The sequence below is a fragment of the Tamandua tetradactyla genome, chromosome 2 (assembly GCF_023851605.1).
Source record: "Tamandua tetradactyla isolate mTamTet1 chromosome 2, mTamTet1.pri, whole genome shotgun sequence".
Taxonomy (NCBI): Eukaryota; Metazoa; Chordata; class Mammalia; order Pilosa; family Myrmecophagidae; genus Tamandua; species Tamandua tetradactyla.
This window is the reverse complement of record NC_135328.1, coordinates 168,417,717-168,965,977: the sequence shown is the minus strand read 5'-3', so window position 1 is coordinate 168,965,977 and position 548,261 is coordinate 168,417,717. Positions and strand designations below refer to the sequence as shown.

Sequence of the window (548,261 nt, the reverse complement as noted above, 5' to 3'; positions counted from 1 at the left end):
ATCTCTTAGTTTTCAGATTTCCGCAAATTTGGTGTTATCATTCTATTATCCTGCTTTCCAGGAAGAGGAAACTGAAGCTCATAGGTTAAGTAATTGTCCAAGGAAATGGTGGAGGTGGAATTCCATTCAGGCTTTTATGATATTAAAGCCCATGATTTTTCCATTATACTTCACAGCAACAAAGCTTAAAAATTGTTACAAGGCTCTTAAAGAAATATGACTCTGACCTGAAGACATCTTGACCATGGTTTTCAAATTTAATTTCAGAAGGTTGATTGCCTTCATCTTCACATGGTCTATATCTGCCCTACCCTTCTTCCCTCTTGAGGGTTAGATAAATTGTTTTCATTTTTATGTCCATATACCTTCCCTCAAAAAGTTCAGTGCTGGGCTCATGGATGCTCAATATTTCTTCAGCACTTCTTTCATTTAGCCTTATCATACAATTGTTTGTATTAGACTAACCTACTAGAATGGAACTTCTTGAGGGCAGGGACTGGGTCCCATTCATTTACTGTTAAATCATGATAATAGTCCCTAGCTTGCACTTAATCAACAGGTATTTATTGATTACTTTTATTTGCTAGGCACTGTAGTGATGAGTGCCAGTGACATAATAGTAAAAGCAAATCGTCAAGGCTGCTGCTCTCAAGAAGCTCTTTGTCTAGTAGAGTGTACTGGCAATTAGTGTTTATGTGCAGGGATAAAAATTCACAGAGAAGAAGCACCCAAGCCAGCAGGATGAGTGTAAGACATGTAAGTAAAGGTTTTCTAGAGGAAGTGACATCTATGTGAGACCTGAACGGTTAATAGCAGTTAATAGAAGGAGGTAGGGTAGACAACAAAGAATGAACAAAAGTACATTTCTAGGACTGAAATGATTTCAGTATGTAATGGTCAAAGGAAAGGTGTTATAAGAGAGGAATATGATAATTCAAGCTAGAGAGTTACTAGGAACTGAATCATGAAGGAATGCTATACCGGTTTGAATCTGTGGTGTATCTCAGAAAAGCCATGTCCTTTAATCCTCATTCAATATTGCTGGGTGGAGGCTTTTTGATTATCCATGGAGATGTGACCCGCCCAATTGTGGGTGGTAACTTTTGAATGTGTCTCCACCCATTCAAGGTGGGGTTGCTTACTGGAGCCCTTTAAGAGGGAACTATTTTGGAAAAGGCTTTAGAGCCCATGCAGCCCAAGACCTCTGGAGATGAAGGTCCCCTGGGGAGCTTCATGAAACAAGAAGCCTGGAGAGAAAGCTAGCAGATGTCACCATGTTCACCATGTACCTCTCCAGTTAAGGAGAAACCCTGAACGTCATCGGCCTTCTTGATTTAAGGTGTCTTGCCTTAGATGCCTTAGATTGGACATTTTCATAGCCTTGCCTTAATTTGGACATTTTCATGGCCTTAGAACATATAAACTTGCAACTCATTAAATTTTCCCTTTTTGAAAGCCATTCCGTTTCTGGTATATCACATTCCAGCAGCTTGCAAACTTGAACAACAACCTAAAGCCATCCTACAAAGTTTGGATTTCATTCTGAGGACAATGGGGAGCCACAGAAGTATTTTAAACTGTGGAGGAAGGTAACCGGATTTGTGTTTTAGGTAGATCACTCACTGCAAGTGTAGATAAAGAATTGGAGGGGATGAGTCTGGTAACAGAGACATCAATTAGAAGCATGTGCTAAATCCTCAGGAAATGTGTATCCAATTGAAATGGAAAACCCAAGAATAGGCAACTGTTTGATTAAGTGTATAGGAGATTGGGAGAGGAGAGGTAAAGAAACAGGTTGCCACAATTTTCCACTCGCTAAATAAATGCAATCCTGTCTCTAATTTCAGGAAGAAACTTCCCTCTGCAGCTACAATTAATTTTTTCCAGGTAGCTATTTCATGAATTTTTTCCCAGAAATATATATTGACCACTCTCTATAAATTAGGCCTTCTTTTAGGCCTGGGGAAATAGCAAAACAAAGTCCTTGATCTCATAGAGCTTACATTTTTTTTCTAGTTGGAGATGGCAGATAATAATCATGCATAAAATCAGTATACAGCATGACAAATAACGATAAGCACCAAAATAAATAGAGTAAGTAGGACAAGTGTGGGGAGGAAGTAGTGATGGTGTTGAGGGCTGCTATTTGTTTTGGTGTGCTAAAGTTGCCAGAATGCAATACACCCAGAAATGAAACAGCTTTTTAAAAGGGAATTTATTAAGTTGCAAGTTTACAGTCCTAAGGCTATAAAAATGTCCAAACTAAGGCATCCAGGGAAAGATACCTTGGCTTAAAAAAGGCCAGAGGTGGATAGGGTTCAAATAGACTCAAGAGGCTACTCTGTAGGTTGCTGTTACACAAGCTTCAGTTAGACATTGTTACCTATCATGACCTGCCAAACCACAACCAGGACCATTTCAGCCAATCCTAAAGAATACCTAGGGCAGGCAGGCCACGGTGGCTCACCAGGCAGGAACGCTTGCCTGCGATGCCAGAGGACCCAGGTTCGATTCCTGGTGCCTGCCCATGTTAAAAAAAAAAAAAAAAAGAATACCTAGGGCAATATATAAGATTCCACAAGGGTTCCATGCACTAGAGTAACTTTCCAGAAATCTACAACCTTCAGAAGGGTCCCTGGACTAGATAAGTCCTGAAACCTAGAGGGCCCAGCTCTCCAGAACATCAGATAGTTCCATCTCCCAAATTAGTGACCAAACCTTTCAACATGGAAAAGTTATAATGGCCATGGCCCACACAACCCGAAAGAGAGTGATGGAAAGACCAAAGGTGATGCTGGAGTTATATAGAGAAGATAGGATTTAACAAATGAATATGATTGCTGAATCTTAAATTGATATCTCTTTTAGTTTCCAGTATCTTAGAGCAGCTAAAAGCAAAAACCTGAAATTGTGTTCTACGTGTCAATCTCTGAAATATGTTCTACAACTAATTGTGGTGCAGTGCTTTGAAATGTTGCTTTTTTGTATATATTTGTTATTTTTCACAAAAAAAGTCAATTGTGATGACAAAAAAATATTTAAGCCTTCTAGCCACCTATATTCTGGAGCAGCCAGAAGGGAAAATCTGAGAGGATCTTATGGTAGCGCATGACGAACTCCGGGATCTGTCCTGTAACTACTTGTTGAAGAGTGCTTTGAAAACTATTGCTTTTTCCCTTCTATGCTTTGTATACATGTTATACTATACAGTAAAAAAGTTAAAAATTAAAAAAAAGGCCAGAGAGTCTTGAACACCTCTGTCAACTGGGGAGGCACATGGCTTGCATTTGCTGGGATCTTGGCTTTCCCCAGGGGAGATTTCTTTCTTCATCTCCAAACGTTTCAGTCTCATGTTGGCTCTGAAGCTTTTTCTAAAATGGTTCCCTCTTAAAGGACTCTAGTAAGTGATCTACCTGAAATGGGTAGAGATATGTCTCCATGGAAACCACCCAATCGGAAGGTCCCACTCACAATTGGGTAGATCACATATCCATGGAAACAGCTCAATCAAAAAGATCCCACCAAGAAATATTGAATCAGGATTAAAGAACATGGCTTTTCTGGGGTACACAACAGTTTCAAACTGGCACAGTATTGAATATGCCATAGTCAGGAAGTCCTTACTGATAAAGCAAATTTGAGCAGATACCTGAAGGAAGTGCAAGAGCCAGCCATGAGGGTAGCTGATAAAACAGCAAAGAGTCCAACTATGCTGGAATGGAAAGAGCAAAGGGGAGACTAGCAGAAGACAAGTTAAGAGAATTAGGCAGTGGGGAGAGCCCATTATATAGGGTCTTGTAGTGTACCATCCTTAAGACTTTGGCTTTTATTCTCTATGAGATAGGAAGTTATTGGAGGGTTTTGAGCAGAGGAGTGAAATAATTGTTTAAAATAATCACGCTAGTTGTCATGTTGAGAATAGGGCAGAAGCTGGGAAACCAGATAGCAAAACATTAAAATTCAAGGGGGAAATGATGGGGGCTTGGACCAGAGTAGCAGTGATGGATGAGGTAAGACATAGACATTCCCTGGATATATTTTGAAGAATGAGCCAACAGATTTTCTAACAGGTAGGAAGTGGGATATAACAATAAAAGAGGAGTTGTGCCAGTTTGACACTATTATGTACCCCAAAAAAGGTATGTCTGTTAATCCTCATTCATTATTGCTGGGTGGAATCTTTTTTATTGTTTCCATGGATATATGACACATTCAATTGTGGATGATAACTTTTGATTAGTTTCTGCAGAGATGCGTCTCCACCATTCAAGGTGGGGTTGCTTACTGGAGGGAACCATTTTGGAAAAAGCTTGAGAGCCACCAGAACCAATAGGGTCCATGCAGCCAGAGACCTTTGGAGATGAAGAAGGAAAACACTCCTGGGGGAGCTTCATGAAAGAAGAAGCTGGGAGAGAGAGCTAGCAGATACCATGTTGTGTCCTCCCAGCTGCGAGAGAAACCCTGAACTTCATCGGCCTTTCTTGGGTGAAAGTAACCTCTTGTTGGTGCCTTAATTTGGACATTTTCATGGACTTAGAATTGTAAACTTGCAACTTAATAAATTCCTCTTTTAAAAATCCATTTTGTTTCTGGTATATTGCATTCCAGCAGCTTTCAAACTAGAATAGGAGTCAAGAATGATTCCAAGGTTTTCAGCTTGAGCGACTGAGAGGAAAGAGTCCATATACTGAGATGGAGAAGACTGCAGGAGGAGCAGGTTTCTGGGAGGATATCAGGGCCTTACTTTTGGATACATTGAAGCTTTTTATATCACAGGTGGAGATATTGAATGGGCAATTGTATATATGTGTCTGAAGCTCAAAGCAAGGTCTAAGCTAGAGATATAAAATAGGGAGACATCAGCATTTTGTTTATTTTAAATTATGAAACTGGATAAAATCACCAAATAAGAGAGAATGGGTAGGGCAGAACCATCATCTTGCAGTAATTCGCCAGAATGACAATAACAAAGGGAAAGGGGAGAGGCACCTCTATATGTTTTCTAGGCCTTTCAGAAAACATGGAGTTGTTCCTCTGGCCACATACATGTGAATCGACAAGAAAGGTGATATTGTAGACATCTGGGGAGTAGGTATTGTTCAAAAAGGAATGCCCCACAAATGTTACCATGGCAGAACTGGAAGGGTCTATAATATTCCCAACATGCTGTTGGTATTGTTGTAAACAAACAAGTGAAGGGCAAGATTCTTGCCAAGAGAATTAATATGCATACTGAGCACATCAAGCACTCTAAGAGCCAAGATAGCTTCCTGAAGCATGTAAAGGAAAATGATCAGGAAAAAAAAAAGGAAGCCAAAGAGAAAGGTTTCTGGGTTCAACTGAAGTGCCAGACTGTTCCACCCAGAGCACACTTTGTGGGAACCAATGGAAAGGAGACTCAGCTTCTGGAGCCTATTCCCTATGAATTCATGGCACAAGAGGTGTAAAAAATTAAATACTTATGGATTGTTTGAAAAAAAATAGAGCGCAGGTAGGGAAGGGATACAAGGACTGAGTCCTGGAGTGTATGAAGATTTAGAAATCAGTGTGGTGAGGAATCAGATGATGAGAAGGAGCAGTCAGTAGAGGTTGGAGAAGAGAATGAGAAAGAAGGAGGAAGGAGTGTAGAAGAGGAGGACATGTGTCCTGGAAATGAAGTTAAGAAAGTATTTTAAGGAAGAGGAAATTATCAATGGGATCCAATGATTCTAAACAGTCAAATAAGGTGAAGAATGAGAAGTGACCATTGAATTTAGCAACTTGGAGGTTGACAAGAGTGGTTTGGTGAAGCAGCAGTGCTGAAAGACAAAATGGAGAATTAGAGACAGCAAAAGTACAGATTCCTCTTTGGAGAAGTTTTGCAGTAAAGGTGAGAAGAGACACAGGAGCAATACCCAAAGAGAAAAATGACAAAAGAAGTATTTTTTTTTTAACTGTGGGAGAAGTATTAGTGTATTTATATGCTGATGGAAATGATCCAATAAAGAGGTGGGAATTGATAATGCAGGAAAGAGAAGGAATATGCTAATGTCTTTGAGTAAGCAAGAGGGTATGAGATCTAGTGCATAAATCAAGGGGTTGGCCTTAGATAAGAATATAAATATGAGGCAGTACAGAACAGGAAGAAAGGGAAGAGAAAAAAAACAACCACCAAGATGTGAAGGAGCCCTTGAGCAAGGACAGTTAATCAAAGTCAGGAGGGCCCCTGTTCTGGACAGACAGCCTGTGTGGGGCTACCCGCTTATGAGAAACACCTGGTGGCAGCCAAGCCACCTGGAGCCAAAGGACCACCACCTGAGTGAGTCATCTAGGTAGAAGGGAGGAACCAAACCCACCCACCCAAATGCACTTTCTACAACCAGGCAACACCCTGAGAGAAGGGAGGGAAAGAGGCCTACCTCCACTTGAACTTGCCTAATTTTATGGAAGTTGACAGTAAAACCAAAACCATCTTCCCTATCCCTCTCCTTTGTAAGCTTAGAAACATTCTAGTGTCCCATCAATTTCTCATAGTCCCTGAATGCCCCACCCTCTTCTAGGAAAGGATCTTCTTCACTCCTTGGAGGCCACTTTTAGACTAATAAACCTGGCCAGTGTTTATCCCCTTGTCTGCCCAGAGACCCCTACAAGGTCAAGATCTCTCAGCATCCCAAAGAAAATCTTTGAGCAAATAAAACCCTCTGCGCAGGATGAAGGCATCTAGGCCTAGCCCGAGAGTAACCCCTGACAGCATGCAAGTTTTCAGTCCTAAATCTTAAAAGACACATTCTTTCACCCTAATTCTCAATATCTATTTGTTTTCAAATGGAAGAAACTTAAAAATTCATGCCCTGCTCACTTAAACAGTGCTGCCCCAAGAGTTTAGAAATAATCCCCATATCTTTAAAAATGCCTTAGCAGCAAAACTTACTAACCTCTAACTGCCTCAGAGAACAGTCTTGCAAGGTGTTAACTTTGTGAACTTACATATTTCTAATATGAAAGTAAATTGTGTTTATTATAATCATTACTGACTACAAGCCCTAAACGGATATAGGAAATTACAGAAGGTTTAAGAGAGTGAATTTTGTAGTCAGTTACACTAATAACAAGCTCTGGGGGAATGTAGACAGCTCTTAAAAAAGAAAGTTTTTGTCACTACTAACTAAAAGAAGTTGTAAAAAATTTATAAAAGTAGGGGGTGCAAGGGGAGTTCATTGGTAGAATTCTTGCCTGCCATGTGCAAGACTGGTTCGATTCACAGTCCATGCATTCGTCCCCTACTCCTACCCCTACCCCATCCCTGAACACACACAAAAAATTCAACAAATGGTGCTGAAATAATGGGATACTCATATGGAAGAAGAATGAAATGTGACCCCTACCACACAGTTATACAAAGAAAAAATGTATAAAAGTAAATTCTATCATATGCAAAGCTAACCAAAATTTACTAAGCTTATTTATAATATTTTTTAAAAGTTTGTATAAAATGTGTATACCTACAAAAATGGAATTTAGTTTTCTATTTTTTCTTTTTTTAATTAAAAAAATTAGCAACAAACAAAAATATTAACATATCATTCCATTCTACATATATAATAAGTAATTCTTAATATCATCACATGTTGCATATCCATCATTTCTTAGAACATTCGCATCGATTTAGAAAAAGAAATAAAAAGACAACAGAAAAAGAAGTAAAATGATAATAGAAAAAAAAAGATTATATATACCATACCCCTTACCCCTCGCTTTCATTTATCACTAGCATTACTAAATTTATTTTAACATTTGTTCCCCCTATTATTTATTTTTACTCCATATGTTCTACTCATTCTGTTGATATGGTAGCTAAAAGGAGCATCAGACACAAGGTTCTCACCTTCACAGAGTCTCATTGTGAAAGCTATATCATTGTTCAATCATCATCAAGAAACATGGCTACTGGAACACAGTAGTTTTCTACTTTTAATGAAAGGTTATATTTATAAAAAGTTTTTCTTAACCATCTAAGTACTCTGCCCCCCAAAATAAAAAATATATATCATATTAAAATAATATCCTTGTTAATGTTTTTGTTCACCTTATCAATTTTTATTTCAAAAGACAAGTTTTCTCACTCTTAAAGGAAAACTGATACAGAGGAGTTGTTCTCTCATCTAGTAAAAGTAAAATGACAGTAATTAAAATACATTTTCCATCCTATTAACTAAATCTTCATAGGTAAAATTCTATTCATTTATTTCCCATGGTAAAGGTAAAATCAGAGGCTTATCAGACAGAATATAGGGGACCTAGAGATACACAGAAGCTTGAGATGGGTGAACAGTTTACTAATGAGGTTGAACTTAATTGTAGAGGAATAGATAGAAGTGAAGGCAATTCACTAGAGGACTATAAGTAACATTACCATATTGAAGGTGAACATGATTGAAAAAGGTTGTATAGAGCCAATTAACACTACAAATATAAATAAGTTCTTGCATGAACTACTGCAAAGGAATGAATCTTGTACAAAGAGTGTATAATTTCAGGGTATAGGAGGAAAACATTATTGCATGCTATGGGCTATGCTTAACAAGAAAACATCAACAGTACCGCAGCAATACCAGGGTACATAATGAAGGGAGGGACGAGAGTTACGGGGAGGTTTGGATTTTCTATTTGGTGAGGGTGTGGTTTTTGGTTATATTTCTCTCGGGAACAGTGAAATTATCTAAAATTGAGAGTGTTGATGGACTGTTGACTTTGGACATTATATATGAGGCCCAGTAGATGGAGGTGGCTGAAAGATGCACTGAGAAGCAGATTGGCAAATGATGGCGAAAACACATGATCCAACATGGTGCTGCTATAAAAAGGATCAAAATTGTGAGACAAGCAATGATGGGAATGAACATGGGGGACATTTGATGAGGCAAAATGAGCCAGAAACAAAAGAGCAAATATTGTATGAGCCCATTTAGAAAATACTTATAAGAAAACTGGGGTCTAGATTATAAGCTTTTATAGCAGTCACATTTCGTCCGGAGAGATAGTTGTTATTTCTGGATTTTCAGGGGCTGTTTTATATTCGTATAACGTGGTATTTAGAGATAAGAATGAAGCCGATCAGGTCAAGATTAAGGTAATTCAGAATACAGGGGAAAGGAAGACATTGCCTGTATTTTAGAACTTCACCTACTTTTGAGACCAAAGGAAGAGAGTTTTATTATATTCAGAACCTAAATTTTCTGTAGCATTTAATCAACTCAACCCATTTGAATAGAACATTTAAACAATCCAAAAACAGGGAGTCCAGAATAAGGATGAGAGCCTTTAATCCTGTATAGCTAGCTTAATGTAATGCTTGGACACGTTCTAGAGCATATTAAGCATATAATCAAAAAAGTATTGGCAAAGCCCCTTGAGGTATCGGAGAAAAATTATGAAACTATTAAACCTTATCACTGGGGAAACTCCGGATACTGTATCAAACATTAGGACACCCAAGTCAATAATAGGCCAAGCCCTTGATGCTGAAGCTTACTCTTGTGACGTTTATGTATATAGCAGAGAATCTCAGCCTACCTATAGGTATGCCTAACAGTCACCTCCGGAAGACCTGTTTTGTTGCTCAGATGTGGCCTCTTTCTCTCTAATCCCAATTCTGCCAGTGAAATCATTGCTTTCTCCGGAAGACCTGTTTTGTTGCTCAGATGTGGCCTCTTTCTCTCTAATCCCAATTCTGCCAGTGAAATCATTGCTTTCCCCCTTACATGGGACACAACATCCAGGGATGACACATGACATGACACAAGGGATAAGCCTCCCTGTGTGTGTTTAGATTGTTTAAATGTTCTACTCAGATGGGTTGAGTTAGAGTGTGTGCTACAGAAAATTTAGGTTCTGGACATAATAAAACTTTCTTCCTTTGGTCTCAAGAGTAGGTGAAGTTCTAAAATACAGGCAATGTCTTCCTTAAAAACATTTCCCTGGTGGCATGGAAGATGACCTCCAGGGACGAGCCTGGCCCTGGCACCATGGGATCAACAATGCCATCCTGACAAAAAGGGGAAAAAGAAGTGTATCAAATAAGGTTATCAGTGGCTGAGAGCTTTCAAATAGAGTGGAGAGGCTACTCTGGAGGTCACTCTTACACATGCTTCACTTAGACATTGCTACCTATCATAACTTGTCAACCCCCAACCAAAACCATTTCTACTAATCCTAAAGAATACCTAGGGCATAATATAAGATTCTACAAAGGTTTCATGCACTAGGATAACTTTCCAAAACCTACAACCTCCAGATGGGTCCCTGAACCAGGTAAGTCCTGAAATGCAGAGGGGCCAGCCTTTCCAGAACATCAATAGTTCCATCCCCCATCCCATATTATTAACAGCCCCTTCCAACATGAAAAAGTTAGAATGGACAGAGTCCAAATAGCACTGAAGAGTGGGAGAAAGAGCAAAAGTGATGGTGGACTTATACAGAGAAGGTAGGGTTTAACAAATGAATATGAGTGTTGAATCATTATTACTGACCTTAAAGCAGCTAGAAACAAAAACCTGAAGGTGTGGAATTGTAACCTATACCAAACTCTGAAATCTGTTCTACAATTAATTGTTGTGATGTACTTTGAATTTTTTTGCTTTTATGTTCATAGTAATAGGAGACAAGGCAGGAAGTGTGTGGGAAGGGAAGGGGGGGAAGATGTGATGGTGGAAGCTTGGGATGTTGTATTTTTATTGTGTTGCTCCATGAAAGAGGAAGCTGAAAGTGTGTTTGGAGGTGGAGATGTCGGAAGTATGACGATTAAATAAAAGAATGAATATAAAAGGAAAGCATTTTGCAAAGTTATTTGTACTTGAAAAATAATTTTAGCAATTGAATCTACTTATGAAGTACTTGATAAACGCCAAGCATTGTGATCAATTGTTTACATACATTATCTTGTTAAATTCTTACATTAACCCATCGAGTTAAGGCATTCCTACCACATTTTTTTTTCCTACCACATTTTACTAATAAAAAAATTGAAGGTCAGGTAAAGTAAGAATCTTGCCAAAGGTCTACAGGTTATCAGAAGGCTGAGCTGGAATTTCAATCCAGGATTCGAATTCACAACTACCTTTTTTTCAAGACATTTTCTCTTACATTCGCTAAAATGTACAAATTTACGCCTCCTCTCAGGGTTTCTTTCTTGGAGAAGGCTGGGGCTTTTGGGTACTTTTTCAGTCACAAGAAATCTTGACTTTTTTTTTTTTTAATTTTCTAGATCTTTTTGCCTACTTAATAAGGGTGGAACTGGAAGATATTCGATTCATCGAATGTCTCTAGGAGTAAAAACTGTGAGGACTTGAGAGAGATTTTGAGGAGGATTACAATATATATTCTATTCCTCCAACTCCAGCGTAGAGACGGTCGGCGGGAACGCTTCTGCGGGACAACAGGAGTGTGGCATCAGTTCCTGAGGTGTGGGTTTGGGGAAGGTTGGTCTCAGTGGGTTGAATAGGAGTTGGGCGAGTGGTCACGCAGGCGGATGGTTGGTCACAGCGACGTCGAAGCGGCTGAGGGAAAACGAATTGGGGTCCTGAGGCGGGTGGGGCTATGGGTCGACCTCGCTGGGTGGCGAGCGGCCGTCCCCGGGGGCGGGGTCTGCGGCGGCCCGACCTCCTGGGTCCGGGCTAGGCTGCGCTGGGCGCGTGCGCGTCGCCACGCCGGGCGTTTCAAAAGCTTTGCCGGCCCGACCGCCAGTGGGACTCCCCTCAGCACCGCGCCGCCCGGTTCCTCCTCTCGCGGGATCCGGGTCCCCGCTCGACGCCAGCTCTCTCTCGACGCCCTGCCGGCGGCGTTCGCAATGGTTCATTTCTTGCACCCAGGCCTCTCGCCCCGGACCCTCGTCCCCCCCGACGCTCAGAAGGATGCCCTGGGGTGCTGCGTGGTGCAGGTGAGCCCCGGGACCCGGACGCGAACTTCAGCGGGGCGCCCCGGCCCTGGCAAGAGCAACGGCCCGTCGGGGACTCCTGTGGGCTTTGTTGGTTAGTTTGGAGAGGCAGAGCCCCTTCCGGGCCCCGTCGCCGCCGGGGACCAGGCACTGGAGGGGAGTTTTCTGTCCCGGGCGTCCCAGCCCCTAGGCCTGGCGGACTGACCGTGAGCAGCTGAGGCGGCGGCGCGGCGGGGTCCCGGGCCCACCCCGGCGTGACCTTGGGCGAGCCCCGCTTCAGGTCTGAGAAGTTGAACCGCACGTGGCGAAAGCAGGATCTATTTGCAGGGTAGTGTAGGCTTAGAAATAAACTCTATGTACGGCACCAGGCCTGGCCGCAGGGTAGTGTAGGCTTAGAAATAAACTCTATGTACGGCACCAGGCCTGGCCCATAGCAAACTGCAGCGTTATCATCATTATGAACCCAAATGCCCCAAACCTTGACCGTTTCCCTAGGTGTGTGGTGGGTTTGGTGTGGAGGCCTTGGGCCAGGGACATTGCAGGAAGCCTGTCTTGAGCCCGGCCTGAAGAGCCCCGAAAACTGACTGAGATTCTTAATGTTCCACTCCCGGAACCTCTTCCCGAATGCGTACAGAGTTAAGCTCTGAGCAAAATGCAAACAAAATGAATGTGTGTTTAGCTCCTACTGTGTGTTAAATATCGCCTTTCTAAAGCAATCCTGTAATTCTTTCGGTTTTCCCTAGGCATTGGTAGACTTCATTTAACTGACATGGTGAAGTTGAGACCCTTGAAGTTAGTTGACTTACTCATGAACTTGAATGCAGATGTTCTGCTGTTAGATTCCACATTTTACTAAGCCCCAAGGGGCACCCTCTGAGAGCTCAAAAACTAGTGGTAAACCAAAATTTGTACAGAGGGAAGAAGGTACTCTGATTAAAGTTGCATCCTACTTCTTGTGGGAATGCCCTGCAAACATAACCCTTTGGACTCCCTTTTTTTTCCAGATTAAAAAAAATTATTAGAGAAACTTTGGGTTTACAGAAAAATCATGCATAAAATGCAGGATTCCCATAAACCGCCCTACTAGTAATTCCTTGCATTGGTGTGGTACATTTCTTACAATTGATGAAAGCACATTTTTAAGTTGTAGTACTAACTATAGCCCATGGTTTAATTAGGGTTCACTGTGTTGGGCAGTTCCATGGATTTTTTTTTTTTTTTTGGTAGTAACATTTAAGTAACCTAAAATTTTCCCAAATTCAAATATATAATTCAGTGCTGCTAATTATGTTCACAATATTGTACTACCACCACCATCATCTCTTACCAAAACGTTCATCCTAGCAAAAGAAACTGTACATTTTAAGCCTTACCTCCCTTTTCCCTACTCCCTCCCCTTCACCAGTATCCTATATTCTAGTTTCTGCCCCTAAGAGTGTGCTTTTCTAATGATTTCAAATCACTGAGATCATACATATTTGTCCTTTTATGTCTGGCTTATTTCCCTCAGAATAATGTCCTCAAGATTCATCTGTCTTACACCTATCAAAACTTCATTACTTTTTCTGGCTGAAAAATATGCCATTGTGTATATATACCACATTTTGTCTTACTGTTCATTGGTCATGGAACACTTGGGTTGCTTCCATTGTTTGAGAAGTATGATCTTCCGTGTGCTCTTATCTGTTTGAGTCACAGCCTTCAACTCCTTTGGGTACATACCCAGAAGTGCGAATGCCAGATCATTTTGTATTTCTATACTTAACTTTCTGAGGAACTGCCAAACTGTCTTCATCAGAAGCTGCACGATTTTACATTCCCACCAGCAATGAATAAGTATTCCTAATTCCTGGACTTTTCTTTGTTGGGAGGTTTTTTGGTTTGTTAGTTTTTGAGAAATATCCACACACATACAGTCCAACCATATTATACGATCAGTGGTTCACAATCTCATCACATAGTTGTGTGTTCTTCACCATGATCATTTTTAGAACGTCTGCATCACTCCAGAAAAAGAAAAAAGAACTCATACATCCCATACTCCTTACACCCTTCTCATTGACCCACAGTATTTCAGTCTACATTGGGAGGATTTTGATTAGTGATTCAATCTCTTTGCTAGTTGTTGCTTTGTTGAAATCTGTTTCTTCTTGAGTCGGTGTAGGTATTTCGTGTATTTTTAGGAATTTGTCCATTTCATTCAGGTGAGCTTATTTATTGGGGTACAGTTAGTTGTTCATAAGGACCCTTATGGTCCTTTTTTTATATGTTTGGGGTTGGTATTAATGTCCCCCTTTTTATTTCTGATTTTAGTCATTTGTGTTCTCTCTTTTACCTTTGTTACTATTGCTAAAGATTTGTCAATTATATTAATCTTTTCAGAGAACCAAGTTTTGATTTTGTTGATTCTCTCTACGTTTCTTTATTCTCTATTTCATTTATCTCTGCTCTAATCTTTATTTCCTTCCTTCTCACCTTGGATTTAGTTTGTTCTGCTTTGCCTGGATCCTCTAGTTTTGAGGTTAGGTCTCTGGTTTGAGATCTTTCTTCTTTTTTTAATGTAAGCATTTAGAGCTAGAAATTTCCCTCTCAGCCTTGCCTTTTCTACATCCCATAAATTTTGGTATGTTATATTTTCATTTTCATTTGCCTCAAGATATTTCCTCATTTCTCTTGTGATTTCTTCATTTACTCATTGGTTGTTTAAGAGTACATTGTTCAATTTCAACATTTGTGAATCTTCATTTCTCCCTCTGTTATTGATTTCCAGCTTCATTTCATTGTGGTCAGAAAAGATGAATTGTATGATTTCAATATTTTTTAACTTATTGTGTCCTAGGATATGATCTATCCTGGAGAATGATCCATGGGCACTGGAAAAGAATGTATATTCTGTTGTTGGGTGAAGTATTCTGTATATGTCTGTTAGGTCTAGTGGTTTAGATAATTGTTTAGGTCTTGTTTTTCCTTATTGATCTGCTGTCTAGATGTTCTGTCCATAATTGAAAATGGTGTATTAAAGTCTCCTATGAATATAGAACCATCAGTTTCTCCTGTCAGTATTTGCTTCACATATTTGGGCTTCTGCTGTTAGATGCATATATATTTATAACTGTTAACATATTGTTGAATTGACCCCCTTATGGTAATATAATGACTATCTTTGTTTCTTGCAACTTTTTGGGGGGGTCTGTTTTGTTATTTATTTATTTTTATTTTGGTGTTTTAAATTTATTTTTACAATTTTTGTTCTCTTAACTGTTTTTGACTTAAACTCTATTTTATCTGATATTAGCTCTCTTTTGGTACTACTTGCATGGTATATTTTTTTCCATCCTTTCACTTTCAACCTACTTATGTCTTTTTCATGTGTGTCTCTTGTAAACAGCATATAGTCTGATCATGCTTTTTTTTATTCATTCTGCCTTTTGACTGGAGTGTTTAATCTATTTGCATTTAAAGTAACTACTGATAATGTAGGACTTCCTTCCACCACTATGATGTTATTATTATTATTTTTTTTTAACATTTTTTCCCCCCTTTTTTTTTTGGCATGGGCAAGCACTGGGAATTGAACCCGGGTCTCTGGCATGGCAGGTGAGAATTCTGCCACTGCGCCACCGTTGCACTGCCCTTTAACATGCTTTGTTTTTTGGCATGGGCAGGCACTGGAAATTGAACCCAGATTTCCAGCATGGCAGGTGAGAACTCTGCCACTGCACCACCATTGCCTGCCCTTTTAATGTTTTTTAATTGTGAAATATAACGTATACAAAACAGTGATAAATTTCCAAGTACATTTTAACAAGTAGCTATAGAACAGATTTTAAATTTTGATATGGGTTACAGTTCCATGATTTTTCGGTTTTTCTTCTAGTTGCTCCAAGACACTGAAGACTGACAGAAATAGCAATATAATGGTTCAGCAGTCATACTCATTTGTTAAGTCCTACCTTCTCTGTTATACTCCTCCTTCTCTTTAACATATATATACGCATAAAAGCAATAAATTTCAAAGTACATCACAACAATTAGTTGTAGAACAGATTTCAGAGTTCAGTTCCACACTTTTAGGTTTTTGTTTCTAGCTGCTGTAAGGTACTGGAGGCTAAAAGAAATAATCAGTATAATGATTCAACAGTCATACTCATTTGTTAAACCCTACCTTCTCTGTATAACTCCACCATCATCTTTGATCTTTTTCCTACTCTTTAGTGCTATTTGATCTCTGTCCATTCTAACTTTTTCATGTTGGAAAGGGCTACTAATATGGGATAGGGGGATGGAACTAGTTGATGGTCTGGAAAGGCTGGCCCCTCTGCATTTCAGGAGTTATCTGGTTCAGGGACCCATCTGGAGGTTGTAGGTTTTAGAAAGTTACTCTAGTGCATGGAACCTTTGTAGAATCTTATATAATGCCCTAGATATTTGTTCTAGTTTGCTAGCTGCTGGAATATGATATACCAGAGACAGAAGGGCTTTTAAAAGGGAAAATTTATTAAGTTGCAAGTTTACAATTCTAAGACTGTGAAAATGTCCAAATTAAAGCAAGTCTATAAAAACGTCCGAATTAAGGCACCAGCAAGAGGTTTTCTTCACTCAAGAAAGGCCAATGAAGTTCAGGATTTCTCTTTCAACTGGAAGGTCACATGGTGAACATGGCAATGTCTGCTAGCTTTCTTTCCAGGCTTTGTGTTTCATAAAGCTCCCCCAGGGCGTATTCCTTCTTCATCTCCAAAGGTCTTTGGTTGCATGGGCTCTATGGCTCAAGGATTGTTCATCTCGTGGCTCTGGTCGTCATTCTCACTGTCTCTCCAAAATGCTTCCTCTTTTAAAGGATTCCAGTAAACTAATGATGACCCACCTGAAATGGGTAGAGTCACATCTCTGTCTAATCAAGTTATACCCACAACTGGGTATGTCACATCTCTGTGGAGATAACCTCATCTAAAGATTCCAACTTACATTATTGAATAGGAATTAAAGAAATGCTTGCCCTTGTAAGATGGGATCAGGATTAAACATGGTTTTTCTAGAGTACATAAATCCTTTCAGACCAGTACAATATTCTTTAGTATTGGCAAGAATGGTTTTGTTTGGGGTTTGGCAAGTTATGATAGGTAGCAATGTCTAACTAAAGCATGTGTAAAAGTGACCTCCAGTGTAGCCTCTTGACTCTATTTGAACTCCCTGTTTGAAGGCTACTGATACCTTATTTGTTACACTTCTTTTCCCCTTTTTTGTCATGATGGCATTGTTGATCCTGCAGTGCCAGAGCCAGGCTCATCCCTGGGATTTTCCTCCCATGCCGCCAGTGAGACTTTCATCCCTGGATGTTGTGTCCTACATTGTGGAGATGGCATGGTTTCACTTGCAGTGTTGGGCTTAGAGAGAAAGAGGCCACATCTGAGCAACAAAAGAGGTCCTCTGGAGGTGACTTTTAGTCATACCTATAGTAGGCTGAGCTTCTATGCTACATGCATAAGCTTCACAAGAGCAAGCTTCAAGATCAAGGGCTTGATGTTCTAGGTTGCTAGCTGCTGGAATATACCAGTATATATTCTGCAGTATACCAGAAACGGAATGGCTTTAAAAAGGGGAATTTAATAAGTTGCTAGTTTACAGTTCTAAGGCTGAGAAAATGTCCCAATTAAACAAGTCCATAGAAATGTTCAATCAAAGGCATCCAGGGAAAGATACCTTGGTTCAAGAAGGCCAGTGAAGTTTAGGGTTTCTCTCTCAAGTGAAAGGGCACATGGCGAACACAGTCAGGGTTTCTCTCTCATCTGAAGGAGCACATGGCAAACATGACGTCATCTGCTAGCTTCCTCTCCTGGCTTCCTGTTTCATGAAGCTCCCCGGGAGGTGGTTTCCTTCTTCTTCTCCAAAAGGTCACTGGTTGGTGGATTCTGCTTCTCGTGGCTATATTGTTCTGCTCTGCTCTCTCTGAATCTCTCACTTTCTCTAAAATGTTTCCTCTTTTATAGGATTCCAGTAAACTAATCAAGACCCACCTAATGGGTGGAGACACACCTCCACTTAATCCAGTTTAACAACCACTCTTAACGAAATCACATCTCTAGGGAGATGATCTAATTACAGTTTCAAACATACAATACTGAATAGGGATTAGAAGAAACGACTGCCTTTACAAAATGGGATTAGGATTAAAACATGGCTTTTCTAGGGTACATATATCCCTTCAAACTGGCACACTTGGCCTATCAATTTGGGTATCCCTAATGTTTGGCACAGATCTGGGGTTTCCTTGGTGATAAAGTTTAGTATTTCCATAATTTTTCTCCCATACCTCAAGGGACTTTGCCAATACTTTTTGGTTACCTACTTAGTATACTCTGAGATGTATCCAGGCATTACATTAAGCTATACAGATTAAAGGCTCTCGTTCTTATTCTGGGCTCCCTGTGTTTGGATTGTTTAAATGATATATCCAGATGGGTTGAGTTAGATTAAGTGCTACAGAAAATTTAGGTTCTGGACAACAAAACTTTCTTGTTTTGGTCTCAAAGAATAGATGAAGTTCTAAAATGCAGGCAGTGTCTTCCTTACCTCTGTTATTCTGAATTACCTTAATCCTGACCTGATCGGCTTCATTCTTATGTCTAAATACCAAGTTATACAAATATAAAAAGGACCCTCAAAATCCAAAAATAATAATTATCACTCCAGAGTAAATGTGATTGCTATAAGAGCTTATAATCTAGGCCCCAGTTTTCGTGTAAGTGTTTTCTAAATAATATCAGACAATATTTGCTTTTTTGTTTCTGACTTATTTTACCTCACCAAATGTCCCACATGTTCATTCAAATCATTGCTTGTCTCATAACTTCGCTCCTATTTGTAGCAGCACCATGTTCGATTATATGTTTACACTGTCATTCACCAGTCTAGTTCTCAATCAGTGCCTTTTTCAGTCACCTCCATCTTCTAGGCTTCGTGTATAATGTCCAAAGTCCATCAACACTTTAAATTTTATAGAGCTTCATTGTTCCCAAAAGAAGGATAGACAATAAACACACCCTCGCTAAATAGAAAACCCAAACGTCCCCCTAACTCTGGTCACTCTCCCCATTAGTACCCCTGGTATTCCTGTGATGCTATTGACATTTTCCTGTTAAACATAGCCCATGGCATGCAATAACAGTTTCCCCCTATACCCTGAACTTACACACTTTTTGTAAGAGTCATCTCTTTTCATGCAAAAGCTTATTTATATTTGTAGTGTTGATTGATGGAACACGTGAGTCTATACAATCCCTTTCAATCATGTTTACCTTCAATATGGTAACATAACTTATAGACCACAGGTGAACTGCCTTCACTTCTGTCTATTCACTTTCAATTAAGTTCAACCTCGTTAGCAAACCATTCACCCATCTCAAGCTTCTGTGTATCTCTAGGTCCCCTATATTCAATATTATAAGCCTCTGATTTTCCTTTACAATAGCCATAAAATGAGAATCATATAGTAGCTCTCTATTTGTTTCTGGCTTATTTCACTCAGCATTATGTCCTCAAAGCTCATCCATCTTGTCATGTGGTTCAGGACGTTATTTTGTCTTATTGCTGTATAATATTCCATTGTATGTATATACCACATTTTGTTAATTCATTCATCTGTTGATGGGCCCTTGGATTGTTTCCATTTATACAACTGAGTATTTCCAGGTCATAAGACATCTCGTTATTTAGTTTTCTGAGGAACCGTCAAACTGTCTTCCATAGCTGCTGTACCATTATACATTCCCACCAGCAGTGCGTAAGTGTCTCAATTTGTCTACATCCTCTCCAACATTTGTAGTTTCCTGTTTGTTTAATAGCAGCCATTCTTATAGGTGTGAGATGGTATCTCATTGTGGGATTGATCTGCATTTCCCTTATAGCTAATGAGAATGAGCGTCTCTTCATGTGCTTTTTATCCATCTGTATTTGCTCTTCAGAAAAATGTCTATTCATACCTTTAGCCCATTTTATAACTGAGTTGCTTGTTCTTTTGTTGTTGAGTTGTATGATTTCTTTATGTATGCAGGATATCAAACCTTTATCTGATGCGTGATTTCCAAATATGTTCTCCGATTGAATGAATTGTCTGCCTTTTCACCTTTTTTACAAAAGGTCTTTTGATGTGCAGAAGCATTTGATTTTGAGGAGTTCCCATTTAATTATTTTTTCTTTTGCTCCTTGTGCTTTGGGTGTAAAGTTTAGGAAGCAACCGCCTACATTTTTTTCTAGGTTTGAAGATGTTTCCCTACATTTTCTTCTAGGAGCTTTATGGTACTGCTTCTTACGTTTAGGTGTTTGATCCAATTTGAGTTAATTTTTGTATAGAGGGTAAGGTAAGGGTCCTCTCTCATTCTTCTGGCTGTTGATATCCAGTTCTTCCATGCCCATTTATTCAGAGGACTATTTTGTCCCAGTTCAGTGGACTTGGAGGCCTTGTTGATGATCAGTTGACCATAGATTTGGTGGTCTATTTCTCTGCTCTTGATTTGATTTCATTTGTCAATACCATGCTGTTTTGACCACTGTGACTTTATAATAAGTTTTAAAATCAGGGTGTTAATCCTCCCACTTCATTTTTCTTTTTTTTTAAATTGCTTTTAGCTATTTGGTGTCTCTTACCCTTCCACATGAATTGGTAAATAGCTTTTCCAAGTTTTCAAAGTGGGTTCTTCGAATTTTTTTTTGTTTGTTTTCATGGGCAGGCACTGGAAATCAAACCTGGATCTCTAGCATGGCAGGCGAGAACTCTACTTGTTGAGCTACTGTGACCTGCCCTTTTTTTTTTTTTTAAGCTCCACGGGAAATTTTATTTTATTTATTTGGTTTTTTTTTACATGGGCAGGCATCAGGAATTGAACCTGGGTCTCCGGCATGGTAGATGAGAGCTTTGCTTGTTGAGACCCTGTGGTGATTGTTGGAATTTTGAGTGGTATGCGTTGAATCTATAGATCAATTTGTGTAGAACTGACATCTTAACTACATTTAGTCTTCTCTCTATGAGCATGGGATGTCTTTCCATCTATTTAGATCTTCTTTGATTTCTTTTAATAATGTTATGTAGTCTCTATGTACAAGCCCTTTATATCCCTAGTTAAGTTCATTCATAGATACTTGATTCTTTAATTGCTATTTTGAATGGATTTTTTTTTCCTTGATTGACTCCTTGGTTAATTAGGTTAGGTCATTTCTTGTGTTACTGTGCTGTTTTGATTTTGTAAATCCTCTTTGTTTTTGCCCCTTAATTTTTCCGTTAATGCCTACTTTCATATTTATTGGATTTTTTGTGGTATACCATATTGTGTCCCTTCTCATTTGTATCTGGATATATTTTTCATACATTTTCCTTGTGGTGACTATGGGGTATAATTGTTTTGATACCAATTTAACTTTAATAGCATACACACATAGTGTGTCTAAACCCATCTGCTCCCCTTTTTTTGTACTTGTTACTCATTATATATTTGTACATTGTATCTTGTTCTAGTTTGCTAGCTGCCAGAATGCAACACACCAGAGAGGGTTGGCTTTTAATAAAAGGGGATTTATTTCATTAGTTCTTCGGAGGAAAGGCAGCTAACTATCAACTGAGGTTCTTTCTTACATGGGAAGGCACGGGGTGATCTCTATTGGCCTTCTCTCCAGGCCTCTGGGTTCCAACTTTCCCCAGGGCAATTTCTTTCTGCATCTTCAAAGACCTGAGCTGAGTTGTGAGTGCTGAGATGAGGTATGCTGAGCTGCTTGGGCTGTGGTATGCTGAGCTCTCTTCTTTAAGCACCTGCCAATTAAATCAAACATCATTCATTGCAGCAGCATGCCTCCTAGCCAACTGCAGATGTAATCAACAACAGATAAGGTTCACATGCCATTGGCTCACGTCCACAGCAATAGAAGTAGGCACCTTCACCTAGCCAAGTTGACACCTGAATCTAACTACCACATATGTCCATCCAAAACCATAGATTTATCATTACTTTTTTTAATGAACTTACATTTTAGCACCAGTGGGAATTAAGAAATGAAATTACATACTAATAAAATTTAATACAGTAGTACTGACATAATTACCCCAAAGGTTTACCTTTACCATGGGTTTTTATGCAAGTTTAAACCTCTTTCTAGTTTCCTTTCATTTCAGTCTAAATAACTCCCTTTAGCATTGTTTATATAGTGGTATAGGGGTGATGTACTCCCTTAGCCTTTGTTTATTTGAGAATGTCTTAGTCTCTGCCTCATTTTTGAAAGAGGGTCTTGCCGGATCTAAAATTCTTGGCTAGTACTGTTTTTCTTCAACACTTTAAATTTTTCAGCCCATTGCCCTCTTCCCTTTATAGTTTCTGATAAGAAATTGGCGCTCAGTATTTTTGGGATTACCTTGTATATAACATGTTGCTTTTCTCCTGCAGCTTTCAGAATCTTTTTTATAATATCATCACATGCTTGTGTATTCATAACCATGATCATTTTTAGAGCATTTGTATCACTCCAGAAAAAGAAATAAAAAGAAAAAACTCATACATCCCATACCCCTTATCCCTCCCTCTCATTGACTACTTGTATTTCAATCTACCCAATTTATTTTACCCCTTATCCATTTTTTATCAATATTTACTTACTTATCTGTCCATACTCTGGTAAAAGGAGCATCAGACAGGTTTTCACAATCACACAGTCACATTGTAAAACAATTCATGTTTAAAACTGTCAGTAAACTAAGAATAAAAACTTTCAAGGACCTCTATCAAAAAATCTACAAGTAATATCATACTGTGTAAAAGATGTATACCAAGGCAAAGGTGGTCACCCTGCCTCTGAAATTGTGCAGGAGGTCCTAGAAAATGTAATTTTAAAAAAGGAAATGGAAAATTTAGATGGGAAAGGAAGAAGTAAAATTGTCTGTTTGTAAATGACATAACTGCAAAAAATCTTTAGAAATTTACAAAACTACGAGTGATGTTAGAAAGCTTGCAGGATCAAGAGTTAAAAAATCACTTCTATATATAGCAACTATATATAGTTTATAAAATTTAAAAATGTTATTTGCAGTGTTATAAAAAATAGGGCTATTATGGTGGTGAAGGCGTGGCTATTTACTTAGGTTGGTATGCTGGTTTGAAAGGATTTATGTACCCTAGAAAAGCCATGCTTTAATCCTAATCCAATTTTAGGGGAGCAGTGCTTCTTTTAATCCCTAAGACTGCACTGTAGGTTGGAGACATGATTAAATTATCTCACAGAGATGTGATTTGTCCAGTTGTGGGTATTAACATTAGATTAGAGGGAGATGTGACTCCACACATTGCAGGCAGGTCTTGATTACTGAAATCCTTTAAAAGAGAAAACATTTTAGATAAAGCTTCAGAATGACAAGAATGATGAGAGAGCTATAGGAGAGCACAAGATCCAAAGAATGATGAGAGAGCTATAGGAGAGCACAAGATCCACAGGAGACGAGAGAGCTCATGCAACCAGAGACCTTTCAAGATGAAGAAAAGGGGAACTTCATGAAACAGGAGACCTGAAGAGAGAGGTAGCAGATGCTGTCATGTTTGCTATGTGTCTTTCCACTTGAGAGAAAATCCTGAACTTTATCGGCCTTTCTTGAGTGAAGTTAACCTCTTGTTGGTGCCTTAATTTAGATATTTTTTATAGACTTGTATGTCCCTAGAACTGTAGACTTAGAATTATAATAAAAGCTCCCTTTTAAAAACTTCTGTTTCTAGTATATCACATTCCAGCTGCTGGCAAACTAGAACGGTTGAATTGTATGATGTGTGAATAAAACTCTTTAAAATGAACAGAGAGAAACAAGTGCTAGAGAAAATGTGGAGAAAGAGATGTATCTATTCTTTGTTGGAAGGAAAGCTGAGGAGTGCAGTTCTTCTGGAGGGCAGTGTGGTGGTTCCACAGGAGGCTAAGGGTGGGGTTGCCATATGATCCTGCGACCCCATTGCTAGGTATATAACTGGAGGAACTGGGCATGGGGAGACAAATGGGCATTTGCACACTGGTGTTTATGACAGCAGGGTTCACAATTCACAATGGATGGAGGTGCCCTAAGGGTACAATGACAGAAATGTAAGGAGGAACTGTGATGTATATGTATGAAGCACTACTGAGCAGCTGCAAGAAAGAATGAAGTTGTGAGGCATACAACTAGGTGAATGAACCTTAAGGACTGTGTGTTGAATGAAATGTCAGAAACAAAAAGACAAATATTATCATGCCTCACTCATATGGACTAACTATAACATACAAACTCAGAATTGAAGTCGAGAACATGAGTTATCACGTTGGGCCCTATTGTAAAGGTTCCTAGATTATTAACTCTTATAGCAGTCACATATATTCAGGAGTTGTAACTTATTTCTAAATTCTGAGGTACTAAGCTATTTGTGTATAACCTGGTGGTTTCCTGAAACTTTGGGTATTTATGTGGCACCTGAGACTCAGAGTTGGAGCTCTAAAGCTGTGAGAGTTGGCATTGCTCCATACAGCAACTGTTTAAAAAGTTGAAAAAGTAGTCAGACTTCAACTAGAGATATGAATGAAGCTGATCTGGAAAGGACTAAGGTAAATCAGAATAGTGGGTAAAGGATGATTCGGTCCATATTTTAAAACTTCAACTTCTGTGTGAGACCAAAGGGAGAGATGTTTATTTGGTGCCAAGTTTATATTTTGGTTAGCACATTATCTAATTTAACTTGTATGGTCAGTTTATTTCAACACCAAATTACATGGGATCTTGAATAGGGCATGAGGTTTTGGTGGTTTGTCAGGTTAGTTTGATGCCCCAGTATACTCCAGAGTAATTTGGGCAGAAATAAAAAAATGTTTGTAAGGTCCTCTTGGGGAACTGGGAAGAAAGGAGGAAATATTCTACATTCTCATCTGAGGAAGTCCTGATATTCTCGCAAGCAGTGGGGACAACCAACAGGCTGAACCCTCGATCTTGGGCTTGACACTATGAAGCTTGCTCCTGCAAAGAAGAATCTGCACCTACTTATAATTATGCTGGGTGTCACCCTCCAAGAACGTTGCTCCGATGTGGCCTCTCTCTCAATGCCAACTCAGTGGATGAAGTCACTGCCCTCACCCCTCCGCAGGACATGACTCCCAGGAATGTAAATCATTCTGGCAACATGGGACACTCCTCCTGGTATAAACTGGGGCCAGGCATCCTGGGATTGAGAAAGCCTTCTTGACCACAAGGGGGACAGAAATGAGACCAAATAAAGTTTCAGTGGCTGAGAGATTTCAGAGAGAGTCAAGAGGTTATCCTGGAGGTTATTCTTAAACATTATGTAAATATCCCTTTTTAGTTTATGGTATATTGGAGTGACTGTCGAGCTGTGTTTCAGCAGCCTTGATTCTTTTTTTTTATTATTAATTTTTAAATTAGAAAAAAATTACAAGAAAGAAACACATTCTTAACATATGATCAGTCTGTTCTACATAATCAGTAATTCTCAATATTATCACATAGTTGCAGATTCATCATCATGATCATTTCTTAGAACATTTGCATCAATTCAGAAAAAGAAATAAAAAGACAACAGAAAAATAAAACGAAAACAGAAAAAAAAATTATACATGCCATATCCCTTACCCCTCCCTTTCATTGATCACTAGCATTTCATACTAAATTTATTTTAACATTTGTTCCCCCTATTATTTATTTTTATTCCATATGTTCTACTTGTCTGTTGACAAGGTAGATAAAAGGAGCATCAGACACAAGTGTTTCACATTCACACAGTCAAATTTTGAAAGCTATATCATTATATAATCATCATCAAGAAACATGTCTACTGGAACACAGCTCTACATTTTCACGCCATTCCCTCCAACCTCTCCCTTACATCTTGAATAACAAGGTAATATCTACTTAATGCGTAAGAGTAACCTCCAGGATAACCTTTTGACTCTGGAGTCTCTCAACCATTGACACTTTGTCTCATTTCCCTCTTCCCCCTTTTGATTGGGAAGGTTTTCTCAATCCCTCAATGCTGGGTCTCAGCTCAATGTAGAGTTTTTCTCAGTCCCTTGATGCTGAGTCTCAGCTCATTCTAGGATTTCTGTCCCATTTTGCCAGGAAGGTCCACACCCCTGGGAGTCATGACCCATGTAGACAGGGGGAGGGTGATGAGTTTGCTTGTTGTGTTGGCTGGAGAGAGAGGCCACATCTGAGCAACAAAAGAGGTTCTCTTGCGGGTAACTCTTAGGCCTAATTTTAAATAGGCTTGACCTAGCCTTTGTGGGGTTAAGTTTCATATGAACAAACCCCAAGACTGGGGGCTCAGCCTATAGCTATGGTTGTCCACACTACTTGTGAGAATATCAAGAATTCAATTTGGGGAGGTTGAATTTTCCCCTGTTCTCACCATTCCCTGAAGGGGACTTTGCAAATACTTTTCCACTCACTAATCAGATCACTCTGGTATTCATTGGGGCATCACTCTGGACAAACCAACAAAATCTTATGTCCTACATAAGTACAAGGTTCCATGTACTTATGTGGTTCAACTAAATATCTACATAAGTTATATTAGGAGATGCACTAGTCAAAATATGAATTTTGTACCAAATAATTTTTTGCTTTAGTCTCATACATAAGTTGAACTTTAAAAATATTAATTACCATCTGTTTTCAGCACCCTGCAGTAATGACATTCCTTTGTTCTTCCTCATGCAAACACATCTTGAAAATATGTACATTTAGTCACTATCATTATACACTCTAGTCATTCCTAGATTATGCCATCTCAATCTTTATTGTCTTTCTTTGTGATTTCATTTATGCCCCCAGCCTTCCTCCCTCTATCATTCTCACATTCAACTTCATTCAGTGTTTTAACATAATTGTATTACAGTTAGGTGTATTGTGCTGTCCATTTCTGAGTTTTTATATTCAGTCCTGTTACGCAATCTGTATCCCTTCAGCTCCAATTACCCAATATCTTACCCTATTTCTATCTCCTGATGGTCTCTGTTACCAACAGAATATTCCAAGTTTATTCACTAATGTCAGTTCATACCAGTGAGACCATACAGTATTCTTTTGTTTTTGTCTAATCTCACTCAGCATAATGTCCTTAAGGTCCATCCATGTTGTTACAAACTTCATAATGTTATTCTGTCTTGCAGCAGCATAATATTTCATTGTATGTATATGCCACAGTTTGTTTAGCCACCCGTCTGTTGATGGACATTTTGGCTGTTTTCATCTCTTGGTAATTGTAAATAATGCTGCTATAAACATTGGTGTGCTAATGTCCGTTTGTGTCCTTGCCCTCACTCATATCCTTTGAGTAAAGACAGCATATAGATGGGTCCTGTTTTTTTTTGTTTTTTTTTTACATAACAGGAATTTATTGGCTCAATGTCTTAGTTTTCCAGCTGCTAAAACAAATGCTACACGATAGATTGGTTTAAACAATCAGAATGTATAGGTTCTTGGTTTTGAGGCTAAGAGAAGTTCAAAATCGAGGCATCAGAAAGGCAGTGCTTTCTCTCCAAAGACATTCTGGGGCTGCCAGCAATCCTTGGTCCTTAGCTTTTCGTCAGAGGGCAATGCACGTGGCAGCGTTTTCTCCTTTCTCTTCTGGGTTCTGTTGACTTCTAGCTTCTGGCTACTGCCTGGAGCTTCTCCTAATGTGCCCAATCTCCTTTGCTTCCAAGGACTTCAGCCATGTTGGATTAAGGCCCACCGGGCACATCTTACTTAATAACATTTTCAAAGGTCCTGTTTACAAATGGTTCACACTCACAGGGCCAGGGGTTGGGACCTGAGCATGCCTTTTGTGGGGGACATGATTCAATCCCCAGCACACATGGTTTTGGAGATGAGAAATCCCAAACCGAGGTCCCCACAGGCTGTGCTTTCTCCCAGAGTCTGCATCATTCTGGGGGTGACTTTCTGGTCCTCTTTGGGGTTCCTCAGCTTACACCTCTGCCTCCATCACATGGTCATGTGTCTCATTGTCTGACTTCTTCTGGTTTCTGACTTTTACTTCCTTGTTCAATTTCCTTTACTTATAAGGGCTTCAGCTGTACTGAACTAAGGTGAGCCCTAATTTAGTGTGGCCTCACCTTAACCAGTACTATCATTGATAAAGGAAAGGCCTCTTTACAGATGGGTCCACACTGGCAGGACTGGGGGTTAAGACTTGAACACGTCTTAGGGTGGGGGGTGGGGTGTAATTCAATCCCCAACACCACCCAGACTCTCTCCTGACCATCAGGCCCAGGCTGGAGCCACCAATCCCTGAGAGCCTATGCCAAACCAGGGCCATTCCAGGGCTCAGCTCGGCTTCTGGAAGCAGGAGAGAAATCGGGCAACTCTACCGATCAGTGGCTGAACCTGGATCCTGGCCGGAGGGAGGGCAGCCCAGAGGCGAGGCTGCAGGGGCCTGGCACCCCGGGTCAGGTCTAGGCCACCCCTGTGCTGGTCCCTTGCGCCCAGGGGGAGGGCCGAGTGGCAGCCTGCTGCGGGCCTGCCTAGGAAACCCGTCAGCCTGGCTTCCCCAGCAGATGTCAGTCTAATAGCATTTACACACTGCTTCCCCTCCCAGTTGATCATGAGCTCCCTGAAGAAACTTGATTCATAGTTGAGTTCCTTACCTTCCCATTCTATATTTGTATCTCTCCTCCTCCATAGCAAGAATCCTGATTCCCCACAGCATCAATATTTTCAATCATTTGCTCTATCCTTGGATTCTGTAGGCAGGCTCTCTGCTTCTTTCCCTTTGTTAGAAAATATCACAGCTTCCATGTCTCCATTTCCCATTAGGAGGTCGAAGTGAGCCATGGGTGTGTGCTTGTGCACAACGATTGCCGTTGCAGGTTTAATATTCAGAATCTGTGATGAACTCTGCTACTGTGGTCTTGAGTTCAGCTAACTAGAAAGCAGGTATCATTTCTTCAACATTTGTCACCTTCAATCAGAGGCACTTCGTTCAAGAAGGCCGACGACGTTCAGTGTTTCTCTCTCAGCTGGAATGGCACATGGCAAACACGGCATTTGCTGGCTTTCTTGTGGCTCTACCAAAAGGGGAGGGGTCCTGTTTTTTAATCCATTCTGCAAGTCTATGTCTTTTGATTGGGGAGTTTAATCCATTAACATTTAGTGATATTACTGCACGGGTAGTACTTTCTTCTACCATACTGCCTTTTTGATTTTCTATGTCATATCTACTTTTCCTTCTTTTTACCTTTACTCATAGTCTTCCTTTCTACACTCTTCTCCACTCCTCATCTGTCTTTTCATATCTGTCTCTAGTGCTCCCTTTAGTATTTATTGCAGAGCTGGTCTCTTGGTCACAAATTCTCTCAGTGATTTTGTGTCTGAGAATGTTTTAATTTCTCCCTCATTTTTGAAGGACAAGTTTGCTGGATATAGAATTCTTGGTTGGCAGTTTTTCTCTTTTAGTAATTTAAATATATCATCCCACTGTCTTCTCGCCTCTATGGTTTCTGTTGAGAAATCTACACATAGTCTTATTGGGCTTCCCTTGTATGTGATGGATTGCTTTTCTCATGCTGCTTTCGAGATTCCCTCTTTTTCTTTGACCTCTGATATTCTGGTTGGTAAGTGTCTTGGAGTATGTCTATTTGGATCTGTTCTCTTTGGGGTACACTGTACTTTTTGGATCTGTAATTTTAAGTCTTTCATAAGAGTTGGGAAATTTTCAGTGATAATTTCCTCCATTAGTTTTTCTCCTCCTTTTCCCTTCTCTTTTCCTTCTGGAACATCTACAACATGTATATTCGTGCGCTTCATATTGTCATTCAATTCCCTGAGTCCCTGCTCATATTTTTCCATTTTTTTCTCTATATTTCCTTTTTCTTATCGGATTTCAGATGTTTCGTCCTCCAGTTCACTAATCCTGTGTTCTGCCTCTCAAAATCTATCATTGTAGGTTTCCATTGTTTTTTCATTTCTTCTACTATGCTTTTCATTCCCATAAGTTCTGTGATTTGTTTTTTCAGACTTTTGATTTCTTCTTTTTTTCATTCCTTGCCTTCTTTATATCCTCCCTCAATTCATTGATTTGGTTTTTGATGAGGTTTTCCATGTCTGTTCATATATTCTGAATTAAATGTTTCAGCTCCTGTATCTCATTTGAATTGTTGGTTTGTTCCTTTGACTGGGCCATAGCTTCCATTTTCCTAGTGTGAGTTGTTATTTTTTGCTGGCATCTAGGCATTTAATTACCTTAATTAGTTTATTCTGGAGACTGCTTTCACTTCTTTTACCTAGGGTTTTCTTGCTGCATGGATTTGTTGTCTATCTGTTCTTTGACGTTCAGTTCAGCTTTTTCTGGACCTCTAACTTAGGTTTTGTTTAAAGGAGGAGAAATTTTCAGTTCTTGTTTCTTGCCCTGCTTGTATGGTGCCTTTTCCCCCCACCCCTAGGAGGGTCTGCTTAGGTATTATAGACCCCAACCGGATTTTCCCAGACCAAACTGACCTCCTATCAGGAGGAAAGAGTCACCTGTGTCAGTTTTCCCTGAGGGTGAGACCCAGCAGGTTGAAAGACTTTCCTGTGAAGTCTCTGGGCTCTGTTTTTCTTATCCTGCCCAATATGTGGCGCTTGTCTGACTACAGGTCCCACCCGCATAAGATGATGCAGTACCTTTAACTTTGGCAGACTCTCCCTGCATTGGGCATGGTGGAGACAGAGGAGAGGTTGTAGGCTTGTTTTAATGGCTTCAAATTACCAAGCCCTGGTGTCTGAATTCCTTGAGGGATGGATTCCACCTGAGCTGGGCCTCACCCCTCCCCTAGGGAAGGCACAGGCTCCAGGCAAGCCCTCAAACAAGCTTGTTTCTGCCCATGCCTGGGATAGTTGCAGCCTGAGAAGTCCTGCTGCTGAATCCAAAGGCAGTCAAGCCTTTGTAGAAACACAGCCACAAAAACTTCTGTTTCTTTTTTTTTTTTCTTTTTCCGTCAGCCCTGCCCCCTTGGTGCTGTGGTAAAAATGAGCGACCTTCGCTTTGACCAGGTTCACCTGAGCTGGGGGCCTATTTTTAGTAGTCAGAATTTGTTAATTAATGCCACAATTGGTGCTTGGTTGGGCTCAGCCCCTGCTGCTGGTAAAGTCTCTTTCCTTTCCCCTCTGGAAAGCAGCCTGTGGGGGAGAGGCGCAGGCTGCCACGGCTTGGGGAACTCCCAGTTCTGGGGGGACTCACAGCTGGTCCAGCTGGTCCAGACTGGGTTACGCTGTGACCTGTTACTGACGTGGCCCCAGAAAGTGTTCTGTACTGTTTCTGGTTATTTAGTAGTTGTTCTGGAGGACGAACTAAATCGCACACATTGCTAAGCCACCATCTTGGAATCTGACTCCAGGGCATAGACTCTTAATGAGAAGAAATCTTTGGCCTTCGGAGATGCTAAGCCAAAACCCAGAGTTTTATCTCAGAGAAGTTAAGTGAGGACTTAGAGAGGAAGCCTCTGGAATCAAAAGCTGGAAGCAATGGAACTGGGAACAAGGACCAGGAGACACTAGTCATATGCCTTCCCATGTGACAGACACCGGCCTTTCTTCAGAGTATTTTTCTGTGGATGCCTGCATATGGACATTTTTAAGGTCTTAGGTTTGTACACTTGTAATTTAACAAATCCCTTGATAAAGGCTCATCCATTTCTGGTATATTGCCTTTTGACAGCATTACCAAACTGAAGTAGGGTGAGTCACAGCTCAGTTGAAATAACCTAAACCAAAATGTCCCACCTACCAGATGTCTGTACCCACAGGAATGGATTGAAAGAACATGGTCTTTTCTGCAGTATATAACAGCTTCAATCCACCAGACACTTTCTCATATGAATGGTATAGTTTGCACCTTGTTCCTTTTTTTTTTTTTTGCTTGGGCAGTGGGCAGGCACTGGAAATTGAACTTGGGTCTCTGACCTGGCAGGTGAAAACTCCGCCTGCTGAGCTAATGTGGCCCACCCACCTTGTTCCTTTTTTAAAAAATATTTTTTACATTGTGGTTATACACATGCACACACTTGAAATGTGCCATTTTAAACATTTTTAATTGTACAATTCAGTGACACGGATTACGTTTAGAATGTTGTGCTACCATCACCATCATACATTACCAAAATTTTTTCATCACCCAAAATGGAATCAGTACCTATCAAACAATGACTCGTTATCTCCCTCGCCCAGTCCCTGGTAACCTCTCATCTATTTTTTGTCTTTATGAATTTGCCTCTTCTAGAAACCTCATATAAGTGAAATCATACTATTTGCTTTTTTCCTCTTATTTCACTTGTTTTTTTATAGTTCCTCCATACTGTAGCATGTATCAGTTAATTCCTTTTTATGGCTGAGTAATATTCCATTGTATGTATATGCCACATTTTGTTTATCCATTCATCTGTTGATGTACACCTGAGTATTTCCACTTTTTTGCTATTGTGCATATGAATATTGGTGTATAAATATCTGTTCAAGTCTTTGTTTTCATTTCTTTGAGAAATAGAATTCCTAGGAATAGAATTGTTGGGTCATATGGTAATTCTGTGTTTCAACTTTTTGAGGAATAGCCAAATTGTTTTGCCCAGCTGCACCAGTTTTACATTCCTGTCAGCAATGTATAAGGGTTACAGTTTCTCTTCATCCTTGCAAATACTTATTATTTTAAATTTTTAAAATAATAGCCATTCTAGTGGATATGAATAGATATCTAATTGTGGTTTTGATTTTGGTTTGGTTTACTAAAGCTGACAAAAGGCAATATACTAGATATGGTCTGGATTTTAATATTGGGAATTTATTGATTACAAATTTGCAGTTATAAGGCCATGCATGAAAGTGTGTCAGTAAAGACATACTGTGGATGCCTAAGTTTGGACATCTTGGTTGAAATAACCTGAACCAAAAGGTCCCACCTACCAGACGTCTGCACCCACAGGAATGGATTAAAAAAACATGGCCTTTTCTGGAATATATAACAGCGTCAAACTACACAGATTTTCATTTCCCTGATAACTAATGATGTTGAGCATCTTGTTATGTGTTTGTTTGGTCATTTTTATATCTTGTTTGAAAAATATCTGTTCAAGTCCTTTGCCAATTTTAAAATTGGGTTGTTTGTCTTTTTGTTGTTGAATTGTAGGAGTTATTTATATATTCTGGGTATTAAATCCTTACAGATATTTGATTCTCCAAGACTGCCCTTAGGTTCAGTGATTTGTTGGAAGGACTCATAGAACTCTCTGAAAGCTGTTATATACTCAGTTCTGGTTTATTACCTAAGGAGAAGGATATAGCTTAAAATAAGCAATGGAAAAAGGCACATAGGGCAGAATCAAGGAGAGACCTGAAGTACCAGTTATTCTTTTCCAGTGGAGTCTGCAAACAATGCTGATTTCTCCCAGCAGCATTGCATAACAACACCCATGAAGTATTATGAACCAGGGCAGGTCATCCAATTCTTGGTGTCCAGGTTTTTATTGGGGGTTGGATATATAGGTATGGATGACTACTATTCTTAGCAGAGTTCAAGCTGATACCTGTGGGCCTAAGGCTTCTACCATAAGTCATGTAGTTAGCAGAGACTATCTGGCATGCTCCAAGGCCTCCAGATAAACAGAAACCCTTTTCAGGGAAGACATTCTAAGATCTTAGAGGGTATCTCTCAGCAGGTAGGCAGGGTGCATACCCTTCCTTATGATATGCAGGATCTTAGCCAACCCAGCCTTATTGAGTTTAATCCTTTCCTACACCGTAAGGAAGTAATTTATACATTGGACCATGGAATTTAATGAATTGAAAGAAGTGTGGGGAGTGATCAATGAATGGTTGCAGTGATGGTATTTGAGTCAGGTTGGAGTGTTTCTTGCTGGTGTGGTATCCTTTCTGATGATGTCAAGGTCCAGAATGTGAATTTGGGGATCTAGGTTAGAGGTGACTACAGATGGGGAAGGAAATTTGAGTGTTTGGGTGATTCATATGCAGTTGAAATCTCTAAGAAAGACTATTTGGCTCATCACTCTTTGTGCTGTTCTAGTTTGCTAGCTGTGGAATGTGATATACCAGAAATGTAACGACTTTAAAAAGGAAGAATTCATTAAATTGTAAGTTTACAGCTCTAAGGCCGTGAAATGGTCCAAATTAAGGCAACAAAAAGAGGTTTCCTTCACTCCAGAAAGGCTGATAAAGTTCAGGGTTTCTCTCAACTGGAAAGGCACATGGTGAACATAGCAACATCTGCTAGCTGTCTCTCCCAGGCTTCTTGTTTCATGATGCTGTCCTGGGGTCAGTTTCCTTCTTCATCTCCAAAGGTCCCTGGCTGCATGGTCTCTCGGCCTTGTGGCTCTAAAAGGGACTCTCTCCCAAAATATTTACTCTTTTAAAGGATTCCTGTCAAGCCCACCTGGAATGGGTGGAGTCACAACTCCATGGAAGCCATCTAATCAAGTTACCACCCACAATTGGATGGGCCACATCTCCATGGGAACAATCAAAAAGCTCCCAGCCAGCATTATTGAATGAGGATTAAAGGACATGTCTTTTCTGAGGTCCAGCACAGGTTCAAACTGGTACAAGTACCATGCTCCTTAATTATTTGTTGAATGAATAATGCCTGTATATCATAATAGAGAAAGAGCCCATGGGCCTTTATAGTCCCATTTCCCTATCAGGCCCAGTTCCAGCCCAGCACAGCCCAGAGACCAAAGAACACACTAAGCAGAGAGTTAGACATGGGTTTTATTTGGGATTTACTAGCAGGAAATGGCTCTTTCCCTACAGCAACCAGTCAGGAAAGGAAATCAGTGATCCACACACACACAAAAAAAGACAAAACAAGAGGAATGTCTTATATAGCAGAGCCTGGTGAGAGTTGGTTACAAAGGACTCTCAGCTGAGTCTGTTGAAAGTTGTTTACCGATGGTGATTGGGCCAATGAGTTCAATGACTGTGTTTTGGTCAGTGGGCCGCCACATGCTCAAGGCTCCACCCTGTTCCTAAAACAGGGGATTTCCAACCCTTGGACTGCCGTAGACCATCCCACACAGCAGTTTACATTGACCATAGGCCAGGCATTGTATCTATATTCCACAGCAACAGTAAAAGAGATAGCAGAACAGTAGTTCTTCACACACACAGATAACTTCACAAAGTGATGCCCGCATAAATCATTTCAATGACAGTTGAATTCTCCCAGGCCAGCAGGGTAGTCCAGTTCACAGGGGGTCACAGTCCAAGGCAGGCTGTTTGCACCTGATGATGGCATTTCGGTGCATGCTTAACATTGGGATTTATTATGCACACAGGTTAATGTAGAAATGTATTGCAGAAAATATTTGCTATGATGCTAAGGAGGAACAAAATACAAGCTAAATTTTCATTAGTAGACAGAAGTATTCTTGTAGAAGGGGTATTATGAGGGGGTTCAAATACCATATTTTTTCTCCCTGAATTGACAGGGAGCATTCTGGGGTTATATTCATTGTTATCCTAGGCAAAATAAGTATCCACAGAGTAATACATGCTGTGCCTTGATGTATGGAGGTGACCCGGGCTGGTAACATAAATAACATACAGATTATAAGAAACAGGAAAACTCTCCAGTGTTACTTCTGAAGACAAGTCAACTTTCAATGCAGATAATTTCTAGAACATGTGCCTGGCCTCCTTTGCTTACCATTTGTGACACATGTCCATTAAAACATTTTCGTTGATCTACGTTCTTAATGTTACAGTCCGTCTGAACTGCAATTACAACAGTTTATGCCTCATCTTCACTGTAAAAGAATGACTATGTTGCTTCAATATGATCCCAACACAGTGAAGGAGTTCTTATCAATAGACATTGGTATATCTAACAAAAATACTGTTGCTATCTACTTTTAGATTTGTCCTTAAAAAACATAGGTCCCACTAAGCCATAAACATTTTTGTTCAATTTATTTTCCCTCTAAAACTCTCATTTGCTAGACAATTCTTTGTTTTTTACACACTTGGATCAGCTTAAAAGAAAAACATAGATACTAACAAATTGAATTCTTTAGAGGAACCATAAGAACAAAGTGATGTATTCTAGAGCAATAGTTTTTTGTTTATATTCTCTAGATAGCAAGACAGTACTGGTACACAGTAAACAGGTTTATAATGTAATGAATAAATTGTTTCTACCTAATGCCATTGCTATCATTTGGACTAATAAGGGGTATTTTAAAACAAATTTATAGTAAACATTGGCATTCCTTCATCAGAAACATACTGGGTCTAAATATAAGGACCCTGTCCAACATTTTGTATTTCTTAATCCCTATTTGTACCAATAAGCTTGAGTTTTCAGGAGTGAAAGGCCAATAAACTCTTCTAGGATAAACTGTTTTAAATGACCCATTTAGGAGTAATGTAGTCAAATTAATGCAATAACTATAAGTCTACCTGCACCTTCTTTACCTTCTTAGTAAAATTGAGAAAATAATTTTTGCCCTTGTCTATAAAAAATATTATTTTCCCATATGCTACCTAGTGGGTGACAGGGACAAGACAAGTCTGTTGTGTGTGTTTTTAGAAAATGATAATATATGTGGACAGAAAGAACCACATCTGAGCATTCCCCTTTCTTTTTCCAACTCTTCATTAACTATGAATTTTCCTTCATGATTGATTTAACTTTTCACCATAGTAAGTGTTATAACAACCGTATGTTCTCCGTGGAAGTGTTTTTCATTAAGAATTTTCTAAAAAAAAAAAAAAAAAAAAAGCCTGAAAGCTACTAAGTATTCTCAGCAGTTGTGACATTCTGCCCAGTCTATCACAGAAATGTCAAAAGTCACATTTTACACACAGTTAAGAAAACAAAACCACAAGTCAGCAATTTTCAGCAAAGCAAGAAATCAATCTTATTCTATTTTGTTTTCAGGACTTAATAAAATCCCCAGGATTTCACCTTTGGATGGGCTGAATGATTAACTGAACTAAAGTTAATACATGAAAATTATCAACATTGCAGTTTAAAAGTTAACATTGCTCAGTTTTTCACCCAGACTATGTTAGTACAACTTTTGGGTAACCCTAATTCCCATACTCTTTTTATTCCCAACCAGACAGTTGGATTGGCCAGGACCATGGCCAAGTTGACCTTATTTTCCCCAGTTTTTAGTGCTTATTGCACAGGAAAATGCAAGTTATTTTCATTACCTTGTTGTAGTTGTATCTTTGTGGTCCCTTGTATTCACAGGGCTTCCATAAGTCCAGCAGTTACTAATTTAATGGGAGTGGGAGCAGCTGCTTTAGGCTGCGAACTGAGGCTGGTGAGGCTCGGATACAACTGGCATGCCTATCTGTATCTGTCTTGGTCAAGAAGCGTCTCCAATGCTCAGCACAAAACGTAGTCTATTTTACTTACAGTATTCTCTCTGCAGGACCGGCATTGCCTCTGTGACTGTGCAACAGTGAGGACCCTGCTGAGTTTTAAAATGTGTAAGAAAACGTCAGGCAACAGGGATAGACCAAACCTTTCCGCATTTAGAATCAGTTTGTGGAATTCAGGTTTGGGTTGTTTAGTTCCAGATGGTCTCCTATTGCCAGGTTGTTCTAGTTTGCTAGCTTCAGGATTGCAGTATACCAGAAATGAAATGGCTTTTTAAAAGGGGAATTTAATAAGTTGCTAGTTTACAGTTCTAAGGCCAATTAAAGAAAGTCTATAGAAACTTCCAATCTAAGGCATCCAGGGAAAGAAACCTTGGTTCATGAAGGCCAATGATGTTCAGGGTTTCTCCTAGCTGGAAGGGCACATGGTGAAGTCTGCTAGCTTTCTCTTCTGATTTCTTGTTTCATGAAGCTACCCTAGGAGCATTTTCCTTCTTCATCTCCAAAAGTCACTGACTCATGGACTCTCTGCTTAGTGGTTCTGCAGTGTTCTGCTGTGGCTTTCTTATTGTTCTCAAAGGGCATTCTCTCCAAAAAATATCTCCTCTTTTATAGGATCCCAGTTAAAATAATCAAGACTCATGTAGAATGGATGGAGACATGTCTCCATCTAATCAAGTTTAATGCCCACAAGTGATTGAGTCACATCTCCATAGAGATAACCTAATCAAGTTTCCAACCTATAGTGCTTACTTACTAGGAATTAGAAGAAAGCATTGCTCCCACAAGATTGATTAGGATTAAAATATGGCTTTTCTAGGGTACATAAATCCTTTCAAACCAGCACACAGGTGTTTCCTGGCAGTAGTGGGTAGCCCCAGGCAGATTGTCTGTCCAGTAGTCGGTACAAATAGTTAATGCATGTCCTGGTTCATGAACAGTGACCATCCATACAGCCTTTAATTCAGCCCATTGGCTGTTTTGCATAGCTTCAGTTTTCTACCATATAGTGTTTGTACTAGGTTGCATGGTTACTGATTCCACATAGAAACTGGCCCTAAGATAATGTGCATCTTTGTGCTTAAAGGACTGTTGTTGAAAATATTGTACTATAGTGGATAAGCATACCATTTCATTAATGTGCTTAATTGTGCACTGCTAGAGTGAGGCTTAGTGGCAGTGTTCTGTATTCACCTCTGTATGGGGTTGGCTGTTTTTAAATACACAGGGCATTTCTGAGTTAGTCCTTTAACTTGCAGTAAGGTATTACAGGTAGCACATAGTTGTTTTTCTAAGGAACTGTACCACAGTTTAGATCCTTTCTAGAGCTAAGACCAAAAGCCGGTGGAAATCTTTTTTGCCTCAAGCCCCACCCAAAGCCAATACGGTTTTGGCCACATCTAATTCACAAGGCATAACTGGATCTCCCCTTTCACCCCGTAAAGCCTGAGTCAGTATGATAGCCCATCTGTTTTTTTCAAAAGTAGCCTGCTGGGAGGTATCCCATTCCTAATCAAAACATACACAGGTTTTAACATTTGGGCTAAGTGAGGAAGGACAGGTTTTCGATACTGCAACAATCCCAGAATTTGACAGGGCAGCCAAAGCATTGAAATTTATCCTGATCAGTTGTCTATCCTAGACTCCCAAGCCTGAGGCAATGAGCCTGAGGCTTCTTTTATTTCTGAAAAAAAGTGACTGTGCTGGTTTGAAAGGATGTATGTCCACCAGAAAAGCCATGTTTTAATCTAAATCCCATTTCATAAAGGCAGAATAATCCCTATTCAATACTGTATGTTTGAAACTGTAATCAGATCATCTCCCTGGAGATGTGATTAAATCAAGGTTGGTTGTTAAGCTGGATTAGGTGGCGACATGTCTCCACCCATTTGGGTGGGTCTTGATAATTTTCTGGAGTCCTATAAAAGAGGAAACATTTTGGAGAAAGGCGATTCAGAGAGAGTAGAGAATGCTGCAGCACCACGAAACAGAGAGTCCACGAGCCAGTGACTTTTGGAGATGAAGAAGGAAAACACCTCCCAGGGAGCTTCATGAAACCAAAAGCCAGGAGAGAAAGCTAGCAGATTCTGCCATGTTCACCTTGTGCCCTTCATGCTGAGAAAGAAGCCCTGACTGTGTTCGCCATGTGCCTTCTCACTTGAGAGAGAAACCCTGAACTTCATCGGCCTTCTTGAACCAAGATATCTTTCCCTGGATGCCTTAGATTGGACATTTTTATAGACTTGCTTTAACTGGGACATTTTCTTGGCCTTAGAACTGTAAACTAGCAACTTATTACATTCTCCTTTTAAAAAGCCATTCCGTTTCTAGTATATTGCATTCTGGCAGCTAGCAAACTAGAACAGTGACTAACCTGACAATATAATGAGTTACACTTTTCCACTTAGCCAAATCTATGGCTGTGGCAAAGATGTGGCAGATGATGGGGCCATGTAAATAGCCTCCTGGGAGCACAATGAAAATCGTTTGTTCTTCTTCCCAGTTGAAGGTGAAAACAGGTTGACTGGCCCTATTTAAGGGAATGTGAAATAATTGTGTGTTAATTCCTTGTAGTAAAGAGGTAACCTTTCGAATTGCTGCATATAAAGGTGGCATCACTGCACTGTTTGCCTCCCAAACTGCTTTTTTTTTTTTTTTACCCTTTTTTCATCAGATAAATAATCTACAGGCTCCCAAGCCTTTGGGCCCCAATCAGGGTAAGTCAGGATGCGCCTCACTGACACCTTGGGCAGTTCACACCCTCTTACTCTAACATACCAGCATGCCAGTATTTCCAAAGTCTTGTCTACACAGCATAGCCTCCTATCCAATGGATCCCTCAAACCTGTGAGTTTCTGTGTCTTTCTGAGTCTGCTTTAGGTGGTAATACTGCTCACAATGGCCAACCAACTGCAGAGCGGTCAAGCAAGTGGGCGACCCTTTCCCATGTCAAGGAAGCAGATCATCCCAGGATTACCCCTGCATAGTCTCCTTTCCCAATACTCATGCCATCTACAGTCGCTGGCTCTTTGGTCTCCTGGCTGGTTTGCCAAATATTACAGCACAGCCCAAAGACCAAAGAACACCCCAAGCAGAGTTAGACATGATTTTAGTTGGGACTTACTAATAGAAGATGGCTCTTTCCTAATAGTGGCCAGTTGTGAAATGGAAATCAGTGATCCACAAAACACAAGAGGAAAGGAGAGCCTCACAAGAGTTGGTTACAAAGAAGTCTCAGCTGAGTCTCATGAGAGTTGATTACCTACAATGATGAGGCTCAATGACCTTCCCTGTCTTTTCTTGTCATGTGGGCTGCTATATGCTCAAGGCTCCACCTGTTTTCCTAAGAGAAGGGGTTCTGACCCCTGGGCTGCCACAGGCCCTTGCTCTTCTACAGCACCCTGGCTGTATCACCATTTTAAGTTGTGCACACTTTTGAGGGTAGCAATAAGCCTTCTTACTCTCTGGCACATAATAATTACTGAATAAATATTCGCTGAATGAATGGCCATGTGATCTCTGCTTGAAAAGTCTCACATGTTGTGTTGTAACTTTCAGTTTTCTTGACCATATTCCCCACTAGACTGTCACCACCAAAGGGACTAGAATTTGATCGTAGTCATTCCTGTACTTTCAGTGGCTGGGATGAAACAGGCAATAAGTGAAGGATTGAGGAAACTTAATTTTTTCTTCAAAATTATCTTTTTATTAAAAGATAAAGTCTCTCATTCATTTAACAAATGGAAAACTTAATTTTGTTCAGTGAAAGATAAGATCTCCCATTCAGTTAGCAGATGAAATTAAGGTGGTTTCATTACATATAAATAATTTTTAGAGTCAGGAGCATGTATCTGCAGTTACCCTCTTCAAGTAGTTCAGTGCATGACTTGACTAGTCTTATGTTATAAGGATGTATGCAGGTGTATTCTAACAAAATTTGTTTGGGGTTTGTTTGCTAGGAGGAGGCATCTCCTTACTCTTTGGTCAACATCTGCCTGAATGTCCTGATTGCTAATTTGGAGAAATTGTGTTCTGAAAGACCTGATGGAACATTGTGCCTTCCAGAGCATTGGAGTTTCCCTCAGGAAGTAGCTGACCGATTTCTTGGGATGATGACATGGCAAGGTAAATTTTTAGTTTCCTGGCTGCTAAAACAAATGCCATATAATGGATTAGCTTAACAAGAAGAACTTAACTTCTTAAGTTCTTAATGTTTTTGTTTGTTAATTTTTTTAATTAATAAAAAAAGTTTAAAAAAAAAAAAAAAGAAGAACTTAACTTGCTCATGTTTCAGAGGCTGGAGGGCTTGCCTCCCCCTGGGGTCGATATGTTCTGGTTTCCTGGCAGTCTTCAGTGTTCCTTGGTTTTTCCATTACATGGTAATGCACCTGGCGATGTCTTCTTTCTCTTCTGGGTTCCGATGGTATCCAGCTTTTAGCTGCTTCCCATGGCTATTTTTGTAGACTCCTCACCCATTCTTTTTATTGTAGTAATGAGTTAAAAATTTTTTTCTTTACCTCCATCATAGTGTGGTTTGCAGTGGGAACAGAGGTAAAGGCATATGTTTAATTTACCATGTTTTAGTTTTTTTAATGAAAAAGTTTTTGTGGTAACAATTTTATTGAGATATAATTCACGTACCATATATTTCACCCATTTAAAGTCTATAATTCCTTCTTGATCCTGTGCCTAGTTCTATATCTTATAAGTTCTCTAATCCTTTTTGTCATTTATTCTAAGTAGGATATACCTGTACTCTTTAATGCAATTTTATTGAGATATATTCACATAATATATAATCATCCAGTATATGCAGTCAGCTCACAGTATCATCATATAGTAGTGTGAATTCGTAATCACAATTGATTTTTGAACATTTTCATTACTCCATAAACAATAAAAATAAGAGTAAAATTAAAAGTATAAAGGAACACTCCAAACACCCCACACCCCATCCCTATTATTTATTTTCTGTCTTTACTTTTTACTCATCTTTCCATACACTGGATAAAGGGAGTGTCAATTATAAGGTTTTCATAATCACATGGTCACACCATGAAAGCTATATAGTTATGCCATCATCTTCAGTAATTAAGGCTACTGTATTATAGTTTGATGGTTTCAGGTATTTCCTTCTAGCTATTTCTAATACACTAAACACTTAAAAGGGATATCTTGTATAATACATAAGAATACCCTCAAGAATGACCTCTTAACTCTATTTGAAATCTCTCAGCCACTGAAACTTTATTTTGTTTCATTTCTCTCCCCCTTTTGGTCAAGAAGTTTTTCTCAATCCCACATTGCCAGGTCCCAGGTAACCCCTGGGAGTCATGTCCCAAGTTGCCAGGAAGATTTACATCCATGGGAGTCATGTCCCATATAATGGGGAAAGCAGTGAGTTTACTTACAGAGTTGGCTTAGAGAGAGAAGCCACATCTGAGCAACAAGGAGGTTCTCTGGGAGTGATGCTTAGGCATCATTATAAGTAGGTTTAGCTTCTCGTTTGCAGTAAAAAGTTTTCATAAGGGTAAGCCCCAAGATCGAGGTTTGGCCTATTAAATTGGTAGTTCCCAGTCCTTGTGAGAATATAAAAAATTCCCCAGGTAGGAAAGTTTAACATTTCCATATTTTCCCCCATTCTCACTAGGGGACTTTGCCAATACTTTTTTACTTTTAGAGTTTTTTAAAACTGTTTGAATTGGGATCCAGATGAGATCTATATATTGTGATTGGTTGAAAGTTTTCTTAAGACTCCTTATATCTTTAGAGTTTTCCTCTATCACTTATTACTTTGCAATATATGTGTTATATATATATATTTATGTATATCTATATGTGTTTTATATATACGTATTAAAGAAACTATGGTGGTTTATTCTGTAGATTTTCCCATATTCTGAATTTTGCCAATTGCTTGACTGTGTATGATTTTGACCTGTTCTTCTATTTCCTGTATTTCTTGTAAACTAAAAGTTAGAGATAGAGGCTAGATCAGATTCAGATTCAGTTTTTTATTTTTTTGTGGTGCCTTGTAGTTTTTTCAGGAGGTTTTAAAATCTAGTTTTGTTGTAGTTTGATGGCCATAGGTAATTGCTTAGATTCATTCAATTATTAGTAGTTCCTGCAGGTTAGATTTTTAGTACCTATTTATTGACCTTCCTGTCTTAGATTACTTGTATTTTTTTGTACCTTTGGTTACTCTTCCACAGACTCCTTTATATGCTTTTATCTATACTTTAGGTGTATTATGTTCTATAAGGTTCCATCTCGGGTCCCTTTGTTAGTTTCCTAGGGTTGCTGTGACAAATGACTACAAGCTTGGTGGCTTAAAACAACAGTAATACATTCTATCACAGTTCTGGAGGCCAGAAGTCCAAAATCAAGGTGTCAGCAAGTTGGTTCCTTCTGAAGGCTGTGAGGGAGTATCTATTCCATGCCTCTCTTTTAGCTTCTAGTGGCTGCAGGCAATCCTTGGCATTCCTTTGCTTGACTGTCACTCCAATCACTGCCCCCATCTTCACATTCCTTTTCATATGTTTGTGTCTCTTGCCTCCTCTTCTGTTTCTTATCAGAACATGTATCATTGGATTTAGATCCCACTCTAAATCCAGAATTATCTCTTCTCGAGTTCTTTAATGTAATTACATCTACCTTATTTTGAAATAAATACCTTATTTCCAAAAATAAGTTCACAGTCACAGCTTCTGGGTGGACATATTGTCTGGTGACCACCGTTCAACCCACTTTAATACCCTTCTAATTTTGCACATTGTTCTAGTTTGCTAGCTGCCAGAATGCAATATACTAGAAATGGAATGGCTTTTAAAAAGGGAAATTTAGTTTACAGTTCTAAGGCCGAGTAAATGTCCCAATTAAAACAAGTCTATAAAAATGTCCAATCAAAGGCATCCAGGGAAAGACACCTTAGTTCAAGAAGGCCGATGAAGTTCAGGTTTCCTCTCTCAAGTGAGAAGGCACATGGCAAACAAAGTCACAGTTTCTCTCTTGGCTGGAAGGGCACGTGGCAAGCCAGGCGTCATCTGCTAGCCTTCTCTCCTGGCTTCCTGTTTCATGAAACTCCCTGGGAGGCATTTTTCTTCTTCATGTCCAAAGGGCACTGGCTTGTGGGGTCTCTGCTTCTCGTGGCTATGTCGTTCTTCTCTGTTCTCCCTGAATCTCTCTCATTCTCCAAAATGTTTCCTCTTTTATAGGATTCCAGTAAACTAATCAAGGCCCACCCAAATGGGTGGAGACGCATCTCCCCTAATCCAGTTTAACAACCAGTATTGATTGGGTTACATCTCCAGGGAGATGATCTAATTACATACAGTATTGAATAGGGATTATTCTGGGATTTTGATTAAAGCATGGCTTTTCTAAGGTATATACATCCTTTCAAACCAGCACACACACCCAGTGGGTGACTTAATCTATTTTTTGCTTTAACTACCACTTCTGCTCTGATTCCCTAAAGTTAGAACTAAGATCTTTATCCTAAACTCCAGACCATGTGTTCAAAGGTTTCCTGGATGTCCTATACTCTTGTTTGGGCTACTCAGACATCATATTTTTCTGGCTTTCTTCTTACCTCACTGCTTATCATTCTCCTTATCCAGCTGCTCCTGAGGATTGTACAGATTAGAGGGGAAGAACTACGTGGGTTTGTGCAACTAGTTTGTCTCTTAGGTATATTTTCTTCGGCCAGTTACTTAGGTTCTCTGTGCCTCACCTCATCTGTAAAGTGAGACTAATAATAATACCTACCTGATTAGTTTTTAAGGATTAAGAGTTAATGTACTAAATTGTTTAGAACATTCAGCACATATTATTTGTTATCATAGCTATGACTCCTCTTCCTACTAGGTGACCTTACATGTTGATGCTCTTGATACTTGATTCTGGCTTTTTCTTTCCCTCACTATATTCCCATGTCATCTCTTCCCATGGTTTTTTTTTGGGGGGGGGGTGGTAATAGATTTATTCATAACCTTGATTGTGGAGATGGTTTCCCACATGATACATATGTCAAAACTTGTCAAATTATGCACTTTAAATATGTGCACTTTATATCATGCCAATTATACTCCAAAAGATTGTAAAAAAAATTTTTCTAATCTCACAAAGAAAAATCTAAGCTCACATGGCTTTACTAATAAATTCTTTTAAACACTTAAGAAAGAAATAATATCAATTTTACATAAACTCTTTCAACCAAAAAGGAAACACTTTCTAACTCTTTTCATGAAGCCCAGTTTACCCTGATACTAAAACCAAACAAAAGCATTATAAAGAAAGAAAATTTCTATTGTGAACATAGATCCAAAAGTTCTGGACAGAATATTAGCAAATGAAACCCAGCAATATATAAATGGAGTATAAAATTGGTTCAATAGGTATATTAGTTAGGGTTCTCTAGAGAAACAGAATCAACAGGGAACACTTGCAAATATAAAATTTATGAAAGTGTCTCACGTGACCATAGGAACGCAGAGTCCAAAATCCACAGGACATGCTGCGAAGCTGATGACTCCGATGGATGGCCTGGATGAACTCCACAGGAGAGGCTCACCAGCCAAAGCAGGAATGGGACCTGTCTTCTCTGAGTCCTCCTTAAAAGGCTTCCCATGATTGCATTTAGCATCACTAATTGCAGAAGACACTCCCCTTTGGCTGATTGTAAATGGAATCAGCTGTGGATGTAGCTGATGTGATCATGGCCTAATCCTCTGAAATGTCCTCATTGCAACAGACAGGCCAGCACTTGCCCAATCAGATGAACAGGTACCACAACTTGGCCAAGTTGACACCTGTCCCTAACCATGACAGTTCACCCCTTGTCAACTTGGTGATATATATATATCACCTTAGACCATACTTAATTTCCAAATGAAAATAAATAAGCACACATTTTTTCTTTTACCTGACAGTACTCAACTGTCCTGCATATAACTGGAAACACATTAAATCTCTCCAGAATAGGGTGCAAATCCTTGGGCAACATTCATTCTTAAACTTGATATCTTACAACTTAAATAGTATAACATGAACAAAACAGCATTACAGTCCTTGTTTCTGTAACTGATCACGTGGTCGAAGTTCATATTTATCACTACCTTCTTCCACTACCCATTCCATGTTCCTTTTCCCCTCAGCAAGCACTTCAGCTGGCCGTGGTTCTTTCCCTGGTGGGGTGACCCAAACCTTCATTCCTGAAGTTTCAGAGCCATTAGTAGTCCTGCCTGGATTGTGTTGTTGCAGTTTTCCATTGATTTTAATCACAGGGCATGGTGGTACTAATAGACGCCCCAGGGGATCTCCTATATTCCAAGAAAACTCTTCTTTACCTCCATTATGTAGTTGCAGTCCTACTTCCTTCTGATAGTCAGGGTCAATTACCCCAGACAATAATGTAATCCCCTTCTTGATGCGTTGATCCAGAGGCATAAGTAGCCCAAAGTGACCAGGTGGCAATCTTAACTTCCAGTTCAGTGGTATCACTGTTGTTTCTCCTGGAGGAAGCACACCCCGTTTTGGAACCAAAACCTGTAGACCAGCAGAACTCAGGGTAGCAGGGACAGGAAGCAAAAATTTTCCTAGTGGATCACTAGGAGTAATAGTGAGTGGCACCACACCCATTTCCACCCCTTGGTTCTTGGACCCATGGATCCTGGCTATGGGAGAAACAGCACCATACAGTGGACGCTGATTCAGAGCATACACAGCTTCCTGGAGAACATTACCCCAGCCTTTCAAGTTTTTGCCACGTAGTTGGCACCGTAATTGAGTTTTCAAAAGGCCATTCCACCGTTCTATCAATCCAGCTGCTTCTGGATGATGGGGAACATGGTAAGACCAGAGAATTCCATGAGCATGTGCCCATTCCCGCACTTCATTTGCTGTGAAGTGTGTTCCTTGATCCGAAGCAATGCTATGTGGAATACCATGATGATGGATAAGGCATTCTGTAAGCCCACGGATAGTAGTTTTGGCAGAAGCATTGCATGCAGGGAAAGCAAACCCATATCCAGAGTATGTGTCTATTCCAGTTAGAACAAATCGCTGTCCCTTCCATGAAGGGAGTGGTCCAATGTAATCAACCTGCCACCATGTAGCTGGCTGGTCACCTCAGGGAATGGTGCCATATCGGGGGCTGAGTGTGGGTCTCTGCTGCTGGCAGATTGGGCACTCAGCAGTGGCTATAGCCAGGTCAGCCTTGGTGAGTGGAAGTCCATGTTGCTGAGCCCATGCATAACCTCCATCCCTACCACCATGACCACTTTGTTCATGAGCCCATTGGGCAATAACAGGAGTTGCTGGGGAAAGAGGCTGACTGGTATCCATAGAACAGGTCATCTTATCCAGTTGATTATTAAAATCTTCCTCTGCTGAAGTCACCCTCTGATGTGCATTCACATGGGACACAAATATCTTCATGTTTTTAGCCCACTCAGAAAGGTCTATCCACATACTTCTTCCCCAGACCTCTTTGTCACCAATTTTCCAATTATGGTCTTTCCAAGTCCCTGACCATCCAGCCAAACCATTAGCAACAGCCCATGAGTCAGTATACAAACGCACCTCTGGCCAGTTTTCCTTCCAAGCAAAGTGAACAACCAGGTGCACTGCTCGAAGTTCTGCCCACTGGGAGGATTTCCCCTCACCACTGTCCTTCAAGGACACCCCAGAAAGGGGTTGTAATGCTGCAGCTGTCCACTTTCGGGTGGTACCTGCATATTGTGTTGAACCATCTGTAAACCAGGCCCAAGTTTTCTCTTCCTCAGTCAATTCACTGTAAGGAACTCCCCAAGAGGCCATAGCTCTGGTCTGGGAAAGAGAAGGTAATGTGGCAGCAGGAGTGGAAACCATGGGCATTTGTGCCACTTCTTCATGTAACTTACTTGTGCCTTCAGGACCTGCTCTGGCTCTATCTCGTATATACCATTTCCACTTTACAATAGAGTGCTGCTGTGCACGCCCAACTTTATGGCTTGGTGGGTCAGACAACACCCAACTCATGATAGGCAACTCAGGTCTCATGGTAACTTGGTGGCCCATGGTTAAGCGTTCAGTCTCTACTAAGGCCCAGTAGCAGGCCAAAAGCTGTTTCTCAGAAGGAGAGTAGTTATCCGCAGCAGATGGTAAGGCTTTGCTCCAAAATCCTAAGGGTCTGTGTTGTGATTCTCCTATAGGGGCCTGCCAAAGGCTCCAGACAGCATCTCTATTTGCCACTGACACGTTCAGCACCATTGGATCTGCTGGATCATACGGCCCAAGTGGCAGAGCAGCTTGCACAGCAGCCTGGACCTGTCGCAGAGCCTCCTCTTGTTCAGGTCCCCACTCAAAATTAGCAGCTTTTCTGGTCACTCGATAAATGGGCCGGAGTAGCACACCCAAATGAGGAATATGTTGTCGCCAAAATCCAAAAAGACCAACTAGGCATTGTGCCTCTTTTTTGGTTGTGGGAGGGGCCAGATGCAGCAATTTATCCTTCACCTTAGAAGGGATATCTCGACATGCCCCACACCACTGGACACCTAGAAATTTTACTGAGGTGGAAGTCCCCTGTATTTTTGTTGGATTTATCTCCCATCCTCTGACACGCAAATGCCTTACCAGTAAATCTAGATTAGTTGCTACTTCTTGCTCACTAGGTCCAATCAACATGATATCATCAATATAATGGACCAGTGTGATGTCTTGTGGGAGGGAGAAACGATCAAGGTCTCTGAGAACAAGATTATGACATAGGGCTGGAGAGTTGATATACCCCTGAGGTAGGACAGTGAAAGTATATTGCTGGCCTTGCCAGCTGAAAGCAAACTGTTTCTGGTGGTCCTTACTAATAGCTATTGAGAAAAAAGCATTTGCCAGATCAATAGCTGCATACCAGGTACCAGGGGATGTACTGATTTGCTCAAGCAATGATACTACATCTGGAACAGCAGCTGCAATTGGAGTTACCACCTGGTTGAGTTTACGATAATCCACTGTCATTCTCCAAGACCCATCTGTTTTCTGCACAGGCCAAATAGGAGAGTTGAATGGAGATGTGGTGGGAATCACCACCCCTGCATCTTTCAAGTCCTTAGGAGTGGCAGTAATCTCTGCAATCCCTCCAGGAATACGGTATTGCTTCTGATTCACTATTTTGCTTGGTAGGGGCAGTTCTAGTGGCTTCCACTTGGCCTTTCCCACCATAAACTGCACGAGTTAGAGAACCAACGTGGGGATTCTGCCAGTTGCTCAGTATGTCTATGCCAATTATACATTCCGGAACTGGGAAATAACTACAGGATGGGTCCGGGGGCCCACTGGACCCACTGTGAGACGGACCTGAGCTAAAACTCCATTGATCACCTGGCCTCCATAAGCCCCCACTCTGACTGGTGGTCGAGAGTGACGTTTTGGGTCCACTGGAATTAATGTCACTTCTGAACCAGTGTCTAATAATCCCCGAAATATCTGATCATTTCCTTTTCCCCAATGCACAGTTACCCTGGTAAAAGGCTCTCGGTCTCCTTGGGGAAGACTTAGAGGAAGGTTAACAGTATAAATTTGTGGCAGTGTAACAGGTTTCTCCCCCTTAGGGACCTGGCCTCCCCTTCATTCAAGGGGCTCAGGGTCTGTAAACTGTTTCAAGTCTGGAAATTGATTAAGGGGCCTTGTAATTCAGGTTAGACTTCTGTTCCCCTGACCTAGAACTCTTTTGTTTATACAGCTCCAACAAGAATCTAGTAGACTGCCCTTCTATTGTATTTCTAGGCACCCCATGATTTACTAGCCAATGCCACAAATCTCTGCGTGTCATATAATTTTGATGCCTCCTTTGAGTTTATTGTCTATTATAATAGCCGCTTCTACCCTGTCTTTGGTGATTAAGTGCTGCCACCTGGCTTCTGCCAACTCGGGATCCTGTCATCCCCATTGTGTTTAAGGATTCCAGCTCAGTGACAGCAGTTCCTACAGTAATATCTGACCTACAGAGAAGTGCAACCACAGAGCTCTTGAGGGATGATGGTGCTAGTCTCACAAACTTATTTCTCACTGTTCTGGTAAAAGTGCATCCTCTGAACATTCCTGGGGTGTAAGAGCAGGCTTTGCATGATAAATCCACTCTAACATCCCAATCTCTCTAAGCCTCTGGATCCCCTCATCTACATTATACCAGGGCAGTTCTGGCATTTCAACCTCAGGTAATGTTGGCCACCTTTTGATCCATGTTTCAACCAACCACCCAAACAAGCTGTTAACACCTTTTCTAACGCTCGAGCTATAACATTGAATGCAGAATCTCGGCTTAGTAGGCCCATATCAATAAATTCAGCCTGATCTAGCCTTGTATTCCTCCCACCATTATCCCACACTCTTAAAATCCATTGCCACACATGTTCCCCTGATTTCTGTCTATATAAATTGGAAAACTCACACAGTTCTTTTGGAGTATAATGTACCTCCTCATGTGTGATACTTTGTACCTCACCTTTAGGGGCCTGTTGGGACTTTAGTCTAGTTATAGGTCTAGAAGAAATGAGGGGTGGTGGGGGTGGGTCATGAAAAGAATTAGAAATATCTTCCAAGCCATTTGCTTCAGGGCTTTCATTTGCAGTTTCATCTGGTGAAACAGGATTAATAACTCTAGGGCTAATCCCTTCAGGAGGAGGTTGGGTGGCCAATTCCTCAAGGCAGGCTGGAGGTGGGGTGGCTATGTCCTCAGGGCAGACTATTACAGGGTTATCTAAAGAAGGCTCAGCATGGTCTAGGGTTTCAACCTCACCCCCAACATCATTATCAATCCGTATGTCACCATCCCATTTTTCAGGGTCCCACTCCTTTCCAATCAATGCCCTCACTTTAACGGCAGACACCATGCAAGACTGAGATTTCAGTTTACGTTGTAAAGTTGCTACTCTAAGAATAAGATTCTGAGTCTGATTTTCAGAGATCTCAAGTCTACGGCTACAGGAAATAAGATTTTCCTTCAGGATACTCATAGAAACGTCTACATCTTTCAGACGGCACTTAAGCTTCTCGTTTGAAGGCTTAAGCCCATCCCTTTCACCCTTTAATGTAGACAGTGTATCTGACAACAACCAACCAACATCTCTATAACTCTTATTTCTACAAAACTCTGTAAAGGTGTCAAAAACATTATCCCCCAGAGTCTGGCTTCGTACAAGTGAAGTTAGGAGAATCGAATGATGATATTTTGACTATCTTCTTTGCTAAATCACTCCATGGATTGGGAGTGTCATTCTGATTATGGGAATCAGAGTTCTTAGTGTCTCTCAGTCCAGTCAGAGTAGAAAACCATTCATAAAAACCCATTTTTAAGATTCTATTTCTTAAGAACCACTCCTGGTACCAAGATGTATTAGTTAGGGTTCTCTAGAGAAACAGAATCAGGGAACACTTGCAAATATAAAATTTATAAAAGTGTCTCACGTGACCGCAGAAACACAGAGTCCAAAATCCACAGGGCAGGCTGCAAAGCCGATGACTCAGATGGATGGCCTGGATGAACTCCACAGGAGAGGCTCACCAGTCAAAGCAGGAATGGAACCTGTCTCCTCTGAGTCCTCCTTAAAAGGCTTCCCATGATTGCATTTAGCATCACTAATTGCAGAAGACACTCCCCTTTGGCTGATTACAAATGGAATCAGCTGTGGATGTAGCTGATGTGATCATGACCTAATCCTATGAAATGTCCTCATTGCAACAGACAGGCCAGCACTTGCCCAATCAGATGAACAGGTACCACAACTTGGCCAAGTTGACACCTGTCCCTAACCATAATAGGGCAGTGTGACAGTGGATCAGTGGCAGAATTCTCACCTGCCATGTGGAAGACCTGGATTTGATTCCCAGTGCCTGCCAGTGCAAAAAAAAAATGGGTTTAATGTTAAAAATAAATTTATTTCACCATATTAACAAAATAAAGGATATTTTGATATCCTTTATTGAAGAAATTCAACACCTGTTTAGAATAAAAGTTCTCTACAACTAGGAAATTTCCTTTATCTGATAGTCTAATTTGTATCAGATATCTCCTCTGCGTCTAATCGAATAATTAAATGGTGTGTCTCCTTGTATACTGTTAGAACACCAAAGAATTTTTTCTAGTTGCAAAATATCCTTGTATTCCTAGGATAAATTCAAATGATTATAATATATTATCATTTTTGGTTTCCTAATCAAATCAAATCAGAAAGCAAATCCTCTCAAACCTTAACCAGATATGGCCACTCCTCTCTGTCACTCTTTAAAGGCTTCTCATTGTACTTAGGATAGAATGCAAACTATTTACCATGCTTATAAAATCTGACTACTGCCTGTCTCCAGCGTGTTAGATCCTCGTGTTCTCTTTACCCACTCTGCTTCAGCCACAGTGGTTTTTCTCATTTCACAGAAAATACCAAGCCATTTCCCACATCAGGACTTTGCTTTTCCCTGTATCTGGAATGACAGCTCCTTTGGCCTTTCATATCATTTAGGTCTTAGCTTACAAGTCACTATCTCAAGCCCCATAGAGAGCAGATGATTTTTCTCTTGATCTTTTTCACTACCCCTGTGTTATGTTTTTGTTTGTTTTCATTAGAGCACTTATCACATTTTTAATTTTAGTATTATTCTGCTTGTTCCATATCTCTGTTCTTACTCTAGGATGTGAGCAAGCTTCATAATGGCAGGAACCACATCTATCTTGTTTCTATCTTGTTTTACCATTCTTAGTATCTAGTGTGGTGCTTTGAACATAGTGGGAACTTGATGTTTGTTGAATAAATGTGTGAATGAACTTATTGAGTCTTTCCCCAAAGCCTGAAGTATAGGAGCTCTCTTACTTTGTATCTGTCGCAGTCTACCAGTGCTGCTATAACAAAGTACCACCGATTATTTGGCTTAAACAATGGGAATATTTATTGTCTCACAATTTTGGAGGCTGGAAGTTCAACATAAGGGAATGGCAGGATCATGCTTTCTCCAAAGTATAGTGTTCTGGCAGTAGTTTGCTGGCAATCCATAACTCAATTTTTGCTTTGGTTGCATGGCTGACATTCTCTCCCTGTCTGTCTCCTACTGACTGTCCAAATTTCTTCTCCTTTATCATGTTAGATTAAGGCCTACCCTGATTCGGTTTGACTCACCTTAACATCTTCAAAGATCCTTTTTACAGTTAGGATCACATCAACAGGAATCAGGATTAGGACTTGGATGTGTCTTTATTGACATGACTCATTCCATAACAGCATAGCCCAATTTAAACTAAGAACCTGGGAATCAGCTTAGATACCTTTGTACTCACACTTTTCCCTTCAATCCATTCAGCCACCATGTTCTGTCAGCGGTAAACTTTCATCTCTTATCATTAATAATAAATAATCTCTAGCCCCTTAGCTACCTCCCATCAAACCCTATCCTAGTATCTTTACAGTGTCACCCGAATTGGCCTTTCTAAAAATATAATTATGACCATTCATTTTCTACTTAAAAATCTTGACTTGTTCCTCATTATCCAAAGGTTAAATGTCTGTTTCCTACCTTTGTGTATAGGTCCCATATCTGCCTTTTACCCTCCTCTCCACTCTCATTTCCAGCTGTGCTTCCCCTATACACTATGTTCCAATAGTGCTGATCTACTTACAGTCATTCTGAATAATTTGTTTTATACCTTTATGCCTTTGACTTGTTCTTTTACCCTTTACCTTCTTCCTCGCAAACTGATGTTCAGTCTTTAAAACCCTCCCCAAGTTTAATCATTTTTATTTGTACTAATTCAGTACCTGGTACATGCATGTAACACACTATTGTAGTTTTTTTTTTTAACTTGGCTTTGTCTTCCTAGATTGAATTCCTTGTGTCCAGCACTTAACATAGGATTTTATATATAGATAGGTCTTTCCTAAATGAAGTTTAGTGCAGCTGTCTCATTTTACAGATGAAGAAAGTGGGGCTCAGAGATGTTAAATGATTTGTCCAAAACCATCCACTAATTTGATTAAAAGTAATCCTTAGTTAATAATATTATTTGCATACTATAAATTACATATCTCCCTATCTTATTTTGTTATTTCTTTCTGTGAACAAGGTTATCGTGAATAAAGTTATGGGCTCTGTAGTCAGTTAGTCAGTTGATTCCTAATTCTGTCACTTAGGTTAATTTTGGGCAAGTTATTTAACCTCTTTAAGCTTCAGGTCCCTCAGCTACATAATAAGAATAATAGCAGTCAGTACCTTTGAGGATTATTGTGAAGACTAAATGAGACAATCTGAGTAAAGCATTTAGAACAATGCCTGGTAAAGTGTAAGCAGTGAATATAGTCATTATTGGTGTCTGCCCTAGTTCACTAGTGACCTTGCACCCGGGAAAGTCATGAGATCTAGTTGTCATACAAGCTAATTCTGGTTTTCTTATAGGCAAGCTGACTGATAGAACAGCAAGCATTTTCCGAGGCAACCAAATGAAACTGAAGCTGGTCAATATCCAAAAAACTAAAATCTCTACAGCTACATTCATAAAAGCCTTCTGCCATCACAAGCTCATCGAACTGGATGCTACTGCAGTGCACACTGACCTCCCAATTTCAGACATCATAAATGGACTCTGCAGCAATAGCTGGATCCAGCAAAACCTTCAGTGTCTCCTATTGGATTCAGCAAACATCCCCCAAGATTCAAGAAAACTGTTCTTTGATCAACTCATTGGTCTTCGTATTTTAAGTGTTTTTAATGTTTGTTTTCATACTGAAGACCTGGCTAATGTTTCTCAGTTACCAAGACTGGAAAGCTTGGATATCTCCAGTACTCTGGTCACTAACATCTCTCCACTCCTAGCTTGTAAGGATCGACTCAAATCTCTCACAATGCACTATCTGAAATGCCTGACCATGACCAAACCACAGATTATCACAGTCTTTAGAGAACTTAAATATCTGCTCCACCTTGACATTTCTGATCACAGGCAACTCAAATCAGACCTAGCTTTTTATTTGCTACAGCAGAAGGATATCCTGCCTAATATTGTGTCACTGGATATTTCTGGGGGCAGTTGCATCACTGATGAAGCTGTAGAACTGTTTATACGGCAGCGGCCTGCGATGCAATTTGTAGGGCTACTGGCTACGGATGCTGGCAATTCTGACTTCTTAACTACAAAGCAAGGCTTGCGGGTTTGTTCTTATCTGAAATAAGTTTTGTTTCATTTGTTCAGAATATTATTAAGCTCTATCTGTGCACCAAAATCTGTACTAGGTATTAGATTTAGAAAGATAAGAAATCTTTAAGGAGCTAAACAGTCAGTTATGGTGCGCCTGTAGGCTGTTGGTCATGGAAATATAATTTTAAACAAGATACAATCCCTGTCTCCATGTTTTCTAATCTAGCTTGATAATAAGTATAGCTATTTATACATTAATTCATAGTGCCATATATCGTACTATGCACATTATGTTTTCTCCTTTAATTCTCCCACTTTGCAGATGAGAAAATAGAAGCTCAGGAGGTTAAGGAACTAGTAAGTAACCTTCAATAATGGACTATGGGTAGAGCTGGAATTTATACCCTAGTCTTTGTGACTCTTAAAATGCATGCTTTTTAGCTCTATTGAATTAATTGAAATTGATAAGGTAGGTGATCAACATGGCTAACCCCATTTTTTGGCCAGGGTATGACAGAAAGCAATTTTTGAAAAGAACCTTAAGAAAAAAGTTTGAGCCTTCCTGGGATAAGTTTATAGCTTCTCAAGGTATTACTTTTGAAAGTAACATATATGTAAATATATGTAGGCTGCCTTTTCAGTTTTTTGAAAACAAAGTCCTTTGAAGCACAGAAGTATTCAGGATATATTTTTTTAAATGGTGGTTCTTTACTTCTATCTGTACATTGGAATTACTTTGGAAATTTTGAAATAGACTAATACCTGAGACCCAACCCTAGATATTCTGATTTAATTGGTCTGAGACTTAGCCTGGGCATCTGGATTTTTAAAGCTCCTAGGTAATTCTAATATGCAGCCACTGTTTTAAAACCATTGTTGTAAAAAACCCCCTTCTTTATAATTACACCTTATGTAATTCTCCCTAGGGTGAGAGACTAAAGTGATTTGTAAAGTTATGTTCACATTTTATTATTTTGATTTAAAAATTGCTATTTTTTAAGTCCTTTTAATATTCTGGAATCTGTAATGAAGGTAGAAGCCATCAGTTACATCTTTAAGGTTGAAATATAAACATAGTCTGAGCTTGAGATTTAATACCTATGGTATTTAATGTCACAGAGATCAAAAGACCACAGTGATCAAAAACGATTTTAGCATCAACTCTTAGCATATACAGTAATATGGGACCAGTACTAGATTAACCTACTGGAAGATGATTAAGCATGTAGTTAGTATACTCTCAAACCAGGGACACCAAAAGAAAATGGGACGCATTGTTTCAGTAAACTTATCTGATGTATATGTAAGTTTATTTCACTTTAAAAATTTAAAATTATGGATTATATACAATGTTGGATATTATGGAGATAGATAGGGGAACCCACAGTCTTCCAGGAACGAAGACCCTCAAAAGAATTTAAACCAGCCTTCTGGATAAATTTAAAAGGTGTGTCTTAGAAGACCTTTGTGTAGCATAAGTTTATCTATCTTTCAAGTCAATTGCAAAAGTATTTTTGTCATTTGGGTTGACCAAAAAGTTTACTGTACTAAAATGGATACAATTTTAAGGTTAGTGAAAACCTTGAAACACAACAAATGGATGTTACTTCTTTCACCGCAAATTAAATGGGCAGCGTGGACTTAACTCCTTTAAAATGGGGTAAGAGATTTAGGGCATTATGAGGAATAGAAACTATGCAAAAGAGTCCTTTATGAGGAATCTTTTGTACTGGTATCTATGAGAAGTTAAGAAGAGGGTGATATAGTAGCTATCCCCTCTTCAGCTTGGTCTTGCTGTGCCTCATCCTTTGTTTTTCTTTCGAATGTAACCTGGATGATCCCCCAATTTTTTTAAACTTCTAGCATATAGCCATTGATAATGATAATTGATAATCTCATAACTGAGATTTTATTGGTTGTTTTGAAGGTCAACACTAATTATGAACAATTAGTACACAATTCTTAGTGTATATACTGAAAATCTAAAAAGCCATACAGTTGTAATTCTTTTATAACGTTATTCCAATGATGTTCCAGCTAAAAATTTGTGGGCAAATTTTCCTTAAGAGAATATTGAGTACCAATATCTTCAAATGTTGATAAGCTGTTACATCTTAACTACCACTAATTCACAATTTAATATCATGCACATTACATTTTCACATATCCAGTCTTTCACAGCATATAGCAGAGTTACTAGGAAAACTGGACAGCCGTGACCAAGGATGTACAAAGTGCACACAGTCCTGAGAGGGAGAGCCAAGGTCAGGGAGTGTGTGTGTGTGTGCGTGCTTAAAAGTTTTAGTGTGCATTTCCCTTATAATGAGGGATGTTGAACATTTTTTCATGTGCCTTTTTAGCCATTTGTATATCCTCTGGAAAAATTCTATTCATGCCCTTTGCCCATTGGACTGTTTGTCTTTTTTTGTTGTTGTACAATCTCTTTATATATCCTGAATATTAAACCCTTATCAGAGATGTGGTTTCCAAATATTTTCTTCCACTGAGTAGGCTGCCTTTTCAGTTTTTTTAAAACAAAGTCCTTTGAAGCACAGACGTATTCAGTTTTGAGATGGTTCCATTTATCTGTTTTTTCTTCTGTGGCGTGTACTTTGGATGTAAAGTCTAAGAAACCACCTCTTACCACAATATGCTTGAATGTGCTTCCCCTACATTTTCTATGAGTTTTATGGTTCTGGCTTTTGTGTTTAGGTCTTTGATGCATTTTGATAAGATGTGAGATAGGGGTCCTCTTTCATTCTTTTGGTTGTGAATATCCAGTTTTCCTGGCACCTCAGAGACTGCTCTGTCCCTGCTTTGTCAAATATCAGTTGACCATAGATGTACGGGTCTATTTCTGAACTCTTGTTTGATTCCATTGGTCAATATATCTATCTTTATGCCAATACCCTACAACTTTTATCACTGTAGCTTTGTAATATGCTTAAGTATGTGAGAGTTCTCCTACTTTATTTTTTTTTTCAAGATGTTTTGGCTATTTGGGGGTCCCTTATCCTTCCAAATAAATTTGGTAATTGGCTTTTCCAATTCTGCAGAGTAGGCTGTTGGAATTGTGATTGGGATTGCATTGAATCTGTAAATCAATTTGGGTAGAATTGACATATTAGCGATATTTAGTCTTCCAGTCCATGAGCATGGAATGTCTTCCACCTATTTAGGTCTTCTTTGATTTCTTTTAGCAGTGCTTTGTAGTTTTCTGAATACAGTTCCTTTACATCCTTCATTAAGTTTATCCCTAGGTACTTGATTCTTTTAGTTGCCATTGTGAGTGGAATTTTTTTCTTGATTACCTTCTCAGTTAGCTCATTCCTGGTGTATAGAAACACTATTGATTTTTGTATGTTAATCTTTTATCCTAACATTTTGCTGAACTCATTTATTTGGTCTAGTAGCTTTGTTTTAGAATTCTCAGAACATACTAGGTATAGGATCATATCGTATGCAAATAGTGAAAGTTTTACTTCTTTCTTTCTGATTTGGATGCCTTTTGTTTCTTTTCCTTGCCCAATTGCTCTAGCTAGAACTTCAGTACAGTGTTGAATATTAGTGGTGACGGTGGCCATCCTTCTCTTGTTCAGGATCTTAGAGGGGAAGCTTTCAGTCTTTCATCATTGAGTACGATGTTAGTTGTGGGTTTTTTTTATATATGCCCTTTATCACGTGGAGGATGTTTCCTTTGATTCCTACCTTTCAATCTGTTTTTTTTTTAATTAATTTCTCAACTTTTTAAAAAATACCAAAACAAATGCAAACATTCTTAACTTTTGATCATTCCATTCTGCATATATAATCAGTAATTCACAATATCATTACAGGTTGCATATTAATCATCATGATCATTTCTTGGAACATTTTTCAGTGTGTTTTAATCAAGAAAGGATGTCAGATTTTGTCAAATGCTTTTTTTGTGTCAATTGAAATGATCATGTGGTTGTTCCTCAATTTGTTATTGTGTTGTATTACATTGATTGATTTTCTTGTGTTGAACCACCTTGCATACCTGGGATAAAACCTTTTGATCATGGTGGATAATTATTTTAACGTGCCATTAGATTTGATCTGCAAGTATTTTGCTGAGGATTTTTGCATCCATGTTCATTAGAGAGATGGGTATGCCATTTTCCTGTCTGTTAATATCTTTAGTCTGGTTTGGTAATGGGGTGGTGTTGGCTTCATAGAATGAGTTAATGTTCCTCCTTGTTCTAGTTTGCTAGCTGCCAGAAAGTGATATATCAGAAACGTAATGACTTTTAAAAGGGGTAATTTTTTTTTTAATTTTTAAATTTTCTTTTTTTAAATACCAAAAAACCCCAAACGCTAACATTCCTATTTTGATCATTCTGTTCTACATATATAATCAGTAATTCACAATTATCATCACATAGTTGCGTATTCATCATCATGATCATTCTTGAAACATTTGCATCTATTCAGAAAAAGAAATATAATGAAAACAGAAAAAAAATTTATATATACCATATCCCTTACCCCTCCCTTTCATTGATCATAGCATTTCAAACTAAATTTATTTTAACGTTTGTTCCCCCTATTATTTATTTTTATTCCATGTGTTCTACTTGTATGTTGACAAGGTAGACAAAAGGAGCATCAGACACAAGGTTTTCACAATCACACAGTCACATTGTGAAAGCTATATCATTATACAGTCATCTTCAAGAAACATGGCTACTGGAACACAGCTCTACATTTTCAGACCGTTCCCTCCAGCCTCTCCATTACATCTTGATTAACAAGGTGATATCTACTTAATGCGTAAGAGTAACCTCCAGAATAACCTCTCAACTCTGTTTGGAATCTCTCAGCCATTGACACTTTGTCTCATTTCACTCTTCCCCTTTTTGGTCAAGAAGGTTTTCTCAATTCGTTGATGCTGAGTCTCAGCTCATTCTAGGATTTCTGTCCCACGTTGCCAGGAAGGTCCACACCCCTGGGAGTCATGTCCCACGTAGTCAAGGGGAGGGTGGTGAGTTTGCTTGTTGTGTTGGCTGGAGAGAGGCCACATCTGAGCAACAGAAGAGGTTCTCTTGGAGGTGACTGTTAGGCCTAATTTTAAGTAGACTTGACCTATCCCCTGTGGGGTTAAGTTTCATATGAACAAACCCCAAGACTGGGGGCTCAGCCTTTAGCTTTGGTTGTCCACAGTGCTTGTGAGAATATCAAGAATTCAACTTGGGGAAGTTGAATTTCTCCCTGTTCTCACCATTCCCCAAAGGGAACTTTGCAAATACTTTTTTATCCACTGTTCAAATCACTCTGGGATTTATCGGGGCATCACTCTGGACAAACCAACAAAATCTCATGTCTTACTCAAGGTTCCATGTACTTATTATGGTGTTCAATTAAGCTATCTACATAAGTTATATTTGGAAATGCACTAGTCAAAATATAAATTTTGTACCAAATAAACATTTTTTGCTTTAGTCTCACAAAAAAGGTGAAATATTAAAATATTAATTACCATCTATTTTCAGCACCCTGCAGTAATGACATTCCTTTGTTCTTCTTCATGCAAAAACATTTTAAAAATTTATACATTTAGTCACTATCATTATACACTCTAGGCATTCCTAGATTATACCATCTCAATCTTTATCATCTATCTTTCTTTATGATTTCATTTATGCCCCCAGCCCTCCTCCCTCTATCATTCTCACATTCAGCTTCATTCAGTAGTTGCAAGTTTACAGTTCTAAGACTGTGCAAGTCTATAAAGATGTCCAAATTAAGGCACCAACAAGAGGTTACCTTCATTCAAGAAAGGCCAATGAAGTTCAAGGTTTCTCTCTCAACTGGAAAGGCACATGGCAAACATGGCAACGTCTGCTGGCTTTCTCTCCAGGCTTCTTGTTTCATGAAGCTCCCCCAGATGCATTTTCCTTCTGCATCTCCAAAAGTCTCTGGCTGTGTGGGCTCCCTTGGTTCTCATGGCTCTCTCCTCTCGAGTTTTTTTTCCAAAAATGTCTCCTCTTTTAAAGGATTCTAATAAAGTAATCAAGACCCACATGGAATGGGTGGAGTCATATCTCCCTGTAATCAAAGGTTAATACCCACAATTGGGTGTGTCACATCTCCGTGGAGATAATGTAATTTAATCAAGTTTCCGCAAGATAGATGGGGATTAGAGCATGTCTTTTCTAGGGTACATAATCTTTTCAAACCACCACACTCCTCTTCAGTTTTCTGGGAGAGTTTGAGGTGGATTGGTATTAATTCTTTGAATTATTGGTGGGGTTTTCCTGTGAAGCCATCTGGTCCTGGATTTTCTTTATTGGAAAGTTTTTGATAACTATTTCAGTCTCTTTGATTGGTTTTTTGAGATCTTCTGTTTTTTTTTTTTTCCTGAGGTCAGTGTGTATTGTTCATCTCTTTTTAGAAAATTGTCCATTTCTATTCTAGTCTGCTAGCTGCCAGAATGAAATATACCAGAAATGGAATGGCTTTTAAAAGGGAGAATTTAGTGAGTTGCAAGTTTACAGATCTAAGGCCGAGAAAATGTCCCAATTAAAGCAAGTCTATAGAAATGTCCAATCAAAGGCACCCAGGAAAAGATTCCTTGGTTCAAGAAGGCCAATGAAGTTCAGGGTCTCTCTCTCAAGTGAGACAGCATGTGGCAAACACAGTCAGGGCTTCTCTCTTGGCTGGAAGGGCACATGGCGAATATGGTGTCATCTGCTAGCTTTGTCTCCTGGCTTCCTGTTTCATAAAGCTCCCCGGGAGGTGTTTTCCTTCTTCATCTCCAAAGGTCGCTGGCTGGTGGGCTCTCTGCTTCGTGGTGCTGCAGCATTCTCTGCTCTCTCTGAATCTCTCTGAATTTCTCGTTCTCCAAAATGTTTCCTCTTTTATAGGACTTCAGAAACTAATCAAGACCCACTCAAATGAGTGGAGACATGTCATCCCCTAATCCAGTTTAACAACCATTCTTAACTAAATCACATCAACCAGGGAGATGATCTCATTACAGTTTTTAAATATACAGTATTGAAATAGGGATTATTCTACCTTTAAGAAATGAGATTTATATTAAAACATGGCTTTTCTTAGGGGTCATACTTCCTTTCAAACCAGCACAATTTCATCTTAAGTTGTCTAGCTTGTTGGTATACAGTTGCTCCCAGTATCCTCTTATGATCTTTTTTATTTCTGTGGGGTCAGTAGTATTGCCACCCCTCTCATTTCTGATTCCATTTATTTGCATCTTCTCTCTTTTTTTTCCTTTGTCAGTCTAACTAAAGACTTGTCAATTTTGTTGGTCTTCTCAGAGAACGAAGTTTTGGTTTTATTGATTCTCTGTATTTTTTATTGTTGTTTTTGCTGTTCTCAATTTCATGTATTTTTGCCCTAATCTTTTTTTCTGCTTGCTTTGGGATTAGTTTGCTGTTCTTTTTCTAGTTCCTCTAGGCATGTAGTTAGGTCTTTGATTTTAGCTTTTTCTTCCTTTTTTTTTTTTTTTTTTTTAAGACAGAGAGAAGGAAGGAAGGATAGAAGGAAGGAAGGAAGGAAGAAAGGGAAACATCTTTTAAACATTTTCTTGTTTTATTGTATTCTGTTTCTCCGTTTTTGTTACATGGGCTGGGGCCGGGAATCGAACCGAGGTCCTCCGGCATAGCAGGCAAGCACTTTGCCCGCTGAGCCACCGCGGCCCGCCCTTTTTCTTCCTTTTTAATGTAGGCATTTTTGGGCTATAAATTTCCTTCTCAACATTGTCTTTGCTGCATCCCTTAAGTGTTTCTTAACACTTTTTCATTGTAAAATATAGCATATATGTTTATATACAAAGCAAAGAAAGGAAAAAAGCAATAATTTTCAAAGCACATTTAGAGAAGTAGTTATAGAACAGATCCCAGAGTTTGCCATGGGCTACTATTCAACCATCTCGGGTTTTTCCTTTTAGCTGCTCCAAAACACTGGAGGCTAGATGGAATATTAATATAGTGATTCACTAGTTATACTTGTCTGTTAAATCCTATTCTCTCTGTTATACCTCCTCCTTCTCCCTGATCCCTCTCCCAATTCATAGGAATCTCTGGGCATGCGCATTCTGACTTCTTCATGTTAAGAAGGGGTGCAGATTCTAAAGAATAGGGGGATGTAATTAATTGATAATCTTGGAGAAGCTGATCCTTCTAGATTCCAGGATTTATCTGACCTTCTGGGAATTAAAGGTCCCAGGAAAGCAAATTTTACTTAGTGCATGAAATCTTTAGATAGAGTCACAGTTTGAGTCCTAGGTGTTCTGAAGAGTCAACAGTAATGATGCTGGTTGGGGTTTAGCAAACCATGGCATCAGCACTATCTAATTGAAGTTTGCATAAGAGTTGCCTCCAGAATAGCCTCTCGACTTCACCTAATGTCTCTTAGCCACCAATGCCACACCTTATTTGGCATCTTTTAACGTGTCTTTTCCTTCCCTTAGTCTGGAAGGTGTTGTCAATCCCGTGGTATGAGGACAAGATTCATCCCTTAGTGCATCCTGAGTTTTGATATGTTGTGCTCTTGTTTTCTTTTGTCTCAAGATATTTCTGATTTCTCTTGCAATTTCTTCTTTGACCCACTGATTAAGAGTGTTTTGTTTAACCTCTATACGTTTTCCATTCCTCCACCTGTTGTTGACTTATAACTTTATTCCATTCCAACCAGGGAAAGTCCTTTGTACAATTTTTTTATTATTAATTAAAAAAAATTAACTAACATAACATTTAGAAATCATTCCATTCTACATATATAATCAGTAATTCTTAATATCATCACATAGATGTATGATCATCATTTCTTAGTACATTTGCATCAGTTTAGAAAAAGAAATAGCAAGACAACAGAAAAAGAAATAAAATGATAATAGAGAGAAAAAATAAAAATAAAAAATAAAAAAATTAAATAAAAAATTTATAAAAAAAACTATAGCTCAGATGCAGCTTCATTGTTTTAACATAATTACATTACAATTAGGTAGTATTGTGCTGTTCATTTTTGAGTTTTTGTATCCAGTCCTGTTGCACAGTCTGTATCACTTCAGCTCCAATTACCCATTATCTTACCCTGTTTCTAACTCCTGATGGTCTCTGTTACCAATGACATATTCCAAGTTTATTCTCGAATGTTGGTTCACATCAGTGGGACCATACAGTATTTGTCCTTTAGTTTTTGGCTAGTCTCACTCAGCATGATGTTCTCTAGGTCCATCCATGTTATTACATGTTTCATAAGTTTATTCTGTCTTAAAGCTGCATAATATTCCATCGTATGTATATACCACAGTTTGTTTAGCCACTTGTCTATTGATGTACGTTTTGGCTGTTTCCATCTCTTTGCGATTGTAAATAATGCTGCTATAAACATTGGTGTGCAAATGTCCGTTTGTGTCTTTGCCCTTAAGTCCTTTGAATAGATACCTAGCAATGGTATTGCTGGGTCGTATGGCAATTCTATATTCAGCTTTTTGAGGAACCGCCAAACTGTCTTCCACAGTGGTTGCACCATTTGACAATCCCACCAACAGTGGATAAGTGTGCCTCTTTCTCCGCATCCTCTCCAGCACTTGTCATTTTCCGTTTTGTTGATAATGGCCATTCTGGTGGGTGTGAGATGATATCTCATTGTGGTTTTGATTTGCATTTCTCTAATGGCCAGGGACATTGAGCATCTCTTCATGTGCCTTTTGGCCATTTGTATTTCCTCTTCTGATAGGTGTCTGTTCAAGTCTTTTTTCCCATTTTGTAATTGGGTTGGCTGTCTTTTTGTTGTTGAGTTGAACAATCTCTTTATAAATTCTGGATACTAGACCTTTATCTGATATGTCGTTTCCAAATATTGTCTCCCATTGTGTAGGCTGTCTTTCTACTTTCTTGATGAAGTTCTTTGATGCACAAAAGTGTTTAATTTTGAGGAGCTCCCCTTTATTTATTTATTTCTTCAGTGCTCTTGCTTTAGGTTTAAGGTCCATAAAACCGCCTCCAGTTGTAAGATCCATAAGATATCTCCCAACATTTTCCTCTAACTGTTTTATGGTCTTAGACCTAATGTTTAGATCTTTGATCCATTTTGAGTTAACTTTTGTATAGGGTGTGAGAGATGGGTCTTCTTTCATTCTTTTGCATATGGATATCCAGTTCTCTAGGCACCATTTATTGAAGAGACTGCTCTGTCCCAGGTGAGTTGGCTTGGCTGCCTTATCAAAGATCAAATGTCCATAGATGAGAGGGTCTATATCTGAGCACTCTTCGATTCCATTGGTCGATATATCTATCTTTATGCCAATACCATGCTGTTTTGACCACTGTGGCTTCATAATATGCCTTAAAGTCAGGCAGCGCGAGACCTCCAGCTTCGTTTTTTTTCCTCAAGATGTTTTTAGCAATTCGGGGCACCCTGCCCTTCCAGATAAATTTGCTTATTGGTTTTTCTATTTCTGAAAAATAAGTTGTTGGGATTTTGATTGGTATTGGTTGAATCTGTAAGTCAATTTAGGTAGAATTGACATCTTAACTATATTTAGTCTTCCAATCCATGAACACGGTATGCCCTTCCATCTATTTAGGTCTTCTGTGATTTCTTTTAACACTTTTTTGTAGTTTTCTTTGTATAGGTCTTTTCTTTCTTTAATTAAATTTATTCCTAAGTATTTTATTCTTTTAGTTGCAATTGTAAATGGTATTCGTTTCTTGATTTCCCCCTCAGCTTGTTCATTGCTAGTGTATAGAAATGCTACAGATTTTTGAATGTTGATCTTGTAACCTGCTACTTTGCTGTATTCATTTATTAGCTCTAGTAGTTTTGTTGTGGATTTTTCCGGGTTTTCGACGTATAGTATCATATCATCTGCAAACAGTGATAGTTTTACTTCTTCCTTTCCAATTTTGATGCCTTGTATTTCCTTTTCTTGTCTTATTGCTCTGGCTAGAACCTCCAACATGATATTGAATAATAGTGGTGATAGTGGACATCCTTGTCTTGTTCCTGATATTAGGGGGAAAGTTTTCAATTTTTCCCCATTGAGGATGATATTAGCTGTGGGTTTTTCATATATTCCCTTTATCATTTTAAGGAAGTTCCCTTGTATTCCTATCCTTTGAAGTGTTTTCAACAGGAAAGGATGTTGAATCTTGTCGAATGCCTTCTCTGCATCAATTGAGATGATCATGTGATTTTTCTGCTTTGATTTGTTGATATGGTGTATTACATTAATTGATTTTCTTATGTTGAACCATCCTTGCATACCTGGGATGAATCCTACTTGGTCATGATGTATAATTCTTTAATGTGTTGCTGGATTTGATTTGCTAGAATTTTGTTGAGGATTTTTGCATCTATATTCATTAGAGAGATTGGTCTGTAGTTTTCTTTTTTTTTAATATCTTTGCCTGATTTTGGTATGAGGGTGATGTTGGCTTCATAGAATGAATTAGGTAGCTTTCCCTCCACTTCAATTTTTTTGAAGAGTTTCAGCAGAATTGGTACTAATTCTTTCTGGAATGTTTGGTAGAATTCACATGTGAAGCCGTCTGGTCCTGGACTTTTCTTTTTGGGAAGCTTTTGAATGACTGATTCAATTTCTTTATTTGTGATTGGTTTGTTGAGGTCATCTATTTCTTCTTGAGTCAAAGTTGGTTGTTCATGCCTTTCTAGGAAGTTGTCCATTTCATCTACCTTGTTGTATTTATTAGCGTAAAGTTGTTCATAGTATCCTGTTATTACCTCCTTTATTTCTGTGAGGTCAGTGGTTATCTCCTCTTCCATTTCTGATCTTATTTATTTGCGTCCTCTCTCTTCTTCTTTTCGTCACTCTTGCTAAGGGCCCATCAATCTTGTTGATTTTCTCATAGAACCAACTTCTGGTCTTATTGATTTTCTCTATTGTTTTCATGTTCTCAATTTCATTTATTTCTGCTCTAATCTTTGTTATTTCTTTCCGTTTGCTTGCTTTGGGGTTAGTTTGCTGTTCTTTCTCCAGTTCTTCCAAGTGGACAGTTAATTCCCGGATTTTTGCCCTTTCTTCTTTTTTGCTATAGGCATTTAGGGCAATAAATTTCCCTCTTAGCACTGCCTTTGCTGCATCCCATAGGTTTTGATATGTTGTGTTTTCATTTTTATTCGCCTCGAGATATTTACTAATTTCTCTTGTAATTTCTTCCTTGACCCACTGGTTGTTTAAGAGTGTGTTGTTGAACCTCCACGTATTTGTGAATTTTCTGGTACTTTGTCTATTATTGATTTCCAACTTCATTCCTTTATGATCCGAGAAAGTGTTGTGTATGATTTCAGTCTTTTTAAATTTGTTGAGACTTGCTTTGTGATCCAGCATATGGTCTATCTTTGAGAATGATCCATGAGCACTTGAGAAAAAGGTGTATCCTGCTGTTGTGGGGTGTAATGTCCTATAAATGTCTGTTAAGTCTAGCTCATTTATTGTAATATTCAAATTCTCTGTTTCTTAATGATCCTCTGTCTAGATGTTCTGTCCATTGATGAGAGTGGAGAATTGACGTCTCCAACTATTATGGTAGATGTGTATATTTCCCTTTTCAGTGATTGCAGTGTATTCCTCATGTATTTTGGGGCATTCTGATTCGGTGCGTAAATATTTATGATTGTTATGTCTTCTTGTTGAATTGTTCCCTTTATTAGTAGATAGTATCCTTCTTTGTCTCTTTTAACTGTTTTACATTTGAAGTCTAATTATGGATATAAGTATAGCTACTCCTGCTCTTTTCTGGTTGTTATTTGCATGAAATATCTTTTCCCAACCTTTCACTTTCAACCTATGTTTATCTTTGGGTCTAAGATGTGTTTCCTGTAGACAGCATATAGAAGGATCCTGTTTTTAAATCCATTCTGCCAATCTATGTGTTTTGATTGGGGAATTCAATCCATTAACATTTAGTGTTATTACTGTTTGGGTAATACTTTCCTCTTTTTGCCTTTTGTATTATATATGTCATCTGATTTTCCTTCTTTCTACACTCTTCTCCATACCTCTCTCTTCTGTCTTTTCGTATCTGACTCTAGTGCTCCCTTTAGTATTTCTTGCAGAGCTGGTCTCTTGGTCACAAGTTCTCTCAGTGACTTTTTGTCTATAAATGTTTTAATTTCTCCCTCGTTTTTGAAGGACAATTTTGCTGGATATAGAGGTCTTGGTTGGCAGTTTTTCTCTTTTAGTAATTTAAATATATCATCCCACTGTCTTCTTGCTTCCATGGTTTCTGCTGAGAAATCTACACATAGTCTTATTGGGTTTCCCTTGTATGTGATGGATTGTTTTTCTCTTGCTGTTTTCAAGATCCTCTCTTTCTCTTTGACCTCTGACATTCTAACTAGTAATGTCTTGGAGAACACTTATTTGGATCTGTTCTCTTTGGGGTGCACTGCACTTCTTGAATCTGTAATTTTAGGTCTTTCATTAGAGTTGGGAAATTTTCAGTGATAATTTCTTCCATTATTTTTTCTCCTCCTTTTGCCTTCTCTTCTCCTTCTGGGACACCCACAACACATATATTTGTGCGCTTTGTATTATCATTCAATTCCGTAAGCCCCTGCTCAAATCTTTCCATTCTTTTCCCTATAGTATCTGTTTCTTTTTGGATTTCAGATGTTCCATCCTCCAGTTCACTAATTCTAACTTCTGTCTCTTGAAATCTACCATTGTAGGTTTCCATTGTTTTTTTCATCTCTTCTACTGTATCTTTCATTCCCATAAGTTCCGTGATTTGTTTTTTCAGACTTTCCATTTCTTCTTTTTGTTTATCCCTTGCCTTCTTCATGTCCTCCCTCAATTTATTGATTTGGTTTTTGAAGAGGTTTTCCATTTCTGTTCATATATTCAGAATTAGTTGACTCAGATCCTGTATCTCATTTGAGCTATTGGTTTGTTCCTTTGACTGGGCCATATCTTCAATTTTCCTGGTGTGATTTGTTATTTTTTGCTGGTGTCTGGGCATTTAATCAGATTTCCCTGAGTGTGGGACCCAGCTGGTTGAAAGACTTTCCTGTGAAGTCTCTGGGCTCTGTTTTTCTTTTCCTGCCCAGTTGTTGTGCTTGCCTGTCTGCGGGTCCCACCAGCAAAAGATGTTGTGGCTCCTTTAACTTTGGAAGACTCTCACTGCTGGGTGTGTGGTGGAGACAGAGGAAAGGTTGTAGGCTGGTTTTAATGGCTTCAAATTGTGAAGTCCTGGGATCTGAATTCCTTGAGAGAGGTATTCCACCTGAGTTGTGTTTCACCCCTCCCGTGGGGAAGGTTCAGGTGGTAGAGAGCCCTGAAATTAGCCTGTTTCTGCGTTCGGGGCAGTTGTAACCTGTGTAATCCCAGCACTGAGCCCAGAGGCAACCAATCCTCCATAGAAACAGCCGCAGAAGGCTCTGTTTTGCCCCCTTACCTCTTTTTCAGTTAGCCCAATAGGCGATTTCCGCCTTGATCATTTTCGCCTGAGCTGAGGGCCTATTTTTAATAGTCAGAAGTTGTTCATTAATGCCACTATTGGTGTTAGGTTGGACTCAGTCTCTACTACTGTTGGAGACTCTTTCCTTTCCCTCCGGGAAGTCGCCTGTGGGGGAGGGGCGCCAGCCGCCACGGCTTTGGGAACCGCTGATCCGAGGCTCCCAGCCGGCCCGGGAAGCCACGTGTGTGGGAGCGGCGCCAGTCGCCGGCCGCCGCGGCTTGGGGAACTCGCCTCTCCATGTCTCTCAGCCGGACTGGGAAGAAGGGGGGGGGCGCCGGCCGCCAGCCGCCGCGACCCGGGAAAGCACGCGCCGCTCAGGGACCTCACTGCAGCAGAGTCTCGCAGCCGGTTCAGCCAGTCCGGACTGGGGTACACTGTGTTTGGTTTCTGTCGTGGCTCCGGGAGCTGTTCTGTACTGTTTCTAGTTATTTAGTAGTTGTTCTGGAGGAGGAACTAAGACGCACGCACCTTACTAAGCCGCCATCTTCTCTGGAAGTTTAGCCCCTTTGTATAATTTTGATCTTTTTAAACTTAAAACCTGTTTTGTGACCCAATATATGGTTTATTCTGGAGAATAATCGATGAGCAGTTGTGAAGAATGTATATCCTGTTGTCCTGAAGTACAGTTTTGTATATGTTTGTTAGGTCTAGTTCATTTATCATATTCTTCGAGTTCTCTGTTTCCTTGTTGATCCTCTGTCTAGATATTTTATCTGTGGATGTGAGTGGTGTATTGAAGTCTCCAGCTATTGTTGTAGATAACATCTATTCCTCCCTTCAGTTTTTCTAGTGATTGCTTTCTGCATTTTGGGACACATTGATTAGGACATTTATTATTATTATTTTTTTTTCATGGGCTGGCACCAGGAATCTCTGGCATGGGTCTCTGGCATGGCAGGTGAGAACTCTGCCGCTGCACCACCATTGCCTGCCCAAGACTGCTGATATTTTAATTGAGCTTGCTTTGAATATGTAGATCATGATCCATGAATCCAGTATATCTTTTCATCTATTTAGGTCTTTAATTTCTTTCAGCAGTGTTTTACAGTTTTTAGTGTACTAAAATTTGTACATATTTTGTCAGATCTGTAAGTATTTTGTGTTTTCAATGCTATTTTAGATGGAATAGCCTTTTAAATTACAGTTTCTAGTATATAGTGTGTTGCTAGTATATAGCAGTTGATTTTTGTATATTGACCTTCTAACCTGTGACTTTTCTAAACTTAATTCTAGTAGCTTTTGTAGATTCTTTGTGATTTCTTCATAGTCAGTCATGGTGTCTCTGAATAAATATGTGCCAGGTCTCCGGCCTGGCAGGTGAGAATTTTGCCACTGAGCCACCATCGCACTGCCCTGTGCAAAAGTTTTATATTTATGTAGACAAACTTGGAAATCTTTTGCATCTGGATTTCAAATTATAGTTAGAAAACATCCCTCTAGAGGAACTCATCTAGCTACTTTTAGTATTCCTATAGTTAATTTTTTACTAGATATTTGGTCCATTTGGAATTTATTCTTGTATATAATGTAAGGAATGGATATATGATTTTGCCATTTTTCAAAATGTTAGCCAGATTTCCAACATCATTTATTAAATTCCATCCTTGCTCTAGTGATTTGAGATACCATCATGATATGGCAGATCTCTGGATATAATTAGGTCTATTTTTGGACATTGTATACTATACTATTGATCTTCTATTCGTGTACCGGCTCTGTAATATTAATTATATTGTGTATTAATGACTATAGATATTATAATCAGATATATTAACCATAGGTTAATTGAAGAGTATATGTGTTTATTATATAAACTTTGCATTCATATTTGATATGGCTGGTGGCAACTCATAGTCCTTTTTCATGTTTTTTTCCTGCTGTGCTTTCTTGTTTATTCCTCTAGATGAACTTTAATATCTGTTTTCAGTTTGTCTTGCTTCAGAATAAACCTTTTTATTATGATTGGATTAAATCTATGAATTAATGAGAAAAGACATCTTGATGACATCCATTTATGTGCTTATTTGTGATCTGTATACCTTCTTTGGTGAAGGATCTATTCAAATCTTTGGTCTTTTTTTTCTGATATAGATTGTAAATACTTTCTATCAATTTATTGTTTTTTCTTTCTTTACATCAGGCTTGTTGAACAAGGAATGTCTTTCATTTTGTTCCAATCCATTTTATTTTGTGTTTTAAGAATGTGTAATAGTTGTTCTCATATAGGTTGAAACATTTAAGTTTATTCCTCAGTATGTTAGTTACCCTTTTTGTTGTAAATAGAGTTTTCTCTTTCATAAGCTTTCAAACTAATTATTCTTTGTGATTATAAAGGTTCCTCGGTTTTCATATTTTTGTATCCTGCTTTCTTGATAAATTAATTTTTGCTTGAATTAATTTTATCATTGATTCTCTAGTTTTCTGAGTGTTCTGCCATATCATTTATAAACAGGTAATTTCATTTCTTTTCCAAATCTTATATCTCTAATTGTTTTCTCTTGACTAATTGCTTGTCCAGTAGTGTTAAATTTAGTGGAGTTAGTGGACATTCTGGCCTTTTGATTATCTGTTAAACATAACCCAAAGCTTAATGTCTTAAAGCAACAATCATTTTATTATTTCTTATGATTCTGTAGATGGTCTTGGGCTCACTTGGGTAGTTCTTTTGCAAGTCTTTCATGGTTGCAATTAGATGGCAGCTGAGGCTGGAAATTCCAAGAAGGTTCCTTTGTTCATTTTTCTGGCTCCTCAGTGTTTCTCTGTATGGCTTCTTGGCCCATGATCTTTTTATGGGTCGTCTCTCTAGCAGGATAAAGCTACACTTCTTGCATGGTGACTCAGGGGTCTAAGAGACAGAGGGTGGAGCTGCCAATCTTTTTGAGGATGTACCAGAATATCAATTCCACTGCCTTTCATTAGTCAAAGCTAGCCACAAGTCCAGCCCATATTAAGAGGCTTTACCTTTTGATGTGAGAAGTGGCTTGTATTTACTAGGAAGGGAGGAATTTTATTTTTTTTACCACATTGGGAAACTAACGACCATAGTGTAAATGCATTTAAGTTGTTTCCCCATTAAATGCTGGCTTTAAGATTAAGGTATGTATGTATTTTCATGTTAAAGAATGCTCCATCTATTTTGGCTTGCTAAAGCTTCTAAAATGCAATATACCAGAAATGGGTTGGCTTTTAACAATGGGGATTTGTTAAGTTACGAGTTACAATTCTAAGACCATGGAAATGTCCAAATTAAGGCATCAACAAGAAGAGAACCTTCACTAAAATAAGGCTAATGGCGTTTGGGGTTCCTCTATCACATGTACATGGTGATGTCTTCTGATCCTTCTCTCCAAAGTATCTCTGTGCTTCTGTGGGTCCTTGCTTCTTTTTCCTGGGTCATTTCTATCTAAGCTTTCACTGTCACTCTTGCTCTCTCTCTCTCTCTCTCCCACCCCACACCACTGCCTGTCTGAGCTCCCTTAAAGGACTCCAGTAAAGGATTAAGACCCACCTTGAATTGGGAGTCACAGCTCCATGGAAACATCTAATCAAAAGGTACTACCCACAAGAGGTCTGTCCCCAGAAGAATAGATTAAAAGAACATTGTCTTTTCTGGGATACATAACAGATTCAAACTAGCATACCATCCATTTTTATTTTCTCAAGAGTTTTTAGTAGAAATAGCAGTTGATATTTGTCAAAGGACTTTTCAGTATCTATGAAAAAATTTAGGCTTTCTTTTTCTAATGGGGTCAATTTCAGTAAACTTTATTTTCCTTAAAATTATTCCATTTTGTCTAGGTTTTAATATTTCCTCGTCATTTTTAATTTTTCTGTCTGCACTTCTCCCTCTTTCCTGATTAGATAGTTGTTTGTCTCATTTCCCCCAAAGAACCAGGATTTTGATTTATTTTGTCTATTTTTTAAATCACTAAATTCAGTGATTTAAAAATCTCAAGACTAAACAAGACTAAATTTTTTGTCTTGTTTCCTTGTGTTTTTCTTTTAATTTACTTTATTGTTGTTTTTCTACTTTTTTATTAAGTTTAAAGTTCTTTTATTTTTGTTGATATGGAATCCTAAAGCTAAAAGTTTTTCTCTGATCATTATTTCAAATATCTGCAATAGATTAGATTCTGACATATTTTCATTATAATTACAGAAATTTGGTAATTTCTGTTTTTATCTCCCTTTTCACTTGAGTTGTTTAATAGAGGATTTCTGAATATCTAAGTGGCCTTTTTATGTTTTGGTTTTGTTAAAATTTTCTAATTTATTGCATTGTGACTCGATTTCTTTGTGCCCTATGTTCCCTCATGTTTTCTTTGTGCTGTAATATAGCATCAGTTTTGTGAATGTTTCATGTATGCTTGAGTAGAAGATACATTTTGTATTATTGAATTGTAGTGTTTAATATATATAAAATCTTACTATTTTTATTATTTTGTTTAGATCTCTTATGTCTTTTTATTGTCCACTTTACCTATCTTATACTGAGAAAGGTGTGTTGAAGTCTCCCATTCTTCTAGCAGCTCCTATAGTTTTTGCTTTATTTAGGTGATTGATATTATTTGTGCATAGATATTCACAATTATCATATCTATATTTTGAGTATATTTTGAATTTTATCATTAGCATTACAAATCATGTAGAATTGAACTGTACTTTATAAGCCAATGCAAAAATCTTTTTATTTTAATAAATAGATGAGTTAAACTCATTTGTATTTATTGATATCACTGATAGGGCTTCTACTCTGTCATTTTATGTTGTAATTACTGTGTATTTTACATTATGTTTATAGTATTTTTCCTCTCTTACTTGGCATGTCTGCTTTACTATATATATGTATAAAATGCTTTTTGAAAATTTCCTTTGGTGTTTAAAAGGTTAGTAATCTAGTGGTTATTTTTGTATTTATCCATTTTATAATGCCTTTAATCCCCTTTCATAGTACCTTTTACTATCAGGTCTGTCATTTAAATAAATAATGTTTGATTCCCTCTATTGTCTATGCAGCAGTCAGTGAACTTATTCCTCATTCCTCTTATTCTCTCTCTATTCTTGTTTTCTGAGTGAGAGCATGTAACTTTTGAATTCTGTTTTTACATCCCTTGTTTTAGTCTTAGATTTACAGTTAAATACATTAAATACTCACCATCTGTCCTTTGATAAGGTTTCTGTGATCATCTCTTGATTGTATGAAGCTTATCCTCTAGTTGATTTTTCATTGTCAGCGTTCCTTAAGTTTTTATCCTTCAAACTGTTTTTTATAGTCTTGATATTTGAAGGATAATTTTGATGTTGGGAAATTCCTTTGTTCACCCTCCTTAAGTTTCTTGAAAATGACTCTTCAATCTTGCCTTGCTTTTTATGTAACTTTGGAGAAGTCTGATGCCAATTTAATTCTCTTGCTCATGTAATTTATTTGATCATTTTATTTGGAGGCTCTGAAAATTTTTATCTTCAGTTTTAAATTCTAATGGTTTTACTTGATGTGCCTTAGAGTTAATCTGGGTTAGTTTTCCCAGAACCTGGCTAGTCTTTTCAGTGTACAGATTCAGGTCTCCTTTTATTCACCCTCTGCACTTCCAACTCCAGCTTAATCCTATCTTTTTCTTAGGCATCTTGCAACTTACTTTTTATATTTGTTATGATTTTGTCCTTTCCCCCCCCCTGAGCTTAATACCCTTATTCATTTCATAAACTCTTTTTAGTGTTCAGAGTGTTTTTTCATATCCCAAAATGTTTACTGAGAATATTAATTCGGTTTGGAGTCTTAGGTTACAATCTTTTCCTAATTTGTTTTTGTTTTGGGGGAAGAATTGTCTTCAGAATATAGATTTGCATTTTCTAATTTCTTATAGTAGCTCTGTATAGAATTGATTTGAATTTTTTACATTTCTTGCCATTTAAGTGACAGGTTTCCTAGTTCAATCACCCTCTGTCAGTTTACTGAAGTAGGTTTCTTTAATGGATGATGTATTGATTATGGTGGGTAAGAGAAGGGATTGGCATGATTTGTTTCTGAGTTTGCAGAATCCTTAATTCCTTCTGTTCCTTCATTGCCGTGTTCCTTCATTCCCCTTTTCTGTTTATCTGATTGTTTCCTAGAAACAGTGCTTCTTTGAGTCTGTCACTTCTGGTTCCACTCATTTCAAGCACCCTATGGCCAGTGTTGATAATGACCAAGCTTAGTGTGCTTAATACTTTGACACAATGTTTAACTTCCTCTTTCTGGGGATGGTTTTGTCTATGCTTTCTTTTTTTCAGAGATTTTATAAGTTTCTCTTAGACTTTCTGTAGTTCTCTGGAAATTTAAGTTTTATTTCTCCATATAAAAGTAATTTGAAGGCGATGGCATTAATTCTCCCAGGAAAAATGATAAAAACGGAGTTGTTTTAGTTTTATTTACATTCCTTGTTGATTTTATGGTTTTAGGAGAGAATATGGGGTGGTGGGTAGGGAGGAGAGGGAGATTCCAAGCCAGGATGTTGCCATGATCCTCCAGACCCAAAGTACCTATAGATTTTTAAAAATGTTATTACAACTTCAGTGGTAAAAAGGAAGAATTCAGAGAGATCATTCATCTTAAAGAATACTTTTTTAAAAATAAAAGTCATTTTTCATTCCAATTATTTTATATTACTTTTTTCCTGTCTTCTCTTATTGTTTAATTTCTCTTATATGAGTACTAATGCATAAACATTAAATGCATTCATAATTATTGATTGTTATGCATGTTATTACAAATGTATGTTATTACTCATTTTTAATTGAGGTCTGAACTGTAATCTAGTTGTAGGGAGATGGTATTTGATTCTGGCTATACCACATAACTTAATTGCTTTAGTTAAATTAAGCAACTCATTTCACCTCTCTGGACCCATCTGTAAAAGTGAATTTGGTAAGAGCATTTACCTATTAGAATTATGATAGAATGTGAGCAATATGTAAAGCACCCGGACCATTTAAATGAGCATATATTATTATTATCATTTCAAACACCTGAGGCCCAACAAATCCAATGCTGGGAGACAAAACATGAAATCTATCAGTAATGTCTTTGTTTTTCAGGTTGCTGGAGGTGCCAATATGAGTCAGATTTCAGAAGCACTGAGCCGATACAGGGATAGGTCATGTTTTATGAAAGATGCCCTCTACAGGCTCTTCACAGAAACATTTTCCGTGCAAACAACCATGCCTGCTATTCTTAAGGTAACTGCACTGCAGAAAGGCAGTTTTATTACTTCTTACTTGTTTCAGTTAAAAATTGATGACCAAAGACATTGAATACCATGATTTATATGCAGTATTTTGTAGTGAGATCGTGTCCTTATGGAGAAAGGAAAACAGTGTTGGAACTAACTGCCAAATTGTTTTCCTCAAATTGAGTATCTGAATCTATATGGAATCACTTTGAATCATCAGGTTTTTAGAACTTGTTCTGGGGAAGAGGATAATAGGACTGTTACTTTTTTTTTTTGGTGGTCTGCAAGGGTCTAAAATAGGACTTATTAATCTGTTAGCATGAATTCACTTTGCCCTACCAAAAGTTGTTTCTGATTTACTCATTTGATTCCTCTTATAAAAATAGGGTCTGTGTTTCTGAAAAACAACAACATTGTTCTCAAAAAGAGCAGAAAAAAACTAAACAAAAACATTTAAATTTACCATTTAAAGTATTTTGTAAATAAAGTTACCATTGATATAGCTGAACTTTGGGTGGGTTCAGGGAATGAAGAGTTTATTTTAAATGTAACTAAGTATTAAATGGTTTGAGAAAGAAAACTGCAATTATTTAAAATTAAATGAAACATCAACAATAAAGAGTCTTAAGTAAGTTATCTTGTCTTTATGATATGTCATTCTTTGCAGTTCCTTAAAAAAAAAAGGACTATTGCTACATCATGGGAGCATTTATTCACAGTTTCAAAGTAATATCATATATTCGATTCCCAGAGCCTGCCCATGCCAAAAAAGAAAAGAAAAGTAATATCATATAAAGAAAAAACTCTGGACCTCTGTTTCCCATATGTCATGAGAGATTGAATTTAATTACCCCTATGATAGAGGAAATGAATCTCAGAGTCCCTGAATGCTTACGCAGATAGAGTCTAAGGTTTATGATCATGTTAGTACAATGCCCTCATTTACATTTGTGTTTTAGGTATTCTACTGTCTGGCTTCAAATTATATTTCTAATGTTATGCTTTCCCACTTTTTAAATGCTTGCTCTTTTGTAGATACAGTCATCCCATCCCTTGGTCCACTCTTGTATTTTTCCATATCATACTCTCCTTTCCTAGAATCCCCTCTCCACTCTACCTGTATCTCCATAAAGGATACTTTTATTCAGATCCTATCTGAGATCCTACCTGAATGTGCTCTCTTAATTGTCAGAAATGATTGTCAGAAATGATTGCTCCCTCCATGACTACTGTTCTAGTTTGTTGGTTGCCAGAGTACAATATACCAGAAATGGAATGTATTTTTAAAAAGAGGAATTTAATAAGTTGGTAATTTACAGTTCTAAAGCCATGGAAAAGTCCAAATTAAAGTAAGTCTATAAAAATGCCCAAATTAAGGCACAAACAAGAGGTTACCTTCACTCAAGAAAGGTTGATGAAGTTCAGGATTTCTTTCTCAACTGAAAAGTCACATGGGGAAAATGGCGACATCTGCTAGCTTTCTCTCCAGGCTTCTTCTTTCATGATGCTCTCCTGGGAGCATTTTCCTCCTTCATCTCCAAAGCTCTCTGGCTGGTAGACTCCATGGTTCTCTGGCTGTTTCTCTCATGACTCTCTCATTGTTCAGAAGCTTTCTCCAGAATGCTTCCTCTTTTAAAGGATTCCAGTAAAGTACTCAAGACCTACTTGGAATGGGTGGAGCCACTTCTCCATCTAATCCAATTAATACCCACAATTGGGTGTGTCACATCTCCATGGAGATAACCTAATCAAGTTTCCAGCCTGCATTATTGAATAGGGATTAAGAGAAACGGTTGCTCCCACAAGATTGATTAGGATTAAAACATAGCTTTTCTAAGATACATAAATCCTTTCAAACCAGCACAACTAACTTAAGCAGCACTCTGTTTAAACCTCTTTTATGGGTGCTTTTTTCAGTTTCACATTTTGACAGCCCTCACAGTGAGACTTGTTTACATGCTTTATTTCTCTCAAAGCTTTTATGCTAAATTACAGGATATAACTTTGTGATTGTGTCATGTTCGTGTCATTTGCAGTGGTTTGCATGGAGTGAGACTCAGTAAATGATTATGAAATTAAATTTACAAATGAGGAAATGGAGGTCCAAAGAAAGGGAAATTATTTCTCCCAGAGTCACATGGCTGATTAATGACTGTATTTGAATTAGAAGGTATTGCTTTAATAACTTGATGTCCTAAAGAGTAAATGCTGAGGATTGGAAAAATCTGTTACTGTACCAATGAGCAAATATTTCTGCTAGCCAACTCAAAATCAAGACTATGAAGTATGTTAATGTCATTTGCTACTAAAAACAAGTTTATCTTCAGCTTGTGGCTGTAGGAATGAGGAATCATCCATTGGATTTACCAGTGCAGTTCACAGCCAGTGCCTGCGCTCTCAACTTAACACACCAGGGCCTGGCCAGGGGGTTACCTGTTCGTCTATTATCAGAAGTCATCTGTTTACTTTTCAAGGCCCTGAAAAATTTCCCCCATTACTTGCAGGTAATTTGAATTGAATACTTGACTGTATTTTCTACTTCAGGATAAATATATGAAAACTGTATGTTACTTAGTTCTTGTTTTTCACCCTACCTGAGAGGGAGAATATATAAGGAGTCCATGTTTGTTACAGAGAAAAATAGGAATGATGGATAAGCAATCAGATGAAAATTTGAAAAATCAGCCAGCAACACCTACTATTAGTACTTTGGCATATGCTTATAAGTCTAAAGCCCCTTTTCATGTATGTATAGTTTTTTAGGTTTGATTTAAAGTCTATACTGCTTTATATTTGTCTTTTCATTTGTAGGTTGCCTATTCATCTTATCTTACATTTTTTTTCTATTAAGGCATTTTTGTCCTTCTTATTTTTCTAATATTTTATATATTTATAATATTAACACTTTGTTTCACACAGAATAGAGAGTCCAGAAGTAGACTCACACATGTCAGTTGATAATCAACAAAGATACCAAAGTAATTCAGTGGGAGAAGAATAGTCTTTTCAGTGCTGGAACAATTAAATATCCATATGGAGAAAAGTGATCCTTGAACTTTACCTCACAACATACACAAAAATTAAGTTGAGTTGGATCATACATGTAGATGTAAAAGTTAAAACCATAAAAGTTCTAGAAGAAAACATAGGAGAAAATATCTGCGACCTCAAGGTAATCAAAGATTTCTTAGATTAGATATAAAAAGCATCCTTCATAAAAGAAAATAAATACGTAAGTTAGAATTTACCAAAATTAAAATCCTCTGCTAAAAAAATTTGTTTCCTCATTCTGTTCTTTGTCTATAAAGTCACAGATAATCTTTGCCTCCTGTTCTTATTTGTACTAGTGCAGATCAGAGGTTTCTATGCCTTTATCATTTAAATGCCAAATCTAAGTTTTGAAAAAACTCATTTGATGAGTTGTATTTTATCAAATAAAATTTTATTTTTGTTTTGATAAATTAAAAAATATATAAATGTAAAGAATAAGCTGTCCATAGACTGGGGGAAATGTTTGTTTATATTTACATATATATGTAAAAAAATACATGTCACAAAAGACTTTTTTCCAGAATATATAAAGAATTCTTAACTCAATCATAAAAGACAAACATCAATTTTAAAAAAGGCAAAAGGTTTGAACGTTTACTGACAAGTGTTCCAGTGACCAATGAGCGCATAAAAAGATGTTCAAAAAAAAAAGGTGCTCAATATCTTTAGTCATCAGAAAAATGCAAATTAAAACCACAATCACATACCCTCTACATTGGCTAAAATTAAAAGATTGACAATACCAAGTGTTAGGAAGGGTGTGCTACAACTGGAATTCTCATATATTGCTGGTGGGAATGTAAAATTGTACAACCACTAGTTTTAGCAGTTTTATATGTTCTTAAAAAGGTAGGCCTACACCTCCCATTCTACTCCTTGGTATTTACCAACAAGAAACAAAAGCATATATTTACATACAGTATATGAAGACTTAGACATGAATGTCATAATACCCTTATTCATAGTCACCAAAACCTGGAAACAGCACAAGGTCCAGCAGCAGATGAATAGATAAACAAAATTGTCATATATTTATATAAGGAAATATGCTGTTTGGCAATATAAAGGAATGAAGTGCTCATACTTGCAAAACAACATGAATGAACTTCAGAAACGTGTTGAGCAAAATAAGCCAGACACGGAGGAGCAGCTACTACATGATTCCATTTATATGAAATGTTAGAAGGAGATTGGGGTTTGTAAGGTTGGTATTGATTGGAAGGAGACACAATGGAATTGTTTAGGGTGATGGGAATTATTTATATCCCATGGTAGTGGTTATGCAGGCTTGTCAAGTCTAACTGAAATCTGTACTAAAAATGAAAGTTGATTTTTTTAATCACAATAAAGAAAATGGTCTTTTTCATTTATAAAAATCTGTATTTTCACCTTCTCTTGAAAAATTAGAAATTCTGCTTAACTCAGTCTTCATTCCTGTGCAATAGTTATGAGTTGGAGCTGAGTAGCAACTGCCCCATAAAAGAGCATCAACTCTTCACTTTGCCACATTCCTTACCACTGTCCTGTTGCTTCACACCCAGCCCTCTTTACTTACTTACTCTCTGGTTCTTATTGGCATTTCAAGTTTGTGGTCCCTGTCTCTTATGCTCTTTCCATTTCTGTCATACTGACCTATTCCTGACCTTTCAAAGAGATGTTTTATTTTTCTATTCCTATACCTTTCTTCAGATTTGTTGTCCAGGAGGATTTCCTTCAGATTTGTTGTCCAGATTTGTTGTCCTTTTTCTTTCCTTTCTGTAAAAACCCAGTTCAACCCCTACTGATTGTATTGATAGTAAGCTGAAGCTCTGTCACAGAGTTATATATGATATCTGGCAAGGACATTTGTCATCTAGTAAGTAGCCAGGCTTCAGGTAGTTGATCTGGACTGGTATGCTGCTCTCCACATGGATCCTTCCAGGGTTCAGAGGGAAGAGACCTTTCTTTGCCATAAAAGGAAGGATTGTCTTTAGGCCAAGGTGAATTTCACAGTTTGTAAGTAAGATTAAATGAAGAATTTAAAAAGAGACAGACATACAATGAAGTCTCAATAAAGAATGAAATATACAAATAATCAAAATTGTTTTTCTTTATTTCCTGAAAGTTACAGAAGAATTGTCTTCTCTCCTTAACAAACTCAAGAATTCTTGTAGATGTTCCATTTGACAGGCAAGTATAAAATTTAGTCATCTGATTATGGTGTTGACCATTTTTACTCTGCATTGTTGGCTTTTGGTTATTAGCAAGGGCCTGTTTGAGGTTGGAATAGGGTGTTTGAGCAGACCACAGAGAGGTGATTGGAAATACACTAATTCCAAAAGTTGTCTACTGAAGTATTTCAGTACAGGGCAGTGTGTAAGAACATGGGCTCTGGAGTCAGACATATTTGAATTTAAGTTCCAGTTCTTTTATTATGTATGAGCATAAGTTTTCTCATTTGTAAAACTGATTTTTGTGAGGATTAAAAACGATAATGTTTATAAAATATCACAGTTCCTAGATTAAGAAGTACAAACCATTTTCTTCTTTTTATTAATAACTTTTAAAAATTACCATCATCATAATCAGCATCTGGACAGCCCATGAGGATTCCTCTTGCAGCCTTTCTAAAAATCTCCCAGATTCATGAATTTTAAAACATTTGTAAAAGTTGCTACAAATACAAATAGAAAAATTAGAGTGTAACATAAACAAAGCCTATTTGACTTGTGGGAGTGAGATTGAAGGCTAAGTTACTCTGGCTCAAAAATTTATTTGCTGCAGCATTTTAACACTGTCTGCAATGCGCATTACATAACCACCTCTTGGGAAACTTTTTATTTTCAGATCCATCATAGTAGAAACCAAAAGCTCAAAAATAAGTCTTATTTTGACCTTCCCCTGTACATTTTACTTATGCTTTTATTTGTATACTTCTGTTCCCCTCCTAATGTCTTTCTTGTCAAATACTCTTGGTTTTCATAGCTGAGGTTTTAGAAATCCCAGGACTTTATGATACAGGATTTGGGAGGAAAGCTAAATGATTTCATCTCTACTCACATATAGTTTCACAAACTATGGAATTTTGAGAAAAATAAGTACTGCTTTTCAGGTTTGATGCTGCTAAGTTTGTTATGAGATGGCTCTGTAAACATGAAAACTCCAAGATGCAAACAATGGCAGTGAGCATCACCTCTATTCTAGCCCTGCAGGTATGTGATTTCTAAGGCAAGAGTTCTCTCTCCCAAGTCTTGATGGCGCTCCATTATATCATATTTGACTTTCTGTTTGCTTATAGCTCTCTCCTGAACAAACTGCACAACTTAAGGAAGAGGTCTTCATGGCAATTAAGGTAGGTTGATTGTCACTTTTATAAGTTTTTTTTAAAAAATCAGAGTAATTAGTGAAGAAAATAAAATAATTCTAAACAACCATAATGAAAAATCTCTAAGATGTAGTTTCCAGAGGAAACTACTGTCTACTCTTATGGCTATTTCTCCTGGTATTTACCTCTACATTTCTAAGTAAAATGCTTATACTATGATTTATGGATTTGTCCATTTCAGATGTTACCAGTTGACTTATATCATGGTAAATAAGAACTTAACCCTCCTACATGTCTACAAATTGCTTCCTTCCCCCCAATCCCCAAATTACCTCCTTCCTCCAACCCCAGTGAGTTTATCACAATTTTTAATAAATCACCAGTGTTTGCATTATTATCATATGCTAACTAATGTTGCTCAGCAAAAAATGTACAACATTGTTTTATTTTGTACTTCTCTTATTTTGAGATGAGGTTTGAGCCTTTTTCTTTGTTGGCAGTCATTTGTATTTCTTGTGAACTGTCTATTTATGACCTTTATGTGTTTTTCTTTTGAATTTTTTTTTTCCTAATGTGTAGGATTCTTTACATATTAAGGAAATGGCCTTTGACTATGATGTATGTGTTTTTCCCCTTGTTTGCTGACTGCCTGTTTTTGCTTTATGGCATGTTTTGCCATACGTCTTACTATTTTTTACATGGCTGAATTTATCATTCTTTTTATTTATACCTCTGGGTTTGATGGCATACTTTGAAAATATTTCTGCACTCTGTGGAGCATTTTTTAAATACCCCCCTTTTTTAAAATTTATTTTATTTTATTTTTTTAAATACCAAAAAAACACAAATGCAAAAATTCCTATTTTGATCATTCTGTTCTATATATATAAACAGTAATTCACAATATCATCACATAGTTGCATATTTGTCATCGTAATCATTTCTTGGAACATTTGCATCTATTCAGAAAAAGAAATAAAACAAAAACAGAAAAAAAAAATTATACAGACCGTACCCTTTACCCCGCCCTTTCATTAATCACTAGCATTTCAAACTAAATTGATTTTAACATTTGTTCCCCCATTATTTATTTTTATTCCATATGTTCTACTCGTCTGTTGACGAGATAGATAAAAGGAGCATCAGACACAAGGTTTTCACAATCACACAGTCACATTCTGAAAGCTATATCATTATTCAAATCATCAAGAAACATGGCTACTGGAACACAGCTCTACATTTTCAGACCGTTCCCTCCAGCCTCTCCATTACATCTTGAATAACAAGGTGATATCCACTTAATGCATAAGAATAACCTCCAGGATAACCTCTCGACTCTGTTTGGAATCTCTCAGCCATTGACACTTTGTCCCATTTCACTCTTCCCCCTTTTGGCTGAGAAGGTTTTCTCAATCCCTTGATGCTGAGTCTCAGTTCATTCTAGGATTTCTGTCCCACATTGCCAGGAAGGTCCACACCCCTGAGAGTCATGTCCCATGTAGAAGGGGAGGGTGGTGAGTGTGCTTGTTGTGTTGGCTGGAGAGAGAGGCCACATCTGAGCAACAGAAGAGGTTCTCTTGGGGGTGACTCTTAGGCCTAATTTTAAATAGGCTTGACCTAGCCTTTGTGGGGTTAAGTTTCATATGAACAAACCCCAAGACTGGGGGCTCAGCCTATAGCTTTGGTTGTCCACAGTGCTTGTGAGAATATCAAGAATTCAACTTGGGGAAGTTGAATTTCTCCCTGTTCTTACCATTCCCTGAAGGGGACTTTGTAAGTACTTTTCCACTCACTGATCAAATCACTCTGGGATTCATTGGGGAAATGCCTCCTGTTTTTAAACTAGTATATCTGTGCTTTCTTTTCTTTCTGGTATGTAAGATGATCTGTTTGGATTTTTTCAAGATTTAAATATCTATATTAATTTTTTTCCTGATATCTGCCAGATTGCCTTTCTACCCTTTGCTGAATTGTTTATCTTTCTTAATAAGATCACCTTTATCATACACTAAATTCCCCTATGTTTACATTTATTTCTGAACTCTGTTATGTTCCATTAATTTGTCTATTTACATGCTGTTACCATAGTTCTTATTTACTAGCTTTATACATGCTTTAATATTTAAGATCTCTCCTTGGGTTTGTTTGGGTTATCCCTGTCCATTTGTTTTCTTCTGTGTGAACACCAGAATTGGCTTGTCTCTTTTTTTTAAAATCCTATTCTAGTTTGCTAGCTGCCAGAATGCAATATACCAGAAATGGAAAGGCTTTTAAAAGGGGGAATTTAATAAGTTGCTAGTTTACAGGTTCTAAGGCTGAGAAAATGTCCCAGTTAAAAGAAGTCTAAAGAAATGTCCAGTCAAAGGCATCCAGAGAAATATACCTTGGTTCAAGAAGGCCGATGAAGTTCAGGATTTCTCTCTCAAGTGAGAAGTCACATGGTGAACATAGTCAGGGCTTCTCTCTTAGCTGGAAGAACACATGGTGAACATGACGTCATCTGCTAGCTTTCTCTCCTGGCTTTCTGTTTCTTGAAGCTCCCTGGAAGGCGTTTTCCTTCTTCATCTCCAAAGGTTGCTGGCTGATAGACTCTGCTTTGTGGTGCTGCAGCATTATCTGCTCTCTCCAAATCTCTCTTTTTCCAAAATGTTTACTCTCTTATAGGATTCCAGTAAACTAATCAAGACCCACCTGAATGGGTGGAGACATGCCTCCACCTAATCCAGTTTAACAACTACTCTTGATTAAATCACATCTCCGGGGTGTGTGTGATCTAATTACAGTTTCAAACCTGCAGTACTGAATAGGGATTAGAAGAAATGGCTGCCTTTACAAAATAGGATTAGGACTAAAACATGGCTTATATATATATATCCTTTCAAACCAACACACCTATTTTCTCAGGGATTGTGTTAAATTTATATATTGAGTTAAAAAGATTTGGAATCACTATGATATTGAATCTTCTTATCTGAGAGTGAATTATTCCATTTATTCTGGTCTTTATTCCATTTTTTCCATGCCCATACCCCTCAGTCCCCACAGAAGTGTTTGAAAGATTTCTTCATATTGGACTTGTATTGTTCGTATTTTTATTTCAGAGCATTTAACTTTTATATTGTTTTAGTAAATGGAATTTTGTGAGTATTTTATGTCCAGCCAGTGGGTCTGGGAGATAAAACTCAAGTGATTTTTAGACATGTTAATTTCTGAGATGCTTGAGATGTCAAGTAGGCAGTGGGATCTATGGGACATAACTCAGAGGAGTGGTCAGATTTGAGAAGTAATTTGAATTATCAGTTCCGATATTGGATGAGATCACCTGGAAAGAGTATGGAGTATAAATAGAGAAAGACAAAGGACTGAAATTTTAGAAGGAGTATACACAGGTATACATCATCACTGTCCACTACCCAAATCGCCTATTAGGTAAAAACACCCCATTCTCCCACCCCCATCCCTGGTGACCTCTAGTTTACTTTCTACCTATTTGAATTTGCTTATTCTAGATACTTCACATCAATGGCATCATAAAATATTTGTCATTTTCTGTTTAGGTTATGTGAAAATGGTTGGTGGAATAGTAGGAGGAACCAGAAAAGGGGATTGAGAAGGAACATCCAAAATAAGTTACGAAGAAAACCAGGAGAAAGTGATATCACAGAATCCAAGAGAAATATTTCAAGAAGATACTGTCTGTCTTGTCACATGCTACAGAGTGATTGATCATTTTAGATGAAAATAAAGAGTTGGCCATTGAATTTGGCAAATAGAATGCTTATGTTATTCTAGTGGAGTGGTAGCACAAATGATTGGCATAGGATGATGAGTAAATGGGAAGTGATAAAATGCAGACAACTTTTTGATATGTTTTGTTGAGAAGCAAAGCAAATAAATAAGGGTGGCATGTGGTGTCCAAAAGGGTTTTGTTTGTTTTAAGATGAATGTATTTTATGGCCATGAGAATGATTCTGAAGAGAGGGGGAAATTGATGGCATAGGCAAAACAAGGAAATAATTTTAGTGCTATATCTTTGTATGTGTGTGCAGGGATTGAATCTAAAGCAGAAAAGGTTGGCTTTAGATTGGAGCAAGAGAGAAGAAAAAGTTGATTGGTTCATGTTCAAGTAGGTTGATAGACTTAGGAAGAGAAAGTATAGTTTTCAATGAAAATGAAGTGAGAAGATGGTGTTGGAGGAGAGAAGTATGACATTGTAATCTAGGGAATAAATTCGTTGAGAAATTTAGTGGGATTGGCAAGCACAGTTGCATGCCCAATTGAGATTTATAGACAGATAATGAAAGTGAGACCAGTCAAGCACAATCTCTTTCAACGTTCGGATAGTTCTGGAAATGAAAATAGTAGACTGACAGTTGAGTTTCATTAACTAAGGTAGATGTTTTACCAAGATAATATAATAGAGGGATTTTGAAGTTGCTGGGAATAGTAACAGGCATAGATATAGAAAGCAAGACAGTTAACCGAGGTCTGAAAGCAACATAGAGGAAGGAATAGCAGATAAGGTACCTCTTAGAAAAACAGTTTTAGGTATTGATGCCAAGAGCTGAAGCTTTAAATTAAGGCAGACCAGGCTTAGCCACTTACTAGCCATATGACTTTGGCTCATTTATTTATCTCCTCTGTGTCTCAGATTCTTCATCTGAAAAATGGAGACAGTAGTAGTACCTCACAATTAATTTGAGCATCATTAAGATAGTGTATATAAGCATCTAGCCATGGGCCTGGCCATAGTCGTTGCTTTCTGGGCCAGCCTTGCTTTCTCTGCTCCTTCTTCCTTGCTTTCATTTACCCTATCAGCTGCCCAGGGCTATACAGGTCAGTGCCTCCAACACTGTCTGCCACTCAGCTGCCACTTGTTCCCACTTGTCTCTCCACTTGACTTTCACTGCTTTATTTTTTACTTTTTTCTTTTTAAATATCTCTACTTTGTAATGTACATAACACAGAATTTCCCATTTTAGCCATTTTCCTCACATGGACAGGCACTGGGAATTGAACCTGGGTCTCCGGCATGGCAGGAGAGAACTCTGCCACTGAGCCACCATTGCCTGCCCTAGCCATTTTTAAATGTACACCTTGGTGGAATTACGTTCGCAATATCATGGTACCATCATCACTGTCCATTACCAAAATCACCTATTAAGTAAAAACACCCCATTCTCCTACCCCCATCCTTGGTAACCTCTAGTTTACTTTCTACCTCTTTGAGTTTGCTTATTCTAGATATTTCACATCAGTAGAATTATAAAATATTTGTCATTTTCTGTCTAGCTTAATTTACTTAGTATAATGTTTTCAAGGTTCCTCAGTAAAGTTTGTAGCATGTATCAGAACTTCATTCTTTTTTATGGCTGAAACATCTTTCATTGTATATGTGTACAGTTTGTCTGTCCATTTATGATAGACACTTGGGTTGTTCCTGTTCTTTGGCTATTGTTAATAATGCTCTTATGAACATTGGTGTACAAATATCTCCCAGTCCCTGCTTTTAGCTTTTTGGGGAATATGCTTGGGAGTGAAATTGTTGGGGCATATGGTAATTCTATACTTTTTGAGGAGCCACCAAACTTTTCCATAGAGGCTGACCAATTTACAGTCTTACCAACAATGTACAAGGATTTCAATTTCTATGCAACCTTCCCAACCCTGGTATTTTCCACTTTTAAAGTAATGGACATTCTAATGAGTAGTTGGCTTATTTAAGCCCCCTACTGATTGTGTAAATATTACCCTTCTTTCACTATTTTTATTTTTGTGGTTAATTAACTTTATTAATATATTCTTTTCTGATTGGGTAAATTATTTGAAGTGATTTTATTCCTCCTGTAAACAGACTTGTTCTTATTTGTTTAGTACTGTCATTGGGTTTATATTTCATTAGCTGGTTAAGTGAAAATGGTTGTATTTTTCCTCTTACATGACAGGTTAATATGTCTGAAAGAAAGTAAAGCATAGATATTAGCTAATCTTGTAAACAGAAGTATTCTGGTCTAAAATGGGACATTGGAGTCCATGTTAAAGTGAACCCCAGTGGTTTCCTCAAGCTTTTAGGTTATGTAGTTATAATACTGGCATTGTGCTCCAGCCACGACCTACCTGCTCAGTTGCCTACAATAGCAAACTTTTCTTGCCTCAGAATTTTACAGATCCTCTTTCTTCTGCCTGATATGATCATCTAAGCTAAGCCAATATGCCCATTTCCCTGCCTGACTGGCTTGGCCTCTTTTTCTTCTGGTCTCAGTTTACATATTACCTTTATGTGAAGACTTCCCTCTCCCACCTCTTCTAAAATAAATTCTTTGGCTTTTAGATACTACCTTTAGAGGACTTAAGAAAACTTACAACTCTTCCATTTAGTTGAGAAAAACAAATTTAAAAAAAAATCTGTCTCTCCTACCTGATTAAATGCCTGACTTATTGAAGATATTAACTACACATTCCAGATAAATGAATAATGGAATTTGCTGCTGTGTACTTTATTATGAGCTTTATTACCAAGCACCGAGAATTGAATTGAGTACTCATGAAACTTTATTTTTTTCATTTAATTCTCTTAAAAACCCTAGGAGGTAGGTGTAACTCATTTTGCAGAGAGAAAATAGGTCACATAGCTATTAAGTTGTGGAAATTGGATTTAGAATCCAGGTTTGATTCTAAAGCTCTTCTTAACTCTTCCTTTTCATAGATTGGAATTGAGTCAGTTATCAGGACATGTAACCCACTGTCTCTTTGGTTTTTAGGAACTTCTAGCAATAGTAAAACAAAAGACTACTGAGACTTTAGATGATGTCACCCTCTTGTTTACTCTGAAAGCACTTTGGAATCTTACAGATGAGTCTCCAGCTGCCTGTAAGCATTTTATTGAAAACCAGGGACTGGCAATCTTCATTCGAGTCTTGGAGGTAGGAAGGCAAGATTGAGATTATATGTAAGGTTCATTTCTTCATAATAACATATCTAAGCTGTGCATTGTTTTCTTTTGGCAGACTTTTTCCGAGTCAGCAATACAAAGCAAAGTGCTTGGCCTTTTGGTAAGGTGAATTGTTTTTAATTAATTCCACTTACATTAAAAAAAAGAAGAAAACTAATACATATATAGTACCTATTATATGCTAGGAACTGTTGAAAACAATTTCTATGTATTAACTCATTTAATCTTAACATCATCTTTATAAAGTAAAGACCATTGTGTATTAGTTTATTTATTGCTGCAAACAAACTAAAGCTTAGTGGCTTAAAGCAATAGCCATTCCAGTTACTATTAATTCTGTGGGTCAGTAGTTTGGGCTGAGTTCAGCTCTGCAGTTCCTCTGCTAGTCTTACTTGGGTTTCCACATATAGCTGTAGTCATCTTATACCTTCACTGGGGCTAGGTGGTCTAAGATGCTTTGACTCTCTGATATCTTGGAATTGGTACTGGCTGTTGGCTGGACCTTGTGTATCCAGTAGGCTAGATTGAGCTTCTTAACATGGTGGTCTCAAGTATGTCTTAAACCTCTGTTACATGACATATAATAATGTCCCGTTGAACATATTTGGGACACAATAATGTCCCAGAGTGAAGTACCTGAAAATGTTGAGCTGTGTTCCAGTAGCCTTGATTCTTGAAAGCAATTGTATAATGATACAGCTTTTACAATGTGACTGTGTGATTGTGACCTTGTGTCTGATGCTTCTTTTATCCAGGGTATGGACAGATGAGTTTAAAAAAAAAAAAAAGGATAAAAAATAAATAAATAATAGGGGGGTAGGATAAAGGCAAAAAATGGGTCAATTGAAATACTAGTGGTCAATGAGAGGGAAGGGTAAGGGGCATGGATGTATGAGTGTTTTCTTTTTTCTTTTTTCTGGAGTGATGCAAATGTTCTAAAAATGATCATGGTGATGAATACACGACCATGTGATGATATTGTGAGCCATTGATTATACACTTTGTATGAGCTGTATATATGTGAAGATTCTCAATAAAAATGTAAAAAAAAATAAATAATAATGACCCAAGGCAAGTTACATGGTTAAGCGAGGATTAAAGAAGGTGGAGAACTAAACTATACCCCTTGATGAGAAGAGCAACAAAGTCTTATTGCTAAGGAGTCTACACTCGGGAATAGGAGAAATTATGGCATATTTTTTCCTCTGTCATGCATTGTAATTATAGAATATGAGTCACAGAAGTATCACTTACTCTAAGTCATCAGGGAAGTAAGAGGCAGAATCCAAGTTCAAATCAAGGTAGTCTGGCTCCAAAATTTATGATACTAACTGCTTTACTCTGTTTTTCTTCATCTAACCATCAATTCTTGAGAAATTTCTTTGTTTAGACTTCTATACTGCCTCACAATCAGGATATTCCTTTATTGAGAAGTTTCTTTGCTTCCCAAAGATAAAGAAGTAGAGGTATATTGTGCACTTGCCATTTGCTATGCAAGACACAGAGGCATGAGCCATAATCACGTTATAGGAGCTTATAACTTTGGGGAGATGGTATTAGACATGTACAAATTGCTTTTTAAGATTGACTGTGATAAGTCATAGAGAAGTGGGACAAAGTCCATTGAAGACTTTGATACTAAATGATCATGAACTCCTCGAAAATAAGAACTATGTCTTATTTTCTTTGTATTCTTAGCACATATCCTCATTAAAATGCTAAGGGTCTGTGTACTAGCTGATAATGGATCTTCTGCTTTTTACATTTTTGAGAGAATCTCAGAATGCTGAGGGTTTATGAGGTTTTCCCTTTTCATTCAGTCTACCTGGACCTCTTTCTGAATGAAGAATATCCACATTTTCCTGTATTTTCCATCTCTCCAAAATTTTGTTCCATAAACTCTTTTTTTTAAAATAGTTTTGTTGAGATACACTCACACACCATACAGACCATCTGAAGTATATAATCACTGGCTCATAGTATAATCACGTAGTTGTGCATACATCCCCATGATCAATTTTGGAGCATTTTTATTACTCCAGAAAGGAAATAAAAATAAAACCCAAATTACTCCTATACCCCTTTCCCCCCACCACCACCACCCATTGACCAATAGTATTGGTGGGGTACATATGTTAACTGTTAATGAAAGAATATTAAAATGTTACTGTTAACCATGATCCATAGTTTGCAATAGCTAATTTTCCCCCATGTATCCATCTATTATTTTTTTAACATTTGTTCCCCCGATTATTTATTTATAACAATCCATATGTTTTACTCATCTGTCCATACCATAGATAAAAGGGGCATCAGACACAAGGTTTTCACAATCACACAGACACATTGCGAAAGCTGTATCATTATACAATCATCTTCAAGAAACATGGCTACTGGAACACAGCTCTACAGTTTCAGGCACTTCCCTCTAGCCTCTCTAATACACCTTAGACAAAAAGGAAATATCTATATAATGCGTAAGGATAACCTCCAGGATGACCTCTTGACTGTGTGAAATCTCTCAGCCACTGACATTTTATCTTGTCTCATTTCTCTTTTCCCCCTTTTGGTCGAGAAGTTTTTATCTATCCCTTGATGCTGAGTCCCAGCTCATTCTAGGATTTCTATCCCACATTGCCAGGGAGTCATGTCCCACATAGAGATGGGAAGGGCTGTGAGTTTGCTTGCTTTGTTGGCTGAGAGAGATAGGCCACATCTGAGCAACAAAAGAGGTTCTCTGGGGGTGACTCTTAAGCCTAATTTTAAGTAGGCTTATCCTATCCTTTGTGGGGATAAGTTTCATATGAACAGACCCCAAGATTGAGGGCTCGGCCTGTTGATTTGGTTGTCCCCATTGCTTGTGAGAATATCAGGAATTCTCCAAATGGGGAAGTTGAATTTTCCCCTTTCTCACCATTCCCCCAAGGGGACTTCATAAATACTTCTTTATTCACTGTTCAAATCACTCTGGGATTTATCAGGGCATCACACAAATTGTTCCATAAACTCTTGAAAAAGAAGTAGCTAATATAAAAGTGATCTCTGGGCGGGCCGCGGTGGCTCAGCGGGCAAAGTGCTTGCCTGCTATGCCGGAGGACCTCGGTTCGATTCCCGGCCCCAGCCCATGTAACAAAAACAAAGAAACAAAATACAATAAAACAAGAGAGATGTTTCCCTTTCTTCCTTCCTTCCTTCCTTCTATCCTTCCTTCCTTCTCTCTGTCTTTCCTTTAAAAAAAAAAAAAAAAAAAAAAAAAAGTGATCTCTGCTGAGCTTATAAGAGAAACCTTGGGACTTAACTGAGGTGTCTTTCTCAGTTATGCTATGCTGCCATTTTGTTTCTCTATTTGGGGCAACTGTCATCAGAGATAATGATGACATCATGATATAGATTAGGTGTCTAGCTGATCTTGGGGAAAAATGGGAGAGAAGTCTCAAAACAGTACACATTCAGCTTCTTTCTTTAATACTCTGTGCCCTTTTCTAGACACTAGTCTCTAGGCTATACTTTCTTAAAAGTGTTTTCAGAAGGAGCACTGGTTTTGCACTGGACAGATATGGTATTAAGTTTTAAATCTAACTCTAGTGCTTTGTTCTAGTGCTACACCTTTGTTTTTTCTTTTGTGTGGCAGAAAGACCCTGAAGTGTTTCCCAATGACTCCAGCCTCCCTTTGATTGTGGGCAGGATCTGTGATTTGTTTCTAATCAGTAGACTGGCAAAGGTGATGGGATGCCATTCTTGTGATTACATTGAATCTGTCTTAGTAGCAGATGTGCTAGAAAGGCTCATCCTGCCTGGATTTGAAGAAGTAGTTGCTACTGAAATGTTTGGAGAAGCCCATATGACAAGGAACTCCAGGCAGCTTAAAGGAGGTGAGGGTGGCCTCCAGCAAGAAACAGAAACCTTCAGTCCTTAAGCCACAAGGAAATGAATTCTGCCAACAGTTTGAGTGAGCTTGAAAGCAGATTCTTCTCCAGTTAAGCTTACTGAGAATGTAGCCCAGCCAACACTTTGCAGCCTTATGAGACCTCAGAGTAAGCCAGCCTGAGGACCTAGCTAAGTCATTCCTGTACTCTGACCTACAGAAACTGTGAGAAAATAAATGCCTCTGAGTTTGTGCTAATTTGTTATGCAGCATAGAAAACTAATACAATCTGTAGAAGAGAGAAAATACGACCTGCTTTTCATTGTTGTTCAAACTTCAAGATAATGTAACATATGGTAGGCCCCAGTAATGTTAAATATTTGAGTCAGGCCAGGATTTGTGTTGGTAGCTCTACCAGTTATTAGCAGTGCGAACCTGGCATATTAGTCTTTCTGAGTGTCAGGTTTCTTTGTAGAATTATTTTAAGATCAAATGAGATAAAGTATGTATAAAAAATCATTTTTATCTGTCATCAGATAAAATCCCCACCAAAGGGTGGGATTGTGGGTACTAAGCTAAGCTGAGAGGAAGGAGGATGGGAGTCAGTGTTTTGAATGTATCTGAACTTGAGCAGTAGGAAAGGGAGAAGATCCAGTCCTCATTCTCTCCTTTCCTGTCTGTAATATTCTGTACTCCATTTGATCTATAGAACAACATAGCTGAAATCAAAGAGTTATCTTTCAAGCTAGTGACTGAAGACATGGTGAAACACATCGGCAGTTTGCTTCATAGCAAAGAAATGGAAGTCAGCTATTTTGCCGCAGGCATCATAGCCCATCTGACATGTGACAAACAGTCCTGGCTATCCTGTGACCTTCAGAGGAATGTTCTTCTTCAGGATCTGGTACAGGAAGCATCCCTTTCTACAAAATCCAGAGCAATCTTTTCTTGCAGGCAATTTATTTTCCAGATATTAAGAATTTTAGTAATGTAGAAAATCAGAAAAATACAGAGAAAAATAAAGAAAAAAATTTGTCACCCATAGTCCTACTACCCAAAGCTAATCTCTATTAATATTTTGTTGCATTTCCTTCTGATCTCTTTCTTTTTCTAAATGTTACATATGCAAAGAGTTCTGTATGCCTTATTCCCAAAACCCTTTCCCATTTTCAACCCTTTCAAGCTATTTCTTTTATTACCTCTAAATAATATATTACCATGCTAACTTCTTGACCTTGCAGTTTTTAAGCATTATCTATCAATTCAGTTTTCTACTTGAGAAATGAAGATTCTTTTTTTCACTTTTTCTATGTACATCCTTCCCTATTTTCCAGCTGTAAATCTCCTTTTGATACATTTAAACATACCCTGCCCATTTCAGCTTTTTACAGACTTTTGCCCCAGAGCCTTCTTTCTTCAGTCTGGTTGTTTTGTGTATCTGCTCTACTGCTGCCATCCTAGGATATTCCTTTACTGTTATTCTGGAGGATTTCCTTTACTTCTCTCTTATATTGGGTTCCTTATTTCTTGGATTGCATGCCTTCCTGTTTTTTGGTTTAGTCTCTCATTTTGTTGGAGCCCTCCTCTAGTAGCTTCCTAAGAAGAGACACATGAAAGAGACTTGTTTCTTACTTAGGACCTTACTTATTTAAAAAGGCCTTTATTTTTACCCTCATATTTAATTGATTAAAAGGCTGAGTATAAAATTTGGGATTTGAAATATTTTTAAGTCATTTTTTTGGAGCATGGTCGTGGTGGTGGTGGTCGTGGTGGTCATAGTGGTTGTGGTGGTCGTGGTGGTGGTGGTGGTGGTGGTCGTGGTGGTCGTGGTGGTCATAGTGGTTGTGGTGGTCGTGGTGGTCGTGGTGGTCATAGTGGTTGTGGTGGTGGTGGTGGTGGTCGTGGTCGTGGTGGTCGTGGTGGTCATAGTGGTTGTGGTGGTCGTGGTGGTCGTGGTTGTGGTGGTCATAGTGGTTGTGGTGGTCGTGGTGGTGGTGGTGGTGGTCGTCGTGGTGGTGGTGGTCGTAGTGGTTGTGGTGGTCGTGGTGGTCGTGGTGGTGGTGGTCCTGGTGGTCATAGTGGTTGTGGTGGTCGTGGTGGTCGTGGTCGTCATGGTGGTCATGGTGGTGGTGGTCGTGGTGGTCATAGTGGTTGTGGTGGTCGTGGTGGTCATAGTGGTTGTGGTGGTTGTGGTGGTGGTGGTGGCCGTCGTGGTCGTGGTGGTGGTGGTCGTAGTGGTCGTGGTGGTGGTGGTCGTGGTGGTCGTGGTGGTGGTGGTCGTGGTCGTGGTGGTCGTGGTAGTCATAGTAGTTGTGGTGGTCGTGGTGGTGGTGGTGGTCGTGGTGGTCGTGGTGGTGGTGGTCATAGTGGTTGTGGTGGTCGTGGTGGTCGTGGTGGTGGTGGTCCTGGTGGTCGTGGTGGTCATAGTGGTTGTGGTGGTGGTGGTCGTGGTGGTGGTGGTCGTGGTGGTCGTAGTGGTCGTGGTGGTCGTGGTCGTGGTGGTCGTGGTGGTCGTGGTGGTCGTGGTGGTGGTAGACCTGGGAATCAAACCTGGGTCTCCTGCATAAAAGGCAAGCATTCTACCAGTGAACCACCCGTGCACCCCTGTGCTTTTTTCTTTAGAAAATTTACGATCTCTGTCTTCATTGTTCAGAAATTATAGTGGTTTGTTTTGATGTGGGTTTATTTTCATCTCTCATGTTGGATAGTTAGTCCTGTGTAAGATCATTCCTTCAGTTTTGGGAATTTCTTTTATTTTTTTTCCCTCTTCATTTTTTTTTTCCTGTTCAACTTCCAACCTCTTCTATTTGAATATTGCAATTCTGCTATTAAGTAAGTAATTTCCAAGAACTTCTTTTTTGTTCTCTCTATGCTTCTTTTAATGTAACAGCCTATTCTTGTTTCATGGTTGCGATTATGTTTTCTCTCATTTCTTGAAGGATATTCATGATAATCTTGATTAAAAACAATTTTTTTTTACGTTTTCCTCTCCCAAGGTCTCTGTTTCCATCAATTTGCATTTCTTCCTGTTTGTTTTAGTTTTGTTCCTTTATTTTAGAGATTTTCTTTAAGTACATTGTGATCCTTAGCTGTCCATTCATATCTAAGAGTGGAGCTATTTGGAAGCTGTATGCAGATGGGTAGAAGTTGTCTACAGTGAGCTTCAGTATAGAGTTATCTGGATTTGGGCTCCCTCAGTGTCATTGCTTTTAGATCTTTTGTACTGAACTGTTTGGAATTTAACCTGGATAAAAAAAATCTGTCCTCCTGAATGAAAACTATAAGCTTGGCTGTCAACAGTTTGAAAGCCCATTAGGGGAAGAAGGCTAAAGTTAGGGGTGTCTCAGCATTAAGTATTTAGATTTTCACTTAATTCCCCTGTTTTTATTTTGTTGCTACCACTCTCAACCATGAACAGCATACCTCAGTTTCAGAAATTCTTGTGAGAGGTGGGGGAGGAGATATGGGAATTTGTTTTGTAAACATACTTTCAAAAATCTTCCTATTTGCAACTCCACCCTTAATCTCATTTTCAGAATTACTGGGGAAACCATAAATCTTTTGGGGTTCTGTTCCAATTGGGTTGTTTTTTGACAACCCCCGGAGCTAAATCTGCTAAATCAGTTACCATTTCTCCATCTGCTTTGTTCTTTGTGTGTTTGCCTTTTCTTTAAACCATGTTTACCATCTATTAATGGGGTTTGAGGAAGGAGTAGAGGTAAATGCATACTCAGCCTGCCTTCTTTAAATAGAAGCCCCTTTTTCTGTTGTATTTTTTTCCACGTGGGTTTATTTATATACTACACATATAATGGTTACCTAATTGATATTTTGGCAAGTCAATGCACCTTAATTCGTTTAATCATTCCTCCTCTATTTTGAAATTTTGTCTTGTTTTAAATGTATGTGATTATAAATGACATGAAATAGCTTATGACCTTTTAAGACTAGTGGAATATAATACTGGGATCATGGTTTCTCTTTTTTTGTATAGCATGCAACTATCCAGAATTGGCAAAGTTCAAGTTGTAAGATGACAGCATTGGTGACCTACAGGTAATGTCATGTTGATGTTATCCTCTTCTTAAAGCTTGTCCTTTGTCTACTCAATATGTAAAGTGATGCACTGATAAGGCATTAGAGTCAAACAGTCTTATAGCCAATCCTATTTCTCTGTGATATGGGGAAAATCACTTTTAGGAAATCCTTGAGACTAAGTTTTCCTCATCTGTAAAATGAGGCTGACTATGTGCAGTATTGGAGATGAAATATGAGATATTGAATGTATAGAGTGTCTCATACAGAATGTAGTTTATTAAATGTTAGTTTCTGTTGTATGCTCAATAATACACTTGTCTCAGTGAATAATTGACCTTGGGGGGAAGATGTTGAAAACTATTTTTATACCCCCTGAATATTAGCCTAAGTTCTGAATGAACATCTTTATACTTTCTAGATCTTTCAAGGCATTTTTTCCACTTCTTGGCAACTATTGTCAGCCAGAGGTTCAGCTGTGGGCACTGTGGGCCATGTATCATGTCTGCAGTAAAAACCGTATGTATTCGCTGTATACTCCAAATGTAATAGTTTTCCAGCTATTTCTCAGTATAACGATTAAGCCTGACAATAGAGTCATGTGGCTTTAAATTCAAGAAGGAATTCTTAGAAATTGTTTACCTATGTATTTTTAATTTCATTCTTTTTTAAAAAGGAAACTGCTAAAAATTTTTTAATAGTTTTAAAAATGCTACAAAATTCGTGATTTATTTGGGGTTGGATATCAAGCAATATAGGAAGTGGAAGTTTGCTCCCATTCCTATTCCCCATAGGTAATCACTGTTAATAATTTGATGATTGCTCTTCCAGATGCTTTTCTGTATACATATTATATATTTTAGAGAGTATAAATATAAAAATGATTTTAAACAAAGTGTGCTTGTTCTGTATCTGCTATTCCACACTTACTCTTCTTACTCAAAAAACTTATCATGAACATTCTTCCTATGTTAATATATAAAGATCTGCTTCTTTGTAATGAGTCTAGGAAGCTGGGGTGCCAGGAATAAGGGGTAGCTTCACAGTCAGGTAAAGTGTTTGTCCATGTTTTGAGAATTTTTTTGGTTTATATCTTTTGCCTCAGAATTCTATAAAAAATTTTCACTTTTATTATATATAAAAGAGAACATGCTATGATTTTATACTAGAGAAACTGTTTTAATTTGCTTATGCTGCCAGAATGCAGTATATACCAGAAATGGGTTGGCTTTTACAAAGGGGTTTATTAAATTACAAGTTCATAGTTCTGAGGCCATAAAATATCCAACTAAGGCATCCAGAGAAAGATATCTAGACTCAAGAAAGGCCAATCTGGGAAGGTACGTGGCTGGTGTCTGCTGGCCCTTTGGCTTCTTGTTTCAAACAGCTTCCCTGGGGGCATTTTCTTTCTGTATCTCCAGATGTCTCTGTCTGTGTCAGCTCTGGAGCTTTTTCCAAAATGGTTGCCTCTTAAAGGATCTAGTAAATGACCCACCTTGAATGAGTGGAGACATATCTCCATGGAAGCCGTCCAATCAAAAGGCCCTACCCACAAGTGAGTGGGTCACATCTCCATGGAAACAATAAAAAAGATCCCACCCAACAATATTGAATCAGAATTAAAGAACATGGCTATTCTGGGGTACACAACAGTTTCAAACCAGCACAGAACCCAAGAAAGGACTTTTATTTTTTATAAATTAAGTTTTTAAATGAATTTCTTTAAAATATAACAAACATAAACATTATTAACATATGATCATTCCATTCTACATGTACAATCAGTAATTCACAACATCACCACACAGTTGTGCACCTATCACCATAATCACTTCTCAGAACATCCGCATCAATTCAGAAAAAGAAATAAAAAGACAACAGAAAAAAATTCATACATGCCATACCCCCCACCCCCGACCACCAAGCGCCTCAGTCCACTAAATCCACTTCAACCATTGTTCCCCCCATTAACCATTCCGATTCCGTATGTTTTACTCATTTGTTGATAAGGTAGATGGGAGCATCAGACACAAGGTTTTCACAATCACACAGTCAAACTGTGAAAGCTATATCATTATACAATCATCTTCAAGAGACATGGCTACGGGAACACAGCTCCACATTTTCAGGTAGTTCCCGCCAGCCTCTCCACTACATCTTGACTAATAAGGTGATATCTATTTAATGTGTAAGAATAACCTCCAGGACAACTCCTCGACTCTGTTTGGAATCTCTTAGCCATTGGCACTTTATTTTGTCTCATTTCACTCCTCCTTTTCATCGAGAAGGTTCTCTCAATCCCCCGATGCTGAGTCCCAGCTCGCTCCAGGACCTCTGTCCCTTGCTGCCAGGAAGGGCCACACCCCCGGGAGTCATGTCCCATGTAGACAGGGGGAGGGTGGTGAGTTCACTTGTGCTGGCCAGAGAGAGAGGCCACATCCGAGCAACAAAAGAGGCTCTCCTGGGGGTGACTCTTAGGCCTAATTTTAAGTAGGCTTGACTTATCCTTTGCGGGGTTAAGTTTCATATGAGCAAACCCAAAGATTGGGGGCCCAGCCTATTGCTTTGGTTGTCCCCACTGCTTGTGAGAATATCAAGAATTCTCCACTTGGGAAACTTGAATTTCCTCCCTTTCTCACCATTCCCTGAAGGGGACTTTGCAAATACTTTTTTATTCACTGTTCACATCCTTCTGGGATTTATCAAGGCATCACTCTGGACAAACGTACAAAATCTCATGCCCTATTCAAGTTTCCATGTACTTATGATGTTCACTTAAGCTGTGCACATAAGTTATATTAGGAAATGCTCTAGTCAAAATACGAATTTTCTACCAAAGAAACATTTTTTCCTTTAGTCTCACACGTGAGTTTGTTTTAAAATATTAATTACCATCACCCTGCATTATTAACATTCCTTTGTTCTTCCTTATGCAAAACATTTTTACATTTGCACAATTAGTCACTATCATTATACACTCTCAGCATTCCTAGATTATACCATCTCAGTCTTTATGGTCTATCTTTCCTTCTGATTTCATTTGTGTCCCCAGGCCTCCTCCCTCTATCATTCTCACATTCAACTTCATTCAGTGTTCTAACATTATAGTTTTACAGTTAGGTAGTATTGTGCTATCCATTTCTGAATTTTTACAATCAGTCCCATTGCACAATCTGTATCCTTTCAGCTCCAATTACCTAATATTTACCCTATCTATGTCCTGATGACCTCTCTTCTTAACTGAAATTCTCCAAGTTCATTCATTAATGTTAGTTCATATCAGTGAGGCCATACAGTATTTGTCCTTTTATTTCTGGTTAATCTCACTCAGCATAATGTCCTTAAGGTCCATCATGTTGTTACATACTTCATAACTTTATTCTGTCTTACAGCTGCATAATATTCCATCGTATGTATATACCACAGTTTGTTTAGCCACTCCTCTGTTGATGGACATTTTGGCTGTTTCCATTTCTTGGCAATTGTAAGTAGTGCCATAAGCTTTGGTGTGCAAATGTCCATTTGTGTCTTTGCCCTCATGTCCTCTGAGAAGATACCTAGCAATGGTATTTTCAGGTCATATGGCAATTCTATACTTAGCTTCCTGAGGAACTGCCAAACTGCCTTCCATAGCGTTTGTACTATTTGACATTCCCACCAACAGTGGATAAGTGTGCCTCTTTCTCCACATCCTCTCCAGCACTTGTCGTTTTCTGTTTTATTGATAATGGCTGTATTAGTTAGTGTTCTCTAGAGAAACAGAATCAACAGTAAACACTTGCAAATATAAAATTTATAAAAGTGTCTCACATAATCATGGGAATGCAGAGTCCAAAATCCGCAGGGCAGGCTGTGAAGCTGACAATTCTGATGGAGGGTCTGGACAAACTCCACAGAAGAGGCTTACCAGCCAAAGCAGGAAGAGAATCTGTCTCTTCTGAATCCTCTTTAAAAGGTTTCCAGTGATTAGATTAAGCATCACTCATGGCAGAAGACATGCCCCTTGGCTGATTACAAATGGAATGAGCTGTGGATGCAGCTGACAAGATCATGATTTAATTCTATGAAATGTCCTCATTGCAACAGACAGGCCAGCATTTGCCCAATCAGACAAACAGGTACCACCACTTGGCCAAGTTGACACCTGAACCTGACCATGACAATGGCCATTCTGGTGGGTTTGAAATGATATCTCATTGTGGTTTTGATTTTTATTTCCCTAATAGCCAGGAAAGTTAAGCATCTTTTCATATGCCTTTTTGCCATTTGTATTTCCTCTTCTGAGAAGCGTCTGTTCAAGTCTTCTGCCCATTTTGTAATTGGGTTGTCTGTCTTTTTGTTGTTGAGTTGAACAATCTCTTTATATATACTGGATACTAGAACTTTATCTGATATATCGTTTCCAAATATTGTATCCCATTGTGTAGGCTTTCGTTTTACTTTCTTGACAAACTCTTTGATGCACCAAAGTGTTTAAATTTGAGTTCCCATTTATTTCTTTCTTCAATGCTCATACTTTGGGTATAAGGTCTAGGAAGCCACCTCCTACTATAAGATTTATATGATATTTCCCTACATTTTCTTCTAAGAGTTTTATGGTCTTAGCTCTAATGTTTAGGTCTTTGATCCATTTTGAGTTAATTTTAGTATAGGCTGTGAGATATGGATCCTCTTTCATTCTTTTGCATGTGCATATCCTGTTCTCTAGGCACCATTTATTGAAGAGACTGTTCTGTGCCAGGTGAGTTGACCTGACTGCCTTATCAAAGATCAGTGAGATGCTCTCTATCTGAACACTGTATTCGATTCCATTGGTAATATATCTATCTTTATGCAGTACTATGCTTTTTTGACCACTGTAGCTTCATAATACACCTTATAAAGTCAGTTAGCGTGAGACCTCCGACTTCAGGGCACTGTACCCTTCCAGATAAATTTGGTTATTGGTTTTTCTATTTCTGAAAATTAAGTTTTTGGGACTTTAATTGGTATTGCATTGAATCTCTAAATCAATTTAGGTAGAACTGACATCATAAATATATTTAGTCTTCCAATCTATGAACATGGTATGCCCTTCCATTTGTTTAGGTTTTCTGTGATTAAACTATTTCTTATAGTTTTCTCTGTATAGGTATTTTGTCTCTTTAGTTAAATTTATTCCTAAATATTTTATTCTTTTGTTTGTAATTGTAAATGGATTTTTTTCTTGATTTCCCCCTCAGATTGCTTATTACTAGTGTATAGAAACACTGCAGATATTTGAGTGTTGATCCTGTAACCTGCTGCTTTGCTGTACTCATTTATTAGCTCTAGTAGTTTTGCTGTGGCTTTTTGGGGGTTTTCGACATATAGTATCATATCATCTGCACACAGTGAGAGTTTTACTTCTTCCTTCCCAATTTTGATGCCTTGTATTTCTTTTTCTTGTCTAATTGCTCTGGCTAGACCATCCAACACAATATTGAATAGCAATGGTGATAGTGGATATCCTTGTCTTGTTCCTGATCTTAGGGGGAAAGTTTTCAGTTTTTCCCCATTGAGGATCATGTTAGTTGTGGGTTTTTCATATATTCCCTTTATTGTGTTGAGGAAGTTCCTTCTGTTCCTATCCTTTGAAGTGTTTTCAACAGGAAAGGATGTTGAATTTTGTCAAATGCCTTTTCTGCATCAATCGAAATGAACATGTCATTTTTTGCTTTGATTTGTTGATATGCTGTATTACAGTATTTGATTTTCTTGTGCTGGTTTACATACATGAAAGGATGTATGATCCCTAGAAAAGCCTATTTTAATCTAAATCCCATTTCATAAGGGCAGAATAATCCCTATTCAATACTGTATGTTTGAAAGCTGTAATTAGATCATCTTCCTAGAGATGTCTTCCAATCAAAAGTGGTTGTTAAACTGGATTAGGGGAGATGTGTCTCAACCCATTTGGGTGAATCTTGAGAAGTTTCTGGAGTCCTATATAAGAGGAAACATTTTGGAGAATGAAAGAGATTCAGAGAGAGCAGAGCAGAATAACAACCATGAGAAGCAGAGTCCACCAGACAGCGACCTTTGGAGATGAAGAAGGAAAACACCTCCTGGTGGTGCTTCATGAAACAGGAAGCCAGGAGAAGAAGCTAGCAGATGACACCATGTTTGCCAGGTGCCCTTCCAGAAGAGAGAGGAACTCTGACTGTTTGCCATGTGCCTTCTCACTTGAGAGAGAAACCCTGAACTTCATTGGCCTTCTTGAACCAAGGTATCTTTCCCTGGATGCCTTTGATTGGACATATCTATAGACTTGTTTTAATTGGGACATTTTCGCGGCCTTAGAACTGTAAATCAGAAACTTATTAAATTCCCCTTTTTAAAAGCCATTCTGTTTCTGGTATATTACATTCTGGCAGCTAGCAAACTAGAACACTTATGTTGAACCATCCTTCAATACCTGGGATGAATCCTACTTGGTCATGGTGTATAATTCTTTTAATATGATGCTGGATTCAATTTGCAAGAATTTTGTTGACGATTTTTACATCTGTATTCATAAGAAAGATTGGTCTGTAGTTTTCTTTTTTTTTTTGTAATATCTGTGTTTGGCTTTAGTATGAGGGTGATGTTGGCTTCATAGAATTAGTCAGGTAGCTTTCCCTCCTCTTCAATTTTTTGAAGAGTTCGAGGAGGATCAGTACTAATTCTTTCTGGAATGTTTGGTAGAATTCACATGTGAAGCCATCTGGTCCTGGACTTTTCTTTTTGGGGAGCCTCTTAATGATTGATTCATTTTCTTTACTTGTGATTGGTTTGTTGAGGCCGTCTTTCTCCTCGAGTCAATGTTGGTTGTTCTTGCCTTTCTAGGAAGTTGTCCATTTCATCTACATTGTCGAGTTTATTAGCATAAAGTTCGTCATAGTATCCTGTCATTACTTCCTTGATTTCTGTGGGGTCAATGGTTATGTCTCCTCTTTCATTTCTGCTTTTATTTGCATCCTCTCTCTTCTTCTTTTTGTCAACCTTGCTAAGGGTCCATCAGTCTTATTGACTTTCTCTTAGAACGAACTTCTGGTTTTGTCAATTTTCTTGATTGTCTGCATGTTCTCAATTTCATTTGTTTCTGCTCTTATCTTCATTATTTCTTTCCTTTTGCTTGCTTTGGGGTTAGTTTGCTGTTCTTTCTCTAGTTCTTCCAAGTAGAGAGTTAATTCTTTGATTTTTGCTCTTTCTTCTTTTCTGATATAGACATTTAGGGCAATAAATTTCCCTCTTAGTACTGCCTTTGCTGCCTCCCATAAATTTTGATATGTCGTGTTTTCATTTGCCTTGAGATATTTACTGATTTATCTTGTAATTTCTTCCTTGACCCACTGGTTGTTTAAGAGTGTCTTGTTGAGTCTCCATGTATTTGTGAATTTCCTGACGCTCTGTTATTGGTTTCCACCTTCATTCCTTTGTGATCTAAGAGACTTGCTTTGTGACCCAGCATGTGGTCTATCCTTGAGAATGATCCATGAGCACTTGAGAAAAAGGTGTATCCCACTGTCATGGGGTGTGATGTTCTTATAAACATGTCTGTTAAGTCTAGCTCATTTATTGTATTGTTCAAATTCTCTTTCTTTATTGATCCTCTGTCTAGATGTTCTGTCCATTTATGGTAGTGGGGAATCGACGTCTCCAACTATCATGGTAGATGTGTCTATTTCTCTTTTCAGTGTTTTTAGTGTTTGCCACATATATTTTGGAGCATTCTGGCTTGGTGCATAAATATTTATGATTATGTTTTCTTGTTGAATTGTTCCTTTTATTAATACATAGTGTCCTCCTTTGTTTCTTTTAATTTTTTTACATTTGAAGTCTAATTTGTTGGATATTAGCATAGCTACTCCTGCTCTTTTCTGATTGTTATTTGCATGAATATCTTTTCCCAACCTTTCATTTTCAACTTATGTTTATCCTTGGGTCTAAGATGTGTTACCCAAAGACAGCATATAGATGGATCCTGTTTTTTAATCCATTCTGCCAGTCTTTGTCTTTTGATTGGGGAGTTTAACCATTACTATTTAGTGTTATTACTGTATGGGCAGTACCTTCTTCTACCATTTTGCCTTTTGGATTTTATATGTCATATCTAATTTTCCTTCTTTTTTCCTTTACTGATAGTCTTCATTTCTACACCCTTTTCCACACCTCTCTCTCTTGTCTTTTCATATCTATCTCTAGTGCTCCCTTTAGTATTTCTTGCAGAGCTGATCTCTTAGTCACAAATTCTCTCAGTGATATTTTGTCTGAAAATGTTTTAATTTCTCCCTCATTTTTTTAGTCTTTTTTAAAATGCCAAAAACAACAAACATTCCTATTTTGATCATTCCATTCTATGTATATAATCAGTAATTCACAATATCATCACATAGTTGCATATTCATCATCATGATCATTTCTGTAGGAGCCAAGGGTTAATAGAAAACCTGCGGAATTTATTGGGAGTGACTGGCTTCAGAGTGGCCTTGGCAGTAAACTGCGGAAACTGTTATCTGTTTACTTGGAGGACAATCTGAGAGGGACAGAATGTTTGTTTTTTCCTTAAGCCCCAAGGTCTTTTTAGCTATCTCTTGTATGTAACAAGTAATATACTGAAAAGCAGGCTTGGTCAGCAGAAGAGCTGTGAGAAAGGATATAAAATAAAGCAGCTGAAGCTCTTCGGGGCTGCAGTCATCTAGTCTGTCTTCTGTGTGTCTGTGTGACTCATTCCGCAGGAAGTGTCTGCATCTGTGTGTATTCATTTCGCAGGGTTGCTGAAAGATTGCAACAATTTCTTGGAACATTCACATCTATTCAGAAGAAGAAATAAAACGAAAACAGAAAAAAAAAATTTATACGTACCATTCCCCCTAACTCTTCCCTTTCATTGATAAGTAGCATTTCATACTAAATTTAACATTTGTTCCCCTATTACTTATTTTTATTCCATATGTTCTACTTGTCTGTTGACAAGGTAGATAAAAGGAGCATCAAACACAAGGTTTTCAGTCACACAGTCACATTGTGAAAGCTATATCATTATACAATCATCTTCAAGAAACATGGCTACTGGAACACGGCTCCACATTTTCAGGCAGTTCCCTCCAGCCTCTCCATTACATCTTGAATAACAAGGTGATATCTACTCAATGCGTAAGAATAACCTCCAGGATAACCTCTTGACTCTGTTTGGAATCTCTCAGCCATTGACACTTTGTCTCATTTCACTCTTCCCCCTTTTGGTCGAGAAGGTTTTCTCAATCCCTTGATGCTGAGTCTCAGCTCATTCTATGGATTTTCTCAGTCCCTTAATGCTGAGTCTCAGTTCATTCTAGGATTTCTGTCCCACGTTCCCATGATGGTCCGCACCCCTGAGAGTCTTGTCCCACGTAGACAGGGGAAGGGTGGTGAGTTTGCTTGTTGTGTTGGCTGGAGAGAGAGGCCACATCTGAGCAACAAGAGGTTTTCTTGGGGATGACTGTTAGGCCTAATTTTAAGTAGGCTAGACTTATCCTTTGTGTCTCCCTCATTTTTGAGGGACAGTTTTGCTGGATATAGAATTCTTGGTTGGCAGTTTTTCTCTTTTAGTAATTTAAATATATCATCCCACTGTCTTCTCGTCTCTGTGGTTTCTGCTGAGAAATCTACGCATAGTCTTATTGGGCTTCCCCTGTATGTGATGGATTGCTATTCTCTTGCTGCTTTCACTATTCTCTTTTTCTCTTTAAGTTTCTTGGAGTACATCTATTTGGATCTATTCTCTTTGGGGTACACTGCACTTCTTGGATCTGTAATTTTAAGTCTTTCATAAGAGTTGGGAAAATTTCAGTGATAAATTCCTCCATTAGTTTTTCTCCTCCTTTTCCCTTCTCTTCTCCTTCTGGGACACCCACAACACATATATTTGTGTGTTTCATGTTGTCATTCAATTCCCTGAGTCCCTGTTCATATTTTTCTATTCTTTTCCCTATATTTTCATTTGCTTGTCAGATTTCAGATATCCCGTCCTCTAGTTCACAAATCCTATCTTCTACCTCTTGAAATCTGACATTGTAGGTTTCCGTTGTTTTTTTCATCTCTTCTACTGTGCCTTTCATTCCCATAAGTTCTGTGATTTGTTTTTTCAGACTTTTGATTTCTTCTTTTTGTTCATTTCTTGCCTTCTTTATAGCCTCCCTTAATTCACTGATTTGGTTTTTGATGACTTTGTCCATGTCTATTCAAACATTCTGAATTAATTGTTTCAACTTCTGTATCTCATTTAATTGTTGGTTTGTTCCTTTTACTGGGCCATATCTTCAGTTTTCCTAGTATGAGTCATTATTTTTTGCTGGCATCTAGGCATTTAATTACCTTAATTAGTTTATTCTGGAGATTTTTTTCACTTTTTTTACCTTGGATTTTCTTGCTGGATGATATTGTTGTCTGTCTGTTCTTTGACATTCCGTTTGGTTTATTCTGGACCTCTAACTTAGGTTTTGTTTAACAGATCAGAATTTTTAAGCTTTTGTTTTCTTGTTTCTTGCCCTGCCTGTATAGTGCCTTTTTTCCCCCCTTAGGAGTGTCTACTTAGGTATTATAGACCCCAGTCAGGTTTTCCCAACGAAACTGGCCTCCTGTCAGGAGGAAAGAGTCAGCTTCGTCCATTTCCCTGAGGGTGAGACCCAGCAGATTGAAAGGCTTCCCTGTGAGGCCTCTGGGCTCTCCATTTTTCCTATCCTGCCAAGTATGTGGAGCTTGTCTGCCTGCGGTTCCCACCAGGATAAGGTGATGTGGTAGCTTTAACTTCAGCAGACTCTCCCTGCTGGGGGCGTGGTGGAGACAGAGTACAGGTTGTAGCCTGAAATTAATTGCTTCACTTTTCCAGGCCCTGGGGTCTGAACTCCTTGAGGAAGGGATTCTACCTTAGCTGAGCCCTACCCCTCTCTTGGGGAAGGGATAGGCTCTAGACAAACAGTCAAACAAGCTTAATTCTGCCTATGCCTGGGGCAGTTGGAGCCCAAGAAACCTTGCAGCTGTATCCAAAGAGCAGTCAAGCCATAGAAAGACAGTCACGAAAACAAGAGAAAAATCCTTTTCAGAGCAGGACCTCCAAACCTCAGGTTTACCAATCAGGAGCTGAAGTTGGCATGTTGCTCTCTGTATCTCCAGGTCCTATGTGCCCCCTCCTTTCCTTCAGGGCCCAGACCTTTTCAAATCCAAAAAACCCTCTGTTTTTATTTTGTTTTCATTTTCCGTCAGCTCTGACCCCTCTGCGCTGGGACAAAAACCAGCTACCTACGCTTTTACTCAAAGTTCAGCTGAGCTGGGGGCATATTTTCTGTTATCAGAATTTGTTAATTAATTCCACAATTGGAGTTTGGTAGTGCTCAGACCCTGCTGCTGTAAAGTCCCTTTCCTTTCCCCTCTGGGAAGCAGCCTACAGGAAGGGGCGTCGACCGCCACGACTCTGGGAACTCATGGTTCTGGCTGGACCCACAGCCGGTGCAGCTGATCCAGATTGGTGTACGCTGTGTGTCCGGTCACTCACGTGGCCCCAGCAGTTGTTCTTTACTGTTTCTGGCTATTTATTAGCTGCTCTGGAGGATGAACTAAATATTACCCTTACCTCACTAAGCCGACATCTTGGCCCCCTTCCTGCTACACTGATTTCTTGTGTTGATCTACCCTTGCTTTCCTGATGTAATGCCTAGTTGGTTATGTTGTATAATTCTTTTAATATGTTGTTGGATTCAGGTTGCTAGTATTTTGTTGAGAATTTTCGCATCCTTATTCATTAGGGATATTGATCTGTAGTTTTCTTTTCTTGTAGCTTTATCCAGTTTTTGGTATTAGAGTGATATTAGCTTCATAAAATGTGTCAGGTAGTGTTCCTTTTTCATCATTTTTTGGGAAGAGTTTGAACAGAATTGGTGTTAGTTTTCTTTTAGCAAAAAGAAAATCTTTATTGATAACATCAACCTTCGCTCTAGCCAAACCCCAATAGGACAACCACTTCTCTCCAATCCCATGACAGCAATATCCAGTGGACAGTTGAATCTCCACCCCAACCTGGGAGCAACAAAGTGGTGCAAGTCTGCCCATCAATTCCCCTTCTTAGGGTCAGTGACTCCTCTATTCCCATCTACTGGTGAGGAGGCAATATGAGTTGACACATCTCACAGGGATGATGTCAGCAGGGTAGTAGAGGTCTGAATTTCCACCCAACCAGTGCCCACGCCTTCACTGCAGTAATGAAGCAGAATCTTTTTAGAATGTTTGATAAAATTCCCCTGTGAAGTCGTCTAGCCCTGGGCTTTGCTTTTTGGGAAGACTTTTGATATCTGATTCACTCTTTTTACTTATGATTGGTTTGTTGAGATCTTCTATTTCTTCTTGAGTCAGTGTAGGAATTTGTTTATGTGTTCCTAGGAATTTGTCCATTGTATCGAGGTTGTCTAGTTTGTTGATGTATAGTTGTTCATAGTATCCTCTTATGATTTTTTTATTTCTTCAGGGTCCATGGTAACAATCATCTCTCATTTTTTTTTTGTTTATTTGTGTTTCTCTGTTTTTTTTCTTTGTCAGCCCTGACAGGGGTCCATTGATTTTATCAAGGAACCAACTTTTGGTTTTATTGATTTTTCTCTCTGTTTTTTTTTTTTTTTTTTTGTTCTCCAATGCATTTATTTTGCTTTTAATCTTTATTTTTCTTCTATTTGCTTTGGAATTAGTTTGCTATTCTTTCTCTGGTTCCTCCAGGTGAGCAGTTAAGTTCTCGATTTTTGTTTGTTTTTTTGTATCTTTTTTTAATGCTGCATTCTGTAAGTTCTGATATGTTGTGTTCTTATTTTCATTTATCTCCAGATATTTACTGATTTCTCTTGCAATTTCTTCCTTGATCCACTGATTGTTTAAGAATGTGCTATTTAATCTTCATATATTTATGAATATTCTGGTTGTTTGGTGGTTATTGATTTCCAGCTTCATTCTGTTGTGGTCCCAGAAGGTGCTTTGAATAGTTTCAGTTTTTTAAATTTATTAAGAGTATTTTGTACTTCAACATATGATCTATCCTGGAGAATATTCCATGAACAATAAATAATGTATATTCTGGTGTTTGGTGTGTATGTCTATTAGGTCCAATTCATTTATCTCATTATTTAGGTTCTCTTTTTCCTTATTGGTCGTATGTTTGGTTGTTCTATCAATAAAGGAGAATTGTGTATTGACATCTCCCACTATTCTTGAAACATCTGTTGCTGCCTTCAGTTTTACTAGTGTTTGCCTCATGTACTTTAGAGCTTCTTGATTGGGAGCATAAACATTTATGATTGTTATTTCTTCTTGGTGAATTGTGCCTTTTATTAATATGTAGTGTCCTTCCTTGTTCTTTTATGACATCTTTACATTTAATGTCTATTTTGTCTCATATTAGTATAGCTATTCCTGTTTTCTTTCTTAGAGCTTGCATGGAACATCTTTTTCCATTCTTTCACTTTCAGTCTATTTTTATCCTTGGGTCTAAGATGAGTCTCTATTAAGCAGTATATAGATGACTCATTTTTAAATCAGTTCTACCACTCTGTCTTTTAATTGGTGAATTTAGTCTGTTAACATTCAAAATTATTACTGTGAAAGCAATCCTTGAATCTACTATCTTATTCTCTGGTTTTCATTTGTCAGTTCTATATATTCTTTTCCTGCTCTCTCTCTCTTTCTTCTATAAGTTACCCTTACTGATATTCTTCTTCACATTTTTATGCCCTCTTCCAGACCTCCCTTTCCTGATTTTTCTTTCAACTGACAAGACATCCTTTAGTATTTCTTGTAGGGCAGTTCACTTGTTAACAACTTCTCTCAGCATTTGTTTTTCTGTGAAATTTTTAATCTCACCCTCACTTTTGAAGGATAACTTTGCTGGATAAAGAATTCTTGACTGGAAGTCTTTCTCCTTCAGAATTCTAAATACATCATACCACTGCCTTTTTATCTCCATGGTGCCTGTTGAGAGTAGTCTGAACTTAGTCTATGTGGCTTCCCTTGTATGTGGTGAATTGCTTTCCTCTTACTGCTTTCAGAACTTTCTGCTTCTCTTTAACACTTGATGGACTGATTAGTGTGTGTCTTGAAGTGGGTTCTATTTTAATTTATTCTATTTGGAGTTTGTTGGTCTTCTCTGATTTGCATATTTATGTTTTTTATAAGGGTTGACATTATTTCCCCCATTATCTCCTCAACTAATCTTCCTAGCTCTTTACTCTCCACCTTTTGGGACACCAATGATTCTTATATGTGTGCATTTTACATTTCCCTAGATCCAATTTCAATTTTTCCATCTTTTTTGACATTTGTTCTTTTGTGCATTCAAATTCAGTGGTCCTGTCCTCTAGATTGCTTATTCTTTCCTCTGCCTCTTTAAATTTGCGATTCTGTGTCTCTAGTATATTTTTAATTTGGTCTTACAATATCTTTTGTCTCTGAGAATCTCTAATTTTCTATTCTTTCACATTCTTCTTTATGCTCTTCTAGTGTCTTCTTGATATCCTTTATGTCATTAGCCAACTCACTGAATTTATGTAGGAGATCTGTATGAACATCTTTGATTAGTTGTTCCGAATTCTGTGTCTCCTCCAGTATTTTAATTTGGTCATTTAACTGGGTCATATATGCTTGCATCTTCCTGTGGTTTCTGATTTTTCTGTTGGGTTTGAGGCATCTGATTATCTTGATAAGGTTATTTTGAAAGTTGATTTTCTTCACTTGTCTAAGGTTTTGTATTTCCTTGAGTTTGCATTGAAGGTCTCCTTTTGCTCTTGGTTTGTTATTAATTCCCTGCCAAACCAAAGCCCAATCTCATGCACAAGATGCAAGTTCACTTTAGCTACCTGTCGAAAGCTAGACAGATAGGCAGTTTGCCAGACTGCACTTTCCACGTCTTCTCAGGAGATGGCGCTCTTCCCCTCAGACCCACCTCTTGCCACCTGCAGCAGCAGGCTTAGTAGGATGGAGACTTGGTGTAATTCCAGTCAAGGTCAGGGGGCTGAGTGGTGGGTATTGTGCACACTGGCAGAAAATCCGCTTGTGGGCCCACTGGGTCTAGTGGGCTTCTGCTTGGGATGACCTTTGGCTATGGGACTAAGTATTTCAACTGCCTTTGCTCTCAGCCATCTTGGGAAAGCCTAATGGTGCAGTGCTTCCCAGCTCGGCTTGCTTTCTTGGCTGTGCCTGTGCATGCCTGAGGGTTCTGGACCTCCATGGGAAAGGGAAGTGGTAGCAGGACCCAACAAGTTTCTTTGACGGCCAGTTTTCTGACTGGCTCCACTCTGCATGTCCTGCTCCTCCCAAAAGGAGGGCTCCCCAGTCTGCAAAAAAAGCAGCTGCCCACAGTGGCCTGTTTTAGGGGTCAGGGGCAGGCACTGGGCACTGGCTAGAAAGTCTCTGTGTGCACCAAACCAAGTCTGCTTGCTTCCAGGTTCCCTATGGAAACTCCCAGTAGCAGAGCTGAGAGGAAAAATCTCCATAGCTAGCTGCAGTAGCTGGCCCTGCTCTTTCCTGCATGCCGCCACTTGTCCCAGGTGGACTCATGACTGAGTACACTCATCCCATTCTCTCTGTCCCAATTTCTCTGCGTTTTCATCCAGGACCTCCCTGTATAGTGTAAAAGGCCATCTCTGTTCACTCCATCCTGGAACTGTTGTCCTGGTTGTTTTTCTGTTACTACTCTAGTTGTTCCATGGCATAGGGATGAACTCAGCCTATCCTATTCTGCCATCTGCTGGGAAATTCTACCATCTTCCCGGACCCTTCACATCTTTTAACCTTTTCTTTAAAAAATACTTTCCAATCTCTCTAATGAATATAAATGCAAATATCCTCAACAAAATTCTTGCAAATCAAATCCAGCAGCACATTAAAAGAATTATACATCATAACCAAGTGCGATTTATTACAGGTATGCAAGGATGGTTCAACATAAGGAAATCAATTAATATAATACACTGTATCAACAAATCAAACCAGAAAAACCACATGATCATCTTGATTGATGCAGAAAAGGCATTTGACACAATTCAACATCCTTTCTTGATGAAAACACTTCAAAGGATAGGAATAGAAGGGAACTTCCTTAACATGATAAAGAAAATATAAGAAAAACTCACAGCTAACATCATCCTCAATGGGAAAGACTGAAAGCTTTCCCCCTAAGTTCAAGAACAAGACAAAGGTATCCACTGTCACCACTGTTATTCAGCATAGTGTTGGAAGTTGTAGCCAGAGCAATTAGACAAGAAAAATAGATACAGAGCATCAGAATTGGAAAGGAAGAAGTAAAACTCTCACTGTTTGCAGATGATATGGTACTATATGCCCCAAACTGAAAAATCCACAGCAAAGCTTCTAGATCTGATAAATGAGTACAGCAAAGTGGCAGGTTACAAGATCAACACTCAAAAAATAGTGTTTCTATACACTAGTAATGAGCAATCTGAAGGGGAAATCAAGAAAAAAATACATTTATAATTGCAACCAAAATAATAAAATATTTAGGAATAAATTTAAGGACACAAAAGACCTATATAAAGAAAACTACAAGAAATTGCTAAAAATATCAGATAAGACCTAAATAAAATGGAAGGACATACTGTGTTCATGGATTGGAAGACTAAACATAGTTAAGATGTCAGTTCTACCTAAATTGATTTATGGATTAATGCAATACCAATTAAAATCCCCAAAACTGACTTTGCAGAAATAGAAAAACCAATAACCAAATTTATCTGGAAGGGCAGGGTACCCTGAATAGCTAAAATTATCTTGAGAAAGAAAAACGAAGTTGGAGGTTTCACACTACCTGACTTTAAGGGGTATTGCGAAGCTTCGGTGGTCAAAAAACAGCATGGTACTGGCATACAGATCGATATACTGACCAAAGGAATCAAATAGAGTGTTCAGATATAGACCCTCTCATCTATGGACAATTGATCTTTGATAATGCAGTCAACCCAACTCACCTGGGACAGAACAGTCTCTTCAATAAATGGTGCTTGGAGAACTGGATATCCGTATGCAACAGAACGAAAGAGGATCCATATCTCACACCCTGTACAAAAAATTAACTCAAAATGGATCAAAGACCTAAATATTAGAGCTAAGGCTATAAAACTATTAGAAGAAAATGTAGGGAAATGTCTTATAAAACTTGTAATAGGAGGCGGTTTCCTAGATCTTAACAACCAAAGCACAAGCATTGAAGAAAGAAATAGATAAATGGGAACTCCTCAAAACTAAATACTTTTGTTCATCAAAGAACTTTGTCAAGAAAGTAAAAAGAAATGGGTGGAGACATCTCCATGGAAACCACCTAATCAGCAGGTCCCAAACACAATTGGGTGAGTCACATCTCCATGGAAACAACTTAATCAAAAAGATCCCACCAAACCAAATTGACCAGGATTAAAGAACATGGCTTTTCAGGGGTACATAGCAGTTGCAAACTGGTACAAATGCCATTTGATTAGCTTTCAAAACTGAACATTCTCAAAATATCAAGTAAAAAGTTATTACAAGTATCAACTTTGCTATAGTAATGGCCCATGCTACTGAATATTTTCAAACTTTGGATTTCAGGAAAATATAAACATACAAATGTTTTTACAATTAATATATGAAAATCTTAACCACCAAAAATACATATCTTGTTTAGCTTATCCATAAGTATATTAAATAAAATATAATTATAAAACCAAAAAAAAAAAAAACAAAAAACAAAGTAAAAAGACAGCCTACACAATGGGAGACAATATTTGGAAATGACCTATCAGATAAGGGTCTAGTATCTAGAGTATATAAAGAGATTGTTCAACTCAACAACAAAAAGACAGACAACCCAATTACAAAATGGGCAAAAGACATGAGCAGACTCTTCTCAGAAAAGAAAGTACAAATGGCCAAAAGGCACATGAAAAGATGCTCAACTTCCCTGGCTATTAGGGAAATGCAAATCAAAACCACAATGAGATATCATCTCATACTCACTAGAATGGCCATTATCAATAAAACAGAAAACCTCAAGTGCTGGAGAGGATGTGGAGAAAGAGGCACGCTTACCCACTATTGGTGGGAATGTAAAATGGTACAACTGCTGTGGAAGGCTGTTTGGTGGTTCCTCAGGAAGCTAAGTATAGAATTGCCATATGATCCAGCACTACCATTGCTAGGTATTATTCAGAGGACATGAAGACAAGGACACAAATGAACATTTGCACACCAGTGTTTATAGCAGCCTGATTTACAATTGCCAAGAGATGGAAACAGCCCAAAAGACATGAACATATGAGTAGCTAAACAAGCTACTTATAAATATACAATGGAATATTATGCAGCTGTGAGACATAATAAAGTCAAGAAGCATGTAACAATGTGGATGACCTTGAGGACATTATGCTGAGTGGAATTAGCCAGAAACAATAGGACAAATAGTGTATGGTCTCACTGATATGAACTAACATTAATGAGTGAACTTGGAGAATTTATTCCTACACATTATATAGATATCCCCTTTTTAGTTTATGGTATATTAGAGTGGCTAGAGGGAAATACCTGAAACAGTAGAGCTGTGTTCCAGTAGCCACTGGATGATTTTATAATGATATAGTTTTCTCCATGGGACTGAGTGATTGTAAAACCATGTATCTGATGCTCCTATACCGTATGTATGGACAGATGAGTAAAAAATATGCATAAAAATAATAGGGGAAAAAAATAGATTGCACCCTATCTCCATTCACTGAGTTTCCAACTTAAGGAATTCAGCATCATTCTCACCAGAATTTCCAGCCTCTAGCCTGTGCTAAGAATTTGGACTTACTAGCCCCCACAATCATGTAAACCAGTTCCTTATAACAAATCTCTTGATAAATACATACATACATACATATATATATATACTTTTTTTAAAAAAAGGAAACGTTATGAAGAAAAAGACGGGAACTTCAGAGTCAACAGAGAGAGCCGACAGGAACGTCAGAGCAGAGCTGACACAGATGCCGACACCTAAACAGAGACATAGATGTCTGGAGATGCTTGGAGCTCAGCAGACATTATTAGCATGAGATGTTAGGCAAGCCAGAACCTATAGAGAGACAAGGGAAGCCAAGAGATAAAGGCCAGCCCCAGAGAAGTAAAGTGAAGGACCCCCATAGGAACAGAGACTGAAAGCTATGGAATATAGGAGCAAGGGACCAGTGGTTGTCATCCACATGACTACCCAGCTGACAGAGGTGTTCTTGATCCATCAGCTGTTTGTGAATTAAGGTATCTTTTCCTGGATGCCTTGGTTTGGACATTTTTATATGTTTAGAACTGTAAATTTGTAACTTATTATGTTTTCCTTTCTAAAAGAAAAAAGAAAAAAAAGTTTTCATGTCATTGTTTCTTTGTGCTACAGTCTCAAAATTGCCCCAGAGTCTTAGATGTATTTCTAGGTTTATTTCCCTTTTTGTTGGTGGTGTTTTTGGCATTGGCAGGCTCCAGAAATTGAACCTGGGTCTCTGGCATTATTTTCCCTGATCTGCTCTTGAACTGATTGAGTCTTTAAGTGACACTTTTTTTTCCGATATTTTTGTTAAGAAATCTTTACACACATACAGTCCATCCATGGTATACAATCAGTTGCTCACAGTATTATCACATACTTGTGTATTCATCTCGTGATCATTTTTAGAATATTTGCATCATTCCAGAAAAAGAAATTAAAAGAAAAAACTCATAGATTTCGTATGCCTTACCCCTCCCTCTCACTGACCACCAGTATTTCAGCCTACCAATTTCCTACCCATTGTCCTCCCCGTATGTATTTTTTATCCTTATTTTTAACTCATCTGTCCATACCTTAGATAAAAGGAGCATCAGACAGAAGGTTTTCTCAATCACATGGTCACACTATAAAAGCTATGTAGTTACACAGTTGTACAATTGTGATCAAGAATCGTATATAGTTACACAGTTGTATGATTCAAGAATCAAGGCTACTGCAACACAGTTCAACAGTTTCTGGTACTTCCCTCTAGCCATTCCAATACACCCTAAACTAAAAAGGGATATCTGTATAATGCAGAAGGATAACCTCCAGGATAACCTCTTGACTCTGTTTGAAAAATCTCAGCCACTGAAGCTTTATTTTGTCTCATTTCTCTCTTCCCACTTTTGATCAAGGCTTTCTCAATTCCATGATGCCGGGTCCTAGCTTATCCCGGAAATCCTGTCCAATGTTGCCAGGGAGATTTACAGTCCTCAGAGTAGTGTTCCTTGTAGGGGGAAGGCAAACTCACCTACTGAGTTGGCTTGGAGAGAGAGGCCTCAGTGACACATTTTTAAATGTATAGACTTTTTATTTGCTTCTTTTTTCAAATATCCTTGTTCTTTATTCTTTAATAGTAACTATTTTATGGTCTTTTTCTGTCCTAATGTGTGTTTTGGGAGGGGCGCTATCTTTGTATGTGTTTATTTTTGTTTATGTTGGATTTTCATGTGTTTTGTAATCTTTTTATTGTGAGCTTACCTTTAGCAGGGCTTGTTTTTTTTCTGGGTTGGTCCTTTTTTAAATTGGGTTTGGACATATCTCTTCAGCAGTTTTGTATTTGCTTCAGTGAAGTACTCAAGAGATTCCCTTGGGCTTAATACTTAATACTTTTCAGCTCAAGTGGTCTCAAAACATTCAGATAGTATAAATTCAAATCCTACACCTATTTGGGCCTGTGGTTATGAATTGTTGGGAAAGACTTCTCCCTTACTCCAGTGTGCACATCCAAAGCCTAGGCCAAGACAATAGCTGCTTCCTTGTCTCATCCCCTCTCCACTTAGCACTTTGTGGAGTCTAGCTTTATGTGCTAATCTTGATTCTAGCTTCTGAGTTAGAATCTAAACTCCTGATTACTTGAGACCATCCCTTTCTTCTCCAGGCAGCTGAGTTTTTATGCTTTTTGTTTCTGGCTCCTGGAAAAGTCTTTTACTTTGTAAACTCACCTGTGCATTTAACAAAATTTAAATTATAGTTAATTCAGCATCTGGTATTTTCAGTTAATTTGTTTGAACATATTGCCTGAACTTGAAATATATATATTTTTCAATTTAAAGCACACATCCTTTCAGTTAAGATTAAAGATATTTGAAGATATTTGACTGGAAGTAAATAGTCTAAAATGATCATCTGTTATCTCAATATACAAGCCAAGCATTATTTAAGTTTTGATGTATTTCTTTAGAATCGGCTCATTTTATTTGCTAATTTTTGTAGGGTCAAAAATTATACTCTTTCTTCAGAAAGGTGAATGTAGCGATTGGGGAATATTTAAAATACAAGTTGTCCTGAAGTTTCCTTGCTTGATATTCTTTCAGCCAGCAAATACTGCAAAATGTTAGTTGAAGAAGGAGGATTGCAGCTTCTATGTGACATCCAAAAGCATAATGGGGCAAACCCCCAAGCACAGCAGATTGCAGCCTCCATTTTAGATGATTTCAGGATGCATTTCATGAATTATCAGAGACCTCCTTCATGTCAAATGCCCTTTCTGATGTAAGGGACCTCAGAGCTGCTCTCTGTTCCTCAACTTCAGACTTCTGCTCTGTCAGCAATTGAACATTGAAACCAGTTGTCATCAGTGTTTGTGAGTTGGCTGTCTCATTGGTGTTTCATTGTTGATTTTCTGTGTTACAGAAAGTTTGCATTTATATAATAAAGTCATAAACCCAAATCAAGTTGGAATCATTCTGGGAACACCCCTCTAGCAGCAATTTTGCAAAAGCAAACTTTGATCTCTGTGGGAAGACATATGAGCTTGCATCAGAAACAGCTGTGCCATTTCCTATTCTCTGTCTAGCCCTGGCTGATTTCTTGAGTGGTTGTTTGTACAAGGCCAGCTGGATTTGTCAAGGAATCATAACCTGTTTTTCTAATAATGAAAGGGAAGACCTAGAGGGAGACCTTGGTTTTTATGTTAAATTTCATGTTTGTAGGAATATCCTGAATTGTCATTCCCAAATGTGTGAAGCTACTGGAAAAGAAGTATATGAAAAGAGCTCTGGGCAGTAGACACTTATAAATATGTTGTTTGGAAAATGAAACTTCTGTTGAAGAAGGAAGAAAAGAACAAAATATTTTTTTGCAGATACAGAGTACTTTCTATCTAAGGGATGAAAGTAAGAGAAATATATTTTTTGCAGTTTTTGGGCAATTTACTTTTGACATTTTTCCTCCACCTTTACAGATTTGACTGAGTGAATAAGGCATTTTGTGTAAGTGGTCGTGCTGATGGGGGTGGATAGGTTTAAGGCTGAGAATAGAGTATTTTTAAAAAGATTATATAGGGATTATAAATCTCAATCCCTCAAAATCTGATTTGAGCTGGGAATGTGACCAAAACTGGGAGAAAGATGAGGGGCCAGTCTTTGACAACGATTTTAAGGGGGTGCTCTTATTTAGCAAGGAAATGAGATAAGTATGGGCTTTTCTGAGACTCATCCTCAAACACAATATAAACCGTCAGAAGTTTTGTGTGTTTGTGTCCTCTGCAAAGCTCTGTGGAATAAAACATGTACTCCTTCCTTATTTTATTATCAGCAGCTAATGAGACACATTTTGTCCTTTGTGTGTTTCAGTCAGGTGTTTCAAAGAACAAATGTAAAGTCCTATTTGATTAATAGCATATTTTGGGACTAAGTTTTTGCATTTTTAGCTTGACTTGATCCAGACTCTTAACTAAACATTTAACTTCTTTTGTAATCAAATGAGAAGAAATTTATTCTAACTTATTTTAAACCATATTCCAAACTGTTACTCACCAATGTCCCATTGGTTAAGTGGAGTTTGTAACCTACCTTGTTCCATGGTCTTTAAGCTGCACTGTATTTTCTACCACTCTCCTGCATGATTCCAAAAAAGAGGGAGTCTTGGTTTCCTGACCTGGATTCTAGTATCTTGGAACATTGACTGGATACTGCGTTTTGTTTATGTGAGGATGTGTTGTGGCAACTATTGCCTATAGAGACCTAATTCTATGCCAGGCATTCCTTCTACTCTTGTCTCATTCTCAACAATCCTGCTTAGGTAGTTTTATTTTCCCCATTTAGTGATAAAATTGAAGTTCAGTAAGTTTTAAGTTGCTTTCCTGAGTAGTTTAGCAGGTGAGGTCTGTGCTGATTCTGAAACCTGCACTATTCTATGTTACTCTCCTTTTCAGAATATAAGCACAAACTTAGGGCACATTTGTATTTAGCAGCAAATCGACAGTTTCCGTGCCCATAGTTTAGTAACTCTAGGCCATGCCTGGGCAATAGCTGGGTGTTCAGGTAGGCCTAGGCAGTAAAGCCTTTTAGACTCAGGAAGCTCAGCCAGAGCTCAGGTCTAGGAAGAGAATGACCACGAGGTTACAACTTAAGATGTAGCCTGCTCCTTCACTGCCTTAGTACAAGAGGAGTATTGAGACTAGTATATGTGCATATCATTCACCTTTTATTTTCTAAGTATGTCTTAGTATGTCTTGCTCACCTTTGCTGATCAGTCTTTCCTCTTCATATTAATCTTTCATATTCTTTGCTTCAAACACCAATTCATCCTTCAGGCTTTGAGCCAATGTTATCTGCCCACTTAACCAACTCCCCCCTCTCTCCAGAGTTAACTGCTCCCTTTTCAGTGCTCTTGAATGCTATTTAATTAACCATCAAAGAGTTGTCTGCCACTCTGTAGTTTACAAGACATTCACAACAATGATTTCATTTGGTCCTTTCAAGAATACTGTAAGGTAACAATAATAACTCATGTTTACTGAATGTTAGCTAGTATTGTTTGTTGCTTTTTAATCCTTAGAACAACGTTCTTTTTTAGATGAGGAGAAGCTGAGCACAGAGAGGTTAAATAGTTTGTCTAGGGTCTCATAGTGAGGAACTGGCAGAGAGCTTGGATCTGAACTAAAGCAGTGTGATTCCTGACCCATGCTCAACCAATACTAGGATTTATTTATCTCCATTGAACAGAGGAAGAAACTTGGGGTTTCATCCAGTCTCTTGCCATCTCCAGTGAGCCCCTGATTACTTAAATACAGAGATCAGGGCACTGGAGCCCACTGTACTAAGGCTTAAGGGATCTGTTTTTTGTAGTTTATCATTTCAAGTAGATGCAGACAGGTAATGCCCCAGAGCAAGCCTGACTCAAACTGTTATCTAGCCAAGATGAGAAATTATAAAAGTAGCACAGTAGGTGGCATGGACAGCATTTTTTAGTGCCAGACACCATCCCAAACATTTTATGTCCATCAATCCTTGTTAGGAAATAGAAGCCAGGAGAAGTTGGAGGCAGACCTGCTGAAACATTTCCTTCTGGATCCTGCCCCTTAAGGTACACATTTCCCATGTTTAAGGTTAAATAGGGGTCACTCGCCAACAAATTTGGGGGATCGCTTCTCCCTGAAGGCTGCCATGCCCTCCAGCCGATCCTGGGTTGGGATGTTCTGCAACAACATACAGAATATTAGTTTGGAGAAACAAGGCCAGAAGCCAAAAAGTATTTACTCAAGCTTGCCCAGCTCGTGACAGAGCCAAGGTTCAAATATTCGCATTGTTTCTGGACTCTAGTCTCAGGTCATACAAAGGCATACTACCTTGCCCCCCAGGGAAAGCAGATTCTCTATCATCACTGCTCCATTGCCATTAGTCAGTTTGCATACTGGTTGTTGCCTCTGGAGAGCTCACTACCTTCTGCAGCAATCTGATCAGTAGATTGCTGATCAGAGGCTTCTCAGTAAAGAAGAAAGACTAGGTTTTGCATTAGGAAATCTGGGGTATGAATCCTTGTGTATTGCTGGTTTATACTCCTACAAATTCCAGGACCCTCTGCTTAGGAGAGTATTTTGTTTGTTATAAACAAAAGTTGGTATCTTTGTTTTATCGAGAGGTTTACAGCCCCATCAGCAAAACACACACAGCCTGCAAGCCTTGACATCCCAACTCGAGCGTAAAATCTACAGCAGCTACTGATTCAGAGGCAAGCTGTTTTTCCTTTGTCAAGTACCGCTTGATACCCAGACAATCACAAGAGAATGATTCTCTAGGTATCAAGAAGAGCAGGATGCAAACAGTTCCAAAGAGGAACTCTTGGTACCGCCCAGGTTAATTGTAAGGATGGAAGTGGCATAGAATCAGACCCTTTTGGTTGAGAGAAACCTTCTAAATTGGTTGCCTACTGCACAATGGTCTGGCCTCTGCTAACATATGTGCATGGACTGGCAGCAGCCACATACCTGGGCATAGCACATTCCTTCAATGGCCATCCCTGATGCAATGTCAACCTGTTGAAAAGAAGTGGCATCTGAATCAGCTTGGCCTTGTCCACCTCTATCCCCCCTGGGTGCCATCCCAGCCCTACTGTCTACACCATTTTCTGCTGTTTCATAGATTCCTTCAGCATAGAATTATTGAGGCTTACTGTACACCAGTCTATATGAACTGAGCTCTTTATTCAACTAAAGAGCTCCTTACCTGAAGAGAGAACCCATTCATAACAAGCCCTGTTCTAAGAGAAGTACTCTGTATGTGCAGGTGCTTGTGTAAACACCTTTACTTTTCTGCAAGGATTATATCTCTATTATATATCTGAGAAGTCTGAGGCACAGAAAGGTAGGTAAGTAGTTGAAGAAGGTTGAATTTAGACAGTCCAGTGCCACAGCCTATGTCACTAACCTCCATGTATATTGTCTCATTTACCTCTCACTCTCATTCTATTGAGCTGCTTATTTGTATACTTCTGTGCTTTTGCTCATACTGTTCCTTCTTTCTGTAATTTTCATCCTGTTTCAAGGCCCACCTCCAGAAAACATTCTGTAACTCAGTACTGCCCAATACTGTAGCCACTAGTAACTGTGGCTACTGAATATTTGAAATGTGGCTAGTGCAAAGGAGGAACTGAATTTTTTATTTTATGTGCTTTAAATTTAAATTTAATAGCCACATGTGGCTACCATATGGACAATGCAGCTCTAATCTCTCCAGGGAGTCTACCCAAGCACATGGTACCATTAACCTTTTGTTACTGATATGTGTCCATATCTGCCTCCTTCCCTGCCATGTTTAGACTCATCTGTGTTCCCGATTCAGCTCAGGTCTAGATTCAGTATATGATGAATGAATTGTTAAGTAAGTGGATGTTTAGGAATGGATTGACTGCATCAAAGGCTACTCTGAGCCCTTCTGTGAGGTCACATTACTGACCACCAGCAGAACTCTAAAACATGAACTGGGAGCCACAAACACCTGAGTTCTTATTATTTATTTGCTCTGTGGTCTTGGGCAATTCATTTACCCTTTCTGAACCTTAATTTCTTCCTCTTTCCAAGTGAGAAATGAGGTTAAAATGTAATCAGGAATAGGGTGCACGGGAGTTCAGTGGTTAGAATGCCCGCCTTTCATGTGGGAGACCCAAGTTTGATTCCTGGACCATGCACCAAAAAAGAAAAGTAATCAGGAATATCATCTGGTCAAACTTTTTTTGTAGTTGGGTAAACTGAAACAGAGAAGAATGTCAGCCTCAAAGTCTCTTAGATGAGTTCAGTTTCTGCTCCTGCAACTGAATTTTTCCCAGCTGTGCTGTCATTCTGTGTGTTGCACAACAGCCACCTGACTGACCTTGATGGACCCAAGTCCTGACCCAGAACCCTCTCACCTCCATTCCTCGGTCAATGGCTAATTTGCCCAACCGCACAGCGATGGGGGCCTAGGGAAAAGAAAAGCTCAGTTGAGGGTGAAGAGTCTTAGGCAGGGAGGCAGTGGTTTTGGTCTAGTCTGGCTACTGATGTGTTGTTTCATTAGTGTTAGTCCATGCTACCTCTTAGTTGAGGTTTCCTTTTTGTAACAAAGGAAGTCAGATTCTGATCTCCATCCTCCCAATCCAGACCATCTGGCATTCTTGTCATTCGGTACATCCCTCCAATGTATACAGCATACTATTTATAAAGTCCTTTCCCACCCAGAGACTTATCTAACAGTACCATCCATCCTTCTAGGCTGGTGCCATCATTACTTACCCATTTTCCAGATGTGAAACTGAGGCTCAGGGAGGTGAAGCAGTTAGTTATATTCATTTAATAAGTCAATGGTGAAGCCTGGATTTGGTAAGTTTGACCCCCAGGTACTTTTCCCACCTTTGACAGCTTCCTCCACTTCCTTTCAAGACTCAACCCTTGTTTCAGTAAGTGTTAAGCTACTATTGCAAGTAGGTTTCACCCCAGCAGAATAAAAAAAAAGTCAAGGTTAGGAACTTGGTCTTTGGAGTCTGACAGCTTAGGTTGATACCCCAGGGGAGAAGTTGGATACAGCCACTGGGACACAGCATCAAAATGGCCATTTTAAAATGTTAAATCACTGGTCTTTGCTTGCAGGCAACCTGCAACATTTGCAGCTGAATGAGCTGAAATGGAAAAATCCTGAAAAGACATTAGGTGAAAAAAGCAAGGTGGTACATATTAGTGTATATATTATGATTCTATTTGTATAAAATGTGTTGGTATATGCATACCTTTTTTTTTTTCTAGAATGATATATAAAAAGCAATAGTGGTTTGTTATCTCTGGGGATAAGGATTAGGGGAAATGGAGACCTTCACTTTGTGCTTTATATTCTTCCATATTGTTTGAGTTCTTTGCTGTGCATATTTTAATTTTATAGTTTTTAAATGCTTTTAAAACATTTGTTAGAACTGGATTAGCCTTTAAAGATGTATTTATTATCCTCTACCCCATCATTAAATGGAGTTTAGTGTTATTTACATATGTGAGTGTGTGTGGGTGTGTATTTGTATTCTTATATAGTGAAAATTTCTGTAACAGTATGCAGACCTTCAACAGTGGTTATTTTGGGGGGGGAAAGGATTGGGGGATCTGGGGTTGTTAAGAGTGCTATCCTGGTTTGCTATGACCAAGGAAGGTTATCAGGACATGAGCGTTTCAGTTTTAAAACTGGTACAGTTCTGGGCAAAAGGTACTTCTTACTCATCTGTCCTATTGGTTGCTTGCCATGAATATGTATTGTTATTATTTGGGCAACTGCTTAAAAAAAAGCAAGTTATTTTTCACCAAAAAAATGTTTAAAACAATATGTATATAAACATGTATGTATTTGTTTGAGTGTGTGGATATATACACATGTTAAGAGGAATGTTAGAAATGTAATTGATAATTTCATGTGTTACTTGGAACTGATAACAGTGGGTGACATGCTGAAGGGGACAATCAAGAATGTTGAGATGTAGATCTTCCATATATTGACCATCCTTTCTGAGCTGGGTGAGCTCTAGAACTATTTTATGCCCTAGTATGCATGGTTTGTCCACTAGAGGGTGACCATCTACCACAACATCCCTTATGCAACCCAACCAGGAATCCTCTCATCCTGAAAGAGCAGGAAATTGAAGTTTTGTTTTTTCAGGTTCCATCAGAAAATCCCAGCTGTGAAATTAGTGATTAAAGTACTAGTATTTGGTATGCAGGTGTTTTGTATTGAAATCTACTTTTAATTATTGAATTGTATTATATTGGAATAATAGTATTATTTTACGATATTTGAAAATCTGAAATCTGAATCATCTTGAGATCAACCTCAAAGATTCAGTTACTCAGTTTATGCAAAAAGACAAATCCTGCACAGTCTACAAGTCTAGCTAGATAGGTCCACCTGTGGAAGCTGTAATCAATAACTACCTTGAGTCATGCCAAGTTCAATATTAATTCAGAGACTTTCTGAACAATTGTAATAGAAACCTGAAAATATTAAAATTTTTTTAATGTACCCATTGTGTCTTTTATTTAAAGCTTTTTTTATTAATTAAAAAAAATTAACTAACACAACATTTAGAAATCATTCCATTCTACATATGCAATCAGTAATTCTTAATATCATCACATAAATGTATGATCATCATTTCTTAGTACATTTGCATCGATTTAGAAAAAGAAATAGCAAGACAACAGAAAAAAATAAAATGATAATATAGAGAAAAAAATAAAAATAAAAAATGCAAAAAATATATATAAAAAAAAAATTGCCCCAGGTAATGGTATTAGACTCTTGCATTTCTCTATGATGAAACCAAAAAAAGAAGAGAAGACAAAACAAATGGTTCCTTTTAAACAAAACTATCAATTTTAAAAAGTTGTAGTTTCTGTCTCCCTAATTAAAAATATCAAAAGGAGTGCGATTATTTAAATTTGAAGGAGACAAAGGGGAAATTGCTGCTGCTACTGCTTTTTTTTTAAACAAATAAAATATTTTCTTATTTTCAAGAGTGATTCAAATATCTTTATTAATATTAGGATGATAATGTATGGTTAGCATTTTTGTAGGTTTATATTTTAACTTTGTTTTGTAACATCTTTGCACATTTTGTATTTGAAATGCATTAAATATTTCAGTTTTAAAAATGTGTACATTTTTGTACTCTAAATACCAGTTTTGATACTGTATTCTGTATTATGCAAAATAAATGTCAAAATATAGACATTTTTTCTGGTAAAAGAATTACTTTGACCTTCATGAACATATCTTTTAACTTTTCTGGGTCTGTATCCTCACAAATAGAATGGAGATAATCAACTCAACTGGATTCTTCTAATAATTGAGACACTGTTTAAAGTACCTAGCATAGTGCCTGACGGATGGGAGGTATTCAGTATGGACTATGTCAATATTTATTATAGCTAGTCAAACCTTGCTCCAATTCAGCTGCTTTCATAAATTTAAGGAAATGTGGGACAACCTTTCTCCCCTGACCAGCAGAGCTTCTCAGCCTTGAAAGCCTTGGACCTACAGCTGGTAGCATTGTCCCTGGGCAGGCCCTACACTCACTCCCTGGTGAATGTTTCTAATCCTTTTGGAGGATTACACTTAGGAGCTATGTGAGGATTTTTAAAGATGAATTAGTGAGTCTTAAAACATGTCCTGCATGATACATTTCCGGACTTTCTGTACTATACAGCATAGTAGGAAGGACAAGCTGGTAGTTCTGCATCTACTTTAGAGTCCTGCTTTTTCAGTCTTTGGGACACTTTAAGGAGGTACTAGGGTAGTCACTAGCCATGTGTGGCTACTGAGGTCTTGAAATGTGGCTAGCACAACTGAATGAATACAGAACCTCCAAAGAGGGTTAATTTTATGTCTTTGGTGAATGAATCTTCTTCAAACATACAGAGCCTTTCCAGGTCTCCCCTGGGCTTCCTTGCTTATGCTCCTCCATTGCACAGGCCCTTCCTCCTGTGCCAGGCTGCCGCCATACCTGTGGCAGGATCTCCTGGGCCAGTGTTCGTGCCCGGTGGTAAGCTGCATTGCCCTCCTTATTCTGGTCCACGGTGTGGTTCACTAGCCCAATTGCTAGAGCCTCTGTCCCACTCAGTCGGCGGCCTGTGAAGATGAGCTCCTTTGCCAGGGCCACCCCTAGGCAGCGGGGCAGCCTCTGAGTCCCTCCTGCCAGGATGGGGAGATGAGAGTGAGGAATCAGCATAGAGAGTGGGGTCCCAGAGAAGGTCCCTAATATAGCCTAGAAGTCAACAAAGACCTCTCGGGATTAGATTTTGAGTTAGATGGCAAGATGGGGCCCAGCGAGAACACAAGGCAAAAGAGAAAAGGAGGAAATACCCTGGATAAGTGGAATTGGCAGGTAGAGGAGAAAAGGGTGTAGGTGTGGGTGAGGTTACCTGCCCCTGGGAGGAGTCCTCGGGTGGTCTCAATTAGCCCCATCACCGCCGAAGAAGCTGCTTAAACAGAATACAGTGAAGCCCCTGCTCTATCTCCCAGGGCCAAGGGAGAGGAGACTCCTATCTTTGGTCTCCATCAGCCCCTTCAGCAACCTGATTCACAAGCTCCTCATGGTTGGACTACAGCCAGACCTCTCCACATTGCTTGGAACTTTGGGATGAGTGTTAGCCTGGGAGTCGGAAGCCCCAGGCTCTCATTCCCCCCTCCCCAGCTAATAGAGGTATGTGTCAGTAGGCAACCTTTTTGAGTCTCAGAGGTGGAAAGAAGAGAATTGTCTCCCATTTGCCTGCTTCATATGACTGCTAAGGATCAAATGAGGCAGTAATGTTTGGAAGAAGGAAGGAGTTCTGCTCTGAAAAGTACCTGATAACCACTTGTGGCTTAATGTCATCCTCCTTAACTCTGGCCCGGCCTAGAGAGTGAATATCTCATGTTCCCACCTCAGTTATTCCTTCATTCCAGCTTTTCATTGTAGCCTGAAATTTTCCTGGCTTTATCCAGGCCACATTCTCCTGAGTTCTACTGCCGCTGAGAGGCCCACCTTTGACGGTCCCACCCCACAGGCTTCTCTTATCTTCTCAGTTCCCTCAGCACTCACAATCCAAATATGCAATGTGGACAGAAGGAAACGGCTATTACTGCTGCTTATGAGGAGTTTGACATTTACTATCTCTTGTACTCATCACTGAAACCCTTCCTTGAAACATGGGCAGGTGAGAAGAAGAGTTAGGGCTGTGACCTGACCTGGTATTTTGGGGCCAGACCATGTGGTCATGTCAATTCCTTCTCTTTGACATGTAGTTGGTAGATAGAACCCACCTTTTTGCCTGGTGTTACACATTTTTAGAGATCCTTCTTGGGGTGGCAGGAAAAAGTTGAAGGGAGAAGAGAGTAAGGGTAAGCCTTAGCACCAAGTCATTTCCATTTAAGAAGTGATCAGTTATCCTTTTCTTGCCCTCTCTTCACTCTTCAAACAAAGGCCAATTGCTCTGCAAACCTTAGCTGGTACCAGTGAACTGGAAGGCAATGTTCCTGCCCAGGCAGATTTGTGATAAGCTGGTCCAGGTCATACCGCCTACATGGTTCACCTTTGTTCAATACCTGATAAATAAGGTTGGCCTTGGACCTATCTGGCAGGTTGAATGATTTATCTTTGTCCCCATTAGCCTTATTCCCTATGCTCTTTTTGCCTTCTCATAGGCAATTGCTCTGAGGTTGCCAGAAATGTTCCTGAGATGAGGAAAGCTGGTTCTAAGAAGTGACTAGTACTACAGCAGTTGGTGGCCTGTCTAAAAGGGAAACCAGCTTGTGCCTGAGCTCCCTCTTGTTTCCTATCCTGCCTCTAGTTTTGCTCTTAGTTGGAAGGCTAAGAGCACTAGTTGACTTTGCAGAACCCCAAGACTTACTCTGTTTCACTCACTCTTTCCTTCCCTCCCCAGCCCACCCCACTGTACATCACCCACTGCACTGTACCTGCCACTCGGAGGTCACAGGCCAGGGCAAGCTCCAGGCCCCCACCCAAGGCAAACCCATCCACAGCTGCAATGGTGGGTGCAGGGAAGTCTGCTATAGAAATGAAGAAGTACTCAGATGGAGAAGGGCGAGTTAGTTGGGACACAGGGCCTCTTGGGTCCCAGGTTTGGGGAGCCTCACCTAGTACCTCAGCTAGGTTATCTTAGGAGTCGTTTTTTCCCATCAGGGAAAGTGGTGGGATCAGCTGGCTATTGGGGGTGGGCTGGAATGACCTCCCTGGAACTGTGTTTCTGCTGTCTCCCTCCTGTATGCCAGGCCCTGTGCTGGGTGTTGGGAACACCAAACTGAATCAGACATGGCCTCTGCTCCCACAGAACTCAGACGTGTAAACAAGAAATGACAATCAAAGGTGATCAGTGCTCTGATAAGAGGAAGCTTGGTCAGGGAAGGCTTCCTGGAGGAGGTGGCACTGGAGACCTTGAAGGATGAGTAAAAGTTTAGGTGGCCAAAAAGGGGTGTTCCAGGCAAAGGAAATATTTTTTCAATGCCTGAAAGAGTGCTAGGTGTACCTTGATTCCTCTGGAATGGCAGGGCTTGAGGCCTTATGGCAGTGGGTCAGACCAAGCAGGGAATAAAGGCTAACACACCCTCTCTGGGAGAAATGCCCTCTGAATCCTCTTGTCATCCATTTCCTTGCAGAATTCCTTGGTGTTTAGGAGAGTCATGTCTCCCCACAGAGCTCACAAAAGAAACCATCCTTTCTTTAGAGTAGAGGGTGAGGTGTGGGATGGGACTGGGATCAGCAGAATCTCCTGAACACCCTCTTCCACCCCACCTCAGACCCTTACCAATCTCGTTCATCAGGCCTTGGAGCCGCTGGACAAACACACCCACCTCAGCCTCACTCATCTGCTCCCGCTCCTTCAAGTCTGCACCTGCAGATAGCAAGCGGTCAGTGACAATCCTTGGAAAATGACCAATTACAGAATCCCAGGCTACAAAACAGACTTGAAGAGGAGCAGTTAGAATGAAGGAAAAGCATCAGGAAAGTAGGGTCAAAGAAGCCAGCAGAAAAAGGGGAGTAAGTGGGATCTGAGGAGGCCGAGAAGCCAAGCAAGATGAGAACTGAGAAATGAACACAGACTATAGTATCATAGAAGTCAAAGAACTTGGGAGGGGTCATCAAATGCCAGGTGGCAGGGGCCTGTGGTGAGCATGAGGGTGAACATGATATTCTCAAGTTCTAGACTGTGGGAGGTCAGAGCTGGGAGAGTCTTTGGAAGTCTTTCATTAGTTCCAACCTCTGAAGCCCAGAGAAGGGCAGGGACTAGCCTTCCAGAGTAAGTCAGGAGCAGACCCAAGCCTTCTGCTGACCCTCTCTTCTATGAGCTTGGCTGAGATAGTGAGGAGTTGGGAAATAAAGGACATGAAGTGGCTTTGATGGAGAAGAATCAGGAGCAGATCCCAAGCTGGGCAACCTGATCCTGGCAACTCAGACCTAATGGCCTAAGCCACAGTCCCTTGTAAGCCTCTCAGGATTGCTCCTCCCACCCCCACAGCCTCTTCCCATTTTCCTAGAGACCCTTGTTGTCCTCTCCCCAACCATCTGCCTAGGAGTTCTCAATTTAGCTTAACTTTCACTGACTTGTTTCTTGCTGTGTGCCTGGAGTGGGATATTTCAACCTGTGAAATAGAAGTTCATAGTGCCTCACTAAATTGGATGAGGTAGGTACACAGGGAATGAGACCCTGTGGGTGGCCAAAGAAGCACAGAGTCCTATCTTGGCACTGACCTTGTGACTGTCTTTGGTCTCAACTTCTTCAGTGTTGAATGAAGGGTCAGAACAGAGCATAGTATATTGGAAAGAACAAGGATTTGGGGGGCCAGACGGGTCAAGTTCAAATTCTGTTCTACCTCTTTCTAGCTGTGTGGTCCTAAGCAAGGAATTTTATTTCCCTTTGTCTTTTATTTCACATCTGTAAAATGGGAATAATGAGTCCTATGCTGGAGCTGTCCTAAGGCCTCCTCCAACCCCTGCAGGAACGTGAGAGACCTGTAGAACCCTAGGATGAGGGCAGGGGTGGGAACCCACCTGCACAGAACACGCCCTTCACTCCACTTCTGAAGAGCAGGACACGCACCTGCCGGTCCTCCCTCAGCTGGGCCAGAGCTTCCAAGAGCTGCAGGGGAGACCCCATCAGATACCTCCCAGCCTGCCCCAGCCCACCCTTGCCACCTTCTCTTACCTCACCAACCAAAATGTTCCCCAGGGCATTGCGGGCACGTGGTCTGTTCATCAGAATCTCAGTGATTGCTGCGGGGGAGAAGGCAGCCTTGGGTAAGCCAACTGGCCCTGCTCACTCCTGGGCAGGAGCTGTGGCAAGAGGCCTGGGTTCTGGGCAGCCTCTGCCCTTGACAAACAATATGACTTGGGGCATGTTACATCCTTAGTTTTCCTAACTGTAAAATGGAGAGAATACCCTTGCTCTTTCTGCCTTGCAGAGGAAGTACAAAGGCTTGCCAAACTTGGAGCAAAGAGGGAAAAGGAACAAGAATGTCTGAGAGGTCCCTGCCTGTGTCTGCCATTGTTTCACGTGTGCACACACAAGCACACCTTCTTCAATTACAGAGCTCCCTCCATCATAGTTTTCTTGTCACATTCAAACCCATTCTTTTTTTCTCTAGAGTTTAATGAGTTATTATAAGGCAAATGCCCTTGTAACCACAACCTACCATGGAAAACCCTCTTCACTAAAAAAAAACCTCTTCCCCCCAAAAGTAAACCACTCTTCTAACTTTTATAGGAATCACTTCTATGTATTTCTTTATAATTTTATCACCCAGTTATGCATCCCGACACACCGCCATTTAGACTTGCTAATTTTTAACAACTCAATGTGTCTCTTAGAACCAGCTAACATCCTCAGGTTCTCCCTCTACCTCTGTCTTTCCCATAACATCTATCTTTTGAAAAACTTGGGACATTAGACTTGTAGGGTTTCCAGAAGTCTGGATTTTGCTGATTGTATATTCATGGGGTAGGTTGGCCTGCCCCCTGTCATAGGGAATTGGCAATTGAATCCAGAGGATTGATCAGAGAGGAATATTCTATTCCTGTTGATAAGAGAATAACCATTGCCCAATTTGTGTGACATTTGTCATGGGAACAGCTAAGTTTTAGGAAACAGTTTTTGTATCCATTTTTTCACTTTCTGACCTTCCATTCACTTAAACCTTCTCCAATCTAGTATCCACCCCCAGTTCCCACTGAAGTGACCAGTGGTAACGACATCACTAACCAAGGGACATGTTTTCATCCTCTCAACCTTTCAGCAGCAAAAGGCCCCGCTGACCTCATTTGTGCTCCCTCTTGAACATTCTCAGCCTTCTATCTCTTAGGTGGCTCCTTTTTGGGTTTCTCTCCTACTTAATTACAAAATGTTATGTGCTAGCCTCTGTACTAGATACTGTGATTCCAGAGACCAGGGTGTCATGGTCAGGCTCATGTGTCAACTTGGCCAAGTGGTTATACCTGTTTATCTGGTTGGGCAAGTGCTGGCCTGTCTGCTGCAATGAGGACATTTCATGGAATTAAATCATGATCACATAGGCTGCATCCATAGCTGATTCCATTTGTAATCAGCCAAGGGGAGTGTCTTCTGCAATGAGTGATGCTTAATCTAATCACTGGAAACCTTTTAAGGAAGATTCTGAAGAGACAGGCTCTCTTCCTGCTTCGGCTGATGAGCCTCTCCTATGGAGTTCGTCCAGACCCTCCATTGGAATCGTCAGCTTCACAGCCTGCCCTACAGATTTTGGACTCTACATTCCCATGGTTACATGAGATACTTTTATATATTTTATATTTATGAATATTTCCTGTTGACTCTGTTTCTCCAGAGAACACTAACTGATACTCAGGGCAAACCCAGCCCCTGTACTCATGGAACCTAGTCTGGTAGAGCACAGACATTAAAAAGATAATTGCTGGACTTCCGGAGAAGATGGCGGCTTAGTAAGACGCGCGGGTCTTAGTTCCTCCTCCAGAAAAGCAACTAAAGAAACAGAAACAATACAAAACAGCTCCCGGAGTCACGACAGAGACCAAAAAAGACAGCGTACCCCATTCTGGAACGGCTGAACGGGTAGGGAGAATCCACTGCTGTGAGATACCCGAGGGGTGCACGTTTTCCCGGCTGGGGTGGCTGGCGTCTGGGGTCCCCTCCACGCACGTGGCTCCCCGGTCTGACTGGGAACATTGGATAGCGGGGCCCTCCCGTCACGCTTGGCGTCTCGGGCCAGCTGGGCAATTTGGACCGGCACTCCCCCAAGCCACGGCCAGCGACCCCCGCCTCCACGCGCGGTTTCCCGGGCCGACTGCCCTGCAGATAAACGACCGCCACGAGCGCCACCTACTGGGCAGGAAAAGAAAAACAGAGCCCAGAGATTCCACAGAAAAACTTTTCAACCAGCTGGGTCCCACACCCAGGGAGATCTGATCAAATGCCCAGACACCAGCAGAAAATAATGGATGACGCTCGGAAAATTGAAGATATGGCCCAGTCAAAGGAACAAACCAATAGTTCAAATGAGATACAGGAGCTGAGACAACTAATGCTGAATATACGAACAGAAATGGAAAAACTCTTCAAAAACCAAATCAATAAATTGAGGGAGGACATGAAGAAGATATGGGCTGAACAAAAAGAAGAAATAGAAAATCTGAAAAAACAAATCACAGAACTTGTGGGAGTGAAGGACAAAGAAGAAAAAATGGAAAAAACAGTGGATACCTACAATGGTAGATCTAAAGAGACAGAAGCTACAATTAGTGAACTGGAGGATGGAACAACTGAATTCCAAAAAGAAACAGAAACTATAGGGAAAAGAATGGAAAAACTTGAGCAGGGAATCAGGGAACTGAATGACAATATGAAGCGCACAAATATACGTGTTGTGGGTGTCCCAGAAGGAGAAGAGAAGGGAAAAGGAGGAGAAAAACTAATGGAAGAAATTATCACTGAAAATTTCCCAACTCTTATGAAAGACCTAAATATACAGATCCAAGAAGTGCAGCGCACCCCAAAGAGAATAGACCCAAATAGGCGTTCTCCAAGACATTTACTAGTTAGAATGTCAGAGGTCAAAGAGAAAGAGAGGATCTTGAAAGCAGCAAGAGAAAAACAATCTGTCACATACAAGGGAAACCCAATAAGACTATGTGTAGATTTCTCAGCAGAAACCATGGAAGCTAGAAGACAGTGGGATGATATATTTAAATCACTAAAAGAGAAAAACTGCCAACCAAGACTCCTATATCCAGCAAAATTGTCCTTCAAAAATGAAGGAGAAATTAAAACATTTATAGACAAAAAGTCACTGAGAGAATTTGTGACCAAGAGACCAGCTCTGCAAGAAATACTAAAGGGAGCACTAGAGTCAGATACGAAAAGACAGAAGAGAGAGGTATGGAGTAAAGTGTAGAAAGAAGGAAAATCAGATATGATATATATAATACAAAAGCCAAAATGGTAGAGGAAAATATTATCCAAACAGTAATAACACTAAAAGTTAATGGACTGAATTTCCCAATCAAAAGACATAGAATGGCAGAATGGATTCAGCTTTAAGACAAGATAAACTTATGAACCATGTAATAACATGGATGGACCTAGAGAATATTATGCTGAGTGAATCCAGCCAAAAACTAAAGGACAAATACTGTATGGTCCCACTGATGTGAACGGACATTCGAGAATAAACTTGAAATATGTCATTGGTAACAGAGTTCAGCAGGAGTTAGAAACAGGGTAAGACAATGGGTAATTGAAGCTGAAGGGATACAGACTGTGCAACAGGACTAGATACAAAAACTCAAAAATGGACAGCACAATAATACCTAATTGTAAAGTAATCATGTTAAAACACTGAATGAAGCTGCATCTGAGCTATAGGTTTTTGTTTTGTTTTGTTTTGTTTTGATTTTACTATTATTACTTTTATTTTTTTCTCTATATTAACATTCTATATCTTTTTCGGTTATGTTGCTAGTTCTTCTAAACCAATGCAAATGTACTAAGAAATGATGATCATGCATCTATGTGATGATGTTAAGAATTAATGATTGCATGTGTAGAATGGTATGATCTCTAAATGTTGGGTTAATTTCTTTTTTTCCGTTAATTAAAAAAAAAAAAAAAGAGAAGGGATAATTGGAGATGAAGGGATACAGACTGTACAACGGGACTGGATATAAAAACTCAGAAATGGACAGCACAATACTACCCAATTGTAATGCAATTATATTAAAACACTGAATGAAGCTGCATGTGAGGTATAGGTTTTTTGTTTTTGTTTTTTTTTCTTTCTATTATTGTTTTAATTCTTATTCTGTTGTCTTTTTATTTCTTTTTCTAAATTGATGCAAATGTACTAAGAAATGATGAATATGCAACTATGTGATGTTATTAAGAATTACTGATTGTACATGTAGATTGGAATGATTTCTAATTGTTTTGTTAATTCTTTTTTTAATTAATAAAAAAAAAAAGATAATTGCTGTCTGTGATGAGAACATGGAGAAAAAGGACAAGGCGTTAAGGGGAGATTTTTAAAAATTTATTTATTAATTTAAAAAATTTGACAAACAAAACATAAACATAGATAATCAGTAATTCACAATATCATCACTTAATTGCATATTCATCATTTCTTAGAACATTCGCATCCATTCAGAGAAAGAAATAAAACGAAAACAGAAAAAAAAAAGATTATGCCTACTATACCCCTTACCCCTTGCTTTCACTGATCACTAACATTTCAAACTAAATTTATTTTTACATTTGTTCCCCCTATTATTTACTTTTATTCCATATGTTCTACTCGTTTGTTGACAAGGTAGATAAAAGGAGCATCAGACACAAGGTTTTCACAATCACACAGTCATATTGTGAAAGCTATATCATTATTCAATCATCCTCAAGAAACATGGCTACTGGAACACAGTTCCCTCCAGCCTCTCCATTACATCTTGAATAACAAGGTGATATCTACTCAATGCGTAAGAATAACCTCCAGGATAATCTCTCGACTCTCTTTGGAATCTCTCAGCCATTGACACTTTGTCTCATTTCACTCTTCCCCCTTTTGGTCGAGAAGGTTTTCTCAATCCCTTGATGCTGAATTTCAGCTCATTCTAGGGTTTTTCTCAATCCCTTGATGCTGAGGTTAAGGGGAGATTTAATGGGAATCCTAGAGTGGAAGGTCAGTGGCGACTTCCTAAAGGAAGAAGTGATCTTTAAGCTGAGAGCTGAGGGATAAGTAGGAGTTGGCAAAAGACTGGGGGGAGAGGAGGGTGGACTGGGAGGTGGTGGAGGGTGGTTAGGGAGAGAAACCCATTTAGGCAGAGGGAGCAGCACAGATGAGAGCCCTGAGGTATGGAAGAGCAGGGTGGCTTCCAGAACTGGAGATGTTCAGAGTGAAGAGGAGAGTGGCAGGAGGCAAGGCAGTTGAGTCAGGAGGGCTTGTGCTTGCTGATCTGCCCCTTCCCCTTGGAGAACTCTTCCATGCCCACTTGCCTTATGTACACTCCTGTATCCAGCCGATCCAGGACTCTCTCTGAGTTCCAGGTCTGAATACCTGCTGCCTTCTTGATAATTTTACTGGCCTGTCCAAAACTGAACAAACTTTCTTCTACAAATAAGCTCCTATTCGAGGCTTCCTTAGGTAAGCAAATGACCTCACTCTAAAGACCTGACAGTCAATTGTGTTACCTCCCTCCCTCACCCCACCACAAATTTATTCAGTCCCCAAGCTCTGCAAATTCAACCTCTTTAATAGATCTTGGACCTTTTGGCTTACATCATTCCTCACAGCCGCTACCCTGGTAGAGGCTTCTGCCTCTTTCGTTGGATCACCCAAGTGACCTTTGAGGTGGTTTGAAGCTGTATATACCCCAGAAAAACAGGGGTTTAGTTGTAATCCATTCCTGTGGGTATAACCCATTGTAAAAAGGACCTTTTGATGAGGTAACTTCAGTTAAGGTGAGGAATCAGGATGGATCTTAATCCTACTCCTGGAGTCCTTTATAAGTAGAATGAAATTCTCACAGACAAAAAGCCGAAGGGAACAGCCAGAATCTGAACATCAATGGAACCGGGAAAAAAAAGGGAGAGACCAGGAGATAACCACCATGTGCCTTGCCACATGACACACAAAGGACCAAGGATTGCCAGCAGCCAGCCCCAGAACGCTAGTCTTCAGGGAGAAAGCATTGCCTTTATGATTACTTGATTTGGGCTTTCTCTTCACCTCAAAACTGTGAGCAAATAAATTCCCATGGTTTAAGCAAATACATTGCATGATATTTGCTTGAGCAGCCAAGGAAACTAAAACCCTCTTGCCCTCAGGCTTTCTCTCCTTATCTCCACCTCAGTGGGGTCAGGGTCATCTTTCTAACCTAAATCAGACCATGGTCCTCCCTTTCCTTTTCCTTGGGATAAAGTCCAGTTCATTTATACAGCTCACAAGGCGTCCCACAGTCCTGATTTTGCACCCCACTCTGGTCTTAACTCTCTCCCCACTTCTGGACCTGGTGTGGGGAAGAAAGACAGGTTCTGGGCAGTTTTATCCCCTCAGAGGGGATGGACTAGAGGAGTGTTTCCTAACCCTTTGGCCTTCAAAGGTCACTTATTATATTCTCCCAGGCCCCTAGCTTTGTATATAGAACAAGTAGTTTGTAGCCAGCAGTCTCAGTGTGGGTTGATCGGAGACACAAAAAAGGGCCAAGAAAAGCTCAGGGCTCTCTAGGGATGGTTTCTGACCGGAGTTACAGAACTGTGATTCAGGGCAGAGAACCATGACATTCAAGCAGGGTAGGCTTCCTTTGGCTTCCCAGAAATCTGCAAAGAACTCTTATTGCTGAGCAAATCTGGAGGCCCCTTGAGGAGCTTAGATATCCCCAAGGTCCCTTCCAGCTCTGGAGTTCTAGATAAGTAAATGCTACAACTTCCGGGATAGGGAACTGAGATGTATACTGAGAAAACAGATTAAAGGGTTAACAGATCTGAGTCACACAAATTAACAAATGGTATAGGTCCAAGGTCCTAGGTCCATCCTAGAGTGGCCCCTGTGTTCACACCCTAAATAATCCCCTTCCCTAGAGGGTGGGCAGGACCTCTGAATTGCTTCTAGCCAATAGAATATGGTAGAGGTGATGAGATGTCACTTCTGAAATTACGTTATGTTAACAGGCAAAAGTGATGGAATGTCACTTCATGATTAGGTTACTATACATACAAGGCTCCATCTTGTTAGCATGCCCTAGAGAGACACTCTCCATTGCTGGCTTTGAAGAAGTATATTTCCATGCTGTAAGAGGGATTAGAGAGAGGGCCATGTAACGAGGAACTGCAGGTGGCCTCTCGAAGCTGAAAGTAGCCTTCTGGCCAACAGTGGCAAGAAAATGGGGATGACCTCAGTCCTACAACCACAAGAAAATGAATTCTGCCAATACTTGAGAGCTTGGAAGCAGATTTTTCCCCAGTTAAACCTCTAATGAGACCACAGTCCCACCTAACACCTGTATTGCAGGCTGATAAGACCTGAAGAAGAGAATCCAGCTAAACTGTGTCCAGATTTTTGACCTACAGAAACTGTGAGATAATAAACATGTGTTGTTTTAAGAAAAAAAATTTGTGGTAATTTGCTATATGGCAATAGAAAAAAATCAGGATGTCTTGGGATGACAGAAACATTCCTCTCTCTCTTTTTTGGGGGGTGGTGGTGCATGGTCCAGGAATCAAACCCAGGTCTCCCACACAGAAGGTGGGTACTCTAACCACTGAACTACCCGTGCACCCTTCCTCTCTCTTTTTTGCTTTCCTGTTCTGTCTTTCCTTTCTTTCTGCCTGTTTCTTATCTTTCTTCCCCTCCATCTTTATCTAACCCTACTAGATCTGAAAATCCTGGCTCAAGCCACAGCTCAGTCACATGCCAGCTCCGTGGTCTTGGGCAATTCACTTTACCCTATGGCCTTCAATATTCTGATCTGTAAAAATAATAAAAGGGTTGTTGTGAAGATAGAAAGAGATAATGTATATAAGTGCTTAGCTTGTTTGTGGGTGTGGTGAGCAGGATAAAATGCCCAGGTTGTAGGAAAAGTCTAAGGTATGCACTTGAGTCTGAGGTATGAACTCCATGCAAGGGGCCTGAGGAGCCAGGCAAGGTGTCTTTAGCTCTCATTCGTTCATCTGACAACATTCAGTTTGCAATATATGTGCTAGGCACTGGAGAAATAGAGAGGACTCATAGATCTGGAATGCACCTTCCCTACTCTTACCAAATCCACCATGCTGCTAACCAGTTATTTCTTGAGCAGTTGACCCAGAGTCATTTCTTTCTGGATGGCCTGAATACCAGGCTATGGGCTATAGGCTATGGGCTATACAGTAACTGCTGGAAGGAAGTGTCACGATTAACTTGTTTAACAACCCTGTACAATACAGATAGAGAAACTGAGGTCCGGAAAAAAAGAGACTTTGCCCTAGGTAACAACTAGCAACCGTCACTCCCAAAGAGTTAACAACTTTTGAGGGAGACAAGTTCAGAGATTTTGAAAGTAAAGGGACAAAAGAAGGAGAAGGTCCAGAAGGGCAGAAAGGAAGGGAAAGGACCCAAGTTCAGGGACAGCAGGAACAAACAAGAGGTGGGATGGCTTAAAATGAGCCCATGAGTAGAGAAGATAAGATAGAAAGGTCAGATTGTGGTGAACTTTGAATGTTCAACTAGGGAATCAGAGTAGAGCAATGAATGACAAGGAATAAAGCAGCTAAAGAACAGTGAAGAGTGGTTAAGTAGCCAATCCTGTTTTCTAGGATACCAGGTAAAATGTGACAATGCTCCTGTGCCATCAGCCCAAGTGAAAGGCAGAACCTGTGGCTGCTAACATGAACATCAAGTGATCCTGTGTCATTTTCTGCTGAGGTTCTCCTGTATGTTTGTCTTTCTTATGCCTTCTCCACTGCTTCACTTTGGTTACCTTCTCTCCTCTCACTTTCTGTCTCCTCCTATGTGACAAGGGCAGAGGCATAATCTGCTGATCTTTGTCATTTCTGGATAAAACTGTCGCTGCTATTTACAAATGAGTCCAAAGGTCTGACTCATGGTAATTTTGTATTTACCAATATAAAAGTTTGTGTTTTCAAGTCCCTTGATTATAGGAAGGGGCATATTTACCTAGTGATCGAGAACATAGGCCTTGAAATCAGATCTGGTTCAAGTGCTGGTTCTGTCCATTATTAACTGTGGGGCTTTGGACAAATTGCTTAAACTTTCTTTGCCTCAGTTTCCTAATCTGTCAAGTGGGGAGGATAATCATAACCTGTTGCCACTTTGGCAGTGAAGAAAGCAGGAGAGTATGGGGTATTCTCTAATGCCCAGCAATCCTGAATAGCCAGAGAAATTCTCACCAGCTGGTGTAGTGGGATGTGGGCAGTCACTAGGTGTTCACCAACGATGGTAGAAGCACACTAAGGAATAGTATGCAGCCACAGGCAGCAGTGAACTAGAAAGCAGCACTTCAAAATACAGTGTTAACAGGAGGCTAATATAGAGCTGCCATATGATTAGGCAATTCCATTACTGGGAATATACTCAAAAGAACTGAAATCAGGGACTCGAATAGACATTTGCACAGTGATGTGTATGGTGACATTATTCATGATAGCCAATGGATGCAGGTGGCCAAAGGGTACATCAACTGAGAGGCAGAAGGGCAAACTATGGTTTATAAATATGGTGGGATATTGTGTGGTTACGGAAAGGAACAAAATCATGAGGTATGCAATGAGGTGAATGAACCGTGAGGACATAATGTTGAGCAAAATAAGCCAAAAACAAAAAGACAAATATTATATGTTCTCCTTTAGAAAATATGTATAAGAAAATTGGGGGCTAGATTGTAAGCTCTTACAGCAGTCACATTTATTCCTGAGCTTTAAGTGTTATTTCTAAATTCTGAGATGCTGTGCTGTATGTGTCTAACCTGGTATTTTCCTGGAACTTCTCCTGTGACACCTTAGACTCAGAATTGGAGTTCTGTAGCTCTGAAAGTCAGCATTCCTACACAAAGCAACTGTTGAAGAAGCCGTAAAAGAGATCAGCCTTCAAATAGAGATAAAGAATGAAGCCAGTCTGGTTTGGACTCAGGTAAATCAGAATACAGGGTAAAGGATGATACTGTCTGCATTTTAGAACTTCACCTACTGTATGAGACCAACAGAAGAGAGATTTATTTGGTCCAAAACTTAAATTTTTGTAGCACACAATGTAACTTAATCTGTCTGGCTAGTTCAGTTAAAAACCTAAACACATGAAGCCTGGTGTTGAGAACAAGGTCTTGCAATTCTGTATGGTTTAATACCCAGATACATTTCAGAGTATATTAGGCATATAATTTAAAAATATTGGCAAAGACCCTTGAGGGACTGGAGAAAAAATATGGAACTATTAAACTTTCCCACCTGGGAAATTCCTGATACTCTCTCAAACATTAGGAACTCCCAAGTTAATAGGCCAAGCCCTTGATCTTGAGGCTTGCTCTTATGAAGTTTATTTCTGTAACGGAGAAGCTAAGCCTATATGTAATAATGCCTAAGAGTTACTTGCAGAGAACCTCTTTTATTGCTCAGATGTGGCCTCTCTCTAAGCCCAACTCTGCAAGTAAAATCATCACCCTCCCCGCTAAGTAGGACCTGACATCCAGATGTGAGTCTCCCTGGCAACAGAGGATATGACTCCCAGGGATGAGCCTAGCCCTTGCACCACGGGATCAACAATGCCTTCCTGACCAAAACTGCAAAAAGAAATGTAACAAAATAAGGTATCAGTGGCTGAGAGATTTCAGATAGAGTGGAGAGGCCATTCTGGAGATTACTCTTATGCAAGCTTCAACTAGATATTGCTAATTGCCATGGTATGCCAAGCCCCAACCAACAGCATTCCTGTAAACCCTAAATACCCAGGGCTCTGAGATTCTATAACCGTTTCACTCACTAAGTTTATTTTTCAAAAACCTATAACCTCCAGATAGTTCCTAGGCCAGATAAGCCCTGAAACTGAGGCACCAGCCTCTGCAAGAACATCAACTGATTGCACCCCCCCTATCGCATAATGGTGACACCCTTGTCAACAAGAAGTTAGGATGGCCATAGCCCAATTATCCCTAAGAGTGGGAGAAGGACCAAAGGAGAAGTGTATTAGAAAAGATAGGATTTAACAAATGAGTATGACTACAATCATTATATTGATATTTCTTTTTAGTCTCCAGTGCACTAGAGCACCTAGAAGGAAACACCTGAAATTGTGGGCCTGTGACCCATACAGTACTTTGAAATCTGTTCTATAACTACTTGTTAAAATGTACTTTGAAGTGGATCGCTTTTTTGTATATATAGTTCACAGTAAAAAAGCTTTTAAAAATGTAGTGTTAAGCACACGCACACACAGAGGAAGAAAAACAATGCCATTTGTATCCATTAAAACACAAACATCAAATGCATGGAAGAGGGGATAGGATTGAGCGGAAAACAAAGATGAGAGTAAGACTTTGACAACTGCGCGGTGGATTGAGGAGAATGATCAACGATACCGAATGCAGCTGAAGTCCAAAATCAACACAGCGCGCCACTATGACAAAAGTTCACCAACTCTGAGACACCCCTTCTCTCTCCCTTCCCTCCTTCCCCTCCTCCCCCTCCTCCCTTCACCCCGCCCCCTCTCTCGCCACCCGGATTGGCTCGGCTGTCTTGGCCCCCGGGAACTTTGCCTTGACCTTGGGCAGCGGAGGGGGTTATAGTCATCGCCGGGAAATGAAATGTTAGCTCCTTTCCTGGGGACGCTAGTTCCCGGTCTTTTCCCTGCGCGGCTCATCTTCCCTTCCTTACAACCCGAAAATCCCAAGTGGGGGGGTTAGAGGATATCGGTATTAACGGACAGTCCCACCCCAACTAGGGTCGAGGCGGCTAGTAAGGGAGTCACCCACCTCCTGGGGCCGTGTGGTGAGCCTAGAGACTTGGGATCGAATCCTCAATCGCACACACAGACCCGCCTTCCCGCTACTGCCCTCGTTTTTCCCGCGTGGAGTGGGCGCGCTGGTCGTCGCTCCGGCCCTCACAGTTCCGGGGTCCGGCTGTCCTTAAGCCTCGGATCCTAGCCTGGCTTGGTCCCAGCCTCCCCCCAGGCGCGCCCGGAACAGTGCATTTACCTTGGTCTGGGCCCTCCAGGGCGCGCACTTGGATCTCTAGTCCTCCTGCCGCCCGGTCGGAGGTGTAGCTGCGGGCCAGGAGGCCCTTGCAGAGATGTTGGGGGCGCAGGGCGCGGGGCAAGGCGTATAGCATCTGGTCGCAGGCCGGGAAGGCGCCCCTCGGCCCCTCCACTACCTCCTCTCGGGCTGAAAAGTCGCAGCTCCCGCGGACCTGGCCTTCGCAAACTGCTCCACCTATGGGCCGAGGCCGACGCTTCTGTCTGTGCCTCTTGCAGCCCGTGAAACGGGGGGGAAAGCTCACTTCCACGTGTGATTTGGGGCAAGGCTATCCACCTCTCCAGAGGTCAGTTACTTAATCTATAAAACTGAAATAATAAAAGTGGCTACTTCCTGGTGGTGCTGTGAGTTTTACATGAGGTGTGTGAACCTCGCCTAAACATACATTAGGTGCTCAATGAATGTCATTTCATTTTTTAAAAAGGTCATTTCATTACTTCGTTCTGGGGTCGTCTTCATTCACTGACTTCACTGTCTCATTTCTCATTTGAGCCTCAACTGGCTGCAATTTAATGCTCAATAACAGGCTTTCAAAAATATTTATGAAAGTGAAGCGTTCCCTTCTGCCCCACCCCATTCTCCACTCTGATCATGCAGGCCACTCTCTCTCCTCTTTGGTCTTCTAAGCAGACTAGGTAGAAGGGATTCTCCTATTTTCTCTTTCCCCCTCATATTGGGACTTGCTTTCTTCCTGGACAGGAAGGGATTGGTTTGGTGCTGCCTTACTCTGCTCCTACTGACTTAGAACATCTGGTTGCTGCTTGGGAGCTCAAGAAAAGGAGTGAAGGGAATGGGCTAAAAAAACAAAATACAAAACAGAAGTGGGGTGGGGAAGGCAAATTTCCTTCTTTTAAAAAGGAAAATAAGAAACTCCAAGGATTTTGCAAGTGATGACAACGTATCAACTGCACTGAGTCCCTTAGTGTAGCAGCAGTGAGGAAAAATGAAATTACTTTCCTTTTCACACAGACCGACCTGACTGGTGTGTGATGTTGCACTTAGCAGCCATGTGGTGGGCATGCCTGACTATTCTCAGGTTCATTTTAGTTTTTCCCTAGATGTCCCTGGACCCCCACAGCTGTGTACTTGTTTGCATTTGTTTCCCTTTGAGACTTGTGCTTGTGTCCTGCTTTGAGCCGTGCCTTGTCCAGTCCATTCCGAAGTCACCCCAGTAGCTGTAATGTACAGTTCCTTCTGAAGCAAACAAGGGCGGCAGTACAATTCTGTATTTTATAAAGAAAGCAGTGACTTCCTTAAAAAACAACAAGCCAGGAACGTGTCTGTGAGCGGGCGTTCCTGCGTCACCGGGAGGAGGTCTGTCTCTTTCCATTTGTGGCCGTAGATGAATGAAACAACTATTCCTAAGCATTCCATAATGGCGCCACCATATGACCCAATAGTGTGCAAAAGAAAGGAGAACTGGTTCTATGCGTAAACCCTGTCAAAACCGGTACTGTGGTTAAGACAGCTGATAAATCACTAGTTGGAAAAACAGGACCTACTGACTACGCAGGAATGAAGCGGGTGCTTTCTTATTTTCGGTTTTTCTCTGGACCCTTGCCATTTCTTTGTCTCCCTGGGCTATAAAGCCAAAGCCCCCTTTTCTCACTTCTAACTGGTCTTGGAAAAACGTCCTCCAGTTTCTTACATGTGCACCTGTAATAAAACTCACCTTCTCACCAAAAAAACAAAAACAACAACAACAAAACCAACCACAAGAAACTGCCTTTGCAGAGGTCAGCAGTGATGTTGTTTAGTATGATCAGGGTAGGTCAATAAATGATCAGTGAACACTTTCTCTCCCTTCTAACCATAACCGCCCCCCACCCCCACCCCTGCCACCACACACACTTGTTGAAAATGGGGTCCTGGCCTCCAAACGCCTCTGGACTATTAGGTTAGCTAGAAATAAATTTCTCTCTTTTTAAAGTCACCGGTGTTTAGGACTCTCTTTGTTGCAATAAATTGACAAAGCTCCTCTTGTAGAAATAGCATCATGGTTGTTTTGAGGCCAGGGGGAAACAGTTTAGGAGATTTTAAATTTCATTATAGCTTGCTTAAGTGAAAGACACAACCAGCACATGGGGATTGGAACCAAAATGCCAAGGACCAGGGCTGCTCTGTCTCTCTGGAGGAGACCGATCTGTCTCTTAGCTGTTCCTTTGGAGAAATGTCCATATGTCCTTAACCTGTTCCAGCCATGCTCAATTCTATATGACTTTATTTCAAACCCTCATCATCATCAAATGACTTCAGTCTGGCTCCCAAATCCGTATTCCAGGATTTGCTTCTAACCTTGTGTTACTTAGAAGCAGTCATGTACCCAAGAAAAGACCATGTCCTTTTAATCCATTCCTGTGGGTTAATACAAAAGACCTATTCGGTTATTTCAGTTGCGATATGACCCACCCCATTCAAGGTGGGTCTTAATCCCTTTACTGAAGTGCTTCATAGGAGTATAAGGGACCCACTAAAAGGCCCAGAGAACTCAGAGAAGCCCAAGAGAAGTAAAGGGCACACCGAGAGAAGCTAAGTAAGGAGGTCACTGAAGCCAGAAGCTGAAAACAATGAAACCTGGGAGAGAAGGACCAGCAGATGCCAGCCATGTGCCTTCCCATGGGACAGTTAATAAATCCCCAATGTAAAAGTCAAACCATTTTTGTAATGTTGCATTCTAGCAGCTTTAGCAGACCGAAACAGTCCTGGAGATGCTTCCCAATGTTTTCTTCTAGGATTTTGATAGTTCTGGCTCTTATATGTATGCCTTTGATGCATTTTGAGTTTATTTTTGAATATGGTATGAGTAGGGGTCCTTTTTTGGGGGGTTGTGCATGGTCTGGGAATCAAACCTGGGTCTTCCGCATGGAAGGTGAGCATTCTACCACTGAATTCCTTTTTTCAACAAATAGAATTCCAGTTTTCCCAGCAACATTTGTTGAAGAGACTGTTCTTTTCTAATTGAGTGGTCTTTACCCCCTTGTCAAAAATTAGGTGGCCATAAGTGTGAGAGTTGATTTCTGAGCTCTCAATTCTATTCCATTAATCTAGATGTCTGTCCTTGAGCCAGTATCATGATGTTTTGATTGCTGTGGCTTTGTAATAAGTTGTAAGATAGGGAAGTGTGACTCTTCCAATTTCATTCCTTTTTCATAATGGCTTTAGCTAATTGGGGCCACATAACCTTCTGTGATGGTTAGGTTCTGATGTCAACTTGGCCAAAGTGATTATGCCCAGTCATCTGGTCAAGCAAGCAGTGCCCTGACCGTTGCTGCAAGGATATTTCATGGGTGTTTGATGAACCAGAAGGCTGGTTATTAAATCATCAGTGAGCTGATTGCATCTGTGACTGTTTACATCTACAATAAACTAAGGCATGCCCCCCATAATGAGGTAATCTAATAAGTTGAAGGTTTTGAAGGAAGAAGAGTCACTCTTTCACTGCTTCTTCAGCCAGTGAGACTCTCCTGTGCAGTTCGTTCAGACCCTTCATCAGAGCAGCCAGCTTCACAGCCTACCCCAGGATTTTGTACTCTTCCATTCCTGTGGTTGCTTGAGATACCTTTATAAAGCTCATATTTACAGGTGTCTCCATTTGGTTCTGTTCTCTAGAGAACACTGACTAACACTGCTTGGTACCAGGAGTGGTTCTGAGAAACAGAATCTTAAAAATGTTTTTTTACAATTGTTTTTCTACTCTAACTAGACTCATAAACACTAATGCCTCTGTTTCCATATTTAAGATGGCACTGACAGTCCATGGGGTGAGTTGGCAAAAGAGATACTCAAAATATCACCATTAGATTCTGCTTACTATATGCTTATACGAGGCGAGGCTCTGGGTGAGCATGTTTTTGACACCTTTATGGAGTTTTGTGGAATTAAGAGGTATAATGATGTTGGCTGGTTGTTGTTAAATATACTGGATACAGTGATGAGGGAAAGCAATGAGCTCAAGGCTTCAACTTTGCACCTTAAGTGCCATATGAATGATGTAAAAGTTTCCATGTGTGCCATGAAAGAAAATCTTATTTCCTATGGTAGCATACTTGAGAGCTCTGAAAACTAGATACAGAGCCTCACTGGTGCGAGTAGCAGGTTTATAACATAAACTAAAATCTCAAACTGCAAGGTGTCTGCTGTTACAATAAGGGCTTTAATTGGAAAAGAATGGGATTGGTGATATATGGTTTGATAATGATGGCAGTTGGGAGAAGGGATTCCTGGAATCTGCTGAAGCTTTGCTGGATAGACCTGCTGTAATAGACTGCCATGAGGAAAGAGCTTCATGAACTCCAGCCTACCATGAGGAAACAGCTTCCCAGCCTCCAGTCTGCCAAGTGGGTTTGCCATTCAACCTCCATCTAATGAGAGTAAACTTTTTACCTACTCACCCTGTAACCACCTCCTCTGAGGAAACAGCCTTCATTCCTATCTGGAGCAACTAATCCTGTTTCATCAGATGAAACTGCAAGACAATGCCCTGAGATAATTGGCTTGAAAGACACTTATATTTCTTTTCATGACACACCCCCACCACCCTGCTTTTCTCAAGACCTTTAACTAAAGTCCCAACAGGCCCTGAAAGGTGAGGTAAAAAGTGTGACCCGTGAGGAGATACACTATACTCCAAAAGAACTGCATGAGTTTTCCAATCTATATAGACAGAAATCATGGGAGTATGTAGGGGAATGAATATTAAGCATGCGAGATAATGGTGGAAGGAATATAAAGTTGGGTCAAGCTGAATTTATGGATATGGGCCCCCTATGCAGAGATTCTGCATTCAGTGTTATAGCTCAAGGGGATAGAAAGGGCATTGACAGTTTGTTTGGATGTTTAGCTGAAATATGGATCAAAAGGTGGCAGACATTACCTGAGGTCGAAATGCCAGAACTGCCCTGGCAGTGCAGGTTGTTCATTTTGCTTGGAAGGAGAACTGGCCAGAGGTGCATTTGTATACCCGCTCATGGGTTTTTTTTAATGGTTTGGCTGGATGGTCAGGGACTTGGAAGGAGCATGATTGGAAAACTGGTGACAAAGAGGTCTGGAGAAGAGGTATGTGGATAGACCTTTCTGAGTGGGCAAAAAACATGAATATATTTGTGTCCCATGTGAATGCTCACTAGAGGGTGACTTCAGCAGACGAAGGTTTTAATATTCAAGTGGATAAGATGACCTGTTCTGTGGATACAAGTAATCCTCTTTCCTCAGCTACTCATACCATTGCCCAGTGGGCTCATGAACGAAGTGGTCATGGTGGTAAGGATGCAGGTTACACATGGACTCAGCAACATGGACTTCCACTCACCAAGGCTGGTCTGGCTATGGCCGCTGCTGAGTGCCCAATCTGCCAGCAGTAGAGACCCATATTCAGTCCCTGATATGGCACCATTCCCTGAGGTGATTAGTCTGCTAACTCATGGCATGTTGATTACGTTGGACCACTTCCATCGTGGAGGGACAGCGATTTGTTCCAACTGGAATAGACACGTACTGTGGACATGGGTTTGCCTTCTCTGCATGCGATGCTTCCACAAAAACTACCATCCATGGGCTTATAGAATGCCTTATCCACTGTCAAGGTATTCCACACAGCACTGCTTCTGATCAAGGAACCTACTTCACAGCAAATGAAGTGCAGGAATGAGTACATGCCCATGGAATTCTCTAGACCATGTTCCCCGTCATCCAGAGGCAGCTGGGTTGATAGAATGGTGGAATGGCCTTTTGAAGACCCAATTACAGTGCCAACTAGGTGTCAATACCTTGCAGGGTATTTACCAGCAGTAGGGGCTGCGCGCAACCAAACTCCAATTGTGGAATTAATTAACAAATTCTGATTACTAAAAACAGGCACCCAGCTCAGCTGACCCTCGAGTAAAAGCAGAGGTTGTCAGTTTTTGCCCTGGTGCAGAGGGGGCACAGCTGACAGAAAAAGAAAAAAACAAAACAAAAACAGATTTTTTTTTTTAATTTGAAAAGGTCTGGGCCCTGAAGGAAAGGAGGAGGCACATAGAACCTGAAGATACACAGAACAAACTTAAGCTTAAGTTGTACCAACTTAAACTTAAGCTTAAGTACCAACTTAAGCTTTTGTTTGGCAAACCCGAGGAATAGGGGTCCTGCTCTGAAAAGGATTTTTCTCTTTCGTTTTGGTAGCTGTGTTTGTACAGCTTAACTGCTCTTTGGATACAGCTGCAAGGCTTCTCAGGCTCAACTGCCCCAGGCATAGGCAGAATTAAACTTTTGTTTGACTGTTTGTCTGGAGCCTGTGCCTTCCCCAGGAGAAAGGTGGGGCCCAGCTCAGGTGGAATCCCTCTCTCAAGGAGTTCAGACCCCAGTGTCTGGAAAAGTGAAGAGATTAAAACCAGAGTACAACATCTCCTCTGTCTCCACCATACCCTCAGCAGGGAGAGTCTGCTGAAGTTAAAGGTGCTGCATCACCTTATGCTGGTGGGCCCCACAGGCAGATGAGCACCACATACTGGGCAGGATAGGAAAAACGGAGAGCCCAGAGGCTTCATAAGAAAGCCTTTCAATCTGCTGGGTCTCACCCTCAGGGAAAACTGACGCAGGAGAACCAGGGGAGCGGCTGGTGGGAGGAGGATGGCGGTAGAGGACATAGTCCAGTGGGCACGGCGCTGATGCCCACGCCGCGCTCCCCACCACCTCGCCGCGCCCTTCACCGCCTCCCGGGGCGCGCAGCGGCTGGGAAGGGCAGGCGGAGGTCCCGAGGCCACACGCACAGAGCCACCCGCAGGGCTTGGGCGGGGAGCGGGGGCCAGGGCCCCCCTCCCCAGCTCCTTCCTCTCCCACCGGGAGCCAGCGTAGGCCTCCACGGGTGGGAGAGGGGAGAGGGGAGCGGGCCACCATGGAAGACAAGGCTTTCACCAAGGAGCTGGACCAGTGGGTGGAGCAGCTGAACGAATGTAAACAGCTTCAGGAGAACCAAGTGCGGACCCTGTGCGAAAAGGCTAAGGAAGTTTTAACAAAAGAATCAAATGTGCAAGGGGTTCGTTGTCCTGTTACCGTCTGTGGAGATGTTCATGGTCAATTTCATGATCTTATGGAACTCTTTAGAATTGGTGGGAAATCACCAGATACAAATTATCTATTCATGGGTGACTGTGTTGACAGAGGTTATTATTCTGTGGAGACTGTGACTCTTCTTGTGGCATTAAAGGTGCATTATCCAGAATTCATTACAATATTGAGAGGAAACCATGAAAGGCGACAAATTACCCAAGTATATGGCTTTTATGATGAATGTCTACGAAAGTATGGAAATGCCGATGTTTGGAAATATTTCACAGATCTATTTGATTATCTTCCGCTTACAGCTTTAGAAGATGGACAGATATTCTGCCTCCATGGTGGCCTCTCTCTGTCCATAGATACACTGGATCATATAAGAGCCCTGGATCGTTTACAAGAAGTTCCACATGAGGGCCCAATGTGTGATTTGTTGTGGTCAGACCCAGATGATCGTGGTGGGTGGGGTATTTCTCCACGTGGTGCTGGCTACACTTTTTTTTTTATTAATTAAAAAAAAAATTAACACAACATTTAGAAATCATTCCATTCTACATATGCAATCAGTAATTCTTAATATCATCACATAGATGTATGATCATCATTTCTTAGTACATCTGCATCGATTTAGGAAAAGAACTAGCAAAACAACAGAAAAAGATACAGAATGATAATATAGAGAAAAAAATAAAAATAAAAATAATAATAATAAATAAAAAAATAAAAAACAAAAAACAAAAACAAACAAACAAAACTATAGCTCAGATGCAGCTTCATTCAGTGTTTTAACATAATTACATTACAATTAGGTAGTATTATGCTGTCCATTTTTGAGTTTTTGTATCTAGTCCTGTTGCACAGTCTGTATCCCTTCAGCTCCAATTACCCATTATCTTACTCTGTTTCTAAGTCCTGTTGGTCTCTGTTACCAATGACATATTCCAAGTTTATTCTCAAATGTCGGTTCACATCAGTGGGACCGTACAGTATTTGTCCTTTAGTTTTTGGCTAGACTCACTCAGCATAATGTTCTCTAGGTCCATCCATGTTATTACATGCTTCATAAGTTTATTCTGTCTTAAAGCTGCATAATATTCCATCGTATGTATATACCACAGTTTGTTTAACCACTCATCTGTTGATGGACATTTTGGCTGTTTCCATCTCTTTGCAATTGTAAATAACGCTGCTATAAACATTGGTGTGCAAATGTCCGTTTGTGTCTTTGCCCTTAAGTCCTTTGAGTAGATACCTAGCAATGGTATTGCTGGGTCGTATGGCAATTCTATATTCAGCTTTTTGAGGAACAGCCAAACTGCCTTCCACAGTGGTTGCACCATTTGACAATCCCACCAACAGTGGATAAGTGTGCCTCTTTCTCCGCATCCTCTCCAGCACTTGTCATTTTCTGTTTTGTTGATAATGGCCATTCTGGTGGGTGTGAGATGATATCTCATTGTGGTTTTGATTGGCATTTCTCTAATGGCCAGGGACATTGAGCATCTCTTCATGTGCCTTTTGGCCATTTGTATTTCTTCTTCTGAGAAGTGTCTGTTCAACCCATTTTGTAATTGGGTTGGCTGTCTTTTTGTTGTTGAGTTGAACAATCTCTTTATAAATTCTGGATACTAGACCTTTATCTGATATGTCGTTTCCAAATATTGTCTCCCATTATGTAGGCTGTCTTTCTACATTCTTTTTTTTTTTTTTAATTTTTTTATTAATCAAAAAAAAGAAAAGAAATTAACACAACATTTAGAAATCATTCCATTCTACGAATGCACTCAGTAATTCTTAGTATCATCACATAGATGTATGATCATCATTTCTTAGACATTTGCATCGATTTAGGAAAAGAACTAGCAAAACAGCAGGAAAAAATATAGAATGTTAATATAGAGAAGAGAATTAAAATAATAATACTAATAATATATATATATATAAAAAGGAAAAAGAAAAAAAACAAAAACAAAAGATACAAACACACAAACAAACAAACAAAAAACCATATTTCAGGTGCAGCTTCATTCAGTGTTCCAACATAGTTACATTACACTTAGGTATTATTGTGCTGTCCATTTTTGAGTTTTTGTATCTAGTCCTGTTGCACAGTCTGTATCCCTTCAGCTCCAATTACCCATTATCTTACCCTGTTTCTAACTCCTGCTGGTCTCTGTTACCAATGATATATTCCAAGCTGATTCTCAAATATGGGTTCACATCAGTGGGACCTTACAGTATTTGTCCTTCAGTTTTGGGCTAGACTCACTCAGCATAATGTTCTCTAGGTCCATCCATGTTATTACATGCTTCATAAGTTTAGTCTGTCTTAAAGCTGCATAATATTCCATCGTAGGTATATGCCACAGTTTGTTTAGCCACTCGTCTGTTGATGAACATTTTGGCTGTTTCCATCTCTTTGCAATTGTAGATAATGCTGCTATAAACACTGGTGTGCAAATGTCCGTCTGTGTCTTTGCCCTTAAGTCCCTTGAGTAGATACCTAGCAGTGGTATTGCTGGGTCGTAATCCATTCTGCCATTCTATGTCTTTTGATTGGGAAATTCAGTCCATTAACTTTTAGTATTATTACTGTTTGGATAATATTTTCCTCTACCATTTTGGCTTTTGTATTATATATATCATATCTGATTTTCCTTCTTTCTACACTTTACTCCATACCTCTCTCTTCTGTCTTTTCGTATCTGACTCTAATGCTCCCTTTAGTATTTCTTGCAGAGTTGGTCTCTTGGTCACAAATTCTCTCAGTGACTTTTTGTCTATAAATGTTTTAATTTCTCCTTCATTTTTGAAGGACAATTTTGCTGGATATAGGAGTCTTGGTTGGCAGTTTTTCTCTTTTAGTAATTTAAATATATCATCCCACTGTCTTCTAGCTTCCATGGTTTCTGCTGAGAAATCTACACATAGTCTTATTGGGTTTCCCTTGTATGTGATGGATTGTTTTTCTCTCGCTGCTTTCAAGATCCTCTCTTTCTCTTTGACCTCTGACATTCTAACTAGTAAGTGTCTTGGAGAACGCCTTTTTGGGTCTGTTCTCTTTGGGGTGTGCTGCACTTCTTGGATCTGCAAATTTAGGTCTTTCATAAGAGTTGGGAAATTTTCAGTGATAATTTCTTCCATTAGTTTTTCTCCTCCTTTTCCCTTCTCTTCTCCTTCTGGGACACCCACAACACGTATATTTGTGCGCTTCATATTGTCATTCAGTTCCCTGATCCCCTGCTCAAGTTTTTCCATTCTTTTCCCTATAGTTTCTGTTTCTTTTTGGAATTCAGATGTTCCATCCTCCAGTTCACTAATTGTAGCTTCTGTCTCTTTAGATCTACCATTGTAGGTATCCATTGTTTTTTCCATTTTTTCTTCTTTGTCTTTCACTCCCATACGTTCTGTGATTTGTTTTTTCAGATTTTCTATTTCTTCTTTTTGTTCAGCCCATGTCTTCTTCATGTCCTCCCTCAATTTATTGATTTGGTTTTTGAAGAATTTTTCCATTTCTGTTCGTATATTCAGAATTAGTTGTCTCAGCTCCTGTATCTCATTTGAACTATTGGTTTGTTCCTTTGACTGGGCCATATCTTCAATTTTCCGAGCGTCATCCATTATTTTCTGCTGGTGTCTGGGCATTTGATCAGATTTCCCTGGGTGTGGGACCCAGCAGCTTGAAAGGTTTTTCTGTGAAATCTCTGGGCTCTGTTTTTCTTTTCCTGCCCAGTAGGTGGAGCTCGTGGTGCTCGTCTGTCTGCACGGCAGTCGGCCTGGGAAACCGCGCGTGGAGGGCGGGGGGTGTCGCCGGCCGCCCTGGCTTGGGGGAGTGCCGGTCCTAATTGCCCAGCTGGCCCGAAACACCAAGCGTGACGGGAGGGCCCCGCTATCCAACGTTCCCAGTCAGACCGGGGAGCCACGTGCGTGGAGGGGACCCCAGTCGCCAGCCGCCCCGGCCGGGAAAACGCGCGCCCCTCGGGTAGCTCACCGCAGCAGATTCTCCCTGCCCGTTCAGCTGTTCCAGAATGGGGTACGCTGTCTTTTTGGTCTCTGTCGTGACTCCGGGAGCTGTTTCGTATTGTTTCTGTTTCTTTAGTTGCTTTTCTGGAGGAGGAACTAAGACCCGCGCGTCTTACTAAGCCGCCATCTTCTCCGGAAGTCCTGTCTTTCTACATTCTTGATGAAGTTCTTTGATGCACAAAAGTGTTTAATTTTGAGGAGCTCCCATTTCTTTCTTTCTTTCTTCAGTGCTCTTGCTTTAGGTTTAAGGTCCATAAAACCGCCTCCAGTTGTAAGATCCATAAGATATCTCCCTACATTTTCCTCTAACTGTTTTATGGTCTTAGACCTAATGTTTAGATCTTTGATCCATTTTGAGTTAACTTTTGTATAGGGTGTGAGGTACGGGTCTTCTTTCATTCTTTTGCATATGGATATCCAGTTCTCTAGGTATCATTTATTGAAGAGACTGTTCTGTCCCAGGTGAGTTGGCTTGACTGCCTTATCAAAGATCAAATGTCCATAGATGAGAGGGTCTATATCTGAACACTCTATTCGATTCCATTGGTCGATATATCTATCTTTATGCCAATACCATGCTGTTTTGACCACTGTGGCTTCATAATATGCCTTAAAGTCCGGCAGCGTGAGACCTCCAGCTTCATTTTTTTTCCTCAAGATACTTTTAGCAATTCAGGGCACCCTGCCCTTCCAGATAAATTTGTTTATTGGTTTTTCTATTTCTGAAAAATAAGTTGTTGGGATTTTGATTGGTATTGCATTGAATCTGTAAATCAGTTTAGGTAGGATTGACATCTTAACTATATTTAGTCTTCCAATCCATGAACAACTGGTATGCCCTTCCATCTATTTAGGTCCTCTGTGATTTCTTTTAACAGTTTTTTGTAGTTTTCTTTATATATGTTTTTTTGTCTCTTTAGTTAAATTTATTCCTAGGTATTTTATTCTTTTAGTTGCAATTGTAAATGGAATTCGTTTCTTGATTTCCCCCTCAGCTTGTTCATTGCTAGTGTATAGAAATGCTACAGATTTTTGAATGTTGATCTTGTAACCTGCTACTTTGCTGTACTCATTTATTAGCTCTAGTAGTTTTGTTGTGGATTTTTCCGGGTATTTGACGTATAGTATCATATCATCTGCAAACAGTGATAGTTTTACTTCTTCCTTTCCAATTTTGATGTCTTGTATTTCTTTCTCTTGTCTAATTGCTCTGGCTAGAACCTCCAACACGATGTTGAATAAGAGTGGTGATAATGGACATCCTTGTCTTGTTCCTGATCTTAGGGGGAAAGTTTTCAATTTTTCCCCATTGAGGATGATATTAGCTGTGGGTTTTTCATATATTCCCTCTATCATTTTGAGGAAATTCCCTTCTATTCCTATCCTTTGAAGTGTTTTCAACAGGAAAGGATGTTGAATCTTGTCAAATGCCTTCTCTGCATCAATTGAGATGATCATGTGATTTTTCTGCTTTGATTTGTTGATATGGTGTATTACATTAATTGATTTTCTTATGTTGAACCATCCTTGCATACCTGGGATGAATCCTACTTGGTCATGATGTATAATTCTTTTAATGTGTTGTTGGATTCGATTTGCTAGAATTTTGTTGAGGATTTTTGCATCTATATTCATTAGAGAGATTGGTCTGTAGTTTTCTTTTTTTGTAATATCTTTGCCTGGTTTTGGTATGAGGGTGATGTTGGCTTCATAGAATGAATTAGGTAGCTTTCCCTCCACTTCGATTTTTTTGAAGAGTTTGAGGAGAGTTGGTACTAATTCCTTCTGGAATGTTTGGTAGAATTCACATGTGAAACCATCTGGTCCTGGACTTTTCTTTTTAGAAGGCTTTTGAATGACTGATTCAATTTCTTTACTTGTGATTGGCTTGTCAAGGTCATCTATTTCTTCTTGAGTCAAAGTTGGTTGTTCATGCCTTTCCAGGAACCCGTCCATTTCATCTAAATTGTTGTATTTATTAGCATAAAGTTGTTCATAGTATCTTGTTATTATCTCCTTTATTTCTGTGAGGTCAGTGGTTATGTCTTCTCTTCCATTTCTGATCTTATTTATTTGCATCCTCTCTCTTCTTCTTTTTGTCAATCTTGCTAAGGGCCCATCAATCTTATTGATTTTCTCATAGAACCAACTTCTGGTCTTATTGATTTTCTCTATTGTTTTCAATTTCATTTATTTCTGCTCTAATCTTTGTTATTTCTTTCATTTTGCTTGCTTTGGCGTTAGTTATTGATCCTCTGTCTAGATGTTCTGTCCATTGATGAGAGTGGCGAATTGAAGTCTCCAATTATTATGGTAGATGTATCTATTTCCCTTTTCAGTGATTGCAGTGTATTCCTCACGTATTTTGGGGCATTCTGGTTCGGTGTATAAATATTTATGATTGTTATGTCTTCTTGTTGAATTATTCCTTTTATTAGTAGATAGTATCCTTCTTTGTCTCTTTTAACTGTTTTACATTTGAAGTCTAATTTGTTGGATATTAGTATAGCTACTCCTGCTCTTTTCTGGTTGTTATTGGCATGAAATATCTTTTCCCAACCTTTCACTTTCAGCCTATGTTTATCTTTGGGTCTCAGATGTGTTTCCTGTAGACAGCATATAGAAGGATCCTGTTTTTTAATCCATTCTGCCATTCTATGTCTTTTGATTGGGCAATTCAGTCCATTAACATTTAGTGTTATTACTGTTTGGATAATATTTTCCTCTACCATTTTGGCTTTTGTATTATATATATCATATCTGACTTTCCTTCTTTCTACACTCTTCTCCATACCTCTCCTCTGTCTTTTCGTATCTGGCTCTAGTGTTCCCTTTAGTATTTCTTGCAGAGCTGGTCTCTTGATCATAAATTCTCTCAGTGACTTTTTGTCTGAAAATGTTTTAGTTTCTCCCTCATTTTTGAAGGACAATTTTGCTGGATATAGAAGTCTTGGTTGGCAGTTTTTCTCTTTTAGTAATGTAAATATATCATCCCATTGTCTTCTAGCTTCCATGGTTTCTGCTGAGAAATTTACACATAGTCTTATTGGGTTTCCCTTGTATGTGATGGATTGTTTTTCTCTTGCTGCTTTCAAGATCCTCTCTTTCTCTTTGACCTCTGACATTCTAACTAGTAAGTGTCTTGGAGAACGCCTTTTTGGGTCTATTCTCTTTGGGGTGCGCTGCACTTCTTGGATCTGTAATTTTAGGTCTTTCATAAGAGTTGGGAAATTTTTAGTGATAATTTCTTCCATTAGTTTTTCTCCTCCTTTTCTCCTCTCTTCTCCTTCTGGGACACCCACAACACGTATATTTGTGCGCTTCATATTATCATTCAGGTCCCTGATCCCCTGTTCAAATATTTCCATTCTTTTCCCTATAGTTTCTGGGTTTTTTTTGGAATTCAGATGTTCCATCCTCCAGTTCACTAATTCTAGCTTCTGTCTCTTTAAATCTACCATTGTAGGTATCCATTGTTTTTTCCATCTTTTCTACTTTGTCCTTCACTCCTATAAGTTCTGTGATTTGTTTTTTCAGACTTTCTATTTCTTCTTTTTGTTCAGCCCATGTCTTCTTCATGTCCTCCCTCAATTTATTGATTTGGTTTTTGAAGAGGTTTTCCATTTCTGTTCATATATTCAGAATTAGTTGTCTCAGCTCCTGTATCTCATTTGAACTATTGGTTTGTTCTTTTGACTGGGCCATATCTTCAATTTTCCTAGCATGATCCGTTATTTTCTGCTGGCGTCTGGGCATTTAATCAGATTTCCCTGGGTGTGGGACCCAGCAGGTTGAAAGATTTTCCTGTGAAATCTCTGGGCTCTGTTTTTCTTATCCTGCCCAGTATGTGGCGCTCGTAGTGCTCGTCTGTATGCGGGTCCCACCAGTAAAAGATGTTGTGGTTCCTTTAACTTTGGAAAACTCTTGCTGTGGGGGAGGGTCGCCAGCTGAAGTGGCTTGGGGGAGTGCCGGTCCAAATCTCCCAGCTGGCCCAGGAATCCGCGCGTTGGGGGACCTCCAATCCAATTCTCCCAGCCGGCCCGGGAGGCCCCGCATGGGGGGGCGCGCCGGCCTCCACGGCTTGAGGGGACCACCTGTCCAAATCTCCCAGCCGGCCCGGGAATGAGGGAGGGAGGGACTCTGGCCACTAGCCGCCCCGGCCCGGGGAAGCACGCGCCCCTCAGAGATCTCACCGCAGCGGATTCTCCCAGCCTGTTCCGCCATTCCAGAATGGGATACGCTGTCTTTTTGGTCTCTGTCGTGGCTCCGGGAGCTGCCCTGTACCATTTCTATTTCTTTAGTAGCTGTTCTGGAGGAGGAACTAAGACCTGCGCGTCTTACTAAGCCGCCATCTTCCTGCGCCCCGCTGTGGCTCGGCACCTCCTTGCCCGCTCCACCCATGCCATTGGGTCACACACCGACCCCCAGCCGGGACTCTCCAGGCCGCGGTGACCCAGGACCCAATGACCACCGCTGCCTTCTCCTTCTCGGTACAAACCGTGGCGGCTAGTGGAAGGAAAGCGTCCCAGCCCGGCCTGGGCCAAAGTAAATTTCGCTGCCTCTGCAACCTCCACTACCAAGTCCCTCCACTCGTCTGCGCCGCCCGGAGAAAATGTCACCAGAGGCCGTTCCGCTCGGCACCTCACTTCCTCCTGGCTGCTGGCTACACTTTTGGACAAGACATTTCTGGAACGTTTAACCATGCCAATGGTCTCACACTGGTTTCTCGTGCCCACCAACTTGTAATGGAGGGATACAATTGGTGTCATGATCGGAATGTAGTTACTATCTTCAGTGTACCCAATTATTGTTACCGTTGTGGGAACCAGGCTGCTATCATGGAGTTAGATGACACTTTAAAGTATTCCTTCCTTCAGTTTGACCCAGAACCTCGCCGTGGAGAGCCTCATGTCACCCGGCGCACCCCAGACTACTTCCTATAACTTGTTCCTCAGAAAACCTGCCTTTGTATGTGGAAGTATACCTGGCTTTTTAAAATATATATTTAAAAACAAATTAAAAAGCAACAGTAATCTATGTGTTTCTGTAACAAATTGGGATCTAGCTTGGCACTAAACGACATCATGGACCAAAATGTGCCATACTAATGATGAGCATTTAGCACAATTGGAGACTGAAATTCAGTAGTACACTATGTTCTAGATCAGTCAGTCTTAACAGTTTGTCTGCTCTGTTTGTAGTAGCCATTTTTTTCTGGACTATTCAAACAAAAAGGGTAACTAACTAACTCCTTTCTCTCCTTTTGCACTTATGTGAAAATTTTAGTTCTAGTGTTTAACTGGCATGGATTAATAGAGCTAGAATTTTATTTTTAAGGAAAATTCATACAAGCTAACTTCCATCTACTCCATCATCACCTTTATTTTACTGAAATGTATAATTAACTGAAGACAAGATTCTTCTTGGCAATATGTTGCCATAACATTTAAGGAGATTTCCCTTCATTTAAACTAAATTACTGTTTTAAGTTGATCTGCATATTTCTGTATATTTGTCATGACAGTGCTCACATCCTATTTGGTGTACTGAGCAAATAAACTTAACATTTTAAACCAAAAAAAGAAAAAAAAAAAAGAAAACTGACACAGGTGACTCTTTCCTCCTTACAGGAGGCCAGTATGGTCTGGGAAAATCTGGCTGGGATCTATAATACCTAAGTAGACCCTCCTAAGAGGGGAAAAAGGCACCATACAGGCAGGGCAAGAAACAAGAAAACAAGAACTGAAAAACTATGTTAAACAAAACCTAAGCTAGAGGTCCAGAATAAGCTGAACTGAATGTCAAAGAACAAATAGACAACAGAGTCATCCAGCAAGAAAATCCTAGGTAAAAGAAGTGAAAACAATCTCCAGAATAAACTAATTAAGGTAATTAAATACCTAGACTCAAGCAAAAAATAACATCATGCTAAGAAAATTGAAGATATGGCCCAGACAAAGGAATAAACGAACAATTCAGAGATACAAGATAAACAATTAATTCAGAATATTTAAACAGACATGGAAAACCTCATCAAAAATCAAATCAATGTATTGAGAGAGGATATAAAGAAGGCAAGGAATGAGCAAAAAGAAGAAATCGAAAGTCTGAAAAAACAAATCACAGAACTTATGGGTATGAAAGGCACAGTAGAAGAGATAAAGAAAGAAAAACAATAGAAACCTACAATGTCAGATTTCAAGAGGCAGAAGATACGATTAGTGAACTGGAGGATGGGACATCTGAAATCTGACAAGCAAAAGAAAATATAGGGAAAAGAGTGGAAAAATACGAGCAGGGAGTCAGGGAATTGAATGACAACATGAAGCACACAAACATATGTATTATGGGTGTCCCAGAAGGAGAGGAAGGGAAAAAGAGGAGAAAAACTAATGGAGGAAATTATCACTGAAAATTTCCCAACTCTTATGAAAGAGTTAAAATTACAGATCCAAGAAGAGGAGCATACCCCAAACAGAATAGATCCAAATAGACGTACTCCAAGACACTTAAAGAGAAAGAGAGAATCTTGAAAGCAGCAAGAAAAAAGCAATCCATCACATACAAGGGAAGCCCATTAAGACTATGTGTAGATTTCTCAGCAGAAACCATGGAGGTGAGAAGACAGTGGGATGAGATTTTTTTTTATTATTAATTAAAAAAATTAACAAACAAAAACTTTAACATATCATTCCATTCTACATATATAATCGGTAATTCTTAATATCATCACATAGTTGTATTCATCATCTCTTAGAACGTTTGCATCGATTTAGAAAAAGAAAGAAAAAGACAACAGAAAAAGAAATAAAACGATAACAGAAAAAAAGATTATACATACCATACCCCTTACCCCTCGCTTTCATTTATCACTAGCATTTCAAACTAAATTTATTTTAACATTTGTTCCCCCTATTATTTATTTTTATTCCATATGTTCTACTCGTCTGTTGATATGGTAGATAAAAGCAGCATCAGACACAAGGTTTTCACAATCACAGAGTCACATTGTGAAAGCTATATCATTGTTCAATCATCATCAAGAAACATGGCTACTGGGACACAGCTCTACATTTTCAGGCAGTTCCCTCCAGCCTCTCCACTACAAGGGATGAGATATTTAAATTACTAAAAGAGAAAAACTGCCAACCAAGAATTCTATATCCAGCAAAATCGTCGTTCAAAAATGAAGATGAAATGAGAACATTTTCAGGCAAAGAATCACAGAGAGAATTTGTGACCAAGAGTCTGGTTCTCCAAGAAATACTAAAGGGAGCACTAGAGACAGATATGAAAAGACAGGAGAGAGAGGTGTAGAGAAGAGTGTAGAAATGAAGACTATCAGTAAAGGTAAAAAGAAGGAAAATTAGATATGCCATATAAAATCCAAAAGGCAAAATGTTAGAAGAAAGTATTGCCTGTACAGTAATAATAACTGTAGATGTTAATGGATTAAACTCCCCAATCAAAAGACATAGACTGGCAGAATGGATTAAAAAAACAGGACCCATTTATATGCTTTCTACAGGAAATGCATCTTAGACCCAAGGATAAACATAGGCTGAAAGTGAAAGGTTGGGAAAAGATATTCCATGCAAATAACAATGAGAAAAGAGCAGGAGTAGCTTCACTAATATGCAACAAATTAGACTTCAAATGTAAAACAGTTAAAAGAGACAAAGAAGGACACTATGTATTAATAAAAGGAGCAATTTAGCAAGAAGACATGACAATCATAAATATTTATGCACTAAACCAGAATGCTCCAAAATACATGAGGCAAACACTGAAAACACTGGAAAGAGAAGTAGACACATCTACCATAATAGTTGGAGACTTCAATTCCCCACTCTCATCAATGGACAGAACATCTAGACAAAGGTTCAATAAAGAAACAGAGAATTTGAATAATACAATAAATGAGCTTGACATAACAGATATTTATAGAACATTATACCCCACAATAGAGGGTATAAGTGCTCATGGATCATTCTCAAGGATAGACCATATGCTGGGTCTCAAAGAAAGTCTCAATAAATTTTAAAAGATTGAAATCATAAAAACACTTTCTCAGATCATAAAGGAATGAAGTTGGAAATCAAGAATAGGCAGAGTGCCAGAAAATTCACAAATATGTGATGGACCACAAGACACTCTTAAACAACCAGTGGGTCAAGGAAGAACTTACAAGAGAAATCAGTAAATATCTCTAGGCAAATGAAAATGAAAACACAACATATCAAAATTTATGGGATGCAGCAAAGGCAGTGCTAAGAAGGAAATTTATTACCCTAAATGCCTATGTCAAAAAGAGAAGAAAGGGCAAAAATTGAGGAATTAACAGTCCACTTGGAAGAACTAGAGAAAGAACAGCAAACTAACCCCAAAGCAAGCAAAAGGAAAGAAATAATGAAGATTAGAGCAGAAATAAATGAAATTGAGAACATGAAGACAGTCGAGAAAATCAACAAAACCAGAAGTTGGTTCTATGAGAAAATCAATAAGATTGATGGACCCTTAGCAAGATTGACAAAAAGAAGAAGAGAGCGTATGCAAATAAATAAAATCAGAAATGGAAGAGGAGACATAACCACTGACCCCACAGAAATAAAGGAAGTAATGAGAGGATACTATGAACAAATTTTTGCTAATAAACTCGACAATGTAGATGAAGTGGGCAACTTTCTAGAAAGGCATGAACAACCAACATTGACTCGAGAAGAAATAGATGACCTCGACAAACCAATCACAAGTAAAGACATTGAATCAGTCATTAAGAAGCTCCCCCAAAAGAAAAGTCCAGGACCAGATGGCTTCACATGTGAATTCTACCAAATGTTCAAGAAAAATTAATACCAATCCTGCTCAAACTCTTCAAAACAATTGAAGAGGGGGAAAGCTACCTAACTCATTCTACCAAGCCAACATCACCTACATACTGAAGCCAGAAAAAGATTTTACAAAAAAAGAAAACTACAGACCAATCTCTCTTATGAATATAGATGCAAAAATCCTGAACAAAATTCTAGGAAATCAAATCCAGCAGCACATTAAAAGAATTACACACCATGACCAAGTAGGATTCATCTCACATATGCAAGGATGGTTCAACATAAGAAAATCAATTAATGTAATACAGCATATCAACAGATCAAAGTAGAAAAACACGTGATCATCTCGATTGACGCAGAAAAGGCAGTTGACAAAATTCAACATCCTTTCCTGTTGAAAACACTTCAAAGGATAGGAATAGAAGGGAATTTCCTTAAAATGATAAAGAGAATATATGAAAAACCCACAGCTAACATCATCCTCAATGGGGAAAAACTGAAAACTTTCCCCCGAAGATCAGGAACAAGACAAGGATGTTCACTATCACCATTGTTATTCAACATTGTGTTTTAAGTTCTAGCCAGAGCAATTAAACAAGAAAAAGAAATACAAGGCATCAAAATTGGAAGGGAAGAAGTAAAACTCTCACTGTTTGCAAATGATATGATACTATATGTCAAACACCCTAAAAAATCCACAGCAAAACTACCAGAGCTAATAGACAAGTATAGCAAAGTGGCAGGTTGCAAGATCAGCACTCAAAAATTTGTAGTGTTTCTATACACTAGTAATGAACAATCTAAGGGGGAAATCATGAAAAAATTCCATTTACAATCGCAACCAAAAGAATAAAATATTTAGCAATAAATTTACTAAAGAGAGAAAAGACTTATTGGAGAAAACTATAAGAAATTGTTAAAAGAATCACAGAAGACCTAAACAGATGGAAGGGCATACCATGTTCATGGATTGGAAGACTAAATATAGCTAAGATGTCAATTCTACCTAAATTGATTTACAGATTCAATGCGATACCAACTGAAATCCCAAAAACTTACTTTGCAGAAATAGAAAAACCAACAACCAAATTTATCTGAAAGGGCAGGGTGCCCCAAACAACTAAAAGTATCCTGAGAAAGAAAAATGAAGTTGGAAGTCTCATGCTACCTGAGTTTAAGGCATATTATGAAGCTACAGTGGTCAAAACAGCATGGTACTGGCATAAAGATAGATATACTGACCAATGGAATCGAATAGAGTGTTCAGATATAGACCCTCTCATCTATGCACAATTGATCTTTGATAAGGCAGTCAAGCCAACTCACCTGGGGCAGAACAGTCTCTTCAGTAAATGGTGCCTAGAGGACTGGATGTCCACATGCAACAGAATGAAAGAGGATCCATATCTCACACCATATACAAAAATTAACTCAAAATGGATCAAAGTCCTAAACATTAGACCTAAGACCATAAAACTCTTAGAAGAAAATGTAGGGAAATACCTTATAAATCTTATACTAGGAGTGACCTCCTAGACCTTATACCCAAAGCATGAGTATTGAAGAAAGAAAGAAAGAAATGGGAACTCCTCAAAATTAAACACTTTTGTACATCAAAGAACTTCATCAAGAAAGTAAAAAGACAGCCTACGCAATGGGAGACAATATTTGGAAATGACATATCAGATAAAGGTCTAGTATCCAGAATAGATAAAGAGAGTGTTCAACTCAACAACAAAAGACAGACAACCCAGTTACAAAATGGGAAAAAGACATGTACAGACACTTCTGACAAGAGGAAATATAAATGGCCAAAAGGCACATGAAAAGATACTCAACTTCCCTGGCTATTAGGGAAATGCAAATCAAAACCACAATGAGATATCATCTCACACCCACCAGAATGGCCATTATCAATAAAACAGAAAATGACAAGTGCTGGAGAGGATGTGGAGAAAGAGGCACACTTATCCACTGTTGGTGGGAATGCCAAATAGTATAACCGCTGTGGAAGGCAGTTTGGCAGTTCCTCAGGAAGCTAAATATAGAATTGTCATATGACCTGGTAATACCATTGCTAGGTGTCTACTCAGAGGACATGAGGGCAAAGACCCAAATGGACATTTGCACACCAATATTTATAGCAGCATTATTTACAACTGCCAAGAGATGGAAACAGCCCAAAGGTCCATCAACAGATGAGTGGCTAAACATTAAGCTGTGATACATGCATAATATTATGCAGTTGTAAGACAGAATGAAGCTATGAAGTATGTAACAACATGGATGGACCTTAAGGATATTATGCTGAGTGAGATTAGCCAGAAACAAAAGGACAAATACTGTACAGTCTCACTGATATGAACTGACATTAATGAATGAACTTGGAGAATTTCAGTTGGTAACAGAGACCATCAGGAAATAGAAATATGGTAGATATTGGGTAATTGGAGCTGAAGGGATACAGATTGTGCAAAAGGACTGATTGTAAAAATTCAGAAATGGATAGCACAATACTACCTAACTGTAAAACTATGTTAGAACACTGAATGAAGCTGAATGTGAGAATGATAGAGGGAGGAGGCCTGGGGGCACAAATGAAATCAGAAGGATAGACCATAAAGACTGAGGTGGTATAATCTAGGAATGCCAAGAGTATATAATGATAGTGACTAATTGTGCAAATGTAAAAATGTTTTGCATGAGGAAGAACAAAGGAATGTCAGTAATGCAGGGTGTTGAAAATAGATGGTAATTAATATTTTAAAACTTAAACTTATGTGTGAGACTAAAGCAATAAATGTTTATTTCATACAAAATTTATATTTTGACTAGTGCAAATCATAATATAACTTATGTGGACAGCTTAATTGAAAGCCATAAGTACATGGAAACTTGAACAGGGCATGAGATTTTGTAAGTTTGTCCAGACTGATGCCTCGATAAATCTCAGGAGTTGAGCAGTGAATAAAAAAGTATTTGCAAAGTCCCCTTGGGGGAATGGTGAGAAAGAGGGAAAATTCAACTTCCCCAAGTGGAGAATTCTTGATTTTCTCATAAGCAGTAGGCTGAGCCCCCAATCTTTGGGTTTGTTCATATGAAACTTCCCGCAAAGGATAGGTCAAGCCTACTTAAAATTAGGCCTAAGAGTCACCCCCAGGAGAACCTCTTTTCTTGCTCAGCCAACACGACAAGCAAACTCACTGCCCTCCCCCTCTCTGTGTGGAACATGACTCCCAGGGGTGTAAACCTTCCTGGCAGCTTGGGACAGAAATCCTAGAAGGAGCTGGGGCTCAGGAATTGAGAAAACCTTCTCGATTGAAAAGGGGTAGAGAGGAATGAGACAAAATAAATGGTCAGTGGCTGAGAGTTTCAAATAGAGTCAAGAGGTTGTCCTGGAGTTTAAGGTGTATTAGGGAGGCTAGAGCGAAGTGCCTGAAACTGTAAAGCTGTGTTCCAGTAGCCATGTTTCGTTAAGATGATTGTATATATAGCTTTCACAAGTGACTGTGTGATTGTGAAAAGCTTGTTCTGATGCTCCTTTTAGCTACAGTATGGACAGATGAGTAAAAAATATAGATTAAAAATAAAGAAATAATAGGGGGAACAAATGTTAAAATAAATTAGGTAGAGGGAAATATTAGTAGTCAACGAGAGGTAGGGCTAAGCGGTATGATATGTATGAGTTTTTCCTTTTGTTTCTTTTTGTGGAGTGATGTAAATGCTCTGAGAAATGATCATGGTGATGAATATACAACTATGTGATGAGATTGTGAGCCACTGATTGCATACCAAGTATGGAATGTTCATATGCTAAGAACATTCATATTGTATGTTGATTGCTTTTATTAATAAAAATTTTTTTTAAAAGGATAAAATCACAGAGTTATTTTGTGTTATTCAGAAATACTGTCACTGGTTGCCAGAAAGAGGAACGTTAGAACTTAAACAATGGTATGAAATGCTAAAGGAATTAAAAAAGGTTTGCAGACAAGGGGAAAATATTCCTGTTTCCATTTGGTCTTTGTGTAACTTAATTAGAGCTGTTTTACAACCACTTCAACATAGTAATTCAGAAATAAAAGTAACAGCGTCCATGAAAGTAATAAGCCAGCTAATGCCACAGATGAAATAAAAAGGGAGGAAAAGGCCACTTCTTTTCATTCTGAGGAATTTCCTTTTTTGCCCTCTGTAGATAAATTATCCTGTAAAGGAATTTATCTTGAGCAACCAGAATATACTCAGTGTCCTCCTCCTTTTGCTCTTCCCAACAAATGAATGAATGAACAAATGAATGTCCACCATGATTTTTGGTTGCAGTTCCCAAAGGACCAACAGTCTCATTGGGAATCTGACAGGCTCAATTAGAGGGGGATCCAATATGTTTCCAGTACTAATTACCCAAATTCCTCCTAATGACCAATTTCCTCAAGGAGGGCACCAATTTGAACATGTACCTCTTCCTTTTAAAATTTTAAAAGAGTTAAAAACTGCTTGTGCTCAATATTGCACCTCCTCCCGATATACTGTGGACACTTTTAAGAGGACTAGCACAGTCTAAGAGATTAATTCCATGGGACTGGGAGATGCTTGCTCATGCTGCCTTAACAGCTTCTCAGTTTTTGCAGTGGAAAATGTGTCTATTAGATGAAGCAAATCAACAATCAGCTCAAAATACTAATGCACAGCCACCAGTACCAGTCACAGCAGATCAAATTATGGGCACTGGACCACATGCCAGGGTTGGAGCTCTGACACAATACGATGATGTGGCTATTGTTCAAACTCATCTTGCTTGTATTAGAGCTTGAGAACAAATTACTCCTCCTGGAACAGTTACTCCCTCTTGTATGAAAATATTGCAAGGGAATAGTGAACCTTATGTAGAAGCCATACCTTTAACTTGGAAAACAAATGAGCCTATGTGGGTTGAGCACTGGCCCCTATCTAAAGAAAAATTAGAGGCTCAAACTCAATTAGTTCAAAAACAGTTTAAAACAGGACATATAGAAAATTCTCATAGCCCTTGGAATTTTCTAGTATTTGCCATAAAAAAGAAATCAGGAAAATGGAGAATGTTAACTGATTTGAGAAAAGTTAATGCTGTAATTCAGTCTATGGGGCTGTTACAACCTGGCTTGCCCACACCAGTTATGATTCCTAAAAACTGGTTTTTTATTGTGATAGATTTAAAAGATTGCTTCTTTGCCATACCTTTAGCAGAGCAAGATAAAAAGAAATTTGCTTTTACTGTGCCCACATACAATCATCAAGAGCCAGTGCATAGACATCAGTGGAAAATTCTTCCTCAAGCCATATTAAACACCCCTACAATATGCCAGAGATATGTTGGATTGACTCTGCAACCTATCCAAGACAAATATCCTAAAGTATATATCATTCCTTATATGGATGACATTTTAGTAGCCATGGAACAAGAAGAACAGTTACATATTATTTTTCAAAGCTTAGAACAAAGACTAAATAAAGTAGGATTACAAATAGCACCAGAAAAAATTCAAAAAACAGTTCCATATAAATACTTGAGCAGAATAGTAAATAAAACTACTGTTACTCCTCAAAACATTCAGATAAGAAAAGATCATTTGCAAACACTAAATGAGTTTCAAAAATGGTTAGGAGATATTAATTGGTTATGACCCATGCTCAGAATTTCTACTTATGCCTTACATCATTTATTTGCTACTTTGAAAGGAGATCCTCAGTTAGACAGTCCCAGAAAATTAACCATTCAGGCTGAAATGGAATTTGAATGGCTTCAAGAACATATTCATTCAGCTAAATTGCATAAAATTCAAATTGGAGTACCTATATGACTTTTAATTTTTCCCTCAGAACATTCTCCCACAGAAATTTTAACACAACATGAAACTATACTAGAATGGATATTTTTGCCTCATTCCACATGGAAAAAATTAACAACTTACCTAGATAAAATGGGTCTATTGATATTTAATGGCAGGTTACAGCTAAGACAATTGTGTGGACAAGATCCAGAGAAAATTATTGTTCCACTTACCAAAAAAACAAACTGAAAGTGCATATCAAACTAATTTAAATTGGCAAATAGGCCTTGCAGATTACCTGCATGAAACTGATAACCATTATCCTAAAACAAAATTGTTTCAGTTTCTCAAACTTACCACTTGGATTTTACCTAAAATTATCAGTAAAGAACCTTTAAGTGATGGAGTTACTTACTTTACAGATGCCAATAAGTCAAGGAAAGCTAGATATTATGGATCAGATACAAAAGTATGGGACACCAGGTGTACTTCAGTACAAAAAGCAGAATTAACAGCAATTATTCAATTAATAAGAGATAAACCAAATTCACTCAATATTGTGACAGATTCTCAATATTCTGTACTGTCACTTGTAATATTGAAACAATTAATTTAAACACTGACAGCTGTGAATTAGGTCAAGTATTTAAACAACTACAAAATGCTATCTGTGGTAGTTAGATTCAGTTGTCAACTTGGCCAGGTGAAGGCACCTAGTTATATTGCTGTGGACAAGAGTCTTTGGTACGTGAACCTCATCTGTTGCTGATTACATCTGTAGTTGGCTAGGAGGTGTGCCTGCTGCAATGAATGATGGTTGACTTAATTGGCTGTTGCTTAAATGAGAGAGTTCAACGTAGCACAGCTCAAGCAGCTCAGCATTCCTCATCTCAGCACTCACAGCTCAGCCCAGGCCTTTCAAGATACAGAAAGAAGTCACCCCAGGGAAAGTTGTTGGAACCCAGAGGCCTGGAGAGAAGGCCAGCAGAGATCACCCTGAGCCTTCCCATGTAAGAAAGAACCTCAGTGGAAAGTTAGCTGCCTTTTCTCTGAAGAACTAACAAAATAAATCCCCTTTTATTAAAAGCCAATCCGTCTCTGGTGTGTTGCGTTCAGGCAGCTAGCAAACTAGAACATTATACAACAACATAAACATAAGATTTACATTGTTCATATTCAATCTCATACACAATTACCAGGTGCATAGGTGGAAGGTAATGATAGAATTGATAAATTATTAATTGGAACTGCAGAAGCTTCCAAATGGCATGACCTTACACATTGCAATTCAAAAGGTTTACAACAAAAATTTCATTTAACTTGTTCTCAGGCTCCACAAATTATTCAATGTTGTCCAGCTTGTGGTCCCTTACAGTCTATACTATTCACACCCAGAGTGAATCCATGGGGTTTACAACTAAATGAAATCTGGCAAACTGACATTACACATCTCCTTATTTAGAAAATTGGCTTATGTTCATGTTTCCATTGATACTTATTCTGGCTATTTTGTACCTTCTCCTTTAAGTGTAGAAACAGCTAAACATGTTATTGCTCATTTTCTGGAATATTTTGGACATATGGGAATTCCTTTACAAATGAAAACAGATAATGGACCAGCCTATACATCTAGAAAAGTTCAATCATTTTTTCAATTATGGAACATAAAGTATGTAACAGGAATCCCATATAACCCACGAGGTCAATCTATCATAGAAAGGGCTCATCAAATACTCCAAATGCAATTTCAAAAACAAAAAGGGGGAAATGGGGAGATATTCTCTGTATTAGTTAGGGTTCTCTAGAGAAACAGAATCAACAGGGAACACTTGCAAATATAAAATTTATAAAAGTGTCTCACGTGACCGCAGGAACGCAGAGTCCAAAATCCACAGGGCAGGCTGTGAAGCCGACAACTCTGATGGATGGTCTGGATGAACTCCACAGGAGAGGCTCACCAGCCGAAGCAGGAGTGGAACCTGTCTCCTCTGAGTCCTCCTTAAAAGGCTTCCCATGATTAGATTAAGCATCACTCATTTTAGAAGACACTCCCCTTTGGCTGATTACAAATGGAATCAGCTGTGGATGCAGCTGACGTGATCATGATCTAATCCTATGAAATGTCCTCATTGCAACAGACAGGCCAGCACTTGCCCAATCAGATAAACAGGTACCACAACTTGGCCAAGTTGACACATGTCCCTAACCATGACACCTAGAAATCAATGTAGCCAAGCTATGATAACATTAACTTTTTTCTATGTTAGAGGAGAAGTATCTGAGACAGCCGCAGAAAAACATTGGTCAAAGGTATTACACAAACAACTTTTAGAACAACCTATTTGGTGGTAAGATTTAGATATGAATGAATGGAAGCCTGGGTGGGTAGAAGTGTGGGCAAAGGATATGCTTGTATTTCCGCAGGTGATGGGCAGCCATTGTTCTGGATCCCTTCTAGAAGAATCAAGCCAAGATATGAGCAGGAAACCACAGAAGAAACAACATGTGGTAATGCCCCATATCTAACAAGATAAGTCACCTTCATGGGGGCAAATAAAAAAGTTAGCGCAGGGTAGCTCACGAGGCAGTTGCAATGGACTGAAAATGGCGACAGTCGTAAAAGCTCTGGCATAAAGAAAGCACTTGCTGGTTAACATGCAGCTGGGTGCCCCCATTTAATACTCCTGCGAGAAAATGAAGACTTGATTGAGTACTGCAGGCTCTGGGAAATGAATTTGGGTCTCCAGCAGAGCAGGTGAGAATTTTGCCACTGAGCTACCAGCGCACCACCCTGCCTTTACTTTTTGTGCTGAAATATAAGGAAAAGATTGTGCAGTGAAGAAGTGGAACACATTATACAATATAGTATTTGAGGAGCCTCAGTGCTGAAGGAATGAGAAAAGCCTTTTTCATCTGCATCTCCCACATCATCATGGTCATCTTGTTCTTTATTCCTTGCACATTTATATAAACACATCTTGCAATGACCTTGCCCATGGAAAAGATAATTGCTGTGTTTTATACAATTGGAACACCTTTGCTCAACCCTCTGACTTATACATTGAGGAATGCATAAGTGAAAAATGCCATGAGGAAGTTATGGAGAGAGTCATTGATCTCCAAGGACAGATGATAAATGGATGTTCCGAATTCTTCTTCAAAGCTTGGATTGACCAAGAAAATTTAATAGAAAATACGTTCTTGTCATTGTGGTTTTCATATAATCTTACTTTAAAGCATGAGAATTAGTTCCTTCATAAAAATAGGCAATACGAATACATATACTACTGAGTGTTGAGTCAATTCTATGTAGACAAAGTCACAACACCTGGTACAAACAGGCATGAAAGGCCTGTTGCCTTAACTATTGTTCCCTGTTGTTTGTCTGCCTCCCTTGTCTGAATAGTATCACTCTTGGTATTGATTTTTTGTTATCACAGTTCTCTTCATCTTGATTTCTACTATTGTCTTGCTTGTGTCATCCCTCTGTATACTTATATCCTCAGACTAGAAGATTTTCCCTCCTACAATATGTTTCCTTTATTTGGCAGTTCAGTCCCAGCATTAATGTTCTCTGACTCAGAAGAAAGTATAAGATTCAAATAATCATAGAAAGTACATGTTGAAAGGGATATTATAAATAGTCTAGGTAATCTTCCTTCTAATTCTGGATTTTTCACTCCAAATCCTTACCACGTGTCTACCTAGCATATTTTAGAACAGAGGCAGAACATGGAAAGAAAAATTCACAGTTCTGAAGGAGTTCCTTATCTTACAAAGGCTTTGGCTCTTTGGATTGTATCACTATTTTTCCCTTTTTAAAACATATATTATGCTTCTAATTTGATCCCTTCAATTTTGGGGAAGGCAGAGAGGTTTAGGTTTCTCATTGATCATAATTATTATAATGTAAGGTTATTTGAACATAGTACAAATGATGCCAATTAAGCTATGCTTTTCACAATCAGATGTAACTTTTACTAAAAATTATAATGTTTGACAGTACATGTATTTACAATGAACTAGAAGTAAGGTGTGCAAACAGTTGATGGTAAGGAATTTGAAACTGTAAACAGATAAAAGCATATGATAACCAAGAGGAGGATTTTTAGACTTTGAAATAGAAATATGCACATCACATTATGAATATATGAGATTTTAATGCAGTACTGAAAAGAAAATATTTTTTCTGTTCTTATCCAGAGAGGACTGAGAAGTTTGTCTGAAACTTTTATTTCTGCTGTACGCATGGATACCACCTTTTGTCATGATTCATCCAACTTCATAGTCTCTAATTACATGATCATTAGTAATCATTCCAAATTCAACTTAGGTTTCCTTTTGTATTTTTTTCAATACAGAAATTAGACATGTGTATTTGTCTTTATTTGAGACTTGAATTTCTATTTATAAAGTAATAAATTGCATTAAAGTTAAAAAAAATAAAAAGTTAGCACAGGAAGCTGAGGAAACTCTTAAGGAGTCAGGCAGGGAAAGAAATACACTTAATTTGTTTCTTTTACTTTGGTGACTGTGGTTGAACTATCCATTAGTCACTTTGTCTTACGCTTTAATAAGCACTTAAGTAAATTTATGTTGCTTGTTATCTTTGCAACTATATTAAATATACCTATAACTAAGGCTGAAAATTATACTTATTGGGCATATGTACCTAATCCTGTACTGTTAAGACCTGTCACATGGCAAGATGATTCTGTAGCTGTTTATATAACTTATCTTCCTGGAACAGTTGATTCTCATCTCCCTTACTTCCAAAAGGAGGAAGAAGGAAACTTTAATATCTCTATGATGGCATTTCAAGGCTTTCCTTTATGTCTCTCAAGTCATGATAATACTCCTTGTTTGAAATCAGAACTTCAAAGATGGCTAGGTTATACTCCTAAGAAAAATAATTCTCTGGCAATTGCATTTGCTTTCTGGAATGCGCTTTGCATATAAAGAGAAATCCATTTCTGAGCCTGTTCCTAATGAGCTGCCTTTATGTAAAAACTCATCTACATGGACACCTGAGTCAGAGCATATTTAATGGCAACACTGCCATGTCGAACAAAAGTCAGTACTCGTTAATGGCTCCTATGGAATTGTAACGGATTGGTCCCAGGAGGGGTATGCAATTCAGAATTGTAGTTCTGACTCAAAGTGTTAAGTTACCTTGGTTTACTCTGAATAATTATTCTACTGAAATTTATACCAATGCTACAAATAAAATCTTGTGGCATGGGATGGGAATGGTAGCCCCACCCCCTTTTGTCAATTCAGGTCCTCGGCAAACAGCAGTTTGGAAACTGGCCATGAGTTTAGTCCCTATTCATATTTGGCAAGGAAATTACTCTTTAATAAAACCAATCTATTCTCTTAAATTTAAAATTGATCAAACTGGTTATATTCAAGCTTGTGTGATTAATCCTTATGATATTTTAGCAGGAACAATTGCCTTTAATTCATCCTTATCAGATATACAATGTTCTGATTGTCAATTACTTACCTGTCTTAATTCTTCTATTTCTAAAAATCAGAATTTTCTTCTTTTAAGAAGGCACCTTGGAGTATGGCTTCCTATGAACCAAACTCGACCATGGAAATCTTCACCTAATACACACGTTTTATTCAAAACTTTACAATATGTGCTTAAATGCACCAAAAGATTTATTGGTACTTTAATTATGGTAATCTTGGGAATCATAGCCCATACTACTACAGTGCAGTAGCCAGAGTGGCTTTAACACAAGAAATTCAAACTGCACATTATGTGTAAAAATGGCATGAAAATGCAAGTAAAGTATGGACTTGGGTTAAAATAGATAAGGAAATTAATCTGCATATAGATGACTTAGAACAGACTATAATTATGTTAGGAGATGTAATTCAATCATTTAAAATGCAACAGCACTTGTTGTGCATTTGTAATATCACATCTTTCTGTATCTCTCCATACTTGTATAATGAAAGTGGACATAAATGAGAAAAAATTAAAAGACATTAACTAGGGCATCAACGTAATTTAGCTCTAAATATTAATGAACTTCAAGCAAGAGTAGTAGAAATGCAAAAGGATGTTCCCAGATTATTAGAAGGCACTGATGGTATGAATGGATTGCTCAAGGGCTGCAATCTCTTAATCCGATAACATGGTTGAAAACATTAAAAGGATTTACTATTAGCTGAATAGTGATGTTAATTCTTCTCTTTTGTCTTTCATGCATAATCTGGGAATGCTGCCAAAGAAAGCAACGTGAACCAAAATTAAGGACTGCTACCTTGACCTCTGTCATGCTAATGCTACAAAAATAAAAAGGGCTGGCTGATGGCTGAGGGCAAGGGCATGGGCACACTGCGCCCTGCTAATGTTGTCATCTGCTGAAGCAAATGCTCTCAAGGTGTGGAGGGCCAGGAACAATTAATCAGGCCCAAGCAGGAGCAATCAATCAGGCCCAAGCAGGGAGAGTCCCCACACCAGTGGGGAGGAATACCCCCGAGAGTTAAACAATAACCAATGCTAAGAAACTGTGGGAATGGGATAGGTTTTGGCAACGGCTAACAGCATTCTTCTGCTTCTATGATACACTTGCTTGCTAGCAACTGTAAAAAAACCCACAGCATGATTTTAGCCTTTATAAGCTCACCTTGAAAACCACTAGAGGCTGCTCTCTGAATCCTCTTTCTTGGAGGTTTCTGAGGCAGTCGCCGGCTGGCTAACAAAGACTCCAAATTGGCTTGCAGTTTTGAATTGTGTGGTCTGACTTTCGGTGCACCCCACAACAAAGGACGCTGACTCTAGAGGCTGAAGAGACCTGAATAGAGAGCATTCTGACAGGAAATAAACGGTTCCTGGGACAAGGAGCTGGGAACTCAACTTCGTAGCTTTGCAGGCATGACAAATATTCAAAAATAATTAAGCAAGGTTTGACTTGCTTTGACTATACTCCCTAAAGCAGTTCCCATGTAAGAACACAATAAAATATGTGGACGTCAGTTTATTCGGGGCTCTTGCTCCTGATGAGGTTGAGTTCCCTGACCGCACTTAACTAACTGCTTGTGTCTGTCGTTTCTTAATCCTGTTCGGTGCCCCTTCTTCTCCCCTGTTCTCCAGGAAATCCCGGCAATTTAGGTTTTCTAATATATTAGCATAGAGTTGTTCATAGTATTCTCTTATAATCTTTTCTAATTTCAGTGGTGTTGGTAGTAATGCCCCCTTTTCATTTCTGATTTTCATTATTTGTACCTTCTCTCTTTAAATTTGTCAGCCTAGCTAAATTTTTGTCAATTTTATTGATCTTTTGAAAGAACCAACTTTGGGTTTTGCTGATTCCTTTGCTTTTTTTTTTCTTCCATTTATCACTGCTCTATTGTTATTTCCTTCCTTCTGCTTTCTTTAGCTTTAGTTTGGTCTTCTTTTTCTAGTTCTTCCAGCTTTGTGGTTCAGGCTTCTGAAAAGCAAAAGTTCTTAAATTTGATACAGTCTGACTTTTTTTTTTTTTTCTGGGTCATTCTGTTGGTGTCATATCTAGGAAATATTAGCTCAGCCCAAGGTCACACAGATTTTCTATGCTGTTTTCTTCTAGAAGCTTTATACTTTTAGCTCTTACATATAAGTCTCTGATACACTTCCAGTTGCTTTATAGAGTGTACGAGTCTAAACTCATTTTTTTTGCATATGGTTAGCCATTTGTCAAAGCACCATTTAAAAGACTATCATAATTATTATTTTTAAATATGTCTATGGACAAACTAAGATTTCCATATGTTAATTGTAAAAATATTTGTATCTTCATATTGTCCTGAAATCAGGAAAATGTTTAGTAAAATAGATCATTACTATAGCAATGCAGATATTCGTAAGAACTTTCTACTTGCTATTTTGAGAATGTTCACAGTTTTGACAGCTGATCAGCTGGTATCTAAGTCAGTGTTTAATATCTAGAATTTAAGAACTTTGCTATCTGAACTTGTAGATTTTTTTCCTTGTTGCCTTAATTTTAAATTGGCATATGAAACTTACTGCACAAACACAGGCTTTACAAAGATTACATGTATACTTTATTTAAATATTCCTATGTTTAAAATAACTAAGATATTCATTTTTGGTGGTTCTAAGTGTATTGTTTGTTTTCTTAAAAAAAAAAAGACTATCACTTTGAATTATCTTGACAACTTTGGTAAAAATCAATTGTCCATAAACATAAGGTTCACTTCTGGACTCTGTTTTGTTCCATTAATCTATATGTCTATTCCTACGCCAATAGACACTATTTTGATTACTGTATATTTTAAATTTTGAAAGTCTGCCAACTTTGTTTTTTAATAATTGTTTCAGCTATTCTAACCTGCATGAGGACAAAGCTATGATTATGGATTCTTAAGGACTCCATATAGAACCAGTCCAAGGCAATCAATCTTCATTAACGTCTGCTAGTGCTAGTGGGTACTTTTTTTTTTCTTGTCTACAGTCTCACTGAGCATGTAGTCATTTCCGGTATGGCTCTCTCTAGAACACAAGACCTGGTCCAGGACCCCAGGTAAAACTCAAGCTTGCAGGTCACTAGACTGCACACCACCGCAGTCATAGTCAGGTCTCACTTTTTCTATCTTCTAACCTCATCCATGGATATTTTAAAATTGTCCATCATATTTTATCCCCCATTTCTATTTTTATTTTTTTATAGCAGGAGAATTTTTGGAATATCTAGTCCTCCACCTTACTGGAGAGGGCAATGTTCTTTCCAAATCTTCTCAGCATTAATGATCCCTTTAATTATCCTATTCTCTGTCCACCTCTCTGGACTCTTATTTTGAAATCCATATCTCATGGACAGACAGCATTTATTACATAACAATTAAACAGACTTTTGTCCTACTGTATTGGTAACAGTGTCTGATCCGACAGATCATACTACGGTTTTCACCAATCAGAATGTCAAGAAACTACTGCGCTCTCAGTAGGAGCCTCTTAGTTTAGTGCCCTGTCCTGTGCTGGACCCTAGGGTTAGACAAGAAAAGGCATAGTCTTGGCCCCTGTCCTGATGAGTGGGAAATTTTACTGAATTGACCTAATTCTAGCCAGATGGTTCTCTACCTAGCCAAGTGGTGGACTTTTCTAACTACTGATACCTAGTCTCCACTCATTGAGGCTCTTATTCAGTAGAATGAGGGTCTGGATATGGATTTTCGGTAGTTGTGGTGGGTATAAATGTGCGTTTATATTAGGACTTTTGAAATACTGCTTGTGAACTGTAGGCCCATCTGGTTCAATTTGCCTCCCCTGTAGTATCCCTGAGGCTAATCAGCCTCACAGGGAACTTGCTGCCCACAGGGGCAGCTTGTTGGCCCCAGAACACCTGTGTCCCAATTTTTTCCGTGGTTGAAATGTTTTCTTGTAGCTGTTCCCTCTTCCAGCCACGATTTCAGGCATACCCAGAACAGTGTTCTGTCTCCCCACTGCTCCGCAGCTGTCCTCTGGCAGCCATAGGTAAGGTTTCCCCAGCAAGTATATGGCCTAAAAACCCTAGCAGTCAGCCAGCCTAGGAGCAATTAGGGATTTCCTAGAGGAAGTGACTTTCCAGCTGTTTAATGCTTTCCGTCCTGGAGATTTATGAGGGACTCTTATCACAGACACTTAGGGTTAGTAGGGGTCTTAAAAGTCTATTCATATGCTTTCCTTCTATTAAGTGCCCAAAGGATTTGTTTGCATTACCTCACTTAATCCTCACCACATAGAAGGACGAATTTCAGAGGTTGGTAAAGCTTACACACAGATTTTTTTAAACTTTCTTTACATTAACATATAGTAAAATTTCCTCCCTCTCCCCTTATATTCGGGTACAAATCTAAGTTTTAATACATGCATTGATTCTTGTAACCACCACGACTAACAGAATACTGAACAGTTCCAACAGTCCCAAGAATTTCCTTTTTGAGCCCAATTTTAAAAGCAGGTCGAGCCAGCTTTTAGGCTCCTGTTCTCAGTCTCAGGCCTTACTCCAGGCTACGCTCCCTCTCATCGTAGAGAACCTAAACCCAAGGCCCAGAGATGGGGAGTCACACCAGGTAATACAGCCTTAAATCGACGGCCGAAGGAAACTCCATCTGGAACTCCTGATTGCGAATTCCAGCGCGAGGATTCCGCTACAAAGGACAAGGAAATACTCCCGCCCATAAAGGCGTGCGCGCATGCGCCGGCCCTCCTCCCAATGCCGCGCACCATACCCGCGCCCCGCCCCCCCACTGCCGCTCCCCCGCCCGGCCCCGCCCCTGCCCCCGCCCAAAAGAATCTGGTGCGTCTCGGGTTTCCGTCAGTCGGAGTCCTGATCCGCATCGCTTGTGTGGTCCTTTCAACTGCTTCCAGCCATGTTTGTTCCCCTGCGCCGGGTGTTCGTGGTGGGGGTTGGCATGACCAAGGTAAACTGAGCCCTGAGGTGACAGGAAAGCGGGGGTCGTGTCAGGGCCGGGCGCTGTCTGTGCAAAGAGGGCGCAGGGGCGTCCTGCCTGCTAGTACCGGCTTCTTGGCCTGTGGGATATCGGAGTGGCGAATTGGGTGGGTCGGGGTGTAGGTCGAGTCTTAAGGGTGAGAGTTTCGTGATACTTCGGGGTTTTTACGACTGCTGTTTCCTCTTCCTCCTTCCCTTTTCTCTCAAGAGTCAGGGTTTCTAAAGGAGTCCCGAGATAATTCAGAGTCCTCATCTCCTTTCATTTTGAGGGGAGTGCAAAAGTATTTGGAGCTCAGACCTAGGCGAGAGCTGTCTCAAACACAGAAGGGAAGGAGGTCGTGAATGTCACCAGTTCTGCACCTCCAGGAGCACTTCCTAAAGGGGACTCACCCAGAACAGTTGCAGGTGTGATGCGGAGGAAATGTAGTTGGTGTACTCAGCGTCTTGGCGCAGGTGGCAGGTTGCCTGGATTCTATGGTCTAACTTTCTATTCGTCAAGTATTCAGGAGGCCAGAGTCTCCTACACTCATATTTCTTGTAGGAGACCATAGGCTCCTACACTCACCTTCCCACCTTTGTGGGCAGGGGTGTTAGCTTGCCCTTTGTAGAGAAGTCCTTGGGCTGGAGTTTGCAAACTGTACTAACTCCAGTTAGTAGTGCCAAACTACCGTTAGTTTCTCTGCTCACTCTGTTCTATATCTCTTTTGCTTTGCTTTTGTCCTCGCTGACCGTCATTTTTCTTGACCTGGTTGAATTATTTGTGATTTGAAAAATGTGGGAACATATAAAACGCAATTTTCTATTTTAAGCATTTTAAAGTGTACAATTGAAGACATTAATTACATTCATAATGCTGTGCAACCATAACCACTTTTTTCTCTTTGCATGTTTTTAAAAATTTTTAACTTGATTTCTTGTGCATAATATAACATATACACAGCAAAGAAAGAAAACAGCAATACTTTTCAAAGCACTCTTCAACAAGTAGTTACAGGACAGATCCCAGAGTTTGTCAAGAGCTACTGTACCGTCCTCTCAGATTTTTCCTTCTAGCTGCTCCAGAATATTGGAGGCTAGAAGAAATAAATATATATATATTTTATCATTGCAATATAAAATACCATATATATATATACAAAAAAGCAATAAATTTTAAGGCACAGCACAACAATTAGTTGGAGAACAGATTTCAGAGTTTGGTATGGGTTACGATTCCATAATTTTAGGTTTTATGCTTTTAGCTGCTCTAAAATACTGGAGACTAAAAGAAATATCAAGTTAATGATTCAGCAATCATGTTTGTTTGTTAATCCCTAACTTCTCTGTATAACTCCACCATCACCTTTGATCTTCTTCCCACTCTTTAGTTGTGTTTGGGCTATGCACATTCTAACTTTTTCATGTTGGAAGGGACTTTCAATAATTTGGGATAGGTAGATGGAACTAACTGATGTTCTGGAGAGGCTGGGGCCTCAAGGTTTCAGGACTTACCTGGTCCAGGGACCCATCTGAGGTTGAAGGTTTCTGGAAAGTTACCCTAGTGCATGGAACCTTTGTAGAATCTTATATATTGCCCTAGATGTTCTTTAGGATTGCCTGGAATGGTTTTGGTTGGGGTTTGGCAAGTTATTATAGGAAGCAATGTCTAACTGAAGCTTGCGTAAGAGTGACCTCCAGAGTAGCCTCTCAACTCTGTTTGAACTCTCTCAGCCACTGATACTTTATTAGTTACCCTTCTTTTTTCCCTTTTGTTCGGGATGGAATTGTTGATCCCATGGTGCCAGGTCTGGACTCATCCTTGGGAGTCATCTCCCACACTGCCAGGGAGACTTTCACACCTGGATGTCATGACCCATGTAGGGGGGAGGGCAATGATTTCGCTTGCAGATTTGGGCTTAAAGAGGGAAAGGCCACATCTGAGCAACAAAAGAAGTCCTCCAGAACTAACTTTTAGGCATACCTATAGGTAGGCTAAGCTTCTGTGCTACCTACATAAGCTTCACAAGAGTAAGCCTCAATATCAAGGGCTTGGCCTATTGATTTGGGTGTCCCTAATGTATAACCACTTTTTATTTCCCCAATTTTTCATCACCACAGACAAATCCTTTGTACCTATTAAGCAGTAACTCCTTGTTGCTCCCTCCTACCAGCACCTAGTAACCTTTAATCTTCTTTTATCTCCATGAATTTGCCTGTTCACGAATGTGAACTCATGAATTTCGTGAGTAGAATCATGCAATATTTGTCTTTTCATGTTTAGCTGCTTTCACTGAGCATGATGTTTCCAGGATTTATCCATGTGTACCATGCACCAATACTTCATTCACCTGTAAGGCTGTTGCTAGTATTCCATTGTATGTATATACAATATTTTGTTTATCCATTGATTTGTTAATGGATACTTCAGTTGTTTCCACCTTCTGTCTGTTGTGAGTAATACTGCTATGAACATTGGTATAGAAGTATCTGAGTTTCTGTTTTCAATTCTTTTGTGCATATGACTGAGAGTGAAATTGCTGGAGTAGGTGGAAATTCTATGTGTAACTTTTAAAAATATATGTATTTTATCAAGATATCTTCACATATATGCAGTCCATCCAAAGTATACAATCAGTGGCTCACAGTATCATAACATAGTTGCTGCATATATTTGTAACTGTTGCCTCTTATCTGCCTTAACATGCCCTGACATATCCAGACATCTCTCGTTCTTGCAAGCCTTGCTATTCTAACCCCCTGCCTAGCAACTCCTGAGCATATATCGCACCACCTTTTCACCTCTTCTTCATTAGACCATGTACACTCCTCACCTCACCACCCATTATAATATTCAACACACCTCCTAGCCAATCCACATCCTACGCGACACCATACCAGCTGCCCATCAAAGTTTCTTCACTTCTGTTAACTCCCCCTCACCAGCCCTATATATTCTTTGTGTTTCCTCCTGTCGGGGTCTTAGCCTGTAAGCCTTGCCAGCCAGCTAGGTCCCGCGAGCCCTATGCAATAAACTACTGCTATTATTCTTTAGTCTCGGTTTATTGTGCTCGCGCGCCCTCCAAACCTTCGAGCCCCGTGGTCTCGGCTGACGCCGCTCTCCGGCCGAACCACATCCGAGGACGAGACCCCAGTGCGGTCGGGCTAGGCAAGCCCCAAGCCGCACATAGTTGTATGTTCATCACCATTATCATTTTTAGAACACACCAGTAAAAGAAATAAAAAGAAAAAATAAAAAATTCATACATCCCATACCCCTTACTCTCTCTCTCATTGACCAATAGTATTGCCATCTACCCTTTTTTTTTTTTTACCCCTTATCCGTCTCTTTATTATTTATTTATTTATTTTGTTTTTATTGTTTACTCATCTGTTGTGCTGGTTTGAATCTGTGGTGGACCCCAAAAAAGCCATGTCCTTTAATCCTCATTCAGTATTGCTAGGTGGGAACATTTTGATTGTTCCCATGGAGATGTGACTCGCCCAATTGTGGGTGGTAACTTTTGATTAGATGATTTCCATGGAGGTGTGTCTCCACCCATTGAAAGTGGAGTTGCTTTAAAAGAGGAAACATTTTGGAGAGAGTCCTTTTTTTAGAGTCACGAGAAAACCAGCAGATGCCGCCATCTTATACATTCATCTTCAAGAATCAAGGGTACTGGAATACAGTTCAGCAGTTCCTGGTACTTCTGTCTAGAATACACCATAAACTAAAAGGGCTATCTATATAATGCATAAGAATAACCTCCAGGATAACTTTTCAACTCTGTTTGAAATCTCTCAGCCACTGAAACTCTATTTTGTCTCATTTTTCTCTTCCCCCTTTTGGTCAAGAAGACTTTTTCAATCGCATGTTGCTGGGTCTTGGCTCATCCCTGGGATTTCTGTCCCACGTTGCCTGGGAGATTTACACCTCTGGGAGTCAAAAGTAGGGAGGGCAGTGAGTTTACCTGCTGAGTTGGCTTAGAGAGAGAGCCCACATCTGAGCAACAAAAGAGGTTCTTTGGAAGTAACTCTTAGGCATGATTATAGGTAGGCTTAACTTCTTTGTTATAGAAATAAGCTTCATAAGAGGCTGCCATAAGATCAAGGTTTGACCTATTAACTTGGGAGTCCCTTAATGTTTGAGAGAGTATCTGGGATTTTCCAGGTGGGAAGGTTTAATAGCTGCATATTTTTTCTGCAATCCCTAAAAGGACTTTGCCAATGCTTTCTAATTATTTGCCAAACATATTCTGGAATGTATTCCAGTATTACATTAAACTGTACAGAATTGCAAGACTTTGTTCCCAGTTCTAGGCTTCATGTGTTTAGGTTGTTTAACTGAACTTAGCCAGACAGGTTAAATTAGATTGTGTGCTATAAAAACTCTAGGTTTTGGACTATAAACCTCTCTTCCTTTGATCACATAAAGAAGGTGAAGTTCTAAAATACAGACAATATCATCCTTTACCCTATATTCTGATTTACCATAGTCCCAGCCAGATTTGCTTCATTCTTATCTCTAATTGAAGGCTGATTTCTTTTTTGACATCTTTAACAGTTGCTGTAGAAATACTGACTTTTAGAGCTGTAAAACTCCAACTCTGAGTCTTAGATGTCACCAGGTACCCCAAGTTCCATGGAAATACTGGGTTATACACATAGCACAATATCTCAGAATTTAGAACTAATACTTAAAACAGCTCAGGAATACATATGATTGCTGTAAGAGCTTACAGTCTAGGCCCCAATTTTCTTATAAGTATTTTCTAAAAGAGACCATACCATATTTGTCCTTTCTCATTGTGGCTTTGAATTGCACTTTCCTTATAGCTAATGATGTTGATCATTTTTTCTCTCTTTTTTCCAAATTAGAACATTTGTAGGTTTACAGAAGTACAGAATTCCCAAACAATCTTCCTTCCCCTCATGCTTGGTTTTCCCTATTAAAATTTTGCATTATTGTGGTATGTTTGTTACAATTGACAAAATAATATTGTTATTATAATTATACTATTAACTGTAGTCTAGATGGTATCTCATTGTGGTTTTGGTTTGCAATTTCTTAATGTCTTATGATTTTGAACATCTTTTCAGGTGCTTTTAGACTACTGGTTTATCTTCTTTGGTGAAATGTTTATTCAAGTATTTTGCCCATTTTTTTATGTTGAAAATATAATTTTAATACATAATTCTTCATCTTACATAGGAGCACAATAAAATATACCACATTCTGAATAAACTCCAGAAGTTACAAGAATAACAGTGGGGAAAATTCAAAAAGGCTACGATAGCCTTTACCTTAAACTCCAAGATTCAAAGGTTCTAACCTGTAGGCTAACATTTGATACTTATTACTAGCTATATTTATGACTTAAAAATAAGAAGAAATAGGAATCAGATATGAAGGGGGTGGGAAAGTACAGTTTTGAACGGAAAGGGAGAAACTCAATGAAGAAAAAATTACTGAATATCAAATTAAAGAATAAAAGAGCTCCCATGGCAATTACTGTAAGGATGAAAGCAGGAATCACTGGCTGAGGAGCTAATGTTCTCAAAGTTTGAAGAAACCTTTTCTAATGACACTTACGCAAACTGTTTACTTGAGATTTGCTTATCAGGTCTATAAGCAAGACTGATGAATGCCTCAGCAAACCCCAAATGATTATCACATCAGTCTTTCTTAATAACACACACCAGTGGTCACATATGACGTTTTCAACCAAGAATTAAGAAAAAGGTCATAACCAAAACACCAGATACGTGTGGTCATCATGTTAAAGTCCTGTACATTGATCACAACTGCATCTTTGTTGTGACTCTCCTGTACAGTAATTTTCAAACACTGTGACAAGAGACCAATGATCTTCTAACTAATCATAAAATGTAAGCACATTTACTTTTACTTTAAATTTCTAGGAAGAAAAAATGCATACACTTATGCATTATGCCTGCTCAGGGCCAGCTGATAAATACTCCATTCAGTGATAGCTTCACACAAATTTGTGACAGTGAAAAGAAATTGGCAAAATCTACCTCTTGCCTTTCAATTTGTCAGATGATGAAGACCAAAACAGAATGTTCCATCAGAGTTTTAATTTTTAAAAACAATTGTCACATTGACTACATATAGACATGTCTAAGAGTTACTTCTGGAGGACCTCTGTTGTTGCTCAGATGTGGCCTCATTCTCTCTAAACTCCAACTCTGCAAGTGAAATCATTGCCTTTCCCCCTACATGGGACATGACACCCAGGGGTGAAAGTCTCCCTGGCGATGTGGGAGAGGACTCCCAGGGATGAATCCAGACCTGGCACTGTGGGATCAACAATTCCATCCTGACCAAAGGGGGGAAAAGAAGTGTAATTAATAAAGTATCAGTGGCAGAGAGAGTTCAAATAGAATCAAGAGGCTATTCTGGTGGTTGCTCTTATGCAAGCTTCAGGTAGACCTTGCTACTTGTCATAACCTACCAACCCCCAACCAGGACCATTCCAGCCAATCCTAAAGAACACCTAGGGCAATATATAAGGTTCTGCAGGAGTTCTATGCACTAGAATAACTTTCCAAAAACCTGTAATCTCCAGATGGGTCCCTGGTTCAGATAAGTCCTGAAACCTAGCCCAACCTCTCCAGAACATCACATAATTCCATCTCCCTACCCCATATTAGTGACAGACCCTTCCAATATAAAAATTTTAGAATTGCCATAGCCCAAACAACCCCAAAGAGAGGTATGGAAAGATCAAAGGTGATGGTGGAATTATACATAGAAGATGGGAACAATAAATTAATATGAATGCTGAGTCATTAAATTGATACCTCTTTTAGTTTCCAGTATCTTAGAGCAGCTAGAAGTAAAAACCTAAAACTGTGAAATTATAAACCATGTCAAAGTCTGAAATATGTTCTACAACTAATTGTGGTGCTGTTCTTTGAAATTTATAGCTTTTATATATATATGTTCTTGTTCACAAAAAAAAAAGAAGAAAAAAAAAGGTTGATTGTGATGATAAGGAAGTATTTAAGCCCTCTAGCCTCCTATGTTCTGGAGCAGCTAGAAGGAAAAATAAGAGAGTATTGTATGGTAGCCCATGACAAACTCTGGGATCTATCCTGTAACCACTTTTTAAAGAGTGCTTTGAAAACATTGCTTTTTTATTCCTTTGCTTTGTATATATGTTATACTATACAATAAAAAAAGTTAAAAGAAAACATGATTGTCACATTAGAAAAATGAAAATAAACACAGTAAAATAAACTATACAAAAGCAAAGTAGAATAACAAAAAATATTTTACTAAAACATAAGATTTACAGAAATTTTCAGACAAGCTATACAAAATGGTCACAAGCTTCTTTTTTGAATGGAGGATTCTACACTTGACAGCAAAGTCACAATGTTATTAGTGAGGGCTGTGATGTTTGTTTAATGTTCTAGTTTTGGATCAAACAATCAAGCTTGTCCATGTACCGCATCTAAATAAAGTTAGACTTGGCTAGAGGGCATATTCTAAAGAACAACTGGTTAGCTGCTTTTAACCAATGCATTTAATTAGATCACCAGAAAAGGGGTGGGAGGGGAAGAAGGAACTTATAAAATAAAAATAAGGAAAAACACTCACACCCCTGCAGCTAACCCTGACTACTACCTTCATTCACAGTGCTTTATTCTTAAACCATGATGGGGGAAATGAATAAAAGCAGGAGAGGAACCACTGCTTTTAAATGTTTTGCAACAATCCAGATGATACGTCTAGCCTCTGCTTGTGTTTTACAACAGTGAATCAGGAGAAGACACAGAGTTGCTAGTGTAGATTTAATCACCAAAGGGCTGATGATGTCTGGGCTTTTATTCTGTAATGTTTCTAAGACTGTGTCCATTAAATGCAAACAAAAAAGGAAGAAGTCTTGGCAGAACAGGAGAAGTGATGCACACTGGATGATCAGATTGATTTAAATATTCATGGCCTATAGCCTAGTACATGCTCTAGCTGTTTCTATGGTTTGGGCTTCGTTGGTCTTCCACTGCTCAGCTACAGTATTTGCTAATGGATCATCTGGATTGGGAACACTTAGCAAAGCCTAGATTGCTAGCAGAACTGTGAGAATCTGCAGTGCTGGGGACCACTTATCTTTTAAAATATCTAAACATATTCTTCCCAACTTGTCTACGTTAGGGTGATAAATTTTGGTCATGAAATGTACTTTAGTGGCTGCCATTGGGTATTCTTCTTGAAGAAATAGTTCAACTTTAAAAGTCCCTTCCTCAAGGGAGGAATCTTGGGGGCCAGCAATGACCACATGAAAATAACAAGCGTTGCTCTCATCTGGTTCTGCTTTAATGCCAGGAACTGGTCCTGCCAGCAAACGCTGAGTTTCAATGGTAATCCTGCGGGGCAGCCCAGCCGCCTTGTCAGATACCGAGTTCAGCCTCTGGGCTTGTCTTGCCCATTTTTAAATTGAATTGTTTTGTCTTTTTGTTGTTGAGTTGTAGGAGTTATTTATATATTCTGGATGTTAAACCCTTATCAGATACATGGTTTCTGTTTTAGTTTTCTAGGCTGCTCAAACAACTACCATGAAATGGTCAGGTTAAACAATGGGAATGTACTAGTTTATGATTTTGAGGCTAAAGGAAAGTCTAAATCAAGGCGTCATGAAGGTTATGCTTTCTCCCTGAAGACTGTGGTGTTCGGGCGCTGGATGCCAGTGATCATTGCTCCTTAGTTTGCTACATGGTAAGGCCCAATGGGGACGTCTCCTGGACTGTCCCTTTTCTTCTGGGTTCTGTTGATTTCTGCTTCTTGCTTCCTATGCCTTTCTCTCTCCCTCTCTGAATTTTACTCCACTTATAAGGACTTCAGTAATAGGCTTAAGACCCATTCTGGTTGAGGTGGGTCACACCTTAACTGAATTAGCCTCATCAAAAGGTCCGACTTAAAATGGGTTCACACCCACGGGAATGGATTAACTTTAAGAACATGTTTTTCTAGGTGTTCTAGTTTGCTAGCTACTGGATTGTGATATACCAGAACTAGAATGGCTTTTAAAAAGGGGAATTTGATAAATTGCTAGTTTATAGTTCTAAGGCCATGGAAATGTCCAAAAGCAAGTCTATAGAAATGTCTGATCTAAGGCATCTAGGGAAAAATACCTTGGTTCAAGAAGACCTATGAAATTCAGCGTTTTCTCTCCACCGGAAAGGCACATGGTGATCAGGGTGACGTCTGTTAGCTTCCTCTCCAGGCCTCTTGCTTCATGAAGTTCCCTGGTGGCCTTCTCCTTCATCTCCAAACGTTGCTGCCTGGTGGACTCTGGTTCTCATGTCCTTCTAAAGCTTTCTCCAAAATGCTTCCGTCATTCTGTTGTGGTTCTGTGGCTCTTTCCTTGTTCTCAAAAGGAACTCTCTTCAAAATGTCTCCTCTTTTATAAGATTCCAGTAAACTAATCAAGACCCAAGCTTAATACCCACAGTTAATTGAGTCATATCTCCTTGGGGATAACCTAATCAAGCTTCCAACATATAGTGCTGAATAGGGATTAGAAGAAATGGTTGCTCCCACAAGATTGACTAGGATTAAAACATGGCTTTTCTTGGGTATATAAATCCTTTCAAACTAGTACATTAGAGTACATACAGCTTCAAACCACCAGAGTTTCCAAATATTTTCTACCATTTTATAGGTTGTCTTTTAAATTTCTTTATGAAGTCCTTTGATGTACACAAGTTTTTCATTTTGTTGAATTCTTGTTTATCTATATTTAACTTTGTTGCTTGTGCTTATGGTGTAAAGCCTAAGAAACCATAACCTATCAGAAGGTCCTAAAGATATTTCCTAGTGTTTTCTTTGAGGAGTTTTATTGTTTCGATTCTTATATTTAGGTCTTTGATCTATCTTGAGTTAATTTGTTTATATGGTATGAGGTATGGAGCCACCTTCGTTCTTCTGCCATTATTATCCATTTTTCTCAGTACCATTTATTGAAGAAACTGTTCTTTCCTCTTTGAGTAGACTTGGAACACTTGTGAAAAACCAATCGGCCATGTATATAATGGCTTATTTATGAATTCTCAAATCAATTGCACGGCTTTATTTCCGTCCTTGTGCAGTACCATGCCATTTTGATTATTGTAGCTTTGTAATAAATTTTAAGATAGGGAAGGTGAGTCTGCCAACATTGTTCCTTGTTTTCAAAATGGTTTTCATTATTCAGAGCCCTTTACCCTTCCATATGAAATTAATGATTGCCTTTCCCATTTCTGCATAGAAGGTTGTTAAAAATTTTGTTCAGGATTGCATTGACTCTGTAAATTACTTAGAATAGAATTGACATCTTAACAATATTTAGTCTTCTAATTCATGAGCATGGGATGTTCTTCCATTTATTTGGGTCATCTTTAATGTATTTCAGCAATTTTTTGTAGTTCTTTGTGTACAAGTCCTTTACATCCTTGGCTAAATTTATTCCTAGATATTTGATTCTTTTAGTTGCTATTGTAAATGGATTTTTAAAAATTTTCTTCTCTGATTGTTCATTATTAATGTATAGAAACAGTGCTAATTTTTGTGTTATCTTATATCCCACCATGTTATTGAATTTGTTTATTAGCTCTAGGAGCTTTGTTGTGGATTTTTCAGTGCTTTCTATATATAGGATCCAGTCATCTACAAATAGGAAATGTTTTACTTCTTTTCCAGTTTGGATTCCTTCTGTTTCTTTTTTTTGCATAATTGCTCTGTCTCCAATTTATAGTACAATGTTGAATAATGGTGATGACAAGTCAGCATCCTTGTCTTGTTTCTGAGCTTAGAGTGAAAGGATTCAGTCTTTCACCATTGAATATAAGGTTAGCAGTGGTTTTTCATATATGCCCTCGATCACACTGAGGATGTTTCCTTTTATTCCTAGTTTTCTAAATATTTTTGTCAAGAAGAGGTGCTGGAATGTCTCAAATGCCTTTTTTTGCAGGAATTGAAATGATCATGTGGCTTTTTCACATTGTCCTTTTAATATGGTGTATTACATACATTGATTTCCTCACCTTGAACCACCTTGTGTTCCTGTGATGAATCCCACTTGATCGTGTTGCATAATTATTTTAATGAGCTATTGGATTCAGTTTGCTGGTATTTTGTTGAATATTTTTGTATCATATTCATGAGGGATATTGGTCTGTAATTTTCTTGTGATATCTGTCTGACTTTGGTATTAGGGTGATGTTGGCCTCATGGAAAAAATTGGGGAGTGTTCTCTCTTCAATTTTTAGAAAAGTTTGAGGAGGATTGGTGTTAATGCTTTTTGGAATGTTTGGTAATTATTACTGAAGCCTTCTGGTCCTGGGCTTTTTTTTGTTGGGAATGTTTTGATTACTGATTGCTTTGGTTTGCCAAAGCTGACGAAGTGCAATATACCAGAAATGGACTGGCTTTTAACGATAGGTATTTACAAGTTTACAGTTCTAAAGCCATGAAAATATTCAAATTAAGGCATCAACAGGACTATGTCTTCTACCTGAGGAAAGGCTGCTGGCAATCTGGGGCACCACTGTCACATGGTAACTCAATCTGCTGGTCTCGCCCAGGTTTCGTTGCTTTCAGCTTCTGGTTCAGTGGCTTCCTCTCTGAGCTTCCACATGTTTCTCTCTTTTAGCTTCTGTATTAGTTAGGGTTCTCTAGAGAAACAGAATCAACAGGGAACACTTGCAAATATAAAATTTATAAAAGTGTCTCACGTGACCGTAGGAACGCAGAGTCCAAAATCCACAGGGCAGGCTGCGAAGCCGATGACTCCAATGGATGGCCTGGATGAACTCCACAGGAGAGGCTCGCCAGCCAAAGCAGGAATGCAACCTGTCTCCTCTGAGTCCTCCTTAAAAGGCTTCCCATGATTGCATTTAGCATCACTAATTGCAGAAGACACTCCCCTTTGGCTGATTACAAATGGAATCAGCTGTGGATGTAGCTAACGTGATCATGACCTAATCCTATGAAATGTCCTCATTGCAACAGACAGGCCAACGCTTGCCCAATCAGATGAACAGGTACCACAACTTGGCCAAGTTGACACCTGTCCCTAACCATAACAGCTTCTGTCTTTCTTAAGTTTCTCTGGGCCTCCTCTTTAAACTTCTCTTGGGCTTTTTTTCTATCTTTTGTCCACTTTATGAAAGACTCTAGTAAGAGGATTCAGACTCACTTTGAATGAGGTGGGTTGCATTTCAATTAAAATAACCTAATCAAAACGTTCCATCCACAGTAGGTCTGCACCCACAGGAGTGGATTAAATTTAGGAACATGATCTTTTCTGGAATACATACAGCCTCAAACTATCACACTGATTCAAACCTTTTCCTGGTTATTCTGTTGAGATCTTGTATTTCTTCTTGGGCCAATGTAAGTAGTTTGTGAATTTTTAGGAATTTGTCCATTTCCTATAGGCTGTCTAATTTTGGTGCATACAGTTGTTCATAGTATTTTCCTCTTATTATCCTTTTTGTTTCTTTGAAATTGGTATTAATGTCCCCTTTTTCATTTCTGATTTTAGCTATGTCCTCTCTTTTTCTTTATCAGTCTGGCTAAAAGTTTTTTGTTTTCTTTTTTTAATCTCATTGTATTTAAAGTATGTCGCTTGTAGACATCTTATAGGTGGACCATGTTTTTTCATCCAGTCTACCATTTTTGCCTTTTAATAGAAGAGTTATGCAATTACACTTAAATTAATTATTGATAAGGAAGTACTTATTTCTATAACTAATTTCTTTGTTTTCTAAATGTCTTCTATGTTTTTTACTTCATCAGGTCCTCTGTTACCCTGTTTTGTATTTCAGTGACTTCTTTGTAGTGTACCATTTTTGATTGCCTTCCTTCCTTTTTTTGGGGGGGTACACGGGGTATATGGTTTGAAAATCGAACCCAGAACTCCTGCATGGAAGGCGAGTATTCTACCACTGAACCACCTCAGCAATTGCACTTAACATTTGAAACTTACAACTACCTCATTTGAATAATACCCCACTTAGTTTCAATAGTATACAAACTTACTGTCCCTATACCTCTCAAGCCCTCTGTATTAGTCCAGGTTCTATAGAGAACTAACAGGAGGTATCTGTAAATATGAGATTTATAAAGGTGTCTCATGCAACTGTGGGAACGCAAGAGTCCAGAATCCATAGGACAGGCTGTGATGCTGACAACTCTGGTGGAGGGTGTCAGCGAACTCCACGGGAGAGGCTCGCTGGCTGAGGAAATGAAAATTCTGTCTCCTCCCTTAAAAGTCTTCACCTGACTGGATCAAATCCAACTGATTGGATTCTCTCATTTGTGGAAGATACAGCCTTAGTTGGTCGTAAATGTAATCAGTCACATATGCAGTCAACTGACTGGTGATTTTATACACCAGCCTTCTGGTTTATCAACCAGCCACAAAATGTCTTTGCAGTAACAGGCCAGTGCTTGCCTGACCAGACAACTGCATACCATCACCTGGCCAAGTTGACATCTGAACCCAACTATCATACCCTCCTCTTTTATATTGTCATTGTCACAGATAAGATATTTATACATTTTTTGTCCATTAACATAGATTTATAATGGTATTTTTTGCGTTTGCCTTTTGAATTATATAGTAAAAAGAAGTTACAAACCAAATCAAAAGGATCCGTTTATGTGACAAGTCATATATAAAGACTGTGGAATCAGAATAGCATTGGATTTCTGAGCATCACCCTTGGAAGCTGAAAGACTGAACAATGCTTTCAAAATTTTGAGTAAAATGTTTTATCCTAGATGATATTTCCTAATAAACTCAAATTTATTTCCTAATAAATGCAAATTAATTCAGATTTGGGGATAGAAAAAATTTTTTTGAAAAATTTATCTTTCACACATCCCTTTTTAAGAAGTTAACTAGAAAGTGTGGACACTAAAATGGTGGTATAAAGCTAGGAAGGAGACACTGGACCTTAGAAATAGTGAATTCAATATAGAACCAAAAAGAAAATCTCAGGATGGCAGTTATGCAAGGGCTTACACAGCAAGCCAGTCTTGTTTGGAATAGGTACATGGATTGTTCCAAAGGGAGTCTCTGGGAAAAAATAATTTTTGACCATAACTTTTAGATAGATTTAGAGATTAGAGTGTAGCATTGGAGATAGGTATATAAAAAGTAAGCAGATGAAAAATGAGGCAGTTATTCAAATTTAAAAAACTGTAATTATGTTACTGTATTCAGTGTTAGTGTTTATTATTATTCTGAGATTATTATGTGTATAATGTGGGATAAAATATATGACTAAATGTAGGCACCAGTAGTCATCGTGTTCTTTGTGCGTTCATTTCCTCACAGGAAAAAAAAAAAGGCCAATTTCATTTTATATTGTCCTTGATGAAGCAGAAAGCAATGATTAACTTTATTAAATCTGAACTCTTGAGAATGTCTTTTAAATATACTATATGATGAAATGGGAAGTACTCATAAAGCATTTCTGCATGCTGAAGTAGGGTGGTTGTTTGGAGAAAAAGCAATTGCGTGGTGTTTGCATTGTGAGTTGAAGAACCAGCTGTCTTTTTCACAAAAAAACCAGTTTTACTTGAGAGAATAACTGGTAGACAAACTAAGGTTATTCAGACTTGGGGATGTGGCAGCCATTTTCTCAGAAATGAATGAAGATAACCAACCTGTCACTTCAAGAAAACAACTCACAATACATGTTGCCAATGATAAAATTTGAGCTTTGAAAATGGAAAATTAGCATTTCAGAAAAGTTTTTTCTGCTTTATAGCTTTTCACGACTTAACATTTTTTTCTTTGATGAGATGTGGGGTGATACTAACAAAGGTGAGATTTTGGATTTTATATAATAAAGTGTGTCAAAATGTGATCGTGCTGCATAACTCAAGGAACCACTATTTTCCATATGACCAATGGATAATGTTCTAAAATTAAGCATGGGTAAAAGATCCATTCACAGTGCAAAATTTTAGTAGATTTAAAGTATTTTAATGTAACAAAGTACAAAAAGTTCACTGAAAAGTTTGTTTTTATAATTACATTTTAAAAACATTTTAAAATTGTGGAACATATACAAAAAAGCAATAAATTTCAAAGTATGTTGTAAAAAGTAGTTATAGAACAGATTTCAGGGTTTGGTATGGGTTACTGTTCCACAATTTTAAGTTTTTCCTTCTAACTGCTCCAGGACACTGAAGAGTAAAAGAAATATCAGTGTAATGATTCAGCAGTCATACTCATTTGTTAAATCCTTTCTTCTCTGTTATAACTCCTCCTCCTTCTTTGATCCTTCTCTCAGTCCTTATGGGTATTTGGGCTATACCCATTCTAACTTTTTCATGTTGGAAAGGGCTGTCGATAATATGGAATAGGGGGTGGAACTAGTTAATGTTCTTGAAGAGGCTGACCCTTCTGGATTTCAGGACTTATTTGGCCTAGGAAACTATCTGGATTTTGTAGGTTTCTGGAAAGTAATCTTAGAATGTGAAACTTTTGTACAATCTCAGATAGAGCCCTAGGTATTCTTTAGGGTTAACAGGAATGGTTTTGGTTGGGGTTTGACAAACCATGATAATTAACAATACATTGATAAGGTTTTAAATTCCACATTGCAATTAACCTTAAAGACCACTTGCCAAGTTTCAGTATGTTATATCTGTATTATCTGAAAAGCTATTAAAATATTCCTCCCTTTCCAACTACGTATCTATGTGAGATCAGATTTAATTCATAGACTTCAGCTAAAACACTATAATGTCAAAGATTGAAGAGTCAGATGTGAGAAGTCATCTCCTATTAAGCCAGGATTAAGAGAATGTAGAAATGCAAAGCAGTACTGCTCTTTTTCCCTTTCTTCTTTGGCAACTATAGTTATTTTTCCTTACAAAATGTATTTATATTAACATAACGAGTTTGAGCCAGATTGGTATTAATTCTTCTGGGAATGCTTGATAGAATTCAGTTGTGAAGCCGTCTGGTTCTGGGCTTTTTTTTTGGCTGGGAAATTTCTGATGATCAATTCAATCTCTTTACTTGAATTCATCTGTTGTGGTTTTCTATTTCTTCCAGAGTTAGCATAGGTTGTTTGTGTGTTTCTAGGAATTTGTCCATTACATCTAAGTTGTCTAATTTGTTGGCATACATTGTATTAGCCAGGGTTTTCTAGAGAAACAGAATCAGCAGGATATTTTTATAAAATTTATAAAAATATCTCACGCAACCTTGGGGATGTAGAATCCAAGGTCTGTAGGGCAGGCCACAAGCTGGTAGCTCCAATGAAGGTCCTCAGTGAACTCTCAGCAGAAGCTGACTAGCTGAAGCAGGAAGTGTGATTGTATCTTCTAAATCCTCCTTAAAAGCCTTCCGGTGATTAGATTAAGCATCACTTATGGCAGAAGACACTCCCTTTAGCTGGTTGCAAATGCAGTCAGCTGTGGATGCAGTCAATGTGGTCATGATTTAAGTCCATGAAATGCCCTCACAGCAACAGACTGGGCAGCGCGTGCTGGACCAGACAACCAGGCACCACCACCTGGCCAAGATGACACATGAATGTGACCATGATACCATTGTTCATAGTATCCTCTTATAATCCTTTTTATTTCTGTGTTCTCCCTCTCATACTTGTATCTTTTCTCTTTTTTTCCTTGTCAGTCTAGCTAAGGGTTTGTCAATTTTATTGACCTTCTCAAAGAACCAAGTTTTTTTAAACTTTTTTTTATTGTGAAATATTGCATATTTACAAAAAAGCAGTAAACTTCCAAGTACATTTTAACAAGTAGTTATAGAACAGATTTTAGTTTGGTATGGGTTACAGTTCCATGATTTTTAGTTTAGAACCAATTTTTGCTTTTGTTGAATCTCTCTTGTTTTTTTTATTCTCAGTTTCATTTATTTCTGCTCTACTCTTTATTATTTCTTTCCTTCTGTTTGTTTTGGGATTAGTTTTCTTTTCTTTCTTTTTTTTTTTTAAGTTCCTTTAAGGTGTACAGTTAAGTCTTTGATTTTAGCTCTTTCTTCTTTTTAAATGTAGGCATTTGGGGCTATAAATTTCCCTCTCAGTACTGCTTTCATTGCATCCCCTAAGTTTTGATATGTTGTGTTCTTGTTTTCATTCCTCTCCAGATATTTATTGATTTCTGTTGTTATTTCTTCTGTGACCCATTGATTATTTAAGAGCATGTTGTTTGACCTCCATATATTTGGGAAATTTCCAGTTCTCTTCCTGTTACAGCTTTATTCCATTATGAGCAAAGGGATTGCTTTGTATAATTTCAATCTTTTAAAATTTAAGTCTCAACTTATTTTGTGACCCATTATGTGGTCTGTCCTGGAGAATAATTCATGAGCACTTGAGAAGAATGTATATCCTGCTGTTTTGGTGTGCAGTGTTCTGTACATATCTGTTAGATCTAGTTCATTTATCATATTATTCAAGTTCTCTGTTTCCCATTGATCCTCTGTCTAGGTGTTCTATTAATGAGAGTGGTATGTTGAAGTCTCTTTATTCTTCTTGTGGAGACATCTATTTTTGACTTCTGTATTGCCTGTGTTTTCCCCCTGCATTTTGGGGCACCGTGGTTAGGTTTATACATACTTATGACTGTTATTTCCTCATGGATTGCTGCTTTTATTAGTATATAATGTCCTTCTTTGTCTCATATAACAGCTTTGCATTTAAAATCTATTTTGTCCAATAGTAGTATAGCCACTCTAGCTCTTTTTTGGTTACTGTTTGCATGGAATATCTTCATCCAGTCTTTTACTTTCAGCCTATTTGTGTCCTTAGGTTTAAGGTGAATCTTTTGTAGACCGCATATAGATGGTTATATATTTTTAATCCATTCTGCCAATCTTTGTCTTTTGATTGGGGAGTTTAGTCCATTAACATTCAGTGATTTTACTGTATAGGCAGTACTTACTTCACCTGTGTTTTCCTTTGGTTTTTATATGTCATGTCTTATTTTTGTCTCTCTTTTTACCTTTACTAATAATCTTCATTTCTACACTCTCCTCCAAACCTCTTTGTCCTTTCAGCCAGCAGAACTTCCTTTAGTATTTCTTGTAGGGGAGATCTCCTGTTGACAGACTTTCTCAGTTTCTGTTTATTTGTGAATATTTTAAACTCCCGATAAGTTTTGAATGACAGTTTTTCTGAATAAACAATTCTTGGCTGGCAGGCAGTTTTTGTCTTTCATACCTTAAGTATATCATCTTCTGCCTTCTTGCCCCCATGGTTTCTGATGAGAAATTGGCACTTAACCTTATTGTGTTTCCCTTGCATGTGATGAATCACTTTTTTCTGGCTGCTTTCAGGATTCTTTCCTTATCTTTGGCATTGGACATTCTGATTAGTATGTGTCTTGGAGTTGGTCTATTAGGGTTTATTGTCTGGAAAACATTCTGCTTCTTGAACATGTATATTTATGTCCTTCATAAAAGCTGGGAAATTTTCTGCTGTTATTTCCTCAGATAGTCTTTCTTCCCCCTTTCCCTTCTCTTCCCCTTCTGGGACACCCATAATACATGTGTTTTTGCACTTTGTGCTGTCATTCAAATCCCTGAGACCTTGCTCAAATTTTTCCATTCTTTTAATAACTTCTGTCTGTAAGATTTCAACTGTCCTGTAGTCTTGCAGATTCTTTTTTCTGCCTGTCCCCATCTGCCGCTTTATGCCTCTAGTGTATATTTAATCTCTTCTGTTCTGTCTTCCATTACCATAATTTTTGTTGTGTTTCTTTTTATGTTTTCAAATTCTTTGGGCTCACACATTGTCTTTTTTTTGAAATACAAATATTCTTGACATACAAACATTCTTGACATGGTTACAATCAATGGCTCACAATATCATCACATAGTTGTGTATTCATCACCGTGATCATTTTTTTTTTTTTAGCATTTCCATCTTTCCAGCAAAAGAGAAAAAAGAAAAAATTGGGGTGGTACTATGGTAGCTCAGTGGCAGAATTCTTGCCTGCCATGCTGGAGACCTGGGTTTGATTCCCAGTGCCTGGGAAACAAAACAAAACAAAAAAATTTATATATGCCATCCCCTTACCACTCCCTTACATTGATCACTAGTATTTCAGTTTACTCAATTTATTTTAACCTTTGTTTCCCCTATTATTTATTTATTTATTATCCATATTTTTTACTTGTCTGTCCATACCGAAGGTAAAAGGAGCATCAGACGCAATTTCAAAATCACATAGTCACATTGCAAAAGCTGTTTCATTATACAATCATCTTCAAAAGACATGGCTATTGGAACACAGCTCTACAGTTACAGATACTTCCCTCTAGCCACTCAAATACACCATAAACTAAAAAGGGGATATCTATATAATGTGTAAGAATAACATCCAGGATAACCTCTCAACTCTGTTTGAAATCTCTCAGCCACAGATTCTTTATTTTGTCTCATTTCTCTCTTCTCCCTTTCGGTTGAGAAGGTTTTCTTAATCCCTTGATGCTGAGTCCCAGCTCATTCTAGGTTTTTTTGTTCCATGTTGCAGGAAGGTTTACACCCCTGGGAGTCATGTCCGACATAGAGAAGGGGAGGGCAGTGAGTTTACTTGTTGTGTTGGCTGAGAGAGAGAGGCCACATCTGAGAAACAAAAGAGGTTTCCTGGGGTGACTCTTAGGCCTAATTTTAAATAGGCTTAGCCTACCTATCTTTTGTGGGGATAAATTTCATAGAGACAAACCCCAAGATTGGGGGCTCAGCCTAGTGATTTGGTTGTCCCCACACACATTGTTTTCTTATTTATTTAGCTGTATTTTCTTTCATCATGTTAAATTGATTTAGGAGATTTGTTTGAACATTGTTGATTAGTTCCAAATTCTGTGTCTCCTCTGAAGTTTTAATTTATTCCTATGACCAGGCCATATCTTTCTGTTTCTTAGTGGTATGTAAAATTTTTTGCTGATGTGTAGGCATCTGATTATCTTGATGAGTTTATTCTGGAGGTCAGTTTCTCTCTCTAGGCTAGGGTTTTCTTATTGATTGGCTTTTTTGCTAAGACACTTCTTTGACACTTTATTCAATTTATTATAGATCTTTAGAAAAGGTTGATTTTAACTTATCAGAAATTGTCAGCTCTTATTATGTGATTCTTGTCCAGACTATATGGTACCATTTTTGAGATTGCATTATCTGTGCATTTGTTTCACTCCCAGGAGAAAGCTTCCTTTCCCCTCTTCCTTCTCTGGTAATGTTGATCTGATCTATTTGTTTTTTCTTTTTTCTTTTTAATATATGGAATGCTTCACGAATTTGTATGTCATCCTTGTGCAGGGGCCATGCTAATCTTCTCTGTATCGTTCCAATTTTAGTATATGTGCTACTGAAGCTAGCACTCTATTTAATAGTTTTCTAACACTCCTTTTATTGTTTCTAACTGCATTTGCCTGGAGGGCATATTCTAGGACAAGGGTCACCTTGGTGAGTAAAGTCAGTATATCCCAGTCAAAACAGGACCAGGAATCCACAAACGTGGTATAAATTGGTTCCAAAGTGCCCTGGGGAGGAAACTCAGAAGGACCCCAAACTTCTCTTTGATGGCTTCCCAAATCTGTGCTTTCCTGGCTTACCTGGCAGATGGCACTCTTCAGCCAGCTGTTCTCCACAGTCCTAAGGTGGTACTGTGCCTTCAAGTCTCAACTGACTCTACCATTTTTTGGAGTGGGGTTGAAATAGAGGCTGACAGCTGCTTTTGTCTGGGGGTGGGTTGAAACCTAGCATAGAGCCAGGACCCACCAATTCTAATTTGCTAATCAGAAGCCATGATGGGTGCTCAGCTGTGCTCTCCCACCCCCACTCCATTCTTGGGGAAGAGCTGCCTTTCAGCACACTATTATTTGTGGCTACATGATGGCACTGTGTCTCTAAATTACCCTCATTTCTACCCTTGTTGGGGGCAGGGTTGAAATAGGTGCTGAGGCTGGTTTTTGTCCTGGACTAGTTGAAACTGTAGCTGCCCTCAGAGCTGGGCCCCAGCATTCCCAGCATTCATATTGAATTCAATAGCTGCAGTCTGTCCTTTACCTTGCCCTCCCCCTTCCCCTGTTTTGGGGGAAGAGGACTTCTATTTTCAGTCAGAGACTGGATCCTCGGGCCACCTGCCATGTTAGTGGGGGATGGGTATCAGCCTCTGTTGAGTTCTTCACAACAGTTTATCAGTCTCTTCCTTCCGCTCTCCTCTGGATGGTGGATAGTGCTCTTTTGGCTTCCAGAGCCCCCAAAACTGTTGTTTTAATTAGTTCCTGGTTGTTTACTAGCTATCCTGGAGAAGGAACTGAGTCCTGAAGCTCTATACTCCACCATCTTATCCAGAAACACTTAATCCTTCTACTGCTTTTAATTTTGAAGCAGTAAGGCTGCAAGTGTTTGTTTATTTGACTAACCTTTTAAAAATTGCCTTGATTTCAGTAAGAAATGGACAATTACAGCCATTTTACTATACAGATGATAATATAATCATTAGTAGATATTTGTTATTTATTGGGGACTTAGCATAGTTCTACTTAGTAAGGGCCCTCTGTAAATACTCAGATTATAGCTAATGAATGAAGAGTAAGTGGGGTGGGGGAAATGGGTGGTTTTTTTGGATGCTGAATTAGGGAATTATGCAGGATTCCCTAATTCAGGAATTATGGAGAAGAGTTTGGGTGGATTAGAGATAGAAACACATGTTAAAAGTTCTGTTTTGGTTCAGTTCTATAGATGTTTTTTGCCGCTATCTTAGGATTCTCTAGAGAAATAAAACCAACAGGAGAGATTTGTAAATATGAGATTTATAAAGGTATCTCATGCAACTGTTGGAATGGAAGAGTCCAAAATCTGCAGGGTGGTATGAAGCTGGTGGCTCTGATGAAGAGTCTGGATGAATTCCACAGGAGAGGCATGCTGGCTGAAGAAGCAGTAAAAGAGTCTCTCTTCTTCCTTAAAAGCCTTCAGATGATTGGATTATCTTGTTGTGGGAGACACACCCTAGTTGATTGCAGATGTAATCAGCCACAGATGCAGTGAACTGAACTGATGATTTAATACACCAGCCTTCCAGTTTATCAGCCAGCCACAAAATACCCTTGCAGCAATGGTTAGGCTGTTGCTTGCCTGACCAGACAGCTGGGCTTTATCACTTGGCCAAGTTGACACCAGAACCTGACCATCACAGTCCACCCCTTGTCATCTTGGCAGCTATACACACTACTTTGAAACATGCTTAGTTTCCACATAGAATACAATAACAGACATACGTTTTGCCTAACAGTAGTCAGCTATCCCGCATACAGCTGGAAATGCACTACATCTCTCTAGAATAGGGTGCAAGTCCTTAAGTAACATTCACTCTTAAACATCATATCCTATGATTTAAATACTATAATATGAATGATACAATTTAAATCATATGATAAGAGGAAAACAAGATATTTGCTTATGTACAAATGCAAACGTATTCATAACAAAACAGGGAGGAAATACAGTCACAGTCCTCGTTTCTGTAAGTGGTCATGCGGTCATAGTTCATAATAACTACCTTCTTCTAGTACCCATTCCATGTTCCCTTTAAACTCAGCAAATATTATAGCTGACCATGGTTCTTTGCCAGGTGGGGTGACCCAGATCTTCATTCTTGAAGTTTCTGGGCCATTAGTAGTCCTGCCTGGATGGGGTTGTGCAGTTTTCCATTGATTTCAATCACAGGGCATGGTAGTACTATGAGACATCCTAGGGGATCTTCTGTATTCCAGGAAAACTCTGCTTTGTCTCCATTGTGTAGTTGCAGTCCTATTCCCCCTTGATAGTCAGGCTCAGTTACCCCAGACAGAACAGTAATCCTGTTTTGTGCCTGTTGATTCAGTGGCATGAGAAGCCCAAAGTGGCCCGGTGTCAATGTTAACTTCCAATTCAGTGGAATCGTTGTGTCTCCTGGTAGGAGAATCCTCCTTTTAGAATTAAGACCTGTAGACTATCAGAGCTTAAGGTTTCAGGGAAAGGGAACAAAAATTTCCTAGTGGATCACTAGAGGTGACAGTGAATGCTGCCACTCCCATTTCCACCCCTTGATTCCTGGACCCGTGAATTCTGGCTATGGGAGAAACAGTACTATAGAGTGAACATTGATTCAGAGTATATACAGCCTCCTGGAGAACATTGCACCAGCCCTACAAGGTATTACCACCTAGCTGGCACTATAATTAGGTTTTCAAAAGGCCATTCCACCATTCTATCAACCCAGCCACCTCTGGGTGATGGGGAACATGATAAGACCAGAGAATTCCATGAGCATATACCCATTCCTGCAATTCATTTGCTGTGAAATGGGTTCCTTGATTAGAAGCAAGGCTGTGTGAAATACTATGATGGTGGATAAGGCATTCTTTAAGCCCACAGATGGTAGTTTTTGCAGAAGCATTGCATGCAGGGAAGGCAAACCCATATCTAGAATATGTGTCTATTCCAGTTAAAACCAATCACTGCCCCTCCTGACCATCCAGCCAAACCAGCTCATGAGTCAGTATACAAATACACCTCTGGCCAGTTCTCCTTTCAAGCAAAATGAACAACCAGGTGCACTGCTCCTTTTTGGTCATAGGAGGGGCCAGATGCAACAGCTTAGACCTTAGAAGGGATATCTCAACATACCCACATCACTGGACACCTAGAAATTTCACTGAGATAGAAGGCCTCTTCTATTTTTATTAGATTTATTTTTTTTTAGATTTATTTCCCAGCCTCTGACATGTAAATGCCTTACCAATAAGTCTAGAATAGTTGCTACTTCTTGCTGTCTAGATCCAATCAACATGATATCATCAACATAATGGACCAATGTCATGTCTTGTGGGAGGGAGAAATGATCAAGTTCCCTGCAGACAAGATTGTGACATAAGGCTGGAGAGTTGATATACCCCTGAAGCAGGACAGTGAAAGTATGTTTTGTCTTAGCCAGTTGAATGCAAACTGTTTCTGGTAGTCCTTACTGACAAGAAAAAAAGCATTTGCGAGATCAATAGCTTCATACCAGGTGCCAGGTGATGTGTTGATTTGCCCAAGTAGTGATACCACATCTGGAACAGCACCTGCAATTGGGAGTTACCACCTGCTTTAAGTTTACGATAATTCACTATTATCCTCCAAGTCCCATCTGTTTTCTGCACAGGCCAAATAAGAGAGTTGAATGGGGATGTGGTGGGAGTCACTACCTCTGCATCTTTCAAGTCCTTAAGAGCGGCACTAATCTCTGCAATCCCTCTAGGAATACTGTGGTGCTTTTTTCCTTTTTTTTTTGACATGGGCAGGCACCAGGAATCGAACCCGAGTTTCTGGCATGGCAGGTGAGAACTCTGCCTGCTGAGCCACCATGGCCCACCCACAGTAGTGCCTTTGATTCACTATTTTTCTAGGTAGGGGCAGTTCTAGTGGCTTCCACTTGGCCTTTCCTTACTACAATAGTCCTCACTCCATGAGCCAGAGAACCACTGTGGGGATTCTGCCAGTTGCTGAGTATGTCGATTCCAATTAAGCATTCTGGAACTGGGGAAATGAACACAGAATGGGTCTGGGGACCCAGTGGACCCACTGTGAAACACCTGCGCTAAAACCCCATCAATCACCTGACCTCCATGAGCACCTACTCTGACTGGTGGACCAGAGTGACGTTTTGGGTCTTCTGGAATCAGTGTCACTTCTGAGCCAGTGTCTAATAATCCCCCCCCAAATTTGATCATTTCCTTCTCCCCAATGCACAGTCATCCTGGTAAAAGGCCATAGGTCTCCTTGGGGAAGGCTGGAGGAAGGTTAACAATGTAAATTTTGGGTTGGGAATTGATTAAGGGGCCTTGACTTTGTTTTTGTAATTCAAGTTAGACTTCTGTTCACTTGACCTAGAATTCTTCTTATTCAGCTCAAACAAGACTTTTGTAGACTGCCCATCTATTTTACTTCTAGGTACCCCATAATCTACTAGCCAATGCCACAAGTCTCTGCGACTCAGAATCTTTTGACTGCTGCTTTGGGTCTGCTGTCCATTCTGGTGGCCATGCCTACCTCGTCTGGGGTGATTAACTGTAGCCAAATGGCTTCTGCCAACTCGGGATCCGATCATCCCCATTGTGTTTAAGGATTGCAGCTCAGTGACAGCAGTTCCCACAGTAATATCTGACCTACAGAAAAGGGTGACTACAGAGCTATTGAGGGATAATGGAGCTAGTCTCATGAATTTATTTCTCAAGGTTCTGGTGAAAGATGTGTCCTTTGGACTCCTCAGGTATATAAGCAGCTCTTTCATGATAAATCCACTCTAACATTTCTATCTGTCTAAGCCTCTGGATCCCCTCAACTACATTATCCCAGGGTAGTCTGGCATTTTGACCTCAGATAATATCAGCCACCTTTTGATCCATGTTTCAGCCAACCATCCAAACAAACTGTTAGTGCCCTTTTTAACCCTTCAAGCTACAACATTGCAGATTCGCTGCTTAGTGGGCCCATATCAATAAATTCAGCTTGATCTAACTTTATATTCCTTCCACTATTATCCCACACCCTTAATATCAATTCCCGCATAGATTAGGGGAACTCACGCAGTTCTTTTGGAGTATAGCATATCTCCTCATGGATCACACTTTGTACATTACCTTTTGGGGCCTATTATGACTTTAGTTATAGGTCTTGAAGAAAAGAGAGATGGTGGGGGTGGGTCATGAAAAAAAAAATGGAAGTATCTTTCAAGCCAATTACCTCAAGGCATTCCATTGCAGTTACATCTGGTAAAACAGGATTACTTGCTTCAAATAGAGGAATGAGGGCTGTTTCCCCAGGAGGCTGTAACCCTGTGGTTACAGGGTTAGCAAGCATTGAAGGGTTAATCTTGTTAGGTGGAGGTTGGATGGCAGACTCCTCTGAGGCTGAAGGCCAGGAAGTTGTTTCCTCAAGGCAGGCTGGAGGTCCATTACATGTCTGTCTAGCAAAGGCTTAGCAGATTCCAGGGATCCTGTCTCCCCATCGCCATCAATATCAAGCCATATATCACCATCCCATGTTTCAGGATCCCATTCTTTCCCAATCAAAGCCCTTAATTTAAAAGCAGACACCCTGCAAGGTTGAGATTTTAGATTATGTTGTAAATCTGCTACACACACAATGAGGCTTTGTGTCTGGTTTTCAGAGATCCGAAGTCTGCGACCACAAGAAATAAGATTTTCTTTCAGGGCACACATGGAAACTTTTACATCATTCATACAGTGCTTAAGGTGCAAAGTTGAAGCCTTCAGCTCATTGCTTTCCCTCATCACTGTATCCAGCATATCTAACAACAACCAGCCAACATTATTAAACCTCTTAATTTCACCAAACTCCATAAAGGTGTCAAAAACACTCTCACCCAGAGCCTTCTCTCATATAGCATACAATAAGCAGTATCTAACAGTGATATTTTGAGTATCTCTTTTGCCAATTCACCCCATGGACTGTCAGTGCCATCTTAATTACTGGAAACAGAGTCATTAGTGTCAATGAGTCTAGTCAGAGTAGAAAACCAATTGTAAAAGCCCATTTTTAAGCACTCCCAGTACCAAGCTTTTAGGGTTGTCTAGAAAAACATAACTAACAGGACTAATCTATAAAAAAGATTTATAAAGGTGTAACGTGCAACCTTGGGAATGGAAGAGTCCAAAATCTTCAGGGAGGCTATGAAGCTGTTGGCTCCAATGATGGATCTGGATGAGCTCCATAGGAGAGGCTCACTGGCTGAAGAAGCAGTGAAAGAATCTCCTTTCTTAAAAGCCTTTAGCTGACTGGATTATCTTGTTTTGGGAGGCATGCCTTTGTTGATCGTGGGTATAATCAGCCAAAGATGCAATCAACTAACTGATGCTTTAATAACTAGCCTTCAGATTTGTCAGCCAGCCACAAAATATCCTTGCAGCAATGGTCAGGCCAGTGCTTGCCTCACCAGACAACTGGGCATCATCACTTGGCCAAGTTGACACCAGAACCCAGCCATCAGAGCCACAGTACAATAATGTGTTTCATTTATGTTATCTCTATACAGTACTCAAATTGTGGGTTGTGTGACCCATTATTAAGTTCTGAAATCAATTTAGAAGATTGTCTCTAGCATTAAAAACAAAATTGAAATAGAATAGAAAATACTGTGTCAATATAGTAAGGATATTTCATGAATTTTTTTTTTTGCTTTAGTTATGTATATGTATATACTGGATTGTGTTGTAAAATGTAACTGATTGTGGTTTGCAGTGAAAATAGAGTTTGATAGCGTTAGCATGACCACTGATCAGCAAGCTTCAAGTTCAGTAGATTTACTTCCTTTATGTTTCTTTATTAAATCTACCTATTTCTTTGCATCCTATTTGCTGCTCTTTTAATTACCTCTCACTTGGTTTATTTCAGCATCATTCCAATCGGTGTCACTGCCTTTAGCCTTCCTTTCATTCATTTCTGTACATTGCATAAAGAATGCTCTAAAATGCACGTCTTCTCATCCTGTTGTCTTTTTGAAAAATCCACTGTCATCAGGATAAAGTCCAGACTTCTTAGCACAGTATATAAGGCCCCTTCAACTTTTGGCTCTAGAGCCAGACTTTCTGAAGTTTTAGCTCCATCACTTATTAGCTGTGGGACTTTGGGTAAGTTACTTTCTTTCTCTATGCCCAGTTTTCTTATCTGTAAAGCAATGATAATGATAATATATCTATTTGTATTGTTGTGAGGGTTGAATGAATCAGTCCTTCTGAAGTGCATATAGTCATATAGCCAAATGTGTAACATATAGTAAGTGCCCAGTAAATATTAATTATCATCATTTCATCCTAAGTTACTTTTCTGTCCTTATCACTTATCATTTTCTACCTTATACCTTAACCTCTACCATACTAAATTATTTTGCCACTCCTGTATGTGCCATTTTCTCTCCTTTCTAGACCATTCTAGAATTTCCTTCTCTTTCTTTTGGTTAACTCCTTCTCATTCTTTTTTTTTCTTCAAGTTATCATTTGATTATTTAAAAAAAATATTTTTATTGTAAACAGCAAACAAACATGCAAACATTCTTGACATGGTTGCAATCACTGGTTCACAATATTATTACATAGTTATGTATTCATCACCATGATCTTTTTTTAACATTTGCATCTCTCCAGCAAAAGAAAGAAAAAACTCATGCATGCCATATCCCTTACCACTCCCTTTCATTGACCACTAGTATTTCTTTTTTTATTGATTCATTAATTTTTTATAAAAATATAGCAACAAACACAAACATTCTTAACTTATGATCATTCCGTTCTACATATATAATCAGTAATTAACGATATCACATAGTTGCATATTCATCATCGTGATCATTTCTCAGAACATTTGCATCAATTCAGGAAAAGAAATAAAAAGACAACAGAAAAAAATTCATACATACCATACCCCCTACCCCTCCCCTTCACTGATCACCAGCACTTCAATCTAAATTTATTTTAACATTTGTTCCCCCTATATTTATTTTTATTCTGTATGTTTTACTCGTCTGTTGATAAGGTAAATAAAAGGGGCATCAGACACAAGGCTTTCACAATCACACAGTCACACTGTGAAAGCTGTGTCATTATATAATCATCTTCAAGAAACATGGCCACTTTAACACAGCTCTACATTTTTGGGCAGTTCCCTCCAGCTTCTCCATTACATCTTGACTAACAAGGTGATATCAATTTAGTGTGTAAGAATGACCTCCAGGATAACCTCTTGACTCTATTTGGAATCCCTCAACCATTGACACTTTATTTTGTCTCATTTCACCCCTCCCCCTCTTGGTTGAGAAGGCTTTCTCCATCTCTTGATGCTGAGCCTCAGCTCATTCTAGGATCTCTCTCCCACGTTGCCAGGAAGGTCCATATCCCTGGGAGTCATGTCCCATGTAGACGGGGAGAAGGCAGTGAGTTTGCTTGTTGTGTTGGCTGGAGAGAGAGGCCACATCTGAGCAACAAAAGAGGTTCTCTTGGGTGACCACTAGTATTTCAGTCTACTCAATTTGTTTTAACCTTTGTTCCCTTTATTATTTGTTTATTTCTTATCCATATTTTTTACTCATCTGTCCATACCATAGATAAAAGGAGAATTAGACACCAGGTTTTCACAATTACACAGTCACATTGCAAAAGCTATATCATTATACAATCATCTTCAAGAAACATGGCGACTGGAACACAGCTCTACAGTTTCAGTCACTTCCCTCTAGCCACTGTAATACACCATAAACTAAAAATGGGATATCTATATAATGTGTAAGAATAACCTCCAGGATAACTTCATGAGTCTTTGAAATCTCTCAGCCATTGACACTTTATTTTGTCTCATTTCTTTCTTCCTCCTTTTGGTCGAGAAGGTTTTCTCAATCCCTTGATGCTGAGTCCCAGCTCATTTTAAGATCTGTGTCCCACATTGTCCGGGAGGTTTACACTGCTGGTAGTCATGTCCCACATAGAGATGGGGAGGGCAGTGAGTTTGCTTGCCGTGTTGGCTGAGAGAGAGAGATAGGCCATTTCTGAGCAATAAAAGAGGTTTCCTGGGGGTGACTCTGAGGCCTAATTTTAAGTAGGCTTAGCCTGTCCTTTGCAGGGATAAGTTTCATAGGGGCAAACCCCAAGATTGATTTGGCAACACCAAGATTGAAAGGCAAAACTTGGTCTATTGATTTGGTTGTCCCCACTGCTTATGAGAATATCAGGAATTCTCCAAATGGGAAAGATGAATTCCCCACCTTTTCCCCCATTCCCCCAATGGGACTTTGCAAATGCTCCTTTTTTCACTGTTCAAATCACTCTAGAATTTATCAGGGCATCACACTAACCTGAATAAACCAATCCTACTCATTCTTAATGACTTAATTTAAATGTTAGTTCCTCTGGGAAGCCTTTCTTGCTTCCCTCCAAGACTGGGTAGTTGTTTCTCCCAAAACATTCTGCATATATGACACTATCATATGGTTACATTAGACTGGAAGCACCTTGATATTATATTACTTATTATCAGAGTACACGAATATGATGGGTGTTCAATGTATCTTTGTTTTAATGAATGGATTAATGTATTTTTGTTTTAATGAATGGATTAATGTATTTTGGTGATGCTGATTGGGAAAACTCTAACTATACTTGTTTCTGTTTATTATGTCCTGTATTTCTAGTTCAGGAAGCCTGGAAAAGAGACTGTAAGCGATTACCCTGACTTGGCAAAAGAAGCAGGTAATATAGAACCTTTACATCTTGCAAGATTCATAGTTTATTTTTTAGCCTGCCTTGATTCCATGAGTGAAGCAACCTTTGTAACCACAAAAGGAAACCCAGTCAAGGGAGAAGAACCTATATGGAGAATTTCCGAATGGTTCACTGGAAAGGCGAAAGGGAAAGAGCTTGGTTATTCTTAGCAGCTGTATAGCCAGAGCAGACCATGGCTTGTGATTATATGCTATATATATTTTTTTTTTTCTTTTTTTTGAGAGCAATGTCAAGTGGTAGTGCTTGATGCATTCTTTGATTATTTAAGACTCAAGGATTGGTACTTTCAATAAAGATTTTGTTTGGAGGGGAAAGAAAGAGCTGTGGGCTCGAGTGGAAGAGCTTGAAGGAGAGCTACAGATAGAATTTTGAAGGTGGGTGGGATTTGACTAGTATGGTGGTGAGGATTTGGGGGAGGTGGCATTCATATCGGCCTTTCTATGGTCCTAAGGCATTTTACTCACACCTCTGTAGTAGTACTTCTTAAAACTTTTTAAAATTTTGAAACAATTTTAAACCTACAAGACAGTTGAAAAAATAATCCAGAACCGACACAGGGAACTCTGACATAGCCTCCACCCACATATACAGGTCCACCAACCTTTTACATTATGCTACATTTTGCCATATCATTTTATCTGTCCATCTATCCATCTGTCTATCTATATCTTTCTTTCTAGTCTGTCTACCTACCTACCTGTTTTCTGAACATGAGAGTAGGTTTTATACATCACGTTCCTTAAACACTTAATACTTCTATGTACATTTTCTTAGAACAAAGATATTCACTTATATAACCACCTTAAGTATAGCTATCAAGTTCAAGCAATTTAACATTGATATAAAGTTTAAAGTCTCTATTCCAGTTTTTTCATATATCCCAGTAACGTCCTTTTGGGCCTTTTCTCCTCCATTATTAGTTTCAGTCCAGGATCATGTTTTGCATTTAATTTCATATTCTTTTTTTCTCTCTCTCTTTCATGTTTAGTTTAGTAACATACATACAACCTACATTTTCCCCTTTAAACCACATTCAGATATATAATTCAGTGCTGTTAATTATATTCACAATGTTGTGCTATCACCTCCATCATCCATTACCAAAACTCTTCCATCACCCCAAACAGAATTTCTGTACCAATTAAGCATTCCCTCCCCATTCCCTATATACCCCCTGGCCCCTGGAAACCTGTATTCTAGTTTCTGATTCTGTGGATATAGTTACTCTAATTATTGCATATCAGTGAGCTCATTCAATATCTGCCCTTTTTTGTCTGGCTTATTTCGCTCAACATGATGTCTTCATGGTTCATCCATGTTGCTGCATGTTTCAGAACTTTTTTCCTTTTCACAGCTGTATATATTCCATTGTATGTATATACACATTTTGCTTATCCAGTGGCCTTTGATTTTGCATGCTATCCAAATGTTTGTTGAAACAGTAGAGGGATCTGTGACAGAGAAAGACAGGATTATTGAAAGGGATGATTTGATCCCACTCTGTGTTCACCTCAGGAGTTACAAAATTAATCTCTTCCTTTCCTGGAAAAGGAATAATTACACTAAAAAATGTATTAAATACCTATATGGTGGTCCTCCCTTCACTTCGATGAGCCAACATAGAGGATTATTTTTCTGTCACTAGGCTAATGTGTGACTAGGCTAAAATGCATCCAGGTGATGCAGTTTGTTACTTTTCATTCTAGTGAGTGTTAGTACTATTAAGCAAAGGGCTCTGCAAATACCTGTGCGTATCATTTAATGCATAGTCTGGAACCTAAAGAGAGAAGAGTCCACAGGTGGTGGGGTCCCTGTTCTCTAGGCATTTTTCACGGATATATACTTGGGCCAGACTGCAGCTGACTAAACTGTGGATCTCCATTCTAGCAGAGAGATCCAACCTTTCATTTGTGGGTTTATTTTTTTGTTAATATTCTAGAAAGAAAAGTATGAGAACTTTGCATGGTGGAAATAAATATTTTAGACACAGGGCCAAGCTGTCTAGGCTTAAGTGCCATTTGTTTAGAGGAGTGCTGGGAAATACTGCTTCCCAGCATATAGAGACCTTGGGAGCTCCTTGGTTCCGTAAGGAATTTTTAGGCACTGCCTCTTTTCTGGAAGCCCCCTGGTCCTGGATGGGTCATTGCCAGGCAATCCAAAAAGAATTTTCTGTGGTTGTTCATCAAACGTTTCTTGTCTCCACGAGTAACCAATGCATGTATATGTAGATTTTATTTCCACTCTTATTCAACTCAATATTTAGATATAACTATACAGGTAATCAGGTATCTGTCCCCCCAAATGAAGATTAATGGGATTTGATTAATTGCTGTTGGTTCTCAGGGTGGACACTGTTTGCTTAATGTTTATTTTTTGTGTTGATAGCTACATAATTACCCACATTCTCCTGACTGATGTCTCTAAACCGTTTCTCCCTTTCTTGGAAGCGGGATATGTTTTGATTCAGTACTATCTATATATTTTTGTTCCATTTATTTTATTTAATTAAAAATTTTGCGGTTTCTCAAAATCTCAAAATGATATTTTGGATGATAAGATAGTATGTTGAGGTGAAGTTATGAAATTTGAAACATGGGAATTCACTAGTAATAGGAAGCCCAGCTTGATTGATTCAGCATGCTGATTAATATTCCTTTCTTTTGCAAACAGCATTGGGACAGTAAACTCTATTTAATAAAGAAACTTTCATGTAGAATAAACTTTTAAAATTTAACTTTGCTTTTGAAAATACCCCCTTCATTCTGATTATGTAAGGGAATGAGAAGTGCAAAAGGATGACTCTACTCAGCTAAAGCAATTTCAGACTCCATCAGTTACATTTAGTTAAATATTTATTCAAGCACAACTTGTGAGGAAATACTGAAATTCTATAAATAGTTTTATACTCTGCACTCGCTAGACTCATTTACAGATTGGCGTTAAAACATGGAGCTCAGTTTCTTAGAGCAGAGATCTTAAGTTGTAATTCTCCAAACTGGTTATAGGAAGGAATTCTATTTTCTTTCCCATTATTTCCTAAATGTATAGTATGAGGAGGACCACAACCAGTAGAGTTGTGTCATCTCACATTATTCAGGCACTTAAACTCTTTGCACATTTCTCCATTCTCCTTTCCCTTAAAGAAAGGTTGGGGGACCCTTTGCATCTAAATGCAAATGATATCATTTGAGTGATATAGTGATACCATGTAACTCTTTGAAACTGTTTCAGGTAGTCAGTTAACTTTTGTACTTTCTTTGTTCTCTCATCCCTTTAACATTTTTATTTAGTAGTTATTTTATCTGAAAGCATATGCAAAAGATCTTAGGTTAGGTGAAAATGTTCAACAAATAGTTATTACTGAATGTGTCTTGTAGGAACAGTAAGGCGAATTCACAGATAGAAAGTAAGTAGACAATCAGAGGTACAGTGTATCCTTAGCATTTAGAAGAGGGGTGGCATATATGCTAAACCTTATACTTTTTTATAAAGTCATTCTTTCTCCCTGGTTGTAAGAGCAATACATGTGTTTTGTTGAAACACAGAATTATATAATGACAAAAACATAATTCTGCAACCCAAACTTAGTTGTATTAACATTTTTGGTGTATTCTACTTTAGTGTTTTTTCCTGTGGCTATATGAGATCATATTCTTTATGTAGTTTTGTATTCTGATTTTTAAAACTTATTTTATTATAAGAATTTCTGTGACTTAAAACTGTTTAAAGAACATTTTTACTTGTTGCATAGTATTTCATTGTATTTATGCCATAATTTGTTGCACATTTAGGTTGTTCCCAATTTTTTGGTATTTTAGAAGAATAATAGTGAACATTTTAATAAATGTTTGTTTCATCTCTGATTTTTCTTTTTTTCTTTTTTTGACATGTGCAGGCACTGGGAGTTGAACCCACGTCTCTGACATGGCAGACGAGAACTCTGCCTGCTGAGCCACCGTGGCCTGCCCTCTGATTATTTTTTAATACAGAGCCTAGAAGTAGAATCATTGAATCAGTGAATAGAAACATTTTTAAGGTTCTTGACAAATTATTTTCCAAAATGTTTATACTCTTAGATTCTTCCTAGCAGCATATGAGAACATCATATCACCATTATTATAAATAAAACGCTTGCTTCTTGATAATATGCTAATATTCTAACACCTCATTATCTGACCAAACCTATCTTATAATAAATTCTTAAGTTAAAAATAAATTCAAGGGAGTATGAGGGTAGTTCAGTGGTATAATTTTCACCTGCCATGCAGGAGACCTGGGTTCAATTCATGGCCTATGCACTTCCCAGAACAAACAAACAAAGAAACCAACAAAAAGAAACAAACAAAAAATGCAACAAATGGAGCTGCAATAATGGGGTATTCATATAGAAAAGAATGAAATGTGACTCTGCCATACAGCATAGAAAAAGTTTTTTAAAATAAATAAATAAATAAATTCAAAGTAATACATATGGTATTAACTCATATGGCTAAGAATTCTGTTCCCCTGGGGCAACTTCTCTTAACTGTTTTTGGTTTTAGTTCTTATGTGGTTATCTCCATTCTCTAAATGCTTTTTCCACCATGCTCTATTGCATTTTTTTTATTTATTAATTTTAGACCTCTTTCTTCTTCACAATAATGACATTTTATCTAAATTTTACTCTCTAGGTATAGGAAAGTGTTATAGAGCTAAGACAAGAATCTTGTTAATAAGGAACTTTTAAGACTCTTAGCATTTAAGATATTTATAGTTAGGTGTACTGTTAGGACAGAAAGTAGTAAGAATCTTAAAGGGGATATGGTTAAGTGATGCAGTAGCTCAGAGAAAGAAATGATTACTCCTGAAAGGAGAGAGCAGATAAGATTTGATGAAAGGTTTGACATTTGAATTGAGCATAGACTATATAGATAGAGACGTACTTCTTAAACTTTGAGGAAACTCTCAACTTAATTTTTGATCACCTAAACCAAATATTGGAAGAGCTTTTTGATAAAATCTTTTTGTTCTTATAGGTGAGAAGGCTTTAGCTGATGCAAAGATCCCTTATTCATTAGTGGAACAAGCATGTGTTGGCTATGTTTATGGTAAGTGATAAATTATATAGTCTAAAAATTATTCACCTAAATCTAGCAGCAACTATATAAACAGTGCTTTAACCCCCAAAACTCAGAATTCAAATCTTCTTCTCTTCCTTTATAGGTTTCCCTATGTGACAGCCTAGTTTAATTTTTTTGCCATTATTGTATTGCCAAAACAGGACATAAATATTTTTTCTTTCTTTTCATCTAAGGGTAGCTACTATTCAGGAGAATATAATTTTGTTCTTTGCTATCTGAAAATTTGGATATATTAACTTCTTTGCATTTACTCTTTTCATTAAAAATTTTTTCTGATTAGAAAATAATATATACTAATTGTAAAAAAAAAACAAAGTAGGAAAACAGTAAAGAATTTCCTGTAATCCTATCATCCAGAGATTACCACCATTCATTTTTTTTAGTGTATATCTTTAAATGTACATATTTGTGTATGAATACTCATGTACTCATAATTTTCTGTTAAAGAAAATAGGGTCCTAATATATGTATTTTTTTGTAACCTGCATTTCTATTTTTTACTGTATTTCTATTACTTACTATATTGAACATTTTCCAGGCCATTGCCTTCTTTTATAGTATCATTAATAGTTTTTCAAATAAGTTTTTTAAAATTAATAATATATTAACATAGTTCAAAAAATATATACTTTCTATATAGTAGAAAATCTCACTCTTATTCCTCATTCCCTGCTTCATGGTTCCCTTTCCTTAGGCAACCCATTTTACCAATTTTTTAATGCATTTTTCGATAAGTAATTTAAGCATGTACAAAAGACTATATATGGTTAATATGATATCCCCCTTCCCTTTGCTTTTGTTATGTACCTGGTAGCTTAACATATCAGTATACTGTATCTTGATTTTTTTTTCTTACTTAATATTTCTTAGGGACTATTCCAAATTGGATTGTAAGGAGCTTTCTTGGTCTTTTTTATGACTGTGTATTGTTCCTGTGTATAGAGGTATTATAGTTTATTTAGTCAATCCCCTTTTAATGGGCATTTAGGTTGTTCCCAGCCTTTTACAGCATTTTTAATTATTGCAAGGTATTCTAGTCTTGTGGATCTACTATGATTTACTTTGTAGTAGTATTAGTAGACTGTTCTTGGACAGGATGCCACTTTAAATTATATCTAATTTTTAGTTATCAAAAGCTATAGAAAACATTACTGTATATGAATCCTTGTGCATATCCATGATTACTTCCTTATGATCTCAAGATATCAAGGGAATTCTAGAAGTAAAATTTATTAGATCAAAGGAATGCAGATCTTATGAAACTTATTTCTGTAACGGGGAAGCTAAGCCTACCTATGATTCTGCCTAAGAGTCACTTCCAGAAAACCTCTGTTGTTGCTCAGAGGTGGTCTCCCTCGCTCTAAGCCCTCAACTCTGCAAGTAAAATCATTACCCTTCTGCCTATACGGGACATGACGTCCAGGGATGAGCTTGGTCCTGGCATTGTGGGATTAACAATACCTTCTTTTTTTTTTTTTAAACTTTTTAAAAATTAATTTAAAAAAATTAACAAACAAAACATTTAGATATCATTCCATTCTACATATACAATCAGTAATTCTTAATATCATCACATAGTTGCATATTCATCATTTCTTAGTACATTTGCATCGATTTAGAAAAAGAAATAAAAAGACAGCAAAAAAAGAAATAAAATGATAATAGAGAAAAAAAAGACTACATACCATACCCCTTACCCCTCGCTTTCATTTACCACTAGCATTTCAAACCGAATTTATTTTAACATTTGTTCCCCCTATTATTTATTTTTATTCCATATGTTCTACTCTTCTGTTGATATAGTAGCTAAAAGGAGCATCAGACATAAGGTTTTCACATTCACAAAGTCTCATTGTGAAAGCTATATCATTGTTCAATCATCATCAAGAAACATGGCTACTGGAACACAGCACTACATTTTCAGGCAATTCCCTCCAGCCTCTCCACTACATCTTGAACTAACAATACCTTCTTGACCAAAGAGGGAAAAAGAAATGTAACAATATAAGGTTTCAGTGACTAATGGATTTCAAATAGAGTTGAGAGGCTATTCTGGACATTACTCTTAGGCAAACTTCACCTAGATAGTGCAGATTGCTCTGGTATGCCAAGCCCCAACCAACAGTATTCCTGAAAACCCTAAAGAATACCCAGGGCTTTATCTGAGAATCCATAAAAGTTTCACTCACTAAGTTTATTTTTCAGAAATCTAAAACCTCCAGATTCCAGAAAAAGCCTCAAAACCCAGAGTTACCAGTCTCTAAGAACATCAACCAGTTGCATCCTTACCCATAATGTTGATGCCCCTTTTAAACATGAAGAAATTAGAATGGTCATTGCCTAAATATCCCTAAAGATTGGGAGAATGATCAAATGAGAAGGGGGAGTTATAGCAGAGAAGATAGGATTTGACTAATGAATATGACTACTGAATCATTATATTAATATTTCTTTCTGGTCTTCGATATATTAGAGCAGTTAGAAGGAAAACCTGAAATTGTGGAACTATAACCCATACCATACTTTGAAATTTTTTCTTTGACTATTTGTTAAAATATACTTTGAAGTATATCACTTTTTTGCATATATTTTATGTTCCACAATTAAAAATGTTTTTAAAAAATGTAGAATGTGGGGTACAAGGGTAGTTCAGTGGTAGAATTCTTGCCTGCCATGTGGGAGACCAGGGTTCAATACCGGTCCATGCAGTTCCCAAAAAACAAACAAGCAAAACAAACAAATAAAACAAAAATTCAACAAATGGTGCTGCAATAATGGGATAACTCACATGGAAAAAATAGTGAAATACGACCCTGCCATACAGCATAAAAAAAAAAAACACCACAGAATGTATTTTCAAAAAGGAGATGCTGAACACTTGCTGTTTGTTCCGAAGACTCCTGAAGAGCCTGTGCCTTCAGATATTTCAATCACACAGCTGCCCCATTCCCACCTTGGTGGTCAGGGAGTCAAAAATGTATACTCAAATCACTATTTTTCTGGAATGCCCTGACATGCAGAATCTTTTTTATTATTTTATTGTTACTATTATTATTGAATATAAAGTAATATGTCGTATGATATAACATATACAAAGCAAAGAAAGGAAAAACCAATAGTTTTCAAAGCACTCTTCAACAAGTATTTCAACGCACTCTTCAACAAGTACATGCAGAATCTTTTAAACTTTTTGAAGTTGGGGATCTTTATATGAAAAAAAAACTCATAGCATTTTAATCAGTTGGTGAAGTTTTAAAACTGTATATCTAACAGTCAAGTCCTTCTTTATCCTAGCCCTTTGACAGATTGAATTGTTTGCTGTTTCCTGATCATTTCTTTGCTTTCCTACCTCTGTATTATATAAAGTATACGTGTATTTGTTTTCAGACTTTTTTATATTTGTGAGATAAATGATACTGAATGCTTAAACTGTTCCTGAGTAAGATGTCAATAGGTATTTATTGTTCTGTCCGTGTTGTATGTTAAGCAAAGGCATTATACTGAAAAAATCATAATGTTGTATCATATCGCACAGCAGCTCCATTATTCCCAAGGTGCAAGTATTAATTTTTTTTTTCTTTCTATGCAGGTGATTCTACCTGTGGGCAGAGAGCTATCTATCACAGTTTGGGACTGACTGGAATTCCTATAATCAATGTCAACAATAACTGTTCTACTGGTTCTACTGCTTTATTTACAGCTCGGCAGCTGATTCAAGGAGGTGAGGAGTGCTTATTTGTCTAGTGTGCTTTAATGAATATGGAGTCGTCGTCCCCTTTAATCATTTCTCCACATGGTCATCAGAGGTATTGCTTTTTAAGTACTTATTTTTGAGAGCACCCTTATTGAGATATAGTTAATATACCATAAAATTTACCCTTTTTAAGTGTAAAATTCAGTGTTTTTTAGTTTATTTATAGAGCTATGTAACCATCACCAATATCTAATTGTAGAACATTTTCATCACCCCACAAAGAAGGCACATACCCTTTAGCGGTTACTCCCCATTCTCTATGTTAAGCAACTAATCTACTTTCTGTCTCTATGGATTTACTTATTCTGAATATTTTATATAAACAGAATCATACAAAATATGGCCTTTTGTGTCTGTCTTATTTTGCTTAGCATAATGTTTTTAAGGTCCATCCAAGCTTTATCACGTATCAATACTTTATTCCTTTTGATGGCCAAATAATACTCGATTTCATTTATACGTTCATCAGTTCATAAGCATTTGGGTTTTTTATACTTTTTTGGCTATTGTGAATAATGCTACTATAACATTTGTGTACAAGGTCTTGTGTAGCTATGTATTTTCAGTTCTCTTGGGTGTATATCACATTTTATATCTGTAAATATTCTAGGGTCTTTTATTAGACCTGCTGTTCTGTTCCACGGCTTTGATTGTTGATTCTTGCTCCACTATCCAGTGTTTTAATTTTTGGAGCTTTATAATCTGTCTTACTGTTTGATAGTGCTCTTTCTCCCTACCTTCTTTTTTTTTCTTTGAAAGATTTTTCTTTTCAGTTGTACTTTAACGTCATTTATAAATTTATTTATAACACCATTTTAAATGAAGTTTTATTAGAAACAGCTATTTATGTTTGTTCTTCAATAAAACGTATTTCCATACTACTAAAAATGTTATTAATATAAGAATCAAAAGAATTCTTGATTTTTCCTCTTTTACTAGAAGCATATATGAATTTTCTCTATGATTTTTAACTTGTTGAACATTTGTTAGAGATTTTTTTTCATTTCATATAAATTAACATAGTTATTTACGTTGAAGTATTTAATGTGTCTGGAAATTTGATTTTTCAAGATACTTAAATTTCCTTTAAAGGTATAGCAGATTGTGTCTTGGCTCTTGGGTTTGAGAAGATGGACCGTGGACTCCTTGGAACAAAAGTGAGTCTCTAAATTGTTATTTTAGGGATATCATAACACTATAATAAAATTTTCGTGTCTCATTACCTTAAATAGAGCCTGGTAATAAGGAATACAAAAAATATTTTAGCATTTAAAAAAAATTTTTTTTAAACATAACAACATACAAACACGAACATTCTTACCATATGATCATTCCATTCTTGATATATAATCAGTAACTCACAATATCATCACATACTTGCATATTCATCACCATGATAATTTCATAGAACATTTGTATCAATTCAGAAAAAGCAATAAAAAGAAAAAAGAAAAAACTCATACATACCATACCTTTTTTCCCCTCTCATAACTGCTAGTATTTCCATCTATCCAATACATTTTAGCCTTTGTTTCCCCTATTTTTTCTATACCCCTTACCACTCCCTTTCATTGATTACTAGCATTTCAATCTACTAAATTTATTTTAACATTTGTTCCCCCTATTATTTATTTTTAATTCATGTGTTTTACTTATCTGTCCAGACTGTAGATAAAAGGAGCATCAGACACAAGGTTTTCACACACAGTCACATTAGCACTGCTTTTAAAGGAACCGATGTAACTCAAAAGTTGAACGATAACACTGTATATGTATGCATAAATCTTAATATTTTAGAACAGCGCTCTGGGGCATCTTAAACTCGCATCTGCATCAGCTGGTTACCTTAGCTTTTTTTTTTTGCATGGGCAGGCACTGGGAATCGAACCCGGGTCTCCCGCATGGCAGGTGAAAACTCTGCCTGCTGAGCCACGTGGTCCGCTCCACCCCCCCACCCCCCGTTTTTTTTAAAAACTTAGTTTTTGAAAGATATTTTTGTGGGATGTACAATTGTACTTTAGCTTTTTTTTTTTCATACTTTAAAGATGTTGATTTAGTGTTTTTTTTTGGCTTGTGTCTTTTTCCCATGTGAAATCTATTATTCTTGTTTTTGTTCCTCTGTACTTAATGTACCTTTTTTCTCTGGATGCTTTAGAGATTTTTCTCTTCATCATTGATTCTAAGCAATTTTATGATTATGTGCCTTGGTGTAGTTTTGTCATCTTTCTTGTGCTTACTAAATAGTAACTGCTGAAATAGAAATTCCCACCTTCAGTCTTTGTCCACTTTTGTCCACTTAGAGTTATGTTTCTTTATAGCATTATTTTTCACAATTTTGCTTACTTTCATCTGCATTCTCTCCTCTTTTGCCTTCTGTAAGTTCCAGATGAGCAGGGACTTTGTCTGTTTTGTTCAAAGTTCTATCCCCAGCACCTTGAATAGTTTACTGGCACATACTGGATACTTGATAAATGCTTCTTGAAAGAATCAGTACCTCTTTAGTCACTAGCTTCTTTTTTTCTTTCATCCATATTTCCCTGCAGATCATTTCCTAACTGATTTTATTCACATTGCCCCTTTTTTATTTGCTATGTTCTTAAAATAAAGAACTGTCTTAATAACACTAACAGTTGACAGATAAAGTCATTTTGTAACTATTTTTCCCACCTCTTTGTCTTAGTTTTTAGATAGGACCAATCCAATCGATAAACATATTGAAGTTCTAGCCAATAAGTATGGATTGTCTTCAGCCCCAGTACCGCCTCAGCTGTTTTGTTATGCTGGAAAAGAGCATATGGATAAATATGGTATGTTTAAAAAAACCTTTAAAATTTAATACTAGGTACATGTGTGAGATGAAAAAAAAGCAGGTATTTATAAGGAATTGTGGTGGATGCCAGAATATGTAGTATAAGATGTTTTTTAAATTAAAGTTGGAGAAATAGAAACTATAGAATTTAGTTGGAGAAACAAAGTATTATATATGACATCATATGGTAAGTGCATAAAATACTCCATAGCAAGAAATTGTAATGAGAAAAATAACAAGAATTTTGTTTTAGGTAATCGTGAATGGTGAATTGATAATGTCTTAAAACTCGTTCTTGGCAATAGACGTATTCAGCCAAATTTCATTCTTAGTGCTTTAGTCCATTAGGAGTCCATAATCATCTATCATTGTATAGAGTTCTATGGACTTAAAATTTCATAGCTGACTTTAATTTAATAGGTAATAGCCTACTTCTTTGATTCATGGTCAGTGAATCTAATTCAAGCATGGAATAGTGCATAGAGGGGTTTTTCCTATCGATTGTATGAACCTGAGCCGTTTTCTTGTTGTGTACTGACATAAGAGAGAAAATAATCATGTTTGAAGCTTCAGCATTCCTATTCTTTGCAGGAAAAAAAATCCCATGTTTGATAGCCAGGATCAAGTAATCAGAAAGGAAAGAAACCTTTGAGGAAGAATGACTGGATGGAATAGTGGGACATTGCCAGTTTTTTACTTTGGGAGTTTCCTTTATTGAAGCTATTTCTTTTTTTTTTTAATTTTTGAGTTTTTACAGTGGTGACATATATACAACACACATTTTTCCCATTTGAACGACTTTCATGTGTACAATGCATTGATATTAATTACGTTCACAATACTATGCTCCCATCATTATCTTTCATTACCAAAATTATTTACCAGCCCAAATAGAAACTCTTTACATTTAATCAATAATTCTCGTCTACCCCCTACCCCATCTGGCTCCTGGTAACTCCTAATCTACTTTCTATGCTTATGAATTTGCATATTCTAGATATACATATAAGTTGAATCATATAATATGTAATATGATTCATATAAGAGGAATCATATAACAATGTTATTTCACTTAACAGCATGTTTTCAAGGTTCAACCATGTTATTGCATGTATCAGCACTTCATTCTATTTATGGCTGAATAATATTCCAACATATGAGGGATGTACCACGTTTTCTTTTTTTCTTAACATTTTTAATTGTGTAATATAACATATATACAAAGCAAAGAAAGAAAAAAGCATTGATTTTCAGAGTATTCTTCAACAAGTAGTTACAGGACAGATCCCAGAATTTGTCATGGGCTACCATATGATCCTCTCAGGTATTTTCTTCTAGCTGCTCCATAATATTGGAGGCTAGAAGGCATATATATATTTTTTATCATTACAATAGACTTTTTTCCTTTTTGCAATAAATAGCTTATATACAAAAAAGCAGTAAATTTTGAAGCACAGCACAACAATTAGTTGTAGAACAGATTTCAGAACTTGTTGTGGGTTACAATTCGACAATTTTAGGTGTTTAATTCTAGCTGCTCTAAGATACTGAAAACTAAAAGAAATATCAATTTAATGATTTAGCAGTCATATTCTTTTGTTAAACCTTACCTTCTCTGTATAATCCACCATCACTTTTGATCTTTCTATCCTACCATTTAGGGGTGGTTGGGCTATGACCATTCCAACTTTTTCATGTTGGAAGGGGCTGTCAATAATATGGGGTAGAGAGATGGAACTATCTGAAGTACTGGAGAGACTTGGCTCTCTAGGTTTCAGGGCTTATCTGGTCCAGGAACCCATTTGGAGTTTGTAGGTTTCTGGAAAGTTACCCTAGTGCATGAAATTTTTGTGGAATCTTATATATTGCCCTAGGTGTTCTTTAGGATTGGCTAGAATGGTTTTGGTTGGAGTTTGGCAAGTTATGATAGGTAGCAATGTCTAACTGAAGCTTGGGTAAGAGTGACTTCCAGAATATCCTCTCAACTCTAGTTGAACTCTCTGAGCCACAGATACTTTATTAATTACACTTCTTTTCCCCTCTTGGTCAGGATGGAATTGTTGATCCCACTCTTCATTTTTTTGACAGAATTTTTTGAGGCACAAAAGCATTTAATTTGGGCAGTTCCCATTTGTCTATTTTTTCTTTGCTTATGCTTTGGGTGTTAAGTTTAAGAAGCTGCCTCTTATTACTAGGTCTTGAAGATGTTGCCTACATTTTCTTTTAGGAGTTTCGTGGTACTAGTTCTTTAGGTGTTTGAGCCACTTTGAGTTAATTTTTGTATGGGGTGTGAGGTAAGGGTCCTCTTTCATTCTTTTGGCTATTGATATACAGTTCTCCCATGCCCATTTGTTGAAAAGACTATTCTGTCCCAGTTCAGTGAATTTGGGGGCCTTGTGAAAAAACAGTTGGCCATAGATTTGGTGATTTATTTCTGCACTCTCAATTCGATTCCATTGGTAGGTACTTTGCCTTTCTTCCAGTACCATGCTGTTACCCACTGTGGCTTTCAAATAGGTCTTAAAGTCATGCAGTGACTCCCACTTCATTCTTCTTTTTTAGGATGTTTTCAGCTATCCAGGGTCTCTTTCCCTTCCAGGTGAATTTTGTGACTAGGTTTTCCAAGTCTTCAAAGTAGGTTGTTGAAATTTTGATTGGTACTGTGTTGAATCTGTAGATCAATTTCGGTAGAATTGACACCTTAACTATATTTAACCTACCTACCCATGAGCAGGAAATGTCTTCCCACCTGTTTAGATCTTCTTTGATTTCTTTTAGCTATGTTATGTAGTTTTCTGTGTACAAGTCCTTTACGTCCCTAATTAAGTTCATTCCTAAGTACTTAATTCTTTTAGTTGCTATTTTGAATGGATTTTTTTCCTTACTGACTCCTCAGGTAGGTCATTGCTTATGTATAGAAATGTTACTGATTTTTGCACATTAATTTTATATCCTGCCACCTTGCTGAATTTGTTTATTAGATCAAACAACTTTGTGGTAGATTTCTCAGGATTTTCCAAGTATAGTATCATGTCATCTGCAAATAATGGAAGTTTTACTTCTTCCTTTCCAATTTGGATACATTTTATTTCTTTGTCCTGCCTGATTGCTCTAGCTAGAACTTCTAGTATAATGTTGAATAATAGTGCTGACAGAGGGCATCCTTGTCTCATTCCTGATTTTAGGGGGAATGCTTTCAGTCTCTCTCCAATCAGTACAATGCTGGCTAGGGGATTTTCATATATACCCTTTATCATGTTGAGGAAGTTACCTTTGTTTCCTATCTTTTGAAGTGTTTTTATCAGAAAAGGATGTTGAATTTTGTCGAATGCTTTTTCAGCATCAATAGAGATGATCATGTGATTTTTCCCTTTTGATTTGTTAATGTGCTGTATTAGATTAACTGATTCTGTGTGTTGAACCATCCTTGTTTTCCTGGTATAAACCCCACTTGGTCGTGGTGTATAATCCTTTCAATGTGTTGTTGGATTCAATTTGCTAGTATTTTGCTGAGAATTTTGGCATCTATGTTCACTAGAGAGATTAGCCTATAGTTTTCCTTTCTTGTAGCATCTTTACCCGGTTTTGCTATCAAAGTGATGTTAGTCTCATAAAATGAGTTAGGTAGTGTTCCTTTTTCCTCCATTTTTTTGAGAAGTTGAGCAGGACTGCTGTTAGTTCTTTTTGGAATGTTTGATAAAATTCCCCTGTGAAGCCAACTGGCCTTGGGCTTTTCTTTGTAGGAAGATTTTTGATGACTGATTGAATCTCTTTACTTGTGATTGGTTTGATGAGATCTTTTATTTGCCTTTTTTTTTTTGTATGCTGTAATTTGAGTGCCACATTTCATTCTTTTTCCATGTGATCATCCCATTATTGCTGCACCATTTGTGGAAATTTTTAAAAATATTTTTATTATAAACAATGAACAAACGTACAAACATTCTTGATATGGTTACAGTTAATGGCTTCATGAGATCTTCTATTTCTTCCTGAGTCAGTGTAGCTTTTTTGAGTATTTCCAAGATTGTGTCCATTTCATTTAAGTTATCTAGTTTGTTGGCATATCGTTGTTCATAGCATCATTATATGGTCTCTTTTGTTTCTTCAGGTCTGTGGCAACGACCCCCCTCTCATTTCTAATTTTGTTTGTTTGCATCCTCTTTTTTTCTTTGTCAGCCTTCCTAGTAGCCCCTCGATTTTATTGATTTTCTCAAGGAACCACCTTTTGGCTTTATTGATTTTTTCTATTGTTCTTTTGTTCTCATTCATTTACCTCTACTTTAATCTTTGTTATTTCTTTTCTTCTGTTTGCTTTGGTGTTAGTTTGCTGTTCATTCTCAAATTCCTCTGGGTGAGCAGTTAAGTCCTCAATTTTCTCTCTTGTTTTTTAATATAGGCATTTAGGACAATACATTTCCCTCACCATAGCCTTTGCTGCATCCCATACGTTCTAATATGTTGTATTCTCATTTTCATTCATCTCCAGGTAGTTACTGATTTCTCTAGCAACTTCTTCTTTGACCCACAGGTTGTTAAAGAGTGTATTATTTAGTCTCCATATATTTGTGAATGTTCTCATTCTTTGGTGGTTATTGATATCCAACTTCATTCCATTATGATCAGAGAAGGTGTTGTGAATACTTTCAGTGTTTTTAAATTTATAAAGAACTGTTTTGTGCCTCAGCATATGATTTATCCTGGAAAATGTTCCATGAGCACTAGAAAAGAATGTATACCCTGGTGTTTTCGGGTATAATGACCTATATATGTCTGTTAGGTCCAGTTCATTTATAAAGTTGTTTAACTTCTCTATTTCCATGTTGATCCTCTCTCTGGTTGTTCTTCCTGTAGAGGAGAGTGGTGTATTGAAGTCTCCTACTATTTTGAAATGTCTGTCACTCCTTTCAGTTTGGCCAATGTCTGTCTCATGTACTTTGGAGCTCCTTGATTGGGAGCATAAACATTTATGATTTATTTCTTCTTGATGAATTGTCCCTTTAATTAATATGTAGTATCCTTCTTTGTCACTTACGATGTCTTTACATTCAAAGTCTATTTTGTCTGATATTAATATAGCTACTCCTGCTTTTTTTTGGTTCCAACTTGCATGGAAAATCTTTTTCCATCTGTTCTAGTTTGCTAGCTGCCAGAATGCAATATACCAGAAACAGAATGGCTTTTAAAAAGGGGAATTTAATAAGTTGCTACTTTACAGTCTAAGGCCAAGAAAATGTCCCAATTAAAGCAAGTCTATAGAAATGTCCCATCAAGGCATCCAGCAAAAGATACCTTGGTTCAAGAAGGCCGATAAAGTTCTGGGTTTCTCTCTCGGCTGGAAGGGCACATGGCGAACACAGCGTCATCTGCTAGCTTTCTCTCCTGGCTTCCTGTTTCATGAAGTTCCCCGGGAGGCTTTTTCCTTCTTTATCTCCAAAGGTCACTGGCTTATGGACTCTCTGCTTCGAGGTGCTGCAGCATTCTCTGCTCTCTCTGAATCTCCCATTCTCCAAAATGTTTCCTCTTTTATAGGACTCCAGTTAACCAATCAAGACCCACCCAATGAGTGTCTTGTAAGTAGCATCTAGCTGTATTATATTTCTTAATCCATTCTGCCAATCTGTGTCTTTTAATTGGTAAGTTTATTCCGTTAACATTCAAAGTTATTACTAAAAAGGTGTTTCTTGAATCCACCATCTTATCCTTTGGATTTTCTTTGTCAGATCTATGTTCTTTTCCCTCTCTCTTTTTATCCTTTGCATTGCCCTTACTGGTACTCTTGGATTCTGTGCCCTCCTCCATACCTCCCTCTCCTGTCTTTTTTTTTCAACTGGTTGAGCTCCCTTTAGTATTTCCTGAAGGGCTGGTCTCCTGTTGACAGATTCTTTCAGGATTTGTTTGTAAAAATTTTAATCTTTTCCTCAGTTTTGGAGGACAATTTGGCTGGGTACAGAGTTCTTGGCTAGAAGTCTTTCTCTTTCAGGATATTGAATATATCATGCCACTGCCTTATCACATCCATGGTACCAGTTGCGTAGTCTCAACTCAATCTTATGGGGTTTCCCTTGTATGTAGGAAATTGTTTTCTTTGTCTGCTTTCAGGATTTTCTGCCTCTCTTCAACATTTGACAGACTGATTAGTATGTGTCTTGGAGAAGGCCTGTTTAGATTTATTCTGTTTGGAGTTCGCTGCAAATACTTCCCTATTCACTGTTCAAATTACTCTGGGATTTACCTGGGAATCACTTTGGACAAACCTACAAAATTGCATGCCCTACTCAAGATTCCGAGTACTCTGGTGTTCAATTAAGCTGTCCACATAAGTTATATTAGCAAATACACTAGTCAAAATGTAAATTTTGTACCAAATAATATTTTTTGCTTGTCTCACATATGCATTAAAGTTTTAAAATATGAATTACCATCTATTTTCAACACCCTACATTATTGACATTCCTTTGTTCTTCCTCATGCAAAACATTTTTACATTTGCACAATTAGTCACTATCATTATACACTCTTGGCATTCCTAGATTATACCATCTCAGTCTTTTTGGTCTATCTTTCCTTCTGATTTCATTTGTACCCCCAGGCCTCCTCCCTCTATCATTCTCACATTCAGCTTCATTCAGTGTTCTAACATTATAGTTTTACAGTTAGGTAGTATTGTGCTATCCATTTCTGAATTTTTGCAATCAGTCCTTTTGAACAATCTGTATCCCTTCAGCTCCAATTACCCAATATCTACCATATTTCTATCTCCTGATGGTCTCTGTTACCAACTGAAATTCTCCAAGTTCATTCACTAATGTCAGTTCATATCAGTGAGACCGTACAGTATTTGTCCTTTTGTTTCTGGCTAATCTTACTCAGCATAATGTCCTTAAGGTCTATCCATTGTTGTTACATGCTTCATGACTTTATTTGTCTTATAGCTGCAATATTTCATCGTATGTATATACCACAGCTAGCTTAGCCACTCATCTGTTGATGGACATGTTGGCTGTTTCCATCTCTTGGCAATTGTAAATAATGCTGCTGTGAACATTGGTGTGCAAATGTCCGTTTGAGTTCTTACCCTCATGTCCTCTGAGTAGATATCTAGCAATTGTATTGCTGGATCATATGGCAATTCTATACTTAGCTTCCTGAGAAACCGCCACACTGTCTTCCACAGTGGTTGTACCATTTGACATTCCCATCAACAGTGGCTAAGTGTGCCTCTTTCTCCACATCCTCTCCAGCACTTGTCATTTTCTGTTTTATTGATAATGGCCATTCTGGTGGGTTTGAGATATCTCATTGTGGTTTTGATTTGCATTTCCTGAGTAGCCAGGGAAGTTGAGCATCTTTTCATGTGCCTTTTGGCCATTTGTATTTCTGCTTCTGAGAAGTATCTGTTCATGTCTTTTGCCCATTTTGTAACTGGGTTGTCTGTCTTTTTGCTATTGAGTTGAACAATATCTTTATATATTTCTGGATACTAGACCATCTGATATATCATTTCCAAATATTGTCTCCCATTGTGTAGGCTGTTGTTTTACTTTCTTAACGAAGATCTTTGATGCGCAAAAATGTTTAATTTTGAGGAGTTCCCATTTCTTTCTTTCTTTCTTCAATGCTCATGCTTTAGGTGTAAGGTCTAGGAAACCACCTCCTATTGTAAGATTGATAAGATATTTCCCTACATGTTATTCTAAAAGTTTTATGGTCTTACATCTAATGTTTAGGTCTTTGATCCATTTTGAGTTAATTTTTGTATAGAGTGTGAGATATGGATCCTCTTTCATTCTTTTGCATATGGATATCCAGTTCTCTAGGCACCATTTATTGAAGAGACTGTTCTGTCCCACGTGAGTTGGTTTGACTGTCTTATCAAAGATTAGTTGTCCATAGATGAGAGGGTCTATATCTGAACACTCTATTCTATTCCATTGGTCAGTATATCTATTTTTATGCCAGTACCATGCTGTTTTGACCACTGTAGCTTCATAATACGCCTTAAAGTCAGGTAGTGTGAGACTTCCGACTTCATTTTTTTTTTTTTTTGTCAGGATACTTTTAGCTATCGGGGCACCCTGCCCTTCCAGATAGATTTGGTTATTGATTTTTCTAGTTCTGAAAAGTTAGTTTTGGGATTTCAATTGGTATTGCGTTGAATCTGTAAATCAATTTAGGTACAATTGACATCTTAACTATATTTAGTCTTCCGGTCCATGAACACAGTATGCCCTTCCATCTATTTAGGTCTTCTGTGATTTCTTTTTAACAATTTCTTCTAGTTTTCTTTGTATAGGTCTTTTATCTCTTTAGTTAAATTTATTCCTAAATATTTTATTCTTTTGGTTGCAATTGTAAGTGGATTTTTTTTCTTGATTTCCTCCTCAGATTGTTCATTACTAGTGTATAGAAATACTACAGATTTTTGAAGTGTTGATCTTGTAACCTGCCACTTTGCTGTACTCATTTATTAGCTCTAGTAGTTTTGCTGTGAATCTTTCAGAGTTTTTGACATATAGTATCATATCATCTGCAAACAGTGAGAGTTTTACTTCTACCTTTCCAATTATGATGCCTTGCATTTCTTTTTCTTGTCTAATTGCTCTGGCTAGAACTTCCAACACAATGTTGAATAACATTGGTGATAGTGGACATCCTTGTCTTGTTCCTGATCTTAAGGGGAAAGTTTTCCGTTTTTCCCCATTCAGAATGATGTTTGCTGTGGGTTTTTCATGTATTCCCTTTATCATTTTGAGGAAGTTCCCTTCTATTCCTATCCTTTGAAGTGTTTTCAACAGGAAAGGATGTTGAATTTTGTCAAATGCCTTTTCTGCATCAATCGAGATGATCATGTGGTTTTTCTGCTTTGATTTGTTGATATGGTGTATTACATTAATTGATTTTCTTACGTTGAACCATCCTTGCATACCTGGGATGAATCCTACTTGGTCATGATGTATAATTCTTTTAATGTGTTGCTGGATTCGATTTGCTAGAATTTTGTTGAGGATTTTTACATCTATATGCATTAGAGAGATTGGTCTGTAGTTTTCTTTGTTTGTAATATCTTTGTCTGGCTTTCATATGAGGGTGATGTTGGCTTCGTAGAATGATTTAGGTAGTTTTCTCTCCTCTTCAATTTTTTGGAAGAGTTTGAGCAGGATTGGTACTAATTCTTCTTGAATGTTTGGTAGAATTCACATGTGAAGCCATCCAGTCCTGGACTTTTCTTTTTGAGGAGGTTCTTAATGACTAATTCAGTTTCTTTACTTGTGATTGGTTTGTTGAGGTCGTCTGTTTCTTTTCGAGTCAATGTTTTGGTTGTTCACGCCTTTCTAGGAAGTTGTCCATTTCATCTACATTGTTGTATTTATTAGCATAAAGTTGTTCATAGTATCCTGTCATTGCTTCCTTTATTTCTGTGGGGTCAGTGGTTATGTCTCCTCTTCCATTTCTGATTTTATTTATTTGCATTCTCTCTCTTCTTCTTTTTGTTAGCCTCACTAAAGGTCCATCAATCTTGTTGATTTTCTCATAGAACCAACTTCTGGTTTTGTTGATTTTCTTGATTGTTTTCATGTTCTCAGTTTCCTTTATTTCTGCTCTAATCTTCATTATTTCTTTCCTTTTGCTTGCTGTGGGGTTAGTTTGCTGTTCTTTCTCTACTTCTTTCAAGTGGACAGTTAACGTCTCGATTTTTACCCTTTCTTTTTTTTGATATAGGCATTTAAGGCAGTAAATTTCCCTCTTAGCACTGCCTTTGCTGCGTCCCATAAGTTTTGATATGTTGTATTTTCATTTTCATTTACCTCGAGATATTTACTGATTTCTCTTGTAATTTCTTCCTTGACCCACTGGTTGTTTAAGAGTATGTTGTTGAGCCTCCACATATTTGTGAATTTTCTGACACTCTTCTTATTATTGATTTCCAACTTCATTCTTTTATGATCTGAGAAAGTGTTTTGTGTGATTTCAATCTTTTAAAATTTATTGAGACTTGCTTTGTGACCCAGCATATGGTCTATCCTTGAGAATGATCCATGAGCAGTTGAGAAAAAGGTGTATCCTGCTGTTGTGGGGTGTAATGTTCTATAAATGTCTGTTAAGTCTAGCTCATTTATTGTATTATTCAAATTCTCTCTTTCTTTATTGATCCTCTGTCTAGATGTTCTGTCCATTGATGAGAGTGGTGAATTGAAGTCTCCAACTATTTTGGTAGATGTGTCTCCTTCTCTTTTCAGTGTTTGCCTCATGTATTTTGGAGCATTCTGGGTCAGTCATAAACACTTATGATTGTTATGTCTTCTTGTTGAATTATTCCTTTTATTAATACATAGTGTCCTTCTTCGTCTCTTTTAACTGTTTTACATTTGAAGTCTAATTTGTAGGATATTAGTATAGTACTGCTGCTCTTTTCTGATTGTTACTTGTATGAAATATCTTTTCCCAAGCTTTCACTTTCAACCTATGTTTATCCTTGAGTCTAAGATGTGTTTCCTGTAGACAGCATATTGATGGGTCCTGTTTTTTAATCCATTCTGCCAGTCTATGTCTTTTGATTGGGGGATTTTAATCCATTAACATCTAGTGTTATTACTGTATGGGTAGTACTTTCTTCTACCATTTTGCCTTTTGGATTTTCTATGCCATATCTAATTTTTCTTCTTTTTACCTTTACTGATAGCCTTCATTTCTACACTCCTCTCCACACCTCTCTCTCCTGTCTTTTTGTGTCCCCCTCTCATGCTCCCTTTAGTATTTCTTGCAGAGCTGGTCTCTTGGTCACAAATTCTTTCAATGGATTTTTGTCTGAAAATGTTTTAATTTACCCCTCATTTTTGAAGGACAGTTTTGCTGGATATAGAATTCTTGCCAGTTTTTCTCTTTTAGTAATTTAGATATATCATCCCACCATTTTCTTGCCTCCATGATTTCTGCTGAGAAATTTACACACAATCTTATTGGGCTTCCCTTGTATGTGATGGACGGCTTTTCCCTTGCTACTTTCAAGAGTCTCTCCTTCTCTTTGACCTCTGACATTCTGATTAGTAAGTGTCTTGGAGAACGTCTATTTGGATCTGTTCTCTTTGGGGTTTGCTGCCCTTCTTGGATCTGTAATTTTAAGTCTTTAATTAGAGTTGGGAAATTTTCAATGATAATTTCCTCCATTGGTTTTTCTCCTCCTTCTCCCTTCTCTTCTTCTGGGACACCCACAACACGTATAGTCATGCACTTCAGTTGTCATTCGGTCTCCTGAATCCCTGCTCATATTTTTCCATTCTTTACCTATATTTTCTTTTGCTTGTCAGATTTCAGATGTCCTGTCCTCCAGTTCACTAATCCTGTCTTCTACCTCTTGAAATCTAACATTTAGGTTTCCACTGTTTTTTTCATCTCTTCTGCTGTACCTTTCATTCCCATAAGTTCTGTGATTTGTCTTTTCAGACTTTCAATTTCTTCTTTTTGTTCATTCCTTACCTTCTTTATATCCTCTCTCAATACATTGATTTGGTTTTTGATGAGGTTTCCATGTCTGTTCGAACATTCTGAAATAATTGTTTCAACTCCTATATCTCATTTGAATTGTTGGTTTGTTCCTTTGACTCGGCCATGTCTTCAGTTTTCCGAGTGTGATTTGTTATTTTTTGCGGGCATCTAGGCATTTAATTACCTTAATTAGTTTATTCTGGAGATTGCTTTCACTCCTTTTACCTAAGATTTTCTTGCTTTATGAATTTGTTGTCTGTCTGTTCTTTGACACTCAGATCAGCTTATTCTGGACCACTAGCTTAGGTTTTGTTTAACAGAGCAGAATTTTTCAGTTCTTGTTTTCTTATTTCTTGCCCTGCCTGTATGGTGCCTTTTTCTCTGCACCCTTAGGAGGGTCTACTTAGGTATTATAGACCCCAGCCAGAATTTTCCAGACCAAACTGGCCTCCTGTCAAGAGGTAAGAGTCACCTGCATCAGTTTTCCCTGAGGGTGAGACCCAGCAGGTTGAAAGACTTTCCTATGAAGTCTCTGGACTGTTTTTCTTATCCTGCCCAGTAGGTGGCACCTGTCTGCCTCCAGGTCCCACAGGCAGCTTATGCTGCCTCCTCCCGGCATAAGATGATGCAGTACCTTTAACTCTGTCGTGGCCCCAGCAGTTGTTCTGTACTGTTCCTGGTTATTTAGTAGCTGTTCTGGAGAGCAAACTAAATCCCACACCTTGCTAAGCTGCCATCTTGGCACCTACCTCTCCTGCTTATTCCTACTCATCTCTTGATGGGCGCTTGGCCTGTTTCCATCTTTTGACAACTGTGACTAGTGTTGCTATGAACATCAGTGTGCAAATATCTGTCCGTGTCACTGCTTTCAGCTCTTCTGGGTATATACTGAATATTGGTATTGCCGGGTAATAGAGCATCTCAATATCTAGTTTTCTGAGGAATCACCAAACTGTTTTCCACAGAGGCTGTACCATTATACATTCCCATCAGCAGTGAATGTGTTCCAGTTTCTCTACATCATCTCCAACATTTGTAGGTTTCTGTTTAATAGCAGCCACTCTCATATGTGAGGCGATATCTCATTGTCATCTTGATTTGCATTTCCCTTGTAGCTAATGAAGATAAGCATCTCTTCATGTGCTTTTGACCATTTATCTGTGCTTTTTGGTAAAGTGTCTATTCATATCTTTTACCCATTTTATAATTGGGTTGTTTGTTCTTTTGTTATGGAGTGATATAATTTTTTTATGTACACAGGATATCAAGCCTTTATCTGCTATGTGGTTTCCAAATACTGGTTTCCAAATATTTTCTCCCATTAAGTTGGCTGCCTCTACACCTTTTTTGACAAGGTCTTTTGAGGCACAGAAGCTTTTGATTATAAGGAGTTCCCATTTGTCTATTTTTTCTTTCATTGCTTCTGCTTTGTGTGTTAAGTTTAAGCTACCTCCTATTACTATGTCCTGAAAATGTTTCCCTATATTTTCTTCTAGTTTTATGGTACTACCTCATTTTTAGCTCTTTGATCCATTTTGAATCAATTTTTGTATAGGGTAAAAGGTAGGGATCCTCTTTCATTCTTTTAGCTAGTGACATCCTGTTCTCCCATGTCCATGTATTGAAAAGACTGTTTTGTCTCAGTTCAGTGGATTTGCGAGCCTTATCGAAAATCAATTGACCATAGATTTGGAAGTTTATCTCCACACTCTAGGTTTGATTCCGTTGATAAATGCTTCTATTTTTGTGCCACTACTCTGCTGTTTTGACCACCATGGCTTTATAGTAAGCTTTAAAGTCAGAAAGTGTTAGTCCTCTCACTTCACTTTTCTTTTTTAGAATATCTTTAGCTATTTGATGTCTCTTTCCCTTCCAAATAAATTTGATAACTAGCTTTTCCAAGGCTTCAATGTAGGTTGTTAAATTTTTGATTGGTATGTCATTTAATCTGTATATCAGTTTGCATAGACTTGACATCTTAATGCCATTCAGCCTTCCTATCCATGAGCATGGAATGTCTTTCCATGTATTTATTTGTCATTTTTTATTTCTTTTAACAATGTTCTACAGTTTTCTGTGTACAAATCCTTTACATCCCTGGTTAAGCTTAGTCCTAGACATTTGATTCTTTTGGTTGCTGTCTTGAATGGATTTTTTTTCCTTAATTGTCTTCTTAATTAGGTCATTACTTGTATATAGAAGCATTACTGATTTTTGTACATTAATCTTGTATCGCACAACTTTGCTGAATTTTAGCTTAAGAAGCTTTGTCACAGATCTGTCAGGGTTTTCTAAGTATGGGATCATATCATCTGCATATGATGAAAGTTTTGCTACTTCCTTTCCAATTTGGATGCTTTTCATTTCTTTCTCCTGCCTAACCATTCTAGTAAGGATTTCTAGTACAATGTTGAGTAATAGTGGTGACAATGGACATCTTGTCTTGTACCTGATCTTAGGGAGAATGCTTTCAGTCTTGCCATTAAATATGATGGTGGCTGTGGGTTTTTCATATATGCCCTTTATCATATTGAGGAAGTTTCCTTCGATTCTTACCCTTTGAAGTGTTTTTATTAGGAAAGAAGGCTGAATTTTGTCAAATGCTTTTTCACCATCGATCAAGATGGTCATGTGATTTTTCCCTTTTGATTTGTTAATGTGATGTATTACATTGGTTGACTTTCTTGTGTTGAACCACATTTGCATTCCTGTTATAAACCTCACTTGGTCATGAAGTATAATTCTGTTAATGTGTCATTAGATTTGATTTGCAAGTATTTTGTTGAAAATTTTTGCATCTAGGTTCATTAGTTTTTCTTTCTTGTAGCATCTTTATCCAGTTTTGGTATGAGAGTGATATTAGCTTCATAAAATGCACTAGGTAGTGTTCCTTTTTCCTCACTTTTTGGGAACGGTTTGAGCAGGATTGATGTTAGTACTTTTTGGAATGTTTGGTAAAATTTCCTTGTGAAGCCATCTGGTCCTGGGCTTTTCTTTGTGGGAGGATTTTTGGTGACTGAATCACTTTGCTTTTCATTGATTTGTTGAGATCTTATGTTTCTTCTCAAGTCATTATAGGTAGTCCATGTGTTTCTAGGAATTTGCCCATTTCATCTAAGTTGAGTGATTTATTGGAGCATAGTTGTTCATAGTGTTCTTATGATTTTTCAAGTTCTTCAGGATATATGGTAACAGCCCCTCTCTCATTTCTGATTTTGTTTATTTGCATCCTCTCTCGTTTCTCTTTGTCAGCATAGCTAGGGGTCCATCGACTTTATTGATTTTCTCGAAGAATTAACTTTTGGTTTTGTTGATTCTGTTGTTTTTTGTTGTTCTTCCGTTCATCTGTTCCATTTATTTCTTAGTTATTTCTCTTTGTCTGTTTGCTTTGGGATTAATTTCCTGTTCTTTCTTTAAGTTCTCCAGGTAGGCAATCAAGTCGTTGATTTTTGCTTGTTCTTGTTTATTAATATAGAAATTTAGGGCAATAATTTCTCTCTCAGCGCTGCCTTTGCCGCATCACGTAAGTTCTGATATTGTATTTTCATTTTCATTCATCTCCAGATATTTACTAATTTCTCTAGCAATTTCTTCTTTCACCTATTGATTATTTAAGAGTTTGTTATTTAATCTCCATATATTTGTGAACATTGTTACTCTGTCTTCAGTGGAGAGTGGTGTATTGAAGTCCCCCAATATTCTGGTTGAAACATCTGTGGCTACCTTCAGTTTTTCCAGTTTTTGCATCATATACTTTGGAGCTACTTGTTTGGGAGCATAAACATTTATAATTGTTATTTTTTCTTGGTGAATTGTCCCCTTTTATTAATATGTAGTGTCCTTCCTTGTCTCTTATGCTTTTCTTTTTTTTTGAGTGCGTGGTCCAGTAATCTCACCCTCTTCTCCCTCATGTCATGGAAGGTGAGCATTATACCACTAAACCACCCATACACCCTTGACCTCTTTATATTTAAAATCTATTTTGTCTGATATTAGTATAGCTACTCCTGCTTGAATGGAACATCTTTTTTTCCATCCTTTCTCTTTCAATCTATTTGTATTCTTGGGTTTAAGACGCATCTATTGTAAAGAGCATACAGATGAATCATAACTTTTAAACCATTCTGCCAATCTTTATCTTCTACTTGATGAGTTTAGCCCATTAATGTTCAAAGTTATTACTGTAAAAGCAGTTTTTGAACTTGCTACTTTATCCTTTAGTTTTTATTTGTCAGATCTATATATTCTTTTCCCTTTCTCCCTTTTTATCCTTTAAATTACCCTTACTGGTACTCTTCAGTTTTGTGCCCTCCTCCAGATCTCTAGTCAGTTGTCCTGCTAATATCCAAATACTATGTTTCCTTTGATATAATAGTCAATCCACCCAGTCAAAAAAATGTTACCCTGACTTGGCTTGTTTTTGCAAGTGGTGATCCTACTGATTACTATTCTTATGGTATAAGATCACATTCTTCCCTTTTTGTGAGAATTGGGATAAGATTTGCTCAATCAAATGTATACTATTTCTGCTTTGAAGGTCATCCTTCTTGACAGAAAAGAGAAACAAAATAGAGATGGAAACTTCTGCTTTATTACACTGTTCATTAAGATAACATTATCAGCTCTGGTCAGTCAGTCTTTCTTCCTTGGGCCTTTGAGCTTCAAATGAGAATTCAAAGCCTATTATTTATATACATATATATTTTTGGGGGGGTGGGGGGTGGGTACATGGTCTGGGAATTTAATCTGGTTCTCCTGCGTGGAAGGTGAGCATTCAACCACTGAACCACCCATGCACCCCTCTGTTTTATATTTTTAAAAATATTTTTTTAAAAAGCAAGTTTTACCTCATTACTATCCTTGCTTTTCTGTTCCCGATACTATTTTTAAAATTTTCTGATAAGGAATTTTTTAAAAATTTGTATTTTTTTATCATGATGTAACTCTTCTAAAGACCCTTCTGCTTTCTCGTAAAGAGAGGGAAGAAAAGATACTTTTCAATCCCTGAATGGAGTGAGAAATGTAAAATCCTCTAAGCCCAGGGGCATTGGGATGTTCTGGCAGACTCCTGGAAGAATTTCTCTCAGTGCTTTCCCTAACATACCATTAAGAACTCAGGCTACATTTTCTAGTTTTTGAAATTGAACCGCACTAGTGTTGGGGATTGAATCATTTCCCCCACAAAAGGCATGTTTAGGTCCCAACCCCTGGTGCTGTAGGTATGAACCCATTTGTAAATAGGACCTTTGGAGAGGTTATTGGTTCAGGTGTGCTCAAACTGAATGAGGGTGGGCTTTAATCTGTTATGGCTGAAGTCCTTATAAGCAGAGGAAATTGGACATAGAAAGAGAGAAGCCATGGGGAGCAGAAGAAGCTTGAAATCAATGGAGTCCTGAGGAGAAAGGAGAGGATGCCATTTGCATTGCCATGTAATAGAAAAGCAAACGACCAAGGATCTCTGACAGACAGCCCCAGAATGCCACAGTCTTAGGGGAGAAAGCATTTCCTTGCTTTCTCATTTCTCATTTCCTCGCCTCAATTTTGGCTTTCTTCTAGCCTTAAAACCATGAACCAGTAAATTCCTGTGGTTAAGCCAACCCATTGTATAATATTTGTTTTAGCAGCCAGGAAACTAAAACAGTTAAAATAGACCAGTTTGAACTATTTTTATCTCTTATGCCTAATAGTTGATTCAATTCATTAAATATACCCACATTTACTTATGAAGAAAATGCTTATGTGAGGGATTAGTATTGAAGTCTCCAATCTTGATACAGAGCAAGAGAAAATGTGAAAATATTTTATAGGATACTGAGCAGCATTTCAACATTTATTTAATAAGCAATAGAAAAACATTCACCCACTGACAGATGTTTACTTTCTCTATAGGAACAAAAGTTGAGCACTTTGCAAAAATTGGATGGAAAAATCATAAACATTCAATCAATAACCCGTAAGTATTTGAGTTATCCTGCTGTAATATATAGAATTTTATGTTTGAATATAAGTATGAGATCTCAAAGATACTAACTAAAGTACACTTTTGACTGCTTTTTAGTTTTAGCTCTTGGCCTCTATTATTCAGAATACCATATAATTTTAATGACTCTTTTTTAAAAATGTGCATGTATGGTATTAAATGATATAATTGTCAGACATTGCAACTCTAGTGGAAGATATTTATTATAATTATTTTAATTGGAAATAGCCACTTATATATTAAGCCATTCATTACAACTTTTCTCCAGGTGTTTTGATCAATTAAAAAAAATTGTTTATAAAATATATATATATATATATATTTTTTAACGTGGGCAGGCACCTGGAATCGAACTCAGGTCCTCTGGCATGAGGCCACCGTGGCCTGCCCAAAATATGTATTTTTAACTGGGTTATATTTAGTTATGTCTGTGTCATTTTATTACTTACACCAAATACTTAATGTTTTTTTTGCTAAAATTGGCCCATTAGGAGTTTAATTGATACCACATAATTAGAATCACTACAGAAGCAGTACCACCAGACAATATAATAGTAGGTAGCTTTATTGAATGCCAACTGTGTGTCACCGTGCCAAATACTTTTATTTGCATTTTCCTTTAATCCTCTCAAGGATCTTATAAGGTAGACATTATTTTCCTCATTTTATAAATGAGGAACATGAAGCTTACTGAAATTAAATAACTTGCCTAAGATAATTTTAGGTAGTGGTAAGATAGTCTGTTTATAGTTTTCCTCATACTAGATTATAAACTCCTTGAGGGCAAGAGCCATCTCCTATTTTCATGCTTTTAATGCTTAATATCATGCCTGGAACATAACAGGTATTCTATAAATTATTTCTAGAAGTATTAACATATTTTGGCATATTTAATAAATATAAAAACATGACAAAGAACATTTTATCCCAGTAGTGGATCATCTAATGCCCTTAGATCATTTATTGTGAAAACTTTAGTGAATTCCCATTCTTGTAAGATAAAATTCATGCTCCCTAGTATGCAATAGCATGCCCATTATAATTTGGCCCAATTCTGTTTTGCCAGTCTCATTTCTTTCCACTTCCTTGTCATGCCCCCCCCCCACTCTGACCCCCAACCAATGTGCTATACAGTTTTCCATTCTGTGTTTTTACTTCTGCTGATGGCTCTCCCTGGAATATCATTCTGCCTTTCTTCTGTTTGGTAAACATCCGCTAAATCATCAAATCCCAGCCAAATATCGTTACTTTTCTTAATACTTTTTAAAGATTTATTAGGCATAATGATCTATTCTTGCACACATTCTTTGCATATCTGTATCATAACACATTCTGCTGTATCATAGTTATGAATCTTTTTCCTCCTCTGATGAACCCCTTGAGAGCAGGGATTAATTCATCTTTTTATTCTCAGTGTCTAGCCGGATACTTGGAATATAGTTTATGTCCAATAAAACTTTGCTGTGACTAAATAGGAGAGTTAGGGTAAGCAATCCTAAGCCCATAAAGATGGTTGGGACTGATTTATTTCTCCTTAGAACTTGGAGAACCATTAAAAATCCCTGTGATGTCCTGAAACTAGCAAGGAACTCTAGCAATAAGCTGAGGAATTGACAACACTATAGTTCCTGGCTTTGAGGCTCCAAAGAGCAGCTCTTGCTTTCCCCCAAAGAATCAAAATTTATACGTTCTCCTCTAAGTCTTATACGTTCTCCTCTAAGTCTTCCTCCTGATTAACTCTCTGCCTAACCTGTTACTCATTTATCTACTCATTACAGCAGTCTTAAGGCATTTCATTAATTCATTTTCCTATTCAGCAGATACATATTCAGCAGCCAACTATGTGCAAGACACTGCTGCTGTCCTGCATATATATTTTTTTGCTGCTGCAGGATTAAGACCAAATTCCTTGCCCCCATGAAGCGTCATGTACATTAAAAGGCCTCAGTTGTGTTGACTGGGCCAGTGTTATTTCTGGATGTTAGTTTCATCACTTAGCATCTGTCAAACAGCCAAGAATAGCCTTCTAGATTTGGCTAACAATTTCAGATGCTGACTTCTTGCACTAGGTTTTGCTTGGCTAGTGAAGAAAGAGAATTTTTGGGTCTTCTGAATAGTCATTACAGCTTACCCTATTCCTAAGAAGGTTGAATTTGGAAACCATGCTCAAGTGCTTCCTCACAAACTTTAAGAATACAAAAAGGTGGTAGAGTCTGTGATAAGTAGGGTTAGGGATAACCCACATCTCCTAAACCTTCAGACCTGTCTCCATAACTTCTTGCTGAACATCTTTAAGGTTATGTCTCACAAGTGTCTCAGACCCAACATAAATAATAAAGAATTTATTATTTCCCCTTAACCCTGTTTCTCCTTCAGCATTCTCCGTCTTGGTGAATGACATCAGCATATACCTAGAGAGCCAAGGTAGAAAACTAGACATCATTCTAGTCTCTGCCTTGTTCCGAAGTGCCTCATAGGCCGCTGAGGATGAAATCTTAGTGATTCTGCCTCCTTACTATCTCTTTTTTTTTTTTTAATTAAAAAAGAATTAACAAAACAATTAGAAATCATTCCATTCTACATGTACAATCAGTAATTCTTAATAACATCACATAGTTGCATATTCTTCATTTCTTTGTACATTTGCATCGATTTAGAAAAAGAAATAAAAAGACAACAGAATAAGAATTAAAACATTAATAGAAAGAAAAAAAAAACACAAAAAACCTATACCTCACATGCAGCTTTATTCAGTGTTTTAACATAATTGCATTACAATTGGGTAGTATTGTGCTGTCCATTTCTGAGTTTTTATATCCAGTCCCGTTGTACAGTCTGTATCCCTTCAGCTCCAATTACCCCTTCTCTTTTTTTTTTTTAATTAACGGAAAAAAAGAAATTAACCCAACATTTAGAAATCATACCATTCTACATATGCAATCAGTAATTCTTAACATCATCAAATAGATGCATGATCATCATTTCTTAGTACATTTGCATTGGTTTAGAAAAACTAGCAACATAACCGAAAAAGATATAGAATGTTAATATAGAGACAAAAATAGAAGTAATAATAGTAAAGTCAAAACAAAACAAAACAAAACAAAACAAAAACCTATAGCTCAGATGCAGCTTCATTCAGTGTTTTAACAAGATTACTTTACAATTAGGTATTATTGTGTTGTCCATTTTTGAGTTTTTGTATCTAGTCCTGTTGCACAGTCTGTATCCCTTCAACTCCAATTGCCCATTATCTTACCCTGTTTCTACCTCCTGCTGGACTCTGTTACCAATGACATATTCCAAATTTATTCTCGAATGTCTGTTCACATCAGTGGGACCATACAGTATTTGTCCTTTAGTTTTTGGCTAGACTCACTCAGCATAATGTTCTCTAGGTCCATCCATGTTATTACATGCTTCATAAGTTTATCCTGTCTTAAAGCTGCATAATATTCCATCGTATGTATATAGCACAGTTTGTTTAGCCACTCTTCTGTTGATGGAGATTTCGGCTGTTTCCATCTCTTTGCAATTGTAAATAACGCTGCTATAAACATTGGTGTGCAAATGTCCGTTTGTGTCTTTGCCCTTAAGTCCTTTGAGTATATTCCCAGCAATGGTATTGCTGGGTCATATGGCAATTCTATATTCAGCTTTTTGAGGAACTGCCAAACTGCCTTCCACAGTGGTTGCACCATTTGACATTCCCACCAACAGTGGATAAGTGTGCCTCTTTCTCCGCATCCTCTCCAGCACTTGTCATTTTCTGTTTTGTTGATAATGGCCATTCTGGTGGGTGTGAGATGATATCTCATTGTGGTTTTGATTTGCATTTCTCTAATGGCCAGGGACATTGAGCATCTCTTCATGTGCCTTTTGGCCATTTGTATTTCCTCTTCTGATAGGTGTCTGTTCAAGTCTTTTTTCCCATTTTGTAATTGGGTTGGCTGTCTTTTTGTTGTTGAGATGAACAATCTCTTTATAAATTCTGGATACTAGACCTTTATCTGATATATCATTTCCAAATATTGTCTCTCATTGTGTAGGCTGTCTTTCTACTTTCTTGATGAAGTTCTTTGATGCACAAAAGTGTTTAATTTTGAGGAACTCCCATTTATTTATTTCCTTCTTCAGTGTTCTTGCTTTAGGTTTAAGGTCCATAAAACCGCCTCCAGTTGTAAGATCCATAAGATATCTCCCAACATTTTCCTCTAACTGTTTTATGGTCTTAGACCTAATGTTTAGATCTTTGATCCATTTTGAGTTAACTTTTGTATAGGGTGTGAGATACGGGTCTTCTTTCATTCTTTTGCATATAGATATCCAGTTCTCTAGGCACCATTTATTGAAGAGACTGTTCTGTCCCAGGTGAGTTGGCTTGACTGCCTTATCAAAGATCAAATGTCCATAGATGAGAGGGTCTATATCTGAGCACTCTATTCGATTCCATTGGTCGATATATCTATCTTTATGCCAATACCATGCTGTTTTGACCACTGTGGCTTCATAATATGCCTTAAAGTCCGGCATCGCTAGACCTCCAGCTTCGTTTTTTTTCCTCAAGATGTTTTTAGCAATTCGGGGCACCCTGCCCTTCCAGATAAATTTGCTTGTTGGTTTTTCTATTTCTGAAAAATAAGTTGTTGGGATTTTGATTGGTATTGCATTGAATCTGTAAATCAATTTAGGTAGGATTGACATCTTAACTATATTTAGTCTTCCAATCCATGAACACGGTACGCCCTTCCATCTATTTAGATCTTCTGTGATTTCTTTTAACAGTTTTTTGTAGTTTTCTTTATATAGGTTTTTTGTCTCTTTAGTTAAATTTATTCCTAGGTATTTTATTCTTTTAGTTGCAATTGTAAATGGGATTCGTTTCTTGATTTCCCCCTCAGCTTGTTCATTACTAGTGTATAGAAATACTACAGATTTTTGAATGTTGATCTTGTAACCTGCTACTTTGCTGTACTCATTTATTAGCTCTAGTAGTTTTGTTGTGGATTTTTCCGGGTTTTCGACGTATAGTATCATATCGTCTGCAAACAGTGATAGTTTTACTTCTTCCTTTCCAATTTTGATGCCTTATATTTCTTTTTCTTGTCTAATTGCTCTGGCTAGAACCTCCAACACAATGTTGAATAATAGTGGTGATAGTGGACATCCTTGTCTTGTTCCTGATCTTAGGGGGAAAGTTTTCAATTTTTCCCCATTGAGGATGATATTAGCTGTGGGTTTTTCATATATTCCCTCTATCATTTTGAGGAAATTCCCTTCTATTCCTATCCTTTGAAGTGTTTTCAACAGGAAAGGATGTTGAATCTTGTCAAATGCCTTCTCTGCATCAATTGAGATGATCATGTGATTTTTCTGCTTTGATTTGTTGATATGGTGTATTACATTAATTGATTTTCTTATGTTGAACCATCCTTGCATACCTGGGATGAATCCTACTTGGTCATGATGTATAATTCTTTTAATGTGTTGTTGGATACGATTTGCTAGAATTTTATTGAGGATTTTTGCATCTATATTCATTAGAGAGATTGGTCTGTAGTTTTCTTTGTTTGTAATATCTTTGCCTGGTTTTGGTATGAGGGTGATGTTGGCTTCATAGAATGAATTAGGTAGTTTTCCCTCCAATTCGATTTTTTTGAAGAGTTTGAGGAGAATTGGTACTAATTCTTTCTGGAACGTTTGGTAGAATTCACATGTGAAGCCATCTGGTCCTGGACTTTTCTTTTTAGGAAGCTTTTGAATGACTAATTCAATTTCTTTACTTGTGATTGGTTTGTTGAGGTCATCTATGTCTTCTTGAGTCAAAGTTGGTTGTTCATGTCTTTCCAGGAACCCGTCCATTTCATCTAAATTGTTGTATTTATTAGCGTAAAGTTGTTCATAGTATCCTGTTATTACCTCCTTTATTTCTGTGAGGTCAGTAGTTATGTCTCCTCTTCCATTTCTGATCTTATTTATTTGCATCCTCTCTCTTCTTCTTTTTGTCAATCTTGCTAAGGGCCCATCAATCTTATTGATTTTCTCATAGAACCAACTTCTGGCCTTATTGATTTTCTCTATTGTTTTCATGTTTTCAATTTCATTTATTTCTGCTCTGATCTTTGTTATTTCTTTCCTTTTGCTTGCTTTGGGATTAGTTGCTGTTCTTTCTCCAGTTCTTCCAAGTGAACAGTTAATTCCTGCATTTTTGCCTTTTCTTCTTTTCTGATATAGGCATTTAGGGCAATAAATTTCCCTCTTAGCACTGCCTTTGCTGCATCCCATAAGTTTTGATATGTTGTGTTTTCATTTTCATTCGCCTCGAGGTATTTACTAATTTCTCTTGCAATTTCTTCTTTGACCCACTCGTTGTTTAAGAGTGTGTTGTTGAGCCTCCACGTATTTGTGAATTTCTGGCATTCCGCCTATTATTGATTTCCAACTTCATTCCTTTATGATCCGAGAAAGTGTTGTGTATGATTTCAATCTTTTTAAATTTGTTAAGACTTGCTTTGTGACCCAGCATATGGTCTATCTTTGAGAATGATCCATGAGCACTTGAGAAAAAGGTGTATCCTGCTGTTGTGGGATTTAATGTCCTATAAATGTCTGTTAAGTCTAGCTCCTTTATAGTAATATTCAGATTCTCTATTTCTTTATTGATCCTCTGTCTAGATGTTCTGTCCATTGATGAGAGTGGTGAATTGAAGTCTCCAACTATTATGGTATTTGTGTCTATTTCCTTTTTCAGTGTTTGCAGTGTATTCCTCATGTATTTTGGGGCATTCTGATTTGGTGCGTAAATATTTATGATTGTTATGTCTTCTTGTTTAATTGTTCCTTTTATTAGTATATAGTGTCCTTCCTTGTCTCTTTTAACTGTTTTACATTTGAAGTCTAACTTGTTGGATATTAGTATAGCCACTCCTGCTATTTTCTGGTTGTTATTTGCATGAAATATCTTTTCCCAACCTTTCACTTTCAACCTATGTTTATCTTTGGGTCTAAGATGTGTTTCCTGTAGACAGCATATAGAAGGATCCTGTTTTTTAATCCATTCTGCCATTCTATGTCTTTTGATTGGGGTATTCAGTCCATTAACATTTAGTGTTATTACTGTTTGGATAATATTTTCCTCTACCATTTTTCCTTTTGTATTATATATATCATATCTGACTTTCCTTCTTTCTACACTCTTCTCCATACCTCTCTCTTCTGTCTTTTCGGTTCTGACTCTAGTGCTCCCTTTAGTATTTCTTGCAGAGCTGGTCTCTTGGTCACAAATTCTCTCAGTGACTTTTTGTCTATAAATGTTTTAATTTCTCTCTCATTTTTGAAGGACAATTTTGCTGGATATAGGAGTCTTGGTTGGCAGTTTTTCTCTTTTAGTAATTTAAATATATCATCCCACTGTCTTCTAGCCTCCATGGTTTCTGCTGAGAAATCTACACATAGTCTTATTGGGTTTCCCTTGTATGTGATGGATTGTTTTTCTCTTGCTGCTTTCAAGATCCTCTCTTTCTCTTTGACCTCTGACATTCTAACTAGTAAGTATCTTGGAGAACGCCTATTTGGGTCTAATCTCTTTGGGGTGCGCTGCACTTCTTGGATCTGAAATTTTAGGTCTTTCATAAGAGTTGGGAAATTTTCAGTGAAAATTTCTTCCATTAGTTTTTCTCCTCCTTTTCCCTTCTCTTCTCCTTCTGGGACACCCACAACACGTATATTTGTGCGGTTCATATTGTCCTTGAGTTCCCTGATACCCTGTTCAAATTTTTACATTCTTTTCCCGATAGTTTCTGTTTGTTTTTGGAATTCAGATGTTCCATCCTCCAAATCACTAATTCTATCTTCTGTCTCTTCGAATCTATCATTGTAGGTATCCATTGTTTTTTCTATCTTTTCTACTTTGTCCTTCACTTCCATAAGTTCTGTGATTTGTTTTTTCAGTTTTTCTATTTCTTCTTTATGTTCAGCCCATGTCTTCTTCATGTCCTCCCTCAATTTATCGATTTCGTTTTTGAAGAGGTTCTCCATTTCTGTTCGTATATTCAGCATTAGTTGTCTCAGCTCCTGTATCTCATTTGAACTATTGGTTTGTTCCTTTGACTGGGCCATATTTTCAATTATTTGAGCGTGATCCGTTATCTTCTGTTGGCGTCTGCGCATTTAGACAGATTTCCCTGGGTATTGGATCCAAAAGTTTGGAAGATTTTTCTGTGAAATCTCTGGGTTCTGTTTTTCTTATCCTGCCCAGTAGGTGGCGCTCGTGGCACATTTTTGTCTGCGGGTCCCACCAGTAAAAGGTGCTGTGGGACCTTTAACTTTGGAAAACTCTCGCCGTCTGGGAGGTTCGCTAGCTGAAGCGGCTTGGAAGGGTTCGAGCCGGCCCGGGGTCCGAATGCGGGGAGGGTTGCTGGCCGCTGCAGCCCGGGAAAGCACCTGTCCGAATTTCCTAGTTGCCCGGGCGACAAGCGTGGCGGGAGGGCGCCAGCGGCAGCGGCCCACCCGGGAGAGTGCACGTTCCCGGGGAGTCACGGGTTTGGAAGGGACCTCCCCCACCCGTCACCGTCTCCGCGGCCTGGGGGTTTCCGATCCAATTCTCTCAATTGGTCCGGGGGGCCGCGTGTGGTGTGGGCGCCAGCCGCCACGGTTTCAGGGGACCGCCTCTCCAATTCTCCCAGCCGGCCCGGGAAGGGGGAAGGGAGTGACTCCGGCCTCTTGCCGCCCCGCCCGGTGAAGCCCGCGCGCCTCGGCGATCTCACCTGAGTGGCTTCTCTCAGCCAGCCAGCCGTTCCAGGATGGGGTACGCTGTCTTTTTTATCTCTGTTGTGGCTTTGGGCACTGTTCTGTATTGTTTCTACTCCCCTAGTAGCTGTCCTGGAGAAGAAACTAAGATCCGTGCGTCTTACTAAGCTGCCATCTTCTCCCCTTACTATCTCTTTAATTCATCGTTTCTCTCTATCTTTCAATTCCGATTCTTTACTTTAGGCCCTTATCATTTCTGCCTTAATTATTACGATAACCTTTTCATTGATTTACTTGCTTCAGGTAATACCTTTTTACAATCCCTTTTCCATATTACAGGCTTCTTGCAAAACAGAACCAGGGGTTGGGACCTTAACAGGTCTTTTGTGAGGGACACGATTCAGTCCCCAACAGTAGGCAGTGGTTCAAGTTAAATTCAGGAGCAAAGGTGCAGATAGCATTCTGTAGCTCTAGGTTACACAGGCTTTGTCTTTTAAACATTTGAATTGCTTGCTAATTACTACAGGAGTTGAAGCTTTTGTTTTAGAAACACCTCTGTGGTGTTTCTTGCTGCCTCTATTTTGGTCAGAGCAGAGTTTCTGCTCTGTTATAGGAGTCAAACAAAATATAAATAAATGATCAGGAAGGAAATGTGTTTTGAAGATTGCAGATAATTTATTACGAGTTTCTACATTTATCTGTGTTCGTTAGCCTTCATTAAGTATACTTGCGTAATATCATTGCTGCAAAAGTTGGCTGAATGGCAAATAATTTAATTCTGCTTTTAAGCAACCAGCATTTTGTAATTCCACAGGAAAAAAAGATAGTATTTTGCAGTTACAATTTTGTTAAACTCAGGATTCACAAGGATTATTTATTAAAGGTTGGAACTGTTTATGAAAGTCTGTTTTGTTGTTTGTGAGAAAGCACATTTGCATGTTATTCTCTCCTGGGCCAGAACGTAGTCAACAAAAACTGTAATGCTAGCTCACATTCAGTAACTACATATTTTGTGTTTAGGTATTCCCAGTTTCAAGAAGAATATAGTTTAGATGAAGTGATGGCATCACGAAAAGTTTGTGATTATTTGACTCTCTTGCAATGTTGGTAAGGAAAACACTTTTTAAATGTTTTACTCCTGCCCTCCCTGCCCTCTCCTCTGTGAGATAACTTTAGGCTCTGTATCTGGGTATGGCTTTTATAGTCCTCTGACCAATGTCATCCAGTCACCCCAGATGCTCTGGGTCACCTCCATTAGGGTTTCCTTCCTCCCTACTCTTGGCTAGAAACAGCCTGTCTTTGCTCTTGGAAAGTTATATTTCATTTCCTTCTCTCATAACTTATGGGAATTTGTTTTAATTGTATAGTATTCATTAAAATTTGGCTGAGAAGGCCAGTGGAGTCCAAAGATTTTCTCCTTGGGTATTTCATTTTCTCTGTTGTATTCTTCCACTATAGGAAATTTTAGTTCCTTGTAGCGGTTGCAAGTAAAAGTGAAATAGGAAAAAAATCATAGCCCCAAGAATGATAATGATAGTTTTATATTGAAAGGTGCTTCTGTGTCATAGTAGATTAAGTGCTGTGTAACTCCTTCCTGTGTCCCAGTCACCACTAGGCTGTATCCTGGAGATACTGGCTGGGATGGAAGTGAACAAGTGGGGTCAGCTTTTACCTAGCAACATGAAGTTCTGCCTATTTAGAAAGCCCAAGTGAATTCCCAGAGGGCATCTTGTGTTTGTCACCCTTCTTTACAGCTTGCTCTAAAGGAATTGATCTATTCTGAGGATATCTCAAGAGACATACCCAAATCACAGACTTTCTGGTATCTCCTATTCCCACGTGTCCCAGTTTCCAAGAACTTGGCGCTACATAGTCTGTAGTAGAATCTTTATTGTGCTAGAATAGGAATAACCTTATAGACTCACTCCTCAGAAGTCACTAGAAAGTGCCTTGTATATCTGCAGAGGCAAATATGGTACTTTTTGCAATAAGAACTTCTTTGGGAAAACTTTAGAGGTGGAAGAGCAGTGACTGAAAACATTGAAGTCCTTGATGGTGGTTCAGTTCTCAGATAGAGAAATCATGTGCACTTTTTAACTACAGATGTTACCAAGAAGATAGTTCACTGACCAGCAAACATTGTTGGTCTTTCCACCCACATACATAGAACTCCTAGTTTGAAATCCTAGAATTGACATGGTTCTGGGTACTAATAATTATCTTTACTCTCTTTTAGCCCCACTTCAGACGGTGCTGCAGCTGCAGTTTTGGCTAGTGAAGCATTTGTGCACAAGCATGGCCTGCAGTCCCAGGCTGTGGAAATTTTGGCACAAGAGATGGTGACTGATTTACCAAGCTCATTTGAAGAAAACAGTATTATTAAAGCGGTGTGTCTGAGATTTTGTTTTGTTTTAATCAAATTGAGGGATTGCTGTTTAAAACTTTAAGGTGACACCATGTTATCATCAGCTCTGGAAGCTATTTACTAAAAAAAAAAAAAAAGAAAAAGAAAAATTGGACTAGAAATTGTAATACTATAACCCAACGTGAATAATCTGTTAGGGGAATATAAATAATGAGAGCAGATGCTTCATATAATGGAATTAAAATGATAATTTTAATGAACTGAACATGCTTTTGTTTTGATTTCAAGCCAACTAAATATATCCATTTATTTTAATCTCACATCGTTAAGGGGAAAACAAGGATGTTTTCAGTGATCTTTCTTGAGCCATTGCAGTTCAAATTCCTGATGTAAAGATTGAGTACAAAATGGAGGATGGAAAAAAAGATGAGAATTCAGACCCACAGTTAGTTGACTAGTTGAAAATACATATATATAAGTAATAGTATAGTAAATTACAGTTTACACAATTATTTTACAACATTGTAGTGGATTTAAAAATGTCCCTATAACTTGCTCAAGACCACAAAGCTAGAATGTGGCTGAGGTGGAACTTACCAGGTTGTCTGACGACAGTACATTTTCCATTTCACCACAGTTTTATTCCTTGAAAGAAATTAAGCTTGCATATTGTTTTCATTATTTGAAGCCAAAGATGTTTTAAAAGCATGGGCTTTGGAGCATATGGATTTGAATCCTCTATGATCTTCTAAAAGAAGATTATATGTTTTTATATAGACAGTCCCCATATATTTCATAGTATCTGAATCATAATGATCTGTTGAGAAAAACTCTTCAACACACAACTATACATTGTTGCTTGATAAAGTTTTTGTAACTTAAGGCAATTTATGGCCTCAGGAATTCTAAGTCCTTTTCATATTTCTTAAAATTCAATTCTTAAAGAAAAATTCGATCCTTTGTTAATATGGATTTTAAAATGTACGTTCTTCCTCCTGAATATTATTATGATTTTCTTTGTGTATAAAGTCAATTGAGATTTCAATGTATATTGTCAATTCTAAGCTATTAAGGTTTTACATGTATTAATCTCTTTCTGAAAGGCCGAGATGTAATGCCCTTAATTTATATATGGTTTTGGTTTTAGGTTGGCTTCGATATGAGTAAAGAAGCTGCAAGAAAATGCTATGAGAAATCTGGCCTAAGACCAAGTGATATTGATGTAATAGAACTTCATGATTGCTTTTCTGTCAATGAGCTTCTTACTTATGAAGCACTGGGACTCTGTCCGGAAGGTAATATCTTTGAAAAGTGCGGATTAATTTACTAAATTTCACTGAGAAAAGGTCACTTTGATTATTAAACAAAATAATTCATGAATTACAGCATCAAAGGACTGAGAAAAACCCTAGAATGAGCTGAGAATTAGCATCAAGAGACTGAGAGAACCTTCTCGACCAAAAGGGGGAAGAGTAAAATGAGGCAAAGTGTTAATGGCTCAGAGATTCCAGAGTCGAGAGGTTATCCTGGAGGTTATTCTTACGCATTAAGTAGATATCACCTTGTTGTTCAAGATGTAGTGGAGAGGCTGGAGGGAATTGCCTGAAAATGTAGTGCTGTGTTCCAGTAGCCATGTTTCTTTTTTCTTTTTTTTTTACATGGGCAGGCACTGGGAATCGAACCCGGGTCCTCGGGCTTAGCAGGCAAGCATTCTTACCGTGGCCCGCCCAGTAGCCATGTTTCTTGATGATGATTGAACAATGATACAGCTTTCACAATGAGACTCTGTGAATGTGAAAACCTTATGTCTGATGCTCCTTTTAGCTACTATATCAACAGAAGAGTAGAACATATGGAATAAAAATAAATAACAGGGGGAACAGATGTTAAAATAAATTCGGTTTGAAATAGTGGTAGGTGAAGGCAAGGGGTAAGGGGTATGGTACGTATAGTTTTTTTTCTCTCTATTATCATTTTCTTTCTTTTTCTGTAGTCTTTTTATTTCTTTTTCTAAATTGATGCAAATGTACTAAGAAATGATGAATATGCAACTATGTGATGATATTAAGAATTACTGATTGTATATGTAGAATGGAATGATTTCTAAATGTTTTGTTAGTTAATTTTTTTTAATTAATAAAAAAAAATAATAATTCATGAATTGCCTTTCCTTTCATGGTGGCTCTGCCATACTATGCAAAGTGAATATAAGCCATTTTGCTACTGAACTTTTTGAAACGTAGTTTTAAACAACTGTAGCACTGAGATGGCGGAGCATACAAATAATTTATACTATTTAAATCAAGGGTTCTTATAAGTGAAAAGCAGATGTAAAATGACATGTTTACTCCCAACTATTTCAAATTGTATTTGAATAAAGCATGGCAGAAAATGGAAATATTAGATGGTGGGATCTGGAGGATTTCTTTTTCTTTTCATTTCCAAAGTGGTTGTACCGCAGTACGTTATTAACAGCAGTGTATGAGAGTTTCAGTTGCTTCACTAACAGTTGGTGTGGTCAGTGTTATTCCGTCCCCCACAAAGCCATGCTTGAGTCCTAAACCCAAGTCCTGTGAGTATGAACTCATTTGTAAATAGGATCTGTAAAGATCCTATTAATATGAGGCCAAACTGAATCAGGGTAGGCCTTCATTCCATATGGCTGGAGTCCTTATAAGCAGAGAAAAATTGGATAAGGCAGTAGAAGTGAGGAGGAGACAGATTGCTGTTTTAAAGCAATTGTTATTTTTTTAATTAGAGAACTTATAGGTTTACAGAAAAGTTACGTAAAAAAATACAGCATTCCCAATGGTGGCACAGTGTCAGAGTTCTGGCCTACCATATCAAGACCTGGGTTCGATTCCCGGTCCCTGCCCATTCAAAAAAAAAAAATATGGCTTTCCCATATGCCCCCCATTTGTTGACATTTTGCCTTAGTGCAGTACTTTGTCACAATTGAGGAAAGATTATTAAAATAGTACTGTTAACTGCATTTCATAGTTTTTTATTTTTCCCCATATGCCATGCTGTTATTAACACTTTGTATTAATGCTGTACATTTGTTATAATTCATGAAAGAACATTCTTATACTTATATTATTAACCCCAGTCCATCATCCACAATAGAATTCACTATGATCTACAGTCCCATGTTTTATCTTCTAACTTAATTCTAGGAAAGTAACATACCCAACCCAAACTTCCTCTTGCAACCACAATAATGTGCTACCACCACCACCATCTATTTCCAAACCCTTACAGTCAACCTAAGTAGAAATTCTGTACAAATTAAGCATCAGCTCCTCATTCTTTACCCAGACAGAGTCTGTCCCCTGGAAACCTATATTCTCGATTCTGACTCTCTTAAGTTTGCTTATAGTGAGATCATCAAATATGAGTTTGCTTATAGTGAGATTATAGAATATTTGTCCAACTTCATCTAGCTTTTTTCACTCAGTTTAATGTCTCAAGATTCATCCATGTTGTCGCATGCATCAGGACTTCATTTCTTTTTACAGCTGAATAATATTCCATCATATGCATATGCCATGTTTTGTTTATCCATTCATCAGTAATGATCACTTGGGTTGTTTCCATCTTTTGGCAATTGTGAATAATGTTGCTATGAACATCGGCATGCAAATATCTGAGTCCCTGCTTTCAATTATTTTGCATATATACCTTGTAGTGAGGTATGCTTAGCTTTTTGAGGAACTGCCACACTGTTTTCAAAGTTTTTCTACATCATCTCCACACTTTCCAGTTTTTTAATAGCAGCCATTCTCATGGGTATGAACTCAGTGTGGTTTTGATTTGCATTTCCCTAATAGCTGTTATGTTGAGCATCTTTTCATGTGCTCTTCAGCTATTTGTATACTCTCTTTAGAGAAATGTCTGTTCATGTCTTTTGCCTATTTTTTTTTTAATTAAAAAAATTTTTTTTTACATGGGCAGGCACCGGGAATCGAACCCAGGTCCTCGGGCATGGCAGGCAAGCATTCTTACCTGCTGAGCCACCATGGCCCACCCCTTTTGCCCATTTTTAATTGAGTTGTCTTTTTCTTGTTGAGCTGTAGGATTTATTTATATATTCTAGATAGTAAATCTTTATTGGATATGTGGTTTCCAAATATTTTCTACCATTAGTAGATTGTCTTTTAACTTTTGTTTTTAATTTTGAGGTTCCTTATACTTTGATGTTCCTTATACTTTTAAGCTTCTGGGGCCCATCCTATCTTGTAGCAGTTCAGTTTTATTGCCCCCTTTTTTTTTTCACTTTCTGTGACGGTTTCCTGCTTTCAGTTTCTTCCTGGTTGGGGTATCCCCCCGGGTGAGCCTGTTCTAGTTTGCAAGCTGCTGGAATGTGATGCGCCAGAATATTCTTCCTTGAATATGTTATAGAATGTGCCAGTGAATCCAAATGCTTCTAACTTTTCTTTGGGGGAAAGCTTTTGATAACAAATTTTAAAATGTGGGTATTGTCTCATGTCTATCTGTTTTCGTAAGTTTTATTCTTTGTGAAACTTTTCTATTTCATTTAAGTTGTCAAATTTGTCGGCATAATGTTCAAAGTGCTGTTTTATAACCTTTTACTATCTGTAGATTCTAAGGTAATAACCCCTTTTTTATTCCCAAGGTTGGCGATTTGTATTCTTCTTTTTTGTCTTAATCTTTCTAGCTAGAAATTTGTCGTTTTTATTTCTTTGGTCTTTTTAAAGAATCAGCTTTTGACTTTGTTGATTTTCCTAATTGTAGTGTTCATTTTATTGATTTCTACTTTTATCTTTATTGTCCTAGGTTCAACTTACTTTGGGTTTACTTTAATTTTCTAATTTTAATTTCTTATGTTGGAACTATAGCTCATTGGTTTTAGCTCTTTTTTCTTTTCTAATATAAAATTTATAGCTGTACATTTTCCTTTAAGTGGTGCTTTAGGACATTCCACAAATTTTAATTTGTTTCATTTTCATTGTCATTCAGTTCAAAAAATTTGTAAGTCCCTGATAGTTTTGTATTTGACCTGTAAAGTATTTAGATGTCTGTTGTTTAATATCCAGAGGTTTTCCTAGGTCTCGCATTGTTCTTTCTTTTTAGTTTTATTCTGTGTGTTTAGAAAAGTTGCTTTTATTTTGGTCCTTTATAATTTATTGAAACTTATTTTATTGGTCAGCATATGGCCTATATTTGTGAATGAATCATGTGAACTTAATATGTGTCCTGCAATGGCCAGATGTAGTTAGTGTTCTTTGTCAATTAGATCAAGATGGTTGATAGGATTTTTCAGATCTTCTGTGATCTCTACTGAATTTTTTTTTTTTTTTTTTTTTTTACATGGGCAGGCACTGGGAATTGAACCTGGGTCTCCAGCATGGTAGACCGAAATTCTGCCACTGAGCCACCATTGTACTGCCCTCTACTGATTTTTTTTTTTTTTTTTTTTTTTTTTTTTTATTAACGGAAAGAAAAAAAAGAAATTAACACAACATTTAGAAATCATACCATTCTACATATGCACTCAGTAATTCTTAACATCATCACATAGATGCATGATCATTGTTTCTTAGTACATTTGCATCAGTTTAGAGGAACTAGCAACACAACAGAAAAAGATATAAAATGTTAATATAAAGAAAAGAAATAAAAGTAGTAGTAATAGTAAAAAACAACAACAACAAACAAACCAACAAGCAAACAAAAACAAAAAAAAACCCTATAGCTCAGATGCAGCTTCATTCAGTATTTTAACATGATTACTTTACAATTAGGTATTATTGTGCTGTCCATTTTTGAGTTTTTGTATCTAGTCCTGTTGCACAATCTGTATCCCTTCAGCTTCAATTACCCATTGTCTTACCCTGTTTCTAACTCCTGCTGAACTCTGTTACCAAGGACATATTTCAAGTTTATTCTCGAATGTCCGTTCACAACAGTGGGACCATACAGTATTTGTCCTTTAGTTTTTGGCTGGATTCACTCAGCATAATATTCTCTAGGTCCATCCATGTTATTACATGGTTCACAAGTTTATCTTGTCTTAAAGCTGCATAATATTCCATCGTATGTATATACCACAGTTTGTTTAGCCACTCTTCTGTTGATGGAGATTTTGGCTGTTTCCATCTCTTTGCAATTGTAAATAACGCTGCTATAAACATTGGTGTGCAAATGTCCGTTTGTGTCTTTGCCCTTAAGTCCTTTGAGTAGATACCTAGCAATGGTATTGCTGGGTCGTATGGCAATTCTATATTCAGCTTTTTGAGGAACCGCCAAACTGCCTTCCACAGTGGTTGCACCCTTTGACATTCCCACCAACAGTGAATAAGTGTGCCTCTTTCTCCGCATCCTCTCCAGCACTTGTCATTTTCTGTTTTGTTGATAATGGCCATTCTGGTGGGTGTGAGATGATATCTCATTGTGGTTTTGATTTGCATTTCTCTAATGGCCAGGGACATTGAGCATCTCTTCATGTGCCTCTTGGCCATCCGTATTTCTTCTTCTGGTAGGTGTCTGTTTAAGTCTTTTTCCCATTTTGTAATTGGGTTGGCTGTCTTTTTGTTGTTGAGTTGAATAATCTCTTTATAAATTCTGGATACTAGACCCTTATCTGATATGTCATTTCCAAATATTGTCTCCCATTGTGTAGGCTGTCTTTCTACTTTCTTGGTGAAGTTCTCTGATGCACAAAAGTGTTTAATTTTGAGAAGCTCCCATTTATTTATTTCCTTCTTCAGTGTTCTTGCTTTAGGTTTAAGGTCCATAAAACCACCTCCAGTTGTAAGATCCATAAGATATCTCCCAACATTTTCCTCTAACTGTTTTATGGTCTTAGACCTAATGTTTAGATCTTTGATCCATTTTGAGTTAACTTTTGTATAGGGTGTGAGAGATGGGTCTTCTTTCATTCTTTTGCATATGGATATCCAGTTCTCTAGGCACCATTTATTGAAGAGACTGTTCTGTCCCAGGTGAGTTGGCTTGACTGCCTTATCAAAGATCAAATGTCCATAGATGAGAGGGTCTATATCTGAGCACTCTATTCGATTCCATTGGTCGATATATCTATCTTTATGCCAATACCATGCTGTTTTGACCACTGTGGCTTCATAATATGCCTTAAAGTCAGGCAGCGCGAGACCTCCAGCTTCGTTTTTTTTCCTCAAGATGTTTTTAGCAATTCGGGGTACCCTGCCCTTCCAGATAAATTTGCTTATTGGTTTTTCTATTTCTGAAAAATATGTTGTTGGGATTTTGATTGGTATTGCATTGAATCTGTAAATCAATTTAGGTAGGATTGACATCTTAACTATATTTAGTCTTCCAATCCATGAACACGGTACGCCCTTCCATCTATTTAGGTCTTCTGTGATTTCTTTTAACAGTTTTTTGTAGTTTTCTTTATATAGGTTTTTTGTCTCTTTGGTTAAATTTATTCCTAGGTATTTTATTCTTTTAGTTGCGATTGTAAATGGGATTCGTTTCTTGATTTCTACCTCAGCTTGTTCATTACTAGTGTATAGAAAAGCTACAGATTTTTGAATGTTGATCTTGTAGCCTGCTACTTTGCTGTACTCATTTATTAGCTCTAGTAATTTTGTTGTGGATTTTTCTGGGTTTTCTACATATAGTATCATATCGTCTGCAAACAGTGATAGTTTTACTTCTTCCTTTCCAATTTTGATGCCTTGTATTTCTTTTTCTTGCCTAATTGCTCTGGCTAGAACTTCCAACACAATGTTGAATAATAGTGGTGATAGTGGACATCCTTGTCTTGTTCCTGATCTTAGGGGGAAAGTTTTCAATTTTTCCCCATTGAGGATGATATTAGCTGTGGGTTTTTCATATATTCCCTCTATCATTTTAAGGAAGTTCCCTTGTATTCCTATCTTTTGAAGTGTTTTCAGCAGGAAAGGATGTTGAATCTTGTCAAATGCCTTCTCTGCATCAATTGAGATGATCATGTGATTTTTCTGCTTTGATTTGTTGATATGGTGTATTACATTAATTGATTTTCTTATGTTGAACCATCCTTGCATACCTGGGATGAATCCTACTTGGTCATGATGTATAATTCTTTTAATGTGTTGTTGGATACGATTTGCTAGAATTTTATTGAGGATTTTTGCATCTGTATTCATTAGAGAGATTGGTCTGTAGTTTTCTTTTTTTGTAATATCTTTGCCTGGTTTTGGTATGAGGGTGATGTTGGCTTCATAGAATGAATTAGGTAGTTTTCCCTCCACTTCGATTATGTTGAAGAGTTTGAGGAGAGTAGGTACTAATTCTTTCTGGAATGTTTGATAGAATTCACATGTGAAGCCGTGTGGTCCTGGACTTTTCTTTTTAGGGAGGTTTTGAATAACTAATTCAATCTCTTTACTTGTGATTGGTTTGTTGAGGTCGTCTATTTCTTCTTGAGCCAAAGTTGGTTGTTCCTGTCTTTCCAGGAACCTGTCCATTTCTTCTAAATTGTTGTATTTATTAGCGTAAAGTTGTTCATAGTATCCTGTTATTACCTCCTTTATTTCTGTGAGGTCAGTAGTTATGTCTCCTCTTTCATTTCTAATCTTATTTATTTGCATCCTCTCTCTTCTTCTTTTTGTCAATCTTGCTAAGGGCCCATCAATCTTGTTGATTTTCTCATAGAACCAACTTCTGGTCTTATTGATTTTCTCTATTGTTTTCATGTTTTCAATTTCATTTATTTCTGCTCTAATCTTTGTTATTTCTTTCCTTTTGCTTGCTTTGGGATTAGTTTGCTGTTCTTTCTCCAGTTCTTCCAAGTGGACAGTTAATTCCTGCATTTTTGCCTTTTCTTCTTTTCTGATAAAGGCATTTAGGGCAATAAATTTCCCTCTTAGCACTGCCTTTGCTGCGTCCCATAAGTTTTGATATGTTGTGTCTTCATTTTCATTTGCCTCTAGGTATTTACTAATTTCTCTTGCAATTTCTTCTTTGACCCACTTGTTGTTTAAGAGTGTGTTGTTGAGCCTCCATGTATTTATGAATTTTCTGGCACTCCGCCTATTATTGATTTCCAACTTCATTGCTTTATGATCCGAGAAAGTGTTGTGTATGATTTCAATCTTTTTAAATTTGTTAAGACTTGCTTTGTGACCCAGCATATGGTCTATCTTTGAGAATGATCCATGAGCACTTGAAAAAAAGGTGTATCCTGCTGTTGTGGGATGTAATGTCCTATAAATGTCTGTTAAGTCAAGTTCATTTATAGTAATATTCAGGTTCTCTATTTCTTTATTGATCCTCTGTGTAGATGTTCTGTCCATTGATGAGAGTGGTGAATTGAAGTCTCCAACTATTATGGTATATGTGTCTATTTCCCTTTTCAGTGTTTGCAGTGTATTCCTCACGTATTTTGGGGCATTCTGGTTCGGTGCGTAAATATTTATGATTGTTATGTCTTCTTGTTTAATTGTTCCTTTTATTAGTATATAGTGTCCTTCTTTGTCTCTTTTAACTGTTTTACATTTGAAGTCTAATTTGTTGGATATTAGTATAGCCACTCCTGCTCTTTTCTGGTTGTTGTTTGCATGAAATATCTTTTCCCAACCTTTCACTTTCAACCTATATTTATCTTTGGGTCTAAGATGTGTTTCCTGTAGACAGCATATAGAAGGATCCTGTTTTTTAATCCATTCTGCCAGTCTATGTCTTTTAATTGGGGAATTCAGTCCATTGACATTTAGAGTTATTACTGTTTGGATAATATTTTCCTCTACCATTTTGTCTTTTGTATTATATATATCATATCTGTCTTTCCTTCTTTCTACACTTTTCTCCATGTCTCTCTCTTCTGTCTTTTTGTATCTGACTCTAGTGCTTCCTTTAGTATTTCTTGCAAAGCTGGTCTCTTGGTCACAAATTCTCTTAGTGACTTTTTGTCTGAGAATGTTTTAAATTCTCCCTCATTTTTGAAGGACAATTTTGCTGGATATAGGAGTCTTGGCTGGCAGTTTTTCTCTTTTAGTAACTTAAATATATCATCCCACTGTCTTCTAGCTTCCATGGTTTCTGCTGAGAAATCTACACATAGTCTTATTGGGTTTCCCTTGTATGTGACGGATTGTTTTTCTCTCGCTGCCTTCAAGATCCTCTCTTTCTCTTTGACCTCTGACATTCTAACTAGTAAGTGTCTTGGGGAACGCCTATTTGTGTCTAATCTCTTTGGGGTGCGCTGCACTTCTTGGATCTGTAATTTTAGGTCTTTCATAAGAGTTGGGAAATTTTCAGTGATAATTTCTTCCATTAGTTTTTCTCCTCCTTTTCCCTTCTCTTCTCCTTCTGGGATACCCACTACACGTATATTTGTACGGTTCACATTGTCCTTGAGTTCCCTGATACCTTGTTCAAATTTTTCCATTCTTTTCCGGATAGTTTCTGTTTCTTTTTGGAGTTCAGATGTTTCATCCTCCAAATCACTAATTCTATCTTCTGTTTCTTTAAATCTGTCATTGTAGGTATCCATTGTTTTTTCCATCTTTTGTACTTTATCTTTCACTTCCATAAGTTCTGTGATTTGTTTTTTCAGTTTTTCTATTTCTTCTTTATGTTCAGCCCATGTCTTCTTCATGTCCTCCCTCAATTTATCGATTTCGTTTTTGAAGAGGTTTTCCATTTCTGTTCGTATATTCAGCATTAGTTGTTTCAGCTCCTGTATCTCATTTGAACTATTGGTTTCTTCGTTTGACTGGGCCATATGTTCAATTTTCTGAGCGTGATCCGTTATCTTCTGCTGGCGTCTGGGCATTTAGTCAGATTTCCCCGGGTGTTCGACCCCACAGGTTGAAAGATTTTTCTGCGCAGTCTCTGGGTTCTGTTCTTCCTATCCTGCCCAGTAGGTGGCGCACGTGGCACACGCCTGTCTGTGGGTTCCACCAGCGAAAGTTGCTGTGGGTCCCTCAACTCTGGAAAACTCTCGCCGTAGGGGAGGTTCGGCAACCGAAGCGTCTTGGAAGAATGCCAGCCGGCCCGGGGTTCCAAACGCGGGGAGGGTCGCCGGCTGTCGCAGCACAGGAGAGCGTCCGGCCAAATTAGCTAGTCGGCCCGGGGCACCAAGCGTGGCGGGAGGGCGCCAGCTGTCGCAGCCCGGGAGAGTGCACTGCTCCCAGCCGACGGGGGAGTCACGTGTTTGGAAGGGATCCCCCGGTCACTGTTCTCCGCAGTCTGGGGATTTCCGACCCAACTATCTCAGTTGTTCCGGGGGGCCTCGTGTGGTGGGGGCACCAGCCGCCGCGGCCTAAGGGGACCGCCTGTCCAATTCTACCAGCTGGCCTGGGAAGGTGGAAGGGAGGGACTCCGGTCGCTTGCTGTCCCACCCAGGAAAGCCCGTGCCCCTTGGTGATCTCACCGGAGCTGGTTCTCCCAGATAGTCAGCCGTTCCAGGATGGGGTACGCTGTCCCTTTGATCTCCCTCGTGGCTCCGGGAGCTGCTCTGTATTATCTCCACTCCCCCAGTAGTTGTTCTGGAGGAGGAAAGGTGAGGGCGGCAAGGCTGTCGAGGCTGGTGGCGGAGGAGCACGGTGAAGGCGGGGGAAGAGGGCACCGTGTTGGTTGGAGAGCAGCCGGAGCAGGAGGGGGAGGAGGGGGGTAGGGAGGTCGGGCGGCTCGGCTGCTGCAGGGCGCGTGCGCCGCGCGGCGGTCCGGCGGGGAAAGAGAGGGGGTAGGGAGGTCGGGCGGCTCGGCTGCTGCGGGGCGCGTGCGCCGCGCGGCGGTCCGGCGGGGAAAGAGAGGGGGTAGGGAGGTCGGGCGGCTCGGCTGCTGCGGGGCGCGTGCGCCGCGCGGCGGTCCGGCGGGGAAAGAGCGGGGGTAGGGAGGTCGGGCGGCTCGGCTGCTGCGGGGCGCGTGCGCCGCGCGGCGGTCCGGCGGGGAAAGAGAGGGGGTAGGGAGGTCGGGCGGCTCGGCTGCTGCGGGGCGCGTGCGCCGCGCGGCGGTCCGGCGGGGAAAGAGAGGGGGTAGGGAGGTCGGGCGGCTCGGCTGCTGCGGGGCGCGTGCGCCGCGCGGCGGTCCGGCGGGGAAAGAGAGGGGGTAGGGAGGTCGGGCGGCTCGGCTGCTGCGGGGCGCGTGCGCCGCGCGGCGGTCCGGCGGGGAAAGAGCCTCTACTGATTTTTTAAACGTACCTAATCAGTTGCTGAGAGGAGTATTAAAATCCCCTACTCTAATTATGGAATTATCGATTTCTTCCTTTAATTCTATCAATTTTTGCTTCATTGATTGCTTGATTGATGGATTTTAACTTTTTTATTGTATAATATAAGCAAAGAAAGGAAAATGCAATCGTTTTCAAAGCACTCTTCAACAAGTAGTAACAGGACAGATCTCAGAGTTTGTCTTGGGCCACCATACCATCACCTTAGATTTTTCCTTCTAGCTGTGTATAACACTGGATGCTAGAAGGAATATATATCTTTTTTATCATCACTTTTTTTGTGTGTGAAAAATAACATATATACTAAAAAACAATAAATTTCAGAGCACAGCACAATGGTTGTAGAAGAGATTTCAGAGTTTGGTCTGGATTACAATTCCACAATTTTTTTTTTTTTTTATTACTTAAAGAAAAAAAAGAAATTAACCCAACATTTAGAAATCATTCCATTCTACATATGCAATCAGTAATACTTAACATCATCACATAGATGCATGATCATCATTTCTTAGTACATTTGCATCGATTTAGAAAAAGAACTAGCAAAACAACAGAAAAAGAGATAGAATGTTAATATAGAGAAAAAAATAAAAATAATAATAATAGTACAAAAAAAAAAGAGACAAACAAACAAACAGACAGACAAAAAAAACCTAGAGCTGAGATGCAGCTTCATTCAGTGTTTTAACATGATTACTTTACAGTTAGGTATTATTGTGCTGTCCATTTTTGAAATTTTGTATCTAGTCCTGTTGCACAGTCTGTATCCCTTCAGCTTCAATTACACATTATCTTACCCTGTTTCTAACTCCTGCTGGACTCTGTTACCAATGACATATTCCAAGTTTATTCTCGGGTGTCGGTTCACATCAGTGGAACCATACAGTATTTGTCCTTTAGTTTTTGGCTAGACTCACTCAGCATAATGTTCTCTAGGTCCATCCATGTTATTACATGCTTCATAAGTTTATCCTGTCTTAAAGCTGCGTAATATTCCATCGTATGTATATACCACAGTTTGTTTAGCCACTCGTCTGTTGATGGACATTTTGGCTGTTTCCATCTCTTTGCAATTATAAATAACGCTGCTATAAACATTGGTGTGCAAATGTCCGTTTGTGTCTTTGCCCTTAAGTCTTTTGAATAGATACCTAGCAATGGTATTGCTGGGTCATATGGCAATTCTATATTCAGCTTTTTGAGGAACCTCCAAACTGCCTTCCACAGTGGTTGCACCATTTGACATTCCCACCAACAGTGGATAAGTGTGCCTCATTTTCCGTATCCTCTCCAGCACTTGTCATTTTCTGTTTTGTTGATAATGGCCATTCTGGTGGGTGTGAGATGATATCTCATTGTGGTTTTGATTTGCATTTCTCTAATGGCCAGGGACATTGAGCATCTCTTCATGTGCCTCTTGGCCATCCGTATTTCCTCCTCTTCTGGTAGGTGTCTGTTCAAGTCTTTTTCCCATTTTGTAATTGGGTTGGCTGTCTTTTTGTTGTTGAGTTGAACAATCTCTTATAAATTCTGGATACTAGACCTTTATCTGATATGTCATTTCCAAATATTGTCTCCCATTGTGTAGGCTGTCTTTCTACATTCTTGATGAAATTCTTTGATGCACAAAAGTGTTTAATTTTGAGGAACTCCCATTTATTTATTTCCTTCTTCAGTGTTCTTGCTTTAGGTTTAAGGTCCATAAAACCGCCTCCAGTTGTAAGATCCATAAGATATCTCCCAACATTTTCCTCTAACTGTTTTATGGTCTTAGACCTAATGTTTAGATCTTTGATCCATTTTGAGTTAACTTTTGTATAGGGTGTGAGAGATGGGTCTTCTTTCATTCTTTTGCATATGGATATCCAGTTCTCTAGGCACCATTTATTGAAGAGACTGTTCTGTCCCAAGTGAGTTGGCTTGACTGCCTTATCAAAGATCAAATGTCCATAGATGAGAGGGTCTATATCTGAACACTCTATTCGATTCCATTGGTCGATATATCTATCTTTATGCCAATACCATGCTGTTTTGACCACTGTGGCTTCATAATATGCCTTAAAGTCAGGCAGCGCGAGACCTCCAGTTTCGTTTTTTTTCCTCAAGATGTTTTTAGCAATTCGGGGCACCCTGCCCTTCCAGATAAATTTGCTTATTGGTTTTTCTATTTCTGAAAAAGAAGTTGTTGGGATTTTGATTGGTATTGCATTGAATCTGTAAATCAATTTAGGTAGGATTGACATCTTCCCAACCTTTCACTTTGAACCTATGTTTATCTTTGGGTCTAAGATGTGTTTCCTGTAGACAGCATATAGAAGGATCCTGTTTTTTAATCCATTCTGCCATTCTATGTCTTTTGATTGGGGAATTCAGTCCATTAACATTTAGTGTTATTACTGTTTGGATAATATTTTCCTCTACCATTTTTCCTTTTGTATTATATATATCATATCTGACTTTCCTTCTTTCTACACTCTTCTCCATACCTCTCTCTTCTGTCTTTTCGGTTCTGACTCTAGTGCTCCCTTTAGTATTTCTTGCAGAGCTGGTCTCTTGGTCACAAATTCTCTCAGTGACTTTTTGTCTGAGAATGTTTTAGTTTCTCCCTCATTTTTGAAGGACAATTTTGCTGGATATAGAAGTCTTGGTTGGCAGTTTTTCTCTTTTAGTAATTTAAATATATCATCCCACTGTCTTCTAGCTTCCATGGTTTCTGCTGAGAAATCTACACATAGTCTTATTGGGTTTCCCTTGTATGTGATGGATTGTTTTTCTCTTGCTGCTTTCAAGATCCTCTCTTTCTCTTTGACCTCTGACATTCTAACTAGTAAGTGTCTTAGATAATGCCTATTTGGGTCTATTCTCTTTGGGGTGCGCTGCACTTCTTGGATCTGTAATTTTAGGTCTTTCATGAGAGTTGGGAAATTTTCAGTGATAATTTCTTCCATTAGTTTTTCTCCTCCTTTTCCCTTCTCTTCTTCTGGGACACCCACAACACGTATATTTGTGAGGTTCATATTGTCCTTCAGTTCCCTGATCCCCTGTTCAAATTTTTCCATTCTTTTCCCTATAGTTTCTGTTTGTTTTTGGAATTCAGATGTTCCATCCTCCAAATCACTAATTCTATCTTCTGTCTCTTTAAATCTATCATTGTAGGTATCCATTGTTTTTTCCATCTTTTCTGCTTTATCCTTCACTTCCATAAGTTCTGTGATTTGTTTTTTCAGTTTTTCTATTTCTTCTTTTTGTTCAGCCCATGTCTTCTTCATGTCCTCCCTCAATTTATCGATTTCGTTTTTGAAGAGGTTCTCCATTTCTGTTCGTATATTCAGCATTAGTTGTCTCAGCTCCTGTATCTCATTTGAACTATTGGTTTGTTCCTTTGACTGGGACATATTTTGAATTTTCTGAGCGTGATCCGTTATCTTCTGCTGGCATCTGGGCATTTAGTCAGATTTCCCTGGGTGTTGGACCCAACAGGTTGAAAGATTTTTCTGTGAAATCTCTGGGTTCTGTTTTTCTTATCCTGCCCAGTAGGTTGCACTCGTGGCACACGTTTGTCTGCGGGTCCCACCAGTAAAAGGTCCTGTGGGTCCTTTAATTTTGGAAAACTCTTGCCATGAGGGAGGTTTGCCAGCCGAAGCAGCTTGGAAGAGTGCCAGCCAACCGGGGATCCTAACGTGAGGAGGGTTGCCGGCCGCCGCAGCCCGGGAGAGCGCCCGTCCGAATCTCGTAGCCAGCCCGGGGCACCAAGCGTGGTGGGAGCACGCCAGCCGCCGTGGCCCGGGAGAGTGCACCATTCCCAGCCGGACTTGGAAGTCACGTGTTTGGAAGGGACCCCGGTCACCATTCTCTGCGGCCTGGGGATCCCCGATCCAATTCTCCCAGTTGGTCCGGGGGGCCGTGCATGGTGGGGGCGCCAGCCACCGTGGCTTGAGGGGACCGCCTGCCCAATTCTCCCAGCTGTCCCGGGAAGGAGGAAGGGAGGGACTCCGGCCGCTTGCCGCCCCGGCCCGGGGAAGCCTGCGCCCCTCGGCAATCTCACTGTCTCACTGGAGCGGGTTCTCCCAGCCAGTCAGCCGTTCCAGGATGGGGTACGCTGTCTTTTTGATCTCTGTCGTGGCACTGGGAGCTGTTCTGTATCGTTTCTACTCCCCTAGTAGCTGTTCTGGAGGAGGAGCTAAGATCCGCGCGTCTTACTAAGCCACCATCTTCTCCAGATTTCCGAACAGCTTATCTTGAAGAACATCTTCTTACACTCTTTAAAGCATTACTTCAAAACCAGAAAAAGTTCCAAATAACTCTGAACATAGATAGCAAACATCACTGTACCTGAGCATAAGAATTAAACATTTTTTATTGGCACAATTATTAATTTCTGAAGTACCTCTATGAGTATCCTGAAGGAAAATCTTATTTCCTGTAGCCGTAGACTTGAGATCTCTGAAAATCAGACTCAGAATCTTATTCTTAGAGTAGCAACTTTACAACGTAAACTGAAATCTCAGTCTTGCGTGGTGTCTGCCATTGAAGTGAGGGCATTGATTGGAAAGGAGTGGGACTCTGAAAAATGGGATGGTGACATATGGATTGATAATGATGTTGGAGGTGAGGTTGAAACCCTAGACCATGCTGAGCCTTCTCTAGATAACCTTGTAATAGTCTGCCCTGAGGACATAGCCGCCCCACCTGCAGCCTACCTTGAGGAATTGGCCACCCAACCTCCTCCTGAAGGGATTAGCCCTAGAGTGATTAATCCTGTTTCACCAGATGAAACTGCAAATGAAGGCCCTGAAGCAAATGGCTTGGAAGATATTTCTAATTCTTTTCATGACCCACCCCACCAACCCTCATTTCTTCTAGACCTATAACTAGACTAAAGTCCCAACAGGCCCCTAAAGGTGAGGTACAAAGTATCACACGTGAGGAGGTACGTTATACTCCAAAAGAACTGTGTGAGTTTTCCAATTTATATAGACAGAAATCAGGGGAATATGTGTGGCAATGGATTTTAAGAGTGTGGGATAATGGTGGGAGGAATATAAAGCTGGATCAGGTTGAATTTATTGATATGGGCCCACTAAGCAGAGATTCTGCATTCAATGTAATAGCTCGAGCAGTTAGAAAAGGTGTTAACAGCTTGTCTGGGTGGTTGGTTGAAACATGGATCAAAAGGTGGCCAACATTACCTGAGGTTGAAATGCCAGAACTTCCCTGGTATAATGTAGATGAGGGGATCCAGAGGCTAAGAGAGATTGGAATGTTAGAGTGGATTTATCATGCAAAGCCTGCTCTTACACCCCAGGAATGTCCAGAGGATGCACTTTTACCAGAACAGTGAGAAATAAGTTTGTGAGACTAGTACCATCATCCCTCAAGAGCTCTGTGGTTGCACTTCTCTGTAGGTCAGATATTACTGTAGGAACTGCTGTCACTGAGCTGGAATCCTTAAACACAATGGGGATGACAGGATCCCGAGTTGGCAGAAGCCAGGTGGCAGCACTTAATCACCAAAGACAGGGTAGAAGCGGCTATTATAATAGACAACAAACTCAAAGGAGGCATCAAAATTATATGACACGCAGAGATTTGTGGCATTGGCTAGTAAATCATGGGGTGCCTAGAAATATAATAGAAGGGCAGTCTACTAAATTCTTGTTGGAGCTGTATAAATAAAAGAGTTCTAGGTCAAGGAAACAAAAGTCTAACCTGAATTACAAAAACACAGAGTCACGGCCCCTTAATCAGTTTCCAGACTTGAAACAGTTTACAGACCCTGAGCCCCTTGAATGAAGGGGAGGCCAGGTCCCTATGGGGGAGAAACCTGTTACACTGCCACAAATTTATACTGTTAATCTTCCTCTAAGTCTTCCCCAAGGAGACCGACGGCCTTTTACCAGGGTAACTGTGCACTGGGGAAAAGGAAATGATCAGATATTTCAGAGATTATTAGACAATGGTTCAGAAGTGACATTAATTCCAGGGGACCCAAAACATCACTCTGGACCACCAGTCAGAGTGGGGGCTTATGGAGGCCAGGTGATCAATGGAGTTTTAGCTCAGGTCCATCTCACAGTGGGTCCAGTGGGCCCCCGGACCCATCCTGTAGTTATTTCCCCAGTTCCAGAATGTATAATTGGCATAGACATACTGAGCGACTGGCAGAATCCCCACGTTGGTTCTCTAACTCGTGCAATGAGGGCTATTATGGTGGGAAAGGCCAAGTGGAAGCCACTAGAACTGCCCCTACCAAGCAAAATAGTAAATCAGAAGCAATAGCATATTCCTGGAGGGATTGCAGAGATTACTGCCACTCTTAAGGACTTGAAGGATGCAGGGGTGGTGATTCCCATCACATCCCCATTCAACTCTCCTATTTGGCCTGTGCAGAAAACAGATGGGTCTTGGAGAATGACAGTGGATTATTGTAAACTCAACCAGGTGATAGCTCCAATTGCAGCTGCTGTTCCAGATGTAGTATCATTGCTTAAGCACATCAATACATCCCCTGGCACCTGGTATGCAGCTATTGATCTGGCAAATGCTTTTTTCTCAATAGCTATTAGTAAGGACCACCAGAAACAGTTTGCTTTCAGGTGGCAAGGTCAGCAATATACTTTCACTCTCCTACCTCAGGGGTATATCAACTCTCCAGCCCTATGTCATAATCTTGTTCACAGAGACCTTGATTGTTTCTCCCTCCCACAAGACATCACACTGGTCCATTATATTGATGATATCATGTTGATTGGACCTAGTGAGCAAGAAGTAGCAACTGATCTAGATTTACTGGTAAGGCATTTGCGTGTCAGAGGATGGGAGATAAATCCAACAAAAATACAGGGGACTTCCACCTCAGTAAAATTTCTAAGTGTCCAGTGGTGTGGGGCATGTCGAGATATCCCTTCTAAGGTGAAGGATAAATTGCTGCATCTGGCCCCTCCCACAACCAAAAAAGAGGCACAATGCCTAGTTGGTCTTTTTGGATTTTGGCGACAACATATTCCTCATTTGGGTGTGCTACTCCGGCCCATTTATCGAGTGACCAGAAAAGCTGCTAATTTTGAGTGGGGACCTGAACAAGAGGAGGCTCTGCGACAGGTCCAGGCTGCTGTGCAAGCTGCTCTGCCACTTGGGCCGTATGATCCAGCAGATCCAATGGTGCTGAAAGTGTCAGTGGCAAATAGAGATGCTGTCTGGAGCTTTTGGCAGGCCCCTATAGGAGAATCACAACACAGACCCTTAGGATTTTGGAGCAAAGCCTTACCATCTGCTGCAGATAACTACTCTCCTTCTGAGAAACAGCTTTTGGCCTGCTACTGGGCCTTAGTAGAGACTGAACGCTTAACCATGGGCCACCAAGTTACCATGAGACCTGAGTTGCGTATAATAAGTTGGGTGTTGTCTGACCCACCAAGCCATAAAGTTGGGCGTGCCCAGCAGCACTCTATTGTAAAATGGAAATGGTATATATGAGATAGAGCCAGAGCAGGTCCTGAAGGCACAAGTAAGTTACATGAAGAAGTGGCACAAATGCCCATGGTTTCCACTCCTGCTGCCACATTACCTTCTCTTTCCCAGACCAGAGCTATGGCCTCTTGGGGAGTTCCTTACAGTGAATTGACTGAGGAAGAGAAAACTCGGGCCTGGTTTACAGATGGTTCAGCACAATATGCAGGTACCACCCAAAAGTGGACAGCTGCAGCATTACAACCCCTTTCTGGGGTGTCCTTGAAGGACAGTGGTGAGGGGAAATCCTCCCAGTGGGCAGAACTTCGAGCAGTGCACCTGGTTGTTCATTTTGCTTGGAAGGAAAACTGGCCAGAGGTGCATTTGTATACTGACTCATGGGCTGTTGCTAATGGTTTGGCTGGATGGTCAAGGACTTGGAAAGACCATAATTGGAAAATTGGTGACAAAGAGGTCTGGGGAAGAAGTATGTGGATAGACCTTTCTGAGTGGGCTAAAAATATGAAGATATTTGTATCCCATGTGAATACACACCAGAGGGTGACTTCGGCAGAGGAAGATTTTAATAATCAAGTGGATAAGATGACCTGTTCTGTGAATACCAGTCAGCCTCTTTCCCTAGCAATTCCTGTTATTGCCCAATGGGCTCATGAACAAAGTGGTCATGGTGGTAGGGATGGAGGTTATGCATGGGCTCAGCAACATGGACTTCCACTCACCAAGGCTGACTTGGGCTACAGCCACTGCTGAGTGCCCAATCTGCCAGCAGCAGAGACCCACACTCAGCCCCCGATATGGCACCATTCCCCGAGGTGCCAGCTACATGGTGGCAGGTTGATTACATTAGACCACTCTCTTCATGGAAGGGGCAGTGATTTGTTCTAACTGGAATAGACACATACTCTGGATATGGGTTTGCTTTCCCTGCACACAATGCTTCTGCCAAAACTACCATACGTGGGCTTACAGAATGCCTTATCCCTCGTCATGGTATTCCACATAGCATTGCTTCGGATCAAGGAACACGCTTCACAGCAAATGAAGTGCGGGAATGGGCACATGTTCATGGAGTTCTCTGGTCTTACCATGTTCCCCATCATCCAGAAGCAGCTGGATTGATAGAACGGTGGAATAGCCTTTTGAAAACTCAATTACGGTGCCAACTAGGTGGCAAAAACTTGAAAGGCTGGGGTAATGTTCTCCAGGAAGCTGTGTATGCTCTGAATCAGAGTCCGCTGTATGGTGCTGTTTCTCCCATAGCCAGGATCCATGGGTCCAGGAACCAAGGGGTGGAAATGGGTGTGGTGCCACTCACTATTACCCCTAGTGATCCGCTAGGAAAATTTTTGCTTCCTGTCCCTGCTACCCTGAGTTCTGCTGGTCTACAGGTTTTAGTTCCAAAACGGGGTGTGCTTTCTCTAGGAGAAACAATAGTGATACCACTGAACTGGAAGTTAAAATTGAACCTGGTCACTTTGGGCTACTTATGCCTCTGGATCAACACACCAAGAAGGGGATTACATTATTGTCTGGGGTAATTGACCCTGACTATCAGAAGGAATTAGGACTGCAATTACATAATGGAGGTAAAGAAGAGTTTTCTTGGAATATAGGAGATCCCCTGGGGCGTCTATTAGTACTACCATGCCCTGTGATTAAAATCAATGGAAAATTGCAACAACACAATCCAGGCAGGACTACTAATGGCTCTGAAACTTCAGGAATGAAGGTTTGGGTCACCCCACCAGGCCAAGAACCACAGCCAGCTGAATTGCTTGCTGAGGGGAAAGGGAACATGGAATGGGTAGTGGAAGAAGGTAGTGATAAATATGAACTTCGACCACGTGATCAGTTACAGAAACGAGGACTGTAATGCTGTTTTGTTCATGTTATACTATTTAAGTTGTAAGATATCAAGTTTAAGAATGAATGTTGCCCAAGGATTTGCACCCTATTCTGGAGAGATTTAATGTGTTTCCAGTTATATGCAGGACAGTTGAGTATTGTCAGGTAAAAGAAAAAAATGTGTGCTTATTTGTTTTCATTTGGAAATTAAGTATGGTCTAAGGTGATATATATATATATATGTGCCAAGTTGACAAGGGGTGGATTGTCATGGTTAGGGACAGGTGTCAACTTGGCCAAGTTGTGGTACCTGTTCATCTGATTGGGCAAGCGCTGGCCTGTCTGTTGCAATGAGAACATTTCATAGGATTAGGTCATGATCACGTCAGCCATATCTACAGCTGATTCCATTTGTAATCAGCCAAAGGGGAGTGTCTTCTGCAATTAGTGATGCTAAATGTAATCATGGGAAGCCTTTTAAGGAGGACTCAGAGGAGACAGGTTCCATTCCTGCTTTGGCTGGTGAGCCTCTCCTGTGGAGTTCATCCAGGCCATCCATCGGAGTCATTGGCTTCGCAGCATGCCCTGTGGATTTTGGACTCTGTGTTCCTACGGTCACGTGAGACACTTTCATAAATTTTATATTTGCAAGTGTTCCCTGTTGATTCTGTTTCTTTAGAGAACCCTAACTAATACACTAGTTAAATTCATTCCTAAGTATTTGATTCTTTTAGCTGCTATTTTGAATGGAATTTTTTCCTTAACTGACTCCTCAGTTAGGTCATTGCTTGTGTATAGAGACATTACTGATTTTTGCACATTAATTTTATATCCCACTACCTTGCTGAATTTGTTTATTAGTGCAAGTAACTTTGTTGTAGATTTCTTGGTATTTTCCAAGTATAATATCATGTCATCTGCAAATAATGAGAGTTTTACTTCTTCCTTTCCAATTTGGAGCCTTTTATTTCTATGTCCTGCCTGATTGCTCTAGCTAGAACTACTAGCACAGTGTTGAATATAGTGGTGACAGTGGGCATCCTTGTCTCATTCCTGATCTTAGGGGGAATGATTTCAGTCTCTCTCCATTCAGTATGATGCTGGCTATCGGTTTTTCGTATATGTCCTTTATCATATTGAGGAAGTTACCTTTGATTCCTATCTTTTGAAGTGTTTTTATCAGGAAAGGATGTTGACTTTTGTCAGACAGTTTTTCAGCATCAATCAAATTGATCATGTGATTTTCCCTTTTACTTTGTTAATGTGCTGTATTATATTAATTGATTTTCTTGTGTTGAACCATCCTTGCATTCCTGATATAAACCCCACTTGGTCATGGTGTATAATTCTTTTAATGTGTTGCTGGATTTGATTTGTTAGTATTTTGTTGAGAATCTTTACATCTATGCTCATTAGGGAGATTAGCCCGTAGGTTCCTTTCTTATAGCCCTTTTATCTGGTTTTGGTATAAACATTATATGAGCTTCATAAAATGAGGTAGATAGTATTCCTTTTTGGAAATGTTTGAGCTGGATTGGTGTTAGTTCTTTTTGGAATGTTTGATAAAATTCCCCTGTGAAGCCATCTGGCTCTGGGCTTTTCTTTGTAGGAGGATTTTTTTTTTTTTTTTGAATGGGCCAGCACCGAGAATCAAACCTGGGTCTCTGGCATGGCAGGCAAGAACTCTGCCTTCTGAGCCACTGTGCCCACCCTGTAGGAAGATTTTTGATGACTCATTGAATCTCTTTACTTGTGATTAGTTTGATCTTCTATTTCTTCCCGGGTCAGTGTAGCTTGTTTGTGTGTTTCCAGGAATTTGTCCATTTCATCTAAGTTGTCTCTTTTGTTGGCATGTAGTTGTTTATAGTATCCTCTTATGATTTATTTTATTTCTTCAGGGTCTCTGGTAATGCATCCCTTCTCATTTCTGATTTTATTTGCATCATTTCTCTTTTTTTCTTTGTCAGCCTTGTTAGTGTCCCATCAATTTTGTTGATTTTCTCAAAGAACCAGCTTTTGGTTTTATTCATTCATTCTCTCTCTCTCTCTCTCTCTCTCTTTGTTGTCCAATTCATTTAACACTGCTTTGATCTTTGTTATTTCTCTTCTTCTATTTGATTTGAGGTTAGTTTGCTGTTTATTCTCAAGTTCTTCCAGGTGAGAAGTTAAGTCCTCGATTTTTGCTCCTTCTTGTTTTTTAATATAGGCATTTAGGGCAATAAATTTCCCTCTCAGTATAGCCTTTGCCTCATCCCATGAGTTCTGATATGTTATATTCTCATTTTCATTCACTTCCAGATAGCTACTGATTGCTCTAGCAATTTCTTCTTTGACACACTGGCTATATAAGAGCATGTTATTTAAGTTCCATATATTTGTGAATGCTTTTGTTCTTTGGTGTTTATTGAGATCTAGCTTCATTCCATGATGATTAGAGAAAGTGCTTTGAATAATTTCAATGCTTTTACATTTATAAAGTCCTGTTTTGTGACCCAGCATATGATCTATCCTAGAGAATGTTCCATGAGTGCTAGAGAAGAATGTTTTGGGGGTATAGTGACTTATATATGTCATTTATCAAGTTGTTTAGCTTCTCTGTTTGCTTGTTGATCTTCTCTCTGGTTATTCTATCTGTAGAGGAGAGTGATATATTGAAGTCTCCTACTATATTGTTGAAACATGTATCACTGCCTTCAGTTTTGCCAATGTCTGTCTCATGTACTTTGGAGCTCCTTGATTGGGAGCATAATTATGATTGTTATTTCTTCTTGGTGAATTGCCCCTTTAATTAATATATAGTGTCCTTCTTTGTCGCTTATGATGGCTTTACATTTAAAGTCAATTTTGTCTGATATTAGTATAGCTACTCCTGCTTTCTTTTGGTTACAACTTCTTTGGTTACAACTTTTTCTGTCCTTTCACTTTCAGTCTACTTGTATCCTTGTGTCTAAGATGAGTCTCTTATAAGCAGCATATGGCTGAATTGTATTTCTTTCTTTTTTTTTATTTTCACATGGGCAGGGACCTGGAATCGAACCTGGGTCCTCTGGCGTGGCAGGTAAGCATTCTTGCCTGCTGAGCCACCGTGGCCCACCCTGAATTGTATTTCTTAATCCATTCTGCCAATCTGTATGTTTTAATTGGTAAGCTTAGTCCATTAATATTCAAAGTTACTACTGAAAAGGTGTTTCTTGAATCCATCATCTTATTTTTGGATTTTATATGTCAGATCTATATATTCTTTTTCCTCTTTTTCTTTTTATCCTTAATGTTACCCTTACTGGTACTTTTCAATTCTATGCCCTTCTCCAGACCTCCCTCTACTGTCTTTTTTTCTCCAACTGGCAGAACTCCCTTTAGTATTTCTTATAGGTCTGGTCTCTTGTTGACATATTCTTTCAGGATTTGTTTGCCTGTGAAAAGTTTAATCTCTCCCTCAGTTTTGAAGGACAGTTTGTCTGGATACAGAATTCTTGGCTGGAAGTCTTTCTCTTTATGGATCTTAAATATATCATACCACTCCCTTCTCACCTCCATGTTGCCACTTGAGTAGTCTGAACTCTGTCTTACGTGGTTTCCCTTGTATGTGTATGTGTATGTGGTTTCTCTTGCCACTTTCAGGATTTTCTGCCTCTCTTCAACATTTGACAAACTGATTAGTATGTGTCTTGGTGAAGGTGTATTTGGATTTATTCTATTTGGAGTTTGTTAGACTTCTTTGATTTATGTATTCATGTCTTTTGTAAGGGTTAGGAAGTTTTCCCCCATTATATCCTCAATTAATTTTACTAGCCCTTTACTCTTCTCTTCTGGGATGCCAGTGATTCTTATGTTTGTGCACTTTGTTTTGTCTCTCATTTCCCTGAGATCCAATTCAAATTTTTCCATCTTTTTTCCATTTCTGTTTTGAATATTTGAAATCAATTCTGTCCTCTAGTTTGTGTATTCTTTTTTTTGCCTCTTCAAATCTGCTGTTGTGTGTCTCTAATTTTTTTTTATTTGGTCTACAGCATCTTTAATCTCTGTGATATCTGCTGTTTTCCTATTTATTCTTTCAAATCCCTCTTTGTACTCTTGCAGTGTCTTCTTTATCTCCTTTATGTCATTAGCCATCTGTTCTAGTTTGCTAGCTGCCGGAATGCAATATACCAGAAACGGAGTGGCTTTTTAAAAGGAGAATTTAATAAGTTGCAAATTTACAGTTCTAAGGCCAATTAAAGAAAGTCTATAGAAATGTCCAATCCAAGGCATCCAGGGAAAGATGTCTTGGTTCAAGAGGGCCGATAAAGTTCAGGGTTTCTCTCTCAGCTGGAAGAGCACATGGCAAAATCTGCTAGCTTTGTCTTATGGCTTTTGTTTCATGAAGCTCCCCAGCAGCATTCTCCTTCATCTCCAGTAGTCACTGACTGATGGACTCTGTGGTTCTCTCATCATTCTGTCATGTTTTTGCAGCTCTCTCCTCATTCTCAAAAGGGGACTCTCTCCAAAATGTCTCTTCTTTTTATAGGATTCCAGTAAGCTAATCAAGACTCATGTAGAATGGGTGGAGACACATCTCCATCTAATCAAGTTTAATACTCACAATTGATCAAGTCACATCTCTGTGGAGATAACCTAATCAAGTTTCCAACCTGTAGTGCTGAGTAGGAGTTAGAAGAAACCATTGCTCCCACAAGATTGATTAGGATTAAAACATGGCTTTTCTAGGATGCATAAATCCTTTCAAACAAGCACACCATCACATTTATTTTATTTAGTAGAGTTATATGAACATCTTTGATTAGCTGTTCCAATGTCGTCTCCTCTGGTGTTTTAGTTTGGTTGTTAGGCTGCGCTGTATCTGTCTGTATCATAATATGTTTAATGATCTTCTGCTGTCTTTGCAGCATGTAAATATTTTGATTGATTTTCTTTGGAAGTTGATTTCCTTTAGTAATCTAAAGCCTTGTATTTGTGGAATGGATGGGGAGCAGGTTACAGGGCATGGGGTGGTGCACAACAATGTGGTGATGTGTTGCAGTGCAGGTGCAGGTTGGGGATGCTTCCCTGATGCTGTAAGCAGGGGTGCCCAGCGGTGGGGGAGGATGTGGCTGTGTGGTGCACAGGTCTGAGAGGCAAGGCCCTGGTGTGCACTGGTCTATGGCGTGGGGCCCTTTGTGCGCATGCGCAGAGCCAGTACACCAGGTCGGCATTATGCCTGCATGGGGTAGGGGCCAACGTAGCCTGACTGGGCAAGTCAGTGCTTTCCCAGATATGGGGGGGGCGGCATAACCGGGGGCCGTGCATGTGTGCGGGAATGTTCCCTTGCTCAGAGCTCAGGGGAGCCGGTGAGGCTATGCGACTGTATGGGCTGAGGGTGGGTGTAGCCTGGGTATGGACGTAAGCACCCTCAGCCTTTACGCACTGGCAACCACCTGCAGGGTCAGGGATTGGGAGGTAGGGCTTGGGAAGGGTGGGGCAAGACTGCGCTGGCACTGGAGAGGTGGGTTGGGCTTGGGGTACGGTGGTGGGGCAGGTATGTGGGAGGGGTTGGCAGGGCAGGGGCGCTTCGAGGGTGGGGAGTGGGTGTGGGTGATGGGGGTCAGGTGTGTGGGGTATGGGGTGAGTTGGGGGTTCCTAGTCCCCTGTCCATGCTCTCCTGTGGGCTCCAGTCTTTCAAGTTAGGCTGTTTGCACCAGCTGGACGGTGTCTGGTTCTCTGCTTCTGAGTTCCTCAGTTTTTGAAACCAGGGCCACCCTATGTGGTGCAGAAGACTCTCCCAGGTCACTAACATCCTGGAATCTTTGTCTCAGTCACCCTCCCATCCCTCCTCTAGCCATTCCTTGGAGCAGGGTTGAACTCAATCTATCCTATTCCACCATCTTTCCAGAACTTCATTTATTTTTTTAAACATTTTTTATTGTTAAATATAACATATATACAAAGAAATGAAAGAAAAAGCAATGATTTTCAATGTACACTTCAACATGCACATACAGAAATATTTCAGTTTGTTATGGGTTACCATTCCACTATTTCAGATTTTTCCTTCTAGCTGCTCCAAAACATTGGAGGCTAGAAGAAAGATATATATTTTTTTTTGTGAAAAACAAAAAGCAATAAATTTCAAAGCAGATCGTAACAATTAGTTGTAGATGAGATTTTAGAGTTTGGTATGGGTTCTAATTCCACCATTTTAGGTTTTACTTCTAGCTGCTCTAAGATACTGGAGACTAAAAGAAATTTCAGTATAATTATTCAACAGTCATACTCGTTTGTTTAACCCTACCTTCTCTGTATAACTCCACCACCACCTTTGATTTTTCTCCCATTCTTTAGGGGTATTTGGGCTATACCCGTTCTACTTTTTTCATGTTGGAAAGGGCTGTCCATAATATGGGATGGGGGATAGCTGATGTTCTGGATAGGGTGGCCTCTCTGCATTTCAGGGTTTATCTGGTCCAGGGGCCCATCTGAAGGTTGTAGGCTTCTTGCTTTGTGTATTTGAAGGCTCAGTTATTAACGACAAATACATTAATAGTTGCTATGTTCCTGATGAATCATCCCCTTTTTAATTATGAAATATCCCTTTCTATCTATGGTTATATACTTTCTCTGGAAGTCTACTTTTTCTGATATTAAAATAGCCACTGCAGCCTTCTTTATGCTTACTGCTTGTATATCTTTTTTTTTTTATCCATTTGTTTTCACCCTATTTGTGTTATTTAATTAAAATATTCTCTTTGTAGGTAGCATGTAGTAGTCTGTTTTGTTTCTGCTTTGTCACTTTCTATCTTTTAACTGGAATGTTTTGATCTGTGTTGTCTAACACACACACACACATATATATATATATATATATAATATGTTATATAATATCTAGCCACTATATATACATATTTATATAGCTATTGAGTCCATGAAATCGACTAGTCCAAACCGAAATGAGTAGTACATATAAAATACACACCAGATTTTGAAGACTTAATATGAAAAAAGGTATTTTATTCATAACTTTTAATATTTATTATAGTTTGAAATAATATTTTGGGTATACTAGGTTAAACAAAATGTAAATTAAATAAAATATATACTAGAAATATTTTAATTATATGTATGACTTGCATTATATTTCTGTTGGTCAGTACTGATTTAGATCATTAGCATTAATATAATTATTGATATAGTTGGAGTTAGGTTGACCATTTTATTATGTTTTCTTTTTCCTCTGTTTTTTTGTTGTTCCTCCTATCCTATCTCTTTTTGGGCTATTTGGGTATTTTTCGGTATTACAGTTAAATTTATTTATTGGTTTTTTGACTATATCTCTTTGTTTTATTTTTTCGCTGGCTGCCCTAGTGCAGTTTCTTGGCCTCACCACTATGACATTTTGAGCTCTATCGTTCTTTATTATGGGATCTGTGCTGTGCACTGTAAAATATTTAACAGCATTCTGGTCTCTACCTACTGGATACCCATAGCATACCCTGCTGTCCCCCCATTGCAACAACCAAAACTGTCCCCAGACATTGCCAAATATCTCCTGAAGGCCAAAATCACCCTCAGTTCAGCTTCCTCTAGGAGTTATGTTATACATACCTTATCTTTACAGTCTGCTTACTGTTAATATTGTACCACTTCACATAAAATGTAGAAACCTTACCACTACATAGGTCCATTAATGATTTCTCCCCGTATTGACCATTATGTTATAATTGTCATTTGTATTATAGCCACATATCTGAAAAATCCCAACAGACAATATCGTGAGTTTTGCTTTCAGTAGCCACACATATTTTAAAAAACTAAAGAGGAAAAAAAGTGTTTTATTTTTACTGAGATAGTTAACATTTCTGTTGCTCCTTTGTTTATGAAAATCCAGGTTTTCCTCTGGTATCATTTCCTTTATTCTAAAGAATTTATTTTAGCATTTGTTATATATCATGTCAGCTCAAGATAGATTCTTTTGGTTTTCTTTCATCTGAAAATATCTTTATTTAGCCGTCTCTGTAAAGAAAATGTTTGTTGGATAAAAACTTGTGTTCATAGGTTTTTTTCTTTTAGATCTTCAAAGCTGTTGTTCTACTCTTCTGGTTTCTGTGGTTTCTGGTAAGAAATCTGTGGTTATTCGAATTTTGGTTCTCCTATACGTAATAGGTAGTTTTTCTCTAACCATCTGTTCTGGTTTACTGGCTTCCAGAATGCAACACACCAGAGACAGATTGGCTTCTAATAAAAGGGGATTTATTTCAGTAGTTCTTCAGAGGAAAGGCAGCTAACTTTCAACTGAGGTTCTTTCTTACGTGGGAAGGCTCAGGGTGCTCTCTGCTGGCCTTCTCTCCAGGCCTCTGGGTTCCAACACCTTTCCCCAGGGTGTTTTCTCTGTGCATCTCCAAAGGCCTGGGCTAAGCTGCGAGTGCTGAGATGAGGCATACTGAGCTGCTTGATCTGTCTTACGTTGACCTGTCTCATTTAAGCTCCAGCCAGTTAAATCAAACATCATTCATTGCAGCAGTCTTGCCTCCTAGCTGACTGCAGATGTAATGAGCAACAGATGAGGTTCACGTATCATTGGCTCATGTCCACAGCAACTAGGCACCTTTACCTGGCTAAGTTGACAACTGAATATAACTACCACACCATCTTCCAAATTTTCTCTTTATATTTCATCTTTGGCATTTGATTGTGCTGTGTCTAGTCATGACTTTCTGTTAATTTTTTGTTTTGGATTTTCAGAGCTTCTTAAATCAGAAAATGTCTTTTACCACATTTAGAAATTAGAGCCATTCTTTTTTTCTAATTTTTTCTGTCCCTATTTATTTCTCTTTTCCTTCTGAGATGCCAGTGATGCAAAATTTAGACTTTTAAAAATTGTCCTTAGTTCCCTTAGGTTTTATTCATTTTTAAATAATTTTTCTCTCTGTTCTTCAGGTGGGATCATTTATAATGATGTATCTTCCAGGTCACTGACTCCTCCATCATCCCTATTCTATTGTTGAGCCTGAATTGGTTTCCTGGCCTCTAAACCAAATAACATGCAATAGGTTGGCTTAACAACAGGAATTTATTGGCTTATGGTTTTGAGCTAGAAGTCCAAATCTAAGGTGTCAGCAAGGCAATGCTCTCTCTCTCTCGCTCTGTCTGAAACCTAGGATGTTCTGGGGCTGGCTGCCAGTCATCCTTGGCTTTTCCATTACATAGCGACATCCTCTTCCTTCTCTTCCAGATACTAATGACTTTTGCCTTTTTCTCTCTATTTTTTCCCCCATGCCCAGTTTCCTTTGTGTATAAGTTCTTCAGCCATATTGGATTAAGGCCCACCTAAATTTAGTTTGGGCACATCTTAACATCTTTAAAGTCTCCTTTGCGAATGAGTTCTTACCTACAGGACTAGGAGTTCAAATCTGGACATGTCTTTTGTGGGTACATGATTCAGTCTCCAACAGAGCCCATTCAGTGACTTTTTTCCCAAATATTTTATTTTTCAGTTCTAAAATTTCCATTTGGTTCTCTTTATGGTTTCAATTTTTCTGCTGAAAACTCCCATCTTTTTTCTACCATGTTTTTCTTTCCCTCATGGATTGTAGTTTTAATATCTTTTAAAAGTCTTTGATAACTGCAAAACTGGGTCGTCTCAGGGTTTAATCTGGTGATTATCTTTTTCCTGGAGAGTTGGTCACATTTTCCTGTTTTTATTTTCTGTGTGTGTTACTTTGAATATCAAGTAATTTTGTGTTTTCTCCTGGACATGGTGAATGTTGTAACTTCTGAGTCCTGCTGTAGTTCTCTAGTGAATGTAAGGTTTTTATTTTAGCAAGCAAGCAACCCAATTATGTTCAGCCCACAAGCTGTCTTACCTTCTGTGAGTAGTGGTTAAAAATCTCAGTACAGTTCTCTAAGCCTTTGCTATGCTGATTTCGATTTGTCTGATACGTACATGGCTCAGGGGTAAGCCTGAGACTTGTGCGGGTCCATACACAAATCAGGGGATTTTTGTGCTCACTTTTTGCTCTGAGCTTCTTCCCTTACTCTCCAGACTGCAGAGACGTTTTTCCTGATTCCTATGGCCAGGCAAATAGGGTTTCTGTTAGTTTTTGTTGCCCACACTGCCCCAGCTGCTATGCTACTTGGACTGTACACACCTTGAAGCAAAACTGTTAGATATAGAAACAAAAAAGAAACAACTTGAAATTCAGCTTGTGAGGTAGTGACTTTTCCAGGTTTTAACTCCCATCCACAACCTCCTTGCTTCTGTATACTTTTCAGAGACCTCAGGCAATTGTTTTTGTATTTTACTTGGTGTTTTCAGTTATAATTCATGGGCTGTAGTGAATGCTGCATTAGCACAACTGGAACATGACCTCAATGTTTTTAATATTATATATTTGATAATGTCTTTCCAATTTGTATCCCTTCCCTGATGATATGAACCCTTCCGTGATCTCTAGACTTATATATCCAGCTGCCTTTTCAGCTTTTTTGGGGATGTCTAATAATGCAACTCAAATCGAAATCCAACATTGAATTTCTTATATATCCCAAACTTCCTCCCTCATTCTTCCACTCCTTCTAGTCGCTCAGGCTGTAAACCCTGGAATCAGTACCCTTCCTTTCTGTCTTCCACACTACTGATTCTGGCATTTACCACCACTCTAAACACCGTATGTGGTACTTATTTATTTTGTGTTATTGTCTGCTCTCTCCACCTTTGCTCTCACAATAAGGTAAACTCATGAAAGCAGGAATCTTCTAATTCTTCACAGGATTGTATATGTTGTCGAAAAATATCCTTGGTAGATTAATCACTTCTTGATGTTTCCTTGTGCTCAGTTTGTTATTACTTGGTGCAATAATAGCCATTTTGAAAGCAGCAATAGTCCCAAGGATATCTGCTGTAACTAGAGTCTTGTATCAGGTTCTGTGTGAGCAGTATACCAAAAAAAAAAAAATAAAAACAAAGCACAGTATGCCCGAATCAAAAGTTTTTAATCTACTGTTTGGATTTAAAGCCAAGATAGAAGTGGACAGCCATCCAAGATTCTGTGATTAATGTATTTCATTAGAGAATACCAATAGAGAAACTCTTTTTGAAGGCAGTATAATATGTTGACTAATAAAAGGCTTTGGAGTCAGGATGGCTGAGTGACAATCAGAGATCCCCTGCTCGATTTGGGCTTCTTACTTAACATTCTGTACCTGTTTCTTCATCTGTAAAATGCAAATAGCAGTACCTACTTTGTAGGCCTGAGGATTCTATTTTATCAGTATATATAAAATACTTAGAATGACACCTGGTACAGAGTGAGTGCTCAAAAACTATTAGCATCCTTCAGCAGCAATACTGTCACAATTATTATTATTTGGAGCTCTCCCCATATAATATCTAATGATACTACTGAAAGAATACTTTATACAATGCATGCATTTTTATTTACTTCTTAACTACTTGGAAGAATGTGCATGGAATTGACAAGAATGTTACTTAAAACTTTTAAGCATATTAAATAATTTCTTAAAGCTTACTTTTATGGTTCAGCAGTGTTTTCAGTCAACTTCAGTTCATGAAAGTGCTAGTTAAAATTTTTTTCTATTAAGAGTATTTGTAAAAAAAAAAGAATATTTGAATATCCTCAGGTGAGCAATTAAAAATGGAAGGAAATGTAAAAATTGGAAAATTATGAAAATTTAAAACTGGTGTAATTATTTAGTTATGGTATTGTATGGTATCAATTTCAATTCTTATTTTTCTTCTGCCTTTCTGAATCTCTGTTCTTAGGAGCTTTGTTTCATGCAGAAAGTGTTCTGAAAATGTTAGCTTTCATTATCTGTTGCTTAAGTTTCAAAAGTGCTTTTATCAAATTGATATTAGTTTGAGTTGTTAAGAAATATCTTCTTCAAGAAATTCTCGGTTGTAACCTGGAAATAAAACAAAAACGTATCATTTATTCCAGTGTTACTTTTAACATTTGTTAATGTTATTTTTCCTTCCATAGGAGAAGGTGGAAAACTGGTTGATAGAGGGGATACTACTTACGGAGGAAAGTGGGTCGTAAATCCTAGTGGTGGATTGATTTCAAAGGGACACCCGCTGGGAGCTACAGGTAATACTACACATGGATTCCATAAACTATCATTTTTACTCTAAGTGTGAATTTAAAAATATTATCCCTGAGCTTGGTAGCTGGTTCTTTAAATGGTTGTTTAGTAACAGAATTTAAAATTTTCCTTTAAGTACGGTACATTTCAGTAAAACAGATCTTTGAGGATTCGAATTAATTGAAACTCTAAATTGATCAATGTGTATCTTTAAAAGTTTGTTTTCAGATAGGCAACTTAACTAACTACCATAAGATGTTGCAAAGTAGAGATCTTGCTAGACTTGCCTGATAAAAATCATTTGAAATAAGTCCATTATTTATGAGTCATTGTATACATATGTGGCTGTTGTTGCATGAAATGGTTTTGTCTTGTTCAGTTGCATGAAACTGAGCTAGAAGTTATGAAATATGAATTTTTACCACTGGCTCTCCTGCTGACTGGCCATGTGACTATTTCAGTTAATAATCAGTTAATCAACCACTTGATTTCAAAATTGAAAATAAGAATTTGAAATTGAAAATAAAGAAATTGAACAAGGCAATTTCCGGAATAACTTTCAGCACTAAAATTCTATGATTTAATTTTGTGAAGATGGGTGGGTTTTGTGTTTTTTTTTTGTTATTGTCTTATTTGATTAATTTAGTAAGATTTTATATATTCTCATAAATTCCAGTTAGAATTAATAGTGTATTCTTTACAGCAGTTAACATTGGCTTATTTCTGTTTATCCTTCAAATTTAGTAAGCTCACAATCTAGTAGGGCAGATAGATAGATAGAAATAAATATATAGACAGAGAGAGAGACTTAAGATAGTTAAAATAGAATGTGCTACCTTGCTATTTGTTTTCTAAATGTCCCTTCTGTTTTTTGGTTATTTTTTTGCCTCTTTTTACTACCCTCTTTATAGTTGTGTGTTGTTTAGTAATCTCTTTCCTCTCTTCTATTGGATAATTTATTTAAAAAAATAATAGTGGTTGTTTCAGGGTTTACACAAAACGTACCTTTAACTTATCACAATCTACTATCAAATAATGTTAAACCATGCCACATAAAATGTAAGACTTATATAACAGCAAGCTACTATTTACCCCCTTCTGTCATGTATTTGCTTCTAAATATATTGTAAACCCTACAATATAATATCATTATTATTGATTTGAATAATCTAATATTTTTCAAAATTTGAAAGTGAGGAGAAAAGAGTTATAAGGAATAATGGAATGGGACATCTAAAGATCCTCTTGTATTAGCCAGGTTCTCTAGGGAAATGGAACCAGCAGGAGATATCTGAATATTATAGGGTTTTATAAAAGTGTTCACACAACTGTGGAGATGTACAAATTCCAGTTCCATAGGGCAGGCTATAAATTAGCAGCTCTGATACAGGTTTTTGATGGATTCCCCAAGAGAAGCTGGGAAAATAGAAAGTCCTCTTTTCTGACTGTTGACAGTATCACCTCTCCTTTTAAATCCTTCAGTTGATTGGATTAAATATTACTCAATGCTGGAGGCATTCTCCTTAGTTGATTGTAGATGTAATCAGTAATAAATGCAATCAACTTACTGATGATTTAAGTCCACAAAATGTCCTCACAGTAGCAGGCCAATACTTGACCAAACAATTGGACACCATTACCTGACACAAGTTGACTCTTCTAAAAAAGCAGTGAAAATACTGGCAAAAATTTTCAAAATCAACTTTTTTCAAAACTTTGGAAATTAACCAAAGACTTTTACAAACATCAAAAAAGTGTTTGTATAAGAAAAATGATTGGATCCTGGTAAAATCATTGAACTTCGTGCTTTTAAAAATTGCCCTAAAAAAACAAATTACCCTAATCCCAAACCCCTCTCCTCAGTTCCATGGATGCCTTGGAAGCATAGCAGCCCATAATCACAGTGAAAACTGGCACCTAAGTGACCACTGGAACATGGCCTTTTCTGGGGTACATAACAGCTTCAAACCAACACATTTGGCTTATGGTTTCAAAAGCTAGAAGGCTTTTTCACTCCTGAGGTCAGTATCTTCTGGCTGGCTGGAAGTCTTCAGGGTTCCTTGGCTTTTTCATCATATGGCAATATACCTCGTAGTATCATATCCTTTTTCTTCCAGACTCCATTCACTTCTAGCTTCTGAGTGCTCCCCTTGGCTTCTCTCTTTCCATGTCCAATTTCCTTTGCTTGTAAGGAGTTCATGCATATTGGTTTAAGGCCCACCCTCATTCAGTTTGGGCACATCTTACCTGACTTTTGATAACATTCTCAAAAGTCCTGTTTCCAAATGGGTTCACACCCACAGGACCAAAGATTGGGACCTGAACATGACTTTTATAAGGGTCATGGTTCAGTCCCAAAAAGAGGCTCAGTTGCAAATTTCAGCAGTCAGAAGAACGAATGAGTAAATTTGGACATAGGTCAATTGAATATATCCGGTCTGAGAAACAGAGAAAAAAACAGTGAAGAAAAATGAACAGAGCCTCAGAGCTCTGTGACATGCCATTAAGCATGCCAATATGTGTATAATGGTAGTTATAGAAGGAGAGGAGAGAAAGAAAGGGCAGAAAGAATATTTGAAGAAATAATGGCTGAAAACTTCCCAAATTTGATCAGAAGTATTTATATATGCATCTTCAACAAACTTCAGCACTTCCAGTAGGAATTCCTCCAAGAGATCCACTAGAAACATAATAATCAAACTGTTAAAAGATAAAGGAAGAATGTTGAAAGCAACAAAAGAGGGTCACTCATCACATAAGGAATCCTCAATAAAATTTAACATCTGATTTCTCATCAGACGCCATGAAGGCCAGAAAGCAGTGGGATGGAATACACAAAGAACTGAAATAAAAGACTGTCACCCAATAATTTAATATTCAGCAAAAATATCCTTTAAAAATGAAAGATAAATAATATTCCCAGATAAACAAAATCAGAAAATTCATCACTAGCACGCCTCCTCTGTAATAAATACTAAAGGGGGTCAGCAAAATGGATAGCATCTTGAATCCACATGGAGAAATAAAGAGTATTGGCAAAGGAAATTACACTGGTAAATATAAAAGGCAGTATAACTTTTTTTTATATATTTGTCACTTTTTTTCCTTTTACCTGATTTAAAAGACAGATGCATAAAGCAATAATTATAAATCTCTGTTCACAGGCATGCATTGTATAAAGATGTAGTTTGTCTCTTATATCAGCATATTTAGTCTGGAGCAGTAATTGTTATTTCTGGATTTTGAGAGGCAGTTTATATATGTATAATCTGGTATTTAGAGATAAGAATGAAGCCGATCAGGTCGGGTTGAGGAAATCCAGAATACAGGGGTTAAGGAAGACAATGTCTATGTTATAGAACCTCATTGACTTGTTGAGGCCAAAGGAAGAAAGTTTTATTCAGAAACTAAATTTTCTGTAGCACATACTCTAACTCAACCTGTCTGAATAGATCATTTAAACAATTCAAACACAGGAAGCCCAGAATAAGAATGAAAGCCTTTAATCCTGTATAGTTGAATAATGCCTGGATACATCCCAGAGTATATTAAGCAGATAGTCAAAAAGTAGTGACAAAGAAAAAAAAAGTATTGGCAAAGTCCCTTGAGGGATGGGAGAAAAATATGAAACTATTAAATTTTACCACGGGGGGAACTCCTGATACTGTGTCAAACATTAGGGACACCAAATCAATAGGCCAAGCCCTTGATCTTGAAGCTTGCTCTTGTGAAGCGTATGTATGTAGCAGAGAAGCTCAGGCTACCATAGGCATGCCTGAGAGTTACTACAGAGGACCTCTGTTGTTGCACACATGAGGGCTTTCTCTCTCTAAGCCCAACTCTGCAAGTAAAATCATTGCCCTCCCCAATACGTGGTACATGACATCCAGGGGTGAAAGTCTCCCTGACAATGTGGGAGATGACTCCCAGGGATGATTTGGCCCTGGCACCATGGGATCAACAATGCCATCCTGACCAAAAGGGGGAAAATAAGTGTAACAAATAAGGTATCAGTGGCTGAGAGAGTTCAAATAGAGTCGAGCGACTACTCTGGAGGTCACTCTTATGCAAGCTTCAGTTAGACATAGCTACTTACCATAACTTGCCAACCCCCAACCAAAACCATTCCTGCCAGCCCTAAAGAACACCTAGGGCATTATGTAAGATTCTAAACGGTTCCATGCAGTAGGTTAACTTTCCAGAAACCTACAACCTCCAGATGGGTCCCTGGACCAGATAGTCCTGAAATGCAGAGGGGCCAGCCTCTCCAGAACATCAACTAGTTCCATCCCCCTATCCTATATTATCTATAGCCCCTTCCAACATGAAAAAGTTAGAATGAGCGTAGCCCAAATATCCCTAAAGAGTGGGAGAAAGATCAAAGAAGAAGGAGGAGTTATACAGAGAAGGTAAGGTTTAACAAACGAGTGATTGCTGAATCATTATATTGGTATTTCTTTTAGTCTCCAGTATCTTAGTGCAGCTAGAAGTAAAAATCTAAAATGGTAGAATTGTAATCCATACCAAACTCTAAAGCCTTGTCTATGACTAATTGCTGCAATGTGCACAGTCACATTGTAAACATTATATCTTTATACAATGGTCTTTCAGAGTCAACTGCCCAAATTACATTGTGACTGTGTGATTGTGTGATTGTGAAAACCTTGTGTCTGATACTCCTTTTATCCAGGGTATGGATAGATGTTTAAAAAATATGAATAGTAAGGGGGATAAGGGGTAAAACAAATTGGATAGATGGAAATACTAGTGGTCAATGAGAGAGATGGGTAAGGGGTATGGGAGGTATGTGTTTTTTGTTTTTTGTTTGTATTTCTTTTTCCGGAATGAGGCAAATGTTCTAAAAAAATGATCATGATGATGAATACACAACATTGTGATACCATTGTGAGCCATTGATTGTACACCATGTAGACTGTATGTGTTTGAAGATCTGTCAATAAAAATATATAAAACAAAGAAACAAGTAAACAAAGAAAGAAATAAAAGAATCAAGGCTATTGAAACATAGGAAAACTCAACACTTTCAGATACTTTCCTCCAGCCATTCCGATACACCATAAACTAAAAAGAGATATCTATGTAATGCGTAAAAATAACCTCCAGGATAACCTTTTGACTCTGTTTGAAATTTCTCAGCCTCTGAAACTTTATTTTGTCTCATTTTTCCCTTCTCCCTTTTGGTCAAGAAGGCTTTCTCAGTCTCTTGATGCTGGGTCCTGGCTCATTCCTGGAGTTCTGTCCAGTATTGTCAGGGAGATTTATACACCTGTGAGTCATGCCCCATGTAGGGGGGGAAGGGCAGTGAGTTCACCTACTGAGTTGGCTTAGGGAGAGAGACCCCATCTGTGCAACAAAAGTGGTTCTCTGGGAGTGACTCTTAGGCAGAATTTTAAGTAGGGTTAGTCTGTCCTTTGCAGGAATAAGTTTCATAGGGGTGAACCCCAAGATTGAGGGCTCACATTGATCTGGTTGTCCTCACTCCTTGTGAGAATATCAGAAATTCTACAAATGGGGAAGTTGATTATTTCCTCCTTTTTCCCCAGTCCCCCAGGGGGACTTTGCAAATACATCTTTGTTCACTGCCCAAATTACTCTGAACACCCGTATTTCTACCAGCAATCTTTTCAAACAATCTAGGCTTTTTCTATCAGGTACCTCACAGTTCTTCCAGCCTCTACCTATTACCCAGTTCCACAGCCATTTCCACATTTTTTGTATTTGCAGTAGCAGCACCCACTCCTGGTACCAGAATCTGTTTTGATTTCTGGCTGCCAAAGCAAATACATGCAGGAGGTTGGCTTTAACAATGGAAATTTATTAGCTTATGGTTTGGAGGCTAGGAAAAAGTTCAAATCAAGCTGTCATCAAGGTAATGCTTTCTTCCCAAAGATGCATTCTGAGGCTGACTGCTGGTGGACCTTGGTCCCGGGCTCCTCTGTCACACATAACAATGCACATGGTGTCCTCTCTTGGCCTTTCCCTTCTCTTCCAGGTTCCTTTGATCTTCAGCTTCTTGCTTCTTGTAGCTTTCTCCTTTTCTGTCTGAATTTTATTCTGCTTATAAAAGCCTCCAATAAAGGATTCAGATCCATTCTATTTATGTTGGGCCATATCTTAATTGAAGTAACCTCATCAAAAGGTTGTATTTACAATGGGTTCACACCCATACGAATGGATTAAGTTTAAGAACATATTTTTCTGGGGTACATATCTCCAAACCACCACAGTTGCTTTTTTCAATGATTTTTTTTTTAATTTACGCTCATGCTTGTTTATAGACATACCACTGATTTTTTGCATTGATCTTGTACTGTGCCACTTTGCTGAATTTGTTATTAGCTCTTGTAACACTGTTACGGAGTTTTCAGGATATTCTCTCTATAGAATCCTGTCATTTGCAAACAGGCCAGGTTTATTTGGATGGCATTTATTTCTTTATCTTGCCTAATTGGTCTGACCAAAACTTCCAGTGCATTGTTGGATAACGGTGGGGCCAGTGGGCATCCTTGCCTTGTTCCAGCTCTTAGAGGAAAAACTCAGTCTTTCACCATTGACTACAATGTTAACAGTGGATTTTTCTTATATGCTTTTTATTATTTTGAAAAAGTTTCCTTCTCTTACTAGTTTTCTAGGTGTTTTTATCAGGAATGGGTGCTGGATTTTATCAAATGCCTTTTCTGCATTAATTGAGATGATTATGTTTTTTTTTCTTTCATTAATGTGTTGTATTAAAATAATTTTTCTTATGTCGTCTTGGATAAATCCCACTTGATCATGGTGCTTAATTCTTTTGATGTGCTGGTGGATTTGATTTGCTAGTATTTTGTTGAGGATCTTTGTACCTATTTTATAAGTGATATTGTTCTGTATTTTCATTTCGTATGAAATCTTTATCTCACTTTAGTGATGTTGGCCTCTTAGAATGAGTTCTTCTTCCTTTTCAGTTTTTTGAGGAGTTTTAGCAGGATCGATGTTAATATTTCTTGGGATGTTTGATAAATTCACCCGTAAAGCTATCTTGTCCTTGGCTTTTCTTTTGTAGGGCTTTTGATTACTGATTGAATTCCTTAACTAGTTATTGGTCTGTTGCAATCTCCTATTTCTTCTTTAGTCAGCGTAGGTTGTTTGTGTGCTTAGGAATTTGTCCATTTTATCTAGGTGATCTAATTTTTTGCTGTATAGTTGATCTTGGTTCAAGAAGGCCAGTGATGTTCAGGGTTTCCCTCTCAACTGGAAAATCACATGGCGAACATAGTGATGTCTGTTAGCTTTCTCTCCTGGCTTCTTGTTTCATGAAGCTCCCCCAGGGGCGTTTTCCTTCCTCATCTCCAAAGGTCTCTGGCTGTGTGGGCTCTCCATAGTATCTTTTTATAATCGTTTTTATTTCTATGGAGGTAGTTTTCACATCCTCCCTTCCATTTCTGATTTTTTGGTATTTGTCTCTTTTTTTCTTTTTTCAGTCAGGTTAAACATCTGGGATTTGATCCTAGCCTCTTCACTCTTTTCAGTACTTAACTCTGTTAATTATAGCTTTCTTATCTGTAAAAGGGGATGAATATGCTAGTAATCCTATAAGGTTGTTCTGTTAAGTGAGAAAATATATGTATGTAAAGTACATAGTGGATTCCCCAGCACAGAGGAGGAACTATAATAGATGATAATTTTTTCCTCATACCATGTCTAAAAAGAAAGCTATATGAGTCCAGTTAACTATTAGATGCTGATAGCAGAGCCTGACTTGTATCACAATATGAAAACTTATTTATAAATCATTTCATTAAAAGAACATTCTTTAATTTATAATGAAATTAAATTTTCTTCAGTATGATAGTCTCATGGTATCAATTTCTCTATGTAAATATTGTGCCCAATCTTACACAGACATTATTTTAAAAATATTTTCTGTCTTTGATAAATAATCTAAACTTTTTCCTTTTTCCCTTAAAAAAATTGCCTCATACTTCAGAGTTGATTCTTGTTGCTGATGGTACATAGAGAAGTCTGGATAATATTTTAATGATAATAATATATTTAATAATATTTTAAATATTTAATAATATAATTAATATTTAAAGGTCACTGAAGCCTTACTAATATCACAGTTTGTGTGAGGCAGTGACTTAAGTTCTCCTTTCAGACAGTTTCCTCACTCTGTATAGGAAAATCTCTTTAATCAGCAGATGAATGTGACATTTCACCTAGCTGATTTTTGTTTTGTTTTTTGGACACATAGTTTTTTTCTCCTCTGAAAGAATCTTTGTTTATTACAATTTGCTTCTTTGCCATTCAGAGATATTTTTGTTCTCCCATCCACGGAAGCACTCGCAAATCATGTTTTATAGTAACAGTATGGTTTTTCATATCCATATTATATTTTTAAAACAAGGTATGATTTTCCTGTAATAAAATACACAATTCTTCAGTATTTAGTGCAATGAATTTTGATAGTGGTATCCATTCATATAGCCACTAGCCAAAACAAGATATAGAGTATTTCTATCACCGCAAACATTTCATCATATCTTTTTCCCTGGCTCCCCCAAATACTTGTCTCCTACTCTTTCACCCACCACCCACACCACTAGGGTAACACTTTTTTACTTCCTTCACTATAGCTTAATTTTGCCTATTCTAGAGTTTTATATAATTGGAATCATACAGTGTGTATGTGTATCCCTTTGCATTTGGCTTTATTTACTCAGCATAATATTTGTAGGATTCATCCATGTTGTTCTTGTATCAGAATTTCATTCTTTTTTATTGCCAGATAGCATTCCATTCCATTGTTTAAATATACCAGTTTGTTTATTCGTTTTTCCGTTGATGGATATTTTAGCTACTTCCTGTTTGGGGCTATTATGAATAAGACTGCTATGGACATTTTTGTACAAGTCTGTTTGTGGAAATACATTTCAACTCTCTTGGCTTAATACTTCTGAATGGAATTGCTGGATCATAGCTCAGATGTATGTTTATAAGAAACTGCCAAATAGTTCTCTAAGGGATCGGTTATATTAATTCCATTTTGTCAATTTGCTCTTTTATGGATTGTTCTTTTGGTGTTACATTTAAGAAATCTTTGTCCAACCCAAGGTCAAAAGCTCTTTTCCTGTGTTTTCTTCTAGATGTTTTATACTTTTACGTTTTGCATTTAGGTCTGTGATCCATTTTGAGTTCATTTTTGTTGATGGTGTGAGGTATAGATCCAAGTTCATTTTTTTTGGCATATGGATATCTAGTTCTTCCAGAACCAACTGTCAAAAAGGCTATACTTTCTCCACTGCAGTGCTGTTATATCTTTCAAAAATCAGTTCTACAGGAGGTGCAATAGTGGCTCAGTGGCAGAGTTCTTGTCTGGCATGCCGGAGACCCGGGTTTGATTCCCAGTGCCTGCCCATGCAAAAAAAAAAAAACGTTTTTCACGTTAGAGTAGGTTTATTTCTGGACTCTCTTTTTTGTTCAGTTGAGCTATTTGTCTATCTTTGTGCCAGTACCACACTGTTTTGATGTATAGAGCTTTATAATAGTTCTTCAAATCAGATAGTTTTAGCCCTCCAACTTTATTCTTTCTTTTCCGAGTTATTTGGCTGCTCTAGATCCTTTTCATTTCCAAATGAATTTTAGAATCAACTTGTCAAGTTTAAGAAAAAAAAGCCCTTCACTTTTTTATTTTTATTTTATTTTTTTTGGGTGCATGGTCCGGGAAATAAACCCAGGTCTCCCACATGAAAGGCGGGCATTCTAACCACTAAACTACCCAAAGTTTACTTATTTTAATTGTTGTTATATTGAACATATAGATTTATTTGGGGAGAATTTTCATTCTAATAATGCTGAATCTTCTGACCCATAAACAAAATGCATATCTCCATTTGTATAGGTCTTATTTAATTTCTTTCCACAATGGATTGTAATTTTCACTGTATAGGTTTTATACATCATTCATCAGATTATCCATCAGTATTTCAAGTTTTTGATGCTGCTATAAATGGTATTTTTTCCATTTCAGTTTTTTTATTGCTAAAATGTAGAAATACAATGGACTTTTAAAAATATTAGTTTGGTATTATGTAAACTGCCAGACTTATTCATAAGTTCTAGTGTCTTTTTGAAAACTTCATTATGCTTTCTATATAGACAATCACCACATCTGTGAATAAAGACAGTTCTACTTTTCCCCCTTTATCCTTATGAAGTACCTTTCTTTATCCTTGGTAATAGTCAATACTCTGAAATCTACTTTGGCTGATTTACTATAGCTACTCCAGCTTTCTTTAATTAGTGTTAGCTTAGGTTATGGTATGTCTTTTTTCATCCTCTTTTAATTTATTTGTGATTTTATATTTGAAGTGCATTTCTAGTAGGAGTATTTAGTTGCGTTTTGCTTTTTTTTTTCTCCACTCCAACAATCTCTGCCTTCGGGGATGTTTAGACCATTTACATTTAAAGTGATTATTAACATGGTATGGTTTGCATTCAACTATCTTGTTGTTTTCTCTTTGTCCCAGCTGTCCTTTATTCCCTTTACCTTTTTTTTTTCACCCCAGCCATATTTTGGCTTAATAAAGTATTTTTGAATGATTCCACTTTATCTCCTTTGTTGGCGTTTTAACTGTAACTTTTTTTTGTTATTTTAGTAGTTGCTTTAGGGTTTACTGCATATCTCATTATCTTGTCATAGTTGACTTTCAAGTGATATTACATCACTTAACTTAGAGTAAAAGAACCTTATAATAGTATACTTCCATTTCTACTATCTGGGCTTTTATGATACTTCCTTCATGCATTTTACTTTTATATATGTTATAAACTCCACAGTACGTTGTTATTATTTTTGTTTAAACAATCAATTTTTTAAAAAGATAAACAACCAGTTATCTTAACCTGTTTATCTATATATTTATCATTTCTTCATCTACATAAAGTGATGTAACTTCGTCATCACTTTATGTCCACATTGCAATTCACTATTGTTTTTCCTTCTGCCTGAAGGACTTTAACATTTCTTACAATGTGGTTATTGCAGTATGGTGATGAATTCTTTCAGCTTTGTATGTCTGAAAATGTCTCTATTTTACTTTTTGTTTTTGAAGTGTGTTTTTGCCATGCATAGAATTCTCGATTGATAATTGTTTTTAACTTTTGGAGGGAAACATTACTTTTAGATAAACATGAATTTTTCATTCTATGTACTTTCAAAGCCTTTTTTTGCCATTTTAAAAAGCTCACAAAGCCTTTTTTGCAAAAAGCCAGGCTCTAAGAGTAGAAAATATGCTTTTTTATATTGTTTCTGCTAAGGTCTTTAGAAATCTAATTTGAAACTAAATTAGACTTCTTTGTACTTGGAAGTCTTAATGGTATAAGAAGAAACGATATTATGGGTTCAAGGAAGCAGGAGGGAGAAAAGACCTGAGATAATATCTCAACGTATTAACCCAGATAGTTTTTCCTTTCTGTGGTTTTCCATAGCTCTTAGAACTTACCTTTATTAGCATTTGTCCCTCACAATATACTGTAAGTTCTTTGTATCTTCAGCACTTAGTGTATAGTTCTTGACACATGATTAAATGTTTTATTTTTCAGAAGCAAACAAACTATATGCCCTCATCTATGTAGCTGGGTCATAGGCCAATTAGGTTTATATAAAATGATTGCCAACATCTTGTTAGGAATTTTTTGCAGCAAGATGGTGGTAAAATGAAGTAAGCAGATAGAAAAATTTGTTTTCCTTTCACAAAAGACTATAAGAAGAGCATTATTGATTGAATATAATACCTTGACTAGATACCAATTCCTTTCTATAATTTATTTATAAATATATCATGTTTATGTTTGCTGGCTTATTTTTTTCTAGCCAGAATAAAAAATGATCTGCAGTTCAGTGCCAGAAGTTATCCAAGGAAGGAAAGCCAAAAACCATTTGCTCAAATATTTTATATTTTTGTAACTGTCTGCCATGCCTTCTTGGCAAGTAGATTTCTGAGGTCAGCTTTTGAGTTCACAGACTTCAGGAATACAACAAATCCCTATTTACTCTGAAAGTACATAACCAGAAAGCTTTTGTTAAAAGCAAATAAATGACAAGAAAGCAAGTTGATAACAGGGATCTTTCTTCCCTCTCTCCCCTTCTCTTTTCATTGCTGTGAATTGGGCAAATAGTGAGTAGAGATTTACCTCAACGTACCATATTTTCTTAAAGTATCAGTGGTATGCTGTGAGTAAAAATATTGCAAAATCTGAGCGGGCCACGGTGGCTCAGCAGGCAAGAACGCTTGCCTGTCATGCCAGAGGACCCAGGTTTGATTCCCGGTTCCTGCCTATGTAAAAAAAAAAAAAAAAAAAAAAAAATTGCAAAATCTGGAGTATCTCCAGTATGATTATAGACAACTTTATGGTTATATAGATTTTGTTATTTGACTAAATAATTTACTTTTTGAATATTTGTTCTTTGAATATTGACTACCAAGGAGTAGATTCAGTTATTTTTTGAGGGATAATAATGTGTCAGGCACAGTGCTAGGTGTTTTCATATTCTCTAAATGAATCCTCTCAAAAGCCCTGGGTATGGAGGTTGACTCTATAACTAGAATAGTCTGTCTCTTAACCTGCATGACATAAGCAAACAAAACAAGTCCATGGCAGCTTGCATAGAAAAAGCTCTAAATTAGGAATTAAAAAATCTCATTTGTAGTTTCCTTTGTCCTATATATATTCACTGGATAATTCATCTTAACAGTTTTTAGTCCGGTCACATGCTTAATAGCTTAATTAGCACATTCTCACTCCTGCTCCACATTTGCATTCCTTAGGCTCAGTGCTTTCTATATATGCCTACTAGCTATAAAGATCTTGAGAAATTTAATTTTTTGTCATTTATGTTATGGAAACAATAGAGTTTCAGGTTGTCTTAACATCAAATTACATTTTAATATGTCTGCCCTCCTAGAAATTATGATATGCAACATCTATTACTATTTATATGCTTTTATTACTACACTTAAATTAGGTTCTCAAAACACAAGTTTGAATGCTTTTTTCCCCATGTCTCTCCTATTGTGAGTTCTTTAAGAAGAGGCTTCATATGTTGTCTTTAGTCTTTGTGTCCCTAGCATCTAACATGGTTTATAATTTAGTTTCAGTAAATGCCGAGTGGTCAATGTATGAATCGAGTTCTTCATTCTATAAATGAAGACCATGTCTACCTTCCTACAACTCACAAAGATGTTATAAGAACAATTGAGATACTCTTAAAAACAGAAAATTAGGAACTGCTGCCTAGGACGTAGTCTTTTAAAGGGTATATTTTGCATATCCTCCATTGTTTTTTTGTTTTGTTTGTTTATTTTTCACTTAATTAGGTGTATTTTTCTTTTCATTCCAGCCAAAACTGCTTGCATATGTCACTGGGAAAGACACAGTGATTTGTGCATGTTGTCCACATTCCAACTCAAGGAATCTTTCGCAATGCAAATTTGATGTTGTCATACTTCTATTTGAAATTCTTCAAAGAATTCTCAGTTCTCTTAGGACACTTCAAGTTACTCAATCCAAACTCTTTAACACAATGTACAATAGGTCCTTTACTATCTAATCTAAGCTTAACTTTTGACCCACAAGCTCATTTCTCTCTCCCTCCTTCTTCCTTCTCCTCCTTTCCTCCCACTTTCTCCTTTTTGTCTTTCCTTTTCCCTTATTTATTCTTTTGCTAAGAGTAGTTATTTCCCCACACATGTGAATATGAGACCAGTTTGAATACTTTTGTTTCCCATATTCATTAAATTTCGAGACTTCTTGTAAGGCAGATTTCCTGTAAAATTGATTGCCTCAAAGTTTGGATAGTATTAGTAGAATCATTCATTTGACCTTCTCTATTAATTTTCAGAATGTTCACAATTAAAAAATTATTACAGGGTGTGGAGCTGTCTATTTTAAAACATTATTTAAGATAGATATTCTGTAAATATATAGACCTGCCTGGAAATGAGAAGTGGCAGTTGCATTTCTTAAGGAGATTGGAATTCATTTAAGAAACTGTCACAGGAATCAGAAGTTGTGATTGTAGATAGACCATTAGACCTTTTCCTCCAGGGCTGTGATCCCAGTTTATCCTGATAAAATATCCTTAACTCAGCTATCTGTAGTAGCTGGTCTGGTAGAAAGACAAACAATTCTACCTAAATCAGAAGACAGGGATTATCAATTCCAGTTCTGGAATTAGATTGCTTCATGACCATTTACAAATTACTTAATTTTATATCATTAAATTCCTTCCAGCTGTAAAACTTTGATTTTTTATCCTGTGGTCAAAATGCTAATTTTCTGAATCCAGAGCCATTCTTTGTGAATAGCTATGAATCGGTGTGGGAAACAATTATTTGGAGAAAATAACCTGAACATTTCTCATAGTAGTTAAATTTTCTAAGGAAAATGGACTCTCAAATCTTAGACTATTTTCTCTTGGTAAATTAAAAATGGTAAAATTAGATAAAGTATTTTTATTCTGTGTTGTCTGGACCAGAGAACTATATATTCACTGTTTTTGTTTTCAGCATGCAAGAAAATGACAGATTTGAAAAAGATGCATAGAGTTTATTTAATTCAGGGAATTTCTTAAGCCTATATATTGTCTAAATGAAGAGATTACTTAAGGGGAACAAAACTAACTGCAAAAGCTCAGTGCTGCTAAGAGAAATTATTATTTAAGCAAATATAGGTCTTGCTTTATTGAATGCTTGAATTAAAAGTCACAACGAGACGTTAGCTTTTTTCTGGCTTGAGAAAGCTAGTTGGGGCTGCTTTGTAAACCGACGGAATCTGACTGCTCTGCGTTCGATTTGTTAGGTCTGAGCCAGTGTGCTGAACTGTGCTGGCAGCTGAGAGGGGAAGCCGGAAAACGGCAAGTTCCGGGTGCAAAGGTTGCTCTGCAGCATAATTTAGGCCTTGGAGGAGCTGTAGTTGTAACACTGTACAGGATGGGTTTTCCCAAAACTGCCAGGTAAGTGGCTCTCTGAGTTTGGTATGGCAGTTAATCCTTCTGAATTGTTATAGTTCATAACCTTAACATGTAAAAAGTCCTGATTTTGTCTCAGTACGCCAAAGAGTATCTCATTACATTGCTTTAATAACATGGTTTTCAAACTTAAAAACTGGCCATCAACTCTTAAACTCAACCAGCCTCAAAAGGAGGCAGCCGACAAAAGATTGTGCTTGAGCTAGAAGTCCGAGCCGGCTGCTAACTGGTCCCAGCCCTGCCACCTGAATAATTTAGGCAAGTCACTTTGATTGTTTCCCACAATTTGCTTTCTCCTGTAACCTCCTAGATTTCTGAGGTTTTTTGAAGAAAGTCACCAATTATGCTGATTGTATCCCTGCTAATTTCTAGCCAAGCCCTCACTGCTGCTAGAATCCTTTTTGTCTCTTGCTGACTTTCTCCCTCTCCTTCAAATACCTGTGCTTCTCAAATCTTCAGATACTTTCTTTCCCACCCTTCTGATGATCCCTCAACTTCCTTACACATCTCTTAGAGAAATACTCCTTCCCAGAGGGCAAAAGGTCTGTCTTCCTTTCTAAGGTACTGCTCTCCTTTTGGCCTGTTGTTTTTCCAACCACTTTCTGTAACCCTCTGTTAAATTGTTCCAAATATTAAGTATACCCCCCCCCCCTTTTTTTTGGCAGGGTGATGTGGGGTGCGGTGCATGGTCCGGGAATCGAACCCGGGTCTCCCTCATGGAAGGCGAGCATTCTACCACTGAACCACCTTGTACTGTACCCTCTCCCTTTTAATTCTTTTCATTTTCTCCTTTCCAATGACTCCTTTCTCTCTCAGCAAACATATTCACTTCTTCCCTATTCTAAAAACTATTTTTTCCTTGCCTAAATTATTCTCTTTCATGATGAATCTTTTATATTGAGCCATCTTTGTTTTTCCATGTTATAATACCGTGCAGTCTAGTTTCGCAACCACTGAGGTCAGTTAAGGCTACCAATGATGAGTTATAGAACTAAATGTCCTTGTCCTTATTTTTAATCCTTATTCTCTATATCCATGCTATAGCTTTTAACATTAATTGGCTTCCTTTTTTTCCCCTTGAAATTCTTGGTGATTATTTATTCATTTAGTCACACCGTTTGTTCATACTTGATGAACAAACTCACTCAACTTTTATAAGTTCTTGGGACTCTTCTGTCCTCTGACTCTTGTTTCTCTGGCTGGATATTACTTCTGTTGTAAAAATTCTATCTTATGTGATCCATCTCACATTCTGTCTTCCTTTAAATCTCACAGCACATTATACCTCTTAGCTCCCAATCCAATTTTGGTTTGGTCACAGTATATCTAGCATGTTTTTATTCCCTTTACATTATAGGAAATCTTTGAGGCCTAATACTGTGACTGACTTTTCCCCACATTAGGATCTCTTTCATAGTGAGAAAATGCTTACTGAATTGAATTGAAAAAAAAGTACTTTTTCCTCCTAAATCTCAGATACTGGTTCTGTACTATCCTCTGGAGTTCCATTTAGTCCATATTTGGAGTTGAAAACCTTCAGTAAAGTCAAACTATAAAGTGCTACCATAGTTAGCATATTAGTGAGTAGCTAATTTGCTCAGAATAGAAGGTTGTGAATTTTGGGCATAGATTGTATTTAAATGTGGAATTTTCAAAGTTCTTTTATTTTCAGAGAGACTAAATAATTGGGAGAAAGAATTGTTCACATTACTGGGGTTGATATTTCTGGGGAAGGAGGCAGAAGCATGAAAAAAATCTAGAAGATATATTAATGACTGATAAAAAACAATCTTGAAATATAGCAGACATTATTGACAGATTTAGTGATAGAACATAACTCACTTCTAAAGCCAAAGTTGGAAAAATAATTCTAACTCCAATGGTGCAAATGTAGTTTTAAAATGCTGTTATGGTTTGGTTTTAAACAAAGTCATTGTAAGGTACCCATTGCACATGATTTGAATTTGCTCACTCATTCATTTAGCTAACTCTGATGGAGCAACTGCTGTATACCCATGCCCAAAGTCCTCTGAGCATGTTCGGAAAGGCAGACATACTTTTTTCAAAATATTATAGAAACCCAGAGAAAGAAATTGTTACGAAGAAGGTGAATTTGAACTGGGATGTCTAGGATTACTCAACAAAAGAGTAGGGAAAAGGCCTATAATTACATAAGAGATTTGAAACTAGAAAAAGATTTAGTGAGTGGTTATGCTGTGTGGTTAGAGGGTAGATTTTGTTGTGTGCCTATGAGTAGGGTTAGAGTCACTCCTTTGTAGGTGACAAGAGATACAGCTGAATAATAAGTTGAATCAAGTTTATGAAATGCTTCAAATGCTGTGTCCAAGAGTTTAGAATTTACCGGCTGGAAACCTGGGTGTTTAACAAAGATCAGGTAATTATATTGCACTTTGGGCGGATTAATCTGACATTATTTCAAGTGGAATGGTGGAAAGACCAGAGGCCAGGAATCTTTAGGAAGCTTTTTCAGCAGTGTGGGTAAGAAATACTTAACACTACAGCTAGGACAGTGGAAATGAAGAGGAGAGGTCAATTTAAGAGCTGTGCATTGGAAGGGGGAAGAAGGAAATATTGAGGATGATTTAAGTTTTTTTGTTTGAGATGAGTAATAGTGATTCCATTGATATAGCAGGAGAAAACACAAAAGAACAGGGTTCGAGGAAGAACATGTATTTAGGCTGAATATTAGGCTGAAAATCTAGTTTTGGGAGTCATCAGCTTATAGATGTAGTTGAAGCTATGGATTTGTGTATCCATAGAGAGCAAGGAAAGAATTGTAGGGGCAAACAGAAAATGTGGGGGGATGGGGATGGGACATAGAAAATGTTCTCTAGCTTCTGTTTCTGCTAATATTTTCTTCCCTTCTTAAGAAGGCATTTTGAGGGCCAGCTTAAGATTTCTTCCTTTCTACCCTCATTGTTGCCCTTGGCAGCAGCTTCCACAAGGTAGAATAAACTATAACCTTAATAGAAGATATTTTTTATTGTTTCTAGGGCAGATTTTCTCTATTTTTTAACATGTTCCCCTTCCATGTGATACTTTCTCTCTTCTTTTTGGCATGGGCAGACTCTGGGAATCGAACCTGGGTCTCCGGCATGGAGGTGAGAGTTCTGCCACTGAGCCACCATTGCACCACCTGAAACTTTCTCATTTTATCTTGTTCAGCGAAGAAGATTTTGTTGGGCTTTAGTGTTTGTAGTTTACATTATGGAAAAGGTCAGCACATCAGATATGCTTTTTAAAACCACACATGATCTCCCCTACCCCCTTCTGCTGTAATACTAGTACCTTTTCTGTACCTCACTCTGTTGAGAGTTATTGCTTAGAGCAGGGGTCAGCCAGCTTTTTCTGTAAAGAACCAATATTTTCAGCTCTATGGACAGTATGGTCTGTCACACCTACGCTGTTGTAGCACACACACACCAAAAAAACATAGTCAAGAAATATATGAAGGTGTGGCTAAGTTCCAATAAAACAAGTAGAAATAAGTTCTCGCATGAACTATTTCAAAGGTTTGATATTGGACAAAGAGTCAATAGTAGAGGAGTTTAGGGGGAAAACTTAAAATTCTTGCTATGGCCAGTAGTTAGCAGGAGGACATCAGCACTACTAGGAGCAACTAATTGGGGGGAGCAGGGGGAGGGACAAGTGCTAAGGGGTAGTTTTTTTTTTTTTTTTTAACTTTTTTTATTGTAAAATTGAACGTATATACAAAGCAAAGAAAAAACCCAATAATTTTCAAAGTACACTTCAACGAGTAGCTATAGAACAGATCCCAGAGTTTGTCATGGGCTGCTATTCTACCACCTCAGATTTTTCCTTCTAGATGCTCCAAAACACTGGGAGTAGAACAAATATTAATATAATATAATGATTCAGCAGTTATATGCATTTGTTAAATCCTATTTTCTCTTGTTATACCTCCCCCTTCTCCTTTGATCCTTCTCTCAGTCTACACGGATCTTTGGGCAATGCCCGTTCCAACTTTCTCAGGTAGAGAAGGAGTTTGACACCAAAGAATGGGGGATGTAGTTAACCTTTGGAAAGGCTAGTCCCTCTGAGTTTCAGGATTTATCTGACCTAGGAACCCTCTAGGGAAAGCAAACTTAGTGCATGAAACCTTTATAGAGTCTCAGTTCAAGTCTTGGGTATTCTCAAGAGTTGATAGGAGTGATGTTGGTTGGGGTTTAGCAAACCATGGCAGTCAGCACTGTCTAACTGAAGCTTGTGTAAGCGTCACCTCCAGAATAGTCTCTCGATTCCACTTGATCTCTTTTGGCCACTGACTGACATCTTATGCTACTACACCTCTTTTCCTGAATGAAAAGGACATTCAGGCTCTTTTACCCCTGAATGTCATGTCCCATACAGGGTGGGGAGGGCAGTGATTTTCCTTGCAGAGTTAGGCTTAGAGAGAGAGAGGCTACATTTAGACAACAAAGAGGCTTCCTAGAAGCAATGCCTAGGCCTCACCATAGGCAGTCTTAGCTTCTCCCCCACAGAAACAAGTTTCGTAAGGACAAGTCTCAAAATTAAGGGTCTGGCCCATTTTTCTGGGAGTCCCCAATGGTTGAGAAGGTACCCAGGGCTTCCCAGATGGGAAAGTTCAGTAGTTCTACACGCGCGCGTGTGTGTGTGTGTCTATTTTTTCCTTCAGACCCTTGCCAACACTTCCCAGTAATCAGCCCACCACAATCTGAGATGTATCCTAGCATTACACCAAGCTACACAGAACTACACAGTCCCACTCTGGACCCCAGGAGTCTGGGTGAGCTGTCCAGACAGATTGGTTTAGATGAGGTGTTACAGAAAATCTGGGCTCTAAACGTAATACACCTCTCTGCCTTTGTCCCATGCAATGGGGGAAGGTCTAGAGTACATACACTATCATCTTTTGCCCTGTATTCTGATCTCCTCTAGACCCAGCCGGATTAGCTTCATTTTTAATTGAGGCCTGATCTCTTCGGTTACTTTACATAAGGAGTAGTTTTTATTTGATATTTGGTGAGGCTGTGTTTGTTGATTCTTTCTCTCCATGAACCAGTGAAAATTGTCTAAAATTGAGAGTGCTGTTGATTGTGCAACCAGGTGATGATACTCTTAAGCAAGGTTTATTTATTTTGGACATTATTCATTGTGCCCAATAAATGGAATGAGCCAAAGAGTACAAAGAGTGAAAAGCAGAATGAACTATGATACACTTATATGGTGAAATATGGAGCGGCTACAAAAAGGAAGGATCTCAGGAGGTACACAATGAACTAATAAACCTTGGGGACAATGTGTTATGTAAAATAACCCAGAAACAAAAGAAAATTAAAGTAAGGAAAGGGATAATAAATGTTTTGATTATAGAGACATTGGTGATTATATTTTGCTTTTCTGATTATTCTGTCCAAATTTTGCAGTCTTAGATTGTACAACAGTCTCTGACAAAGAAAGCCCAAATAGAACAGTTGTTACCTTTTTCAGAATGCTTTGATTTAAACTTTTCTTTTAGACCATGTTTCTTTGAACATCAACCTTGACTTTGCATTATCATATCACCCTATTCTCATTTTACATAAGTGGGGAGCTTTTATGGGGCAAACTGAGAATATGTTTTCCTTCTGTACCCTGTTAAATGAAACTCTTTTTTTATGTCTTTTTTTTTTTTACATGGGCAGGCATCAGGAATCGAACCCGGGTCCGCTGGCATGGCAGGCGAGCATTCTTGGCTGCTGAGCCACTGTGGCCCAATGAAACTGATTTTTAAAGCCCACGTTTTTTTGTGTGTGTGTGTTTTTAAAATTAAGGTATATAAATAATAAAAAAATTTTAATGTATATACAATAAAATTCACCCTTTTAGTGTACATTTCTACAGGTTTGATATATGTATAGTAATGTAACTGCCACCATAATCAAGGCATAGAACAGTTCTACCACTCACCAAGTTTCCTTATTCAACCTTGTAGTCAACCCTTACCCCACCCTCGGGCCCCTGGCAGTCGCTGAGTTATTTTCTACCCTTGTAGTTTTCCCTTTTGGAGGACGTCATGTGAGTAGAATCATAAAATGTGTAGCCTTTTGAGTCCGACATCTTTCACTTATCCTAATGCATTTGAGATTCATCCTTGTTATTGTGTGTATCTGTAATTTGTTCCTTTTTTTTTTTTCCCATTGACTAGTCTGTTGTATGGAGGTAACATAGTTTATGTATCCATTACTCAGCTGAAGGTTATTTAGGTTGTTCTGATTTTTTAAAAAAACAGTGAAACTGTGCAGGTTAGTTTGAAAGTTAATATTTCGAGCTCTTAAGTATTCCATAAATATTGTAAACAATTTTGTTAAATATGTTACAGTTGAATTTTAGCATCTATAACAATTTAGTAGGAAAGGTAATATTTCTAATTCTTGAAAAAGATATTGATCCTTCACAAAACATAGAAACTATATACAATGATGTTTACTGTTTATTTTTTATTGCATCAAATTAGAAGCAATGTAAATATCCAACACTAGGGGAATATTATAAGAATACAGTGGAAAATTATACAGCTGTTAATAATGATAAAATGCGTATTATATAAGAAGTTAAAAGTGAGAAGTAAAAATTGTATATATGTAATGATTATAGTATCTGCATGTCCACAGAAAAGGACTAGACAAGGAATATGGAAAAATGAATATAACAGACTTGTTGGAGTAGCAGGATTGAAGGTGATTAGCCTTTTCATTTGCTGAATTTCTCTTTCAGTTACATTTTTGAACTCTTTATTTTGATATAATTTTAACCATACAAAGAAAAAATTTCAAAAACAGCATAAGGAACTTCCATATACACTGTGTCCAGATTCACCAATTTACATTTTACCCATTTGCCTTGTCATTTTTTCTCTCTGTTTAAAGATATGCATATTTTTCTGAACTATTTGAGAGAAATTTGGAGACATCAAGCTCTTTATCCTTAAATATTTCAGTGTATATTTCTAAAAACAAGGACATTCTCTTATTTATCCACAGTACAGTTACCAAAATCAGGAAATATAAAGCTGAGACAATGCTGTTACCTATTGCGCAGAACACATTCACATTTTGACAGTTTTGCCTGTACTATCTTTTATAGCTTTATTTTTTTCTCATTGCCCGAGATTCAATCCAGGATCCTGAATGCATTTAGCTGTCATGTCTCATTAGTTCCCTTTAATCTGAAACAATCCCTCGGCCCTTCTTTTTATTTCTTGATCTTGACATTTTTGACAGATGCAAGTACATTCCATAAATGTCCCTCAATTTGTCCCATAATTAGATTCAGTTTATACATTTTTTGTGGGAGTACCACTGAAGTGATGTTGTATTCCCAGTACATCATGTCAGAAGGCACATGATATTGCTTGTCCCATATTGATGATATTGTTTACTTTGATGATCTGATTAAGTTGGTATCTACCATGTTTTTCCACTGTAAAGTTGTTTTTCCCCATTGTAATTAGTAAGTAATTTGTAATAAGATGCTTTGAGGTTATGTAAATATCCTGTTCCTCATCAGACTTTCACCTCTTCATTTTAGCACCCATTGATGATTTTCTAACTTGGCCATTCCTTCTATATTAATTGACCTTCTGCTATAAGGAAGAGCTTTCCCTTCTCCCCCATTATTTAGTTTATTTATATGTATGTTCGAACTCAAGAATTCTTTATTTATTCCATGGGTTCCAGATCATTTGTATCATTTGTTTTCTTGCTCAAAATGTCCCTGATTTGGCCAATGGAAGCCCCTTCCAGCTGACTTTTATGTCCTCATGATTTTTTAGTGTTTTCTTACTTTCTGACTCAGGATATTTCAGGCAGGATATTTTCCTGCCTTAGCCCAAGGAACCCTGCTTCCCTTTAGTGGAAAATGGTATTGAGAAACTACAGTGTGGCTATTAGATGTGTGCTCATTGTTACTACTTATAGGCCTTCTCAGTGGGTGGACAAACAAATACATAGGTATAAACATATATTATTTTAGTTTTATTTTTAAATAGAGACGAAAGAAATGTATGCAGTAATTTTGTATGATTTACGTCTGTCTTCATACTAATGTAGCCACCATTTTAGGGCTGTTAGAATGAAGAAATTCTGCAACTATTTTAATATATCATCTGTATGTCACATCTTTCTTTTTTTAAATTTTTAAATTAATTTTTAAATTAAAAAAATTACAGGAAAGAAACACAAATATTCTTAATATATGATCATTCCATTCTACATATATAATCGTAATTCACAATAGCATCACATAGTTGCATATTCATCATCATGATCATTTCTTAGAACATTTGCATCAATTCAGAAAAAGAAATAAAGACAACAGAAAAATAAAACAAAAACAGGAAAAAAAATTATACATACCATACCCCTTAACCCTCCCTTTCATTGATCACTAGCATTTCAAACTAAATTTATTTTAATATTTGTTCCCCCTATTATTTATTTTTATTTCATATGTTCTACTCGTCTGTTGACAAGGTAGATAAAAGGAGCGTCAGACACAGGTTTTCACAATCACACAGTCACATTGTGAAAGCTATATCATTATTCAATCATCAGCAAGAAACATGGCTTCTGGAACACAGCTCTACATTTTCAGGCAGTTCCCTCCAGCCACTCCATTACCTCTTGGATAACAAGGTGATATCTACTTAATGTGTAAGAATAACCTCCAGGATAACCTCTGGACTCTGTTTGGAATCTCTCAGCCACTCTGTTTGGAATCTCTCAGCCATTGACACTTTGTCTCATTTCACTCTTCCCCCTTTTGGTCCAGAGAGTTTTCTCAATCCCTTGATGCTGGGTCTCAGCTCATTCTACAGATTTTCTCAATCCCTTGATGCTGAGTCTCAGTTCATTCTAGGATTTCTGTCCCACGTTGCCAGGAAGGTCCACGCTCCTGGGAGTCATGTCCCACGTACACAGAGGGAGGGTGGTGAGTTTGCTTGTTGTGTTGGCTGGAAAGAGAAGCCACATCTGAGCAACAAAAGACACTCTTTTGGGGATGACTCTTAGGCCTAATTTTAAGTAGGCTTGACCTATCCTTTGTGGGGTTAGGTTTCATATGAACAAACCCCAAGACTGGGGGCTCAGCCTGTAGCTTTGGTTGTCCACACTGTTTGTGAGAATATCAAGAATTCAACTAGGGGGTGTTGAATTTTCCCCCTTTCTCACCATACCCCAAAGGGGACTTTGCAAATACTTTTCCGCTCACTGATCAAATCACTCTGGGATTCATTGGGGCATCACTCTAGACAAACCAACAAAATCTCATGTCCTACCCAAGGTTCCATGTACTTATATTGTTCAACCAAGCTATCTACATAAATTGTATTAGGAAATGCACTAGTCAAAATATAAATTTTGTACCAAATAAACATTTTTTGCTTTAGTCACACACATAAATGGAAATTTAAAAATATTAATTACCATCTATTTTCAGCACCCTGCAGTAATGACATTCCTTTGTTCTTCCTCATGCAAAAACATTTTTTTAATTTGTACATTTAGTCACTATCATTATACACTCTAGGCATTCTTAAATTATACCATCTCAATCTTTATCATCTATCTTTCTTTCTGATTTCATTTATGCCCCCAGCCCTCCTCCCTCTATCATTCACAATCAGCATCATTCAGTGTTTTAACATAATTGTATTACAGTTATGTATTGTGCTGTATTACAGTAGTATTGTGCTGTCCATTTCTGAGTTTTTATATTCAGTCCTGTTGCACAAGCTGTATCCCTTCAGCTCCAATTACCCAATATCTTACCCTATTTCTATCTCCTGATGGTCTCTGTTACCAACAAATTATTCCAAGTTTATTCACTAATGTCGGTTCATATCAGTGAGACCATACAGTATTTGTCCTTTTGTTTTTGGCTAATCTCACTCAGCATAATGTCCTTAAGGTCTATCCATGTTGTTACATACTTCATAACTTTATTCTGTCTTACAGCTGCATAATATTCCATCATATATATATATATATATATATATATACACGTATATATATATGTATATATACATATATATATATATATATATATATATACCCCAGTTTGTTTAGCCACCTGTCTGTTGATGGACATTTTTGCTGCTTCCATCTCTTGGTAATTGTAAATAATGCTGCTATAAACATTGGTGTGCAAATGTCCATTTGTGTCATTGTCCTCATGTCCTTTGAGTAGAGACAGCATGTAGATGGGTCCCGTTCCCTAATCCATTCTGCCAGTCCATGTCCCCTGATTGGGGAGCTTAATCCATCAGCATTCAGTGTTATTACTTCATGGGCAGTACCCTCTTCTACCATTTTGCCTTTTGGATTTTATATGTCCTATCTAATTTTCCTTCTTTTAACCTTTACTCATGGTCTTCCTTTCTACACTCTTCTCCACACCTCTCTCTTCTGCCTTTGTATCTGTCTCTAGTGCTGCATTTAGTATTTCTTGCAGAGCTGGTCTCTTGGTCACAAATTCTCTCAGTGATTTTTTGTCTGAAAATGTTTTAATTTCTCCCTCATTTTTGAAGGACCATTTTGCTGGATATAGAATTCTTGGTTGGCAGTTTTTCTCTTTTAATAATTTAAATATATCATCCCACTGTCTTCTCACCTCCATGGTTTCTGCTTTTCCGCTTACTGATCAAATCACTCTGGGATTGATTGATTGGCCTTCCCGTGTAGGTGATGGATTGCTTTTCTCTTGCTGCTTTCAAGATTCTCTTTCTCTTTGACCTCTGACATTCTGATTAGTAGGTATCTTGGAGTATGTCTATTTGGATCTTTTCTCTTTGGGGTACACTGCACTTCTTGGATCTGTAATTTTAAGTCTTTCATAAGAGTTGGGGAATTTTCAGTGATAATTTCCTCCGTTAGTTTTTCTCTTCCTTTTCCCTTCTCTTCTCCTTCTGGGACACCCACAATACGTATATTCATGCGCTTCATATTGTCTTTCAATTCCCTGAGTCCCTGCTCATATTTTTCCATTTTTTTCCTATAGTTTCTGTTTCTTGTCCGATTTCAGATGTTCCATCCTCCAGTTCACTAATCCTATCCTCTGCCTCTTAAGATCTGCCATTGTAGGTTTCCATTGTTTTTTTCATCTCTTCTGCTGTGCCTTTCATCCCCATAAGTTCTGTGATTTGTTTTTTCAGGCTCTCCATTTCTTCTTTTTGTTCATTCCTTGCCTTCTTTATATCCTCCCTCAGTTCATTGATTTGGTTTTTGATGAGGTTTTCCGTGTCTGTTCAAACATTCTGAATTAACTGTTTTAGCTCCTGTATGTCATTTGAATTGTTGGTTTGTTCCTTTGACTGGGCCATATCTTCAGTTTTCCTAGTGTGATTTGTTATTTTTTGCTAGCGTCTAGGCATTTAATTACCTTAATTAGTTTATTCTGGAGATTGCTTTCACTTCTTTTATCTAGGGTTTCCTTTCTGGATGAGTTTGTTGTCTATCTGTTCTTTGACTTTCAGTTCAGCTTTTTCTGGACCTCTAGCTTAGGTTTTGTGTAACAGAGGAGAATTTTTCAGTTCTTGTTTTCTTGTTCTTGCACTGCTTGTATGGTGCCTTTTCCCCCCTCACCCTTAGGAGGGTCTGCTTAGGTATTATAGACCCCAGCTGGATTTTCCTGGACCAAACTGGCTTCCTATCAGGGGGAAGGAGTCACCTGCGTTGGTTTTCCCTGAGGGTGAGACCCAGCAGGTTGGAAGGCTTTCCTGTGAAGTCTCTGGACTCTGTTTTTCTTATCCTGCCCAGTATGTGGTGCTTGTTTGACTGCAGGTCCCACCAGCATAAGATAATGCGGTACCTTTAACTTTGGCAGACTCTCCCTGCTGGGGGTGTGGTGGAGCCAGAGGAGAGGTTGTAGGCTGGTTTTGATGGCTTCAAATTACCGAGCCCTGGTGTCTGAATTTCTCGAGGGAGGGATTCCACCTGAGTTGGGCTTCACCCCTCACCTGGGGAAGGCAGACTCCAGACAAGCCCTCAAACGAGCTTGTTTCTGCCCATGCCTGGGGCGGTTGCAGCCTGAGAAGCCCTGCCGCTGTATCCAAAGGCAGTCAAGCCTTTGTAGAAACACAGCCACAAAAACCTCTGTTTCCTTTTTTTTTCTTTTTCCGTCAGCCCTGCCCCCTGGGCTCCGGGGCAAAAATGAGCAGCCTCTAGTTTGACCAGGTTCACCTGAGCTGGGGGCCAATTTTTAGTAGTCAGAATTTGTTAATTAATTCCACAATTGGCATTTGGTTGGGCTCAGCCCCTGCTGCTGGTGACGTCCCTTTCCTTTCCCCTCTGCAGAGCAGCCTGTGGGGGAGGGGTGCCAGCTGCCAGGGCTTGGGGAACTCAAGGTTCTGGGGAGGCTCGCAGCTGGTCCAGGCTGGGGTACACTGTGTGTCCTGTCACTGACGTGGCCTTAGGAGCTGTTCTGTACTATTTCTGGTTATTTAGTAGTTGTTTTGGAGGACGAACTAAAACGCGTGCATTGCTAAGCTGCTCTCTTGATTCTTCTGGTATTCTTTCTTTTTTTTTTTTTAATTGGCTGGAAGTATCATTGAGGTAATGTTGATCAGTGGAAAGAGCACCCTATCCATTTTTTAATCACGTTGACATACTTTATACACGTTTGTCTTAATTTCTCCCTCATTTAGAAAATAATGAAAATACTTCAGAGATTAGAAAATTGGCAAATATAAAACATGTGGTATACATTGTAGTTTCTCAGCACTCTAGATTTCTGATTTCCCAGTGCATTTTTTTCTTACTTATCTAGTCTATGTCATTGGTTAAATGGTCAAAAAATGGTTATATTTGTCAAATTTAAATATCAAAGGGTTTAGAAGAAATGAACTTTAATTTTTAGTGCATACTGGGAGACATCCAACTGTTTGAAGCCTGTAGCTTAGTCAAGGAGGATCTGATCACAGCTTTCACCATGTTCCTGTGAGGTATCTTTTTTCTTTCCACTCCCAGTTCCTTGGGCTGTATTTCTGGCCATAATGGGACCATGACCTCCTCTGAGGTCAAAGGGAGTTGCTGATTATGAATTACTTTATTCCCAAGGACTTCTGTGCACTGTGCAACCATCTCTAATCAGAACAAAATGATTACTGATAAAATGTTAGACTTAGGAATAAAGATTTGATTAAAATATAGAATTTTGTGCTCTTCATAAATAGTAAAAATAACAATAACAATGTTTTTAAAAGCTTTATTGAGATATAATTCTCATACCATCTGTTCTAGTTTGCTAGCTGCTGGAATGTAACACAGCAGAGATGGATTGACTTTTAATAAAAGGGGATTTATTTTGTTAGTTCTTCAGAAGAAAGGCAGCTAACTTTCAACTGAGGTTCTTTCTTTCATGGGAAGGCACAGATGGTCTCTGCTGGTCTTCTCTCTAGGCACCTGGGTTCCAACAACTTTCCCCAGGGTGACTTCTTTCTGCATCTCCAAAGGCCTGGGCTGAGCTGCGAGTGCTGAGATGAGGAATGCTGAGCTGCTTAGGCTATGCTATGTTGTGCTCTCTCATTTAAGGACCAGCCAATTAAGTCAAACATCATTCATTGCAGCAGGCCCGCCTCCTAGCTGACTGCAGATGTAATTAGCAACAGACGAGGTTCAGTGTACCATTGGCTCAAGTCCACAGCAACAGAACTAGGTGCCTTCGCCTAGCCAAGTTGACAACTGAATCTAACTACCGCACCACCTAATTCAGTCATTTTAGTTGTACAATTCAGTGGCTTTCAGTCTGTTCACAGAGTTAGACAACCATCAGCACAATCAATCTTAGAACATTTTATCCCCTCAAAATAGAAACCCTATTCAGTCACTCCTTCCCCATTGCCACTTCCTACCAGCCTTTGGCAACCACTGATCTACTTTTTGTCTATGGATTTACCTATTCTGGATGTTTCATACAAATGAAATCATACAATATGTGGTCTTTTGTGATTGGTTTCTTTTGTTTAGTGTAGTGTTTTTTTAGGTTCATTTATGTTGTATCATATTATTCACATTTCATTTATTTATTTATTTTATTTATTTATTTTTGCATGGGCAGGCCCCGGGAACCTGGGTCTCTGGCTTGGCAGGCGAGAACTCTACCACTGATCCACTGTGGCCTGCCCAAATATTTCATTTCTTTTTATGGCTGAATAATATTCTGTTGTATGGATATACCATATTTTGTTTATTCATTCATTGACTGATAGGCATTTGGATTGCTTCTGCTTTTTGTCTGTTATGAACAATGCTGTTGTGAAGATTTACATACAGATTTTTGTGTGAACATATGTTAATTATTTTGGGTATATCTAGGCATGGAATTGTTGGGTCATATGTTAATTCTGTATTTAGCATTTTGAGTAACTGCCATACTGGTTTTCCAAAGCAGTTACACCATTTTACATTTCCAGCAGCAGTATATGAAGGTTTATTTATTATGCATCCTTGTCAAACTTTGCTATTGTTTGTCTTTATTTTAGTATTCTAGTGGGTGTGACTTGTGTCTTGTGGTTTTGATTTACATTTTCCTGATGGCTAATGATGTTGAGCATCTTTTCATGTACTTATCATTTGTGTATCTTTGTTGGAGAAATTTTTAAATGCAGCCAAATTTTAATTGGCCTTCTTTTAAAATGTTGAGCTGCTTGAGTTCCTTAGCAACCACTTTTTGAAGCCTAATATGTGTCTAGACCTTGCTAGGTCCTTTATCTGCACTATTTGTTTAATCTTAAAAGCTCTACATAGTGGGTATTATACCTGTGTACATATTGGTACTGATTGGTAATTAAAAACTTATCTAAAGAAATAGATTCTTAAGTGGTGGGACTTAGGATTCCAACCCTCCTCTGTCTGATTTCAAGACGTTTTTTGGCTGTTCTTTGTTTCCAGTCTTTAACATTGTTGAAGCAGATGTTAAATTTGTCAGAAAGTATGGGGGGAATTCATACACCAAGTGGGAGATGCTACTGGTTAATCTTCAAGGTCTCTACCAACATTTTACATACTAGATTTATTTGAGAAAACGTATATATAAAGCAAAAATGTTTTTAAAACCAAAATTTAGTTTCTACTAAAAAAAAAACATTTTGTATTTAAAGAAATCATGAGGAGCATCCTTTTGTGATGTGAATAATCTCTTTTCTGAGTTTGCTTAAGTTGGTATATTCAGTTTCCTTAGAGCAGGGCATATATGAAATAAATGGTAAGAAATAAAGGGTTTTCAGAAAACTTTACATATTAGGTGTACATATTAACTTTTTCTAATCTGCATTAAAAGGTTGATTAATCATTAGTCTGACATATTTTTGAAGCCAGCAAACTGAAGAGATGTATCTATGACTTTTGGGAATTTGTTGTTTGGACTCTGCCCATAAAGTTTCAAGAAGCTTTGTAAACTGAAATGTGCCTCTAGTATCGGTTATTATTTTGTTATATACAGTCAAGGAATGGCAAGTGTGGAGAAGGGCCCGAGGATGTATTAAAAGCTAAAAAACATTGGACCATTAAGGAAACAGAACTGGCTTATGGAGCAGAATTAGTGTAGGCACTTGATTTTAGGTCACTCATTCAAACTCTTGGCTGAGAAGATAGTATACCATAGTTTTGCTCTGAATGAAATAAGAAGAAATTGGGATTTAGGAAGGAAGACTTGAATACAATTTCAGTTCTAATTTCAGTTACTATTTGCTAAATACCTGTTGTGTACTGGGAACTGAGGCTATACAGATTTTTTTTTAAAGGACATGATATCTACTTTTCAGAAGCTGACATTTGCAACGTTAGGCCAATTTTTTTTAAAGAACTGTCATACTGTTTTTTAAGCAGAATAACTGAAGTAAATGTCAAGTTCAATCAGGGTGGCACACAGTTGGCTCATGTGGATAGGTGAAAGAAGGTTTCACAGAGAAGGAGTGTCCTGAACTGAGTCTTGCTGGGTGAGATGGAGTTTACCCCAGAGAGTAAAGAGATTGCAGGCTCAGGGTGGAGCAGGGGCAAAGGTATGGGAGTGTGGAGTACCTTGTTCATGATAGTAATGACGACTCAATGTATTAAACTGCTCGTACCCATCCTTTCACCCACATTATCAGCTGATTACTTTCCCTTATATTTTGTTGAGAAAATAGAAGGCATTTAACCCAAACTCTCTTACCTGCAATCTAAAGCCTGTAGAATTACACCTAAAGGATCCTCCTCCTTCCCTAGAAACTTCTCCTCCTCCTATCATGTCACTGGATCACATCCTCTGTCACTTTCTCAAGACTCCTCTCTTTCCATTTCCTTTTCCTGGTTCATTACCATCATCCAGCAAATATGCTCTGATATGCTAGTCTTAAAACAAAAACATACCTTCCTTTATGTCACAATCCCCTCTAGACACCACCCCTTTCATGATCCCCAAAAGAATCATGCTGTTTCTATTTCCCTGTCCCATTCACTCTTCAGTCACTGACTTCCACCCTCCACCAGGTCCTTAAAGCTGCTTTTGTCAGGGTCACCTGTACTTTTCATGTTGCCAAATCTGGCTGACTCTTTCCTGTTCTCACTTTTCTAGACTTTTTGACAGCATTTGACATAGTTCACCCCTCTCTCCAGATTCTTTCTCCCTTCTCAGCTTTTGGGATATTTTCCTTTTTTGGTTTTCTTCTTGCATCACTTGCTACTGCTTCTTCTTTCCCATGCCTCTAAATAATGGGGTTCCACAGGTTGTTATCCTCAGCTCTCTTCTGACCCTATAATTCCCTCAAGATGAGCTTATCAATTTGAATACTTTACTTATACTGATGATTACCCATTTTATTTCCAGCCTAGACCTCTCTCTGAGTTTGGACTCTCATATCCAGCCACCTTCTTGTTTCACAAACATCTTAAAGTTAATGTGCCTAAAACAGAATTTAGGTCTCCCAATTCCCATTACCTTCTTCTTTGTCTCAGTAAATGACATTGCACTACCAAACTTGAATCATCCTTGTCCTCTCCTCTCCCTCTTACATAGCACCCCCACCAGCAGCAGCAAGGCCTATGGATTCAATTTCCAGAATATATTTTGAATCCACTTCCTTCGGTCCATCTCCTCTGACAGACTGGTTCTACCATAGTCTAGAACACCATTTTAACTTTTTTTTATTATTGTGATATATAGCATATATACAAAAAAAAGCAATAAATTTCCAAATTTGAAATTTATTTTAAACAAATTTTAAAGTTTGGTATGGGTTCCATAATTTTTCATTTTTTTCTTCCAGCCGCTCTAAGACTTTGGAGATCAAAAGAAATTAATATAATGATTCAGCAGTCATACTCATTTGTTAAATCCTGTTATATTACTCCTCTTTTTTCTTTTTTGTGAAAAATAACATATATACAAAAAAGCAATACATTTCAAAGTACATCGTACAATTAATTGTAGAACAGAATTCAGATTTTGCTATGGGTTAAAGTTCTACAATTTTAGGTTTTTACCGGGACCTAAAAGAAATATCAATATAATGATTCAGTACTCTACTCATTTGTTAAACCCTATCTGCTCTGTATAACTCCACCAGCGCCTTTGATCTTTCTCCCACTCTTTAGGGGTATTTGGGCTATGCCCATTCTAACTTTTTCATGTTGGAAGGGGCTGTCCATAATATGGGATAGGGGGATGGAACCAGTTGATGTTCTGGAAAGGCAGGCCCCTCTGCATTTTGGGACCTATCTGGAGATTGTAGGTTTCTGGAAACTTACTCTAGTGCATGGAACCTTTGTAGAATCTTATATAATGCCCTAGGTGTTCTTTAGGATTAGCAGGAATGGCTTTTTCGGGGTTTGGCAAGTTATGATAGGTAGCAATGTGTAACTGAAGCTTGTGTAAGAGTGACCTCCAGAGTAGCCTCTTGGCTTTATTTGAACTCTCTCAGCCACTGATACCTTACTTGTTACACTTCTTTTCCCCCTTTTGGTCAGGATGGCATTGTTGATCCCCCAGTGCCAGGGTCAGGCTCATCACTGGGAGTCATCTCCCACGCTGCCAGGGAGACTTTCTTCCCTACTTCATGTCCCACCTAGGGAAGAGAGCAATGGTTTCACTTGCAGAGTTGGGCTTAGAGAGAGAGAGGCCACATCTGAGCAACAAAAGAGGTCCTCTGGAGGCAGGACACCATCTTTTACCTGGTTTACTCCAATAGCCTCCTATCTAGTCTCCCAACCTCTATTCTTACTGTCTCCCTCCTGCACCCCCCAATTCATTCTTTATTATAAGAATAAACACAAAAACACTGTTTCACTCCCTGTTTAAGCACTTCAGTGCCTTTCCAAGTTCTCTGTTTTGGCCTACATGACCTGGTCCCTGCCCAGCTCTCCAATTTGATTTTAGTTTCCTTTCACCCACTTACTATACTCCCAGAACATTGGTCTTATTTTAGCTTTAAACATACCAAGTTCTTTCATCCTCAGGCTCTTTATACACACAACTTCTTTTTCAAATGACTGGCTCCTTTTCTTCCTTTAATGGAGTTTTAACTTAAATTTGCCTGCTCAAATTAATGGAGGAGGTAGTGAGGGTACAATGACTAAGGAATGGAAGAGGAGCTGTGGTGTTTACATACAACCAACTACTGAGTGTCTGCAAGAAGGAATGAAGTTGTGAGGCATGCAACTAGGTAAATGAACCTTAAAGACAGTATGTTGAATGAAATGTCAGAAGCAAAAAGACAGATATTATCATGTCTCACTCATATAGATTAACTATAATATACAAACTCAGAGAATTGAAGTTGAGAGCATGGATTATCAGGTCAAGGCCTATTGTAAAGGTTCTTAGATTTTAAGCTGTTATAGCAATCACATATATTTAGGAGTTGAAACTGATATTTCTAAATTCTGAGATACTGAGCTATTTGTGTATAACCTGGTTGTTCCCTGAAACTTCGGATATTTGTGTAATACCTGAGATTTGGAGTTAGAGCCCTGAAGCTATGAAAGTCAACATATACCCCATTCAGCAACTGTTTAAAAAGCTGAAAAAGTGATCAGACTTCGCCTTGAGATATGAATGAAGCTGATCTGGATAGGTCTAAGGTAAATCAGAATACTGGGTAAAGGATGATCTGGCACATATTTTCAACCTTCAACCTCTGTGAAATCAAAGGGAGAGGTTTATTTGGTACAAAGTTTATAGTTTTGGTAGCACATTATCTATTTAACTTGCAAGGTCAGTTTAATTGAACACCGTAATTACATGGAATCCTGAATTAGGGCATGTGATCTTGTTGGTTTGTACGGGTTAGTGTGATGCCCTGATATATCTCAGAGTAATTTGGCAGAGAATAAAAAAGTATTTGCAAAGTCCTCTTGGGAGACTGGGGAGAAAAGAGGAAATGCTCAACTTCCCCATCTTGGGGATTCCTAATATTCTCAAAAGCAGTGGGTATAATTGGGTATAATTGGTTATACCAATTCAATACGCTGAACCCACAATCTTGGGGCTCACCCTGTGAAGCTTATTCCTGTAAAGGAAAGCTGTGATAATTACACCTAAGAGTCACCCCTAGAGAGCTTCTTTTGTTGCTCAGATATGGCCTCTCTCTGTAAGCCAACTTGGCAGGTGAACTTACTGCCCTCCTCCCTCTGTGGGACATGACTCCCAGAGGTATAAATCTCCCTGGCAACCTGACTCCCGGGGATGAGCTGGAACCTGGCATCATAGAAAGAAATGAGAAAACCTTTTACTAAAAGGGGAAGGGAGAAATGAGTTAGTCTTAGTGGCTAAGAAATTTCAAACAGGGTCAAGAAGTTATCCTGGAGGTTATTCTTAGGCATTACATAGATATCCCTTTTTAGTTTATGGTGTGTTGGAGTGGCTAGAGGAAAGCTCCTGAAACCGTTGAACTGTGTTCCAGTAGCCTTGATTCTTGAAGACAGCTGTATAACTATATAGCTTTTACAATGTGACTGTGTGATGGTGATCTTGTCTGATGCTCCTTTTATCCTGGGTATGGACAGATGAGTGAATGTATATATATAAGGATAAAAATATAAATAAGTAGGGGAGATAAAGTATAAATATTGGGCAGATTGAAATACTGTGGGTCAGTGAGAAGGAGGGGTAAAGGTTATGAGTTCTTTTTATTTCTATTACTGGAGGGATGCAAATGTTCTAAAAATGATCATGGTGAAGAATATACAACTATGTGATGATATTTTGAGCCACCATTGCATAATATGGTGTGAATATTTCTAAATAAAAATATTTAAAATATTTTTTAAAAAATCACCTACTCAAAGAGGTCTTTCTTTGATTGCCCCAATAAAGTAGTTTCCTGCTTTTGTTTGCTTCCTAACACTTGATACCACTTGCAATTATTTTGCCTGTTATCTTTTTTCCTCTCATAGAAAAATGTAAATATGCCCAGTGCCTCAAACAACGCCTGGAATGTAACAAGTACTCATTAACTATTTTGAAATTACAAAGAAAAGGAAGCACATCAAAGTGGGAGAGAAAGGGAAAGGAAAAAAGGGGAGAAGAGATGGAGGGAAGAGAGGAGGTAGAGAAAGAAAGAAATGCTTAGGCTGTTGTCTCCTTGACTTCTTCAAACAAGTGCTTCCTGTGCTATTCCGTTCCTTGTCCAGTCATCAGCATCCTTGTGGTATGTCAGAAGAATTACCTGACATCTTAATATGCCCTCATCTGCAGACTCCTGGGGTTTCTGTGCATACCTCATGCTGGAGAGTTTGGTGCCCATAAAGTTCATGGCTGTCCTTTCATAACCATAGGCCAAGTACTCTCCTGGGTGCCTTACACACAGGATTCCATTTAATCCTGTAAAACCAGCAGCACTTCCCACCTTCCTCCCCACCTCCTCTTGGAGGGACACAGAAATGAATTAACTTGCCCAGAACCATAAAACTAGTGAGTGGAGAAGGCCCTTGGCCAACCCAGGCCTTTGTGCCTAAATCAGATTTATTTCTTAAAACATTTAAATGGATCATATCTCTCTCTCCACCTTATACCCTATAGTTCTTCTATTACACTTGAAATGAAACCCAAACTCTTGTAAGTCCCACATTATCTTGCCCTGGATGTTTCTCTAACCTTTTATCCTATTTACTCTGCTCTGCTCCAGCCAGGTAGGCCTTCTTACATTTCCTTTAACTGCCAAGCTGGTTTCTATCTCAAGGCTTTACACTTGAAGTGTCCTCTGTCTAGCACACTTCCCGTCCCACCTAGATATTTGAGTGGGAGATCATTTACTTAATTTAAGATATAATTTAAATACCACCTCCACAGAGAAGCCTTCCCTAACCACATGATGTAAAATAGTACACCCAACACAGAAGAAAATACTCTCACCCCTTAACCTGCCTTATTTTATTTCTTTTTCCCTTATTTAAAAAATTTTACTTTGGGACTTCCGGAGAAGATGGCGGCTTAGTAAGACGCGCGGGTCTTAGTTCCTCCTCCAGAAAAGCAACTGAAGAAACAGAAACAATACGAAACAGCTCCCGGAGTCACAACAGAGACCAAAAAAGACAGCGTACCCCATTCTGGAACGGCTGAGCGGGTGGGGAGGGTCCGCTGCGGTGAGATGCCCAAGGGGTGCACGTTTTCCCGGCTGGGGTGGCTGGCGACTGGGGTCCCCTCCACGCACGTGGCTCCCCGGTCTGACTGGGAACATTGGATGGTGGGGCCCTCCCGTCACGCTTGGCGTCTCAGGCCAGCTGGGCAGTTTGGACCGGCACTCCCCCAAGCCACGGCCGGCGACCCCCGCCTCCACGCGCGGTTTCCCGGGCCGACTGCCCCGCAGACAAACGACCGCCACGAGCGCCACCTACTGGGCAGGAAAAGAAAAACAGAGCCCAGAGATTCCACAGAAAAACCTTTCAACCAGCTGGGTCCCACACCCAGGGAGATCTGATCAAATGCCCAGACACCAGCAGAAAATAATGGATGACACTCGGAAAATTGAAGATATGGCCCAATCAAAGGAACAAACCAATAGTTCAAATGAGATACAGGAGCTGAGACAACTAATGCTGAATATACGAACAGAAATGGAAAAACTCTTCAAAAACCAAATCAATAAATTGAGGGAGGACATGAAGAAGAAATGGGCTGAACAAAAAGAAGAAATAGAAAATCTGAAAAAACAAATCACAGAACTTGTGGGAGTGAAGGACAAAGAAGAAAAAATGGAAAAAACAATGGATACCTACAATGGTAGATCTAAAGAGACAGAAGCTACAATTAGTGAACTGGAGGATGGAACAACTGAATTCCAAAAAGAAACAGAAACTATAGGGAAAAGAATGGAAAAACTTGAGCAGGGAATCAGGGAACTGAATGACAATATGAAGCGCACAAATATACGTGTTGTGGGTGTCCCAGAAGGAGAAGAGAAGGGAAAAGGAGGAGAAAAACTAATGGAAGAAATTATCACTGAAAATTTCCCAACTCTTATGAAAGACCTAAATATACAGATCCAAGAAGTGCAGCGCACCCCAAAGAGAATAGACCCAAATAGGCGTTCTCCAAGACATTTACTAGTTAGAATGTCAGAGGTCAAAGAGAAAGAGAGGATCTTGAAAGCAGCAAGAGAAAAACAATCTGTCACATACAAGGGAAACCCAATAAGACTATGTGTAGATTTCTCAGCAGAAACCATGGAAGCTAGAAGACAGTGGGATGATATATTTAAATCACTAAAAGAGAAAAACTGCCAACCAAGACTCCTATATCCAGCAAAATTGTCCTTCAAAAATGAAGGAGAAATTAAAACATTTATAGACAAAAAGTCACTGAGAGAATTTGTGACCAAGAGACCAGCTCTGCAAGAAATACTAAAGGGAGCACTAGAGTCAGATACGAAAAGACAGAAGAAAGAGGTATGGAGTAAAGTGTAGAAAGAAGGAAAATCAGATATGATATATATAATACAAAAGGCAAAATGGTAGAGGAAAATATTATCCAAACAGTAATAACACTAAGTTAATGGACTGAATTTCCCAATCAAAAGACATAGAATGGCAGAATGGATTACGACCCAGCAATACCACTGCTAGGTATCTACTCAAAGGACTTAAGGGCAAAGACACAGACGGACATTTGCACACCAGTGTTTATAGCAGCATTATCTACAATTTCAAAAAGATGGAAACAGCCAAAATGCCCATCAACAGACGAGTGGCTAAACAAACTGTGGCGTATACCTACGATGGAATATTATGCAGCTTTAAGACAGACTAAACTTATGAAGCATGTAATAACATAGATGGACCTAGAGAACATTATGCTGAGTGAGTCTAGCCAAAAACTAAAGGACAAATACTGTATGGTCCCACTGATGTGAACCGACATTCGAGAATCAGCTTGGACTATATCATTGGTAACAGAGACCAGCAGGAGTTAGAAACAGGGTAAGATAATGGGTAATTGGAGCTGAAGGGATACAGACTGTGCAACAGGACTAGATACAAAAACTCAAAAATGGACAGCACACTAATACCTAAGTGTAATGTAACTAGGTTGGAACACTGAATGAAGCTGCACCTGAAATATGGTTTTTTGTTTGTTTGTTTGTGTGTTTGTATCTTTTGTTTTTGTTTTTTTCTTTTTCCTTTTTATATATATATATATTATTAGTATTATTATTTTAATTCTCTTCTCTATATTAACATTCTATATCTTTTTCTGCTGTTTTGCTAGTTCTTTTCCTAAATCAATGCAAATGTACTAAGAAATGATGATCATACATCTATGTGATGATACTAAGAATTACTGAGTGCATGTGTAGAATGGAATGATTTCTAAATGTTGTGTTAATTTCTTTTCTTTTTTTTGATTAATAAAAAAAATTAAAAAAAAATTTTACTTTGAATATGTTTTTAACTTTTATTTAAATACTTTCAAACTTGCAGGACCTTTACAAAAATAATACAAACCCTATGCAATATATCCCTATTTCCACCAATTTTAACATTTTGCCACATTTGCCCTATCATTCTATATATTTATCCAACTGTTGATCAGTCTGTCTTTCTATCTATCCATTTTCTGAACACTTGAGTATAGATTGTATGCATCATCTTCCTTGAACACTTAATACTGTCATGTGCATTTCCTAAGAATGAGAATATTCACTCATATAATCATCTTAAGTACATTTATCAAGTTCAAGAAATTTAACATTGCTCTAGAGCTTAAAGTCTGTATTTCATTTTTTCCATACATCCCAATAATGTTCCTTTGCTCCTTTTATCCTCCATTATTAATCCCTCTCACGTATCACGTATTGCATTGTGTCATTGTCTTTTTAGTACCTCTTTTTTAAAATTTTGGGAACATGTATACAACATAAACTTTCCGATATTGACCACTTCCAAGCATATCATTCAGTAGAATTAATCACATTCACAATTTTGCAATACCCTCACCACCTTCCATTATTAAACTTTTCTATCTCTCCAGATAGAAACCTTGCACCAATTATACCTCAACTCTCCATTCCCCCTACCTTCTGCCCCTGGCAACCTGTATCTTACTTTCGCTGTCTATGAGCTTGCATATTTTTCTTTGTAGTTACCATGGAGCTTATATTTAACATCCTAAATCTGTAGCAATCTCATTTGCTTTAATACCAATTTAACTTCAATAGCATGTACAAACAATTCCTATACCTCTCTGTCCCCCATCTTTTTGTTGTACTTTTTACAATTTATGTCTTTATAAATTGTATATTGCAAACTATTGATTTATCATACTTTTATGCATTTGCATTTTAGAGCATGTAAGAAGTAAAAAGTTGAGTTAGATACCAAAAATACAATACAGTTATATTGAAGCTTATAATTACCCATATGGTTATCTTCACCAGAGATCTTTATTTCTTTATGTTGCTTTGATCCACTCTCTAGTGTCTTTTCTTTTCAGTATGAAGTACTGTTTTTAAAAGTGTTGTTTGTTGGGCGTGTCTGGTAGTGACAAACTCCCTCGGCTTTTGTTTATCTGGCAATGTCTTAATCTCTCCTTTATTTTTGAAAGACAGTCTTGCTGTATATAATATTCTTGCTTAACAATAATTTTCTTTCCTTCCTGCCTCCATGGTTTCTGCTCAGAAGTACGCATTCAGTCCTCCCGTGACTCCCTGATACGTAACACATTACTTTTCTCTTGCAGCCTTCTGCCCTGTCTCTTTGTTCTTTGCCAGCTTGAATGCAGTATGTCTAGATGTGGTTCTCTTTGAGTTTATCCTGTTTGGAATTAGTTGAGTGTCTTGCATGTGTATATTCATGTCTTTCACTAAATTTGAGAAGTTTTCTGCCATTATTTCTTTGAATATTCCTTCCATCCCTTTCTTTCTTTCTTTTTCTGGCACTCCTGTAATGCTTATGTTGGTTTGCTTGATAGTATCCCACAGTTTTCTTAGGCTCTGTTCTTTTCTTTTCATTCTTGTTTCCCTCACAGACTTTACAGATTGACTCTGGGTTGGCATGCATTCCTACAAAGTTTAGTACTTCTACCAAGAAGATCAGGCCAAGGCTAAAATGCTGGGTCCTCTCTATCTTTTCTGAGTTTGCATCTTATCTTGGGCATGAGATAGTGCCATTAAGTATTCCTTATTTACAAGAATATGAATGTCCGTTCTACTTACTATGGAATAGACTTCATCTCCCTCATGGGTATTCTGTTGTATGGCTTGAGGTCAGCAATCATTTGCCCCAGGTATTTTGATTTGGTTACTTCTTACACTGCTTGAGCTTGAGCAAGCTACTTCTGACTGCAAGACATGTTATTGGAGGGCAGGCCAGAGACGAGTGTACTGATTCAGTCATTCAGGCTGCTGGATGCTAGACTGAAACCAACATACAGGCACCACACTTGCACATGAGAGTTACTCTCCTCCCTCCAGAACAGGGCTGAGGGCCCATAATAAAGTACAGGCCAGCTCCATATGCAACAGGAAGGTAAGTGGGAGGGCCCAGCAAGGATAACATAGGCTTCTCTTATCTTTTTTAAGTTGTGTTTTCTTGGTTCAGTGCTTGCCCATTACTACGTCTATTTGACTGCTTTCTGGAGCTCTGAGGAAGATGGCTCAACCAATTTTTACTAGTTGTTCAAAATTCTGTGGGTGTGTAGAAGCCAGGATTATCTTATGCTGTCATATTGGTCAACTGAAAGTCCTCTCTCCCTCTTTTTTTTTTTATTATATTAGAGAAGTTGTCGGGTTACAGAAACATGCAAGAAATACAGAATCCATCTATGTACCCCTCACACACTCAGTTTTCCCTATTATTAACACTTTGTATTAGTGTGGTACCTTTTTACAATTGATGAAAGAATATTGTTCTATATGTACTATTAGCTGTAGACCATGGTTACACTGCTTGTGTTCCACAGTCCTGTGAATTTTTTGTTTAATTTTCATTCTAGTAACATATATACAATCTAAAATTTCTACTTTTAACCACATTCAAATATATAATTTAGTCGTGTTAATTACGGTCACAATGCTATGCTATGCCAACACCACCATCCATTACCAAAACTTTTCCATCTTCCAACCAGAAACCCTGTACTAATAAAGCATTAATTCTCCATTCCCTACCTCCAACCGGCCCCTGATAATCTGTGTTCTACTTTCTGAGTCTATGAATTTCCTTATTCTAATCATATCAGTGAGATCATACAATATGTATCCTGTTGTGTCTAGCTTGTTTTGATGTCTTTAAGGTTCAGCCATGTTGCCGCATGTATCAGAACTTCATTCCTTTTAACAGCTAAATATTCCATTGTATGTATATATCACATTTTGTTTATGCATTCATTGGTTGATGGATACTTGGGTTGCTTCCATCTTTTAGCAGTTATAGATAATGCCACTAATAAGCATCAGTGTGAAATATCTACTCAAGTTCCTGCTTTCAGTTTTTTTGGGGTATATACCATTGGGTCATATAGTATATATTTATTTAATTTTCTAAGGAACCACCAGACTATATTCCTTGGTGGCTGCAGGATTTTACATTCCCACCAACAATGAATGAGTGTTTCTATTTCTCCACATCCTCACCAGCACTTCATATTTTCTGTTTTTTAGTAGTCTCTATTCCACTGGGAGTAAAATGGCATTTCATTGTACTTTTGATTGCATTTCCCTAATTGCTAATGATGTTGAGCATCTTTTCATGTGCTTTTTTTGGCCATTTGTATATCTTTGGAGAAATGTCTGTTCACATCTTTTGCCCATTTAAATTTGGTTGTTGAGTTGTAGGAGTTAGTTATATATTCTGAGTTAGGTGACTCTATATGATGAAGTTGATTTTTCTCCCCCATTCTTTTAGAGCTCATCAAATTGAGGCTGCTCCAACCGGCTCTGCAGTTGATGGATTTAAGGTAGATCTTGTCTTTAAAGAGATTGAGAAGAAGCTTGAAGAGGTAAGCAACATTTTTCTAAAATATCACTGGGAGGACATGAGATTAGGGGAAGCAGACACAGGTTTTAGGTGTTGCCATGAGGTGGTACAAATTGGACATTTATATCATGTTGTCAAGTATTGAGTATATTTTAGATTTCTGAGTGTTTATTAAGGTTCCTTTATAGTTCTGGTAAGAATGCATTTCACAAATGTATATGTATTAGCTTGGGTCCTCTAAAGAAACAGAATCAGCAGGAGATGTCCGTAGATACAAAATTTATAAATGTGTCTCATGTAACCGTGGAAATGCAGAGCCCAGGGCAGCCTCAAGCTGGCAACCGATGAAGGTCCTCAGTGAACATTCAGGAGAGGCTGGCTAGGCAACCATGGGAATGTTAGGGTCCAAGGTCTGTAGGGCAGGTGAAGCTGGTGACTCCAATAAAGGGTCTAGATGAGCTCCACAAGGGAGGCACACTGGCTGAAGTAGGAATAATGACTGTCTCTTCTGAGTCCTCCTTAAAAACCTTCTGGTAATTAGATTAAATGTCACTCATTGCAGAAGACACTCCCTGTAGCTGATTACAAACCCAATCAGCTATGGATACAGTCAATGTTATCATGATATAAATCCATGAAATGTCCTCATAGCAACAGACAGGCCAGCACTTGCCCAACCAGATGACTGGGCACCACCATCTGTCTGGCCAAGTTGACACATGAACCTGACCATGACATTCCACACCTTGTCAACTTGGCAGCTATATGCATCACCTTAAACCATACTTAATCTCTAAATAGAAAACAATAAAAGACACATTTTTTTCTTGCCTAACAATATTCAGCTGTACACATACAACCGGAAATGCATTAAATCTCCCCAGAATAGTAAGTCCTTGGGTAATATTCACTCTTAAACTTGATTTCTTACAGTTTAAATACTATAACATGAACAAAACAGCATTACAGTCCTCATTTCTGTAACTGATCATGTGGTCTTAATTCATATTTATCACTACCTTCTTCCACTACCCATCCCATGTTCCCTTTACCCTCAGCAAGTACTTCAGCTGGCTGTGGCTCTTTGCCTGGTGGGGTGACCCAAACCTTCATTCCTAAAGTTTCAGAGCCATTCATTGGTAGTCGTGCCTGAATTGGGTTGTTGCAGTTTTCTGTTGACTTTAATCACAGGGCATGGCAGTACTAAGAGACGCCCTAGGGGATCTCCTGTCTTCCCAGAAAACTCTTCTTTACCTCCATTGTGTACTTGCAGGCCTGTTTCCCCCCGATAGTCAGGTTCAGTCACCTTAGCCAGTAAAATAATCCCCTTCTTGGCTTGTTGATCCAGGGCCATGAGTAGCCCAAAGTGACCAGGTGGCATCTTAGATTCCAGTTCAGTGGAATCATTGTTATTTCTCCTGGTGGAAGCATCCCCCCTTCTGGAACTAAAACCTGTAGACCAGCAGAGCTCAAAGTTGCAAGGACAAGAAACAAAAATTTTCCTAGTGGGTTGCTAGGGGTAATAGTGAGTGGTACCACTCCCATTTCTACCCCCTGGTTCCTGGACCCGTTTGAATCCTGGCTATGGGAGAAACAACACCATACAGTGGATGCTGATTCAAAGCATACACAGCCTCCTAGAGAATATCACCCCAGCCCTGCAAGGTATTGCCACCTAGTTGGCACCATAATCAAGTTTTCAAAAGGCCATTCCACCATTCTATCCATCCAGCTACCTTTGGAAGATGGGGAACATGGTAAGACCAGAGAATTCCATGAGCATGTCCCCATTCCCACACTTCATTTGTTTTGAAGTGTGTTCATTGCCCGGAAGCAATGCTGTGTAGAATACCATGACGATGGATAAGGTATTCCGTAAGTCCACGGATGGTAATTTTGGCAGAAGCATTGCATGTAGGGAAAGCAAACCCATATCTGGAGTATGTGTCTATTGCAGTTAGAACAAATTGCTGCCCTTTCCATGAAGGGAGTGGTCCAGTGTAATCAATCTGCCACCATGCAGCTGCCTAGTCACCTTGGGGAACAGTGCCATATAGGGGGCTAAGTGTGGGTCTCTGCTGCTGGGAGATTGGGCACTCAGTATTGGCTGTAGCCAGGTCAGCCTTAGTGAGTGGAAGTCCATGTTGCTGAGCCCAGGCATGACCTCCATCCCTACTACCATGGCCACTATGTTCATGAGCCCCTTGGGCAATGGGAGCTGCTGGGGAAAGAGGCTGACTGGTATCCACAGAACGGGTCCTCTTATCCACTTGATTATTAAAACCTCCCTCTGCCAAACTCACCCTCTGGTGTGCATTTACATGGGACACAAATTTCTTCATGTTTTTTGCCTACTCAGAGAGGTCTATCCACATACTTCTTCCCCAGACCTCTTTGTCACCAGTTTTTCAATCATGCTTTTTCCAAGTCCCTGACCATCCAGCCAAACCATTAGCAACAGCCCATGAGTCAGTATACAAATGCACTTCTGGCCAATTCTCCTTCCAAGTAAAATGAACAACCAGGTTCACTGCTCGAAGTTCTGCCCACTGGGATGATTTCCTCTCACCACTGTCCTTCAAGGACACCCCAGAAAGGTTTTGGAGTGCTGCAGCTGTCCACTTTCAGGTGGTACCTGCATATTGTACAGAACCATCTGTAAACCAGGTCCGAGTTTTCTCTTCCTCAGTCAATTCACTGTAAGGAACTCTCCAAGAGGCCATAGCTCTGGTCTGGGAAAGAGAAGGTAATATGGCAAGAGTGCAGACCATGGGCATCTGGGCCACTTCCTCATGTAACTTACTTGTGCCCTCAGGCTTGCTCTGGCCCTATCTCGTATACACCATTTCCATTTCATGATGGAGTGCTGCTGTGCACACCCAACTTTATGGCTTGATGGGTCAGACAGCACCCAGCTCATGATGGGCAACTCAGGTCTCATGGTAACTTGGTGGCCCATAGTTAAGCATTCAGTCTCTACTAAAGCCCAGGAGCAGGCCAAAAGCTGTTTCTCAAAAGAAGAGTAGTTATCTGCAGCAGATGGTAGGGCTTTGCTCCAAAATCCTAAGGATCTGCATTGTGATTCCCCTATAGGGGCCTGCCAAGGGCTCTAGACAACATCCTTATTTGCCTCTGAAATTTCCAGCACCATTGGGTCTGCTGGATCATATGGTCCAAATAGCAGAGCAGCTTGTACAGCAGCCTGGACCTGTCATAGAGCCTCCTCTTGTTCAAGTCCCCATTCAAAATTAGCTGCTTTTCTGGTCACTTGATAAATGGGCTGGAGTAGCACACCCAAATGGGGAATATGTTGTCACCAAAATCCAAAGAGACCAACTAGGCATTGTGCCTCTTTTTGGTTGTTGGAGGGGCCAGATGCAGCAACTTCTTCACCATAGAAGGGATATCTCGACATCCCCCACACCATTGGACACCTAGAAATTTCACCAAGGTGGAAGGTCCCTGTATTTTTGTTGGATTTATCTCCCATCATCTGAAACACAAATGCCTTACCAATAAGTCTAGAGTAGTTGCTACTTCTTGCTCACTAGGTCCAATCAACATGATATCATCAATATAATGGACCAGTGTGATGTCTTGTGGGAGGGAGAAATGATCAAGATCGCTGTGAACAAGAGTATTACATAATGCTGGAGAGTTGATAGACCCCTGAGGTAGGACAGTGGAAGTATATTGCTGACCTTGCCAGCTAAAAGCAAACTGTTTCTGGCGGTCCTTACTAATAGCTATTGAGAAAAACGCATTTGCCAGAGCAATAGCTGCATACCAGGTACTAGGAGATATATTGATTTGCTCAAGCAATGATACCATATCCAGAACAGCAGCTGCAATTGGAGTTACCACCTGGTTGAGCTTACGATAATCCACTGTCATCCTCCAGGACCCATCTGTTTTCTGTACAGGTCAAAAATAGGAGAGTTGAATGGAATGTAGTGGGAATCACCCCCCTTACATCCTTCAAGTCCTTAAGAGTGGCAGTAATCTCTGCAATCCCTCCAGGAATCCAGTATTGCTTCTGGTTTACACAGTTCTGGTGGCTTCTGCTTGGCCTTTTCTACCATAAGAGCCCTCACTCCACAAGTTAGAGAGCCAGTATGGGGATTCTGCTGGTTGCTTGGTATATCTATTCCAATTATGCATTCTGGAACTGGGAAAATAACTACAGAATGAGTCTGGGGGCCCACTGGACCCACTGTGAGACGGACCTGAGCCAAAACTCCATCAATCGCTTGACGTCCATAAGCCTCCAGTCTAACTAATGGACCAGAGTGACGTTTTGGGTTTTCTGGAATTAATGTCACTTCTGAACCAGTGTCTAAAAAGCCCCCAAATATCTGATCATTTCCTTTTCCCCAATGTACAGTTACTCTGGTAAAAGTCCATCCGTCTCCTTAGGAAGGCTTGGAGGATGATTAACAGTATAAATTTGTGGCAGTTGTAACAGGGCCCTCCTCCAAAGGGATCTGGCCTCCCCGTCATTCAAAGGGCTCTGTGTCTATAAACTGTCCCAAGTCTGGAAATTGACTGAGGGTTCATGGCTCTCTATTTTTGTAATTCAAGTTAGACTTCTGTTCACTTGACCTAGAACTCTTTTGTTTATACAGCTCAAACAAGAATTTAGTAGACTAGCCCATCTATTGTACTTCTAGGTACCCCATGATATACTAAAAGAACTAGAGTGAAATGCTGTTAAAATCTTACTTCAGGGGAAAGGCTAACCCTTATTCTTTTTCAGGCCTTTCTTTGTCAGGAAGATATTAAATTATGGACAAAGTTCATATGTAATGGGCCTCTAATTTATTTTGGTGTAATTTCCTCATGAACTAAAAAGATCTTACTCGGAATTATTCAAAAGAATAAAATTTAAAATGGACTTTTTAAGTTTTCTGATATCTAAATTGTTTTTAATAAGAAATACTTTGTGCTTGAGTTTTTAAAAAAACAGTTTTTAATTTTTTTTTCTTGTGGAGAAAAGGATGCTAATTAAAAAAATGTTTAACTTTAGGAACATAAAAAATTTTTTTAAAATTTTCTGTTATTCCACCACTCAGAGCTCACTACGTTGTTAACAGCCATTAATCTCCTTTCTAGCATTTGTATCTCTGTATATAAACGCACAATTTTGTATAACTTTATAATATATGCTGATTTAAAAAAAAATTATGTCAGATCTAATCATACTAAGACAGTCTACCAGTAGCTCTACAAAATAGCTTCGGGTAAAATTAGATACTTAGTTTACTGTTTCAGACTTGGAGACAATCTTGGGTTTTCATTATTGCTTCTAATTTTGAGCACATACACGCAAGGCACAATTATAGCCACAGTCACACAATTCAAATTATACATCTATTAAGATGATCAGAGTAGGCTAACATACATAAAATATTGAAGCTATTTAAGATTAAGATGTGTATTTCACTCTTGTTAGAGCCACAATGTGAAATTTTGTACATATCTCAACTCCCTTGTAATCTAGAGGACTTCGTAACATCTGAGGTGATTGCAGTGTGGGAACACAGCTGGTGTGATTGTTGTAGAACCCTCTGTTTCTAGGATTTACATAATGATCACCCACCTTCCTGAGGTAGAGCAGGGCCAGCTCCCAGGTGGGCAGGCACTGGCTCAGGAGCTATGGACTGTCCCACCACTTCAGGCTCTCTGCACTAGCCGCCACCATCTTATAGGAGATGTATTTACATGGGGCTACCTGTGGTTTTATAACCTCCTTTTTTCTCTTGGCGGTATGTTGTGGGCAGCACCTGTATGACTAAATATTCTCTTATAATTTTTTTCCCTCTTCACAGTATGTTCCATACCCATAAATATAAGTCCTTATCATAATTTCTAATGACCTCATAGTATGCATTTGAATGTATGTATCATCATTTAGCCAACCTCCTTTGATGAACACCTCAGTGTATCTAAATTTTGCAAGTAAAACAATGCTGTAATAAATTTCCTTTAGCCCTTGTCTTTAACTGTGATCACCTTAGCATAGATAATTAAAGGGGAAAATTGTCAAACTGCCCACCTGAAAGAGGTTACTAATTTACAAACTTACTCTTCATGAGTCTCCGTGCTTTCTCCAGTACTGTGTTACCTAGGTTTTTTTGTTTGTTTGTTTGCTTTAATCCCTGCCAATCTAGTAGGAAAAAAAATCTCAATATTTGGTTTTGTGGTTTTTTAAATTGCAAGTAATCACTGTAAAATGTGGAAGTTGGATGGACTCCACAGGGGTTCCGTTAGAAAATTTTATGGTTTTGGGGCTCAGTTAAAAAATTTTATGTTTTTTTTCATGCCACCAAAATTTGCCTGCAGAGCAACTCGTAGAATAATTGCTTCTACCAAATTGCTCCATTTTTTTCAGGCCTATTTTCTGTTAAAATAAAGTAAAATAAAAAATAATTAGTTTAGAGAGTATCTATGAGATAAGGTATGGCTATATTTACCTATCATTGAATACTTCATTACTGGAAATAACAAAGCAGTGCTGCTTTTATTTTACAGTTATCTTTTAGCTTTGCAAATATATGCCTCTTACTCCCATTTTAATTCTTTTCTCCTCCATAGCATCACTCCCATAGACTTTGTCTTCTTGATTCTTTTCTCCTTCCCACGATTGTCAATTTCCTAAATGTTTGCAGGACTAGAAAATGAAAGTCTTAAATCTTTTGTCAATTCATGCTTTATTTGCATTAGCAAAGAAAGCCTGGCAAGAGATTTTATTTCTGCTTTAGTCTTTGTTAGCAATACTCTTGCCCTTCTTTGAATTCTGTCTTAATGTTTTTTTCCTTCTAAGTTTTTCAGAAAGAAGTACTTTTCTTCATGCAAGGAGGCACTTAGAATTTTGAGTACTAATGATCTCGTTTCACAACAAACACATATTTTCTTTCTCTTTTGAACTCTTTTCTCCTTGTCTATTTCCTTACCCTCTCTCACTTCCAGGCTTGTGGTTTTATAAGCAGATCATTTGGTTCTCAAAAGTAACAGCAAGTACACAGTTATATATATGTCTGTCTTGAGGAGGTGGGAGGATGAATAGTCATATTGTAGGAATTTCTCTCCGAGTGCACAGGTAGAATTTCTAAATATTTGCTGGTATTTTCCTGCTCTAACTTGTTAGTATCTGCTCATAACTGTCTTCCTGAGGCATTGTACAAGTAGATGGCATAGGTTCCCATCAAAGTATTCATAGGCTGCTGTGTCCACAATGAAATCTGACTCTTGGGTGGCCCAGCACACCAGCATTACTTCTGATTATCTTTATAAAACTTTGAGAAGTAAAAAGTTTCAAAGAATGTGAAGAAGACTTTGACCTTTCTTTTAATTCATTTGATGGTGAAGGAAACAGCTCTGCTGTCATAGAATAAAGTTTGAAAGTATTGATGTAACCTACTTTTCAGTATGGTATGGTGGAAGGAGCATTGAATGTGGGCTAAAACCAAGCTGCTGATGAGTTCTGCTTGTTCTGCTTATTAACTGTACATCTCTGCCCTCAGGAAACATAATGTTTAGTGGTGAATTAGATATGAAAAAAGTTTTCCAACAAAAAATAGCTGATTTAACATGAGTATACTTTAAAGTTTAGTAGGTACATGTGCAAAGGGCCAACAGTGTCTGGTAAACAGAGAAGCCTTCCCAAAAGTGTTAGTGGGTGAGCTGAGACTTGAATGATGAGGTCAAGGGTGAGTGGGGAATTGGTAGCGGTGGGGATGTCCTAGGAGAGGCATGAGCAAGAGCATGAAGATAGGGGAGAACTTGGCACATACATTTGTGGAATTCAGAATGTTCAGTATTTTTATGTTAGAACATAAAGCTGAGGAGGATGGGAAGTGGCTGGAGATAAAGATGAACAAATATTTTCCAGATCATGAAGAATTTTGAATGATATGTAAAGATAGTCTTCATCCTGTTGGTGATGGAGAGCCATTGAAGAAATCTGAACTTGAAAGTGTTTTTTGGATTATGTTAGTGGTGTTTTAGTTTGCTAGGCTGCAGAAAGCCGATACCATAAAATGGGTTAGCTTTTAACAATGGGAATTCATTAGCTTACAAGTTTATGGTCTTGAAGCTTTGAAAATATCTAAATCGAGCCATCATCAAGACAGTGCCTTCTTCTTGAAGACCAGCTGCTGGTGATCCTGGCACACGGCAAGGCACATAGCAGCTTACAATGGGTCCACGCTTACAGGAATGGATTAACTTTAAGAACATACTTTTCTGGGATACATTGAGTTTCCAACCACCACACCAACCTGGGTCATGTTAGATGGATTCCTTGATGGCAGTATAGAGACTATTTTCAGGGTTCTTAACTTTTAAGAGTCTCAATTGTTTTGCCTGCAAATGGGCTATTATAATGCCTGCCCAACTACATATAGGACTCTTTAAGGATTAAAGATATAATGTATGTAAAAGCACTTGAAAATTCCAAAGCGTACCCAAAAGATTATTGTTATTAATAATTTTTCCTAAATTTAACTTTAACTTGAATGAGCTATTTTAAGGAAAGCCAAAATAAGGAAAATTCTCTTTCACTTAAAAAACTGATAGTCATTTTGGCTCTTGGTATAAAGAGAAATTATCATTAGTTAATTTGAGGATACCCACATGTAAGAGATGCCTCCATAACTGCTGAGATAAGTAGGCCCAAGGTTTTCCTGGTATGAAGCAAGTTAATTATGTTTAGAACAACTTCTTGGAAGCCGTTAGACCTTTGGGTCTTTCCAAATGGACTCAAATTTGTTTCCTATGTATAAGAGAAAGACTGGCACACCTAATAGGATGACTGAAATTAAAGATTGTAGGCAATAGCAAGTGTCAAGGAGGAAAAATTGGAACACTTATTCATTGCTGATAGGGATTGGAAAATGGTGTGGCCACTTTAGTAAAACACTTTGGGGCAATTCTCAAAAAGTTAAACATAGAGTTACCATATGATCTAGCAAGTTTAAGTTGTGGTAGTTAGATTCAGGTGTCAACTTGGCCAGGTAAAGGTGCCTAGTTCTATTGCTGTGGACATAAGCCAGTGGCATGTCATCCTCATCTATTGCTGACTACATCTGCAGTCGGCTAGGAGGCGTGCCTGCTGCAAAGAATGATGTTTGATTTAATTGGCTGGTGCTTAAATGAGAGAGCTCAACTAGCACAGCCCAAGCAGCTCAGAATACCTCATCTCAGCACTTGCAGCTCAGCCCAGGCCTTTGGAGATGCAGAAAGGAATCACCCAGGGAAAGTTGTTAGAACACAGAGGCCTAGAGAAAAAGCCAGCAGAGATCGCCCTGTGCCTTCCCATGTAAGAAAGAGCCTCAGTTGAAAGTTAGCTGCCTTTCCTCTGAAGAACTATATGTTAACTAAATAAATCCCCTTTTATTGAAAGCCAGTCTATTTCTGGTGTGTTGCATTCCGGCAGCTAGCAAACTAGAACACTAGGTATATATACCCAAGATAAATGAAAATATATGTCCACGCAAAAACTTGCACACAAATGTTCATAGCAGCTTTATTCATAATAGCCAAAAGGTTGAAACAATCCAGATGTCCATCAGCCAATGAATAAATAAACATGTGTTATATCCATACTACAATGGAATAATTTACTAATAAAAGGGAATGAAATACTAATAAAAGGGAATGAAATAATTCTGAATACTAACTATTCAGAATTAGCAAATGTATAGAGATAGAAAGTACAGTAGTGGTTGCCAGGGGCTGGCAAGAGTAGAGAGTGGAGAGAGACTATTAATGGGTATGGGTTTCTTTAGGGGGTTATGAGAATGTTCTTAAATTAAACGGTGGCTGGCATTGGTTGCACAGTTCTGAATATACTTTAAAAAAACTGGCATATACCTTTTTTTTTTTTATTAACGGAAAAAAAAAAAGAAATTAACACAACATTTAGAAATCATACCATTCTACATATGCACTCAGTACTTAACATCATCCCATAGATGCATGATCATCGTTTCTTAGTACATTTGCATCTGTTTAGAGGAACTAGCAACACAACAGAAAAAGATATAAAATGTTAATATAGAGAAAAGAAATAAAAGTAGTAATAATAGTAAAAAAAAAAAAAAAAAACCCTGTAGCTCAGATGCAACTTCATTCAGTGTTTTAACATGATTACTTTACAATTAAGTATTATTGTGCTGTCCATTTTTGAGTTTTTGTATCTAGTCCTGTTGCACAGTCTGTATCCCTTCAGCTTCAATTACCCATTATCTTACCCTGTTTCTAAATCCTGCTGGACTCTGTTACCAAGGACATATTTCAAGTTTATTCTCGAATGTCCGTTCATATCAGTGGGACCATACAGTATTTGTCCTTTAGTTTTTGGCTGGACTCACTCAGCATAATATTCTCTAGGTCCATCCATGTTATTACATGCTTCATAAGTTTATCTTGTCTTAAAGCTGCATAATATTCCATCGTATGTATATACCACAGTTTGTTTAGCCATTCTTCTGTTGATGGACATTTTGGCTGTTTCCATCTCTTTGCAATTGTAAATAACACTGCTATAAACATTGGTGTGCAAATGTCCGTTTGTGTGTTTGCCCTTAAGTCCTTTGAGTAGATACCTAGCAGTGGTATTGCTGGGTCGTATGGCAATTCTATATTCAGCTTTTTGAGGAACCGCCAAACTGCCTTCCACAGTGGTTGCACCATTTGACATTCCCACCAACAGTGGATAAGTGTGCCTCTTTCTCCGCATCCTCTCCAGCACTTGTCATTTTCTGTTTTGTTGATAATGGCCATTCTGGTGGGTGTGAGATGATATCTCATTGTGGTTTTGATTTGCATTTCTCTAATGGCCAGGGACATTGAGCATCTCTTCATGTGCCTCTTGGCCATCCGTATTTCCTCCTCTTCTGGTAGGTGTCTGTTCAAGTCTTTTTCCCATTTTGTAATTGGGTTGGCTGTCTTTTTGTTGTTGAGTTGAACAATCTCTTTATAAATTCTGGATACTAGACCTTTACCTGATATGTCATTTCCAAATATTATCTCCCATTGTGTAGGCTGTCTTTCTACTTTCTTGATGAAGTTCTTCGATGCACAAAAGTGTTTAATTTTGAGGAGCTCCCATTTATTTATTTCTTTCTTCAGTGCTCTTGCTTTAGGTTTAAGGTCCATAAAACCGTCTCCAGTTGTAAGATTCATAAGATATCTCCCTACATTTTCCTCTAACTGTTTTATGGTCTTAGACCTAATGTTTAGATCTTTGATCCATTTTGAGTTAACTTTTGTATAAGGTGTGAGATACAGGTCTTCTTTCATTCTTTTACATATGGATATCCAGTTCTCTAGGCACCATTTATTGAAGAGACTGTTCTGTCCCAGGTGAGTTGGCTTGACTGCCTTATCAAAGATCAAATGTCCATAGATGAGAGGGTCTATATCTGAGCACTCTATTCGATTCCATTGGTCGATATATCTATCTTTATGCCAATACCATGCTGTTTTGACCACTGTGGCTTCATAATATGCCTTAAAGTCCGGCATCGCGAGACCTCCAGCTTTGTTTTTTTTCCTCAAGATGTTTTTAGCAATTCGGGGCAACCTGCCCTTCCAGATAAATTTGCTTATTGGTTTTTCTAATTCTGCAAAATAAGTTGTTGGGATTTTGATTGGTATTGCATTGAATCTGTAGATCAGTTTAGGTAGGATTGACATCTTAATTATATTTAGTCTTCCAATCCATGAACACAGTATGCCCTTCCATCTATTTAGGTCTTCTGTGATTTCTTTTAGCAGTTTTTTGTAGTTTTCTTTATATAGGTTTTTTGTCTCTTTAGTTAAATTTATTCCTAGGTATTTTATTCTTTTAGTTGCGATTGTAAATGGGATTCGTTTCTTGATTTCCCCCTCAGCTTGTTCATTACTAGTGTATAGAAAAGCTACAGATTTTTGAATGTTGATCTTATAGCCTGCTACTTTGCTGTACTCATTTATTAGCTCTAGTAATTTTGTTGTGGATTTTTCTGGGTTTTCTACGTATAGTATCATATCATCTGCAAACAGTGATAGTTTTACTTCTTCCTTTCCAATTTTGATGCCTTGTATTTCTTTTTCTAAAAAAACTGGCATATACTTTTAAAGTGTGAATTTTATAGTGTGTAAATTATATCTCAATAAAGCTATTATAAAACAAACACAATAAAAAGAAAAGAAAAAGCTTAGGCCAGGCTCTCTGCATCCTAGAAACATAAGTTAGTTATCTGATGCCAGTTTATGTCAGCACTTCAAGGGTAATAACTGTTGAGTAAAGTGGTACTCAGCACCATGCCTAAACATAGCGAACAATTAAATTGCTATTAAAAGAATGAATATTATAAACTAAATGGAAGAATCTTGGATATAAATTATTGCAGAGATATAAGGCTGAAATAAAAGCTATTAGAACTAATAAGAGAGGGCAATAAAGTAGCCAGTTTAAAAATAAATATGCAAACTTTAATATATTTTCTGTATATTTGTAATAACCGAGTCATAAAGTATAATGAAAAAGAATATTTTAATAAAATATGTGATTATAAATAAATGATAAAAAGATATAAAATATCTTTATAAGGTATAAAATATAAATATCAGATATAAAATACCTAAAAATAAATTATCAAGAAATGTACAACAGCCCATGTTGGAAAAAACTGAAAATTTTATCAAGGAACATTAAACAAAACTCGAAGCTGTATTATACTCATGGTTGGGGAGACTTAATATTGTAAAGATATTACTTCTCCCCCAAATGTAACCATATATTTTATGTAAACCTCATCTAAGTCCACTGGTATATGGGGAGAGAAAACTAACAAACGGATTACAGACTACATATAGAGAGGGAAAAAAGTAAAAAAAAAAAAAAAAAATCAAGAATAGCCACGAATATTTGGAAGAGAGGAATTTTGGTGGGAATTTGCCATACCAAAGAGCAAAGTACATTATAAAGCTACATTTTCACATATATAGCAGACACATCATGGAATAAAATAAGAAAAATGCTATTATGTATTGAGCAGTTATTCTGTACTTTGTGGGTATATACATAATTTAATTATCATACCCTATGAGGATATCTGTTGTTATTATTTCCATTTAAAAAATAAGAAAACCAAGACTTGCCCAGAATTATAGAACTATGGGTCAGAGCAGGAGTTCACATTGTATACTATCTGATTACAAATTCAGCGTTCTTAATTCGCGAAGTTTAATTTTAGGAATTTATCCTTAAATAAATGAGATTTTGTAAAAATATGTAGCTATAAGAATGTTATTCACAGCATTATTATAAGAGCCAGAAATTAGAACTAGCATAAATAGCAAGTAGAAGGGCATTTGGTTAAGAAAAGTATGATACATATTTAAATTAAAAACTATATTTACCCATTTAAAATTGTGTGGAAAATGTTTAAACAGAAAAGTAGAATACAGTGTGATTCCATTCAAATATATATATATACAGAGACAAAAGATGGAGATTTAAACCAAAATATGATTTGCTTTGGGTGATAAAATTATGAATGATTTATATGTTCTTTCTGCTTATCAATATTTTAAAATTTTTTCAACAGTGAAATGTGTCTCTTCTCTAAAAAAAATTTTTTTCAATAAAATTATTGTTGTTTTAGTTTATTATTGTCATCCTTTCACTCTTCACCCTGTCAGGCTAGCTTAGCTGCACTTCCATGCTCCTCATATCCCCTCTGCTTCCCTGTATTCCAGTACTGGTTATAGTCTATTTACTTTTCTAACCCCGACCTCTATATCCTAGATGCCTGAACAATGCCTTGCTTAATGAATATTTCAGGAAGGAAAGATGGAAGCAGAGTTGGAATGAAGGGGAGAAGAACAGAGGAATGAAGGGAGAGAGGAAACCAACCTACCTAATTAAGAGTCTAAGGTTATTTTTTCATATTTAGGCCAGTTTCATTTCCCAAGATCCAGAAGTAAGTGGTGGGTAGTATACTACTTGTATAATTCTTTATTCTAATCCAGAAAATGGGTTAACCAGAAAAGAAAAAAGAAAAAAGACTTTGATCTCAGAACTGCTTACCTTTAAGTTCTGATTGTAGGGAACTGAAAGTATTTATTAAAGGAATTTACCTGCAAAAAAAGGTGGGGGTGGGGTGGGGTGGGAGGAGTGTTCCTAGATTTAAAGAAGCCAGACTAAATGTTTCAAAAAATTGCTTCAACAATGAAGACTATTTCAGCAGAAAAATGCTGCCATGCTACCCCTCATCCTCCTTTTCCTTCTATCCAAAAAGCCATTTTAAACAAAAGATTTGGCAGATATAGGAGTGTTGCCTGGTGCTGTTTTAGACTTCTCTAGGTAAAAGAGCCTAAGGGAGCAGGGACTGCCTGCTGGCCCAGCTGCCCACGTCAGGTATCTATTTAAACGTTTAATTTGCTTGGGGAAAAACGACAGAGAGATGAACCTAATGTAACTACCAGTGTTACTGTCCTTTGCAGGAAGGGGAAGAGTTTGTGAAGAAAATTGGTGGTGTTTTTGCCTTCAAAGTGAAGGATGGCCCTGGGGGTAAAGAAGCCTGCTGGGTGGTGGATGTGAAGAATGGCAAAGGGTCAGTGCTTCCTAACTCAGGTAAGTCAGTGGTGTTTTCATTTAAGAAGGAGCACAAGTTCACAAAGCCTGTCAGCCAGGAAACGCGAGTTTTTGTGGCCCAAAAAAGGTCTTGCTTTAGAGGTAAAGGCCTTTGTTAAAAAACCAGTAGGTTTTCCCTCCTTTGTGGGACATGACATCCAAGGGTGAAAGTCTCCCTGACAGCGTGAGAGATGACTCCTACCTAAGGATAAGTCCAGCCCTGACACGGTAGGATCAACAATTCCATCCTGACCAAAAATGGGAAAAGAAGTGTAGCTAATAAAGTATCAGTGGCTGGGAGAGTTCAAATAGAGTCGACAGGCTACTCTGGAGGTTGCTCATACAGAATCTTCACTTACACATTGCTACGTATCATAATTTGCCCAACCCCAACCAGGACCATTCCAGCCAATCCTAAAGAACACCTAGGGCAATATATAAGATTCCACAAAGGTTCTATGCACAAGAGTAACTTCCCAGAAACCTACAACCTCCAGATGGGTCCCTGGACCAGATAAGTGCTGTATTAGTTAGGGTTCTCTAGAGAAACAGAATCAACAGGGAACAGTCACAAATATAAAATTTATAAAAGTGTCTCACGTGACCGCAGGAATGCAGAGCCCAAAATCTGCAGAGCAGGCTGTATAGCCGACGATTCCGATGGAGGGTCTGGATGAACTCCACAGGAGAGGCTCACCAGCCGAAACAGGAAGAGCCTTTCTCTTCTGAATCCTCCTTATAAGGCTTTCAGTGATTAGATTAAGCTTCACTCATTGCAGAAGACATGCCCCTTTGGCTGATTACAAATGGAATCAGCTGTGGATGCAGCTGACATGATCATGATTTAATTCTATGAAATGTCCTCATCGCAACAGATAAGCCAGTACTTGCCCAGCCACTACTTGGCCAAGTTGACACATGAACCTGACCATGACAAGTCCTGAAACCTAGAGGGCCCAGCCTCTACAGAACATCAGATAGTTCCATCACCCTACCCCATATTAGTGACAGACCCTTCCAATATGAAAAAGTTAGAATGGCCATAGCCCAAACACCCCTAACGAGAGGAATAGAAAGATCAAAGGTGATGGTGGAGTCATACAAAAAAAATAGGATTTAACAAATGAATATGATTGCTGAATCATTAAATTGATATCTCTTCTAGTCTCCAGTATCTAAGAGCAGCTAGAAGTAAAAACCTAAACTTATGGAATTGTAACCCAGGCCAAACTCTGAAATATGTTCTCCAACTAATTGTGGTGCTGTGCTTTGAAATTTATTGCTTTTTTGTATATATGTTATTTTTTTATTAATTTTTTACTTTTTAAAAAATATAACAGCAAACGCAAACATTCTTAACTTATGATCATTCCGTTCTACATATATAATCAGTAATTCACAATATCATCACATAGTTGCATATTCATCATCATAATCATTTCTTAGAACATTTGCATTAATTCAGAAAAAGAAATAAAAAGACAACAGAAAAAAATTAATACATCTCATACCCCTTACCCCTCCCTTTCATAGATCACTAGCATTTCAGTCTAAATTTATTTTAACATTTGCTCCCCCTGTTATCTATTTTTATTCCATATGTTTTACTTGTCTGTTGATAAGGTAGATAAAAGGAGCATCAGACACAAGGTTTTCACAATTACACAGTCACATTGTGAAAGCTATATCATTATACAATCATCTTCAAGAATCATGGCTACTGGAACACAGCTCTACAGTTTTAGGCAGTTCCCTCCAGCCTCTCCATTACATCTTGACTAACAAGGTGATATCTAATGCATAAGAATAACTTCCAGGATAACCCCTCTGCTTGGAATCTCTCAGCCAAGGACACTTTATTTTGTCTCATTTCGCTCTTCCCCCTTTTGGTCGAGAATGTTTTCCCAATCCCTTGATGCTGAGTCTCAGCTCATTCTAGGATTTCTGTCCCACGTTGCCAGGAAGGCCCTGGGAGTTATGTCCCATGTAGGCACAGGGAGGGCAGTGAGTTTGCTTGTTGTGTTGGCTGGAGAGAGAGGCCACATCTGAGCAACAAAAGAGGTTCTCTTGGGCGTGACTCTTAGGCCTAATTTTAAGGCTTGACCTATCCTTTGTGGGGTTAAGTTTCATATGAACACACCCCGAGATTGGGGGCTCAGCGTATTGCTTTGGTTGTCCCCACTGACTTTTTTGTACATATGTTATTTTTCACAAAAAAGAAAAAAGAAAGTCAATTGTGATTGAAAAAAAAATACATACATATATATATGCCTTCTAGCCTCCTATATTCTGGAGTAGCTAGAAGGAAAAATCTGAGAGGATCATATGGTAGCCCATGACAAACTCTGGGATGTGTCCTGTAACTGCTTTTTGAAGAGTGCTTTGAAACCATTGCTTTTTTCTTTCTTTGCTTTGTATATATGTTATATTATACAATAAAAAAATTAAAACAAAACAACAGGTCCTTAGAACAGGAATAGATCAAAACTTTTCCTTCTAAGTGTTAAGATGCTCCGTCATAGAGTCAAAGCCTTGGCTTTGAAATCAGACAAACTTGGGTTCAACTCCTGCCACTCATAGATTCCAACCTTTGCGTAAGTTATTTAACTTCTCTAAGCCTCAGTTTTCTGATCTGTAAATGCATATAATAAATAGTTTTTATTTCATAGGATGGTGTGAGGATTTAGAGATAATGCTTATAAAGCACATGGATGTGGTTATATGCCTTTGGAAGACCTGACTAGACTCAGTTTACTTGCTTTGTAGTCTTTCTTGACTCCATTCCAGTCAGCTGTTGTCTTCATCACTTGTCAAAGTCACCAATGATTACTACATTGCTAAATTCAGTGATTAATTCCTAGCCTTCATCTTATGACATTAAGAAAAATGTCATTTCTCTTTTTTTTCTTACCTACTGGTCGTTTCTTTTTAGTCTCTCTTGCTAGTTTTTTCTCATCTCCAGATCTCTACACATGGAGTACTCCAAAGTGTAGTCATTGGACCTCTTCTCTTTTCTATCTTTATTTACTCTCTGGGGGTCTCATCTAGTCTCCTGCTTTAAAAACTACCTTAAAAAAAATCTTTACACTGATGATGTCGAGATTTATATCTTCAGGCTGAACCCATCCACCAAACAATAAGTTATATATCTACCTGTTTAATGGGTATCTCAGACCTAACATTGTAAAACTAAATTCCTGATCATCTTCCCTCGTCTTGTTAATTACATACTCCTCCCACTGTCTTCCTCATGTCAGTGAATTTTACATCTATGCTACCAGTTCTTCAGTCCACACATCTTGAAGTCATCCTTGACTCCTCTTTTTCTCAACACTCCAGTCTAATCCAGCAGCAAATCCTGTCCTCTTTCACTGCTATCACCCTGGTCTAAGCATCATCATCTTTTGCCTGGTTTCCCTGCTTCTACCTTTACCCCCCTACAGGTTCTTCTCCACAGTCCAGCCAGAATGATTCTTTGAACACTTGAGTTGGACTGTGCCCCTTCTCTACTCAGAATCCTCCAATGACTTTCAGCTCACTCAGAGTAAAAGCCAGAGTTCTTAAAATAGCGGCACATGATCTGGCCCAGTTTCCTCTGTCTTCTCCTCTCTCCCTTACTTACTCTACTCCAGTCACACTGGCCTCATTGCTGTTTCTTGGTTCAGGGGCTGCCTTACCTTCCTAGGGCTGCCATAACAAAGTACACAAACCCTGTGACCTACAAAAATGTATTGTCTTATAGCTCTGGAAGCTAGAAATTCTAAATCAAGGTGACAGAAGGGCCAGGCTCTCTCTGAAGTCTGTTCCATGCCTACTCCTGGCTTCTGATGGTGGCTGGCAATTTTTGGTATTCCTTGGCTTGTAGTATAGCTCAGTCTCTGCTTCTGTTGTCACATGGCTGTCTTTTCTCTGTGTCTGTCTCTGTCTCCTCTTTCTTATAATGACACCAGTTATATTAGATTAAAGGCCTGGCCTACTCCAGTATGACCTCATTTCAACTTATCTAATTCCATCTGTAAGAACCCTATTTTTGGTATGAGGTCACATTCTTAAGGGAGTGGGAATTAGGATTTCAGCCTATATTTTGTGGGGACGCTATTCAACCCATAACAGGGGCTTTCGACTCTGTGTCCTCTACCTAGAAACATCTTCCCCCATATATCCTCATGCCTAGTTCCTTCATTTCCTCTGGATCATTGCTCAAATGCCACCTTCTCTGAGACCTCCCCTCACCACCATTTTAAAAATCATGCCCCAATTATCATTCTCTGTCATCCTTTTCTGGTTTATTTTTCTCCATAGTATTTATTGCCCTCTTATATACTATATGATAATTTTCTTACTGCTTTGCTTACTGTCTGTCTCTTCCACTTCAGTTGTAAGCTCCATGCAGGCAGAGCTTTTTGCCTGTTACCTTCACTGCTGCATCGTCAGTGCCTAGAATAGTACCTGACACATGGCAGACCTCCATTAAAATAAATAATTTAAAAATGAATGACAATGAATGAGTGACACTTAACATCAGTAAGTGGTAGCTGTATTGTACTGTTAGATTTCCCCTGTTAGAGACAGCCTGGTGTAGTTTAAAAATACAGTGGATTAGGACCAGCATTTTTGGAGTGGGTTTAAATGCCACAATAGGAATTTTGAAAGTTATTTCAAATCAATCAATCTCTTTAAGCTTTTTAAGTAGAAAAGTGAAAGTCAGAACTGGGTTTAGGAGGATGAATTTGGTGTCTTAGACCTGATGAATTAGAAAGGGAGAGACCAGATGCAGAGAGCAGTTAGGAGGCTGGATGTTGTACAGTCTAAGTGAACAGAAGAGACGGCCTGACTGCTAGTAGTGAGAAAGGAAGGAGTTACAGCACAGATACTAGAGATATTTGAGGTAAAATTGGATGACCCCAGGAAGCTGTGTAGGAAGAGGAGGTCTATCAAAGATTATAGAGTTTTATTATTGATATCGAGGGAGGTCCTGAGGGAGGGGATGACATCAGGAGCACAGGTGGAGGGAGAGTTAGTCTTCGAATGGAGGGAGACGTGCTTCTTTCTGTGAGAGAATAGATAAGTATTCAGGGGCACTTCACGTTGGAGAGGAGGTTGGCTGAGCTCCTGGAATAGAGTTTAGAGCCCGGAGATAGGAGAAAAGTGCTGTTATGTGCACCATTGAATAAGGACTCAGCTAGAAATTCATGAAGTAAGAGCTTCTGATGTGAGCAGCATACCTTTGTGGTAGAAGGTTCCTGAATTATGTGTACAGTAGTCCATTCTTTTCCAAAATGAATAGGCAGAAAATGACTACATATTTGCATCCTGTGAGCTCCCATGCAGGGGCTGTAGGAACAAAAATGAAATGTTTCATTTAGATTCTAGCTTTTAGAAATAGAAAGAACCTTTAGCAATACAATAGTGCTAATTTTTTCTTAAGTTACTTGAGGATCCTATCATCTACGCAGATGTTAAAGTGATTTTTCTCCTTTTTTCCTTTTTTTTTGTGTGTGTGTTTGTTGTCACGAAAGAATACCCTTACAGAAAGTATTGAATAATTTTGGAAGAGCCTTGTCCCCTGCTCTCCCCACATTAGGTGCTCCATTCCAAGCCTGTGGGGATCTTACCTTGGGGCAGGACTTCTTCTGAAATTGACACTTGTTGGCAGCCAGGAATGGTATTGAAATATGGACTTTTACAGTAAGAGTAACCACTGGAAATTGCCAGCTCCGTTTACATGAACCAACAAATGACTGTTTGTTAGAGATTAGCTACGTTAAACCATTAATAACCTGTCCTAGTATGAACCGGCATCATAAAGAGAATTGCTAATTCTTTTGGCATGGCACACAGTGCTGAAAGATTTAGTTATTGTTAAGGCAGTAAGATGTTACTTAAAGTATTTCACTTGCTTATTCTCTTGAGAGTTTGGTAATGATTAGAGAGCCATATATTTTTTTACTGACAAATCTTTACCCATATACATGATGTACAATCAGTGGCTCACAATATCATTATACAGTTGCATATTCATCACCATGATCATTTTTAGAACGTTTGCATCACTCCAGAAAAAGAAATAAAAAGAAAAAACTCATACATCCCATACCCCTTACCCCTCCCTCTCACTGACCACTAATATATCAATCTACCCAATTTATTTTACCCCTTATTCCCTCTATTATTTATTTATCTTTTATCCATTTTTTTTTTTTTTTTACAGAAGGCTATATTAAAGGGGCTTTTAGATTTTGCGTATCTTCCATAATCTTTTCTTCTGCCTGGGTACCTTTTAGTGCCTTCTCCATGAATCCTGCCCCTCCCTCCTCTCCTTTAGAACAACTCATATAACATATATTTAGAAAGCTAATTTTGATGAACATGACACTTGCTATTCCTTTATTCTGCTCGCTCAGCATTTACTTGTGTTCTCAACGCTGCCCATTTGTGGGGAACATGATAACAAAAACCTCAGGCTCTCCCACCCAAGGTACAGTAGAATCCACTTACCAGGTGTAAACCTTCCCTGAGCCCTATTGTCTCATTTAGAAAATGGTGAGAATAATTTCTATCCAGAGAGTGGTTGTGGGATAAAGAGGATAATGTATGTAAAGCATCTGGCATAGTAAATGCTCAGTAAATGATTTCTTCCTCCCCAACCAATATGAATTTTGTTTGGACGCATTAGGCTTGTCCATGACTCCTCAAATGGGCTTGAGAAAGTGAGAGCACAGCAGGGATTCATCAGATGTTGATGAATTCATAAGGCCTAATTAAAGCTGAGCTGTTAGGAATGTTTACATCCTTCCTGTAACAGGAAGAGGCAATAGAACGTTTGGGAGTACAGGCTTTGTCAGTACTAGCTGTGTTCAGAGCTAGTTCAGCCACTATAAGCTGTGTGATCTTGGGCAAATTATCTGACCTCTCTGACCCTCAGAATGTTGTTGCAAGGATTAAAATGAAGCCATGTATGTGAAATGCTCAGGATAGTGAGAACTCAGTAAATACTCATATTGCGATAGCAGCAGCAGAATTATTTCCAAAAGTCACTTTTCAATGGCCAAAGAGTCCTTTCTTGGAATATTAAGATCAAATGCAAGTATAAAGATTTTAATTTGCCAGCTTTTTCGCACCTGCTTTTTTGATGTTTTGTATCTGCAAGAAAACTGGATTTTCTGTGTAAATTACTTCATTTTCCAGGCTTCAGACCATTTTTCCAGTTATAAAACTTTGTTAAGGGCAAAGGTGGCGTAGCCACTGAACTTTTGGTCTTTTAGGGAAACTATCCTTGAATTACAGGTCATATAATAAAGCCTTTCTTTTCTATCTCATTTTAGTTATTTAATAATATAGACATGTGATATACCTTATGGGTTTATACCTGTCCCTTCTATTAAGACACAGATGATCTGATTAACTATTGGGTCATAATATTGATAATCTTTTGAACTCCATATATCTATTCTATCTTTTCATTATCCATTGGTTTCTGTGTGCCAAGGAGTGAACAAGGCTGACAAGGTCCCTGCCCCATAAAATTTTATTCTAGTGGACAAATAGAAACAGAAAACACATACAAATAATTAAGCTAGTTTCAGAAAATGATGAGTGGAATGAAGAAAAACAAAGCAGTATGGTGGGATAAGAAAGTGACTTGTGTTGTAGGTTGGGTTAATTTGAGCTAAAACTAATGGCAGTAAGAGCCAGCTGTTATATTGATTGCCTAAAACAATGGCTGAAAATTTTTAATTCTTGGAGAATTTTTCTTTTTCCACTTCACCTCTCTTATTTGCCCAAGGTAGATATGAGTGATTTATGAGATATTCACTAGAGTCTTTGTTGTGCAGTCTTTTTTTTTTTTCATTATACTTTTCTTATTATAGAAGAAATAGATGCTCATTGTAGAAAAACAAGAAAGGATAGAGAAACAAAATGAAATAATTTGTCTCTCATAATGCCACCATTAGGTTTGGCAAACTATGGCCCACGGGTCAAATCCAGGTCACTACCTGATTTTTTTGTTTTGTTTTGTTTTTTGTAAAATATGTATTGAAGTCTAGTCTGTGGTAACAAACATATATCTGAAGTGTACAGACTGATTAGTGTTTGCAAACTAATACAACTCCTACATTAGGACACATAATGTTGCCAGCACTCTAGAAAGCCTCCTTCCCACCCCTCCCATCAGTACTCGGCCCGAAGAGGAACCACTACTGTAAATTCTGTCACTATAGATGATTTTATTTATTTTGGAAGTTTGTATAAAAGGAACCATGCAATAGTTACTCTTTTAGGGTAGACTTCTTTTGCTCAGCATTGTAAGGTCCATTCATATTTTTGCAAATAGTAGTTCATATTTACTATGTGAATACACCAGAATTTATTTATTCATTCTACTTTTGATGCAGCTTTGCATTGTTTTCAGTTTGGAGCTTTATGAATAAAGCTGTTATGATCATTCTTATGTATGTCTTTCAGTGGACACACATACTCGTTTCCATTGGACATGTATCCTGCAGTGAAACTGCTAGGCTATAAGGTCCAATTTAACCAAACAGTTTTTCAATGTGGGTGTACTATTTTACTTTCTCTTCTACAGTACATGAGTTTCATTTGTTCCACATCTTTGAGTCAGTTTTTTTTTTAAACTCAGGTTTATTGAGGTACAATTTACATACAATAAAATTATCCTTTTTAGATGTACAGTTCTATGAATTTTGACAAATATATGCAATTGTGTACAAACCACTAAAATTGATCTATAAAATATTTCCATCACCTCAAAAAAGTGGTCTTGTGCCAATAAGCATATGAAAAGATGCTCAACATCATTAGCCATTAGGGAAATACAAATCAAAACCACACTGAGCTATTATTTCACACCCACAAGGATGGTTATTTTTTTTTTAATGGGAAATCTTAATGTTGAAGAAGATTCACAGAAAGTGGAACTCCAGTGCATTTTTGGTGGGAATATGAAATGGTGTAGCCACAGTAGAATGCAATAGGGTGGTTCCAGAAAGAATGAAATATAAAATTACGATATGGCCTGGCAATTCCACTTCTAGGTATATATCAAAAGGAAGTGAAAACAGGGTCTCCAACAGAGAGACCAGTGGCACCAGTGTTTAGGGCAGCATTATTCACAATAGTCAAAAGCTGAAAACAACCCAAATATCCATCAGCAAAATGTGGTACATGCATACAATGGAGTATTATTCAGTCATAAGAAAGAATGAGAAGAAAGAATGAAGTGATGAAACATACTTCAGCATGGAAGAACCTTAAAACATGCTCAGTGAAATAAGCAAGTCACATAAGGACAAATATTGTATAATATCACTTACAAGAAATGACTAGAAATAGCGAATTCGCAGAGATAGATTTGAGGTTACTGGGGGATGGGGGAAGGGGAGTGTTCCTTTGTAAAAATAAAGAAAAAGTAAAATTTACCAAAAAGTGCGCTTATACCCCTTTGTAGTCAATCCCATTCTCCCACCTTCCGATCTGGCAGTTGCTAATCTGATTTCTGTCTCTTCCAGAATGACATAAAAATGGAATTGTACAGTTATGTACCTTTTTGAACCTGCTTTTTTCCCTGAGCATAGCGTGAGATACGTTATTTTTGTATTTTCAGTAGTATGTTCCTTTTTGTTGTTGAGTAATTTATCCAGTCACCAATTGAGAAATATTTGGGTTGTTTCCAGTTTTTGACAGTTACAAATAAAGCCACCATGGACATTCACTTACAGGTTTTTTTTGTATTTTGTTGGCATGGGCAGGCACTGGGAATCAAACCCTGGTCTCTGGCATGGCAGGTGAGAACTCTGCTGCTGAGCCACCATGGCCCACCCCATACAGGTTTTCATTGTTTTAGCTAACCTTTTCTTACAGAATGATAGTAGTTCTGAATATATTCTGAATGTTATTTGTCGTATATATGTTTTACAGCTATCTTTTCCTCCTCTATCACCTGATTTTTTTTTAGATTACTTATTATCAGGTGACCTTTTAATTTTTAAAAAACACACTGTGAAGATTTTCCATTAACATTTAAAAATTCATTTCAATAAATCCTTAATATGGTACAGTCCCCTTTGGGTGGGTATTTAGTTTATTCCTTCTACTTTTTCTGTTAAATTGATGCCATGATGAATATTCTTGAAGCTATGTTATGGTTTGTTAAAGCTGCTGAAGTGCAGTATACCAGAAATGGGTTGGCTTTTTTCCCTAGTTTTTTCTTTTTTGAACTTTTTAATTGTGAAATATAACATATATACAAAAAGCAATAAATTTCAAAGTACATTTTAACAAATAATTATAGAACAAATTTCAAGGTTTGGTATGGGCTATCATTCCATAATTTCAGATTTTTCCCTCTAACTGCTCCAAGATGCTGGAAACTAAAAGAAATATCAACATAATGATTCAGCAGTCATACTCATTTGTTAAATCCTATCTTCCCTGTTATAACTCCTCCTTCTCCTTTGATCCTTTTCCCAATCTCTAGGGGCATTTGGGCTATGCCCATTCTAAGGTTTTCATGTTGGAAAGGGCTGTTGATGATATGGGATAGGGGATGGAACTAATTGATGTTCTTGGAGAGGTTGGCCCCTCTGGGTTTCAGGACTTAACTGGCCTAGGAACCATTTGGAGGTTGTAGGTTTCTGGAAAGTAAACTTAATGGTTGAAATTTTAGTAGAATCCCAGATAGAGCCCTATGTATTCTTTAGGGTTAACAGAAATGATGTTGGTTGGGATTTGGCAAACTGTACCACCTGATTTTGAAAATAAAGTTTTATTGGAACACAGCCACACTCATTTGTATATATATTCTCTTTGACTGCTTTTGCACTACAAGGCAGAGTTGAGTAGTTGTGACAGAGACCGATTATTCTGTAAAGACTAAAATGCTTACTCTCTGGCCCTTTACAGGAAAAATTTGTTAATCCCAATCTAGATAACTGTATTCATTTGCTATCACTGTGTAACCAATTACCACAAACTTAATGGCATAAAATAACACACACATTTATCATCTCAGTTTCTGTGAGTCATGAGTCTGGGCATGTTTAGCTGGGCCATCTGCATAGGGTCTCATAAAGCTGTAGTGAAGGCATTGGCGAGGGTTGGGTTCTGATCTGGAGGCTCAGCTGGGGAAGGGTCTGTGTTCTGGCTCACTCAGGTTGTTGGCAGAATTCATTTCCAGGGGCTGTGAGTCTGAGAGCTTCAGTTTTCTATGGCTATAAGCTAAAGCTCCTAAAGGCTGCTGCAGCTTCCTGTCATACAGCCGCCTTAATGGGCAGTCCACTACCTGGCAGCTAAGCCTTCGTCAAAAACAGGAAGAGTAAGAGCAAATCTGTGCCCGTGACAGTCTTATATAATGTAGCATAATCATGGGCATGACATCCCATTACCTTTGCCACACTCCAGAGGAAGAGATTACACAAGGGCATTAACACCAGGAGGCAGGGATTATAGGGTACACCTGTTTTTTAAGCAAAACTGGGATCATACTTATAGTTTGTTTTATAATTGACATAACAATAACATGAATACAAACATTTTTTCATATCAATAAATATAGATCCATATCATCTCTTATAGTGATTGCACTGTATTCTACTATATGAGTATATCATAATTTAATTAATCATTCATCTCTTTTGAAATTCGTCTCTTTTGCTTATGGTTTATACCACATTTTTACCAGGCTGCAATAGACGTGTATGTGAGTACCCGTTTCCCCACACCGCTCCAGAACTATGTGTGATTCTGATGCAGTGGTGACTCTAGACTAAAATGTGTACATGAAACTGAATACCCCCATTTTCTCCTCCCTTCTCCTGTATATGTCTTGTCTTAGATAAGAAAGCTGACTGCACAATCACAATGGCTGACTCGGACTTACTGGCTTTAATGACTGGTAAAATGAATCCTCAGTCGGTAAGTATGATGAAACTTAGTTCCTTCTAGTAGATGGGTCTCCTGGCTTTTTCCACCTCATCTCCTGCCTTATAGTCCAAAATGTCAAGTGTTTAAATCACACAAAGCTCAGTGTTCCCCAAAATGTTCACTTCACTAATGACAGTTATTTGTGGAGCAAATCATATGCCAGATAGTCTCTTGAGTGCTAGAAATGTCCAGATAAGTAAGAAATAGTTCCCATTCTCAGGGCATCCATAGTTTGGTAGGAGACAGATCTGCAAACGAGTAAGTACAGCCTGGAGTCCAAGGGGCCACACCTGCTAGTGACCAGGGAAGGACAGAGAAAGGAGCAGTCACGTCTGCCTGGGCCACCAGGAAGCAACTGCTGAGCTGGGTCCTAAGGATGATCAAAAGCTGGTGATACCCAGATGGAAAGGAAGAACATTCCAGAAGGGAGGGAGAGGTGTGAACAAAGGCATGACCTTTTCACAGTTCATATCTTTACCCATGAGATCTTTTTGCCTAAACAGTCTTTCACTACAGATCCCTTTTCTTTCAAAATAGTTCAGATGTTAGCTCCAAGGGACACTTTCCATGTTGTTAGGAAACTGTTGCCTGTCCCTCTTCTATGCCACTTATTGGACTGCTAGTTTAGCACTGGTCACATTACATTGGTCATAATATGACTATCTCTTCCCCATTAGATGTGAGCTTCTCAAGGAAAGGAATCACATCTTGTTCATCTTTGTGTTTCCAGAGCTTAACACAAAGCCTGACATTCCCTAGGTTTTCAGTAGACAGTTGTTGGATTAAGTTACATTTTTCTTAAAAGTATTTGCCCTGGGCAGTGCAATGGTGGCTCACTGGCAGAATTCTCACCTGCTATGCCAGAGACTTGGGTTCAATTCCCCAGAGCCTGTCCATGCAAAAAAAAGTATTTATCCCTTGTACAGATTTGCCTGATCCTCAAATTTGTATGGATCTTTTTAGATTCTTCAGTTGCCCAGTATGAGTTTTCAGCCAGACAAGAGTAACAACAAAAGCAAAACTTAAGACTCTTGTTTCCATTATAATTGATCAGGTTGATCTATTCTAGGTCTTGATCCTTTGGTTCCCTCGAAATTTGCAAAATTTGGATAAAACAACTAAATCTGACTCCCATTCTTATTTCCTTTTTTAAAATGTTTTTTTGTAAGCAATTAAACAAATGTCAACAGAATCTGTGATGAGTAAGAAATTTGTATATATGACACGTTTCAACAGAATGCACTCTATTGGCATTGACATTTCCACCCACTGAGCCTGTTCCACAGAACAGAGGCCACTAGTATAGGACCTGGCTGACATCCTTCTTCCCACTCCCTGTTCCCCATTGCACTGTGCACAGCTTTTGGCAGATGATCAGACTTCACACATCAGCTGCCAGTTATTCTCTCAGTTTGTCTATGTACTGTCCATTTTGGGTGGCAGTGTATCAGCTTATTTTTCTTGAACACCTGTTAACACCCAAAGGGATTAAAGATTAAAATGGTAGGCCCTTCTTTTATTTGCTAATAGCTCTCCCTTGTGCTCAGTAAAGGATTTGACGGGAAACCATTAAGTACAGTGGAAATTCTAATTTCATGTTTGGCTCCAGTTGAAACAAAGCAATGTGTTCTCCAGCAGAAAGCACACATAAAGAACACCTAGTGGCCAGATTAAAATGATCCTTATGTTTGGATTCTCTAAACGGTGAAGTTTTGATGTTTGCTCTATTTTTAGTAAATAAGAAACAATTTTCTCTTTTAATTTAAAAAAAGAAAGATGGTGAGTTTTTCTTCTAGGTACTACTCATCTTTATTTTTTAAAGGACATATGTTAAATATGTTGTGTTCTTAGACACCTAACTCTTAAATCATCAGACTGAAGGCTTTGTGCCATATAGAAAGGAAATATTTAGTTTGTCCAGTCAGAGAGGAAAAAAAAAGAATTAGTCACCCTAACCAGGAGGTGTAGTTTTAAAAGGCAGAGCTCTGTGCATTCCCATGGATGATGCAGAAGAGCGGCTAACTTCTTAATGTCCTTACTTAAAAAGCTAAGACCACCGGAAGCTTTATTCATCTAGCCCCTCCTTATTTAAAGAATTGAGTTAGAAGACTGAGACCAGAGTAACGGGTAGGAGAGTCATGCTATGTTCCCGATTTTGCTATTGCTTTTACGTTTTCTCAAGATTTTGTTACATGGTAAATTTAGCAAACATCATGTGATCTAATCTGAGGGAGTTGTTAAAATAGAACAAATTGTGGCTCTGCACTTTGGATTGGTTTGATTCTTATTGAACCACAGAGGAGCCCACATTTTTCTGAATCCCAAGAGTTTATGAATGTGGTTCCGAGTGTGCCTTTTCTCCCAGCACATTCCTGAAAAGTTGGGGTTTTATTCCCAACCCACATGTACTATTTTTAAACAAAATCAATACAGTATGAGCCCAGTTTGCCTAACATTTGGAAAATGTATCAGAAAGACAGGTAAAGGCAGATGCAGTTTCTAAGAGCAGACACTTGGGAAAGGTGTTCCTTTTGATTACTTTAAATAAAGCATCGACTACATAGATTCTTCCTTTTAAGGAATCTGTTCTAACAGCCAAGCTTTGTATTTTGAAAAAAATTAACTGATCTAGATAAATAAATAATGATCTCAGAGCTGGATAGTCCAGAAATATCGGTCATTTCAAAACAAAAAACAAGTAATGAATTTTCTTTCTTTTTACTCACAGGCTTTCTTTCAAGGCAAATTGAAAATCACTGGCAACATGGGTCTGGCTATGAAGTTACAAAATCTTCAGCTTCAGCCAGGCAAAGCTAAGCTGTGAAGAACTCCTTTTGGCTACTTTTGAAAATCAAGATGAGATTTATAGAAATATATTCATGTATTTCATTGTCAGGAATTAGACTGAAATTATTGGCAAATAGCATGAGATAGATTTGTTTTTTAATGGGTGTGACCAATCCTGTTTTTTCCTAGCTTTGGGTGAATAGGTCCTAATGGTATACCACTGTTTTGCTGAATTGTATACAACTGTGCATTACAAAGTTAATATGGTAATTATGGTTTGGGGCAAAATTGAGTTTCAAAATAAAATTAGGAACAGTAAAATCCAAAAACTATATAAACAAAAGCTTTCATGTTGTTTATAAAAGTTATTTAAGGACTATTCTGCTGAAATTTCAATTTAAGAGTTTTCCTTGGGAGAATCAGGGAAGAAATGGAATATCAGTAGCAGGGCAGTAATTAGTGTTGTGCACTTAATTACCTTACCCTATTTCCCATTAATACTTCAAAAATTCTGTATTGGGATATAGTTTTTTTTTTTTTAATTATTTACATTTCATGCAATCGTAAATGATATTTTCTTCCCCAGTTAAAAGAATTATGATCAGAGTTTGGGGGAACACATCGTATAGCTGAATATAGGCCTATTTTTAAAATAAAAATGTCTTAAAAATGTGTTTTCTTTTTGAAAAATCAGTGTATTAGAATCATAAAATGGCTATTATTAAAAATAATTGAATAGTTTGCTTTGAGATGCACAGTTTTTTAACTATAATCTTATTAATTTAACTAGATTTGTAAAGCTCTGTCTTTTGTTAAATTTTCCTTCTTCATATAGGCTTAATTTAATTAATTATCCTCATTTAATTTATCTTTCTTCCTAGTTTTTCTAATGCTAGTGTTACTATTTCTTATAACTCAGTGCGATATTGGGTAAAATATTGCTTTTGGAAGAATGTTTAATAGAAAATTAAAATTGCTCTTACTGATCCGCTTTGTTTTTATTGTGTATGCTCTTTTTTTGCTCAGGGTTCTTTGGATGATAGAGAGTAAGGGGAAACATTGGAGGACTTACAAACCATGTGTTATATAGGTGTTTTCTGCCAGTTGCTTTGACATAATCACCAGTTGTATTGAGGAACGCAGTGTGCAAAAAGCACTTGACCAGCGGCTAGGAGACCTGCTTCTCTTAGGCAAATAAATAATTGCCTACCCAAGCCTGTGTGCTAAACTGTGAAAAGCAGGGGGTCTAGGTTGGATGGTCTCTATGGCTCCTTTTAGCTCTGATAATTCTGTGACTCTACTCAGAGCTGTGCAGCTGTTACGCAGGTCCCCCTTCCTGTTGTGAATTTGTTACTTCACCAAGCAGAAGTCAAACTCAGGTGGTTTCATTTGTTTGTTTAGAGCCCGTGCTAATCAAGTCAGAGTGCCTTAGAGTACTTAGCATTGAGTGTTGAGTGTTCTGTGACCAGCATTTGTTGATGGGACCAGAGGGTGAATCTTAATTCCTATCAAATGAATTCAGAACACAGGCCTCATAATAGCTTCTTACTCTGAGAAGAAAAAGACTTCAAGAAAAAAGTTCAAATGAGATGTTTATCTGTACTTTGAATTTGCTGCATCATTCTGCTCTCACCTGCCCCAAATACTAAGACACCTAAGACAGGCTTTAAGATGAGTTTAAAAACAAAAAACGGAAAACAGAAAACTGGTTCTTGGGGTATAAATTTATTCATATGTGAGTATAATTTATACATACAATAGAAAGATACTTAGTGATGACATATAGTAGCAGTTTAACTTCCAGGGAAGAATAAGGGTTTTGAAGAAAGAAGGTAAACAGGTATGAGTTAAAACTGCTGCTATTACTAATTGCACAACTTGAGCAGGTTGAGCCTCAGTTGTTTCATTTATAAAGTAGGGATATTAATATTGATTACCTAAAATGCAAATCTAGAGAGATACATTTGCAAAGTACCTAAAACAGGTGCATTGTAGTCATTTAGTAATAACTAGCTAGTTCATTTACTGTCCCCGCTACCACCACCACTAGCCACAGTGATAATGTGATATGATGTCTGTACTGTTATTGTATATCTCACTTTTTGAGTCTTTTTAAAATTTTCTCATTCCTTTATTCATTAATTTAACAAGTATTTATTGAGTGCCTAATATATGTAGTATCCATTGCTAGGTACTAGAGATTGTGGTGAGCTTCTCCCCTCACGGTGCTTACAATCTAGTAGAAGAGACGATCAGAGAGATGAATAATTATTAGACCATGAAGTGCCATGCAGCAAATGTTAAGTCTGCTGTGGCATAGGGTAACAGTGAGGGACCTTCTTTGATAAAGTGGATAAGAGTGACATCTCTGAGAAGGTAATATTTAAGCTGAGATCTGAAAATATGAAAGAGCGAACCATGCAAAGAAGCTTGCATGAAAAGGTGGAAAAGAGCTAGGCATGTTCCAAAAACTGAAAGAGTGAATATGAGTGGAGTAGAGAGAGCAGAGAATAAAGAAAAAACTGGCCTGTATTACTTTCCTGGCTGCTATGACAAATCTCACAATAGGTTGGTTTAACAACGGTGACTAGTTGTCTTACAGTTTCAGAGGCTGTAAGGTTTTCCTTGTCCCTGCTTTGATAGTGTTCTGGCAGGCTGGCAATCCTTGGGGTTCCTCAGCTTTCTGGTCACATGCTGATGCCCTCTACTTTCTTTGGGTTCCACTGACTTCCTGCTTCAGGCTCCTTCCTGTGGCTTTTGCTATAAAGCTTCCAGTACATAGGATTAAAACCAATCCTGATTCAGTTAAGGCCACACTATAACTAAAAATCACATCTTCAAAAGGTCCTGTTTATAATGGGCTCACATCCATAGGAATGGGATTAAGATTAAGAACATGTTTTTCCCTAGGGTACATAATTCAACCTACTACATGGTCCAAGATGAGGGCAGACAGACAGACACACAGGAACCAGTTATACTGGAATTTGCTAATATGCTATGACATTTGTGTTTCATTCTTAGTGCAGTTAGGCACCATTAAAAGGTTCAGTTTTAAATTTATTTCTCACTCATGCTTGCATGTCTGCTCTGCCATCACAGCCTGTTTGGAACCCAGGCTACTGGCACAGCCACCATCTGGAACACTGTCATGATTGTCATAGCAGAGAAAAAGCTGACATACACCTTTGCTCTAAAAGCTTCTGCCCAGTTGTGACATGTATCACCTTTGCTCACATTTTATTGAGCACAGCAAGTTATATGCCCATCTCACCATGTACTGGAAGGAAAGAATGGAGTTGGAATATTTGTGAACAGAACTGATAACTACTGTGGAGGGCTATCAGCAGGGTAATGTGATTTAAACCATCACTCCAGCTGTTATGTGGGGAACATCCTGGAGACAAAGGGCTGCAGAGTGGATGTGCAGATGCAAGAATGGGGTGTCCTGGGGTAGAATCTCAGTAGTAGAAAAAGGTGTAGGAAAACTGGGTCAGAGCTGACAGAACTTGGTAACTGGATACAGGGGCAGGGATGGCAGGCTCACTGTGGGTCATAATTGGAACGGCCGGGGAGAAAGCAGGTTTCAGAGGAATGGTTGAAATAATAAGTTCCATTTTTGAACTTACCTTTGCGGTGCCCAAGAAATTTCCAAGTGGAAATACCAAGGAGGCAGGAATTTATGCTTTTAGAGATAGAACAGAGAAGGAAGATGTGCACAGGGGAGGAGAAGGAGGGGCTAGTAGAGGTAGAGGGGAAACTCAAAAGAAGAGAGCATTGCCTAAAAGTGGTCAACTGAGTCAAATGCTGCTGAAAGATTAAGTAGCATGATGTGTGAAAATGTCTTGGATTAAATTTGCCAAACATGTTAAGTCACTAGTAACCAGTATAAAATCAATTTCACTGGAGTAGTAGGAATAAAAGACACATTGGAATTGTTTCTTTTCATAAAGTTCTGTGAATAATAACAGAAAAGTTCCATTTGGTAGTGATGGGAAGTATGTTTCCAAATGCTTAATACATAACAAGCATATTAGTTAATACTTTTAGTTCTAAGTAAGGTCGTCATCTGCATGCTCTTCTCTTTGTCTGTCCTTACAATCTCTGTCCCCCTTATCCCCTTGGCAAATTCTTGTTTATCTTTTAAAACTTACCCAGGGTACCCCTGCTTTCAAGAAGCTCTCTCTGTTCACCACAAATAGCAATAATTATTCCTTCCTAATAATTTGCTTCTATCTCCTGCCAAACAGAACTCCTTAAGGGGTGGAACTGCATGTTAATGCTTTCATTGTGATTATCCGCCCCCCCCCCTCCGTCCCACAACCCCGCCCACACAAAGTCTTGGCTGCTTATTGTTAAATGAATGAATGAATGAGATTAACTGAGGAACATATGCCTCACAGGAGGCATTTCTGAGGATAGGAGCCTGGTCACAGAATTGTATTCTCCTACAATATCCTTCTGTTGCCTTGATGATGAAAGACTACATTAAAAATTCTCCTTTAGCCAATTCACCCTGATCTTTCTTTGAAAATACGTGCAGCTGCTCAGAACAGTCTTTCACCTTCGAACCGGAGCAGCCTGAGGGAGTGTTTTAGTTTGTAACAGCTAGGATACAATATACCAGAAACAAAATGGCTTTTTAAAAGGGAATTTATTAAATTGTAAGTTTATAGTTCTAAGGCCATGAAAATGTCCAAATTAAGGCAACCAGAAAAAGATACCTTAACTCCAAAGAAAGGGCCAGTGAAGTTCGGGGTTTCTCTCTCAGCTGGGAGGCACATGGCGATATTTGCTAGCTTTCTCTCATTTCATAAGTCTTCCCTGGGGGCGTTTTTCTCCTGCATCTCCAAAGATCTCTGGCTGTGTGGGCTCTGTCAGCACTTACCAAAATGATTCCCTCTTAAAGGACTCCAGTAAACAATCCCATCTTGAATAGGTGGAAACATCTCCATGAAAACCATCTGTGCCAGTTTGAAAGCATTTATGTACCCTAGAAAAGTCATGTTTTAATCCTAATCAACCTTGTGGGAGCAACAGTTCTTCAGTACTGTATGTTGGAAACTTTAATTAGCTTATCTCCATGGAGATGTGACTCAATTAAGTGTGGGTATTAAACTTGAATAGGTGGAGACGTGTGTCCACCCTTCCAGGTGGGTCTTGATTGGTATTATTGGAATCCCTTAAAAGAAGAAGCACCTTGGAAAAAGCTAGAGAATAACAAGAGAGAAAGCCACGAGTTTCTGAGAGAGCAGAGAATTGCCACAGAACCACAAAGCAGAGTCTACCAGCCAGTGACTTTTGGAGATAAAGAAGGAAAACATCTCTGGGGAGCTTCATGAAACAAGAAGCCAGAAGAGAAAGCTAGCACACTTCACCATGTGCCCTTCCAGATAAGAGAGAAACCCTGAACTTCATTGGCCTTCTTGAACCAAGGTATCATTCTCTGGATGCTTTAGATTGGACATTTCTATAGACTTGTTTTAACTGGGACATTATCTCAGCCTTAGAACTGTAAACTAGCAGCTTATTAAATTCCCCTTTTAAAAAGCCATTCTGTTTCTAGTATATCGCATTCTGGCAGCTAGCAAACTAGAACACCATCTAATCAAAAGTTATCACCCACTATTATGTGGGTCACATCTCCATGGAAACAATAAAAAAGATCCCACCCAGAAATACTGAAAGAGGATTAAGAGCATGGCTTTTCTGGGGTCCACAACAGTTTCAAACCTCACGGATAGTAAGAAAAGTCAGTTTATTTGTGACTTTAAAGAACACAAAGTGATCTACTGGGTCCTGTGTGCATTAAAATCAGTAGTCTTTTTTGCTATACTCAGACTCTCAGACTTTTACAACCCTTTTTGAATATGTAGAGGAACAATAATGGAGAGCATGATTAAGAAGTCGAATGTGGAGATGAGGGGATGGGGAGGAGTCACTGCAGTGTGATCAGAAAGATCCTGGATCCAAGACATGGCACAGTCCTGTCTCTGCCACTTGGAAGTTTAGTCATGGCAGGTCATTTAAACCCTGCCAGTCTTTAGTTTCCTCCTTTGCAAAAGGGAGATACTGTTATTTTTTTCTGATAGTCACTCTCATCAGAACACCTTGAGGGGAGAAACTGTTATTCATCTTTATGTCTCTTTAGTCATCTTTATGACTAATGCAGTGTCTGCCAGAGTAAGAATCAAGAAATGTTTCTTCAGGGAATGAGGATTAGACAATGATCATTAAATTCCTTCTGAAATTGTAAAATCCTTGTAAAACGTTCAATCACTATAAATAAAAGCTCCTTCTGTTTTGCCCCCATATATGTTGCCTTAGAGAAAAGAAACAAACTCCTACAATTAACAACTCTATCTTCAGAAACTTTAGCAATTTCAGAAAATAATACATTTAATACAGCCTGGTATAGTGGGAAAACTAGGGCCCATCAGATACTGAGTTTTGGTCCTAATTCTGGAACTTACACAGCTTTGGAATCCTGAGCTGTTAATAAGTAAGAACCCTGAGCCTGTTTACCCCACTGTAAAAAAGGGAATAATAATACCTGCCTCGCTGATTGTTGCCAGGATTAGCATTTGTATTTGTAAAATGTCAAGCTCATAGTAGGTACTCAATGGGCGGTGCCTAATGTTATTTGAGGAACTATTTTTATGTGAGGAAATTTATTCTTTGGGACATCTTGTAACAATCCTTTGAATTCAGATAATCAGCTGGCTTCAGAATTAAGGGGAATTTGCATTTTTTACTGATTGTTTACATCCCTATATTTCTCAAGAACCACTGAAATTTATTAGTCTCTCTAATTAAGTGATTGGATGTAGAATTAATCCAGTTGGACTTTCGGGTTTGCAAATCAGCCAAAGAAACCGAAGAGTACAGTTCTAACTGCTTATGGCAGAATTGCTATTGAATACAAAGAAGTTGCTTGATGTTATTGACTAGAAAAAAAGGTTATCTGCCAGCCAGATTGTATACCTTTGGGTAAATTACCCTGTGGGATTGAGTTTGTTTAGAGACCACACTGATATGAATTAGGAATTTGGAGTACAGTACTAAACAGCTAATGAGGGCCCTGAAAGATTTATGTGTTATCAGGAACCACAGCCTGTCTGGCCAAACTTTAGAGTTTTTCTCAATAGAGAGTTACAAAATCTACTGGAAAGGTCCAGTATTATATCTATCTGGAGACTGGTGTAAACAAACAGCTCTTCAGTTCTTGGTAAGAACAGAATACAGGGCCAGATTTCTGGCCCTTAAGAAATGCGGAGTCTAATTCCATTTGTCAGGAAGGTTAATCTGGATACAGAATTTTAGCCAGATTTCTTGGAGTATTTTTTTTTTTAATGTATCCGTTTCAAAACTGATTGCAAGAAGTAATGCCAAGTCCATTTCGTTTCCGTACTTTATTAATCATTGTTTAAATACTTTGTAAATATTCACAGTGCTGTTTTTTTTTTACAGCTTATAGTAAATACTTGACCTTTAGTTCCTGAACTTGTGCCTGTAAGTATGTAAAGTTGGGGGAAATTCATTGTAGTCTGCCATTTATTTAAATTTCAAGCAGAGAAGCTATAAATCCTACGGTTTTCTAACCAACTAGCAGTGATAAGATATTTTCTTTTCGTAAGAGATGGTGTAATCCAAAGTTCAGCTTTTAGAATATGGTGCCTTCTGTAGTGTCCAGAGAGCACTCTGTTCATGACCAGGCATTTCATTAGAACAGAAATAAACAAAAGAAGTTGAGACACAACGATGCAGCAGTCTAAGAGAAAAGTTGACTTGGGCAGGCCGAAAGAAGGCTTCCATTTGGCAAAATGATACCCAAGGGCAGGGTGTGTGATATCAGTTCACAAATATTTGAGAGATGGAAAGACCAAAGAAGGAGAGGAATTATTTTGCTTAGTTACTTGAAGTAATGGGAAGAAATATAGAAAGGGAAATTTCAGACTGAAAATCGCTTGAACTTCCTGACAGCTTTGTGTTAGGTTGTGAGTGGGCTTGAAAGCTCTAACCACAGAGGTGCTTCTAAACCCAGCTGGCAGAAACAGGGCATTTCATTGTGGGAGACGTCGTATCTTAATAGTGGCAGAATGATACCTATGGGAAGGGTGGAAAATGCTGTCTCATTATCAGCCACTCTTTTGAGAATTTATCCTTCTGCCATTTATCAAAACATTTTTTTTTCTTATTATGTGCTAGGGAGAATATTTGATACTTGACTTACTTGTTTATACCCTGACTTGTACTTGTTCCATGATTAACCAAATAGCTTTGGAAAAAACAGAAAGAAATGAGTTTTCAAAGCTTCTAGACTTTCTTTTTTTTTGGGGGGGGTGTCCATTATGTATTCAGGTTTGATAAAGGAGTAGAATCCTGAAGCCAGAGAATGGCAGCTGCAGTGTAGGAGACAACACTCATTGGAGTTAGAACCCAATGACCTCAGCCAAATACTGGCTTAAGCACTCATTAGCTGGGTCATTTGGGCAAGTTGCTTCTCTGAGCATCAGTTTCCTAAACTAAGAAGGCAATAATACTATTATGCTTATTGTGAAGATTAAGTGAAATAATGTATAACAAAGTGCTGTGCCAGTTTTACTTGTTAATGTTTGTATTAGTTTTCTCTAGCTGCTGTAACAAATCTTCCACAAGCTTGGCAGTTTAACACAACACAATTCATTATCTCAGAGTTATGTAAGTCAGGAGTCGGGATGGACTTGGCTCATTTCTCTGCTTCAGGCCACAGTCAAGTGATGGCTGGGTCTGGGCTATTATTTGGAGGCTCTGCAGGAGAATCTGCTTCCAGGCTCATTCAGGATATTGGCAGAATTCAGTGCCGTGCTGCTGCAGGACTGAAGTCCCTGTACTCTTGCTCGCGGTCTGGAGTAATTCTCATCTTCTAAAGGCTCCCTGCATTACCTGGCTCCATGCCCCACTTCATCTCCAAAACCTCCGATGGCAAGTTGAGTTCTTCCGGTGCTTCAAATCTACGGCCTTCGTTTCTGCTTCATCTCTCCTGGCTCCAGCCAGGGAAAATTCTCTGCTTTAAAAAGCTCCTAGAATTAGATTAAACCCACCCAGGTAGTCCAGCATAATCTCCCTGTTCTAAAGTCTGTAACCTTAATTATATCTGCTAAGTCCCTGTTGCCATGTAATGTAACATAGGAATTAGGACATGGACATCTTTGGTGAGGAGGCATTCAGCCTTACACATGTTGTTATTTTAGATCTAGAAAGGGACCACACAGAATATGAGACAAGTCTTGTTCTGGAGAGTTTACAATGCAGTAAGAGAAAGAGATGAAAAAAAGATAGCACAGTGAGAAAAGTCCAATAACGAGGAGTTTCTAGGAGATGCTATAAGAACTTATAACACATTGTAGACCTGACTTGGCCTGTGACTTTCCCATCATATTTGGATTGTTCTTCAAGAGCCTAGTCTTTTATAAAAATCCTTCAAATAGATCCATATACACACAATAAAAACACCATCTGATTTGATTCCTTGGTGTCCAGAAAGTCAAGTATTTGGGACTCTGCTACTTAGAGACATGAACTTGTTCATGATTTATACAGTTCAGATGTAAGGGAAGGTCTTGAGCCCTCAGCTCGAGGTAAAAGGAATTTTTTTCCCTCTCTGATGATGAAGTATAACATCAGCTCAGCTCATTGTTCCTTATCTTTTTTTTTTTGAACCAAAGCCATTTGAGAACTTCCTTCTCTTAGCTCTCTGGCCATATGTGTGCCTTTACCATTCCTCCCTTTTGAGTTTCTTGTTTCTTACTGTTTTTGTTGTTGTTTGCTTATTTTTAAACTTCTCATTTTGAAATACTTTAAAACTTACAAGACAGTACAAAAATAATATAAATCCCATACACAGAAATCCAACATATTCCTATTCCCTCAGACACCCAGATCCATCAATTTTAACATAGTGCTGCATTTGCCATATCATTCTATTTGCTGCTTATTGTTTTCAATTAGAAGGCTCCAGCCCTGGGCAGTGCAGAGGATTCTGTTTGATTTGTACCACTTGTTTCTATTTTAATAATAGCCAGGTCTTAGTGATGGTTTTGTAATAATAGCAGCTGCCATTTGTTGAGCACCTACCATGTGCCCTGTGCTGTGCAGAACCCTATATGTGCATTTTTCTCACTTAGCTCAGGCAACCTGTAATGGTAGGTACTATTTTTAATCTTCACTTGCACCCAGGTCTAAATCCAAAGGTCATACTTGAAACCACGTTCTACTGTTTCTACATTTTTTTACAGTAATATCAAAACAGGAGCTGATATCAAGAAGCAGAATGAAGGAATCAGAGCAGCTCAGGGAGATTCAGGAAACCTAAATTTCAAATCCAAAAGCGTTTTCACAACCTTCTGAAGGTTAGAGGACTTGCTTCAAGAGGCATTACCAGGTTGCCTCCATTTTTCCACCAGACACTACAGGTGACTCTACCAAACTTAAGACCAATGATTACAGTTTATGCCATTAAGCACTGGACAGCCACAGAACACATGTGGGCATTGGTTTGGTATTGCATAGAAGAGTCTATTTGTGTGAGAGGAGGAGTGGGAAAAGATGCATTCTATGGCTGTTCCCTAAAAGACACTGGTCCCAGAAGTTACATGCTAGGGGTAACTTAGAGAATAACTTCCCCCACAAGAGGCAAGATGATTAGGATACATATTTAAAGATTTAGCATGGTGCCTGGCACTTAGTAGGCATTTGGTATGTGCTGGTTCCCATTATCCTTTCAGAAGACTTTCTTTAGTTCATAGGCATTCAAGGAAGTAAAATCCTGTTATTTTTGTTCCCCTTCAATCTAGGCTTAGTGTTCGGGATAAGATATGAGATGCACTGCTATCTTGGCCCTTGTCCAATCCTGTGAATCATACCAACTCTCAAAAGTTTGAGCTCAAAGAGAACTGGAATTTGAGGCCAAAGAAGGCAAAATAATACTTTCCCTTCCCATTCTTGCTAAGTTCTTGAGTGATTGTTGTAACAGAAATAAACAGTCCTGGGTTCAAATCCAAGCTCTACACTTGCCTGCTCAGTTACCTACTGTTTTCTATCATTGAAACAAACCTGGGCTGTGGAGAAGGGTAAACCTAGCTGGGTTCAAAACCGTAGCTCTGCCAACTAATGGCCTTTTACTTGATCATTTCTTCATTTATTCTTTCTGAAGTTGTCTCCTTACCTGTAAAATGGGGATGACAGCAGTCCTTCCCGTGCAGAGTTGTGAAGATTAGAGAATCAGGAGGCCATAGCAGCAGAACCCAGTGGAGGTTGCCTTACATGAGCCATTCATCCAGCGCCCTAGCATTTTAGGTTGAGCAATTGGTCCCAAGTTTGATTTATTTGTCCTTCTCCCTCTCCAGGAGGACAGCCAGGTAAGGTAGCTGTGGGTGAGCTAATCACAGGCCAGGTACAGCAGGAGAGGCTTGTTCTGCAGCAGACATGCCAAGTACCACCTAAACTCGGTTCCATCGCGATTCTCGTTGCTGAAGCCCCTGGCGCCAAACAGTGTTGTTTCAGCTGCTAGCAGTTAATACTCATTTACTTGGAAACATTTTCGGCTCCTGGGAACAATATGGTGCCACAAGGACTCACGGCTCACGCCCCTAGTCTTCCTGTGACTGGGCTCCACATGTACCCCACTCCCAGCCCAATTTACCAGCCTTCAAGGCTCACCAGGCTGTGGGCCCAGGGCCAACGGGGAGTGGGGGCGGGAGGGACTTTTCCGGGAATGGGCCCAGCAAGGTCTTGGCTGGCAGCCGTTAGCCATGGCCCAGGACCCTAGGGTGGGAGAGTGAACAGAAAGGTACCCGTGGCTGGAGTGGTTGTGAGAATCCTCTACCATGAGGGGAAAACTGGGCTCCGCCGCACTGGGACAAAAGGGCCCTCCCTCCAGGTGCCGGGGCCTAAAGGGGGTCCGCATCCTCTGCGGAAGCCTGGGAACTAGGAAGCGCTGCTGCGGGCTGGACACCCCGCCTTCCCGGTTTCCTAGAGGGGGAGGCGTGGTGCAGCGGGCCCGCCGGGGCGGAGAGGGGTCGATGCAGAGGCGGCTCTGCCTCCCCGGGAAGTGGGGCCCGGCCAAGTCCAGCACCGATTGGGGGGGGGGGGGGGGAGAGGGGCAGACCCTCCCCTCCCCGCGCCTGTGGGGACCCTACGCCTGTGTCCGAAGGAGGCCGGCGTCCAGCAGATGCACGCGGGCGCGGGAGGCGGGGGGTGGGGTGCGGAGGGGGGCCGAGGGAGAGGCGGGGAGGAGAAAACCCACAACAAAACTTGCGTCGCGAAGCTCAAGGCTCGACTTGAATGGAAGGAGTCCGCGCCCGCGGAGCGCAGCCGAGACTCGGGGGAGCGCGTTTGGCCGGCGGGGCGCGGCGCGGCGCCGGGGCGCAGCAGGTACAGAGTGCGGGCGCCCGGGGTGGGCCGAGGGGCCGGGGGCCGAGCCTGGACAGCCGACTCGGGTTTCCCCGGTCTTCTCCGGAGAGCCCCGGCAGCTGCCTGGGGCGGGGCCGCCGCGTCTTGCCCCCTCCCTCAGACCCCAGAACCGAGGGCAACGGCTGAGGAGTTTACTCCTCCGGGGGCGACCCCTGAGCCACCGGCACCCAGGCAGGGGCCTTTTCTCCTTTCTGGCCAGAGGCTGGTCCCAGCCCCCGGGCCCCTCCCACTACGCACATCTGGAAAGAATCTGAGGGCGGATGAGGCGGGGGTGTGGGGAGGGGGTGTGGAAGGACGCGGCCGGGCGTCAGGGAATGTGGGGGGCAGGTGGAACTGGGGAGGGGCCTGGACCCCTATATTTAGGGTCCTGGCGGGAAGTATCATCGCGTCTTTTCGTGTCAACCCATCCGGGACTCGAGCGACTCCAGCTTTCGACCTCTTTATAGACGGGGAAACTGAGGCCCAGAGTGGGGCAGCGAATCTGCCCTGAGGGTGTGTGGGCAGGTGAAGCGGAGCTCCAGCGACCGCCTCCCAGACCTGCTGCCGGACTCCGCTCCCGCCACCGCTTTGCCGCGCACTCGCTGAGCTGAAACCCACAGCTGGCGGCCTGCTGTGTCCGTCTGTCTGTCTACACACTGCCTCTGGGCTGAGACGGCTATGCAAAGAAGGGAGCGGGGGTTGGGGGAGGCCTCCGAGTGCGCGGAGTTGGGCGTGCGCCCTCCCGCTAAGGCCCCGGGCAGTGGCAACGGAATACCTGCTGCGCCGTCAGGTGGAAGAGGAGGCGGCGGCGGCGGCGGCTGGCTCCTGGCAGCCTCCTGGGCTGGGGCCCAGGGGCGGGAGGTAGCCGCAGCCTGAACTTCCAGAGAGGAGCAGGCGAGCGCCTTGGCCTGGGTGCGTGTGGCGCGGACGGCCCCTGTCCGGGAGGCGTAGAGGGATGTGCGCCCAGCGCTTGGAGTGCGTTGCTGACCTCTGGAGGCCCATGCAACCTGAGCGTCTGTCCTTCGACTCCGGGAAGGTGAAGTCTGCGGCTGTAGGTGTCCCCTCCTCCAAGAGGCGCCGCAGGTGTGAACCGGGAGAGTCATATCCTCTGGGTGGTCACATCCTCCACCCCTCTCTTATATAGAAATCTTGCATGCTGGGCATGCAATGCTGTGGTAATGGTGAGGAAAGAGGGGACCAGCCAGTCCCCCTGGCTTATGCCACAAGTTACTCAGAAAAGGCTGTGGGTTGCCCTGGGACAGAGCAGTGATCTGGTCTGGGGGTTCCCCCCTTGGCTTGCCCCCTTAAATCCACTGTTAGGGCCCAGGGCCCAGCCCAGTACAAGTTAAGTGTCAGATTCACATGACCATTTTCATTAGGTCTTGTAGAAGCATGCTTTGTGGCATCTGTCTGCACCTTGGATAGCAGGTGACTAAAGGGCGACTAAGTGGCACCATTAGGCCTGGAATAGCCTTGGAACCCTCGATGACTCCCTATCACTGACACCTTAGCATAGTGGCCAGTGCCCTGGTTCTCCACTCCCGGAACTGTCTGCCCTTCACTGTGCCTTTGCTTTTACCATCCCCTCTGCCTGAAGCGCCTTCCCTCCCCTATCTTCTTGGCGAAGCCTGCTCAGCCTTCAAGACTTGTTCAAGGATCTGAGCGGGAGTCAGAAGATCCACATTCTAGTCCTGGCCTTCCTGTAACATACTTGTGAACTGAGGGAGTTGAACCAGATAATGTAGAATTTTTCCAAGTCTGCCTTTCACAAATTCAATCATTCAGCAAACATTTCCTGAATGCCCACTCCATGTCTGGGAAATCAGGGAAGGCTCAGTTTAGCCTTGAAGGACGAAGGCATAAAGGAGCCTAGGGGTGCTGTGGGAGCACCAAAGAACCTGTAACCCAGCCAAGGAGGCAGGAGAGGCTTCCTGGAGCAGGGACAATAACAGGACCCCTTTGTGCCTGAGGTTCCACATCTGCCAAATAGGGAGACCAACTCTTTGTCTCGGGATGCCTATTTGGGTCAACAAGATGCAGCTGCTTGGGGCCCAGAATAGAGCAGCTGTCAAGTTTGAGTCCCTTTGCAGTGTATGGAGGAGGAAAATGGTGCTGGGGACTAAGGATCTGCCTCCTGATTTGGGTCTTCTTTCCCCTTTCTTCCTCTTCTAGTTTTGCTTTAATTTCCCGTTCAAGCCCTTCTGGGCCTCAAGGTTTAGTTCCGCCGAGGAGAGGCTGGGCATGTCGCCAACATCATTTTGTTTCATTTTCATGAGGTAGCTCCCATGTCCATTTCCTGGACTAGGAAACTGAGGCTCAAAGCAGTGAAGCAATTCATTCTGGTTCACACAGTCAAGTTTGGAACCCACCTCCTTCTGTCTGTAAACAACAAGCTAAAGACTCCATGCAGACTAAGCTGGCCCCTCTTGCCCAGTACTTGTTGTCCTGAGGGTTTGAGTTTTCCTCTCCAGGGGGACTGGAGGCTTCTGGAAAGAAGGGTCCTGCTTCCTCCTCTGTTCTCCTCCACACACCTTCCGTAGGGCTGGACAACAGAAGGGGCCCTGGGGGCTTGTCTAGCCCAGCATTCTTTGGAGAACAGGTAGGAAAGATGAAGCTCAGATGGTTCAGTGATATGATCAAGGTCATATAGCAAACCAGGTGTGGGTACTGTCCCAGATCCGAAGTTCCCAAGAGCAGCTCACCAAGCTGGGGGGAAGGGAAAGTGGTATTGGGGCCACCAGTCCCTAAGCTCTATCTGTTCTTTCTGTCTCTCCCTTGGATTCAGCTCTTCCTCTCCATCCCTGCAGCTCAGCTCCTCCCTTCCTATCCAGACCAGACTCATTATCTCCTGCCTACACCACTGCACAGCCTCTGAGCACTCCCCACGGGTCCATCCTCCACATTACATAAACCTATGCCACACTCCTGCTCTTCATTGATGTCTCGTCTTGCCTAAGATAAGGGTCACACTCCTGAACCTGGCCTTCAGGATTTTTTTTGGCCGGAACTTGTGGCCCCTGCCCAGTTCCATCATTCACAGTCCCCAATCCCAACTACCCCCTCTAGCGAGCTCAGGAGAGTTCACAGCCTGGGCTCTCTTGCCCCAAGGCCTTTGCACATGCAGGCCCTCTCCCTGCTGCATCACCCTTTCCCTCCTTTTTGCCTGGTATTCATTCTTCATAGCTAGATCAGCCATCAAGCAGGACTAGATCTCCCTTGGGACCATATGGATGCGAAGTGTCCACCATTGCCCCTCGGATCACACAGATTATTCAGTTTACACATAATGCCCTAGGCCAGTGCTGCCCAACAGGGAGAGTGTGTGAGCCACACACACCAGTTGCATGTGTAAAATTTTCTGGTAGCCACATTAAAAAGAGTAAACTGAAACAGGTGAAATCAATCTTAATAATTTATCTTAGCTTAATATATCCAAAATACTATTATGTAACTAATGAGATATGAATAATAATATGAGATTTTTTCACTCTTTATTTTCATACCAAGTCTTTGAAATCCGTGTACACTATGGTTTCTGCTAATAGCACATCTCAGTTTGAACTGGCCACATTTCAAGTGCTCCCAGCCACATGTGGCACGTGGCTCCTGTGTTGGACAGCGCAGCTCAGGGCTGTGAGTTTCTTCAAGGAAGGAGCCTGTGCTTGAGTCTTCTGTCTGGCTTGGCCCAGGGAAAGGCAGCCTGGCATTGTGCTTAAGACCTGCAATGGGAGCTTGGCTTTGCCACTTCACACCTGGGTTATGTTAGCTGATCCTATTGGGCCTCAGCTTCCTGGGCTCTAAAATGGTGATGATAATATTTCAAGATGGTTCATAATGTTCATATTTATTAAATATGACATATTCAGTATTTTTACAGACGCAAAGCTGAGGGTATGAGAGGAACAAGAGCTTGTCCAATGAGTGCACAAGATATGTGAGGATGAGAGCTCCTTCCCCTGGGTCATTCTTCCTGGCCTCCTGCTCTGATTGAATTTAGGCCCCTGGCGATGTCTGCCCTGCCTCCTCTCCCAGATCCGAGGTCTGCAGGTGGGGTCAGGTGGGGTCAGGTGGGCAGGGAGGAGGCTGAGGCCTGTTCTGTTCTAATGCTGGTGCAGCAGGTTTTCTATGTACTGTGAAAGTGGTGGTCTGTAGACTGCCTAAGGATTAATTGCCCATTTTGGTCAGCAGGGGTGTGGTTGGGTGGGCATAGGGCCAAGCTGCTGTGTGCATCACTCATTGTTGCCATCTAATCCCCCAAACCCAGGAAATGTGTGAGTGCTGGGCTCCCAGTTCCCTGCCAAACCAGTTGCCGGAGGTCCCAGTCTGCTCAGACCTTGTGATCCTTTAGGCCACTGCTGTTCTCTCTCCTCACACCTTTCCCACTGGGGCCTCATGCTCCCCGGGCCCCTTTTAGAGTTATGGGAACCTCAGTGCTTACCCAGTCTGGTTGTCCAATGGTCATTGGTACTGGGGTCTGGGACCTTATCTACCTCCTCTATGCCCAGCACGAGGCAGGGCGCAGATGGGGCTTCACCTTGGAAGGTTGGCTGAGCTAATGAGTGAGACAGAGTGATATCTAAATCACTGCAGCAGCTGCAAGGGCTGCTGGAATTCATAAGAAGGTAGAATCTATGCAAAATCTTAGAGGAGATGGGACTGGGTGGGATCGAAAGTGCAGAGGATCTAGAGAAGGGAGGGGAAGAAGCAAGGAATTCTGGATTAGGCAATGATGTGGTCAGGATGTGGACAAGTTCCACATATCATATGATTACTGGTAGGAAGAGCGAACATTTATTGAGCACTTGCTGTGTATGCAGCATGTATCCTATGGACTCCTCACAGCTTCCCCATGAGGACAGTTCTGTCATCCCCAGGGGTGGTTGAGGAAGCTGGGATTTAGGGGTGATACGTAATTTAGCTTCCTAGGATTGTGATAACAAATTACCACAAACTGGGTGGTTTAAAACAAAATAAATTTATTCTCTCACAGTTTGGGAGCCAGAAGTTGAGAATCAAGGTGTCAGCAATCCATGTCATGGTTTTCTGCCAGCCTCTGGTAGCTCCTGGCAGTTCTTGGTATTCCTTGCCTTTTAGATGCATCACTCCATCTCCGTTTCCATCTTCACATAAACTCGTCCTCTGTGTGTCCTCTCCCCTTCTCTTTTCCTATAAGGACACTTATCGTTAGGTTTAGAGCCCACCCTAATCCAGGATGATCTCATTTTACGATTCTTAATTTAATTACAATTATCCTTTCTCCGTTGCACAGGTTAGGGGCACATGCCCCTGCGCTGTGGAAAGTCTCTGTAAATTTCTTTTCAGGGTCTCAGGAAACTCCCTAGCAGCAGTAGCTGCTTCCTCCTCCTCCTCCTCCTTCTCCTCTTTTTCCTCTTCTTTTTTAGATCTATAGGCTTTATTTAACCCTTTAAAAAATCTTGCATGTATATCCATTTTCTCTCAGGTATCATTAACACTGGGAATGACAGAATATCACCTGTTGACTTTATCCCACATTATACACACAACACTCGAAGATTGTTGACATGTATATATATTTACTTAAAACAGTTTGAAATAGTGTTTTGACAGGGATTTTTTGTTTGTTTGTTTCCTGGTAGTCTTTATCCCACAGTTAAATTATTGTGTTTGAAAATTATTTGGGATAGTTACCTTACAAGGTTATGCCACCAATTGTAAACACTGGTTCTATTTTTTTCCTTTAAATTTTTTTCGATTTTTAAGCAGAGCTGTTTTTATAATTTAATTTTTACAACTAAAATATTTATATAACATATTTATGTCCAAAGTTAAAACTACTGTCCTCAAAGAAATCTGACTTGTATGCTGTCCCCTCCACCTATTCCTTCCCTATCCTGTAACTAGATATTTTCTGTTGCCCCTTTTAAAAATGAAAGCAAATATTTACACATATGTAACTCCTCTCCTTCCTCACATAAATATACTGTAACTATAATACATTTGTCAGTTGGCCTGGTTAACAATCTAAACCTTATATTTTCTTTTCTTCATTGTTTCGTTGACTAGATCATCCAGTACTGTTGTCTGCAGTAGTGGTAGCAGGCATTCATCCATAATGTCCCTGACATTAATAGTCATGCTTCTGAGTTTCATTATTAAATACAATGCTTGCTGTAAGTTTCTGGTGGTACAGCTATCCATTGTACCAATGATCTTTCTCCTCAGTATGAATCTCTTTGGGCTTCGCAAATTCTGATTATTTGCTTAAGGTAAATACTTAAGGCACCTCTGTAGTGTTTTGGTGCAGCATGAATTTTTTATAAGGTATGAGGTGTGAATTTCTTCCACTTCTCTGACACTCAAGGCATTCAAATGGTTTATACCAATTGCCAATTCGTTGGTGTCTAATGAGATAAAAATTATGACTGAAAAGCCTCCTTCATTCAATGCACAGGTTTCTCACCTCATGCAGAGAGTAAGGGTTGAAATCTGAGAGACCTTTCCACGTACATTACACTATGGTTTCTCACTTGTGTGACGTTTCAAATATGCATGCAGTAAGAGATGCTTTTTGAGTAAAAGCCCACCCACATTCATTACCCACCTCTGTGACTTCTTTTATGTGTCATAAGTGCTGAAATTTGACAGAGGTTTTCCCACATTCAATACATTCATAGGGCTTCCCTCCTGTGTGAATCCTTATATGTATAGAAACGGACTAAATTCAAGAAAAGGCTTTTCCACATTCATAAAGTTTTTCTCCAGTAAGAATTTTCAGATGCTCAGTGAAGCGTTTCTTTTTTTTTATTTTTTATTTTTATTAATTAAAAAAAGAATTAACAAAACAATTAGAAATCATTCCAATCTACATGTACAATCAGTAATTCTTAATAACATCACATAGTTGCATATTCATCATTTCTTAGTACATTTGCATCGATTTAGAAAAAGAAATAAAAAGACAACAGAATAAGAATTAAAACAATAATAGAAAGAAAAAAAACAAAAAAAACAAAAACAAAAAACCTATACCTCACATGCAGCTTCATTCAGTGTTTTAACATAATTGCATTACAATTGGGTAGTATTGTGCTGTCCATTTCTGAGTTTTTATATCCAGTCCCGTTGTACAGTCTGTATCCCTTCATCTCCAATTATCCCTTCTCTTTTTTTTTTTTTTTAATTAACGGAAAAAAAGAAATTAACCCAACATTTAGAGATCATACCATTCTACACATGCAATCATTAATTCTTAACATCATCACATAGATGCATGATCATCATTTCTTAGTACATTTGCATTGGTTTAGAAGAACTAGCAACATAACCGAAAAAGATATAGAATGTTAATATAGAGAAAAAAATAAAAGTAATAATAGTAAAATCAAAACAAAACAAAACAAAACAAAAACCTATAGCTCAGATGCAGCTTCATTCAGTGTTTTAACATGATTACGTTACAATTAGGTATTATTGTGCTGTCCATTTTTGAGTTTTTGTATCTAGTCCTGTTGCACAGTCTGTATCCCTTCAGCTTCAATTACCCATTGTCTTACCCTGTTTCTAACTCCTGCTGAACTCTGTTACCAATGACATATTTCAAGTTTATTCTCGAATGTCCGTTCACATCAGTGGGACCATACAGTATTTGTCCTTTAGTTTTTGGCTGGATTCACTCAGCATAATATTCTCTAGGTCCATCCATGTTATTACATGGTTCATAAGTTTATCTTGTCTTAAAGCTGCATAATATTCCATCGTATGTATATACCACAGTTTGTTTAGCCACTCTTCTGTTGATGGAGATTTTGGCTGTTTCCATCTCTTTGCAATTGTAAATAATGAGTGAAGCGTTTCTTATATCTAAATACTTTTTAACAATTAGAAAACTCATAAGTTTTCTCACAATGCTTACATGCCTAAGGTTTTTCTTCAGTATGAACTCTTGGGTATATGATAAGGCTTGAGAACTGAATAAAAGATTTTCCACAATCATTATATTTATAAGTTTTTTCACCTGTATGAGTTCTCCTGTGTGAAGTAAATGTTGAGTACTGAGAGAAAGCTTTTCCACATATATTACATTTATAGGGTTTCTCCCCAGTGTCACTCCTTATGTGTGCAGTAATGTATGGAAATTGAGAGAAGCCTTTCCCACATTCTTTATATTCATATGGGTTCTTTCTAGTATGAACTTTCAAATGCATAATGAGGTTTCCTTGTATCTGTATGCTTTTTCACAATTAGGACATTCATAAAGTTTCTGTCCAGTGTGAATAATCTCATGCTCAATGAGATTATATTTGTGGCAGAAGGCTTTCCCACATTCCTTACATGCGTAGGGGTTTTTTGTTTTGTTTTGTTTTGTTTTTGCATGGGCAGGCACCAGGAATTGAAGCCGGGTCTCTGGCATGGCAGGCAAGAATTCTGCCACTGAGCCACTGTTGCCTGCCATAGAAATTTTCTCCTATGTGAGTTCTATGATGTCTAATGAGGTTGTGATTTGAATGAAGGCTTTTCCACATTCATAACACTCATAAAGTTTCTCTGCACAATGAATTCTCAAATGTCTAATGAGGTCCAACTCCTGAATGAAGCCTTTTCTGCACTGAGGACACTAAAGGGGGCTACTGCTATAGAGGATGAGCTAAGGCAACATTTCCCAGATTTAATATATTCATAATGTTTCTTCTCCTGGCCCCTATCATGATTAAATAGGTCTAAATTATGTTTCATCCTCTTTCCAAAATAGTCACATTTATAGAAGTGTGGACCTTCCTGGCAACGTGGGACAGAAATCTTGGAATGAACAGAGGCCTGAGACAGTTGGCTTGCTGCCTCAAGGCCCAACCACCTGAAGAGTTCCTAGCTGCTTCTTGATTGGCAGGTTTTGCCTCTCCCATTACCTTTATATATAGGCTAAACCTTTTTAAAAACTATTTCAAACCAGCCTTTGCTGACCTGAAAATATGTTGGGTAGAGCCTTCACCTTCATTTTCCTTTAGGCAATCATGTAAGGACTTAGCCTTTTCTCATAGGATACCAGAGTCTAACGGGATGACTTTTTTGTAACAATCCTGTACAGTTCTAGCCTTTGTGTGTCATCTGCTGGTCTCCACGTGTTGTCTGTAGCTTCCAAAAAATTCCCTTCAAAATTCCCGTTTAATTTCTTATGCCAACCTGTGATGTATTGAAACAGCAATGGGGAAAATCACAATGTGGAAGGGATAATTGTACATCTGCCAAGGCCCTTTTTCCAAACACGGTCATATTCACAGGCTCCAATTGTACTTATTTATTTTGGGGGGAGAGGGCGATCACTGTTCAACCCACTCCAGAGACTACCAGACTACCAGACATCAGTGTCACCACTGATTTTTCTCACACTTCCATTTTGCCAGACTCTCACTGGCCCAGCATCTCAGCAGGTTCTTCTAATTGCTCTGTGGTTTGTGGTCCTCAGTCCAATGGTGGGGAGAGAGTCTCGGCCTGAGCCACATGTTCTTGGCCACTCAGCTGAGTGGGTGACCCTAAGCATGGACACTTGCCAGTGTGCCTGCTGCTTTCTTAACCCAGCATGTCAGCATCTGTAATTTCTACAATGGTGCCAGCAGTTCCAGGGGCTTTGTGTCTGTTACCTTGCTGACTTCTCACGGAGGCTGTGAGTATAGACATATTATCTGCATTGTACAGACGAGGAAGCTGAGGCCCTGCAAGGTCAGAGCCAGTAAGTGGTGGAGGTGTGACGCGAACTTGGGTTTGTGGGACTCCAGAGACGATGTGCCTGAGCCACTGCCTGTCACCACTTATCATGGACAGTTTGCCCAGAGGCGTTTTCTAACTGATTCCCTGTAAAGATAATTCCAGGGACTCAGCCCCATGCCAAGCCTGGACCCGTGAGGCTGCTGGGACCATGACCCCTCCCCCACCCCAGCATCTTCCTTACTGTTCCTGAGACCCACACTTCCGTCCCTGCTGCAACAGAGGGCCATGCTGGGGAGTGGTCTCCTGCAGATGGCAGTGGTCATGTGAGCACATCAGGCACTAGTGAGGCAGCTGACAGTGTAAACATGGGGAACGGAACTTGGGAGGTCAGGGGGACAGGAGCAGCTCTGTTCCCCGATGCCTCTTCTCTGTGCCCAGCTCTAGGCTGGGCCAATGGCTGGACACAGTTGCTTACAGCCCAGTGTGGAAGAAAGACATGTCCATATATCTACAGCCCAACCTGACTCACGCCAAGGGAGCAGTTTATTCAGAGCCCTGTGGAAGCCTAGTATGGAGAGCCCTGGGGCATCTCAGAGTCTTCTCAAGGGAAGCAACAGTGGAGTGGGTTCTTAGAGGAGGAGTAGTCACTGGTTGCACAAGAAGGGGGAAGGGCATTCCAGGCAGATGAAACAGCATGTGCAAAGGCCTGGAGAGAGGAACTACTAAACAATCATGTATGACTAGGGGCAGGTAGGAGAGGTAGTTGGAAAGGAAACAAGGAGCAAGTCCTCAAGAGCCTAGAATGGCAAGCTGAAGAGTTGGGACAAATGCTGATGGTGCTGGCAGCGTCCAGTACCTGGTCCAACTCCTGGCCCTGCTATGGCCGGTGGCGGCTGGAGGAGGGAAGGGACGTTTCTGCACTGTCTGCTCCAGGGCAGCAAGAGCTCAGCAAAGCCCAGGCTAAGCCCTGCAAGTGACAGTTCTTCCTGGGCCTCCACTGTCCTTTCTTTGAAATGGGGGTCCAGATTCACTGGGACTAGGCCTGGTGGGGGTTAGGGAGGTTTTGCAGACCTGCCTAAGGACAGGGCATCGTCTCATCGTCCTCCTTCCCCTCCACACCCCCTGCCAGAAGGCAGCCCTGATACACCTGTATGTTGGGGAGGGGGAGCTCCCCACTCTGCCTTGTGCCCAGAAAGGCTGTGTTATGACTTCAGTGGACCCTGGCCTGTGTTCCTACTGTACCTGCCAGGTAAGTCTGCTCTGGCACCAAGGTGAGTCTGAACTTGACCCCTTCTGCAGGCACCATGGGCCGGAGCAGGGTGCTGTTGCTCCTGCTGCTCCTGCCCCAGCAGCTGGGGCGTGTGCTTGCAGCGAGGGCCTCTGCTTTCAGCCGAGCTGGTGCACACAGCCTGAGCCCCGAAGACAACGAGTTTGGGGAGGGGCCGGTGCTGGTGCTGAGCCCTGAGGAGCCAGTCCCCGGCCCAGCCACGATTGACTGCCCCCGTGACTGTGCCTGCTCCCAGGAGGGTGTCGTGGACTGTGGCGGCATCGACCTGCGTGAGTTCCCAGGGGACCTGCCTGAGCACACCAACCACCTGTCCCTGCAGGTGAGGCCGGCGCTGCGCCAGCAGTCACCAGGGGCTGCCCATCTCTTCCTGCTCATGGGCCCCAGCCTGGTACCCCAATACTCCCAATGCCCTGCTCACCTGGAACCCCAAAACTCCTGGCTTCCCACTTCCCAGATAGAGGGTGCTAGGGCAGGTCAGATACACGGAGCCCTGCCCCCTCCCAGCATGTGGCATCCCCCTCCTTGGAGCACACAGAGGAGTCTAGGCTAAGGCCCAGGAGGCTGAGTCGGGCTCTATCCGAAAATGAGCACGAACCTGCCCAGCAGCTGATCCTCTGAGTAGAGACAGGGCACCTCAGACCCCATTCCAGGCTGAGCAAAGCAACCCCAGCTACTCTGAGTACTCTGGGGATCAGGGGACAGATGTTCGCCTTAGCTGGGGACCTGGGGACCTCCAAAGGCCTTGAGGCCAGGCTGGCACTCAGAACCCTGGGAAGGGGGAAGTAGTGTTCCAGATGGGGACTGGGGGGCCGCTGGGGCATCCCTGGGAGAGAGGGAGGAGCTGTTACAGGCAATTTCTGGGAGATGAGGTAAAGTGGCCCACCCATGGTCGGGCCCTCTGCACTAGCGGGTCTGGGCCGGCAGGGATGGAAGCCCAAGTCCCGGGTTGCTGAAGAGCGAAAGGGACAAGTTGAGGGCAACGTGTATTGTTTCATTCACTCATTCATTTATAACATATTTCCTGGGGACCGGCTGGACGCCTCTGGCCCCATGGGGGTTACAGGGGTACAGGCAGGACACACCTGCCCTTGAGGCACTCCCAGTCTATGGGGAAGCAGAGACCTAACAGGTGATGGTGCCCTGGAAGGATCAGCACTGTGGGGCCCAGAGCAGGCCCCTGCTCCAGCCCCTAGCCCAGCCCAGGAAAGCTTCTGGAGAGGTGGCACCTGACTCAGGCTTGAAGCCTTTCCAAGGGGAGTGGGGGCAGCAGGGCCATGACAGGGAACCAAAGTGGTTTCTGGCTTGGGGGTGGGGAGAAGGGGCTGGGGACGCCTGTCATCAAGTGGGAACCTGGCAGGAGCGAGGCAGCCGCTTGGACTCTGGACTCATGGTTCTGAAGCCCGCAGACAGCTGTGTGTGGGCACTTGAAGCGGGGGTGGGCTCATACGTCTATGGAGGGGTCTCTGCTCTGTCCTCAGTGCCCAGCTCCAGGCCTGGCCCAGAGGGTCTGTCTGTCATGGGGGAGAAACCCAAGGGAGGTGCCCCACAGAGAGACTGGGTCCCAGGACTTCAGCCTAAGGTGGGGTGTCGGGGGGAGGGGGGCAGGCATAGAGTGGGAGCAGGTGCCCTGTGCATCCCCCCCAGGCTGGTGCTGCCTCATCACCAGCCCCCTTCCTCCCCCACCCCCAGAACAACCAGCTGGAGAAGATCTACCCCCAGGAGCTTTCTCGGCTGCACCGGCTGGAGACTCTGAATCTCCAGAACAACCGTCTGACTTCCCGAGGTGAGGGTCACCCAGAGCCTAGGGCTGGGGAGCACCAGGCAAGGGGCTCAGGGGCCTGAATGGCACTGGGTGCCCATGGGGGCAAGTTGGCCCTCAGAGCCTGGGGTGTGGAAATGAGGACCTAGGCTGGGCTGGGGGTGGGGCCAGGTGAGGGTCAGCACTGCAGCAGCAAGGGGCTCCTTCTGGTTACTGGAAAGCCACCCTTGGGTGTTTCCGTCTCTGCTCCCCCTGCCAGCCTGAGACTTGGGTAGCCAGGTCCGGAGAGAGTCTTCAAGGCTTAGATTCCCAGGACCTTTGTCAGAATCTTCAACTCACAGAACACCTTTAGAATCAAAGAGTTGCCGAGACCTCAAATTTTAAAAAGTTATTTTTCTGATAATAAAATAATGTTATGGGAGAAAATTTAAAACACAAAAAGAAAATGAAATAGAAAGCCACTCAATTCCAGCACTTGAAATTAATTATTTCTTTCAAAGAGCTTTATTTGGGTATAATGTATATACCATAAACCTTACTCAATTTAATGGTATGATTTGATGAGTTTTTAAAAGTTTATACAGTGGTACAACCAGCATCACAATCCAATCCAGTCTTTTTCCTTTAGGTTTCTAAACACATAGCTGAGCTCATACTACAGATGTTATAACCTGCTTTGTTTCCCTTAGCAATGACCTCAGTAGCATTTCTCACAATGCTAAAAACTCTCAGAAAACCATCATTTTAAGCAACAGTGGGGTGTTCCATGGAGAGGATTCTGCACAGTTTATATAACTGTTCCCTCTTATTAGATACTTGGGTGAGTCCCAGCAGCTAAGGGTCTCAGAGCCCAGAACCAAGTGTCAGAGGCCGCTCCAGGGCTGGAGAAGGGCCAGCCTGGCCCAGCTCCCAGCAACAGCTGAGTCCTGTGCTGCATCTGCGTGATAGGACAGGGTGTGCCAGGTGGTGGAGTGGGGCGGCCAGGGACAGCCATTCTCAGCTCAGGCCCCCAAGCCTGCCAGTGGGGCTGGGTATGAAGTGCTGCTGGGATGCTCTGAGAGGCAGACCTTCTTCCTGGCAGGGAAGGGTCTGGGCTGGGCCCTCTGCCCTGTGGTGTGGCTTCCCGGGATGGGTCCCACCTGAAGCTGCCCCCAGCAGCATTAAGGATGAGTCAGCCACTGGGCCACCTCTGAGCTTAGCCAAGTTCGAGTAAGCGAAAGACAATGGAGCTATGCAGGCCTGTTGGGGCTGACTGGGAAGAAAGCAGCCGAACCTGCCTCAGGGGGGCGCCCTCCCCCATCCTGGCAAGTGGGGTGGGCAGGTCAGTGTTGGGTCTGCTCCCCCGTAGCATCTCCTTTATCCAGGGCTCTGACCGATGCCTGTCCTTTGAAGGGCTCCCGGAGGAGGCGTTTGAGCACCTGACCAACCTTAATTACCTGTATCTGGCCAATAACAAGGTGAGGGGCCCGGGGCAGGATGGGGTCCACTGCCCTCTGTTCCTTTGTGTTGTCTTCCACTGAGTTTGGTAAACTTTCACCAGGGGGCTCCTCTGGGCTGGCCACTGGGTCTCCAGTGCTGCTCAGACATGGCCCTTGCAGAAGTTGGGGTAGGGCAATGGAAACAGACCCTACATCTGTATGCCAGAGTATGGTCAGAAACTGAAGGCAGAGGCAAAAGGAGTGTAGGGGAGGAAGAGCTTGGAGGGCTTCCTGGAAGAGATGGCATTTGAGCAAAGTCATGAAGGGTAATAGGATTTCAACCAGGGTACCTGAGGAGGAAGGCACTGCGGTAGTGGATCCAGGATGAGTGACAGCACAAAGACACTCAACCGAAACATATTGGACAGGCCCTAGGGCTCTGTCCTGGGCCCTTCTCTCTCTGAATTTTCCTGAGATGACCTGTCCACTCCCTGGGCTCCATATCACAACCACGTCCAAATATCAGTCTCCAGCCCTTTCCATTCCTAGGGATTTGAGGCTCAAAGATCTACCTGCCTACTGGACCTCTTCTTTTAGACATCTAATGCATAACTCTCACCGCAAGTAGAAGTGCCAATTCCTGCCCACGGCCCCCAAGCCTAATCCTCCTGCAGCCTTCCCATCTCCCTGAAAAGTATCACCGACTGCCTAGGGCACCATTAGTCCAGGCGGAAAACCCAGGCATGCTCCTGGATGCCGTGTTCTCCCTCACACCCATCCGGCCCCACGGCAAGTCCTCACCCCTCCGCTGGCACTGGGCCCGCCGGCCCTCACCTGGACACCCCTGAAGGGACACCCCTTCTGCCTCCCCATTCTCCTCAGGGCAGCTGGAGTGACCTTTCAAAACCCATGCTCCAGTGCTGAGATTATACTAAAACCGTTGATTGTACCCTTTGCATGGATTGTGTGGTATGTGAATATATTTCAGTGAAACTGCTCTAAAAACAAAGCAAAACCGTGTTTCCCTCCCACAGCCCCTTCTGCTGCTTCAAGCCCTCAGCCACTTCCCCTTCCACTTGGAAAGGGGTCCACCCTCCTCCCCGCGCCCCACGTCTCGCTTTCTGTCCAGCCACCCAAGCACAGGGGACCTTTCCCCACGCACAGCTCGGCCTCGCGGCTGCTGCTGCATCAAATGCTCTTCTCTCCAATGGCATTTCTGGCGCCACCGTCGCTGTCTGTCGTCAGCCTGTTTTGACTGTCGGCACAGCAGCCGTCACTATCGGATACTTTTGCCCTTGCTGTGCGTGTTGTCTTCTGGGGACCCTGTGGAGCAGGAGTGTCTCCGCCTTGTCCCCCCACCGGGGCCGCGCCCGGGAGGCTGCGGCTGCACTCAGGGGCTGTGCAGGACGCGGGGTGGACGCTGGAATGTGTCTGGGGAGGCATGGATGGCTCGCTGCGGGCGCAAGGCCCAGGGTAGGGGAGCAGAGAGGAGAGACCAGGAGGACTGGCAAGGGCAGGCCACGGAGGGCTTTGGATGCCACACTCAGGTCTGGGGGAAGCTGTTGGGGGCTTGGTTTCTCTTTTATCAGGGGAGTGGAGCAGGTTTCCATTTTAGGAAAGTGGCCCTGGTTGCAGAGAGGAGACCAGTGGATGGGGTGTGGATGAGCAGCGGGCAGCCAGCGGGGCCCAGAGCCAGCCCCTGCCCCTCCATTGTTCTTTCTGCCCCAATGCTTCCCTTTCCAGCTGACCCTGGCACCCCGCTTCCTGCCCAACACCCTGATCAGCGTGGACTTTGCTGCCAACTATCTCACCAAGATCTACGGGCTCACCTTTGGCCAGAAGCCAAACTTGAGGTCAGAGGTCAGAGGGGGTGGCCCCTGGCTTGGGCTGGGGGAAGGGAGGGGAGGCGGCCCACCCTGTGTTAGACACAGATGTCCTTGGAGGAGCGGCTTGCTGTGCAGTGGGGAGAGGATGCCCCGGGCCAGGGGCTGGAGGGGCAAAGAATACGAAGGCTTCCTGAGGAGGTGGTGGTTGAGCTGAGACCTAAAGGGTGAGGAGGGATCAGTCCAGGAGGCAAAGACAGTGTATGTATTCCCTCAGGAATTGTGGGGAGCTGGTGACAGGATTTCCCTCCTTTCCCAGCCCTGGGGAAAGAAAGGAAGCATCTTCCAACAGGCAGAACTATGCTTTGTATAAAGGCTGCCTTTGGGGAAGGGTGGGCTCCCCTCTAGCACAGGTATAGAGCAGGGCCGGGTGGTAGGTGGTCTTGGGTGGGGAAGTTAAGGCTGAGCTTCTCTTCAGGAAGGAGGTCAGCCTGGACAACCCTGGTGCCATATCTGTCCCCAAATCTGCCATCTCACTCAAGTCTCTCCATCCCCCTGCAGAGCCGGGGTTGCTGTGCATGTCCCCACTCAACAGAGGAGAAGACTGAGGCCCAAGGGGACCACATAACATGACTGAGCTATGCCTTACATGCATTTAGCTCGTTCCTTGTCTTCTCCCTTTCTAGTGTGTCAGCTCCATGGGCACAGAGGTCTCAGGGGTGTGCCCTCTGCTTTATATTCCGAATCTAGAACAGCCCTACCACATACTGGTTCTCACTAGATATTTGTTCAGTCTGTGAGAGGTTACCCCCTGTGGTGCAGACTCTGCGCTGGGCATTGGGGACACAGAGGCAGGGAGGGATAGGCCCTGTCTTCAGAAAGTCCCACTGAAGTCAGCCAGATTGAGAGAAACACGAGGAATCTAGCCTGGAACGGTCAGGGGGCAACTGAGAACCTTGAAGGGTGTAGTGGAGCATGTGGGTCAGGAAAGCTGAGTTTGGATCCTATTTCTGCCACCACCCTGCTGGAAGGGGTCACTCCTGATCAAGGCCTTGGTCCCTGGGGCTGTGTAGGCTCTTCTAATTCTATACCTTTGGGTTTGGATGGGCTCAAGGCTGGCACCCTGGGCCCCAAACCCAGCCTAAGTGGGGATTTGGAGCTGGCGCCGGGGCCAGAGCAAGTTAAAGGGAGCGCAGGTGAGATGAGGCCCTGGGCACCCCCTCCAGGTCCGTGTACCTGCACAACAACAAGCTGGCAGATGCCGGCCTGCCAGACAACATGTTCAATGGCTCCAGCAACGTCGAGATCCTCATCCTGTCCAGCAATTTCTTGCGCCATGTGCCTAAGCACCTGCCCCCCGCCCTCTACAAGCTGCACCTGAAGGTGAGGTGGGGCAAGGGCAGGGAGGGGTCAGTGTGGGCCCCACGGGGAGGGCATGAGTGCAGCATCTGTGGGGGGGAGAGCCCAGGCCCACAAAGGCCCCAGGAGGCTGTGCGGCTGCAGGCACCTGTAGTTTCACCTGGGTTCCTGGCCTTCGATGCAGATTGTGGTGGGGGACCATCAAGGCCACACCTGCAGAGCTCCAGGCCTGGGGCCTCCCCCTGACTCCTCCAGACCCCTCTCCACTCCTTATCCCAAGGCCTCCTCTTGCCCTCAGTGCTCCCTCATGCTCCCCTTCCACCCCCAGAACAACAAGCTGGAGAAGATCCCACCAGGTGCCTTCAGTGAGCTGAGCAACCTGCGTGAGCTGTACCTGCAGAACAACTACCTGACTGATGAGGGGCTGGACAACGAGACGTTCTGGTGAGTGCTCCCTCCTCCCCAGAACCTCAGTGTGACTGCAGCATCTTGGGCAGCCCCTCCCAGAGCCCACCTTCTGAGCCAGGTCCTCTTACACACAGCCCCCGTCCACCTGCCCCTGGCAGGTTTTCCTAGAGAAGAAATGTTGAGGATTGTGCTTTTGTGGGTACTTCTGTCCCCAAGACAAGTGATGTGGATAGGTAAGTCCTGCCAGGCTTCCCCCCACAGCAAGGGAGCATTTGCAGAGACTGGCATGTAATACAGACTCAAGCACTCAGGTTGAAGGCAAAAACATTTTGATTTTTTTAGGGCCCAGGGTCACCACAGAAGGCTTAGTTGATCAATCAGTCTTCAGGCAAACTATATGTCAGAAACGGTGCTAGATCCTTCTTACAGCAATACAGCATTGAATCAACCCAGAGAGCGACTCTGTATTTGTTTGCTGAAGCTGCTGGAATGCAATATAACAGGAATCGAATGACTTTTAAAAAGGGAATTTATTAAGTTGCAAGTTTATATTTCTAGGGCCCGGAAAATGTCCAAATTAAGGCATCCAGGGAAAGATACCTTGATTCAACAATGGGTCCAGAAGAGCTCCCTCAGCTGCAAAGGCACACATTTCAAACAGCTTTCCTGGGGGCATTTTCTTTCATCTCCAAAGGTCTCTGGCCGTTTGGGCTCTGAAGGTTTCTCTAAAACTGTTCCCTCTTAAAGGGCTCCAGTAGGCGGATTAGGACCCACCTTGAATGGGTGGAGACACATTTCCATGGAAACCACCTAATCAAAAGGTCCCACCCACAATTAGGTGGGTCGCATCTCCATGGAAACAACTTAATAAAAAAGAACCGTCCCAATAATATTGAATCAGGATTCAAGAACATGGCTTTTCTGGGGGTGCACAACAGTTTCAAACCAGCACAGGCTCCCAGAGGACACCCAGGCGGTGAACGGCGTCGCGACCTGCCTTGGGAATAATGGCGGCAACGGAGGTGCAATGCGAGACTCCTGCCAGCCGTGTTAATTTCCTCCCTCCCCCCCCCCCCCCCCAGGAAGCTGTCCAGCTTGGAGTACCTGGATCTGTCCAGCAACAACCTGTCGCGGGTCCCAGCGGGGCTGCCGCGCAGCCTGGTGCTGCTGCACCTGGAGAAGAACGCCATCCGCAGCGTGGACGCGGACGTGCTGACCCCCATCCGCAGCCTCGAGTACCTGCTGCTGCACAGCAACCAGCTGCGGGCGCGCGGCATCCACCCGCTGGCCTTCCAGGGCCTCAAGAGGCTGCACACGGTGCACCTGTACAACAACGCGCTGGAGCGCGTGCCCAGCGGCCTGCCCCGTCGCGTGCGCACCCTCATGATCCTGCACAACCAGATCTCGGGCATCGGCCGCGACGACTTTGCCACCACTTACTTCCTCGAGGAGCTCAATCTCAGCTACAACCGCATCACCAGCCCGAAGGTGCACCGCGACGCCTTCCGCAAGCTGCGCCTGCTGCGCTCGCTGGACGTGTCTGGCAACCGGCTGCACACGCTGCCGCCCGGCCTGCCCCGCAACGTGCATGTGTTGAAGGTCAAGCGCAATGAGCTGGCCGCCCTGGCCCGCGGGGCGCTGACCGGCATGGCCCAGCTGCGGGAGCTCTACCTCACCGGCAACCGGCTGCGCAGCAAAGCCCTGGGCCGCCGGGCCTGGGCAGACCTCCCCCGCCTGCAGGTAGGGAGGGAGGGTGGGACTGGACCACGCACCTGTCGGGTGTTACTGGAATGACTGTCCTGAGCCCACCCATAAGCTGGGACAGGGGTGGGGGGTGGGGTCAGGAGGACTGGGCCAGGGGGAGCTCTTCAGGCTGAGCTCATACACCTGCAGGTACCCTCTTGGAACCAGGGCCCTGGGCCCATGCTGGGGTTATGGCTGGCGGCACGTCTGGGTCAGCTCGCCAGCAGGTCAAGGGGTGAAGGGCCTGGCTGGACAGGGCTTTGGGCGGAGTGCAACCAGGCTGAGCTCACCGCCTGCAGGTTCAGGCTTGAGAAGGGCTCCCTGGGTAAAGGGGTAGGTGTGGGGCCCATGCTTCAGGATTACTGGGAGGCAGTTCGGGTGGCATGGGAGAGTCAAGCTCATTTACCTGTAAGTGCAGTACTGGGTGCTTGCAGAAGGCTAGGCTTTGTGGGACTGAGGGGAGGGGTGGGGAGATGGCCCGGGCCGCTGGGAGGATCTCACCAGTCTGCAGAGGGCTAGGGGCAGGGGATTCTGTTCCCCGCATTCTGATTCTGCGATGGTCAGAGGGTGTGGCAGCTATAGATGTGGTCAGAGAGGACAGGGCCGAATGGGCACGTGAATCGAGCCTCTTAGCATTGCAGGTGAAACCACCCAACTCAATTAGTGTGAACCAAAAGGAAAATTCCCCAGAGCAACCTGGGAGGGAGGGCCAAGGGGCTGGCAGAGCAGAGACTGGAGCTGCGGGGACGTGCTCCAGCAGCGACCCTGAGAGCCTGCCACGGCCCCCTCTGTGGCCTCCTGCAGCCGCACCAGTGCCAGCCGCTCCTGACCAGACCACACAGGTGGTAAGAGGCCCCCAGGGCACATTTGCCTCAGGGCCTCTGCACTACTGAACCCTCTTGCTCCACATGTCCCCAGAGCTTGCTCCTCCCTGCTCAGTGTCACCGCCTTGGGTGGCCTTCCTCTGCTTTGTTTTTCTTTACAAGCCTCACCCCTTCCGGGCATTGGGTCATCTATTTGTTTGAAGCCGGCCCCTCCCACCCAGAATGAGGGGCTGAGATTTTAGCACACTGTAGTCACTGCGGGACCCTGCGCCTTCCAGTTGGTGGGCTTGTAGTAAATGCTTGGGGACTGACCCCAGCAATGACTGAATGAGCCAAGGCAGGAGAGAGACCCAGAGGGTAGAGTTGGTGGGGTTTTCTCCTAACTCAGGCCTCCCTGCTGAGTGCTAGACACCAGAATCCAACCTTCTCTGCCAGCCCCTCTTGGGTATTCCTTGAGAGGCCATGCTCTAAGGGCCCCAAACCCCACAGTCTCCTCTACACCTGCTTCTCCTGCCGCTGTCTTTTCTAACTCAGTGGTGGGGACGACATCCACCCCAGGGCCCTCAGGGAACCTCAGAACTGCCCTTACCATTCCCTTCTCCCTCACTGTGGGACTCCAGCAGCCCTTGTTACCAAACCCTGCCAAATCTCCCAATCTGTCTGCTTCCCTCCGTCCGCACTGCCTATATTCCAGGTCAGGCCGCCCACATTGCTTTCTTGAATCCAGGGCAGCTCTTCCTTGTGCAATCAGAGGTTATCTTGAAAAACACATGCCCATCTCAGGCCCCTGTAAATTCCCCTTCCGTGACTCCCCGTTGCCCTTAGAACCCTCGCCATGGCCATCAAGCCTGCCCCTTCTCCCACCAGTCCAGCTTCCCTTCTTTCATTTATACATGCACACTGGGCTTGGCTCAGACACAGCTGTCAAACTGGGGAGCCAGTGGGAAATAAAACACATGGAGGCTCACTATCCTTCTGGAGCTTACAAAGACTCAGCTCACATGCCGCCTCCTCTGGGAATACCCGCCCTTCCATTTGCCAGCAGTGGGCAGCTTAGATGCCTCCCTGGGCCTGGGCGAATTTGGTCAGGGTTGGGGTGTCCGCCCTGCTGGATATGACCACAGGCAGCACTTCCCCTGCTTCAGAGCCCTCCTCCCTGACCCCCCTCCCCTGCTGTGCTGGCTACCTTCCCCTTGGGTGTCTCTTCCCCTGGGATGCTTTCCTTGCTCCCCTGACTGGGCTGGGCCCCTCCTCCAGGATTCCTCATCACAGCCCGATTCCACTGCATAGTCATTGTCAGATTTTGTGTCTGTCTCGCACCCCCAGACTGGCTTCTTGAGGGCAGAGTGAGTGTTTCGGTGGATCCGATGGGCCCTGCCTCTGAGGGCACTAAGGATGTTTGGAATGAATGAGGAAGTGCTGTAGCAGAAGTATGCGGAGGGCACCGAGTGCTGTGGGAACCCAGTGGGAAGCAGGGACCTACGGGGTAGGAGGGACAGGGGGCTTCAAAGGAGGCAAAGCCTGAGCTCTGCTTGAATCCTGATACCACCCCCCAGTTTCCTGACCCTGAACCCCAGCCTGTCAGGGAGAGAAAGGGAGCTGACAGACCACGGACTTCTGCCCCAGGGACACACAGTGGGGTGGGTGTAGTGGCCCTGGGACTGACGAGCCTGGGTCCCGGCTGTCACTGCTGGGTCACTGTGAGCCCCACATCCTCTCTACTCAGCCCATCACCACTCTGCACCCTGCCTCTGCCCCTCATCACCCTGCACCCTGCTCTGTCCCTCCCTGCCCACATGGCCCCTGAGCTCCACAGATGAGCAACCCCGCCCACATGACCTGCACTCCCCATGTTCATCCTGGGCCACAGGGGTGAAATTCAAAGGCTGGAGGATCCCTGGCCTCTGCCTGTCTGGGGTCTTTAGTCTGATGTGGTGACAGGTATGTGGCAGAGGCAGTAATGTGAAATCCAGATATCTTGGCTGTGAATTCATGCAGGAAGGCAGGAGGGGCTGGGAAGGATGTGGCTCAATTGGAACAAGGGTTTGGATTTAGACACATGGGCTCTGTGACCTTGAACAAATTGCTTAACCTCTCTGAGCCTCTGCTTCACCATCTCAAAAATGAGATAGTTACAGATCCCACCCTATAGAGTTACCATGAGACTTAGATGGGCACGGGGTCGGTGGGAGCTTTGCAAGCTATGGAGTGCTCTACTCAGGTGGGAGACCCTGACTGTCCTGGTCACCCCCGCAGCTGCTGGACATTGCTGAGAATCAGCTGACAGAGATCCCCGAGGGGCTCCCTGAGTCGCTCGAGTACCTGTACCTGCAGAACAACAAGATTAGCACTGTGCCTGCCAACGCCTTTGCCGCCACACCCAACCTCAAGGGGATCTTTCTCAGGTAGGAGGTACCCCGTGCCCCTGCACATCCCCTTCAGGGCCCAGCCATGGGTCCAACGGGACAGTTGAGGCACATGGAAACAGCTTGGGTTGAAGCTCGTTTCCGCCACCGCCTGATTGTGCAGCCCTGGGATATCACAGACCTCCATTTCCTCAGCTCTCAAGGGTGGGGACAACCCTGGCTGCTCCAGGGTCACCATGGGCCTCACACCCTCAAAAGTTTGTGGAAGGGCTTTGCAAACTTTACAAAGTGTGCACGTGAGTGTTATCGATGTGACGGGGCAGGAAGGGATCCCAGAGAGCATCCCCCTACCCTAATTTGTGACTGGAGGGGCTTGGCCCCAACAGCGCAGTGAGTGCCCAGTGTCCACGGCAGGCCAAGCCCAGGGCAGTAAAACATTCTGATCCCCACTGGCCACATCCAGCCCCACGCTGGGCTCTGGGGATGGGGGATTGGAATGATTCAGGGGGCCCAGTCTCCCCAAGGAGCTTCCTACTAAATGGAGACAGGACAGAGAGAAGCAGCATGTGCGCTGTGGGTGCTGTGTGGCCCCAGAGGTGTGCCCCGTGCCTCAGGCTCCTGCAGAGTTGCAGAGGCCCAGAGAGTAGAGCGGGCCTGAGGTCAGAGCTGCAGCCTCTGAGCCATGCCACACCTGGAGTGTGTCCTTGGCCTGGCACGGCCCTGGCCTTCCCTGCATACCAGCTTGCACCAGACACTGAGGGGGCCCCAGGGGGTCCTCGGGGTTAATGCCAGAGGGAAGGCAGAGAGGAAGCCCTGGGTCCCCCACTCCCCCCAGTTATAGTGAGAGTGTATACAGACTGCCTCAGTTTGCCAGGGCTGCTGGAACAAAGCACCACAGACTAGTTGGCTTAAACAGTGGAAATTTATTATCTCATAGTTTTGGTTGCTGGAAGTCTGAAATGAAGGTATTGGCAGGCTGTGTTTCAGCTGACATCCACGGCTCCAGCAGTGGCTGGCAATCCCTTGTGTTCCTTGGCATGTGGCAGCAAAACTCAGTCTCTGCCATGGGCACATGACCTTCTCTCTCTCTCTCTCTCTGTCTCCTACTTACTGTGTCCACATTTCCTCTGATTATGAGGACACTAATCATATTGGATTAGGGCTCATCTTTTTTTTTTTTATTGTGAAATATGACATATATATGGAAAAAAAAAGCACTAAATTTCAAAGTACATTTTACCAAGTAATGACAGAACAGAGTTCAAATTTTGGTGTGGGTTACCATTCCACATTTTCAGGTTTTTCCTTGTAGCTGCTCCAAGATGCTGGAAGCTAAAAGAGATAAAGTGACATGACTGAGCAGTCATACTTGTTTGTTAAATCCTAACTTCTCTGTTATAACTCCTCCCTCTCCTTTGATCGTTCTCCCAATCTATAGGGGTCTTTGGGTTATGCTCATTCTTAACTTTTTCATGTTGAAAAGGAGTGTCAACAATATAGGGTAAGGGGATAGAGTTAGTTGATGTTCTTGGAGAAGCTGGCCCCTCTGGGTTTCAGGACTTATCTAGCCTAGGAAGCCTCTGGAGATTATAGATCAGGAAAGTAAATTTAGTGCATGCAACTTTTGTTGAGTCTCAGTCACAGCCCTGGGTGTTCTTTAGAGATTACGGGAATGATGTTGGTTGGGGTTTGGCAAACCATGGCAATTAGCAATATGTAGCTGAAGCTTGCATAAGAGTAGCCTCCAGAATAACCTCTTGACCCCATCTGAGCTCTCTTAGCCACTGCTACCTTATTTTGTTACATTTCTTTCCCCCCTTTTAGTCTGGAAGGGATTGTTGATCCCGTGGTGCCAGAGTCAGGCTCAACCCTGGGAATCATGTCCCACATTGTCAGGGAGACTTTCACCCCGAAATGTCATGTCACACGAAGGGAGATGGGTATAATAATTTTCTTTGCAGAGTTGGGCTTAGAGAGAGGCCACATCTGAGCAACTAAAGAGGTTTCCTGGAAGGAACTCTTAGACACAGTTACAGGTGGTCTTAGCTCCTTCACCACAGAAATAAGTTTTGTGAGAACAAATCTCAAAATCAAGTGGAAGTCCCTAATGTTTGAGAGAGTACTAAGGCTTTCCCAGATGGGAAAGTTTAGTAGTTCCATTTTATTTTCCAGCCCCTCAATGGACTCTACCAATACTTTGTAATTATCAGTCCACCAGAGTCTGGTGATGTCTCCATATAGTACATTAAGCTAAACAGAATTACAAGGCCTCATTCTCATTCTGGTCTCCATGTGTTTGGGGTTGTTTGAGCTATCCAGACAAGTTGATTTATAGATCCCATGTTATAGAAACTTTAGGTTCTAGACACAATAAACCTCTTTCCTTTGGCCTCATATAAGTAGGTGAAGCTCTAGAGTACAAACACTATCATCTTTTCCCTGAACTCTGATTTACCTTAGCCCCAACCAGAGCAGCTACGGGTTTTTTATTGGTGCATGGACCGGGAATTGAAACCGGGTCTCCCACATGAAAGGCAGGCATTCTAACCACTGACCTACCCGTGCACCCAACATTTTATTTCTAATTGAAGTCCGATCTCTTCTTCAGTTACTTCAACTGTTACTGTATGTGGCAATGCTGACTTTCAGAGCTGCAGAGCTCCAGCTCTGAGTCTTAAATGTCACAGAGGTACTCAAAGTTCCAGGGAAATACCAGCTTATACACATATAGCTCAGTGTCTCAGGATCTGGCAATATACTTACAGCTTTGGACTAAGTATGACTGCTATAAGAGTTTACAATGTAGGCTCCAATTTTCTTTTAAGTATTTTCTGAAAGAGACCATAGCATATTTGTTCTTTTGTTTCTGGCTTATTTTGAACAACACATCGTCCCCAAGTTTCATTTGGTTTGTTGCATGCCTCACGATGTCATTCCTTTTTATAGCCGCACAGTATTCCCACCCCCACCCCCCATATGTATATATATCACAGTTCACCTTTTGGCTTCTCTGTCATTGTACCCTTCGGCCCCCTCCATCCACTGGACATCACGGGTAATATTCAAAATAAACAAACCATGACTTGTAGTGTCCTCTCTTGGTTATACAATCAGCAGCAATTTAATTGGTCCAAAGAGACAAAAAACCAATAATCACAGGCTTGCCAAATATCAAATCAAAACCTCCCCTAATGTCTGGTCCCTTCCCCCTACCCCCAATTATTTACCCCTGGTATTGCTGTGGTACTATGCTGTCTTCCTATTAACTACAGACAATAGCATGCAATATTAGTTTTCCCCCTATACCCCTCTATTATTGACTCTTTGTATAAGATCAAACTTTTGCAGGAATTCATGCAAGAACTTATTTATAATTATAGAGTTAATCAGTGGGCTACATGGCACTATGCAACCTCTTTCAACCACGTTCACCTTCATTATGGAAATATCACTTATAACCCCACTAACTAGTTACCAGCACTTCTATCTGTTCCCTTTCATTTAAGTTCGACCTCATTTGGGTAATCTTTCCCTGTCTCTAGCTTCTGTGTACCTCTAGGTCCCCTGTATTCTATAGTGTAAACCTTTTTGATTATGTTTACCAGAATCATAATAGCGAAATCATACAGTTTCTATCCTTCTATGTTTGACTTAGTTTTATTTCCTAAAGGTTCATCCATGTTCTTGTATGCTTCAGGATGTCATTTCATCTTACTGCTGCTTAATATTCCATTATATGTGTATATAACAATTTGTTATGGATTAGGGCCCATCTTTTTTTTAAATATTTTTATTGATAAGTCTTAACACCTAAATGTTCCAAATATGGTGTGCAATTAATGGCTCACAATATCATCACATAGTTGTGTATTTATCACCATGATCTTTTTTTAGAACATTTGCATCACTCCAGTAAAAGAAATAAAAAGACAAAAGAAAAACTCATACATGCCATACCCTTTACCCCTCCTTCTCATTGACCACTAGTATTTCCGTCTACCCAACTTATTTTAACCTTTGTCCCCCCTATTATTTGTTTATTTTTTATCCATATATTTTACTCATCTAGGGTATGGGCTCATCTGTCCATACCCTAGATAAAAGGAGCATCAGACACAAGGTTTTCACAATCACACAGTCACACTGTAAAAGCTATATTGTTATACAATCGACTTCAAGAATCAAGGCTCCTGGAACACGCTCAACAGTTTCAGGTCCTTCCTTCCAGCCACTCCAATACACCATAAACTAAAAAGGGATGTCTGTATAATGCATAAGAATAACCTCCAGGATAACCTCTTGACTGTTTGAAATCTCTCAACCACTGAGACTTTATTTTGTCTCATTTTTGTCTTCCCCCTTTTGGTCAAGAAAGATTTTCTCAATCCTTTGATTCTGGGTCCCACTCATCGCAGGATTTCTGTCCCATATTCCTGGGGAGATTTACATTCCCGGGAGTCATGTCCCAAGTAGTGGGGGAGGGCAGTGAGATCACTTGTCACAACAGCTTAGAGAGAGAGGCCACATTGAGCAGTAAAAGAAGTTCTCTAGGGGTGACTCTTAGGCCTTATTTTAAGTAGGCTTAGCCTATCCTTTGCAGGAATAATTTTCATAGGGGCGAACCCCAAGATTGAGAGCTGGCCCTATGGATTTGGTTGTCCCCACTGCTTGCAAGAATATTAGAAATTTTCCAGATAGGGAAGTTGAGTATTTCCTCCTTTCTTCCCCGTGTCGCAAGGGGACCTTGCAAATACTTCTTTATTCACTGCCCAGATTACTCTGGGATTTATCAGGGCATTACACTAACCCGGACAAACCAACAAAATCTCATGCCCTGTTCAAGATTCCATGTACTTACGGTGTTCAACTAAATTGGCCATCCAAGTTAGGATAAGAAATGCACTACCCAAAATATAAACTTCGCACCAAATAAAAATCTCTCCATTTGGTTTCACGTAGAAGTTGAAATTTTAAAATATGGATGATGTCATCCTTTTCCTGTATTCTGGTATACTTCAGTCCTATCCACGTCAGCTTCCTTCATATCTCTATTCAAAGTCAGAGCTTGGATTAGGGCCCACCTTAATCCCGTTTGGTCTTATCTTAACTAATAGCACCTTCAAAGATCCTACTTACAAATATGTTCACATTTGACTGTGTGATTGTGAAAACCTTGTGTCTGATGCTCCTTTTATCTACCTTGTCAACAGACGAGTAGAACATATGGAATAAAAATAAATAATAGGGGGAACAAATGTTGAAATAAATTTAGTTTGAAATGCTAGTGATCAGTGAAAGGGAGTGGTAAGGGATATGGTTTGTATAAACTTTTTTTCTCTTTTCATTTTATTTCTTTTTCTGAATAGATGCAAATGTTCAAAGAAATGATCATGATGATGAATATGTAACTATGTGATGATATTGTGAATTACTGATTATATATGTAGGACGGAATGATCAAAATAGGAATGTTTGCATCTGTTTGGTGTTTTTGGTATTTAAAAAAAAATAAAATAATTTTAAAAATATACATGTTCACATTCACAGGACTGGGGGTTAGGTTTTGAACATGTCTTTTGAGGGGATGTGATTCAGTCCAGAGAACAGGGGAGGCTTTCCCCTCACTCTACCCATGGGAAAACTGAGATGAGTGGGGCTGGCCAAGAGTCACCCCTGCACCCCAGCTGTTGCTAGGCCGCACTGCTTGCCTTTTCCATGATGTACTATGCCTCATGCCGCTTTTGCACTCCTGTACCTTCTTCCTGGAGTAGCTGCTGCCTCTTTTATCTTCTGCAGTGGGTAGGAGGGTGACTCCGAGGGGTGGGCTCCTGGCCCTGGCCCACCATGTGGGGGGTCCACGCAGGTTTAACAAGCTGGCCGTGGGCTCTGTGACGGAGAGCGCTTTCCGGAGGCTGAAGCACCTGCAGGTCTTGGACATCGAAGGCAACTTTGAGTTTGGAGATGCTTCCAAGGACCGTGGCCGCTTGGAGGAGGAAGAGGAAGAGGAGGACGAGGAGGAAGGGGAGGAAGAGGAAGTGAGATAGCAACAAGGTGAAATGGATCTGATTCAGGTAGGAGCCTTGTATGGGGGCAATACTCACCTCTTGTGGCCGCCATTTCCTGTCCCCGACCCCACATTCCAGGGCCGTTCCGTCCATTCCTCACCCTCCGTCCCTACTTTGTTCATTTATTCTGCAAAATATGAGGGCCCTTGGTATGTGCTGGGAGCATAATGGGAGATTGTAATCAAGGGTGATGAGTGCTGGGGTGGTGGTGCAGAGAATGGACGGGGTAGCCTATCAGGAAATTCTGGGTGTATTCCAAGCCAAAGATGATGGGGATGAGCCAGAGATAAGCAGTTAGAACAGAGACAAGCAAATGGACCTGAAAGGGGACTGCAGGCAGACTACAGAGGCCAGAGTAGTGCTGCTGGACAGGTCGGTGAAGGAGGAGACAAGACCTGGGTTTCCAGCTCAGAATTCCAGGTGGATGGTCGTACTAAGAGGAAGCACAGGTTTGTGGGGACAATGTTGAGTTTGAGGGACCTGAGAGCATTGTGGAGAGCCTCTCCGGGGTGGTTGAATATATGGACCCTGGGGCTCAGGAGTGAGGTCGGCACTGGAGACAGGATCCAGACATGGTCAGCCTTGAAACAGTCTCTGAATCTGCAGCAGGTTGCATGAACTTGCCCAAGGGGATTGAGTGAAAAAGTCAAGGTCGCAGGAGGGGGACTCTGCGGAGTGGAGGGAAATGGAAGAGGTAGGAAAGGATGTGGCAAAAACCAGTCAGTCAAGAGCAGGGAGTATTTACATTGATATGAAACAATGCACCCACACACAAATTCACATATGTATTTGTACATACATGCACACACATGGTCGAAGCATGCATGGGTGCACATGTATAGAACATGCTCACTATATACCATGCACACAGAATACGTACATGTGCATGCATCCTGCAACACACCCACATGCACAGAACATGCACATGTGTACACATGTGAACAACACACCATGCACACATAGGTCCTTATATGCACGCACATGCCATGGCATACATGCATGCATACGTGTGCACATGCAAGCATGCAGACACACACACCCATGCACACACAGGCCCATACCTGCATGCACATGACACATGCATGCACCCTCTCACATTCTATTGCAGAACATGTACACACTTGTGCACATGTATGAGCACATGTGAGCACATGCACACATGCATGTCCATGCACACATAAACAAGGGCTTCATGTGCCCACACTTCCCTAGAAGTGGGAGAGTCATGCACATCAGTGCTGCTGAGAGGCTGAGGGAGCTGAGCACTGCCAAGGGCCCACCAGATTTATTTGCAGGGAGCACATCTGTGCCCATGTAGGGGGTGGTCACAGGGGTATGATGGAGATGGAGAAAGTGGCTGGAAAGGAAGTGCATCCAGGGAGTGGAGACACCTCCTTCAAGAAGTTTGGCTGTGAAGAGATGGGAGCGAGGGTGTTAGTGGGATTCAGGAAAGACTCATTTTATTTTAGGCCTTTTAAAAGGAATTGGGCTGGTTTGAATGCTCATGGGGAGGGGCCAGCAGGGAGGGAGGAGTTTAAGATATAAGAGAAGACTGGATGTGAGGGAGAGGTCCCTGTGGAAGCAGTAGGCAGGATTGGCCTTGGCAGGTTAGTCCATGCGTCTGCTGTGGCCGAGGACCGGATGAGCAGCTGCAGTCACAGGCAGGTGAGAGGCCCGCTGGCGGAGCATGAAGGCATGTCAGCCGGCCTTCAGCAGAAGGTGCTCAGCAGGCAGGGCAGGCAGGAAAGGGGGCAGCTGGATCCATCCATGGCTAGGCTTTGGCCAGAAGGACAAGGAGCAAGGAGGCTGAGTGTACTGGCAAGAGAATTGACTGAAATCAGGCCTCCTGGGAGTCAGGCTCGGTAGGGAAGGAGGACGGCACATCAGGGGGATGGTGGCAGAGGCCCGGGAGGGGACTGTTGGAGCTCGGGGTGAGCAGCCAGGCGGAGAGGAGGGTGCCATCAGAGGCTGTATCAGAGGTTAGGATGTCCGTGTGAGCCGGGCTGGGTGCTCACGGGGTCAGGGTGCAGCTGGGGCTGCTGGCTGGATGTGGAACTGCTGTCGGATGGCAAGGAGGAGTCTGAGGTGGGTGTTGAGGTCCCCCTTGGGGGAATGACAGAGGGAGCTGGGGAGAGAAGTCTAAGCTAATGACCGAGAGAAGAGTGCCTGGGGGCGGTTATCTGAGCTGGAGGAGCAGGCACAGAGGCAGCACTGGGGGAATAGCTGCCCTCTCCCTCCTGGGGCTCAGCGACTGGAGCCCCCTTTTCCTGGGGCATTGTCCTCAGGCAGAGCCAGGGGTCAGGGACAGATGTGATTGACCACTCAGTGAGGATGCTATGGCCCTCAGGAGGGGGTGCTGGGTCATGGTTGGGGGAGAAACAATTGAGGGGAGTCCTGAGACCCCAGGCAATGGGCAATGAGCTGGATGCTGAGACCCCAGGAGCAGAGGAGGGCCTGTCTCCAGAACCCAAAGACCCCCTGTCCCTGTCGATGTTGCTCATGAGCATCTCCCAGGTGGAGGCCCCACTGGCTCTGAGCATCCAGGGCAACTCCCCACCTCCCTGCTCCCAGTACCCCCCCTTCCCCGGAGTCCTTCCCGCAGGAGCCCCCTATGCTCTAGTCCACCTCCCCCACACTGGTGGAGGCTGGTAGATCTACCCTGGCCAGCCTCTGACCCTCCTCCATGTTCTGCAGGACAGTGGACCGCTGGACTCTTTTCTGCAGCCACAGACTCTGCCCCTTGAGCCCTCCCTTCTGTCACACGCATCGCATTCCCAGCACTGCCCCCGTGGAGCATCCCACACAGACACAGGCTGAGTGCACAGTGCCGCCCTTTGCAGCTGCGTGCCCCACGCGCAGACACCCCCCCCCCACCTAGCACGGCCACACACCCACAGCCAGCTACACAGCACCCTCCAAGTGGTCACACTCTGTGCCCACACCCACCACAGCCGTCACACCCTCTGAGTCATGAGGACTTGGAGGGAGAGTCTGACACACTTGGGCATTGCCTGCTTCCTGGCGGACGTGCACACACATATGTGCACACGGATACACACACACACAGACACATACACACATGCATGCAGAGTCACATGAGAACAGCCCTCCATAGCCTATCTCATCAACAGCTCCTAACTAGCCCGAACTGTTAAGGACAGCTTGCCATCTGCCCTGTCTGTCTGTCCGTCCATCCCCTGGAGAAGACACAAGGTGATCTCCATGCTCTTTGCGGCCAGGTGCCTGCCGCCCTCTGGAACTCACAAAAGCTGGCTTTTGTTCCTTCCCCTCCCTTTGTGGACAGGAACCGTCGGGACTGCTGCCCTGGCCCCGTTTGCCCTGCCCCCCAGGCCAGCTGGGGCGGCAGTCTGCTGAGAGCCCTGCCTGGGCTGCACCCTGGTGGGCAAACCCCGCAGGAGGCCAGATGGAGACCCTCTGTGCACAGCGAGGCGGGAGCGGAGGCTGTGGAGCCAGAGAGAGGCAGGAGGGGGCCAGCTGCAGCCCAGAAGACCCTCTTATGTTTTTGGGGCCTGCTGAAGAGTTCTGGGTGCCTTTTGATTTTTATTCTTTCTAAAGAAAAAAAAATGATAAAAATCTCAAAGTTGATTTTTCTTGTTATAGAAAACTAATATAAAAGCATTATCCCTGTCCTTGCAGCTGTGGCTGTGTCTGTGTGGTTTCACGGGTGGGTAGGCTATGAACACCTCGGCACCCAGTCTAGACCAGTAGGAATCTGGCAAAGCTGTGTTCCTGGGACTGCAAAACTAGTTGCATAGGCGGAGGTCCAGGGAGGTTCACTTGCACACGTGTACACATGTGAACAACACACGCATACACATATAGGGAGACAGAGGGAATTGACAGGTGGGGCCAGGGACACCACAGGTGCCTTTTGGCTTCCACCACATTCCCACAGGCTGAGGGTCCAGGCTGAGGACCTGCTTCAGGCTGCAAGGGTCCCACCAGGAGGGGCGTCCTTGCACTGAGGGGCCATTAGCAGTGTCCTGTGGAGGATGGCTAGGGTGAGAAGGGGACCGGAGGCAGGCCTGGGAGCTGGAGTAGATGTGACTTGGGGACCTAGGTCTCTGCAGAGTTGCCCAAGGAAGAGGCACCAGGCATGCCTAGTGTACCCACTGCTCCCGACAGGGGCAGAGTTGGGACTGGGGGAGGAAGCTGCAAGGAAGCAGCACCCAGCTCAGAGCCAGGAAAGACCTCTGATAGGCAGAGCTTCCCCACAGTGGATCAAGATACCCAGGAAGTGGTGACCTCCCCACTGCTGGAGGTATGTAAGCATGAGCTGGAGGCCTTCCTGGCAAGTCTGATAAAGAGCAGATTTCTGCCTTGCAGTGGGGCAGACCTGACTATCTCTGAAGGAGTTAGAGATGGGACACAGGGAAGGGTTGAATAAGCCAGTCCACACTGGTGGAAGTGACTGATACCTGGACGTCTGCCCTCTCCTAGGCGATCAGGCCTTAACCAGGAAAGGATGCTCTAAGGATGGGTCCAGCCCCACGGAGGGAGGGAGGATTCTAGTGTCAGGCTTTCCTGGGCCCCTTAGACTGTAGGACAACAGCAGCTTCTCCCTGCCAGTGCTGGTGACCCCCATGCCCTGGGAAGAGAATGGGAAATAGTTCAGGTGTGGGGGACCGGGAGGCAGGTGTCCTCCGGAGTTTGAATGACCGTGGGAGGCCCACGCTGTCCTCGGGCCTGAGGGTCTTCCTGGGCTCCATGGCGCTGACCCCTCTGGACCCGGCGGTTATATCCTTTTTGCCAAGGCACACCCAGAGCAGGCCGTGGAGTCTGTGTCTCCTCCCTTGAAGTACACCTGAGGCGGGGGGAGAATGAAGGAGAATATCCTTGGCCAACCCCCTCCCTCCAACCAAGCCTTTGCCAAAGACAGCCAGACTGGCAGAGAAAAGTGGTTCCTTTTGTGGGGCTATCTCAGGGCCCTACCTGCAGGTCAGAGCCCGGAAGGGGCAGGCTGGTCTGTCCGTACCCTGGCCACTTGGACAAGGCCCCGCCACACTGTGGCAATCGGGATGGGTCCCTGGACAGGCCTGTCTGCACTTTGACAGCCCACTTAGCTCAATCAAGCAATGCCAGCTTGAGAATGGTCTCTAAGTCCACAAGACTTTAGAAACAAAATGCCTTTATTTAGTTACCGCTGAATGTACAAAACACAGAAAGGAATAGAAAACCTAACTCCACCTTGCCACTCGGGCTTTCGGGGTCTTCTGACACCAGGGCCAGACAGGCAGCTTGACCCAGACCCCCCAGGCCAGCCTCCCGCCCTGGGCCCTGGTCTGATGTGAGACTGGCCTGGATGTTTCTAAGGGCCCTTCCGGTTCTAGTAAAGATAGGCCTGTCTCCAGCCAGGACGAGCTTTGCAAGAGATTATGGTGGGCCAGGAGACAGCACCAACTGTGGCCATGGAAGGCAGGAGGTTCATGGCGCTGGCCTGAGCTGAGCCCGTCCTTGGGAGAGCTGTTTGGCTGAGGCCACATGTTACAGGGCGGGGTGGGGGGCTGGCCTGGGCCAGGATACAGCTGGGACTGAAATTGGGACACTGTTATTGTGTTTAATAAATTGAAAGCAGTGATGGGGGTGGGGGCTCCTGGAGGGGGCACAGCTCTCACAGCTTCCGCGCCTGCAGGCACCCATCCTCTTGGAGGGAGTGACCAGGGCCTGAAGGATCTTAGTGGCAAGGCCCTGTCATTACTTGCTCCGAGACTTTGGGCAAGTGTGTTCAGCTCTCTGGGCCTTGACTCCACCGTCCGGAAAGTGGGAACCACAGTCCTGCCTGTGCCCTCACACAGCGGGAACTGCTGCTCCAGAGTCACCACCAGGGGAGTTGGTGTCTTGCCCTTGACCTCTAACCCTGGAGCCTGCCCCTGGTCCCTGAAGTTCATTGGGCTCAGACGTTGGTCTCGAGCTCACTGATCTCGATGGTGCAGTGGCCCAGGCTGGCCGGGGCCGGTTCCTGGTCTTGCTCCACCTGTACAGGGACGTGGTGGGGGCAGGCAGGGCCCAGGGTCAGCTCCGAGGCCTCAGCCACGCTCTTCACACAACCATTCCTCTGAGTCGCCACGATTTCCTGGAGGCTCATGGGCTTGGCCTCGCAGGGCGGCACTTTCTGTTTAAGAGAAACAGCAGGAGGGACTAAAATTACACGCTAGGGAGGCCTGTGAATCAGTGGAGCAGGATAAGCTCAGGGCTGGGACCCACATGATCGGTTTTCCTACAGACATGCTGTGTGACCTGAGTAGATCTCAGGGCCTCTCTGGGCTCCAGTTCCCAAGCTGTCCTGCCTCCTCCAGGCGCTGCCCTAGTGGAAGAGGGGAACTGCAGGGCCCAGAGAGGGAACTGAAGGCTAACCTGCCTCAACTTCCTTTCCCATGAAGTGGGTGCAGACTACCACCGGTGGTTTTTCAGGGAGCCTTGGATATAAAGACTATAAATCTTCTTTTGCTCACCACCATTCCTTCTGTGCCTTGATCAGTGCCAGCCATGGTGGGTGCTCAGCAAGTAGATGCTAGAGGAATGAATCCATCCCCCCATTTAACACATGGGGAGCCTGAGGCTTAGAGGCATGAAGGGATTGGCTGAAGGCTGCCATGCTGGTCATGGATCCCATCTGGTGTCCTGCCTGCTTCCTCTTTCCTATCCCCTCCCCCAAGCCGGGCTGGGAAGGGGGCACTGCACTTACCTCGGTGCCCGTGTCCCGAGCAAAGTCCTTCCTGCACACATGGGCCATGATCCCTGCAGCCAGCGCATCCCCCAGCACATTAATCATGGTGCGGAAACGGTCCCTGGCGAGCCAAGATGGGCAGTGAGCATCGGGCACTTAAAGCTCTCAGGGGTTTTCCCTGCATGCCTCGACCCCTCAGTGCAGGGCTGATGCCGGCCTGGCTCCATGGGCTGCAGCCTGTGCAGTCACCCGGACCCTGGGCCTAGAAGGGCCTATGCTTGGTTTAAGGCTTTGTTCTTTTCATCTTGGAATTCTTCTCACTTTTCAAACAAGGGGCCTGCGTGTTCATCTTTGAATACCGAACCCTGCAAATTCCATAGCCAGTGCCATGTGGATGGATATGGCAGCCCCTGTGCCACCCCGTGCCAGCTCCCCAGGCCTCCACCTTGGGGGAGGGACGCATGTCCCCAGCAGCAGTGCCTGGCGCGCCCCCCTCCCTGAGGGCTGGCGTGGGGGCCAAGCTCTACTCACAGAGCCCAGTCGACAGCGATGATGAGGGTGATGTCGTCAGTGGGCAGTCCCACGGAGGTCAGCACAATGACCATGGTGACCAGCCCTGCCTGGGGGATGCCAGCTGCCCCGATGCTGGCTGCAGTTGCCGTGATGCTGCGGGAAGGGGGTGGGAGAGGGCCAGGGCACAGTGTCAGGGCCTCTGGGGACAGCCAGAAGGGGCAGGGGGTTGTTGGAAATGGGGGGTGGGAGGTGGTGCTTTTCAGCGGGGCGTAACCCTTCCCAGTGTCCTCAGGCCCCAAGGACACCCCATCCCTGGCTTCAGGAGAACCTCTTGAGGAGTTTGGGGAACATCCTGGGTCTGGAGCTGCTGACTCTGTAGGTTCCCAGGAAGCAGTATTTTGAAAAAGTAACTCAGAGATTCTGACCATCCAGAGGCAGAGCTCTGCCCCCAGCCTCCCTCTGGGACCTGGTCTGCAAGGATGAGCTCATGTCCTGGAGCTGACAGGCAAGGCCTTCCCTTCAACCTCTGCCCTTTACACCCTGCCCGCCCTCAGCTCCAGCACAGGGCCTCCCTGCTGTTCCTCAGTCCCGCTGCTGACCATGCTCATCCTGCAACCACCTGTAATACCCTTCCTCCCCTGCCTGTCCAAACTCCACGGTCTCCTCCAGGCCACTGTCCTTGGCCCTTTGCCTGCCCTCAGGGGCCAGAGTCAAATCTCAGCCCCAGTGCCAACTTCCTGTGTGGCCTGGGACGCACCCCGCAGCTCCTTGGGGTCTCAGGGGGCCTAGCAGACCTGGGAGTCTGAGAATCCTGCAGGCCCCTCTGGGACCCCTCGCCCCGACCCTGACCGCCCGGGGTGTAGGGCTCAGGGCTGCACCTGATGGTGATGATCTGGCCGAAGTCCAGCTCGTAGTTGTTCACCTGAGCAATGAAGATGGCGGCCACCGCTTCGTAGAGTGCTGTGCCGTCCATGTTGATGGTGGCGCCCACGGGCAGCACGAAGCGGGCGATTCGCCGGTCAATGTGGTTGTTCTCCAGCAGGCACTTGAAGGTGATGGGCAGTGTGGCCGAGCTACGGGCAGAGGGGCCAGTGTGTGCCCACGAGGGCCGGGGCCTCAGGGCTGACCGCCTACCTGTCACGGGGCTCCCCTGACCCCCGGCCCATCATCGGGAGCTGACAGGATGAAAGGGCTTTGACAGCAGTCGAGGACAGCACCCTTAGGGAGGTGTGTGGTCAGTGGCTGAGCCAGCCCCGGCCCAGTGCCTCAGAGACACACCCCCAGACCCACATGGGGCCTCCTCAGGTCGGGAAGGAAATCTCCATCTGCAGAGCACACCCTGCCTCGGCCACTGTGCTTTATACACCCGCTCGTTGGGAGGCAGGGTTTTGTGGCCCCATTGCACAGATGAAGAGCCTGAAGCCCAGCGTGGGGAAGGGTTGACAGCAGGGGCTCTGGGGCCAGGCTGCCTGGGTTCACATCCAGGTGACCTGGAATGTGCTATAACCTCTATGGGCCTTTTCTCCAAATTGGGCCAACAAACAGTATCTAGTTTAGAGACTCACTAGGAGGACTAAATGAGTGAGTGCTCACAGTGGACACCGGCACATGGTGAGGCCCACGCGTGTTATCTGTGGCTTTGTTTGTTGTTAGGGCTCCTCGTGGCAGTGCCAGCACGGACCCAGGGTGGCATGGACCTGGCATTCTTTCTCTCCGTACAGGCCACGGCCTGGGAGCCCAGTTCCACTTGCCAGAGCCTAATGAGCCCCAGATGTGCTGGGCCCAAGGCTTGCGGCTCCTGCCAAGCCAGCTCTGGCAGCCTTGGCCCGAGGAAGGGGGCTGGCAGCTGTTTGCGGCTCTGTCTCTCCCCTTCGCCCTCCCCTTCTTCCCCACCCCGTGGCCTCTGGCCTGGGTGGAGGTTCTCGGGCCATGGCCTCTGGGGCTTTTCCTCGATGGCGTCCTGCTCCTTCTGAATCCTGCCTGAGGTGCTTCTGCTGCCAGCAGGGGTCGGGTGGCTGTCAGGGAAGAAGGCCGCACACCCACTTTACAGACCGGAGAAGCTGAGGCCCAGGGAGGAGAAGGCGGTAAGTGCTGGGGGGAACGGCATGGCCTCCTGTGCCTGACAGACGTTTCTGAGCTCCTGCCTGCTCCCGCCTCCATTTCCTCAGTGTGGGAGCCTGCATGGGCCCCTGTCCTGCCTGGGAGGCCGTCACCTCCCTGTGGGGAGAACTACCCTTTCTTCACAGGGCTGCACAACTCTAAATCGAGAGGCTTGGGCTCCCCTGGGGCAGGTGCAAAGTTACCTGGAGCCTGGCATTCCTGCCTGCCCTGTATTATCTCAATTAAACTCCATGGCAACCCACTGAGGTAGAGGCTAAATTAATCCCAGGCTGGAAAGGAGAAAACTGGTGCCCAGGGAGGTGAAGTGATTTGCCCACAGCCACTCAGCTAGGGAGTGAGGGAGCCGCGATTCACGTCCACGCAGCCTGGCCACACCGGTTGTACCGGGGTGTATGAGGGCGTCCAGTCAGCATGTGCAGCGACAGTGGGCAGCTGAGGTCCCCAGAACCATGCAGGCCCGACTCCCGCCACAGCGCCATGTGGCGGCAAACAGTAAGGGCAACCTGCTCTACCGGCCTCCCTGCCCCAACATGTGGAAGCCGACCCCATTCAGACTGAGTACATTTTAGGGACTGTGGGCGATTAGGGGAGGGAAAGGCGTCAAGAGGAGATAAAGGTTTTCTGCTACTCGGGCAGGTGGGGTAGTATCAAGGGATAAATGTCAAAAATAGCCAGCCCGAGTTTGTGAAGTGAGCCAATCTGACACCTTCCAAGGTCTATGATTAAGGACAGATGATGGCCGGGCAGATGGCTGGACAGGCCTCACAGCCTCCCTTATCGTGCCCCACCCCCTCCCTGGGCTACCTGGAGGGCTACCTGGAGGAGGTGGCCAGTGCGATGAGCAGGGCCTGGAGGACACCGCGGATGAAGACGATAGGGTTCTTTTTGGTGATGAAGAAGTACAGCAGGGGCAGGATGAAGAGGCCGTGGACCACGAGCCCACACACCACCGTGACTGCGTACAAGCCCAGCTTCTTCCCGACGGCCGTGGGGTCGTCCATCTCCAGGATCTTTCCAGCAATAAGGAACACAATGCCAAAGGGGAAGTACCTGGGGGTGGGCAGGGCAGCCCGGGGCTCAGGTGCCAGGCAGGCGAGGGTGCCCCGCAATCCTGGCACTGCATCACCCTGTGGCCTCATCCACTCTGGGCCTCCCAGGGTTCGAGTAAGGACTGAACGAGATCATGCACGAGTGCCCAGTCTTGGGTCAGACACAGTACTTACACTAATGCCCTCAACCACTCCAGACCTGGACAGCCTCTCACTCCTCTTCCTCCCTCCATCTCTTGCTTCTGAGAAGGACCCCTGCCTTCGGGGGCCCTACATTCCAGTCCCAGCAGCGCCACCGCCTCTGTGGGTGACTGTGGGCCAGGCCTCTGCACTTCCCCAGAACCAGATGAGAATCGCGCAAGGTCCAACTAGAAGATTCCTAATGACTGAACTCTGAACCAGAGAGTGGCAGTTCTAGTATTTCATTTCTCCAAAAGCTGAGCTGATGAGGCTCCATGTGATGGAGGAACTGAGGCCAACAGAGCAGCAGGGCCAGGCTTAGCTCCTAACTCTCCTCTGGTGGGCCTGACCGGACCTATAACTAGCCTAGGCCAGAAGTGGTAGACCCAGGGCTGAGATTCAGGGGGAGGCATTGCAGGCTCCGCGCTGGGCCTCATGTGCAGCTTTTTGCAGAGGACAGGACCATGGCATCCATCCCTCCATCCACCCAGGGCAGAGCTGGGGGCAGGGGTACCCTCCCCCAGTGAGGCTTACCACACGGCCACCGCCACGATCTTCATGACAGACTCATTGAGGCACTGGCAGAAGCTGACCAAGGGGGCCCCTCCGTCACCCATGCGGCCCAGCATGATGCCTGCAGGTGCAGGGACACATGCTAACAGGGATGCACTGGGCCGAGCACAGGCCCACGCCTGTGTGCGCAGATGCACCCTGCCGGCGAGGCAGCTCAGCTGCATGCACAGGCGAAACAGCTCCTGGCCGACTTCCCAGCAGCCTGTGATGAACCGATGCTTCTCCCCCAGGGGACCAGGGCAACAACCTCCCCCAGGGGACTCTCAGCTTTCCCTCCTTTCTCATACATCCACCATGCAGCAGCAAATGCCATCTTAAAATAAAAATGAGCACTCTTCACCAACTTCCCTGTGCACTTAGGCCCTAACCAAGCTCACCGCTGCCCCAGGCCCCTTGATCTGACCCTGTCTATACCTCTAACCTCTGACACGGTTCTTCCCCCTACTCACCATTGCTGGCCTTCTTTAAGTTTCTAGAATATGTCAGGCTCTTCGCTGCCTCAGGACCTTTGACCATGCACTTCCCTCTGCCTGAAGCACTGGCTGCCGGTTCTCAGAGGGAGCTCACTCTTTCCCCGCCCTCAGGGCACACAGAGGCCCAGCCCCACTCCGCTTATTCTGTTTCTCCCCCAGAAAGATTCCCCATCCATCCTCCTCTCACTCATCACTTAGTTCTATTCATATCTGTTACTTTCCTTTGCCTTTTTTTCTGACTCCTCCAGTAGAACATTAGCCCCCTGAAGGCAAGGACTGTATCTCCTCAGCCACAACTACAGGTGAATGAAAAAAATGAACGAATGAATAAAAGCCTTTCCTCACATCCCTGTGACTCTCTCCCTTGGAATTCTGGGCTACTCCTTCACAGCATGTGCCATGCTTCTTGGTAGCTGTACATGCACCTACTATTTCAGGGAGGTAGGCTCCATTCTTGAAACAGCAGCTGGGTGGCTGCACCAAGGACCCTCTGGTGATACAAAAATGGGGAGCAAACCACACTCTGCCTACCCTCAGGAAACTGTTACTGGCTCAGAGAGGTTCACTGGCCGACTCAGCAAGGAAGAGGCAGGGTGCCTGGCCTGTGGGACTCCAGAGGAGAACACTTTTCCTGCTCCAGGAAGCCCTGAGCCCACACATGCAGAGAGCAGATCCTGGGTGGTGACGGAGTAAGATGAAGGCCTTGCCCTGCCCACTTGCAGCTATGCCCCCTGCTGGCTCTGTACCCCCAGGCCTTACCCACCCCTCATCAGGTTCTACCTGGCTTTCTCTGAGGACATCCAGGACTCTGGTTGGCTGGGACTAGTGTACCTGGGGCACAGCAGTGGGGTCCCCCCAAAAGGCAAGGCCAGTGAGACCTCAGCATAAGCCACATCCTGACACCAGGGAGGAGATGGGAAAGGAGGCTGGGTTTGGGGGACCAAAGAAAGCTGTGCAAGTGGGCTCGCTCACACTAAGACGCTGGCATACACAGGTATGGGCACACATACACGAACACACACAGATGCGCAGACAGTTCCATGAGCTCAGTAAATATTTAAGTGAATTGAGTTGAAGACTCTCAAGAGCTACTTTTTGTTGTGCACACTAATAACCCTTTTATATGTTCCTATCTCTAAGAGAGAGGCTCTGGACCACAGCTTGGAGAGGAGGGAGGCAGCTGAGGATCGGGGCTGACCATCACATGTGCTGAGGGAACTTGCAAACACACACTTGGGTCCTCGAGGTCCCAGCTCCTCTGCAGGCCCAGATTTTGGGCCAAGGTGATAAAACCTCCCATTATCCCTTGTTGTCCACCCATTCGTCGATCTCACCATTTCTCCAACAGATCTTACTGGGGGCTACTCTATGCCAGCCACTGTGGTGGGCTCTGGGGATAAAATGGAGAACATGCCAGATATGGTTCCTGCCTGCAGGGACTTATACCAGCTCCCAAATAGACATTAAACAGTCACACAAGCAGTTATAGAATTGCAACAGGGTCACCTGTTAGAGTAGCACTGGCTGTGCTGGCTGTGTAGCCAGGGTGCCTGACCTAGTCTAGGGGGTGAGGCAGACTTTCCTGAGGATGGGATGCACGGAGAACCCACAATGATAGGGAAAGTGAAGGGGTGTGAGGTGCAGAAAGTGCCGCCAGGCTGAGGGAAGTGGCCAGGGCCTCGGGGGAGGCACTTTCCGCACCTGAAAGGCAGGGGCAGTGCGGCTGGGGGCAGTGAGAGGAGAGAGGAGACAGGGGCAGGCTGGGCCAGGCTGTGTAACTCCACGGGCCGGGTTATGGCATTAGGACGTCTCTCCAAGGGCAGGGGAGAGTCCTTGGAGGCTGTACACAGTGTCAAAGACCATCAATTCTGTGACCCTATGTGGAGAGCACCCGAGGGGGGCAAGAGCGGAAGGAAGCAGAAAGCAGGTGAGGGACGGCGGAGGCCCTGACCCAGGGTGGCAGCATGGGGCAGGGGGAGATGCATGGTTTGGAGAGAGGTTTCCAAGGCAGAACTGCCAGAACTTGGTTCTAGGGGCTGAGACAGAGGGAGAGGTGGAAAAGGACCCTCAGATTTCTTGTGTGAGTCACCAGGAGGATGGCGAGAACTTTTACTGAGAAGGAAACCCTATGGAGAAGCAAATGAAGACCCTTCCGGCCCTTTGCTGGGGCGGTGGGGAAAGCTGATGCTAATTTTAGAATAGGTTTCATAATGACCCTGACACGGCCTAGGAGGACAGGCTTGGGACCGACAAAGCTAGACTGTTCTGTAAGGTTTAGGGACTGGCCCCAAAGAGCAAAAGGAAAAAATGGTTTTTGAGTGTCTGGGGGGCGGGCACTGAAGACAGAGGCGTATCAGGGTTTCCAGGCATCTGAAGCCCATGCAATCTAGGGCCCTTTTTGGTAAAGAGAATATAAAATGATAATACTAATGCTTCTAAGTGCAGAGCCTTGGAAGGGCTCTGTGCAAGTGAGGGGCCCTGAAGCCCGCTTCACCGACTTCAAGGAACATCCATCTGTGGTTGGGGATCCAAAACAGTTTAACAAAGGGAAGGGTGTGCTCAGGGAGGCCAAGGGAGGGGCCCAAAGAAATGGCCCGGACAGGTCTGAGGAGAGAGGGGACCGTGAGAAGTTCCTACAGGTGTGGAGGAAGGGAGAGGGGAAAGGGCGTGAAGTAAACAGGGATGTCTGAACAGCTTCAGCTATTTCTTGTTCTTCACTGGAACGCCTTTCCTCACAATCCCTGGTCCTGCCACAGGTTCAGGAACAGGCCGCAGGAAAGAAGAGGGAGAGCCAGTGCAGACCAGCACCCGGGGATGGGGAGTCTGAGCGAGGGTGGCGAGAGGAACCCTGGCTCCCTCTGGGGGTGCAGCTTGAAACCTCCCTTTATAACGGGACGGGGACTTGAGGCACCCTATTTGGATAGCAAAAGAAGGAAGGATCCAGTGGACTGGAAGGCTTAGGGTTATACAGATTGTCGGATGAAGGGATGGATGGATAGAGGAGGGATGGAGAGATGGCTGGATGGAGAGCAGGAGGAGGGAAAAAGAAGGGAGGGGAAGAGGAGGCTCCCGGACGCTGCCCGGGAGCGCGGGGCACACGCACCCATGGTGGCGGAGAAGATGACGATGCCCAACACGTTCATGCCGTCGCTGGTGCTCGGCTCTGACTTGTAAACGACCTCAGGCGGCGGGGTCAGGTCCAGGGCAAAGTTCTGGACACGAGAGCCATTCTCCTCCTGGACCCCATAGATGAGGATGCTCCGAGGAGGGGTCTCCCTGGCGGCCTCCCGGGTGGCCTTGACCATGGGTGTTGTCTTGGTGCGGTACTGGTGGGTGATACCCCAATCGGGGAGGGAGTCAGGGCCAAGCGCGGTTACTAATATTCACAGCAATGACGACGGTTCGTGAAAGCATATTCATATCCCACTCACATCCCATGTGATCCCCACAACCACCCTGTGTGGTAGGTACGGCAAAGTGTGATGAGCAACAGTTTGCCAAAAAGAAAACTGAGATCCCTTTGTCCGGCCACAGACTACCTGGCCACGCCTCCCTCCCTCATCACAGCCATGTGGGTCCCTCTCTAACCATCCCTCCCCCCTCCTCCTCTCCCTGGATCACTGTCCATTCAGTCATCTCCCCCTCCCAACCACCGGTCATCCAGCCACCTCCTGGCCAGCCGGCCCTGCCCTCACCTGACTGGGACTTGGAACTCCGCTTTTAAAGAGCTCAGCCTGCCTCCTTGCAGGAGTGAGACCTGAGCCCCGGCTGGGAGGAACTGAGCCACTGGAGCTGCCCACCCAGCCCCTCAGCCCCCGGGGCAGTCCTCCCCTCCCTCCCAACATCACATTAGCCATAAGGTAAGCCTTCCAGCAGGGGAAGAAAAGAACCACTCCTTGCACCAGTTTCCTTTTCCATAAAATGGAGATCATTCAACCTCACTGGATTAAAAGAGATGATAATTCATGTGCCTACAACAGTGCAGGGAACATGGTAATGCCCAGGGAAGCACTGCCGCTATTACTATTATTACTATTAGGGCTACTAGTATAACTATTATCATTATTCCGACATCGGGCCCTCAGTGCTGCATGCTATCCTAAGCACCAGGGACACAAAAATGAACCAGACATGATTTCTGATTTGAGAATCTAGGGGAGGGCATGAGTGAGAGACAGCTCCACAAGGGAGGGGACATTTGACATGAGTACTGAAGGATGGGCAGGAATTTTCCAGAAGGGCATTCCAGGTAGGTATGCAGCACAGTTATGTTCTCTCTTGCACTCCCTCTCACACCTTCAATATTTCCCCATCGCTGGTAGAATAAAATCCAAACTCCATAGCCTAGCATTCAGGGCCCTTCACAATCTGTCCCATCTTACAGGGGAGGCTGGGAGGCATGCAGTGATTTGCCGGAGGTTTCACAGCTCCATATTTTGGGGTCTCCTCCCCCACCCTCAGCCACCTGCTCTGTGTCGCCAGGCCCAACACAGGAAAGGAGGCCAGGAAATGCTGGCTAGATTGAGTCAACCAACCAGTGGACATTTTAGGAGAGGAAAAAGAATCGGAAATTATTTGAAGTGCAATAATGACTGACAAACCAGAATGTTTACCGTAATTTCTAAAAAGGCAAAATTTTGCAAATCATCTAAAGGACCACTGCAAGGGGTAAGGAAACTAGAGCCCATCCTTACCACAGACTATCACATCACCATTAAATACTGTATTTTCAAGAAACGTTCAGTGACTGTGCCAAATACTTATGACATTATGGGAGTGAGAAAAAAAAAGATGCAAAACTGCATGTGTATCATGATCTTAATTTTATTTTTAAAAATATATTTACGCAGAGAAAAAAAGACTAGAAACATACTATCTACTACCACTACTGCAGGACTCTGGAATTAGAAATGACCTTTATTTTCTTTTTTATATCTTTTAATATTTTCCTAACTTTCTAAAGTGAACTTTCCTACTGCTCCTATTTGGGTGATACAATGATTATTTTAAAAAGAAATAGGAAAAAAGGCTTAGAAGCCAGACAAACTAGGGTTTACCTACCAGCTCTGTCACTTCCTACTGATATAACCTGGGGCAAATCATTCATTCCTACTAAACCTCAGTTTCCTCATGCAGGAAGTAGGGCTAAGACTACTTCGGGGCAGGGGTGTGGGAGGACTGAATGAGATGATGCAGGTGTGAGCATCAGTGCAGAACCCAGAGTGGAGCCAACACTCAATAAAGGCTTCCCTCCAACCCATAATTTTTCCTCAGGAAAATCTCAGACCAGGGCTATGACCATGGGACCCCCATCCCTGCCACTCCTGTGGCACCCCACCCCCAGGAGATGCGATAAGAGAGGGGCTGGGAACCTGGGCAAGCTTATCTGCTCCCAGCTGGGCCCCGGCTGGCCCTGCCTGCCCACCCCCCCACCTGCGGCCCCTTCCTCTCCATCTCCTAGGGACCCACTCACCTGTTTGAATGTGGCCTCCACCAGGTTGGCTGGGAACATGTTCCTGGGAAGAGAGTCAGTTAGTGCAGAACTCCAGAGCCCAGGACTGGAGGGCCCTCAGGGCCATCTGAACACCTCCCCTGGCAGTTGAGAACTTCCATCATCCTGCCCTACCTCCCTCTGCAGCATCATCTCTCCATTCCACCCACCACGCCCAAGACTTAGTGCTCCAACTCCACTTGCTTATAGCTCCCTAAATATACCATACACTTTTCCAGCTGCATGTCTTCAAACACACCATTCCTTCTGCCCAGAATGCCCTTCCTGCTTCTCTGGGTGGCTAACTCCTACTCAAATCAATCACAGGCCACATGACAGGTCCGACATCCCTTCCTCTGTCACGTCTTCTCTGGCTGACTCCTTGGTCCTTCTGCTGGGCCTCACCTATGCTATGGCATGCTGGGGTGGCCAGCGGCCGCAACACTCCCTGCCCAACAGACTGGCCTTCTTTAAGGCAGGGGCTTTGTCATGCATATCTTGTCTGTTAGGACCCCACACTGGCCTTGACATGTTTCCAGGATCATTATCTCATTAATAGTATTAATATAAAGCTAAAAGTGGAGGGGGTCTTGTCCTACCAGATATTAAAACATACTAAAAAGACGCACCTATAAAAAATGTGACATTGACTCAGCAGTAAATAAAAAATCAGTATAGCAGAAACAGAACCTAGTATATGTCTAAGAATTGAATATTTGAGAAAAGTTGCTTCACAAATAAGCAAGGAGAGCAAAGATGCATTATAGAGTACTGTACAGTGGACCAACGATTTGGAAAAATCAGATCCTTATTTCATGCCTTACCCTGAAATTAATTCCAGATCATCTGAAGAAATAAATAATAAAAAGAAAAGCTAGAAGAAAATATACGTTAATATTTTTTCAGATCACAGGATATGGAAGGACTCTCTAAGAACAAAATGAGCTATAAAAATAAATAGAAGGCAGGCCATGGTGGCTCACTGGCAGAGTTCTCACCTGCCATGCCGGAGATCCGGGTTCAATTCCCAGTGCCTGCCCATGTAAAAAAAATAATAATAATTTCACTGCGTGAAATTCAAGTATTCCTTAAATGCAGCATGGTATCCTGGATTGGATGCTGGAATGGAAAAAAGTGGTAAAATCCAAATAAAATCAGTAAAAAATTGTTAAAAGTATTGTACAAATTTAATAGCTTTGAAGAACATACTGTGGCCTTGTAAGCTGTTAACCCTGGGAGAAGCTAGGAAAGAAGGGAATACTGGAATTTTCTGTACTATCTTTGCAACTTTTCTGTAAATCTAAAATTATCCCAAAATAAAAAGTTAAAAAAGATAAAGAAGCTCTCTAAGACAGAGTGCAATATAAATAAAATTGTACAGCAAATGCCAAACTGGAAAAGTTATAAGACAAAGTGTTATCATCCAAAATCTATGAAGAGATTTACAGTCTTTTCTTTGCTTATGAGCTCACCATCTCCTCCCCTGAAGGCAGAGATCTCTGCTCTGTTCGCTGTGTCCCCAGCACCTGCAAGAGTGTCTGGCACATAACAGACACAGCAAATAATTGTTGCATAAATACTTGGGCCACATTATTAATGAAAAATTAATATCCAAAAAGAAAAAAAAAGGAAAAGACATGAATAGGCCATTCATTTTACACACACAAAAATGTAAACGGTCAAAAAACGTTTTTTAAAACATTCCGCGTCATCAAAAAATTAAAGACATTTTCACCCAACAAATGGGCAAAGAATTAAAAAAAATTTTTTTTAATGAGACTGGGGAGGTTTGTTAAGATGGGCACCCTCACCGGCTTCTGGCAGCAACCTTCTGTAAAGCAAGGTAGCAGTTCATATCAAGTATCTTAAAAGCATTTATATCTTTGTCATTATAATCCTTTCAAGGAGTCTATTCTAAGAAATGGTTAGAGAGGCTAACAAAGATCTTTGTTCAAGTGCTTGCATTTCCTCAAACAGGCACGTGCCTCGCACTCACACTGCCTGCCCCCTCTACCTGGCCCACCCTTGGTCTTGGCAAATCTTTCTTCTTTCAAAACTCAGCTCACACATATATGGAGTTACAGACATGGGTAGGATTGTGCGTTATGTCTTAACTTCACGCCCCAGCAGCCATTGGTGGAAAGCAGAAGCTATAATTTTTTTCACTGCTGCTAAAATGCAGGTTTTCAGTGTAAACATATGGCAGGAGGAAGAAGGCCTAGATGAGCTACCAAGGCAGATGATTGGTAAAACCCCCAATAACTTCAGGTTGGTCACAAGGCAGAGAAGAAGCAGAGGTCAGGAACTGGGATCTCCGAAGCTCAAAGGAGGCTTTTCTTTCAATGAGTGATAAGTAGATTTCTGCCGCCAGTTTGGGAGTCACCTACAAGGGTTTCTGATGTCAAGCAGACCCAAAACACTGAAAACAGAGTCACTGATGGGTATGTGCCAGCTGCAGAGCCAGCCAGAGGGCAGTGGTCCCCTTATCCTGGGCATTTATGAACCAGAATGGAGGATGCTTATACTGGACCAGTCATTAAATATTTCCGAAAACCTCTCCTGAATATAAATCCCAGGAGTTCAAAGATTCAAGGCATTTTCTTTTCCCTTTTTAAGAATATTTCTATTGACATATCTTTTATCCCTTTTTAGTTTATGGTATATTGGAGTGGTTAGAGGGAAGTACCTGAAACTGTTGAGCTCTGTTCCAGTAGCCTAGATTCTTGAAGACAACTGTATAAAGATATAACATTTACAATGTAGCTGTTTACAATATTAACAATAAAAATATTAATTTAAAAAATCATTTGAAAAAAGATAAAACAAAAAAAAATTTCTATTGACATATCTTCACACACATACATTCCATACATGGTGTACAATCAATGGCTCACAATATCATGACACAGTTGTGTATTCATCACCATGAACATTTTTTAGAACATTTGCATCACTCCAGAAAAAAAAGAAAAAGAAAAAATTCATACAACCATACACCATATCCCTTCCTCTCACTGACCACTAGTATTTCCACTGACCCAACTTATTTTGCCCCTTACTCCCCCTAATATTTTATTTCTTATCCATATTTTTTTACTCATCCGTCCATACCCTGGATAAAAGGAGGCTCAGACACAAGGTTTTCACAATCACATAGACACATTGTAAAAGTTATACTTTATACAATCATCCTCAAGAATCAAGGCTATTGGAACACAGCTCAACAGTTTCAGGTACTTCCCTCCAGCCACTCCTATGCACCATAAACTAAAAAAAAATATCTATATAGTGCATAAGAATTACCTCCATGATAATCACTCAACTCTGTTTGAAATCTCTCAGCCACTCAAACTTTTATTTTGTCTCATTTCTCTCTTTCCCCTTTTGGTCAAGAAGTCTTTCTTAACCCCTTGATGATGCGTCCTGGCTCATCCCTGGAGTTCTGTCCAGTGTTGTCAGAGAGATTTACTCACCTGGGAGTCATGCCCCATGTAGGGGGAAAGGCAGTGAGTTCACCTGCCACGTTGGCTTAAAGAGAGAGGCCACATCTGAGCAACAAAAGAGGTTCTCTGGGGGTGACTCTTAGGCAGAATTTTAAGTAGGCTTAGCCTATCCTTTGCAGGAATAAGTTCCAAAGGGGTGAACTCCAAGATCAAGGGCTCAGGCTATTGATTTGTTGTCCCCACAGCTTGTGAGAATATCAGAGATTCTTCAAATGGGGAAGTTGAGTATTTCCTCCTTTCTCCCCAGTCCTCCAAAGGGACTTTGAAAATACTTCTTAATTCACTACTCAAATTACTCTGGGATATAGTGGGGCATCACACTGACCTGGACAAACCAGTAACACCTCAAACCCTACTCAAGATTCTATGTACTTAGGGTATATAACTAAACTGACAAGGCCAGTTACTAATGAAACTTAGAAGGAGGGCCAGTTTAGACTCAGCAGACACTAAGAACATTTTAAAGGTGATATGAAACCAACTGGAACTTATACCGAGTATATACACTTCTTTACAACTTCCTTTAAAATTAGAATAATTTAAAATGTGTGCAGTGGCGGGACCTTCATTCTCCCCTTCTTCCTAAGAAATCAAACCTTGTTTCCCAGCCTCTCTTGCAATGGGGTGGCCAATGAGAGGTAAGTGGAAGTTGCTGAGGGATGCTTTCAGGAAAACTCTTAAAAAAAGGTGCCCACTCAGCCAGGACCATTTTGTCCTTTCCACTAACTTTCTTCTTTCTTCCTGGAACATGGATGCAATAGGTAGAGCTTGAGCAACCTTCTAGGACACAAAACAATACTGATGATGAAAACCAAGTGTAAAGCACAGCAGAGCACCAAGGTGGTGAGAGCCTGGGATCCTGATGACCATGAGCTGCCCAACTTGGAAGCTTAACTGGGAGAAAACATAGACCTTTACCTTACTTAAGTCTCTGCTGTTTCAGCAATCTTTTAACTAGCACCCAGAAGCAATTCCTGGTTAATACATGTGTTCATAATAGTAATTAATAAACTCATCCTGAAGATTTTAATAAAGTATTGACTTCTTTTTATTAAATAGGAAAATGTACAACATCTTCTTTTGGCTTTGAACACCCATGGGAAGACTTCCTGTTTGCCCCCTGTATTAGTTTGTTAAGCTGCTGGAGTGGAACATACCAGAAATGGAATGACTTTTATAAAGGGAATTTAATAAGTTACAAGTTAACAGTTCTATGGCTGAGAAAATGTTCAAATTAAAGCACCAACAAGAGGTTACCTTCACTCAAGAAAGGCTGATGCTGTATGGAACACCTCTGTCAGCTGGGAAGGCACATGGCTGGCATCTGCTGGTCCTTGTTCCTGGTTCCATTGCTTCCAGCTTCTGATGCCAGTGGTTTCTTCTCAAAGCATCTGTGGGCCCTCACTTAGCTCCTCTGGTACACAACTCTGGGTTGTTCATCTCTTAGCTTAGCAACTGCTCAGGCCAGAGATGTCTTCTCTTCAGGTTCCAGCTATTTCTGTGAGTCCTTGCTTAGTAGTCAGGCTATTTCTGCTTAGATCTCCAAATGTCTATATTGGCTCTTCAAAATGTTTCCCCTTTTAAAGGACTCCAGTAAACTAATCAAGACCCACCTTGAATGGGCAGGGTCACATCCCCATCTAATCAAAAGGGCACACTTACAACTGGGCATGTCAGGTCTCTGTGGAGATAATCTAATCAAAAGTTTCTACCCTGCAGTACTGAATCAGTTTTATAAAAAGGGCTGCCCCCACAAGATTAGGTCATGATTAAAACATGGCTTTTCGGGGGTACATTATTAATAGATTCAAACCAGCACACCCCTTAAGGCCTGTGCCCCTGATGGCAGGTACATAAAATACAAATAATGTGCCTGGGAGAAATGAATAGCCATGCCCATCAACCCCTCAGCCTGGCCTTCGGAGCCTTTGAGCTCTGAAGCTGTCCTTCCCACCTCCTCTCCCAGCATCTCCCAGCTTTTAGATCTTCATGTTTCAGAACCACAGGATGTCAGAGCTAGCAGGGCTCTTGAAAATCCCTGGGGAAACTGAGGCTCATGGGAGTAACTGACCTGCCCAGGGACACACAGGTCCCTGTGCACTTGGCCCTAGGTCTCCTTGCACATCTCTCCAGGTAGGGCCAGAGCCCACCTCCTTGGCTCCTCTCTCTCTTCCTATTTTTAAGTTCCCATCGTGACAGTTTCATATCCACCCCTAATCCGTTGTCCCCAACCCAAGCTCCAAAGGTAGGAACTGTTCCTTTTCAAGCACAGTTCCCAAGAGCTTCATTCAATCCCTAACAGGGTTACTGGGAGCTAGATATAAATAGAGCTGAATCATTACTTAATTTCTCTGGTGTTTTAATAAGATTGGGAAAAAAAAAAAGAAAGGGGCCAGCTCTGATTAGTGTCCTGCCTGGGTTTTTTGTTTTTTGTTTTTTTTTCTCTGGGAGGCCGCACTGTGAACAGACGTCATTTTTCCAGAGTCCCCACTTGGAGCCTTGGGAAATGAATTCATATCTTGGTGGGTCATCCAGGGACACAGGCTGCAGTGTTCCTCTGGAATCATCTTGAAGAAACATAGGCATATCTTCTCACCCCTGATGTGTGTGCTATGGGGCTTATGTCCCTGTGGAGTGGACTGCCACATCTTTCTGACTTTCATTTGTCACATCTGCCCCAAGTTCCCAGGTCCAGCCCTGGTCATACAGGTTGTCACTCAGTCATCAGCACTCAGATTCTTGGGACATCAGAGCTAGAAAGGGCTTCAGAGTGGACCAACCTTCCTGGTCCTCTGTCCTGAGATGGCACATAGTGCTCACGCAGGGACTTCATCTGCAACCCCAGCTCCCAGCACAATGTTTTTACCCAGCAAAGGCATTTAATAAAGGTGGATGCAATGGTGTAACTGTACCCCCTCCTAGGGCATCCCCCAGCCTCCAGTTGCATCCTGTTCACTCTACACTTCTCCAATCCATCCCTCCCAAACACATGGGCTCCTCTTGGAAAGCATAGCAGCCAAAACCCTCAGCCTGGCCTTCGGAGCCTTTGACCTCTGAAGCTGTCCTTCCCACCTCCTCTCCCAGCACCTGCTGCTGCTCCTGCTCCTGCTCTGCAGCCTCCTCGCTGGCTTTTAGATCTTTATGTTCCAGATCCACAGGATGTCAGAGCTAGCAGGGCTCTTGAAAATCACTGGGGAAACTGAGGCTCATGGGAGGAACTGTCCTGCCCAGGGTCACACAGTGACTGGTTGGCATTGCTGAGGCGAGACCCCCAGTCTCCTGGGTTCTGGTCCCTGTCCTGGGGAGCACGTGACCAAAAGATGATGGCAGTGGTGTCCAACCACCCAGCTTTGCAAAACAACTTGCCTGGGGAACAACCTCAAGCCAGGAGGATCGATTTTCACCGCGTGAAAAGCAGCTGAGAGCAGGAAAAGCTCCCGGAACATTTGACTCTGACAAGTATGTCCAATCCAGAGCCCTTCAGCCCGTGAGCAGGGGGAAGGCAGAGGAAGGGAGGGCACAGGCTCCCCAAGCACCAACTCCTTCCACAGTGAGGAAAAGCTGTTTTGAATCATAGAATCCAAGAAATGATGAATCATATTCACAAAATCTAAGAAATAATGAATCTTAGAAAAGAGGCTTCTACAAGCTCCTCTTCCTGTGGCCTCCAGGACACCCGCTCTCCCGGCTCTTCTCCTGCCCCTTTGCCTGCCTCTGCACCACCAGCTCTGCACAGACCTCCAGTGAGGCCGGGGGGCCCCGTGTCATCCACTCTGCATGTTTTACTGTGCAATTCTAGCTCCTCCCATGGCTTTGGCCATCAACTCCGCTGAACTCATCGCCTACGTAGGTTTTTCAATTCAGAGCACCTACTCTGTGCCACGTGCTGCTCTAGGCTTTGGGGATACAGCAGGGGGCAGATTTTTTTAGTCTGGCCCTCATGGAGTATGTTACATTCTAGTGGAGGAAATAGAACAAGAAAGAGAAACGCATACACACAGTAGAGTAGAGCAGTAATAAAGGTTATGTGGAAAGTGAGGCAAGATAAGGGGAGAGAGAGGCAGAGATTGGGAGGCCTCTCTGCAGGGATGTCCAGCAGGTCCATGATGGAGAGGAGGCCCTAGGATGGGTGCACACCCAGCATCCGGAAGGCCAGCATGTAGCTGGACTTAAGCAAGTGGAGGAGGGACTGAGAACAGAGGTCAGAGATCTCAAAGATGGGTGCATGGCAGGGAGGGCATGCAGGTCTGTAGGCTGGTGATGCCTGTGGGTTTTGCTAAAATGTGATGAGTTTTTGGCAGGTGATAAAAAAGATTCCTCTTGCTACTGTGCTGAGAACAGGCTTTCTGGAGGTGAGGGTGAAAGCTGGGAGACCAGCATGGACATGGGTGAGAAGCAGTGGTGCCCTGGGCGATGGTGGGAGGGACAGAGGTGGAGAGAAAGGCCAAGACTTAGGATATATTTTGAAGGTAGAGATGACAAAATTTGCTGATGGATTGGATATGGGATATGAGAGAATGAGAGGTTGCATCGAGATGGGCAGGACTAGACAAAAGGCAGATTTATAGGGAAAATCACATTTGGCTTTGGACATGTTAATTTCAGGATGCCTTCAGACAATTGTACACAAGACTCTGCAGTCCAGGTGTGAGGTTTCCAGGCTGGAGATGACATTTGGGAGTGTCTGCATGGAGAAGGTATTCAAAGCCATGGTGGCGGATGAAAACACCAGGTGAGGAAATGTGGTAGGGCAGACCCTGCCTGGGCCTCTCTTTTTAGGCTCTAGACTCTGTAGGTGAGAATACAATTAGGAACCAAGTTGCCTCTGTGAGGCAAGTAGTTTTGTGATCCTTAGCTCACCACCTGGAGGTTGGAGCAAATGGAAGGAGTAGTAGATTGATTGTATTAATGGCCCCAATTAATGGACTCCCTTTGTCTTGTAACACTGTGGTCCACTTCTACCCTGAGTCTGGGCTTGGCCACATGACTTGCTTTGGTTAATAGGATGCTGGCAGACTTGATGTCCACTGGCATGTTTCCATTTCCTTGCTTCATTGTAAGAACATGCCCAGCACTCTTAGAACCCTGCATCTGCCATGAAAATAAATCTCAGCTGGCCTGCTGGAGGAGGACAGAACACAGGAGCACAGCCAGATCATCAGCCAAGACCACCCTAGACCAGCTAAGCCACCAGCTGCCTGAAGGCACATGAGTGAGTATCCAGATCAGCAGAACCTTTCAGCTGACCTGTAGGCTCATGAGAAGTAATAAATGGCTGTCATTTTAAGCCACTGAGTTTTGAGTTAATTTGTTACCCAGCAAACCCAGTTAGTTGTTACTAACTGACACAGAAGATAAGATTTTCCTTAGAGAGAGCAATACCTCCTGCTGGGCATATAGCTCTTTGGGAGGGGAGAACAGTGCTTCTCCCTAACTTTAAGCCAAGGGAACTACTCAGAGACTTTGGCCTGTGTCTCCTAGGTTTTGAGGAATGTTGGAGCTGGTTCCTGACTCGTGTCCAAAGGCCCTGGGAAAGGTCTGCACATCCAGTAAGGATCTCCATATTTCCCATGGGTCAGATGTGGACCTTGCAAGAAGGGAACAGGCTAAAAGGGACAAGTAGAGGGGTGAAGTGACCCTAGCAGAGGAGTTGGCTGGAAATCGGGCCTGAGAAGGGAGTTGTCAGCAGTCAAATGGAGTAGGCACTGCCTGAGTCAAAGGAATAATGGGTGAGAGATACAAGTGAGAGCTGCGGCTCCAAAGAACCCACAAAAGCACCTTGGAAGAAATACATCCAGCGAGCACTGATGCCAGATCAGCAGTAAAAGAGGATCTCTTCAGCTCTCTCCTCCCTCCATTGTTCCAACTCCGGTGTTAGCAACGGGGGAGCAGGTGGAGCAAGAAAGAAAAAACACCATGACCTTCTTCCCACTGTAGGTTTCCAAGTTTGAACCAAAACCGAAAAGCTATGAGAGGAGAACTTTTAAGTTGGATGGGTCTGGAGTTTTAATATGAGACTTGACTGGACATCACATACCTGAAATTATCTAGAAAATGGGAGGGACTAGGGGTCCACAGAGTGAGTTTAATGGGGTGTCCTGTTGATTCCAATAAACCAGTTATTCATCATAAGAACATGCCCAGTACTCTTAGAACCCTGCCTCTACCATGAAAAGAAATCTCAGCTGGCCTGCTGGAGGAGGACAGAACACAGGAACACAGCTAGATCATCAGCCAAGACCATCCTAGACTAGCTAAGTGCAATGCAGTGCCTCCCTGGGTCTCAGACCCTGCCCACCTCACATTTAAGTTGTCCTGGAAGACCCCCCTGACATCTCACTTGATGCCTCTACTCTGGTGACTTCCAAACCTTGTCTCCCGCTCAGACTCTCCCACAAGTTTTAGATCCACTAGTCAACCATCAGCAACAAATTCGCTGCACGTGCACCTGCTCTGAGACCACACTACAGTCTACTCAGATGCTCAGGCCAGAAGTCCTTCTCACTGCAAATGGCAACACACATCACCTCCACCCTCCCCTCCATCTCATGGGTTCCCTCCTGAGCAATCCTCCAGGCAGCCCTCTCCCCCAGCCCAAAGCCACCATCCTGGCCAGTCCCCTGCTCTGCCTGCCCCTCCTACACACCCCCTCCTGTCTGACCTACTTCTCTCTGGCAGCCACAGAGACCCTTTAATCCCCTATGGTTAAAGCACATTTCCTGTGGCCTTGAGGATAAAGCACACACTTTGTCCTGGTTCACCATGCCTCGCAGGGTCTGGCCCCACCGGTTTCTCCAGCCTTGGTTGTCCACTCTTCTTCTCATACCTTAAGCTCCAGGTAAACTGAATAAGCTGAGCGGATTTCTCCTCCATACCATCCCTGCCCAGCTCAGGAGCTCCCCTGTGCCCTTCCATTCATCTTATCCTTCAAACACAGGGCAGCTCTGCCTCCTTGGGCTCTCTTCTTTGTTCCCACCCACAGCCCCTGCTCCACCCTCCCTCCCACCACCACCACCACCACCACCACCACCACCACATACAACACCCATCTTCCAGGCTGTCTCTGTCCATTCATGGGTCTTCCTCTCCTCTGAGACTCTGATAGCTGTTCCAGGGCAAAGACCAGATTTGATTCTCTTTTACAGGGCCTGGCACAGAGCTGCTCTGGTGAGGGGGCGAATGAGTAAATGAATGAAAGGAGAGAGGGGGTAGTCTATGAAGAGTCTTAGGAAAGGATAGCCAGAGAGAGACATATATCTGGTTCTACAGGCTTTTCCTGGTGAGGAGGCCTCAGGTCCATGAACCCAACGGTTTAGCCAAGCTGACCCAGGCTCAGACCCTCACACCTTGGGGTAAAAGTCACCATCCTTGGGGCCAGACAGGACAGGGTTGAATCCTGACTCCACTACCTACATCCCAGGGGGAGTAACTAAAGGGGTCCAACTTAAAAAAAAAAAAAAAGGTGGGGGGAGGAAGAGGCAAGAACTGCTGGCCTTCCAACTCAGAGCCTGGGTGCAACAAAGGGGAATCTGGGAATCATTTAGTCAGTCAACAAATGCTCACTGACACCTGTTCCCTGCAGGCCATGTGCTGAGGCCAGGCACTGACGGAGGGGCAGACCTGGAGCCTAGGGGGCAGACGATGCAATGTGACCCCTGCAGGAAGCCCAGGGGCTGAGGGAACAGAGACAAGTGTTTGCACAGAGCAGCTCCTCAGCAACCACTTGTCACGGCGGGGGGCGGCTTGTGGCCTCGGCATGACCTTGGCGCTGTCCCCATGGGGAATAGAATGGAGAGCAGGCCCCGAGGACCCCCTTCCCCAGCCCTTCTCCTGTCCCCCGGCAGCAGGCTCTGGGGTCCCGGGTTGGCGTCCCTAGGCTGAGCGTGGCTGGTGAGGCTTACCGGATGAGGTCCAGGAGGGCGTCGGCCGAGCTCATGATGGGCTTCCCACTCTGCTCGGTCACCTCCTTCTGAGCCGCACCACCCGGGTGGATGACAGAGACGAGGACGATGCCCACGATGACGGCCATGAAGGTGGTCCACAGGTAGTATGCCACGGTGAGGACACCCAGGCGGCTGGAGGTCTTGGCATCCAGGGAGGCGAGGCCGGACACCAAGCTGGGAGAGTGTGTGTGGGGGTGGCGGGGGTCAGCGTCTAGAGGGTGGGGGAGGCCCCAAGCCTGGCTGGGCACTGGCGGGTACCTACATTCTCTCTCTCTCTCTCTCTCACACACACACACACACCAGCTGTGCACAGCACCCTCCTGGTGCTCCAGGGGATGTGCAGGCCTGGGAATCCCCTCTCCCAAACAATCCAGGCCTTATAGCTCTTCAAGCCTCTTTCAGTTCTGCTCTCCCCGCCATCCCCAGGGTCACTAAGTCAAGTGGTTTCAGCCCTCTAGGTCTCTGCATGTGTTCTTCCCTCTGTTTGGCGCCCCCTTATCAGACTGTCTTCACGACTCCCTCCTACTCACTGGGCAAAACCCAGCTCAAGGTCACCTCTTCTATCAAGTCTTGTTTGGACTATTTGTCTCTTCCCCCAAGAGTCAGGACCTCACACAGGGCTCTCTCAGCCCCCAGCTTCCTCTGTCATGACCCTGGGTGTCACTGTCCATTTCCCTTTCTGGCCCTCTCATCAGACCTGAGGGCATGTGAGGAGGCCACGGGACTGACTGCTCTGTGGGTCCCCAGTGCCCAGGGTGGGCTGACACAGAGCAGGGCCACTCTTCTCCTGACTGTTGGGTAAAACATTAATTAAGGAAATGTTTGTGAATTGCTTTGTTGCTAAAAGGATTTTTTTCCCCCAAAGCCCTTTCATTCTTTCAGATAAAGGAAGAATTAGTCCAGTTTTAATCGTGTAAACAAGAGCAGATAATCCCTCCCTGTCTCACCATTAGACTAGCCAGAGGCAGCATCCGGCCATCAGGGACTCCCTGCCCCCACCCCACAAGCCAGGCTATAACTGCTGCCTGAGAGCACCCTTCCCCTGCAGCAAAGGCTTACTCTGCCATTAGGACATGGTTTCAGTGTTCCCTCCTTCAGGAAGACTTCCCTGAAGCCCTGACTCAGTGAAATATCCTTCTCCAAGCTCCCACAGTCTCTGTGCTTCCCTCCATTCCAGCCTCCACCCACTGGGCTGTCATTTATTGGAAGTTTCTGGAAGCATCTCCTGAGCTGGGCCAGGATTCAGTTCACTGCTGGGCCCATAGAGCCTGACACAGGGCCTGGCCCAGACCATGGCTTGGGAGAGTTGCTCAATGGAGGGAATGATTGACTGACTGAATGAATGAGTCAGTTGTTTACAATCTCTGCTCGTCCTGGTCTTCAAGGAGGCATGTTAGTGATGGGCTTCTGTTGGGTCTCAGACATAAGTCCTGAAGGACTCTTAATGTGCAGTTTGAGGAGATGGGGGAGGGGGCACTCTGCAATTGCCATCCATGAGACAGGTTATCCCAGGGCCAGCTCATCAACCCAAGACCAAATGTCCACTAACCACACCGGGATCCCCCACAGCGAGTCCACCTGACTTAGGCCACAAGGAGGCCATGGCCCTGAGAGGAGTGGGACCTGCGTGAGGTCACCCCAAACACTAGTGTTTCAGCTGGATCAGAACTCCGACCCAACTCCAGGCCCACCCTCTTTCATCCATATTTATTCAATTCTCCCCCCATGCCCTGCCCTGGGTCTGCAGGAAGAGATCAGAACTTGTCTCCAGTTTCAGGAACTCCTGGTCTGGCAAGCGGTGGAGGGAGGTAGACAGTAATGGACACTTGGGACACTGTGGCACAAATAACCCCTGGACAAGGTGGACACATCAGTACAATAAGGGATGGATCACATCTAGCTAGGATAGTCAGGAAGGTCATCCTGGAAGAGGTGATATTTGAGTTGGTTTTTGGAAGATGATGAGGATGTGGAAATGGGTGGACATGCCAGGCAAGGGACAAGAGAAGAAAACTGGGAGGTTAGAAAGTGTGGGAACTCTATTGTTGAATGTGATCTGAGCTCAGGGTTGGTCTTGGAGTGCCAGGCCCTGGGGAGCCGCCGGGGGAGGGGGGGTTATACAGCTGAAGAGGGCAGGATCCTGGAGGTGTTTTGGCAACTCGTCTAGCAGAATCTGCTGGATGTCTGAGAAGGGAGAGCTAAAACTTCCATAGATCGGATGATATCAAATGTATAGGGAGTGAAAAAAAAATGTATAAGAGCAAAATCCTGGGAAGAACAAAGGCATCACCAATGTAGATCAGATAAAAAGTTCTGGCAAGTTCAGGCAATGGAATTCTGAGCAGCTACCAGAAGTGATGGTGTCACTGGAAAGATGTTCCTAATTTAATGTTAAGTGGAAAAAACAAGCTACAAGATAGTTTGCTGCAGGGAGCCCTGGAACCTCACAGGAAAGATTTGTGGTCTAGACATATATAGACATGTGAGAGGGAGTGTGAGGGAGTGGGGTGCAGATGAAAACCAGATTTCAGAAAGGCACAAAGCACCCCCGCCCCCCAGAAGAAGGCCACAGCGAGGAAGAGAAAGACGTCTAACCCAAGGGTGAGGCTGGCTCAGGCACAGACCCAGGTGTGGGGAGGGAGGGAGTGCAGGCTCTGGATATGGCAAAGGGAGGTCCCTGACTTCATCCCAGCCCAGCCCCGGGGGCACCCATTGGCTCTGGAAAGGAAAGACTCGATGGATAAAATGGAGAGAATTCTATCACCAAGGCCCAAGCAGTTCTGCTCTAGAACCTCCCCCCTCCCCAAATAGCGAAAAGGGTTTCCTACTGGCTGAAGGAGGAGGCGAGCACAGGTGGGGGTAACAGCCGACAGAGTGGACCCCCTCCTCCTCCTCCTTCCGGGCAGGCACAGGCAGCCCAGCGTAACCAGCAGGTGATCACAAAGGCCAAGGAGAATGGGAGCTAAGCATAGGGAGGGCAAGAGACGGTGGACTCCATGAGACACCCCACTCCTGGAATTCAATTATACGAAAGAGGGTCAAGCTCCTGACACTTGGCTGTTTGGCTGGCGGGGGCTCATGGTCCAAAAGACTTCAGGGCTGAGCAGATAAGTGGCTTTTCTGAGTCAGGGCCTGGTGTGTTTGGTGGTGGTGGGTGCATCTTGTCACATGGATGTGCACAGAAAAAAAAATCTCCAGAAAGTGCTCTCAGGATCACAAACCCAGGCCTGTGGGTGGGGGAAGCAAGGTTACCTCTTCTCCCCGCCCCCCACCCTGCCATAAACCCAGAGCCAGAAGGGATATTTGAGGTCATCTTCATGCAACCTCTGTTCTAGTTTGCTAGCTGCCGGATTGCAACACACCAGAGACTAAATAAAAGGGGATTTATTTCGTTAGTTCGTCAGAGGAAAGGCAGCTAACTTTCAAGTGAGTTTCTTTCTTACGTGGGAAGGCACAGGGCGATCTCTGCTGGCCTTCTCTCCAGGCCTCTGGGTTCCAACAACTTTCCCTGGGGTGATTCCTTTCTGCATCTCCAAAGGCCTGGGCTGAGCTGCGAGTGCTGAGATGAGGTATGCTGAACTGCTTGGGCTGTGCTACGTTGAACTCTCTCATTTAAGCACCAGCCAATAAAATCAAACATCATTCATTGCAGCAGGCACGCCTCCTAGCCGACTGCAGATGTAATCAGCAACAGATGAAGTTCACGTACCATTGACTCAAGGCCACAGCAACAGAACTAGGTGCCTTCGCCTTGCCAAGCGGACAACTGAATCTAACTACCACAACCTCCCATTCAGTCTGGAGGCTTCGCCCCAGCATCCCATCAGGTGGCCATCCAGGCTGAACGGTAATCACCTCTGCGTGGTGGGTTATGAGTAATTTCTGTTTTGTTTTGAATGTATCTCCATTTTTTCTTTTTATTTCTAGAATGAGCAGGTCTTCACTTGCGCGATGGAAAACACAAGCCCTCAAGTACCAGGCAGACAGAAAGCCTGACTGGCTGGGAACTTGACTGCTCCCCAAACACCTGAGCATCTATCTCATTCAATCCTGAGCTCTAAGTTAGAGCTGATCAACAGAATTATAACGTGAGTCACATTTTAATTTAAAATTTCCTGGTAGTCCCATTTGAAAAGTAAAATTAATTTTAATAACATATTTTAACCCAGTATATCCAAAACATAATTCCAATGGATAATCAATATCAAATTTTTAAATGGCTTTAGGCTTTATATTTACATTTAAATTAATTCAATAAAATTACAAGTTTAGATTTTCATTTGCATCAGCCACGTTTCAAAGGCTCGGTAACCATGACGAGGTAGTTGGCACAATTCAGAGTTACAGATAAGGAAAAGAAAGCTCAGAGAGGTGGGACCTTTGGCCAAGCCACCTAGCTGGTAAGTCACAGTCAAGACTGGAACAGGGCTTTTGATTTAAAACCCACTGTGGTTTCTCATTTCCCACACTGCCTCTCCGTGGTACAGACCTGGTTTAGCTCCTGTGTAAATAAAGGTCTTCTGGTTTTGGCTGACTGCGATTTTAACTTGATTCAATCCATGTAACACCTCTTTAGCTCAAATTCTCATAGTTCACAGTCTGCCCTGGGACCACTGCCCCAGATTTATGGTAGTGAGCTCTCCATCTTCGAAGGCATCCAAGTGGAGCCTGGAAGGCCACCTGATGGGATGCTGGGGTGAAGCCTCCAGATTGAGTGGGAGGTTGTGTGAAGATGACCTCAAATGTCCCTTCTGGCTCTGGGTTTATAGCGGGGTGGGGGGGTGGGGAGAAGAGATATAACCTTGCTTCCCCCACTCACAGGCCTGGGTTTGTGATCCTGAGAGCACTGAGGAATAGCTGCAGGGAGTCCAGAGGTCAGGACTCTCCCAAGCCATCTGGCCACCACTCAGAGCCTCAGGGATTGTGGATCAAGAGATTGCAGTGATTAAGAGATATTAACCTGGAGAGGAAGTGGGGTCAGCTGGGCTCCCAGGGCCCAGCCTGTTTCAATTTGGTAATTGTTGCACATGCACGGGTGGGGGAAGGGAGGCCAGGGCTGCCAGGTTCCACATGGAGTGGGGAAAACTGCCACTCACTGACCCTTATCTGGTTCTGACACCAATCCCCAAAGTAGGTATCATGACTTCATCTTACACTGGGAGGCCCTGGATGCTCAGCCATTTGCCAAGGGCTGGTGAACAGAGGGGTGGGATGGGATTGGAAAAGACTCTTGTTGGCTTTTCCCTCTCACAGCACTAGATGCTGCCCTGCAGGCCTTACTGCAGAGAGGTGGACAAGCTATCCAGACTTCTGGGTGCCTCTGCCTCCAGTTTAAAGTCCTCTGGTGGCTCCCCATTACCATTAGGCATGATCCAAACTCTTTCCCTGGCCTTGGGTCCACTGTGGCCTCCCTACCCTCCTCACCCATGCTCCAGCCACTGGTTTCTCTGCTACTCTTTGAACCTATCTTTTCCCCACTTGTTCCCTCTATCTGGGGCTCTGCCCCTACCACCACCACCGTCCCAACCTGGTGAATTCCCACTGCTTTCTCCACGGTCAGTTTAGCATTGCTTCCTCTGAGAAGTCTTCCCTGACACTCTGCATTTCCTTCCCACAGTAGGCTCACAGGGAGCGGGTGCTGAGTGGGACAGCAAATCCTGAAGGAACCCCGTCCCCTAGCCCCGTCCCTCCCCACTTTTCCTTTCCTCAAGACTCAACTCAGGCATGGCTTCCCTCCTGAAGAACTCTTCCTACAGGAAGAACTCCCTAACACCCCCCCCCCCAAGGAAGGCGAGGAAACCCCTGCATGTTCCTGCACGAGTCCCCCACTAACTGGGAGCCCTTGGGCAAGTACCGAGCCTCCGTGTGCCTCAGTTTCTATGGGACGACAAAATGGGAATAACGATGGTAACCTTCCTCATAAAGTTTATGGTGAAGATTCAGTGCAGTGTAAATTTAACCCAGGCTGAGAACAGTGCCTGGAATATGACCACAAGTATTCACCAAATTTCTATTATTGTTCCCTCTGTGTTGTCAGCATCTGTTCTGTGCTGCCTCTCCCACCAAACCATGAGCTCCTCCAGGGCAGGGCTAAATCCTACCCTGGGTCCTCAGAGCCAGGACCTGGCATAGGCTTGGGTACAGGTGTGTTGATGTGATACTCAGCCAGGGTGACTATGAGAATCCATTGTGGGTTCCCTGAGAACAAATTCCTTTGCCAGATTTAGGGAAATGCCCCAAGACCAGTGTATCTGTAGGATGAGGCAGATGGCTCCAGAAACTTTGGGGACAGATGGCAGCTTGGGGACAGCGCAGGGGGTCAACGACATGACTTTCTGCAATGAAGAGGACCTGGAGGGGATCTTGAGAAGCATGTTTCAGCACTCTGCTTTCAGCTCTCTCCTTCCTGAGCATGTTTATCAATGGCTTGGCCAAGACCCCTGACGGTATGTGGATCAGATTTGCAGAGGACAGGAAGCTGGGAGCAACAGCTCATGTGCTGGATGAGGGAACTGGGATCTGAGCAGACCCCAGCAGGCTGGGACCACAGGCCAATTCCGGCATGACAAAATTGAACTTGTACACATTTTGGGCTGTAGTTGGCTCCACCAGAAAACACAAACACTGGTGGGAGAGGGGAGACTATGGGTTTTCTTTGCAGTCAAACTTGGTGAGTGACCTGGGGCACGGAGATAACCAAAGGGCTGGTGGCCCTTGGGCTGTGGAGACAGAAGCTCAGGGGACAGGGTAAGGAGGCCATGGGTCTGCCCTGACCTTAAAATCCTCTGGGAAAGGGATAGGGGAGATGGGCTATGTCCCACAGAGAAAGCTGGGGCAGGTGGCAGGTGACTGAGATGCAGGCTTGGAGGAAGCAGCTGAGGGGGCAAGAGCTGAGGTGCCTGGAGCCGAGCAGACCTGGGGAAAGCTGAGTTTGCTGGGCAAAGCCATAGAAAAGCAGATCTCGGCTTAGCATGAGGAATAACTTTCTAGCAGACAGAGTTGCCCTGCCCTGGAATGGACCCCATGAGAGGTGGTGAACGTCCCGTCACTAGAGGCGTGCCAGCGACTTGCCAATATCACACAGCAAGTAAGTAAAGCTGAGCCCTGGTCTGCCAACACCACATCCACAGTCACAGTATCCTGGCACGGGGAGCACCTCAGAGAGAGGAAGGAGTGCCAAGCCCCATGGCCAAGTCCTTGGGCTACGGCCTCAGCTGACCCAGTCAAGCGGCTCTGCCAAGCTGGCCCGTGGGATGCAGCTGCAGGGAGTCTACCCAAAAGGCAGCAGGAACGAGGCATCTGGGGGTCCATGGGGGAGAGGAGTCCCCCGGCCCTGCCGACCGTCATGGCTTATTACTTTTCCCTAAGCAGATGACAGACCCAGCAGCTGACAGCAACTGGCATGTTTGGTCCAAGCCAACTCCTAAGACCCGAAGCAAGATGTCTGCTCGGCTTCTACTCAGCAAAACTCTGGTCCCAGCACCCACCACCCCAGGGCAGAAATTCTTCCACCTCCTCTGCTCCCAAACCTCAGAGGACAGGGAACTCACTGCCTCCTCAGTCAGCCCCCTCCACGGTGGGCTAGTTATGCTTATTAGAAAGTTCTTCAGAATGCAACGTGCCTCCAGGGAAGAGAATTCCCAAACACTGGGCCCAGTTCTGCCCTCTGGTGCCACACAGACCACCAGGCCCCCTCTCCAAAAAGAAAGCACAGCACTTAGATTCCAAAGGGGAAAGATAGGAAGGATTGGGGGTTCCAGGTGGGCTCCATGCAGCTGCTGCTGCTGGACTGGGGTGGGGTGCGGGAGAGGAAGGGTGGGAGAAGGGGGTACAGGGAGGTAGGCATGGATATGGTCAGACGTTGCTGCCCTGGCATCCCTAACTGCCCTCTGGAGTTCCCACCTCCCCAGGACCCTGGTCACTGAGCGGGTGCTTGACCCGGACTTGTGCAAAGAACAAGACCCAACTGAATCAAAAGCTAAGCAGGAGGAGCCACAGCTGGAGCCCTCACTGAGCTCTCAGGCTGACCACTAACCATCCTCAACCATTTTCCCAAGTGTGATAAGGATCGGCCCAATTCCCAATTCTGTGGGATTGGAACCATTACCCCTTTCTCTTCTAGGTGGCAAAGAATGTCAGGTGCCAGGAGTCAGAGTGTTTGCAGTTACATCCCTCAGTCACTCTGCTTTACAGGTGCAGGCCTGCCTCTATCATTAGTAACGACTTCCTTGGGATACCTGCCATGTCTGGCTATGACTAGAGGCCACCTGGCCATGATTAGGAACCCTGTTCCACTGAAGAGGAGTAGACAAAGGGAAGACCCAGAGTATATGGGAGCCCTGACCTCCTGCCTCTCCAGCCCTCCCCAGCTGTGCCCCCTGTGTCTCCCCCACCAGGCTTGGGCTGGGCCTGCTTAGTGAGACTCCACCCCAGTTGGGGTTCAGTACAGTGATTATCCATAAAGCAGGGTAGCAGGGACTTTTTCAAAACCATACCCATCTCTCCAGACTCAGATATGTCCTCTCCCCACTCCCTGTTGAACACCTGTTCTGGGTGCTGTGGGGTCCCAGAAATGGATGAGGTGGGCCTGGGAATCATGTTGGGCTTCCTAGAGGAGGTGACTGCTGAATGGATCCTTGAAGGATGAGTAGGAATTGTTTAACTGGAAGAGGTAAGGAGATGGGAATCTGCACTGGGGGATAAACCCGGGTGTTTCTCTGACCATAGCCATGGGCCACAGCTGGGCCATGTTTCCCTTCTTGATGAGTAAGGTGTCAGCTGATGGGGCAAGAGGGCCAAAGACAGATCCCAGGGCTCCCATCAGAAGGTCCAGCAGAGCCTCTGCTAGGAATGGCTGCCCCATGACTTGAAGGCCAGAGTCCAGGCTGCACTGAACTTAGCCCTCTGGCTGCCCGCACCTCCTGCCTCCCTCCCACTCTCAGCCTGTCCTGGGAGCCTGGGCAGCTCCTCCCTGCACACCAGCTCCCAAACCAGACTTCAATGGCTGCTTGGCTCAAAACCATCTCCAATAAGTTAGGATGTGGGTGTTTGGGAGTTTTCTGCCAAACTAGAGTTCCTTAGGAGGGGGGAGAAGGGAGTTTTGAGTTTCTCTGGCCAAGCACGATTTCCTGATTCTAAGGACAATCAGTTCAAAATGCTTACAAGAAATAGAGAGGAAGACAATACATACACAGGAACATACACACATGTAAAGACACCACACAGGCACACACAAACACTTGGATTTCTTTGCTACGGAGCTAACAAAACACTCTGCCATGTGCAGCATCAGTGAATCACAAACACATGGATTTAGTTTCCTTGAGCAATGCCTGATTTAAGAATGAAGGGAGAGGAGGCTTTGGCCCAAAGCAAGTGGGAAACTGGAGGCCCCAGATGGATCCAGATGTTGGTTTGACCAACCCCTGGTTCCCTGTGTTGCTCTTATCTGGGTGTGTGTGAAAACAAGGCTTGGTTGACATCCCAAGGCTAGAGGCAAACTCCAGCCTCACTGGGGCCACAATGGGCCACCAAAAACCCATCTGCTGGGAGCTGCTTGGTAAGTTTGCACATGGCATGTGTCCATTTTATGGCTGAGGCTGAGTGTGGTAAATAACAAAAGTCGAGGTAAATCCAGAGTGAGCCCTTAACAGCATCTCCAGTAGCATCTAAGTGCCTAGTGATAAGAAAAGGGTTCTGCAGTCTGTGCTCCAACCCTGAGTGGAAGAGTAAATCTAGAGCATAAAGATGAGGGGGCAGCACAAGCAATTCTTATGACATATGTTAAATAAAAAAAATTTTTTTTAAAGAGCAGGCTATAGATTTATTTTTGCAGGAGTAACAGTAAAGCATCCTGTAAAAACATAAAGGAATAGAAAATGGCCAATAATCTTCAGATTCAACTATAAACTGAAAGTAAAAAGAATCAGAGTAGCGACAAGTAACCTTCCTGGGAGAGAATGGGGAAGGAAGGCTCCTAAAAGACTTGGCTTTTCTAAAGAAAGAAGGCGTAACTGGCATGCGATCATCGGTGGTGAAAGCACAGATAAGAGAGCTGAGGGCGGCAAACCACTCAGCACCCATCCAGGCATAGCCCAGGGGAGGGGCCCTGGGAGAAGGACGTGACAACAAGAATGCTGTGGCAGACCATTACGTCTATGCCAATGTAATGTGAGGTAGAACTTTCTAAATTTTATCCAGAAGTTTCTATGTCCCTACGTAAGGTGAGAAAGGCATGACATTTTCTAGAGTAAGGAAGACCCTTTTGTGGTTTGCTGGAAGCTCCCCCTTCCTGAGCTCTCAAGATCTGCAGTTATGGACAGATGCGCCTATTTGCATGAGGCTCAGGGGCCTTCCGAGGGTGAAGAGACTTGGGTCCCCGTCCCTGCTCCCTGTGACCTGAGATTAGCATCTGGATATAGCAGAGAGCCCAGGGACAAGGTCTGTTGGTCCTAACAGGGCCCCAGGGCTGACCTAACTGCAAGTGCCCAGGGGGATAGACACCCAATCTGCCAAAGCATTTCTCCCCGGGGGCTCGGCACATGGGAGACCCACAGGCTGAATCTGTGTGCTGGCAGGACAATTTAGTTATCTACTTGTACAACCACAGGGACTCCTAGCTTGCCAAGTTCAGTGAATTTTGGGGGTCTCCATGGGCCCCTATAGTGGAATCTCACTATCTATGTATTAAACTTAAGTGAATTCAATTACATAAGCCCTAAAACTGAGAGAAAAGGAATGTAAAGGAGGCAGGAGATTCCCCCATTCAGAGACATAAGCCCTCTGATGAGCAGGCCATGGAGGGGAGGGTCAGTTGGTCACCCAGCCAGCTGCAGACCCATGCGCCTCTCCATGTATGAGCGTCTTGCTGTGGTGACTGTGATTCCAGAGCCTGCAGAGAGATGTTTTGTTTTGTTTGATCATGGCCTCTCAGAGTTTGCACACTGCTTCACATGGTGTTCACCTAAAGAAACAGCAATCTATTCCAGTGCTGGAAGAAAACCTGCCTTGAGTGAATTTATACAAGACTGTTGGTGAAGTTACCAAATTTATGAACTACTTGAAGCAAGGGTTGGTCAGTGTGGGCAGGAAATGGGGGAGGCCTGGATTTCCTGGTCGGCTGTAAAGTATAAAGGTGGAGAACAATAAGCGGCAGTAAGCACGAAGAACTTGTGGAAAGGGGGGGCTATGGGTGCCAGGGACCAGGAGAGTGGCTCTGGGTACCCGAGGACTGTGAGTTATGTGTTCATGGATGGGACGTGCCCCAGGACCCTGCGAAGACCGCTGTTCCAACTGCATAGCTCCGAGGGACGATGTGACCTCGCAGGCCGGCATCTGGGCCGAGGGAGCACCTAAGGGTGCCTGAGTCAGGGAGATTCAAGAAGAGGTGCCAGGTAGGTGACAGGCACTAGCTAAAAGCATGAAAAAAGAAGTCACCCAAGGGGGCCACCTTCTGAGAGCTGAACAGAGAAGAGAGGGGTAGTGTTTCATGAAACATCTCATCTGGGTCTTGGAGGGGTCTTGCAGGATGCAAGAGGACTCCAGGGAAAAGAGCCCCAAAAGCTGGAAGATGCCAGATTGTGGGAAGTGACCAAGCTGGGCTCCCAAGTAGGCCTACAGACCCCACCTCCCTGCCCACTGGGCCTCCTTCCTCTGGAACAAAATGTCTCTCTGCTAGCTGGTTAGAACTACCCCACCTTTACCCAGGGCAGACACAGGGTCTTTTCACCTTTCCTGTCAATCTCCACTGCTACTGCCCACAGTTCTTTACTTCTCATCATCTCTCTCTGCTTCTCTATCAGATTCCCAATAAGAGGGAGGAAATGAACCTGATCCAATATTTCACAGAAAAGCACAGCACTGCACAGAACCTTCCTCAATGGAGGGCTCATGCAGACTGGTCCAACCCCTTGGCGGGGCCCTCCTTGTTCAGTGAGATGGATGGCTAGCCCAGCTGGACATGCTAATTTATTTGCTCAGATATGTCACTAGTGCCCTAAAAAAAAAAAAAAAAGACGCTTGAACCCCAAAATGTGGAAAGCCACCTGCGCTGATTTGAAAGGATCCATGTACTCAAGAAAAGCCGTGTTTTGATTCTAATCCAATCTCGTGGGAGCAATTGTTTCTTTTAAACCCTATTTAGCACCGTATACCAGAAACTTGATTAACTTGTCTCCACAGAGATGTGACTTGCCCAATTGTGGGTATCAGCTTTAGAATAGAGGGAGATGTAACTTCACCCAATCCATGTGGATCTTGATTAGTTTACTGGAATCCTTTAAGGGAGGAAACATTTTGGAGAAAGCTTCAGAACGATGAGAGAACCACAGAGTCCACCAGCCAGTGACCTTTGGAGATGAAGGAGAATGCCCCCAGCGAGCTTCATGAAGCAAGAGGCCTGGAGAGGAAGCTAGCAGACGTCACCATGTTCGCCACGCACCTTTCCAGTTGAGAGAGGAAACCCTGAACTTCATCGGCCCTTCTTGAGTAAAGGTAACCTCTTGTCGGTGCCTTAATTTAGACATTTTTATAGACTTGCTTTAATTGGAATATTTTCTTGGCCTTGGAACTGTAAACTAACAACTTATTAAATTCCCCTTTTAAAAACCCAATCTAGTTCTGGTATAGCACATTCTGGCAGCTTGCAAACTAGAACAGCACTCATGAGCAAAATTCACTTGTGACAATATTGAGCACATCCAGGGTTCCGAGCACTGTCAGTGGTGCAGATGGGTCACCATCCACATTAGAGGGGCCAGGAAGATTTCAAAGAGACAGAAACTTTAACTAGGCCTTGGCATAGGGTGGAACTTTAAATTAAGAGGAGGAGAGAGGGCATTCGTGGAAGGGGGAATTGCATGAGCAAAGGCGTGGAGACAGAAAAGTATGTGGCATGTTAAGGAACCAACGAGGTGACCAGCCTGATTCCAGTGGGCTTAGTATATAAAGGGGTAATGGGTTCACCTAGAGAAGAAGTGAGAGTAAAAAGAGTCATGAGTGTCAAGCTTTGGAATTCAGACTTGCAGATTATTGGAGCTGGAAGCAAATGAGCCTAAATGGGCATCTTCTCACTGCCATCTAGCCAATAAGCTACAGAAAACCCCGGCCCCTGGTGTCATAGCTTGGAGCCTGTGCCAGGTTTGAAACTATTATGTACCCCAGAAAAGCCATGTTTTAATCCTGATCCAATCTTGTGGGGGGCAGCCATTTCTCTTAATCTGAATTCAATATTGTAGGGTGGAAACTTTTGATTAGATCATTCCACAGAGATGTGATATGCCCAATTGTGGGTGTGACCTTTTAATTAGCTGGAGATGTAACTCCACCCATTCAAGGTGGGTCTTGATTAGCTTACTAGAGTCCTTTAAGAGAAGAAACATTTTAAAGAAACCTCAGATGCAGCTGCAGATATAGGCATTTGGAAATGGAGATGCAGACACTTGGAGCACAGTTGCTTCAGAGCTGACAGAGACACGGATGTTTGGAGATGCTTGGAGTGCTGGCAGAGAGAGCAGATGCCTACACTATAGGCAGAGCCCAGCAGACATCACCATGTGCCTTCCCATGAGATACCTAGCAAGCCAGACCCCAGGGTTGTGTCCTGGAGGAGTTCAGTGAAGGTATACAGACACTTAGAGAGGAAACCCCTGGCATCAGAAGCTGGAAGCAACAGAATCAAGAACAAAGACCAGCAGACACCAGCCACGTGCCTTCCTAGCTGATAGAGGTGGCATCAGTTAGCGACAGCTGCAGAACATGGCATCAGTTTTTCTTGAGTAAAGGTAACCTCTTGTTGGTGCCTTAATCTGGACATTTTCATGGCCTTAGAACTGTAAACTTGCAACTTAGTAAATTCCCTTTCTAAAACCCATTCCATTTCTGGTATATTGCATTCTGGCAGCTTCAGCAAACTAATACAGATCCCCTGGGATGAAGAAGCAGCAGCTCTCATGCCTTGCTGCAGCCAGAAGGCCTGACCCCAAGACAACCTTCAAAACATAGATTTTTTTTTCAGAAGTGTCAGAATACTATGGGACAATTAGAACAAAACCCTGCCCAGACTTCTAGGAGATTCTGGTCCCATAAGCCTGGGATGAGGCCAGGCATCTGAATTTTTCAAAGCTATTCTGGTGATTCTGCTCTACAGCCCTGTACCAGAGTAGCTGCTCCTTGAGGGCAGGGATGTCCAACCCTGAGCTGGCCAGAAGCAAGAGATCAGGGGAAAGAGGGCAGGAATGGATGGATTATAGACCAATTTAAGACTAAAGGAAGGAGGGTTTAGAGATGAAGGAACAGGGCTCAGAAATGTGTCCCCTACAAAGACTTAATTTTCCCTTGCTAGGAAATATTTCCAGCACTTCCATTTTTCAGTGACATAGTTGCTCTAGACCAGCCCAAACTATATAATAAACAAATGAAATGTGTGAACACACACTGGCTTTTCTCAAGTTAATACCATATTCCATTCCTAGCCAAGAGAAAGCATTCAGTCTGGTGGAGCGAGACCAGGAGTTTGAGAACCAGACTTCAGAGAGTTGGAAGGGCCCTTGCTGGGATGACCTACCTAAGTTCACCTGATAATATGTGACGAGGGCAGGTCTAGCACCCAGGCTCCTGACTCCTGATCCGGACTTTTTTTTAGGTGACTTGCCCAGGGTCACACGAATAGCAAATGGCAGGGCTAGGATGGGAAACCAGCCCAGATCTAACTGACTCCAAGGTTCACACGAGGGCCTCTGCCTTGGAGCTGTTTTTGTTCTGAGTTAAGATGAGATGCCCAGACAGTGAGGATGCCAAAAGGAAAGGTTAGTAAAAGCTGCGGAACAACAATCCTGGGCTTCCTCCATCAACACATTGATCTTGCTGTCATGTAATTTATTTCCTAGTCCATCTCCTCCAAGGCTATGAAATCTTTGAAAGCAAGGATAGTACCTCATTCATCTCTGCATCTGCAGTGCCCAGAACAGGGCCAATGAATGATGGGTGGATTCATGGATTCATTCATTGGATTCATTTAATGACTATGCTTGGTGCTTGGCTAGGTATGGGGAACCTGGAGTTGAAAACTCAAGCTTATGGAGCTTAGGTCCAGTGGGTAGTAAATAAGCCAACATATGAATTCATACAGATTAACAATTTGTAGTAAGAGCTGTGGAGGAAAGGAGCAGGGCACAGTGAGAGAGCATGAGGGTGGGGGTGACTGGCGGTGGGTGGGGAGAGCCTGTCTAAGGAGGTGACACACTAGTTGAGATTTGAAGGAAGAGAAGGAGGAAGAGATGTAAAATATTGGAGAAGAATGTTCTGGGTGGTAGAATGGGTTGTACAAGGAGCAGCTGTAGGCTGACAGAAAAATCATGCATAAAGTATAGAGTTCTCATATGACCCCCCTTAACACACACACACACAGGTTTCCCTATTTCTAATACTTTGCATTAGTGTGGTGCTTTTGTTCAATTGATGAAACAATATTATTATAGTTATACTATTAACTATAGCCTACAGTTTACATTAGGGTATTGTATAGTCCTATGTTGTTGCTTTTCAGGTAACTTACATAAAACCTAAAATTTACCAATTTTTCATTTTATCCACTTTCAAGTATACAATTCGGTGGTGTTAATTACATTCCCAAAAGTATGCCTCCATCACCATCATCCACTGCTAAAAGTTCTCCTTCACCCCAGACAGAGTCTTTGTACCAATTAAACACCAATCATCTGCTTTTCACGAGACTCTTCTGGCCACTGGGTGGGAGAATGGATGGGAGGAGAAACAGATTAGAAGTGGGGAGACCCCGATGGCCCTTGTGGGGTCCAGGCAATAGAAGAGGGTGTCTTGCACACCTGTGTGCTGGGACTGGGGCTGTGTTCTATCAAGGAGGAAGAATCAGCTGGAGTTGCTGATGGACTAGCAGTGCAGTGGGAGTGGGGTTGGGATGGGAGGGAAAGAGAATAACCAAGGAAGCTTAAATAACTGGGTAGGTGGAGCTGCCATTTACTGACAAGCAGAAAACCAGAGAAGGAACCGGTTTGCAGGGTAAAATCACAAGTTAGTTTCCTTAAGTTTGAAATGCTTGTGAGATGTCTGGGTGGAGATGGTAAATATGTGAGAGAGAACGTGGGGGGCACAGAGGAGAAGTCTGGGAGAGAGGTGTGCATGTGGAGTATTCAGCTTGGAGGTGGTATATAAAAGCCACAAGAATGGATGAGAAAAGGCCTGAGGTTGAGTCGAGGGAGAGAAACTGTGAGAGAGCAGGAAAAAAAGCCAGAAGAGTACAAAGCCACAAGGAAGAGTATTTCAAAAGGGAAAGAATGAGTAACTCCATCATTTGCTGTGGAGAGATCATATAGAGCAAGAACTGAAAGTGCTCTTTGAATCTAGCGAGGTGGATGTCACATAACAGATTCACTGACTCAATGAGTGACTTAAAAGGTGCATAAAGATAAACAAAAACAGCCAGAGTGGGTTGAGGAGTCAGGGAAGGCTTCCCGAGGGAGGTGGCATTTCAGCAGAGCCTTGAAGGCTGAGTCTTGAGAGACCTAAATGCTGCCTGCAAGGAGCTGTGCTTGACAACACCTCCCTGTGGGAAGCATACAGTCCCATTAACTGATTTCTCTGACCTGAACATTACCTATATCTCACAGAAAAGGGAAGGTGGAAAAGGTGACTCACTCCTCAACAGCAGAGGGGCCAGGGATACTGATGACCCTTCCCTGTGGAGGAGTCCTAGAAGGTAAGGCTTCCAAACCCAAAGCCTGGGAGCAAAGGGTCCTTCCACACCACCTGAAGCAGCCAACATCCAGAAAAACTGAGGCCTAGAGAGGGGCAGGCACTTGCCCAAGGTCACCAGTAGGTACCCAGAGTGATCTGTGATAATCCCCCACGGCCTTCACCATGAGGTGAAGTCTAGCCTGACAGTCAAGGTCTGTCATGACAGGGCAAGAGCCCACCATCAGCTTCCTCTCTTATCACCACCCCCACACACACACTGCCATCCAGCCTCACAAACGCTTAGCATACACAAACACATCGACTCGTACAGTTCTCCCAACAATCCTTCAGGGTAAGTGCTATTATTCCCACTTTACAGATAAAGAAAACTACAGCTCAGAACGTTTTGAAAACTTGTCTAAGGTTACACAGCCAGTACAGTAAACAGTAGGGCCAGGTCATATTTCATAAGCATCTCCAAAGTCTTTTCTGCATACCTTGGTGCATTCGCCATGAAGCGTCCCATCTCTGGGAAGCAATCCTTGCCCCTGAGCTCCATTGGAGGAGTCTCTCTCATTGCTCCTGTTTCAATGTGTCATATCAATGGTGTGCATACCTGCTGCCCCCCACAAAACTATGAATGCCTTACCAGAACCCAGCAGACAGAAACATGTTAGCTGAATAACATCATAATGGGAACAAAGCAATTCTCATTCTATAGTAGAGAAGAAAGCAAGGCATAAAGAAGTGAACCAGTTGATCCAAGGTCTTACACTAACTGAGCCACGTCGTATGACTCCAAATCACTTGTTCAGTCCACAAAAAACCTCTAAGGGATCGAAATAAATGGTGCCATTGAACAGCCCAGAATCCAGCAGCCCATGACAGAGCCTGCTGCCTAGAAAGGCCCATAGTCACACGACTCACAAGACCTCAGCTGCAGTCCAGCCACCCACAGCAGAAACCTGGCACCCAAAGAATCTGTTCTCTCCCCTTCCTGCCCCAGGCGGCCTAGCCACGCCTCCCGTCCCAAGTTGTCACTTCCCTCACCTGGAGACCACCAGAGGTAAGATCAGCATCTTCAACATTCTCATCAAGAGCTCTCCAGGGAACTGGAAGTAACTAATCTCCTGAAAACACAGAAAGAGCTGGGGTTATAGCAAGTGATGCAGACGTCATAGTTACTTAACTCTTTACATCACTATCTCATTTCCACTTTTACGTGTTTAGCACATGGGAAGCAGAGTCGATGGAGAAAGCACTAATTTTGAAGTCAAACAGACCTGGGTTCCAATCCTGACTCTCCCCATAACTAGCTGTGTGGCCTTGAGCAAGTAACTCGACCTCTCTGGATGCACTTTCTCATCTGTAAAATGAGCCTCATAGGATCATTGTGAGTCTTAAATGAGGGAATGCACCTAAAGCACAGTGCCTGAATGAGAATAAATGTTCAGTAATCACAATAAATAACAGCTTCTCTCACCCCCAATCCATACCTTTACGCCCATCTGTGGCATAAAACTCTGTCTCATCTAGCAGATGTGTGTGTTATCCACACATTTGTTCAACCCACACTGTGCCTGGCATCATACTGGGTATCCAAAGATGAAGGAGGCACAGTCCCGGCCCTGGAAAAGTTCCCAGTCTAGTTTAGGAGGAGACTCATAAACAGACCATGCCGTTCTTGTGACTCAGTTTCTCCTTAGTACTGGGCCCACCCTACTCACTTTTATCCCCGCACTCTGCTTTCAAAGAGTCCTACCACCCATTTCAGCAAGTTCACTTTTAAAATACTGAGAGAGACATTCGGATTGGATTGGTGAGCCACTACTCAGTTTGAAGAAACCCTATTGGGCAGCGCGCTAACATCAGGCTGCCTCATAGGCTGCTGATCCAGCCTATCCACGGTGCCTTTGATTAGGACTGACTCATCCTTGCCCAATCAGCTGTCTCTGACTGGAACAAGGTCATATGACTGCAACCTGCCGCCTGACCTCCAAAGGACGGGCAAAACCAGCTCAATTTTAATTGCAGACGAACTATAAATAATTCCTTCTTGACTTATAAAACAATTATTTAATTATCTAAAATTCAAATCTAAGTGGGCATCCTGTTTTTTGTTTGTGTTAAGTTATTTTGTCTGAATAGAAACTCTAGTTTGGGGCCACTTTGGCTCAGAAGGTGAGGCTTTGGGTGAAGCAGTAGATGGACTTTCAAACTTCATCCAGGTTAAACTTTTGTACTTCAGACTGTGTGTGTGTATCAAAGCCAAACACAGCATTTGGTCAACGATCTGATGCTTTGAAAAGCCCCAAATCATAGAATTTGGGGACAAAAAAGGGTTTTAAAACTCTAGTCTGGCCCACTCATTTATTCATCAAGAAACCGAGCCCAGAAAGGGAGGTAACTTACCCACAGAATGAGTTAGCATCGGATTCAGGATTCAGCCTTTCTAGTCCCATTCTACCATTTCCAATGCATCAGATAATCTATATATTTTTAATTAATTTTAATCTAGGTACATAGTCTTCAAGTTAAATAGAGCTATAAGGGTGAAAAGGCAGCCCTTCCCTCTCTGTCCCCATCTCCCAACTCCACAGGAGCAAACATCCTCCACTCCTCCAGCTGTTTCTTTCCCCTAATATCCTTATTTCTAAATAATTTGGTTATATTGCTATTTCTTGGTTTCTCATCTTGACGTCTCTTGACTTCCCTGTCATAATACATGAAGACTTAGTTCCTTCCCCCTTTTTCTTCTCCATTTCCCCCTTCTATTTATATCAATTTTTTTTGGTAAAATCAGTAGTCAAGCTTTAGCATATTTTAATCATCACATATTTTTCATTGTTGAGCCAAATGGTATACTACGACCATGCCTCTTTGATTATACAACCTTTTTCTTCCCCCTAATGTTACTAATCACCTGATTTTTCATTTGCCTTGTTTTCCAAATACTTTAACATCTCTATTAAAATTCCTAACAGTATTTTCCACATGCTCAAGCATATCAGTTCCCTTTTATCCCTCCTGGGATTTAAGTCCAAGAGCTCTCAATCTCCCTGTTCCAGTTTGGACAGGTCGTTCTCTATGCTCAGTAGTTGCCATGGGTTTTTTCTTTGTCGTCATCCTGAGACTTAAGCCTGTATTGGATCCCCTGTTTCCTGGATCCCTTATCTCCTTGGTTTAATCCTTGTTTGATGGGACATCTCCTTTGTTATTCCTGAATAAGGGTGGGTGGGAGAGAAATTCTTCTCTTTATTCTACCCTTATCTCTGATTACTGTACTGGCCATATATAAAATTCTTGGTTGAAAATAATTTCCTTCCAAAATTGAAGATATTCATCTTTTGTCTTTTACCTTACAGTGTTGATTAAAATGATCGAAGCCTTTCTGATTTCCTCTTCTTTGCAGAACAGATTCTGACCTGTTTTATTTCCTAGAACCATTTAAGGATTAGCTGTTAATCTCCAGTTTTCAGCAATTTCTTGGTATTGCTTCATAGTATGGGTTTTTCTTCTTTCTTTATTATTATTTTTTAATTCATAGTGCTGTGCATACATTTCACTTTTGAGAAACTGTCTTGTATTCTCTGTGAAATTTTTCTCTCCTTTTTTTTTCTGTCAGTTCTCTCAAACTCTTACTGGATAGTTAGATGCTGTACATTCTAATTTTCTTATATTTGCTGTTCTATTTTTCATCTTTTTTTGTTTGTTTGTTTTACTTTCTGGGAGAGTTCTGCAACTTTATCTTTATCCCAGGTATTGAGCTTTATTTCTCACTCTTCTCTTTTGAATTTCCAAAAGCTCTTTCTTTCTCTCTGATTGTTCCTTTCTTTGTAGCATCTTGTTTTATGGTTGCTGTATCTTCTCTCATATCTCCAAAGATCCTACAAAAGATTTTTAAAGTTTTCTTCTCCCTGCATTGTATCTGCGTCATCAGAGGCCCTCTTATCTGGTTGCTTAGTCTCTGTCTTTCACATTAAACGCTTTCTTCAAATTTCTGGTGACCTTGACTTTCAGCTCATATACAAGTGTGGGGTACTAGATTTCTGTGGGCATTAGTGGGACTTGTCAACTGATGGCACCTCAGGGCAGGGTGATGGATTTTTTTTTTTTTTTATGGCGTTGGGGGGAAGGAATTCCCTATTATCAGAATCTGGAGATCTTTCCTCTGAAGTTTGAGTGAGAGAAGTCTCTTCCTACCTCTGACTGGGGTGAGGTGAGGCTGTGCCTAAGCCAGATGACAGCAATCTTGAAGCTGCACTGGGAATCCTATATCCAGAATGCAGATGGTCACTTAGTCTGCCGTCTGTGCTTGGCCAAACCCATCCCCCACCCCTCCCACCCCACACTGATGGGCCAAAGGTCTCTAAGTCAAGCCTATCTGGTTTATTGCAGCAGGCAGAGAAATAGAGATAGCTGGATAAGTTCCCTGACTACATGAACTGAAAGAGGTCTAGGGTTCTAACTGCACTGAGTACAGAATTCCAACCAGTGCATCCTGCTTTCAACCCCATGCTTCACCCCTGCCTCCTGCAGCCCTTTGTAATTTCAAGTCAGGAGCCCTTCGGGAGTCCTCTGAGACGGACCAACTCCGTATCTACTTCTGTGGACCCAAGTTTTAACTACTTCTACTTACTCAATCAGGTCCGTCAACTCCATCCACTTACCATCTTGCTTAAATTTGTTATGGTCTCTCAACTTCTGTTGTCTCCTTCTTCATTCCCTTTGTGGGATTTTATATCTTTTAAAAATTCCTTTACTCTAATTTTAGTGGAATCCCACCAACAGAAAGAAAATGGAGGCAATTACAATTTGTGTGATTTAACTGGAAGTTTCAAAATGGTCTCTACTTTTAATTGGAATACTCATATCCAAAGATCAAATCTTGTGATTTTGTAAGTCCTTTTTACAAATAAGATATTCTACCATTTTCCAAATTGTTTATGATTTTTGTCTGTTGCATAAGTTAATGAAATAAGAAGTGTTTGGTTTCTGAGTCACAGGCAGAGATCAAACAGAGAAATCCTGGTTTTCAAAGTAAGATGCTGAGAAACCTAATTCCTGCCAAATAATTGTTCTAAGACTCACATCCTTCTTTCAATTTATCTGGCAGGTTAATCCAGGCCGGAATATATTTGCATTTCCAAACAGATGGGGAAGACAGCTTTGGCAAAGGAGGCCCCAAATGAGTTTGGCTTTTAATCATAGGCATTCCAACTTGTTTTCACAAAACAATCTTCCTTCAGGAAATATATTTTTGTCACTGAGAAAAATTAAAGAGAGCAGTTGGTGCCATTGCCAATTTAACTCAGCGAACAGTTGAGGGTTCTCCCTGTGCCTAGCACTGAGCTGGGCTCACATTTTGGTTTGAGATAGCCCACAGGATATTCAGAAAGTTGCAGTCTGGTGGGAGAAATAGATACCTACATAAACAGCTCTGACACACGACAACCAGCAGCTGTGTTACAGTGAGGGCATGAGCATGGGGTGAGTATGGGAGGAGATGCAGGCAGGTCTGGAAGACTTTTTATAAGATACGGAATATGAGATGATTTTTGACGTAGGTAGAACTTCAACAGGTAGATAGAGAGGGAGGATGTGATGGTTTTGAGGATTTATGGACCCTAGTAAAGATCATGTTCTTAAAGCTAATCTGTTCCTTTGGGTGTAAACCTATTGTTGGTGGGAACTTTTGATTAGCTTATTTCAGTTATGTCTCAGGTAGGACTTATCCTTTTACTAGGGTCCTTTATAAGAAGATGAGAAACAGAAGGACCCAGAAGTTGAGAGAGGACGCACATACAGAGGCCCAGAGAGGAAGCCACTGAAGCCAGAAGCTGGAAGCAACAAAACAGTCCAATCAATTGGATTTAAACTGATCAGTTGAAGGTTTTTAAGGAAGGAGAGAGAATTTTTCACTGCACCTTCAGCCAGCGAGCCTCTCTTGTGGAGTTCGTTGAGACCCTTCATTGGAATTGACAGCTTCACAGCCTGCCCTACAGATTTTGGACTCTTCTATTCCCATGGTTGCATGAGAACTGCTATAAATCTCACATTTACAGTTATTTTCTGTTGTTTCTGTTCTCTAGGGAACCCTGACTAATACAATTGCATTTTGGCAATTTTAGGAAACCAAAACAGAGGGCTAAAGTGACATTCGCTAAGCACCCAGTATGTACCAGGCACCAATGACTTCTTCACAAGTTTTGTTTGATCCTCACAACTATTCTAGTAGACAGATATTCCCACCCTCTTCAGTTTACTGATAAAAGGAAAGTGAGGCCCACAGAAGAGGTATGGCTTTGCCCAGGGCCACACAGCCATTTGGTAACAGAGTCAAAGTTTAGGCTGATTCCTCTGTACCCAGAGCCCATCCTCTTCCTCCTTAAATAAATGGCTGAACAGCGTTGCTGAAGTAACAGTAAGCTCAATACCTGGGGAGAGGGTATTTGCCTTTTTATGGAAGACAAAGTCTGATGCCTGATCCCACTTGTGAAGATACTCTTATATGACAGGAAGCTACAGGGAGAGGGATTTTATGGAATAGGGAGTCTTCCAGGAGCCTGTGTGTGAGTGTCCCTGGGTCCTCCGTGGGAGATGGGGGCTGGGGGGAAAAGGAGCCCTTCCCAGGGAAAGACATCTTCAGCCTTATGGTTACAACAGCCAGAAATCTGGGGACCTACCTCACCTCCCTGCCCCACAGCCCCATGCCCAGTGAGCCACCACATCCCGAAGGTTCCTTTCTGGAAACAGTTCTCATTTCCATCCCTTTCATCCCCATGGTCATATCTCAGCCCTGAAGCTGCCTCCTCACTCAGCCCCCTGCCTCCCCCACCTATCACCACCACCAACTCCCCTCTTCCAACCAGCACCAGAGGAAGCTCTCCAAAGCTCAGCACTGACCATGTCACTCTTCTGCTCAAAAGCTTCTCCTGGTTGCCCCAGGTCTAAGCGTGGTGATGGGACCAGGAGGCCCCCCTGCCAGCCCCGCCTCCCACCGTACATGCCAGCAGCTGTGAACGGCTCGCTTCACACCCTCTGACACCTTTCAGGTCCCTGTACCTTTGCTCCTACTGCAACCTCTGCCTAGAATGGCCTCCCTCCTGTTTCTCCCTGACCCTCTATTCACATGAGCTTCCTTTAAAAAGTGTTCTCTGGTGCCTGCTCTGCACGCTTCACAGGACCCCACTCTTACGTCTAGCGCGGCTCCCAGCTCTGTGGTTATTCAAGTGACACATCCTTGACTCTCCTTCACCTGGTCACGGCTCAGGTTTGCAATCACTTCCCTGGCCTTTGTATCAGAGTCTCTGGTCCTCAATATACACCCATGCGACAGATGAGAAAACGGAGACCCAGAGAGGCAAAGCGACTCACCCAGTGGCACTTCATCAGGGAGCCACGGAGTGGAATACGTCCCCCACAGGCCCCCGCGCTCCTCCTGCTGGGGACCCTCCAGCACCCCGGGTGGCTGACCTGTGGTGAGAGGTGCCGCGTCCTCAGGAAGAAGCCGAGGAGGCAGCCCACGATGACAGACAGCACAGACAGGATGAGCAGCCCGTTCCGCCTGCACACGTCCCTCCCTCGGGCCAGGATGGCACCCAGCACCGTGGTGAGCCCAGCCTGGCGGCCCGAGACCCGGCACCACTCCATGCCTGGGAGGCCAACGGAAGGAGGGCACAGGGCCTGGCGGTGGGGGCTCTGGCTGCTCAGCCAGCAGCTGGTCAGGGTCTCCAGGTACCAGTTGCCTGCCCTACAGCCATGGCCGGCACGGCCGCCCCAGAGGAGAGCCACAATCCTATTACCAGCTGCAGCATTAGGAGCTGGGAGCAGATTAGGGCCTGGGAAATTAGAGCAGGCCATGTGGTCTGGAGGTTCAGATCTCAAAGCCAAGAGCTCCTTTTCAATGGGGAGGGGACCATCTATTTGTACCAGGTGCTGTTCTAGAAGCCCATTTGCTGGTATTAGCGCATCGAATCCTAACGTAACTCCAAGAAGCAAGTACTATTAGTATCAGCATTTTGCAGGTGAGGGAACCAAGGCATAGAGAGGGCGAATAACAAGCACCTACTGTGTGCCAGGCCTGTTTCCACTGCTCTACCTATTGTAATCATAGGGAATCAACCCAACAGCCCAGGGATTCTGACCTTCATTTTACTGAAAGGGAGACAGGAACCCTAGGAACTGGAGTTCCCTGGCCAAGGTCCCAGAACTAGGAAGTGGCAGAATGAAATTCAGGCCTACCTGGGTTTGGTTGCCGCCCCACAAACAAGTGGATGGGTTCAGTGACACTTGGCAATATGGTGGAGAATGTAAACCTGAATTCAAACTTGGGTTCTGCCCCTCACTTTGGAATAGGGATAAAATATATTCTTTAGGGCCATTTTAAGCCTAAAACCCTGGTTCCCCTGTCGGTCCTCAGGACCTATTATTTTAAAAGGTGACAGAGCCCAAAGGATCTACATTCAAGTCCCAGCTCTGCCACTAGCTGTGTGATGCTGGACAGGCCACTGTGTCTCACTGTCCTTCAGTTTCCCCATCCATAAAACGGATATTCGAGAGCACCTATCACCCTAGAGCTGGTACAAAATTCCATCCAGAGAATCCTTGTGAAAGCAGTGGTGGACTGCAGTGTGTGAACCAGGAGGAAGGTCTGTTAGGATCATCTTTGCAACAGCTTTCTGGGGGAAAGGTTTTCATTCGCTGTTTCCTGTGGCCCGGCCTGCTCTTTGAAGCCAGAGGGAATTAACCCTTGTCTATTCCACCAGGAATCTGTAATCTCATGAGGGCAGTCAGGTGACAGCAGAGAGCAGGCTGTGGGAGGGATGGAGGTGTGACGGGATGGAGTGGGGTTTGCACACGTGCTGCCTCCTCCTTACTCAGAGACAGGTGAGGAGGATGCAGGGCGCAGGGCCAGGGAGCTGCCATAGAGGGTTAGGACAGGGGCTGGGAGACAGGCCCTGGAGCCATGGGCAGAATTCACAACTGGGAAGGGGCACTTGGATTTTGGTGCCAATTTAACCAGCTTCATGAACTTGGCAAATCCCTTCCTACTCTGGGCTCCAGTCCTGTCCTCTTTAGAAAGAGAAAAATGGACTAGGGGCTTTCTAACGACCCTTGAGTTCAACAGACCCACCTTACGAAGCCCCTGCTGTGTACCACGCTGAGCGGCTCTTCTGGGGATGAGTGAACACAGCTCTGAGAGATTTGTTTTCCCCCAACTCTGACTCTCAAAACCAAGAATTTCCTGATATACCTTCAATTCCAACAAATGTTCCATTTTCCAGTTTAACCAGGAAGAAAGAAACAGTCAGAATAAACATTTGGATGTTGTGTTTCAAAACAAGGCCATGCCGGGTAGTAAAAGTCTTGCTTTGCATTCCAGCTCCAGGACCCCGATTCCCAGAGTGCTCTTTTTCCAACTGTCCTTGCCCCTTTCCTCTTGGATTCCCCACCCTACCAATCTCCTGCCTCCCGCTTTCCATTATTCCCACTGTCTTCAGCAGGGCAGTTACTTCACTCATCCCGTATGTGTTCTGAGAGCACCCACCCTTTGCCACCCCTCCTGGGTACTGGTGAAGGGTGTAGTGGTGAATCAGACAGTGCTTGCTCTTAGGGAGCTTATAAGAGAACTGAGGGAAACCAAGAAAGGACTAATTCACACTATGGTGTAACTGTGATAATGAACTTACTAAGGGGATCTGCAAATCAAATTAAAAGGTCCTGGATCAGAACACTTTCATAGCTCCCCATTAGTATATTGCTAGTTATTACATGCAATTTTTTTTCCGGAATTAAAAACAAGTGTTAGAAATATTAAATGAAACAGTGTTCAACAGGTTCCTCATTCTAAGACTTCTCGAAGTCAGATTGCATGAATTCAAATCCAAGCTCTACCACTTACTAGCTGTGTGACGTTGGGCAAGTTCCTTAACATCACTGAGTCAGTTTTCTTATCTGTAAAATGGGGACATACAACGGTTCCTAGTCTATAGAGTTGTGATGTGGATCAACTATGGAGATGCATGTCAAATGCTTTGAGCAGTGCCTGGTGCTGCCTTAACAGTGTAACATATATAGGAAGAGTCTGCGAGTGGGGGTTACAGAACACTGCCACTCTTTCTAAGCAGAGAATCCCATGGGTCTGGTGTTTGGGGAACCCACTTTGGAAACCTCCAGCCTCCATTGACCCTGCTCCTTAGTGAGGTATCTGAGGCTTTCCAGAAGCTTGTTGTTGCTCACCTCTCCAGTGTACCATCGCCTCCCTCTCGCCAAGCCTCGGGTTTTCAGGCCACCAAACGATAAGTTCCTCGCGTCTTGTATCCTCTCCCAGGCTTCCCCAGCTTTGCTCATGCTTCCTCTTCAGCCTACGGTGTTCTTTCCTCTGTAACTGAAGGTCACGGGTCAAATGCCTTATCTACCTCAAATCTTTCCCTGACTACCCCAGACCTTCTTGTTTCCCTCTCCTTAACTCAGGCCCTGCCACTGTCACCAGCAGGAGGTGAAACCCAGTTGCCCTTTGGTGAAGCACACATTTTCACCTCTGACTCTGACCAGGAAATACTCTTACGGGAGTAATACTCCATATGTTTATTACGTCACTTGGAAACACCTCAAGGGATCATGCCCAAAGTTGAAGGGTGTTTTTTTTTTTTGGAGGGGGGTGCCCTGGGAAACACCCCAAGGAGCAAGTAATTGTCTTCCAGAGCAGTTGAAACTCATGTACAGCAGGAAGCCCAAGAGATGCTTCTTGGAAGACTCAAGCCACTAAAATGCCATAAGCGAAGAAAAAGTGTTCTCAAAAATGAGCCCAAATCACAAATTGTCAGTGCCATTGCCCAGTCTGCAGAAGCTGGTCGGCAGACAAGCTGCCTGTCATAAGGGCCACTCCGTGCAGGGTGTGCCAGCCTGGAGAGCCGTGGCAGTCGACTTCTGTACTACTGATTAGCGATTCCCCAGATCTAGCTGGGGAGCCTGACTCAGCGGAGGGGTGGTGGCTGGGTGGGGAAATATAGCAGAGCTTCCCAGAGGGAGAGTCATTATGCCTGAGACTTTAATAAGCCAGAAGTTAACCCGGGGAAGGGGACGCTGGTCACAGTGGGAGGCGAGACAAGAAGAGCCTGTTCTAAAAAGAGGGATCCAGGCCAGAGGTTCAAGGGCAGAACATTCTGGGAAGCGGCAGTTGAGCAGTGGGCTGGAGTGGAGGGAGGGGGACTGGGACCTCACCCCTTAAACTGCGTCAAAACAATTTTAGGTTGTGCTGTCTGAGCTCCCAACCCAGTCTATGGCGACGACAGCTCTGGGTTTTATCGGCTGCTTTCCAGAGACATACCACAGGCGTCTTAATCTCCTCCCTGACACGCCTGCCCAACTCACTATAGGCTGGGACCTTCCGGGAAAGTGTTCTGTGGACGGCTAATCCAGGCAGGCATGGATTCCTGCAAGCCTTAGTCACGAGGGGCTGTTCTGACCTCCACAGCGGGCTGCTCCTCTCCCATGTCTGCCTCAGAGGACCTCACACATCTGGCCTCCCTTCTTCCTTGCCCAGCCCCTCCTGTCTGGATTGTCAGCTATGAAAATTGGGCCTGAGCACCCATGAAACCACTTAGCTACCATTTGTTGAGAGCCAGCTCTGTGCCAGGATCTGTCTGGGAACCCTCATGCTGTCCCCTGCACTCACCAGAAAGAGTCACATAGCAGAGGGAGCCAGTAAGCCACTGAGCTCCTCCAAAGCCTCCCCTTCCAGTCAAGTTTTGGAGTTAAGGGCACAGGTTCTAGGTTGGTGCAGCCAACACAGTAGCACTCACCACATGGGACTATTTAAATTTAAATTAATTAAAGTTAAATGCATTTTAAAGTTCATTTCCTCAGTTGCACTAGCCAATTGAAAGTGCCCAGTAGCCACATGTGGCTGGTGGCTACCGTATTGGATGGCACAGTGACAGAACACTTCTAGAAAGTTCTGTTGAGCTTTCTAGAGTCTCACCAAACTGGGTTCAAATCCTAGCTCCTTGTCTTGGAAGCTGTTTGACCTTGCCAAGTTAATGAACTTCTTTGGGCCTCTTTTCTGCATCTATAAAAGCTCATGTTCTTTATTTTGTCCAAAATCTAAGTTTTCTGTAGCACACAATGTAACTCACCCCACCTGGATAGATCATTTAAACAACCTGAACACACAATACCCAGAATGGGAATGAGGGCTTGCAATTCTGTATAGCTTAATGTAATATCCAGAGATATCCCAGCATATATTGAGCAGATAATTAAAAAGTGTTGGTCAAGTCCCTTAAGGGATGGGAGAAAAATTATGGAAACCTCTGATATTGTCTCAAACATTATGGACTCCCAAGCCAATAAGCCAAGCCCTTGATCTTGAGGCTTGCTCTTGTGAAGCTTATTTATGTAGTGGAAAAGCTAGGCCCCTACCTATAGTTATGCCTAAGAGTGACTTCCAAAGGACCGTTAATGTAGCTCAGATGTGGCCTCTCTCTCTCTCTAAGCCCAACTCAGCATTCCCCTCCCCTCTATGTGGGACGTGATGTCCAGGGATGAGCCTGGCCCTGGCACCATGGGATCAGCAATGCCTGCCTGACCAAAAGGGGGAAAAGAAATGTAACTAAATAAGGTGTCAGTGGCTGAAAGAGTTCAAATACAGTCAAGAGACTATTCTGGAGGTTATGCTTATGCAAGCTTTTACCATGGTGTACCAAAACCATTCCTGCCAACCCTTAAGAATACCTAGTGCTCTATCTGAGATTCTACAAAAGTTCCAAGCACTATGATTACTTTCCAGAAATGTACAATCTCTGTATGGGTACCTAGGCCAGATAAGTCCTGAAACCCAGAGGGTCCAGCCTCTCCAGAGCACCAACTAGTTCCATCCTCTTATCCCATAGTATCAACAGTCCTTTCCAACATGAAAAAGTTAGAATGGGTATAATCCAAATACCCCTAAAGATTGGGAGAAAAATCAGAGGAAAAGGAGACATTATAACAGAGAAGGTAGGATTTAACAAGTGAGTGTGATTGCTGAATCACTGTATCTTTCAGCCTCCAGTGTCTTGGAGCAGCTAGAAGGAAAATCCTAAAATTGTGGAACTATAATCCATACTAAACTCTGAAATCTGTAACTACCTGTTGCAATGTACTTTGAAATTTATTGCTTTTTTGTACATATGTTATATTTCACAATTAAAAAAGCACACGTTCTTTATATTGCATCACCAACCTCTCACTTGAATATGACAGTTGGAACAATGTACGTGGGTAAAACCCCCAGCAAGTTCAAATTAAGCTTCCAAACTAGTTAGGACTCTTGTTAGCAAGTAATAGGAAATTAAATCAAGCTAATTTAGGTAAAAAGGGAACGGATAAGCAAGGCTGACTACACAATTTTTGGGACTGGTGCAAAATGAACACATGGCGCCCTTTTCAGAAAGCAGTAAGCAAAAAAGGGCAATTACCGGTACTAACATATAAAGCTTTTTTCTTTCTTCTGCCGTCTCTTTCTCAACTTGTTGTGGTGTTTATTTGCTATTTAATCATTCTTAAGAAAAAAAAATTATCAGCTTGAATTTTACCATTGATCTTTATATGGCAAATGCCAGTTTTAAACGCAAATATAAAAACATTTAACTCATATGCAAAATCAGGAAAAATATGCAATTTGTATTCCGTAGCTCATACATGCACATGTATTTTGTTCTTACCACAATGATGGAAACACTGCACACAACTAACTCAACTGTTTTAATTCACTCCTTGATATGTACACATTCCACCTGCATTTTCTACTCAGCCTTGGTTCCTGGAAAAAGTAGAGAGATGAGAGCGGGCCAAAGCACTGGAGGCTGGGAAGAGATTGAATGAGTCAGGAGAACAAGGTTTGGGTTCTTATTCTGACACTGAGGAAAGATCTCAGGAATATTATTTAATCTCTCTGAGCTTTAGCTTTCTCAGCACTGTGATGACTGTATATTCATGAAGCTACAATGAGGCGGTGGGGCAGGAAAGTACAGTGGCCAAGAGCATGGACTTCAGTCTCATACTGACTTAAATCCCAGCCCCACCATTAACTCGCTGTGTGGTCTTTAGGCAAGTTGTTTCATGCTCTGAGTCTCGGTTTCCTCATCTATGAAAGGAGGATAGTAAATCTCATGTAAGGCTTATCCATAAGGGGAGCACTAATATTATCTCCATTTTACAGGGGAAGATACTGAAGCTGAGGTGTTATGTGAGTGACACAGAGCTAAAAATAACGAGAAGTAGCTAACTCTTGTTGGGCTATTAGCCATGTGCCAGACATTATTCTGTGTACCATTCTAAGTACTTTAAAGCAATTTTATTATATATTTTCATCATCTCTATTTAAAGATGAGGAAATTGAGGCACAGAGAGGTCAAATAACTTTCCCAAGGTCACACAACTAGGAAGCTCAAAATAGACCAAGCAAATGTAAAATGGGGCAGCTGCTGTGGAAGACAGTTTGGTGGTTCCTCAGAAAGCTATGTGTAGAATTACCATATGACCTGGCAATCCCACTACTAGATATATTCCCAAACGAATTGAAAGCAGGGACCTGAACAGATATTTATACACTGATGTTCATAGCAGCATTAGTTACAATTTCCAAAATAGGGACGCAACCCAAGTGTCCATTCAACTGATGAATGAATAAAATGTGGTATATACCCACAATGGAATATTATTCAGCTGTGAAAAGGAATGAAGTCCTAATACATGCAGCAAACATGGATGAACCTTGAAGACATAATGTTGAGCAAAATAAGCCAGGCACAAAAGAACACATATTATATGATCTCACTGTTTTGAAACAATTAGAACAAGCATACTCATAGAGTCAGAATCTAGAATATAGGTTACCAGGGGATGGGGTGAAGGTAGAGAATGGGAAGTTAATGCTTAAAATGTACAGCGTTCCTATTTGGAATGATGGAAATGTTTTCATAATGCATGGTTGTGATGGTAGCATAACATTGCGAACGCAATTAACAGCACTGAAATATATGTCTGAATGTGGTTAAAAAGGGGAAGTGTTAGATTACATATATGGTAACAGACTAAAAATTCAAAAATCCATGAAACTACACTACACAGTGAACCCTAAGTTAAACCATGGACTTTAATTAATAATACAATTATAAAAATGTGCTGTCAACAGTTGTAACAAACGTTCCAAGCCAATGCAAGGTGTTGGTGGTATGGTGGTATTTGGGAACCCTGTATTTTATGTATGATTGTTCTGTAAACCCACAATTTCTCTAATAAAGGGGGAAAAACACATGGAATGGATGGTGTAAAGGCGGTGTAACCCTGAAAATGTGATGAATCCCACTGATTGATATCCTTGGCAGTGGTTGAGATGGGAAAGTTTATGTTGTATATATGTTTCCACAATAAAAAAGAGAAGGAAAAAAAAAGAGCAACTAAAGAGACAAGGACAAAAAAAGTATAATAAATAAGTTATCAGTGGCAGAGAGAGTTCAAATAGAGTCGAGAGGCTACTCTGGAGGCCACCATTATGCAAGCTTCATTTAGACATCGATACCTATCATAGCTTGCCAATCCCCAACCAAAACCATTCCAGTCAACCATAAAGAACACCTAGGGCAATATATAAGATTCTACAAAGGTTCTATGCACTATAGTAACTTTCCAGAAAACTACAACCTCCAGATGGGTCCCTGGACTAGATAAGTCCTGAAATCTGATGGGCCAGCCTCTCCAGAACACCAGATAGTTTCATCTCTCTACCCCATATTAGTGACAGCCCTTTCCAACGTGAAAAAGGTAGAATGGCCCAAATACCCCTAAAGAATGGGGTAGAGAGATCAAAGGTAATGGTGGAGTTATACAGAGAAGGTAAGGTTTAACAAATGAATATGATTGCTGAATCACTGTATTGATATTTCTTTTAGTTTCCAGTATCTTGGAACAGCTAGGAATAAAAACCTAAAATAGTGAAATTGTAACCCATACCAAGCCTTGAAATCTGTCCTACAACTAATTGTTATGCTGTGCTTTGAAATTTGTTGCTTTTTGTATATGTTATTTTTCACAAAATAGAAAAAAAAGCCAATTGTAATGATAAAAAAATATTCCTTCTAGCCTCCAATGTTCTGGAGCAGCTAGAAGGAAAAGTCTGAGATGATGGTATCGTATGTGGCCCATGACAAACTGGAATCTGTTCTGTAACTATTTGTTGAAGAGTGCTTTTAAAACTATTGTTTTTTCTTTCTTTGCTTTGTACATATGTTATATTATACAATTTAAAAAGTTAAAAAAAAAAAGAGAGAGAGAGAGAGAGACAAGGACAACTAAATGCAATACATGATCCTGGATGGACTCTAACAAGGGATAAGAAAAGGCTCAAAAAGTCATTACTGGGACACAAGAAAAATTGGAATATAACTGTAAGCTTTCTGTCAATGTTAAATTTCTCAAACTTGTTAACTGTACTTAGGTGGTTACATAAGTGAATATCCTGCTCTTTGGAAATGTACGCGGAGGTATTATGTGTTCAAGGAGCATGATGCATACAACCTACTTTCAAATGTTCAGAAAACAGGCCAAGGATTTGCACCTCCAAAGAGGGTGCAGCGCCGCATGACTTCTTCAGCCCACGGCCCTCCGGACCTCAGCATCCTCTTGGCCTCCAATCTGACCAGCCCCTTGCTGGCTAGTATCCCTTTTGCCCCTCAAGGCATCGCCTCTGGCTATTCATTTCACAGGTACTAATTCAGGTTCACCGGGTGAAAATGTGTCCAGAAAGCATTTTCAAGGTTTTAGGAGGGAAGCCCGTTCACAACGAGAAACTCTTAACCATGGTCCTAAGGCAGCGACCCACGAGGACAGGCTGGCTACAGTGTGGTTATCCAAACTCAGCACCCACACAAGGAACAGCATTGGGGGAGGCTGCTCTGGACCAGCGTTTGTGCTCCCTTCCCCTCCCCTCCTGCTCTCACAACCTTTGCCTATAACTGCTTCAGGCTGAAAATGGAAAACTCATTCTCTCCCTGCAGCCCTTCTGGGGCTCCAGTCCCTTCTGAATAGCTCTAGGAGCACAATCTCCTGTTTTAGGATGCAGCGCAATTAGAACTTCTCCCCACTCCACTCACTTGCAGAAAATATAATAATGGTGTTAGGTGCGGTAAGAGGGGGCTAGAGCATATTTCTTAGATTTGACTGAAGTTAATATCTAATTATTTCTAAGTACAGAAACATTAGCTGAGTGAACTCAATTGCCATGGACAGGAGCTATTAGAATGACCTTTCCATTGAGTTTCCCGATGTGTGTGTACGTGTGTGGCCAACTCACATTTGCAGTGTATCTCCTTCTAGTTAAACATTCAAACAACCAAGACCACATTTAAAAAGTTCCTTTTGCATAGTTGTTTCCCTGTTAAAAGCTTTTGTAGCACTGGTTTTTCTTTTGAACTATTCCCTCCTGACTGTTTCATGGACATCTGACTTCCTAACAAGGCTAGAAGATCTGTGCGTCTCCCCTACACTGCTGGAGCCCTGGAGATGCCCTGAGAAAGCGTTCTGCATTGGTGTAACTGACTCTCCTCAGCTCTTTTTGGTGGACCTGGGTGTAAACTGGGCTCATCAAATGCTTAAGGTGTGACTTCTTCCTGTTTGGTAGTCCAGATTTCAGAGTTTGAATAAGAGTTTAACATTGAATCAAACAACGAGTGTTCTGGATTTTTTTTTTTTTTTTTTTGGTACATCTGAAATGAAGACTTGTCAGGGCACTTTGTGTAGATGAGACCAAGCTAAGATTGGGGCTGTTCTTCCTCAATAGAAGAAGCAGTCCCAGTCAGCTTTGGAGGTCTGGCCTCTCCTGAACCTTAGCCTTCCTCCCAGGGACTCTAGATTCTTTTCTCTCCTCATCCTCCCTTCCCCCCTCAAGCACACACACACATATGACCTAAGGAAAGGACCAGAGATAGTATTGGTGACCAAAAGAGCTGTAAGTATTTCCATAGGGGTGACTGAATTCTTCTAGTGAAAGACTGAAGCTAGGAGAATAGATGAGTAAATGAACATTCTGACTACCCAACTCCTTCACAAACCACTCAGACTAAATAAGAGTCTGTTGGTGGAATCTGGAGAGAATCTAGGTGTCCCTGAGGTTCTGGTTTCTGGGAAGATGAGAGCTGATGTGTGGTCCCATTGTCTATGGCGCTGTGTGGAAAGCTGATATCCGGGAAGGCAAGAGAGGACAAGGCTCTCCAGTGGTATCTGGATTCCAAGACTGTGAAAGGGTGCTAGGGAGCAGGCACCAGTGCATGCCTTCCTCTGGACAGGTCCGGCACAGCCTTTGTAGTGCACTAGTCTTCAGAGGGTCGCTGACCGGCTGGGTAGACCTAGAAGGAGCCTGTGGGCAAGTAGCAAACACAGATGCCCCCATCCTCAGCGGAGAGCCCAGTTTTGCCTGCTGATTCACAGCAGGCCCATTAGAAAAACAGTCTGTATCATCCATGGTTAGTCTGTGTGTTGGGGATTGAATCATGTCCCCACAAAAGGTATTTTCAAGTCTTAATCCACCTTCCCGTGGGTGTAAACCCATTTGTACATAGGACCTTTGAAGATGTTGTCATGATTTAGAGTATGGACTTATTTGCAAATGGTATCTTCAAAGATTCTATTTAGATGAGGCCAAACTGAATCAAGATGGCCCTTAATCCACATGACTGGAGTCCTTATAAGCAAAGGAAATTGGACATGGATGTAGGAGTCAGAAGTCAGCAGAAGTGAGAGAAACAGACACAAGGAGAGGCAGATCACCATGTGACAGAGGTAGAGAGGCAAGCCAGTGAAACCCAACGATTGCCACAAAGCAGCAGCAAAACACTACAAACTGTGGGAGAAAGCATAGCGTGTTGACCTTCATTTTGGATTTCTAGCCTCCAAAACCATGAGATAATAAACTCGTGGTTGCTCATGCCAAGCAGCCAGTGGTACTGTCATAGCAGTCCTGGCAAACTAAGACAGTCTGGTTTTCAGTGCTGGAGAGACCCAACTACCTGATCTATGTAGGTACTGATGGCAGCCACAGACATGAGCAAGCAAGGAACAATTACAATCCACTTGGGAGGATTCAGAGACTTGGGGGAGGGAGACCAAGAACAGATGATGGTATTGGAGGAAAAGTAGTGAAGAAAACAGAAGAAAATTTTAACACAACAACCACACTAGAAATATTTGTTGAATGAATGGAATGAATTGAACGGAGTAGAGAATGAGCTTTTCTAGAGATATGAAGTCCTAGACTTGTCTCCCGGCTTCAACAATAAGGCTATGGATTTACTAAATGCTGTGTGCACATCATGGGGCAGAACTCCCCTCCTCACTCTTCACTCAGTCTTGCCTCTAGTCTCCTACTTGCTAAATGATTCAAATGACCTGAAAACGAAAACCGAGGATGAGTGTGTGCAGTCTTTCCGTTCTGCCCTAATGGAGTCCACTTGGGCCCTCCCCGTTGGTTTTGAAAATCACCTCTGAAGTTGAACCATTGTCCCTACTGCAGAGCCTGACACACAGCAAGTGCAAAATAAATTAGTGTCAAGTGAATGGATTGCCCTCTAGGTTAAAGTGAAGTGCATTGTGTCAGGTCCCAGCACTTGAGTAAGTCTGGGACAGTAAGTGTAGGGACTTATTTTTAGGGAGAGTCCCACGAACTCCTGGTTAATGAACTTCATTGGAAAATGGAATTTTCTGGTTAATTGAACTTGTTGGCTGACTGCATGTATACCACCCATGAAAGGTCCCTTATCAGAAGGTCTGAATGCCTTCAAATATGCTCATCACTGGACAGATATCAGTGCTTCTTAAATATGCAGATGTATGTCCCGCTTTCATGAACATAGTTGTGAAAAATCTCAAGTGCCCAGGAGCAGGGCTAGACACACAAAATGTGCAGAAGTTGAACTCATGTCGGCTGTGGGGCTACAACCACCTTGGGGGCTATTTTTCAACTAAATGGCCAACAGGAGTATGTTTTCACTATTGCTCATAAAATTGGACGCAAAATATTCTCATCCTTCACTGTGGGATTCTAGATTGTCCTGGCTGTTCAGATTGTGGGTAAAGAGGAGGTTGGGGAGCAACCTTACTGGGGAGAAGGGTTGAGAGGCAGAAGAGATGAAGACAGCAGTAGGCTTGTGGGAAGAGGACTCAGAAAAGATGCTGTGTTATGCCCCCATGAAATTCTGGAACCAGAAGATTAGCCAGTTCTGTTAACTAACCAAAGTGCCATTTCCAGAGCCCGGTGAAGGCAATTTTCCTGAAAACTGCAAAAGTTCTGACCTTACCCCTTTTTCAAAATTCAAAACATCCTTTTAAAGTTCTGTTCAGCATTTTTACAGCTGTGTTTAGACATGCTGAACAAATTAACTTTACTTAACACTTCAAATGTGGGGCCTTTGGTTGATGACTGCATATTCCATGTTCTGAATAAAATTTTGTATTTGCATGTCAGCTAGAATTCTGCCATGAAATTTATTTTACTACAAAAGCCAAAGCCTGTTTTCTTTACTTCCATCTCTCTTTCCTCCCCTTCTTCCTCTTCACCCTTGCCCTGTTACTGAAATTTTGGTCATTTCCCCAGCACACCCATTCCCTTTCTTGTCTGAGCCTGCACATCCTCTTCCCACTTCCTGGTATGCCCTCTCTTCTCTGTCCACCCAGTGAGCCAAACCTTCAAGACTAACGTACATGCTCCCTCTTTTGTGACACTTTCACTGACCTCCCCAGAGTATAAATTCATCCTCTCCTCTGTGTTCCCACACGGTCTCTCACCCCTCCACTATGCCCCTGTTTACCACTGTGTGTATCTTTCCCTCTATTTGTTTCCCCAACAAAACTGTCAGTTCCTGAAGGTCAGGAAGTGGTCTTATTCACTAAGCACCCTGAGCTGTAGAACACTAAGTTACTTGGCTTCTTGAAGTCTCATCTTCCTCATCTGTAAAGTAAGAAAAATAGTAGCACTTATCTTATGGAGCTATTGGGAGGATTAAATGAGCTGTGCAGTGCTTGAGACACGGTAAATATTGAACAAACATCAGCTATTGTGGGGGATTAATGATTTTAGAAATCTACCAGAATGTTCTTGCTTCTCCCTGCTCCCCTCCCCTACACTCCTTCACACCCACACTTTAGATAACTGACTTAGGGCTGCTGTTTGCCCTAGGAGTAGTTACCAGAAAAGGACCAGCTTGAAAAAGATGGGAATTCTCAGCTGTTATGTGCAAGCTGCAATGGGCTGGGTCTACAGACGTAAGGCAGGCAGGGTTAAAGAGAGAATGAAAAAAACAGAATGAGCTTTCCATCCTCCTTGGTCACTGCACTCAGCTCCGAGCTGGAGATAAGAAGAGAAGGTTTGGAAAGGAAACCAGAGCTCTAGATCTGAGTATGGGGAGGCCTCTATCCTGCCTGGCCAGTGATCTTCAAGCTGTCCTTCCAGATTCCTCTTTTGCCCCTTTCTACCTTGCTTTGTGTCTGGGGAAAGCTGACCTGTAAATACATCAAGGGGCCCCTCTGCCATCCAGCTTCTGGTTGGATTCAGACAAGCGAGAGCAGGAATGGGGCCAAGGGCTAGATGAGAGTGGGGTTGGGGTGTTTGTTCCTCTGCTCCCTCCCTCTAGGGTCACCTCTGGCTGGAATGTACTCTGACCAAGGCCATGGCTCAGGTCAAGGTCAGCCTCCCAGCACCTATCCCTGCCGGGGATCTGGTGGCCAATCCCACCTCAGGTGGTAACAGTGACAGACATTACCAATTGGCTCTGGGGCCCTGCACCAAAGCTTGGGGTTTCCCTACCCCCCGCCTACACTTTCGAAATAATCTCCTTATTCAACACACATTTTTAAATTCTTCATGCCATATTCTCCTTCTCCTGCCTTCACCTCTGGCCAAGTGAACACACAAGAATGTTCCCTCTTGAACTTGAGGGGCCCAGGAGTGGATGCTTTGCTGCTTGAAGATGTGTCCTAGCCCCTGAAATGTGAAGCAAGCAACAGATGGGGTGACATGGCTTTTGTGTGCGTCAACGGGGCTGGAGGATGAGCCCTGAGTTGCCCCCAAAGTAACCCTCGCTTTTCCAGTTGGGGTGTAGACATTTCCGAGAGAGAGAGAGATGGCCAGTCCATGTCAGGAACACAGCTGAATTCTTAAGAGTTCCTTCTCTGTCAGGGAGTCCCTTTGGGAGCCAGTCAACCACAGCAGCATACCTGAGGCCACTGTTGAGTGAGTGAATGTTTGTCTCCTCTTGGCATAAGGGCAAATTACTCAAGAGTGGAAGCCAAGTCAGGCGGGTTCAGAGTCTAAAAGCAGACCTTCCTCAATGACATTCCTGGGAGTTCCTGTAACCCTCCAGGAGAGGATCCCAGAAAAGAAGTTTGGAAGAGAATTTTCAACCTGAATGTAAATGAATCATAGAATGAGACTAAGTTTGAGCTGTCGAACCAGACTGGGGAAACTCAGATTGTGACTTGATTAAATTTTCTACCATCACACAGTTGAGAGTTCAGTGGAAAAAAATTGTTGTGTTATAGAAATTTAGAATGCAATGTGCACATATTTTCACATCCAAGTTTGTGTGTGTGTGTGTGTGTTTTGGCATGGGCAGGCACCAAGAATCGAACCTGGGTCTCTGGCGTGGCAGGCCAGAATTCTGCCACTGAGCCACCGTCGCACCACCCTACACCCAAGTTTTTAACAATGAAATGTATCCCTGCCACATGTGAGTCCACGTTCCACCCATTTTGGAGATAAGAAACCTGAGGCAAGGTCTTATGTTTCACACCAGATCCAGCAGTTTGCTCGCATACCTGTCAGTCCTTCCATGCCCCAAACACTGGGCAGTGTGAGTTAGAGGTAAGTGGTAGGTCCTGCCCGCATGTGGTTCTCGTTAAGTGAGAGGCACTGAGGCGTCCTGGAGATGCCTTGGGGAAACCTGTGTTTCTGTCTCCCCTCTGCCACTAACCTAGGTCTTTAGCAGAATCATCCCCTGTCCCCCAGCCTTTGGCGCCCTGAATACCTGATACCACTGCCCATGATGAGGGAAGCTAATGGGCCGTGGTTCTTGAAGTGTGATCCCTGGACGCACAGCATCCACATCCCCTGGAAACTTGTTAGAAATGCACATTTTCAGTTCCAACTCGAAGTCTACTAAAGGAGAAACCGTGGGGGTGGGGCGCAGCAGTCTGCGGCGTGATAAGCCCTCTGTGATTCTGATGACTGCTGAAGTTCGAGAAGCACAGTAATGGGGAATATAAGAGAAAAGTGCCTTGACTTTTGTGACTGATCTCTGGGGTCTGGACCCAGCTGCCCGGGCCCTGGCTTTCCCGGGAACCGTGGGTCTGAGAACAGGGGCACACTCGCTGTGGCACAGCTGCAGCGGTGGGGGAGGAGGCCAGGCTCCTGTCGCCCCTGCGGGTCACCACCTACCGATGCCGTAGTCTTCTAGACCCTGATCCTGCCCGATGGGGAGAACGGCTCCACACAGGGCCTCTTGTCCAGCGACCGCCTGCCCTGCAACACTGTGCCCGCCCTGCCCTACCAGGACAGCCTGCCAGGGGAGGTCACCCAGTAGCCCAGTCCCTGCCACAGGCACCGTCCCACGGCCCACTCGGGGTCCCAGGACCCTGTGTTCACCCCTGTGTCCACAGATACACCAAGGCTTAGAAGCCCTGGGGCTACCCTGACTCCTTCCTCCCCTCTCTCTACCCCTCCTCAAGCCATCTAGTGTCTGATCCTTTCCTGCATTTTCTCTTTCACTGGTCCAAGCCATTCGCTCGTAAACATCCCCGGAATAGTCTGAGCCTCCAGCTTCGACCTCTGCCCTTCCCACCATTCGCCCTACCTGCTGGCCTTGCAGGAGGCACCACTTCTCGTGTGTTCCATGCCCTTTTCTGCCTCCATGTTTCCCATTCACCTAACAGATCTCTAATGAGAGCCGAAACATACAACCTGGTGCTAAGGGCTGCCAGCACCAAGGAGTTCAGAGTCTCAGGGAAAGACAGTCTCAGACACAGATAAGCACACCCAGGGGCTGGCAGTGACCTGGGGGGGGGGGGGTACTTAGAGGGTGCAGAGGGGAGGAGAGCAGCCATGGAGAAGGCACTTTGCAGAGGAAGGGACACGTTTTGTGTTTTTTTTTTTGCATGGACAGCTCCAGGAATCGAACCCGGGTCTCCGGTGTGGTGGGCGAGGACTCTGCCACTGAGTCACCATCGCACTGCCCACAATGGTATCTTTTCACATGCTCTTCCCTCTCATGTCTTGTGCCTCTTCTTGAACTTCTTATCCTTCTGCTGAAGAGCATTTGAGTGCTGCCAAACAGCATCTCTCTACTCGTTAGAGCCTACTGTCTCCTACCCTGCTCCCTCCAGAGACAATGAACTGTTCCTTCCCCAGTACTCCCTAGCATTTTTTTTTAATTAGAGAAGTTGTAAGCTTACAGAGAAATTAAACATAAAATACAGGTTTCCCATGTAACACTCTACCACCAACACCTTGCATTGGTGTAGAATATTTCACACAATTGATGATAGCACATTTTTTATAATTGTTCTATTAATTAAAGTCCATGGTTTAACTTAGGGTTCACTGTATAGTGTAGTTCCATGGATTAAAAACTTTTTTTTAATTCTGTTACCAAACATTGTAACGTTTCTCCTTTTAATCATATGCAGTTATATACTACAGTGCTGTTAATTGCATTCACAATGTTGTACTACCATCACCACTATCCATTAACAAAACATTTCCATCACTCTAAATAGGAACCCTGTACGTTTTCAACCTTAGCGTCCAATCCCCACCCCATTCCCTGGTAACCTATATTCTAGATTCTGACTTTATGGGTTTGCTTATTACAATTGCTTCAAAACAGTGAAATCACACAATATGTGTCCTTTTGTGCCTGGGTTATTTCACTCATCGTGATGTCTTCAAGGTGCGTCCATGTTTGTTGCATGTATCAGGTCTTCATTCATTTTTGCGGCTAAATAATATTCCATTGCATGTATATGTCACAGCTTATTATCAATTCATCGGTTGATGGACACTTGGGTTGCTTCCATCTTTTGGAAATTGGGAATGATGTTGCCATGAGCAGTGGTCTGCAAATATCTGTTCGAATCCCTGCTTTCAATCCCTCTCAGTATATACCTGGTGGTGGGATTTCCGGGTCTTCTGGTAGTTCTATACTTAGCTTTATGAGGAACTGCCACGCTGTCTTCCATGGTAGCTGTACCATTTTACATTGCCACTGGCAATGAATGAACGTTCCTATTTCTGTACTTCCTTATTGATCTTCTGACTTAATGTTCTATTACTGAGAATACTGTGTTAAACTCTCCTACTATTAATGTAGAACTGTCAATTTCTCCCTTTAAATCCTCATATATTTTGGAGATCTGCTGTTAGGTGCATATGTATTTATAATTGTTACATCCTCTGGTTGAATCGTCTCCTTTACCAGAATATAATGATCATCTTTGTCCCTTGTAACTGTTTCTGACTGTAAGTTTATTTTACATGATATTAGTATAGCGACCCTAGTTCTCTTTTCTGTTGTTATTCACATGGTATATTGTTTCTATCCTTTCACCCTCAACCTACTTGTATCCTTGACTTTAAGGTGAGTCTCTTGCTGACAGCATATGGTTGGGTCATGCTTTTTTATCCATTCTGCCAATCTCTGCCTTTTGACTGGATTTTCTTCTGCCATTTTGCTATTTAGCCTTTGTAAGTCTTATGTCTTTTTTGTCTCTCACTTCCATTAAAGCCTACTTCTATACTTATCTGCTTTTTTTGTTTTGTGCCTTCTCACTTCTATCTGCATATGCTTTCCATCTATTTTCCTTATGGTTTCCCTGGGATTAAAATTTAACATCCTAAATACATAAAGGTCATATTTGGTTTGAGATCAACTTAACTCCAATAGCATGTACATGTACTCTTCCTATGTCCCTCTGCCGCCCCATTTTTTTACTTATTGCTACTTTTATCTTTGTAAATTGTACGTCAGAAAAACTAGATTTATTGTTACTTTTTTATGCATATGCATTTTAGCAACTGCGGGGAGTAAGAAGTGAAGTTACATATCAAACAATACAATACTGGCATTTGTAATTACTCAAATGGTTAACTTTACTGCAGGTCTTCATTTCTTTATGATGCTTTCAATTGTTTAGTGTGCTTTCCTTTCAGTCTGAAGAAGTTCCTTTAACATTGCTTGTAGGGCTGGTCTAGTTGGGATGAAATCCCTCAGCTTTTGTTTATCTCAGAATATCTTAATCTCTCCCTCATTTTTGAAAGGGAATCTCACTGGATTTAAAATTCTTGGCTGGCAGCTTCAGCACTTTAAGTATTTCAACCCTCTCCCTCTGCCTTCTTGCCTCCATGGTTTCTGATGAGAAATCAGCCCTCAATCTAATTGGGGCTCCCTTGTAGGAAGCACGTTACTTTTTCTTGCAGCTTTCAGAACTTTCTCCTTGTCCGTTGCATTTGATATGTGTACTCAGTATATGACAGAGTGTATTCTTCTTCATGTTTATCCTGTTTGGTATTCTCTGAGTCTTTTGGATGTGCATAGTCATGTCTTTTGCTAAGTTTGCAAAGTTCTGTCGCTATTTCTTTGACTATTCCTTCTGCCCCTTTCTTTCTTCTCCTGCTGGAACTCCCATAATGCATATATTGGTGCGTTTGATAGTTTCCCAAGCTGCTTTAGGCTATTTTCTCTTTTAATGTTTCTTTTTTCTTTCTGCTTCTCAGCCTGACCCATTTCAAGTGTCTTGTCTTCGAGCTCACTGATACTATCTTCTGCCAGCTCCAATCTGCCCTTGAAGCCTTCCTGGGCATTTTTAAATTTCAGTTATTGTAGTCAACTCCAGTAGTTCTGTTTGATTCCTTTTTAAAATTATTATCTCTTTATTTAGGCTCACATATTGTTCATTCATTATTTTCCTGAATCCTTTAAGTCTTTCTCTATACTTTCCTTTATCTCTTGAGCAATTTTAAGATCATTTTTTTAAGGCTTTGTTTGGTATGCCCACATTCTCATCTTCTTTGTTGGTGTTTTCTGTATTTTTAACTTCCCCCTTTGGATGGGCTGTCATTTCCTGATTCTTTGTTTGTGCTACTGTTGTGTTGCACACTGTACATTTTAATATTTTAAAATGTTAACTCTGGGATTTACTCCCAGGGATGTCTGTTTCTTGGTTTTGTAACTAGCTGGTGATAAGGAGGAGATTTTCTTGAGCTTCAGCCTTCCTATCAGGAAGGTCTGCCCAATGCAGAAGCAATGTACAGTGTTTTCCCTGGCCTTCTGGACCTTGTCTTGACCTGGGCTTTTGATTTTTAGTTGTTTTGAAGTTCCCCTATCTGTAGGAGTTTGGTTTTCCTCTCTGTTTCCCAAGAGACAGACCTACCTCTCCCAGGTATTTGTTCCAGACTGTCTGCCTCTACAGCTTTTTTAAAAAAAATTTTTCATACCCTTTTTTAAAAAATGTTTTTAAATTGTGAATTATATCACATATACAAAAAAAGAAAAGAAAAAGCAGTAATTTTCAAAGTACACTCCAATGAGCAGCTGCAGAACAGCTTTCATAGTTTAGAATGGGTTACCATTCCATAGTTTCAGGTTTTTTCCTTTTAGCTGCTCCAAAACACTGGAGGCTAAAAGAAATATCATTATAGTGACTCAGCAGTCATACTCATTTGTTAAATCTTATTTCTCTGTTATAATTCTTCTTTCTCCTTTGACCCTTCTCCCACTCTCTAAGGATCGTTGGACTATGCCCATTCTAATTTTTTCATGTTGTAAAGGGGTATAGGTGATATAGAATAGGGGGATAGAGTTAGTTGACGTTCTTGGAGAGGCTGGACCCTCTGGGTTTCAGGGTCTATCTAGCCTTGGAACCCTGTGGAGGTAATGCGTTTGGGGAAAGTAAACTTATTCCACGAAACTTTTATAGAGTGTCAGTTAGGGTCCTAGGTGTTCTTTAGGGTTAATGGGCATGATGTTGTTTGGGTTTGGCCAACTGTGGCAATTAGCAATATCTAGCTGAAGCTTGCATAAAAGTAGCCTCCAGAATAACCTCTTGACTCTAACTGAACTCTGAACTCTCCTAGCCACTGACACTTTGTTTTGATATCTTTCTTTCCTCCCTTTTGGTCCAGAAGGTATTATCAGTCTTATGGTGCCAGGGCCAGGCTCAACCCTGGGAATCATGTCCCATGCTTTCAGGGAGTCCCTCACCCCCTGAATATCATGTCCCATGTAGGGGGGATGGTAATTATTTTCCTTCAGGATTGGGCTTAGAGAGAGAGAGGGTTATCAGTTCTTTGTGTTTTGGACAAATGAGAATTGTCTAAAATTGAGAGTGCTGCCAAGTTACAACCAAGTGAGGACACTGTAACACATGGTTTGTTTATTTCTGACATTATCCATGTTGCACAATGGATGGAGGAGGTGAAGGGTACAATGACTGAGAAGCTGAAAGGCAAACTCTGATACAGACATATATGATGGAATACTGTGCGGCTACAAAAAGGAATGACGTTGTGAGGCATGCAGCAAATGAATCTTGGGGACAATGTGTTGTGTAAAATAAGCCAGGAATAAAAGAACATTTAAACATAATTATAGGTTGTCTTAGCTTCTCTACTATGGAATAAGTTTCATAAGAGCAAAACTCAAAATGAAAGGCTTGGCCTATTTTCTTGGGAGTCCCTAATGTTTGAGAGACCACCAGGCATTTCCCAAATGGGAAAGTTTAATAGTTCCATATGCTTTCTCCAGTCCCTCAAGGGATTCTACCAATATTTTTTTCCCCTCCAGCCCCTCAATGGACTCTACCAATACTTTTTAATTGTCAGCTCACCATAGTTCAGGATGTCTCTGGGTATTACATTAAGCTATACAGAATTACAAGGCCTTATTCCAGTTCTGGGCCCCCTGTATTTGGGCTATCCCAATGAGCTATCCAGGCAGGGTGATTTAGACTCTGTGTTGCAGAAAATTTAGGTTCTAAACACAATAAACCTCTCTGCCTTTGGTCTCATACAGTAGGTAAAGCTCTAGAGTGCATACGCTATCATCTTTTGCACTGTATCCTGCTATATCTTAGTCCCAACCAGATCAGCTTCATTTTATCTCTAATTGAAGCTTGACCTCTTTCTTGGTTAACTTAATTGTTATCATATGTAATGATGCAATGATTTTCCAGCTCTGAATCTTAGGTGTCACAGAGACACCCAAAGTTCCAGGGAAATACCATCTTATATACATATAGTTCTGTGTCTCACAATCTAGCAATACACTTACAACTTCGAACTAAGTATGGCTGCTGTAAGAGCTTACAATCTAGGCTCCAATTTTCTTATAAGTATTTTCTGAAAGAGACCATAGCATATTTGTTCTTTTATTTTTGGCTTATTTTACACAACACATTGTCCCCAAGATTCATTCAGTTTGTTGGATGCCTCCCAACGTCATTCCTTTTCGCAGCCCCACAGTATTCCTTCATATATGTCTATTTCACAATTTGCCTTTCAGCTTCTTAGTCATTGTACCCTTCAACCCCCATCCATTGGGCAACATGGATAATGCCAGAAATAAACAAACCATGTGTTACAGTGTCCTCACTTGGTTGTACAATCAGCAGTACTCTCAATTTTAGACAATTCTTATTGGTCTAAAAGACAAAGAACCGATAAACACAGTGTCACCAAATATCAAATCAAAACCTCCCCTAATTCCTGGTCCCTGGTATTGCTGTGATACTGTTGCTGTCTTCCTGTTAACTGTAAGTCACGGTATGCAATATTAGTTTTCCCCTTATGCCCCTCTATTATTGACTCTGTGCGGGCTCAAACCTTTGAAAGAGTTCATGTGAGAACTTATTTATAATTGTAGAGTTAATTGGTAGAATACATGGCACTATGCATCCCCTTCCAATCTTATCCACCTTCGATATGGCAATGTGACTTCCCCATGGATTTTTTACACTCTTTCCATTGTCTCTTGCCGCTTTTGCCTGGAGGGCAAACTCTGGTAGTAGGTCACCTCAGGGAGGGTTTTCCCAAGCTGGGGCCAGGGACCCCTGAAAGGGTGCAGACCAGCTCCACAATCTTCTCCCATGGCTTCCCAAAGCTGAATTTTCCTGGCCTGCCCAGCAAATGCAACCTATCAGCTAAACAGTATTGCATCTTTAAATGTCCACCATCCCCACCTTTGTCTGGTGAGGGTTGAGGCAAAGGCTGCCATTGCCTTTATCTGGTGCAGGATAAAACAATGGCTACTCTCAGAGCCAAGACCCAGCCATGTGAATTCGCTGATCAAAAGCTGCAATTAGCGATTTGTTATGCCAACCCCTATTCTTGGGGGTGAGAATTTTTATGTCCCTTTCAGTCAGCAGCAGGTGGCCAGAGACCGCACTTGGGATAGGCACCAGTAGCCACAGCGCAGAGAGAGCGATTTACAGTCCTTTACCATAATTTATCTTCTTCCTCCCACTCTTCCCTGAATGCTGCACAGTGTTCTTCTGGTCTCTGGAATTTCAAAACAGTTGTTTTAGACAGATCCTGCCTGTTTAGCAGTTGTTTTGGTGGGAGGACTGAGTCCTAGAGCTCCCTACTCCACCACCTTCCTCCACTCCCTAGCACTTTATATTTGCCATTGTCCTCACGGATCACATCAAGTAATGCTACTACTGCCTGTCAAGTGTCTACTCTACGCAGGCATGTGTTAGCAAACTACCTTGTGACGCGTGTCGTATTATCATTGGCTCAGAGGGCTCAAGCGACTTGTCCAGCATCTCATGGCAAATGGGGCATAATCATCTGAAACCCCGAAGCTGAACACCCTACCTGGTACAAAGTATGTAGTTAGTAAATGATTGTTGAATCGAATGGCATTTGTGAAGGTGCTGGGGCTTTGCAAGCTAAATGGAATAGAGTAAAATAAACTAGAGGGATTTGTCAGGGAAAGCTTCAAAAGTAGAGGGTATTTGTTTCTGTTTTGCAATAATGGACTTTTCTCACTGTCTGGAGAGAGAACCAGGAGGGAGAAGTTGAGCTGGATCTCTCATCAATACAGGCCACTGTGCCTTCCTGCCACCAGCTGACAGCAGCATTTAATTCTGTAACTTGGGAATTGCCTGTGAAAGAAACTTTTTCCTCGTGCCAGTGTCCCTCTCTCTTCTGTGCACAAGTAGGGGGTCTCTCCCAGTCAGATCTGGTTTTGAAGAATTCCAGACATCTGCAGACAAGGTTTGCCTACAACTGGCTGAAAGTTCTGAGTTTTTGTGATCTCATCCAAATGCCTGGCTTGTTTTCCTGGCTACCAGCTCTGGGGTATAAGAAATTACACTAGACTTGGGCTGCAAGGTCTGGATTTGATTTTCAGTCCTTCCACTTTGCAGCTAAAAGACACTGAAACTTAGTTTCCTTAGCTCCTACCTCACAAGGTTACAACAAGGAATAAGACTTTAAAACTGTGTTTTTCTGCAAATATATGACATATTGTCAGTAATTCAAAGAAGCAAGTCACAGTCCCAGGGCAATGCAACTAGAATGCTGAGTATGCCCTTAGTAGCAAATACCAAGATGTCTAGACAACCCTCATCAGTTTATCTGAGTTCATTATTGCTATGTGAGATTTACATAGCATAGAAACAATGGGTTGACCTGACAAGAGCAGATGGAATATTCATACAAGCAGGATGGCACCTGAAAACTAGGCCAGGTTCTGGAGGCAGATATTCTAGAAATGAATCCTGAACACCAAGTTTCTGTTTGCATAATCTAAGCATTACTTTTTCAGATCTAAAATTGGGACTATAATCTCCACTTTGCATTTGTCTATGATGCAGCAATCCTGTTTCTGGATTATATCCCAGAGACATTCTCTTATAAGCATACAACGGGATGTGTAGGAGGCTATTCATCATGGTGGTATATGTTGTATCAGAGAGTTGAAGTACTGAAGATTTTCCTCACCAGGGGAATGAATAAGAAAACCCTAATAGTTACAGCTATGACATTCTGGGCAGCAGAAAGGAGCAGTAAATAACACATATATCACAACATGAGTGATTCTTCAAAACAGTGTTGAGTGAAAAAAACAAGGCAGAAAACAATGTATAGCACAATAGCATGAGCAAAAAAAAAAAAAAAAATTACAGACCCAATCAAGACAGTGGAGTGAGATGCTTCAGGGCACTCTACCCCACAGAACCTTTGAACAACCAGCAAGAACTGCCAGAATCGTCTTTCTCAAAGCTCCAGAAAACAGTAAAAGGATTGCAGTAAGAGAATGAATGCCAAATCAAGAAAAAAGCTACTTGAAAGTGGTTGGATTTCCTCACTGCCTGGCTGTCCCCTCTTCTATCCGTCACCAGCTCAGTGTGGGGATGGCCCTAGCTTCCAGTTAGGATCCCTGGTCTTGGTTCTGGAGGGACCACAGTAGCCCTGGTGCACATAAAGGAAGCATGTATGTCTGGCCCAATCTATCTGGTGGTGCACTGAGGGACTCACCATCCCAGATCTTACTCTGTGTGTAGAAGCAGCTCATTGAGCTCTCCTAGAGAATACTATGGGAAAACAGTTAAGACATGTTGCCTGAGGAGTGCTGGCTATTGTAAATACAGCGAAATGCCTGAAACTATGAGGAAACTGTTTCTTAGGGAAGGGGAGACATTCATATTTGTGTAAACAGGGGATTTCAGGGAACCACATGGACATGTCCAAAACAAGATACATGAGTAAAAAGGATCAGAGAAGCTTCTATGCTTTGGCCTGGAGCTATTCTCCAAACTCATTGTATGGATAAGCCCAGAAGTGGACCACTCTGAAGAGGTCAATTTGCAAAGTCTGAGAAAGTTGTTGTCTTTATTTCCTTCCCCTCTGTATTAGTTAGGGTTCTCTAGAGAAAAAGAATCAACAGGGAACACTCACAAATATAAAATTTATAAAAGTGTCTCACGTGACCGCAGGAATGCAGATCCAAAATCTGCAGGGCAGACTGTGAAGCCGACGATTCCAATGGAGGGTCTGGACGAACTCCAAAGGAGAGGCTTGCTAGCTGAAACAGGAATAGGACATGTCTCTTCTGAATCCTCCTAAAAGGCTTCCCGTGATTAGATTAAGCATCACTCATTACAGAAGACACTCCCCTTTGGTTGATTACAAATGGAATCAGCTGTGGATGTAGCTGACGTGATCATGATCTAATTCTATGAAATGTCATCATTGCAACAGACAGGCCGGCCCTTGCCCAACCAGACAAATAGGTACCACAACTTGGCCAAGTTGACACATGAACCTGACCATGACAGTCCACCCCTTGTCAACTTGGCAGCTATATATATCACCTTAAACCATACCCAATTTCCAAATAAAAACAATAAAACACACATTTTTTCTTTTACCTAACAATACTCAATTGTCCTGCATATAACTGAAAACACATTAAATTTCTACAGAATAGGGCGCAAATCCTTGGGCAACATTCATTCTTAAACTTGATATCTTACAACTTAAATAGTATAACATGAACAAAACAGCATTACAGTCCTCGTTTCTGTAAGTGATTACATGGTCGAAGTTCACATTTATCACTACCTTCGTCCACTACTCATTCCATGTTACCTTTACCCTCAGCAAGCACTTCAGCTGGCCGTGGTTCTTTCCCTGGTAGGGTGACCCAAACCTTAATTCCTTAAGTTTCAGAGCCATTGGTTGTCCTGCCTGGGTTGTTGCAGTTTTCCATTGATTTTAATCACAGGGCATGGTAGTACTAATAGACGCCCCAGGGGATCTCCTATATTCCAAGAAAACTCTTCTTTACCTCCATTATGTAGTTGCAGTCCTACTTCCTCCTGATAGTCAGAGTCAATCACCCCAGACAATAATGTAATTTCCTTCTTGGCTTGTTGATCCACTGGCATAAGTAGCCCAAAGTGACCAGGTGGCAGTCTTAACTTCCAGTTTAGTGGAATCATTGTTGTTTCTCCTGGAGGAAGCACTCCCTATTTTGGAACTAAAACCCGTAGACCAGCAGAGCTCAGGGTCGCAGGGACAGGAAGCAAAAATTTTCCTAGTGGATCACTAGGGGTAACAGTGAGTGGTGCCACTCCCATTTCCATCCCTTGGTTCCTATGAATTCTGGCTATGGGAGAAACAGCACCATACAGCTCATGCTGATTCAGAACATACACAGCTTCCTGGAGAACATCACCTCAGCCTTTCAAGGTATTGCCACCTAGTTGGCACTGAAATTGAGTTTTCAAAACGCCATTCCACTGTTCTATCAATCCACTGCTTCTGGATGATGGGAAACGTGGTAAGACCAGAGAATTCCATGAGCATGTGCCTATTCGCGCACTTGATTTTCTGTGAAGGATTTTCCTTGATCAGAAGCAATGCTATGTGGAATACCATGACGATGGATAAGGCATTCTGTAAGCCCACAGATGGTAGTTCTTGCAGAAGCATTGCATGCAGGGAAAGCAAACCCATATCCAGAGTATGTGTCTATGCCAGTTAGAACAAATCACTGCCCCTTCCATGAAGGGAGTGGTCCAACGTAATCAGCCTGTCACCATGTAGCTGGCTGGTTACCTTGGGGAATGCTGCCATATCGGGGGCTGAGTGTGGGTCTCTGCTGCTGGCAGACTGGGCACTCAGCAGTGGCTGTAGCCAAGTCAGCCTTGGTGAGTGGAAGTCCTTGGTGCTGAGCCCATGCATAACCTCCATCCCTACCACCATGACCACTTTGCTTATGAGCCCATTGGGCAATGACAGGAGTTGCTGGGGAAAGAGGCAGACTGGTATCCACAGAAAGGGTCATCTTACCAACTTGATTATTAAAACCTTCCTCTGCCAAAGTCACCCTCTGGTGTGCATTCACATGGCATACAAATATCTTCATGTTTTTAGCCCACTCAGAAAGGTCTATCCACATACTTCTTCCCCAGATCCCTTTGTCACCAATTTTCGAATTATGGTCTTTCCAAGTCCCTGACCATCCAGCCAAACCATTAGCAACAGCCCATGAGTCAGTATACAGATGCACATCTGGCCAGTTTTCCTTCCAAGCAAAATGAACAACCAGGTGCACTGCTCAAAGTTCTGTCCACTGGGAGGATTTCCTCTCACCACTGTCCTTCAAGAACACCCCAGAAAGGGGTTGTAGTGCTGCAGCTGTCCACTTTCAGGTGGTACCTGCATATCGTGCTGAATCCTCATCTGTAAACCAGGCCCAAGTTTTCTCTTCCTCAGTCAATTCACTCAAAGGAACTCCCCAAGAGGCCATAGCTCTGGTCTGGGAAAGAGAAAGTAATGTGGCAGGAGTGGAGACCATGGGCACTTGGGCCACTTCTTCATGTAACTTACTTGTGCCTTCAGGACCTGCTCTGGCTCTATCTCATATATACCATTTCCATTTTACAATAGAGTGCTGCTGCACATGCCCAACTCTATGGTCTGGTGGGTCAGACAACACCCAGCTTGTGATAGGCAACTCAGGTCTCATGGTAACTTGGTGGCCCATGGTTAAGCATTCAGTCTCTACTAAGGTCCAGTAGCAGGCCAAAGCTGTTTTTCAAAAGGAGAGTAGTTATCTGCAGCAGATGGTAAGGCTTTGCTCCAGAATCTTAAGGGTCTGCATTGTGATTCTCCTATAGGGGCCTGCCAAAGGCTCCAGACAGCATCTCTATTTGCCACTGACACTTCCAGCACCATTGTTTCTGCTGGATCATATGGCCCAAGTGGCAGAGCAGCTTTTACAGTTGCCTGGACCTGTCACAGAGCCTCCTCTTGTTCAGGTCCCCACTCAAAATTAGCAGCTTTTCTGGTCACTCAATAAAAGGGCTGGAGTAGCACACCCAAATGAGGAACATGTTGTTGCCAAAATCCAAAAAGACCAACTAGGTGTTGTGCCTCTTTTTTGGTCATAGGAGGGGCCAGATGTAGCAACTTATCCTTCACCTTAGAAAAGATATCTCGACATGCCCCATACCACTGGACACCTAAAAATTTCACTGAGGTGGAAGGCCCCTGTATTTTTGTTGGATTTATCTCCCATTCTCTGACACACAAATGCCTTACCATTAAATCTAGAGTAGTTGCTACTTCTTGCTCACTAGGTCCAATCAACATGATATCATCAATATAATTGACCAGTGTGATGTCTTGTGGGAAGGAGAAACAATTAAGGTCTCTGCGAACAAGATTATGACATAGGGCTGGAGAGTTGATATACCCCTGAGGTAGGAGAGTGAAAGTATATTGCTGACCTTGTCAGCTGAAAGCAAACTGTTTCTGGTGGTTCTTACTAATTGCTATTGAGAAAAAAGCATTTGCCAGATCAATAGCTGCATACCAGGTACCAGGGGATGTATTGATTTGCTCAAGCAATGATACTACATCTGGAACAGCAGCTGCAATTGGAGTTACCACCTGGTTGAGCTTATGATAATCCACTGTCATCCTCCGAGACCCATTTGTTTTCTGCACAGACAAAATAGGAGAGTTGAATGGGATGTGGTGGGAATCACCACCCCTGCATCCTTCAAGTCCTTAAGAGTGGCAGTAATCTCTGCAATCCCTGCAGGAATATGGTATTGCTTCTGATTTACTATTTTGCTTGGTAGGGGCAGTTCTAGTGGCTTCCACTTGGCCTTTCCCACCATAATAGCCCTCACTGCACAAGTTAGAGAGCCAATGTGGGGATTCTGCCAGTTGCTCAGTATGTCTATACCAATTTTACATTCTGGAACTGGGGAAATAACTACAGGATGGGTCCGGGGGCCCACTAGACCTACTGTGAGATGGACCTGAGCTAAAACGTCATTGATCACCTGGCCTCCATAAGCCCCCACTCTGACTGACAGACCAGAGTGACATTTTGGGTCCCCTGGAATTAATGTCACTTCTAAACCAGTGTCTAATAATCCCCGAAATATCTGATCATTTCCTTTCCCCCAGTGCACACTTATCCTGGTAAAAGGCCGTCGGTCTCCTTGGGGAAGACTTGGAGGAAGATTAACAGTACAAATTTGTGGCAGTGTAACAGGATTCTCCCCCAAAGGGACCTGGCCTCCCCTTCATTCAAGGGGCTCTGGGTTTGTAAACTGTTTCAAGTCTGGAAATTGATTAAGGGGCTGTGACTCTGTGTTTTTGTAATTCAGGTTAGAACTCTGTTCACTTGACCTAGAACTCTTTTGTTTATACAGCTTGAACAAGAATTTAGTAGACTGCCCTTCTATTGTATTTCTAGGAACCCCATGATTTACTAGCCAATTCCACAAATCCCTGTGTGTCATATAATTTTGATGCCTTCTTTGAGTTTGCTGTCTATTATAATAGCCATGTCTACCTTGTCTTTGGCAATTAAGTGCTGCCACCTGGCTTCTGCTAACTCGGGATCCTGTCATCCCCATTGTATTTAAGGATTCCAGTTCTGTGACAACAGTTCCTACAGTAATATCTGACCTTCAAAGAAGTGCAACTACAGAGCTCTTGAGGGATGATGGTGCTAGTCTCACAAATTTATTTCTCACTGTTTCAGTAAAAGATGCATCCTCCAGAAATTCCTGGGCTGTAAGAGCAGGCTTTGCATGATAAATCCACTCTAACATTCCAATCTCTCTAAGCCTCTGGATCCCCTCATCTACATTATACCAGGGCAGTTCTGGCATTTCAAACCTCAGGCAATGTTGGCCACCTTTTGATCCATGTTTCAACCAACCATCCAAACAAACTGTTAATACCTTTTCTAACCCCTTGAGCTATAACATTGAATGTAGAATCTCTGCTTAGTGGGCCTGCATCAATAAATTCAGCCTGATCCAGCCTTATGTTCCTCTCACCATTATCCCACACACTTACAATCCATTGTCACACATATTCCCCTTATTTCTGTCTATATAAATTGGAAAATTCACACAGTTCTTTTGGAGTATAACATACCTCCTCATGTGTGATATTTTTTACCTCACCTTTAGGGGCTTGTTGGGACTTTAGTGTAGTTATAGGTCTAGAAGAAATGAGGGATGATGGGAGTGGGTCATGAAAAGAATTAGAAATATCTTCCAAGCCATTTGCTTCAGGGCTTTCATTTGCAGTTTCATCTGGTGAAACAGGATTAATAACTCTAGGGCTAATCCCTTCAGGAGGAGGTTGGGTGGCCAACTCCCCAAAGCAGGCTGGAGGTGGGGCAGTTATGTCCACAGGGCAAACTATTATAGGGTTCTGTAGAGAAGACTCAGCATGATCTAGGGTTTCAACCTCACCCCTGACATCATTATCAATCCATATGTCACCATCCCATTTTTCAGGGTCCCACTCCTTTCCAGTCAATGTCCTCACTTTAACAGCAGACGCCATGCAAGATTGAGATTTCAGTTTACATTGCTACTCTAACAATAAGATTCTGAGTCTGATTTTCAGAGATCTCAAGTCTACGGTTAAAGGAAATAAGATTTTCCTTTAGGATACTCATAGAAACACCTACATCTGTCAGATGGTGCTTAAGCTTCTTGTTTGAAGCCTTAAGCCCATCCCTTCGACTCCTTAATGTAGCCAGTGCATCTGACAACAACCAACCAACATCTCTATACCTCTTATTTCTACAAAACTCTGTAAAGGTGTCAAAAACATTATCCCCCAGAGCCTGGATTTGTACAAGCGAAGCATTAGGAGAATTGAATGGTGATATTTTGACTATCTCTTTTGCCAACTCACTCCATGGATTGGGAGTGTCATTCTGATTATGGGAATCAGAGTTCTTAGTGTCTTTGAGTCCAGTCAGAGTAGAAAACCATTCATTAAAACCCATTTTTCTCCTCTCCCTCTTTGTCCGCCGGCCCGGCACGCGGCACCCACGCCCCGCCAGCCAGCCAGCCCGCCCGCCCTCCTCTCCCTCTTCCCCCTTCTGCTCCGGCAGCACTCCATCCGCCATCTTATCCTGCCCTTTCTCCTCCTGCTCTGGCGGCTCTCCAACCACCACCGTGCCTTCTTCCACCTTCACCGGCTCCTCCACCACCGGCCTCGACAGCCTTGCCACCCTCACCTTTCCTCCTCCAGAACAGCTACTGGGGGAGTTGAGACAATACAGAGCAGCTCCCGGAGCCACAACGGAGATCAAAGGGATGGCGTACCCCATCCTGGAACGGCTGACTGTCTGGGAGAACCAGCTCCGGTGAGATCGCCGAGAGACGCGGGCTTTCCTGGGCGGGACGGCAAGTGGCCGGAGTCCCTCCCTTCCTCCTTCCCAGGCCAGCTGGCAGAATTGGGCAGGCGGTCCCCTTGGGCCGCGGCGGCTGGCGCCCCCACCACGCGAGGCCCCCCGGACCAACTGAGAGAGTTGGGTCGGAAATCCCCAGACTGCGGAGAATGGTGACTGGGGGGTCCCTTCCAAACATGTGACTCCCCGATCTGGCTGGGAACAGTGCAATCTCCCGGGCTGCGGCAGCTGGTGCCCTCCTGCCACGCTTGGCGCCCCGGGCCGACTAGGAAATTCGGTCGGGCGCTCTCCCGTGCTGCGGCGGCCGGTGACCCTCCCCGCGTTTGGACCCCCGGGCCGGCTGGCACTCTTCCAAGATGCTTCGGCTGCCGAACCTCCCCTACGGCGAGAGTTTTCCAAAGTTAAAGGACCCACAGCAACTTTCACTGGTGGAACCCGTAGACAAACGTGTGCCACGAGCGCCACCTACTGGGCAGGATAAGAAAAACAGAACCCAGAGATTTCACAGAAAAATCTTTCAACCTGTGGGGTCCAACACCCAGGGAAATCTGACTAAATGCCCAGACGCCAGCAGAAGATAACGGATCATGCTCAGAAAATTGAAAATATGGCCCAGTCAAAGGAACAAACCAATAGTTCAAATGAGATACAGGAGCTGAAACAACTAATGCTGAATATACGAACAGAAATGGAAAACCTCTTCAAAAATGAAATTGATAAATTGAGGGAGGACATGAAGAAGACATGGACTGAACAAAAAGAAGAAATAGAAAAACTGAAAAAACAAATCACAGAGCTTATGGAAGTGAAGGATAAAGTAGAAAAGATGGAAAAAACAATGGATACCTACAATGATAGATTTAAAGAGACAGAAGATAGAATTAGTGATTTGGAGGATGGAACATCTGAATTCCAAAAAGAAACAGAAACTATCGGGAAAAGAATGGAAAAATTTGAACAGGGTATCAGGGAATTCAAGGACAATATGAACCGCACAAATATACGTGTTGTGGGTGTCCCAGAAGGAGAAGAGAAGGGAAAAGGGGGAGAAAAACTAATGGAAGAAATTATCACTGAAAATTTCCCAACTCTTATGAAAGACCTAAAATTACAGATCCAAGAAGTGCAGCGCACCCCAAAGAGAATAGACCCAAATAGGCATTCCCCAAGATACTTACTAGTTAGAATGTCAGAGGTCAAAGAGAAAAAGAGGATCTTGAAAGCAGCGAGAGAGAAGCAATCCATCACATACAAGGGAAACCCAATAAGACTATGTGTATATTTCTCAGCAGAAACCATGGAAGCTAGAAGACAGTGGGATGATATATTTAAATTACTAAAAGAGAAAAACTGCCAACCAAGACTTCTATATCCAGCAAAATTGTCCTTCAAAAATGAGGGAGAAATTAAAACATTCTCAGACAAAAAGTCACTGAGAGAATTTGTGACCAAGAGACCAGCTCTGCAAGAAATACTAAAGGGAGCACTAGAGTCAGATACGAAAAGACAGAAGAGAGAGGTATGGAGAAGAGTGTAGAAAGAAGGAAAGTCAGATATGATATATATAATACAAAAGGCAAAATGTTGGAGGAAAATATTATCCAAACAGTAATAACTCTAAATGTTAATGGACTGAATTCTCCAATCAAAAGACATAGACTGGCAGAATGGATTAAAAAACAGGATCCTTCTATATGCTGTCTACAGGAAACACATCTTAGACCCAAAGATAAATATAGGTTGAAAGTGAAAAGTTGGGAAAAGATATTTCATGCAAATAACAACCAGAAAAGAGCAGGAGTGGCTATACTAATATCCAACAAATTAGATTTCAAATGTAAAACAGTTAAAAGAGACAAAGAAGGACACTATATACTAATAAAAGGAATAATTAATCAAGAAGACATAACAATCATAAATATTTACGCACCGAACCAGAATGCCCCAAAATACATGAGGAATACACTGCAAACACTGAAAAGGGAAATAGACACATATACCATCATAGTTGGAGACTTCAATTCCCCACTCTCATCAATGGACAGAACATCTAGACAGAGGATCAATAAAGAAATAGAGAATCTGAATATTGCTATAAATGAGCTAGACTTAACAGACATTTATAGGACATTACATCCCACAACAGCAGGATACACCTTTTTTTCAAGTGTTCATGGATCATTCTCAAAGATAGACCATATGCTGGGTCACAAAGCAAGTCTTAACAAATTTTAAAAAGATTGAAATCATACACAACACTTTCTCGGATCATAAAGGAATGAAGTTGGAAATCAATAATAGGTGGAGTGCCAGAAAATTCACAAATACATGGAGGCTCAACAACACACTCTTAAACAACAAGTGGGTCAAAGAAGAAATTGCAAGAGAAATTAGTAAATACCTAGAGGCGAATGAAAATGAAAACACAACATATCAAAACTTATGGGACACAGCAAAGGCAGTGCTAAGAGGGAAATTTATTGCCCTAAATGCCTTTATCAGAAAAGAAGAAAAGGCAAAAATGCAGGAATTAACTGTCCACTTGGAAGAACTGGAGAAAGAACAGCAAATTAATCCCAAAGCAAGCAAAAGGAAAGAAATAACAAAGATTAGAGCAGAAATAAATGAAATTGAAAACATGAAAACAATAGAGAAAATCAATAAGACCAGAAGTTGGTTCTATGAGAAAATCAATAAGATTGATGGGCCCTTAGCAAGATTGACAAAAAGAAGAAGAGAGAGGATGCAAATAAATAAGATCAGAAATGGAAGAGGAGACATAACAACTGACCTCACAGAAATAAAGGAGGTAATAGCAGGATACTATGAACAACTTTACGCTAATAAATACAACAATTTAGATGAAATGGATGGGTTCCTGGAAAGACATGAACAACCAACTTTGACTCAGGAAGAAATAGATGACCTCAACAAACCAATCACAAGTAAAGAGATTGAATTAGTCATTCAAAAGCTCCCTAAAAAGAAAAGTCCAGGACCAGACGGCTTCACATGTGAATTCTATCAAACATTCCAGAAAGAATTAGTACCAACTCTCCTCAAACTCTTCAAAAAAATCGAAGCGGAGGGAAAACTACGTAATTCATTCTATGAAGCCAACATCACTCTCATACCAAAACCAGGCAAAGATATTACAAAAAAAGAAAACTACAGGCCAATCTCTCTAATGAATATAGATGCAAAAATCCTCAATAAAATTCTAGCAAATCGTATCCAACAACACATTAAAAGAATTATACATCATGACCAAGTAGGATTCATCCCAGGTATGCAAGGATGGTTCAACATAAGAAAACCAATTAATGTAATACACCATATCAACAAATCAAAGCAGAAAAATCACATGATCATCTCAATTGATGCAGAGAAGGCATTTGAGAAGATTCAACATCCTTTCCTGTTGAAAACACTTCAAAAGATAGGAATACAAGGGAACTTCCTTAAAATGATAGAGGGAATATATGAAAAACCCACAGCTAATATCATCCTCAATGGGGAAAAATTGAAAACTTTCCCCCTAAGATCAGGAACAAGACAAGGATGTCCACTATCACCACTATTATTCAACATTGTGTTGGAAGTTCTAGCCAAAGCAATTGGACAAGAAAAAGAAATACAAGGCATCAAAATTGGAAAGGAAGAAGTAAAACTATCACTGTTTGCAGACGATATGATACTATACGTAGAAAACCCAGAAAAATCCACAACAAAATTACTAGAGCTAATAAATGAGTACAGCAAAGTAGCAGTTTACAAGATCAACATTCAAAAATCTGTAGCATTTCTATACACTAGTAATGAACAAGCTGAGGGGGAAATCAAGAAATGAATCCCATTTACAATCGCAACTAAAAGAATAAATACCTAGGAATAAATTTAACTAAAGAGACAAAAAACCTATATAAAGAAAACTACAAAAAACTGCTAAAAGAAATCACAGAAGACCTAAATAGATGGAAGGGCATACCGTGTTCATGGATTGGAAGACTAAATATAATTAAGATGTCAATCCTACCTAAACTGATCTACAGATTCAATGCAATACCAATCAAAATCCCAACAACTTATTTTTCAGAATTAGAAAAACCAATAAGCAAATTTATCTGGAAGGGCAGGGTGCCCCGAATTGCTAAAAACATCTTGAGGGAAAAAAACGAAGCTGGAGGTCTCGCGCTGCCTGACTTTAAGGCACATTATGAAGCCACAGTGGTCAAAACAGCATGGTATTGGCATAAAGATAGATATATCGACCAATGGAATCGAATAGAGTGCTCAGATATAGACCCTCTCATCTATGGACATTTGATCTTTGATAAGGCAGTCAAGCCAACTCACCTGGGACAGAACAGTCTCTTCAATAAATGGTGCCTAGAGAACTGGATATCCATATGTAAAAGAATGAAAGAAGACCCGTATCTCAACCTTATACAAAAGTTAACTCAAAATGGATCAAAGATCTAAATATTAGGTCTAAGACCATAAAACAGTTAGAGGAAAATGTAGGGAGATATCTTATGAATCTTACAACTGGAGACGGTTTTATGGACCTTAAACCTAAAGCAAGAGCACTGAAGAAAGAAAGAAATAAATGGGAGCGCCTCAAAATTAAACACTTTTGTGCATCAAAGAACTTCATCAAGAAAGTAGAAAGACAGCCTACACAATGGGAGACAATATTTGGAAATGACATATCAGATAATGGTCTAGTATCCAGAATTTATAAAGAGATTGTTCAACTCAACAACAAAAAGACAGCCAATCCAATTACAAAATGGGAAAAAGACTTGAACAGACACCTACCAGAAGAGGAAATACAGATGGCCAAGAAGCACATGAAGAGATGCTCAATGTCCCTGGCCATTAGAGAAATGCAAATCAAAACCACAATGAGATATCATCTCACACCCACCAGAATGGCCATTATCAACAAAACAGAAAATGACAAGTGCTGGAGAGGATGCGGAGAAAGAGGCACACTTATCCACTGTTGGTGGGAATGTCAAATGGTGCAACCACTGTGGAAAGCAGTTTGGAGGTTCCTCAAAAAGCTGAATATAGAATTGCCATACGACCCAGCAATACCATTGCTAGGTATCTACTCAAAGGACTTAAGGGCAAAGACACAAACGGACATTTGCACACCAATGTTTATAGCAGCGTTATTTACAATTGCAAAGAGATGGAAACAGCCAAAATGTCCATCAACAGACGAGTGGCTAAACAAACTGTGGTATATACATACGATGGAATATTATGCAGCTTTAAGACAAGATAAACTTATGAGCATGTAATAACATGGATGGACTTAGAGAATATTATGCTGAGTGAGTCCAGCCAAAAACTAAAGGACAAATACTGTATGGTCCCACTGATGTGAACGGACATTCGAGAATAAACTTGAAATATGTCATTGGTAACAGAGTCCAGCAGGAGTTAGAAACAGGGTAAGAAAATGGGTAATTGGAGCTGAAGGGATACAGACTGTGCAACAGGACTAGATACAAAAACTCAAAAATGGACAGCACAATAATACCTAATTGTAAAGTAATCATGTTAAAACACTGAATGAAGCTGCATCTGAGCTATAGGGTTTTTTTTGTTTTTTTTTTGTTTTTTTTTTACTATTATTATCACTTTTATTTCTTTTCTCTATATTAACATTCTATATCTTTTTCTGTTGTGTTGCTAGTTCCTCTAAACCGATGCAAATGTACTAAGAAATGATGATCATGCATCTATGTGATGATGTTAAGAATTACTGATTGCATATGTAGAATGGTATGATTTCTAAATGTTGTGTTAATTTCTTTTTTTTTCCGTTAAAAAAAAAAAAACATTTTTAAGATTCTGTTTCTTAAGAACCACTCCTGGTACCAAGATATATTAGTTAGGGTTCTCTGGAGAAACAGAATCAACAGGGAACACTCGGAAATATAAAATTTATAAAAATGTCTCACATGACCACAGGAATGCAGATCCAAAATCCGCAGGGCAGGCTGTGAAGCTGACGACTCCAATGGAGGGTCTGGACGAGCTCCACAGGAGAGGCTTACCAGCCAAAGCAGGAATAGGGCCTGTCTCTTCTGAATCCTCCATAAAAGGCTTCCCGTGATTAGATAAAGCATCACTCGTTGCAGAAGACATTCCCCTTTGGTTGATTACAAATGGAGTCAGCTGTGGATGCAGCTGACGTGATCATGATCTAATTCTATGAAATGTCATCATTGCAACAGACAGGCCAGCACTTGCACAACCAGACAAACAGGTTCTGCAACTTGGCCAAGTTGACACATGAACCTGACCATGACACCCTCTTCCTTCTCCTCCTCCTCCTTCATTATAGTGGAAAGGAAATCTCTTTCAGAAAACTAGCTACATGAAAGCTTAAGGAACAGATTCCTCAGAGTCTAAATTCCAGCAATCACACATTAAAATATGAAAACGTCCAGGTTTCAACAAAAGGTTAAAAAAAATACAAAAAGCAAGCAAACCAAACCAAAACAAACCAAAACAAAAGCCAGGAAGCAATAGTCCAGAAGATGAAAACATTGAAAGCCATCAATGAGGAGGATCAGAACTTGAGAAATACCAGAAAAAGACTTTAAAAATAGCCCTAAATATATTCAAAGAACTAAAAGAAAATGTGGACAGAGAACTGAAGGAAACCAGAAAATGATAAGTTAACACAAAGAGAATGTTAACAGAGAGATGGAAATTAGGTAAAGAAATCAAACATAGTTGAAGACCACAGTAACAGAAATTTAAATTCCCTAGAGGGGTTCAACAGCAGATTGGAGCAGGCAGAAGAAAGAATTAGATAACTAGAAGATAAAATAATTGAAGTCATTTAGCATGAGGAGCAGAAAGAAGAAAGAATAAAAAATGAGCAGAGCCTGAAGAACCTGTGGGACACCATCAAACATACCAATATATACATTGTGACAGTTCCAGAAGAAGAGAAAGAGAAAGTTCAGAAGGAATATTCAAAGAACTAATGGCAGAAAATTTCCCAAATATAACAAAAGACATGAATACGCACATTCAAGAAGCCCAGTGAACTCCTAACAGAATAAACTCAAAGAGAACTACATCTAGACACATAATAATCAACTAGTCCAAAGCAAAGAACACAGATAGTTCTGAAAGCTTCAAGAAATGAGTTATGTAAAAGTGAATCACAAGAAGATTAACTGCTGATTTCTCAGCAGAAACCACGGAGGCAAGAAGACAGTGGGGTGACATACTGAAAGGACTGAAAGCAAAAGTGCGAACCAAGATATAGCTTTCACAATGTGACTGTGTGATTGTGAAAACCTTGTGTTTGATGCTTCTTTTATCTATGGTATTGACAGATGAGTAAAACATAGGGATTAAAAATAAAGAAATTATAGGGGGAACAAATGTTAAAATAAATTTAGTAGATTGAAATGAAAGGGAGGGGTAAGGGGCATATTCTTGAAATGAATCCTGAACACCAAGTTTCTGTTTGCATAATCTGAACATTACTTTTTTTTCTATTTTCTTTTATTTCTTTTTCTGAATTGATGCAAATGTTCTAAGAAATGATCATGATGATGAATATACAACTATATATTGAAAAAATAAAAATAAAAAAATTCAGCAAAACAAACAAACAAAAACTGTGAACCAAGAACTCTAACTCTAGCAAAATCATCTTTCAAACCTGAGGGAGAGATTAAGACATTCCCAAATGAACAAAAGTTGAGAGACTTTATCACCATCAGACTGGCCCTACAAGGAAGTGCCAAAGAGAATTCTGCAGGCAGAAAGGAAAGGACAACAGATAATAGATCAAATTTGCATGAAGAATAAATATTTCTAGTGATGATAAAAGCATGGGTAAATATAAACACCAATACTGTTGTATTTTTGGTTTGTAACTCCACTTTTTACCTCCTACAGGCAAATGCATAAAACGCAAGGAGAAATCAGTGGGTTTGAACTCATAATGTATGTGCTGGTTTGAAAATATGTACCCAGGAAAAGCCATGTTTTAATCCTGATCCAACCTTATAGGGGCAGCTGTTTCTTTTAATCCTGATTCAATACTGTAGGATGGAAACTTTTGATTAGATTATATCCACAGAGATGTTATATACCCAATTGTGGATGTGGCCTTTTGATTAGATGGAGATGTGACTCCCACATTCAGGGTGGGTCTTGATTCATTTACTGGAGTCCTTTAAAAGAGGAAATATTTTGGAGAGAGCTCAGAGTTCACACTGAGCAGAAGTGACAGAGCTCGCACAGCCAGAGACCTTTGTTGATGAAGAAAGAAAACATCTCTGGAGAAGTTGTTCGAAACCAGAAGCCAAAGACCCAGTAAATGCCAGCCACATACCTTCCTAGCTGATAGAGGTGTTCCAGACCCATTGGCCTTTCTTGAATTAAGGTATCTTTTTCTGAATGGCTTAGTTTGGACATTTTTATAGGCTTAGAACTATAAACTTGTAACTTATGAAATTCCTGTTTTAAAAGCTGTTCCATTACTGGCATATTGCATTCTGGAAGCTTAACAAACTAATATAATGTATGGCATGTAATTTGTGTCAAGAATTTCATAAAGGTAGGGGGCATAGGAACATAGTTTGTGTATACTATTGAAGTTAAATTGGTATCAAAGCAAATGAGATTGCTATAGATTTAAGACATGAAATTTATGCCCCATGGTAAGTACAAATGAAATACTGAATAATATGCAAGCTCACAAAAACAGAAATTAGAGTACAGGTTGCCAGTGCAGGGAACAGGGAAAATGAGGGGTTAATATCTAATGGGTTAGGATTCTGTCTGGGGAGATGGGGAAGTTTTAGTAATGGAAGGTAGTAAGAGTACTGTAGTATTCTGAATGTGATTAATCCCATTCAATGGTATGCTTGGGAGTGATTGAGTTTGGAAAGTTATATGTATATATAATTCCCCAAAAATTTTTAAAAAAGAGGTACTAAAGAGATAATGACAATTAAACACAATACCTGATCCTGGATGAGATATAGCAAGGAAAGAGAAAAGACTCAAAGGGCCCTTATTGGAATGAAAAAATTGGAATACGGATAATAAGTTTTATATCAACATTCAATTTCTTGAACTTGATGACTGCACTTGAAGTATTTACATAAGTGAATGTGCTTGTTTTTAGATAATGGACATGACCGCAGTACACAGCTTACACTCGGATGTTCAAAAAATGGATAGACAGAATGATACAGCGAATGTGACAAAATGTTAAAATTGGTAGATCTGGGTACCTGGGGAGGTGGGGAGAGGTATATCAAAGTTCTCTGTATGGGGGTTGTATTATTTTTGCAAATATTTTTGAAATATATTTCTAAATAAAAAGTTAAAGAAAGGGCGGGCCGCGGTGGCTCAGCGGGCAAAGTGCTTGCCTGCCATGCCGGAGGACCTCGGTTCGATTCCCGGCCCCAGCCCATGTAAAAAACAAACAAACAAACAAAATACAATAAAACAAGAAAATGTTTAAAAGATGTTTCCCTTTCTTCCTCCCTTCCTTCCTTCCATCCTTCCTTCCTTCTCTCTGTCTTTCCTTCCCTTCCTCCCTAAAAAAAAAAAAAAAAAAAAAGTTAAAGAAAAAAAGCAACAACAAGATGCACACAGAAAACAAAGAATATATTTTACAAGAATACATACATCTTTAAAGACCTATATCAAGTCCATTAGAAGGGATACCTATGATAGGAGGTGAAAAGGAGTAGAGACGAAGAATGGGAGGGGGGGAGAATTAAAACCAGACAGGAGCCTTGCACAGATAAATGAAAACAGTGGGCTATTAAGGAAGAAGTATGATCAACCCAGCTTTCTGCATCAGTAGTTAAAGAAAATCTACACCATGAAGTGTTGCAAAAATTTTACACAATGTTTACTAAGGCCACCGGCAGAGTGCTTGGCACATGGTAGATACTCCAGAAATGGCAGCTATCTTTATCATTTACTCATTGAACAAATGACAAACCAAGTGCCTATTTTGCTTCCAACACCCTGCAGGAGCTGTGGGAACGACAAAAGCGAGTAAGGTGGCCACCCTCTCCACAGATCCACAGCATAGAAAGGACTCCAGCAGGTGCGCTGCTAGGTGAAAGGTAATTGCAAATCTGCCTCACTGCCAAGGACCCAGCGTGCTCTCCTCTCTAAGCAATGGCCCCTGTCTCCAGTTAGCGTCTTCCCAGAAGTAGAGGTTCCTTTTCCAACTTGTACAAAGTTGCTGTGTGGGCTCATGGCAGCCCTGCCTGCCCTGACTGTGCAGCCAGTGGCATGCAAAGGCTGACCTGCGTTCCTCCCAGTGTGCCCCAAATGACCTCACTCTCTGTCCTTTGCCCTCCTAGCTTCCAACCTTGTTTCTCATTTTCCCTTTATGACCTCACCCCACTCATCCAGCATAAGATTCAGTTCTGCTTCTTCCCTTTTGATTTCTGGCTCCCCCTCATTCAGTGAGTTTTCATTGAGTGCCTACCTGGTAGTCTAGCTACTCTGTTATATCCATGATTATCTGTCATCCTGCTTCTGACCACTGTGGGTCAGTGCCCTGCCCAGGCCAGCCAGGACCGCTGGCCCTAGACCTCCCTTGCTGGCGCTCCTACTTCTCTGGTTCTTTATTGTTCTCCTTTGCTGGTTTCTCCTTCCTCAGCCTCTAGAACCTGGCTTTCATCCTAAGCCCCTTTTCTTTTCTACCCCTTCTCTCTTGGAGTGGCCTCATCCTGTCCCATGCCCTTCAATGGGACATGAAGGGTTAGCCGCAGGCTGCTAACCCTTACCTCACACAGCTAGCCCATGTCTGCACTCCAGATTGTACAGCACGCTGCCTTCTTAACATCAACACTCAGATGCCACCAAAACCTCAGATTTGAAACTGAGCTCTTTTTCTCCTCTGAAACCCACTCCTCTTATTGATTCTTCCTCATCTTCACAAATTGGCACCAACATTCATCCAATTCCCCAAGCCAGAAACCTGGAGTCATCCTCAATTCTTCCCTTGGCCCTTGCCCCTTGCCTGTCCCTTCCGGTCTGTGAGCAATAATTTCTCTGAGTGCATCCCAGATCCACCCCCCACCTCCAACCCCACCCCTTGTCCTAAGCAGCTGCCATCACAGTCCAGGCTACCTGCCTCTCCTCCCCGGGCTCTTCTCACATCCTCTCGTGGCTTCCCCAGTCCATTCTCCCCAGAGTACCAGAGCGATCTCTTAGAAACATAGTTCAGGTCATATCCCTAGTCTTCAAACTCATCCAATGGCCTCCCACCCTCCTGGTATAAAATTGAAACTCCCCTCCAGCAGGCTGGTGGCAGCTCTGTGACTTGCCTCCTCCTGGGTCTCATCATACATCTCTCTGGAGTCTTCTTTGCTCACCGTTCTCTGCTGGAGCCACCTCTCCAGCACGCGCAGCTTACTCCGCTGCAGGGCTCCACGCTGCCTGCCCACTGCCTGGCCACTTCCTTCTCCTCCTTCAGGTCCTCCCCTGAGCATTACCCACCCCAGACCGGCCTCCCTGAGGAGGGCTTTGCCTCCTACTGGTTTCGATAGAGAGAGGACACCTGATCCATCCCCCTTGTGGTACTTTTCTCAATTTTGCCCTTAGGTGTTTGCTTACTCACTTACCTCCTTATCGCCTCTCTTCCTTGAGTGCTGAATTTGATGTGGCTCTGCCTATTTGCTCGCCACCATAGGCCCAGGGCCTAGCACAGCCCCTGGCACTCAGTTTAAACTTAGAAAACATACTGATGAATGAATGAATTCATCATGAGCCCAAACGAGGCGTGAAGTGGGAAAGTACTAAGTGCCAATGAGGGGACTTATGTTTTGTTTGTCACACCCTTTGCTGAGCCTTGCAGATGCCAATCTGGCCTACCCCTGCCCCCTACAAACTGCCCATTCTCAAGCACAAAGTTTCCATCAAATGATGCTGAATGCACAAGTGCCCCTGTAGCCTGAAGACCAGGTCAGGTAGCGTTTGCTGTGATCTGATGGGCTCGGCTACCAGAGTGGCTGGGACGGCAGCCCGGCTCACTGAGTGGAAGAGGAGGTGGAGGAAGGCAGTGATCAGAACTTGAGAGGTTCACCCTCAGACGAGCAGAGTACAGAGAGTGGGGGACCTTGGGCCCCTTGGAGCTCATACTGTTATATCCTAGGGCAGCTGATCCTGGGGGCCCCGGGCATGGCAGCAGGAAGGCTGAGTCAGGGTTAAGGACCGGCCAGAAATGACAGCATTCCAGCTCAAAGCAAAGAACCTGGAAACTCTGCTCAGTCCCTGAAGACGAATGACAATCCTTGCAAAGCTTCTTGTCTTTAGTAAAGGTTCCCATTACTAAATCATCAGGGATCCAGGGGGAGTTGGGACTCTTGGGTTAGAAACCACGTCTCAAGGTTTCTGGGGTGAAAAGTAGAGGGGTTTCAGGTCTCTTTTGGTTAAATCCAGTCCAAATTCCCCAAGTAAAAAGTAAACAGCAAAGAGCCCCTTTCAGAAACTGGGCCAGATCTTGGTATCTCTCAGGAACCTGAGCATGGCAAGTGATAGCAGCAACAGCAGCAGGGGAGAACCCTCATCAGGCATCACAGTGCTCGTGTCATCAAGCCCCCTTGTTTTCCAAACTGAAGCTGAGAGAGAAAGCGATTTGCCCAAGTTCACCCAGCAAATTAGTGACTGAGCAAAGGGCAACCATCCAGGTCTCCAGGACCCTTGCAGAGCTATACCCAAGCTGGTACCTCTAAATCCTAGACCTCTGGATGGTTTATATTTCCTGTGCCACCCTTTATCCCAACAATCCCTCAACCCTCCCTTTGCTTATACCCTCACCCTTGTGTGTGTGCCTGTGTTTAATGGTGAAATGAATTAATAGATTATTTAACAAATGCAATTTGGGAGCTAAAACCTTTTAGAGCAGGGTCTCCATGGGGAAAAAGGGAAAAACTGTGGCTGAGAGGAAATGCTAAGGAGCCAACCTCCTGCTCTCCCTCTGTCTCCCATTCAGAAGCACCCTCTACACCCTCTCAAAATTGGCCACCGCAAATGCCACCAACCAAATGCCACTCCAAGGAGAGGGAGGAGAATTGTCTTTAAAACCCCCTTCTCGCATTTATTATCCTTTCACTCATCCCCCAAAGAGCCTGTATCCCAAAGATCACAAGAGCTGGTCTCCTTCCTGGGGAGGAGCTGAAGGAATCTTCCACTGAGCCCAGTTTCCTCAACATTCTCTGGCTCTGAAATTTGACAGGGGAAGAAAGAGAACTTGGCCTGGTCAATGGGGTGCTGTGGCTCAGCCATAAGGTCTTTGAGAGCTGCAGGGATGTGGGGAGGTGGTCAGAAGAAGGAGGGATGGTCATGGCAGAGGAGGGGTAGACATGGCAGAGGGGAAGGATAGGACTCAGAAACTTTTACCAACATCTGGTCAGCCTTGATTCACCAGGGCTATAAGAACATTTTTTAATATTTTGGGTTTTCCCACAGGTACCAAAATGGGGTCGGCAAATAACTTAATAATATGCTGAAACTCCAGGCCAAGCACAGTTAGCACTTTGGCTATGTCAGGTGGGAGGTGAGATGAGGAAAGGATCCTCTTAGTGATGGGAACTCTCCATCTCATGGGATTTGGTGCCACCCTAGGCTTGAGATTGTGCTGAGCTGGGATACTGACAGTGCTGAGGAGAAGGGTGGCTGATATTTAAAGAGCACTGACTCTGTCACAGGTGGTGTAAAGCCCTAATAGACCGTCACACAACAATCATATGAGCCAGGTACTATGATATGCGCTATTACAAAAGAGGAAATAAGGTATAAGGAGTTAGTGACTTTCCCAAGATGACACAGCTGGGAAGTGGTGGAGATGGGATTTGAACCTAGATTGTCACACTCCAGAGTCCAGGGACCTAACTGCCAAAGAAAATAGCTGCTAATACCTGTCATAACCTCCCAAACCCCAACCAAAACCATTCCAGCCAATCCTAAAGAACACCTAGGGCAATATATAAGATTCCACAAGGGTTCCATGCACTGGTGTAACTTTTCAGAAACCTACAACCTCCAGATGGGTCCCTGGTCCAGATAAGTCCCGAAACCTAGCCCAGCCTCTCCAGAACATCAGATAGTTCCATCTCCCTACCCCATGTTAATGACAGACCCTTCCAATACGAAAAATTTAGAATTGCCATAGCCCAAACACCCCAAAGAGAGGGATGGAAAGATCAAAGGTGATGGTGGAGTTATACAGAGAAGACAGGATCTAACAAATGAATATGAATGCTGAATCATTAAATTGTTATCTTTTTTAGTCTCCAATATTTTAGAGCAGCTAGAAGTAAAAACCTAAAGTTGTAGAATCGTACGTAACCCACATCAACCTCTGAAATAAGTTCTACAACTAATTGTGTTACTGTGCTTTGAAACTTGTGCTTTTTTTTGTATCTGTGTTATTTTTCACAAAAAAGAAAGAAAAAAGTCAATTGTGGTGATAAAAAAAATATTTAAGCCTTCTAGCCTCCTATATTCTGGAGCAGCTCTAAGGAAAAATCTTAGAGGATGGTATGGCAGCCCATGACAAACTCTGGGATCTGTCCTGTCACTACTTGAAGAGTGCTTTGAAAACTATTGCTTTTTATTTCTTTGCTTTGTTTGTATGTGATACTATACAATAAAAAAGTTTTTTAAAAAAACAGCAGCTCAGCCGTAGACGGGTCATTGAGGATCTCCTGGGACATTGCTGGGAAAGCAGGTTGAAATAGGTCCTCACCACATACGACATGAATCAAAGTGCACATCATTTAATGCTCACTCTCCCTTAAGAATATTTTTAGGTAAATGCATTCTAGGAAAACATCGATTTAGAACTCTTTGGCATATTTTTAATTTCTATATTGTCAGGATCATCGCTAGTAATTTATGAAGGACTCTGCTAATTGAACAGCAGAGCACGGTGTGGGTTTTCAGCACATCTAATTGTGTGCTGACCTCCCTTAATTGATCGTCAGCAGCGTTTTCAGCATACTCAGCACCACCACTTATGGAATGTTTGGATGACATTATTTTGAGATATTAAAGGAGATTTTGAGACTCAAAAACTGAATAAAATCCACCTTAATCACTCAGAAACTCTGGTGCATGTAAACAGCAACTGGTAGGAGTAGTCAGGTTTTCAGCTTACGAGCTGAAGTGGCACCACCCAGTGGCAAGAAATACCATTTACAATTTTCTTGGGTAGCCAGTTTGGAAATTATGTGATTCCTGATTATGATTTCTTAGTTCTTTTTTTATTAGAGTAATTGTGGGTTTGCAGGAAAAAAACCATACAAGAAGTGCAGAGTTCCTATATATCCCCTCCCACAGTTTTCCCTCTTATTAACTAACATTTTGCATGAGGGTGGTACTTTTGTTACCATTGATGAAACATTATTATTATAATTCTATTATTAACTATAGTCCATAGTTTACATTAGGGTTCACTTTTTGTGTTGTGCAGTTCTATTCTGCTAACACGTACAACCTAAAATAAGTCCTTTTAGCTACTTTCAAGTGTACATTTCAGTGCTGTTAAATATGTTGGACTATTGTCACCACCAACCATTTCCAAAACTTTCCTTTCACCCCAAAGAGAAACTCTGCATCAATTGAGCATTAACTCCCCATCCCGCATCCCTACCCCTGCCCCTGTATTCTAATTTGGGACTCCGTGCATTTGCTTATTCTAGTTATTTCACATATGTGAGTTCATGGAGTATCGATCCTGTTGTTTCTGACAAAACAGTGTCTTCAAAATTCACCATGTTGCAGTGTGCATCAGAATTGCATCCCCCTTTTTTTTTGGTTGGATAACATTCCTTAGTATGTTGCGATGGTTATGTATCACATGTATGCGAAGCTCATGTATCAACTTGGCCAGGTTACAGTGTCCAGTTGTTTGGGCAAGGAAGCGTTGGCCTGATTGGTACTGGGAGGATGTTTCATGGATTTAAATCATCAGTACGTTGATCATATCTCTGGCTGATTACATCATAATCAGAGATCATCTTTAACAATGAGAGTAAGCCATGAAAGCAAGAAACTAAAATCAACAAAACCCAGAAGGGAGAGACCAGCAGATGCCGCCATGTGCCTTGCCATGTGACAGAGGAGCCCAGGATCACTGGTGGCCAGTCTCAGGGAAGAAAGCATTACCCTGATGGTGCCTTGTTTTGGACATTTTCCTGGCCTCAAAACCTTGACTGTATAAATTCCCATTGTTAAAGCCAAACCATTCATGGTATTTGCCTAAGCAGCCCAGGAAACTAAAAGATATCTATATACCATAGTTTGTGTAGTCATTTTCTGTTGATGAACATTTGGGTTACTCCCACCTCTTGGCAATTGTGAATTATGTGGCTAGGAACATCAGTGAGAAAATATCTGTTTGGGTCCCTGCCTTAAAATCTTCTGGCTATACACCTAGAAGTGGGAATGCCATGCCATATAGTAATTCTATGACTTACTTTCTGAATAATCCCCAGACTGTTTTTCACAGTGGCTACATCATTTTACATTCCAACCAACAATGCACAACACTCCCTATTCTTCACGAGCACTTATTTCCTGTTTTTTTTTCAATAGTAGCCATTTTAGTGGGTGTGAAATGGTTCCTCATTGTAGTTTTGATTTGCATTTCCCTAAAGATTAATGACATTGAGCATCCTTTCTCATGCTTCTTGGCCATTTGTATATCTTCTTTGGAGAAATGTCTATTGAAATCCTTTGCTCATTCTTTAATTGATTGTCTTCCTGTTGTTGAGTTATACCAATTCTTTATATATTCTGGATATTAAACTCTTTTCATATATACGCTTTCCAAATATTTTCTCCCATTCTGTAGGTTGTCTTTTCACTTTCGTGTTAATATTCTTTGATGCACAAAATTTTGTATTTTGATAAAATTCTATTTATCTATTTTTTCTTTTGTTGCTCATGGTTTCTATGCAAAGTCTAAGAAACCATTGCCTAATACAAAGTTTTGAAGATGTTTTGCTTATGTTTTCTTCAAGTAGTTTTATAGTTTTAGTTCTTATATTTAGAATTGATCCATTGAGTTAATTTATGCATAAGGTGTGAGGCAAGGATCTACTTTCACACTTTTCCAGGTAGATTTCCAGCTTTTCCAGCACCATTTGCTGAAGAGACTATTCTTTTCCCATTGTGTGGACTTGGCATCCTAGTAAAAAATCAATTGGCCATAAATAAGAGGGTTTATTTCTGAACTCTCAATTTGATTCCATTGGTCTATATGTTTGTCCTTGTGCCAGTATCACACCATTTTAATTACTGTGGCTTTGTAATATATTTTAAAATTGGGAAGCGTGAGTCCTCCAAATTTCTTCTTCTTTTTTTTTCAGTATGGTTTTGGCTATTTGGGTATAATACTTAGGTTAATGTATCAACTTGGTCAGATAATGGTGCCCAACTGTCTGATCAAGCAAGCACTGGCCTAACTGTGACTGGACTTAAATCATCAGTAAGTTGCTTGCATCTATGACTGAGTACACTTACAATCAACTAAGGAGAGTATCTTCAGCAATGAGAGACATTTGATACAATCAGTTGAAGGCTTTAAAAGAAGTGAATACTTCAGCAGCCAAAAGAGAGAATTTTCATCTCTACTTCAGCCAGCTGACCTCTTCTGGGGAACTGATCAAAACCTTCATTGGAGTTATCAGCTTGCAACCTGCCCTACGAAATTTGGACTCATGCATCCCTGCAGTTGCATGAGACGCTTTTATAAAATCTCGTATTTACAGTTATCTCCTATTGGTTCAGTTTCCTAGAGAACTCTGAGTAATACATTGGAGTTATCTTTCCATATGAATTTGATGATTGGCTTTGGAATTATGATTGGGATTGCATTGAATCTGTAAATCACTTTGGATAGAACTGACATCTCAACAATATTTAGTCTCTGCATCCAAGCATGCGGAATCTCCTTCTATTTATTTGGTTTTCTTTAATTTCTTTCAGCAATGTTTTGTAGTTTTCTGTGTACAAATTCCTCATATCCTGGTTAAATTTATTTAGATATTTGAGTAATTTAAGTACTATTATTAGTGGAATATTTTTCTTAATATCCTTTGTGGATTGTTCATAACTAGTTTATTGAAACACCACAAATTTTTATTTGTCAATCTACTACCCCACCACTTTGCTGAATTCTTTTATTAGCTCTAGTAACTTTCTTATGGATTGTCAGGGCTTTCTATGTACTGGATCATGTCTTCTGCAAATAAGGAAAGTTATACTTCTTCCCTTTTATTTTAGACTATTTTCATTTCTAATAGCTCTGGCTAGAATTCCTAGTACAATATTGAATAATAGTGGTGACAGTGAGTTTCATGGACACAAACAGGTTCATGTGTCAACTTGGCCAGGTGGTGGTACCTGTTTGTCTGTTTTGGCAAGTGCTGGCCTATCTTTTGCTATGAGGACATTTCATAGAATTAAATCATGATCATGTTGGCTACATCCGCAGTTGATTCCATTTGTAATAAGCCAAAGGGAGTGTCTTCTTTAATGAGTGATGCTTAATCTAATCACTGGAAGTCTTTTAAGGAGGATTCAGAAGAGGCAGGCTCTCTTCCTGCTTTGGCCAGAGAGCCTCTCCTGTGGAGTTCATCCAGACCCTCCATCAGAATCATCAGCTTCACAGCCTGCCCTGCAGATTTTGGACTCTATGTTCCCATAGTTGTGTGAGATACTTTTATAAATTTTATATTTACAAATATTTCCTGTTGATTCTGTTTCTCTAGAGAACCCTAACTAATACAGTGGGTATACTTTTCTTCCTGATCTCAGGGTGAAGGTTTTCAGTCTTTCATCATTGAGTATAATGTTTGTTCTAGGTTTTTCATGCATACCCTTTGTCATATTGAGGAAGTTTCCTTCAATTCCTAGTTTTATGAGTGATTTTTAACAAGAACAGATACTGGATTTTGTCAAATGCTTTTTCTGCTTCAATTGAATGATCATGTGGGGTCCTCTTTGTTTTACTAAAGTGGTGTATTACATTAACTTCTTTTCTTATGTTGAACCACCCTTGCATTCTTGGGATAAATCCCACTCGACCATGGTGTATAAATCTTTTAATATGCTCTTATATTTGGCTCTCTAGCATTTTGTTGAGGATTTTTCAATGTATATTCACAAGGGATATTGTTCTATAGTTTTCTATTCTTGTGATATCTTTATTTGGCTTTGGTAATAGGGTGATGCCAGCCTCACAGAATGAGTTAGGTAGTCTTCCCTCCTCTTCAATTTCTTGGAATGGCAGGATTGATGTTAATTCCTCCTTGAATGTTTGGTAAATTTCCCAATGAAGCCATCTGGTCCAGGGTTTTTCTTTGTTTTGGAGTTTTTTTTTAAGTTATTATTACTGGTTCAATTTCTTTACTTGTTATTGATCTGTTGATCTTCTATTTCTTTTGGAGTCAAAGTAGGTAATTTGTGTGCTTCTAGGAATTTGTCCATTTTATCTAATATGTTGGCATACAATTGCTCATAGAATTCTTTTATAATCTTTTTTTATGTCTATGGGGTTGGTAGTAATGCCTCACCCTTTAATTTCTTTTCTGTTTTAAATATATTTGTTAGATCTAGTTGTTTATAGCATTGTTCAAATTGTCTTTTTTCTTATTGATCTTCTGTCTAGTGTTCTACCCATTATTGAAAGTGGAATATTGACATCTCCTTTTATTAATGTGATCTGTCCATTTTTCCCTGCAAATCTGTTAACATTTGCTTCATATGTTTTGGGTTCTGCTGCTAGATGCATATATATTTATAACTTTTATATCTTCTTGTTGAATTTACCCCTTAATCAGTATATAGTATCCTTCCTTGTGACAGTTTTGACTTGAAATCTATTGTGTCTGATATTAGTATAACTATCCTAGCTCTCTTTTGGTTATGGTTTTCATATAATTTTTTTCTGTCCCTTCACTCTCAACCTACTTGTGTCTTTGAATTTAAAGTGAGTCTTCTGTCAACAGGACATAGTTGGGCCATGCTTTTATACCCATTCTGCCAAACTGCTTTTGACAGTGAGTTTTAATTCATTTACATTTAAAATTACTTTTGATAATGCAAGACTTTGTTCTGCCATTTTGCTCTTTGTACATTATTTGTCCCTCAATTCTCCATTACTGTCTCCTTTTATATTTATTTTATCTTTTGTGATAAATAAATAAAGTGAACCATTTTGAGTACTTTCTCTTTTTCCTTCTGTGTATATTTTTCATCTATTTTCTTTGTACTTACCATGTGGCTTAAATTTAGCAACCCAAGTCTATAACAATCATATTTGATTTGATACCAACTTCAATAGTATATGCAAACTATGTACAGTGTACAAACTATGTACAGTGCCCTTCCATCTTCCCACCTTATCATTCTTGTCACAAGTGATATCTTTATACATTGTGTCACTAAAACCATAGACTTATCATTACTTTTTATACAATTACATTTTAGATCCTGTAAAAAGTAAAAGGTGTAGTTACATAATAAAAATACAAAACAATGATATTGGCATTTATAATCATCTATGTGGTTATCTTTACCAGATATCTTTATTTTTTATATTGCTTTGATCCACTTTCTTTTCCATCTGAGGAGCTCACTTTAGTATTGCTAGGGGTAATGAACTCTGTCAGCTTTTATTTATCTGGAGTGCCTTAATCATGCCCTCATTTTTTAAAGAGAGTGTCACTGGATGTAAAGTCTTCGACTGGCAATTATTTTCTTTCAGCACTTTAAATAATTCATCCCACTGCCTTTTTGCCATCTTGCTTCCATGGTTTCTGATGGGAAATTGACACTTAATCTTATTGGGGCTCCCTTTTGCAAGACATTCTACAGCTTTCATGATTCTGTCTTTGTCTTTGGCATTCCACAGTTTGGTTATAGTGTGTCTGGGAATGGATCTCATCAAGTATTTGCAGTTATTTGGATTTCTTGGATATGTATAATGTATGTGTGCATGTGCATGTGTGTCTTCCACTAAATTTGGGAAGTTTTTTTTGCCATTTTTCTTTGACTATTCATTTTGCTTCTTTCTTTCTTCTTCTCCTTCTGAGACTCCCATAATGCATACATTGGCATATTTAATGGTATTCCACAGATCTTCTAGGATCTGTTCACTTTTCTTATTTGTTTTCTTTCTGCACCTCAGCCTGAATCATTTCAGTTGTGTTACCTTCAAGTTCACTGATGCTTTTTTCTCTCAGCTCCAATCTACTACTGAACCCCTCCAGGGAGTTTTTAATTTCAGATATTGTGATTTCCAGCTATATTTCCAGCTATATTTCCATTTGGTTCCTTTTTTTTTAATTAGAAAAGTTTTGGCTCTACAGAATAATCATGCATAAAATACAGGATTCCCATGCTACCCTATTATTAACATCTTGCGTTGGTGTGATATGTTGGTTACAAAAAATATGGAATGCTTAATGAATTTTTATGTCATCCTCGTGCAAGGGCCATGTTAATCTTCTCTGAATAGTTCTAATTTTAGTACATGTGTTGCCAAAGTAAGCACTGCTTGGTTCCTATTCATAATTTCTGTCTCTTTGCTAATAGTCTCATTTTGTTCATATATAATTTTCCTAATATTCTTTAGTTATTTCTCTACTTTTCCTTAGCTCTATGAGCATATTGAAGGCCATTTTTAAAATGTCTTTATTTGGTATGTACAAAGTCTGGGCTTTTCATTGATTGTTTCTGATGTTTTATTCTTATTTTGGGCATGTCATTGTTTCCTGTTTCTTCATTTTTCTTTTAATCTATTCTAATCATTCCTTTAGTGCCAAAATCTAACAAATACAAACAAACAACACAAAGAACACTTTTCACATTTTACAAACTGACTCTATGTTGGCTGGTACTCTTCTTCAGAGTTTAAGCCTCTTGCCAAGAAAATCAGTCTTAGGTAAAAGCACAGGGTCTGCTCCAGTCTTATTGAGCAAGCTCTTGTCCTGGGCATGCACTGGTGGCATTAGGAATTCCACCATTTACCAGGACTTCAACATCCATATTCAATGGACTTTTCCCAGGTGCTCTATTGTATATATTAAAACTAGCAATCCTTTACCCCAAGCTGATTCTGTTTGATTCTTTGTCCTGCAAAACTGTCCTTCAAAAATGAGGAAAAGTTTTAAGTCATTAATGGATACACAAAAACTGAGAGAGTTGGTCACCAAGAGACATGCTCTATAAGTTTTGCTAAAGGGGGTTCCTCAGGTTGAGAGGACAAGACAGGAGAGAGTGGCTTGGAGCAGTATGAAGAAGTAAAGACCTTCAGGAGAGGTAACTAAATGATAAATGCAAAACCCAATAGTGCTGAATCCTCAGTATGTAACTCTACTCTTTATCTCCTATAAGAGTTAGAAGATAATTGAATAAGAAATAACCGTATTTCCTAACAATGAATGTGCAAATTTTAAAGTGATACTGTGTGACAAAAACTATGTAAATAGGGGTAATGGGGGGATATGGGACCAGAGAATGTATATACTATTGAATTTAACTTGGTATCTTTTTAAACTAGTATGTTATAGTCAAGTTGTTTGATGCAAATCCCAGGCTAACCACAAAGAACATATTTTAAAATATATACCAAAATGGAAATTAGAAAGGCATCAATCAACTATATGGCAAAAGATCAATTATACTTTTGAGAGGTGGCTGCAATAAAAGAGAAACAAAAAGATATGACATATGAAAAGCAGAGGAAAAACAGCTGAAGTAAGTCCTACTATACCAGTAATAATACCAAATGTTAATGGATTGTATTCACCAATCAAAGACACAGATTGGCAATATTTCTAAAAAAGCATGATCTAGCTATATGTTGTTTACAAGAGACTCTCCTTGGACCCAGAGACACAACTAGGTTGATGATGAAAGGATGAGAAAAGATACCCCATACAAATAGTAATAAAAAGGGAGCAGGAGCAATTATACTAATATTAGACAAAAGAGACTTTGAGTCAAAAGCTGTTATAAGAGACAAAGAAGAAAAATATATATTAATAAAAGGGTCAATAAATCAGGAAGAAATAACAATCATAAACATTTATGCACTTAACTGCAGTGCCCCAAAACACGAGACAAACACTGGCAAAACAGAAGGGAGGGTGGTGCGACGGTGGCTCAGTGACAGAATTCTCTTCTGCCATGTTGGAGACCGGGGTTCAATTAATTCCTGGTGCCTGCCCATGTAAAAAAAAAGCAGTGTTAAAACAGAAGGGAAAAGTAGAAACCTTTACAATAATAGCTGGAGACTTTAAAATACCACTTTCATCAATGGGTACAATATCTAGACAGAAGAGCCATAGGGAAATAAATAACTTGAAAAATATGATCTAGACCTAACACACATATACAGAACAGTGTGTCCCCACATAGCAGAATACACATTCTTATCAAGTACACATGGATCACTCTCCAGGATAGACCATATGTTATGTCACAAAGCAAGTGTCAATAAATTTAAAAATATTGAGATCATACAAAGCATCTTCTCTGATCACAATGGAATGAAGCTAAAAATCAATGATAGATGGAGAACTTGAAAATCCATAAATATACGGAACTTGAACAGCATACTCTTAAGCAATCAATGGGTCAAAGAAGAAATCACAAGGGAAATAAGGAAATACCTTGAAACAAATGAAAATGAAAACACAACTTAGTAAAATGTACAGGATGCAGTGCAGGCAGTGCTCAGAGAGAAATTTATAGGCCTGAATGTCTATATTAAAAAAGAAGAAAGAGCTCAAATCAGAGAACTAATAGCATACTTGGAGGAATTAGAAAAGAATAGCAAATTAAGCCCAAAACAAGCAGAAGGAATGAAATAACAAAGATTAGAGCAAAAGTAAATGAAATGGAAAATAAAAAACAACAGAGAGAATTAACAAATCAAACGTTGGTTCTTTGAATAAGAAACAACAAAACTTTAGCTAGATTGACAAAAAAAGAAGACACTAAAATTAGAAATGAAAGGGGAACATTACTACTGATCCCACAGAAATAAAAAGAGTTATAAGAGGATGCTATGAACAATGCATACCCAGAAATTAGGCAATCTAGATGAAATGGACAAATTCCTAGAAGCACACAAACAAACTACACTGGGTCTAGAATAAACAGATCTCAACAGACCAATTACAAGTAAAGAGACTGAGTTAGTATTAAAACACCTCCCAACAAAGCCTGCACCAGATAGCTTTACAACTCAATTCTACCAAACATTCCAAGAAGAATGAACACTAATTCTGCTCAAATTCTTCCAAAAGTTTGAAGAGGAAGGAATGTTCCTTAACTCATTCCATTAAGCCAACATCACCCTAATTTCAAAGCCAAATAGAGATATCAACACAACAGAAAACTAGCGACCAATGTCCCTTATTAATATAGATAGAAAATTCCTCAACAAAGTGCTAGTGAACCAAATCTAACAACACATCAAAGGAGTTATACACCATGACTGAGTGGGGTTTATCCTAGATATGCAATGGTGGTTCAATATAAGAATATAAATTCATGTAATACACCATACTAATATAATAAAGAGGGAAAAAAATTATAATCCCAATTGAAGCAGAAAAAGGCATTTGACAAAATCCTACACCTCATCTTTATAAAAACATTCTAAAATTAGAAATAGAAGGAAATTTCCTCAACATGATATGGGTATATATGAAAAGCCCACCACTATCCTAATACTTAATGGTGAAAGACTGAACGCTTACCCTCTAAGATAAGGAAGAAGACAAATATGTCCACTGTCACGACTGTTCTTCAACATGGTATTGGAATTTCTAGTAGAGTAATTAGACAAGAGAAAGAAATAAAAGCCATCCAAATTGGAAAGGAAGAAGTGAAACTTTCCCTATTTGCAGATGACATGACTCTGTATACACAAAATCCTGAAAAATCCACAACAAAGATACCAGAACTAATAAAGAGATTCAGCACAGTGGCAGGGTACAAGAAAAACACGCAAAAAATCAGCAGTGTTTGTATGCACTAGTAATGAACAATCTGAAGAGTTAATTAAGGGAAAAAAATCTAGTTACAATAGCAATAAAAGGATCAAGTATCTAGGAATAAAGTTGTGTTAGTTTGAAACTGTCGTGTACCCCCAGAAAAGCCACGTTCTATAATCCTGATCCAATATTGCTGGGTGGGATCTTTTTTTATTGTTGTTTCTATGGAGATGTGCCTCACCCAGTTGTGGGTGGGAGCCTTTGATTAAGTGGTTTCCACGGAGATGTACCTCCACCTATTCAAGGTGAAGTCCTTTGTTCTAAGAAAATGTTCTAAGAAATGATCATGGTGATGAATACACAACTATGTGATGATATTGTGAGCCACTGATTGTATACCATGTATGGAATGCTTGTATGTTAAGAATGCTTGTGTTTGTATGTTGTTTATCAATAAAAATATTTTTAAAAAATGTATCAATAAGCAATCCCCTACTCCACGCTGTCTACATGTACTCCACTTTAAAGAGACCATACAAATTGGTTAGAACTTAAAGGTTTCAGAGTTAAACTTGTTAACGCTAATAAAAACCCATAACAAATTGAAATCTGTTCTGTAACTACCTGTTGAAGTGTACTTTGAAAATCATCACTTTTTTTAAAAAAATGTTTAATTTTTTAAAAACATAACAACATACAAACATGAACATTCTTACCATATGATCATTTCATTCTTGGTATATAATCAATAACTCACAATATCATCACATAGTTGTATAGTCATCACTTTGATCATTTCTTAGAACATTTGCATCAGTTCTGAAAAAGAAATGAAAAAAGAAAAAAACTCATACACTCCATACCCCATACCCCTTCCTCTCATTGACTGCTTGTATTTCTGCCTACCCAATATATTTTAGCCTTTGTTTCCTCTATTTTTCCTATACCCCTTACCACTCCCTTTCATTGATCACTAGCATTTCAATCTACCAAATTTATTTTAACATTTATTCCCCCTATTATTTATTTATTTTTAATCCATATGTTTTACTCATCTGTCCATACCATAGATAAAAGGAGCATCAGACACAAGGTTTTCACAATCACACAGTCACGTTGCAAAAGTTATTTCATTATATAATCATCTTCAAGAAACATGGCTACTGGAACACAGCTCCACATTTCAGGCACTTCCCTCCAGCCTCTTCAATATACCTTAACTAAAAAGGTGATATCTATATAATGCATAAGAATAACCTCCAGGATAATCTCTCGGTTCTGTTTGAAATCTCTCAGCCTATGATACTTTATTTTGTCTCATTTCTCTCTTCCCCCTTCTGGGCTAGAAGCTTTTCTGAATCCCTTGGTGCTGAGTCTCAGCTCATTCTAGGATTTCTGTCCCACGTTGCCAGGAACGTGTACACCCCTGGAAGTCATGTCCCATGCAGAGAGGGGGAGGGCAGTGAGTTTGCTCGTCATGTTGGCTGAGAGAGAGAGGCCACATCTGAGCAACAAAAGAGATTCTCTGGGCGTGACTCTTAGGCCTAATTTTAAGTAGGCTTTGCTTATCCTTTGTGGGGATAAGTTTCATAGGAACAAACCCCAAGATTGAGGGCTCAGCCTATTGCTTTGGTTGTCTCCACTGCTTGTGAGAATATCAGGAATTCTCCACATGGGGAAGTTGAATTTTCCCCCTTTCTCATCATTCCCCCAAAGGGACTTTTCAAATACTTTTTTGTTCACTGTTCAAATCACTTTGGGATTTATTGGGGCATCACTCTCGACAAATTTCATGCCCCACTCAAGATTCCATGTACTTATGGTGTTCAATTAAACTGTCCACATAAGTTATATTAGAAAATGCACTAGTCAAATTATAAATTTTGTACCAAATAAACATTTTTTTCTTTAGTCTTACACATAACTTTAAGTTTTAAAAGATGAATTACCATCTATTTTCAACAACCTGCAACATTGATATTCCTTTGTTCTTCCTCATGCAAAAACATTTTTAAATTTGTACATTTAGTCACTGTCATTGTACACTCTAGGCACTCCTAGATTACACCATCTCAGTCTTTATCGTCTATCTTTCCTTTTGATTTCATTTGTGCCCCCAGCCCTCCTCCCTCTATCATTCTCACATTCAGCTTCATTCAGTGTTCTAACATTATTGTATTACGTTAGGTAATATTGTGCTATCCATTTCTGAATTTTTACAATCAGTCCTGTTGTACAATCTGTATCCCTTCAGCTCCAGTTACCAAATACCTACCCTATTTCTATCTCCTGCTGGTCTCTGTTCTTGGCTGAAATTCTCCAAGTTCATTCACTATTGTTAGTTCATATCAGTGAGACCATGCAGTATTTGTCCTTTTGTTTCTGGCTAATCTCACTCAGCATAATGTCCTTTAGGTTCATCTACATTTTTACATACTTCATAACTTTATTCCATCTTACAGTTCCATAATATTCCATCGTATGTATATACCACAGCTTGTTTAGCCACTTGTCTGTTGATGGATATTTGGGCTGTTTCCATCTCTTGGCAATTGTAAATAATGCTGCTATAAACATTGGTGTGCAAATGTTCATTTGTGTCCTAGCCCTCATGTCCTCTGAGTAGATACCTAGCAATGGTATTGCCAGATCATATGGCAATTCTATACTTAGCTTCCTGAGGAACAACCAAACTGCCTTCCACAGTGGTTGTACCATTTGACATTCCCACCAACAATGGATAAGTGTGCCTCTTTCTCCACATCCTTTCCAGCACTTGTCATTTTCTGTTCTATTGATAATGGCCATTCTGGTGGGGGTGAGATGATATCTCATTGTGGTTTTGCTTTGCATTTCTCTAATAGCCAGGGAAGTTGAACATCTTTTCATGTGCTTTTTGGCCATTTGTATTTCCTCTTCTGAGAAGTTTTTGTTCATGACTTTTGCCCATTTTGTAATTGGGTTGTTTGTCTTTTTGTTGTTGAGTTGAACAATCTCTTCATATATTCTGGATACTAGCCCTTTATCTGATATATCGTCTCCAAATATTTTCTCTCATTGTGTAGGCTTTGTTTTTACTTTCTTGACAAAGTTCTTTGATGCACAAAAGTGTTTAATTTTGAGGTGTTCCCATTTCTTTCTTTCTTTCTTCAAAGCTCTTGCTTTGGGTGTAAGATCTAGGAAACTGCCCCCTATTATAAGATTTATATGATATTTCCCTACATTTTCTTCTAAAAGTTTTATAGTCTTAGATCTAATGTTTAGGTCTTTGATCCATTTTGAGTTAATTTTTATAGGGTGTGAGATATGGATTTTCTTTCATTCTTTTGCATGTGGATATCCAGTTCTCTAGGCACCATTTATTGAAGAGATTGTTCTGTCCCAGGTGAGTTGGCTTGACCACCTTATCAAAGATCAATTGTCCATGGATAAGAGGGTCTACATCTGAACAATGTATTCTATTCCATTGGTCAGTAAATCTGTATTTATGCCAGTACCCTGCTGTTTTGACCACTGTATCTTCATAATGCACCTTAAAGTCAGGTAATGTGAGACCTCCAACTTCATTTTTCTTTCTCAGGATATTTTAGCTATTCGGAACACCCTGCCCTTCCAGATAAATTTGGTTATTGGTTTTTCTTTTTCTGAAAAGTAAGTTTTTGGCATTTTAATTGGTATAGCATTGAATCTGTAAATCAATTTAGGTAGAATTGACATCTTAAGTATATTTAGTCTTCCAATCCATGAATACGGTATGCCATTCCATTTATTTAGGTGTTCTGTGATTTCTTTTAGCAATTTCTTGTAGTTTTCTTTGTATAGGTCTTTTGTATCCTTAGTTAAATTTATTCCTAAATATTTTATTCTTTTGGTTGCAATTGTAAATGGATTTTTTCCCTTGATTTCCCCCTCAGATTGTTCATTACAAGGGTACAGAAACACTACAGATTATTGAGTGTTGATCTTGTAACCTGCCACTTTATTGTACTCATTTATTAACTCTAGTACTTTTGCTGTGGATTTTTTTTTTGGGGGGGGTTTGACCTATAGTAGCATATCGTCTGCAAACAGCAAGAGTTTTACTTCTTCCTTTCCAATCTGGATGCCTTGTATTTCTTTTTCTTGTCCAATTGCTCTGGCTAGAACATCCTTGTCTTGTTTCTGATCTTAGGGAGGAAGTTTTCAGCTTTTCCCCATTGAGGAGGATGTTAGCTGTGGGTTTTCATATAGTCCTTTATCTTGTTGAGGAAGTTGCCTTTTACTCCTATCTTTTGAAGTGTTTTCAACAAGAAAGGGTGTTGAATTTTGTCAAATGCCTTTTCTGCATCAATCGAGATGATCAATTGGTTTTCGGCTTTGATTTGTTGATATGGTGTATTACATTAATTGATTTTCTCATGTTGAACCATCCTTGCATACCTGGGATGAATCCTACTTGGTCATGGTATATAATTCTTTAAATATGGTGCTGGATTCAATTTGCAAGAATTTTGTTGAGGATTTTTGCATCTATATTCATTAGAGATATTGGTCTGTAGTTTTCTTTTCTTGTAATATCTTTGTCTGGCCTTGGTATGAGGGTGATGTGGGCTTCATAGAATGAGTTAGGTAGCCTTCCCTCCTCTTCAATTGTTTTGAAGAGTTTGAGCAGGATTTGTACTAATTCTTCCTTGAATGTTTGGTAGAATTCACATGTGAAGATATCTGGTCCTGGACTTTTCTTTTTTGGGAGCTTCTTAATGACTAATTCAATTTCTTTATTTGTGATTGGTTTTTTGAGGTCGTCTATTTCTTCCCTAGTCAATGTTGGTTGTTCTTGTCTTTCTAGGAAGTTGTCCATTTCATCTACATTGTCTGGTTTATTAGCATAAAATTGTTCATGGTATCCTCTTATTACCTCCTTTATTTCCGTGGGGTTAGTGGTAATGTCTCCTCTTCCATTTCGGATTTTATTTATTTGCAACCCCTCTCTTCTTCTTTTTGTAAACCTCGCTAAAGGTCCACCAATCTTATTGATTTTCTCAGTGAACCAACTTCTACTTTGTTGATTTTCTTGATTGCTTTCATGTTTTCAATTTCATTTATTTCTTCTCTAATCTTCATTATTTCTTTCTTTTTGCTTGCTTTGGGTTAGTCTGCTGTTCTTTCTCTAGTTCTTCCAAGTGGACAGTTAATTCCTTGATTTTTGCTTTTTCTTCTTTTTTTGATATAGGCATTTAGGGCAATAAATTTCCCTCTTAGCACTGTCTTTGCTGCATCCCATAAATTTTGATATGTTGTGTCTTCATTTTCATTTGCCTCAAGATAGTTACTGATTTCTCTTGTAATTTCTTCCTTGACCCATTGGTTGTTTAAGAGTGTGTTGTTGAGCCTCCATATACTTGTGAATTTTCTGGCCCTCTGCTAATGATTGATTTCCAACTTCATTCCTTTATGATCTGAGAAAGTGTTTTGTATGATTGCAATCTTTTTTAATTTATTAAGACTTGCTTTGGGACCCAGCATATGGTCTATCCTTGAGAATGATCCATGAGCACTTGAGAAAAAGGTGTATCCTGCTGTTGTGGGGTGCAATGTTCTATAGTTGTCTGTTAAGTCTAGTTCATTTATTGTATTATTTAAATTCTCTGTTTGTTTATTGATCCTCTGTCTAGATGTTCTGTCTATTGATGAGAGTGGGGAATGGAAGTCTCCAACTGTTATAGTAGATATGTCTGTTTCTCTTTTCAGTGTTTGCCTCAGGTATTTTGGAGCACTCTGGCTTGGTGCATAAATATTTATGATTGTTATGTCTTCTTGTTGAGTTGTTCTTTTTATTAATACATAGTGTCCTTCTTTGTCTCTTTTAATTGTTTTACATTTGAAGTGTAATTTGTTGGATATTAGTATAGCTAATATACTAATATGCCTGCTCTTTTCTGATTGTTGTTTGCATGAAATATCTTTTCCCAACCTTTCACTTTCAACCTATTTTTATCCTTGGATCTAAGATACATCTCTTGTTGACAGCATATAGATGGGTCCTGTTTTTTAATTCATTCTGCCAGTCTATGTCTTTTGATAGGGGCGTTTAACCCATTAACATTTAGTGTCATTACTTTAAGGGCAGTACTTTCTTCTACCATTTTGTGTTTTGGATTTTATATGTCATATCTAATTTTTCTTCTTTTACCTTTACTGATAGTCTTCATTTCTACACTTTTCTTCACACCTCTCTCTGCTGTCTTTTCCTATCTGTCTCTAGTGTTCCCTTTATTATTTCTTACAAAGCTGGTCTCTTGGTCACAAATTCTCTCAGTGATTTTTTTTTGTCTGAAAATGTTTTAATTTCCCCCTCATTTTTGAAAGACAATTTTCCTGGATATGGAATTCTTGGTTGGAAGTTTTTCTCTTTTAGTGTCTTAAATATATCATACCACTGTCTTCTCACCTCTATGGTTTCTGCTGAAAAATATCTGCATAGTCTTATTGGACTTCCCTTGTATTGATGGATTGTTTTTCTCTTGCTGCTTTCAAGATTCTCTCTCTTTGACATCTGACATTCTGATTAGTAGTGTCTTGGAGTATGTCTATTTGGATCTATTCTGTTTGGGGTATACTGCACTTCTTGGATCTGTTATTTTAAGTCTTTCATAAGAGTTGGGAAATTTTCAGTGATAATTTCCTCTATTTTTTTTTCTCCTCCTTTTCCCTTGTCTTCTCCTGGGACACCCACAACACATATATTCATGTGCTTCATGTTGTCATCCAATTCCCTGAGTCCCTGCTCATATTTTTCCATTCTTTTCCCTATATTTTCTTTTGCTTGTCAGATTTCAGATGTCACATCCTCCAGTTCACTAATCCTATCTTCTGCCTCTTGAAATCTGACATTGTAGGTTTCCGTTGTTTTTTTAATCTCTTCTACTGTGCCTTTCATTCCTATAAGTTCTGTGATTTGTTTTTTCAGACTTTTGATTTCTTCTTTTTGTTCATTCCTTGCCTTCTTTATATCCTCCCTCAATTCATCAATTTTATTTTTAATGAGGTTTTCCACATCTGTTCAAACATTCTGAATTAATTGTAACAACTCCTGTATCTCATTTGAATTGTTGGTTTTCCTTTGACTGGGCCATATCTTCAATTTTCCTAGTATGATTTGTTATTTTTTGCTGGCATCTAGGCATTTAATTTCCTTAATTTGCTTATTCTGGAGATTGTTTTCACTTTTTTACCTAGGATTTTCTTGCTGGATGAATTTGTCATCTATCTGTTCTTTGACATTCAGTTCAGCTCATTCTAGCCCTCTATCTTAGGTTTTAACAGATCAGAGTTTTTTAGTTCTTCTTTTCTTGTTTCTTGTCCTGTCTGTATGGTGCTTTTCCCCCCTTAGAATTTATGTATTATAGATCCAGTCAGATTTTCCCAGATCTTTCTTCTCAGGAGGAAAGAGTCACCTGTGTCAGTATTCCCTGATGGTGAGACCCAGCAGGTTGAAAGAGTTTCCTATGAAGTCTCTGGATTCTGTGTTTTTCCTTTCCTGCCTGGTATGTGGCACTTGTCTGCCTGAGGGTCCCACGAGCATAAGGTGATGTGGTACCTTGAACTTCAGCAGACTCTCCCTGCTGGGAGAGTGGTTGAGACAGAGGAGAGGCTGTAGGCTGGCTGTAATCATTTTGGTTTTCCAGACCCTGGGGTCTGAATCCTTTGAGGGAGGGATTCCACTTAAGCTGGGCCCCACCCCTTTCCTGGGGAAGGCACATCCTCCAGACAAGCTCTCAAACAAGCTTAATTCAGCCCTTGTGTGGGGCAGTTGGAGCCTGAGAAGCCCTGCAGCTGTATCCAAAGAGCAGTCAAGCCATAGAAACACAGCCACAAAAAAAGAAAAGAAAAGAAAAATCCATTTCAGAGTAGGACCCCCATTCCTTGGCTTTGAATCAAGAGCTTAAGTTGGTACATTGCTCTGTGTTCCTATGTGCCCCCTCCTTTCCTTCAGGGCCCACACCCTTTCAAGTATTTTGTGCTGTCTGATCTAAAAAAACCTCTTATTTTTTTTCTTTTTCTTTTTCTGCTAGTCCTACCCACTCTGCACCAGGGCAAAAACCAGCAACCTCAGCTTTTACTCGAGGTTCAGCTGAGCTGGGTGCCTATTTTTAGTAATCAGAATTTGTTAATTAACTCCACGGTTGGACTTTGGTTGCACTCAGCCCCTGCTGGTTAGTAAAGTCTCTTTCCTGTCCCCTCTGGGAAGCAGCCTGTGGGGGAGGGGTACTGGCCACAGTGGCTTGGGGAACTCACAGTTCTGGGTGGGCCAACAGCCAGTCCAGCTTGTCCAGACTGGGGTTCTCTGTGTGTCCGGTCACAGATGTGGCACCAGCAGTTGTTCTGTACTGTTCCTGGCTATTTACTAGCTGCTCTGGAGGATGAACTAAGCTACCATCTTGGCCAAATCATTGCTTTTTAAATTTCTTTGCATATATGTTATACTTAACAATAAACAAGTTTAAAAAGTAAAAAAAAAAAAAGAGGGAACAATTTTGGAAAAAGTTTCAGTGCCAACATGAGACCCAGACATTTGGAGAAGCCGAAAGAAAATGCCCCTGGGGAAGCTGTTTGAAATGAAAAGGCAAAGGACCAGCAGATTTCAGCCATGTACCTTCTTTTAGATCTGCATTTCTTGAGTCAAGGTGGTCTCTGGATGCCTTATTTGGACATTTTTTATGGCCTTATAACTGTAAACTTGTAACTTAATAAATTCTCTCTATAAAAGCCAACCCATTTCTTATATATTGCATTTCTGGTAGCATTAGCAAACCAATACAAAAATTAACCAAAAATGTAAAGGACTTATACATGGAAAAATACAAAACATTGCTAAAAGAACTCAAAGACCATCTAAATATATGGAAGGATGTTTGATGCTCATGAGTTGAAGACTAAAATCTCAACCCTGCAGGGTGTGTGCTGTTAAAGTAAGGGCTTTTATTGGAAAAGAATGGGATCCTGAAACATGGGATGGGGATATATGGTTTGATAATGATGGTGATGGGGAAATGAATCCTGGAATCTGCTGAGTCTTTGCTAGATAACCTGTAATGAACTGCCCTCAGGAAAGAGCTTCTTGGCCTCCAGTCTGCCCAGAGGAGACTCCCATTCAAACTCCACCTAAAAAGATTAACCTTTCAGTGCCTGCTAAACCTGTAACTACCTCCCCTAGGGAAATAGCTCTCACTTCTCTATCTGGAGCAACTAATCCTGTTCCACTAGAAGAAACTGCAATGGAATACCCTGAGGCAATTGGTTTGAAAGACACTTCTATTTCTTTTCATGACCCAGTCCCACTACCCCTGTTTTCTTCAAGATCTATAACTAGACCAAAGTCCCAACAGGCCCCAAAAAGTGAGGCACAAAGTGTCACCCGTGAAGAGGTACATTATACTCCAAAAGAACTGCATGAGTTTTCCAATCCATATAGACAGAAATCAGGGACATATGTGTGGGAATGGATTTTAAGGGTGTATGATAATGGTGAAAGGGATATAAAGCTGGATCAGGCTGAATTTATTGATATGGGCCCACTAAGCAGAGATTCTGCATTCAACGTTATAGCTCAGGGGGTTAGAAAGGGCATTAACAGCTTGTTTGTCTTTGACCCACTTTTTGAAGGTGGCCAACATTACCTGAGGTTGAAATGCCAGAACTGCCCTGGTATAATATAGATGAAGGGATCCAAAGGCTTAAAGAGATTAGAGTGTTAGAGTGGATTTATTATGGAAAGCCTGCTCACATACCCCAGAGGACAAATTTTTCACCAGAACCTTGAGAAATAAATTTGTGAGACTTGCTCCATCATCCCTGAAGAGCTCTATAGTCACCTTTCTTTGTAGGTCAGATATTACTGTGGGAACAGCTGTCACTGAGCTGGAATCCTTAAATACCATGGGGATGATAGGATCCCTAGTTGACAGAAGTGATGTGGTAATAGTTAATCACCATAGACAAGGTGGTCATGGCCACCAGAATGGGCAGGAGACTCAAAGCAGCAGTCAAAATAATCTGACTCTCAGAGACTTGTGGCATCGGCTAATAGATCATGGGGTACCTAGAAGTACAATAGATGGGCAGTCTACCAAATTCTTGTTTGAGCTGTATAAGCAGAAGAATTCTAAGCCAAGTGAACAGAAGTCTAACTTGAATTATGAAACAGAGAGTCATGGACCCTTAATCAATTCCCAGACTTGAGACAGTTTACAGACCCAGAAACCCTTGAATGAAGGGATGGCTATGTATCTTTTGGGAAGAACCCTTTTACACTGCCCAAAATTTACACTGTTAACCTTTCTCCCAGCCTTCCCCAAGGAGACCTATGGCCTTTTAACAGGGTGACTTTTCATTGGGGAAAAGGAAATGATCAGATATTTCGGGGATTATCAGACACTGGCTCGGAAGTGACACTAATTCCATGAGACCCAAAATGTCACTCTGGTCCACCAATCAGAGTAGGGGCTTATAGAGATCAAGTGATCAATGGAGTTTTAGCTCCGATCCATCTCACAGTGGGTCCCCGAACCTATTCTGTAGTTATTTCCCTAGTTCCCGAATGCATAATTGGAATTGACATACTCAGCAACTAGCAGAATCCCCACATTGGTTCTTTGATTTATGAAGTGAGGGTTATAATGGTTGGAAAGGCCAAGTGGAAGCCACTAGAACTGCCCCTACCTAGCTAAATAGTACATCAGAAGCAATACCATATTCCTGGAGGGACTGCAGAGATTAATGCCACTCTTAAGGACTTGAAGGACACAGGGGTGGTGATTCCCACCCCATCCCCATTCAACTCTCCTATTTGGCCTGTGAAGAAAACAGATGGGTCTTGGAGGATGACAGTGGATTATCATAAACTTAACCAAGTGGTGACTCCAATGGCAGCTGCTATTCCGTGAGCAAACCAACACATCACTTGGTACCTGGTATGCAGCTATAGATCTGGCAGATTAAAATAAAAAGATCTGTGCCTCAAAAGACTTTGTCAAAAAGGTGAAAGGTAGCCAACTGAATGGGAGAAAATGTTTTGAAACTACATATTGATAAAGGCTTGATATCCTGTGCATGTAAAGAAAATATACAGCTCAACAACAAAAGAACAAATAATTCAATTATAAAATGAGTAGAGTATATGAATAAACACTTTTATGAAGAGCAAATACAGGTGGCTAAAAAGCACATGAAGAGATGCTCACTTTCATTAGCTATAAGGGAAATGCAAATTAAGATGACATGAGATATCACTATAAGTATGGTTGTTATTATTAAGCAAACAAAACTACAAATGTTGGAGAGGATATGGAGAAACTGGAACACTTATTCACTGCTGGTGGGAATGTACAATGGTGCAGCCACCATGGAAGACAGTTTGGCAATTCCTCAGAAAACTAAATATTTAGTTGTCCTATGATCCGGCAATACCAGTACTTGGTATATACCCAGAAGACTTGAAAGCCATGACACAAACAGACATTTGCACACCAATGTTCATAGTGACACTATTCACAATTAATGCCACAGGATGAAAACAAGTTAAGTGTTCATCAACAGACAAATGGATAAACAAAATGTGGTATGTATATACAGTGGAATATTATGCAGCAGTAAGACAAAATGAGGTCCTGAAGCATATGACAACATGGATGAACCTTGAGGACATAATGCTGAGTGAAATAAGTCAGAAACAAAGGGACAAATACTGTGTATTTTCACTATTACAACTCTGGTAAAGGTAATCTTGAGGTTACACTATAGAATATAGCAGACCTAGAGGTACATAAAAGCTGGGGGGTGGGGGAAGAGCTACCCAAAGATGTTGAACCTAAATGCAAGGAGACAGGAAGAAGTGATGGTAACTAATTAGTGGGGTTATAAGTAACACTGCCATATTGAAAGTGAATATGATTTAAAGGGAAGGTATAATGTGATGTATCCCACTGATTAACTCTATAATTATAAATAAATTCTCGCATGAACTATTTCAAAGGTTCAATAGTGGATAAAGAGTCAATGGTAGAGGAGTATAGAGGGGAAACTAAACATGCATGCTATGTCCACTAGATAGGAGAATACATCAACAGTACCACAGCACTACAGGGGCAACTAGTTGAGGGCGGGGGGGAGAGGAACAAGTGATAAGGAGTAGTTTTGATTTGATAGTTGGTGACATTGCGCTTGCTGGTTCTTTGTCATCATGGACCAATGAAAACTGTCTAAAATTGAGAGTTCTGCTGATTGTACAACCAAGCAAGGATACTATAAGGCATGGATTGTTTATTTTGGACATTATCCATGATGCCCAATGGATGGAGGGAGCCAAAGGTTACAATGACCGAGAAGCAGAATGGTGAACTGTGATGGAATATAAGGAATATATGATGGAATATGTGATGATATAGTGTGGCTACAAGGAAGGACATCAAGACGCACACAGTGAACTCGATAAACCTCGGGGACAATATGTTGTGCAGAATGGGCCAGAAAAATAGAACGAACATGCTCAGAGGATATGTATGGGAAGATGGGAGCCTAGATTATAAGCCCTCTTAGCAGCTACACTTAACTGAAGTTGTAAATGCATTTCTAGATTCTGAGACACTGACCTGTATGTTCATCAGGTGGTTTCCATGGAACTTCAGGTAACTGTGTGACACTTATGACCCAGAAATGGAGTGCTGCAGCCCTGAAAGTTAGTATAGCTGTGTACAATAATGGTTAGAGTAGCCAAAAAAGAGATCAGGCCTCAATTAGTGTTTAAAATAAAGCCATTCTGGCTGGGTCTAGAGTAGGCTAGAAAACACAGGGTAAAAGATGATAGTGTATGTACTCTAGACCTTTGCCTACTGAATGAGACCAAAGGCAGACAGTTTTATTATGGCTAGAATCTAAATTTTCTGTAACATACAGTCTAAATCAACCTGTCTCTGTGGCTCATTTAAACAACCCAAACTCCTGGAGTCCAGAAAGAGAATGAGACCTCTTAGTTCTGTATGACTTAATGTAATACCAGGATACATCTTACACTATGGAGGGCTGATAATGGAAAAGTTTTGATACAGTCCCTTGAAGGTCCAAAGGGGGGAAATATATATATATATGAAACTATTAAGCTTTCCCATCTGGGAAACTCTGGGTAACCTCTCAACCATTGTGAACTCCCAGGAAAATGGACCAAGCCCTGGATTTTGAGGCTTGCCCTTACAAAAATTTGTTTCTGTAGGGGAGAAGTTGAGACTACTCATAATGAGGCCTAAGAGTTGCTTCCACGAAGCCCCTTTGTTGCTCAGATGTGTCCCCGCTCTAAGCCCAAATCTGCAAGGAAAATCATTACCCTCCCTCCTACATGGCATATGACATTCAGGATGAAAATCTCCCTGACAATTTGGGTCGTGACTCCCAGAGATAAGTCTGGCCCTGACACTGTGGGATCGACAATACCTGCACCCAAAGGGGAAAAGAAGGGTAATAAAATAAGTCATCAGTGGCCAAGAGAGATCAAATGGAATCAAGAGGCTACTCTTGATCGGAGGCTACTCTTATGCAAACTTCAGTTAGATAGTGCTAATTGCCATGGTTTGCCAAACTCCAACCAACATCACTCCTATTGACTTATAGGAATACCTACAGATTGAATTGAGACTCTATAAAGGTTTCAGGCACTAGGTTTGCTTTCTCGGAACCTGTAATTCCTGGAGGGTTCCTAGGTTAGATACATCCTGAAACCCAGAGCGACCAGCCTCTCCAAGATTATCAATTACATTCCCCTATCTTTTAGTGTAAACACCCCTTCTCAGCATGAAAAAGTCAAAATGCGCATTGCCCAAAGATCCCTATAGATTGGGAGAGAGATCAAAGGAGGAGAAGGTATAATAGAGAAAATGGGATTTAACAAATGAGTGTGGCTGCTGAATCACTATATTAATATTCCTTCTAGACTTCATGTTTTGGAGCAGCTAGAAGGAAAAACCTGAGATGGTGGCATGGTAACTTATGACAAACTCTAGGGTCTGTTCTGTAACTACTTGTTGAAATGTGCTTTAAAATTACTGCTTGTTTCTTTCTTTGCTTTGTATATATACTTTATTTTACAATAAAAAACATTTTTTTAAAAAGAAAAACTAGCCAAATCTACTTTCCCTGGGGTGTGACTCACTCTTGAGCACACCCATATTAATCCCTTTAACGTGTACTTTCATTTTAACAAATCTTGCTGATTGCCCTCATTGCATCCTCATCTGTGAATTCTTTCTGGTGGCAAGACTACGAACCTGGAAAGGAGCTGGGCTCGGCAGGCTGGTGTCTCTGTTTACAGTACCCCTAGCCTAGGGCCTAGTATCCCGTCTGCACTTTCCAGCTAATAGTGATTCATTCAATCTGCTGGTATTTGTTGAGCTTCTATTCCATGTAAGTCACTGAATTTGGTGAGGAAGACAATAGAACCAGCAATGACATAGTATAGGACAAGTGCTGGGTGTAAGGTGTTTTGTGTGGGAACGTGACAGGGGTTATGGGGACCAGGCTTTTCCATGGGAAGTGAAGGTAGTTTAAAAGATTAATAGAACTAAGTTAGAATAACAAGAAGAAGAAGAGGTATAACATAACATAACATGCTGGGAAAGACTTGAGTTCACTCTTAGGAGGGATAAGACATTAAGTTAGAGAACTGGATAGAATTGAGATCATGAAGAGATGCTAGCTAAGGAGTTTGATCTTCATTTTGAATGTTAGAATTTTACTCGGCAAATAGCAAATAGTAAGTGTTAGTCCTCATCATTATCATTATTATATTACAGTTATTATTTTCAGGTTTATGTTTTAGAAAGATTATACTGACAGCATGATGGAGAATGAGCTGGAGGGGGCCTAGACTGGGAACAGGGAAAGTGGTTACAAATGATCGCAGTTATCCAGTTAAAGAAGTAGGAAAGATACAGTGGAAGTAGGTTTTATAGGACATCGAAGACTCAGTTCCTGCAATAATGAAAAACTCACACCTGAGCATGAAGCAACCTACCTTCAGATAACAAACCTGAGGAGTCAGGGCAAAGATTACTCCAACTTTACCAAAAAGGAGACTGAGTCTTAGAGAAATCAACTGACTTACTTAAAGTCATATGGAAAGTGGCCTTAAGGGAGTATCGGGTCTATATGACTTGACATTGGTACTCCTGCTCTACCAGGCTGCTTCCTCTAAGGGGCATAAGGTAGAAATCCCCACAGGAGTGTTGGAAGTTTGGGTTCCCTCCTCATGGTTGGTGTATGAGTGGTTTGGCACCACTTCAAAGGAACCCAAGGTTCAACCCTTGCTGCCACTGGTTCCACATTACCAGGTATGGAAATTATGGGATGTTAACGTCTCTAACCCTAGGATTCTTAGACACTGTGAGAAGTACCTAGATCTGGCTCTCAACATTCTCCCACATGGTCTCAGAGCTGATGGGATAATGAGAGCAAAGCAGTGGAGGCGGCAGTACAGATACTCAGAAGATGGCAGAGGTGCTCATGCAGCTATCTTGAACTATGTTTGCTTCCTTCTCTGTTTCAAAGACGTGCTCCTACCCTCAACCCATTCCCTCCAGGACTTTCCCCATCAATTAATCCCCATCTCGCTCTTTAACCTCTGATTTTGCATGAGCTTCTTCCATTCAGTCCTCAAATTTGTTCCACCTCACCCATCTTTAAAGCGTCGCTTGTCTCAGTTCAGTATTATTTCAAGCTACTGCCTTCCAGAATTAACAACATTTCAACCACTGTAGAATGAGAAGGTTTCAATCTGCTTTTTTATATCCTTCTGTTAACTGATTAGATTCTCTGATTATCTTAGTTTCAAAGTGGGCTCTCTGATTACTATGGCTCCTCTTTGAGAATGTATAAATTGTTCACAAACTGATTCTTAGAGCCACACATCCCCCTGATGTGTCACGGACTATGTCTATACAAACTGAGCGACGCAATGCCTCATATGCTGAGAGACCACTGTGGATCAGCTAGGAATCTATCTTGCTGCTATTAACAGAATAACCCAATTCCACTGGCTTAAACAAATGATATGATATAGACAGACAGAGATGATACATATTATATTATTTGTCTCTTCGGCAAAAAGGGAGAAGGAAGGTACTTCAGGGCTGGTGCAGCAGCTTCACAAATTCTTCAGTGTCCTGGGCTCCTTCTGTCCTTTCGCACTGCCACCTTTGGCTTGTTGGCTTGCGGGGCAGTGGCTGCAAGATGGCAATGTACCACCAAGCATGTTCCAGACAGGAAGAGAGCATGGCTACTCTCAGCTGGAAGGGAACCAGGGACAAGCGTCTTTGGATGGCATCTTCTGTAGATAAAAAATATGGGGGAGATTTTGCTAAAAGTTGAGTTGAGTGGAGTAAAAAAGAAGCTATAGTTACTGATGTCTCAAATGTCAGATGCTGAATTAAGTACTTTTAATATGTGATCATATATAATCCCATGAAGTGCTATTATCTTCCTTTTACAGATAAGGAAATGGAGTGTCAGAGAGGTGGAGTATCTTATTCATGCTCATACCACCTGAAAAAAATATTTTTATGTTAAAACAGATATCATTATGACATAGAAAGAAAATCCTCACTGATTTTAGAGATAAAATAGGTGACTGCTCCAAAGGCCCATGTGGGCTTAGTCCTCGATCTTCCCAGAGGAGCACTTTCCCTTTCCTCACTCATTAGGGTACTTCATTGTGAAAGTTTGGGAAGCCCCAGGCACCACTGTCATGTTGGATAAGAAGATAAACACACAAAAACGTTGGCTTCTGATACAAGGCTTCAGGCATGATGCCATCTGGGATGTGGCAGGTGACTTAAGGCACTACTGTGCAGCTGAGCGGCAAATGGAGGGAACGGGTGGGCATGCCCTGAGCTGGCAGGAAGGAGCAATTACTGAGAACATTGCAATGGTCAGAGAGGGTTCCCAGGACTGGTGGATGGGACTGGGTTCAACAGTTGTCCTAGCAGTCTCTGGGGTTCCTTGGCTTTTCCATCACATGGCAATGCACATGGTATTGTCTTCTTTTTCTTTCTGGTTGAATGATATTGAATGACAGCTTCTGGCTGTTCCCTGTGATTTTCTGTGTCCAATTTCCTTTGCTTATAAGGACTCATTCAGTTTGGACACACTTTAATAACATTTTCAAAGGTCCTATTTACAAACAGGTTCACATCTACAGGACCAGAAGTTGGGAACCGAATATGCCTTTTGCAGGTGACATGATTCGATCCCCAACACTTGACATCATTTTCAACCCAGCCTACTTTAAGATGAAATGCAATATTCTTAGTACAAGGGTGTTGGCCAAACAAGCCTTTCCTGCCATTGATGTCAGATGCCTTTGGAATTGCATATTCAGTACAGGAGAACACCATATTTTTCAACATAACTCCAGAAGGAAAATTCATAAATTTAACGAAAGCATAACTGAGTGCTTGGGAAAGGTTTTTTTTGTTTTGTTTTGCTTTAAATTGCAAGCCCATTGTCAGTGAGACCCTGGCCAAATGGGCCAGGGGACATTAAAAGGGGTGAAGATGTAAGGGGGGTGGAAATGCTGTGGCCACCTCACTCCAGCTCCTCTTTCCACAGATGGGCTCATAGCTGCACTCAACCAACCTTTCTTCACCAGAGAGTTTTTCCCAGGAATGGAGAAAGAGGCATCTCAGTCAGGCAACCTGGAGAGCAGACTTTGTCATCCCTTTCTCAATATACAAAGATGAATAATCTTATCCCTGCCTCTGACCCTGTGTTCTGTTTCTCTACGTCTACATTTATCTATCTATCTAATGTCTCCACCATTTGCCTTCTATGTGTCACCCCAATCTGTCTATATCACATTCCTCTCCACCTGTCAGTCACCCGTCTATTATCAGCACCTGACAACATGTGTATCCACGATCCTATTTCTCCAAGGATCTGTTTCTTAGCTTTTCTCAGTTAACTGAGTTAAACTCTAAATAATCAGATTGTTTACATTAACCAGCCATCTCTTTTATTTCAAACCTATGCTGCTCCAAAGGTCATCAGTTTACTGGTTTCTTTGCAGATACTCACTGTCCTTGAAAGGGATCTTTGCATTCCCTCTAGGTCACCATTAAGAAGCAATGGTCTCACTATAGAGCTGGAAGTTGCCTGTGATGTTTAAGATGCTGTCATGGTCAGGTTCATGGGTCAACTTGGCCACGTTGTGGTACTTGTTTGTCTGGTTGGACAGGTGCTGGCTTGTCTGTTGCAATGAGGACGTTTCATAGAATTAGATCATGATCATGTCAGCTGATTCCATTTGTAATTAGCCAAAGGGGAGTGTCTTCTGCAATGAGTGATGCTTAATCTAATCACTGGAAGCCTTTTAAGGAGGATTCAGAAGAGACAGGCTCTATTCTTGCTTTGGCTGACGAGTCTCTCCTGTGGAGTTCGTCCAGACCCTCCATCGGAATTGTCAGCTTCACAGCCTGCCCTGCAGATTTTGGACTCTGTGTTTCCGCGGTCACGTGAGACACTTTTATAAATTTTATATTTGCAAGTGTTCCCTGTTGATTCTGTTTCTCTAGAGACCCTAACTAATACAGATGCCACATTCTTGACAGCGGCTCCTTTTGTCATCAATGTCCATTTCTCCTATGAATTTAAAAAAATCTGACTGAGGTTTCTGTGTGGTTGAAGTCTGTGATGTTTTTATTAACCAGAACACATACATACAAGTATACACACGTGCTTGTACATCCACATTTGTGCATACACACTCACACACTTTCCTTGATTAAGGTTCTTTTCCCTCCTACTGAAATTGGCAAAGAAGCACAGAGAAAACTGTGACCTGGGGACCCAGTGAGGAAACAAGGCTTACACTGGAAAATGTTGCTTATAATAATCCTGCCACACCGAGGAGGCTAGACCAGGCTGATACTTTGGAATTTGCCCCTTGCATTCTCTGGCTAGCTGCTGACCTGGGATTTTGAGTGTGTCAGGCCTGCCCTGCCAGAAAAGTCCACAAGTGAAAACGGTGACAGTTAGAGGATGCTGGCATCGAGTTTAGGCTTCCTGGTTCAGAAAAGCTGAGTGTACAAAGAAGTGCAACAGAGGTCAGAAACCTCCTGCCCAGAGGGCCTGGAGAGGCACCCTGACCCAAAGCATTCCCCTAGGAGGTGTTCTCAGTTGGAGAGGTCTCCATCCCTCCCCCCTTTCTAGAGCTCAGGCCCCTTCACAGCCCCCTTCTCCATTGCACCCTATAGCCATGGACCCAGAGGTGGGCCAGCTCAGATGACCAGGACCTGTGTCTAAGGTGCATGAACTTGCGTGCCAACCTGGGCCCGTAAATACAGAGGTTCCAGCTATGGCATCGAAGAAAACACCAGGTACCGACTGAGTCATTAAATTTATTGAGAACTTACTCACGATAGGCACCCTAGCTCTGATGGCGGCAAGTCAGAGAATCACAGGAAGCACTCCGCAAGTAGGCAGAAATCCTAAGGGTCAGACATAGGGGTCCAAGCCAAAGACATTTCACTGTGTATAAGATCATACACTTAGAAGGAGTCTCATGACATACGGGTGGTTTCTTACTACTCACTCTATGCATGGAAGGGGTTACAGATTAGATGAGGAAATTCAAAGGACTGTGTGATAACATTGTATTTTTCCAGAAAAACATACATGGTGTTCTAATTTGCTAGCTGCTGGAATGCAATATACCAGAAACGGAATGGCTTTTAAAAAAGGGGAATTTAATGAGTTGCTAGTTTACAGTTCTAAGGCTGAGAAAATGTCCCAACCACAACAAGTTTATGGAAATGTCCAATCAAAGGCATCCAGGGAAAGATACCTTGGTTCAAGAAGGCCAATGAAGTTCAGGGTTTCTCTCTCAAGTGAGAAGGCACATGGCGAACACAGTCAGGGCTTCTCTCTTGGCTGGAAGGGCACATGGCGAATACCGCGTCATCTGCTAGCTTTCTCTCCTGGCTTCCCGGGAGGCGTTTCATGAAGTTCCCCGGGAGGCGTTTTCCTTCTTCATCTCCAAAGGTCGCTGGCTGGTGGACTCTCTGCTTCATAGTGTTGCTCTCTCTGAATCTCTCATTCTCCAAAATATTTCCTCTTTTATAGGACTCCAATAAGCCAATCAAGACCCACCCAAATGGGTGGAGACATGTTGTCCCCTAATCCAGTCTAACAACCATTCTTGACTAAATCACATCATCCAGGGAGATGATCTGATTACAGTTTCAAACATACAGTATTGAATAGGGATTATTCTACCTTTATAAAATGGGATTTATATTAAAATGTGGCTTTTCTTAGGGGGCATCCTTCCTTTCAAACCAGCACACATGGTAAAGAATAACATAAAACCACTAAGGGGTCGGGTGTTTATTCAAAGAGCCATTTGTATACTCTTCCCTCCTGAGGGAGGCAAGCTTAAAGATTTACTGGGTACCTTGGTTACACAGGCAGCTGTGCGTTCAGGGCTTTGCTGGGGTGAGATCAAGGGAGGCTTCAATTCCCACAACCTGGCCCTCAGATGCCTTCAAAAGGTGCACTAAACTTGCTGCAGCCTGGAGGCTCTCATGCAATCAGCTCTTTATGCTCTAATCATTGACTCTTTTACTCCAAGGAAAATAGTTCTGAGCAATCCTTTGAAAAGTAAACATCAGGTCAGTTCTAAAGATAAAAGGAAAAGATATTTCCCCCCAACACCATGAACCGTGCATTGACAGAGTTATTCAAATATCTAGAGTTCTCACATATATGTTTTAAAAGTTCCTTTGTTTGGAGGGAGAAGAGCAATTTTTCCACTTTATTTTCAATTTTTGGATCTATCAATTTTCTTACATACTCAGTTTCTTTTTTTAACTTTTTATTGTGAAATAAAATATATATACAAAAAAAGGTGATAAATTTCAAAGTACATTTTAACAAGTAGTTTTAGAATAAATTTCAAAGTATGGTATGGGTTACAGTTTCACAATTTCAGGTTTTCCTTAGTAGCTGCACCAAGATACTGGAGATTAAAAAGAAATATCAAAATAATGATTCAGCAGTCATACTCATTTGTTAAATCCTATCTGCTCTGTTATAGCTCTTCCTTCTCCTTTGGTCCTGCTCTCAAATCTTTAGGGATATTTGGGCAATGACTATTCTAATTTGTTCATATTGAAAAGGGGTGTCAACATTATAGGGTAGTGGGGTACAACTGGTTGATGTTCTTGGAGAGACTGTTTCAGAGCTTATCTGACCTAGGATACAGAGGTTTTGGGTTTTTGAAAAAATACATTTAGTGAGTGAAACTTCTATAGAGTCTCAGATAGAGCCTGGTTATTCTTTAAGGTTTACAGGAATGCTGTTGGTTGGGGCTTGACATTCCATGGCAATGAACAATATCAAGCTGAAGCTTGCTTAAGAGTAACCTCCAAATGGCCTCTCTACTCTATTTGAAATCTCATAGCCACTGAGACCTTATTTGGTTACATTTCTCTCTCCCCTTTTGGTCAGATAGGCATTGTTGATCCCACAGCATGAGGGCCAGGCTCAACCCTGGACATCAGGTACGACACAGGGGAAGGGTAATGATTTTCCTTACAGAGCTGCACTTGGAGAGAGAGGTCACATCTGAGCAACAAAAGAGGTTCTCTGGAAGTAACTTTTAGGCATAATTATAGGTAGGGTTTGCTTCTCCATTACAGAAATAAGGATACTTTTAGAAAACAGTTCTAAGAAAACTGGGACCTAGATTGTAAGCTCTTATAGCAGTCACATTTATTCCTAAACCTTAAGTGCTATTTCTGAATTCTGAGATACAATCGTCATCACTCTCTTTTTTAGACAATTTTCATTGCTCCAATGTCAGTTTCCTTTTAAAGTTTGAAGTTCATTACAACAAATCCCATTAAACCAAGCAACCCTAAAGTAGAGCTTTTTAAATGCCTGGCCTATGAATTTCCTTATTTTGAGCAAAATGTAGTCCAGATAAGATCCAGTAGAATCTGAGAACTGGGAGTGCCAGACCACCTCTAGGTACCTGTTCCTGCCATTTCTTTGAATATCTGGTGTTCTAGTTTGCTAGCTGTCAGAATGCAATATACCAGAAACGGAATGGCTTTTAAAAAGGGGAATTTAATAAGTTGCTAGTTTACAGTTCAAAGGCCGAGATAATGTCCCAATTAAAACAAGTCTATAGAAATGTCCAATTAAAGGCAACCAGGGAAAGATACCTTGGTTCAAGAAGGCCGATGACGTTCAGGGTTTCTCTCTCAAGTGAGAAGACACATGGTGAACAGGGTCAGGGTTCCTCTCTCATCTGGAAGGGCACGTGGCGAACACGGCAACATCTGCCAGCTTTCTCTTCTGGCTTCCGGTTTCATGAAGATCCCCAGGAGGTGTTTTCCTTTTTCATCTCCAAAGGTCGCTGGCTCACGGACTCTCTGCTTTGTGGTGCTGTAGCATTCTCTGCTCTCTCTGAATCTCTCATTCTCCAAAATGTTTCCTCTTCTATAGGACTCCAGAAATTTATCAAGACCCACCCAAATTGGTGGAGACATTTCATCACCTAATCCAGCTTAACAACCACTCTTGATTAAATCACCTCCAGGGAGATGATCTGATTACAGTTTCAAACATACAGTATTGAATAGGGATTATTCTGTCTTTATGAAATGGGATTTAGATTAAACCATGGCTTTTCTGGGGTCCATACATCCTTTCAAACCATCACATCTGGGTATTCACAATTACTGTCTTTGGTCAGTCTTAACCAACTGGGTCTCTTTTTGTTTGAAATATGAATTCTTCCTGTTATCCATTTAATATTTGTTGTTTTTAAGAACTTTAATTTTGAATATATTTTAACCTGGCTTATTGTGCTCAGTTTTTTCTTAGTTTGGCTAATTCTTAGTTCATTTGAAACAAAGAGGAAATCTGGGAATATTTTAATACAAACAATTTCTTCTTCAGGATTTTTCTCTAAGTAGAAGAACTTTCTTGATTCTCATGCAGCAAAATATGGTCTTTCTGGTCTCTCAGCTCTTGGTTATCTCTAAAGTGGTGCAAACTCCAGAGCCATCCCTAGAAAAAGGATATAAAGCACCTATCATGATAGGCCCTGGGGTAGGGACCTCGGTACATTAATGAAAACAAGGTCTCTGTCTTGGAGGGTCTCGAGCTTTAGTGTGAGAGAGAAACTGACAGTTAAGTAAATCCTAATGCAGTTATGTTTCTTTTCTATATAAGAGCTGGGGAATGTGCAAAGTTCTGAGGAATCACAGAGGTAAGGATTCATTCTGGGTGAGGAAGAACTATGAGGATTGAGGAAGACTTCAATGGATGTTAGTTTTGAAATGGGGTTTGAAGGATGAGCAGGAGTTCAGTAGACAGTGCTGCATGGAAAGAACATTCCAGACAGTAGGGATAGCTTTAAAAAGGCCTGGAGCCAGGACCAGTTTTGGGAATGATGAGTTCAGTGTGGCTACAGCACAGGTTACTTCAGGTGACCTGATGGAAGATGGAGAGGCAGGGGTAAGGAGTGATGAAACTTTGTTGAATCCTGGAGAGAGCCCAGGATTTTGAAGGCCCTGGACACCAGCATGAGGGGTTTAGTTGTTTAGATGTGTTCTTATTGGCCATGGGCCCACAGAAGGTTTTTGGGCCCCTATTTCAACTACTAGATTCAGGCCCAAGCCTTTTCAAAAAAAAACCTTTTTTTAAAAAAATGGATCTATTGCTCTTCTACCAGGTCCACTGTTTCCTTCTGGTCTTCCAATTACCTTAGCTCTACATAGCTTCTGATATTTGCCTCAGGTTTCCAGGCTCTGAGAACCATCCGGATTTGACCCTAACTGATCTCCGTCTGGCACTATACTGTGTGGGCAAATGGTACTGATGTTTTGGACTTGGCCTGGTTCTGTCTGCTCTCCCTTCAGGGGAGAAAGATTATATAATACTTTTGCATTTCATGCTTTGTTCTTAAGCGTTCAGAATCACCACTGAGTGCAAGTCAGAGCTGGTTAGTGATCTTCAAGTTCAATTAGAGGTCACCTAACTAGATAGGAACAGAGCTGAACCCAAACCCAGGCCTCCCAACGCCCAGTCAATCCAATGCTCCTTCTGGTGTGCTCCAGCTTTTGGCACTACTTAGCCAGATATGGAGCAGACAGACTGTAATGGGCTCCTTCAACATCACAGCAGCACAACTACAAGCTGGAGCTAAAGGAAGGCCGTGTGTCCTGAGCCCGCTTCTGTGTTGTGACACCTCCATTTCTTCTGTAAAACTGGGAGAGTGCCTACTTGATCCTTCAGCTGCAGCTGAGATCAGGGGTTGGGGTGTGGTGGATTTTTGTTGTTCTTGCTGTCTCAAGGTTTTGCGATGAATGAGGGGTGATGAATCTCGGTTCAAGTTGTAGAATCTTATAGTCACAGAGTTGGAGTGGAACTTTGGAGGTGATCTGTGGTCACAGACAGGCAGCCTCACGACTGAGACTAATGAAGACTTCCCAAAGCCAGAGGACAAGGATTTCCTTTTAGCGGTGGGCTTCCTGTCCTTGGAAACGTTCAAACTGAGAAAGTTTAGTCAAGCAGAGGGAAACCTGCTGTAAAGGAGTTTTCTGCGCAGAAAAGGTGACTGGATAGGACGACTCCCTGGTTTAATGCTCCTGCACATGTGTTCTCTTCTCAGTTGCACTCCCGGAATTAATCATTTTAGTTCATGTCAAAGACCTTCAGCAGGGTCTACGTGTTACTAGTAACCCGGCATATCTAGACAGGCCGGAGGTATGTCGAAGGATCACAAGCCCTACTTCCTCGATAAGGAGAGCGAGGTTTAGACATTTGCCGATGGTCCCCCGGAGAAGGAGCCTGAATTCAAACTTTGGTTTATCAGATTCCATAAGCTTTCTTCAGCTCCAGTTTCCACTCCACTCCAAAAAAGGAGGAAGCAGCCGCCTCCCAGGCCGCTCTTCCGTCTTCCCGGGCCGGGAGGAACAGAGCCGGGAAGTGCTGACCCTGCCCACCCGGCAGAGCAGAGCGGGATACAGGCGGAGCCGGGCCGTGGGCGGAGCCGGGCCGTGGGCGGTGCCTGACCACGAGCCGGGCAAGTCGTGAGCCGGAAGTGGCTCTGCGGGCAGAGATCAACCGCACCCGGAGTACCTGACGCTGCGACCCGCGGCCTGAGGGCAGTAGCCAAGCCTGTGTAAGCTGCAGGACCTCTCCTCCTCTCCGCGTTCTCGCCGCCTGTCCGGGCGATGGTGCTCCGCCTGCTGCTGCGCGCCTGGCCCCGCGGCTCTTCGGTTGGCTCGGGACTCCCCTGCAGGGCCCTCAGCGCCGGGTCCGAGCCCGGCCAGTATCTGCAGCGCAGCATCGTGCCCACCATGCACTACCAGGACAGCCTGCCCAGGTGAGCCTCCCGGCCCCCGCCGCGCAGGGTCAGCCCACTCCCGTCTGGAACCCGCATCCGCTTCCAACCCCCTACTTGAAGGCTGCACCATCCTCCAGTTTGGAACTTTGTGAGTTTCAGACCCTCCCGACACAGGAACTTCAGAACCCTCAAATTATCTTCTAGAACCGTCGTTGCGCCCTCAAATTCTCCATCTTTTTCAGCCATCTTATACCACTTTTCTAAGTCGCTCTAGTACTAGATTTCCAACCATATAACCTAAAAGTCCCTTTTCTTCCGGAAAAATATTCAGCCTGCCTATCTCCAGCACCAACCTAAATGCTCCAAGTAAGGTATCCCTTAAAGTACCGTCACAACTGCCCAGCATTCCTGTTCCAGTATGTTTTAGGCCAGTTCCTTACAGGTAGTAGGTACCCTCCCTCAAGCTCTCAGAACACTCCGTCGTCTTTTTCACCCTTCTAAATTCTGTTGCTCGGAACTCTCTGCCCTATTCCTCATCCCTCCAACAGTATGCTTTTTTAGTACACCCGCCTCTAGCACACTCCCAAGTGCTCACTCTTACTACCCTTCACTTAGCTTTCCCCAACCCCTTCCCCAAATCCTTCTCAATTTTCTAAGTCCCGTCTTCACCTGGAAACTTCTCAACTCCATCAAATCGTCCTGAATGCTACCCTTCCTCCTCACAGCTCTTTCACCCATGCTACCTTTCTGCAGTTTCAGCCCACCATTACAGACATCATCCTTGATAGCCCTTCCAAACATCTTACTAAATTAGCTTCAGAGTTCACCCAAATTCTGTCTATTCCTTTCACCAGAAGCTACTCCACCACCTTCTGAAACACCTCACCCAGAATCTACTTACCTTCTGGAAATAGCCCATCAAAGCTTCTTCTCCTAATATTTTCTCAAAGTCTGGCTCCCCGTTCTCCTAGCCTTGGAACTCCCAGTGTTCAGGTTGCCAGATCTCCGCCTCCAATATAAGAAATTTCCCCCAAATTCTTTCACTTTCCAAAACCAAACCTGAACTAACTTCTCTGCTCACTCACTAGTTAGTTGAGCCAAGTTCCAGGATAGTCTCAAAGACTCTTCTTACTTCCTTTTCCACCAAACCACCATGAGGGATCCTCCACTCCAGGGTTTGGAGGCCAGTGCGCCCACTGCCATGACTACAGGCCCCGCCCCCAACTGCTGGGCTGCCGCTTTTCTCCACCTGAGATTCGGAGACCCCTTAACTCACCGTCATCACTGCCTACCCCCACCTCTCTGTCAGATCATTCAGGATGATTCTTGTGAAACTGCAGTGTGCAAACATTTATGACTACCTGGCCACAGACTGATTCTTTAAATTTGGCAGGAGGGAGAGAGAGAGAGAAAAAAAAAGGAACCGTGTGCCTGTGTGGTAGGCCTGGCACGTAATTTCCTTGGCAGCCCCTGGGTATGAGATCAGTATGTGGGGGAAAGGTGAAAACTCTTTAGAGTCAGATGACTTTTGACTTTCAGGCAGGCCCACCCGGCCCAGTATTAAGATCAGAGGGATTTTCTCTTTCTTAGAATTGGAAGGCTGGGGAAAGAATATTCAAGATCATTTTTTTAGTCCTCATCTATAGCACAGAAAATCTGTAAGAATTTGGAGTTTAAACAGTACCAAGCTCACCCATTTATGACCTTAAGCATTTGACTCTCCCCAGGCCTCTGTTTCCCCATCTGTAAATTGGGGGTCATGTAAAATGAGATGTCATTCCTCCTGTCCCTGAGATTGTATTATTTTTGGTACTCATATTGATGTCACACTGGGTGAAAAGCATTTTTGTATGATTCTGTTGAAAAATACACAGGAAAGGAGAAATATAGAGAGAACTTTTTTCTTTTCATCCTGGGAGAGAAAAATGTAGTAGTTCAAACTAAAGGTAGAATTAAATCAGTGCCAGTCCAGTGTTAGCACAGGTATGATGACATCCGTGACCAGGACACAGGAATGCTTTGGGCAGAGTGTGCTTCCTCATTCTGAATTAAGATATTTACTAATTTAGTTTATGATGTTAATCTTTAATGCATTATAAAGTTATTTTACTTAAAAATAGAATGACCTCAGTCATAAAAAGGAATGAGGCTTTGATATGCGCTGCATGTGGAGGAACCTCTAAAACATTATGCCAAGGGAAAGAAGCCAGATAAAAAAGATCACATATTATATGATTCCATTTATATGAAATGTCCACAATAGCTAAAGGCATAGACACAGTAAGCAGATTGGTGGTTGCTAGTTGTGGGGAGCAGGGAATAGGGGGTGACTGCTTAAAAGGTCCAGGGTTTCCTTTTGGGGTGATGAAAATGTTTTGGAACTAGATAGAGGCAGTTGTTGTGTAACATTGTGAATGTACTAAATGCCACCGAGTTGTTCATTTTAAAGTGCTTAATTTTATGTTATATACATTTCACCTTAATTAAAAACATAAAAATTGAAAAATAGAATTACCATTGATACTTATATTCGTAAATCCATTGATTCTGATTTGTCAGTAGCTCCATGCTGCTGGGTTTTTTGGGAAGGAAATTAATTATCCAGCTGGTGGTTTATTTGGGTTGTAAAGCTAACTTCCTTCACATATCATTATCCTCATACTCACCTTTCTTTTGTCCTCAGGTTACCAATTCCCAAACTTGAAGACACCATTAGGAGATACCTCAATGCACAGAAGCCTCTTTTGGATGATGACCAGTTCAGGTAACTGCTGAGAACCCTTGGTCAGGGTGGTTCAAGAGAGGTTGGCAACCTGGCAATGTGGGACAGGACTCCAGGATGAGCCAGGACCTGGCATCAAGGGACTGAGAAAGCCTTCTTGACCAAAATGGGGAAGAGAGAAATGAGACAGAATAAAGTTTCAGTATCTGAGAGATTTCAAACAGAATTGAGAAGTTATCTTGCAGGTTATTCTTATGCATTATATAGATATCCCCTTTTAGTTTATGGTATATTGGAATGGCTAGCAGGAAGTAACAGAAATTGTTGAGCTGTGTTCCAGTAGCCTTGATTCTTTTTTTTTAATCAAAAAAATTTTTTTAAAGATAACGTTCATACCAACATTCATAATACACACAAACATTCTTACCATATGATCGTTCCATTTTACATGTATAATCAGTAACTCACAATATCATCACATAGTTGTATATTCATCATCATGATCATTTCTTAGAACATTTCTATCAATTTAGAAAAAGAAAACAGAAAAAAATTCATACATACCATACCCGTTACCCCTCCCTTTCATTGATCACTAGCATTTCAATCTACTAAATTTATTTTAACCTTTGTTTCCCCTATTATTTATTTTTAATCTGTATGTTTTACTTATCTGTCGAAAAGATAGATAGAAGGAGCATCAGATACAGGGTTTTTACAATCACACAGTCACATTGCAAAAGCTATATCATTGTACAATCATCTTCAAGAAACATGGCTACAGCTCTACATTTTCAGGTGGTTCCCTCCAGCCTCTCCATTACACCTTAACTGAAAAGGGGATATCTATTTAATACATAAGAATAACTCCAGGATAACCTCTTGACTCTGTTTGGAATCTCTCAGCCATTGACACTTATATTTTGTCTCATTTTTCTCTTCCCCCTTTTGGTCGAGAAGATTTTCTCAATCCCTTGATGCTGAGTCTCAGCTCATTCGAGGATTTCTGTCCCATTTTGCCAGGAAAGTCCACACCCCTGGGAGTCATGTCCCACATAGAGAGGGGGAGAGTAGCCTTGATTCTTGAAGACGATTATATGATAATATAGCTTTGACAATATGACCTGTGATTGTGAAAACCTGGTGTCTGATGCTTCTTTTATCCAGGGTTTAACAGCTGAGTAAAAAAATAAGAATAATAAATAATTGGGGCAGGATAAAGGTAAAAACAATTGAGTAGATTGAAATGCTAGTGGTCAGTGTGAGGGAGGGGTATGGGATATGTGAGCTTTTTCTTTTTATTTCTTTTTCTGGAGTGATGCTCATTGTTAGAAAGCAAGCCATACCTGAAAAAGAATAAATGCTCACCTCAAAAATTTATTCACAATCTTAGAAGAACAGGCACTTAACCAAAATGTGGTGGCTAGTATACCAAGTGATAGAATGCCGCAGAATTATACCCTAAATCTAGCACACAGGTCCCTCCTGTGTGTGTTTCTCTGCTGATTGGATACTCCAGAACTTACAGCCTATCTGGATAGTCTAATTCAAATTTCCTGCCGAACGTTCCTGCTTTTGATTATGCTTTACATTTCAGTGACCCTGGCTGTTATTTATTTAAACTTGTTTTTACCTATATAAGGATTTGGTGCCAATTCTAGGCTTGAGTCAAAGGCCCCTTCCTTTCCTTGCCTTCAAGAACAATCTGAGCCATTTTGCAGCCCTTTGTTTAGTTAATTCTGTTTCTCTCATCCTGTACCATCTTGTGTGAAAGCTAAACTTAATTTTATTCCTACACTAATGTTCTAAAAATGATCATGGTGATGATACACAACTATGTGATGATATAGAGAGCCACTGTTTGTATACCATGTGTTCTAGTTAGCAACAGCTGCCGGAATGCAATATACCAGAACTGGAATGGCTTTTGAAAAGGGGAATTTAAAGTTGCAAGTTTACAGTTCTGAGGACGTGAAAATGACCAAATTAGGGCATCGAGGGAAAGATATCTTAACTCCAAAGAAACGGCTGATGATGTTCGGGGTTTCTCTCTCAGCTGAGAGGGCACATGGGGATGTCTGCTAGCTTTCTCTCCTCATTTCAAAAGGCTTCCCTTGGGGCATTTTTCTTCTGCTCCAGAGGTCTCTGGCTGTGTCAGCTCTGATGGTTCTGGTGGCTCTAAAACTTTTTCCAAAATGGTTCCCTCTTAAAAGGCTCCAGTAAGGAACCCCACCTTGAATGGGTGGAGACACATCTGCATGTAAAAACCATCTAATCAAACCCACAATTGGGTGGGTCATATCTCCATGGAAACAGTCAGAAAGGTCCCACCCAGCAATACTGAAGGAGGATTAAAGGACATGGCTTTTCTGCTTCAAACAGGCACACTATGTATGAACTGTATGTGTGTGAAGATTTCTCAATAAGAATATTTTTAAAATAATAATAATAAAAAAAGAGATGGCGGTGCGACAGTGGCTCAGTGGCAGAATTCTTGCCTGCCATGCTGTAGACCCAGGTTCGATTCCTGGTGCCTGCCCATGCAAAAAAAGAAAAAAAGAAAAACAAGCTTTGGGTGGGCAACAGTGATTCAGTGGCAGAGTTCTCGCCTGCCATGCTGGAGACCTGAGTTCTATTTCCGGTGCCTGCCCATGTGAAAAAAAAAGTAATAATAATAATAAAAAAAGAGAGAGGTTGGCAGGTAGCGGTGGACTAAGCCTCAGGGAGTGTCTGTGACTTGATTGGATCGCTAGGAACCTGCAACCTAGTCTGTACATCTCCGCATTCAGGAATAGATTTTTGTTGTCTGTGAAGGACTGGCCAAACCCTAAGATGGGAGTCTCTTTAACCAGACTCAACAGGAGATGGTTTATTAGTCAGAATGCCAGTATTGTACTTTATCTTGGCAGGAGTGCCTGGAAGGCTAGCTGGTACTGGTCATTTGGAGAGGGCATGCACTCTTGGCAGGGAAGTTCATTGAGGAATACATATGACAGGCCAGAAATTTGCTTGGTGAGCATGGAATTAGAAAATGATATCAGATAGTATCAAAAAGAAGATTGCATCAAGTTCTCATAGCCTAATATAGTATTCTTTTTCCATAATGGGAATTTTTTTGTAAAAATAACTGTCATTGTTGTTAGAATCATAGACTATTTCATTGGCCTGTGATGGTGAAACATAGATGAACTGCTTTATCATTTAGCTTTCTGCTTTGAAATAGTCCTTTACAGTCACTTGATGCTTTTCTTGATATATTAATTAATAGCTGCCATTATTGAGTGAGTATTATGTTTCAGAATATCCTAAATCTGTAGCTTTATAAATATTTTTATCTTATAAGGTGGTGTTATTAGCTCTATTTTGCCCATTAAAAAAACAAAACAAAACAAAAAAACAGGCTCAGAGGCTCAGAGATATCAGGGCCACATAGCTTGAAAGTGACAGAGCCAGGACTCAAACTTGCCTGGTCTGGAAAAGCCTACACCCTTTTCTCCATGCCAAACTGTTTCCTAGATTACATATTGTTTTGTGAGATGTTGATCTTCTTGGTCAGTTATTTTAAGAAAATATCCTAGACTTACCCGTTTCAGCCTGACTCCTGCTTTTCTGATCAGGGGTACTTTCTGATCTCATTCCCAGGTCTAGGGGTATGCTGTTTAATGAATTTTTAGCTATAAGCCTAAAAATACTGTAGTCCCTGTCATGGTTTGACTCTGACTTTTCTTGAACATTTCAGGAAAACAGAGCAATTTTGCAAGAGTTTTGAAAATGGAACCGGAAGGGAACTGCACGAGCAGCTGGTTGCCCAGGACAAGCGGAACAAACACACGAGCTACATTTCAGGTAGGGTGGGCTCTGGGTGTGATTTTTCCTAGAGTTCTCCACACAGGAGAAGAGATGAAGGCATCTCTTCTCCTGTTTGATCTCAAAAATACTTTTGGTGAGACCAGCATTGAAGTAATGTTTCATCCTGTCTTTTTGAGGTAAATGGTAAGGTTGAATAGGCTTCTGTTCTGCTAAGATGTTGACGGGAGTCTCAAGAACAGTGTCCTGCCTGCTCTGTAGGTAGGCTTGAGAACCCAGTAAGGGGTTCTGTGTGAAAAGGACGTGGAATTAAGTCCTGTGTGTATCATTCTGTCGCCTTCACAGTCTGGACTCTGTCCTCTCCAGCTGCCTCTCTCCCCACTGTCCCAGATATGCCTCATTCTTCCACAAAACTGAACTCATTAGTCCCTGAACCCATTAGTCTTTCATTCCCCTGTGCTTCCAGCCATGTTGTTCTCATTTCCATTTTTTTTTTTTAACCTGGAAAGTTGTTCAGAACTAGTTGCTTCCACTTCTGTTCCCATAATATTTCTTTCAAATTTAATTTATATTTTTAATGAAGGTTATTCATGTACATAATTTGAGGAGTCAAATAGCAATTCCCTGACCCTCCTGTGATTTCCCACTTCTCACTTTCAGCTCCTATCTGATTGTTTTGATATGTGCGCTCATCTCTCTAAATCACATATGTATGTTACCACATCTTAATTTTTCTTTATTTTCAGGCATTATATGTTGACGTCTTTGCTGTCGGAGACTAGAATTTAGCAGTCTTTTATATCTCACAAACAAGTGCACAGGCAGCCTTCCTTATCCCTCGTTTTCCCAGTAATTTGTAATTTTGATTAGCTCAGTATGTGATGTTTACACTATTATGATTGCATAAATGCTGCTGGCAGCTGAATCATGTGGTTTATTGGGAGTGTTATGTCTTGTGTGAAATTTTTGTTTTACCTGAAGTTAATAATCATCTCACTTCTTTTGCGTAATTTTCTAATTGTTTAATTATTTATCCCCAGACTCTCCCCAAGCTGTCTAAATCAGTTCAGTACGTGAAGATGCAAAAGATATTCTGTCAAACTAGTCTTCTTGAAGCAGTGTCTCCCAGAACTTCTAATTGGCTGCAGTCTGGTTTTGTGAAACTCTTCGCCTGCTGTACAGCTGCTCTCTTGGGATCTCCTTTCACCATCAGCCAGGGAATCCATTCATCTCTTTCTAATGATGGGACTCTTATTTCTGGTATTTCGTATTTTCTTCTTTCTTGGCTTCTCCCTTATTTTGGTAGAAAACATCTTCCAGTTGCTTTCTGGAAACAGAACATGAGAAGGGACCTTTTTTTAAATTGCCCTCATACTTCATTGATAATTTGTTTATTGGGTTAGAAGTAATTTTCCTGTAGAATTCTGAAACTTTGCGCCTGTAGTTTTTACTTTCCAGTGTTGCTGCTGCTGAGTCTGATGTTATTCTTGTTCTTGATCCTCTGACCTCTTTATCTCTCTCTCTCTCTGGAATGTTTTAGGATTTTCTCTTTGTCCCTATTTTCTAAATTTCAGATAACGTGTTTTAGTGTGGGTCTGTTTTCACCCATTTTGCTGACCCACCCAGAAAGTCCTTTGAATCTGGAAATTTATCACCTCAGTTCCAGGATATTGCTTTATTTCTTTGATTTCCTTTTCCTCTGTTTTACTCTGTTCTCTTTTTGGAATTCTTAGCCATATATAGAACTTCTAGACCTTATCCTCAAATTTTTCTTAAATTTTTTCTCTTATTTTTCCTTTCTTTTACTTTTTCTTTTTGTTCTGCTCTCTGTCAGATTAACTTAAAATTACCATCCAACTCTTCTACTGAGTTTCTAATTTCTGCTTCTCTACTTTTCACTTCCAAGAGCTCTTTTTGTTCTTGGGATGTTCTCTTTATGATTTATTTACATACATATTTTCTTTAAAAAAAAACTGTTCTCCCTGATTTGTTGATTTCCTACAAGTTACTTTTTTTTTGTCCTGTCCCCTCCCTCTTTTCTGTCTTGATGGGCTTCCTAATCCTTGTCTGTTGTTTTAGATATGAGTGAGATGCTAAAAAGCTGTTGGAAGCTCTGTGGATGAGGGTGGGACTTATCACTTACAGGCTTCATTATAATGTGATCTGACTAGTGCATTTCCTTGGGGTGTCCCTAATATTGGTGTCTTTGCGTTAGATTCCTCAGGGAAGACTTTTCCAGGTTGCTGGTGTTCTTGGAGCAGGGAAAGAGAAAAAGGGAAGTTGAGATACCAGTTGTGACTTATGTCCCCTATTCTTATCTTATTCAGAGAATAAATAAGTCTTCTACTGGAGTGGGGAGGGGGTCTGGAAGGAGTGATCTAATTAAACAGCATTTCCACCAGATGTACCTAGGGTGCCAACTACAGAGCCCTTGGAAGATTCTTTTTTGTTTTTTTACAACACATATAGCATTTTAAATACGAAAGGACCCACAGACTTTAAAGTTTTTGCTGTTATACACACACAAACAGTGGATAAACATGGAAAAGACAGTCTATAGGGAAGTTTACCAGAGAGAAGAGGTTACTATAAACTTTAAGAAAAGTGGCTTCCAGGAAGGAAGGTAGTGCAACATCACATTCCTAAAGCTCCGCAATACTTGGATGGGCCCAAGAGAAGATAGAAGCACTGAGGAGTTAGGGTGTGACAGCAGCTGGGCACTGTTTGGTTTCTTGTTGCTATCTTTGGAAATTCTTTTTTTTGGATCTAAACTGTTTTTTCCTCTGAGAGGCATGCAGAATTTCTCTCCTGTTTCCAGATTATTCAGATAGCTCATTTTATTCTCTGATGGGATCCTCCACAATGTAACTTCATTTAGCTCGATTTGTTTCCTTTTATTTATGCCTTCAGATCTGATGGCATTTTATGCTTCTCTGCCCCATGAGAACTCGTTAGAATTTTTTATTTTAAATGTTATTGTGGTAAATAGATACAACACAAATTTTCCCATTTTAACCACTTTCAAGCATACAATTCAGTGGAATTAAGTACATTCACAATATTGTGCTACTATAACCACCATCCGTTATCAAAACTTTTTCATCATGCCTTTTGGGGATTCTGCTGTATAAATCATGTTATTTTTTTGGCTTTCTCTACTACTAGTTTAGGATGACTTTTTTGAATCTGCCTAGTAATTGCCGACTGCCTCAATGCTTTCCAGCTTTCAATATTTGCTATTTTCTCCTTTTCCATTCTCTTTACTTTATAGGTTTATGCCTTTCTAAAATTATTTTATTGATGGGGCCAGAGGCATGAATTCATTGTTACTTTATTCAAATATATCTGACCCATCAGTTACCAGTACTTCCTCTCTCTTATCATTTTATTATGTTTTAATTCTATTTGTCTCTTTCATCAGAGTTCTTCAGAATCAATGACCATGTCTTATTCCTCTCATATCCCCTGAACCAAGGCCTGGCACAGTGCTGATACTTAAGGAATGGAATGGAATAGAATGGATTAACGAATGAACAAATGATTTATTATTCTGGATACATTTGTCTCCATTAATATTATCCCCAATGCTTTCTTTACATGTGAGAATTATTTCTCCTATTGAGGGTGGTCCTTATTTACTGATGCTTGCTAATCCCAGGAGGAACATCTCTTGAAGATACATTTTCTGATAAAGTATGTTTTTCTTAATTGCTTCTGGAACTTTTACAGGCAAATCAGCCACAGCAATGCAGAGGGCTAATTCAGGTTATTATCCACATGTACTGAGAGTTATTTCTAATTGCTTTCTGAGCACTTCCCAAAAGAGGGAGTGCACAGTTGTATTAATTAGAGTTCTCTAGAGAAACAGAATCAACAGGGAACACTCGCAAATATAAAATTTATAAATTAGTGTCTCACATGACTGCGGGAACGCAGAGTCCAAAATCCTCAGGGCAGGCTGTGAAGCCGACGATTCCGATGGAGGGTCTGGACGAACTCCACAGGAGAGGCTCGCCAACTGAAGCAGGAAGAAGAACCTGTCTCTTCTGAATCCTCCTTAAAAGGCTTCCAGTGATTAGATTAAGCATCACTCATCGCAGAAGACACTCCCCTTTGGGTGATTACAAATGGAATCAGCTGTGGATGCAGCTAATGTGATCATGATTTAATTCTATGAAATGTACTCATTGCAACAGACAGGCCAGCACTTGCCCAACCAGACAAACAGGTACCACCACGTGGCCAAGTTGACACATGAACCTGACCATGACAACAGTTATACACAGTAAACAATGACAGGAAAGGACTTTCCCTCCCATATTAGGAACACCATCTAGTGTGAATGTTGTCCTCAAAAGGAAATGAAGCAAGGGAAATCTAGGGAGGTGGAATGGGAATGAACTGTTTCAACATGAATGCAACTGAGGATTATTAGTTTTTATTCCTTTAAGAACTAAGAAAGGGAACCGAATGAGGAAGAAAAAGCAGTTAACAAACATCATCAGTGTTAGGCAAGTACAAGTCAAAACCACAACGATATACCACTTCACACCCACCAGAATGGCTACAGTAGAAAGGACAAAAATTGGGGCAGGCCACAGTGGCTCAGCAGGCAAGAACGCTTGCCTGCCATGCCAGAGGACCTGGGTTCGATTCCCGGTGCCTGCCCATGTAAGGAAAAAAAAAAAGAAAGGACAAAAATTGTTGGTGAGGATGTGGAACAACTGTATTCCTCATACACTTTCGTGGGAATGGTGCAGCCACTTTGAAAGAAAGTCTGACAATTCCTCAAAAGGATAAGCATAGTTACCACATGACCCAGCAATTCCACTCCAGGTGTACATCCTAGAGAAATGAAAATGCATGTCCATACAAAAAGTTGTACATGAATGTTCAGAGCTGCGTTATTCATACCAGACCCATGTCCGTAAACTGATAGGTAAATAAGGTATATGCATACGGTAGAATATTATTAGGCAGTAAAAGAAATGGAGTACTGATACATGAACATCAGAAACATTATGCTAAGTGAAAGAAGCCAGGCACCAAAAAACCTTCACAAATTGTTTGGTTCCATTTACATGTCATGAATTCTTGAAAAATAATAATCTTGAATTCTTGAGCAAAAAATAATCAGGTAATTCTACCTTATGGGGGTGTGATGTCATTTCCTCTGAGTGTGCTTGACTTTGTTTCTTTTGTCAAATTCTGTTTTTAAGGACTGCATTGACTTTATTCTGTTTTTCTATTATTATTTTAGGTCCCTGGTTTGATATGTATTTAGCTGCTCGAGACTCTGTTGTCCTGAACTTCAATCCGTTTATGGCATTCAACCCTGACCCAAAGTCTGAGTATAATGACCAGCTCATCCGGGCAACAAACCTGACTGTTTCTGCCATCCGGTTTCTGAAGACATTCCGAGCTGGCCTCCTGGAGCCAGAAGTGTTCCACTTGAACCCTGCCAAAAGTGACACCAATACCTTCAAGAGACTCATACGTCTTGTGCCTTCCTCTCTGTCGTGGTATGGTGCCTATTTTGTCAATGCATATCCCCTGGACATGTCCCAGTATTTTCGGCTTTTCAATTCGTCTCGTTTACCCAAATCCAGTCGGGATGAGCTCTTCACCAATGACAAGGCCAGGCACCTCCTGGTCCTAAGAAAAGGACATTTCTACGTCTTTGATGTCCTGGATCAAGATGGGAACGTTGTGAGTGCCTCAGAAATCCAGGCTCATCTGAAGTACATTCTCTCAGATAATAATCCTGCTCCCGAGTTCCCTGTGGCGTATCTGACAAGTGAGAACCGAGATGTCTGGGCAGAGCTCAGGCAGAAGCTAGTGAGTTGTGGCAACGAGGAGACACTTAGGAGTGTGGACTCTGCTGTGTTCTGCCTCTGCTTAGATGACTTCCCCATTAAGGATCTCATCCACTTGTCCCACAACATGCTGCACGGGGATGGCACAAACCGCTGGTTTGATAAATCCTTCAACCTCATTATAGCTAAGGATGGCACTGCTGCTGTCCACTTCGAGCATTCTTGGGGTGATGGCATCGCGATGCTCAGGTTTTTTAATGAAGTGTTTAAAGACAGCACTCAGACCCCTGCCATCACTCCACAGAGCCAGCCAGCCGCCACTGACTCTTCTGTCGCCGTGCAGAAACTCAGCTTCAAGCTGGATGATGCTTTAAAGGCTGGCATCACCACTGCTAAGGAAAAATTTGATGCAGCCGTAAAAAGCCTCACCATTGACTTCATACAGTTTCAGAGAGGTGGTAAAGAATTCTTGAAGCAGCAGAAGCTGAGTCCGGATGCTGTGGTCCAGCTGGCCTTCCAGATGGCCTTCCTGCGGCAGTATGGGAAGACCGTGGCTACCTATGAGTCCTGCAGTACTGCAGCGTTCAAGCATGGCCGCACTGAGACTGTTCGGCCAGCCTCCATCTTCACAAAGAGGTGCTCAGAAACCTTTATCAGGGAGCCCTCCAAGCACAGTGCGGGCGAGCTTCAGCAGCTGATGGTGGAGTGCTCCAAGTACCACAGCCAGCTGACCAAAGAAGCAGCAATGGGTGAGGCGGTGGGTGGAGAGCATGCCTTTGGGCCTTGTTTTGTTCTCAATGCTTCTCAGCATCAGTAAGCCTCAGCAGTGTTCTCCCCCCAGATCTGATTTCTATTTCTTTAATAGGTTTAAACCATTTCCAACTCCCCAAAAGATGATTTTCCCATACTATCAATCTCAAAAGTCAGACTAGCTATCTAGGATTAGATACTTTTTCTCACCTTCTAAGCAGTGATGGGAAGTGCATATCACTTCATCCTCACTTTAAGGTTACTTTCAGCTCTAACATGAGTCTCCTTTCTCTATTTATTCACCATCAGAATTGCTTTTGATAACATAGGATTTTTACACCTACAGCCCTTCTCATTTCAGCGAAGTTGTGCGTTGGTTCCCTGTAGATAAAGCATCTCAGAAGCTCTTCCCAAATCTTGGTGTCATTCTTTGCCTTTTTGCAATAAAAGAGCTGGAAGGGACCTTGAAGATAACAGGGTGTAATCCTTTCATGTAGTTATAAAGTCCTGGAGCCTGAAGGGACCACCAAGACACTCCAGTCTCATCCTTCTACATTTTATAGGTAGGAAACTGAGGCCATTGGGCCAGTTACACAGCAAGTTAGTGAAACTGAGACTGGAACCCTGCTCAAATACCCTTTCCATTGTATGTTGACTCGATCTCGTCATTTCTCTTGACTGGACTTCGAACCTTATCGTAATTTTTGAGTCTCTAGCTCTCTCTCTACATGCTTTTCTTGACTGTCTGCTAATACTGATTTCATTTCAGAATTTTTTTACTCATGCTTTTATTTTAGGTTCATTTTTAGCTATGCTATTGACTCCTCCCTCTCTCCATCCTTTCTCCTTCCTTCTCAGAAAATATTATAGAATGAGCTTTCCAGGAATTAGTGAGACAGAGGTATGCAAGCAGAAAGACCCTTCTCCCACTCTCTCAGGAGGAAATTCCTGCTGTGGGTGGAAGGTTTTACTAAGGTCCCTTTCCAAAGTTCTGAGATCCTGAAATTCTGGTTTTCCATTTTGTCTCTGACAGGCCAAGGCTTTGATCGACATTTGTTTGCGCTGCGGTACCTGGCAGCAGTCAAAGGGATCCCACTGCCCGAGCTCTACCTGGACCCTGCATATGGGCAGATAAACCACAACGTCCTGTCCACAAGCACACTGACCAGCCCAGCAGTGAACCTTGGCGGTTTCGCTCCTGTGGTCCCTGATGGCTTTGGCATTGGGTATGCTGTTCATGACAGTTGGATAGGCTGCAATGTCTCTGCCTACCCAGGCCGGAATGCCCGGGAGTTTCTTCAGTGTGTGGAGAAGTCCTTAGAAGACATGTTTAATGCCTTAGAAGGCAAACCTATCAAAACTTAGCTTTTGGGCAAGTGAAAAGCCCCAGTTACTTCCTTCTAGTGCAAACTGGGGCCTTTTTAATCAGCAGGTGCTAGTCTGTGACTGATTAAACTGTGCTAACTTGTGGCTAAACAATCATGAGATGCCTAAACAGCCAGTGCTAGAAGGCATGCGCTTTTAATTCACAGTTTTAAACCTAAATGTGTTAATTTCTGAGTGGGATTAATGGCAACTAAAGATAATGATCTCAGTTATAAGGACATTTGATCAGGAGGTGGAATTTGAAAAAATAACTCAGGTGTATTTATTAAGCAGAAATAAAATTTAATTATTGCTTGGAGATGGTTTCTTTTATTTATTTTGACACTAAATTTCTTAATTCCCATAAAGAATTTTCCAACGCTAAGTTCAAACATTAATGCCATTTCTTTTGACCCCTGGCTCTTCTGGTAAATGGTGGGAAATGCTGTTATAATCCTTAGTAAACCTGCCTCTCTTGGAACTCCAGCTCTTTAGAATTATTCTTGATTTTTTTTTAAAGGAATAAACAGCTATTAATGTTTGATTCTGATAGTCCTGCTGTAATAAGGATTATCTCTATAGATTTTTCTGTTATTTTACTATTTTTCCAGCCAAATGAGGATTTACAAGTGGTGTGCATCTATTTTAACCAGTTGACTCTTGTGTTAATTGTGGCCTCTTCAAGCTAGAAGAGATGGTGCTTTACATTTTGCAGTTGGAAAAACCACTACATTGAG

General features: G+C 40.8%; 7 protein-coding genes, 1 long non-coding RNA gene, 2 other non-coding genes and 2 pseudogenes across 21 annotated transcripts; 6 read left to right on the top strand and 6 right to left on the bottom strand.

Moving 5' to 3' along the window:
• Nucleotides 1-4,957: 4,957 nt before the first annotated feature.
• LOC143657838 (large ribosomal subunit protein eL21 pseudogene) lies at nt 4,958-5,447 on the top strand (annotated as a pseudogene).
• Nucleotides 5,448-11,715: 6,268 nt separating this feature from the next.
• ZYG11A (zyg-11 family member A, cell cycle regulator) lies at nt 11,716-126,188 on the top strand. Of its 4 annotated transcripts, XR_013170971.1 has the most exons (15): nt 11,716-11,914; nt 41,237-41,402; nt 54,693-55,444; nt 76,977-77,117; nt 79,438-79,614; nt 82,266-82,330; nt 83,253-83,352; nt 83,439-83,492; nt 90,227-90,388; nt 90,473-90,517; nt 94,992-95,186; nt 98,277-98,338; nt 98,739-98,836; nt 119,699-119,967; nt 120,317-126,188. XR_013170971.1 is itself a non-coding variant. In XM_077149618.1 (14 exons), the coding sequence occupies exons 1-14, from the start codon at nt 11,825-11,827 to the stop codon at nt 119,878-119,880; spliced, it is 2,289 nt and encodes a 762-aa protein (XP_077005733.1). In that variant the 5' UTR covers nt 11,716-11,824; the 3' UTR covers nt 119,881-126,188. The 4 variants fall into 4 exon arrangements, 3 of the variants coding, with proteins under 3 accessions (XP_077005733.1, XP_077005734.1, XP_077005735.1); XM_077149618.1 differs by having other exon boundaries at nt 119,699-126,188; XM_077149619.1 differs by lacking the exon at nt 94,992-95,186 and having other exon boundaries at nt 119,699-126,188.
• ECHDC2 (enoyl-CoA hydratase domain containing 2) lies at nt 122,136-145,089 on the bottom strand. Of its 5 annotated transcripts, none has more exons than XM_077149627.1 (10): nt 144,831-145,089; nt 132,814-132,881; nt 132,660-132,747; nt 131,416-131,502; nt 130,568-130,660; nt 129,034-129,093; nt 128,616-128,803; nt 125,013-125,063; nt 123,595-123,642; nt 122,136-122,805 (listed from the first exon to the last, which is right to left on the bottom strand). In XM_077149627.1, exons 1-10 carry the CDS (start codon nt 144,961-144,963, stop codon nt 122,728-122,730), a joined length of 894 nt encoding a protein of 297 aa, XP_077005742.1. In that variant the 5' UTR covers nt 144,964-145,089; the 3' UTR covers nt 122,136-122,727. The 5 variants fall into 5 exon arrangements, with proteins under 5 accessions (XP_077005742.1, XP_077005743.1, XP_077005746.1 ...); XM_077149628.1 differs by having other exon boundaries at nt 129,034-129,090; XM_077149631.1 differs by lacking the exon at nt 144,831-145,089 and adding an exon at nt 134,690-134,824.
• Nucleotides 145,090-151,758: 6,669 nt separating this feature from the next.
• Nucleotides 151,759-160,885, top strand: LOC143663044 (serine/threonine-protein phosphatase 2A catalytic subunit beta isoform-like). Its single transcript, XM_077136432.1, has 2 exons — nt 151,759-152,402; nt 160,600-160,885. Exons 1-2 carry the CDS (start codon nt 151,759-151,761, stop codon nt 160,883-160,885), a joined length of 930 nt encoding a protein of 309 aa, XP_076992547.1.
• A 19,977-nt stretch (nt 160,886-180,862) lies between these two features.
• SCP2 (sterol carrier protein 2) lies at nt 180,863-357,934 on the top strand. The gene is made up of 16 exons (XM_077149616.1): nt 180,863-180,996; nt 211,222-211,279; nt 216,328-216,399; nt 220,022-220,153; nt 221,279-221,343; nt 222,867-222,993; nt 240,372-240,435; nt 250,231-250,317; nt 251,447-251,597; nt 252,723-252,870; nt 285,026-285,133; nt 299,991-300,144; nt 327,516-327,609; nt 342,084-342,213; nt 354,068-354,147; nt 356,885-357,934. The coding sequence occupies exons 1-16, from the start codon at nt 180,946-180,948 to the stop codon at nt 356,978-356,980; spliced, it is 1,617 nt and encodes a 538-aa protein (XP_077005731.1). The 5' UTR covers nt 180,863-180,945; the 3' UTR covers nt 356,981-357,934.
• Nucleotides 188,960-190,216, bottom strand: LOC143654410 (ubiquitin-conjugating enzyme E2 N pseudogene; annotated as a pseudogene).
• LOC143675152 (U6 spliceosomal RNA) lies at nt 201,270-201,376 on the bottom strand. Its single transcript, XR_013171396.1, has one exon. It is a non-coding gene; the product is annotated as a U6 spliceosomal RNA (small nuclear RNA).
• Nucleotides 308,907-369,044, bottom strand: LOC143674223 (uncharacterized). The gene is made up of 3 exons (XR_013170970.1): nt 368,150-369,044; nt 347,439-347,547; nt 308,907-309,154 (listed from the first exon to the last, which is right to left on the bottom strand). It is a non-coding gene; the product is annotated as an uncharacterized LOC143674223 (long non-coding RNA).
• A 231-nt stretch (nt 369,045-369,275) lies between these two features.
• Nucleotides 369,276-401,787, top strand: PODN (podocan). Of its 2 annotated transcripts, XM_077149611.1 has the most exons (11): nt 369,276-369,357; nt 380,359-380,666; nt 382,037-382,130; nt 383,499-383,563; nt 385,268-385,377; nt 386,574-386,730; nt 387,035-387,150; nt 388,197-388,854; nt 391,938-392,086; nt 397,911-398,118; nt 401,417-401,787. In XM_077149611.1, exons 2-10 carry the CDS (start codon nt 380,364-380,366, stop codon nt 398,089-398,091), a joined length of 1,833 nt encoding a protein of 610 aa, XP_077005726.1. In that variant the 5' UTR covers nt 369,276-369,357; nt 380,359-380,363; the 3' UTR covers nt 398,092-398,118; nt 401,417-401,787. The 2 variants fall into 2 exon arrangements, with proteins under 2 accessions (XP_077005726.1, XP_077005727.1); XM_077149612.1 differs by lacking the exons at nt 369,276-369,357; nt 401,417-401,787 and adding an exon at nt 400,807-401,400 and having other exon boundaries at nt 378,194-380,666.
• A 1,434-nt stretch (nt 401,788-403,221) lies between these two features.
• SLC1A7 (solute carrier family 1 member 7) lies at nt 403,222-445,160 on the bottom strand. 3 transcript variants are annotated; one of them, XM_077149614.1, is made up of 11 exons: nt 445,084-445,160; nt 444,407-444,486; nt 426,605-426,820; nt 415,183-415,225; nt 412,813-413,035; nt 409,198-409,297; nt 408,251-408,484; nt 406,192-406,386; nt 405,332-405,466; nt 404,819-404,921; nt 403,223-404,245 (listed from the first exon to the last, which is right to left on the bottom strand). In XM_077149614.1, exons 2-11 carry the CDS (start codon nt 444,448-444,450, stop codon nt 404,027-404,029), a joined length of 1,512 nt encoding a protein of 503 aa, XP_077005729.1. In that variant the 5' UTR covers nt 444,451-444,486; nt 445,084-445,160; the 3' UTR covers nt 403,223-404,026. The 3 variants fall into 3 exon arrangements, with proteins under 3 accessions (XP_077005728.1, XP_077005729.1, XP_077005730.1); XM_077149613.1 differs by lacking the exons at nt 444,407-444,486; nt 445,084-445,160 and adding an exon at nt 443,854-444,055 and having other exon boundaries at nt 403,222-404,245; XM_077149615.1 differs by lacking the exons at nt 403,223-404,245; nt 404,819-404,921; nt 405,332-405,466; nt 444,407-444,486; nt 445,084-445,160 and adding an exon at nt 443,854-444,055 and having other exon boundaries at nt 406,357-407,328.
• Nucleotides 445,161-493,110: 47,950 nt separating this feature from the next.
• Nucleotides 493,111-547,843, top strand: CPT2 (carnitine palmitoyltransferase 2). 2 transcript variants are annotated; one of them, XM_077149610.1, is made up of 5 exons: nt 493,111-493,210; nt 535,748-535,828; nt 539,526-539,632; nt 544,854-546,158; nt 547,193-547,843. In XM_077149610.1, the coding sequence occupies exons 1-5, from the start codon at nt 493,176-493,178 to the stop codon at nt 547,522-547,524; spliced, it is 1,860 nt and encodes a 619-aa protein (XP_077005725.1). In that variant the 5' UTR covers nt 493,111-493,175; the 3' UTR covers nt 547,525-547,843. The 2 variants fall into 2 exon arrangements, with proteins under 2 accessions (XP_077005725.1, XP_077005724.1); XM_077149609.1 differs by lacking the exon at nt 493,111-493,210 and adding an exon at nt 532,799-533,103.
• LOC143675253 (U6 spliceosomal RNA) lies at nt 504,123-504,229 on the bottom strand. Its single transcript, XR_013171493.1, has one exon. It is a non-coding gene; the product is annotated as a U6 spliceosomal RNA (small nuclear RNA).
• Nucleotides 547,844-548,261: the final 418 nt, after the last annotated feature.

Coding starts and splice junctions, on each gene's coding strand:
- ZYG11A (XM_077149618.1), top strand. CDS start 11,825: ATGGTTCATTTCTTGCACCCAGGCCTCTCGCCCCGGACCCTCGTCCCC. Junction 79,615..82,265: donor ATTTCCCCCATTACTTGCAG/GTAATTTGAATT, acceptor ATTTCCTGAAAG/TTACAGAAGAATTGTCTTCT. Junction 82,331..83,252: donor GTAGATGTTCCATTTGACAG/GCAAGTATAAAA, acceptor ACTGCTTTTCAG/GTTTGATGCTGCTAAGTTTG.
- ECHDC2 (XM_077149627.1), bottom strand. CDS start 144,963: ATGCTATACGCCTTGCCCCGCGCCCTGCGCCCCCAACATCTCTGCAAG. Junction 132,882..144,830: donor CCTGGAGGGCCCAGACCAAG/GTAAATGCACTG, acceptor TCTCCCCCGCAG/CAATCACTGAGATTCTGATG. Junction 123,643..125,012: donor CCATTGACCGAGGAATGGAG/GTGAGAGGGTTC, acceptor TCTTTTCAACAG/GTTGACATTGCATCAGGGAT.
- LOC143663044 (XM_077136432.1), top strand. CDS start 151,759: ATGGAAGACAAGGCTTTCACCAAGGAGCTGGACCAGTGGGTGGAGCAG. Junction 152,403..160,599: donor TGGGGTATTTCTCCACGTGG/TGCTGGCTACAC, acceptor CTTCCTCCTGGC/TGCTGGCTACACTTTTGGAC.
- SCP2 (XM_077149616.1), top strand. CDS start 180,946: ATGTTTGTTCCCCTGCGCCGGGTGTTCGTGGTGGGGGTTGGCATGACC. Junction 221,344..222,866: donor GTGGACTCCTTGGAACAAAA/GTGAGTCTCTAA, acceptor TCTTTGTCTTAG/TTTTTAGATAGGACCAATCC. Junction 222,994..240,371: donor AGAGCATATGGATAAATATG/GTATGTTTAAAA, acceptor CTTTCTCTATAG/GAACAAAAGTTGAGCACTTT.
- PODN (XM_077149611.1), top strand. CDS start 380,364: ATGGGCCGGAGCAGGGTGCTGTTGCTCCTGCTGCTCCTGCCCCAGCAG. Junction 386,731..387,034: donor TCTACAAGCTGCACCTGAAG/GTGAGGTGGGGC, acceptor TTCCACCCCCAG/AACAACAAGCTGGAGAAGAT. Junction 392,087..397,910: donor CTCAAGGGGATCTTTCTCAG/GTAGGAGGTACC, acceptor GGGTCCACGCAG/GTTTAACAAGCTGGCCGTGG.
- SLC1A7 (XM_077149613.1), bottom strand. CDS start 443,933: ATGAGAGAGACTCCTCCAATGGAGCTCAGGGGCAAGGATTGCTTCCCA. Junction 409,298..412,812: donor CATCTTCTCCGCCACCATGG/GTGCGTGTGCCC, acceptor CTGCACCTGCAG/GCATCATGCTGGGCCGCATG. Junction 408,485..409,197: donor ATCGTGGCGGTGGCCGTGTG/GTAAGCCTCACT, acceptor GCCCACCCCCAG/GTACTTCCCCTTTGGCATTG.
- CPT2 (XM_077149609.1), top strand. CDS start 532,952: ATGGTGCTCCGCCTGCTGCTGCGCGCCTGGCCCCGCGGCTCTTCGGTT. Junction 535,829..539,525: donor TTGGATGATGACCAGTTCAG/GTAACTGCTGAG, acceptor TGAACATTTCAG/GAAAACAGAGCAATTTTGCA. Junction 539,633..544,853: donor ACACACGAGCTACATTTCAG/GTAGGGTGGGCT, acceptor TTATTATTTTAG/GTCCCTGGTTTGATATGTAT.